General features: G+C 44.1%; 1 protein-coding gene across 1 annotated transcript; it reads left to right on the forward strand.

Annotated features, from left to right (window-relative positions):
• Positions 1-10006: 10006 nt before the first annotated feature.
• On the forward strand, positions 10007-456754 carry SORCS3 (sortilin related VPS10 domain containing receptor 3). The gene is made up of 27 exons (XM_016212097.2): positions 10007-10633; positions 151945-152012; positions 204390-204489; positions 248248-248406; positions 288904-288977; positions 326613-326677; positions 333719-333837; positions 362475-362564; positions 370549-370728; positions 379254-379400; positions 380921-381023; positions 384442-384518; positions 387307-387398; positions 397546-397653; positions 415637-415754; positions 416749-416882; positions 426430-426543; positions 429159-429330; positions 431632-431818; positions 436574-436707; positions 443072-443195; positions 444585-444697; positions 446836-446967; positions 448871-448970; positions 449954-450059; positions 455324-455484; positions 456261-456754. Exons 1-27 carry the CDS (start codon positions 10007-10009, stop codon positions 456323-456325), a joined length of 3669 nt encoding a protein of 1222 aa, XP_016067583.2. The 3' UTR covers positions 456326-456754.
• Positions 456755-576716: the final 119962 nt, after the last annotated feature.

Consider the following 576716-nt stretch of genomic DNA (forward strand, 5'->3'; position numbering starts at 1 on the left):
ATGTGGGAGAGTCTTAGAATCTGAAGACTCTGGAGTTAGTTGTATTCATACGGTCACTGAGCAACTACTTATATAAGACCTACTCTGTGCCAGGAACCGAGTTTGGTTCTGAAGGCATAATGATGCATAAACGTCGGCATGATCCGCTTTGGGAAGGTGAAATAGGTGTCCTTTACTTTATTCTTCCTACTATGTATGTGCAACAAAAAACCCTGGACACTGTACGGGAAACAAACCTAAGCAGACTGTGAAATGCAGACAAATGACAGCAGATTAGCAGGGAAGCTTGGGACCCAAGGAACGACACGGTTGTGAGTTCCCTGGGTTTACTCTTTCTCTTGTATCCCAGGCTTGGCAGGTGAAGAGGCCAACAATCTGGAAATGCCAGTGCGTGCAGACAATAAAAATCCTGCTCTTTTTAGCCAAAGGATCAGGAAAGGGGTGTGTTGGCGAGCAGAGAACTTTTAGACAGTAAGAGCTCTACTCTAGCCAAACACCAGAAAAAACTGGTCTTACCGCCACTCATACCTGCAAAGGCTGAATGTTGAGCCTAGACTTCCACCCTCGTGAGGCTGTGATAAGGTGCTCTAATCCCCTGCCAGAGTAGTGTCAGAAAAGGCCGTGTAAGAAGCCAAGACTTTCATCTGTTCTAGGTGGAAATGAGGCTCCCTCCATCCTTACTTGTGGCATCAGTAGGAGCCATTTTCACCCCCACCCAACAGTAATGAGGCATCCCTGCCCCTTCCTGCTGAAGTGGTTTCAGAGGAGGCTTAGTGGAGTCAAGACTTTCACTTCCACCCAGCGCTAATGAAATCACCCTACCTCCACCCTTTTTATCAGTGGAAGCCATATGAAAAGCAGTAGCAAGACACACTCCTACCCCTCCCAGCCAGAATGGTATCAGTGGAGATTTGTTAGGGACAGGGAACTTCGACCTTTGCCCAGCACGACCCTCAGGTGTCAATGAAGGCCAAGGAAAAAATGTGGACTTATATACCCACCTGGCAGTAACAAGGTGGCACCTTCTCCCCTTCCCCTGCCACGGCTGTATCATAAGCCAGCTAAAACAGAGGTTTAATTAAGATCCAGAGTCTTATACCATAAATCAATATCCAGGTTGCAATAAAAAAACCACGTCATGCCAAGAAATCTAAAATTGAGTGTAAAAAGAGAATTAATAGATGCCAGCATTGAGATGAAAGAGTTGTTAGAATTATCTGACAAAGATTTTAAAACAGACATTGTAAAGATACTTTAATGAGCAATTACAAACTTGCTAGAAATAAAGGAAAATATAGACAGTTTCAGCAAAGAAATAGGAGATATTAAAAAACCAAATAGACATTTTATAACTGAAAAACAATAACTGAAAATAAAAACCTCAGAGGATAGATTCAGCAGCAGAACTAAGGGGACAGAGGAAAGAATCATTGAACTTGAAGATAGAAAAGTAGAAAATATCCAATCTGAGCAGCAGAGAGAAAACAGAGTAAAAAAAAATAGAACAAAGTATCAGGGTCTTGTGGGAATATAACATAAAGTCTATTATATGTCCTGGGACTCACAGAAGGAGTGGAGAGAAATGATGGAAAGTACTCAAAGACACAATGGTTAAAACTTCTCAAATTTGTCAAAACACACACATATTCATGAAGCTGAACAAACCACAAACAGAATAATCTAAAAAAAAAATCTACAGCAAGACACATCAGAATCAAACTTCTGAAAATTGAAAACAAAGAAAAATCTTGAAAGCAGCAAGATAGAAATGACACATTACCTATAGGGAAAAAACAGTTCAAATGACAACAGATTTCTCATCAGAAACCACGGAAATCAGAAAGACGTGACATAGTATTTTTCAAGTGCTGAAAGTAAAGAAGCGTCAGTTGAGAACCCCATTGCCAGTGAAAATATCCTTCAAAAATGAAGGGAAAATACAGACATTCTTAGATGGAGAAAAATGAACAGGATTTGTTGCAAGCAGGCCCACCTTAAGACTATAGGAAGTAACTCTAACGTGAAAGGAAACGATAAAAGAAGAAATTTTGGAATGTCAGGAAGGAAGAACACAGTAAGCAAAAATATGGGTAAATAAAATAGACTTTTCTTCTCCTATTGAGTTTTCTAAATTTTGTCTGGTGGTTGAATCAAAAATTATTACACTGTTGAATATAGTTCCAAATGTTTGTATAGAAAATATTTAAGACAATTATAAGTAGGGAAGGGTAAAAGGACATAAAGACAAATAAGATTTCTATACTTCTATCAAACTGATAAAAAACAAGTGGGCTTTGATGAGTTATGTATATTTAATGCAATACCTAAAAGGACCATTAAGAACTATACAGAGATACACTAAAAATGCTATAGATAAATAATAATGGAATTTTAAAAATGTTCAAGTAACCCACAGGAAGGCAAGTAAAAATCAAACAGAGAAATGAAATATATAGAGAACATACAGAAAACAAAAAATAAAATGATAGACTTAACATCCAACATATCACTAATTACATTAGCTGTAAATGGCCTAAATATATAAAGTAAAAGACAGAGGTTGGCAGAATAGATTAATAAACATGACCCAACTATTTGCTATCTACAAGAAACTCACTTCACATATAACTATAAAAGGATGTAAACGATATATCATGAAAACATTAATCAAAAGAAAGCAGGACTAGCTATATTAATAGCACATAAAGTAGACTTCAGAACAAAGAAAATTACCAGAGACAGAGACATTATATAATGACAAAGAGGTTAATCTATCAAGAAGACGTGGAGATCTTAAATGTGCAAGCATCAGACAATAGTGCTATAAAATATGTGAGGCAAAAACCAATAGAACTAAAAGGAGAAATAGGCAAATCCACAATTATAGTTAGAGACTTTAGCACCCCTTTCTGTACAATTGATGGAACAACTAGATAGAAAATCATCAAAGACATAGAATAATTTAACAGCACCGTCAACCAACAGAATATTTACAAAACACTCCACAGTAGAATATACTTTGTTTTCAAGTGCCCACAGAACATAGATAAGGAGATCCTGGGCTATAAAACAAATCTCAACATTTTTGAAAAAGTGAAATCATAGAGAATTTCTCTTACCACAATGGCATCGAGTTGGAAATCAACAGCAGAAAGATAATCGGAAAATCTCCAAACACTTGAAAAGAACAAACTCCTAAATAATCCATGGGTCAAAGAGGAAGTCTCAAGAAAAATAAACACTGAAGTGTCTGAAAATAAAAACACAACCTATAACAATTGGTGGGATACAGCTAAAGTAATGCTGAGAGGAAATTTTTAGCACTAAATGCATATATTAGAGAAGAGGAAAAGCGTGAAGACAATAACTTAAGCTTCCAATTCAAGAACCTAAAAAAAGGGTACAAGAAAGAAATCAGTACTATAAATCAGTGAAACTGAAAACAGAAATAGAAGTCACTGAAATAAAGAGCTGTTTCTTGAAAAAGAACAATAACAAAGCCAGCAAAATAAAATGGAAGAAGTTAACAATATCAGGAACGAGGGTATCACTACCAATTCTGCAGACATCAAAAGATCATAAAGGAATACTACTAACCATTCTACGTGCACAAATTTGACACCTTAGACAAAATAGGTTGATGTTTTGAAAAACACCAGCTACCAAGACTTACCCAAAATGAAGTAGATAATTTGAATAGCTGTATACATGTTAAGCAAATCAAATTCATAATTTTAAAAAATTCCCCCTGAAGAAATTTCCTGGCTCAGCTGGCTCCACTGAAGAATTCTATCAAGTTTAAAGAAGAATTAAGACCAGTTCTGCATAATCTCTTCCAGAAAATAAGAGAGGAGGGAATACTTCCCAATTCATTTTATGAAGTTAATATTACCCTGATACCCAAAGCAGATAGTACAAAAAAAACCAAAACACACAAATCGATAACATTCATTAACATGGATACAAAAATATTTAACAAAATACTAGCAAATAGAATTCAGCATGGTATAAATGAATTATATACCATGACTAAGTGGCACTTATTGCAGGGATGCAAGACTAGTTTAATATAAGAAAATCAATCCAAATTAACAGGCTAAAGAGGAAAACTCAATGGATCATACCAATCGATGCAGAAAACAGCACTTGACAAAATTTAACATTTATGATAAAAAATCAAAATAATAGGAATAGAAGGGAAAAGGGCATCTACCAAAGCCTATAGGTAACGTTATGCTTGATGGTGAAACACTGAATGCTTTTTCTCTAAGGCCCGAAACAAGGCAAGGGTTCCAGTCTTACCAGTTTTATCCAACATAGTCCTGAAGTTCTAGCCAGTGCAAAAAGCAAGAAGAGAAAATAAAAGGCATACAGACTGGAAAGGAAGAAATAAAACTGTCCCTGTTTGGATATGACATGATTATTTACATAGAAAATCACAAGGTATCTATAAAAGTAGTCCTGCCCGGCTGGCTTGGCTCAGCAGTTGAGCATCAAGGTTCGATTCCCAGTCAGGGCACATGCCCAGGTTGCAGGCTCGATCCCTGGCAGGGGGCGTGCAGGAGGCAGCTGATCGATGACTCTCTCTCATCATTGATGTTTCTATCTCTCTCTCCCTCTCCCTTCCTCTCTCTGAAATCAATAAAAATATTAAAAAAAAAAGTAATCCTGGAATAAGTGAGTTTAGCAAGGTCACAGGATACAAGATAAAGAAACAAAAATTAATTCTATTTCTATATGCTAGCAGTAAACTCCTGGGTACCAAAGTTTAAAAATATAATACTGTTTATAATCACCATCCCCCAAAGAAATACTTAGGTATAAGTCTAACAAAACATGTATGGAAATTATATGCTAAAAACTACAAAATTCTGATGAGAGAATCAAAGGAGAGAGAAATAATTGAAGAGACAAACTGTATTCATGGATTGAAAGACTCATCATAGTAAAGAAGTCAGTTCTCCCCAAATTCATGTACAGGTTCAAAATCTCAGCAAGATTTTTTTAGAAAAATAGACAAGATTATCCTAAAACTTATAGCAAAAGGCAAAAATTTAGATCAAAGTATTAAAATAGCTAAAACAATTTTGAAAAGAGGAACAAAGTGGAAGAAATCAGTCTATCCAATTTCAAGACTTAATATGTAGCTACAGTAAAGAATTCTATGTAGTATTGGCAGAAAGATAGGCATATTGATCAATGAAACAGACCCACACAAATATGCCCAACTTATTTTTGATGAAGTTATGAAGGCAATTCAATGGAGGAAAGATAGCTTTTCAACAAATGGACATCTATAGCCATAAAAGTGAACCTCGACATGTCTTATACCTTATACAAAAATTAAATCAAAGTGGATCATGTGCTTAAATGTAAATTTTAAATTACAAAACTTAAAGAAACAATCATAGGAGAAAATCCTCCTAATCCAGAGCTAAACAAAATGTGCGAATGACATCAAAAGCATGATCCATGCTCATGGGTCCTTGCTACACATCTGGTCCAGAGTTAGTGCTCAGTATGTGTTAATAACACTTGTCATTATCATCAACATGAGCACACCTATCACCACTGCTTCACCTGTACACGTTTCTGTGTCTCATTCTATTGACCAGAACCAAGAAAATGTATTTTGTCATAATTAAATAAAGCCATGAGCTTAGAAGACATAGAGGCTGACTTCAAGAAATCCCTTATTAAATGTCAATTTGTGCGTTTTTTTTTTCCTGCTCATCCCTTCTTTCTCTGCCCATTCCCTCTTTACTCTGCCTTTTCTCTTTCTCTTCTACTTTTCCTCTGAAGTCTTTGGTGCCTTTGTGGACAAGATTCTTAATGTTACTCCCTACACCTGTGACCACGGGGCAGCTGGTTACCTGTGGTGGAGCACAGCATCCATCGAATCTTAGACTTTTGCCTCTTTAGGAAGTGCACATCCGCTAAAAAGATCAGATGACTAGTGGTCGCCGCAGAATATCATTTATGTTCATTTGTTTCATCTTTTATTGCCCATTGATCGCTGGTCAGTGCCGTGCCAGGGATTGGGCCCAGGTGCTGAAGATACAGTGTTGAGCAAAACAGACCCTTCTTGCCTTCGTGGGCACACAGTGGTAGGAAGACCTGATTTCAGTGGCCTTGTGACTGCTTTTATCTGCATTTCAGGTTTTATTTTCTAATCGTTTGCCTCTGTAGAAATTCAGAGAGTTACAATGTGGACTGTTGTTTTGATGTTAATCAATTAATTAATTTCCTATTCAGTTCTAAAAAGCATGTGAAGTGGCTTATCAACAATGCACAGATATAGTGAGACCAAAGAGTATCAAACAATAAAACACAGCGTTTGGTAAAAGGGGAGCAGAGGATATAGATCTTGTTCTGGGCCCTTTAGAGCAAGTGAGCCCGGTACTCAGCTTGACCTTCAGGACAAGAGGAGACAAAATGAGGGGGCAAAAGCACTTTAAGAAAGGGCGTCGGTTTCACAGGAGACACCCGCTTTTTCCCCGGATCTAAATTTTATGTGGAATTTGTCTTTAAATCCTAATATAAGGAGTGCTGAACGTGTTCTAAATATGAGAAATAGGCATAAATGAAGTGTTGATCTGTGCCGGCTCTGGGTGCTGACGGCAAGGTATCTCTTAGATTATTCGGGGGTTGTCAGAGTGAGGGTGTGTGTGCGAATTTGTGATGTCACAGAGAACAGTTTCCCAAAGTGTTATTTCACTGTGATAGTTAAAAAACACCACCACCCTGAAAGCGGTCATATTAGGGTGACATTTAGTGTAATCTCAGGAGTAACTTGTAGTATACAGTCTGCTTTCTCTGTTTTTCTGTAACAGAGAGGAAACCCGGAGGGAAAGTGCATTCTCAGTGAGGCCGTTTTTGCTCTCCCCGTTGGGACTGGTGAGGGCTAAGCCCAGCTATCAGCCTGCCTTTACCAGCTGAAGCAGGCATTATGCCAGCAGAGGAAAGGGGAGCCCAATACAGCCCTCACCCTCGCTTTTAAATTCCGAACAGGTGCTGTACAGCTCCCATCTTATAGCAGGAAGGAAGACAAAGAAATTGGTGGCGATGGCGGTGGTGATAATGCACATGGTGTCAGGTACTGTGGGATGCTGGGGACAGGCTTCACGGAAGAGCTGGCATTTAAAACATACCCTGTTGGAAATTGTGGCAGAGGGCAGAGGAACTCGGTAAGAAAGTCCATGGAGGTGAGGCAGTGCATGGAGGCTTGGACACAGTTCCAAGAAATTTGGACGTGTTGGTCATGAATTTTGAGAAGGGCAATCCATGACATAATCCTTTCTACATTTTAAGAGGCCGTTTCTGCCAACAGTATGGAGCTGTGCTGTCTAAAACAATAGCCACGAGTCACCGCACCACGTAGACCAAGGGAGACGGTTCCAGATTGGACATGTTTACAAATGCAGGAAGTGAAGTGGAGGCTGTTGGGGGCTGTTTCTGGAAGCCCTTGGGTGGTATTGGTTGGGGGGAGGGCTTTGATGAGTCACCTACAGGCAAGTGTCAGATTGTAAAAAGTCCAGGAGAGAGAGGCTGGTGAGGAAGGGCAGACTGCAGGTGTAGGGGAGAGCGCTTGCAGGGGAGAAGGGGTTTGGGCAGTAGAGAAGGCTGGTGGGGACTGGGGGGCTGGGGAGGGGCAGGCAGTTTTGGGCAAAGGAGAGAGAGACTGAAGATACAAAGAGGAGGTGATAACTGATGGAGCAAGGCCCAGAGGACGAGTCGGTGCAGGAGACCTGAAAATGTACCCATGAGATTCTTTTATCCATTTTTTTTTCCCAACCAAATACTTAATAGCCACATCTCTGCAAGTCCAGGATGCAAGCTTTCTACAGGCTCTGTCCGGGCTGGGGCTCCTTCAGATGGGAGAGAGCTAGGGGAGACCTCAGCCTTGCTCTTGAGAACACTGCCCTCCTTGGGGGGGACTTCAGAGAGCTTCGGGGTGCTCTGAGGGCCTGGGGTTTGGAAGGCCGCACCCTCCTGGGTGTATGAGCCTGGGGCCCTGGAGGTCTGCTGGGCAGCCCAGTTCCCCTAAACCGTGCCACCGACGAGCTCCGCGCAGGGCCCAGGCAGAGAAGCCGCGCATCCCTCGGGAGCCCACAGGCGGCTGCCGGGCTGCAGCGCGGAGCTTTCCCCGGCAGGGGCGCTGGGCACCCGCGGGTGGCGCGCCCCGACCCTGCGCGCCCGGGCCTTCCCCGCAGAACTTTTCCCGGGGCGGCCCCTCGCCGGGCTCTTTGGAAACCCAAAGCCGCCAGGAACCGCCTCCACTTCAACTCTCCCCCCCAGTCCCTCACCCCTCCCCTTTCTCTACAGGCCCCCGCGTTCCCTTCCGCCCGGGGGCCGTCCAGCTCTCCAAGCCCCCTCCCCAAACCCTGCTCCTGCCTCACAATAACCCCTCCTCCAGCCCCACGCGCCCCGGAGACCTTTCCAACCCCTAGAAATCAGGAGCTTCTGGGAGGCGCCGGCTGAACTGCCAGTCCTGGGGTCTACACGCCACGTCTCGAGGTCGCCCTGGAATTTAGCTTCCGTCTCTCCAGCGCACCCCCCTCCTTCCTACAGGGGGCCCAGCGACGCTTCTGCAGGGGTCGCGGGAGGGCCGCATCCTCTAAGGGGCGGCGGGCACTCTGAAAGAACAACCTCGGCGCGATCTCGCCGGGGCGTGCGTGTGTGTGTGTGTGTGTGTGTGTGTGTGTGTGTGTGTATTTGAGGGGGGGGGGGTCCTGGATCCTCTCTACCGCTGGGGGTCCCAGGCAGGGGGGCCTATGAATCGGCTGGCAGCCCCCTGACGCCACCGCCGGACCCTCCCAGCTCTGTCCCCTCGCCTCCTCCAGGCTTAAGGAACAGCCAGGCTGCACCCTACAACCGCGGGCGGTGGGAGACCATGGGCGCTCCGGGCGCCAGGAGGAGGGGGCTGTCCTGAGCGCCTGCCTTGCTCAGTCTAGCCTTTCTGACGACTCACAGGCTCATAAAAATGCAAAAGCAGCCGGTGCCTGATCCGCGCCTGCCCACAGCCCCAGCACCCTCCACCCCCCATCGCTCGCACTAACACGCACACGTGAGCGTGCAAATGCACACGCACAGAGACGAGGACCTCCTCACTCCCAGGCAGCTCCAGCTCAGCGAGGCACCCCCACCCAGGGGCGCCCGCCCGCCAGCCTCCGGCGCACTGCAAGCCTCACCCTCGCCCGCCTGCGCGCACGCAAGCTCGCCGGAGCCGCGTCCTGCGCCCCCGCCCGGGCGGGGGTGCGGGCTGCGAGGGGCGGGGGGCAGCGGGCGGGGCGGGCCGGGGAGCGGGGAGCGGAGTCCCGGGTCCATCCCGCGCTCAGCTTCCTAGTGCTGTCTCCCCACGCGCAGGTTCTGGCTGGGCCCCCCCTTGGCTCCCGAACCCGAACAGTTGGCGCTGAAAACACTTTCCTCCTGCCCCTCCCCTGAGACCCATTCTGCCCGCCCTGCGTGCCATCTCCCCCCACCCAGCAGGCCCGAAGAGTAACCCCGAAAAGCGGCGAGAAGCGTCTCCCAACTCCTCCCGGGGAGCAGGTCGGAGGCTGGATTTCCCAAAGACTCTGGATTGGGGTCTGTCACCAGCCCCTCCTCCTGGATCTGGCTTGATTTTCGTATTTTAAAAGAGGCTTTTCTCATTACCTCTGAACACTCCTTTTTACCAAAATTTCTCTTGGAGCTCCGTGGGGAAGATTTGGGGGATCTTCTTTATAGGGAGGGGGAAAAAAGCACCGAAGGGCATTTATTAATTTTTCCCGGGTTTGGAATCACCCTCTGGACAAGAGAGCAAGCGACCAAGAGCGAGGAGGGAAGAGTGGAGAGGACCCAGGAGGCGCGCCAGCCCGAGCCACCTCCTTCCCGGCCGCCCCCTCCCCACTCCCCCGACACACACTCTCGCCGGCTTGCTCGCTGGCACACGCACACCCCGCGCCCGGACCCGCACCTCGGCAGGCGCCACACACTCGGCGGCCGGAGCCTCGGCAGCCGCAGCGGGATGGAGGCGGCGCGCACGGAGCGCCCCGCAGGCTGGCCCGGGGCGCCCCTTGCCCGGACTGGGCTCCTGCTCCTGTCGACGTGGGTCCTGGCGGGCGCCGAGATCACCTGGGGCTCCACAGGCGGCCCCGGGCGCCCCGCGGCCCCGGCTGCGCGGCCCCCGGCGCTGCCGCCTCTCCTGCCGCGGGCAGGGGCCAGCCGGTGGCCGGAGGACCCGGCGACAGCGCGGAGAGGCGCCGCACCGGGGCGCCGGCCCGGGCCAGAGCCGCTGCTCCAGCCAGGGGGTGGCAGCGGCGGAGATGAGCAGGGAGCAGCCGGGGGACTGTCGCTGGCAGGTGCACGGTGGGGACAGGGCATCCCTGCTTCTGGCAAACCCGGCGGCTTGAGGAGGCGTCGCCGAGCGCAGCTCCCCAGCGCCCTGGAGCGCGGGGACGCCCGGGCCCCTGCCTTGTCCGAAGGTTCCAGAGGAAGCCGTCCTCTGGCCAAGGGTCTCCGGGAGGAGGCGAAGGCTTCGCGGGCCGGGGGGGTGGCGGCCGAAGAGCTCCGGCTGCCCAGCACCTCGTTCGCACTGACCGGGGACTCGGCCCACAACCAAGCCATGGTGCACTGGTCCGGACACAACAGCAGCGTGAGTACCCCCGCGGGCAGAGGCTCTCCCCGTCGCCCCACAGTGAGAATGGGGGGCAGGAACGAGGGGCAGATAGTTACTCGGGGGGGGGGGGGGTGCACCATGACTTTTAGAGAGAACAGGTTCGCCCAGCTTCCCCCACGCCCCCAACAGGTTAGTGGAGTTTGTTGGAAGATGGTGTGTGTGTGTTTGTTGGTGACCCGAGGATTGGGGTCGGCGGGGAGCGGAGGAAGGGGCTTCAGGATGAGCAGAGGAGGGAGCTGTGGCCACTTTCCGTGCTGCTCGCCTTGGAGAGTCGGTTTTCCTGTCGGGCGATTGAGTTCGTGCGTGAGGACGCTGACTGATTTGGGGAAGGAGCCTCTGGACAGACGGACAGATTCCCGCGGCTGCCAGGGCTTGCTCCCCCGCTCTGCCCTCCAGTCGCTCCAGGGGGCCCGGGAGGGAGATGGTACCATCAGGCTCCCCGCGCCTGCCCGCCTGAGGGCCTGGCTCCCCGCGCCCGGCCCACTGCCGCCCAGCGCCGGCGGGAAACGGGGCCAAGCCGACCCAAGCCCGGCCTCCAGGGGACACCGCTTCCCCCCTCAACGCCGGGGCAGTGCCCTGGAATGCTCCCGGAGAGGCGGCAGAAAGTTCAAAGCGGGAAGTGGAATTCAGCGCCCGCCCCGCGCCCTGGCCCTCACCCACGCGCAGGCACACCCACGTCGCTGAGCAGAACGCGCCTCGACGGCTCGTCCTGCGCTGCCACCGGCTCCCCGCGCGGAGTTTGGCCCCGTGCTTTCAGCCCGCCTCTCCGCCTCCGCTCCGCCGCCGGTTCCCCGGGAACGGCTGCGTCGGGAGGTGGCGCCCTCGAGCCCGCCGCTGCGGCTCCGAGCCCGTGATCCGCGCCGGGCTCCGGGCGCCCCCTGCCCCGCGGCCGCCGCAGCCCGCGGCAGAGCGCGCCCGGAGGGCCCCTCCCCACCCACCTCGCCGCGCTCAGGAACGGCCTCCCGAGGCCCACCCCACTCCCCTCACTCCCGCCGCCCCCGCTTGAGCCGGTCCCACAAAAACCCTCTCTTCCCTGGCTCTCGGGATCAGACGGGGCCCGGCGCCGGGCAGGAGGATGATGGATGTCCGCGCGGGCAGCTCCGGGGCTCGTTCCCTGGGAAAGCACCGCCCTCCCCTCTTTGTGGATCTCTTCATGACGGGCGGGAAAGATTTCCCTGGGAAAATTTCGCTTTATTTAAACGGGGCCTGGCTGAGGGGTGTCACGGGGGTGAGAAGCGAAGAACTGGAAAGCTGGGAGTCTGCAGAGCGCGGCGCATCTGCCCGCCTGAGTGCAGATTTCCTGCTGCTTAGTGACGCGCAGCGCGGGGCGGCCCGGCCTGGGACGCGGGCGCTGCGTGGGAAGGACCTGGGCAGTCCAGCTGCCCCGCAGCCGGCGCGGTGGCTGCTCCGTCTGCCTCCCGCGAAGACCCCCGTAGCTTTGGGGTGTGCCACTCTGGGCGCTGGGGGTGCGCAGCCTGCGCTTTTGCAGGGATGGGTGATTTACAAGTTCCCAGAGGGTGTGTGTGTGTGTGTGTGTGTGTGTGTGTGTTCCTGTGTTCTCACTGGGTGAAAAGGGTGGTCAGGATGCCCTGAAGTAAATGTGTCCTAGGAGGAGCAGGTGATGTCCTCAGGTATCTGTGACTTTATTAGGGATTAGGGACACAGTCAGCTCAGTCAGCCTGAAGAGCTTTTCTTGCACCTCTGCTTTTATTTTAAGGACCCTTTTTTGGGGGGGTGTATGGGTGTGTGTGTGTGCATGTTGACAAAGCCCCTGAAGATGGGACTTGAGAGAACACGTTTTGTAAATAGTGGTTAACTGAGCACAGCCTTCTCCGCCCACCTCCCACGCAGTTGTGCAGCAGAGGAAGGGAGGGGGCCAGTCTTGCCCAGTGCTCCCTGGGGAAATGGCTCTTCCGTTAAAAGAGGGCCAGAAGGGCCTGGGCAATGGACCAGTTGGCTTTGGAGTCCAAGTAACAGTGATGAGATTTGGACAATCCACAGACAGTCCCCCAGGGGTTTATTGGTTGTGCTGGTGGCGTGTCTTACTGTTCAAGCAAAGGACAAGGTAGCACAGATGGGTGCAGGGACCCCATGGTGTCCTCTTTCTCTGGCCCAAGAAGGGCTGTCTCTTTAGCTCCTGGGCCGGACCTGCGTCTTTTGACCACACTCTGTGTGCAATACCAGGGAGAAGGGCTTTGTTGAGGGTCTGTGATGCTCTGAGGGAAGACCAGGACACAGGTTAACTTGGCCCTGTCTTTGAGAGACTTTAAAAAAACAACTCTGGGGGAGTTGGGAAACCAATTTCTGCTGCTTTACCCAGTTGGGTTCTTTCTCCCTTCTCCCTATGCTGAGGGCAATAAAAGAAGATCCTCTAAATAAAATCCAGGTGATGACTGATGGGGTGATGGACCTCCTGAAAGGTCCCTTCATCATTGGTTTCAAAGTGGAGAGAGATGGCTCCAAGGTAGACAACTTGGGTCCTAGCATAACGCTCTTTTGACATCAAAGAGAATTCCATCTTCCCTTCTGACTTCAGAATGTTAAACATGTCCCGCTCTGGGAAGGCCACCAGGTAAATTAACACGCTCTCCTTAAAAAGTGCCTTTAATGGACCTCATTACTTGAAACAAGTTCCTTTTTGGGGAGTTTTCAGTCACCCCATATAACTGGAAATTGAACCAGCCTGACAGTTTGCAGTCAGGCATGTAGACGTGGACATGCAAGGCAAGGACCTCCACCCCACCCCATGTGTCCAGCTTGTGCCCAGGGACTCAGGGGACAGAAGGATGTTCTTGTCTCAGGCTTGGAACATGTATTCACTTTGGTCCCAGGAGTGGGAAGGGATGGCTTTTGGGGGGGCGGGGGAGCAAGGAGGAGGTGCCCAGCAGGCTTGAGCCAGAAGGCATCAGGAGGGAAGGGAGTCTCAGTCCTCCGGCTGCCTGTTCTTGCCCTGAGAGTGTTCTGGGGGAGAGGTGAGTGGACTTGAACTTGGAGCCTGAGTAATTTGCCATTCATTCTTTCTGGTTGTCTCCAGCTGGGATCCTGGTGATTAATGGGTTAGAGAGTGTTTCACAAACACCCAGAGAGAGCCCGGTCTCTGTAGTTTACAGGGGAACAGAGAAGCATCATTCTGCCCTTTTCCTAAAAATGAAGGAAGACACCTCCCTGCTTGGTCAGTGAGTTGGCAAACGTGGAGAGTTGTGAAGGCAGCTGCCCACTTTCCATGCCCCCTCGTTCCGGAGTAACCCCTGACCCTTATTGAGGTGGCAGCGCCGCCCCTCTTTAGATGGATCCCCATTCCTTTCCAGCAGCTCACTCCCAGAGGCCTTGGTTTGCAGGCTGCTGCTCCTGCAGTGTGTCTGGTCGGAATGACTTGCCAGATAGTTTTCAGTCAATCTGCCCAACACTGCGGCTTGGTGAAGAGAGATGGGAGATGCTGATAATTCCAGGTCCCTAAGAGAAATCTTCCCTGAGCACGCTAGGAGGTGGGGACACACAGATTCTCCCAGGCGAGATTTCATACCCTTAACTAATTCAGCTGAACTGTGTTCTAAAATATTTACTCCTAATGTGCAAAATAGTGACAGATTTGATCCGAGTAATTGTATTTCACTCACTGGAGCATCTAATTGTGGCTCCCAAACAGATTTTTCAAATAGCTTTTGGCTGGATTGTCTAGCCTTCATTGTCCCTGCTCACAGTCCCCGTGTCATAATTTCTTAATGCATTTTGCCTTCTCGGAGGCTTAATAAAGAAACCTGCCACAGAAGCCGTTCTTCGAGGGTTTGCCAAAAAGAATCTGTTTTTAATTAATATTACAGGGGAGCCATCTCGGTGGAGATGTAGCTGGGAAAGGCAGAAAGCACTAATTGCTCCTGGTCACTGTTGGCCTGGGGGAGGGAGGGAAGAGGAGGGGCCGACCCAGGCTATTTGTCTGCTCTGGGCTTCCTCTGATGTCTGGGTTACAGAGTGTTATTTGCTTTTCAGATCCTGCAGTGATTTCCAAGGTGAGCAGAAGTTGTAAACTCCCTAATTGGGAGGCCTGATTGAGTAATTGCAGAAATGCAGTGGCTGGAGCTTGCTTTGGAGTTGTCAAGGAAGGAACGCCAGGAAGTGGCTTCTCCAATATTGTGTTGGATTTAAAGGAGGGGGAGGGGTTGTAGCTCCAGTGGTTGGAAGGCTCAGAGGGCAGAACTGCTTTTCCCTCGGGCTGTGTCCATCTATTATTATAACAGAGAATTTAGGAACTGGATGATCTGTGGGCCCTCAGTCATCTCAGAGGAGCAGAGACGGGCAGTGTAGCCAGACGGGCTGAGACAGGACTGCATGTCTGAAGGCCAGTCCAAGGCTAGGACTACCCGAGGCCTGGCGCTTTGACTCACCTGTTGATCTCCTGCTTCCTTTGGCTGCCTTGAGACACTCACAGGGAAAAAAGTCAAAGGATGGTTTTTCAGCAAGTTTAGGAGAAAAGAGACCTGGAGCAGGAGGAAGCAAAAAATAGAATGCTAGTGCCCGGTGGGCCACTTGGAGTCATCGGAACTGGCGCTATGGGGTGAATGGATTTGGCTGACCATACTTGTGCCCCTTTGAACTGGTGGGTGATAGATTTTGCTGGCAGTGAGTAGAGATAAGAGAGCTCTGCCTTACGTGGCATAGGTGCTCGGGCATGATTGACCATGTAGGTAAAAGAGTGATAGTCCCACGTCTCATCTAGCAGAGGCTAGGAAGGGATTGGAAATCTTCACCCTTTGGGACATCGGTGATTTCTCAGCTGCTCATAACTTGATAGCAGTATGTCCACATTCTAGCTAGAGTACCTTTAGCCTTTTATTTTTTATTATTTTATTTTATTTTAATTTATTTTAATCTTCATCCGAGGTTATTTTTTCCATTGCTTTTCAGAGAGAGGGAAAGGAAGAGCGAAAAAGAGAGAGGGGTGGAAGAGAGAGAGACAGGGAAACATCTATGTGAGAGAAACACATCGATTGGTTGCCTCTTGACCAGGCCAGGGATTGAGCCTACAACTGAGATATATGCCCTTGACTAGAATTGAACCTGAGACCCTTCAGTCCTTGGGCCGATGTTCTAGCCACTAAGCCAAACTGGCTCGGGCTACCTTGGCCTTTTTGATTCAAAGCTAAAGTCCCTTAGCTTGGTATTCAAGGCCCCTCACTGTGAATGTTCTGGGTCTGTTTCTCTAACTTCGTATTTACTATTCCCTGGTTGATTCCTTCACCCTAGCCAAGGCAGCCCCTTCATTGTGCCAAGACCCCTCTTGACTCCAAGCCTTAGATCTTGAGGTCTTGCTCTATTGAAATGTACCCATTTTTCATAGCACAGTTCAAGATCCAAACACAACACCTCTATGGAACTTTCCTTAGAGTCATTTATTTTCCCTTCTCCTAAGTGCTAATAGAATTTACAGACTGCCTTAGCTTTGGGGGAGGACAGTCTAACACTGTCTCTTAATAGCATTGAATTTATACACCTGGTTTATCATTTCATATATGAATTTTTACATAAGATTTAGAGGCATCTCTACCCCACTTAGTAAGAGAGAAATAGGGACTAGTCAGCAATCCTGGCTTCTTCCTCATGTACAGATGGACTCACCTAAAATATTCAACCCTTTGCTAAGTGTTTCCTTTGTATGTGGCAGTGTTCTGGGCACAGGGGCTGGTAGGGGCGTGATGGAGGGAGAAGACAAATGAAAATAAGACAGTGTTCACCTCAAGGTCCAATATGCTTTGGATATGAGACTGTTCTTCTATAAAATTATATAACACATGACAACAAGACAGATGCCACAGGGTGATATGTGGTTAATTGTCAAGTGATCGTTTCAGGCTATGAGCTCAGAGGAGAAAGGATCACTGTGAGAGATACTACAGGCATCTTAGACTCACAGAATGTCAAGGCTGGACATGCACTTGGAAATTGTCTCCATCAAATCACTCAGCACGGAGATGAGGGATATGAAGCTCAGACAGAAACATGGCACCCTACAGCTTGGACTCCCTACTGGTCTTCCTCTTAGTGTAGCTGTCCTCTACTCACTCCTGGTTTTCTCCTTTCTCCTTGTGTTTACTGACTATCTTCCTGACAAGAGTCTTTATGCATTTCACTCAGGTGAGATAGAGTGTTGCCCATTTTATAGGTAGGATAGACTGAGGCCTAGGATGAGTGTATATGAGGCTAGCCAGAGAGGCTTAGAAATAGATTCTCCCTCTTGTTCCTGGGCTGTGTGCTATGGCCCTGCTGCCCACCCACCCTAGCCCACCCACCACTGTAGCTGCAGACAATAAACACTAAGCTTGTTAACGCTGGACAGTCTGTATCTTCCTAATGGTTGTTAATGAGGGCTTCTTGTGAGTCACCACATTATTAGCATTAGCGAGTGAATCAAGCCTGGTTGCATCATCAGGAACATTTTGCTCATTTATTTTGATCAGTATAGTTTGGGTTTAATTATTTATGGAAATGCTGTTCTTCATAGTATATTAATAAATGTGCTATAGTAAATTTTAAAAAAGTAATGGCATCTAAGAACTTCAGGATTGCACAAGTAGCTCTCTACTATTAATTCCTTGATAGGGAGCAGAAGAAACCATCCCTGCTGGATTGAGATGAGAGGGACCTGGAGCATGGTGAGGCCAGTCATTCAGTGCTGTGGGTCAGTAAAATTGTGCCCAGTTACTTGGTACACACTGGAAGAGAACCTAGCTTAGGAGAAAAGCTAGAAATAGAGCTATATAGGATAATCAAGGATCCTATTAGATTGTGGATTTGGGATTCTTTAGCCTGGGTATGATGATATGACTTCTTGTGAATTCATACTTGTGGAGGGTTCTCATCACGCATACAGTCCTCTTTAGGATTGATTAGGAATCCATTTACCAGGGGTAAGAAACAAGACCATATAGTAAACAGCAGCATGGGTTCTGGAGCCAGCTGCCTGGGTTTGAATGCTGCCTCTATCTCTTAATAGTTGTGTGACATCAGGCAAATTGTCACCCTTGTTGGCTATTTTTTCATCTATAAAAATGGGGTGATGATAATAGTACCTCTCACATTGGGCTGTTGTAAGGATTTAATAAGATGCACATAGCAAAGTGCTTAAAAGAAGTGCTTGACCTGAAGTAAGCCCTTCAGATACTTTTGGTTGGTTTAGTTTTTATTTTTATATTGGAAGGGGCTTTCCCTTCATTTTCAGATAGAAACGTTGAAGTACAGAAAGGAGGGACTTGCCTGAAGTTTTGCAGGGAGCTGATGGCACAGCCTTGGCTAGAAGCCAGTTCTCAGTGAGATGCTCATTTCAACCACCTCCCGTACTCCGTGGCCTCAGTCAGATGAGTGGTTTTGATATCTGCCTTCTGTGTGGTCCTGAGATACACAGTGAATGAGATAGAGTAATGAATGGCTGGGGACCTGGCTCCTTGAAACTCATACTCAGAATTTGTAATAGAAATGATCAGAATCAGATAGTTAGAACCAGATTAAAGATTACACTAATTCACAACTAATAAATTGAACATTTTGCCAGGATTTCATTGAGTGAAGGGTTGAAAAAGGTATCCAGAGAGATGAAGAGTGGCTTGGGCATCCATGATGACATCTCACAGCGAATCATGGAAGGCTTCTTGAAGAAAGTGAGTGAAATGTGTAGCTTTAGGAGAACAGGAGAACTGGGCTGATGGGCTGGTTGGTAAGCAGAGCTATAGTGCCCAAGACTCACCTACACCAAGGTCATGGGATGGGCCTGATGGTCCAAGTTTTCTTCTCCTCTTGATCTCCTAGCCTTGCTTTGTACCTGATGCAAAATGGGGATACCCATGGCTGGAACTATCTGTAGAATACTTGCATCCTTTTGTCCAGAATTACTAGACTGGCCAAACTATTAATATTGTGTAGTGATTGATACCCATCGAGTTATAGGCTTGAATTCCCTTTTTGCCTGCACCCTATGCACCAAAAATGGAGACTAAGGTTCCTACACAGACACCTGAGGGAGTGTTGTCCTGGGAAAGACGTGAAAAGAAATAGGGTGAAATAATAGATGAATGCTGCGTGAGGAATTGTCCCAAAGCGGAGAAGAGCAGCAGCAGCGCGCAGGTACATCGTGTGAGGGGTCCTTTGGAGACCCATAGGTGAATAATTGATAGGCAGCAAAGCAGTTGAGTCCTGGGGGTTGGTCATTCAGCCTCTTCTTGCAGAAAAAAGGAAATGGATGCTTTGCACTAATATTCTGCAGTCCATTCAACCCATAAATGACTCAACTGAGACTAGAAATAAATTCAGCCAGAAGTGATGCTCAGGCTTGGCTCTCCCATCTCTCCTGCATTTCCTGCCTTTGTGCCTCTCCCTTCCTTGTGCATGGTGGTCAGTCAATAGAAGCGTATTGAGTTGAATGACATAAGTACTTCCTTAAATATTCAGACTGCCTGAGTGAAGAGTGAGTGTTTTGGGGATGGGGACGGGTCTGGCCTCTGGCTGCTTCCAGGCCTGGGGTCTGCACCCCTGGGACACCACAGTTGTCTGCTCTGGTTCTCAGGTCCTGCATGCCTGACTCAGTACTCTCATAGTCTTTTGGCATCTATGGTGAGGTAGGCAGTTTCTTTTCCAGATGGCTAGAATCAGGTTAAAGATTACGCTGATGCATAAGAAATAAACTTTTTCTTTTTAAAATCTGTTCTCAGTGGGAGATAGAGAATAATTACTGAGGTGAACATTTTTTCAGGGCTAGAAAAGTAGCTCAAGTTGCCATATCCAAATGTGGTTACACGTGGTGGGGAAGCTTGTCTACAATAGGAGCTTTGAGACCATTAAGCAAGATGCAGAGAAACTTGTCTTCCAGGGTCGTGATGTAGAGGAAGGGTATCTTTAGAGGTGAAAGACTTGTTCATATCACTGGGTTTCTTTCAGTGTCAGTCGTGCTTGCAAGCAAACTTTTGATTGGAAGATTTCTCACAACTTTGCAATGTCTTTCTGTTATGAGGTTCCCAAGCAACCGAGACTTCGAACAGGTCTCTGAGCCTTATTTTCATTGTCTGTAAAATGGGGATAATACTGGCTTGTAGGGTTGTTGTGAATCTTAGAGATAACTTATACACATAAAGGATCTAGCATAGTAGGCTATTCTATTGGTTAAGAATGGTAGTTCTTGCCCGGCCTGGCGTGGCTCAGCGGTTGAGCATTGACCTAGGATCCAGGGGATTGAGGCTCGATCCCTGGTCAGGGCACATGTCTGGGTTGCGGGCTTGATCCCCAGTCGGGGGCGTGCAGGAGGCAGCCGATCAATGAGGACTCTCTTATCATTGATGTTTCTATCTCTCTCTCTCTCTCCCCCTCTCCGTTCCTCTCTCTGAAATCAATAAAGATATATTAAAAAAAAAAAAAAGTTAGTTCTCATTATCTGCCTAGGCAGGAAATGGGGCAGGTTGAATGTGTAGCCATTTGTAGCAGATAAAAATGGTACCCCGCCCATGTCCCCTTGACCCTTACCTTTTCTCTACATGTTTGCCTGACTTCTAACCACCAGCACCAAGGCCTGTTTGCCCACTGATCACGCAAGGCATAGGCTGAAAGTGTCAGAAGTTAATTCCCATCCAGCAGTAGGGAACAGCCACCTAGCAATGACTAGTGGAAATTGTATAAATACCTCAGCTCTCTTGTCCTTTGGGATGGGATAACTCTGAGGCTGGTTTTCTACACTGTCTTCCAGAGTCTCCAGTGGGATTAAGCCCAAATTGCCTACCATGATAACCTGCTTACTTTATGGGCAGCCCTCCGGTTCCTCTCCCACTTCTCTACTCCCCTATCAGTATTTCTTGGGATCACCTCCCAAAAAAACTACTTGAATTCAAGTCTTTCTTTCAGGGTGTGTATACATATACAAACATATCCTTCATAGTAAATGTCTTTATGTGTGTGTGTGCATATTTACATATGTATCTGTATATGTAAACAGACTCCTTACTTTAAGGAGTTGGCTGACACTGCTATGGAGGCTGAGAAGTCCACAATTTGTAGTTGGCAAGCTGGAAACTCAATATTGCTGATGGTGTAGCTCTAGTTTGAGTCTGAGTCTGACGCAGGAGAAGACCAATGCCCCAGCTTGAAGACAGTCATATAGAAAGGAAGAATTATTTCTTACTCAGCCTTTTGTTCTAGTCACGCCTTCAATGGGTTGGATGAGGTCCCTCCACATTGGGTAACCTTTACTCAGCCTACTGATGCAAATATTAATCTCATCCAGAAATAGCCTTATGGACACACCTAGAATGATGCTGGACCAAATGTCTGGGCACCCTATGGCCCAACCAAGTGGACACATAAAATTAACCATCACACCAAGTCAGGAATTTGCCTTCTATATTTTAAAAATTTTTATTTATTGAAGAGAGATATATATAGAGAGAAACATCAATTTGTTGTTCCACTAATTTATGCATTCATTGGTTGATTCTTGTATGTACCCTGACTGGAGATCGATCCCACAACCTTGTCATATCTGGATGATGCTCAACCAACTGAGCTACCCAGCCAGGGCCAGAGTTTCCCTCATATTTAAAAATAAAAAATCCTGCTTAGGGCCATATCATGGTACGTACTGGGGATGGAGAAAGAGATGAAGTCACTGACCCTGGCTCTGAGAGGGTCCTCCTTTAGAGTGGCACCTTCCAGAAGAGAGGAGCCCAGTCCAGGGTTATATTGAGTGACAGAAACATGGTGTTGAGGCTTTGAGAAGGGGACACACACCTTCAAATCAGTCTTCACTGTCATTTCTCAGGGCTAAGGAGCCCCACCTCACCCCAGGGCATGTGCTTGGTTTTCACAGTACACAGAGGGTCCCTAAAATTTGGAACCTCTACCTGCTGGCAGGTGATCTCCTGACTAGGGATAGGGTGCAATTCCTGTTTTTCTTAGGCTGTCAGGATTTTGGCAGGGAGCAGCTGAGCTTAGGGTTGGTGTCTTTCTAGGACGTCATTAGTGAGGGTGATCATGACAGGTTGGAAGGACTATGAGCCTGAGAGTTGGGATCTCTAGACTCGGGTTCCTGACTTACATGAACTGTCTTCAGCAAGTCACCCTTTCTTAGGTGTAGTGAATAAAGACCCTTCCAGGGATGGTAGCTTATATGTCTATGAATTAGATTTTTAAAAAATTGACTCATTAGTAAGGAGAGTGTCTTGAATGATGACAAAAAATGTGAACTGATTCTTTCAAGCATTCATACATCTGGTCTTATTCCAAGCATATGTGCATTCATTCATTCATTCATTCATTTATTTTTCTTTTCTTTTTTTTTTTTTGCTTAATATGATGCTTATTTGAATTTTTAAAATTTTCTGGAATTCAATTTCTTTATCTATGAAATGAATGAGTTGTGTAAATTGGTGCAGGCCCATTTCACCATAAACTAGATGTGATATATGAGGTCAATCAGTTCTTTCTGTGTGAAACAGGGACAATCCTATTTGCTCCCGTTATATCACAGTTAAATAAGGAGATACTGCACTTGGAAGCAATTTGAAAAGTGGTGTAAACGGGGCATTATGAACTCATGGTGTTGGTTCACCTTACCTCTCCTTTACTCCTTCCGCTGGGGGTCCTCCCACAACAGATTTGAGACCACGTACATCTACCTTCTTTTGCCTTCTCCCAGCACAAATGAGACACTTTCATTAGCACATATCCCCGGTGTTAAAAACCTTGAGATTCTTATTCCAGGAATGCTGTACAATGTATTTCAAGCCTCATGATTAAGCCTGTGTTGCTTGCTGAGGATTGTGCTGAGCTTTGAGGTCAAATAGATTATCTCATGTTCTGACAGTTGCTCAGAATTCTGCCAAATTAGTTTGGGCTAAGATTCTTGTACAGCTTTTTGTTTTTTCTTTGAGTTTCTAATTGTTTTATCTTCCTCATAGACAGAAGAAACATCTGTTTTTCACCATAGAACTAAGATATTCCAATTTCAGAATTGTATTGTTATTGAATATTCTAATTTGTACTGATTCCTTTGTAGGCCAGTGTCTCTGTTGTCATCTCAATATATCTATTTATCCCACTCCTAGGGTAGTGCCTCTGTTTCTTGGATTCCTTTTCTCTTACTGGGAGCTGATTTTCATTTTTCTGTGGCATATCCTCAAGTATTCTTTTCCAGAGAGTACATGGGAATGCTTATGTCTGTGTCCTGATAAAAATATTGGATTCCTTTTAACTCTCAAAAGATCCTGGCTTGGATGATAGATAAAATAGTCACCTAGGGGTTTAGCAATATCTTTTTTTTTTTCATTCTTGGCATGTCTAAAATTTATTTTGCTCTCACATTGGCTTGATGGTTCATGTGGACATAGTATCCTAGGGTCAAAAACATTTTCCCTTGGATTTAGATTCCATGCTGGATTGTGTCATCTGCTGTTTTTCAGCAGCCTAATCGGATTCTAGCAGAGCATTTGAGCTGAGTTGTCCTCAGTTCCCTCAATGGGGGTCTTCAAGCCCTAACACTCAGTGTGTTCTTGTTAAAGTCAACTTCCGTCCTAGCTGTGAAGATGGAATTTCACTTATTGGGCATGGGGGGTGAAATGTGGGGCCAGGGCTTTTCTTGGTCTTGACTGATTATTTAAAATACATTAGAGCTGATAAAATATTTAGCTTTTAAATAACAAGCTTAATATAGGGAACCGTGTTTTATTTATTAATGGCGATGGCAGGGAGATTGGTGGGAGTTGCGCTAAAGTGCACTGTTGTGATTTTGCAAACTATAGTAATTACTGTAATATTTTGTTGAATTATTAATATCTACTATGTCTGCAGGAACATAAGCTTCTGTAGCCGAATTCATTTCAAGATTGCCTTTCCCCCCTCCTGGTTTTGTTTTGTGTTTTCTTTCTTTCTTGTGCACATATGAATTTTTAAAGAAATGGAGCAGGGGGCGGAGCTGATTATATTGTGTGAAACACCGCTGTTGCACCCTGTAACCGAATATAGGCAGGCGGCGGTGGAGCACTGTTGTTCCTTGACGACCCCCTGCCTCAGCCAAGCCTGTCTGTGGTACCAGACTGACGGATGCTGAAAGAATCATGTCGAGGAAAGGGCTCATCGGCGTGCTTTTCACTAGGAGCTGAGATGAGGAGGGAAAATAGTAGGGAGGTGATGTGTGTACACATGTGGGTGCTATATGTGCATGCCTCTAAGCAGAGCTGACCTTACCTGCAGGTGGAGTTGGCAGGTGTTCAGGTATATGTACTGAAATGGTACCAGCTCCTTTATTAATAATTTTAACAACTATGACTTAGTGTCTATTATGTGCTCAAATGAGTTCAATGTGGATGCTGCTGCTGCTGTTGATGATGATGACAGCTTAGTCGTTGTATGAATGAGCTTGTTCAGCAATAGGGCTCTAGCGCCAAGCACAAGTATATATAAGAACATTCCTTTTGGTTGTGGTTAGGCTGGAATGGAACGATAAGCCTTCATATCACCATCTACCAGCTTTATGAAATGGCCCAAGTCAGTCAACACCTGAGACTCAAGTCTCCTCACCTGTGTAATAGTTGCAATGATCGAAATGAAGTTACATATTTGAAAGGGCATCATAAATTCTAAAGTTACAGACATGCTTTAAATGATAGGAGAACTTGCTCAGACTTGTGGTGTGATTTCGAGGGGCGGCGGAGAGGATTCTCTGCTCAGTTTCTTTTTCACCAGAAACTTCACAATTGGGGAGTCGTTCCTTTAGGTTAAACGTTGTCCTCTCCAAGATTGTCTTAAAATAGAAATAATTTTAGAGCTGGAAAGAGCATGTAATGATCTAACCGCATCCTTCTCGAGATGTGGTACGTGTGGCCTAGAGAGGTTGTGGGGTGCCCCACTTCACCGAGACGGTGGAAGCTCCCACCCCACTGTCCATCTCCCTGACTCCTACTCCAGTGCTCCTTCCGCAACACCCTGATTCTCTTCAGTTTTCCATTAAGTTCTATGCAGCCTAGGGCATTTTCTCCAAGCAAGGAGCCTTGGACAAAACGAATGATTAGATGACTTATGGGGTGACATGGGAGATGGGATGCTTTAGGTGGCAGAGTAGTGCTTGGGTCAGACGTACTTCAGTTTGGATCTCAGCCCTACCACTGACTAGCTATGCGACCTTGGGCAAGTTACTTTCTGAAACCCAGTTCTCTCTTTTATAAAATAGGGATTATGCTCCCTGTTTTGCACAGCTGTTGTGAGGATTAAGGGAGCTTGAGATGCTTGGCAAGGTGCCTGTTCTGAGGTAGAAGATACTTGACAATGGGGAGGAAATGATTAAGTGATAAGAGGTCCTGAAGATTAGTTGGGTCTTCCTCCTAGTAGGTCTACCTCCTGCGAGCCATTTTCCCCTCACTGTGAGGGGGCATGTTTTTAGGGGAGGGGGAAGCTGTACCCTCCAACACTGTTATTTTCCTTCCCCAGGGTTGGGTGCTTTTCCTACAGAGGACCCTGCCACCAATTACCAATGGCCTTCCCTTTCTCTTTAATCTCAGACAGGGACAGCTCTAGCCCCATCTCAATTTCTCCTAAAGGGGGTGGGATGGCAGGAGGCTGGGGATGATGCTCTTCAAACAATAGGAGGTGACTCTGAAGATGAGACAAACGAAATGTCTTGTATCCATATGCCACATGCCTCTGTGCCGTATGGGCCTTCTCTTCTTGATTTAAGTTACTAAGGTGATTTCCTACAAATGGGTTCCAGTTTATTGTTATTTTTATTGGAGAGTTTATCCTGCTTCTAGTAAGTTCATCCTGAATCTCTTGTGAGCTGGAGAGGACCCTCTGTGAATTTACAGCAAGTAAAGCAGGACTACCCATGGGTTAACACTTGGGTAGAAGGTGGACTTCCAGGGACAGAAGGAAATCTGAAACACCCCAGTGCTGGTGTCTCCTCTCAGGCATGGACCCTGGGCAAAATGTTTGTTGAAAGAAAAAAGAGAGATGCAGGGAAGTGTGTTCAGTTCCCCTTCCTGGCTCTTATCCTACCCTGGGCCCAGTAACCTCCATTTCTGTTGCTTTCCCTGCTCTGGAAAAAATGTTCTAATATTATTCCTTTGCTCCTTCAATTCCTTTTCCTGAGGCCTTTGGATTTTATTTGATTTTCCAGCCTTACTGAGTTATAATCAACAAAAATTGTATATATTTGAGTTCAATGTTATTTTTGGATATATATATACACTGTGAAATGATTACCACCATCAAGCCAATAAATGTATTCATCACCATGCATAGTAACCATTTTATTGGTGGTGAGGACATTTAAGATATACTCTATTAGCCAATACAACATAGTATTATTAACTATAGTCACTTCACTGGTACCTTAGCTCTCTAGAACTTATTCATCCTGCAAAGCAAACTTTGTACCCTTTGACCAGCATCTCCCCACCTCCCAGCCTCTGACAATCCACTCTCTGCTTCTATGAGTTTAACTTCTATGAGGTTCCACTTATATGTGAGACCATGCAGGATTTTTCTGTGCCTGCCTAATTTTACTTAGTATAATGTCCTTCAGGTTCATCCATGTTGTCACAAATGACAGGATTTCCTTCTTTATTTTAGGGCTGAATAATATTCCATTGTGTGACACACCACATTTTCTTGATCCATTTATCTGTTGATGAACACTGAGGCAGATTCCCTGTCTTAGCGATTGTGAATAATGCTACAATGAACCATAGGCGTGCAGAAGTCTCTTGGAGATACTGATTTTATCTCCTTTAGATGTAAACCCCAAAGTGAGGTTGCTGGATCATTTGGTAGTTCTATTTTTAAATTCTTTAGAAATCTCCATACTTCTTTTCATAATGGCTATATTATTTTACATGTCCAGCAACAATACACAAAGATTCCCTTTTCTCCACTTCTTCACCAGTATTTATGATCTTTTGTCTTTTTGATAATAGCCGTTCTAACAGGTGTGAGGTGGTATCTCGTTGTGGGTATGGAGGCTTTGTAGGTCCTGCTGACAGACTTGGCTTTATTTTTGTCTGCAATGGGCAACCCTTAGTAATTCTGAGCAAGGGAGAGATGTAATTAGCAATGGCATCGATTGTTGTCGAGACGCCACAAAACCCATTCTCCCTACTTGGAATGAGGGAAAGCAGAGGCTCTGAGAGGTGCAGAGCCTTGCCTGGAGGCTCCCGGCCAGTTGTTGCGGGTAGCAAACCCCGATGCCCACATTGCTGTCTCCCCTTCCCAGGCAGCAGGCCCTGGCCCCCGCCGGTGGCCTTCGTGCCTGCTCCCTCTTCTCCACTGTGAGCTCTGTGCAGCGGCGCCCTCTCCACCATTAGAGCAACCAGTGGGGTTCTGCTGTAATTACAGGAAGCCGAGGGGAGGAAGCAAAGCAGAGAAAGGGGAAAAAAGCAACCACCAACCAAACATCTGATTCCCCACACAAACGCCCTAACAACTGCCATCCATCAGCTTTCATGGGAACCAGCTTGTTTTAAATACAGCAAAGGGAAACCCCATGGGATGGTGTGGGAAAGCAGGTTATTAAGTTCCCTTCAGGCTGCCAGAGTGGGGACTTACCCATTTTCTTGCCCTTTTTACCCTGCAGGGGAAAACGGATCAAATATGAAAGCTGAAATAGACTTTGAATGTCTTTAGTTCAACCTGTCTCCCAAGGCAAGGCTCCCTCCCTCACCTGCCCTTCCCAAGATAGCATCTCTGATACATTGTTACCTGGCTCCCACCCTCTCCAGCTCCCTAAATTTGCTGGACCAAAGCTCTAGTAGGGGAGGAAGACATGTTAGCCAGCAAGAAACTGGCCACTCAAGCCTGTTGTCATTTATGGCACTGACTCCAGAAATGTCTAATTAATTCATTTATCCAATTAGCCCCTTGCTCTCCAAAATGCTTTTTCTTGGTTGCTGAGCAACTTGGATAGACTTTGGCCATGTGCATGCTGCTGCTGAATGAGCCCGTAGTTTTTCCATTCACCCTGGCACCCCCCCCCCATTCTTCTTACTCCTTTCATTTTTCTGATGCACAGTAATGAAGATCATCTCTACCAATCTCCAGCCTTCTCACCTTCCCTAGGCCTCTGGACATGCTTGCTGCTGCCTTAACACATTTCTGAAGGTAATTTTTATGCTGGGCATTTGTCATGGATGAGGAGAGTGACAGAATGTACAGGTGCACCGAGATGTGTTTGCAAAATAATGGAGTTAGCCCTGCTCAGGCAAGACATGGGAAGAGCTCTGGAGCTTTGCTAGTGCCGGGGGCCTGGCCAAGGAAGGTTAGGCTCCCAGGTGTTTGGGAAGGGGGACATACTCTCTCTGGGTGACATGGCGTTAACAAGGGCAGCTCAACCAGGCAGCAGTTCCATTTGTCTTTACAGTCTGCCCGTCGAGTGGAGTTGTCATCCATCCCCAGCCCAGAGTGCACTGTAATAAACAGGAAGGGGGATTTAACAGGAGACTGACAGGGACAATATCAACCCAGGAGGGCAGCAAGGTGCCTGAAGCCTCATCCTTGGAGTATAACATGTTCCTGTTTCAGGATGTGAAAATGCCAAGTGCTGCTTCGATGAGTTAAATGTTAGAACTGGACTCGGAGCTCAGACTTCCACCCTTCTCTGGTTTCATAGGTGAGAGAATTGGAGCTCCAGGAGGGTACTCAGCTTGCTCAGAGTCTCACAGCCAGAGCTTGGGTCTCTGGAGTCTCCTCAGGCCACCTTATTTGACTCCACTGCTCGTCCTCGATCTTATTAAAGGACACTGGTCCAGGAAATTAGTCACTCAAGTCACCAAAACTTACTTTTAAAAATCAGCTTTTGTTTTGGAAGAGTTGAGGCTGCCAGTGGGATTTGCAGGGCACAAGGATCTTGGCTTTTCTCCTACCATTCACCTTGGCACACATGCACTGCAGATGCTCGGGACATGTGCTCCAGCCCAGCATTCAGTGAATAAGGAACGGTCCCTCTCCTAAAGGGGCTGCACTGTAGTGGAGGAGCTGGACAATAAAGGAGGGAGGGACTTCTCCCTGGAAGGACATGCTCAGAGAGGAGGATCTGGGCCATTTGACCTGGGCCCAGGTCTTATAGTTGAAGGGGTTGTATGGATAGGATGTGGGGGGGGGGCATTCTTGGCCAAGAGGAAAGCATGAGCCAAGACCAGGAGCCATGAGAGGCTGTGACATGTTTGGGGACTGGAGAGTGACCTAGATAGTGGTGGAACCTGCAGGCCATTTGGCTTTTCTCTGATACATGGTGGATGGCTCTGTGCTGCCCAAACCAACACCCAGAAAACATTGCCTTCTGCTCTCTGGAATAATAAGAAGGTGCTCTTTTATCTTATCTCTATGCCTGTGTGGGTATGAAAAAACATATGTCAGGTTTCCTGGGTGGAAATGACTTTCCTTTGAAGTTAATTCATAAATAGTGATGAAGGCCATAAAAATATACGCACACTGCACACACACTTAGCTACTACTGTGGACCAAATTTGCCGGGAACAGAGCATGCAAGAAAACTGGCTGCCCAGACAAAGAAAGAGGAAAGCACTGGCTCCCAGAGTCTCCTGTGGGATGAAGGGAAATGTTTTATTGAGAAGGACCCATTCCTTGGCACTCACAATCATGGCAACCCCTCGATCTGCAACTTCAAGGGATAGTCAGACAATGGTCACCCAGGCCAGGCCCTCTTCAAGGCAACACGTGCTTCTCTGCTTCCGAGCATTGCCTGTCCATCAGGTTCTCCCTCCTCCAGTTGTGCAGTCAAACTTCCCTGGTGGCAGGCACTCCTCCAAGGCCCTGCTGTTTCTAGAGAACCCAGAGGTGGCGGACAGCATTATGGGATCTCCTCAGTATAAAATCTCCCCAGGGAATGTTCTTAACAAGGTGGTTTGAGTTCCCCTAGGATTTTGGCTGGGGGTGGCTGCTATTTGTCTGGTGAGACTTGTTACTATAAATTGCATGCTGGGCTGAAAATCACAAGGTCTGTCTTTGGAGCAATCAGATGCACATGACAATCTAAGGCTCCGGTAAGAGAGAGCCCATGGCTTTTTATTCTATAAATATTTGATATATTGGGCTGTGGTGGATGAAGCTACTGTCGGGTTGGGTCTTTCTAGACCAGAAGGTGAAGTCTCCGGTGGTCACTGCCTCTTCTTGGTCTCTTTGATTTCTTTTGGCGAAAAACGATCTTTGCCTTGGTGAGGTCTGTTAAATTCCGCCTTTTCCAAGTGGGGCTGCTAGTGCCTGGAAGGGATTCTAACTTTCTTTCCCTCTGGTCATCCCTTGCCATCCCTTGGGTGATTCGGTTTCCCATTTTCTGGGATGTGCCCACAGGATTTGCCTCCCATCCCCCCTCTTATATAAGGAGGCAGGGTGCATCTGGTGCCAGATATCATTCAATCCTGTAACAATACCCCCTTTATGACATCACTGCTCATCACCATGGAAACATTTCCCGAGTCACAGAGACTGGATTGTGGCATCATAGCATCAGGCCGGAGGAGGGGGAGAGAAGAGGAATGAAGCTGCCTAGAGAGATGAAATTCCAATAACCCAGCATGGGATGGTAGGGATGTAGGGTTTTTCTGTTTGGATCCTTGAATGGAGAGTCTAACCGTGGGTATCCAGAACAAACCTCATCTGGGAAAAGGTGGAAGAGCTGTTGATGGGATGTGGACCCTGGACCTTTGTTCTTGCTCAGTATTAGGGGAAACTGAATTATTCTAATGAGAGCTATTCTGTATTTTATATGCATTTCTCATTTGTTTTTTACAAAATCTCCATGAACTATTGAATCAGAGAGGTTAAATAACCTTCTTAAGGTTATGCAGCTGGTAAGGCAGAGCTGAGAACTGGGAGCAGAAGATGTAGTCTGTGCTCTCATGTGGCTTACAGTTGTGTGTGTGTGAGTGTGTGTGAGTGTGTTTGCGTGTGTGTGTGTTGGAGACAGTTATTTAGTAAATAAAATATAAATAGTTAAAATTGTGTTAGATTTGAAGAGAATAAACATGGTGCTTCAGTGAGGAGGTATTGGAGAATGAAAACTGACTTATATTCATATATTACTAAATTTGGACATGCTCTGCATCTAGTAGGTGTGCACTTGAATATGAAAGGCGCTGCGCTGATAAATGCTCCTGCCCGCTGGAGCTGGCCTGCTGGGCCCCACCACTGTTACCCTCTTCCCCAGCTGCTTTTCTCTGCCCATGTCCCCACCTTCCTGCACCCCACTTTTCCATTTGTCTGCTCCCTTCTTCTGAAATTCAACTGGAGTGTTATGTGGATTGACATGCACACACTGACCAGGTGACAGGCTTGCCAGGACTGCCATTCAAAACCAACTGTTTGATTTTAAGGAAGTCTGTGTATCTTTCTGGGCCTCAGTATCATCAGGTATAGGAGAGAAGGTAAGGGCTACTAGATTTTTTTTTTTTTTCAAAATTGTTAATCGATGTATAATATACATGCACTAGAGTGCACAGATTTTAACTATACATTTCAATTTTTTATATATGATTACACTGATGTTACCCCACCACCCAAACAAGGTCAAGATATGGAGCATTTACAGCACCCAGGAAGCTCCTTCATTCCCCCTTCACTTCAATAGCCCCTCCCCTGAGAGTAATCAATACTCTGATTTCTTTCAAGTTTCACCTGTTCTTGAAATTCATACATATGGAATAATACAGTGTGGTAGGCGGCCTCTAAGATAGCTAGGTCCCGATTATGTCTGTCTCCTGTTATTTAATGCCCTTGTATAATTTCCCCTTGGACATGGATTGGCCCCCATACCTGCTTCTAATGGGTAGGGTCTAAGTGTTGGGATATCACCTCTAAGGTTAGGTTATAACAGACTGTGACTTTCATTTTGCTTGCACTCTCTCTGGCTCTTCTCTCTTGCTCTAATGAAGTCAGTTGCCATGCTGTGAGCTGTCCTCTGGGCAACAGTTAGTGAAAAACTGAAGCCCTCTGCCCAACAGCCTTATGTATGAACTTGGAAGCAAATCTTCCCCTGGCTGAGTCTTAAGATCACTGTAGTCTGGCTGACACCTTGGTTGAGACCTTGTGAGCAACCCAGAGATGGAGGACTCAGCTAAGTTGTACCTAGATTTTTGACCCATAAAAATCACTGAGACAAGAAATACCAGTTGTTTTAACCACTTAGTTGTGGCATAATTAGTGTATTACACAGCAATAGATAACTAATATATCTGTTTATGTATACACACACACACACACATGCACATATAATCATTGTGTTTTGTGTCTGGCTTTTTTCACTTAACTTTATGTCTGTGAGATACATCTGTATTGGTGTATATAGCTTTATTTCTTTTTATTTCTGTATAGTGTTACAGTGCAAGAATACACCCAGATTATTTATTCATGCTATTATTGATGGACATCTGGGTTGTTTCCATTTTTTGGCCATATGACCACTTATACATTTTTTTGTGTGGATATATGCACTCATTTTTCTTTAGTATGTACCAAAGTGGTTAACCAACTACTTTCCTTCTAGCAACTTATGAGATTTCCAATTGTGCCACTTCCTTGCTAAGGCCTGTTTTTTTAAAAATTAATTAATTTTTATTCACCTGAGGATATTTTTTCCATTGCTTTTCAGAGAGAGGGAGAGAGGGAGAGAGAGAGGGAGGGAAACATTGATGTGAGAGAGACACATTGATTGGTTGCATGTGCCCTGCCTGGGGATCGAGCCTGCAACAGAGGTACATGCCCTTGGCCAGAATCGAACTCGAAACCCTTCAGTCCATGGACCTGTGCTCCAACTACTGGGCCCAACTGGCTAGGGCCAAGGCCTGGTATTTTTAATGTTTCTTTTTTTTTTCTCTCCCAAAAGGCATTCTTCTGGGTGTGTAGTGATGTATTCCATGTGTTTTTTTAACTTGATGGCTGATGTATGTTGACCATTTTTCATATTAAGCTTATGGCTATTTGGATATCCTCTTTAGTGAAACACTTGTTCAAGTGATTTGCCCATTTTATATTAAATTGTCTATTTTTAAATCTGGATTTATAGGAGTTCTTTATATTCTGGATATAAGTTCTTTGTCACATACATTTATTGTAGATACCTTCCTCCACTCTGTGGTTTTCTTTGCTATTCTATTAATGGTGTATTTTTACAAAGGGATGCTCTTAATTTTAATGAACTGCAATCTGTCAACTTTTTCTTTTAAGATTATAAAAGATCTTTGCCTGTTCCTGTGTTGGAAACATATTCTCTGATGTTTTTTCCCTAGAAGTTTTATTGTTTTAGTGTTTATATTTAGGTCTATGATCCATTGGAATTTCTTTTTTGATGTGCTAAGTGTCTGATGTGAAGAAGTTGATCAAATTCATTTCTTTTTTTTTTTTCCTGTAAAACTCCAAATGACCCAGCATCATTCTTTGAAAGGGTATCATTATTGCAAATTAGGCATCTTTACTTGTGTATGTCAGTTTGTGAATTCTCTGTTTGCTTCCACTGGCCTTTTTTTTCTCTATCCTAACACCAATGACGTCCTGTCTTAATGCTATATAGTTTTATAATCCGTCTTATTATTTCATAATCTGTCAAGTTCTTGTGTTTTCTTCATGATTGTCTTGGCTGAGGGCCGTTTGCATTCCCATGTACATGTTAGAATCAACTTGCCAATTTCCATGAAAAAAAAGCCTGCTAGAATTTTTGGCTAAGATCAATTGGTCAATTTGAGGAAAATTAACATTATTTAGTTTTCCTTAATTTCTTTCAGCAACATTCCACAGTTTTGAGTAGAAAGGTCTTAGAAATATTTCAGTAGGTTTTCCCTAGGAATTTGATGTTTGTTGATACTATTTGAAGTGGGGGTTTAAAAAGTTTATTTTCTAATTGTTTGTTGCTATTATTATGTTTAGATTCTTTTTTTAAAAAAAATGTATCTTTATTGATTTCAGAGAGAGGAAGAGAGAGAGAGAGATAGAAACATCAATGATGAGAGAGTCGTCTTTGGTCAGCTGCCTCCTGCACACCCCCCACTGGGGATCGAGCCTGCAACCCGGGCCTGTGCCCTGGCCCGGAATCGAACCTTGATCTCCTGTAAGCCTTGATCCTAAGTCAAGGCTTAGCTGCTGAGCCACGCCGGGCAGGGCTAGATTCTTTTGGATTTTCTTTGCATACCACCATATCATCTGTGAATAATGAAAGGGTGTTTTGTTTCTTTCTTTTCTTTTTACCTTTTATTTTATTTTCTTGCCTTATTGCACAGGTTATGACCTCCTCACAGTGTTGAATAGAAGCAGTGATGGTAGACATCTTTCTCTTGTTCCTGACTTCAGGGGGAATGCATTCAATATTTCACAACACAAATTGTCATGTTTGCTGTAGGTGGCTATAGATTCCTTTTATCAGGTTAGGGATAAAAGTCTCTTTTTCAAGTCTAACATTTGATGGTTATCTCTGTATGGAAAAGTAAAAGCTAATATATAAAAGGGAGTAATAATGATGATAACACGAGTAAGACTAGAAGAGGCAAGAGAGAGAATAAAAAGATGAAGAAGTCTGCTTTATAAAAAGGAGAGTAAAATAAAAAGTTTTCGGATGCCCCTTATTTTCCCGGCACCAGGAGAACCCAGTGAGGGCTGGAGGCTGGGGAGAACCCAGGTCTTCTTTCTTTCTATTGCACACAGAGGAAGACCTAAAAGGAAGAGGTCAGTATTGCGAAGTCCTCCCTAGGGCCTAGGGCATTGCGTCTTAGGTGTGTCTCTCCCTATCTTTCTCTCATTCTCAATCTCTATCTCAGCTTTGATCTTAATCTTGGACTCCATCCAGCTCAACCTCAGGCTCTCTCTAGTGGAGAATAGTGGTGTGTGCCTTCTTTCCCCTTCCATCTCCATCTTATGAGAATGCTCTGTTCTGGGTTACCTATTATTTTATTCAGCTTTTGAGATGCCCACTACACAATGCCACTTGTCCTGGGTCATGCAGATCATGGTGGCTGGGGCATGAGACTCAAAGACATGGCATCATCTCCTTGGTGTCTTGGTGTCAGTTCTCTGCAAATAAAGGCCATCCAGCAGTCACTGTACACATGCAGTAGGAAGGCTGAGCAAGTGAAGCCTTCAACCACCCCTCCTGATCCCAGACAACACAACCTTTTGTGGTGACAAGCCGAGCTTATTGCCTGTGGCTGAGGCCTCTGTCTCAGACCCAACCTCAGAGTGTGTGCAAGCTGCATTGCTGATGTGCAGCCGGAGCTCCCTGCAGCTGGCCCAGCTCTCCTGTAGGTTTTGCTTTCTCTCTTGCAAAGTCTATCCTCGGGCTATTGTTTGTTTTTCTAGTCCTGACTGAATGAGGATGGTTCCATTTAAGGTGAAAACAATGTAAAACCGCTACTAAAAAGCACCAAAGAAGAAACAAAATAGTTTTTATACTCTTTGAAAGATGAATGCAAACGGGCTTTCCCTTAGCACTAGCCAATCTGTCTGAACCTGGTGCATTTTGTTATGTGGCAGAAAAGTTTGCTGAGGAAGAGGCTGAGGTTTGGGCTGAGATGCTGCCAGCTGGAGGGCTCCTGAGCCATCGTCTTCATTACTGAGACACTAAACACTCTCTGGTCTCCATCTCCGGGTGACCATCTAAGGGGCTGGTGTTGGGGTGAAGTGTGCTGGGAATGAGGCTATTACCTGCCATTGTCTTTTTGCTCTGTCCCACCCCAGAACTGTAGCCAGTGTCCTAACAGTGGCCAACTGCCTCTGAAGAAAATGTGGATGATTCACACCCATCCAGCCCCCATTCCTAGAAAAAAAGTATGTGCATGTATGTGCTTAGTGAAGAGGATCACTGGAATTGCTTCAGTATCTGAGATTTTCTCATTTTTTTCCACAGAGGGAGGGAACACCACTGGACATTTGTTTAAAGCGTAGGCGCTCTAATTTTCTAGGAACATTCTGGTAGGGATAGAATCGATGTCATGGTAGATACACATATGCATGGTCTTAAGATAAACATGAGGATGCTGAAATTAAATTTCTTAACTGGCCATAGACCCCTTGAGTGCACTTTAATAACAAACAAATGAGGACCTCAACATTTCACGCCTTCCTATACTCTGCGCTCAGGTAGTTGAGTTCAGGATGGTGACGTGTGACATGGCATGAGACTTTAGTAAGAGCAAACTCTGACAGGGAGGCGACGCTGATTGTTTGCGGTTGGCTGTTTGGGTGGACCAGACCTAGTGATTTCAGAGGCGCAGAGTTCAGAGCTGCAAAGGCAGCTATTAAATAATTCATGTCGAGCACTTGGATGTATCTGATGCATAGGAAATACCCCATCAATATAAGCAAATACGAGCATCATTGCTGCAAAAGAGATGACGGTAAAAACCATCTGGGCCTGGTAACCCAGTCCCTAGAGTCGGGTTGGGGGCAAGAGCACCATTTAGGATGAAAGGCAGTGTTCAGAGCTGGAGAGTGAGGGGAGCTCCATGCGACCCCTTCTTTTGAAGTGTTTTACCTGCCTCTTTGATACCTCTGCTGGGGTTAACCTAGTGGGGATGTGCTTAGGAGCTGCTGCTCTCATGGTTAGCCTCCTGAGGGCAGGGGCCACATCCATCCTGGGCCGGTAGCATGTGCTCAAATATATTACTGAAAGGTGCTAAAAGGTGATCAACAGTGAGCTGTGCTGCCCCCAAAGTCAACACAGCATCCTGTCCACCTGTAAGGTCCTGCTCTGCTCTCCCTACCTGGGCCACATCTGCAGTGTTGCTTTCAGGTCTGAAGGCCCAAGACAAATGAGAGCATCATTTACTAAGAGCAGCTGGGGCAGGGAAGGATCCTGGAACCCCCTTGTAAGATAAACTGTTAAAAATACTAGGTTCCTTCAGCTTGGAGAAGACCTTGAGGATGGAAGCTCTAAATATTTGAAGGGCATCTATGCAGAAGAAGGATAAGAATTGTTCTCATCGCCTCGGGGGGTAAAAGTTAGATTGGAGATGAAATTACCAGGAGGCAGGTTTTCTGGCTCCGTAAGGAGGAATTCTGCCCCGGGGAGAAGTGGTTAGCAGAGTCTTGGGGCTCTTTTCAGCGGCTGTCACGTTGTGTGTGGAGGCAATCTATTTTCAAATTTCCTTTGAAAGTAAAAATTAAATGAGATGAGAACTGAGTTTTCTTGCTTGTGGAGAGGGAAGTAAATGCTGTTGGGTTGGTCCATTTGGACCAATTTGGGTTGGTGAGAACCTTGTCAGTCCTGAGGGAGAAATGGAGGGACTCACCATTTATTGAACACTTACTACGTATCAGGAGCATTGCCAGGCGCTTTCTTTACATGACTTATTTATATTGGAACACCTCCAGATGAGTAGTAGACAAGGAGACATAGGCAGGCAGGGACAGTGATTTGGCTCAGGCTCACAGTTTCCTTTCAGAATCATCTTCTGGAATCCTGTGCTGTCACTTGGATCCTTTTTACACCCAAACCCACTATTTCTTCATCTAAATAAGTGATTTGCCGATAGAATAAACCTGCTTCAAACACTTCTAGAACTTTCTTCAGGTTTTTGCTTTGTCAGCCAAACCTTCCCTTTCCTGCAAAGTCTTCGCCCAGGGCTCTTGATTGCAGCGTCCCATTTCTCTTCCTCCCCCTTGGTGGAGAGTTCCAGAAAGTCTTCTGCTGACCTTCTTTTAACTGCTAATAATTATTCAATTTTATATAGCCCAGAGTGATAAATATTCATGAAGAGCACAGTGCATCAGGATCCAACACTTTAAGCTATTGTGTGTTTTTAATTACACTGAAACATGGAATTAAATGCAATAAAAGGAAAAAGGGAGCATATGCATGTATCTATTTCAGTCTGGCTGTTGGACTGTGCGGGAGGCAGATAGGAAATGTTGACCTGAGGGCTGTGATATTCTAACTTAATGTTTCTAAAGGAGACACCAGAAACATCTGGGCCTGGCTGGGCTCATTCATTCATTCACGCATCCATTCATTCATTCATTCATTCACTCAGAACACGTTTACTGATTGCTACCATGAGCCCTCGCAGTGCCTCTCAGTGGGATACAAATAGACTAGAACAGGGGCCCCCAGGAGCCCACAGTCTAGCTCTGGAAAAGACAGGTGCACAAATCAGCCACATCAAGAGTTGCATGGTATGTGTAGGTGACACATAAAACGCTGCATTCCCCAAGAAGCAGAGAGTAATTGCCCGGGTGGTAGGTGGCGTGCATAGAGGTGGTGTTCCCCATCAGAGCTTCAGGGTTTCCTGGTCCTGCCCTCAGTACTTGTTTACTCAGCCCAGAGAGTCTCGTCTCTGGGCACATCCCAGAAGGGGATGGGCCACCAAACTTCCCCCAGAGGGGCTGTCTAGAGTGTGGACTCTGGAGTCAGGCTGCTGGGGTTCAAATCCCAGCTCTGGCACTTATCATGGGTGACTGTGACCTTGGTGAGTCATTTAACCTTCTGCCTGAGTTTCCTTACCTGTCAAGTGGGCTCATCCTAGAGCCCTACACTAGTTAATCTGATGCCTGCGAAGCTCCCAGAGCGGTGCCCGGCACACAGTGTGCTGAACTGGGGCCGTGCCAGCTGCTGTCGCTGTTTGCTCTGAGGCACTGGCCAGCGATTCCGGGGGCTGCTTTGCTGCTGCCCACTTCTGGGCTCTCTAAAGGGCTCTTGTGACTTTTCTTTCCGCAAGGAAGCAGGCAAACGGCAGGTGAGCGTTGTTGGGAGTTCTGAACAAGAGACACAAAGGCAGAGCCTTAAAAACACCCTCCAGAACACCTGGAGGCTCGGACAGAGCGGGGGCCGGGGGCACCTTGGGGAGCAGAGAGTGGGAGGACAGCTCAAGGGGAAAACTGCAAGCTGTGCTGTCAGATCGCCACCTCAGACCCCTCTCTCTAGGGAGGAACATGTGCTCGAGCTTGGGTGAAGCACATGCTGCCCGCTGCGGGCCCTGTTTCCCTGCTTTCACATGGGAACGGGAGTTATTTATTTCTAGCGCACACATGGGGAGATGCTCGTGAGCCAGCGTGGGGACTTTCTCCAAGTAAACAAACCCACTTTCTGGAGAGGCGGTTTCTTTTTACAGGCCAAGAGATGCAGGAGCCGCAGGAGCCCCAGGAAGCTCACCATCACCAGGGGGGTTCCCAGCACCTTGGCCTCCCTGGTCCCGGAGGCCCACCTCTGTCCCCCTCCCCGCCCCTGGCTGCAGTGTGGGGGCTGGCGAGAGAGCCCTGGATCCAGCCCTTCCACTGCAGACCGCCCAGCAGGCGGCCTTTTGTGTCATCCCTTTGTTCCATTCTGTAGCTGTTTTAAGTCAGAGATGGATGGCGTGTCAGATTGAAGAGACCGTGGGCAGGAAGAAAAGGCTGGGTCTCCACTTAGGGGGATGAGGCATCAGGGTTGGTTTTGTTTCCTGGGCCTTGGATTAAACTTGAGTTCAGTATGGTTTTTAATTAATCACCAGCTCTCTCTGAGTCTAGTTTCTTCATTCATCACAAGGGAATTGATCAGAATCAAAGCCAGAGTCCTTACGATGACCCCCAAGGCCCCTGGATTGGCCCTTGTCACTCCTGCTTGCTCCCCTGGCTCACTTGGTCCTGCGACACTGGCCTCTCTATTCCCCAACATACTGGCAGAGCTCCTGCCTCAGGACCTTTGCACTGACTCTGCCCGCCCCCTGAAATGCTCTGACCCCAGCTCGTTGCGTGGTTCATCCTCTCACCTTCTTCCAGTTTTTACTTAAAATTACTTTCTCACTGAGGCCTGCCCTTGCCACCCGGTCTAAAATTGTGTACCTCTCCTCACACCCACCTTCTTTCCCTGCTCTGGTTTTCCTCTTTGCAGCTATGTCACATGTTATATATTTTACTACTTTATCCTATTTATGGTCTGTCCCCCCACGAGAAGGCAAGCTCCATGCAGACAGAGATTTGTCGTTTCATTTCCAGCCCCCACATAGTACAGCCCCGGGGGTATGACGGAGGGGGAAAGACTGAACTGAGCCAGGTGGTGGAAACACTTAGCGATTGCAAGCGCCCCAGCTCTCCTTTATCTCCTGAGCCGTGAGAAGAAATGGCCTCTTTAGAAAGCAGTTTGTTTACTTGGAAAAACAATCCTGGTGCAGTTTCTGTTTGCTGCCTAACAGATATTTGCTGAATGAAGGAAACATCTGGGGCCGTGGGGCCTGGACTCCTCCACTTACCAGCCCTGGGAGCTCAGGTCAGTTCCCCAGCCTCACTGGCTTTGTTTCCTTTCCTATGAAAAGGGGAGACCGCTGTATCTAACTACCTTGTAGGGTTGCTGTGGCTGGTCCATGAAAGTCTGAAGGATGCCTGCAATTTATAAGTGCTCATCAGGTTAGCTATTATTTAAAAAAGTACTTTCAGCTCTAACATTCTAGTTCCAGGCAGGGGCTGCTCCCTCTGTGGAACTTGGGTCAAACTCTGAAGAAATGACTGTAGGCACTGATTTGGTTAATGTGTCCTGCCTCCCTCGGTGCCTAGAGGAGGGTGGGGCTGCCAGACAGATTGCACAGGTGAAACTTCACTCAATATTTCTTAAGTTGCTAAAGTCTCAGGAGAATGGACATCCAGCAGGAGAGAAGTATTCAAAAATGATGCCTGGGTTAGGAAACTTGGATGCCCTGGGTTAGGTGCCTGGAGGTGGCTGGGGTGCAAGGACCTGGCCCTGGGCCCTGAAGCAAAGCCCGGAGCTGCTCTTGGGACAGGTGCACACAACCCCCAAGTTTTCTGCTTCGTGCTCCCAAGTCTAGCTCAGTCCTGGCCCAGGATCTTATGTGGTAATTCACACTCTCCCAGACATCAGCCAAAGTAGGGGTCGCCGGCTAAAGATTCTTGGGGCTGTGCCTACCCAGGGCATCTAAGCATGTTTTCCCAGTTCCTTACGGAGCTCCAAGGCAGGCCCTGAATGTCCCAGTGGTAGCCACAGTACCCCTCACCCTGCTGCCTGCCCTGACAGTCCATTCCCATCAAGGTGGCATTGGCCCTACGTTGTGACTGGTCCAGAAAGCCAGAGAAGACTTGGAAAGGGAAGGCCTTTTCCGTTGGGTGCAGTGCTGCGGTGTGAGCTTGCATTTGCCCCTTGGTCAGAGAGACAGGATGTGCTTCTCAGGGCCAGAATGTCCGGGACTCTCAGTGCCTTTGATTCAAAGAAGCAGATGCTTGGAAATGAGTCCCAGCTGCCCGAGCACTGCTGGGCTGCACACGTGCTCGTTTATGGAGAGATGGGAAAGACGAGGCCAGCCAAGACTGATGTGGTGAGTCAGTGAAGCTTCCAGCATGATTTTTCTTTTTGCCTTCAGCATGAAACCCCGAGTGAGGGAGGAATGAAAATGGGAGAGAAAGGTATTTTTATCTTTTTGCCTTGATGCTGTTGTGATAGCTCGTTGTATATATGCTAAGGGTAATTTTTAGTGCTGGCTGGTGTTTATCACCTGAACCTTGTCTCTGCCAGAGTTCAAGTTGGAGAGGAAAGGGAACGGCAGTTATGTAGGACTGGTGGTTCTGGGGCAGAGTGGTGTTAGGATTTAGAGTGAGAGCTGACAACACCAATGGCTAGCAAGACCTGAATGGGCCTGTATTAATCTGCTCAGGCTGCCATGACAAATACCATAGACCGGCGGCTTAAACAACAGGAAATTATTTCTCACAGTTGTGGAGACTGGAAGTCCAAGATCAAGGTGCCAGCAGGGTCGGGCTCTGGTGAGAGCTCTCTCCTGGGGTTGCTTCCGTCTTGCTGTGTCCTCTCGTGGCCTTTCTTCTGTGCATGAGGGGGTGAGACAGAGAGGAAGCAAGCTCTCTGGTGGCTCTTCTTATAAGGGCACTAATCTCATCCTGAGGCGCCCCATCTCCATCTAAATCTAATCACCTTCCAAAGGCTCCGTGTCTACATATCACACCAGGAGGTTAGGACTTCAACATATGAATTTGGGGAGAATTGAAGTCTAAAGGAAGATCTTAGAAAGCCTGCAGAGTTCTCCAAGAGGGCTGATAGAAGCTTCTGTAGGGACAGAGAACAGGTGCTGCTACTCCACCAAGGGAATTCACAGAAGGGGTGACACTGGCACCAGGTCTAGAAGCCCTGGCACTTCCAGATCCATGTGACATCCAGCCATGCTTCCCATTTATTGAATTTCCTCAGCCTTCTGGGCTCAGCTCTGGCTCATTTCCCCCACCTTTGAGTTCTAACAAACATTTGTATATGCCTGGAAGTAAGGTGTGGCTCTATGTGGTATTTTTCAGCAGGGGCATATTGGCTTTGGGGCAGGGAAAACACTCTTTCTGGTGCCAACTGTCATGTGCATTGCAGAACTTGGCATCCCTGCTCCCACCCAATCAATGTCCCTGGTATTCTCCCTTCCCCCTTCCAAATGTTACCTAGGGATCGGCACTGCCCCCAGGGAGACCCACTGGAGTGGAGGTGGGCCAGGTTTCTGCTCCCCCTCTGGTGGGTTTCTTTGCTGACTTTCCTTCTTCTTTGGGACTGGCTGACCCCCTCCTGCCTGACGCTCTTGTCTGCCCTTCATTGCTGGGTGGCAGTGAGGTCCTGCAGCCCTGGAGTGGGAGGGAGAAAGTGAATGCACAGGACGCCTTGAGAGGGGAGGGGCATGGGCTCTGATTCATCTTGCAGACCCCGCTTGTTAGCTTCTCTCTGGTGTGAGGAGGTCGGGGAGGAGGGCACTACCTTCTCTCCAGGAGTGAGGCTCTGAGCAGGGGTCTGGCTTTCCCAGAGGCAAACAGGAGCTCCTTAGGAGTGCTTTCCAGGTCTCAGTTTCTTTTTGGTGGTGTTGAGGGGGTGTGACAGGAGCAGTGGTGACTAGCTTGGGGCTGTGGGTGGGAGCGCAGCAAATGGCGAAAGGAACTGCCAGCTGCTGTAGACTCAGAGACGTCAGTCTTACTCACCCCGTGCACCAGCCTCCTGGATAAATAAAGTGACAAATAACTGATCGTCGTGAGCTCTAGAACACCCACACGTGGTAAACTACAGGGATGAATAGCTAGCTGGGTCGTTATAGGCCATCTCTATTCTGGTATAACAAGCCCAGAAAGTTCAGGGACCTCGGAAGGAGCCAGATGAGTTCAAAATGCCACACAGCTCTTCCTTTCTGTTTTCCTGCCTTGCTTCTTCCCTCCTTACCCTTTCATAGCTATCCTGTTCCCATCTCTTCCTCCCCTCTCCTTGTCTTTAAAATCTGTCACTGGAAATGATGGAAAAGACCCAGGCTCCTGGGAGGAGCCCCATGTAGTCAGTTATCTCTCTCAGAACCACAAACCCAACCCTCTCAGGCTCTCCACCCACCCACCTACCCACCCACCTGTTCATTCAGTCATCCATCCATCCTCCCACCCAATCCATTCATCCATCAGTCCACCCACCTACCCACCCACCCATCCTTCACCCATCCATTCAACTCTCAATTCGTCCACCCACCCCCTCACCCACCACACCTTCTTCCCTCTATCCTTCTCTCCCTCCCCCACTCCCTCTACTAAGATGGCCTGCCCTTCCCAGCTGACTCAGTTTTACAAAATCATCTAAACAGTCTGGCCTGGGGAATGAGGTACAACCTGAGACACTTCGGAGCTCTGTGGGTCCCTTGGCTCTCTCTGCTGCCTCCAGGTCAGTAGTGGCTGGGTGAATGGAAAACCCCTTTCCTGATACCAAGTGCCCACCAGTGTCTGAGCTTTCTTTAATGGTGAACATCTTTGTTCTCGAAGATGAGACCACCCCCAGTTCAGATGTCTGGGAGAGCTCACTCCAAACATAAGTACACCCTAAGGTGTAAATGGCCGATGTGAACTTCTCCCTGAAGGTGGCTAGTCGGTGGGAGGAGGCCAGGAGAGAGCCTGGTGGGCGGGCACCACCAGGCCAGGAGGAGTAAGGCTGGGCTGGGAGAAGCCCTTCAGAATTCTTCCGGGCCAGTGGTTTCCAATTGAAAGGCAATAATTTGAACATAAGGGCTGTGGCTCATACTGGTATCTCTGGATCTACGGTGTGTCTTGAGAGGGTGGTGGGAGCTTAGGGCTGGAGGGCACAGGTCTGATTCTGGTGGTTCCCATCTCAGCTCCCACTTCCTAGCTGTGTGCTCTAAACATGGTCTGTCTCAGCTTCTTCACCTGTGCATGGGGGTGATCACAATGCCGGTCTCATAGAGCTGTTGCGAGATCTGATGAAATAAGGCATGTGCTGCACTTTGCACAGGGCCTGCACTTTGCACAGGGCCTGCACTTTGCACAGGCCCTGGCAAGTAGCAGTTCAAACCAAAACGTTAGCAATCATACATCGTCGTCATTGTCATCGCCTCACCTGTAGCTTCAGGAGGGGAATTTGGAACAAGGAGAAGAGGGGATTTGCATACTTGAACCATCAATCATGGCATTGCCGGAGTTAGCAAATAAAAATACAGTACAGATACATTTGCTATTTATCTGAAATTCAGATTGAACTGGTAATTTACCTGGGAACACTAATCAATGAGCTTCTCAGAAGCTGGGTCAGGATCTCCTGCCCCATCTTGGTCCCATCTAGGAGAGTCATTGAAGAGATCAGAGAGAAAGTGGGGGCCAGCGCTGAACCCTGACTACCAGCCCAGCAGCCTTGGAGGCTGGGGAGGGAGGGGTGGGGGGAGCTGTTGGGGAAGGCTCTGGGTGTGGGGACTGGGGGCGGGAGCGGGGGTGGGTGAATGAAGACTCAGCCCCTGCACACAGGAGCTGCGCGCCCGGTGGATGCCGAGGGCGTTGTGAATCAGAGCGCGTAGACGCCAGCGCCTGCCAGCAGGCAGTGGGCAGAGGGAGTCGCAGTGTGTGCGGGGACACACGCTCCACAGCTCTCAGAGGCAGGGACACCGCAGTGGGAACCGCTTCTTGAAAGAAACAACCATCGGAGCTCTCTCCCTCTCCATCCCAGCCTTTGCGAGAGAGTCGGTGTGGGTGGGATTCTGACGCATCCTTGGTCTCCTGGTGCTGCACACCTCAGGCTCTGCCCCCCACCTGCTGAGTCCCGGGGCCTCCCCGGGGCAGGTTCAATGCCTGGGTCAGCTCTGGGCTTGGGCACACCCACCGAGGGCGCGGAGTGCCTGCAGGTGGGGGATTCCCTTATAAGTGTATGTGGCCCTGGGTGGCAGCATCCACGAAGGCCTGTTCTTGGTGGTGAAGCCCTTCTCTGGACCCTGGCTCTCCTCAGAGGAGGGGAGTGGGGTGTGGATTTGAGGATTCAGCCCTCAGTAGCCTGGCATCTGCTGCTTTGGCCCCCTGAGAGAGTTAGACTCAGAAGTCCCATCTCTGCAGCCCCCACTAAGAGTGACTTAGTCACACCCCATCCCAGGGAGGGGCCCAGAGGGATGATCTGCTCAGAGCCCCAGGATTTTTGAGGAGGAAATCTGGGTTCATAGAGAGGAAATGATTTGCTCAGATCACAGGGTTGGGGCAGGGCTAGAGCCCAGGTCTCATGTCACCTCATCTGGGGTGCTTCACCCTCATCGCAGCTGAACCCTCATGTAACCCAGGGTGTTAATTCACAGATGTGGCCTACTGTGTAGCAGGAACTTTTGTATTTCTTTTCACTGTACAAAGATAAACCTTTTCTTCTTTCATGTTCTTTCCTCTCCCTGCCGTTCATCATCCTGAGCACACTGAGCTGATGGCGGCAAGGGCTTGGGTTCCAGGGTCGATGGTGATCCCCGATCCAAACAGGTCCTGCTGACCCCTGGCTGCACCTCTGGGGACCAGGCAAGACTGTGCCGAGGGCTCCCTCTGTTAGCAATGACCCAATCGATGGTTTCTTCATGAAATAGAGCACCCACGTGTGTTCGGAGCAATTTGTTTTTCAGATACAGATTTTAAAAGGCTGTTTCTATGTATTTAACCTTTGGAGGAGTTCTCCAGAAAACTATCCCTCAAACTGCTTTGGTTCACGCGTGTGACTGCAGCTGGCCCTGACCACTGTGTCCCGTAGGACAGTGTCCAGGGGGCCAGGCTTGGCCAGCAGCCCGTGGGCAGCCTGCTGCTGCCCTCCTGACATGCTGTAAGGGGTACAGGGGGAAGGGAAGGAAGGCTTCCATGGTAACGAGGCTGAAGAGAACAGGATCCATGGTGTCATAGAAACCAAATGGAGGACTTCCATCCACATAGTGACAGGGGACTCGGGACCTATCAGACTCCGGTTGGCCCACTGCATTAGCAACTAAACTGTGACCTCCTAGGATGCAGGTGGGGTGGGGGTGGGGGCGGGAGGGGACTGGAAACGACTAGGGTGTGAAGGTTAGAAGAAGTTGTTTTGTGTGGGTTTGGAAAACTAAAAAAAAGAAAAAAATTATTAAAAGATGGAGAAATAGAGAAGGCTGTGCCAGAGAAATAGCAATAAAAGAGATCAAAACCAGAGCTGGCTTTCCATCGCATCTTCTAGGAAGGGCGTCCTGCTCTGCCCCCTTCCCCCTGTGCCATGTAGTTTCCCCATTCCTTGTCTGGTCTGGAGCATTTGACCCTAGCTTAGGGGACAAGGCTCTTCATGGTTTTCCTCCTCTGTCTCATAATATTGTTCTTCTCTTGTCCTTTTGCTCACCCCGGGGCTTGGAGTGGATGCTACAATAACAATCATGGGTTTCTCCATCCCCAACCGTGAATGACTTCACTGCGTGGCTTGTGGTGTTGCCTTGTGTCCATTTGGCCGATTAAATGGACTGTGTTGTGTGTTGAATTTCTCTTTTATACTGAACCCTCCACCCCCACCCCAGACCAGGACCTTCTTTCTTACCCTGGGGTGCGGACACATGCAGGTATTTGTGAGTTGATCGGGACTTGATTTGGGGTCAGGTGGCTGGGACAGGCTTTGTAGCTGGTATCTTTAGCAACCTGGCAGTCTTTCTGAGATGGGTCCATCTCAGCATGGGTCTGAGAAAGGATCTGAGCCTATGTTCTCCTTCCTCAGCAGCTGGGGAAAGGTGGGGCCCATGGAGGATATGGAGGCCTTGGGGAGAAAGAGCAGAGGGAAGGACAGATGGCAGCAGGGAGTTCTGTGCCCACAGCAGCAGAGAAAAGAAAGCTCGACATTGCCCTTCCAGCAGTAGGTCTGGATTATCGGAGCCTCAGTGGTCAAGGGCAGCTTTAGATGCAAAGGGTCTTTGAAGTCTTTGGGCACAAGATGAGTTGAGCTTTCTGTGTGTACACAGTGAACTCCTGTAAAGCTGGACCATGGCTTCTCTGTGCCCCATGTCACCTGCACAAGGATGGGCACCTTTATTTGTTGGAGTCATCAGCCTTTCCCTTTGTCAAGCTTACAATCTACCTGAGAAAATGCAACAACCCCCAGGGACGTTAATAGGCTACACATTTCAAGTGTACAATGGGGATTTGCTGCCCAGCGAGTGAATATTTGGGACATATGGAGGCAGGAGTTGACGACTGGGGAAGTTCAAAAAAAGGTCATGATAACTAAGGCCTATGATCTAGGCTGTGAAGGAAAGCATGTCTGTGTCCCATGGGGCCTCGAACTTCATCTGAATCACAATCATCTGGAAATTTGTTTAAATATGTAGCTTCCAGGGCCCCACCCCAAAGATTCTGATTCTGCAGTCCTAGAAATCTGCTGCTTTTTCTGTTTTTTAACAAGCTGTGCAGGTGATTCTGACAGAGGCCAGCTGGGGACCACACACTTAGAAACACCGCTCTGTCCCACGGGCATCCCTCATACCGTGAAACCTCTCCGAGCCACATACGCTCCAAGGCTTGCCGCTCTTCGGGTTCTCACGAATGGTCTTAGCAGCAGTAAGACAGCCTCCGAGGGGCAGACCCAGGAACCTGGCCTTCCCAGCAGAGGAGGAAGGAGCCCTTCAGCCAGGCGGCAGAGGCTGGCCGAGCTCCAGCCCACGGAGGGAGGTGGTGACGCCGCACTGGGTGCGCGAGGCCTGCACACGGGCGGTGCGGGTGAGCTGCTGTCGCTGTCGTTTCAGCCCGCCCCGCCACGGGAGCTGTGAAACGCGAGAGAGGGGAGAGAATTTCGGGGGAGGACTTGCCATTTGGGGGGTTGTCTCTAAAGATAGGAAAGCAAAGCCATTTATAAGCCAGCGCACTTTGCAGGAAGTTCAGAAAAACTCAACCCATCTGTCGCACTTTCTTTCATTCTGACTTTTCCCGCTACAGTTGGTCACTGGGCGGGTGCTGGTGATAACAGCCAGGAATAACCAGGCGCTCGCGTGTCTTAATTGCCCACTCTGTACATGCGCGGTGCTCAGCGCTTAATGTTTATTATCTCATTAAATCTTCCCAAAGGCCCCGGGAGGCCTAATGCATCATCACTCTGCATTTAACCATGGAGGAAACTGAGGCTTCGAGAATACCTTGCCCAGTGATTTACAGCTGATGATGGAGGGATACGGATTTGATGCCAGTCCCCAGGCTGGAAGCATTTTGCAAGGAGGAGATTCTTTTAGGCACCTTCCTGCTTTCCTTTCTCTTATTGCCTTCTTCCATATACCAAAATGCACTCTCCTCTCTCACCCAGTTTATCCTAGGTAGCCTCTATATTGATAGTTTAGTACAGGACATGGCAAGTGGGAATGGAATTGAATAGATGGATTTTTTAAATCACCCATTTGAAACCAAATCTCCTCCAGGATAAATTGGATGAGCACAGGTTAGTGTGCAAGGGACTAGGTAGCCAAAGTGATTACAGGGCAATAGGGCCGTGAGCATCCACGTGGTTGTTAGCCAAGCCCCTCTCCTGTGTTCATGAGAGATGTCTCCTGCTTGATAGAGTCCTTTAAACATCTGAGTCAGGAGTTCATTTCTCCCCTTCCTCTTGGTGGACAAATGGATGTTCTTATCAGTACAGAAGCCCAACTTTTAAGGGGCAGATGCAGAACCAGATACAGTCCTTTTCTGAAACAGAAGTCTCAGGTGGGTACTTGGTTTGGGGAGGGAGCGTGGCATTAGGGAAGGGGTTTGGAAGTCGATGGTTCAAATCCTGCCTCTTTGCTTACCTTGGGCTCATTACTTAATTTCTCGCAGTTGCTGGCCCTTGTTTCTAGAACATAGTGAATGCAGTGGACACTAGCAGCATAGCGAGTGCGGTGGATGCCGTCCTACATCACCAGAACCCCCCACCCCATCTTCAGATGAGTCTTCATTCCCTCAGCTGCTGGCAGCCAAGCCCTTCCCTAGAAATTGCTCTCAGCAGAAGAGAGCTGCCTAGCCCAAGGTCATGCCCACTCCCTGGGGACAGCCTGTGTTAATGTCAAAAGTGTAATGGCCCAGCATGTTGAATTAAGGCAGGGCAACTCCAGAGCTCCCCTGGGTGAGCTGAGGCCTTCTGCCTTCATGACTTCATCTCTCTCTGCCTAGTTCTGTAGCCTTTACTTCCCCACAGGTGTTTATATTGAACCTCTCCCTCCCCTCCCTCCTCCCCCAAAAATCCATGCCTGTAGATCTCTGTTTCAGAGGCTTGAGGACCTCACCCAAGACACCCCATTTACAGGGTTTTCTGATAATTAGATGAGGTCATTGATGCGAGTGGGAGTGTAGTGCTGAAAAAACAAGTTCTTCATAAGTGCAGCTTTTATTTTATTAGCTTAAAATTTCATAAAATTCGCAGCTATAACATTTTAAGCCACTTTCCTACATCTTGGGAAAATATTGAGTGTGCAGTCATGATCAGGGCTCAATAAATTTCAGTGAGAGTAGGAATTCTTCGGAGCTGTGAAGGAAGCCCTCCTATTGATTCCTGTCAAACTTCGTTATAAGAAATGGTTTTGGGACACTCAGATCAGCTTAGTGTGATGGAATTTTGTCATGGTGATTTAAAAATATTTTTTACCAGAAATCATATGCTCTCTGAAGCATATTCCCAAAGATGTTTTCACTTTTAGGAAGTGCTTGAACAAACTCAATCTTTTAGTGGGGAATTAATGAGAAAAAGAAGTGTAAATCCAGTCGGGGGAAGAGGGAATGTGTTATCATTCATACCTTCTCTTTTAATCTTCCAAATCTGTGTGTATGTGTGTGTGTGTGTCCCTAAGAGTGTATTTGTGGTTTCTTATTACTGGAGCGTTAGGTAGTTTAGTTGATGGTTACCAGTTTGCTTAGGATACTAGAGGCTCCAACGAGGGAAGAGGGCCCAGTACACCATTTAAAAAAAAAAAAAAAAAATCTTTATTGATTTCAGAGAGAGGAAGGGAGAGAGAGAAAAACATCAATGATGAGAGAGAGTCATTGATCAGCCGCCTCCTGCAAGCCCCCCACTGGGGATCGAGCCCACAACCCGGGCATGCGCCCTGACTGGGAATCAAACCACGATCTCCTGGTTCCTAGGTGGACGCTCAACCGCTGAGCCACACTGGCTGGGCCCAGTACATCATTTTTAAAAATTGAGATATAATTGACTTACAACATCACATCAGTTTCAGGTGTACCACATAATGATTCAGTATTTGTATATATGGTGAAAGGATCACCGCACTAAGTCTAGTTAATATCCATCACTGTGCATAGTTACAAGGTTTTGTATACCATTTATAAATAACATCATTTATAATGGTTATAACAGAAGTAGAAAAGGAATGGGAAGAAATCCCCACATTACTGAGATGTATAACATGAAAAGTAGAAGGCCCTTCTCCGTCCCTGCCTCTCAACACCAACACAAATTCCATTCATCAGAGGTCATCAGTATCCCAGCTCCAGTACATGCCTCCCTCAGCTGTCCTCTATACATGTATGATCACATGCATACAGCTGAACAATGATGTGCATGTGCATATATGCATGTATATGTGTGCATGTATGTGTATATATATATTTAAAACAAATGAGATCCTGTCATACATGCTATGTGTTGTTTTTCCCTGCCACTTACTCTAATTGGACATCTTTCCAGATCTGTATATATAAACGTCCCTCATTCTTTTTTTAAAAATTTATTGATTTTTTTAGAGAGGAAGGAAGAGAGAGAGAGAGAGAGAGAGAGAGAGAGAGAGAGAGAGAGAGAGAGAGAGAGAGAGAGAGAAACATAGATCGGTTGCCTCTTGCACACGCCCTGACCAGGGATCAAACCCCCCATGTTTTGGTGCATGGGACGACTTGGCCAGGGCCTTACTTCATTCTTTTTAATGTTTGCACATAAACTCCATTGAATGGCTCATGAAAATTTATTTGAGATGACTATCATTAGTGGCTATCCAGGTGGTTTCCAGATTCTCAATGTGGTAAACAAGCTCCAGTGAATAAACTTGCTCATAGGCTCATTATACCATTTAAACATATGACCTTGACTCACACAGCATTGGATGCACAATAGGCGCTGAATCCATAGTGGCTGCACTGAATTGAAGGCTAGGTGCTGCTTGAGGAGAAGTTAAAGGGCACAGCTCTCCTTAGCACACAGCCAGGCACTGATTGTTTCTGGAGAGATTTACTAATATATATATGTGTGTATATATATGGACAAGAAAAGTGTCTGGTGCACTGAAGTCCTTGGTGAAAGTTTATTTTGGCCTGATTGTTTAGGTCCTGGTCCTGCTGGCCACTATTTTTTTTATGCCATGAGAACGTTTCCTGAGAGTGAGCTTTGCCTGTGTGCTGATGTTAGGATAAATCCCGTCTTCTTCCTTTGTGGTTTTAGGGAATGGGCTTTGATCCGAGAGGGCAATCACCCAAGCCAGTGAGAATGTTCCCAGGTGTCTCAGGTCTTACACGACAGGGGGAACTATTCAAAGAGAACAGGTGTCACCTGGGTGCTGAGCCTCTAATGTGTAAATAGGCATCAAAAATGATCCCCTATGAATAGTTAATTTTAAAATGCATCCAGAATGCACTCTGTGACATGGTAGTTGATCTCCAGCCCCATTAATGCATCTAAGTGGAGGGTCTAGTGTGGTGATGCCATTCAGCACACTCGTGGTCCTGCCTGTGGTTTAATTCCCTCACCCAGGAAGGAGTCCAAGCAAGCCCAGCCCACCCAATGCTGCCGGTTCCCATCGTGTGTTATTTTAAGGTTTTTTGGACTGTATTACCTCAAGTTCAGAGTGGACCAGTTTTTCTAGAGGGCAGGTACCTGTGAAATATTAGGTGTGAGGAAGAGAAAGAGACTGATATGGGAGTCTTTAATATCAGTTTCAAAGCTTTAAGAGTTTGGGTACAAAGTACTAAAAGTTTACAATGAGGAAAAATAGATTAAAAAGATCAGGAAATTCTTGATTGTCAGAAAATAATAGGAGATAATAGATTTTTAAAATATACATGATTTTAAAAGGTGGGTGATTTACTGTTACTCATTAGGGTAATTGCATCTGGATACAATGTAAGCTTTATTCTAGATGAAATATATTTTGAGATACTTACAAATTATTTCCTCACCCAGTTCTAAATAAAAATGCAATAAATACCTATCCAAGAGGCTGTGGATAAATGGCAAACATAACATGCCTTGGCCTTGAATGAAGTCAGAGCACTGCCTAAGGCTGTACTTCAGATGCATGAGTGTTTGGGCAGGTGCTGAGCTGTGACTTTAGGGGTGGGATGGGTTGCTCTGAGCCGTCCACATTCTGTCCCTTGATCACTTTGTGAAGGTAAACGAGATGGCTTAAGGTGTATATGTACTGTATTGGTCAGGAAGCTTTGGGTGGCAAGTGACAGAAACTGAACTCAAGTGGGTTTAAGATGAAACATTTAACCAAAGTAAAAAATCAACCAGAACTTCACTAAGAAGTCTGAAATGGATGTAGCTTCAGTGGCGGCTGGATCTAGAGGCTCAGTGAGGTTGAGTCTTTCCTTTTCTCTCCGTGTCCAGCTCATTGTCAGCTTCTCTTTCCAGCAGGCACTCTCCATGCAGTGGGATTGAGGGTAATTTAGAATTTGCATGAACCAAAAAAGAGGCGGTTTCTCTCCTCATCTTCCTTTCTTCTTTTTTGTCCCTGAAAAAGTTTTCCCCCCTTGGCTCATGTGTCCACCCCACCTCTGGTCAGCTCGAGGAGGCAGAACTCTCTGATTGGCACCGTCCTTAGAATAAAATGCAGTGGGGAGGAGCAGTTTTTAAAATGCAAGGATGTGGGCCAAGACAGAGAGGGGTGAGAGAGGTGTGAGAAAGAGAGGAGAAAGGAGAGAAGGGCGGGGCTCAAATCAAGGTGATACCAACCGATACGGTCTGTCTGCTAGAGTCCTGTGGTTCTATGGCCTTAGGTGCTCTCTGCTCCACACAGCCAGCCCCATGCCTAGAATAAAAAGCAGGGACTTCACCTTAGCCCAGACTGCAACAAAAAGATGTGGGCATCACAGATGCGGACCTGCTGGATCTTGAAGCCAACCAGCTAAAGCTCTCTAAGGCTGGAGAAGGTGACTCAACCTAGAAAAGTTATTCATACTGAGAGAAAGCACTAATCGCTTAGCCTTCAGAGGGTGAAAATGTTGAAGTTCTTCTTTTCTTTTCTTTTTTAAATGTATTTTTATTGATTTTTAGAGAGAGAGGGAGGAAGAGGGAGACAGAGATAGAAACATCAATGAGAAACATTGATCAGCCGCCTCCTGCATGCCGCCTACTGGGGATTGAGTCCACAACCTTGGCATGTGCCCTGACCAGTAATCCAACCAGTGACCTCTTGGTGTATGGGATGACACTGAATCCACCAAGCCACACCGGTTGGGCTTTTAAAATTTATTTTTAAAAATATGTTTTTATTGGAAGTTCTTTTAGAATTTACCAGAATTAAATTCACTGTTTTCCATCTTGCATTGCCATACTTGAAAGAAAGCTCTTGTAAGGAGATGAGTTAATAAGGCATTTACCTTTGGAACCCTGGCTATTGTTCTACTGTGCCATGTTCACATGTATGCACTGTGTTCCACCTCCATGGAAAGTAGTCTGGGCTTGGAGCACTTATACATAACAATAATTAGCATTTACCTGTAAGGGTTTCTTAAAAAGCTCACAGCAAACGCTGTTTTATGCTTCCTTCTCACGTCACTAATTTGGAGGAAAGGGATAGGAGGTAGGAAGTGGATATGATTTTCTCCATTTGGTAGATGTAGGAAAGTAAGACATGGGGGAAGGGTGGTTAAAAGATTTACACGGCATATCAATGGCAAAGCTTAAAGACAGAAAATGGCACTCTTAATTTGAAATCAGCTTTCCTAACAATTGGCCTTCATCTTTTCCGATTCTAATGTTCTATTTCCTTTCAAAAGAGCAGCATCTTAAACATCCGCCTTCACTGGAGTGTCCATTCAAATCCACTGGTGCACCCAAAGGGTAACAGGCAAGAAATCATTTAATGAGATCGCGACCATTTCACAAGGCGGCTGAGGTTCTATTTATTGTTGCACTGCATTCAGCGTGCACTTCTCTGATTCTTCCTTTAAAACAGAGTTTAAAAAAAAGTTTGTTTTCTGTAGCTCTTCCACAGATTGCTAATCCTAAGTGCACTGATAGTGGAGGGAGTAGATAGCTGGTTCAAGGGTTCAGGTAAGAGTAGATAGTATTGACAAAAGGCTTCTAAGCAGGTATCAAGAACTAAGGTAATTGGTTTTGTGATTTTTGGTATTGGATAGAAAATTATCCTTTCCAGCTCTTTGAACATCAGTAGTGCTTTGTTTCATTTCTGCTGCTGCTGTTGATGATGCTCACGTTGTTACTTAGAGAGTTTACATCAAGACTTGGGCAAAATTTTTCTGTAAAGGGGCAGATCGCAAATATTTTTGACTTTCTGAAAAATAGGGTGGACTACTTGACTCTTCTGTTGTAGTGAAAAAGCTGCCATACACCATAGGTACACAAATGGGTGAGCCTGTGTTCCAGGAAATCTTTATTTACAAAAACAGATGGAGGGCCAGGTTTGGCCCACAGACAGTAGTTTTTGCAGACCCTCAGTGTGCACAATGTCCTGGAGTTTCCATGGACTCCTCTGCCTGTGTACAGCTAAAACACACTGTGTTATCACTCTGTTTCTATAGCCTCCATTCTGCTCCTTTCCATTTTCCCTGCAGAGCTCTGTCACAGGACTCAGTGGTGTTTTCAAAAACCCCATTTCCAACATCTTCAATCCCATCTTAAGATCTGTGAACCTTGGACAGGACTTGGGGGCCTGATTTTACCCCTGTAGAAGCAAGGGCCAGGAAGATTTTCCTGTTCCAGTGCTGGAGTTCAGGTATATGGACTAGTAAAATGGTTCTAGACAAATGTTGGTAGAGTCCTGGACTGAGGAACCCTGAGCAAACTCCTTAACCTTCCAGAGTCTATCCTCTACTGTAAGAATATCCACCTTGCTTACCCTACAGGGCTGTTGAAAGGATTACCCATTCACTCACTTTCTCTTTGTTGAGCATCTACCCCCTGCCATAGCTTTTGCTAGGCATTGGGGATATACTGGTGAACAAAATGATTACCAAGCTAACCTTCAAATTAATTAATGTTGAGGAAGAGGGAACGTCAAGTTGATTGATTATATAAGGGTTTACATTTTCCTGACCCTTTAAAACAAAGATTATCCCAAAGACCAAGGGATGTTTTGGTTTCCTTATTTAGAAGCTTCACTCTCAAGAAAGCCAATGGGTTGGAGGTTTAGATAAAATGATAAGGGTTGGGGATTGGGGCAGGGAAAGAATGAAAACAAAATGTTTAAGAGCAGCCGGATAGAGCTGCTTTCTATCAAAGCTCACTTCTGAAAGAAATCAGAGATTTTCAACTCCATCTGGGCTCCAAACCTTAGGAGATTACCATTAACTACTCAAGGGTAAAAATAAGAGTGTAGGAGGATTCATTTTGAAATGTTGTCAGCAACCAGCTGGAAAAAAATAGCAGCTACTGTGATTACTAGGAAATTTCTTGGACGGTGTAGAGGTGCATCACGTAATCTAATCTCTCATCTATTTCAGTGGCATTTGGGTGGTTGGATAATCACTTCGGTTTAGAAGGAAAGAGCAAGAAGAAGGTGGGAAAATAATGGTTATTTTTTGAACTCAGGGTCCTTTTGGCTAGGGTGAAATTGCTGACCCTCAGATCTGATAGGCCGTCCCTGTTCACTTCTGTGCTATTTACTGAGAAATAGCTCTGTGCTCTGCCTTGGGTTGGACACAGCAGGTGGGGAGGAGAAGGGGGTGTATACTAAACAGAGGCAGACCTGGTGCTAGCCTTTGGAGGATCAGCTTTCTGGAAAGTGTATGGAAAAAGGTTTCGTGATGTGTGATGGGTCAACTTCTCTCTAGAGCAACAGGAATGTGTGCCCCAAGAGTGCAGGAAACACAAGTGCACAAGTCATTGTGGAAAGAATCCCATTTGCTACAGCTCAGTGTTCCAGCCATGCCCAGTCATTTGGAGATCCACAAATGCACCGCGTGCCTCTCTAGATGCTGCTCTGCATGCTTGGAATATAACCCTCTACTTTGCCTTGCTAGCTCTTTCTTCTTCAAGACTCTACACACATGTTTCTTCTCCCCGAGGGTCTTCCTCTTCCCCTCCTTGCCCCTCATGATCCTGGTCCAGATGCTCCACCTTCCCCCTTCTCCCTCCATCCCATACTCCGTTGTATATCTCTACGATAGCCCATGACTGTGGTTGCTTGTATCTTATAATGGAGACCAGATGCTGGCAATTTAAAAATTTTATTTGGAACTTGGGGAAATCATAAAAAAAAATGCTACATGTATACCCTGAACATATTATTTTAACTTAAAAGACGTTTACCCATTTTTGGAAATAGGCATCTTTGTGCCTTTTGATCTGCTGTTTAGAGTTCCAGGTCATCTTTCTTGTTTAAAATACATGATCTATAATTTCCAGTTCCTGATTTTAATCCTCACTTGAAGATACGTTTTTCATTGATTCTAGAGAAAGAGGAAAGAAGAGGGAGAGAGAAACAATGATGTAAGAGAGAAACATCGATTGGTTGCCTCCTGCACACACCCTGACCAGGGATTGAACCTACAACCCTTTGGTGCAACCAACTGAGCCACACTGGCCAGGTCCAGTTCCTGGTTTTTTTATGGAGTGAGAAAACATTGGGAAGGCAATTTCAAGGTTCCAGACTCTTCCCCACACCCAGTATTTTATACTGTTCCTGTTCACACCTAACCCAACTGCATTTTTTTAGTGACTCACCTTTATCACATCTTTGTAAAAGAGTCAGATAAGCTTTTATAGAAACATGGATTTTTAAACTCATTTTCTGTAGATTTTACATACGATTTAATTAAATAATACAGTTATCACAACAAGTATGACAACTTACATAAAATTTGAAAACAAACACAATTAGCCCTAGTGGACATATAACTCAGCTGGTGGGAGTAGCAGTGCTTGGGCGTATGGGAGTGGAATAACTGTGACTCAGTGGCTAGGAGTAACATGAGGGGCGACATCAGGAGCCAGGAAGATCAGTTAATCCAGCAGGTCAGTAAGCAAAGTCCAGTTTAGGGACGAGAGACTTGATTGAGCCACTCCAGCATCTAGTAGGTGTTCAGTACTTTGTTAAATGGATGTGCGAACAATCCAGAAAGTGACGGGGAGAAGTTTTGGGGATCTGACTTTTTCAGGGCCACCTGTACTTCAACTCACAATTGGCCATCTCCTCTGTCTGTAGGGGTGCTGGGCCCAAATCAAAAGTCTGGAACTTTCTCTACTGTCTGTGAAATGAGACTGTGAAGAGAAATCTCTCTCCAATGAACAGGGCACAGATTTCTGGCTGAGGCTGCCAGCTGGCTTCCCAAACCCCTGCCCCACCTCCCAACACAGCTGCTGTCTTGCTGATGAGCAAAGGATAAAATGTCTCCTTTGCTCCCTGGAGACCCTCCCTGCCATTCCTTCTTATTTCAGCCCCTATGTAGGCTCTGAAGCTTGTGAAATGTTCAGGGACCAGAGCTTCTAGAGAGATATAACACCAAAGGAAGCCATGTGTATTAGAATTCTGTAGGTGTAACCCTCATTAATGAATCTGGCACACGAATGTCAGCTGGGGAGGGTATTGCATGTGCATCAGGGCCCCCCTTCTGGTGTGGCCCCACTTCCCTAGATCATTTTACCTTTCCTCTAAGGAGACACCCACGAGAAGCTTACATATATATGTATTTACATATATATGTATTTACATATATGTATGTAAATGCATTTTATTTATACATATGCACACACATACATATATACCTATATGTATACATATATATTTATGTGTATATGCTATAGATCTCTTATATAAAATGATTTCCCCCCTAAGCATGGGACAGATCTCTATGGATATAGGGTCAGTCATTGCAAACTAGGGATTATGGAGAGAGAGACTAAAGCTTTTAATGTGTGTGTGAGGAGGAGTGGTTACAGTGAATGAGTTGTAATGAGTTGACAGAAGCAAGATCTGTGTGAGCTCTGGCTTAGAGACAAGGCACTCGGGCTTATCCACAAAATGAAGCTGTGTGAGGCTGGATCCAGGAAGCAAAAAAAAGAGAAAAATTGGTAATGCATTGGCTAAGAGCATATAACCTAGTTTCAGATTGTTCTAGGTTCAAGTTCAACCTCTGCTACCTTATCACCTTGAGTTTTAGTCTATAAAAAAGAGATCAATAGGACCACCTTCACCGAGCTTATGCGGTGGTTAGATTTTTATATGGACAGTCATTCATATAATGCTTCCTACACAGTAAAACACTTAAAATGTGACATTCTGATCAACGGTGTCTGGGACAGCACAGTGATGTCCTGCTATAGGGACACTATTGAGCTGCTTGGGATCAGGCGACCTTCATTGAATCAGACTCAGATTAACACTGTGTGGTACCGAGTGCCCTGCTAGGTATTTGGCGGTGGAGGAATCAAAGAAGTAGATTTCAAGATGGGCAGGATATACATTTGCAGTATAATAGGAGAGGGGCCTGATATCCACAAAGGAGAACAGAGTCACATTCAGAGAAAATGTATGAATGAGGATCACTGAGGAGCTCTTATCCTGTGCAGGTGTCAAGATATGTTGGGCAGTTTGTCTCCTTGACTGTTAAGCACTGAGAATCTTAACACCCAGGGGCTGAGACCTGGCAAAGATGTATCTGCTTCAGTTATTTCTGAAACCAGAATAAAATGCCTGTTGCTCCCCCCACCCTCCCCCTCCCCAGCCCACCCCAAGCCTATTCCGCTTTATCCCTTGTATTGGGAAGGATTCGCCTGTGACAGTCTTGAGGCCTAATGTCAAGTACACTGGGATGCAGTTCTTTTATTATTGAAAAGGTTGGGACTTTACACGTGAGAGTGGGGAGATGAATGAGTTTCCACTGCATTTCTAGAAACTCAGTGCAATATCTCCCAAGGTATAAATAGGACAATGGAGTGTTGACAAAGGGGCTGGCTTTCTGGAACTGCAAAAACCCTGCAATTATTCCTGGAACTATGCTCATTGTTTATCTGCATCTGAATTTTAATAAGCAGGACTCTCGCTGCTTATTCATGAATTTTCAAATGGAAATCTATCTCCCATTATTATCCCCTTCTTGTGAGTCAGGCCCCATCTTGCAAATTTGCAGCTGAGCGACTATGTGGAACATTAGCAGCAATTAGATAATTGGTGCCCTGGATAAACCCACCCACAGCTGTGAATGAATATGGACTGGGCCACTATCACCTGGTGCAGCCTTCCTAATGACACTGCATGCCTCCACAGCCTTGTAATGAAGCATAGATGCTTACCAGCCCATGTCCTGGCTCTCCTTCCTCCCGAGAGACTCAAGGTAGGAAAGTAAGAGAGGTCCCCTATTGTGCCACGAGCCATGGTGCAATAAAAGATGTTAGGCTAGAGAATTTGGTGAGAAAGGGAGAGTAAGTCCATTCATCAGTGCTTAACTGATTGCTAAATGGCTTAGGATAACTTTTTAAGTGCTACAGCCAACAAAATTCCACCCGTGGATTCTGGGCTGGGGAGAAAGGGAGTTGGTTATAAATCCTGTTTTTCTGTGAATCCCACAAAACTTGCTGGCTTTGGGCTGGCCACTTTTTCTTTTTTTTTTTTTTTAACCTTTATCATCAATGTTTTTGGCCTCTGACACTGACTTGGGTTTCCTTTCAGCAGCCATATTTTACTGTCTCTGTCCTTGAATGATATTTCTCCCAGGCTGAGTAGGATGTCTTTTCTAGCTCATTCTTTACTCCTCCTGTCCCTTTGGCAATCACATAACCCTTTTGAGGCTTCTAAGTTTCCTTTTTTTAAAAATTGCTAGTGACTCCAGGGCAACAGTAACCTTCCAAAAGGGAAAGCTGCCTGGCCCATCCCATCATCTCGTCACCGTGGAGGCTCCGTAGAGCCGTGGAGCCCGGCCCCCCTCCCTCTCCGGCGGCCTAGTCTTGCCTGTCTCCTGGCTTGGGGCTTGAGAGCGGTTCTGTCTATTCCCCCAGTTTCTCACTTGCCTTCCCCAGGCGAGCGCTCCTGGATGCTTCCCTCAGTCACTTTTTTATAATTGCATTTTCTGTGTGTTTGGAAGGAGATGGATGGAGTGGGAGTTGGAACCAGCAGGGTAGTGGGGAGATTTGGGTTGGGTGTTTGGATCTGTGAATGAGTCACATGGGACTCATTCATCTCCTGGGAATCATTCCAGGCCATCTCACTGTGTCCCTGCTTAGAACAGAAACGTCGCAGGGATGCTGAGCAGAAGGGCGGTGAGGAAAGCTCCAGAAGTAGCGGTCCTGGAGAGATTTCTTGCCAGTCCTACTCTATTTGTTGACATGTCTCATCCCCCTTTACAAACTTGGGATCCATTATCTTTTATATTTATTATTGGCATTGTTATTTTTTACATTCTTGATATTCGACATCATTAATATTAAACGTATATTTCACGTATTGCTCACCTACTCTTTTTCATGTACAATTATACATTATTTCAAGATTAAGTTTATTACCCTCATTTTACAGATGAGGAGCTCAAGGTTCAGAGAAGTTAGTAAATATCCTAAGGTCACAAAGCTAGTAAGTGGCAGAGATAGAATCAAACCCTGGGTTTATCTAATTGCAAAGCCCATGCTCTCAAACACTGTGCTAAATGGGGGTACTCGAGTCATTGAGGATACAATTAACATCTAAATTCTCTGCTTGAGAGAGAAACATTAGCTGTATAGCCTGCATTTTTGGTCCTCAAATCATTTATCTTCTTTGGAAAAGGCATTAAAAACACTGACATGGGCAGGGTTTCTTTCTCTCTTTCTTTCCTATTTATTTATTTTTCACCTTTGCTGAATTTTTCCTTCCAGCTAGAAGCTGCTTTTCCCAATACTCCTCTCTTGCTTCTCACCGCTGCCAACACATCAGATGCACCAGCCACCTGAAACTGGGCTGCAGGGGTAGAATTTATTTGCAGACATTTTAATTTCCCTGGTGATAAGCAAATTAATTTTGGTGCAACTCTAACATTCTAATTGAATGATGGAATGTCACTGAGTGTGTTTTCCAAATAAAAGGCAAAGTCTTACCATCCCTCAGAAAGAGTGGAGCTGAGACCTGGGTTTGCAGTTTCTGTTGCCCTACAGCCCAGCCCATCCTCCTGGGCTTGAGAAAAGTCATTTGGCGGAAGGGTGTCCACTCTGTAGTCCAGCCAGAGGGCTGGCAGTCACCTCTGCTCGGGAAGAACTTTGCTTCATCCATTCATTTATCCAATATTTCTTGAGGGCCTACTATGTATGTGCCAGACACTGTTCGAGGCTCAGCAGTGAACAAAACAGGCCAGTCTCTCTGCTGTTCCTTCAGGGAGTAGGCAGATGATAGACCAATGAATCAGTGCCTCATAGAAACCCTATGAAAAAGAGCAAAGATGACGGATACAGAATGTGGGGGGAGTTCTGGAGGGCCTCTGGGGGGAGGTGATATTTGAGTAAAGCCTGAATGAAGTGAGGAAGAGCACTGTAGCCAGAGGGAACAGTAGATCCTGAGCTTTGTGCTTGTCTTCAGGCCAAATCACCCCACCCCCACTCCATTCAGAGCAATGAATTGACCCTAACTGAGTCTTCTGTGCCTGCGCCTTCCTGCGGCTCATAGCAGCTTCCTCCAGACCAGCTCTGGGGAGAATGTGACGACACCTCTGTCTCCCTTACATTAGGAAGCCGACTGAAGAAGTGAACAGCATCGCCGTCACCACAGAAAGGCAATACTGTATGTGAAACACAAGGACCAGGTGACAGGCACATAGGTTTGCACTTTCTGCCTCTTGTGGCCACAAAACAGAGTTTCTGAGTCTATAATGTTGGGAGGTTAGAAGGAAGTTTCCAGGATCATTCACTGGGCGATGGGATGGGACTGCTTTGGTTTTCAAGCCCCATCAGCAATAACTCACTGTTATTATTTATTTTCAGTAAATGAATATTAGCTTTCATTATTGAGCACTTACAATATGCTAGGCACTATTCTGAACACTTTATGTGGATTAGCTAATTTAACTCTTTTGACAAACCTAAGAAATAGTTTTTTTTTAGTGTCCACATTTTATGATTGAGAAAACACAAGCACAGAGAAGTTAATTCACTGCCCAGGGTTGCATATCAACTAAGTATCCTGTCCAGGTTTTGAACTTGGGCAGTCTGGGAGTAAACATCCATAGCTTACTCTGAGCCAGGCAGGAGCTGTAAGCCAAGCGGTTCTATCACCCTCACCTGGAAAACCTGCAGCTCAGAGAGGTCGAGCATCTTCCTCAAGTTACATAGCTGGGTAGCGGTGCAGAGGCCAGAATCTAACGCAGGTCTTTCTGACCCAAAGGCTGTATTTTTAATGGCTCTGCTAAGCTGCCCTCCCATGGCAGCCAGGCTCAGGCCAGAATCACTTTCTGGGGTGCAGAGAGAACCAAGGTGAGCTCTGCCTTGGGAGTCCCCCCCCCCCCCCCACTGGGCCCCTCCTCATCCCTGCATTTCTTCAGGAATTGGGATCCAACATGACTACCAGCCTCTGGGGATGGTGGTAGATATGGGGAAGCATCGTGGGCTACTGAGTTCAGGGGAATCTCTTTTTAGGTCAGGCCTCAGCAGAGATGGGGATATTTGAGCTGAGGTGTGCCCTGAGTCCTGAAGCTGGAGATGGACATTAAGGGGAAGCAGGAGGGAGCAAATCGTCACTGCCTCTCTCCCTCTTTCCAGTGCTTCCTGTGAAGGGCTATGGTGCAGATTGCTACTTATTGTTAGATTTTTGTTCTCCCTGAACTGCATCTCCAACACCGAAGTTTCCCCTCTTTTCTACTCTTGTGATTCTTCCAATAATAATAAAATAATAGTAACAAACAGATTCCATATTACTTCCCATTTTACGAAGCACTTTTCACATGCATTGTCTTCTTGACACTAGTTAACACCCTGTGAACTAGGATTACTTTGTTCCTATATCAAAGATGAGGACCTGGAGGTTCAGAGAGGTTCCTTGTCCTGCTAGATGTCACACAGCTAGTAAGTAACTGAGCCTGAACTCAATCCTAGTTGCTTGACCCTTCCCCACTCTGCCCCAGCGCCTCTCTAAATCATTTCCTAATTGGTCTGTTTAAGGGCCCTCTGTCGAGATGGCTTCAGTTGCCCTTGTAAAGAAAAGCTTGAGTGAAATCAACCGATTTTGCTGCTGAATGAAAACATTTGCACAATGCTGTTTTCTAGGCCATTTTCACACCTAGTTTTCTTGGCTCAGGAAGCCACTCCAGGTTTGGGGTGGGCTGTGGAGGCTGAGGAGGGATGGATGCCCTCCTTGCCGCAGGTGAGCTGGTTAGCAGCCCTCGGCCTGCAGGATGCTCCCTGCAGGGTGGGTGGTTCTAGGGGAGCAGTGGATAGAGGAAGCTTCCATGGGGTAGTGTCCTTTTCTGAGAAGCTGCCCACAGCTGAAGGATGGCTGTTGTCTTACTGTTCCCAACCCCAGGACAGTCTCTCCCTGTGTTCTTGGCCCCCGAGTAACTGAAAACACCCAAAGGCCCAAACCGGTTCATTCATTCAATGAAAATAAACAAGTGCCCTCTACGTGGTTGGGGTATGACAGTTAATAAAACAGCAAAAAATCCTGGGCTCATGGTGTTTACTTTCTAGCGGGTGATAGTTAATCAACAAAATAAATCACACGGCACGTTAGAAGTGATAAGTGCTACGGAGGAAAAACAGAAAGGCTATGGATGGGCTATGGGTGGGTGTCCAGGGAAGTGTTTCGTTACCTTTCCCATCTCAGCACAACGCGTCATCAGCTCAGCCGCATGCAGGGTGGTGCAACAGGGAGGGAGCCCAAGCCCCAGCCTCCCCAGCCTTCTCCAAGCCTGAGAAAAAAACGCGCTTTCACTTCTCCTTTTCTGTGGGATGTTTCTCTGTCTTCTCCTTAGCTCACGGTATAACGGGAGCTGTCGCCTTTTTGGGTAGATATTCATCACACTGAGGACATTCTCCTCTACTTCTCGTTTGCTGAGTTTTTGTCGTGAGCAGGTATTGGAGTTTGTCAAATGCTTTTCCCGCATTGACTGGCGGATCATGTGATTTTTCTTCTCCAGTCTGTTAATGTGGTGGCTTACCTTGGTTGACTGGTGAGTGTTGAACAGTCTTGCATGCCTGGACTAAGTCCCAGGATTTCTCTATGAAAGCCGGCCTCCCCTTGGCTTACACGTGGCCGATGGCTGCTGTATCGGATAGTGTGCGTCTAGAGGGTCCTCTCTCCATCTCTAAAACCCCTTTTCTCATTTCTTCATAGGTATCAGCATTCCCTGGTTTTTCTTGCCCTTTGTACCGAGGGTCTAGTGCACAGGTGCTCACGCATGGATTGGGCTAGTGGAGGGTTCGTCGGTAACTGAGCGCAGGGAACCTGAGGATCGGGCTGCAGCCCTTTGCTTCTGTTCTCCTTGGCTCGGCCCGGGAGAGCCTGCCTCGGGGAGGCTGTGGGCAACGGAAGGCGGACGCAGCACAAAGGACGACTTTATTAGGCACCACTGTCTGGCCTTAGGCTCGGTCACTTCACCTCTCTGTTTCCCCGTTTCCTCCTCCACTAAATGGGGACAGTTGGGTCATTTCACTTATACCTGCCTCCAGGATTGCTGTGAGGATAGAGGAACACCGGATGCAAAGGAGAGTTGAAAAGATCAGAATATTACGCACATAGAAGGCATGGTGTTCTTATTATTTTAAAATGATTGAAGTCAGCTGGGTCCCCTCGTCTTTGCATGAAGGTAACCTTGTTGGCAGCAAGAAGCCATGGGGTTTATACTCATATTTTGCCTGTAGGGGTGTGTTTGCGTATATGCTGGGTGAGGGAATGAGTGGAATTGGATCTTTAAGTTCTTAGGGCTGGGAAAACGTGTCTGAAAAAAGATCTCTCTTTCCCCTCCATGAGCATAAGACCATGTTGGAGCTAATCAGACAGCTGAGTCTTCTGCTCAGAGGTCTTAAAAGTAAACAAGCCCGGCATTTAAAGCCATCAGAGGCGAATGCACCTTCCTCGGTGCTTGGTGGCTCTGACTCCCAGGAGCTCCCTACATCCTGTTCCGTCCTGTGCTCAGGCGAGCTCCTCGCCTTGGAGAGACCGCCCTCGCCTTGGAGAGACCGCCCTCTCCTGAGCGTTTGTCCCTGGTGTTTCTTCATCACTGTAAAGGCACTTGCTTGCAAGGGGAGTTTCACTTGGTCAGGCCATCTGTTTTTACTTAGAATTAAAACTGTGCCTCTTCATCTGGGCTCTTGCTTTAGACAAACATGGTGAGGTGGTGAGGAGGTGGGTGGAGAAAGGAGGCTGTGTGTGACAAATCTGAATCCCATGTAAACCTTAGGTGCTCCTTTTTGCATGCTTTCGTGAACGTGGCACTAGTGCCCTCCCCGCACCCCACTTCCCCTGGGAGGAACCCCCTCTGGGACCTCTCTGGAAGCTCACCTTTGCTCCTTCCCTCTTCCTCTGGTTTGCCAGGTACAGTGCTGCCAGATTATTCCAAAACTGCTCCTCTTCTAAAACCATCAGTAGCTCTCTGTCGTCACTGGGTTAAATCTATTCCCTCTGACTAGACTTCAGAGCCATCTACAGTGTGGTTTCTACGTACATTTCCTCCAGGAGGGCTGCCTTCCTTCCAGGACACAGGCTTTGCCTGATCCCATCTTAATGGTTTTGTCCTTTCTCAGTCAGAGAGTACCTCCCAGAGAGGGTGACTGGTAATCTCAGTTCACTGGGCATTCTTGGGAAGCAGGATTTTCAGTGATCAGACTGGTAAAATCCTGGGTAAACCAGGATGAGTTGGCCACCTGCCTCCAGCACCATCTCCACCTGTTAAAATTTCATCCATTTTTAGGCTCCTGCTCAATTTCCGGTTGGGCCTCTGAGCTCCAGCACTCACTGTCCATGCATAAGGCACTGGCTGTTCCCACTGGCTTTGTGCTGGGTGTTTGTGGGCACTTATCGCCTCCCCATCTGAAATGTAAATCATTCAAGGACAAGGATCATACCTTATTCTTGGATCCTTTGCAGCACCTGGCATGAGTGAATGAAGAATGAAGTGAGAGGATGTGGCGTAACTACACTGATTGATTTTTATTAAGTTTTATCTATTATAATAAGTATTCATTGTGTTTTTGTAGAAAATGTGGGAAAAATAGAAAAGCTCACATACAGCGGTTAATGATAATAAATAATACAATAATAAATAAATAATAATACAAGAATAAACTTTGTTTCACGTACTTACAACTGTACACCTACTTTTGCCAACCCCTGTATATTGCTTGTAAACTCGCTATCCAGGTATAACTATATTAATATCCTTCTGTTCTCCCTCTAATATCTTCCCTCCTTTATTTCCATCTTTCTATCTAATTATCTTCTGCCAATCTCTCTATCTTTTAAAAAAATACTTGGATCTTATGGTACATATTTGCAACCTGTTATTTCCCATAATAATAGATCATGAACATTTTAGCATGCAATTAAGTATAATATTCTGATATCATAATTCTTATCCTATTTATCATCTATCTACCCATCTATAGATATATATCAATAATCTATATCTGTCTCTCTGTTATTCCATTTGTGGCTGTACCACTAGTTTTGTTTTTTTTTAAATCAATCCCTGATTCTTGGACAGTTAGGTTTGTTTCAGAAATTTTGCTCTAGTGGCTGTATCTTTTTACCACCCCTCATTATTCCCTCAAGATACATTCTTAGAGGTGGAATTTCTCAGCCAAAGGCTTGTGAGTGATTTTAAAAGTCAAGGAGCAGCTCGTAGTTTGCAGGTTACCCCTGATAGAGGAAGCGCGCTCCAGAGGTTAAAGCTGATTAGATCTCAGCTTTGGTCATGACCTTGCACATCTAGTGCTGTTCTAAGACGTGAGCAGTGCGGGTGTGAGGGACATGAGTGCGCTTGCAAGGCTGAGAAAACTCAGGCGAGGCTGAGAATTCACTCTGTTTACAGTGCATCTGGATTCCAGGAGTCTGTGTGTGCCTGAAACAGCGATAGGAGGATGGGTGAAGCCAGGAAAGGGTTGGGGTATCAAGTTAGGGCAGTGTGAGGGGTCAGACTGGGTCAAATCAGGTCAAAGACTCTTGAATTGGGGATATATTACACTAAAACTAGGATCTCTAAACTGCAATAAATTCTGCCTCAGCTAGGAAGTCTTTTACACCTGTCCTACCAGAAATCAATGATTAATTTCTGTAACGGGGCTTCCTCAGGGCCTGTAGGCTCAAAGAGCATCTCGGTCTAAGCCCTAAAAAATCCTAGTATGTGGCTGATCTCTCTAGCTCCAGCTGTCTGAGCTTAGCAAGTGATGGTGAAAGTCCAGGATCACTGGGAGGCTAGTCTGGCAGGTCACAAGCCTGGGGTAAACCAGGACTAATAAGTGTGGATGACAAGCCCTGGGGACCAGATTAGACGAGAACTCCAATCCATCTGCCTTAAATGAGCTCAAGTCTCTTGATCTCAACAGTTACATCCCAGGTTAGATGTCAAACTTTGGTATAATATAATATTGCTGGTAATCTTTGAGGAAATCATTGCAGGGTAGGAATGTTCTAGAAGGTTGGAGACAGGCAGTTATTCCTATTTTCAAACTAGTCTGTAGGAGCTAGGTTATAGGTTCATGAGCTGGTTTAAATCCTGGACCAGCTTCTAAAATAGAGTGTTTAAAAGACAGTTTGTGTAACCTTGAAAAAGCAAACAGTGATCAGTAGGAGTCATCATGGGCCAAACAAGACTTGACCAGCTGACCTCATTCCCTTCTTTGTGGTCGGCATGGTGCACCCTTATTTCAGCAAAGTGTTGGAAAAGCCTTGCAGGATAACCTTGGGATCAAGGCAAAGGGCTTTGGGCTGGATATGTTATTCATGGAATATGCCCAGAGTACTTTCGAATGAAGCATTCTTAAGCCGGAGGTAGGTTTCTAGAACTACAAGGTTCTATTCTCAACCCTTGCAATTCTTAATATTTCCTTCAGTCAATGACAAACAAAGAAGTATGAAGGTGACGTGAAGATGGGAGTGATAATGGATATGTGGGATGAAAGAATTCAGACCCAAAATGATTCATTCAGGCTTGGAAAAACAAACTTAATTTGTCAAAATGATGGTTAATAGAGTTGTATGCTAGGTTTGATCCTTGCATTAAAAAAGTAAAATAAATGCTTAAGTGCAGGATGGGGAGGATTGGCATACTCATATTTTAGGAGATATTAAGTGCTAAGGTCTGTTCGTGTCAGGTTGCGAGCATGGAACTCTAGAACCTGTGATGATGTCGGAGGAAGCCCTTTGCCCTTAGCACTGGGTCTGCCACACCTGGAATGCCGTGGCCCTGGAATAGCGTTTTACGAGAGAGAAAACCAAAGGCAGGCCATGTGCCGGAGGAGAAAGGACTCGGTGACTTACAAATCTGCCGGTGACAGGCTCGGTGTTCCTTGGGTAATGCGCTCATCCCTCTGAGCTTCAGTTTCCTCATCAGGAATGTGGGGCAAGAAATAGTGACCTTATCAACTTTTATGAGGACTGTATAGGCCTTGTTCAGACTTGGTATTTAGCAAACCTTGGCTCTGTCTTTGTCCCTGCTAACAGGGACGTGAAGAAGGTGCTAAGCAGGGTTGGGATTCATGTCAGTAAAGATCTGCAGTCTGAAGAAGAGGAGACTGGGTAGCATATGAGACGGATGTGTTCTGTCTGCCAGACACTGTTCTGAGTGATTTACTTGGATTATCTCATTTGCCCTTCTGGATAGCCCTGCGAAGTAGGTATACTATTTTTGTTGGCATTTTATTTATCAGGAAATAGACTCAGGGGAGATGTGTTTAATTCCAGGCTCTGCAGCTGTTTCCTTGTCTGCACGGCCATGCTTCATGTCTTGTATTCTAGAATATTAAAGATTGTCAGGCTGTTATGGGGAAGCATTAGTGGTAAATGGAGGGATCCATCTGCATTGGGCACCAGAAGAGTCTGAGTCCATTACCAGCCACTGACCAGTTGGGTCGCATCTCTACCCTCTCTCCATCTGCCTTCCACTTTTCTCCACCATGTTTTCGTCAGCTGGGCCTTTAGAACATTTGGCTGGATAATCGCTAATATACCTCAGACTGAAAAAGAATGGTGAAAAAAATAATGGTGAGTGCAGGCTTTCCGTGGCACCCTGTGGATGACCTGAGGCCATGTGGCCAAAGTTGAATTGGAAGCGAAGTATGTTTATCCGCGCTGGGAGGGCAGGGACTGGGTGGGGTTTGACTGTGAATGCCTTCCAAAGACAACCAGAAGCTGGCTGGCTGGCTGGTCTCACCCCTTCCCTGACTCCTGCTGAGCGATTGCCTGGCCAGGAGGCCTGGAGGGCCTTTGAGAAACACCATCACCCTCATACATTCACATCTGTGACAGCTACTTCTCTGGAATGGAACTTGACAGAAGACCCATGGGAATGTCTTGGTGACTTTTACAAAGGGTTTTCTTGGGCCCCACCCAGAAGCAGAGATGCAAATTGATGTGTCTCCTTAGTCTGCATTTTCATTTACTGAGTCATGCTGCTTCTGGGAGAAAGAGCAGGACTTAGGGTCTAACCCTAAATCATCTCCCTCCCGGGAGTCGTTGCTTGGGATTCTTCCAGAAAAGCCTGCCTAATCCCCGACTCTTCCTCCACTCTGATACTGGGAGCCTCCATCTCCCTGTCACCTTTCATCCACGTTGCAGGCTCTGGGACTTGGTTCCCAGAGTTTCTCCCACTGTGATGTGTTCCTTATGCTCTCCTGCTCTGTGGTCTCCCACCCTGCAGGGATCTGCCCACATTATTAAGGTCATCCAGATGTACTGAGCTCTGAGTAGCAATGGGCAGGGACATCGATCCCTGTTTCTAGAATATGCCTGGTACTCTGAAGATGCTCAGTAGGTACTGTTAAGTGAATGAATGAGAACAAACGAAGGGATGAATGCCAGTTGGCACCATTGAGCCCTTCAGTATTCTCTGGTTATCTCACGTGGGTGATTTAATGATGCTGCCTTCAAGCCATGAGCGCAGAACTAAGAGGCCTGGATTCTAGTCTCAGCCCTTCCACTATCTAGGGCACCTTAGATACACTTGTTTCTTCAACAGGGGGTATCTCCTAGGGTTGTTGGGAGGAGGTTTCAATGTGGTTATGGACATAATACTCTTACTAGTTACAGGTGTTCAAGAAATCCTAGCTGGCTCTAGTGTCCCTAGTGTCTGTGTCAGGAGGGCAGGACACCGCCTTCTATCACCACTGCTGATTTGGTGTTTAACTGGCCCTCAGTAAATCCATTTGAGTGCTTGTTGGGTAAGAACCCAATATATACAGAGAGAGCAAGGGAGGACTCAGCAAAGGGTCTGAACACATTTTTACTAAAACACGATATTGTTTTGCTTTAATGGAACTGTGCTAGCTTGGAGGCTTAATAGAGGACCTTGTGGGTACAGAGAGAGAAACAGAGAAACATGAGGTCAGGACCATTGTTAAATCAGTGTTCTCGGATGTCTCTGGACATGATGTTCCTAAACTGTGGCGCCTGTGTTTGGAAGGCAAGTCACTTCAGGATGACACTGCATTTAACAGTCGTGCTAGATGCCAGCGAGAGGGGAACTCTCAGAGCCAGGCTCTGCTGCGGGAAGTTAAAAATGCCAAATGCCAAGTGCCTTTGCTGTCCCCCAGGGGGGCTGGGAGGTTATCAAATTACTAGAAAGATGAACTCCAGTCTTAACTTGGATCAGCCTCTGCTGCTGCATGCATGCTGCCGCCGCTGCTGTTTAGAGGCCTTTATCTTGGGCTAAAATGTGCAAACTGTGGAGCAGAGACATCTCACCACCTCCCTGAAAAGAAATAGCCATGCTAACAAGCAGAACTGGCCAGAGGCAGGGCCTCAGTGACTTGGTATCTAGAGGGCCTGTAGAGCTGGGGAGATTTGTGAGGCATTCTGGGTACAGCCTGGTGTGCTGCAGGAGAGGAGGGCCTCCTTCAGGCCCCAGGCCTGGTCTCGTATCTGACGGCTGCTGGACTGAGCAGCAAACGGTGGAGGAGGGAGCCCCAGAGCCAGAGTGGGGCCAAGTCAGGCTACAACTAGCCTGCAGTAAACAGGCCGATTAATCAGAAATGGATTCAAATTCCCTACCGCTGTGGATTGTCATGGGCTGCTGCAAAGGAATAAAACCCTTGAACTTGCAGAATGTTTTATGCTTCTGAAAATGCTCTGGAGTCCAGGAGCTCCTCTGAAGCTCCCAGGAACCCTGAGAGGTCGGAAGGGCAAGCATTGCTGTCCCCTCAGCTGAGACACAGAGGGCTGAGGGACCTGCTCACAGCCACCAAGCCAGACCCAAAAGAACTGGACCTGATGCCTACCCTACTTCCTATCATTTGTTCATTTTTTTGTAATTCATCTGAGAGAGGACCTTTCTCCTGTCTTCCTCAGTAGATTGAAAAGACTTCAGGGCAGGCTGTGTGCCCTGCAGAACCACACCTTAATCATTAAGCCCTCAGGGCAATGAGGTTCTCACCAGCATCAAATAGCTTCAGCAACAAAGCCTCCTCGGATCTGTGGACCCCAGAGACAGAGCTTTGGTTAAACTAGAGATGACATCTAGGCCTCCAGGAGCCTCTGTGTACAGGACCTCAGGAAGGGCTGTTGCCCAGTCTGTGGGTCTCAGCCTCACGTAGGCACGATGCCTTAGCAACTATCACCGTGAGGAAGAATCGTGAGGGGCCCACATGTGGGCAGAGAGGATCCCCTCTGATATCCCTCTCCATAGCCTGTGCTGGTATTGCTCAGGATCCCTTGATAGGACAGGCCCTGTTCTGCAGTGAAAAGTACATCTGCAGCCTTTGGATGGAGCTAGTGTTGCCAGACTAAAGGGGTCCATTTGCCTCTGTGCTTAAGACACAAACAGGAGCTTGCACCAAAGAAATAAGGGTTTATTTCAGAAAGTGGCCCATGACGGGAAACAGGTGAGCTAATGCTCAAAGACCTGGCCCCTTGATGGCCTCCAGGGGATGGGCATATGGGGGAAAATCACTAATCCTGGTGACTAAGGGGGTTAGGGTCTTGGTCAGAGTTGTGGTCTCTACTGATTGGTTGGCACTAGGGTGGGGGGTCCCTGCATCTGGTCCTGATGTCAGCCATGGCTTTGCTTTCCTGGACCTGGAACTGAAACACAATGGAGGCCTAGATGTCATCTCTAGTTTGACCAAAACTCTGTCTCTGGGGTCAACAGATTGGAGGAGTCTTTGTTCCTGAAGCTATTTGATGCTGATAAGAACCTCATTGCCCTGAGGGCTTAATGATTAAGGGAGTGGTTCTGCATGGGAGTCAGGTGAGTCAGGGTACTGAGTGAGGCCAGATGGAATCAAAACGAAAGAAAGGAGACAGGGTCATATTAAAGAAACACAGTTTCTAGGTGATTATACTAGTCACACATGGGTTTGATCGCAGCTTGGGCACTTTATAGCTTCAGGACCTTGACTGAATGATTTAACCTCTCTGATCACCAGAGATTAAACCCCTCCCCCCCAAAACAAAAACACTGACCTATATGTGACAGGAGTATTAGGTGAGATGACACATGCGCAGGCCTGTTACTAACTTATTATTAATACATCTGGCAAATCAGATTTGTCTTCCTTTAAAATAATTCTTTTTGTAGTTAATAAAAGAATCTACCCTTCAAGGTACTGGGTGTAGAAATTTTTTCCCTAGGACTGGAGGAGTTAAAATTCAAGAGTTGGCCAAGAGCACCAAGAAAGAGAAGGGCTCCCAGAGGGGGCTGCTCCCAGGCAGCTTGCCTTTCGCTTGGTTCTCCTGCCCGGTGACCGTCAGTGGGCAGGGGGCTGAGCTGCTCCGGGGAAGCTGTGCCACTGCATTGTTCCTGGCATTTACGCAAGCCACTCAGGGCTCTGAAAAAAATTGGCTTAGGAAATAGTTTTAAAGTTATTACTTGGGATTCAGGAACCTCCAGGTGGCTTTTGAGAGCTGCCCCCAAGTGCAGCCAGAGATGTGTCCTCAGCTGCTCACTTTCTGGACTTTCATTATTTTTCATGCTCATTTCTGGCCGCAGCCAGGGCTGGGGTATTCATGAGCTCTCACGTCGGGTTTCTTACCAGTCCCTTTGTTTCTTTTGGAGAGAGAGAAGCTTGCTCCCCCTCAGCCTCCTTTGCCCTACGCAGAGGGTTCAAGGAAGCTGGCCCTTGTAATTGTGAATTACCTGGGAAAAATACAAAGCCCTTGGCTCCCTTCCTGGCTAAAGCTTCAAGATCAGCAGCGATAGCAGAAATTAATGAAAGCTGCTGCTGAGTGGCTGGCTGGCCTGTTGGTGGTTGCTGAGATGAAAAGGCGGCTTTGGGAACAAGCATTCCGATAAGGATTTCTGTTTAAGCTACAGTTATTGCATATGCCATGGGCTCCAGCCAGGCCTCGGGTTTCTTGGAACTTGTTCTGATTTGCTCACTAATAACCTCTTTCCCTCTAATCTGACCACTCCTCCCCCAAGAAAAAAATACAGCCCTCCAGACACAATACGGTGGTAGCTCAAAGTGAAGTCAAGTGCACCTCTCTCTCTTTTCTTCTTTCTAATAGCGGATTGAGGCTCGGTTGAATTCATTTTCCCTTTCATCTCCGCTCATCCCCTTGGGCCGGTGTTCAACAGCTGTCATACTTGGGCTGCCCAGGAATCCACTTATGGAACAAACCAGCCAGCCTTCTTAATTGTCCTCCTGCGCCCAAACTAAATTTGCCGTCACAGCTCTCAGTGCTTGAGCTCCTGGGCCTCAGGCCTGGGAGTGTCTCTGCTGAGCATGGCCAGTCACTTGGCCGAAGCCAGACCCTCTTGTCGATTGATTGGATGGAGCTCACAAGGTGTGGCGGTTGGGGTCTCCCTCAAACATGGAAGGAGGAAAAGTAATAAGGCCAACAGGTGAGTTTGTTAAAAAACAAAGTGATTTCTTGTTGCTGTGCAGGGGACATTCTCTTCTTAATCTTCCAATGTCTCCCCGAGAGAGGTCAGCACTAAGTGGAAAGGACACACTCTGGGGGGACATATGTGCACCACACATGTGTTTTGCTGCATGTGAGGTCTGTTTTCATAGACCTGAGGATGTTAGAGAGCAGTGATACTTTGCGATTCTGTCAAGATTTGGGAATATATTTTAAACTGACACTGACAAATTTAACATTTATGGTTTTGGAGATTATTGTCAGCATTCCCAGGGAGCTATGACATTTTGGTAATTTTCTGTGACCCTGATAATTTTGCAGTTTGTTCAATTAAATCTCTGCTCTCTGTTTGGCAAATGAGCCCTGAAGATGGCTTCTCTGTACTCTTTGCAAATGAACTGTTTCTTTTCCTTTCCAAGTGTTTCCACCTCTGACTTTTTCCATTGGAAACTTAATTCAGTTATTTGTCACCTTTCTTTCTTGGTGTTGAGATGTTTAATGTGATGACTTCTTTTGGTCTCAGCTCATCTGCACATCGCGACATTGCACACTGGTTTGACCCAGGCACCCTTCAGAAACAGGTTCTTGACTCATCTCAAAGCAGCAGTTCATGGGTGCAGCCTCTTAACAACATCCGCTAATCTCAGAAGGACTTGGGAATATGTGAGCCAGTAGTTTTCTCCCACTTGCTCTCGCTTCCTGGGCAGACTTTACATGTCTTCTTGAGGGGACTGTGGCCAAACTGCAACATCTGTAGCTTCCTCATGGCAGCTCTTCATGGGCTCCATGTTCTTACTGTCTGTTGGCATCCAGGGTAGAAGAGTGGATGCAAAGGCTCGGAGGCTGGATGGAAACCCATCAGAGGCATTGAAAAATGAAGCAGCTTTTAGGTCACAGTCCAGGCAAGTCTTCACTTTCTGCAAATTTGCATTCACGGGGACAATGGTCCACATACTTCAGAACTGACAGCAACTTCATGTCTTCCTTGGAGACTCAAAACCTAGAACCTAAGGTCTGAAGACAAAGAGGGAAGTCCTTGATCATATACAGAGTCTCTGCAAACACTCCCAGCTTCTTCAGCAGACTCTTCTATATCTCCCTTCTAATAGTGGCAGCCAGAAGTGAAGTGAGGGGAACCCAAGACACACCTGTAGAGATGTATGTCTCAGGGCTCTCTGGTGGACCCTGCTGACCACTCACACATCTGACACTTTACAAGTTACTAGACAATATGAGGAAGCCACTGGCCATAGCCTGATGCAGACCCTCATACACTTAGAACTTCAGCATCCAGCATCGTGTGCTCATTCCAAGCATAATGTCAGCTTTAATCTCAGCCACCAGTCTCTGCAGGGTCATATTGACCTAGATCCTCTGTGTCTCAGAGATGTGAAGACACTGGGGACAAGTGAAAAGACCATCTTGGTTGGTTCTCTCTCTCCAAAGTCCTAAGACAGGTGAAGCAGAAGGTGTGTTTGCAGAATAGTCAACAGGGGTCTTCAAAATAGTTCAGGCAATTGGATTTAATCTTTTCTGAGCATTTCTGCCATGATCATGTAGAAGTTCACTATCCCAGGGTGAGTCCTCTGGTCTCTGTTTATTACAGGCTTCAATTCTCTGATAGGTTGACCAGATTGCCTAGTGCCAGATTTTCCTGAGTTTGCTTCTTCTAGGAGAACTGAAAGCACCCCGGGCAGATGAAAAGCCTTTTATCAGTTTCCATCACCAAAGAGCTGAGGCACCTCAAAGTCAACCCCACAACAGGGCAGGGCAGTGCTTTATGGAATTCAGCCAAAGATACTCTTTTAATTGAGGTCTTCTCCTCAGGCATCTGACTCTGAAGGCTCCTAGTGCATCTGGAGGGATATTGAGTCACTGCTGCCCTTTTACTGGGACAGGTGAGATCACACCTTCTTCCTACATCCTGCCACACTTATTTCTCTCTTATGATTGTATTTCCATTAAAATGCCTGTCATAAGAAAACAAGGCATTGACCCACCTATGTAAGGTGAGGCTCCACAGGCCTGCAGGATTTCTGGATGATAATTTGCAGGTTCTCTGTTTATTCAACTATCAAACAACATTTTACTTGGCACCCCCTTTTTGTAGGGAGTATATAAGGAGATACAGAGTGTTTAATGGTGAAGTAGAAAGATTTGGATGACAAAATAGTACTTAGTATTACTTTTGACAAGATGGAAAGTATTTCCTTTAATTTGTATAGAATTTCTTTCTTAGCATAATAAAAAAATACAAAAAAGGTATGCATTAAAAAATTTTGCAACACATGGCAACAAAGACAAATTAGGCAATATTTTCGTTACATAAAACTGAAACAGTCAGCATTAATTGTAACAAATTCTTTAAAACAATCTTCCTATACTATACAGCCCTAGAAATTTGTGGGAAGCCTCAAGCCAGGGGAGATGGAGTTGTCTGTCAGCAACTAGGAGTTTCCAGTGTTGGCCACCTTTCCTTCTGCTCTCTGTCCCTGATGGGAGACAAGTGGATCCCTACTCATATTACAGGAAGCCTCTTTATACAGGCAAGGTCAGCCACTGGGATTCCAAAAAGAAATAATTGTCAGCTGAGAAGGCAGAGTGAGGGCTTTGTAGAAGGGAAAGGAATGCCCCTTGACCACATAACGTATTATTTTTATTTTCTTACAAAATCTGGGACTTCATGAAGAACACAGTTATTGGTGAAGAAAGTGTCCTCTTCATAGTCTGCATGAAGAAACAGTGGGAGGCCACGATGAATGCAGCCTATGACTCTGGGGCTGACCTTGTGTTTGGGTGCTCAACACACAGGGCCAAGAGTTTCTTGGATATAAAGATAGAAAGCAGAGGTGGCTGGACATGTTCATCATTTAACATCATTCCTGAAGTTCAAGTGGGTGGGGCAAGAGCATTGTTGGAGGACTTCTTTAAAAGGTGAGGGTCTTTTGCATATGTGGAAAAACAGCACATTTTGTAAGAATAGAGGAAACATAAGGGACACTTGCATTGATAGTCATCCTAGTATCCACTGATCTCATCATGCATTTCTATTTTGCAGGCTATGTAGCATTAATACAATCTCTTTTCTCCTGTGCCTCATTCTGGTGGTAAATTTCCCAAGGTTCCTTCTTTGGTCATTTCCTTTCTATTTCAAGAGATTCCTTTGGCCATTATATTAGAATAGGCCTGCTTGCTACAAACTTTCTTAGTTTTCTGTTATTTGAGAATGTTTTCATTTACCTTGTCATACTTGAAGGATATTTTTTCTGGGTATAAAATTCTGAGTTGACAGTTCTTTTATTTCAGCACTTGAAAAATGTTGTGCCACTTCCTTCTGGTATCCCTCATTTCTGATGAGAAATTTGCTGTTATTTAAATTGTGTTTCCCCTACAGGTAATGTGTTGTTTCTCTCTTGAAGCTTTCTAGACTTTATCTTTAGTTTTCAGAAGTTTGATTGTGATGTGTCTTGGCATGGGTTTTTTTTGGTCTTATCCTTTTTTGGGTTTGCTAAGCTTCCTGAATCTCTAAGTTTGTGTCTCTTGGAAAATTTGTTATTTTTTGTGATTAAAAATGTTTTTAATTAAAAACAAATCAAAGATTATAAAGGATATGTTAATACCACCCCCCCCACCCCCCACACACATGCATACACACTGCTATCCAATCCCATCTTCTTTTGCCATCCAGTAGTGAGCAGTATTCACCATGTGCTAGGGTTTATGACCAGATGAATCACCATGCAGGTGAGGGAGTTTAGGAGCTGGTTGCCTTATAACAGTGCCCAAGAATTTCTCTTCTATAAGTCAGTATTACTGAGAGTGAGTTCTCAGGACAGCCTGTGGACTGAGTTCCTTTTTCTGGGGAGGGGATGAGTTTGTTTTGAGCTATCCATATACTCTCCTGAGCTCCTTTGTGCACATGAGCTTGCTTCCTCAAGATAGTGGGCTTGGGCTGGGAAACACAGGAAATATTCCAAGTCTGTACAGAATGGACATGGAGGCTTGGGGGAGAGGTTAGGAACAGGAAAACGAAAAGCTGCCTTTTATTCAGGCATCATTTCAAAGGCTAGGATTCAATAAAAAGATTTAGAATGGGCTTCTCTAAACTTTCATTCATTAAGAATGATCATGATTGTGATAATTATGCTAATGATAACAATATAATTAACTGTAATAATGATGCCAACTCCTAAAAGCTTGATGGGCCTGCACATGGTGGCCGGCAGGGGGGTGATGAAGCCGCCATCTCACTCCAGGGCTCTCCCCTTGCCTCATCATCACTTTATCTTATAAACTTAATCCTCTAAAGCAATCTCTTAAAAAACTAAAACCCACACCAAAAAACTAAACACAAATAGATTGTCAGAGAACCTTTGCTCTGCCTCCACCTTCCCCCTCTTGGGACACTTAACACGCTGGGCCTGCTCGGGTGAAATTTACACCAGGAGTTGACTGAAATTCCTAGCTTTTAATAGTACTTTTTCTATTAATAATGGTAATAATGGTGATTCTTAATGATACTAATGCTATTTTTTATTAAAATACAAACCATATGCTGAGAATAATGAAGTGTTTGATTTTTCTTATATAATCCTCACAACAGTCTTACAAGAAACATATTATTATCTCCACTGTTTCAAATGAAGGACCTGATGTTAGAGATATTGAGCGACTTGCCTAATAAAGGGCAAAGCCAGGATTGGAAGCCAGGTCTGTCTGATTCTGAAGCCCACGATTTAACCCCCAAATGAATGGGTTTGCAGAAGAATCTGGACTTTGCCCACACACCCAGGATGCATCACGAACTGAAAGAAGTGAAAGACAAGCAGAATTTGCCTGCAATTTCCCTCTTGCCTTTTGCCTCTCTGCAGGTTGTTGGTTGGGTGTTGCGTACCTGGGACCCACTTTAAGGCTGTGCTGCCCAAGACATGAGTGTTGTATTAGAAACAAAGACTCTTTGTTCACTTCAGAGGAGTTAATCAATGGCAAATTACAACAGAATTGATATATGCCTATGACATGCACATTAATTCCAAATGTGTTTATTGTAATTAGTGCTATTACGATGAATACCCAAGGAATCAAGGAATGATTAGCTACACTTAGTATTTGTTATGGTTTGTTTAAAAAAGTTGAACATAAAATTAGTTGAGGTTTGAGGAGTGATGTTTCATTTACATGGTGAACATGGCTGCAAGCCTTGGGTTTTTGCGAGTTGGGAGGTTTCAAGGGGATTTCCCATGCAAGATGTGACAGAGAACGGAGATAATAAGACTATCATCCTCAATTAACAATGTGGTTTTCCTTTTTAATCATTTGTATCTCTCAACTGTTCCCTATTGTCATACCTGCCAACTCAGAAAGAGGAAAATGGAGGAGATAGAAAAACAGATTCTGAAATAACTAAAAGGATTAGTGTATACTTTTAAAAGATACCTGCTGCATTAACCAAAAGGTGGGCTAATCCTAATTATTGTCTACAATATTCTGGCACTTTCATTTGTGTGATCCTCAAGGAATCCTCAGAATGACTGTGAGACAAGTATTAAAACGTAAAGACTGAAGCTCAGAGAAGTTTACTTGCTCAAAGTTACACATGTGCTGGGTGGAGATGTAGGGATTTGACTTTGGGTATGTGTGAGTTCAAATCCATGCTTGCTGCACTGAGTAGTATGCTTCCTCCTAAATGGCAGACTTCCTTGGTCTGCCCTTATCTGACTGGCCACATCCCAGTTGGGTAGAGTTGGTCATAAAAAAAGACAGGAGGAAAGAGAATGGTTGGGTTAGGACAAACCCAGCTCTGCCACTGGAACAGCTGTTCAAAGAGTTTGTCCTACCATGAATTTTTCCCCCAAAGCATGGGATTCTGAAGAAGGAATAGGTCATATTGAGGAGCCCATTCAACAAAAATTTATTGAGCACCTACATGTGCTGGGAAATCTTCCCAGCCCTAGTGAGACAGATGAACAGCCCAGTCACGTGCACAACTAGCTTATATTCTGGGGGAGTAAACAGATACACAGCTATTTCCTAAGTGCTGTGAGAAGTCTATGATAGATATTTGAAGTTTCTGGAGAATCAAGGAGGGTTGCTAACCTAACCTGTAGTTTGTAGGGAGGCAAGAAATGCTTCACTTATGTGGTGTGTAGGCTCCCTCTTGAAGATTATCGATTGCCTGTTCATTACAAGATACTGTGGTATACTCTGTGCACACATCCTGTAACCCTAGGAATTCATGTTCTACAAGAGGGCACCGCTGGGACTGTTTTCAGCGCCTAGCACAGTGACTGGTGTGTTGAAGGCTTCTGTAAACGTCTGTTGAATGAATAAGTACGCATGGAAAATGCAAAACAACTCTCCTAAGATAATTGCCTCTCTCTGCCTTTCCACTTTTGCACTGAATATGCCAGCATCTGCAGGAATGAAGTCAGCCATAGGACGCCCAACTGCACATTTTTTGAAACCTGGACCAGCTGCTTGCTAAGCCATGAGACCTTGGGGAAATACTTCACCTCTCAGTCCCTGAGTTTCCTCATCTTTAACTGGGACTGATAGTAGCTGTGTGTCACGTGTTTGTCCTGAGGACTGAGTTAATGCTTGAAAAAGTACTTGGAGCAATAGCTAGCACACAGTAAGCACTCAGCGAGTGCTGGCTCTTAAGTTTGCCATGAAGCCTTGATTAATCTCAGAAAAATCTTTTCTTTTGGCAAATTCTGGCGTATCTCTGAATTCCTGTGGTCTGATTCAAATTATAACCTATTATTGATCTTGATGACACTTTTGATGACATAATTTCATACTCTTTCCTAAATAATTTTACTGAGTTCCATTCAGTCATTTCTAACAAAAAATAAACGGTTAGATTGTGTTTTGGTTGTTTGTATTGGCGAAAGCATGTGAAGACATGGGTGGGATTAGGGTGATGAAACCAGTATTCTTTCTGCTCATTTTTCTCAATGTTCAGTTGTTTGTTTTTTAATTAGAGGGAACCAGTTGGAATTCATTTAAGCAAGAAAAGATTATTGGAAAAATACTTCAGTGCTGTAGGCATTTCAGGTAATATATATGCCTCAAACAAGGGTGGGGACCAGGGAAAACCCAAGGCCTCAGGGGCCGAGGTTTCTACACCATTCTTCCAGAGCTTCACAGATAGTGCAATTAGATTCTTAACAGATCCCCTGAAGAGCAAATCCAGGGGCTCACCATTAAACCAGTTTGCTGTGGCCAAGGGGGCAGGGTCATAAAGCAAAAACATGACTGTGAAGAGGTCACCACTTTATGTGAGCCAAGCAATGGCAGGGACAGGAGAGCTGGGTATACAATATATCTGCTATAGTTAATTTCTGTGTAGCTTGGAGAATTGAGCATGTACTTCTTGTTTTTCAGCTCTGAGGAGATCGCTGTTCAGTCAAGCATGGTTATTGAGAACTTTCCAGGTAGCTCACTTTGTACAGGTGTGTGTGTGTGTGTGTGTGTGTGTGTGAGACAAAGAAGCATACTTCAGGGACTTTGTCTTCTAGGTGGCTATAATGCAAGGCCAGAGCCAGAACGAGAGATGGCTTTATCAATTTGAAAATGACTGTGACTTCTGTATCAGCTGTTTTTCTAGTTCCTTTTCTCCTAAGCTATTTATAGCTACCTCATATTTCATGCGACTTAAGAATTAGGGCATCTTTGGCCCAAGTGTTCAATATTAAAGGTGGATTTTAAATTGGAACATAGAAAATACTGTAGAGGTTAGTGAGTGCTTATTGTATGTCAATAACTGTACAAATTCATTATTTCCTCTTTCTCGCTGAATCCTCTCAGCCCTTAGCAGTAGGCACTAAGACTATCCATCTCTTACAAATGAGGGAGGTGAGGCCTTAGAGAGAGCAGGTCACTACCTCCGGGTTATACATCTAGTGTGAGTGAACAAAAGCATTTGAATTCAACTTTGTTAACCTAAAGCCAACACTCCTCACTGCTATAATATCCTAGCTTTCACTTTTTATAGGGTTTAGTAAATTATTTTGCTTATTTTTCACATTTTGATATTTTCTATTCTTTCTTCGATTTGCATATTGAAAGGTTTTCATTTTTAAAACCATAATCTCATTGGTAATCCCTGAACCCCCACTGCTTAATTATAGATCCTTGGCAAAACAGTCGAATTGAATGTGGTTCTTTGAAAATCAACAAGTGATAGAGTTAAATTATTAAATGACTCTATAACTATTTTGTCTTGATCAGCATCAGACACAATTTTTAAGCAATATGTTTAAAAAATATATTCAATAGCAAAGATGTGTGTAAAATAAATTAGTGGGTGATATTGACCTAAAAATAGTTTGGAAAAATAATTTGGAATGTTTTATAGTTTTGAAAAAAAAGTCCCAAGGACGAGAATGAGGTTTTTTTAATAGCTGGACCAAAGATATCAAGGAAGGTCCTTTAGAGTGATAGATGACAGAGAGAAAGCAGAGCACCTCAGTTCCCACTTTAATTTTAGTTTTGTCTCCTGTGTCAAGAAAAATGATCTTTGCACTCACCAGTATAGAGTGAACATGTGTAAATGGACATGGGTAAATGAGAAAAACCACAAGGTATGTGAAGAGACATATAGAATATTATATCGATTTAAATAATTTCAATATAATAATTTCAATTATTTAATAATTTAAAATTTAATAATTTAAAATTTCAATTTAAATAATTTCTATCATGGAGGACTTTATGTCATGGCTCTGAAAGACATTACCTAGGAGATCACTGATCAAGACTCTGAGGAACCTCAGGAATGAGATAGATAGATGGTGGTTGTCAATACCCTGGAGCAGTAAGCTGAACAGTGGCCCTGAACAAGATTTTAGAAGGAGATATTAAATTAATGAGAAAGAGGTAATGATCATTGGATGTTGAGGGTCTGGTACAAGCAATTCATGCTAGCATAAACGTTGCTTCTTTTGTAAGAGTCACTAATCTATTAGGTGAGAAAAAATAACACAAGCAGAAAAGATCTCAGCAACATATCTGAACAACTTTCTTGTGATATCTTTGTGATCAGTATGGATATATATTTGTATGTAAGGGAAACTGGATAGATGCATAACTGGTCAAACGAACATTCTCAAAGGATACAGACCCATGGTTGAAAATTAACATGAAGATAAGTTTCCCCATAGCCGCTCTAAGGTACTGTCCTTGGTCCTGCCTTTCAGTCCACCTAAGAGATGCAGAGTCATTGGCCTCAGGTTGGGGAAGAAATTGATGGCAAATTTATCCAATATGCACATAACACAAAGGCAGGAGGGAAAGTGAATACTAAGACAGAAACAGGATAGAAAATGATATTTATAGACCAGAGATCTGGGCCAAGTCTAACAGAACAAAATGTAGTAGGGATAAATATAAAGTTCTACAAATCTCAAAATTAAACGGCACAAAATTGGATGAGGGAAATGCTTCAGGGAATTAATTGAATGAGTGAAATATTGTTAAATGGCTTGTGAAACAGTAAGCTCAAGGTTCAAGGTAAGTCAAGCCAAAAAAGCTCACAGAATCTTAATCTATGTTAATAGATGTATAATCTGGCTTAAGAATGGAAATGATTTCTTTGTATTCTGTATTTTTAGCTTGGAATACTGTGTTACAAGCACAGTCTGTTATGAGAAGTTAATTGTAGGCTGGAAGAACACATAAGGTGACCCTCAAGGGATATTCCTGTAGATCACTGGCGTAATATTTTAGGTTAGAATATTTTTTCTGTTTTGGTAGATATATAGTGGGGTATGGACAAATTGGAGGACATGTAGGAGAGGGAGAACCTAATGACAAGAAGACTCCAAAGATGACTTGAAACTCACTAAAACTCTTTTAAAACTCTTATAATACTATATGATAATTAGAAATTTTAATCCACAAACTCTGGAAATGTATTTCTCACTAAAGTCTGCATTTTTCTACCAAGAAAAGTGGAAGGACTTCCAGGACACATTTAAATTGCTTCGGTTTTGCTGTGGGCTAGGCCCATTCTCTGGCTAGATCACAGATTCATTTAGCTTCCCTCCTCCATTTCTTTGAGAACTAGATCTCAAAGAAATTAGGTGTGTTCCATTGTGATTGTTGTCTTATCTGCTCAGTGATTGAAATTTAACTTTCCTTCATCAGCACTTGACTCTAGTAAATGGAATTAATTACTCTCATCTGAGTATTTCATGTTAAAAATAAAAGATCATAGAGTGGTCTGAGGCAGTATATAATAAGGACGTTCCTGTTGGGTTTCAGATAGTTACTATACGCTTAAAAGAGAGTTTATATATTTCCCATATATCTTGAATGCCTATAGACAACTCTTTGTCTTTGGCTACCTAACTGCCTTAGAGAGAGATGGCTGGTGGAATTCAGTGACAGCTTTAAGAAATAAAAAAAGCTTCATGAAAACAGGAACTTTGGTTCCAAAAATAATTTATTTAATTCTTCCTAGCAATTAACCACTTAAGTAGGAGTATGTCTACTCTGTTGACTGACATTATTTTAATTAAATGTTCTACCGGGCTAGGTATCTTTTAAGAATCTGGCATTGACTTTAGATAACCATGAGGAATCTATCCAAATAAGATTTGCTTGGGCCTCCCCCACAGAAAAAGGTTTAGCGCATCTTCTAATATTTTAAATTAAGAGTGAGGAATCCATTTGATGGATGGAACCAGGGCTACCTTCTCTGCTTGAGAAAGGTCAAATGATATTTCCCAGCAAATTCTATTGCCAAGAAATAGAATAGGAAAAGTGATCTACAGTGCATTCATTTAAAGAGATTGGACCAGATTGTATCAAGAGAACTTATGTACTGAAATCCCACACACGTTTCCATTACAGCTGGCTTCGAAAAGAAGCATTGAATAGAAAATGTGTGTAAAGAGCAAGAACAGAAAGAATACAAGTATTTGTTGATAGCAACACTTAGCTTTAATCAAGAGTCTGTTTCCTAATACTACACGAATGATTAACTTTGATAATGGAAATGTAAGAAGGATCCTAATGTGTGAGTTTGTTGATGGCTTTTTCTTCTGTTCTCTCTAAATGTGGTTTTAAAAGATACTTTTATTACTCTATAGGAGACTTTTTAAAGGACTTCCTCATCCATGATTTTATCTTCTAGGATGACGTTGTCTTTGGGGTCTGTGTTGGGGCACCATGTCAGGAATGAGGCAGCATGATCGTGACATTCTTCAGAGATCAATGACCTAAAAGCCAAGGCTGACCTGTAGCTATGGAACTCTGTACTATCATTTTACAGACTATATTTTCAGAAACTCCCAAATACCCTTTTCCTAATTGAGAATTTATGCATACAAAATGATTAAATCATATTTACATCCTGAAAGAGAGCCTTAATTTGATAGACCTAATATGATTTAGTGAAATTTGGATTGCACCAGAGAGTCTGGGAGGTAAGAGCTCAGGGGCTCTATTAGTGGGCAGTTTCTATTTCTTAAAATTCTATCATGTGGCTGGCTGTGTACTACTAGTTTTTTGAGTGTTATGTGCTTAAATTAAATCCCTATAACGGCTTTCTGAAGACGCTGTTCTTATCAGAGGTTAACTGACTTGCCCCAGTTTGCAGTAAATAGAGCTGAGATTTCTACCTACACCTGTCTTATCAAAAGCACATGTTGTTTATATCACAGTGTTTCCATTTGTTTACTAGTCTGCCGCGTGGGCTGGCTACATAAGAATCATCTGGGGCCTTGGTTAAAAATCAGATCCTCAGACTCCATTCAAGGCCATTTGAGTTAGAATCTCTCCAGGTGTTGTTAGCCAGCTCTCCAGATGATTTGATGTGTGGCCAGGTTTGGTGGATGGGCATTATTGCCTGTACATTATTGCCTGCCTTAGACTGTAGCTCTGCAGTGGGAAGGGCTTTTACTGTGCACTTGTACCTACAAGCAAATGTTAGAGATAAAGTCCAACATAGTGGGGATAAAAGCTCCTTCATCTCCTGATGCTTCTGGCCTTTAGGTGCTGCCAAGGAAGAAGTCAAGAGAGACATTGAAAAATAGGTAGGCTTCCCTGGGCTTGGTGGATGAGAGCGATGCTTGTGTCTATGGCTTTGCTAGGACATGGAAATATATCCAGAAAATGATTTCCATCCAGCCTGCTTCTGGTTTGGGATATTCATAGAGGAATGAAATGTGGTTACAGAGATCAGTCCCTGCTGGGGCCCTGCCAGGGTGAGCCCTGACCTCCGTGCCTACGTATCAGCTTCTTATTTATTAGCATCAATAAAGATTTATTCCACTCATTAGAGGGTGGCAATTTGAACCACAGAATTATACCTCCTTCCTGCCAGCTTATTTATTCATTTTCTTCTTTCCCCCAAGCACTAAAAAAAAAAAAAAAAAAAAAAATCCAGATGGAGGCAGAGTGTTTTGGGGGGATGCTGAAGAAAAAATTAAATTACGAAAGGTGCTTTGAAATAACCTAGCTAATCTTAGCAGAGATCTGTGGCTAATGCATTTTAGGTAAACACATTCTGGTTGACCAAAAATAGCATCACATGTCTGTGAGTATTAGTGTGTAATAGGGAGGAGAGAAAACAGCTAGAGGATAGATTTATCTGGAATTATTGACCAACAATTAAAACTTGACTAATTATATGGCCCACTCATTCATTCGCTCATTCATCCCTTTATTCTGCAAGGAGATATATTGACCACTTGCTATGTATCTGAGACTTGTCCATATGTAAATTTTCTAGAGAAGAGACCTTGAGACCCACCATTAAGGAATTTAAAATTTAGATCAATAATATGATTGCAGGAGAGTTAAGTAAAGACCTAAGAACTGAACAAGAAATATCGTAAGAGACAAAGTGAGTGTTGCAGGAAGGAGGTGGTGAAATAGTTATGGAGAGCCTGGAGGAAAAGAATCACCCTCATGACTATGAGATTCAACCTGTGACTTGGGTTTCAAAGATGAGTTAGGTTGACATGGAAGGGAGGACATTTTGGGTGGAGAGAATGGTGTGAGCAAAAATCTAGAAGCAGAGGTAGGCTGGGGGCTTTGGGCAATAGTCAAGCCAGCCACGTTGTGTTCATGTTGGTGAAGAGAGAGAGATATGTGGAATTATATTTAATGATACTCCTTTGCCTTTTCTCTGTCATCACACTTGTCACGTGGTGTCATAATGATCTGTGTTCTTGTCTGTCTTCCTATTAGGTTTGTTTTGACTTTTAAGTACTGCTGTTTACACAAAGCTGGGAAATAATATGCACCCAGTTAGTGTGTGGGGACTGAATGGTGATCTGTCTGAGTAAGGGTGAGGGACCAATCCCTCCTTGTTTCACTGTTGCCTGCTACGTGCAGGACACCATCCAAAGTGGTTAGCTCTGCTATAAGATCGTTGGGTTGTTATGTGGTTTCTCATTAGTGTGGTTAGAGGAAGTCAAGGTCATCCTGAGACTCACAATACTATTATTGGAGTTAGGTCATCAATGGACAGCAGAGGAAAAGGTCCAATGCTGGACAAATATTTATTAAGGGTCAACTTCTGTCTGCTCCCATGTTAAGTACTATGGGGGGTATATGAAAGACTAACATATTGAATGGTATAGGAGCTCTGTCTTTCAGAAACATACAGCATATTGGACAGATGAGATTACCATACATGAAACAGAAATTAACAAAACAATGTCTGGATAAGCCCTGTAAGCTGCCTGGGACTCGGTTTATTATTATCTGTAAAGTTGGACTGGATTATCTGTAAGTACCCTTTGAGCTTAAAATTGACGGAGAGCTCAAAGACTTCAGCAGGGGTAAGTAACTGTGGAGGGCAGGTAATGCTTAGGCAGCCCCTTTGCTATAAACAGACGTTCTTGGTAGGCTAAGGGAAGGTACCAGGCAGGGTGTGAGTGGAGAAGAGAAAGCACCCAGCGCATGCAAAATGGAGACTGCCTACGGAGATGGGCTGGACCTCCCATGGCCCCGACCCTCTGAGAGGGACCAGGCTGATACTTTCAGGACAAATCCCTTATGAGCTTAAGCATCTCCCCGCACAAGCTTCTGGCAGTGCATTGGCTGGGAGCTGGGATGGTCGTGCTCCGGGCTGGTGCACGGGGAAATCGTCCCGACTTTCCGATTAGTGATGTCTGGGACTGAATGCTAAGGACTTGACCTCCTAACAGTTCCACCTGCTTTCAGGAGCCCCCTGAGATAGTCCCTTGGCTTCTCCTGAAGCTGGAAGGTCTGTATCCATATTTAAGCTCAACTATTACTCTCAGACCCCTAACCCACTCTGGCTCTGAAGAGCTGCTGTTGTCCAAGTTAAGGTATTTTAGCCCAATTACAGCTCACAAAAGTTTGTGCCTGTTCTGTCCAGGAGGGTCTGCCAAAGGCCCCCCTGACCCAAATGGTCTGTCCCCACATTATGCAGCACCACAGCCCAATTACAAGTGACCAGGGCAGCAGCCCACTTAATTTTATGCAGTTAACACCTAACCTCTTGGTTTTCTTGGCAAAGCAAAGACATTGGCCTTTTGGCCTCTGCTGGTCTGGTCGGCAATTACCCAGTTATTAAAACTAAATAATTGCCATTGGCTCCCTCCTCAGTGCATCCTGATTCTCACTGCAGGGTGATCTCCATCTCGTTTGCGAAGCTCTCCTGTGCAGGCCCGAGAACGCTTGTCGTTCAGACACCAGGCAGGTGCGACAGGAGAGCTGGCCTGTGGGCCACTTCCTCAGGCCGCGGCGCTCAGAGATGGCGACACGCCTTTGGCCCTCTGGCCTGCACATCGGCGCCAGATCCTCTGCCTGCATGTCTGCGTGGAGGCTGCGGTTTTATTGTCAGGGGAATAGGTTTTCCTCTTGCTTGTTTCTGAGCTGGCTATTGCTTTGTGGCGGTGGTTTGAGATGCAGTTTGGGGGATGTACACTTTCTCCCCCCATTTCTTTTTCTTTCCCTTTCTTTCCTTTGAGTTCTCATTTCTGAAGCGATTCCTCTCTTAAACTCTGGCATTAAAGGGAGGCGTTTTCATTTTCTCTGGAAGCCTTGTTGCACAGACGTGTGCTAGGTTCCTAGGCTCCCCCCCCCCCCCCCCCCCCCCCCCGCCTTGATGCTGATAGCGGCTGTCTGAAGTACAAAGGGGAAGTTAAGATCGCAGGTTGGCTTTCTCTTTTGATTGTATTCTTGACCGCAGCTTCTCGGCCCTTTGCGGAAATGAACTCACATGGAAACAGGAGAATTTTCAGCCCCAGAAATAATTGCTTCTCAGAGTAGATTGTTTGGCCCCTCAATGCCCAGGAATGGATTTAGACTAAACCCCGACAACTGATACAGATCCTGGGTGGGGAGAGAAGGTCTGAGATCTGTGTTTTGAGGCAAAGAAAATTCTGGCAGGAACTGTGCACATATGTATTCAGAAGTCTAATTAGGCCCTTGGTGTGTTTGCACTGCTCTGCTGCAGTGGATATAGTATCATTCAATTTTAACTATTTCCAGAGGGCAATGATCTTTAACCCAATTCATTCCGGGTCTTTTTTGTTTGTTTGTTTTTAACGGGGTTTAACTACAATGAGAGTTACTGCGTCTTATCCTTATGGTTATGGATCCATTCATTTATTCTTTCCTTTCTTCAGCTACTTGATGAATGTTATCACGTGGCTACCACATGTAAGTTATGCTCCTTTGTAAAGAACCAGAGACCATGGTAGCAAGAAGGGTCCATAGCTGCCATTGTCCAAGCTCTAATTTTGCAGATGAGGAAACTCTGTTTTTATCACCTCATCTGTCCCAATCTCTCTCCAGGGTCCAGGCTCTGGGATATCTCATTGCCTGAGTGCCCTGGGCCACGTCCCTTTTAAGTGGCAGCTAAGAGACTTGTGGGTCTTGTCGCCCACAAGTGATAAGCATGTGCGTGCACATGATTTAGCGGGGACTCTGGGGTAGTGCGACTCCTCTAAAAGTGGGAGTGGAGCTCCCATCCCTCTTCTAGCCCATCTCTCAGGCTGCTTCTCAAACCCAGGGGGCCTGCATTTATGTTCTGTCCACTTAGTGACCTGAAGAGGCTAATCTGCCTCCACAGTGCTCCAAATTGACTCCAGACACGGCTTTGCCCTGCAGAAGCAGAGCCTGCTGGGAAAACTGGTTTCCATTCTGTTGCTCTGTTATGGGTTGAAACCCACATGTTGAAGTCCTAACCCCCAGGACCTCAGAATGTGACCTTATTTGCAAATAGGGTCACTGCAGATGTGGTGCAGCTGTGAGTAGTTAACATGAGGTCCTACTGGAATATGGACTAGCGTGGGCCCCTAATCAAATATGACTGGTGTCCTTATTAAAAGAAAATTTGGACCCACACTGATACAGAGAGAGGATGCCAATGGAAGATCAGAGGGATGCATCTGCAAGCCAAGAAGCACCAACGATTGCCAGCAAAGCCCCGGAAACTAGGGGAGGGGCATGGCATGGATTCTCTCTCACAGACTGCAGAAGGAACCAACCTTGTCCACACTTTGATCTTGGACTTCTAGCCTCCAGAACCATGATACAAAAAACTTCTTTTGTTTTATCCACCTACTTAGTGGTATTTGGTTACGGCAGCCCCAGCAAACTAATAGAGGCTCCAAACACACAGTGTTTGAGGGTGCTCTCTGGGATTTGCAGAGGGGAAAAGAGTCACCCAGGGAGGGAGATGACAGTGGATGGGCTCTGTCTTTCTCACGGACATTCCAACACTGCAGGGGATATTTGGACAATATTTAAGTCATTAGGCTGAGGTTTCCTGTAGGGATTATTTGAACACATTTTTGGTATATTTATTATATGTGGTCTTTTATCTGGAATACCTCTGATTTTTTTCTTGCTGACATGTTAACATCATTGTTTGAGAGCCAGCTGAGATCTTACCTCCTTAGGAGTTCTTTCTCTTTTCTCGGGCTTGGATAGGTCTTTTTTGCTCTTCTTTCCCATAACTTTGTGCTGCTTTGTCAATTCAGCAGGTGCTCCCTGGAGGGTCTGCCACTGCCTGGCACTCTCCTGGGGGGTGCAGGGCTACCGGCCGACACAGAGGAGACCCTTGTACTCTGGGAACTTATACAGAAGTGGGGCAAGTGGGTGATAAGCATGCGAGTGGACAGAATAGTGTCAGATCTTGGAGGGTTCAATGAAGAAAACAAAACTAAGTAATGTGCTAGAAGAGGAAGGGGCAGCAACTGGTGATAGGCCGGTCAGCAAGGCCTCTTGGAGAGGGAGGTAGTTGAGCTGAGACCTGAATGAATGGAAACACTTACGCAAAGATCTGCAGGAAGAGAGTCCCTGAGGAGGGAAGAGCAAAATGCAAAGGCCGGAGTGGTTGGAGAATGTCCACTGAGCAGGAGAGTGGGGGTGGGGTTGCCGAGATGAGCGGGAGTGGGGTTATGTGAGCTTCGTCTCCCTGCCAGATGGAGCTTACCTTGGAAGGGATTCCATAGCCTTCATCAGCACAGCACCTAGCACACGGTCAGTGCTTCATGTACATAAATATGCTGAACACATAACCATAGACACTGCAGGTACACATGCTAATTAAAAATCACTAAGCAATAACACATTTATCTGAGGACTGCTTCTTGGGCAAACTCTGCTAACTGGGATGCATCATGAAGCAATAAATAAGCATGAATTCAGAGACGCCAAGGAAAGGTGGCTCAAGGTTATACAGTTTATTTAGCAAAAACTGCTTTTGGCCCTTGTTGAGAGCCTAGTAACTCTCTTTTTACATACTATTGTCATGATGTTGGCTGCTAAGTTGTTAAGTTTCCTAATTTCTATCAAATTTCGAGTAGCACATTATAATTGTGGGGTGGGGGTGGGGGTGAAGAATCTAGAGTCCAACACTTGCTGTGAGTATGTCAATAGGTAGACAAACAGGCAAGAAGTAGAGAGGCAAGGAGGAAAAGCAGAACTGAGAGCCCAGCGAGCTGATCAGGGTCAGGGTGTTAATTCAAGGACAAGCACCATGATACGCCGAGACGTGGTGTATCAGAGCATGGCGAACACCCAGGCTCTTTATAATGAGGATTTGAAGGTGAGACAAAAAAGGTTACATTTTGCTCCATGTATTTTGTCTAAGAAAACAGAAAAGTGTGTACCAATCTAAAATAATTTCCATTTGAAATTGTTAACGTTCGAAAACAAATCCTGTACTTAAGGATATCTTCATTTATCTGGAGAAGGTATGTCCATGGAACTCGACTTCCTCAAGTGATGCCAAATAAATGAGAATGTGATTGTTTAGCCCTTTGATCTTCAAAAGCTTCAGTACAAGTGGTAGATGATTTCCTGTGACCTCCCAATCAGAGCAAGGAATTATTATTTCTGTGTTTTTTTTCTTTCCCCTCCCTAGGAGCCAGGTACAAAGTGACGAGCAAACAATGACATTATTACAGTGGCACTTTAATGGGTGTTCAGGGAACTAAAAAGTCAGCAGAGGCTCTGCATGAAATATTCATGGGTAATTTTCTTTTTCTCTCCTCTTTTCTCTCCAGACATAGGAGTGAAAAGGCATCCAAGCCAAACCCCCTGAGGACAGGAAGCCTGTAGAAATGGCTGCTGCGGGCCTATCCTGACCTCCAGGGGAGGGAGGGATGGAGATAGCGCTTCCCTTCCAGTCCCAACTTCTGCTTTTTTCTCCCCCTGACATCCTGTTTTCCTTAGAAACTGAGATACATCTGCTTCTTACACAGTCTCCAGGACCCAGAATGGGTAGTGACAGTCCCATCTCCCCTTGGGAAGGAGAGAAAGATTTTGAAGATGCAGGTTTCCCCCAAAGGCTTCTGGGAGGAGCGGATGGGATCAAGCTGATTGGTGACATTGAAGGGAGAGAATGGGGCTGACGGGTTGGCCCAGAGTGCGGCTCAGCCACTGCCTGCAAGCTATCGACTTGGTGCAAAGTGGGAGGTGCCTGGGAAGCACTGGTAGGGGTGGGGTGGCTATGCCATGGTCTGCTTTTGTCTTAATGATACATACAGAAAGGTTGGCTGGTATATAGGCCTGCACTGCATGTGTGCACTTGTCCCTGGAAACCCACTGTATGAAATTCTAAGCTTCTGAAACCAAATTTTCATAGAAATGCTTTTCTACACCAAGAAGCCTTCCCTTGAGCATGCTCAGTCCTCTCACTGTGCCCAGCGGCACCTTACCCTGTCCCACCTCCAAACATGTATGCCCATTTCCTCCCAGGCAGATGGCCTTCTTTCTATACAGATCTTATGCATACTTTATGGCCCATCGCTGGCCCTACCACCTCCATGAAGTCCTCCCTGTCCACTCTAGCCCTGTGGGATTTCTGCTGCTAATTATCTTCCCTGGCACTTGTTGCCTGACTTTTCAAGAGGGCTTGTCACACCTGCCCTCTATTCAGTGGTGTGCTGGTAAATGTTTAATAACTGGTTCTCTAGGGGAGTGGGAGAGCTCTGACTTTTAGCACTTGACAATTTCTGCAGCTGAAATACTCCTACGATGGCGTATTTCAAGCTAATGATGTGATGTCACTGAATGCAGAGTTGAGGTGAGATGTACACGTTGACTTTCTCCAGCTGGTACCAGCAGGCACCCACATACTACTATGTGTGCTGCCCCAGGACTCTTGCATATCTATCTTACCTCCCCAACTAAACTGGAAGGCTCAGAAGTGCTCAACTCTGACCTTACGTTAGAAACATCTGGGAAACCTATGGCGCATGCCAGGGCCTATGCTCTGTCCCCAGAGATTCTGATTCAGTTGGTCATGGGAAGGAACCAGGAATCAGTATTTTTAAAAGCTTCCCAGGTGATTCAAATGTATGAATGTACAGCCCGAGTGAAAACAACTGCCCTAGATGCAGGGAGGATATTTTATGTCAGTTCTCCTCAAAGTATGATCCTTCGACCAGCAATATCACCCTGATACTTGTTAGAAATGCCAATTGTTGGTCCACACCCCAGAACTACTGGATGTGAAACTCAGTTGCAGGCGTTAGGCCAGCAGCCTGTGGTTTAATAAGCCTTCCAGGTGATTCTGATGCATGCTAAATTTGAGAACCACTATCTTAAGTCTTCTGAATCCTTATTAGAACTAAAGTCAGTTATAGGCACACAGCTGTGCCCAATCAACACTTGTTGATTAAAATCTATTTTCATGAAGAAAGCTATTTTTTCCTCTTTGTGAAAGGATTTGGTGCAGAGTACCTTAAAATAGAGATTTCTTCTTGTACCCAGAATCACGTGTTTCACAAATATTCAAAGATCTGACATTCAGTGTTCATTCAGCTATGCAGAAACACACACATAAAACCAAGTACAGCGAAATGCATTCATTTGTTCGTTCAACAAGTTATGTATTGATGTCTGGGAACCTCATGCAAAGTATAATGAAATTCACTTTTATTCATTCACTTATTCATTCATTTATCTAATAGGTATTGATTGGCGAGGAACCTCAGACTAGGCATGAATTATTTGTTATTATTATGAATTAAAAATTGTCATAATTTGTTATTATTATGTTTTAGGTTTATTATTGTTGTGATGATGGCCGATCAGCATCAGGGCAGCACAAGCATGAACTTTTGTGTTTGTTATATTACTTAGAAGCTGGGTGGTCTTGTGGCAGACACTTAACTTCTATAGACTTTACTTTTTTTATACTTATGAATATTTAGAGTTTTCAGCTTTAACTGACACAAGATATCTATCCCAAACTTGTAAGTATCATTAATGAAGAAAATAGAGATATATTCTCATTACAGTCAGAGCAAAAATAGAATACCTTTTACTATTTCTATTTTCAGCAGGTAGTAGAGCAGTTTCTCAAACTTTCATGTGCATGTAAATCACTTGGGGATCCTGTTAAAATGCAGATTCTGAGAGGTCTGAGGTGAGGCCTGAGACTCTGCATTTGTGCCAGTTTCCAGGTGGTGCTGCTTGTTTATAGACCACACGCTGAGTAGCATGGCTCTGAGGTTCTGACTGATGAAATAAACTAGGAAAAAGAAAGGAAGGGCATGAGCACTGCAAAGGAAATTACTTGCAAAGACGATTGCCTGCTTAAAAAGTTTACAGGCTAGTAAGCCTAATAAGAATCTTATGTATGATAGTTTTATAAGATGCCTAGCTGCCTAGTTGTGAGGGTCAAGTGATGGTAATTTGTGAATCATAAAGTATTCTAGAATTCAAGCTGAAAAGCATAGTTACTAGTTTCTCAAAGCACAGTTAATTGCATTACATTTCCCAGCCTATTGTAATGCAGTGATTTTTCCCCCCAGAAACTTTAATCAACATTCACCCAGAAGACCCTAGGAATGTATTTTTCACTCATTTCAGGTGTCCTAATCAGTTCCCTAAGTAAATTACCCACTACTTTAAGAAGTAGGGAGCTTCTTAACCTATACTTGCCAACACAATGAAGAGAAGGGTTGGTAAACAGATTTTATCTAGTAGTCAGTTCTGATTAATTGGCAGGGCTTCCTGGAGCCTAAATGCTGAGTGTGCTTCCAGGCCTGGAGGCAGGAGTGCTGTGATCGATTATTGATGTCTGCCTTGGACAGAGGCCAGGAAAAGTGGTGGGTTGATTTCTAGAGCCAGATTGACTTAGGTTTGAATTTTCACCAAGAATCAGACTCATCCAGAAATTCCTCTCATGAAGCCCTGGGACCTCTATGCAGGACTGTGGCAGCTACTGAGCTTCACCTTTCTTTCCTTCTGGCCCCATGGTGCCTAGTCTTTTCTCTCTATCTCAGCCACACTTCCTCTGTCCCCTGTGATTTCTCTCTCCATAAACCTGAACAGAGAGGAAGGCAGTCTCCCCAGCTCTACTCTTCCTCATCAACCCCATTGCCTTAGGGGCCCAACTCCCAATCTTTCTGTGGAAACAGATAAATACCAAAACGAAGAAGTTAAGAGGTCTAAGCACGCTAACGAAGCTATATGGCCGTGGAATTGCTCTCTGGTTCCTAGAGGTCAGAGGAAGTTTGGACCTCCATCCCCTCTTCTGTAAAATTGAGGATAATGATTTTGATGTCTTAGGTTGCTGAGAGATTAAATGACATATCATGTAGCTGAGAATACCAACCCCAGTGGCTGGGGCATAGCAGACATTCAGTAAATGTTGTTTTATTTTGTTTTTTTCTCTCAGCTGACCCCTGCACACCATGCACACTTTCCCAATGACATTGGCATAGGGTGGGGTTGTGACCTGACGTGGTATAGAATCTAGCTGACCTTCATGCACACTGTTGGATGCGAAGAAAGACAATTATTTTATTTAACTAAAAATTCCAAGGCGCTTCTCTGTGCCAGGAATAATTTGAAGTGCATTAGAGATATTAACTCATTTAATTTTCATAATAACATTGGGAATTAGGTACTGTTTCACAGATGAGGAAACAGCGACTGAGAAATTAAATACATTGCCCAAGATCACCCAGTTAGTCTGTGTCAGAGCTGGGGTTCCCACCCAGGGAGTCTGGGTACAGCCTCTGCTTTCAGCCATTGCACAGAACTACCTCAGCTAGGCCTGGGGTGGGGAACATCTTGCTATCCACAGCCACTAACTTGCCTTTTGGGGCCAGAGATGTTAGAGATTGGCTTTATTTTCTGGAGAATTTCTGGTCTTCTGGGATTTCAGAAGCAGCATTTCTCCTCGACTCTGGTGTTATTATGCTGCTTTCAGGAGAAAGTCAGGATGGGAGTGAGACTAAGTCTGGGACAGACCCATTGACCCTGTAAGATCAGATCAGAGAGAACCAAGAGGGTAAGGCCGTGGTCTAACACTGTGGTGTCCACGGGAGGAGAGAGTGGGCCAGGAGAGTCCTGGTGGACTGGATGCATTTACCAGATCTGGTAAAATATTTGCCTTCTAGACCTAGTCCTGGAGCCCCACCCTGACACCCATGTGTCAAGTGGTGACAGGAGCACTGTGGGAGGTGAAACACCTGGCATCTTGCATACCTCTGTCCTAGCACATGACACTCACAGTGCTTGTTTACTTGTCTGTGTCCCTTGTGAGCTCGTGGGAGGAGTAGGGGCTGTGTCTTCTTGTCCACTATTGCATTTCAAGCACTGGCATAGTGCTTGGCGTGCAGTTGGTAAGTGACCCGTGAATGAATGACTTTTTATAGGAAGGGCCCTTTGTGCAGCTGTCTGTTGGGGGAGGCTCTCTTCCTTCATAGTGGCATGTTGGGCATTCACCTTGGCTTTCTCTTGCTACTGCTGTAGGGACCATGATGGAGACAGGATTTGGCAACGTGGTAGGTGGAAGGAAGAGCAGATGCCATTCACTGGGCTCAAGAACATGTGGAGTGTCGTACATAAATAGTATAACTCTCCATTGTAACTTCAGTTGTTTGTCTGAAAATGCTGTTTCCTTTCTGTAGCCTCCCCAAAGGTGCATATTGGCTCTCTGTGACATGTTCTCCCATTATTTTCTCCACCATAACTGCCTACTGGGATTGATTTAGAATAAAAAATATTACTTGTCCTCCAGTATTTTGGGTAAGACCCTACATTCCCTAGGTAATGACTGTTAGGCTTCTACTTTTCTGGATGTAGAGGAGGGATGCAAAAAGCGTCCATCTCTTAGGGTCACATTTGTTTTTGGTGAATAATGTCCCCAAGTCATTCTTGCCCCTGATTAAATGTGGTTGTGACTCTCAACATCTTGTTTTTCCAGCTAAGTTGTAAGCTTTTTGAGAGTTGGTTCTGTGACTTGTTCAGCTGGTGATTTACATAAATGAAAATGCATGGTAAATACTTGCTGAGCCGGTGGGCAGTGTTTGTATACTTAATCTGTGCTGGAGCAGCTGAGAAAATGACCTTTCCAAGAGGGTGGGAAGGTCTGCTTTCTGAACTGCAGAGTTAATGAAAAGCTCTAGGGAACGCTGGGATCTCTACCTGCATGCTTGATGAAATCCCACCTTGAGGTACAGGTGAAACCCTACCTTCTAGGCCTGCAGAAGTAACCCCTTTTTGCAATGCCAGCTCCAGAGGACTTGACTTGGATAAGCATTTAGGTTTTACTTTGAAAGTTGTGTCTCTGCTTCTCTTTAGAAATGTGTCGCCTCTTTCCTTTTATTTTGTGTTAATTACAAGTCTCCTAGAGCTTGGCTGTAGCTTAAAAGATGGCCAGTAGGTGGTGGCAATCTCCGAACCATTGCACTATAGGTGAAGCAGCATCAGAGCTCAACATTGCGGGACAGGACAGATTCCGGGAACCGGGAACCAGGACCCAGGGGGTTAACTGAACAAAGCAGGATTAACGCTCTACCCAAATGTTTTCCTAGAAGAAACTTCTAAATACATTCTCCTTGACCTGGGTTAGAACCGTTAGAGCAGAGCTTCTCAAGGCGTGATTCACAGAACTGCCTCGGCATTACCTGCCTTACTTGTTAAAGTTCTGGTTTCCTGAGCTCCCAGATAGGTGCACAGAATCGGTGTCCAGGATCTGCTGTTCTGCGCGTGGCCCGCAGCGGATTGGGGTTCAGTATCGACGGGGTGGAGAACAGGCGGTTCTGGGGGAAACCTGAGAGTTTGTTATATCAAAAAATAAAACCAGTGCTCTACTTTTTCTATCTGTATATTGTCTTTTATAATGCAACAAATATTTATTTTCTTTTTAAAAAATTTATTAACAAGAGCGAGCGCGAGAGAGAAACATCGATTTGTTGTCGATGCACTTATCCATGCATTCGTTGGTATGTGCCCTGATCGGGGATTGAACCCGCAACCTTGGCGCATGGGGACGATGCTCTTACCAACTGAACTACCCGGCCAGGGTAGCTGCAACAAATATTTAAAGAGAAGTTCTGCTTGAGATGGGGCCAGGAAAAGCAAGAGAAGAGAAGACTCTCGATACACAGTAAAGAAAAACAGTAAAGAAAAACACCACCGTTTTGCTATTCTCATTTTTTGTTTTCCTCCACAGTGTGGTATCCATGACCACCAAGCAGAGCCCCTGTAATAAGCCACCGAGGTGCTTGAAGGCGATGGTGAAGTTTAGTTCCCTCGTGGCGCTTATTAGTCATTCAGGGCTTGCCTGGCTTCTGCTGATGGAGAATTTGCTATTCAGAAGCTGCACGAGTCAGGGGTCACCCCTTGCTCCCTCCAACCCAATTTTCTATGCAGGAAGCATCTGTTTCTCTGCCTAATTAGAGGTGCTCCTCCTCCCGAATGACACTGGGGTGACCTGACGTGGAGGCACAATGCAAGCAAGTGCACAGAGCGTGTGGACAAGTGTGTAAAGACCTGGGCAGGGAAGGAGGTCGGGGGCGAGGGCAGCCCGTGGAGTCCTACCTACTATGCAGCCAGAATCCAAATGGCTGGAGAGGCCAGCTCATCCCGGAGCCCCTCTGCAGAGTCCTGACACTGGGCTTCACCTTGTTATTTCCTTGCTGCTGTGTCTCCTCTTTCCCACCTTCCAAACTCCCACCTCTCCTGTCTTTATGAGTGACACAAGAGAGGGTCAAAGAGCTGCCGGTTTCCTTGCATTTAAGGAAGTAGATCCATCCTGTGGTATTAGAAACTGTGGCTTCACCAGGAATGAGGGAATCACTGGCTGTGGGCTCTTTACAACTCCACCAGGAAGAACACAAGAGACTGGGAGAAGTCACCCCTCCCCAGGGGGCTGTAGCAGGCAGCAGGTTGGGGGGCCCTTGTCAGCTGATCGCCAGAGGGAAAGCCAGGGTGAGGCCAGTTCACAGATGCTGGCTCTGGAGGCTGCCCCGGGGAATGTGCCCACAGGGGTGCTGCCAGCTGTTTCTATTTCTGGAAGCAGTTTTAGAACATAAGTATCTGGTGAGATATCTGGAGTGCCACGGTGGACATTCCTACCCCGTGCAGTGAGGCCAGCCCTCCTCCTTGCTCGGGGGAGTGTGCCCAGGTGTGCTGAGATGCCTGCTAAGGAGCTGGGGGCCCCCAGTGCACAATTCAGCATCAGATGGGAGAGGTTGGCAGGCATTGGCAGGATCCTTTTCTGGTAGACGGAAGGGGGTCTTCAAGACACTTGTTACAGCTAAGGAAGGTCTGCCAGGCATTGGCACCCAGCCTCCAGGAGGTCAGAGTCAGAGGGGCATTTAGCTGCCCAGGTCTCAGGCAGGACTGTTGGGTGAGCACTGACTGGGAGCTTGCCGTCTACCTCTCTCCTTGTGCGTGACCTAGGGTAGGACTTTCCCTTCTGTGTGTTTTGGCTCCTGATCTGTAAAACTAGGGTTTGAGTCCTGGCCTGATCTTATAAGTTACAAGCTTTAGTCAGGTGCCTCTTCTTTTGGGGGCCATTTGGGATAATGATGATGACCGTAATAATGTCACCCATCAGGATAAGAATGGTACATTAGTATCAGCTGCACAACAGTGAAATAGGTTGCCTTATGAGGTGACGAGCTCCTTGTCACTAGAGATATTCATGCAGCGAAGAATACTTTCCAGTGGTCCCAAGATAATTTCATCAGAATCATCTGATTATTAAAAAATTATCCCCAGAAACTCTAATTTGGCAGACTTAGGATGGGACCTGGAGCTTTGCCTGAGAAATGGGTGTGGACACGTGCTGCTGTAGAGAGGTCAAATACTTTTGGGGAACCCTGTACACTGTACCTTTGGTTAGAAGCTCACAAAGCACAGGAGCCAGATAGAGGTTCTGAGAAATCTGATAGAGAAGGAATCTGTTTGATTTTGATTAGCTCAGTGTTTTCAGATTTGAGTGTGTCACTTTACTGGATAAGAGAAGAGCTGGGGGGCCCTGACTGAGAGGCTACCAAAACAGTTCCATGGAACCCTGTGGGATGCTGTTTTGTGGATTTACTGTATTTCACAGGAGAATCTGTGATAGCACTGTCCACTAGAATGGGAGCCTCATATGACATTTACAATTTTCTAGTAGTCACATTAAAAAATAAGAGAAAATAGGTGGAGTTATTTATGCTTTTTAAATATAATCTTTATTGATTTCAGAAAGAGGAAGCGAGAGGGAGAGAGAGAAATAGAAACATCAACGATGAGAGAGCCAATGATCGCCTGCCTCCTGCATCTGCAACCAGGCATGTGCCCTGACCGGGAATCGAACTTCAGTCTCCTAGATCATAGGTTGATGCTCAACTGCTGAGCCATGCCCACTGGGCAGGTGGAATTATTTTTAATAATAATTTATTTTAGTTAACTGTAATATCCAAAATATTGTTATTTCAACATGTAACCAATATCAAATTAGGAATGTGATATTTTGCTTTTTTTTCCTTCTATCTGCACCTTGGAAACCTGGTGCAGATTTTCTTCTTGTATCCCATCTCAGTAGGGACTGGCCACAATCAAGTGCTCAGTAGCCGCAGATCAGCAGCATCAGCAGCACCTGGGAGCTCTAGAGAAATGCAGAACCTCAGGCCCCACACCTGATCTACTGTAATTTGCATTTAGCACTATCTTGGGATTCTGCTTACCTCAAACTTTGAGAAGCTGTGTTAGATGACCTCTCTTCCAATGTCAAGATTTCCTATTCCTCATATTTGCTGTGGGTACACTTAGCTAATAAGTACTGATGACGTGAGAAACAGGGGCCCCATGTGCAAAAGTGGGTGTGATTGGCTTATGCAATGGTCACTTCGCCCCTGACCCTATAAAGGGGCCCTGGGGTCCCTGACTGGAGGAAGACTCATCACATTTTAATGAATTATTGTAATTGGATTCTTGGTGCCGTGGGAGTGTCTTACAGGGAGACCTAACCTCAGTCAAAGCTTCCCTAAAGAAATAAGGTTTAGGATGAGAATTGAAGGGGTAGGTGTCTAAACACTGGAACAGCATAGGTGTGAGCCCTGAGCCCTCCTGAGGAGGCCTTGAGGCTGGAGAGGTGGCAGGGGTCAAATCTTGCAGAGCAGAGAGGCATGGCCCCACCCCATGTCTTCCTCTTGCGTGGCATCATGAGCCTTCATCTGTCCTGCTCCTCCTAATTAGACTGGGAGCTCCTTGAAGACTGAGGCTGCATCCAGAGACCTCGGATTCCTCCCCAGCTGCAGCTGGTGCCTAGTGACACTGAGAGCTGACTGATGCATTTTCAGGAATTTTGTGAGCTGGTTAATGCACTTGGATTGCTTAAAATTGGCCTTGATGACAATATTTACGCTATGGAAATTGGTGAATGCTATAAATCTGGGTCCTTGTATTTTTCCTTTCAGTGAGCAGGTATTTAATCACTTACCAGCTCACCCCTGCCAGCTGACACAGTGCGGGGCATGCAGAGCAGCAGGCAGTGGCGGGAGAAGGGACTGAGGATGGGGAGCCAAGCGCTAGCTGTGTGTTGCTGGTCAGGTCATTTAGCCTCTCTGAACTCCAGCTTTCCCGTTTATCGAATGGGCATATTGAGACACACCGAGACGATGGATATGAGAAATAAGCGAGAAGAGCTGCTGAAGCCAGAGCCCCAACTGCAGGTCAGGCAAAGCAGACCAGTCTGCTTCCCCCTCTCAATGAGGCGAGCAAACTCAAGCACTGGAAATGTCTATTATCTGTTCCTTTTGAATTGTCTGTGGTTATAGTTTTCATTTTACCTTATGCAATGTAACATTCTATGTTGTGTTTAATTTCACAAGCCACCTCCTGTCCTCTTGGAAGAAGGTGGGACATATGCCTTTGTGTAATAGGAACTCCACAAATAATGGTGGTTCATTTACAGTCGCCCCGCCCCGCCCCCCACTGCCCCCTCTCCACCCCTTGTCTCAAAGCTCTCAGTGGGAGATCAGCCTTCGTTTTTATTGTCACTGTCGACACTATTACAGATGTCCCCCTTTCCCCCCAGCCCTTTGCACCCCCCCCCCGGCCTTCACCACTCTGTTGCCTGTGTCCACGGGCTATGCATGTCTGGTCTTTGGCTAATCTCTTCACTTTCCTTCATCCAGCCCCCCCAACCCCCTTCCCTCTGACATCTGTCGGGCTGTTCCATGTAACAGGCTGTCCCAGCCCTTCTCCGCCACAGCAGGGGGGGGGCTCTCATCCTTGGGGCTCCCTGAAACGTGTGGCTGGATTTTGTGAGGCTGCGCTGTGAGCCCCCCGCCTCAGCAGCGCCCTTCCTGAAGCCTGTGCTGATATCGCCACGTCCCCGCGAAGAGGGGAGACAGTGTTGCCCCCCCCAGGGCGTCTGCCGTGTGTGGATTATTTAAGGATAATCTTCCCGGCAGTGGAGCAGGTGAGGCGGGAAATGGCTTTGGCGGGTGATTAAATGCTGAAATGATGTGGCGGCTTCTGTCTGTGGCCATGAGTCCCAATTGCTGACAAGGAAGAGAGGTTTGCCCAGGGGTCCGCCTGCGAGCCTTGGCCGTGAGGGCAGTGGGCAGCGAGGAGTGACACCCAGGACGTTTAGGACGGGGAGCCAAGAACACCAAGGGAACAAGGAGGGTCCGTCATGGATTCTGGTGCTGTCATTGCGGGAACTTGATGTGCGACCTCGAGCAAGTCATCTTCCATCTGTGCCTTTGTTTACCTCTCTGTGAAAGGATGGGCTTGAGCGAAATGGTCTCCAGGGTCCCTCTCAGCACCGAGATTCTGTGATTTTATGAACTTCACCAGCAAGCAGAGATATTCCTACTTAGGCTTGTTTTATGTTCTAATTCCCAAGGACATATTCCTAATGGATTGTACTCCAGAGACTCTAATTATTTCTAAGAATAATTTTAACAAGCAACAGAAGCTGTGAGGAGTCTGGTGTGTGTGTGTGTTCAGTTTAAGGTGTTCTGGGGACCCAGCTTGACTCAACAAGGGTTTCCTGAGTGTCTACTCTTGAGACGACTATGGTGCATTGGAAACATAGCATTTTGAGTTGAAAACATGGGTTTCAGTTTGTGATTCTCTATTTGTTAGCTGTGGCTTTGGGCTCTTAAGTAACTCAGAGTTACTTAAACTCTCTGAGTCTAGGTTTTTCCACCTCTAAAATAGAGTTCCTCCCTCACTGAGGGATACATGAGAGGATGTGTCTAGAGCACACAGCACAAGGCTTGAGGCAAGGACACGCTCGATACGTGTCATTCCTTTCCCTGTGAGGTTGCAAGCCTTGATTAGGTGTCAGGAGTACAAAGACCCATGTAAGTCAGGGGGTTCCTGCCTGCAAGACATCCCCAGGGCTTCAGGCAGACGGGCACCCCCCAGTCTGTGATGCGGTAGCCATCAGCGCTTGAGGTAATGATGCCATGATTGGGGGCACAGAGAAGAGATGTTCAGCTCATAGAGTCACGAACTAGCCAGTGCGCTCCCAGTGACCATTAGAAAATGAAAGCAGTGCAGCTGGGGCCGGCTCTGTAAAGACAGTGATGGGCTTCGCTGCTGCCCTGGGCTTGGGCGTGGCGTGGCACTTAGCTGATCTCCCTCTTGGACTTGAAGTCTTCCAGAGAGAACCGCATTGGCACTTATCCCTCCATGCGGAGGGGGTGGTGGGATTCTCCAGATTAGAAGTAACAGCCCCCTGAAGCCACGAACTCTGACTTAGCTGGGAGACAAGGTCTGCTCACTCGAACAGCAAGAAGCTGGAGGCAGGGCATGTAGTGGCTTCTGACCGGGACAAGTGCACAGTAATGTCCCTCCTGCCCTTCTGTCCTTCCTTTCCGTTGGTTAAATAAGCAGATAGTGAACACCTGTGAGTGTCCAAGTGCTAAGGAGCTTAGAGTGAAAGAACCTGGCCCTTGCCTCTGGGAGATTTCATTTGACTGGGGAGACAGCCACATCACCAAGTATGTTTAGCAAAGTACGACAGGTGCTAAGGACATGGTACAAGGTAAGAGTCTACCTGGATGTGAGGGGGGTATGATTGTACCAAGGCGTAGAAAGAAGGGGCTCGTGGAGTCCATAGTGGACAGGGAGGTTTTCTGCAGGAAGGGATTTTAGCCCTGTCTACTCAGACCTTCCTACAGGCCATGGCACTCTGACATGCCATGGGGTTTTCTAACATTCTCCAGGGTTGGGGAATTCTTATGTCTGTTTTGAGTTCTTTCTGCCAGGCCAGCTCGATGTTGCTAGACGTTGCAAGGGTAACTGGAGTTGGCATGAAGCCCTCGTCTGAAAGTCAATTACATTTGCTTTTGAAAATGGGACAAGATATTTATGCTTAATAGTTAGGTATTTTTGTTGTTGGCTTTTTGGAAACATTTTTTTTCCAGGTCACACTCTGCTAGCGAAATAAGATTAATTTGAAATGGAATTAACTGTCTGTTCTGTGTAGGACAAGCTTGCCAAATAATTACACCAAATATAGTTTGCACAGAAGGTTGTCTTTTTATCAGTTTTAAAGGGCAGTCCAGAATACAAACATGCCCCATGCCTGCCTCTGAGAACCAGCCTGCTCTCGAGTCTTTACCCGGCATCGCTGTGTCAGCTCATCCTTCTCTGAGAACTGGGGTGAGGCAAAATTATAATAATCTTATATCGCAGGACTCAGAGAACCTTTCTGTACTGTCTTTGCTGAAGGTATCAGCTTTAATAAAAATAAAAGTACCCAGGCTTATTCAGCAGCAGGGAATAAAAAATAGAAAAGCCCCACAAAGCCCTCAGCAGAGAGAGAGGCAGAAAGAAAAACCTACAAGGGGGAGAAAGAGATGCTCGTAGAGTGAGGGGGAGAAACGGGGTGTTGGGGAGTAGAGACTTTTTTGGTTTGTGGCACATGCCCAGGTCGCAGTGGAGCTGTGGCATTGAAGATGTCCATGGCTTGCCCTCCTTCTAGAAGCCCAGGGACAAGCTTGCCCTCTGGCCCTGCCTTCTTATGGTTGGGAAAGTTGGCTCACTTTTGGGGAACTTAGAACTCAAGATGACCCTAGGGATATTCTTGCTCAACATGTTCATTTTGTGAATGAGGAAACTGAGACCCAGACAAGGGAAATTCAACAGCTGCTCGCCGTCTCCTGACAAGCGTGTGGGATGCGTGAGTCTGCGGCTGAGCTCAAGGACTGGCTCCCCAGCAACGCAGAGCTGACAGGCAAGCAAGCGGCCGAGTCACTGCTGACTCCCAGGCCGCGTGGTTCCCACCGCCCCATTCCCTCTCGCTTTAGTTAAGTGAGAGGTGTGAACTGAGCAAAGACGGGATGTTTCTGCAGGCAATGCCTTTGCTTTTATAGCCTGTTCTTTCTGATCCCCCATCTCAATGGTTTTCAATGGGGTGCAAGTTGCAATGTTCAGGAGACGTTCAGAAAAGTCTGGAGACATTTGTCACAACCAGGGGGAGAGCGCTGCTGGAATCTAGTGGGTAGAGGCCAAGGATGCTGTTGCACATCCTATAATGCACAACAAAAAATTATCCAGCCCCAGCCATCAACAGTGCTGCTGTTGAGAAACTGTATGTGATTGTGTGTGTGTGTGTGTGTGTGTGTGTGTATGGGGGGTGTATTTGAAAGAGAGGATAGTTTCGTGTGACTGTAGGAAGGAAACCGATATCATTTTGGGATGAATTAGGCTCCTGTTTTATGAACTTGCTCAATCATCCAAATTACACATCTAGCTTGGTAGAGAGGAGATATCCCCAGATCCCGTTTTATGTATGCTGAATCAGAATCCCTGGGGCGTGGGCCCAGGAACATGCATTGCTACTCTGCTCCAAAGGTGATTCTGACACGGAGCCTGTTTTGGTAAATAATGGATTAGGTAACTGCTGGTAGAACACTTGTTCATTTAGGTAAACCTGGATATTCACTTCAGCTCTGCCATTTGTCAACTAGGTGACCTTGGACAAGTCACATATTCTCTGAGCCTCTACTGTTCCATTCTGAAAAGAAGGACAGCCACATCCATCTCATGGTTTACAGTGAGCATACAATGCGATAACCAGTATCTAAGCTCCTTCCAGATGAGTCTGCTGTGTTTGATAATAAGGAGACCTGACAGTCATCAACCACTTGTATTCCAGGCACCATGTGAAATGCTCTTATGGTATTTTTTCTACTTAGCTTCACAGCAGCCTCGTTTTATAGTCAGGGCACATTGTGGTTGCCCTGACGGTGGAAGGCCCAATAATGCTCCCCTCCCCATTGCCCATACCCTGGAACCTGTGAATGTCACCCTACAGGGCAAAAGCAACTTTGCAGATGTGATTAAGTTAAGGGTCTTACGATGGGGAGATGGTTCTGGGTTATCTGGGTGTGCTCTGCTTGGCATTATCCTAGGAGTCCTTATAACAGGGAGGCAAGGGGTCAGAGGAAGTAGGAGATGGGATAGTGGAAGCCAGAGGTTGGAGTGACTCGAGGAAGGGGCCCTGAGCCGAGGAATGCTGTCAGCTTCCAGAAGCTACAATAATTCTCCTCGAGAGCCTCCAATAGGAACCAGCCCTGATGACACCATGACTTTAGCCCTGTAAGACCTATTTTGGACTCCTGACTTTCAGAGCTGTAAGATAATAAACTTGTGTTGTTTTTAAGTCACTAAGTTGTGGTCACATGTGAGAGCAGCCACAGGAAATGAATAGTTACCATAGTTTCGCATCCTGAAAGTCTGAGTGGTAAAAGGGAGGTCAGACGTCCGTTGTCTGAGTAGTTAGAGGAGACACATACACAACTGAAAAGGCCGGGAGAATTCATATCAAGGAGCAAGTGGAAACTACGAGAGGAAACGCTGAGAGTGAGGATCCTTCCCAACTGCTACTGTTAATCCCGGGGAACTTGTGGGAGTGGGAAGGCTGCTGTCTCCTGAGTTCTCCAGCCGATGTGTTGTGACATTTTGGTATCTTGGGAGTGACGGCTCTCTTGCCCAGTGACCCACTGGCCTCTAGATGCTGAGCCTTCAGTCGGGTCTCCTGCCCTCTGTCTCCTCTCCTGGCCGGCACAGTGGCTCCTGCTGCTGGCTTATGTGTTCCAGAAACTGCTTCTGCCTCCGACCCGACCCCGTGACTGATTAGAGAGGGTGGCAGGTCACGAGGCCCCTCTTCCTTCCCTGTCTCCGCCGCTCTGCACGTCTCGGTTCTCCCCAGCCTCACCCTGCACTCCCCCACCAGTTGATGGGGGGTGTAAGTGCTGACGATCATGTTATTAGGAGTGTGAATCATTTAAGGAGACGTGCGCATCTTTCACCTGTCATGCATCAGACGGGGGCCGCCGGGCGTGTCAACCTTAAGCACGTCGCTGTATTGTTGGTGGGAGGGAGGAAGAGGCAGGGGTGGGGCAGGGGGTGGAGGCGGGGGTGGGGGGTGGTACAAAGAATTGAATTGTCTGCCAGGTGATGGCGGATTGGGAAGAGTTGCCCTGAGGAGAGAGACATTAAAAAAAAAGCTGAGTGTAATTTGATAGAGTATTTTTGGCTCCGAGACACTGAATTGGAAACGCAGGAGAACTCGCATATCACACATTCAGAGGCATCTGTGAGCATGCGGCCCAATGTGATCACTATAATTATAATACTAATACATGTTCTCTCGTGGGGTCACCCTGAGATGCGAACATGCAGGGGAAGGAAGGAGGAAAGGGGAGTTATTAATAACCCCTAGGCAGCACCCTCAGAGTTTGTGCACCCCCTTCCCACACTGCACCCTTCCCAGCTCAGCTCCCTTGCCCAGACTTTGATGACGGAGCCGCCCGCTTGGTCTAGTGTCATGAGCCCTGGGTACCTCTCTTATTTCCAGAGGGACTGTTTTCTTGAAGGAGAGGGGCAGTTCTGGTTCTGGCCCCTGTTGGACCTGGAGGGCTTCTAGTCCAAAAGCAAATTTTCCTTCTGTGGAGTAAGAGGTTTGAAATTGGATCTCTGGGTGAGGTAGGTGGGAGATAAGGTGTGTCTTTCCTAGAATATGCTGAACTCAGGCTCTGAAACCAATTACCTTCAGAGGGAGGCCAGGCCAGTGGCCAGCTGAGAGGGGCACCAACCAGCAGCCACCTGTATCCTTTGTCAATCATCAAACATTTGCTGAGTGTCTGCTGACTGCTCCTCGTCTTATGGGGACACAGAGAGAATCTCTCCTCAGGAGCTCACTCCTTTCTTAGGAGAATAAAGCACATAAGTACTAGCTATAGAATATTATTATTATTGTTAGGGGTAATGCTAGAAAAAATATTCCCTAATATCAGAGAGTGATATAATTATGAGATACACTATATAGCTCTGTTACTAGTACATACTATTACCAGTAGTACTAAATGAAGAGCAGTGATGTACCAATATAGATGTGTTGGATAGAAAATGAGTAACACTGGAGATTACAGATGGTAGAAAACTCTGCAGGCAGGTGTACAGTAATGCTGATATCTAACACCTACAGAATGTTTTATAGCTCATACCCACCTCTGTATCTCATTGGATCTTCACGATAGTCAACTACAGCCCAGAGAAGTCAAGTGGCTGCAGCCAAAAAGAGCCCTTAGCTGTGTCACCATTCCTCACTAATCGCCAATATCAGGCATGCTTTCCTACATGCCCGAGAGACCGCAACAGATGCTGGGCGGGGCTCATCTGGTGCCCCCATTTCCTCCTGCTGACCATCAGGCCCAGTTGGGCATATACAGTCGTGCTGGATTTTGGTATCAGGGCGGATCTTCCTGTCCCTCTCCCCTGGATCCTTGGGGTCCGCCCCATTCCTCTTCTTTCATTCGCATTGTGGCGCCCCCTTCAGATTAAGGAATTGAGGCAGAATTAAGATGGGGTTATGGAACTTCACAGATAGTGCTGGTTTTGTTTCTCTCCATAGAGTGGGGTGCATGTGTCCCCACAGACACGCTCACAAGCATGCCTGGGCTGAACTTTTCCTCTATACTCAATAATCTGGTGCGGGGACCTACCATCCTGCCCGTGGATCACTTGGATCTCCAGTTCCGAGGCAGCTTTATTATTTTAAACTCCCCTAAGGATATTTCGGGTGACTGACAGTCACCGTCATATTTCTGCCTGATGCACACTGAGCCTGGAGTTGTTGACTTGGCTTAGGGATGCGTCACCCTGTCGTCTACTGTCCGTCACCCGCGCGGAGCCCGCGGCTCATTTCAGCCGGCCTGCTTTCTCCAGGAGCGGGCAGGGGCCGGGAGCCAGGCCGAAAGGGCCGGGTCGCCCTTCGCCTGGGGCTGCGCTCCTCTAGGGTCGGCCGCCCTGAGCACCCTGTCGCTAAGGACAGGGAGAGCACCGTCGTGCTAGTGAGACTCTCAGAAGAGAATGGAAAGGTGTCTAATCCACCTTTCTCACTGGTGCAGAAACCACACCTTACAAATTATCAGCAGCCTGTTCTGCGGAAATGAGGCGATCACTCCGTTCCAAGGCAACTCATTCTACGTAAGGTTAGCACACCCTTCCAGATGTTCAGTCAACATGTGGAGAGATGGGAAGAGCACTGGGCTGAGTCAGGCCCCAGGCTGGTTCTTCTCTTGAGTCTCTTACCTCAGGCAAGTCACACAATCTGCCTGGGTTTCAGTTTCCTGTGCCTGTAAAATGGGGGAGACTGAGTTTCAAATGGTGCTCTGAGAAAGCTTGGGCTTTCTGGAAGGTTCCTCCCAGGGGCTGCAAAAGACGTTGAGTGGGGGTTAAGGGTGGGGTGGGACCTCAGCCATACTAAATAATAATAGTTAGGATTTTGTGTTTTTTGTGTTGGGCTTTGAATAAATGACTTTTGTAGATAAACAAGTTTAAAAAACAATGGGACTAGATAACTCAAGGTCCTTTCCAGTTCTAATTTTTTATGATCTTTGAAATCTGTGCAAATGCCATTGGGGTAAATAGAGTTGAATAATACTATCTTAAGTCCATTTTACACAGGATAACAATAACCCCTCTTATAAGACAGCCTTTCTGCTGTCTCCTGCTTGTCTCAAGTTCGTACACGCAGATCGTGAATGGGAATACTGTCTCTAGGGCAGGCCTGGCCAGAATGGTGAATGCAGAGGGGCTGGTCTTGGGGTCTCCTTTCCTCTCTTTCTTTCCTGGGTCACTCTCTTCTGCTCCAAGTGCCCTGTGGTTTCCTGCTCCCCACAGACCGTCCCGCGTGGCCAGCTGCCACCCTGAGGAAGTTATCTAATAACTTTACCCTGGATGAAGGGCTAGCTGTCGCTGATCTAGAATTTTAATATCTTCCAAAATACTTGGGACTTTTGAAGCCTGAAAGTCTAAACCTGGTTTCTAAACAGTGATGAAGTCAGAGGTTCTCAGATCACTTGCGTTGCAGGAAGTTGTGTGTCCATGGGCTGCATCCTCGGCTCCTCTGCCTCTTCCTCCCAGTGTTTGCCTGAGAGATACATTTCCAATTTGCCTTACAGAAGTGTTTCCAAAAGTAAATCCCCTGGAATACTGTTCTAAATGCTCCGAGATAAAAGGATTCTGCGGCCAAATTCCTGTGGGAGAATGCTGGGTATTATGTTTCCCTCTTAGAGATTCACCATGAACCCCGATCTGTTTCAGATGCTGAGAAATCCATCAGGGGAGAGTCCTGTTTATCTTTGCTTAATTCAGTGTTTCCCAAACTGTTTGACTACAGCATTCTATTTTCCTTTAAGTAGCAACTGTTCACATCCCTCATGACGTGTTTCCCAGGACACGGATCTGAGATTCTAGAGCAGTGGTCCTCATCAGAGGCAATTTTGCTCTCCAGGGGACATTTGACAAAGCCTGGAGACATTTTTGGTTGTCACCACTTGTGGAGGGAATGCTCCTGGCATCTGGGGATGCTGCTACACATAATAAGTGCATAGGATAGCCATGCACAATAGAATTATCTGGCCCCAAATGTCAACAGTGCTGAGGTTGAGAAACCCTGTTCAAGAGATAGTCCGGGATGGGGTCTCTTTAAATGCACTGCAAGGCTCTGCAAAATTGGGTATGCTTTCCAGACAGTGCAGCCAGAGATGCACCCAGGCGATGTTTCCCTGAACACCACCATAGCTGATCCGGAGCTGAGCACTCCTTGGTGCTCAGAGGCAGCACCCAGCTCCCCTGAACCCCATGTGGGCAGAGGTGACAGGCCCCTCCTTACTGCACAGCGTCTGGGCTCGGGGCTGACATGACGCCTCACTTCCTCCTGCCCTCCCTTCACAGAATCAAGCCGTTAGCACCATCATAGGAAGGGACTGTTTTCCCAGCCTGCACGCTGTGCTTTATTTATTTCTTTAATCTTGCTTCAGGCCTCTTTTCTTTTTCTTGGACTGGCAGGGCTTTGCTGCTCCTTCTGGAGCTGTTGACTTGGTGGGGGGGAAATGTGCTTGCTGTCACGCACAGGAGCGTTCCTGGGACCAGGATTCTTGAAGTCCTGGTGATTTACCTGTGTCCATAAGGCTGAGCAATGATGCTTGCTGGCCAGCAGAACTCACACCTGCAGCTCCCTGCTCAACCCCGCTTCATATCAGGGAGAGCAGAGGAGGCGGTTCCGGGCCTCAGGTTGTTTGATTCTCCCAGTGAACATGGACCTGTTTGGGGCCGAGGCTCTTTGTGAGACTACGGTGGAAGTAATGGAACTTTTTGCAGAAAACTGCATACAGATTCATGCACATAGCTTTACATCTGATTTAGGGTGGTGCATGGTTTTCTGTGTTTGCGAACTCAGAATTCATCAGACCTAAATGATGGGACACTCCCTGGAGACTGTGGATGCTTTTGTGGCTGTGTATTGAGCAGCATCATTGGGGCACACAAGGGAAGGAGCCACCTTGGTCCCTGGCCTCAGAGAACTGCTGTTCTTGGGGAATGATAATTTAACACAGTGAGTTAATAAGGTCTTGTGTTGTAGCTCGTTCATTCATTCATTCATTCATTCATTCATTCATTCATTCATTCAGCACATGTTTATTTAGTTTCTGTATGTCAAGGGCAGTATTTACCACTAGGGAGACAGTCTTCCTTCTCAACAATAAAGGATATAGGAATGAAAAGAAAGATGATAAATAAATAAAATTGAATCCTGAAGATAGAAGCTGAGAGGAGTGGCTTCAGGTTTAGGTGCAGAGCGTGAGCTGAGTGAGAGTAGGCCATTTGGGGCCAGGGCTTCTTTTCTATGGGCACTGGCTTCTCTGGTCTAAAATCTGCCCGCTGGGATTGAAGAACTGTGCAGCATCAGACAGGGTCTGCCTTGGGGTCCGGCATCTTCTCCTGGACTCAAGCTTGGCTTGAAAAGCACTTTAAGAAAAGTTCCAGAACCTCCCAGTGTCCCAAGGCAGCACTGCCCACTTCCCCTTTTAGCTTCTCTGCAGAGCTGGGGCCAGTTGGATGATGCCCCGTAGTTGTTACAGGAAAGGAACAGAGGACACAGAGGGTTCCCCCTTGGAGTTTTAGGACTTGGCTCTCCAGCTGCGATCCACAGCCCCCACATGTTTTTCTGGAAGAGAAGGACATGAGGCCGGGTGGGGAAGGGGGAGCATGGTGGAGTCATGTTCTTGGTTCATTGCTGAGCCTGGCAGGCGAGAAGTCTGACTCTTCTGCTCCTGTGTCCTTCTTGAGGGGCTCACTGATGAAGTCTCTTTAGAGGGGGGCTTTGGAGAACGATGACGAACCCCTTTGCAGTGAATCCAGTTGCTGCCACATTACCTCTGTTCAGTCTGCCCCATTTGGGCTCCATATGAATCTCCCTGAATCCAGTAAAACAACTGGACTCCTTTGGGCCGGGACACATGCTTTGGGCAGCCTGGGAAGTGGCCGAGCTGGTATGTTTGAGCTGCGAGTGCTTTGAACTCAGCCACGATCCGGCCTCACCAGCTGATGCCCTCAGCAGGATGGGCAGGTGGGATTTGTGTCTGCACCAGGTCGCGATGTTCTCCCCTGAAGAGGGACAGTGCAGCTCACAGTAGCTGGATTCAAAAGAGAGAATCACTTTTCCATAATTGGTCCTTTATATATATATATATTTAAAGCCCAGTACTGAATCCCCAGTGAACTGCCGCATAGGAAAAAGACCACATAGAAATTACAGTTGTAAGCAGGTAATGAGAACCAGGTCCGAGCAGGCAGTGCTCTGCCTGCGAGAGCGGGGGTTACAATTACGGGTTTATATGGCTCCATTTTCTGCTTTCAATGTAGCCTGTCGACATCTCGAGCTGACAAGCCCATCGCTGTGGTCCGGGCAGCCTCCTCCCAGCTCCTGTGTCAGGAGAGATTTATTATTCTTATAGACTCTGCTCATATCAGCTCCCTAAAGATGGGCCTACGGAGGGCAGATTTTATTTTATTTCATTTTGCTGAGAACCGCGGCTCTGCAGAGACGTTTATTCTGTCTCTCAGGGTAGGCTCCCAAATCTAGGTGAAGAGGGTGGGGAAATTGAATCAGGCAGAGACTGCGTTGAAAGAAAACGGAAATGGAGCCAAAAGGCCATTTATTGCTGCGCGGTGGGAACAGAAGATTGGAACAATAACCGTGATGTCCGTCAGATGGGAACTGGTTGAATCAATTATGGCCCATCCATAAAACAGAATATTATGCAGCTGTTAAAAGGACTGAGGGAGATTTATTTCCACTGATAAAAACTGATCTCCAGCCTAAAGTGAAACGAGAAAAAGTGAGGGCAGTGCAGTGGATATAGCTTGCTTCCATTTGTATAAAAGCAACACCGATCTATAACCGTGTACCTTGCATCTACAAGGGTCGTCTCTGGGAAGATTCGCAAGCTATTTGTAACAGTATTTGCCACTAGGGACAGACTTGATTGAGGGATGGAGAGGTGGGAGAGCTTTATGTAGGAAACCCTTTTTGTGCTTCTGGGTTATTTTTTTTTTACTATGCTTGTATTACTTCCCCAAAAATCACTTAAGGCTAAAAAATGAATTTCAAATCTCATAATGCCTAGCAAGGTTTGCTTTTGGAAGGGTGAGCAGATTGTGGTTTGAATGTGAGTAACTGAAGCTACCCAGAAATGAAAAGTTGTCTCCAGGAACTCCCATTATAGTGTGGGATTTATCACTGCTAATGATAAGTAAGAACTGGAACCTGTCAGGTGAGGTACGATTTTACCTTCATTTATGGGGATGAATTGAGTACATTATGGTCCACATAAATTGCATTTATACCACACTGATTTATCATGTGCCATCTATTAAAGCTTGGACATCCCCACTAATGACATCATTGTTTCCACCGCCGGGGCTCCCTGCCTCTTCTAGGATGTCTTGTTATTTCTCAGCATGGTGGGGGTGGTCAGTCTTTTTCTCCAGGGGTTTTCAGAATTTTTTCCTGTAATTCAGGCATCAAGAGGCAATGTAAGTGTTTGGAATGGCCATGTGGGAGGCAGTAAAAGTCGTGAGGGCTTTGGCAACCAGAGTGGCCTGCCCCTCTTGAAAACAACCAAATTCAGCTTGAAAATAACCTCCAGGTTATATCTCATTCAAGGTCCAGAATTCCACAGCCCCATTCCTAAACCTTTCTCTGATGTCTTAGCTTCCCCCTTCAGTAATACTCGGCCCTGCACATGTGATAGAAGCTTCGCTAGTTGGAAAGCATCCTCCTGGGCGTTGATGTTGAGAGTCTATGGGGGAAAGTTGACCAGAGAGCCAGGAGGCAGCCTGACTCTTTGTGTCTCTGTACATTCTGCCCCAGGTTATTGAAAAGGCATCTCATCTTTTCTATTGGACATCAGATTCCTGGAGGGCGAGGACTGGTTCATCTCCTTGCTCAGTGCAGAGATTAGTACACCTTGCCCTGGGATGTTCTTCAAAAACCCAGGTCATGCAGGGCGTTGCTGGGTTAGAGCACTGCAGTTGGAAAGTTCTCTTCCCAGAGTGTATTTCTGTGACAGGAAACTTAAAAGCTGAAACAGAGCTGCTGAGAAAGTTAAATAAACAAATCGAATCATTCTGAGCACAATCTGTATTCAGAACAAGGGCTTGAGAAACATAAGAGGAAATTGGTTGCCCTTTGCAAGTGGAGCTGTAAGTGGAGGTGAGTACTTTGGTCTTACTCTGAGCCCTCTGCTGCCATCCACATAAACAATATCCTGTATGTGTGACTTCAGGGCCCATGTTTCCTCTGTCTGGCTTTCCCCAGCTAGTAGGGATCTTGGCTTTCCCAATGCCCAACTTTGTCAGATAATTCAGGACTTTCTCCCTCATCCTGTCCCTTCTTAATGGTTTGGCATGATTCAGGAGATTCTGTGCCAGGGCTGCCGTAACTCTCCTCGGTAACTCACCAGTACAGGAGCTTCTTCCTCGGAGCAGGAGAGCGCGGGGCCGTCCAGGGCCCATATAACACCGCTCCTCTCCCCTGCAGAAGCACCAGTGTGCGGACTGTGTCCGAATGCTCTCCACAGTGCTAAATAACACAATGCAGCAGACAGCGGTTCCTATAAATTACTGAACACTGTGCTGAAAAGACAATGTAGGGTGCATAAATCCAGCTATTTAGCCAGGAGCCCATTAACTCAAGGCAGACAAGAAGAAAGGAAGGACATTTAACAAACCACTTCCCGGTAGGAGCTTGCAGTGGCTGGGGAAGTGGGAGGAGGGGGAACAAAAGTAGCTATAAGGGAAAGAAGGCCAGAGAAAGGGAAAAGGAACGAGAGATCTTTTTCAAGATGGTAGGAGAGAAAAAGTCTTACTGTCCTGGGTTGGAATCCCCACGTAGACTGATCACCATTGGAAGGTCCCCTTGTTCCCACCGTTGGAATAGCCCTTCCCTATCTGCAGTTCAAAAATGTACCCATCTAGTGGCTCATATGCCACCTCCTCCCGGAAGCCTTCCCTGATGTTTCAGATGAAAACAACTTTCACTCTTGGGATCTAATAGCTTTGTTGCTCAAGCTTTCTTCATGCTGTGCTGATGTTCTACCTTTTACAATGGTTATTTGTATCCTTGGTTCCCCCATCCCCCACAAATGTATAAAGTGTCTGAAGACAGAGATTATGACTTGGTAACTGACAATTTAGCAACTATTTTAGCGAATGCTTATTCTAAGACACTCCCAGGGCCAGTGGGGGATCCTTACACGAGCAAAATACGGCCTTAGCACTAATGGCATTTACCTTTAGCAAAATCAAGTATAGTTCTTTGCATACTATATGTGCAAGCTCTGTTGAATGAACCAAGTTCAACCCTCTCTTTTCTGCCCAAGGCTGAGGAACTTGAGGTTCATGGCTACTTGACCTTCATAAGGTGACGCTCCTAGTTTGCATAAAGGCGGAAACTCAGGCAACACTTTTCTTGTTCTATTTCATAGTCCACAAACAGTACCATTCATTTTCTTGGCCATTTGTCTCGTGGATGCATAAGTAGGACTGGAAGAGCCTGGAAGTAGCTCTGACCCACAGTTGGGAATACAACTACCAGGGTGCCCTGAGAGCTAAAGAAAGAATGTGCAGGAGCTCGTCAAAGCAAGGCCAGTGGAATGGCGGGTATGTCTGAGAAAGGCTGAAAAAGGATTCCATGAACTCAAGGGAAGGCCCGTGGTGGAGTGAGAGGGCTGGGCCTGGGGCAGGCAGATCCAGGGCCCCGAGGACTGGTGAAGCCAATGACACCTATAACTTCCTCTTTAACCGGTCAACTTGCAGGTGTTTGTAGGCTCGTGGGTGCAGTATGTACTCAGAGTCCTGCAGTGAGCATATATCTGCCCAAACTTAGCTTAAATCAGTCCCTTGTCAAACTTGAAAAATAGCCTTTCCTTTCCCTGCTTGCTATGCAGGTAAGTCAGAGCAGGAAGATAACTCAGGAAGCCATCTGATCAAGCCCTCTGCCTTTACGCCAGTAAAATACTGCCTCTATTTAACAGGTGACTTTAAAAAGACCCAGGGCAGTGAAAGGGTCTAAAACCACACAGGAGAGGTCTCTAGCTGATGGTAGCCCAGTGGTGATCAGTGGTGTGTAGGGTGGTTGTTTTGTGAATTTTTCTTTTCTAATTAGGATCTTGGTAGAAGAAAGCGCTTAGTTCAGCTGCAACCCAGGCTCCTCAGGGACTGACTCTAAGGCCACCCTTCCCACCCTCAGCTTGGAACACTGGAGTGATGGTGTCTAAACACTTTGCACCCTGGTTGCTGCACTTGTGTGACACAGCAAGACTTAGCGGAGGTGCCCAGGCTGCTCCTAGATGGTCTGGAGCTGGAGCAACCGCAGGTGCCCAAGGCCAGAGTGCCTCCTTAGCCCGTCCCTCTTTACTCATAGCAGACACCCCTTTCTGTGGATACCTAATGGACCACCCAGAGTTCTCTGCTGCTCTGGGAAAATTGGAGTCCTTTCCAAATTGGGATTCTGTAGGTGGTTATGGCCAGAGCAGATATTTATATTTTCTACACCTCTTTCCATAACCAAATCAGTGATTAAAATATTTTTCTAAGACCAGCATTGTTATATTTCTGTTTTGGAATCAAACCAGAAAGAAGGGAGGGGAATAGATTAGAGGCATCGCCTTAAAGGGAAGCTTGGACCAGTGTCTACGTTCCCTGAAAAGAGAGGCTCTTGTTTTGGGGTGATTATGATCTGAATTAAAAACTCAGGGCCCAAGAAAAGTCGGAGTTCTCCTAAGGCAACAGGGCTTGATGGGAAGAAGGTGGGGAAAGTGAGGCTGAACTTCCACAGGGACACAGCTTTGCCGCTATGAGTTGCATCCTCCGGTGGCACTTGCTTGGTCCCTCTTTCTGACTGTATCCCACTCTACTCCGCTTCACTAGGTAAGCATGTTAATGGTTTCAGGAGACCATTTGGTCCTCGAAGGCAATGAGTATTGTATTCCCCTTGGGTTACTCACAGCATTTGTGCTGTTCTGGTTGTTAGAAGAAATGCAATGGACATTTATCCTTATGGCCCTTGTGACATTTCCCACTTGGAAAGTGAACGCCTCAGTGTTCTTGGTATCAAGGTGGCTATAGTTTTTATGTGGCTCCATAATTATTATTTCCTCCCCAAGAAGATTATTGTATTATGCTAAGCGAAATAAGCCAGTCAGAGAAAGACAAGTATCACATGATCTCACTCATATGTGGAATGTAATAAACAAAATAAACTGATGAACAAAATAGATCCAGAGACAGAGAAGCATGGAACAGACTGAGGGGTCTCAGAGGGAAGGCGGGGAGGGGGGAGTGGGTGGGGAGAGATTAGCCAATGAACTTATATGTTTATATGCATCACCTATGGACACAGGCATTGGTATGGGGAAGGCCTGGGAGTGGGGTAGATGTGGGGTGGAGGAGATCAATGGGGAAAAAAGGGGACATCTGGAATACTTTCAACAATAAAGATAAATTTTTAAAAATGCAGCCTTCTTCATGAAACTTGTAATGATTCTGATTTATATGGCCCTACCATCTAAATCACTACCATTCTGTAGATTGTGCAATATCCTTTCTCATCATTTCCTCCAGCCTCAGGTGGACTGTGGGCTCCTCGGGTCTTCCACAATGGCTATGTCTCCACTTTGGGACTAAGTGGTTTTTTGGGTCATTGATTTTCCAAGTTTATCCCTTTATAAGGGATAGGTTTCAGTGCATCCACATCATGGTTGTTGGAACTTGAGTTTATCAATCAGATAAACTCTTTTGTTTAATATATGTAAATATATAGTCCAGCACATTGGTTATATATGTTTTATATAATTGCTTATGCAAAGTTACATGTGTTATATTATATACATACTTTATCTCATTTTAATCCTCACAATAAACCTGGAATAAGCATTGTTTTTCTTTCTATTTTTGAGAAAAAAACCAACATAGAGGTTCTTATCACTTTAGAAGTGAGTTATTTTGAATGTCAGATAACATAACCTCATCTCATATGGATGATTTTTTTTAACCTAAAGTGGCTGAGTAGGAAGTTGAACTATGTACAGTAAACACAGACTCTACAATTAGAGTAATTACAGTAATGAGTGTGTACTCTTGCTCTTGCTGAAGGTCACACAGCCAGTAATCTGTGAACCTATAATTCAATCTCAAGTCTGATTCAAATGCTTCTAGTCCTTCCTGATGGAAAGGACACAGTCATGGAAGGCTGTGGAATTTGGATTCTGCACCATCGGTGACCACTGAAAGCTTGCTGGGAGCTAAATGTGAGATTTGACATTATGTGTTCAGAGGGCAACGTCGTGAGGAGGGGCCATGGGTGGGAAGCTGTGAGCGGGAAGAGGGATCAGTTAAAGTACGTGGTGGTGTAGTATTCCAGGTAAAATGTGATAAAATCTGGACCGGAATTGTGGGAATACAGAGGATGTGACAGCCAGTTGTCATTGCAAAGGTAGAGTTGTTAGGACTTAGTAATGATTGAGTGAGTCTGGAGAACCGCCAGGTCAGTAATATGACTTTCAGGTTTCTTTTGTGGCTGCTGGGAAGGGCAGGGACACCATTAACCAAGACAGGGATACACACAGAGGAATGGGGGTTTTATTTAGCAGAGGAGAGGGAAGGAAAATGTGTGTGGTGTTGACATATCATGATTGAAGTACCAGTCATTCAAAAGGTTGGAGTTTTTTTAGGGACAGATGGGTTTATAGGATTAAAAATCAGGGAGGAGTTCTGGACGAGAGAGGGAACTATTTGATCCATTGGCACTTAAGTGGTAAGGAAACTGTCAGAGTGGATTAAATCTCCCAGGAATTTAATGTGGAGAGAGACGGAGGGCTGAAGGTGGAACCTGGCCATGACCGCAATTGACGGGGCAAAGGGAGGCAGGTCAGCAATGGCAAAGCCAAAGGAGATGCCAGCAGACGGTTAGGAATGCGAAGTCTGCCTCTCTTCTTGCCTCAGTTTTCAGGCCAGAGGAAAGTCACATGCAGCTGCTGTTGTCCTCTGAAGAGTTCTAAGATCTCCTTATCTGGATCATTCATCCCCGAATTTCTGCAACAGTCATGCGTCCAAACGCTTTGTTCTGTTGTGAGACTTCAGGCCCATATTTTTTGTCGGATTTTGTGTCCAGGTTTTTGGTTTGGAAAATGTCATACGCTTAGTGCTCATCAGCTCTCCGGAGTGAAGCATGCGGAATTTCCCAGTACGCCTGTTTTCCTTCAAGGGTCGATGGTTGAGACATTTTTTATCATGAAGCCAAAGTGATAAAGAGCCAAGTGGCTGCTGTAGATGGGAAAGACAAATAGTGATAAAGGGAGTTCTGGGCCTCGGAACAGATGCCTGTGGTATGGGGTGGAGAGCCCTTCAGGAGCCCAGAGGAGAAATAGCGACAGGAACCCAAGGACAATGAACCAGAGGAGCTTCCATCAGAAGGATTTAAACAAAAGATCAAGGTAACAAGGTAGAGAGAGAGTGTGTGTGTGTGTGTGTGTGTGTGTGTGCAGTTGATATGTAATTATCCAGCACAGTTGAAGGGGAGGAAAGTGACTTCAGCAGACAACACATACCTACATACCTTCTTACAGGGTCTGCAGCGGGGCAAGGAGACTGGGAGGGTAACACGTAGATTCAGGAGGGACAACACTGGAGTTGAACTCCTTGGCTAAACACATTGCCCCTCTGAATGTCATAGTCCAGCACCCACAGAGGGCGTGGTGAGCATGAGGAGCCGCCTTTCCTCTACCCTAAACAAGGCCCTGGATGGGCTCAGTGGGGGATGTGGAGGTGATTAAGACAAACCACAGTGGGGACAATCTCGGAGAACAGTATTCTCAGGCATGTCAGCCCAGTCCCCCCTTTGGTAACACGCGCTGTGAAACACTCGCTTTATAGTACTGAAATGAAATTCAGAGTAATGTAACCTGTAACCCGCCTACACAGATAGTTCAAACCAACAGAATGCCCTAACTCTGATAGAAAGAGGATATGAATAGGAAGTAATTTATAATAAAATGTTTGTATTTAATAAATGCTCAGATAGACTATACTGGAGGATATAATGAAGCCGTCAGGTGCTCGCTGCTATGGGCAGAGTCGCCGTGGGTGAGAGCTGCAGAAGCAGCCTGGCTCGGGTGTGTGGGACTGGCAATTCCAACCCTATATGCCGTTTAGTATGTGATTTAAAAAATGGCAAATACTTTTTTTTGTTAAGTTCTTTAAAAAACAAATGGCAGTCTGTCCTCATCCTACATGGTACTTGTTTGCCTAGAAAATTCAGTCTTTTAATACTAGGCAAAAGTATTTCCTGCTTATATGTAAAAATAAATTTAGGTTCTAGGCTTGGTTAATGACAAGCAGGTCCTTCCCTATAAGAATTTCTGGTGGCGATTTCAGGCTGTATGAGATGGGGGGTGATTTTCCTCTGTCCACTAAATACAGTATTGCTTCATCCCACTATATTTTCAAAATGCCCCCTAAGGGCCAATACCTCTCCTAGCCCATATAAAGTGTTTAATAAAACATGCATATTTTTAAAATAAGACTTTGTGGAGGCCAGAAAAGACCAGTTATACTGGGAACCGAACTCCAGTTATCCTCTAGCAATTCTTGGTGCCCACAAGGAGCTGTCCCTGGTGCTGCTTAGGCTTTGGTTCCCACAGATTAGACACATTTCTAGTCCTACCTGCCACCGTGACTTCTCTTTGATCCAAGGCTCTAGTTACCAGCTTTAGCTTTCTCTGTAATGTGAGTTATGTGCCCAATAGCCAGGCCGCCAGCCAGGCCCCCTTGCCCTGCTTTGGATTGAGAACCACCCTGAGCAGTGGCGCAGCTTTGGCTGAACCTTCTCGGTTGGATCAAAAGGAGGAAAGGATCACAACTACTAAGATGTTTTATAGAAAAGTCCTTGGGGAGGGATTCCATGACTTGTCTACCTTTTAACTGGGGGAAGGAGAGTTGTCTTCCCACATTTGGATTTTGTGGGATCTGAGGTTTCCACAGTTTTGTATTTGTGAAAAGCCTGTCAGTATTATATCCTTTTGTAGCCAAAGCTCTTAACAGTATTTTCCAAAGTGTGAGACTTGCAGGCATTCTGCTAGTACATGGATGTGGCAGGAAGTAACATTGTTTCATTTAGTGAGAACATTGATCCCTTTTTAGTTTGCTTTCAGTCCCTCTAGGGCATCAGGGGAAAATCTAAGTTTGGGGCTAGTGTGTGTTTAACACCTTGCTAACACGTGTTAATCTTCTATTTTAATAAAGAAAAGACCAGCTTCAGGCTCAGAGCCCACAGCAGGGGACAGTACTGACTAGACTTTAATGGCCTTATTTCTCCTGATTTGCAATTATTGTCACAATTAATTTGCATTCATGGCAGGTGATACTAAATTTTCATTTTGCTAGTAATACCAAGTTTTCTTTCAAAATCAATTAATTTTAGTAAAAAGAAGAACCCATTTAAAGAAATACATTAAATTTAGTACAGGTGTTACCCAGGTGTAGTTGCCAGGGGGGTGGTGCATGAGGGGTTCAAGTTTAGGAAACATTGTATCATTCAAGGGCAGGTGCCTGGGTATAAAACAAGTTCCGGGGCAGAGGCAGGCCACACGTACAGGGTGTTGGCTGGTTGTCAGTTCATTCAATTATTGGTTTCTTGCACAGACACGCTCCAGATTATTTACTATTCTCGTTGCTGTCTTTGTCCCTGGGTAGGAACGCAGCATGTTAATGCCTCATATAATCGGTGATGGATGGCCAGCCTGTCAGTCTCTGACACCCTGAGTGTTTAGTAATTTCATTATCTGCCCATTTCTCTGCTCTTTGCAGCCTAGCACTTATGACAAGGTGGCACTCATCCCTAATGACATGGGATGGGCTGGGATTCCCAGGAATCGTTCTGCATTTACGAGGAGTGAAATTCTTTGAAAGAAGGCATTTTTATTCCTCCCCCCTCCCCAGTTTAGAACAAAGCAAGAAGCTGGGCCGAGAATATTCGCTGCTGTAAAAATAGAGAAAACTAAATAGCCTAAGTAAGATGCCTGTAAAATGAAACCTTTAGTAACAAATGACAGTTGCTTCAGGTAGATGTTTTCTAACTCAGAATGGAGTTAAAAGTTTTTTGTCCAAATATAATTCTTACAGAAACATTGCTCTGGATTGGGTGCCCACCAAATAAGTGAGATCTAAGGTGTGACATTCATATAGGTCTGCTAAGCCGCCCTGGGCCAGTTTTGCTGCTCTGAAACAGGCAGCAAAGTCTTGAATCAGAATCCAGGTTATCTTTCAAAAGTTGAGAGACAGTCCATAAGTGTGCTGAGTGCTTACAACATTGGCTGTAAGTGTCTGACTAACTTGTATGCATCACATACATTTGTTTCTCCTACTCTTTACAGCCAACTGTAGCTTCAGAGAGGTTAAGTCAATTGCCCAAAGTCACACAGCAGGCAAGGTGGGACTGGAATTTGAATTTTGTATCTCTAGCTAATGCCTCTCTCTATAAAATCCGTGCTTTTGGGACTTAGCTACCTTTTTCTTAGAACACCCTTTCTAGCCTGGGTGGAAATATTTCCTCACGCTCTCTTTCTAATTGCAAAACTCTTCCAAAGATAAGAATCACCTTGTGAGATTGAAAAAAATATTCACCTTGGATGTTTGAGAAAAAAACACACAACAAAACAAAACACAGGTATCCAGGTTCCTGGGCCCCAACCAAGATGTACTGACTCAGCCCTTCTGAGGGCGAGGCCTGATTATCTGACATGCCCAGCAGGTGTGTTCAGTCACCAGGAAAGATGGGACACTGCATAAATCTCGTAGGGTAACCTCAGGGGTGCTACTCAAAGTATTTAATAACCAGGAAGGGCCTGGGCACTGCCCAATCAGAAAGGACTCGGATGTACCTGGAGCGGGGTTCTAGATATTCTCTCTGTGCTTAGCTCCTTGATACAGCATTTGAGAAAAGCAAGTCTAAGCAGCGGGTCTCGGGCTACTTGAGGGGTGTTGGGGCACATGGGGAGCTCGGAGTGATAGTATTTTACTAATGGGCCTAGGGGTACGCCAATATTTTAGCTGCTGTGGCTATATCAGTGGATACCAGGTGAGGATCAGCGGTCGTAACCCTCAGGTGAGAAATTGCAAGCTGGTGGTAAAGGCCTCTTTGTCTATAAGTTCCATATTTTTCCAAACCTTGAATTATCTGCATGAGAATCACAGGGAAGCTCTTTTGAAAAATGCAACTTTGATGCCACTACCCACCCGTTAGAATGGCGGAAATCCCAAGCACTGACAATAGCAAATGCTGGCGAGGGTGTGGGCAACAGGAACTCCCATTGTTGGTGGGAGCGCAAAATGGTTCATTTGGAAGTGAATTTGGCAGTTTCTTACAAAATTAAAATAAACATCCTCTCACCATCCATCCATCAATCATGCTCCTTGGTATTTAACCAAATGAGTTGAAAACATATGCCACACAAAATCCCTGCACATGGATGTTTATAGCAGCTTTACTCATAATTGGCAAAGCTTGGATGCAACCAAGATGCCCTTCAGGAGGTGAATCGATAAACAGACGGTGGTCCATCCAGACAATGGGATAGCATTTGACTTTGACTTTAAAAAGAAGTGAGCTAGCAAGCTGTGAAAAGACATGGAGGAACCTTACGTACACTTTTCCCAGTGAAAGGAACCGGTCTGAAAAGGTCGCATCATGTACGATTCCAACTCTGTGACCTTCTGGAAAAGGCGACGTATGGAGACAGTAAAAAGACCAGTGGTTGCCGTGGGCCAGTGAGGAGGCAGGAGGTGAGTGCAGAGGATGCTCAGGGCAGTGAGAGGATTCTGTAAGACACTGTCGTGGTGGGTACGTGTCGCTATACACGAGTCAAAGCCACTGAATGTGCAGCACCCAGGGCGAATGTGGACTATGGGCCTTGGGGTCAGACCACGTCAGCCCCTGGAAGCACCTGAGCTTTTAGATTTCCTCCCTCACTCCTGGGGCCTCTGATGTCTGGGCAGGTCCTCCCCTTTTGCCACTGGCTTTAAAAAGCACTTCTGTGAAGTGTTCCCTGATTCCCGTAGCCACGACTGACTCTTCCCCCAGATTTGTAGAAGTTAGTGATTGTTCCTTTCCCGTTTGAGTATTTCTATTTCTTTTAGGCTAGAGAGGCAGCTTTAATGTACTGGTGATGGACACAGTCACACGGCCTGCGTTCAAATTCTGTTTTGGCCCCTTGTTGCTGGCGTCACCTTGGGAAGTCACTGAAATCTGCACATACCTAGGATTCCTCATCTGTAAACATGGGACAATTAAGAGGGCCCATGTCATTGGGAGTTTAGGGTTAATAGGTTAGGGCACAGCAGCTTTCATTATTTGTTTTCTACGTTTCCTTTGGAGGGAGACCGTGCGGAGGAGTGGACAAGCTCTGTAGCCTGGCAGATCTTTGATTCCAACCTTGGAAAAATTCTTCAACCTTTTCAAACCATAATTTCCTCCTTTGTAAGATAGAATGAAAGCTGCCTCCCTTTCAGTGTAATTTGGAGGGCAAAGAATATCGCGCCTGTGAAAGGCCCAGCTCTGCGACTGGCTCCGTCAGGGCTACTATCACTTTTGTGCCTGTCACTCGTGCTGCGGTCCACCCAGTGAGTGTGGGAATGAATGAATTATGCATCGCGGTGCAGTGCAAGTGGAATCTTTAAGGGTAAGATGCGAATCTGTTGCGAACATAATTTTTACATCTTAGGGCTTTCATCTGGGCATGTATGTTTTGAAGCAGAGCATGAAAGGAGGAATGAAAACATCGAGGGATGCATTTATTTCTAACACCAAAATTGTACGTGAATTTACAGATATGTAAAGGCTTACAGTGTCATTGTAGTGTACAGCAAGGGTAAGCTTCAGATCCCGTTAAAAAATTCAAAAGTTTTACCACTTCTGAAGGTCTTAAGTTTAAACACTGGTAAGAATAGAACTTACAATGATTCTGAAAGATCCTGGCTCCTTTGATGCTAAAATGGGAATTGAATTCTCTGAGATCTATTTCCCGTTGCCAGCTCACTAAGCAATTGCTCACATTACCTCTTTTCTTTTTATTATAGTTTAAGACATTTAAAATATTTTGGTGAGTCATTCTTCATGGTAATTAGATGTAGTGATTAGAAAAGCTTTTATATTCTGAGGCAGTAAGTTTCTTTTAAACACCTCAACATCATCATTCTCGGTAATGACCTGGTATTTAACAAGGGTTTTGCAGAGATTCTGGGACCCTGAAGCCAAGAGACAGTGAACCTGTCAGGTGATGGGAATGGAGGAGCTGAAATCTCCTTACTCTGGCTATACTGAACAATTGAATTATCCAAGATGAGAAAATAGAAGAGACGAAACACTGAATATCAGCCACAACAGAGATTGACTTTGTGAAGTTTATACAAAGTTGTTTTTAAACATCTCGTAATAGTTCATGGAATTGAGGTAACACTTTTCAGGCTGAGCTGATTAATCTCTCTGGGATTTAAAGAAAAAGATATAGGCTGTGGTTTCCCCCAGAAAACAATGGGCTTATTCTGGGAATAGCCCGGAATAGCAATGTTGGGAAAGGGGAGAATACGTAGGACCATGAAGTCCTTGTTCCAGCTCTGAGGCCCAAGTGGAGCAAAAGCAAAGAGAGGAAAGAATTCCATGTGGCCATAGTCTGGTCCATGGATCCAATCTGGACCCATTGAGCATCTATAGAATCCTTTCCCTGAAAAATGAAGCATAAACAGATTCTGTTACCATCCGGAGCTAAGAACGAATTTTGACTGTCGAAGAGGTCACTGTTCTGGTGTTGTGGCCAAAAGTCATGTGCTCAGAAAAGGTCTTGAGTGTGTGTGTGTTTGGGGAGACACCAAGTTGAGTTTCCCCCACTGTTTCTCTTTCCCTCCTGCCCCCCTGATTAGTTAGGTCACAGGGCATCTCTTACGATGATACACAGAGTGCTGAGGCTTGAACGAGAGGAGAGTTCTTCCTCCCCCACGTCTAGTTGTAAGTGTGTGGTCCAGGGAGGGGAGGCAGCTCTGCTCCACAAGGTCATCCAGGGACCCAGGCTTCTTCCCTCTTGTCGCTCTACTAACCATTGCCACCTCTGTGCTTCTTTTTAAGGAAGTGACTCTGAACTTGAATACTTCACTTCCACTTATGCTCCACCTGCAAAATCTTGGTCTTATGATCACTTCTACTTGCAAGGAGGATGGGAAATGAAATCTTTAGCTGGATAGATTTAGCTAAAATGTGGTGAGGGGGTTTCCAGTTCTAAAGGGCAGAAGGTATGTGTGTGTGTATAATAGGACTGGTAGCCTCTGTCACAGAATCCATCCTTTATTAAGTCAATGGCCTCCTAATTCTGCTGTCAGACCCCTTAGGGTTCCTCAGATCCCTCTAAGAAGCTGCCTGTAGGGGATGGAGAGGCTGTGGGGCTGAGCCTTTAGGCTCCAAACCTCGACTCGTCCAGCTCACTGAGATTTCACTTGTCATTTTACTTGTCTTATGTGTTGGATTTCCACATCAGTTTCCTTTTTTAAAGAAGGATTTCCTGGGCTAAAACCTTTTTGAAAACCACTGCTGTAAGCACTTCTATAATCCTCCGTATTTCCCATCACCGGCACCTTTTCTCCTCCTGCCTTATCCCCTCGCTCCATTTCTGGGTGTCTCTGGGTTGCTGTTTAGGAGGAATGCACTCAGTGTTCCTGTGAGTCCCCGGGCTCTTTGCCTCACTCAAGCTCTTACTGCAGATGCTATTTTCCTGCACTTCCTGGGAGGGCCCTCTGTCTCCTTCGGGGTTCAAGATCTCTCCCCTTGACTAAATTTACTGCTGTCTCAGAGATCTTCTGTTCCCCACGGAAGCCTGTCTCCTCACCCAGGGAAAGAGCAGTTGGATCATTGGGACCCAAATCAACCCTGAGGGATTAGTTTGAGATGTCAGTCCCCATTTACCTCCATTCATTTCATTACCTAATTGGGATGAAGGGTTATGTTAGTTTAGGAAAGATCGCTAAGTGCTTAGTGTTTTACAATCCCCACAGCTTTGCACCCGGAGCCCCCACTTTGGTTCTAACAAGCGCACCGATTGCGCTCACTCTCCAGCCTCCTCGTGGCTTTCCTCTTTAGTTTGCAGTCCAAGGCTCCTGTCTTCACACCCCCACTCTCTACCCTCCCACTAAACTTTCTCTTCCTCCTGTTCCTTCTGCCATTTATCCTCCACCCTCTTTTTCGTGAGTAAATCTCAGTTCTTTATTTTTAAACCTCAATCTCAGATACCCTGCTATCTTTGTACAGATTACCTCAGTCTGCAATGTAAGGCCCACAGAAAGAAGTGGAAAAGAAGCTATGAACATTGGCAGATTAATATTTTTTGCCACTTTTTAAATTTCTGTAAATTAAGCTAAGTTATCCTTAGCTTCCAGATGAGGAAACTGAGGCACAGAGAGGTCAAGTATCTTTCCTAAGACCACACAGCTAGTAATCAGTAGAGCCAGGATTCTAAACAGGATACTTATGGCTAAATTTTCATACAAGGTCATTCTGTCAGCTGAGCTTTTTGTCTCCTCTGAGTTAATTTCCTGTGGCCCAGAGGGTAAGTCTAGGCATAGAGAGGTTGGGAGCCTAGTTACAGGTGATGTAGTAGGATTATGGATAGTGGCCTCAAATAACAGCAGCAAAACATCTGAATGTGACTAATGACGCTGTAAGCTCTAGAACCGTCTTTACTTGAGGGTGAAACTGGAACCACCATGCTGGTATCACAGTAAATCAGAGCAACTGTTTTGGACAGCACTATGCAGGGTGTACCCAAAGCTGTTTACAACGTTGATCATGGCCTTTGACTAAGCAATACCACTCCTTGGAATTTATCCTAAGAACTTGTACAAAAATGAAAAGATAGTACCTACATGAAAAAAAATCACATTTTAAAATAGGAAACATATGTATGTTCCCTGAATACAATAATAATCATTATGAAGACTTTATGGGAAAATGGGAACACATTCATGACAAATTGGGTGTAAATATTAAGGTGTCTCAAAATGGCGTATGTACTTGATCATGACTATGCAAAGCTCTACATTTTATCCAGCCAGAAAGGAATTCTAAAGATAGGAATAGTTGTAAGAGATGAGAGTGGTTATGGAGGACGTTTTTTTTCCTTCCCCAAATTGGTGCTCCGTGGTTTTCATAATGAAAGCATATGGAAGAGAACCGAGGGGCGTTCACTAGAGCAGGGTTTGCTCCAAGCTACTGGGATGAGTTTAGGTTTCCGGTGCCAAGCTCCCAGGATCCCAGGAGCTTTGGGGGCAGAGCCATATTCCATGGAGCCTACAGCCCCAACTTTTTCTCTTCGCACTCTGAAGGCCCCTGGAAAAATATCCTAGGATGAGCAGCCCAGGAGGCACTTTCAGACCCTCCTGGACTGGTGCTATTAAGAAACCATCTCTTCCTAATCATCTGTTCACTAAGTTCCCTGCACAAAGTGTGTGTGTGTGGGGGGGGGGGGGGCTATGTTTTGCTTTAGGAAGCTTCACCCTACCAGTTTATTCTCTCAGTCTCAGCTGAGAGATAACATAGGACAAGTTCCTTTCTTGGGTTCCTTGGCTCAAGAAGGGGATTTAGGGAATTCACGAACACCCTGGTGTTGAGCAGACAAATTTATGTTAAGTGTATGTTTGTGTGGAGAGAGCATCCGTCATCCAATCACTTTCTCTGAGAGCTCTCTGAGCCTCTAAATTTAAGAGAACTGAGCCGAAGCAACCAGGGCACGGAAAAAAGAGACAGCGAGACTAAAGGAGAGGGGATGAGTGGCCTCCTAAAAGTTTCGCAGTCGCATGTTTGGAGCATCTCGGGGAGGTGGTGGCGGGGAAGTAGCATCTCTTCTCCAAGTGCTTTCTCCATCTTTTCCCTTCACTTTCCCCCTTGAATGTGAGGTTGATTTTTATAGCTGAGCTTTCTGACTATGAGGGTGACAGCTCAGAAGTGAAAATCACTCTGTGGCGTCCAGCACTTGCTGCTCTCCTGGCTTGTAACAGATGGATTTATAGCTGTTTTTCAATAGAATATGATGCGTGAGGAGGCCGTCCTCACACAAGAAAAAAAAAGGGTTCATAATTTACCTTCAGATCTGGGTTTGGGTGGGTGCTGGGAGGCCTGACTGCCACGGTGTGAAATGGATGCCCAGGATGGGGCAGGGCTCAGTCGTCTGACCTTTAGAGCATATTTAAATACATATTATGGCACTCACTGTAGTAAATAATATAGCCAAGGTCATGCACCGAGGAGAGCCGAGGGAAACATCTGCAGTAAAGCTGTGGGTTGCCCTGGCGGGGAGACAGACACTTGGCTTTGAACTGGAATTAGGAATCTGGGTAGGGGAGTGACAGCAAATATTTTCCACATGAGTGCCAGTCCTTTGGCCCTGAAAGAGCCAGGGCTCCCGAGGAAGTTGGTTCTGTTGACTCAGGGTGCATTCTGCTTCTGTGAGGCGGGGGAGGACACCGCAGTGCATCTTCACTTGTTTATTGCTCCATTCACTAAGCGTTTATTTAGCACGTACTGTGTGCCGGGTTCTATTTTACGTGCTGGGGATGTAGAGACATGGCCTGTGCCTTCAACTGGCCAACAGTAAAATAAATGAATTGTTATAATAATGTGCCACTCAGTAGGACATGTATAGAGTACAGAGATAGCATAAAGGAGGGACCGATTAGAGAGAGTGGTTAACTCTGTATGGGGGGCTCAGGGAGAGGTGAGCATATGGAGGTAAAAACATGACTTGGGTTTTGAAGTATGGATACGAGTTTATCTGTAATGGGGAGATGGGAAGGGCATTCCAGATGGAATTATAAGCATGTGCAAGGGCCTGGAGGCAAGCGAGAGAACAAGGCTTTGGGCAAAGGCAGAGAGATGCTGGAACTGTTAGTAGTTGGGAATGCTGGGGCCCATCATAAATGGGTGCTGTGTGTCATTTTATTACAGAAATAAACTAACATTGACTGAGCACTTACTTTATACCAGATCTTCTACTGAGCACTTTAGGTGTGTTATCTTATTTAATGTACACAATGACTCTGTAAAGTAGATAATCACATGATCTCCATTTTATAGTCAAATAAACAGAGGCTCAGAGACTCGTCAAAGGTCACACAGCAGAAGTGGATTGATGGTAACTTGGAGAAGCGTTAGTGATAAAGACAGAGAAATACATGGATTTGAAAAATATTTAGGTGGCACTTCAATAAAACTTAATGATGCCCTGGATATAGAAAAATGTAGGGGGGGCAAGGGAAGATTTGAGGAATATTTCTAGATTTTTGTCATATGCAGTGAGAAGGATAATCATGACAGTCACAAAATACTAGAGGTCCTGAGAGGACAACGTGAGTTTACTTTACGTGTGTTGAGTTTTAGACACCTTTGAGACATACAAATAGAGATTTAAAAGCTGAAATAAAACGTCATTTGCCATTTACCTCCTAAGACTTGGTGGCTTAAAAAACATGCATTTGCTTTAGGATACTGAGAGTCAGAAGTCTGGGCGAAGCTCGACTGGTCGGCCGCTCTGTTCTTAGCTGGGCTTCCTCCTGCATCTCCTGTCACACACACGTCAGCTGGGTGGCTCTGCTCCTGCAGGGTGGCTGGCCCCGTGTCCCATCCCATGGCAGCCTGACCCAGGATGGTTAGGATGGTGGCCAGGTGGGGTTCCGAAACAACAGGCAGGAACAGGCAATGGGTTTGGAGGCCTAGATCCAGAGCTGGAACCCCGCCTGGCTTCTGCCATATCCCGCGGGGCAAAACAAGTCAAAGGCCAACAGGTTCCAAGGCGGGGGGGGTAACAGGCTCTGACTCTTGTGGGGAGAAGCTTCAGGTCACAGCTGGAGATGGATGTGGGTACAGGGGGGTGTGGCGGTTGGGGCCGTTGCTGTGGGCAGCGGGCCCCATATGTTCTCCAAGAAAGCAGGGTGACTTTACGGTTTCAGGGCGCATCTTCGCTCTTCCGTCGCCCAGCTCCTGCTCAGGTGTCGCCCGTCCTCGAACAAGCAAGCGCTCCTTGGCTGTCGTGTGGGTTCGCCACTCTGCTAGCTGCCGGGGCCCAGAAAGGAGTGGAGCGTGGTCCCAGCCCTGAGGTTAAGGAAGGTCGTGCACCTGTTGGGGGGAAGGTGAACCTCCTCTGCGTGTCCCCCTCTCCCCCGTGTCCTTTACCTGACATTCTCCTGACGGAACTGTTGCTGGGCCTCAGCCTCGGGGACACGGGCTGCTTCCTGGAGGTGGGCAGGAAATGTGTCACCCACCAGTGGGACGGGCTATTTCTGAACATGCTTCAGACAGAAAGCACGTTCTCTTATGGCATAAGCAGAGCCATATGCCACAGCTCGAACGTTAGGATTTAACCATCACTGAATCATCCAGAGATGAAATAAAGGTTATGAGATTTTTAAAAGCAGAAATAAAGGCCTTTCGACTCTATTTTTATAATCTTTTTCTGATTATAAATGACATAGGACTGAGTATCTATTGTAAGAAATTAGAAAATCCAAAAATATATAATGAAGGAAATAAAAATCACCGATCATTCACTGACAATGATATCAACACACAGGTACATTTATTTTGTTAAAACGTTAATATTTTGTATTAAAATGTTTTGTTTAACACTCTCATTATACAGAATATACATATATTTTTTTCAACACTTGTTAGTATTATATATACTGTTTTATAGATTGTATTTTACACTTAACATTACACAGTTTTACATCATATACAATATTACAAAGTGGGAATGTGAACATATAGTTTTATCTCATCATAAGGAATTGCCATGGTTTCATTAACCATTTCCCTATTGTTGGGCATTTGTGTTGTGTCTGGTAGTTTGCTGTTACAAATCATGCTGTTCTGCCCTTCCTGGTACCCAAGCCACTGTGGCCATCTGATCATTTCCTTTGGATACAGTCTGAGAAGTGAAAATTCTGGGCGAGAGGGAATAAATATATTTTTAAAGATTTCCGATAGATATTGAGAAATTGCTTTGCAGAAAGATCGGGCAGCAGTGATAAGCTTGTCCTCCAAATATTCTGTGACTCAAGAGCTCTCTGGGTGGCTACTGTGGAAACTTCTCCAGCAAGTATTTGTGGGCTCATTCCTTTCATTCAGTTGGTCATCTATTTATTCAGTAAACATTTATAGAGAGATAAATGCCTAGGGAGAAGTAAAAATGTCTGCGATAGTTGGTTACACAACTTTATGCGTTTGTCAAAACTCATGGAACCGTACACCAAATAGACTAAATTTTACTCCATGTAAATTTTAAAAATAAAATTTTAAAAATGTCTGACATGCCCATAGTCCCAAGGAACTTAAAACCCAGTGAAAGAGATACGACATACATAATTACAACACAAGAAAACACGTTAAAATACCACATAGGAAGGGAAAGTATCTATCAGCACATTTGTGCCCTGGGACGTGGCCAGGCGCTTCACGCGTCCGTTCCCTTGTTCGTTCCCTGGGAATCCTCGAGGAGGCCCCAGGGGGTGGGAGTCAGGCCTGCCAACCATGAGACACGCGTGGTAATTATTGTAACATGCACGCGGGACAGGAAGGAGCCTGCGGGGGGAGCCAGGCTGGCTTCTGAGACAGGAGGGAGTGAGAGATGAGACAGGAAGGAAACACTGTGCGTCGCCGCATGCACTCCTCACGAGGGCTGGGGAGGGACAGGCCTCGCGCTGAGTTTACAGGGGAAGGGACTGGGGCTCACAGAGGTTAAGCGACTTGCAGGAGATCCCCTGGATGTATGTTCTGTGTCCTAGTCACTGGGCCCCTTGAGAGGGACTGGAGTTCGGGCTGAGCCTGCGGGAAGGGCAGAGTTAGAGACGGGTGATTGAAAAGCCGCGTCTCCTGGGAAGAGGCTTGGAAGCGGGAGTCGGGCAGGCGACTGGAGGTTCATTCAGGGACGCAGTGCGGGGAGGCGATGGGACACAGATGCCAGGAGGCCTTACATTCTAAACTCAGGGCCATGAGCCTTGGCTGGGAGGTCGAGCGGTGATGGATATTTTGAGAAGAAGGAAGTTGCCTGGGAGGGGTGTGCACCAGAAGAGATTAATCTGGCGGCGCCCCCAAGGATTAGGCGAGGGGGGATGGAGCCTCCATCGCTCGCAGAACTGACCTGCTTCCAAAGGCAGCGCACGCGTGTTAGCGCGAGGCAGCTGGTACATCTCAGCCCGACCACCGGTCCCTGGCTTGTTAGGCTCCTCAGTTATTCCAGGATTTTGTTCGCTATAGCAGTTCATTTATTAATTCAGTCAAAACTGTAGAAAAACTGTGACTTAGATTTTGTTGTATTATTTTCGTGAAAAGAGCAAATAAAACCTCTTCAACTCGAATATTATTTCCTTTCTATTTTCCACTCCCAGCTTGCAATTCCAAAAATAAAAAGCTTTGTTTTCTTTAATAACAGCACACAATGTTGAACCACTCCAGCGAGTGATGGGAAAGTCTGGGACCTGAGATCCCCAGCCCCCAGCAGGGGTCCCTCAGGTGGGAACCAGATTTCTTTCTTAAGGTGGCCCAGCTGAAGCTCAGGCCGGTGGGCGGCCTGTGGTTGGGGCCGGGTGAGCAGATGGCAGGGCAACCCTCCCTCGGTGCTCCCCAGAATTTCAGCCGGGAAAGGTGAATATGCTGAGCCTCCAGAAGGATAGTCAGCATAGTACTGGGGGGAAGTGTGGGCCACTCACACCTCCATTTCCTGTTGATGGGTAGTGGGTGTCTGCATTTTGTCTTTATTTAATTTATTTTTTATTCTTATTTACTTATTATTTTAGCAGCAGAAGGAAGGGCCCTTTCTTTCCTATAGTACCATGGTTTGCCCCCACCTCTGACTCCAAGACGCTGACCCTTGGTCTTTAGCTCCAGCAGCATCCTTAGGATTGTTTTCTTTTTCCATGTCTTGCAAGGCCCCTGCCTGCTTCACCACCTCCCAACTTCATCTCACCTTTATCTGCCTCCCTGCCCTCCAGCCTCACTGACTTTCTTTTGGTTTCTTAAATGTGTCAAGGTCTTTATAGGCTTAGGGCCTTCACCACTACTCTCTTTACATTATCATTGTGTCCACCATAGAACTCACTAAATGTGAAACATCCTGGGGCAGGGGCAGGTATAATTTATCTTTGTATCACTAAGATGTACTAGATGCTACTTATTAATGGATATGGAGGGCATTTTATTTACTTTAAGACCTTTGCCAAAATAAAACAGAAATTAATTATTTGTTGTAGCTCCTATTTTTAAGCCTCCTGGCATTATTACATCTTGGAAATATAGTAAATAATTATGATTCTTTCTTTTCTATTTCTCTTCATCATCAAATCCTAAGTGAGCCCCAGTCTGTGAATGAGCCTTCAAAGATGCTCTCTGCTGATGGACTTGGAAGGAGAGGAGAGATACAATTCTTACTCTCAAAAAGCTTGCATTCTGCAGGGGGTAGCAGGAAGACAAGCAGAATTAACAGAAGGGTGGTGTTTATGGCTGATTGTCAGCTGAACCACAGGGTTAGTGGCGGCTGCCACAGTAGTGACGAGCAGCTTGGAAGTCGGTCACTGGGGATGTGGGAACACAGCATTCTTAGGCACATTGAACTATAAATAAATAAAGATTTGAAGTTGAGATACAAAGTAGATCCATCAGGGCCCTAAATGTTTGAAAATATTTTTCCTGTCTTGATTGTCACTTATGGCCCCAGATAAAGGGGAATATGTATATATATTTTCACAATTACATATTAAATTGATACAGACTTTTTTCGGTGGGTCTCAGTCAATACATAAAACAAAAAGAAGTTTTCATTATGCATATAACTTTATAGGATATGATCTCGTTAATATAAAACACTGGTTTATCAGTGCGCATACATATTTACATGTAGCTATAAGCATGAGCACGCTTTTTGCTCTCATTTGTAACCTCTGTATGTGTGTACATTTCCCTCCCGTATTAATACAGACTCTACAGTTTCAGTTTTCAATTTGTAGTAACAATATGGAGTCCATCACAGAATATGCTATTAATTGCTTGGATATGTTCATGCTGCTGGATATTTAGGTGGTTTGTTTGCTTTTTTCCCCTGTGAGGGATGGCAGCGTTATGAACATTTCCATACAAATAGCCTTTCTCTTTTTTTACTTTTGAATGATTTCCCTGGAATATAAGAATATATTACTGCAAGTGGAATTAGCAGGTTAATGGGCATAAGTAGCTTTGCCATTCTGCCAGCATGCTGCCTGGCAGGCCTAAGCCAGCAAACGGTATTCCCAGAAGGGCGAGAGGATACCCAGGTCTTTAGAATATCTGTACACTTCATAACTTCCAAATTAATTTTCACTAATTCAAATGATATCCTGGCATTTCAGAAATGGGCTAATTTGTTTTTCTTCATGTCTAAATGACCTGTTCTTTGCTTTCAGGCATCTCTGCCTATAAACACAGTTTTGGGTCTTAGTCTAACAAATGGTTATCTGTTTTAATATAGAGAAAAACAGATTGAGCTTCAGCACTTTGCTAATTGTTTTTCCTGAATTTGTCCTTTGCCTCCCAGTCTATTTCTACATTACACAAATACACCTGTCCCAGGCCCACCCGTGTGCAGGGAGTTTGCGCGCTTAGTAGGTTCTTAGCTGTGCCAATGGGACTGACTTCTGCTCAGGTCACCTTCCAGACCCACTAGAAGCTTTTAAAACCACCTTGTGTTGAAGGAAGAGCAAGGGCTTTGAGGTTCGGCCTGGACTCACCACCAGGCTCTGCGCTGTGTGACCTGTGGAGGTTTCTTAGCCTCTCTGAGCCTAAGCTTCCTCAGTTGGATACCAGGCAGAACAGAACCCAGCTTGGAGGGTCATTCGCAACATTAAATTGGTGCTGCTTAGAGTTGTCACTCTCTACTTTCCACCCCCTGTCACCTACCTCTCACCCCTCTTTTCTACTCTACTAAATGGGACCTTCTGGAGTTAATTCCAATGCCAGCTAACATGGCCCAACTTCTTTCTATGTGCCGACACGGAGTTTTCTTCTTTATTTCTCATTGCAGCCCTAGGAGGTCAGGGTGCCTGTGACAGAGGCAGAAAGGGAGGCTCTGGGGGTTAAAGAACTTGCCCAAGGGCGCAGGGGAAGGGGTGGCGCTGGAATTTGAGCCCAGGGCTGTTTGCTTTTGCACGAGCTTTAACTGCTACATATTTTGCCCCTATGGGGTGTCTTTTTTGTTGAACAGTATATGCAGCAGGAGCTCATTTTCTTTGGTCTTGCCTTTGTTCACCCACCCAGCGTCTGCTCGAGCCCCGATCCAGGCGCTGGGATGCAGCGGTGTATATGGTGCTGATGGGCTTACCTCCGGCTCCGTCCACACTGACTGTGGGAGAGCCCAGGAGGTTGGGGCCCTGGCCAGTTCCAGGAGATCCATCTTCCTCAGCATCCGCTGGGGTCTGTACTGTGCAGGCCTTGGCAATCTGGTGGAGGCGAGCTCTATGACATGGGCCCCCCTTGCAGCAAAAGAATGTGTTGACAGTGGTGGCTTGTAGGCCCCTGTGCCTGCATCATGCCATACCAGGCAGCTAGTGGGACAGGTCCCACCCTTGGCTGGGGCCTCAATCGTGTTCCATCTCACGCGGCTTGGGGCTGGGTTCATTAGAGACAACTGGAGACCCTGAGGAGGCTCGTATGTGTAAAGGAAGCTGGACTCCTGCTGAACCATGGACCTCAAGTGCGTGGGCCCTCGCCGTGGGCGATTCCTCCCCCTTGTTCAGGTTGGCTGGGGATAAGCATTTGGCTGTGGTTAGCTGTGGCATGGCTCCCATCAGCTTAGCCCTGCTCCCACGTTCCCTGCCCCCACCTGTCCTCCAGACAGTAACTTCTGGAGGGACTGCTCATGTAGTTCATGACTGTCTTGAGTTTTTGGTGTTCTGGAAACAAATCCAACTTTCCAAGAGGTTGTCATGCCATCTGACCTACCCTGGAGGCTCCCACAGATGGGTCAGGTCTGTGGAGGAACAGAGCCCTGGAAACACAGTTATTGTGTGGGAGCAGCCCCCTCCGGGTACAGGTCAATCCAACCAGGAGTCCAGATGCCAGAGTTTGGAGGGAGGCTGAGCCTTCAGCCCAGGAACCCAAGATTTCACTCTGTCCAGATTCTGGGCAGCATTTCTGCACCCACCTGAGTGGACCCAGCTCCCTGTCTTCTGGGGCAGTGTGTGTCCATTCCCCCTAAGTTCAGAGAAGTTTGTTATTTCTGAAACATTGAACTAGGTGCCACCTTGGCCCAAGCACTTTCTGCTGGACTCTGCCCCCTCAGCACTTTTACCTGCCCTGTATGGAAACATGGTTCATACGTGTTCATGCAGCCACCTCAAAGGGGGTGACACTGCTGAGCATGCTGCCCATAAGACCTATCCAAGCAGGAGCTGTGCGTCAGAGGGAGAACATGGCCAATTTCCTTTCCAGGACATGAGGGGAAACTACTCTTTATTGGACGCCTAAGATGGGCTGCTCAAGCATGTTATTTCAGTTTTTAGTTAGCAATTGCAATAGTCCTGTTGTTTCATGAGCCTGCCATCTGAGCCCTGCCGTGTTGGTTGGTCTAGAGAAAGAAACGGTGGAATGTGACTCAAAATGTGCGGGTAGAACCTGAGTTTGGGGAGAATGGAGAGGCAGGAGGAGCTATATACAGAAGAAGTGCCCTGGCCCTCAGTCCCGAAGAGCTGAGGTTGTTCACACGGCACCGAGACTAGGCTCGCAGCTTCGTGCGTTTCCTTGACCACTGACCTTCACATGGAGAGTTGGCTTGCGGCTGAGTCTGCGGTTCTGTCTTGAGGATTTTGTTGCGTTTACTTTGAAGTTAGCCCGAGGAGATTCCGGAGGAGGTTCTAGTGTACACCAGGCTGTCATGGTAGCTTCAGTGATGCTGAAATTGCTCAGTTAATTGACACCTTAATCAGGAAGGAGGTAGGACATAAAACATTGGGAGGGAACGGACAGATTTTTTAGTGGAAGAATCTATTAGGTGCTGCCCTTTATGTGTTGTGAGACTTTGCTTAGCCACTTAATCTCTCTAAGACCCTGGTTCATCCCTGAAAGGAATGGGGTTAAGGGTAGTCACACTTCATGGGGTTACTGTGGAGTTTAAATGAGGTAACGGGTTTAAATGTAGACTTCTGTTCCTGCTACCATTGTTAGTGAATGAAATTTATCAATCGGCTACTCCTAATCCTATAAATATTTATTTATTAACAGATGCTTATAAGCGCCTGTTATGTATCAGGTAGGGTTATGTTTGTTTATTTGTAACAAAGATGAAGAGCCTCAAAATGGGGGCTCATATCTCATAGTGTAGTAAGAAGGTAAAAATATTAAATTACAGTGCAGTGAGAATTGCTATTCTGCTAGGATGCATTGAGGGTCATCTAAAAGGAGTGGTAAAATTTGTCTGGAGGAGTCAGGATAGGCTTCGTGGAGGAGGTAACTTTGATCTGAGCCTTAAAGGACAGGAGGAGTGTTTCATGTGTGATAGTTAAGACCATAAATAGGCTGAAACAAAAAGGAGGATTTGTTGGCTAATTTTACATGAAAGACTAGAGGTTAATAGCTTCACGTCAGGCTGATCCAGCAGCTCAAATGATTTCATCAAGGACTTAGATTCCTTTAGTTTTTCTGCTCTGGCTTGTGGGGTGTTGGCTGCATCCTCAAGTTCTACGTTGTGATCCCTCAGCAACTTCAGGCTTCCCTTCATTAGAGCCATTCTAGAACTCACGTGCTTATTCCATTTTATTTAGAAGAAGTGGGCTGAGAAGGCCTTCATAACTTGCCATTCACTTTAGATTTTACACTGCGGGCAACAGGGCGTCACTGAGGATTTTGAGGAATGACGTGAGCATATTTGGGTGTTAGGAAGGCAACCTGGCACCTTGTAGAACAGAGCTTGTGTGACTAGATGCAGGGAGACCAGTTAGGGGGCAGCTATAACAAGGCTCATGAGAGAGACTGAGAATTTGAACCTGGGGAGGAGAGGTGGGAATGCTCAGCAGGGGGAGGTGTGACTATCAGGGGCAGGTATGGGGAGGACTCCTGGGTATTTGGCTTGAGGACCTGAATGGATGGTGGTGTCCTCTTTGAGATGCAGCATGCCAACTGGGGGGTGTCTGAGTGGGGATGAACACTCTGGGGCATGTGAGATATAGTTTACCTGTGGGAAGATGTCTGATAGGTTCTTAATCTGTTCTCTCCAGGAGTTTACATTCTATCTATGGAGATTAGGTTGACATAAATTATTAGAGAAAAAATTTCACGTGCATAATGATTATAAACCTTAAATGCCGCATGGGTTTTTACCTTTTCAGCATAACAAACCACCCCAAACTTAGTGGTGCAAAAGGAAAATGCTCTATTATGTTTGTGGATTCTCTAGGTCAAGGATTTTGACTGGACACTATGCATACAGTGTGTGGGTGGGCACAGGGAACTTTAGATCTGATGATGAATGTGTTGAGTGGACACCAGAAGGAAGCCATTTGCCTTGACATTGCCTGTCCCATGGTGTTCCCCAGAGATGTGCCAGTAGCAGGAGTTACCAGGCTTGTCAAAATGCGAAGCCACTTCTCTTGATTTTCCCCATTGTTTTCTGTTCCATTCTGGAGTGAAAGGAGCCTCCACACCATGGAATCCTGAGTCACACAGGCCTTCAGTTAGTGCGGTAAGTGCCCTTGTTAGCACAGAAATCACATTAAATAAAACATTTGCTTACTTACCTGTTTTCTCCCGATTAGACTGAGAGTCTCTGGAGAGCAGAAACTAAGTCTAACTAATTCTAGCTTCCGAGGCCGAGCCAAGTGTGTAGTAGATGCTCAGTACAAGACTATTTTACTAAAATAACCTTGAATGACGGTTGTATGGAAGCAGTGCTATTCACCTGGACACTTTTACACCATCTCAGTCTAGCATGAGGTACGGACTTGTCTCTGCGCCTTTTTGATTCCTTCTTTTTGTCTCAGAACCCGACCTGCTCCTCTGTGCCCCTTGTTCCTCTAGAACAGGGACTCTGCTCTGCCCCTGATTTCTGTTTTTTGTCTCTGACAGTCCCTGTCCCAGAATGCAGGCTCTAATCCGAAAGCTCACCTTGTATATTGTATATCATGGGGGGAGATTTAGACCAGGGTCAACACACAGAAGGACGGCCAGCTCCCTGTCCCCTTTTCCTTGGCAAGTCTCCTTGGGCTGGACTCTTGCTGTAGCCAAGATATCTGAGGAACTGATTTTTTTTTTACAGAGACATTTTGCAAAAGATATATTTTTCAGGACTGTGGCCATGGATTCTTAGCAAAAGGAAGGACAAGGAGATATGATCAGACGTGTGCTGGTGAATCAATACAAATAAATTATGTGTTCTTTGTTATTATGTCTTAGGTTACACGAGAGAGGGCTCGTAAATCATGCACCATCAGCCCCTGGAGGTTCTGCTCCTTTCTAAAGAGTTATATGGAGACAAAATCCAGGCTTGTGTTATTTTAGGCAATCCCAATAACTTTCCACTGGAAATATTGGTGTGGCTGCTGGAGGAATGCTGGCCACTGTAAAAGACTGAGGGGAGCAATTCTTCCCTGTGTCTGGCATGGCCCTGATTACACCCTAAATATTTCCCACCTCTAATGTCTGGGATTTATGGGCGTCTTTTGCTTGAATGGATGGTCCTTTTACTATGATATATGGTACAGACCTCTGGAGTTTTGATCAAGAGCTTGAACAGATTAAAATCTATATCCCCTCCCCACTTCCCACCCCACGAATGGGGCAGCCCTTCATCTGTTATGTCTTGGGATGTGGCTGTCACGGCTCAGTTCTCTGTTGTCCTCGATCAAGACCTAGAACAAAGCCAATTCAGGAAGAACACGGGAATCTGGGTGACCCACAAGTGAGCTCTAGGCAAGCGGTTTGTGAAAGGAGCCCAAGAGGTGACCAGACAGGAAATGTTCATCCAGGGAAGGAGATTCTCAGAAGCTCAGGCAGCTGTGCCGGTAGTGATCGATACGTCCGTCAGTCCTTTAGGCCGACGGGCAAGAACAAGAGGGGGCAGAGAGACAACTCTGGCCATGAGCACGTTTCTCAGACAGGGAGGGCGTACAGATCCAGGGAAATAAGTTGGAAACTCATCCAGCCTACCTGGGGCATGAAATGAAGGTTAGGACATGGGAGCACATAAGGTGGTCCTCCTGTAAGTGCTGGAGCTGGTTTCAAGCCCAGGCTTTGGAATGACAATGAAGCCAACTTCCTGACAGCCTCGGAGACACTTTTGACTCCATTCTTTTCTATTATGAATTTTAGTAACAACTTTCAAAGTTTTCTTTATTTTTCCCTTCTTTGGGTCATGCAGGAATAGACAAGCCTATGGTTGGGTGCCAATTCCTACCTTTCCCTGGCTCCGGGACCTGGACAGTTTCCTCCTCTTGATGATGTGGATAATCTACCCTTCACCATGGCCACACCCATATCTATGTAAAGAGCATAGAGCACCAAGCACGGCTCTAGGCACTTAGTAGGTGCTCTATATAAGTGAGAATCCCAACCTCTGCCCTTTCTGTATTTGCTCTGTTGTTGTCTAAACTTCTCTGCTCTATCAAGTTTTGCTTTTGTATGTGGGTCTAGTGTTTTCTTTAACCTACATTTTGTCAGGTATAAGTATATACCTTGGTCCTCTCTGGAAGTCCCTAGAGAATGTAAAAAACTCTTTACAACTTAATACAGTCATATTTTAGAAGGTCGCTTTCACCAACTTCCCTCCCCTCCCTTGTGGGCCTTTTTTTTTACTCTCTTGTAAATGTTCTTGAAGTTCTTTCATAAGCCGCTTTGACTCCTCCCTTCTGGAGAGAATTGGCAGTCTAGCTTATCTAAGGAAAAGATGACCTTGAAGGTGTTTACCAAATACTCCAGAAAGAAGAAGGCTGGGAATTTTCACCCATGCCCAGCCCCCATCTCTTACACTTCTCATCCCCTAGGGGGACGTCTTGATCACCCCAGCTCAGATTCATCTCTTCCTTTGAGTGCCTGTGGTGACACTTTTAATTCAATGAAGGTGTTACCCCTCTGTTGGTTAATAGGCGCCGTGTCAAGGAGAGCCTAATAACACCCTCGGCACACCAGCGAGAAGGGCAAGGCCGCTGTGCTGAGGGAGCACATGGCCTCCCGGTGGAGGTACGGGACCAACAGGACATTATGGTATAACCTGGGGGCAGCCTGACTGGAAGTATGTGCAACAGGCTAGGGGGTTGGATTAAAGGGGAATCGATTCTGCCTTGGACGACAGGTGGGACACCCCGGTGTTGATGGTCGTTAGGCAGGTCTTGAATGAGAAGGTGGTGCTCAGGTGAGAGGGGGGAAGGGTCTCAGAGACGGGGGACATGGATCGGGGAGGGGGGAAATGGGTATTTCCCTGTGGCTAGAATTTAGATGCCCTTTGGGGGGAAGTGGCTGTAGAGGGGGTTAAAATGTCACTTGGGGCCAGGTTGGGAAAGCCCCGTTATGCTGTGATGAGGAATTTGAAGTTGATCTTAAAGGCAGCAAGAAGCCGCTGGAGATTATTTGTCAGTAGGTAACAGGATTCAGCCTCTGCCTTGGAAAGGTCATCGTGGTGTAAGGACGGGGGCGAAGAGCAGGAATTCAGCGGACTGCTCATTCTGCAGGCCTTGCAGTCGCCAGGAGCTCAGTGCAATGGTCCGTTCTTAATCTTTCCTGTCCGTGAGCTGACAGCATTTCGCACAGCTGAGCTCCCCATCCTCCTTGAAACACTTTCTTTGCGTGGCTTCCAGATCGCGCACTCCCCTGGGCCTCCCCTAGTCGCATGGGCCATTCTGTGTCAGTGAGGGTCTTTGACTCCAGGCGTCTCTAAGAGAGGACACCGAATGAAGGAATTGATGACAGGGGACCTGGCAAGGCTGGGGGAGCGAGGAAGACAAAGGCAGAGTTGCTCAGAGATTGGTAACTGAAAACTATTGTACCCTGCGCTGGAGGGAAGGAGTCCGAGTGGCCAAGGGTCTCTGCCACCCCGATTCCTGCTGGGTGTGCTGAGCGCAGTAAGCGGGCGCCCAGGAGCCTGCCCTTCCTGTCACTGAGACCCCCGCACCACTGCTGCTGCCTTGTTGCTGTCATCGAGTTGTCACCAGAAAACAGAAGTGTGGAGACCGTAGCCTGTCCCTTTTCCACCAGTCCCCACAAGGAGCCCGCCATCCCACTGGCAGAATCACATTAAAAGCCATAAGACAGGAGAGTCTTAGAAATAAAATTCTCAGGGTCCTGGTTACCTTCAAAACATAGGCGGAAAGCGGGCCAGGAGTAAACAGACATAACAATCACCTCTTCAGCTGCTCTGAGCACCCATTTCCGTCCCCTATAAGTACCCCCTTCTTTTGCTGTTGGTTCAGTGGCAGCGTGAAAAGCTCAGAATATCTGGGTATTAGTTTCAGCTGCCAGTTCAATGGAACGGGTGTTTTGTCTCCTGGTGACAATTTTCTCCTTAGGAACCAAGATTTCTCTATCAACAGAGCCAAAAGATGTGGGCGCGCGAAGAAAATATTCTGTGATGGCTTCTTGGGTGTAACAACGAGAGGACCACTGCCACCTTTGCCCTTGCCTCCCAGACCTTTTTATTTTGACCAGATACAGGGTGGGCAAAAGTAGGTTTATAGTCATGAGTACCCGAAACACAGAATTTGTTACTTGTTAATTTATGTATTATTTTCTGTGTGAACAACTGTAAACCTGCTTTTGCCCCACCCGGTATTGGCCTCATCCACACCCTGGAGGACAGCACCACACCTCACAGAGTGTTGGCTCTCAGCTAGTCCTGCCATTGAGTCTTTGAAGGCCCATTCAACCATTGCATCAGGCCAGACGCTTCTGGGCGATGAAGTTTGTGGCAAGACCAGTGAATTCCATGGGCATGCCCATTACTGCACTTCCTTTGCTGTGAAACGAGTTCCTTTGTTAGAAGGAATGTTGTGTGAGATGCCATGACAGTGAGTAAGGCATTCCGAAATGGAAAGATTTTGATTCTACACAGGCAGGAAAGCAATTCCAATCAGAAGCAATTGCTCCCTCTATGTGATGGGAGGGGTGCAATGGAATCAACCTGCCACCAGGTGCCATGATCGGGTCTCGGCGTTGGTTTCTGATGTGGGCAGGTTGGGATCTCAGCAGCGACAGTATCCATATCAGCCTTGGCGAGGGGAAGTCCATGTCAAGTCGAGGCAGAGCCTGTCTCTGCCACAATGGCCCCTTGTGTACAGGAGCTCACAGATCACACACAGGGGAATTTGGGGAAAGGGGCTTACTGGCCTCTAGAGAGGGCCATCTTGTCTGATAATTGAAAATCTCTTCTGTAGTAAATAGCATTTGGTGAACATTCACGCAGGACACAAATGTTCCTTGTGCCAGTTTTGAGAGGTCCAAACACATACTGGTTTTCCTTCCCGAGTTCTCTGGTCCCCAAATTCTGACATGCCCCAGCCTTCAATCTTCATATCTCTACTCTATCCAACTTCATCTCTTGGTGATCTACTCTAGTGTCATGTCTTTAAATACCATCTAATCATGGACAGCGCTCACCTTGGTATTTCTAGCCTAGACTTTCTTCCCTGAACTCTGGACTTATTCATCCAGTGGACCATCTGACTTCTGCCTTTGAATTCCCTTAGGGTTCCCAAACTTAATGTCCAAAGCTAGACATCTCATCTTTACTCCAAACCTTCTCCTACAGTCTCATAAAATGGCAGCTCTATGCTTCCAGTTGCTTAGTCCTGAACTCCCAGGGTAATTCTTGACTATTTTCTTTCATTCACACCCCATGTCCACTGTGTCAGCAAATCTTCCTGGCTCTCCCTTCAAAATATATTCACACCGTGCCCCTTTTCCTGCCCACTGCTATTTGCCCTGATCTAACCCACACCATGTTTCACCTGGATGATTAAAAGAGGGTCCCAATTCTCTTTTGTTCCCTTACTGCCTTTCTCAACACAGCAACCAGCGTGATCCAGTGAAAACGTGATCCAGTAAAATCCTCCAGCAACTTCCCATCTCAAGAGCCAGAGTCTTTCCATGGTTCACAAGTTTGAGCAAGATCTAAGCCTCCTGGTGCTTCCCTGACCTCCTCTCCCCTCTCGGCTCCAGCCTCCTTGGCCTCCTTGCTGTTTCTTGAACATCCCAGCACACTCCTGCCTCAGGGTCTTTGCATCCGCGGCTTCCTCTGCCTGTAATGTTCATTACCCAGATGACTTAATCCCTCACCTCACTCAGGATTCTTCACGGACTTTCCTGGGCTCCTTATTTATTGCAGTAGCCTGCACACCCCTGACCACCCCTGTACATTAGCACTTAGTTTTCTCCTTCTGTTTACTGCCCCCCATAGCACTTACCATCATCTGACTACTCTGCCATTTACCTACTTATCTCCCCTCCAGAATATACATTTTATGAGGGGCAAAGAAGCTGATTTGTTTTTGTTTTTGTCACTGTTGACTCCGCAGCACTTGGCAAAAAGGAAGCCTTCCATACATATTTGGTTAGTGAGTAAACAAAACAAAAAAAATTGAGGACTCGAAATTGGATGACACAGTGGACAGCAATACCTTTCAGAAGACTTAGGGTTCATCTTGTTATGTGTGTGATAAGGAAGGATCCAAGGGTCGTGCTGAGGTTGATCTTGAGCCAGACTTGATGATATGCCCTTTGAAAACCTGGGAAGGGAGACAACGGATTTGTGCAATTCTGTGCATGATATATAACAAAGCTGGTATCTCCTATACTGTTTCCTTCACCTCTCAACTAGACTGTAAGCTCCCAGTGGGCAGGGAGGACCGTTTATGTTACTCTGAATTTGACACACGCCCAGCACGGTCCCAGATACCCAGCTGGTGGCCGATGGCCGTGGACTGGGGATCGGTTGGGCTGTGTGCTACAAACGTTGAATTTCTGCTCCCTGCGGGAACTGTCTGGAGGGGGGAGGAGGACCCCGGAGTTCAGACTCCGCTGAGACTGAAAAATACACTCTCGTGGGCCATCCCTGAGGAGTGTGTCTTAGCGTCCTTGTTAAGCCACCATTGTCCACTGCTTCAGGTAAAGAGCCACTGTCCCTATTCCAATTGGCTGGACACAGAGAGCTCTCAGGTAGGGGCAGGAATGAGGTGGCAAGAAGTGAGGGGGAAGTGGAGGGGGGATAGGCAGAGAACCCTATGGATTGAAAGGCACCAAGATTTCGGGAGGTTTGAGGAACTAAAGTCGTTTTTCTTCAGAGTAAAATTTTACAGACATTGCAGGTCCTCGCTTCACCCAGTGTGCTCATGGTGAGAGCATCCTGGTGATTTCTGAATGCGCAGATTATGCATTATCCTCCCAAGGACAGCATCCCTGGGCCTCCCGCCCTCCTTCTGGAGCTGAGAGCAGGACCCGCGAACACCCCGCCTGATCGGCAGCCCCCTGTTGCCATGGGGTCTAGAATGACGGGTGTGCTTTACAAGGAGCTTCCAGACTCTGAATTCCCCTTTCCCTCCCACCAAAGGAGGATTGCAGGGAACCCTGTCTCCAGAAGAATCATTATGCTAATAACTCCTATTTGCATAGAACAGCTTACAAAGCAGGTCAGGGTCCTTTATTTGACTTGAATCAACAACCGTGTGGCTGGCAGGGGGAGGTGTGTCATTGTCCCAATTTTAGGAAATCGGAGCAGATTCTGACCGTGTCAGTTGCTCAGGCTCGCTCAGCAGCAGGTGGTGGGATTGGGTTCAGAGCGCAGCCCTCTGGTGGCAGGGCTCTGTGTCCCCCATGCTGCCACCCGAGTCCCACCCGGAAGGCACAGCTGGACCCCATGGGCTGAGTGAATTCAGAAGGATTCTCGGGGGAACAGACACTGCACGGTCTTTGCAGCTCTGAGTGTGGGTGCCTCCTCTCACTTGGGAAGTGGGTGGGAAGGGTGTAGAAAGCTCCCTCAGCCCCGGCATCACTCACCCCGGCCCTGCCAGTGACTGGCACCCCTTAGTTCAAATGCAGAGAATGCTGGAAGGCAGCGGGTTTGGGAAGGCTGCACGTTTCACAAGGACAGGAACCATTTCTCTGTGGCCCTTTATCACCAAGACTCTTCCGCTGTGCTGAGAATAAGGCAGGAGGAGGTAAATGAAAGGGGGGATGACAAGAGAAGACCTTAGTTCCGGCGACGTGCGTGTCTAAGGGTCAGGCGGTTAGCAGGAGGCGGGCCTGAGCATCTGGGGGCAGCGCAAGACACTAGATGTCGGGGACAAGAAAATTGGAGGCAGATGACCATCAAAGACCCAACCAATTGAGTTTGTGAGAGGCCAGCCATGTCCCTTTTTGTCACCTTATTATATTAGTCCTTTATTATAATATGGTCCCTTAATATATATCATTTATTATATATAATGTGTATGCTATAATATACACAGCAAGTCTCTTATTAGAAATATAATATAATCCCTCTTTGTCACCACCCTCTTTATTCTTATAAAACTTTTCATTAGTGGACCACAGGTTGGGCTTTCTCCGTCCTTCCTGCACGATTCCAGTGCTCTTTTTACCTTCTTTCCCGTGGAAGGAAGAAGGAAGGAAAGCTGGCTCTGTTTCTTGCTAGTTGATACCTTTGGGGAAATTTGCTTTGCTCTCAGGACTCAGTTTCCTTATCTGTAAAATAGGGATATTGTATAACACTTACTCAGTCTCAAAAATTTGTTGTGAGGATTGAGAAGCATCCAGTGTAGTGTTGAGCACATAGTAGGGGCTCAATTAATGTCTTCTCCCCAGTTCTTTGAATCTGAGTGTTCACTCTCCTCTGGGGACCTCTCCTGGAGGGGAGGGGAGTCAGGCTTTCTTATGGGCCCTCCAACTTTCCTGCGTGTCACATCCAGTCACCAGCGATTCCTGAGGCAACTCGCATTTTCTCTTTCTATCCCGAGTACTTTCCCAGCAGCCTCCTAATCAAGAAAGTGCATGAATTCAGAGGCAGAATTGAATCTATGTCCCATGAAGGCAGAAATAATGTTCATGAAGGTTTGGAAGGGTGTGTTTGTCTGGATCCTTCAAGAAGCAGATACCCAGAGGAGATGAGATACACAGAAAGATATTAGGGACAGACAAGGTGGAGGGAGGGAGGGGAAAGGAGAGTCTCTTGTTCCCAACATTCCCTGGATTTACTTTTTTCACTGGACTTACTACGTGGTGTCATAAACATCTGTTTATGCATTGGGTCCAAGCCACTGGGGAAGGAGACTGATAGAATGAGAACAGCTCTAGATTCATAGAAGGGTTTTCCAGACCCAGTCACTTGTGAGAAGCCCTAGTAATTAAGTGGAATTCTTAACCCCCAACATCTCTTTCTTCTCTCTATGTGGACTTTGCACTTTTTGGAGATTGTTTAATGTCCCTACAGTCCTGATGTTGGGAGAAAATGAAGTGTTCTGACTTTCTCCAGTAGTGCTCTAGATGGGTGTCCTGACCTATTTCCAGAAGAGCATAGTTTTGAATCTGTTTGTCCAGAAGTTGAGATGGCTTCCACATAGCCACTTGTGCTTTCACACATTGACTGTGGGAGTGACTTTGTAGGAAAAATAAGGTAAAATAAAGGGAAGAAGTCTGTTGCATGTATGTGTGTGTGTGTGTATTAATTCAACAAAACAGGAATTATCTGGCACATTGCTAGGCATTTGGTTGGGAAGGTTGTGGACAAGTCCCTTGCCTTTATTAGCCCCTGGATTTAATGAGTGAGGAAACTCATCATGAATGGGAGAGGTGAGGACCACTGAGGGACTGTGGAGAGCAGTTCTTTGCATGGGAGTCACACCTTGCTGTTGTGCTCTGCTCATAGGATAGGTGGTGGCTTGGTAGATTCTACTGTTCTACAAAGAGCCATGCCATTGATGTTCTCGGCTTGGCTGTTTCTTGCCAACCCTCCACTCCCCAGCATAGGACTCAATCAGAGAGGACACCCATGAGCCCTCCAGTAATGGCCCTGCAGAAAAGTTGAATGTCCCAAACCAACTTTGCCATGGACTCTCTTTGACCTATAATAGGTCACATCCTTGCCTCTAATTATTTTCTTAGTTTATATAAAAGAAATGGAAATGGAGCTGACCCACCCCATGGGGCGCTGGAAGAGAACAGATATCAAAGTGAATGTTTTGTTGTCAAATGCCATAAAAATGTTCAATATAATGGCTGATTATTTTTTCTTTCATCTTAAATGGATACCTAGAATGGGAAAGCCCCATCTTGGTAGCAGAAATTCATTATCTCAGAAAGAGTTTAATGGCTGCTGTGCAAATGAACTGGAGGAATTTAAATTGTGGAATGGGAAGGAGCTGAGAAAAGTGAAATGAGTTGTGCATTAAATTTAGATAAACACAATTACGTGTAACTGGATTATCACACGTGTAGGCAGACCCTCTATATTAGGCACCTGCGTTGTGATTAAAATCGATTCAGGTGCATGCACTCAGCATTCTTGTAGGTAGGTATGGAGCTGTGCCTAAGCCACTGTCCAGGCTCGTGAGTGGCAGGCAGGGAGATGTTTTATATCCAAGTCCCCAGGTGGAGAAGTTAAAGGGCATAGGGCCAGACTGACCAGCCCAAGACCATCTCAGCAAACTGTTAACAGGCAGCTCTAGCTCTCTGACAGGTACAGCTTCCTTCTGGGCCTTGTAATTTCAGTTGGAGTCAGGAGATTGGTCCCTGAGTCCAATGCAGTCCATGGACCTGCTTACTCCATGGTGGGGACAGATGCTTCATGGTAGGCAACATGTGGCATCAGAGAATGTTGGGGACTGGACCTGCTTGTCATTCAAGTATTTATGTCCTAGTGATGGTAACACAAAATCTTTTGAACCCCTCAGTAGACAGAATGAGGCCCAGTTCCTTCTACTCTTTTAGCCCAAGTCTGCAAGTCAGAGTCATGTGCAGATCAAAAGCAGCCCGTCCTCTGATCTCTGGGTGGCCTTACTGGTGAACAGAGCCAGCCAGCCAGCCATGCCTGACCTTGAAGGACAGATGTGGAGAAACAACTGTCAATTCCCAGTTAATTCCCGTTGGCATGTTTTTATTTCAAATGCAAATAATCTTCAGGATTAAAATAAATGCCACCAGTTATGGAGATGCATTAAATTAACACGTTTTCCCCCTTGCTTGATCCTATAATGGCTGTCAGCTCAGCGGATAGCTACTAAGCCCTCCTCTGGGTGATTTGCGATGCCCTGTATATTGCTACAAAAACTAAAGTAAGCTTCCTTTCTCTCCCCCTTCTGTTCCCCTCCTCTGCCCTCCTCCGCACCCCCTCGCAGGTTATACTCATCCTGACGAAGCTGTATGACTTCAACCTGGGGAGCGTGACTGAGAGTTCACTTTGGAGGTGAGTGGCTTCGAGATTCTTAAGGGGCTACTTGGCTCAGCTTACGTGAGAAATGCCAGCTAAGGAGCTGGGACGCCTGTTTTGGAAGGAGCAGGAGGTGGTCTCCCTCCTGGAGCCCTCTTTAATGTCCTGGGTGGAACTGATGGCCCACCCCTGTGAACTGCCTTAGGCCTCTGCTTATCTCTTTTGGGGCTGGTCACACATTCTCTTGGGCAGTGTTGTCACTTCTGTGTTCTGGTAGCGTCTCATGCTCTCTGACAAACCTGGGTGTGGTTGAGGAGATGGGGAGGGTTCCTGACACAAGGAGAGCCCGTGGGTAAGGGATCTGCTATAGGAAGGATGCTTGCCCTGGGTGTGACTGCTTTTGTCCTGTGCACCTGTGAGATGCTGTGGTTTTTGAGAAGCCTGCATTTATGGGAAAAGACTGACGTGGGAATCAGGACTGTTTAATGACTTCCACGAGCCCTAGCTTTTGTGGGCTCCTTCCTCTATAAAATAATATTAAAAGCTATATTTTATGAGTCCGTTGGTATAAAGACAAATGTGTTAAAACATTTTTTTCTACCTAAAATTTTACTTTTTGTTTTGACTTTAAAAGAATGAAAGCATGTGTGCCCTAGGCTCTGTGCCCATTGTGTGCACGGGATAAACCAGCCCTGATGGGGTGCGGGGCACCTGGGGCAGGGGGAAGATGCATGTGGCTGGGTCAGGGCTTGCATGCAGCCACGAGCCTGGGACTTTCTCTGGATAGGGGACGGCTGCACACTCAGCCTTCCAGAGGCCTCCTCCCTCCCCACATACACACACTCCACTCACAGCCACATGGCCTGTGGTCACACGGGATGATGCAGGTTTTATCAGCCACTGCGAGTCAGCATTTCCCACTCCGTGCTTGTGCGTATTCTGTCCATGGGACTCAAGAGGCTGTGTGTGTATCCCATTTACTTCGTCCTTTGTAAATACTGGAGGGGATGCAGTCATCATCCCAGAGCCCTGTCCTGAGGGCTTCCTGGGGCACTGGAGCAGGGGGCTCCGGGGCATGAGTATCTGCACACCTTCCTGCTTTGTTTGCAGAGGACCAGCCAGGGCCTCTCCCCCAGGGAGTTGGAGCAGTCACAGCATCTATTAAATATTTAGGGGTTAATTGCTCAGATCGACAGAGGCCTGCCTCCATTTGCACGGGACGTCCAAAACCTAATTTTGCTGCTCATTGAAAATTGGCAGAGGTATAAGTAACCAGGGTGCTTGTAATATATGCAAGCATGCCTCTCTCCACTCACTCGGGACTCCCGGGGAATCAGAGCCTCGGACACCTTCCCCTCAGGCCCAGTCACGGTGATACTGTGCTGACCCTTTAAGCCGTCTCCCCTGCTGTTTGCTTGGTGCAGATAACGGAACAACACACATGTGCTGTGACCTTTCAGGGATTTGAAAAGCTGGTGGATACTGTGGGCTTTCCTTTTGGATAAATGTTATATAGGAATGTTTGCTAATTTTTAAAAAGATATTTATTGATTTTAGAGAGAGAGAGACATTGATTTGTTGTTCCACTTATTTATGCATTCATTGGTTGATTCTTTTATGTGCCCTGACCAGGAATTGAACCTGTAACCTTGGCGTATAGGGTGGACGCTCTAACCATCTGAGCTACTGGGCCAGGGCTAGGAATGTATTTTTGTGTTGTGTTTCAGAAGGTTCATGAGTCTGATAAAGCCCAGCTTAGGAACCTGGATAGTATGACCGAGGAAAGAAACTGCTCCTAAACGTTGTGGGAATTTTCCAAGTTGCTGGGGCCTCTTGTAACTTTTTATGTCTCCCCCCTCAGCCCCTAAAGATCTGTGTCTCCCACCCTCTTTTCTATACTGACGATGATGCGTTTTACAGTTAGAGCCTAGAGCACTATGATCTTCCTTAGTAATACAGTATGCAGAGAAAAGAAATAAATTAAACATGCACCCTTCCGGTTTCATGATTTGGCCCAACATGCTTAACCAAGTTGCAATTGAATTTGGTGATTCTTCAATCTTCTGTGTAACAGAGAAGCCTGGAGCAGTGGCTGTCATGACAAGATGACACTCCCTGGCAGGTTACAGTGTGATAGAATTATTTGCCTCAATGGATTAATAATTCAGAGGCTGTCTACTTCTAAATAGACAAGACTGTTCGAAAGCATTCAGCAATGTAGCAGTATCATGTGCCCTGGTGACATTCTTTCTGGCACTCCTTGGTGCTGTTTATGAGAGGTGGTTAAAGTATTTTCTCCGCCAACAGAAGGATGGCTGCGTAAATTGGCCATTAGCACAACTGTCTGTTGGCTTCTCTTAGGCAAATAACATTTTACATATAGGATTTCAAGCTTAGAGAATTAGTGAGGTTAGGGGCTGAGTTTGTAAAAAGAACCAGGGTTTCACTTTCAGGGTATTTTCAGCCCATAGTGTGTCAAGCTGAGAGGCTGCCCATCAGTCCAGGGTGATACTGGGCCGCAACTCTATTAGATTTGGTGGAAGCCTGACTCATGGAGGAGTGGCGAGTCAAGGTGAGGAGACTCAGCATCAGTCAGTTAATTCTCAGCAAAATATTCAAGTGAAGGCTCTGGGTTCAAGTTCATACTTTTCCACTTAGCCACAGAGTGACCTTGAGCAAGCGTCTTTGCCTCTCTGTGCCTCCATTTCCTTGTCTGTGCAATGAGGAGTCTACTAGCATCTACCGCATAGAGTGGTTATGATATTCCAGAGACATAACATAAGTTAATTTCCTAGAAAAGGGCCTGGCATGCGGTGGGGCATACTCAGGAGAACTACTCATCGCCATGTAACCCGCCTGTGATCGAGCAGCTTCTCCGTGCTAGTTCCTTTACCTAATCTACCTTGTTCTGTCCTTTACAAACTTGAGAGTTGGTTTATCACTGGGCCCATTTTACAGATGAAAACAGTGAGCGTTTCAGAGGTTAAATGACTTGTCCCATGTTATACAGCTAACAAAGTGGTGGGAAGGGGATGGGGGATCCAGGCCGAAGGTCATAAGCCTGAGAGTAGGGACCCTCCCTGGCTCCCCATCTTGGACTCTTTCCAGTGTTCCTTGTCCTCCTAAATGGAAACTCTGAAGCTGGATAGACATAACCCTTTACTTCAAGTCTCCTCCATCTCCACTGAAAATATGCCATTATTACTTGGTGTGCAGGCATCATAGACTCAAAGGCAGGGCCATGCTCTCCCTCATTTCGGTGACACCAGCATGTGGCATGTGCTGACGTCACCATCTTCATGCTCGTCTGCAAACACAGGTGTGCGTATCTCTGCCTCATTTGTTGACATGCCTGGGCCTCAATCTGGGAGCAAGAGTGTCTCTTTTCTCTGGAAGTGGAAGCTATGATGAGGCCAATTATTCTGCCACCTGAGGTTTTTGGGTCCTTAGTTTTGAACATAAGTCACTGTTGGGATTTATGCTTCTGATTGGCTAATCGCTTCTGGGACTCAGTCTATGTGTCTTAAACACTGACACTTGGACTGATAAACACATTACTCTTCCTTCAAAAAAAGAAATAGTTTAAGGAACTAATTTCTGGAGAGAGGAGCTAGCAAGCAACTGTCCAGCTTCCATCTGTCTATCCCCAGCACTACTCTAGCAAAGGTCCCTGAGAAGTCAGTTTATGATCGGGACTTTCCCTGTGGATTTCCTATTGGATTAGGGATCGTCACAGACTAAACGCACTTGCAGTTGTGGAGGCAGAAGAGGAACCAGGGCTCCTCTGCGATGGGTAGTCTCCCTCCATCGCCACCTTGCCTGGGTCTTCTCTCCCCTCCTGTCTTGCTCCGTTTCACCCCCAGCCTAGCAGCAGGGAAGACCTTCTGCCCTTTGATGAGCCCCCGCGCTTAGCCATTCATTCCCCTGTATGCCTGGCCTCGGGCCTGCAGAGCAAGGGGACTTCAGAGCGAGGGGTTCCTGGCCAGGGTATTTATGGAGTGTGGCATTTCCCAGGCACATCCTCCTGGACACCTTCCCTGACCCTCCTCTGCTCTCTGCTAATGTCAATCCCTACAGTGTGTTGTGATTTGTTCCCAGCCTGGGACCCTCTCAAGAGCAGGGGACATGTGCCTTTCTGATTTCTGTGTCTACAAAGCCTATCCCTTGGGCGACACTAAATAAGGGCTTGAGAACTGAGCTGTCCTTCCAGTAGCCCCAAACTGATCCCAGCCAAGCCCCGCCTTGCCCTGTCGCTTTCCCTGTATTGAGTTGTCTCATCCTCCTGCCACTGGGGAATCCCGTGACTTTTCATCTGCTTTGCAAGCTGTTGTCTGGATCATTTATTTCCTCCCCTAATTGTTCTGTCAGTGACCTTTCTGGGGAATGCTGTATTTTTTTCTAAACAGGAATTGGAGACCTTTTGGATTTATTAATTTTTTGTTTGCCAAGAAAACCCTGATAATAATTGCTGAGACTTCCCAGAAGTTATTAGTTTACAAATTTTAATGACACTCATGATTTATTTATGTGCTTCCCTCCCTCTCCAGCTGCTCACCCCAATTCCTTGGTGGAATTCCTGCTGAATCTGAGTGAATTAATGGAAACAAAACAGCAGATTGGAATGACATTTTTTTTCCTAGGCTGTTAATTAAAAGCTGCCCATCCTATTCGTTAGTCTTGTCGTATGTGAGGTCCCGGAGGCTGGGCTGATGCAGGCTGGGAAATCCTCCCTCTACAACGAGGGCCTTTTCCTATTTGCGTTCAGTGGTCATAAATCTGGCGTGAATTCCTGCATGGGTCCGCGAGCATTCAATTGAACAGATATTAATCGAGCATCCGTATGTGAGCAGCCCTGTGCTCACTGCTGGGGACTCAGAATAAGCACGTCCTGATTACTATCCTCAAGGTGTGTTTAGTTTGGCCGACAGATAAGATTACTGTATGTAGGAAGCAGCATCCGACATAGGCGAGAGTGTCTATTTATAAACAAAGTACAGGGCATTCTTCGATGAGTGGCCCTACTGTGGAAATACTCATATTTATTATTACCATCCCACCTCATTCTATAAAGGAGGCAAAGCAATTGCAGGAATAGACAGAGAACTGATCCATGTGCACACATATTTTGTTTTGCTATTTAATAAAAAACATCTTGTTTTTCCAGTAGGATGTGAAACGCCTAAGAGAAAGCACTGTTTCATATGCTAGTAGTTTCCATAGGTTTCAGGAACATGCGGTAACAGATGGGACTGAGTAAGTGGAGTGATTAAAGGCGTGGTTCTGGATTCAAACTGTCTGGATGGGAATCCCGGGTCTACTGGCTGCATTACCTCAAGCAATGTTTTAATCTGCCTAAGCTCCATGCACTTATCCATATAATGGGATGACAATGAGACCTCTCACGAGGCTTCTCAAGGATTCAGTGAGATGATGCATGGAATGCAAAATGCCAGAAATCCAGTTATTGCTTAAGATAATAATTAGTATTTGTTCATAAGCCCATTTCCTCCTAGCCCAGCAGCTTCCTCCAGGCTCCAGATGACAGCTGTGCTGATACCTTTAGGAGGGTGGGGTGCAGGACACATCTAGAATCTGAAGCACAGACTGCCTGGAAACGATGCATTTCTATTGAGAGAACATTCTGGAACCTTCTCCTTTAGACACTTATCCGTGGTTGGCAAAAGGGGAATGTTAATATATTTTTTGATTTTCCTACACCAGATGAAGATAATGATGATTCTGGGTACAGGAAGCAAAGCACAATCTGATTTAAGTTCCCCTAATATAGTGCCCAGTTAACTCATTCATTACTGGTGATTTTACTTTCAATGCAACTATTAGGGCATCTAAGCCCATCGAAGAGTTTTGTTACCTCTCAAGTAATTAACCTGGAAGGCAGAGTGGGGTCATGCGTGGTTCTGAAACTTGGCGTATCCTAAGAATTACTTGTGGAATGTGTTAAAAAATCTAGATTCCTGGGCCCTACCCAAGAGATTCCAGTTTAGTAAGGCTGGGTGTTAGGAGGTATCACCTCAAAAGCTCCCCTGTGGGTTCTTAACTTCAGGTAGGATTGGGAACCACAGAGCTCAGAGAAAGTTGGCTTCTAAGCCCATCTCCGTTGCTAATGAGTTGGATTACTCATGCCATCCTTCTGTTTCCTCATAAAAAAAAAAAAAAATTAGATAAAATATTCTCTCAAGTCTCTTTCAGCTCCAGGTCCGCAGACTCTACCGGCTTGGCAAGTCAAACAGGCAGTATGCGCGTTAGGATTTGTGATGCCCAATAGATAACAGCCCCACTCGTGAGCACAGCCACCCTCCCTAAAAAATCAGTGTCAACAGCATGGACACGCTGTGCTGCTCCCTGATGGATAGTGGCGGTGGGCAGTGTTAGCCAGAACACCTGCCCTAACTACTTAATTTAAATTCATTAAGGATAGGGAGCGTCATTCCCTCGACGAAAGTCTTTGTTCTGAAAAATTGAATGAGAAAGGAGTTTGCCCCAACTATTGAGCCCTCAGCCATCTCACTTGAAGGACGCAGAGAAGCAGATCTGGATTACAGATTTAATGCCTTCATATTTATTATGGGGGAAGGGGGTTCATGACCTAGTGTTTTCTCTGCCACTTAGGGAGGCCCCAGACGTGTGTACATCTTGGTTTTTGTCCAGTCGCTGAGAGAATGTAACACTCTTGTGTGGATCATGCCTCTTGATTATTTTATATGGTTTTTTCTTTCCTCCAAATGCAGCACCCTTTTATCACAATCATAAATTACCCCATCATGTGGAGAAGGGGTGTGAAATCCTGCCTACCCCTTTCCAAAGCCTGAGCTCCCTCTCATTTGCACAGCAGTAGATTCATCAGCCTTCTAATGAGGTTAATAAGTCAACAGGATCAGACAGTCCTTCTAAAATAACATTTATAAATGGATGCATTCCCCTACCCTCTAAGGTAAGCCTTAATTTATTTCCCTGCCAGATGTCCATGTGTGTAAAACCGTGCTAGGTGAGCCTTTGGAATGTGGTTTGAAGCAAAACCCCTCCCCCCCCCCCCCCCCCAAATAACAGGGAAATTTTCATTTCACACAGAGCCTATCTATTTCCAAGTTTATAGGAGAGTAGAGTTTTACACACCCCATTCCTGCTTATATATAGAACAACTATAAAGATTAGGTAGTCAAGCTTTCATAGTTACTTTCTCATCATTTGGTGGCCAATTACCTTATTGGACATAGACTGTAAATGTCTTTAGGAGGCTTCTGGCAGCTTCCCCACAAAGACCGCTGCCCTAGACAGTATCAGAGGAGCAATAAACTGGTAAAAGGCCTCTTCTCTCTGTCGCATGTCTGTGAGGCTCTTTTTAGGAGTCACTGAGCTAACAAAGGAAGCATTTTACACCTTGTTGTTTCTAAATGCTTTGTGCTTAAGATAAAGCTAAAGTCAAGTCTTAAAATGCAATACATAGAGTTTATCTTATAAAATATCTCCCTTTCATTGGTACTCATGTCTGAAATTGGTATCATATTTGTAGCCATTGTCCACATGAACACATGTCCATCTCATATTTCTGGGAGGAGTGTCTTTTATAATTGAATATTACATTCTGTAGATGGATAAACAAAGGTTTTGAATGGGTTGGTGGTCAATGATTTCAGATCTGGGGCCCAGATCTAGGTCTCCTGATTCTCAGCAGCCCTATGCTCTTGCTGTTACATTGGTAATCCCTCTTTCCTGGACTTCCTAGCTTGGCAACCATTCATATTTCATAAGACGCTTATGTCTAAGGGGCTACTTTGGGGGCTAGGAATGAGTTTCCTTGGATATTTGTCTAAGTGATTTTTAATTCTGGTAGGTTATGAGAATCAACTTGGAAATATAAGAAAAGCCAGTTTCCTGAGCCTTATCCCAAATCTACTGAATCAATTTCTGGGATCAGGATCTAGGAACTTAGATCTTTAAAGAACTCCTCACTTGATTCTGATGTAAGCACTGATCTAAGAGACTTCATGGCCATCTCTGCTTCTGAAAAGTCCATGAAAACTTGTTTTGGAGAATCTTTCCCCCAGCATAGCACATTTTCCTTTTACCCAATTTCCATCTGTGGCTGGCTCAGAATGATAGGCACAAATTCATTCATGCAAAAATCCATAGTCGCACCCTTATCTTTATAAATGACAACCATAAAGGTTAATAATTGGAATGAGCTCTGGAACTTACTAATTAGTTCACATTCTGTCAGCATCAAGCTTGTTTAATTGGGCAATTAACATTGATTTTAGAGACTGGTGACACAAGAGAGTGGTTATAGGTGCTGCTTTCCATGGAGTTGTGCCTGAGACAAACCCCATGAGGGATGAGTTGGCCACTGGGAATCTAGGCTTCCTGGGGTATCAGAGAGCATAACCAATGCAGAATGGTTTCCAGATGACTTTTTGAGGGCTTTATATTCATAATTTTTGTTACAGCAAACAGAAACCATACTAACTTAGGCAAGATATAGGATTTGTTGGAAGAATACTATGATGGCTCATCATTTGGAGGAAAAGAGAATGATGAAACCCTAGGTGGGAATGCAGACTTGATGCAGCCACTATGGAAAGCAGTATGGAGTTTCTTCAAAAAATCAAAAATTAAAGTGCCATTTGATCCAGTGATCCCATTTCTAGGAATATATCCTAAGAAACCAGAAACATTGATGAAAAAGAACTCATGCACCCCTATGTTCATAGCAGTGTAATTTACAATAGCTGAGATCTGGAAACAGCCCAAGTGCCCATCAGTAGATGAGTGGATAAAAAAGCTGTGGGACATTTACACCATGGAGCACTATGCAGCTATAAAAAAAGAAGGATCTTTTATCCTTTGGGACAGCATGGAGGGAACTGAAGGGTATTATGCTAAGTGAAATAAGCCAGTCAGAGAAAGACAAGTACCACATGATCTCACTTATATGTGGAATATAATAAACAAAGTAAACTGATGAATAAAATAGATCCAGAGACATAGAAGCATGGAACAGACTTAGCGATCTCAGAGGGAGGGTGGGGAGGGGGTAGTGTGTGGGGAGATTAATCAAAGAACTTATATGTCTGTAAGCATAACCCATGGACACAGACATTGGTATGGGGAAGGGGATACATCCTGTGGTGTCTTGTCAGTCATTTTAAACAGTTTTGGTTTTACTTCGGGGACAACAGGAGACAAAAACTCGTGGACATGGACAACAGTGTGGTGATTGCTGGGGATGGGTGGGAAGGAGGGCGGGTGGAGGTGGAAGGGGCGTAGAGGGGGCAAATGGTGATGGGGAAAAATAAAAAAATAAAGCAGGCATCTATGGTAAAAAGTACCATGCCATCATTTAATGAAGGGGCATGCCGTCATTTGATGAAATTTTGAAAGATTTATTATTATTGAACGTTAATTTTTTATTACTTATTTTGTATTATTGTGAATGGGACACCCTCTGACACCCCATTTAATGGTCTACTTGAAATTCCTCATATGCGGTTTTAAAAAAAAAAAGCATTTTGTATGTTTATCTGTTGGTGACTTGCTTTCCTTATCATTTTGTACACGTTTTTAAAATACAATATACAAAGAGAAAATGTTGTTGAATCTGTTGCCAATATTTCCCTCATCCCGTTTTTTCCTGTTATCATAGCTTGTTTTCATAAAGGAGTTTTACATTTTGTAAATAATCAAATCTGCTCATCTTTATTTAGAAAAATCACGTTCCTTCCTAGTTTTATTTGTTAGGATTGTAGTGCTCTCACCTTTTTAATCTGCTCTAACGCAGCAGCAAATCCATCTCTTAGATGGGAAATGTGTGATAAAAATTGTTGAATGAGCCATGGCATTCACTTGGGGAAACATCTGCTTGCTTTGCGATCAATTATTGAATTCTTTCCCACACCATACAAAGTAGGTACTATGATCCTTTCCTTTGTTCAGATGCGGAAACTGAGATTTTAATAAAATGAATAATGTGCTGAAGTTTGCGCAGGTAGATTTGGCCTCTTAACCCCCATGGGCAGACTCATGACTTATTCATAACCCTGGAATTTCTCAGCTGGAAGCCTTGCATGGTGTCTTGGGTGGCCTCCATCTGTCACTCCAGAGCTGGAAACTTTGCAGATGGGGACAGAGAAAATGCCTCTGGAGAGTGGCTCTAGCCAGGCTTCTGCCTCCCTTTCCAACACCCCTGCCTTTATTAATGTCACTTCTCTTTCTGGACTTCCCTCTTCTCTCCTCCTACTCACTTTTAGGACATATGTTCTACCTTCTTCCAGAGTCCTCCTTGAGCACCCTAGCCCAGCACCCTCTCTCTTTTCTCTTTGAGTCCCATAGAATCTGCTTTTCTACCCACCCATCCGCTACATGGTCTTACCATACGTGGCTTCTCAAGATCACCCACAGCATCAGGCTGCATGCTTTGGGCATCACATGTGCTCATTAAATGTCTTTTGGGTAGACAGAGGAGCAGGATCCACCTGAGTTCCCTTTACCCTGACATTGGGAGGCAGTGGGAAGCCTGGCCGGGCCTAGCAGCCTCAGGTCCTGCGAGCACTCCTGGTGCCAGGCAGCCACCTATGGACGCTTGGTTCTTGGTGCCCCTTGTGCTCCTGTGACCAGCTCTGCAGTGGGGCTGTGTTTTCTGCTCCGTAGCATGTCCTCTGTCACAGTTAGATGGTCTAGGGTGGGGTAAATGTTTATTTTGGAAGTACGGCATGTTTGGGAAGCCCGCCAGCCAATAACTGAGAACCGCACACAGAAAATGCCACAGTTCTCGAAATTCTCTGGCTGTTTTGAGACAGTTGCTAGATTGTTTATCAGGGTTGACAAAAGGAACATTTCCAAGAGATTGAGGGGTAAGTAGTGGAAATATATACTTGGGGGCAGTTATCATAACTGTTAGCATATATTGAATGGCTGCTGTGTGCCAGCAGTAGGTACTTTTCGATATTATCTGTAACCTATATATCCCAATGGCAAGACGTTTAGAGAGGTCCAGGGTATAGTATGATCTGAGCGGGATGCTTCATGGGCATGGGGATGGTGCATGGCTTCTGGCTTTGCTCTCTTGCCCAGAGATGTCAGGAATTATTAAATGTTTATAAAAACCTTAACATAATAATAAAAAACACTTTAAAAATATTTTCCTTTGCAAGGAATCCATAGGAGTGTGTGTGTGTGAGCTTAGTGTTACTGCAGCTACAGCCCCGGGGCCACCCCAGGATCACTAGATGAATGTAATCACAGGGGGGCCTGTCTAGGCTTGGACATCTCAGGAAACCTCTGGCACCACATTTTCAAGCACATTGACACCAAAGCCACAATCGGTCCTTTCAGGGTCCAGCTCACTCACGCCGCCAGTGCACCCCTCAAGTGGTGCCTTGTAGTAAGCTTCGAAAAGTTTGTCCATAAGGATCTCACTGGGTGTTACTCTCTTTCTTTTGTGGCCCTTTGGTGTGCGATGATGGGGGTGTCAGCCAATGCGTGCTGGCCTAGGGGCGCCCACACCTTTGCATCAGGGAGATCTCTGGATTTGTCCTCACGCCCCTTGTTGTCCACTATTAAAGCATCAGTGATAAGGTGAACGCACCAAGCTTATATGGACCTATAAGAGCGAATAACGGGGCAATAATGCATGTGCCCCAAATTGCCAAAGGCACACTGGTGTTCTTTCAGGCTCTTTAGAACACACCAGGCTTTTTCCTGTCTGGGGATTTCACACCCACCTGGAATATTCTCATTCTTCCTACCTCCCCCTTTCACCTGCTCCAACCACATTTTTTTTTCACAAGCTTAGTTCCTTTTTTGACCTTTATTTCTTCAGTCTAAGCATCTCTTCTCCAGAGAGGTGTTACCTGGTCATCCTGCCTAAGACAGGTTTCCAGGCTGGCCTGCAACAGCGCTAAGTATTGTCCAACTCACAGTCATTTCATTTTATGTCTCCTGTAGGGCTTGTTCCTCTCTTTTCACTTCTGTCCCATCTTCCCCACTAAACGTAGACTTACTGAGAGCAAGGATCATGTTTGTGTCATAGAACATGCTTTCTCACCACCAGGCACTGTGCTTGGCATGTAATAGGAGCCAGAGACGTGATGGAAGCAGCAGGCAGGTAGGCAGGCAGGGACCCACAGACAGAAGCCAGGGCAGGCAGGTGGGCATGAGAGTTCCACTTCCCTGGATGGCAGTTCTTGACCTAACCCCTGTAGGTCTCTTCTTTTAATAAGTTCTCCTGGATTGCTGCTCTTTCATGCTAGGAGAAACGCATATCAACAAGCCTTCCCTACAGGCTGTAGAGAGAAGGGAAGTGAGGCTCAGAGAAGGGAAATGACTTGCTCCGTTTCACCTGGTGATGACTAGAGTTTGGACTAAAACTAAAGCAGCAGGCTTTCAGAAAGAGGGGCGGGCATCCCTGGAAGGTCCTGGGAGTCCAGTCTTCAGGGATTTGTGACTAAACCCTTAGCTTTTTGGAGGAACAATAGAAGAAGTGGCACACTTAAGACATGAAGGTGAGCAAATGCTGGGCTTTCACCCAGCAGAAAGCTGTGGGCCTGTAAAAGCCTTTCTCCCAGAGGGACCTTGAAAGAACATTGCTTTTTTCGTTCCCCTGAAGCAGAGCTACAAGCTGAGAACAATGCCCCTGACAATGCAAGTGAGGCTCTGCCTCGGAACAGGCTCGGTGGAAGCCGGGCTCATCTTTGCCTTCTTTGCAGGGCCGCGCGTCAGGGATGCAGACAGACTGGCTGTTGTGCTTTAGTTCTTGGTCACAAGTCCTAATGGGAGGGAGATGCCTGGGGATCGGACAATGGTTCTCTGTTCACTTTCCACATGCATGAGCTTGTGGTTGGTGCCTCATATTATCCCTGGAATTTGAAAAGCAAGGGAGTAAGGACATACACTGAAAATACAGCTAAACAGTGAATGATGAGTTAGAAAAAAAGGTCTGGTAGGGAAAAGGGACACAATTGTATTGCTCCTTTTTGAGGAAATGAGCTGAAGTTTGATTTAATTCTCAGAGTCGGGTGCTTGAGGCGTAGAGGCCTGCGCAGGAAGAAGTGGGCATGGATTCAGGCCAGGGAGAGAGGGGTTTATGTAGCAGAAGCTAATGACCAGCATGGTAGAAAATAAGAAGGATGCATACGTAAAATATGGACAAATATATGTATTTCTGGAAAACAAATTGTCTAATTATGTTGACTTTTTTTAAGGGTAGACTTATTGGATTTATTGATCTAGGAATTCTTTAGACTAACCAGAGTTGGGAGCGTTTAGTCAGGGCCATCGGTAATTGTTATGTTTATACCTTGAGTCCTTGAAGTTAAATCAATCTGGGTGCTTTGTTGGGCTGTGGGAAAGAATAATTTTGGTGCTTAGAGAAACCTGAGCTTGCACGCTGGATGCCTCAGTTACTCACTGTAAAACCATGGAGAGATTGCATAACCTCTTTCTCCGCACGTTAGTGTCCTCATCTGGAAAATGGGAACACAGTTTACTTCCGAAGGTCAATGTGGGCATTAATTGACATAATCTAGAAATACCTGCTATATGTGGGGGTTCACTCCAAATTTTCCTCTCAATGATTTGGGAAAGGGGCCCCAAATGCTTGTGGAGCTCAGATTTTCTGAATCACCATTTCCCAACTTTTTTGTCTCAAATTTCTTTTGGAGTATCTCAACATGTGGCCATGCCACTATTTTTTTTTTTCTGTATGCTTTAATAAGAACAGGAAGAGTTCGGGTTTAGGAGGGATTTGTTGGGTTGCCTAGAGCCACTGGACTCCATTCTTAGAAGAGCTTTTGCAGCCTTGTTTAATGCCATTCAGCACCTGATTTCCTGGAAGCCTACTGTGTGGGAGACTCATGCGAGGCAATGGCGGCTTCAGGCTGGGGATGGGGGCTGGGGAAGGTAGATCACGTCCCTCCTCCCATGGAGCAGGCAGAATAGGGAAGATAACAAGTAGCAGGAAGGGAAACAATGGACTAAGTGACAACTGAATATAGTGAGTGCCACAGGGTGGTGTCATGCGCACTAGGTTGGCATGGGAGAGAAGGGGTGAGGGGTACTTTTATTGGAGGGCCAGAGGTGACCTCACCTAGGAGCAGGGCTGAGATTAGTGTGAGGCAGGTGAGATGTCCAGGGTGCAGTACTTAAGGAGGCACTCGCTCTTAGGGTCCTACACGGGACTCCTTAAATGAGTTCTTAACACCCTGCCTAGGACCTGTGCAAGTCCCAGCCTTGCCTTGGAGGTGACATTTGAGCCAGGCCTTGAAAGAGCTGCCTGGTCATCAGCTAAACAAGTGGGTGAAGACTGCGTTTGCTGTGGCTCATTTCAGTGTGGTTCGAAGATAGCCATGTAAATCCTGTAATTGCCAAAATTGACCCATCAATGTTAAAGACCCCTTTTAAGTGGATCATTTTCTCCCGTTTACATAGCCATCAAATGCAGCCCTAATGAGGGGTGGCATTCATCTTGTTTTACAGCCCTGGGCTTCTCTGTTCTCATTAGCACTAGGGAATCTGGCTCTGCGTGGTTCTTAGCAACATGTGACCCCCTCCTTGCTTTGTATGTTCATATACAGTTGTTGTTTTAATTGCTAAGGAGCCTCGTGGCTCAGCCCTAGTGCTTCCATCGTTTTCTTCTTTACTCTGACTTCCAAATGCTTTGGGGGTTTGTTTTCTGACTGAGGGAGAATATCTTGGCTGCCTTCTTGGGCAAATGTCTCTTTATAAATAACATGTGTAACTGCAGACCATTAAATAAAAGCATATCAATGATGTTAATACATTATTGAGAAATGCAACATTGCAAAGTTCCAAAATTATTAGCAAAGTGCTCACTCCTGAGCGATGTATGAAGTATCACTCTTTCTAATGTGGTCCAAAGGAGTGCTGTCCGGAAAGAATCACAGTTGCAAAGCTGCATTCTCATGGGACTGACCGCCTCTCACACTTCATGTGGTTTGCAAGGGATGCTCACTCGAGTCTTTTGCTTTAGAGAGAGGCCGCCATCGTCTAGCAGGTCCACAGCCATGACATCCCGGCCAGGCTCTGCCCAACCAGTTCAGAGATATTGCCCCCGGCTCTGCTTTCCTGTTGGCATCTCTCAGATGGACACCTCTAGGGACTGCTCACCCACCTCTTCTCAAACCAAAAGCAGAACACACCATGCACCACGTTTGAATTTCCTGGATTAAATCTTGGAACTCAGTTGGAATATCAGGAGGGGTGATCGCCGCACATATTTTATAATGCTGACTGTGTGGGTTCTCTTGTTGGCTCCGTCATTATTGGCTGTGGATCATTTGCCATTATTGTGCCTTAGTGTCCTCATCTGCAGAATGGACATATGAGGCTGGCATCCAACACATAGAGCTGTTGTGTGGAACAAACAAATTGATACACGGAAAGTTCACAGAACATTGCCTGACATATAAGAGCTCTCGTAATACCCTTGATTGTTGTTGTTATTATTATCATTATTTCTATCATTATATCACAAAGCTGATGCATATTCTAAATGTCAACAATTCTTAAAGAATGGTGGAATTTTACCTTATTTCTATTTTTCTGATGAAACATGTAAACAAAAGCACACAATTGAAATAATATATATTTTTCATCATTGGCCCTAGAAACTGTTCTTCTTGGCCAATCTAAATCCTCAAGAGAGAGAAATTATGAGCCTCCTTTAGTCAGTGGCCATGAATGGGCATCATTCATTTATTCATCCACACAGGCTTTTATTCAACAAGCACCTCCTGAGCCCCGCCCTATGCCAGGCTCTATGCCAGCCCTTTGACGAAACTGCTCATTGCTGTATTTCATCAATAGTTTTGTTCTTGTTAAAAACTACCATATTACTTCAAAGAAAGATAACACCTAAAACTGCCACCGGCTCCTGCCCCCTCCATGTGCGAGGAGGTTTTGAGAGAGACTTTTGACAGGGCTCCTGGGGAGAGTGCGAGGGTCCAGGCTGCCTTGGGCCTGAGGAGAGCACAGGGGTGAGGAGAAATCACAGTGGGCGAAGCAGCCCTGCAAGCTCATGGGCGGCCTGTGTGCTTGAGGATATGAATAGACAGAGAGGAAACGAGCCGGTGGTGGCCAGAGGGGCCAGAGGAGAAAGTGATGGTCACCTCTATGGAGCGATTACTCGGTGCCGTGCTCTGTTTGAAAACTCACGCGGGTTAACTTTTCAAATTTTCTCTACAATCCAAGCAGGCGAATGCTCTGATGATAGCTATTTTGCAGATGAAAAAGTTGAGGCACAGAGAAGGCTGCACAGTGAGCTACATTGTGAATTAGACTTCGAAGGATGGCTGGGATTTCCTTATGCAAAGGGGAGGAGGGAACTTTCCAGGAAGGGCTGAGGAAAGGCATGAGGCCTACCTCTGGGGTTCTCTTAGGTAAACTAGGGGTGCAGACCCATTTTGAGTCCTGCTCCTCGGTGGTGCACTATCCTCATTAGAGTTCTGCTACGTTAGAAACGGGGATGCCCTGCTCTCAGCTCCACGATGCTCACCAGCTCTGGGCCTTTGGCGATCCAGGTGGACCCTCAAATGCAAATCGCCAGGAAGATAAATGAGAATTGGCAGCTGTATTTAATTATGCAGCCTTCTGCAATGTGTCTACAACAGACACTTTTCTTACAGAGAGTAATTATTCTTGGCTCGCCCATCTGAGTGAGATTATGCTTCGGTAATTGGTTTTGAATCCTCGATTCATTTTTATTTGAGCCTGCTTGCTGGAATCCTTTCTATCAATGTTTGTGAGCCGAGGCTGAGGTGCGTTTGCCCAAGACACAGCTTAAAGGCCGACTTGTTTCTGCTCTTCCTGTGGGGAGAGGGCAGGGAGATCCCGGGGCCATGGGCAGCTGCCAGATTGCGGGATATGCCTGCTTAGCACTCTCAGCCCTGCTGAGAGGTCTTCATCTTACCCTTCTCCCCCATATCCCGGTTAGAGGCTCACCCGATTGGACCACAGCTGTACTTCAAGCAAGCATGGACTTCTGCTCTGTCCCCTGCTCTCAGACTGCTCTGCTCACTCTGTCCGCTTGATTAAAAAACTGTAGCCAAGCACTTGCTCACTTGGCTGAAAAAAGCACACAACATTTACACTACACCCTAGTCAACCAAATTCTCTTGCAAGTGATATAAAGGTAATACCAGTGATATAAAGGTAATAGTAACTGCTGCCTGAAACTCGCAAGATTCCGGGAGGAAAGTGTGTGATAATTGGCAGAGTGCTCTTAAATTATACCTTAAATTATAAGTGACAGGCATTGTCACCAGCCTGGACCGAACTTCAGCAGTGACTCCCACTGACCTTTGGCAAGTTGCTTTTCCTTCCTGAACTTTAGCTTTATTGTCAGGAAAATGAGGGGCTGTATCTGATGACATTCCCCATTAAGTAGTTTTGAGACTCTATTTGCTTGCTGGGGCCTTTGACCTGGGGACGAAAAGAGAGAATTCGTTTTCAAATGGAACGCGCATCAGCATTACCTGGCCTCGACAGGTCACAGCCCTGCTAAAATGCCAGTTTCTGGTCTTACCCTCCAGGGACCATGGTCCAGTAAGTGAGGGAGTCGGCCTAGGGATCCTCATATTTTGGCAAATATCTCAAGGAATTCTGATGCAGTTAGACCACAAGCCCTGCACTGGGGGAATAAATAAATAGCAAAGGGGAGTGAAGGAGACAGCTACTTCCATTGACACCGCTTTTTGGGGTGTCTGGGTTTCTGACGAGCTTCCTTTCTTCAGATCCATTTCCTCCCATGTGTCTCGTGCCCTTGCCTGAATGTGCACGCGCACACACACTCCCCTGCACCGTTGCAAGCAATATGGGTTGAAAAGTTTGTTTTCTGAAAAGTGCAATATGCTGGAGTCTTGGCAGAAGGAAAATTGTGTTATGTGCTGAGAGCTTCGTCATTTGTCATGCATACAAGCTTATGGTTAGAAGGACTGATATTCCATTTGCGGAATGTGATTTATAATCGCGTGTGCACACAGACACACAGACACCCGTGCACTTGCCTCTTGCCTATGCTCCCACTCAACAGATGTGTTTAAAAAAAAAAGAGCAAAGAAAGATCCAAAGAATCCTTGCCCTCTCCTGGCAGAGAGCAGGGGAGGCCAGCGTGCCAGTCATTCTCATAGGAAGAGCTATTGCCTCCTGTGTTCGAAACTAGCAGAAAATAGCAACATAGCAAGGACCTCTGATGCAGATTCCATAAGGGGTGCGGAATCCTGGATTTCCTTGTCCTGGATCCACTTTCCCTCGGTGGGATATGATCTCTGGTTTTTATTTTTTTGCTCTTCCTTAGTTGATGGTCAGATTTTTCTTTGCAGGGAACCCCTTCATTCCTAAATGGGACTGACAACCGCCATTCACCCCAAAGTGCACCCTGCAATGTGTAGGTTCCTGAGCACTGGGGCCCAGTTCTGAGCACAGAGCAGAGGCGGTCACCAGCCCCTGGCTTTTAACTGTCTTCAGAAGAAGTGCTGTTCTAGCTGTCTCTTCCAGAGGAAAGGGTGCATGAAAGGTAATTCCCTACCCCTCTTTTACAGTGGGAACAATTGCCTTTCGGGGGGTGGAGCCCCAGAATTCTTGTTTGGATGCAGCAGTCATGCAATCACCGTTTGCAGATGTGCAGTCTCTCATTTTTATTATAATTGCGGCATATCTTTAATTTGCGTGGCATAATGCACTTAATCCATAATTATAAAATATGTAACTAGCCTTTGGCCCCTTTCTGCTCTGCCACTACAGAGGCAGCTTGGTGTTTTTATTAATTTAACTTTATACAAGCTAACAGATTGCCATAAAGGAAAACAGAATTTCTCAACCAGTTCGGCTAATAGCTGTGCTTCAGCCCTGTGGTAAGCATTGAACAATAACTACCTCTCTCCAGCTCTACTTGCAATTTTTAATTGAATTGCTGTCCCATGGATATCATGTTGGAACTATTCATCTGCTCCACTAAGTCTTCCAATATTAAACAAGTTCTTCCAGGTTATTATTGTAATACAAATACCATTAGACAGTTGATTTGCATTAAAAATTTACTGCCATGGAGAGGCTTACACAGTGAAGGGGGCTTACCCTGCACCAGGCCAAGCAAGGAGATCACATTAATAGGGGTGAAGATGTAGTGTGCGTATCTTATCTGCTCCCTTCACAGCCCCCTTTTTGTTTGAGTGACAGGATTTGGTGGTGCTGACAAATTTTGATAAATGACATAATACTGGGCATTTTCAGATAGTCCTTAGTTTGGGTTTCGATATCAGCCGTTCAGATCTGCCACCAAGAGGCACATACATGCAGTTGGGTTTCTCTTTTACCTCCATGTCTCCTTCGCTATCTCGTCTCCAGCACAGGCTGCTATTCTGGTTGGCAGTAGGAATATGTGTCACTGGGAGCTCTTCTAATGGTTATAAGAAACAATACAGGGGGCAATAGAGCCTATAAAATGTTTCTTATAACATGTCTTATCTTCCTTTAAAAAACTTCAGGCTTTCTGTATACACAGTGCTTTGCTTGAAATAGATGCTCAACAAATGTTTGCCAATTGGTAGGTATTTTTCAAGTCAAGAGCGTTTCACCATCTATGCCTTGACTTCTATTTTGGGACAAGCATTGGGTCAAGGATGTCACCTTGGTACATATACCATTATTGTTACTTTGGTTTCACAATAGTGATTTACATGAACAGTCGGTCTTGAGCTCAAGTCCTGACTCTGCCGCTAAGTGGCCGTGTGACCTTGGGAAAGTTGCTTCTCTTCACTTCAGTGTTCTCATCTGCCAACTGGGGCATAATGACAGGGTCGACCTTATAAAGCAACTGCTAATTGCATTAATTAATGTTTATAAAGTGGTTAGCATAGGTCCTGGAACTTAGTCAACTCTTAAAAATGGTAATTGGTGTTAATACAATTCATCGACCTGCTATACTTTCAAACCAGTGTTTGCTTAAGGTGAATCTCTGAAATTTCAGGTTCAGCTCTGAAGCACTGAAGACATTCAAGTCTATAAATTGTGGCTGAGGCCCACCCATGCTAATAAAATTCCTAGCTAGTGATTGTCTCTGGCCTGCCCACATCCATGAAAATATTTGATGGGCTCATGGGCTCAATGGTGCCTATTAGAAATGTTTCTAAATCTTAAAACCTGCATGCCTGTCTGAATGAATAAGTGTTAGGTTGATGGTCAATGCAGAGCTTTACAATAGACATAATTATTAGTGTTTTTGAATCTCTAGACACCATGGCACTGACAGAAAAGCTTTAGAATGGCTAAATAAACTCACATGGCATAAGGAAAGTGGCTGTTTTCTGTGCAACACTGCCAAACATAAGCTCACGGGCTCCTAACATTTACTTGGGAGTTTTTGAACCGTGTCTTTTCTCTCTAGTTACTCTAAACTCTATATACATCAAGGGCAAGTGCCGATAAGGAGCTAATCCTGTTTCTCACCTTGGAATGGTTGTTGGACCTGACATTTACATCTACATTTACTCCAACTCTTGTAAGTCACTGAGGGCAGTAAACATTCCTGAAAGGGTTTCTATTCTAAGGATGGTAATCATTTCCTATTGCAGCCAGTTTGTCTGGGATGACAGTGTCATCAGATGTTAATGACTTGCTTTGGTTTTTCTTGTTCTTGGAGGGCGGTGCTTACTTTCATGCTGTTATCCTTCATCTTTGGGTTTCTGCCTTTTCTTTTAGCTATTAACAAAGCAAGTCAGAGTCCAAAATATTTTATAGTTATTCACCCTTCGAATTGATCTATAGGTGCATAGAAATTATATGTCAATTAAAGATCTGTTTCTTTAAGTACCATACCAGAGACCCCAAAAGACCTTCTGGTCCTTTTAGAAAATAGTGATCCCTCAGTTTGATATAAAAGAAAGCCGGAGCTGGAGGCTGGGAACCTTGAGTAGAGCTTCTGTGGCTCTGATGCTCGCCGACTGTAGAACGGAAGGTTTACTTCATCCACACGCCACACGACTCTGTTCAGTGGCCCAATGCTAGCACGTTACGCGCACGCCAGGCCCTGGTCCAGGTCTCCTGTTTTCATCATAACACCTACTAGATCCCAGTGACTACAACCCCTACTTCAGCTGGCCCACCCCCCACTATCCAGCATGTCCCGTAGTTTCCCATGTTGTTTTTCCTTATATGTCCCTCTCCTGTTTCTTTTTTTGCCTGTTTTACTTTCTTCATGTTTCAGCGCCCTAGTTCTTTCTAACCCACAATGATCCGTGTGACCTTGGACAATTTTATTTACCCCTTAGTACCTGTTTCCTTATCTGTAAAATGGATACAGTTTTATCCTACTCTTAATGAGGATTCAATAAGTCAGCAGTCAGTGTAAAGTTATTTGACCCATAAAGACGTTCAATATAATGTTCCACTACCATCAATTTAGGTTATCGTCACTTATTTCTTCAAGCTTCGTGTGTAGCGACCTGAACTGGGCACCGGAGATAAACAAGTTAGTCGCTGGCTGCGCTCGCAAGGGTCTCAGAGTTAAAGAAAGGAAGATGTATACTAGTAATTTCAAGGTCAGGACTTATAAAGAAATGCCATATGATGGACAGAAAACAGGCTAAGAGAAGAGAGGAAGGCTAATTGTACAGCGTGATAAGAAAAATATTGCTTGAGAAAGCATCAGATACCACATAGGGTGTCCTTGCTGTATTGTTGTCTACAGTTTCCCCAAGTTTCAAAGAATATGCAGATTGTGTCTTTAGCATTGTGACTGACAGTCTCTCTCATCTCTATGTTATAAAATTAGTTTTCTTAAGAGATCACTTTGGTAATAACACTTATATTTTGAAATTTTTTTTACTTATTTGCACACACATACCTTACCATTTTCCGGAAAGGATTTCAGGTGGCCTGATAGTGTACGGACTGTCATTTCAGGAAATATACACAGGTTCTTCAATGGCATGTTCATGAAATTCTTTCTTCTTTTTATTGAGCAACCAGCTCGGGGTCAAGGGTACAGCCATGGTGGTTGCGGTAAATCTGGGTGATGCCCGGGGGCAGGTGAGTTTGCACAGGTCAAATCCTCCCCGGGGTGCAGGCCATGCTGGATTCACTTCCTCGCTGCTGGGCTATGCTTTAAATAATGAAATATTGCCTCCCAGCCAGGCCGTAGGATCCTGAAAGTGCAGTAAGCCTCCGTTTCCTTCTCTTTACATTCCTTATAGCCCAGGATCATTAGTGGGCACTTAATGACATGTGCGGCCTAAATGAACTTAGGACTGAAAGAAAATGTCATGGGGTTGCAGGAGACCTTTGAGACTGGCCAGCACATGCGGGCGACTTATTCCTGGTGCAACAGAGAGACAGCGTGAGACAGCAGAGGCCCCGTCCCTGCCCCCCCCCCCCCCCCCCCCCCCCCCCCCCCCCCCCGCCTGCTCGGCCTTTCCTGTCCTCCCTCAAAAGCTTCCCGCCCTTAGGGGCTCTCAAGTGTGATTGAATTTATCACTGTGGTTCGCTTCTGATACACATCTTTGATGCCTAATTACAGGATAAATGATTTTACTTTCAGTGAAAATAATTGTCAGAACCGATGGGAGAGGCATTTTTGAGTCAGGGGCTTCTTTGGCACCTGAAGGCTGCCGCGCCCCCCCCAGTGCCTCTGGCACTCCCCCCTCCCCCCACCCCTGGGTAGGGGCGTTCTCGCAGAACATTGCAGTGCTTCTCCTACCTCATGTTAGAAACGCTGCTTTCCCCCAGCCTGGCCTCCCTGCTTGGCTCTCTGATATTATAATGCAGATAAGCTGGGAGGTGACACGTATTGATGGGGTCATTTCTGAGCAGATCCCCCATCGTGAGCTATCTATTTTGCAGTGGGAATGTCATGATGTGAGCCACAATTGGATTTCACAACCACATATTTGTCACTCTACAGACAGGGGAGAAAGAGATTAATATTTCAACATTCCTGAGATCGTTCTACGAATCTGACTTGTTAAAATATATAATCTCTGTTGTCTGAGAGATAATGCCTTGAAGTTGAAACCATGATTATTTATTTGCTCCAACGTCAGCATCATTTATGCAGCAAAGTGTGAAAAAAGAGTTACGCTCCTCGATAACATCACTAAGCCCATATTTAATACAGATTTAAAAGGACAGATGCTAGTTTATTGGTCCCCCTGATCATTACAAACACACAGAGTTTTAGCAGCTGTGTGATAGCTATGTGCAGACTACAAAAGAGATATGAATATGGGTGAGTGCATTCAGACTGTAGTTTCATCTCCTGAAATATTTCTACGAATCGGTTGCTGTAGCATTGCAGTGTGCAGTTGTCCCCTTTAAACCAAAATGACCAGCCTATTTGTGAACTCCAGCTCCATGCTTCACTTGAGGAAAGAAGTGGGAAAGAAACATGTTAGTAATGCACAGAGCAATACTTTGTAATCAGAATATTAACATTTTGATTGAATTGATGGAGCATTTAAATGGAAATATTCAATTGCAAAGGCTAAACTTGGGAGGGAACCAACAACATGCAGACAGAATCTGAGCCTTTTTTTTTCTCTTCATGATTAAAGAGAATTCTGTTAATAGTAAGAAAAAAGTAACAGACTAAACTTCATATTAAGAATGGAATGGCAGGCAGTGTTTACTTTGCAATAGCTTCTATTCAAATATAGATAAGTACACACATGGTAGCTATAAAGGCAGAGGCTCTGATCTCCTGATGGTTGAAGAAATGTATAATAGTTTTATCAAAAACCAAGCCGAGAAGCAGAGCAGAAAGACCATGGAATGCACTGTGTCATCAGACTTGTGTTAGTGCCACCTCCATTCCTAACTAGCCATGTGACCTTGGTCAAGCCACCTCCTTGTCTGGGCTCAGTTCCTCTTGCTAGTAAAATGGGAGCAACAATACTTACCTTAAGGAATTCCCATGGTTTTCATTGGACCGAATGGGATAAAAGCTCTATGCACCTTCAGCAGTCTGCAGGCATCTCTATTCCCCGTCCCCATCTCCACCCCCAGAAAGTAAGTAAATCCCCAAATGGGATCTAAAGCCAGAGGTGATGAGCTGCTGAGTGGATGCATGGAGCAATTCAGCAGGTAGATTCTCCTTTGAAAACTGCAGATTCTGCTTTGAAGGGTTTTAACAGATCACTGTCATTGATCAGCACTCCAGTGTTTGAGACTAGAAGACATTTCTTTTGTAACAAATTGGGGGTGAGATCCCCCTGATTTACTTTGTTCCTCTGCTTTGCTCTCAATCTTACTGCTTATGAAATGCCCATGGGGGACAGAAGTGGGTTTACAGTTGCCATTACGGGAAACAGAGTTTATTCTCGTGTTATTATTTATTAATTGCTGTATTATTTTCTATACAAAAACCGTAAGCCTACTTTTGCCACACCCTGTATTTATTATAAAGGTGGTTCCCAAGTCACTTTTTTTTGTTTTGTTTGGCTTTGATGTATGATCAAAAGTATGACTATCTCTTGGGTCAAAAGGAAACTCTGGCTTCAGACACTCTTATAGCAGAGCCTAGTATTTGGAATGAGAAAGGAAAAATGACAATCAGTGTCAGCGTGTGACACAAGGGTCCTCAGAATGCCTAAGGCATTGAAGGGAAATCCTGATAAATGTGGTCTCATTGTTTGCGATGGGCAAGGAGCACAACCCCCTAGAACTGCAGAATTCTACAGAATCATTTTACAAATGAAGAAACTGAGGCCCGGAGAGGAAGAGCATGGTGGGAGGTGTGTTCACAGACTTGGCCCAACCTTCCTACTTAAGGAAGAAGCATTCAGGTGGCCACTCCCTTTCCTACAAAATACACTCTGATTTTTCTGTTTCCTTGGACAGCCTTCCAATGTGGAGCTGCCCAGCCCCATCTGATAGCTGCCTGCAGTCGCTGCCTATTTCAGTCTTCCCGTCCAGGCCCCTTCCAGCCACAGCTCGGATGAGACAACCTCTGTAGGTACCACAAAGGCTGGCGACCGTTTGGTCTAGAAAAAAGAATGCTAATTCACCATTTCATCGTCACACGTTTCCCCTCTTGACCCCTCTCTTCCACTTCCAAGAGACTGCTGCCGATTTCTGGTGACGGAGAGAAGGGGACTGACATCACAGAGTCCCAGGGAGGAAGGGCGCACGTTTTCCGGTTACAGGTGGCTGTGCCATCTGCTTGGTTAGTTCTCAGCAGACAGGGCAGGAGCTTCATTTTCTTCTGTGGCAGAGCAAAGCAGTGGGGTGGGGTGGGGTGCGGGAGTGTCCTGGACCCCATTCAAGCCAGTTGCCACAGGGTCTGGGGAGCCCAGGAGTCCCTGCCTTGGGGTGACTTGGTTTGATAGCAGAGGCAGGGAGGGAGTCTACGGGAAAGAGCTACCTAATTAATCACAAGCTATCAGAGCCCGTTGGCAGAAAGAGTCTCCGAGGTCTTAACAACACCCTCAGTAATGTTAAAAACCAGCTTGCTATGACTTCATTTTCTTAGAGACACATGATTGATCTGGCTATTGGTGAATGGAGACACCGTGGCTTCTTTCCATAGACAGTGTCATTAGATGAGAAGATTAAGTGCCTTCTGCAAAGGCTCTGAGAAGACTGTGAGTGATTCACCAGCAATGAAGGGAAACTAAGAAAATTCTGAAATATGTATTTTTAAAGGCAAAATCTTAGACTTACCTCATTTATTAGCATCATAAAAAGCTTGTTGGAGAGTTCTGAGCTAAGAAAAATGGCTCCTTTGGGTCAAATCTTTCAGGGGGGCTGCACAGAGCAGCCAGTGGGGCTGGTATCTACGGGAGCATCTTATTTCTTATTGGTGATCGTACTCTGTGCTTCTAAGCATTTCTAGGTTCTGCAAGGAGTTGGGGAAGGTTTCCTTGGAGCTTGTTAAGTATTAGGAAGCCAGATTGGGGCAACTCAACTTCTTTTCCTCTGAGCAGGCTGGGAGGTGGGTTCCCTAGAGTGGCCCCTGAAACTGACACTCTACCTCCCAAGCTTCCTGGACCTCTTAAAGAAGGCATTGCGCCTCTCCTTTATGGGACCAGTAACACCTCCAGTTACTTCTGTGTGAGAAGCACAGGGGACCAGCCTCCCTACCTTTGTAGCTCCTACTGCCCAGTCGTGGGTGGCTAACACCTTGAACAATTAAATGCGTAGCACTAGGGCCTCACTGTTGAGCATAGGATTGTATAAAATGCAGTAGTGCCCATAAAATACCTAGAACAAGGTTTGGCTCAAGGTAACACTCAATAAAAGTTAGTCAGTATTATGACTCAGATATGTATGAACTTAAGGGTTACAGAATTAGGTACACAGAGAAGAATCATGAGTGAAGCTAGGTGATAATAAGGGGGGAACTGTGGTTAACAGGAGCATTTATATCCCCTCTAAAGTCATTCAAGTTCAAATTTTTAAACAATTCTTGGCAGGACGAATCAAACATATCCAGGAGGAATTACCCAATAATTTCCAGTTTTCAACTGTACAACTGATATAGATCTTCAGAGAAGAGAAGTATGCTTTCATTCATTCATTTATTCCTCAAACATGGAGGGACTACCACTTGCTGGGTTACCATAGAGGAGTTAAAAAGACAAATAAGCCTGGAGACTTGGCTCAGTGGTTGAGCACTGCCTATGATCCAGGAGACTGAGGTTTGATTCGCGGTCAGGGCATGTGCCCTGGTTGCGGGCTCGATCCCCAGTCGGGGGTGTGCAGGAGGCAGGCGATCAATGACTCTCTAATCATTGAAGTTTCTTATCTCTCTCTCCCTCTCTGGAGCTTCCTCTCTCTGAAATCAATAAAAAAATATTTTTTAAAAAGAAATAAGATCTAACCAGTTGTATTAAAAAAATACAACATCTAGGATCTGTGATGTAAAAATCAGTATGCTCTATAGAGACCATTAAATATAATACTGTGAAGTTGAAAGAGAAGATGGTCTGCTTTGGATGCCAGGTTTAGGAAGCAGTCAGCAGACTTTGGGGAGCTGTTGAAAGTTCTGAGTGGGTGTTTGAGGATTAGAAATAGAAGTCCTGGGGAATAATCAGGTTGTACTATATGAGATGTATGTAAAAGTTTGGTCTTAGACAAAGGGGTCCAGGTTCCATCGGATATAGACAGAAGGCAATGTTTTGGAGGGTGGTAATATGGATACATTGGGTGTAAGGAAAAGAAGACTTTTCACAATGAAGTATTGATCCCATAGGTAGCAATTTGGGTGAAAAAGTAGGTGCCCATCAGCAATCGCTCTATAGTCTGGTCTCATGTACCTTTCTAGCTTTTCTTCCACTTATCTCCCGGGATGCTTGCTCCCAATCACAGTCGATCTAAACTAGTTACTTTACTCAGAGCATCCTTTACATTTATTGCCTCTAGATTGTTTTCTCATACCATTTCTTTTGCTCCATTGAAGTAGGAGGTCAGGAAATTGTGGGTGGACTAGTAGTCAATTGCCAAGTCAGTATTTTAACAGAGTTCCTGAGAATCCACCACGTGGCAGGCCCCATGCAGGGGCTGGGTGTATAGTGAAGAGACTGGTCCTGGTTCTAAAGCCAGGCTGATGAAGGGAGACTGAACTGCTGCTCACCCATGCAGGAGGCGTCACCTCCCTGTCCTCTTAGGGATGCTCGTAGGCACAGCCAAGTGGACCACTGCCTCCTTGTCAACAGTGTCTCTTTACTGAACATTCCAGAATCACAAGTCTTACCTTGATCAGGGTCAGGCCAACAAAGCTCTCAAGGGGACAGCAGATTTCAGCTCACACTGCCAGGGAGACTTCAGTTTCTGAAGGCACATACACACTTGTGTTTCAAGTGCACTGGAAGCACTCTAAGGATGTTTAAAACATCCCCTTTTAGTCCAGAAACCTTGCTGTGTAGGTGGTCCTTGTGGTAATATGGTTTTAAGTACTCAGCAGGACTTTTAAGGACTATCTCTAAGTATTTTAATTTTGTTAGGATTAGAAAACTGCTTATGGTTATCATCTTTTAAAATGCCTGTAGGGGATTAAGGCTTAGGAGAAAACGTTCTCCCTCAAATATAAAATGCATAGCCTAACATTATAGAGTTTTTTTGTTTCATTCTACTTTTGTCCCATCCCCAGTTCCATCTTATGTACACCAGGTGTGTGATGTAGAGCCGAAGGCTGCGTCGAACTAACCAGATACTAGCCTGTTATCTTGGGAGAGTTTGGGACGAACCTTGGTACTATCAAACTTTTTAGGATTTCTACTTTTTTTCCTTAATAGTTCCACAAGCTTGTCTTTGCTCACATGATCTGAAGCTGAACAGAAAGGCAGCGATGTCAAGCCGAACAGTTAGAATGGAAAAAGAAATGAGAGGACAGAGTTATACCTATTCTCTGTGACAGGTGATTCGGTGATGCTCCAAGTAAAGCAAAAGCCTCAGAGCCAGAAGAGACCGCCTGGCCATTGCTCCCATTTAACAGATCGGGAAACTGAACTGTCAGGAGATGGCTCACAGGTACTTGGGTAGATAGTGGCTATTCTAGGACTACCATTTGTATCTCTTGGCTCCAGGTTGCAAAGTCTTTAAACATGTCTTTAATAATTCTTTTCTAGGAAGAGTAGCTTAATTCATAGTTTTTACAATGGAGTGGGAATGGAGGCTTTTATTTGGGGGATTATGATGCATAATGATTGGTCGTCCCTTAATGGATCCTGTTATTTTCATCAGTGGTTCTAAAGTTCTTATTTCACTGCTGCTCCTCTCTTCTCCGTGTTCCTGGAAATAGAATTTGAATAGCATCGTCCCAAGGATAATTGGTGAATTCATTCCATTTGCTTTATGGACTTAATGTATATTTATAATTGTTCAGAATAGACATATATACAGAATATGTCCTAACACCGTATAGGTAATAGATTGTATATATTTAGATACAATAGACATACAATAATGCATACGATACACAAAATATTACATACAGGGTGGGGCAAAGGTAGGTTTACAGTTGTGAGTACATGAAACACAGAGTTTAGCCTTGTATTATTTATTAATTACTGTATTATTTTCCATACGAACAACTGTAAACCTACTTTTACCCCCACCCTGTATGTGTAGGTGTGTATATATATATTTTTTTTCCATAAACACGGATTTGGAGTTAGAATCTTCCTTTAGGTGAGAGCCCAAGGCAGTCACTAGGTGTCGACAGGAAATGGCATATAAGATAGACCCTATTTGTCATTATGCTATTTGTTTAAATTAACATGTCACATTTATGGGATAGTGGAGAAAATATTTATCCTAGACTTTCTGAATAAAATGTTTTTGCTTTCATCTATGGCGAGAGCTTTCGGGCTGGCTTAGGGTTTTTTCTCTTTTAGTTGACTCACCACCTTCTTGGTCCAACCTTTTAAGTAACATGATTGGAAAATAAGCAGGTTACTCGCTTTCCTGCCTGGGAGCTTGGGTGCAGGGCGGGCTGACAAGAACATTTTCCAAAAGGAATATTTCTGTGGGAGTCTCTGGGTAATCCCAGCGATTCGTTTTTTTCATTCAACAAGTCATTGAGTGAATACTTCAGAGAGCACATAGCTAATTAACATGTACACTTTTTTCTAGCTTCTTGAACATATGGAATAAAGTTATAATGGCAGGTTAATGTTCCTCTTTACTAATTCTATTCCTTGTGTCATTTCTCAGATGATTTTGAGTAGGATTTCTCAACCGTGGTGATGTTGACATCTCAGATTGGCCAATTCATTGTAGCGGGATCTCCTGTGCATGGCGAGATGTTGAGCAGGTCCCCTGTCTCCCACCCACTAGATGCCACAGCATCTTCAGTCAGGACAAGTAGAAATTTCTCCACATACTGACTAATGTTCCCAGGTAGAAGGAGGAGGAAAATCACCCCTAGTTGAAAACTGTAGATTGATTTATTGTCTTCCCATCATGGGTTTGTTTTTTTATTGCTCTGTCATGCCAAATAATTTTTCATTTGACGCCAGATATTATGTTTTTCATCTTAGTGGGTATTTTTTAGTGCCTATAAATATCGTTGAGTTTTGTTATGGGACACACTTAAGTAACTCAGAAATGGTTGAATTCTTTCAGGTTTTGACATTAAACTTCATAAATTGGGATCAGAACGTTATTTCGTTTAGGGCTAATTTTGCCCCACTACTGAAGCAGTATTTTTCTGAAGTATTCTACCTGATATTTCACGATTTATGAGGTTGACACTCTGGACGATGGGAACTGTAACTATTATTGACCCTGTGGGAGCTTCTGGGGCTATTTCCTCTGATCCTTTCATGTGTTTTTTGGGTAGCTTCTTTACATGCATCAACTGATAAATACTTAGCTGAAGATTTGAGGGGATCATCTGCATATCTCTAGAGCTCTCTTTATTTATGTAGCTTTCTTTGCTCCAGTACTGTTTCCTGCAATCTTTAGCCACCTTTGGCTGCCCAGACTCCCTGCCCCAAGTGCCCAACTCAGGGAGATCACTGGGCTTCACTAAATTTCTTTTCTCTGCATGTGTCCTAGAAACTTTCCATGCCAGGCCTGGGGCAATTGTAAGGCTACCTCACTTGTTTTCTGTCACTCAGGGATCACTGTTCTTCATTGTCTGATGTCCCATTACTTGAAAATCATTGTTTTATATATTTTATTCATTTATTTTTATTTGTTTCATGTGAAGGCAGGTAGATTCAGTCCCTGTTACTCTTTCATGTCTAAATCAGAAGTAGTTATATCTTATCTTATACATGATAAAACTAAAGAGGCGAAAGAGGTGAGTGCTTCCCTAAGATTTACTTACCTAATTTAGTGTCAGAGCTGGTCCTGGACCCCAGATATTTATCTTTCGTATTTATGCTCTTTCAGTCATATCATACAGTGCCACTGCCACCTCCAAAGGTAGTGATTTGGATCTTCAAAAACAATATTTAAATCACAAACAGAGTGAAGCTCATGGAATCCCTGCCTCTTCTGTGATCCTTACTTGTTAATCATGCTTTTCTGTAGGCAGGGTTGTGACTCCCAGGGAGAAGATATAGACTGCGTGTCAGCACGAATATTTTGTGAGAATTCTTGTTTTAAGTTTTACAACTTTATATTGTTTCATGTTGTGAAAACATGTACTTAGTTGATGAATGTCCCTTCCCCAAATTCCAGTTGGATAGTTAACATGTCCATTCAGGGTTTTCTTCATCTTTGTTGTTAGGAAGTCCATGTTTTAAATGTATAAAAAACTTGCACGTACAGGGTGGGGCAAAAGTAGGTTTACAGTTGTTCATATGGAAAATAATACAATAATTAATAAGTAATACAAGAATAAACTCTGTTTCACATACTCACAACGGTAAACCTCCTTTTGCCCCGACTTTTAATTGATTAGCCCAGTGCTGTGTGTATGGAGATGCCTAAGGCTAGTTGGCATTAGGCGTTATTTTGGCTGAGGGTGTAAAATGAAATTCTTACCAAACCAAGACCAATAAAAATGTCTCCAGCATGACTGACTATTCTGTTTCACGCATATTAGTTCTGTCTGTAAGTTTCTACAGGTGAAGGCAATGGCCATGGTTGAAAAATCTTCTCTCTCAGTGCTTGAGACATAGAAAGGAATCGATGCAGTTAGTTCCTTCCTCCTAATATGTGTCCTCTCAATGTGAACCATGACCCTGGGCCACGTAGTGCTTCTGATCGCATGCCTCTGCCCCCTGCTTGCTCTATTCCAGGCTTAGAGTCTTTCTGGTCAACCTCCCCCTGCCTCAGGACCCTTACACATGGCATTCCCACTGCAGTGCCCTTTATTTTGATCTCTGTATGCCTCTAATCTCTAGTCCAGTGAAAATGACATTTCCTCTTTGGAGACATTGCCCCCTACCAGTCTCTGTCATAGTCCCTCTTATTCCACTCAGTGTGCTTCATAATTTCGGTTTTCAAATGTACTTATTAGCATATAAGTTCATTGCTTTTCTTCTACTCTACATTGTGAGCTTCACAGAGCTGGGATTCAGTTTGCTCCATCGCTCATGGAGTGGTTAATTCAGACCCCAAGGACAGTAGGAAGGTATACAATATACACTTGTTAGAATTTGTTTATAAAGCAGTATTATAATGCAAGACTGATAGGGATACTCAGTGGGCACTTGCAGGGCCGAATCTCCAAGGACAGTGGGTCAGTCTCCTGGGTATCGCCATGTACAAAACATAAGCTCATTTTGGGCTTATGAAGAATGGCTAATGACAATGGCCTCTTCCCCCAGTCCCCACACTGTCTGCCTTGTCTGCTCTGGTGATCAGAACAAGGTCCCAGTGCACTCAAGTTTGATGCCACTTGAAGTGTGATTTCCTGGTTTTGGATCTCTATCAGTGGTAGGTACCAGTTATTTTGAATGCCTCTGGCATGTGACAAACCTTTTGTCTTTCTGGTCCCCTTTCGTTCTTTGTCTGACTTTGGGTCCGCCTGTCCTCTGGTGTGAGACCTTCCACCAGGGCTTCTGTAGCGTCTGTTCTACGAATTAGGGCTCATTTCCTCCCAGGTGCCTAAGACTCCTTGCCCTACCTGCTGTGCACATTGAGAGGAAGCCAGCGGTGTCAGGGGCAGGACGAGCAGCTCCTTGCTTTTCCAGTTATTTCCTTCTCAGGCAAGCCCTGTCACACGTAGCAGCCTGGCCAGGCTTCTGCTCTTCTGAGACGCTCCTTTACTCATTGTGATAAGGACCCTGGGTCTTCTCCTGTGGCAAATGTAGGCCTCTCTCCAGCACCTGTTCCCTCCTTCCTTTCTGTAACACTCCTAACTGACAAATTCATTTCATTATTTAGCTATGTCTACCTCTTGCGGATAAATTACTTCTCAATGGCTTGCTCAGGTTCTTCTGATTTATTCAAAGACCTTTTTTGGGGTGTTGTTTTTAATTATTCTGGCTGCTCAAAGACCGGGCTTCTTCCCCGTCATTTGTCACACACTTTGGTGTAATCGCCTCTCTTCTTTCCACCCTTTGCTTTCTTATCATTGCTTTACACACTTGTAACTGTCAAATCAGTTCAGTTTTAAAGCCTACAGGTCCTCTCAACTTCAGCATTTCTCCTAAACAGCCATGGTGGGAAAGAAAAAAATCCTCGCTTTTCTCAGTATTCTTCAGCCGCTAACCATTGCATCTTCAAGCAGCTACTGAGAGCCGTGCGCAGCGCCCTGGGCGGGCGGGCAGTGCTGATGGAGAGCGCGGGCAGGGTACTGAACAGCGGCCTTGTATTTCATAGTAAGTATGGAACCATGAAGGTTCCTGAGCTGGAAGATGACTTTATGCCCATAGCTCTCCTTTAGGGAGGTAGATTTGACACCAGTGTGAGCCCTGGAATGAGGAGGAGGGTGGCCGGAGGCAGGGCAACAAGCAAGGGGCGGTTACAGCAGCCCAGCAGCCAGGAGGCAGGCATTGCCCTGAACTTGGCAGTTCAGCGGGAGAGAGAGGCAAGGACCAGAGCAGGAGATTCGCTGAAGTGCAGCTAACAGGACTTGGCAGCGGTCTGAGGTGAGGGAGAGAAGAGTCATGAGGACCCCAGGGTCCCAGGGTCCCAGGTCTCAGGCCTGCGAGAGTTGGAGGGTGTGGGGGATGGAAGCGGAGAGGGGGCATGGAAGGAGGGCAGGAGAAATAGGGGCAGGAGTGCAGTGGGGGGCGAAGTGATGAGCTCAGTTTTAGCATCTCGGGGCTGCAGCGGCAACGGTTCATCGCACAGCATTGGGAGACGTGGGGCTGCAACTCAGGGGAGAGGCCGGGCTGGGATAAGTGTGGGGAGTCATCAAAGTAGAAGTGGGAGGTGAACGAGAGGAGCAGTCATATGCATATTAAAAGACAGCTAACACTGCAGGCAGCTGGTGTGGGACCCCGGCGTGGTATGGACAGGCCCCGTGGGCTCTGGACGCTCAGGTGGATGGGGCGCCATGGACCGGAGCTGTCGGGAGGACTTTCTCCAAGAGGTCCTCCGCCCCCGCCCATCGTGTCATTTGCATTTACTTGTTTTTCACCCTTTGTTGTCTCTTTCCATATCTGGGCCCTGTTTTCATTTGTATTAATAGTCTTCAGCCTCAGTGTTTTCCTTTCTTTTCATTTGTCTTTAGCCTGAAAGGAGAGGGTACAGTGCAGAGGAAATAAAAACATAAGGTGCAAACTGAGTCTTGCTCCTGCAAGGAACGAGTGACAGCCTCTCTTTGTGGAGCACGCTGGGCAGCAGAGATAAGATCGGAAATTTCTACTCATTTCCCAGGTACACCAAGAAGGATAAAAATTAAATCCAAGTGTTGTGGAGACCTGTGTGCACGATGCCTCCCTGAGAACCCTCATGTACGGCGGGTCCTCTTTGCTTGTCCAGAGCACTGGTTGTTCCAGCTTCTCTCAGGCCTTGCTCTCCTTTCCTGCCTCTTTCTCTGGATCTGTGTCTCACTTGTGTGCTCGGCTGGGGAAAGGAGTTGAGCTTGTTCAGCTGGTCTCACCGGCTATTCTCATTCCTGTGATGCTGAGCTGTGTCTTCGCTGGCAAGGTGAGGGCTTCCTCTGCTCTCGGCGTGTGTGCTCCACGCCTGTACACGCCGACACCCGTGTTGGAGGAAGAGTCTGGGACGCTCTCTCCGCCCGCTAGCTTTGCCAAGGCCATTGAATTAAGCAGGCAATTTCCTCTCACTTTGTCTCTCTGTAAATTTACCAAGCATATGGTATGAGGAGAGTTCTTGGATTATAAATAAACAACAGTGCTCATAAATCTCAGTGTTTTTGTTTTTCCCTCCAACGGGAATAAATAGAAACCATAGATTTGTAACTTCAGAAAAATGTGTTGGAGATGAAGATCATCTCTCCCTCTATGTATATAAATATTTTTTCCCCTTTCTCGTTATGCAGAGTCTTCTTGTACTGAGAGCCATCTATTTGGCTGCGTGCCATTCGTTTTTTATTGCTGCCATTTTCCAACCTGGAAGTAAACTGTTGCTTTAGGCAACAAGAGGATAGCTGCATGGGCCTGGCCATATTGTGCTGACCAGATGGGTTTGGCGCATCTTTTCCCCTGCTGGAGGCGTCAGCTCCTCTCTTTGCAGCGCGCATGCTTCCTCACTGGTCCTGTGGCAGAGGAGGTGAAGTGGTGGATGCTTCCCACTCTTTTCTGGAAGAAGCCCAGCTTGGGCACGGTGCATGTCGGTCCATTGGGTACACTGCAGCTTGGCCGCTCTTAAACCACAGGTCTTTTTTAAGGCGAGGAGATTCACGACATTTGGCTGTCCTTTTGTTTGCTTTCCTACTACTAAAGTTGCAGTGAACCAGATGGGCATGCCAGCCGCCAAGGACAAATGCCAGGATAGTGGCCTGGGACTGGGGTGGTTCAGGCACAGGTCAGCTCAAAGAAGGCAGAACTCAAAGCATGAGTATAGGTTTTGGCCTAGGAGGAAAGTTGAATGTTGGTGCTGCTAGATGGGTAAGAGGAAATGGGCACTCATAGTGGGGAGGGGTCAAGTAGGCAGTGCCAGAGGGCAAGAGTCAGCAGACTGTGACCCACAGGCCAAATCCAGACTCCCTGATGTTTTTGTATAGCCTGTGAGCTAAGAACAGCTTTCACATTTTTAAATGATTGAAAACAAATCGAAAGAATACTACATTGTGACACCTTAAAAATAAGAGGAATTTGCCCTGGCCGGGTTGCTCAGTTGGTTGAAGCATCGGCCCATACACCAAAGGGTTGCAGGTTCAATTCCTAGTCAGGGCACATACCTAGGTTGCGGGTTCAGTCCCCAGGAGGGCTGTGTATGGAAGGCAACTAATCGATGTTTTTCTCTTACCTCTCTTTCTTTCACTCTCTCTCTAAAACAAACAAACAAACAAAAAAAATCAATCAAAAACAAAGCCATATCCTTGGGTAAGAATTTATATATATGGAATTCAAATTTAGTATCCATAAATAAAGTATTATTGGGACTTGTCCAGGCTCATTTGTTTATGTATTGTCTATGACTGCTTTTGTGCTACATGACAGAACCCCCTTCAAGACCCTGTTTCCATTTCCTTTGGATATATACCCATAAGTGGGACTGCTGGATCATATGCTAGTTCTATTTTCAATTTTTTAAGGAAACTTCATGATGTTTTTCATAGTGCAATACCAGTTTACTTCTCCCCCTAGCAGTGTACAAGGGTTCCCTTTTTCTCCACATTCTCACCAGCATTTATGTCTTTTTGATAATAGACATCCTAAGAAGTATGAGGTAATAACTGTGGTTTTGCTTTTCATTTCTCTGGTGATTAGTGATATTGAGCATCTTTTCATGTACCTGTCGGTCATTTGTATGTCTTCCTGGGGAAAATATCTGTTCAGGTCCTTTGCCAGTTTTTTAGTTGGGTTGTTTTTGCTATTGATTTGTATGAGTTTCTTATATATTTTGGACATAAACCCAGTATCAGATGTGTGGTTTACAAATGTTTTCTCCCGTTTCATAGGTTGCCTTTTCATTTTATTGATAGTTTTCTTTGCTGTACAGAAGTTTTTTAGTTTGATGTAGTCCTATTCATCTATTTATTTTTCTTTCTGCCGTTGGTGTAAAATCCAAAACATTGCAAGACCATTGTTAAGGAACTTATCCCTATATTTTCTTTTAGGAATTTATTGTTTCATGCTTTAATCCATTTGAGTTGATTTTTTTGTATGGTGTAAGATAAGGATCCAGTTTTATTCTTTTGCATGTGGATGTCCAAATTTCCCAGTACCATTAAGTAAGGAGACTATTTTTTCCTCCATTATATATTCTTGGTTCCTTTGTCAAGAATTAATTGACCATCTATGCATGGGTTTATTTCTGGACTCTCTGTTTTGTTCCATTAATACATGTGTCTGTTTTCATGACAATACCAGACTGTTTTGATTATTATAATTTTGTGAAATAATTTAAGATAAGAAAGTGTGATGATTCCAGCTTTATTTTTCTTTCTCAAGATTGTTTTGGCTATTTGGGGCCTTTTGTGGTTCTGAATGAATTTTAGGGTTGTTTTTTATATTTTTGTGTAAAATGCTTTTGGTATTTGGGTAGGGATTGTATTGAATCTATAGATCACTCTGGGTAGTATGGAAATTTTAATAATATTAATTCTTCGAATCCATGAAAATATAATATTTATTTGTGTCTTCTTCAATATCTTTTATTAATGTCTTATATTTTTTAGTGTACAGGTCTTTCACCTCCTTGGTTATATTTATTCTTAAGTATTTTATTCTTTTTGATGCAGGGTTAAATGGGATTATTTCTTAATTAATTTTCTGACAGTTCATTGTTGATGTATAGGAGCACAACTTATTTTTTTATATAAATTTCATATCCTACATTTTACTTAATTTATTAGTTCTAACAGATTTTTGGTGGAATCTTTAGGGTTTTCTATATATAAGATCACATCATCTGCAAACGTATAATTTTACTCATGGGCATCCTTGTCTTGTTCCTGATCTTAGAAGAAAATTTTTCAGCTTTTCATCATTGAGTAATCATGAGCAACATCATTAGCTGTGGGCTTGTCATCTATGAACTTCATTAAGTTGAATTATATCCCTTCTACACCCAATTTGTTGAGAGTTTTTTTAAATTAAATTTATTGGAGTGACATTTGGTTAATAAAATTTTATAGGTTTCAAGTGTACAATTCTATGATACATCATCTGTATATTGTATTGTGTGCCCACCACTCGAAGTCAAATCTCCTTCTGGAGAGTATATTGAAAGAAACTAATTATTTTCTTTGAAATCTTGGGGGGAAAAAGGAAAATATACCTATCTTGATATAAAGTTCTCAACACATGGTTTGCTTGTTTTCCTTTTATTGCAGTGTTTTGACCATTTACAAAAGTGTCAGGCAAGTCATAGGCACTGCATAACTATTTAGCAAATGAATAGGTAATCGACAAATTATATTCCTGTCCTTTTGGTGGGTAGGATGTGTTTCTGGGTATCTCAAGTGAGCTCAGAATCTCCTTGGGAGCAAGAAGTCATTAGCTGGTCAGTCTTTTATGTATAAGACAAAAATACTTATTTCAAAATTCTGAAACCTCAGCATTATGTTGCTGCGGCAGAGACTGATTTAATAGTTGCTAAACCTGTTTCATCTTGATCTAGGACAAACAACTGGACTGCATTCTTTCATTGAGATAGAGCCATCTGACTGAATTCTGTTCCTCGGAACATGCTGGAAGTGATGGATGCCACGTCTCATTCTCTATGCTCACTTGCTTACCCATCCATCAGTTCTACCAAGAATTCCTAAGATCTAGAGGATAGCAGAGCTTCTGTGAAATGGCCCTGAGTCTCCAAATCACTGCATAGTGCAGAGCCCCTTTCCACCCCTCACCTCCCTCCTGGTTCACATTGGACTATGATGGGAGTGACATAGTGTTAAGTCACTGAAATGTTGGTGGCATTTGCTATTTCTCTTAGCTACCTCAATGCATATACAGCTCTCCTACCCCTACGTTTACTTTGTTCTCTGGACAGAATGTCTATTTAATATTCCCAAGATATGCTGTGTTTTTCTAGCATCTAGCAGAGTGCCCTTCACATCATAGGCACTCAATAAACATCTGTTGATTGATTTCTGGGTCAAAGAAGGAAACATCAGCTTCCTATAAAATGTAAGCATGTTTTATGTTAGAGCTGATATTCTGAGGAAATGTGCATTTGGGTGTGACTCTCTACTATAGGATCCAGTATAAAGCTTTTAAACAGAGAGTTCAGCTTACTTGGAACATTAAAACTGACATTAAATTTACATACACCCTTTCAGGGAGATTCCTGCGATATAAAAGGAAAATACAGTCATATAGAGCTTTAGAAGTGTGAGAATAGCTCTGCAGATAGGCTCCATCCAGGAGAGAGGGTTCCAGGCCAGAATATACGAACTGGCAGTGAATGTCACAGGCCTAAAGAAATAAATGGAACCTCCATGCCAGGTTTTCCAATCCATATTTAACTGCTTAAAATAGAAAGAGCTTATCTTTCTGTCATTTTTAGAAAGCCTCACCTAACTTTTCTTTCATGCTCTTGCACCTCTGATGAATTGCATGCCCAATATTGAAAACCCAGTAAATGACAACTATTTAACTTTCTGCTGCTTACACAAAGGAGGTCAGGAGATGGAGGAGAGCTGAATTACACTCCTGGACAGAGGTTGTGCAGGGACAGAGAACTGTGCTTGCCCAAGTTGTTTTCTTTCATCCATCACATATGTGGGACATCCTGCCACCTTCTTAATGCTAATGTTCATAATAGTAACAGAAGGCATTTGTTGAGTGTTATGTGCCAAGCCTTAGATTAACATTCCCTTATCCATTGCTGCTACAAGGGAAGTGGTGACCTTCTGTAGAGGTCATCACTGTCTCACATCTGGGATGGCCAATAACTGGCTGGTATGGGGCACAGAAGCCTGGCCTCCTGCCTTAGAATGTGTCAAGTCAATGGTGAGAGTTATGCACGACAGCTGCCCTGTGGATCAGGCTTTTCCTGGAACCGCATCCTTGCTTGTCTGCTGCTCCTTTCCTATCTTGCTTCCCTCTCTCCTGTTAGGTTTTGCCTAAGAGCATTCCTCCAATAATTCTTGAGCTTCCAAATCACAGACTCAGGCTCTAACTTTAGGAAACTCAGCCTAGGATGTTCTTCTTTAATCTGAAACCCAACTTATCATCTATTCCAGAGATGTTGGGTCTACTCTTATTTCTATTAGTGGAACACTGTTCTCTTAGGCACTCAGGCTTGGAATCTTCACGTTATCTTTACCTGACCCTTCTTCTTCATCTTGGCCCCATGTCCAATACATAGATTATGCTTCTTCTCTGTGTCCCTCTTTCATTTCTTACAACCCACTGTCTCATCCGGTTAGTGAGATGGATTCCTAAGAAGTCTTTCTACCTTCAGGAGGATGTGCTTCACCAATCCATTGTACAACATCAACAGCAGATGAGTCCAAACAGGCTTCCATCATGCCCCTAACCTGTTCAAGAAGCTTTGGGCCCCCCGTAGCTTATAAGATGAAGTCCAAGCTCTTTAGCAGATATTCAACATATCTAAACTTATCCACTCTTATGACTGTGTAAGAACATTTCTTTCAGGCCTGGCCCATCTCCTGCTAATCTTCTGAAAATATTTTCATGTTTCAGGTTCTAAGACTTTGGACAGGCTCTCTGTCTTCCTTTTGCCTCCCAATACTCTACCTTTTCCTTAAAGCTCCCCTCCCCTGTGGAGTCTTATTTCCTTTCCTCTGAGCTCCTCTAGCACTAATGTCATTGCCCTCACCATTGTCATATTCTTCCCCCTCCTCACTGTCATCATATTAATGATGGCTATCATTTATTAAGATATCTAATATGCCCAATGTTGTGATAAATGCTATATGTGCACCTCCTCATTGGGTTCTCATTGAGTTTTCAAACATGTGAGATACTTAATTTAGATAGTTTTACCTGTTTTATAGATGAGAAAACTAATGTTCCATGTGGTTAATTGACCTGCCCGCGGTCACATAGTTAGTAAGGGGTGTGGAGCCAGGCTCTGTCTTTGACCCCAAAACTTAGGCACTCAGCCGCCCTGCTATCCTACTGCATTTGGTCCAGTTGCTTCCTACTCATTTATCCTTTATTCATTTATTTATTAAAACTAGTGATTGAGTGCCAGGAGATGGACGCTAGGGGTTCAGTAGGGCTCTTGTCTTCGCAGATTTTTACCTAATTGTGTTTCTGAGCCCCTTTCCTAATCACCACTTCCCTCCCCAAGCTTCTCCCTCCCCTCCCATCTCTCCAGGAGAGAACCATCTCACCCATGTGCTGTGTTGTTTTGCCTATCATTTCCTGGTGGTCCAGGTGTTGTGTTTCAAATGACCTGTTCCATCTTTTGGCCTTCAGGACTCACTCATGCCCTCCTTTCTAGTTATTCAATAAAAGATGGTCTTGTCCCCCAATGATTCTTTTTGACAGTATACCCATAGGTGCCTAGATTAAGCGATCCATAGACTGATTGATGGACCTTTGAGAAGCTGAACACTTATTCCTGGGACATGCCCTGGCTTAGGCAGGTTGGCAGAACCTCAGTGGCCCTTGGTGGTGGCAGATTTGCATCCTTAGAGTATAGATCTGCATTTTGGAAATAACCGGAAGCCATTTGGAGCTCGAGCAGATGCACAGAAGGTTGGCAATGGCAGGGACTTTGGAGATCATTAATTTCAATCCTCTTATTTTACAAAGGAAGAGAGTAATCAAACTGTGAAACATTATTCTTGGTTGTAAACAAGCAGTGTCTGTAACAACAAGGTTCTGGAAACCCAATAAACCAGAACTTACAGGCTTGCTGAATGCTTAAATTTGAGCCACTGGAGACAGCCAATAGCGTCACATTGCTGCCAGGGCTCGTGTTTGGAAATGGGCTGAGACGCTCTATTCCCAACCAGGGATCTGGCTCTCCTTAGCACCTTAACTTGCCTAATTGAGCCCTACCTTTCCTCCAGGGGAGCAACCCACTCAGGAAAGGTGCTGAGTTTCATTAACTCCGAAAGGACATGGGTCTGAGGAATGTCTGTGTATGTGGTGGGGGGACTTGTTTCTAGAGCCAGGGCCCCTATAGGCTCTCACACGGATGGGCAATGAATGTGTTTTGGTAGAAACTACTTTTTAAAGACCCTAGAGTGTGGCATTCACTTTAGCTAAGGCTATGGGAACCAATATACTGAGCCAGCCCATGTCAGCTGGGGTTCAGGTGGGTGCTGCCTCAGATCTCAGAGGGGCATTTCTCTAAGGGCCACAGTGATGGTTTAAGGAATACTCGGTGACTTGAGAGTAAACCCAACTAATAGCTAATTTCTTTTTCCTACTTAGCCTTTGAAAAGAAAGCTTTAGAGAAATGGGCTTGGTTTTCATGCCTACAGCTCTAGTCCCTTGTCAAGAGCGTTTGGAGTGGATAATGTGAGGTCCAACAGGACCGTTGTTTAAATAGTATGCAAATGGCACTGTGCAGGGAGCATAGTAATCAGGATATTTCTCTTTTTAAAAATCCTCACCCGAGGATATTTTTTCCATTGCTTTTCAGAGAGAGTGGAAGGGAGAGAGAGAGAAACATCGACATGAGAGAGACACATCGATTGGTTGCCCCCCGCCTGCCCCGACCAGCATTGAGGATCAAGCCTGCAACTGAGGTCTGTGCCCTTGGCTGGAATTGAACCCAGGGCCCTTCAGTTTGTGAGCCAGTGCTTTAACCACTGAGCCAAACTGGCTAGGGCAGGATATGTCTTTTAAAGAAAGATAGATGAGAATTCAGGCTTCTGGGCCCATAAGGAGATGGCGTGACGATGGTGTAAGAGCCACCAGAGGAGAGCTGCGATTCACTCCTTGGTATCTGGGGATTCCCTCTTTCCCCGTGTTGAGAGATGTCAGGTGTTAGAGGAGTTTAGCTCCTTTCTCCCCCAAATGACCAGTGGGATAACTGATAGAACCAGTGCTGCATGAAGGAACATCAAAACATTTTCACAGGTCGAAGGGAATCTGTCTCAATGTCCCTATTTCAGTCCCTGGGACATATTTGCTCAGTTTGAGGGTGCACCCTCCCTGGCATTATTCAGCATGTCTTAGGGGTTAAAAGAGATGTCTAAGGGAGTCTCATGACCTCAGAGAACTTATTCTGTCTGGACAAAGATGTCTCATCACACAAGGCTAAATAATGACATAAAACAACAGCAGAAGGGAAGAGATGTATCTCCCCAGAGAGCAGGCGCCGTGTTCCCCGAGAATGACAGAGATGCCGAGTGCTAGGAAAGCAGTGGCAGGAGGGATGAGAGGCCTCCTGGAGGAGGAGAGCTGATAAAGAAGATCCTCTCTTCTCTCCAGGGCTGACTGCTCCCAGGAGGCGTACACTCGTATTAATTGGCAAAATAATTAACTAATGCATTGAGTGGCTACCTGGTGCAAGGCATCCTGCTTATCCCTGAGAAGAAAGATTGACAAATGAATGGGGCCTCAGATTGAGCTTCTCCAGGTTAGAGAGGTGGTCCGAAGGCTCTCCGTCAGTTTGCATTTCTCCATTAGGCAGCTACCCACTTTATCCTGGGGTTTCTGGAGGTGCACAAACAGATATAATTGCATGCATGTCAGAGGAACCAGGCTGGAGGCAGGTAATTTTAAAGGGAAATGGTAAACATCCACTCTCCAGGCAGAGATGCCTTGCTAAAACTGTCCAGAACCTTCTAATGCGTGCCTCATTATTTTTTTCCCTGGGAAAACTTAGTGAAAAAAAAGTTGAGTCCGTTTTCCCTAGACTTTAATTTGCAAGTGTTGGCCACCTGCTGGAGGCTATCTCTGATTATGTGGAGCAACCACTGCATCTTCCCGGGTGCCTGTTGGTGGTTTACTGCTGATCTGGTGGGGATGAGATGGCCTTCGCTGCTCACCGGCACTTACAGAACTGTAGCTCAGTTGCTGTTTGCCCAGAAACGTATGGGACAGCTTCTCCTCCAGTGATTACTTTATTGTTCCGCTATGGGGTCTCCCAACATCTGACAGTGAACTCTACGATATTCGAGCTATTTAAGCTTCACAGTAATCCTAGGAAGGCAATATTTATATTCCCATTGAGCAGATATGAAACATGAGACTTAAGTAATTAGCCTGAGGTTCTGCAGGCTGGATTTGAAACAAAATCTGCTTGACTGTGAAATGAATCCTTTTATGATTATGCTGGGCTGCTGTTTTGAAAGCGAGCGCTTATCTATAATAGAGTTCCTCTACAGATGTGTTCATTTACTGATCTGCATTGTAACTGCTCGGTAACGATTCACTTTATTGCGATTATTTTTAACTACAGGAATGATGCATGGAAACGTTTTTGCTTTAAAACATTGCAACGTTACAAATAAGCACAGGTCCCTATAGCCGCCCTACCCCTCCCCACCCCGCCCCAGTCTCTACCCAGAGCTGACTTCTATTCCAGTTATTTGTGTACTCCTCTAGAATTTTTAAATGCATCTGTGTACATGCGTATAAACCTAATGGAAAGATATTGTTTTGCTTGTCTGGGTTTGTATAGTTAATGTATTATTCCTCAGTAGCCCTTTTCATTTAGTAATATGTTTTAGAGATGTTTCCAGATCAATAACCTTGATATTGGTATTTTTTAATGCTGTTATATAGTGTGTAAAATGCACTATGTTTTACTCAGCCTTTCCCCTAGTGATTGCCACTCCATTATGTTCATATGAACAAAGGTGAATGAATTATGGGCTGTCACGTGTTCCTGGGGGTCTGCTGTCCCTTCCTTTTTCTCTGGAGGGCTTCTTTCCTCCCCTCACCTGTATGACACAAACAGGCCTGTTGCCTGATAGGATTGAGATCTTCTGGCATTTTAAAGCCTCAGAGAATAGCTCAGCAACCCTATTTTCTGAATTGGGATTCCTCAGTTAGAACAGAAGTGCTGTAACAGTGAGAAAGACCAAGATGCTGAATGTTTGGCCAGCCCTGCACCCCTCAGCCTTCCCTCCCAGATCAGTGTTGGGAATTCTCCTGCTGGTGGGTCTACATCATCTGCTATAAACCATGAATTTTGCGCGATCTGGTTTTCCGAGTCAGCTACCCTCTAATCTTCTGTATTTGGAGCCCCGTGATGGCTCTCATTCAAAGGGCTGGGACAGGAAGGCACAGAAAAATTCATTATGCCGTGTCACTGTGCCTCTCAGCCTGAGGCTGGACGATGCGGGGGAGGGGTGCAATAATGAGAAGCGGTCACTGGGTGCTTTGTGAGCATCTCCCTTGGCATCAGCCCGCCTATGGTTTTTTTGGAAGCAGAAGGTGGGACCACAACCCACTTGGAGAGGGAAGCTATTTAAATCACTTGCTTTTGGCTTGCGGTCTGAAATTAGTTCCCTGGCTGGTTATTTGTGGTCAGGCTGGGCTTCTGCCATTGCAAAGATACACATTAATGTGGCTTAAGGCATTGGCCCGAAGATGAGGCATGGAACAGGCCAGAGGGGAGCATGCATGGTTTTCCCAGTTCAATCATAAAGACTCTCTGGGCAGCCAGTGGTCTGGCGCTGTGCTGTGGAAACTCTTGACCCTGACCTTGGAATGGGCTGTGGTTCACCACACACTGGAGTCCATAATTGCCTATGGGCTTTGGTGGTTGACTGTCAGTGGGACACACTCAGGGGGAATGGCTGGTGGGTGCTCCCCAAGCCTGGCACTCGGGACCATGGTTCTGTCTGGCACTAGGAAGCATGGTTCTGTCTGGCACTCAGAAGCATGGTTCTGCCTTTTGATTCCCAGGCAGCTGGGCCATGTTGCACTTTCATGGGGCCAATTGGAAATAGTGCCCAAAGATTCTTTAATGATTTATTGGGCATCAATGTGCATCACCCCCTGTTAAGGTTAAGGAGTCTAAATCAAGGAGAAGAAAGTAAGGTGATTGCCCTACAGTCTGTGCTATTCATAAAAATGACAGCCATAAGCGTTTACGGAACAAGGTCTTTATCAGATGCTAGGCCGGGCCTCTCACTACTCTTCTCCCAGCCCCTGTTCTCTGGGCTGAGGGTCAGCGGAGCAGCGTGCACCGCTAGTTCCCCTTGTCTTTGCATGGCTCCAATCTTCCCCGTGTTCTCTACTGAGAGCTGTGCTCCGCAACTTCGGAGATGTGAAACACGTTTCATTTGTTATTTTACTTTTAAGGAGCTTTTAGTTATTGCTAAGGAGAGGAGGAAGCACATATGCATATTCAGAGAGTAAATGGGGAACTCCAAGGTGTTGTTGCTATAAATGGGGAGGAGGGTGTGGGCTGCAGTTGTAGAAGTCTCCACAGCGGGATTAGTACTGAAACTGGGAGTCAAACAGGAGGAAATCCAGACAGTTGCCAGCCAGAAACTCAATGGGAGAGAGACAAATGGGAGGTAACGTGGGCAGACCTTGCAGGCTTTAAATGCCAGGCCTCTTGCGAGCGATTTGACCTGATACTGCAGCCAGGCAGGGACATGTGAGTTGGGACACCAGCGACCCTGGCAGGAGTCTCAGGAAGTTGCCTGAGAGACAGAAGCAGAGTTGGGTGCCTGGGGTGTGTGTGGAGATGGTGGCGACTGATGTTGCAGTCACACAGGCAGTGGCCGTTAAGTTACGCACCGCTGCTTTTATAAATACTATTTGATTATAATACAGCCACCCCCCTTCATTTGCATATTGTGTTTGGCTTTTTTTTCTTTTTTCTTTTGAGCTACAGGGTCAGAGTTGAGTAGCTGTGACCGAGATTCACGCAATCTAAAATATTTACTCTCTCGCCTTTTTACTGAAAAAAGTTTGCTAACCTGAGCTAGAGCTACTCATAATTACCCAGAAAGGGGCAGCAAAGCCTGATGCCTGGCACATGGGAGGTACCCTAGTAGGTAAGAGATAGATGGTAAGAAATGAGCAAAAAATAAAATTGCTAACAGGAAAAAGAACTGTCACGACTGTGGTTGTTGCTGGTTTTCGATTGTATCACCCAGAAGGGTGTCCATTGAGAAGATGTGAGACTGATGAGAGAATTAAAGAGTAAAAGGCTTGAAATTTCCCAGTTCTTCCTCAGGGTGAGGGTTGGGGAGGGAAGGAGGAGGGGCTGAGAGGCCAGGTGGTGAAGGGGGAGAATGCGCTGGCTGGATGAGGGGAGCGGTGTGCCCGCCCCAACCCTGAACATCTGGCGGGCCCCTGAGAGCTGGCAGAGGGCCTTTCGGAGTCCTCTCACCTCTGGCAGGAACGTGGCATTGGGAACGGGTGTGGAGCTTCAGCTCAGCTCTACTGGGAAGCCGACTTGGCTGTGTTGGCTGGAAGATTTTCTTTTCTGTTCTTTTACTTTAAAAATAGCAGCCCATATGCTTGTTGCCACCAGCCTCTCCCCCAGAAGCTCACTAGAGGAGTGGGATCTTGCTGGGTGGGTAAAAATATGACGCATTCACAACTCAACTCTGGAAATTCTCACTGAGGGACTGGCCCTGGGGAAAGAGCAGGGTTATGGAAGATTAGGCTGGGGTGGTCCTCCCAGCATGTGCCGCCTACACTCTGAAGCTCTTCTGAAGCCTATCGGGGTGGGACAAGAGCTCCTGAATAATTGAAGGGCTCAGACCAGGAGTCAGGGTCCTGGGAAAAAAAGACCCGTCCACCTCTGGGAGTCCGCATCAGGTACCTGGGGAGGAGTGTGAGCAGCTGGCAGCTGGGAGGTCCAACTAGCAGGTAGCTGGGTAGGTGGAGGAGCCACAGAGCAGGTGACCTGCAGAGACACAAATGGGAAAACCAGGGACAGTGCCCATGAAGCCAAGATTCAGGGCCCCAGCTACTGGCTGGGCTCAGACACTTTGGATGGAATTCAGGACTCTGGAAAGAGAGATAGCTGGGATGAGACCAGTCAGGAGCTAGGGAAAAAAAGTCCCCAGTTGCTGGAGCTGGAGACTAAGGGATCTCTCTTAGACAATATCTCTTTGAAGTCAAGCCTCCTTGGAGACGGTTTGTCAATACCAGCAAAGTAGAAGTTACTCATAGAGTACGAAGCAGTAATACCCCTCAGAAAAACTTTTCTTCACAAATGCACGAGTAGCCATGCACAAGACAAATAGACAGCGGTTTATTCATAGGCTGCAGTGTTCTACGGTGGTTTAAATCGAAGAATTGTGGCTGTGTCAACATGGATACGCCCCCAAACTGAAATCTGGGCAAAATAAGCAAGCCTAGGAACATATATTGTGTAAGATAAGATTTACGTAAATGTAGAAATTCACAAAGGTTGTTTATGAAGACAAGTGTTTGTTAAATCTAATAGTGGGCATCTGAGGGACATCTTATTGTGCCTTTTTGTGTGCTAGAAATAATTCATAAAAAAGACAGAAAGAGAGGGGAGAGGGACACACACGCACACATACAGAACAATGGAATGACCTGCTGGAATTGGAGTGACCTGAGCCAAGGCACAGAGGCTGGAAGCCCAGTGGCGCTGCACATCTTACCTGCCGTCTCCCAGGTCGGCTGTGTGTCCTGAGCAATTCAGAATGTTAACTGGCACAGTGCCAGGCCCTTGGTGGGTGCTCAATGCATGTGTGTGATGGTTCCAGTGCCAGGCCCATGGTGGGTGCTCAATGCATGTGTGTGATGGTTCCATCTTTCTGAACATTTCTGAACATTTTAGCCTAGTGTTAAAATTTGGGAGGCTAGCTTTAAAATTGGGAAGATGAGCCTGTTTCCTCGAAGTGAGCCCCCTGGCAAATGTCTGGAGCCCCAAGGTGGAGGATGGTCTGCTTTCAGGTAAAAGGGAGTCCTGCAGGCACAGCTGGCCCTGGCAACAGCGCTGAGGCCTCTCTGCCTGCGGCCCCTCCCCCGAGGCAGAGGGGGCCTACAGAACTCTGTGGTCAACACGGTGGAGTTCACGCTGGAAGGGGCAGGGTCCAGGCCACCTTTGCTGCCATGGGCTCACTGGCTCCTTGAGGTGTCTCCAGTGAGTGGGACTGGTTTCTGTCAGCCTGAGTGAGCAGAAACTGCCTGGGGCGGGGGGGCGGTGTGTGGAAGAAGCTGAAATGGGGAGCATCCTTTGATGGGAAGTCTCTATTCTCAGCAGCCACTTTTGGAAAACAGCGAAGTCAGTGTGAATCTGTTGGGCAGCTTGTAGAAAGAGAAACTGTGTGTGGAGCTGGACATACTACCTTTGATGAGGGTTATTTGGATTCTGGAAGGAAAAGTGTGGTGACATAGTCATACAGGGAGCCCTGAGAATGTAGCTTTTATAAATAAGATGTTATATATATAGTATAAGGAAAAGTCACATGTTGGAAAACAGCTTAGTACCCTGTGGGTGGGATAACAAGATTTAAGGTCCAGAAGGAGCTTTATGATAATCTGAGTTAAACCTCTTGTGTTGATGTTGGAACTGGGGCTTGACAAAGACCCTCCTCTTGACCGAACTCTAGTCAGGATCCTCTGAGCCCCATTTTAGCAAGATTACTGCTAAGTCAATTTAGCCAGAATCACCTGAGATATGGGGACCCTCCATATCTTATCATGCTCAATATCTGACCAAGTTCCTCAGCCTCCACCATGTCCCAGGTGATGTCTGATCACCCTGGCCTGTCTTCACCAAGAATCCTGTCAGATTAGTTTAGCAAAGAATGACCCTACCCTCTTAGTCATGTTCATTTGCCGACTGCGCCCTTCTCTTTGGCTGTAAGTTCCTGCTTTTCCTTGTTATATTTGGAGTTGGACCCAATCTCTCTCTCCTGCTGCAAACCCCATTGCAGCAGTCCCTATACCTACTGTGATAGTCCTGAATGAAGTCTGCCTTACCATTCTAACAAGTGTCAGGATAATTTTCTCGTTCATAGGCTAGGAGAATTGGCTTGACCCAGGTAGTACCTTGAATACATTTTAAAATCACTTCTAGAGTCTAGATTTTCAGACTCAGGTTCAATGTTCTTTCCCCATACCATGATGTCTTTATGCCTTCAAAAGTATAAAATCAAGAAGCAATTCATGATTTATTTGGGTTAATAAACTATGCAACTGACAGCCTCTAGAGATTGTAGTCTGTCTTCTGCCCAGCCCTGGGTAGGATAGGAGCTCAGGATGATTGATCCTTTAACCTTAATGCTGGTCTGAGTGAGCTATATAAATCCTTCCATGAGTGAACTAGATAGATCCTTCCCTGACACAGGACTCTGCTAGACCCCACACTCTATGCCAGTTGTACAGCATCCAAAGGGTCAGGTATGTTTTCTAGAAATGGTTATATGTTTGTTGAGTTGCCCTTAGACATTAGAAGTTGATTAAGAACTTGTGAGTAGGTTTGGGCAAGATCATTCATATTCATTCATTCATTCATTTATACTTGCAAATAAAGACAGAGTAAAACAATACAAAATCAATACATCTGGGCTGTTAGAAGAAATTGCTATTGCCCTTAGGGAGTTATAGTCAAGAAAGAGGCTCCAGAATAAAACTGGTATGACCAAAATAGTGGAATAAATACTAAAATAGAAATATGTACAAGATGGTCTGAAAACAATGGAAATTATGAATAATTTGTTGGAAGGAGGGTAATATTGGAGTTGGATGTTGAAGGTTGGAGAGAAATTTACCAAGTAGAAGAAAAAAAGCTTGGGTAGTTCAGGCAAAGGGAATGATGTGGGCAGAAAAGGAGAGGCATGAAAATGTAAGACATTCAGAAAAGTGTAGTGAGGCTGGAGAGAAAGGGGCAGAGAAGCAAGTGGCTGGAAATAAGTCTAAGTAAGTGAGGTGGGAGCCAGATTTTACAAGACTAAGCTTGGAAGGTACAACTTCACAGTAGGCAGGCAGCAAGTAATTCCTAGAAGGGGGTGAGGTAGACAGATCTGGGTGGTTGAAATTAACCGCATGACACCATGGAGAATGGTGGGAGGGAGGGAAGACTGTAAGAGCATCCAGCTGGGAGGCTGTGGCAAAAATGATGATGCTTGAGCCACAACACTGAGGTAAGGATGGAAAGACCAGGGGTCCAAGTTATTTAGGAAATAGAATCATTAAGACTTGGAGATGGAGCTGGGTTCAAGAGATAAAGGCAAAGGAAAAAACTGAGAGTGATTCCCAGTGCCTACAGGAGCCAGGAGACAGAAGATAAGACATAAATTTCAGGGGGTACTGGTTATGAAAGTCAGAAGAAACAATGACCATGTGGAGCCAGTAGCCTAGGGAAAGACTTCAGATATTGATATTTGCTTGTTCAGTAAATGTGCTGAGTGTGCATGATATGTAAGGCCTGACTCGGTATGTTTTCAGGAAGGGAGAAATGAATGTCCTTTTTAAAAAATTAAATCTATTTTAAAAATATTTTTATTATGCTCACACCCTTTAGGAGGTTTCCCACGTGTTATATTTTTGCATCCTTACAAACACCTTGTGAGGTTAAATTATCCCTGTTTTTCAGATAAGAAATTTGAGGCTCCAGCAGGTTAAGTAACCTGCACACAATAGTGCAACTAGAGAGCTGCAGATCTGGGAATGAAACAGATTTTGCTGTGCCCAAAGTTCACGTTCTTTCCCCTCGCCATAGTGTTCTGTGAAGTTCCTTGTCCTGGAGGAGCTTACACTGTGCTTGGGAAGCAGACACAAAAAAGCTCATCATGACAATATCAATGTGTCAAAAGAGGCACCCAGTGTGCCTTGGCACGTGCTGGGTGGGGCATTAGTTCTGGAGCAGAGGAGAGACCAGTGGCCACTGGGAAGAGGGCTAGTGAAGCCTTAACAGAGGTGAGGGTGGGTCTGGGGACCTGGAATTTGGCAGGTTGGATGAGGGTGGGGATAATTCTTCAAGGTCATCACAGTTTGGCTCCTGGCTTTATGAAGCTAGTCTGTGGTCCAGGGCCAGAGCCGATGAGAATTAGAAGGTGGGTGAGGGCTCAAGGAAAAGACCGGGCCAGGTAGTTCCTGGGGCAGTCAGCACACAGCCAGAGTTGGAAACTGAGTTCGGAGGCAGAATGAAGGCTCCCATGAGGTCTGTTGACCAGAGAGAAAATAAACTGGCCTCGTGACTCAAGTTGGGGAAGTTTTATGAGCCCAGCCCAGGAAGGTGACTGCAGAGGGGGAGTGAGAACCTGATGAGCCCGTGGTTGGAAGAGGAGGGCGGCGTGTGGAGCGGAGGGTGGGGAAGGGAGGGAAAGGTGGCAGGGAGGTTGGCTGCCTGAATCTGCTTGCCCCCTCCAGCATGGAAAGGTGAGATGGCAGGAGGGAGTCTAGGGCTTGGCCTGCCCTTATTCTCTGTTTTGGTGTGAGGTCAGAGCCCTGCGAATTAGGGTCAGATGAGGAACAGGTAGGCAGCAGGATCACTGGAATGACAGCTACCGGCAAGCCGCTCAGCATTGCTGGCGCTTCACCCTGCTGAGCCGTTGCTCCTACGTGAAGCATCAAACTCTCGCCTGGTGGGGCCTGGCCTGGCTGTTGGCCCCCAAGGTCTCCGGCGGGGCACACCTGCCTCTCTGAGGGTCCCCTGGCTTCAGGCTCAGTGGAGGGGGCGTGAAGTTGGTTGCAGCCCAGTGATCTCAGGAGACACTCTGGCCTCCCTCCCTGTGGCCCCCCCGGCCCAGCCCCTCAGGAGCAACTACAGCTCCGTGCAGAGAAGCGGAGGCCCCTGAGGGCTGAGCGCAGGGGGCAGGCGCTCTCCTCCAGCAACTGTCAAAGCACATCCGCACAGAGGGCGAAAAGTAGGTCTCAGGCCTCCGAGAAGGGCCCGGAGCAAAGGCGAGCCAGCTCAGGTAGGACGCAGATGCATTAGTCTAATTGCTCTTCTAAAATTAATGGGGCCTTTTATCTCTGAAAAACACTTTTTTAAAGCACTCATGAGCCTGGCTCCCTTTTAAACAACACCCCTCTGGTAAACCAATCTTTGCCTTTCTTTCTCTCTTACCTGCAGATCCACGAACTATGGCACCACCTATGAAAAGCTGAATGACAAAGTGGGCTTGAAGACTGTCCTCAGTTACCTCTACGTCAATCCCACCAACAAAAGGAAGGTAAGAGGAAGGGTCAGTGGGTCCTGGGCACTCCCTGCAGGGATCAGGAATTGGGGGATAGCAAGGCTGCCTAGGGCCAGGAGTGATGAAAAATACAATAGGCATGGAATCGGTTAGAGACGGCCTGTTTTATATGCTAAGGACATCACAGACACTGTAATTGTAACAATAGCCTTGATAGTAGTAGCAATAATAATAATAACAACAACAGTAGAACTGTAGGACCAGGTAAGTGGTCCCTCTGTGCCAAGGATGGTGCTCAGTGCCTTACACACCTTATCACGTGTTTCGTCATAATGAATCCATGGGGTAGAAGTTATCACTGTTCCCATTGTACAGATGAAGAAACTGACACTCAGAGAGATCAAGAATGGGTCTGCTTGACTCCGGAGCTGAGTCCTTCCTTAGCCCCCCTCTTGCTGGGCTATTTTAAGAAAGCGTTTCTGCTGAGGGAAAGATAGGCAGCTCCTGGATTCATCATCTTGATGGGGAGCTGCTTCTGAGGCATTGGAGAGCAGACCTGGCCCTGCCAGTCCCTACGCCTTATGTCTGTCCTCTTGACGTAACGTTAACAGCCGGAACATGGGTGAACTCACAGAAGCTCGGAATTTAGTCATGGAGACCTGCTGAGAGGAGGGGGCCTGGATTCCCTGGAATGATGGACAGTCTTAGAAATAGATGCTGTACCGTATATTGGCTTTGGGGAGAGGTGATCTAGCCCCAGCTAGGAAGGCCCTGCCGTTTAGATGCTTAGGAAGGCCCAGTCCCGATAAACACCCCAGGGATGTAAAAGGCTATTTCTGTTTCTAAAAGCCCGAAAATGGCAGTCCCCAGGCCTCCTGCAAACTGGTTTGCACTCCCCAGTGGCTTTGCGCACCCCTTCTTCAGCGAGGTAAACTCAGTGGGGAGCTGCAGCCTGTCGTGCGAATGTCCCTAATCTCTGACTCCAACTCGGTGGAATCCAGGTGGTGACTTGGAATGATGCCTGTTCATGCTGCTTAGAGCACAGCAGCTTTGGCTGAAATTCTCAGCCCTCCCTTCTCCTCACCACCACCTCCATGGCCCTCAACATCCCCAGAGAAGGGAGGAAGCAGATTTGGTGATTCCTGGGTCGGTGTTGGTGATGGGTGCCCAAAGACCCAGCTTGCTCCAGGGGTCCCCAGACCTGAGACTGTGCCCACCAGTCACGTGCCAAAATCCTGATGATCAGGATGGCTGGTTAGGTACCTGTCACTGGTTTTAGCTGAGTGATTTCTCTTTTCTTTTTTCCAAAGCATTGTCATTTTTATTTTTTTCAGTATTGCTATTTGAATCAGTACATGTTAGAGCTGGAAGGGACCAGAGAGATTTCACCTGTACAAGCAGTTATGAGTCATTTTTGAATTTCAACTCTTTTGCAAAATTGTTTAAAGCTCTAGACCTCCTTTCTAGAAACATGCCTGTGCACACAAAATTTGCAAACAATTTTTCGGGGTTTGTGAACAGCTCAGATCCCACCACGGACCAAAGATGTTGATGGAGTCTTGGTTAAGAATCTTTCACCTGCACCGATAGCCCATAGAGACAGGTAAGGAAAAGAGCCAGGTCTCTGTCCAGGTTTCAGATGGCACTTTGCGCCTTTCATTCCTATACAATCACAGCCTGGGGTTTCAAAATTGATGATCTACTTCTGACGTGGGAGCTTGAGGCAACTGCTTCATGACCTTGATTTAAAACTTGGTGCCATGTCCATGGTGGACACATGATGAAACTTGACTGAATGGAGTCAGCAATGACCTATTTAAATTCTTTCTCTTCCCTTCTCCCTCCACTGAGAAGGAAGCTGAACCCACAGAGGACAAATGTCCCACCCAGGTCACTCAGCTGGGTAGGGGCCGAGCCGGCCGTTGGTCTCATGACTCCCAGTGACGGGGGGTGGGATGGAGTCGCAGAGGGTGTGTGTGTTGGACACGCGGCAGGTGCCCTTCCATGCTGCTCTCTGACCTGTGTCGGACCACAGCAGAGTGAATGATATTTCCATGTAGATGACAGCTCAGCTGCCTTCATGAGGATTTTCTCAAGTGGTATAAGAAAGGATCACACCTGTTTTCATCCATTTTGGTAGTCATCTGTCAGGCATGTTTCCTGTTAGACTCCTACAATGTCTCTTTTGGTCTTTGCTGTTATTTTCTACTCCTGACTGATTTAACTCCTCTTCGCACAGCCTTGGACGTACTTAGAAGTGCGAGACACGAGGGGCAGGTTAAGGCAGATACTGAGGGTAGGAAGGAACATGGCTGAGGTGTGGAGACCGTGGGCACAGAAATGCCACCTCCATTTCTCCTTCACAGAGCTGACGCCAGGCCAGGGACTCTCTGGACAGTTTCTCTCAGGAACTGTTGCCCAGTTAAAAGTTGGGCCTATTTTGGCTCCTCTTAGCAACCCCACCAAAGCACAGCTAACTCCCACCTAAGAGGCACTACCACCTAGAAAGTTAGAAGCAGAAACATTGTCTTCGCTCAACCTGGAGAAAGACAAATGATGGGCTAATGCCATGGATTTATTGTTTTAAAATTACAATAAAAATTAATTTCATAAGGAGACTGTGATCCTGAAATGCTTTCTGAACCACCCAAGAAAAGATGAGATTAGATGCTGTTTCATTTTGTTGTTTAGTGTTTTTTATTGCATCCTGAGTCTGTAGATACTGGCAATGCACAGATATTCTACATGGTGACTTTCCAATTAACCAGAATATTCAGTTTACTGGAACTGCCCTTCTCCAGCCACTTGGGCAGAATGGTAGTTAGATGTAGATGAAAATACTCTTATTTGTTTCTTAAATGGTCTAGAGCTCTGGGTCATTATGACCTTGAATGCAACTTTTTAAAAAAGTGTCTTCTTAGATATATCCTCTTGTTTAAACCTCTGCTTATTTGGGTTCTCATCTCAGTTTGAATTACACAAGAGTCTTTGGATTCTCTCAGCTCCCAGATTATCTGTGGCTCCCCACGTTCATCAGCCAGCTAATAGTGCCACTCTCCAGCAGATTTTTTAGTAAATTGTGTGGAAACACTTGCTTTTCACCTAATGAGTTATTTATTTAACAGCTGGCGATTCCTTTCCTTGGAGTCTGTGAGTATAGCAGAGATCTGTTGCCCCTGGCAAAATAGTAAATTGTGCTTGTATTTATATATTTGTTTCTGAAGCTAATTGTTGATTTTCTAACAACACAAAATCTCCATACACAGATAGCTGATAAGCCCTTAGGTTAAAAGTAGAAGTGCTAACATGTGTATAGTCTCCTTCTATCAGGAACAATCTTAACATTAATTGAGCACCTACTATACTAAACTGCCTTCCAGGAGCTTAATCTGTACAATCTCCAATCCTCCCAGCCACTTTAGAAAGCAGACAAAATAAAGAAATAGACTCTAATTGCCCCACAGCTATACTACTTATAAATGGTGGGTCTGCAACATCTTTCCCATGGGTTTAATTTGGGGGACAGATTAGTCAAGATACACCCAATAGTGCTGGATTACCTTAAGGAAGTTGAGATTTGGACTAGTATCCCTAGGCTTTCTCTAAGTGAGGGTATATTACTATGAAGTGCGGAGAGCTGCTCTTGTTGAAGTTGTTCTAGACCATCCAGTGATGTGGTGGCATCAGCATAGTGTTAGTGATGTTCACCTGCCCTGGCTGTGTTTGGTGTGAATTTCTCTGTCCCTCACTGTTCACTTTTCTCTAACCACTGGCCTGTTAGCCGATTGCCTGGGTGATGTCTGAGCCTGGCACTTTGAACACAAGGAGCAGGTGTGTTAGTTCTAGAAGCGGGTGTGTGTGAGGCGTGCCTCTGGAAGAAGGGGCTCTGCTGTGGTGGGGTCTGAGCTCCAGCTCACAGCTTTCCCATCCCCTGCAGGAGAGAAACGTCCCTGGGTCTCTAGAATCCATGACTGTTAACGGACCCTGGCCCTCAGGCCCATGCAGAATGGCATGTGCCAAGGTCAAGCCTGCATTTAACAGGGCTGTGCTTTGTGCAAACAGGCTGAAGGCTTCGTGCCTCAGCAGAAAGGGGCGTGGCTCCTATGGGTGACTATCTGAGGATGCATCTGCCTGGATAGGAAAATGCTGGCATGTTACAGCCTAATCGCTCTGGCTCTGAAGTGGCTGCCACCTGCAGATTTGGAAACAGTGTTTGGGAAATGGCAGAGCACAGGAAGGTCTGACTTCCAGGGAATGTGACCAGATTACTGCAGGGTAAAGGGGTGTGTGCTTGTGCATGTGGGGTGGGAGGAGGACTGTGAGGTCTGTCCTCAGAGTAGGATAATGACTTCTTTTTCTTGAGCTCCTAATAAGTTCTGGATGTGGGGCTGAGTTCATGTCTACCCTCCATTCTAAGTTTCACTGCTAATCACCTGAGCCTGGTAGTTGTATCCCCATTTGATGGGTGAGAAAATGGAGGCTCACACAGTGAGCCTCTTGCTGTTTGTCAAATAGCTGGTGAGAGAGGGTCCAGGATGCCCATCACCTTTGTCAGACCACAAGGGTCCTGCTCTCTACTCTGATCTCATGGATGTGGACTGTCCCTGCCATAGGTTAAAGACCAGGTTGGGTGCAGTCATCATGCTATTAGTCATAACTCGGTTGCCTGGGGTTTTCTGCCCATTAGTGTGGAAGGATTAGCAGTTTCTGGGAGACGGAGGGGAGTGTCAGAGCCTCCTTTCCTAATTGATTTACCAGTGAGAAGGATAATTCCTTCCAGGCTGCCCTGCAGAAATACAGCGGGGATTATTAGTCGGATTTCTCTGATGTGCAAGCTGCCTCTGCAAGCTGTTAAAGGGGCATCGTGTGTGTGTTTGGATGTTGGTTACCCCGATGTCATTCTCTTAGTACAACTGCGTAACCCCAAGCTCTCTGACATCCTGGCAAACCTCTAGACAAAACAAAACCGAGAATTTTAAAATATTGGACTCTTGTTTTCTCTGGCCATGTCTACGGAGACTGTTGGCAGGTCAGGGGAAGTGAGCTGTAGGGTAGAACACTTCAGTTCACAGACATTAAAATCTTTTACACTAAAGCAAAGCAAAAAAGTAACATGGAAAGAAAGATAATGTTAGGCTGTTAAACAATCTGTTAAATGTCTAATGTCTAATTTTGAGCAAAGCATTTTGGAGGAAAGTGCCTACTTTGAGCAATGTGAAATCTACCTGGGTAGACAAGATGCCCATAGGAAACTACTGCATGCACGGACCTGGGATCTCACGTTCAGTGCATAGGAGGGCCAGGCAGGGAATGCCAGTGAGCGATGTGGCCAGATGGGGAATGGAACTCTGTAAAGGGGCTTCCACTAATCTGCTTCAGATGACTGTCGTCACATGAGAATGAGGGCACAGTGCCGCTGTGACATTATTGTCAGCATTTTCTGGTTTTCTTAAGAGATTTTCTCTGCAAATTTTTGTATGAAATGTCTATATTTTGCAATGTTTTGGATAGGCTAGAATGTGGCATGCAGGGTGTGGGGGCTGGCGGGCTGTCCCAAATCTACTTCAATCCCTCAGATCCGATTGGCATCATGCTCCATAGTCTGAGTAGTAAGTTATCTCCAGGTGAAAAGGTGGCATTTACAAAGCGGTGTTTGGGGCCAGATGATAACACTTAACAGCCTCTCCTGCTGGGGCCTGCAGAGATGCTTTTGTGATCTGTGCGAGACAGAAGCTACGTCAAGCATGGCTCCCAAAGTCTTCTCTTTGACTCAAAGGGACCACATAGTAGGTCCTGCAATGTAAGACCTTTCGTGTCATTTAAGGGTAAGGCCACTAGAGTAGGAGTAGGAGGCAGACATCTGCTTTCTGGCCCTGGTTCTGATTCTGCCCCTGTGTGACTGAGTGTAATTGAATAAGCCAGTCTCTGCTCAGAGCCTCCATTTCCCTATCTGTATAATGGCAAGATTAGGTCCTATATATTTTGACCCTGCTTGGGTTGTCTGAATTGCCACATTTGGACAGCGCCTCTCAGAGGACTACATGATATGTGACAACCCATGGATTTTGGCCTCAGTGGATAGCCTGTTGGAAGATATGATCCCCATAATTCTTGGTTCTATGGCCACATGTTGGCCAGCTAAGCCCTGCCCTCCAGGCCAGCTTTTCTGAAGTTACAGCTTCTTGATCAGAAGGTGGGGTTCTCTTTAACCCACGGGCTCTGCTGGTGAAACTCAGAGCAGCCACTTCTTCGATGACACAATTGAGGGGTTCCATCAAGATGAGCTGATGCAACGTCACATGAGCATCCCTGTCCTTATCCAGGCATGCACAGCCTTCCTCCTGCAGGAAGCAGAGCTGGAGATGCTGTCTGGGTCTGTTCTGGCAACCCAGGGGTAAGGACACCAAGTGTCACCGTAGCAGGCAGGGGGCCAGCTCTGCAGCACCGCACTTGCTCCTTCTTGGCCACCTACTTGCTGCAGCCTCAGCCAGGCATCTCATCTCCTTGGGTACTTTCTCCCTTCAGAAAATGTGCATAAGAAGCTATGTGTGAAAGAGCAAGTAAGAGAAATGTCCGTTAGAGAAAATATTTGTTTCTGCTTTCAAACGTAATAAGTGTTTATAATATTAATGATGATGATAAGGTAGAATTTTTTGAGCATTTATAATGTGCCAAAATTATGTTAAATGTTTTATGTGAATTAACTCATTTAATACCTCATCAACAATCATTGGTACTATCATTATTTTGTTTACAAATGATGAGTTTGGCACTTAGACATCAGTGACCTGCTTACATTTGGTTGCTGGTGATCACTTACCTTGGCCTAAGGTGCTCATCAAACTCACTTTTGCTCATATTTAATTCTTAGATTTATTTCATGTTGGAGCTAAAAGGGCCCTCAGACACTGTACAGGCTCTCATTTAACAGAAGAAGCCACTTGGACACGGGTCCCAGGTCATGAAGTCATTTGCAGCTGGGGCTAGAACTAGGTCTATGGGACTCTGAATCTATATTCTTTGCCAAGCCCATGGGCTGTTGACAGCTGGAACACTCAGGTCTGATGGGGAACCCCAACCGGGTAGAGTGGTGAATGGAAGTAGGGAGCAGATGGGGATAGGTACTCCCCACCCATGTCACTAAATGTGTGTTGTAGCTGTAGAGTTTATGCAGACATCCATAACTTCTCTGTTCTCTGGTCTCAAAGCCCCAAACATACTGCAGTTGGAATCCCAATTCAAATGAACCTGGATGAGAAACTGAGCACCTGGAATCCTAACTGCCTGACACATGTTGGAAGCACAGAGTGGTAGAGTAGCATGGCTGTGGCCAAATGGCTATTGGAGAAGCCAGAGGCTGGCTTCCCTGGGGAAGACATGTCCAGGAAGGAGCTGGGCTTTTTAATTTAGGACTTTCTCTTAATTAGCTGTGGGCATTGGGAAAGTCATTTAAATTCCCTGAGTCTCTGTTTCTCAATCTGTAAAATGGGAGATAAAAGATCATTTACCTATCTGCACCCTTTGGAAGCAGCATTAGGATAGAATGAAAAATATAATATTGCTTTGAAGGAAATTATCTCCGGAAAGGTAGGGAAGGTTGTAACTACCCAGATGGAGCTGGCATTGAGATGACAGACCGGAAGCCAGGCTCCTGGCTGTGCCCCAGTGCTGCCCCCAGGGGTTGCCTGCTTTCCCTGTGGGGCTGCCTGCTTCTTGGCTTCCCGGGGGAGGGTGCAGCTCCCAGGATCCTGGGATTTTAAGACCCTCATCTCCTGCCCTGTCCAGGAGGCACACTGCCTACCTTCTTTTTTCCAGCCTCTTCCCTGTCTCTTAAATGCAAACCTGCTGACTGCCTGGGAGAGACTGATTGTCCTGCTGACGGAGGAAATGGTCCCATACTTGCTAATTCACAACCACCTTGTTTTTGTGCCTCATAAATGAATGGTTAGCAGGAGGCCGGAGCAGTGTCTCAGGTGACGCATTGAGGGGGAACTGTGTCAGAGGAAGGGGTGGAGAAAGGAAAATAACAGAATTTGGGTCGAAACCCCTCCTTTACTGATTCCGAGTCCAAGTCTTTTTCTTCTTGGTGTGTCCCGAAAGAGAACCAGAAATCAGAATAAAGGCATTAAGGAGGCAGAGGAGAGCTGGATCAACGAGGGGAAAGACTGGCTTACAAATCTCCCTCTGCCTTGGCAAGCGTGACCCTGCGATGGCGTGGGGTGAAGGGGGGCGCAGTCCAAACTAATCACTTAAAGGAAAAGGCATCTAGAGCGATTCTTGGAAATTCAGTCTTTAGTCACAAAGTCCCTTTCTCAGCAAATATATGTATGTGGTTCCCTGTATAAATGACTGCGGTGTGCTCTGGCCAAGCATTTATTTAAAGGCTCATTAAAATGATTACTAGTTTTTTTTTTTTCCTCTTGCATTTTACTTGGAATGGGAAGAATATAAACCTATAGCCTGGCTTCTCTCCAAAGTGTCCTTTGGGGTTTGCAGTGAGTAGATCATATATTTAAAAAAAAAATAAAGGTATGATTTGCAGTAAAGATTATCCAGGCTTTTAAAAGGAATAATAAAAATTAGCCACTTACTGCACTTCTTGGTGGCTTATGGTCTGACTTATTTTTTTAATTTTATTTTTATTGGATTCCAGTTTTATGTGTATGTGTGCGTGTACATGTGCATCTGTGTGTATATAGCAGATGTTCAGCAGAGAGCCTTATGAAAACTTCAGAGTTAAGAAATGATAACAATGGTCACCAAAACCCCGTTCCTCTTCTGCGCACACTCTGGTTTGCAGCGCCCAAGGGTTTAAAGGAAGCCTGCATTTCGGGGAGGCCACATGTGATGCTGGCTCTGCTCTGCTGCCTGGCTCACCCCAGGGGCCCTGACTGCCTGCCATAGTTGCTCAGTAAAACTCTGAGGAGGAGTCCCATTCAGGGGTGGCTGGCAGCTGAAGATACAGGCTAAGGCAGAGCCAGGAACAGGAGCAAGACCAAGGACGCAGCCCGAAGGAGAGGGCTTTCAGCTGCAGCACGGGAGCGTCAGGCTGGGCAAGAGAAAACAACGTGGTGAACGTTGGTGGGGCTTCTAAACCGGGCCTGGATGACCAGTGGCGATCATGGGCGTTTTATACTTCGATGGCCTCTAGAAAGAGCTAATACAGCACCAAGCCTGAAGAAAGATGTCATCCTGTGGCATAGTCAGAGCCGGTGAAGGAGAAGCAGTGGTCGGGCCAACTTTGGAAGAAAGCTTGGGATTTGGAGGAAGGAAATTGGACAATCCAACATGGGAGGTTTGGGTGTGGAGGTTTAATAGGCACATTAGGTTTAGCAGTTGTAAATCAGGAGAGAGATGGGGGGACTAGGTACTGAAGACTCCCCAAAGCTCAGGGGTGGCATTAGGACTCAGCGTAGAAAGCCTGTGAGCAGGGGGCGAAAGCGTGAGAGTTGAGATTAAGAAAGGCTAATGCGAGCCTCTTGGGACAGTGAGGTCCCGCTCCTCTCCTCCCCTGCCCTGCCCTCAGCAGCCCTTCTGGGTGTCTTCTGAGCATCACAGGCAGAGCGATTTCAGCAGAGAGCTTGGGAAGGCAGGGCGATGTGTTCTTGGTAATGTCCCGAGGCACTGTCATATACAAATGCACCTCGCTGCCGCCGAGGTGGAGATAGCTGCAACAGAAGCCACCACCACGGCCAGCGAAAGAAATGACTCTATTGTTTTTCTTCCTGGGTGAGCTCAGCCAAGCAGAGATGGCTGTTGGCATGCACGCCTTGCCCCTGCCCGTCCCCCCATTTCCTGCCCATGTCAGAATGAGGGGCGTCAGTGCTCCGCACACACTCTGCTGGTGAGCGTGTCCGGGTAACGAGGGGTGAGCACCCTGGGATCCCCGGGGCCTGCCCAATGGCTCGGGGCAGGTCCGGGGCAAGCGAGTCCCAGTGTCCGCACGCTGGGGTCCGAGCCAGCGGTGCCGATTGAGACACTGGCCTCAGTAACCGATGGAGCCCCGGCTTGGCGCTGGCAGCCCGGAGGGAGGGCCCTGCGAGGCGATGCAGGCCGCCGGCCCTGTTGTTCCGCAGCAGGAGGCTAACTCTGAGAACTGACCCTGGCTGTCTCGTGATGACGGAACAGAGGGAAGAAATGAGCCAGAGAGGATGATGGAGGTGCGAGAAAAACACATGATCTCTCGGCCGCCAGGGACAGGAAAGCTCTTCCCGGTGCCCAGCACGGTGACATGGTGTGGAGGGAAGAGAGTCACAGCGCAGACTGTGCCTCACTAGCTGTGCGGCCTTGACTGTATTATTGAACTTCTCTAAGTCTTAGTTTCCTCGTCGGTAAATGGGCTCCAATAGCATTTGAAAAACTAAATTTAAGATTTAAACAATGACATATATAGAGTGCACAGAGTAGATGTTCAACTATGTGGTTTTCCCCCCTCCCCAATGAATGAACCTCTCCTTGGCTTTCCCCCTGCTCAGTGATACCTCCTAGATCCCAGGGATGCCACACAGCTGACTTTTCTATCCGGGGAAAGGGGACTTGTCTCCCTCAAACTAGCATTAGGCAAAGAACTTCTAAATTCCAAAACAATAAATCGCCCCCTCTGCCTGGCTTCTATTTCTCTTTGTCTAGTCACCTGCCTATGTTCCTTCTCTTCTTGCTGATCCATTGATTACTTCTATCTCACTTAATGAAGTATAAATTAAAAATGAGAGGTGCCAGCCCTGGGCAGTGTGTGCAAAGCGAGTTTCTACCCATTATCCCCCAAGCCAAATTAGGCAGATAGAGCTGGTGACACAGGGATTACTATCCAGGCCCCCTTCCCCCAGGCCCCAGGCAGCATCTTCAGCATGGCACCCCCACCAGACACCACTCCATCTGTGCAGACGCACAGCCAGATTCCTCTCAGCAACATGCATTTGTGGTATCCTTGCTGTGTGGGGGGCACTGTGCCAGGCCCGGGGGACACACAAGCGCTTCAGGCCTGGACACCACACTGAAAAACGTGGTTAAATGGGTCATTTGGGAATCAGTGCTAGGAGAGGACCCAGTGGCCCAAGATCTCAGTGGCTGCAGTTATGGCATCAGCTGCTAATTAGACATCAAGGCCAGGTTCCAGTTCTGGCTTGGACATCATAAAGAAAAATAATGATAACATTTATTGTGCACTTGCTGTGTATGGTGATAAGGGTTTTGCAGGAACATTTTTCTCACACACACAAATATAAACTAAATGCTGTTATGATCCCCATGTTAAGGGAAAAGAGGTTGGGGAGAAAGAGAGTGACTAAGGGCCTCAAGGCAGTGGGGGACAGGAGCACACACTGAGGCAAGAAGATGAAACTGTCCCAGCTGGGGAGTAGCCAAGCCAGAGTTTGAACCCAGATTGTCCAAGTTCAAAATGTAAGCTCTTAAAACGGTGTCTTATTGGCCTCCTTTTGCTTAGATGGGCCCTGAGACCTTCCAGAACCTTGCTTTCCATATCTAAAGAAGGCTTGTGGATATGCTGAGGGACTTGTTTCCTTCCAGCCCAGCAAGGCCATGGGTCCATGCTGGGAGGTTATGATAAACGTTTTCTGCCGGGGGAAGTCAGAGTGGCACAGGGTTGCTGAGTTTTCTTAAACACAGGACAGACACTAGACTGGGGTATGTGGGGGCAGGAACTAGCCGTGGAAAATGTCTTAGCGTTCAATACTTCATAAGAGCCAGCAGCAGGACCAAGCTCTGGCATTCCCACTCGGGAGCCCCCACGGGGCCGGAGCTGGCAATCTTCCAGTTGGGCACGAAGCCACTCAATGCAGATCTTGGCAGTCCATCTTAGCAGCTGGTGGCTGGGGCACATTCTTACATATTTTTAAGTTTCTATTTTCTAGTCTGTGTCATCAGGACGATCCTAATACCCACTCCACAGGGTGATGGGAGAACTAAATGAGAGAGATTTGCAAATGCCTAGCCAGTGACCAACACATGGTGCTCAGTAAATGCTACTTATTGTTCCTCTTATCATGGTCCTAATCTCAGGACTACTGGCTCCTATAAAGAAGGGGTGGGCCCATATTAGATCTGCCCATTTATGAATGGCACTCAGGCTGGGCACTCACGGCCCTCTCTCAGGCATCCAGTGATCTGTTTGGAGATGTGTGCAGCTGGTAGGTGACTGGAGAGTCGTCTGGTTCAAGTCTCTCCTTAAACTGATGAAGAATCTGAGTCCCAGTGCAGGGGAGTATCACTTATTGAAGGTCACATAGCCACCTAATGACAGAATTATGGTTTTAGAAATGAGATTTCTGGCTCCAAGCCAGTGTTCTTCCTATGAAATTACACAGAGAGACAATGCATGATACAGGCAAACCTGGGCAGACAGGTAGCCAAGGTGGACACTGACAGCTTTCAGGCGCTAATCTCTGTCCAGTGAGCCTAGAGTTTCCAGGGCACTGGGATCAGGAGGGGCCAGGTCCATCTTTCAGACCAGGGTGCCTAGTGGGAAGCCTGTCAAGGGCATGAGGTCGTGGGTAATGTCCCCAAGGCCAAGTTGCACCCAGAGCAGCCAAGGGCAGAAAAATTAGAGGAGAGTTTGAGTTAAGGCTGAACAAGGAAAGGCCTAAACCGAGCAGTCATCCAAAGAGTGAGAAAAGGCCCAAAACAGAAAGACCAGCCAGCAGGGAAGAGAGCAGAAAGATAGGCCGTGGACTGAAAGGCAGACCTGGGCACGGGTTTCCAGACTGAGACTCTGAGGTTATTGGCAGCACATTTTTATTGGGTGCCTTTCGCTCGCTGGGGGTTGGTAGCAGGAGAGGCACTTGAGTAATTAAAGCAGTCAGCGGCCAGATGAGAAGGACAGTCACATAAGAAGAGCCGCAGAGATAGGATGCAATTATCCAAAGTGGTCTTTGGCCTGTACCTCCAATCTTCAATCATTTGGGGGACGGCAGTGACAGCATATAACGCACTGGAGATTTCCTGACTCCGCTCTGGACCTTGCCGGGGAGTGAGCTGATGTCAGGGCAGAGCCTTAGCACACGGGCCCGCTCCAGAGAGGCGGGCTGGGGCACTGAGCTGCTGGCTTCCCGGGCTCAACCGGCCCACCTTGGTCCCAAGTCACAGAGCATATGTCATACATTTTTGTGTCCCTGGGTGGTGCTTAACGCATAAACCTGGGCACATGCTCTATCACGTCTTAAAGTGATTGTGTTTTTGTTGAGTCTTTTGAGTGTAAGGATTTAAAAACTTTTTGGCAGGCTTTTGCTAGATGAGTGGATAAGTGTGCTCATTTCATCGATGCCCCTACTATTCTAAGGCTTACAATCAAAAGAGGTTTGCTGGTTTATTCCTCTGCTGGCTCCTGCCAAAGAGATAGACGATCTGCCTCCTTGTGCTCTCTCCAGGCTTGCTGCCCAGCATTTCTACCCTCCTTGCAAAATTATAACCAATTTAGCAGGTCTGACCATGGTTTCCTTTAAGATTGCAGAGGCAGAAGAAGTAAAATTTGACTTAACATCATCTCTGAAAAGAGCCAAGGGGTGCTTTTTGCACGGTTTCCTTTTACCAGTAGCGACTGGAGTGGCAAGTTACTGTAGTTCTTGTTGGAGTCGCTGTGAGCTGATGAGGACACTGAGTAGAAGAATAGTCTTCTGGTCTGTGAACATTTCCTGAATGACTGTGGTACCTCTTGGCTTGTCTGAGGCTCTGAGTGGGACTGTGGAGGAATAGTAAGCAATAACCCATAACATGCTTAGTGCGTGCTGGGGTCACAGCTAAGTCTTTAATCCTCAAAATAGCCCTGGGACCCTGTGAGTTAGACAGTTACCACCTCCATTTTGCAGCTGTAAGGCCAAGAGAGGTTGAGAAATTTGCATCATTAAGAAGTTGACAACTTAAGTTTTAAACTCACATTTGATTGACTCCAGATTCCATACTCTAACCCACTGACTCTACTAGAGTTCTAGAAAATATGCATCTGTGCTTTCAAAGCCAGTTTCATTGATTCTCAATCTGTCTGCCCTTCAGGATTCCCGAAAGGCCTGTAAAACCTACCCATGCCCAGGCCTTACCTAAGGGAGTGTTTTAATGATCTAGGGTGAGGTTCTAGATTAGTAATTTGTAAAGCTTTCTAGATGATCCTCCTATGCTTCCAGCACCAAGAACCATTGGTCAAGTTGGAGTACAGAAAAAGTCATTTATCTCTTGAATATTCTAGAGCGTGCCTTTGCGTCCTGGCCCTTTGCTTTTATGGAGGCATGCCGGGAGGGTGGCATGTGCGGAGGGTCACAGAGGAAGGAGGTGCTGATTCTACCTGGCAGGGCCAGCAGGCTCAGAGTGAAGTTAATATTTAAGCTGAGTCAGCACATTGGTAGGGGTTTACTGAGGACTAATGGTGTTTGTGGGTTGGGGGGTGTTTTCTGGGCAGAGGAAATAACTTGTGTGATGGCATAGACATGCGAGAGAGCAAGGTATGTTTAGGAAGCCCCAGAACTTAGGTGTGTGTGTGGGGGGTGAAAGCACACGTGCAGAGGTGGCAGAGAAGGAAAGAAATAGTAAAGGGCCATGTGAGTGAAGGTCTCCTGTACTGGGCTAGGAAGGTGGGTTTGTTTGTTTGTTTTTTCTTAAGAGAATAGGAAATCATTGGATCAGATCTGTGTCTTAGAAAGATCACTCAGGGAAAAGGGTAGAGGATGGTGAGGCTGACAACAGAGAGTCCAGTGTGACATTGCCTCATAAAAGCAGAAAAGATCCGAAGTCATCTGAATGCCCAACCATGAGAAATACATTAGTAAATTAGAATACATTAGTTCGATGGAATACTATGTAGTGATTAAATGTTATATTTGTTGATATGAAAAGCAATTCATTATATATAAGTAAAATAAAGCTTATAGAACTATATATTTGAAATAAAGCAAGGAAACAAAAAAAATGTGGCTGACATGATGCTCTCGGCAAGGGATGGCGAGGGCATGGACTCCTGCAGTGGTTGAGGGATGGCAAGGAGGGCTGACTATGAGAAGTGCTAGAGAGGTGGCATCAACCCAACTGAGTGCTGGCTTAGATGTTGGAATACCATAGAAGATCTGAGGGTAGTTCTCAGGATTTCAATTAAGTGGTGGGTAAATGAGTGGGCACTAGGGATATTAATAAGACAGAGAGAGAGATAAAGTTTAGGGCAAACGATGATTCATTTGGTTGGGGCATGTTGAGTTTGAAACTGTGGGACATCCAGGTAAGAAGGCTTTTAGGCAGTTGGATTTATGAGTCTTATCCTAGGAGACAGGCTTATGCTCAAGAGCACACCTAAGTCTTGGCAAACAGATAAATTCAACAATAAAGTCTGTTTTCAATTCTTGTTATTGAACATAAGATCAAGCACAGATAAACCCATCCCACCATCAGTTCAGCAAGTGTTTATTGGAAACTTACTCTGTGGTCAGCACAATGCCAGGCACTGGGATCACCAAGACCAATGAGACTTGATGTCTGTCCAAGGAAACACATTATAATAGAGATATATATGGAGAGCTTTGGAAACAGAGAAGAGGGGAGTGGTTAGAGGAAGATGCAGAGCACAGGTTGCATTTCACCAGGTCTTAAAAGATGAGTTAGAGTTTGCCAAGAGGATCGATGTTTTTTATGCATTGTGGTTACAGCTGAATTTCCCTTTAGAAATTAAGCATATTCCAGGAAAAGTGGGTATTAATTTGAATGTAACGGAACTGAATATTAAATCCATTGGAAATGCCTACTCTAAAATTCAAGAAGTTCCTCTCTAAGACAATAACTGACACTGACTATGTTTCGTAAGCCAGCTTGAATTCTCTCTCAGGTTGGCTGAAAGCTCATATCACCTTCACTTGCCATGAGGCAAAGCAACATGGACTATCAGAGTGAAGGCGGGCGGTGCCTGGGACAGGTTTTCCTTCAGTCCACACTAGCCAAGTCAAGCTAGGGTCTTGGATGGTTAACCCTTTCTCAGGGTCCAGGCAGATCCCCGTTCCCACAGATGCTTAGACAGGAAGGAGGGAATCAGTGCTAGCTCACCTCCAGGTGGCTACTGGAGGTCACTCAGCAAAGTGGCAGGATCCCATTGCTGTCTGCACCTTGCCACACCACCGGGCCCTTCCAAATGCTGTGTCTCCGTGTGTTTGGCTGCTCTCCTTTGGCAGTGGGTGTGTGTACTTTTACCTTTAATTACAGGGCACAGTGGCAAGTAGCGGTTCGCTTTCAGGCGCGAGTGGGGCTGGAAGCCGGCCAAGTGGTAGACGCTTGACCTGAGGAAGGATGACTGATGGGCAGAGCTTGGACTCCAGCCTTCCCCTTTGATTTTGCTGCAGTTTAATGTGCTTTCTGTATTTCCAGGGCTCTCTGTGCATGGGAACCCCTTCAACCTCAGCTTACCTCTTTCTCTACTGTGTTAGTACCTTATGTTGTTGACTGGGAAATAAATATAGTGCAGAGACCCAAACCTTCTTAAGCTGATAGGGCTCTCAGCAGTTGGAAGGTACATTTATAACCTGAGACTGGGCTGTGCTTTGACATCGCCCAATTGAATGGGCTTTATTGGTCAGGGAGGAGTGTTTTGGGGGTGAGAAGTGCTATGTGAGATCATTTGCTTCTAGGCAGTTCCCTACCCTGCTTGAAAGCAGCCTGTGACTGCCTGTTGCCTTCAGGATTCAGGCCAAACTCCAAAGCATGGGTTTAAATCTGCTCCATAACCTACAGCAGACATTTTCTCCTGCCTCGGCTCACTTATATTCTTCTACTCTTATAGGACTCAGACACTCTGTGCTTCCTTTTGGCTCTCATAGCAGCTCCTGTGCTTATAAGCTCATCAGTGTCTCCTTTCCATTCTCTCTCCACTTATTTAAATTCTAACCATCTTCAGGGCCCTGTGCAGAAGTCATCTCCTCCAAAGTGCCTTCATGGATCAGCTCTTGTAGTGCTTCCTCCCACCTTTACATGGCATTTCCACTTTGCATAACCTCTTTAAATGTTTCTGTCTCTAGAAATATGACCAGCTCTTTTGGTGCAGGCACTGAGTTTTCCCCATTCTTGTACCCATCGAGTGCCTGGCACAAGGTCTTGCATGTTCTCAGAGCACAGCACTCTTGCGGCTGCCTTTGGGGGAAGCCATGGTGCAGGTGTTCAAGGCGGTTCCATGGAAGCTGGATCCCAGCCACCTGTTGATGGTTCTCAGTGTTTCCCTGGGCAAAGCCCGTGGAGGGCTAACTAAGGAAGCGGGCTCTTGCTTCGGCTTCTACCCCAGCTCCCCAGATCTGCCTTCCTGGTCCAGATGGCACCTGAGCCTGGCTGTTCCTCCTGGACTCACCTTCTGTATTCAGCATCCTGCTGGCCTCTGCTGGCCTTGCACCAGGACTGATGGCTTCCAGCTGTAATAGCTTATCATCTTCCTCCAGGATCTTCTGCCAGAATTCAGAGCCTCCTACCTTCTGCTGGAAGGAGAGAGTAAGGGAGGTATTTATGGTGGAGTTGATTGCTTCCTCCTTGGTACGTTTACAGCATTCTGTTTATCTCCTGTGCTGGCATGCATCTCCCTGCAGCTCAGTCATTTATGTCTGCCTGCCCTGCAAAAAGTGCATGCCCTAGGGCCAGAACCATGCCTTATCTGTCTGGGCTTACTGGGACCTAACACAGTGCTTGGCACTGGGTTGACATGCATGTCAACTAAGCTGAAATCAATAAGCAATCACTACGTGAGAATGTCCCAGAAAGTGTCCAATCAAAGCAGGTGAACCATCTGAACTCCATATTATGTTTCTGTAGCTACTCTGCCCCAGATCCTTAAGAGTGTCCCCATTGGTCTTGATAGTTCTGCACATTGGAGCTTTAGGTGACATTTTCTGTCCACTGGCGAAGAAGGAAGCCGAGGCAGCCCAAACTGTGGAAGGTCTGAGGCTCCATGAAGTGACTGCTCTCACCAGAAGCCTACTCAAAACACTTATTTCCCAGTGGATATTCTCACTGACTCTGTTCCAAAAACTTGAGATTTGGGCATAGGTTTCTCTGGCTCCACAACACTCAGGGCGTAAAGGATAACCCACATTTTAAAAAATGTTGTTTTTCTCTTGTTGAAAAATGAAAAAAAGGAATTGAGAGATTGAGCCCTTGATCACTAGACTTCTATTTCATGTCAGTTACTCTTTCTGGCTCTCTCCACCTTGAGTCGTGTAAAAATGTTGGATTCTACACAAGCCAGGGGAGAATGGGAACGTCTTTGACCTCACTTGGGGACTGTCTTCACTACCCTTGGCCCTTGACAGGTATCTGTGTGGCTCATTTGGAGATGGCTCACTCTGAAGCTACCTCTACTATCTCTACTTCCTCTGTGACGAACTGGGCTGTGCACCCCTTCTGTAGGGATCTCAAGGTCACCAACTCTATTCACAGTCACCCCCATTTAAATTTCTGCCACTCCACTGCTGCTTATCAGACTCAGAGAGCTACAACCCTTCTTACTGCTATGAAATAAGATTTTTAAGGGTTTGGACTCTGTTCTTTTCAACCAGAGCAACCAAACTTAGATAATCTGGCAAACTTCCCTGGGCTGTTCTAGACCTTGGAGAAGAAAGCAAAGATGATTTTAACATTGGCTTCCAAATACAAGCCTCTTTCTCCTCTTGTGCTGGCTCTGAAACGAAGTAACAAAAAAAGCTGTGAAGTCCCCAGTGGGCCAAAAGAGAGCCCAGTCCTTGGAAACATAGACCTGGCTGCCTGTTTGGAAGGTTTTATGTGGCGAATTGGGACTTAACTTTTGTTTCAGCCTGATGAGCCTGGAGCATTGAGAAAAAAGACACAATTTTATGTCTTAATAGGTTATCCTGTTGTGTTAAATTCTCAATAAATCACCCTGATACAAGGGCAGGGATTGTCTTTTCTTTTCTAATGATAACAACATCTTGTTTTCATCAGAGAGGCAATGCAGAGATAGGATGGGGGTCAAGGAGATCTGACTAAAAGATCAGGACTGTGGAAGGAAAATCACAGAGGGAATTTGACCAATGAAACATGTTGCTGCATTTTCCAAGGACTTCTAGGAGTCATACGCCATAGTTAACTAGAGCCACTGTGGAAGTATTTTGGAATACTGGGAATTTTACAATTAAAAAAAAAAGATATTTTTATTGATTTTTAGAGAGAGAGGAAGGGAGAGGGATAGAAAGATAGAAACATCGATGAGAGAGAAACATCATCGAATGGCTGCCTCCAGCACACCCCCTACTTGGGATTGAGCCCTGACCGGGAATGGAACTGGTGACCTCTTGGTTCATGGGCTGGTGCTCAACCAGTGAGCCACACCAGCCGGGCTAACCTCTTTTATTCAGTGTTATATTGAAAGTTGTAGCCAGTGTAAAAGGCAGAAAGAAAGAAAGAAAGAAAAGAAAAGAAAAGAAAGAAAGAAAGAAAGAAAGAAAGAAAGAAAGAAAGAAAGAAAGAAAGAAAGAAAGAAAGAAAGAAGGAAAGGAGGGAGGGAGGGAGGGAATATATAAAGATTGGAGACTAAGAAATGATAATTATGTGGAAAATTTAAGAGTCTGTAAACAAACCACTGGAATTTTTGAGTGAGTATGGCAAAGTTACTTTATATATACAAAAACATTTCTATATGATAGTAACAAGCAAATAAAACATAAAACACATAACACAGCTCTATTTATAATAGCATCAAGTAATATGTGTTAAATATGTAAGTAATATAACAATATAATCAACGAGTAATAAATGATGAGCGAGGCCGCAGTACAAAAGGATCCAAAACATGGCTGAGAGAAATTAAAGGCCTAAATAAATTGGAGAGAAAACTGTATTCATGGCTAGAATGACTCGATGATATAAACATGTTAATTTTCTCTCAGACTCATCTATTAATTCTAAACAATCTCACTAAAAATCCCAGTGGATGTTTCCTGTGAAATTTGACAAGCTAATTCTAAATTTTATAGAAAAAAATTGTGAAGTACCAAAAATATGTAAGACACTCTTGACAAAGTAAGTTGGAGAAATTATATGCTCACATTAAGACTTATTTAAAGGTATAGTAATTAACACAGTATAGTATTAGCACAAAGATGAAAAAAATCGACCCGTGGAATGGAATAGAGCCCAGAATAGAACACAAAAGTGGCACTGAAATGCAGCGATAAAAAGGATATGTTTTAATAAACATAACCTGGTTTATTGATTATCTAATTTAAAAAAAGATTCTTGACTCCTGTCTCACTCTTTACATAAAGCCCATGCCTGATGGATTACAGATATAAATGTAGAAGTTAAAACCATAGATCTTCCCCAAAAAAACATAAGCGATTACCTTTATGGCTTCTGGATAGGCAAAGATTTCTTACACAGGCCACAAACACTTTTGACCAGAAAGGAAATACTTATAAATTGAACTTGAATGAAATGAATAATTTTTATATGCTTACATATTAAATAATGCTTCTGCCCAACCAAAGCAGGATAAGAGGGTGAACATACAATCCACTTAATATGAGAGGTGTTTGTAATACATATATCTGACAAAGGACTCATATTCAGATATATAAAGAAGTCCTACAAATCATTAAGAGCAAGAGCGATGACTCAATGGAAAAATGGGCAAAAGACTGAACTGACATTTCACCAAAGAAGACATCTAAAGGTCCCATAGACACGTGGGACATCAGTCATCAGGAAATGCAAAATAAAATCTTTCTGAGAACCATTTATATAACCAACATATTAGCTAAAATACAAAGCTAGACAATACTAGTATCAGCAAGGATGCGAAGCAACTGGAACTTTCATACTCTGCTGAGAAAGATGTGAACTGTTATAATCACTTTGATAAATGTAGCGTCTACTAAAGCTGAACATACACATAGCCCATGACCCATCAGTTCTACTCTTAGGTATGTGTTAGACAGGAATGCACGCATACGTGCACCACACAACATGTAGAAGAATGTTCATAGCAATAAAGGCCACGATCTGGAACCAACTCAAATGCCGTTAACAGTAAAATGGACAAGTAAATTTGGATTATTTATACCATGGCATACCATACAATAAAGAAGAGAAAGAACGAGTGACTGCTACAAGCGGGCAAGGAGATGGGTTAGTCTTCTAGAATGTGGGGCCATACAAGCAAGATGAAAAGAATGCACAGTGTATGGTTCTGTTGATAAAAATTTACAAATAGTCAAAACTAATCAATGTTAATAAAAGGAAGGATAGGGGTTACTTTGGGGAGGGAGGGGACACAGGGAGGGTTTCTGAGGTTCTTTGCGTTGGAAGTAAATACACGGGCGCACTCGCCTGTGAGAGTTCATCAAGCTGTTGTAGCCTCACAATTTGTGAGCTACGCATGTTGACTCCAGTACATTGTTTACATTAAATTATTTTGTACCATTAAGGAGACGCCTTGATTTAAAAGGGAAGCCGTGGCTGCTCTGTTTAGCTGCACACACATTTTTTACAAAGTTAATCTCTCACATACACACACACACCCTCAAAAAAAGTAGGACTGCTTCATGTTGTGCTTCATCTTTAGGCCGGTAAGTCCATCCTCAGTCACATCGGGGACGCTGGGGTGGCATATCAAGCCTTCGGGGCGCGGTGGGAACGGGCTCTGGCTCAAGCGGTTGCGGCTTTGTAGCCATTTGCTGCGGCTTTTCAGAGCCTCCACGCTGGCTTCAGGCAGGCTTGAATGCTAGGCTCTACTGCTTGTTAACAGTGTTGTTCTGAGTGAGTGGTTGAGCTCTGGAAACTCCAGTGTCCTATCTGTAAGATGGAAAGAAGATTAGTACTTACCCTCTAGGGTGCTGCTGAGTATCACATGAGACCACCCACAGTGATGGCACACAGTGTGCTCGGTAAAGGACAGGTGTGGTGGCGGTGACAAAGGACAGCTCAGGGGGGAGTGTGGGGTTAAGTTGCCTGTGGGTTGGTAGCCTTGCAGACGCCGTGGTTCCAAAGAAACCAGTAGCCCTGCTTCCACTGGGTGTGAATGTTCCCACGTCCCAGGATCACTCAGCTCTTCCCTCCTCTCCCCCCTTCTCCCCGTGGGTACAGAGTTAACGGAGACATTGTCCTCTCTCCTCTCCTTCTGCATGAGGACCGATTGCATGTGGCTCGAGGGAGCGAGGGCATCAGAGCATGCTTGTCTTATTTGGAGCTAATGGTTTTATGTTTCCTTGGTAGGATTTCTGAGTCCCAGGGAAATAAGAGCTCTCACTCCCTCTGAGCCCCCAGACTGTTCCTTTGGTGTGAGGCTCTGGGAAGGCACATGTGGCAGGAGTGGGGACAGCAGAGAATAGGAAGCCAAACTTACCTCTAGGAGTGGCAGATTGAGTTGTTTGCCTGGAGAGGAGATGGCAGCTCACGTCCCAGGAAAAGCAGCCATGTGGCCTCTAAAATTAGCCCTGGTTCCTGGGCTGGTCTGCTGCCTCCATCCTCACTGCTCCATCACTTTATCTTTTGCTCGCATGTGAAGAGCCACTGTTTCCCCTTCCAGGAGGGAAAATGTGGGTGAGCCAGGAGGGACTCTGTCGGAGAGAGGTGCACTTTGACAAAAGAAGGTTCTATGGCCGGGCCGGCAGTAAGAGCCATGCCTGCTGTATTTCATGCAGATTGGAGACACGTTTCCCCTTCTCTGTGGGTGCTCAAAGAAGAGCTGATGCCGTTAAGCATCACCCCAGCTGGGGCAGAGGCAGGCTCAGGAAATTCCAGGATTTACAGAGAAGAGGCTCATTCTCCTTCCTCTCGAGGGAGGGTCAGTGGGTCCAGGAGCGCTAAGTTCTCCCGACACAGGGGTGCTGTCTTCACGGACAGAGAGCTTCACGGGTGCTGCAGACATAGCTCATCCCCATCGGCTCGCAGACAGGCAGTGCTTCCTGGGGCCCACTTTCTGCACCAACACTGGGTGTGATGGTTTTTAAAGACCTTGGGCATAAGGATTCAAAAAACAAAACTGCTTTTGTCTGGACACTAGAGCTGTTTTGTTTTGTTTTTGTTTTTCTGTCATTGTAAAAATGAGTGAGTGCTTAAATGACTTCTTATAGAAGGGGAACCCAGCGGGAGTAAGGATGGGCTTGGCATGAGGAAGAAATCACACATGTACAACCTTATGCTCTTCCCAACTGTATGCTGTGTACCGCCTCTCTGCCTCTCTGAGCGATGCATTTTACTGATTCCTCTCTGGCCCTGTCTTGAGTGCCCCTGGGCCCTGCTTACCTCCAAGGGGGTGGTAGTTGTGTCCCATCTCAGCTATTGAAGTCCATCTACAGGGTTCTGCTATGTCTGGGAGAAGTTGGAAAAATAGTGTGCAAAGCACAGAAATGAGGGCTTTACCAAGTTAGTAGGTCATTACCAATAAATCCTGATGGGGGTGTATCATGCAAGACGGAGAAGTCAATATCCAGGAGCTGGGATGCCAGCTTCAGCCGTAGGCATCCAACTGGGCATGAAAACCATAAAGGCTGGGTGGGTATAGAGCTGATCATAGAGAAATGGGCAAGGGCCAGCAAAGTGGAAGTCAGTGGAATGAAATAAAGGACTTATGATCATGAGCGAAGCGGTCCAGCTGGGAAATAAGTTGGCATATGGATGAATTTATCTGGCTTCTTTATGGGGCCAGCCCTGGAGACACAGTAGCTGGAGCCCAAATATAGCCCCACTGTCATGTAGTTGACTTTCCAGTTTGATGTCTATGAGCCCCTTCCTTTTTTTGACCTTGCTATGGTCCAAAATAAGACTCCTAAATGAAAAGAACCTCTCCAAGAGGAAGAACACACAGAATGTCAGTGAATAATCAGATCTGCCTCCTTTAGGGGTTATCAGATGGGGCCCATAACTCCAAATCCAGCATGCCCGCCATTACCTCAGACCTGGTTGTTCACAGTGGAGGCTCTATGGGAAATATTTAATTATAGGCCAGGATTCTCCACTAAATATTACTTACTTTGTCAAGGAATGTGAATTCATGCTAACAATAACACAAGCTAATTTAAGCTAATTTGTTGCCTGAAAGGCCACCACCCAGGATACAAAAGGAAAAAGTGCTTTGATTAGTGACCACTTGGGATTACATGCCCCTCTAGGTCTTCATGGTGTGAATATCCAGGTTTTGACAGGAGGAGCCAAGTTTATTACATTCCATGTTTCAAAAACAAAAATCAATAGGTCCTTTTAGCACATAATGCCTGCCCCACTCCAGAGGCAGAACACTGAGAGTTGGCTGTATTTAAAATTGCTATGTTCGCTTCGTCTTTAAATTGCTGTGTTTTCCACAGATTCTATGTTTGCATTTGGGCATCAGTGGGGGAGAGACATGGGTGGTGGAAAGAGCTTTTTCCGTGTATTTGCCAGAGGGAAAGCAAAATAGTGTTGGAAGTAGCTCAAGCCTGGGAAGTCAGGTTTTAGTGTGCATTGGCAGTTCGAGAGGATGATAGATGAACTGAATTATTTTTCCCAGAGAGTGAAACACTAACAGAGAAGACATTCTCCTAGGGGTTCGAAGTCTGCAGCATTAAGAGAAGAAGTTAAATATGACTTCTATTTTTTAGGAAATGTGCCGCTGTCTCTTGGAACCCCTTGCGGCGTTTCATAAATATATTCTGTTTTCCTTACACGGAGATATATAACAAAGAGAATCTGGGAGCAAAAATCCCGCTTAGTCTAGGCTTGGGACGCGTTTTCATTGTGGCTTTTTGAATAGGACCAAGTGCATGCTCCAATTCTCACTCCCTTTAAGAAAACCCACTGTATGCACATTTTGAATCGTAAAATATGTAGGCTTTGAGTTTCTGGTGCGCGGAAGAGGGAGGGGTGGGGAAGAGTGAATTTATTGGCCGGCCCCTTGGCATATTTCACTGTTCATTTGCAGGTCATTAGCTACTTGGAGGAGATCTGAGGGGAGAGAAAGTAAATTGCACATTGAATATCAATTTGAAGTGGAACGGTAATGAGCCAGTGGAGGAAAAAGGTTCGATTTACACAGGTTCAGTTTGTGCGCGGCATTTGTTTAAGCTGCACGAGCCCACCTGCCCAGGTGTCAGTGAGTGACAGAGGCGTCAATCTAAGATGCGGAGGCGGGAGCGCGACGGCCAGAGAGGTTGAGCAGAGATAAAGGGTAGCAGCCAGCAGAGAGGAGAAAGCAGGGCTCCTCTGAGTTTTTCTACCTTTACACCTCTGTTCCCCTCTTTGCAGCACCCTTCTGCCTTATTTCCTATTAACCTCCTACCTCATTCAAAGTCCTTTTCAAAATCTTACTCTCTGGAATGAAGCAATGTGTTATTAGTGCCCGGATCAAGGAGATAGTGCATCTGACCGTTTTTGACCAAAATAAATAAATAAGTAAGTAAGTAAGTAAGTAAGTAAGTAAGTAAATAAATAAATAAATAAATAAATAAATAAATAAATAAACAAGCTAATTTTAGAGCACTATACAATAGTAAGTTTTGGGATTAGAAATATTGGACTTTAGTTCCTGCAACATTACCTACTAACGATCTGATCTTGGGTTATGTTTGAAAACTGCTTCGTAAAAAGTCTTAACTCCTACTGTCCTTGCTGAGAGTTAAATGAAGAACTGCATGTAAAAAAAAAATCTTAGCATACAGCTTGTTACATAACGAAAGCAAGAAATATTAGCTATTCTGATGGAAATTATGATTTAAGACTATTTTTATAGATCTGGTTTGGTTATAAAAATGTTTATGAATTGGTTTTGGAGAAAACTGGCTATAAATTTGCATTTGAATAGCAGGACTGGTCCAAGCAGCTTGGGGGAAGCCACTTTCCTCTGGCTTCAATGGAGAAAGCGCTGCTGTGGATTATAAAAGGGCGGTTGGAGGTTCATGTTTTCATCCCAGAAATCAGAATCATCATCTTCAAGCATGTAGCATGGATTTTGAATGTTCTACCAAGCTTTCTAGGGATTCTTAATTTCACAAACTTATATGTGGATGCTGTTCTCTCAGTGGCCTCATAACTAAAAGGCTCAGTCCTCAAGAGCAATGATTTCCACAAAGCATTGTTATAATAGGAGCATCTTACGCTGAATGTATAATTGAAAAAAAGAAAATCAACTTTTTTGACCATACCACACCTACTGAACCAGAATCTGTATTTTATTAAGATCTTTGATGATTCATGAGCATCTTCAACTTTAAAATGTGCTAAACTAGATCTTTTCTCCCCTTAGTCTTAAATTGGGCCTGCTTAGTCTGGATGTCCAGGGCCCTTGGGGTCGGGGCGCTTTCCCCAGGTGCAGGAGCAAATGCTGAGAGTCCTTTGGTTGTCCACCTTGTGACTAAGTTGAGAGCTGTGTGGACTCTTCTAACCAGATTCAGGTTTCCCTCCCACATGCTCGCCTCTCTAGCCTAATTGCATGCACGCACTGACACCAAATGCATGCATTTGCTTCCCCTTGATGTCATGGTGAGCTGGGCACCACAGCTGGAGAGTAGTTAGAGTTGTGTTAACATGTTGTGAATTAGCAGGGGTGGCAACTCTTGCCTATTAATGTGGAAAGAGAATGGCTAATTCCAGCTCATTTCTATTCTAGAAACTAAATGTAGACTCTGAGAGCAGCAGCTCATTGCTGCACAGTTGATGCTAATTACTTCCCAACTATGTTATGCGTTAGTAGGTGGTGTTTAGAAAGCCTGAAATGCAGGTTTTTTAGGAGGAAAGCCACACACCTTCTGGGGGCTTGGTGTGTAGTTAGTGAAGTTACATGAGGGGTATTTGGGGACCCCACTTCTGATGGAGTAGTGGGGAATCGAGGTTATTCAGAGGAGAGTTAGTAGCACATGGTGTCCCGATTTTCTTCTTGTAATTAGCACTGTCCCCAGTGCCCCATCTTCTCTCCTGCAGTCCCTCATTTCCCATTGAGTCCAGGGAAGCTGACCCCGTGATGGAGACTGTGTCTGCATTTCACACCCCATTTTCCTCAGCACCAGTCCTCGGAGCCTTCCGTGCACGTCCTTGATGGGGGGCTGTCAGGCAATAGCTGTTCACTTCTGTTTTGCAAGGAACTGGAAAAGAATGGTTTTCTTGTTGCAAACCCTCTAATGAGGTGCATGTCACACTTGTGTGTACATTAGAATAATCTTGGTGATTGTCAAAAGGCACATTCAGGGATCTGTTCCCTGAGTCAGGAATTCCAACCCAGTATGTCTGAGGTGGGACTCAGGAAGAAAGAGTGTTTAAGAAGCATTTTGGATGATTCTGATTTTTTTTCCCAAGGTGCTACTATTGGCTAAGAATTATATCATTGATAATTGTGGAATTTTGAGAAGATAGCTGAGTCTCTGACATGCCCTCCACTGTATATGAAGAGAGTTGTGATGGATGGTCTCGTTCTATAATCATTTTCTCAGATGTCTATCAACATCTGCAGCGTACCAGATATTGTGCTGAATGGCGTGGATAAACCAGATACTGTCTCTGTTCTCAGAGATGCCACAGTCTGCTGAGGACCCAAACATACAGAGCAATGAATGGTGCTAAGCATACTAGTTGGGACCCACAAGGATTCATAGTTGGGAAGACAGGCCTGGAGTACGTTCCCATTGCATTCAGATAGCTCTCTCTATTGGGCTCTATAGGGATGGCTACAGCAAGGAAGACTGAGAATCTTGGGCAAGTCTTGGTCATATGGGAAGGACAAGGTTGTCCTAAAAAGTCCAGTCTGATGGAGAAGGCAGATCCAAATATTTCACTAACTGATTTTCCTCTGACTAATATGGGATTTGGTCTCTAAGAAGAAAAAAAATAACTGCTAAGAAAACTCATACTACCAGGAGGGAATCTCAAAAGGGACACTGGGTATTTGTGTAATTTCCAGGGAACGTGGTGGCCCTGTTCTTAAAAGCTTAGAGGAGGTGTAGTTCACACCATTGCTTGGAGTTTTGAAGGCTACCTGTCCATTGTTCAATATCCAATAATAAATATCATAGTGCAAGTCACCTTTAACACTTAAATATTGCTGGGATTTTATGTGATTGAATTGAATGGACTGCCATAGTATTAAAAAGTCTTATGGGTGAGGTGCTTTTATAACCCATGCTTCATAAAGCTGTATAAAGCAAGCACCGGTACACTATCCTTTAAAATGAGAGCATTCAAGCATAACACCTTGGCATGAGGGGCCTTTGCTTGTTAATGAAACCTGTGGGCAATGTTAATTTTTAAGAAATAGAAGAGGAGGTTTGAGGCAATTAGGAGAGGGTCTGCTCTGGGAAAGGTGGTCCACCTGGAGCTGTCACTTACATCAGCAGGACATGTGGATTATTTAGTGGCCATAGCCCAAGCTGGAGCTGGGCATCACAGGAAGAAAGCAGACCCGAAACAAGATTCACTAGCCAGTAGTTGGCTGTGAGGTTAAGGCAGCTGTCCAGACTAGCCTTACGGTGGGGCCTGCGGCAAGGGTTTAGATCAACTGTATTATTATTTTCCATTAAGCAGAGGGTTTCTTAGAAGACTAGTCACTTTTCAAGCTAGATGGGAACTAGTATTGTGCTTACTAGTATTTTTAGTTTAATATCGTCATTTTAATTTTGCTTGGTGAGAAAGAGAGAGGCTGGAGACAATGAGTGCTGGTGACAGCTCTCTTATTTTTTGTTTTTTATTGAGATATGATTCATATTACATAAAATTAACCATCTTAAACTGAACAACTCAGTGGCATTTAATATATTCACAATGTTGTACAGCCCCCCCTCTACCTAGTTCCAAAGCATTTTCACCACCCCCCAAAGAAACCTAAAGAGTTGGTCTCTGAATCAGACGTTGTATATCCCAAGCAGGGCACAGCAGCAGGGGACTGTCCCACTGCTCTTTCTTGTGCGTTGAGGATTGGACCCATCGTTTTAAAACAGTGGTTGTCAATCTTTCCATTTTTATAGTTAGTTCATAGAGCTCAGCCTGAGCGACCCCTCTCCTTCCACAAACTGATTCCTGCATTTGCCCCACCTCAGTTGAGAGTAACTGTTCGCAGGCGCCACGGGGAGCAGAAGGGCAGAAAGGCCCTGGGATCTGCTGGCCTCCGAGACGGGTCAGGAGGCTTCCAAACACTCGCTTCTCGTTCTCTCCTAAACCCACCTGGAGGTGGGGCAGTGTGCGATCCCCTTTTGGATTTTACAGTTGAGGAAAACTAAGGCTTCGAAGGCGAGTAGCCAACCGATGAGCTAATAAATGGAGATGGGGTTTGAATCTTGTCGAACTCAGCCTTGTACCCCCTCGGCCACCGCAGAATCTGGCGCACGGGGCCTCAGTGGGTGAAGATGAGCCGCTGAGCGCAGGACTGAGGGACTAAGGGGAAAACAAGGCCTGTGTGAGGCCCGATCTAAAGGTGCTGAGGTTTTGGAAGATGGTGGTTTACTCCAGGGCTCTCTTTGCCACCACAAACCCTGAGCTAAATGCCCTGGAGCTGTGGTCAGTGTGTTCAGGGGGTGAGACGCCACCGCTCTGGCTGAAGTAAGGGGTGAGGGCTCTGCGAGGTTCCTGGCTGGGGATGGCTCAGCTAAGAGAACGTTCCCATCTGTCGCTTGTCCCGCTTCTCCGTACAGACTGCTGGGTGCAGGGAAGTCCGAAGGCTGGTCCTTCTCAAGTCCATTGTCAAGGACGTGTTTTGTCTCTTTGCTGTGGGATTAGAGTTTTTTGAAAATCCTAACTAGAAAAGGGGGGAAAAGTGAAGAAAACAAGATGAAATGTAATTTCCTTTTTAATATAGACGGTCATTTACTCTGATATTGTAGGAAATGATTAGATCTTAAAAACCTATAAATTACATGTGACAACTCTGGTGCGCTGCGCTTTCCCTGTCCCCAGTTTCGCAGGGCAACCCGGGCCCAGGGAGAGGAGCTCTGGGAATGCGCTTAGTTTATTGGCTCTTAATGAAAAGCCATTAATCTACATCACCGTAGGGGCGGAGCCTTTTGCTGAGCGTGGGGATCAGAAGTGGCGGTTGTACCTTTTGACAAACGTGCGGCTCCATCCTTAACAACAGCACAAAGTTTGTGAGGGTGTGTGTGGTGTTGTCTTCTTCCTTTGAGCAATGAGGGGGGAAAACACACACACACTCAGAGCAGTCACTGGGGCAAAATAGAAAACTGTCGCCCTCGGGTGCCGCCACCTCTCAGCCCTTTCGTCTTTCCTGTCCTGCCTCTCCCACCCTCCCGGCCTGAGGCAGCCGGGCTCCTGGTTATGCTGTTACTGCGAGGCCCTCTTCTCCGTTTGTCACCGTTACTGTGGCTTTCTCCTGCCACCCGAATGGGGACCGCCTGGCCCTGGGTGACGGGCCATTATAGAGAGTACCTGCCTGGGAAAATTACCCCCCCTTCCCCTCCTCTCTGGTTCACGTTGAGAAAGTGACGCCGCACAACCAGAACACCCTGAACACGCAACAGGAGAAAATACACTTACGGCCTTTTCGTTGAGGGTAATGGGGTCAGGTTTACAGCTGAGGGGGTGGAAGCCAAAGGGGGAGGGTGGTGGCCAGGGCAGGACAAAGGGACACGGCGGACGAAGACCTGTGGGGTGGAAGCCTCTGAGGTTCCCTCCCTGCTTCTATTTGATTTTTTCCTGCCTTCGTTTGCACTCACCTGTCATTCTCTGGCGTGTCCCCCTCCTTCGCTATGTCACCAATGCGGAGCACAGCAGGAAGAATAAAGCACTCAATTTTAGAGGTAAAATTCTGAGTCCGAGTTCCAGTTTTAGGACTTGGTAACCGGCCGTGGCCTCCTGCAGGTTCTTCGCCTGTGGAAGGGGGCACAGCAGGCAGAATAACTGCTCCCAGAGATGTCCTAACCCCCAGAGCCCGTGAATGCGTGAAGCTGCATGGCAAGGGGAGATCGAGGTTCTAGGTGGAGTTAAGGTTGCTTGTCAGCTAACATTAAAATAATCCATTATAATGACAAGAGTCCTTAGAATTACGGAGAGGAAAGAAGAAGAGTAAGAGGGATGCGATATGAGAAAGACTGGGCAGGCCATTGCTGTTTTGTTTTTTAAATATATTTTTATTGATTTCAGAGAGAGGAAGGGAGAGGGAGAGAGAGAGAGAAACACCGGTGAGAGAGAGTCATTGATCGGCCGCCTCCTGCACGCCCCGTTGGGGATGGAGCCCGCGACCCGGGCATGTGCCCCGACCGGAATCGAACCTTCATCTCCTGGATCCTAGGTTGATCCTCAACAGCTGAGCCACACCGGCTGGCGCCATTGCTGATTTTGAAGATGTAAAGGGGCCAGGAGCCAACGAATGAGGGCAGCCTCTAGAAGTAGCAAAAACCAGAAATGAGATTCTCCCTTAGAGCCTTCAGAAAAATAATGCAGCCCCGAGGACACCTCGGTTTCCCGTTTTGGGCCCAGTGAGACCCATTTTGGGCTTCTGACATCCAAAACTATAAGATAACAAGATTATGTTTTATGTTGTTTCAAGCTTTTGAACTTGTGTTAATTTGTTTTCAGCAACAGGAAACGAAGACAGCGGGGAACCACACCTGCCCTGCCTTCCCCGGGGCGCAGAGTGGGGACCAAGGGCTTGGCAAACTATACAATGCGATGCGACTCTAGGCCTTGGATGTTGCTTAATGCTACCAACGGGCAGGCGTCTTTTGCTGGGGGTAGAAAGCACAGACCAAGGGTCTGCACAAAATGCAAGGGGCTGCCCAACTCCTCGCACGGTCCCATCTTTTTCATTTTTACTCTTCCTCTGAGCTAAATGTCTCTCTGCTGGGGGAATGGGATCAGGGCTCCCTTTTCCTTTCCTTGGGACAGTTCCTGAACTATTAGTGAAATGACTAAGGTGCTGTCAGTTATTACAGCTTGGCTTTCTGTGGACCATTGGCCCAAAAGGCGGTTGCCTCAGGAAGTTGCCCGGCTCCGTGTTGATCAAATCTAGCATTTGCCTGTATGTGAGCCCATCCCTGCCTCTCAGAAGTGTGGCCAGTGACTGGGGGAGAGGAGTTGGGCTGAACTCGTGTTCATGTGATCATCATTCTTACTGGACAAGGTGGTGTTCCCAGAATGTAGTGACCTTGCCACCAATGCCTGTGGAGCTCTTGGCTGCATGGTCTCCTCCAACTAGACCAGGACAAGGGTACTCCCAAGCTTATTTACGCCCTTGATTGTTTGCCTCATGATGATCTAAAGCTTGTTTTGCCTCTCCGAACTAAAATAATCCTTCCCAAATATGGAAGGTTATGTCCCCGAAAATTATCTAGGTTGCCACACAGTGCAATATACAGGTGATGTAACATAGAATCGTACACTTGAAATGTATATGACCTTATTAACCATTGTCACCACAATACATTTAATTAAAGAAAATTGCCTGGATTGAAGGCTTCTCGCATGAGGAATTCAAGGTTCCTCGTATGAGGAAAACAGGATTAGCAGACGAACTTATGAAAGCCCTGTCCCTTTTCTTAAGGTTCACTAAATTAAATACTAAAAATAGCACACTAAATAAATACTCTATCAGTGACAATCTGCAACTCTTAAATTAGTCATAATGGGCCCTGGGCAACTAATTTCCGTTTACCATCTCTTGAGCACCAGGATGTTTTCAGGATCTTCCTTCCACGCAGCTTCAACAAGATGCTTATAAATTAGGTTTGTTGTGTGGTAGATAATATGGATGCTGGTAAACATTTTTTTCTTGACCACTTGATGTAGTCACTGCCTTTCTGATTTTAGGATCTGAAGCAGTGACCCTTAACTCTGGGGTTCCACTGTGGTCCCCGAAGTGCACAGTAGCAACTTGGGTGCTTGAAAGAGCAAACACCTTGGATGATCTTGAGTCAGCTGATTTGATATTTCTCAAAACCTTTCCCAGTACTCCTGGTTATTATCTGTACCCATGACAACATTGCTCCAAAGCCCATGCCTTTGACCTGTTTAACCTGTGTCCACCTGATCTCCTGAGTACATGTCTGGGCTCACATCTTGCTTTAGTGCTCCTATGAGAAAGACAAAACAAACAAACCCAAATCCTGAAACAAACCACAATAATACATTAAACACAATTGAACAAAAGTAATGAAAATTACTTCCAACCCAATTCTGTAGACTTCATTTATTATTATTTTTTAATAAGACTCTTTTTCCCCTTCTCTCCTAGGGTTAGACTTGCTTTGTAAAAATATTGGAGATAAACATCTTGCTGAAAAATAATATGGCCATCAATTTATTAAATTTGTTCTGTATTAGAGTTTCATAAAAGAGAACTGGAGGAGGCAGAGGGGCTACTGCTCTGAGTGACAGTTACCACCCATGGGGCAGGTGATGTCTGAGTTACCAATGGGCAGTGCTTCAAATAAAGGTTCTGCTAATTGCTCTTACAGAGATGGAACTAGCTTCTTTGGCCAGGCCACTGGTAAGCCACAAATATAATGCACTGGACATTTGGACAAGCAAACCTAGATGCACTTGAGTGACCTGCACTCATCCACGTGCTTCACTGAGCCCAGCAGAGAAGACCAGAGGCTGTGATATCATTGAAGTTCTCTGCCTTTAAGGAACTTAATAACCAGGTGACAAAGTGAGATGAAGACTAGTGAAATAAAACATAACTAATATTTATAAATTTTCAAATACTTTAAATATTCCAGAATCATATCATATCAAATCTTATTAAATTTGTGATAACAAATATGCTGATAAAAGGCAGAGATTGTTCTGTTGGAGCACTTAGGAGACTCCATGGAAGGGAGAGAATTTCAATGAACCTTGAAGGAAGGGATGGGTGGGGAGGATGCTGGACCTTCTAGGTAGGTCAGGAGCATTGTCAAAGATAAGAATGTTGGGCATAGCGATTTAAAAAAACTTTTAGGGAATGCTTGTCAAGAGCATATGGTTGTGTTTTAGAAGTCAAACCTGAGAACAACATGGGACTCCCAGGTGAAGTACCAGGCTTGGTGTCTGTGCTACGTAGAGGGTCCTAGAGTTTCTTGTGGCGGGGAAATGCCATAATCAGAGCTGGGCTGGGGGAGGGAGATCTGTCATACAGTGTTAGGGGGGCCACATGGTTTGGAGCATGGGGGCTGGGGTGCAGAGATTTCTACTCCAGGGGGAGGTCAGTAATACCACTATCTGAGTTGGGAGGTGCCCTTGCTGCTGTCTACATTAAGGTCCCATCACCAGCCTCCCTTACTCTACACTGTCCCGCTTTCAAAACAGTGCTCACAACACAGATATTTATCCAACTTTTCAGTGTTTCCAGGGGCACGCAGCAGGTTAGCATAATCTTTTTGAGATTCTCGAAAGGGTTAATGGGAAAGCGTGTCCATGTGTAGAGAGAGAGAAAGGAAAAAATATTATAAAGGTAATATCGGCTTATTGCAGAGTTGTAGAATATTTGGGGAATAATGGAAAACATGTAAAGGTAAAAGGAGAATTTCTCATGATCTTGCCACACTGTAATGACTTCTGTTAGCGTGGAGTGAGTTTATTTATGCATAAATACAGACATTAGATATAAACAATGTTTACCAAAATTGAGATTATGCTTCCTGTGTTTCTAGCCTGCTTTTTATGCTCAGTTTAAACATATGATTATTTTTCATGTGTCATAAAACTGTTTGAATTTGTACTTAATGGATGCATAATATTCCATTGAATGGAGGTAGCCTCCTTTATTTAGCCATTCTATCAGATATTTGGGTTGTCTCCAACTTCTCCTTATTATAAATAACACTGAGATGAACATACAGGTGGATAAACCCTCTATCGGGTCCCTGATGGTTTCTTTGGACAGTTTCCTAGAAGAGAAATTACAGGGTCAGAAGTATAAATATTTATGAGGTTCTTGTTCCATATTGCCACCTTGCTTTCCAGAACAGTCATGCCAATTCATACTTGCAGCAGGACTGTCTGCGCCCTTCGCTCACTGCCTCTGCGTTGATCACCACCGCCCTCCACACTGCTAAATGCAGCGGCCAGTTCTCAGCACTCATCTCACTTAGCTGCCAGTTGCGAGGGACACATTGGACACTCTCTGCCCTGACACACTTTCTCTCCTTGATTTTAAGGCTTCGAGGACACTGCGGTTTCTGGGTTGTCCTCCTCATGCTTTTTCTGGTCCCTCATCGCTTGGAAACTTGGACAGTGCTCCTGGGCTCAGTCCTCCAGGCTCTTTCCTGTCTATATTGGCTGTCCTGGTGATCTACAGATTCCCATCTTCGGATGCTGTTCCGCACTGATGTGTTCTGGGTTCTTGTCTGCAGGTGAGCCCAGTCTCCCGAAAACAAGCTCAATACATTGATCACCTGTCTACTTAACATTCCCTTTTGGATGTCTATTAGGCATCTGGCCTTTTAAAAATCAAATTCCTTATTTTAAAGCCCCAGCCTGCTCCTACCATGGGCTTTCCTATCTTCTGAATGCTAATTCTGTTTTCCCAGTTGTTCAGGCAAAAAAACCTTGTTAGACAATTTGAGATATTTCCAACGTTTAATTATGATAAGCAACACCGAGATGAGCATAGGGGTATAAAACTTTTTAATGGGTCTCCTCACTTTCTTCGACACCCCACATCTAATCTGTAAGTGGACACTTTTGACTGTTGCTTTAAAATACACCCAGAAAGAGACCCATTTTGGTATGGCAGCACTTCATCTTAGCACGGGCCGTCATCCTCTCCCATCTGGATCCTAACAGTGGCCTCCAACTGGCCTCTCTGATTCTGTCCCTCTATTCCCCGCCTCCGACAGGCTCTGTTCAACCGGAGTGGCAGCCAGAGTGGCAGCCAGAGTGGCAGCCAAAATGCAAGCCACAGCCTGTCAGTGCCTTGCTCAGGGCCCAAGGCTCTCCGCATGGCCTGGATAAATCCTGGGCGCTTACACCACCCACTCCTCCCATTTACATCACTTCACCTCCTTCGCCCTGTTCTAGCTCCCCGGGGCTCTTCCACCCTTTTCCACATGGTGCCTTCTCGGTGAGGCCTTTCCTGAGCTCCAGAACTCTTTTCTTCTTGCAAAACTAAAGGTTGATACCCGTTAAACCGCAACTCCTCCCGCCCCCTTCCCCCAGCTCATGGCAATCATCACTCTACTCTCGGGCCCTATGAATCTGGCTCTTCTAGTGACCGCATAGAAGTGGAAATTACATAGTATTTTGTTTTGTGATGGGCTTATTTAATTGAACATAGTGTCCTTACGCTTCACCCATGTTGTAGCATGCAACAGAATCGCCTCACTTTTGAAGACTGAATAATTTTCCATTGTATGTAAATACCGCCTCTGTTTATCTGTTCCTCCATCAGTGGGCACGTGGGTTGCTTCCACCTTTTGGCTATTGTGATAGCACTATTATGAACATGGGTGTACAGATATCTCTTTGAGGCCCTGCTTTCAATTCTTTGGAGTATATATCTAAAAAAAAAATTCTGGATCATATGCAATTCCATTTTTAATTTTTTGAGGAACCACATACTGTTTCCATAGTAGCTGCACCATTTTACATTCCCACCAACAATGCACAAGGATTCTAATGTCTCAAAATCCTTGCTGGCATTTATTATATCCCCTGTTTTTACATCTCGGTTCCTATGAGGTGGCATCTCATATGTGGTTTTGATTTGTATTTCCCTAATGATTAGTGACATCAAGTGTATTTTATATGCTTTTTATAAAATATACATTCAAGTCATTTGCCCATTTTGAACATATTTTTTGATTTTTTTATTGTTTAGTTGTTGTTTTTGTGTTATTTAATTTTTTTCCGATTGGCTTCAATGATTGTTGCTTTGTTGGTGGTGTTTCTGTTAAATTCTGAAGGAAGAGTAGATACAATGTGTTAGGGTGGAAAGGTGGGGAATCTAAATCTCGGCAAAGAGAATGGCATGTACAAATGGTAATAGGTGAAAGACATGCATATAAGCATAAATATGTATCAGTGTCCTATCTGTGAAATGTATATATCATTTTCATATTTCCCCCGAAATAGTATGTATATGCATATGTGTATATGTGTTGTGATTGCTTGTTTCTACAAAAACAAAGACATGTACAGCCCTTGCCTTTCCAGTTTTAATGACAGGTGTGTAGATAGAAAGCCTGTGGTGATGCCTGCGAGTTCTGATTTACGTATTTTGACGACATGAACAGGAAGGAGCTCCCATTGGAGAGTTTTGTTCTGTTCTGTTTCTCTGGCGCTTCCTCCTGCGTTGATTCTTTACCCAGCTCTTCCCACCGTAAGACCTGCCGCAGGCGTGCGCATGCGCTGGAGGAGGCGTGGTTCAAGTCTGGTTTAGCAGAATTATTAGTGGTATAGACTCCGGGCACTGGTGCCTTGAGTTCAGATCTTCAGTTTGCTATTTTATGTATAAATGTGAGCATATTATTCAACTTTCCCAATATGTGATCTCATCTATTAAAAAAGCAGATAATAATTGTATCCAACTCACAATGCTGTTGAGATAATTAAAAGAGATAATTTAGCTCATAAATGCTAAATAAACATTAACCTTTATTCTTAAATCTCCCAGGATAAGAGCACAACTACAGTCAGAAGCAATGCCCAGCAGGTTAGAGACAAATAGAAGTGATTTGGGGATCATTTGCCCCCCTCTTGGTGCCCATACTTCCTGAGGTTTGGGGATAAAAAGGAAAGGGGTGGGTGGTGAGGGAAAAGGGGAGTTGCTGTTCAATGGATATTATTTAAAAAAGGACCACAGGCCCAAAATGGAGTCACTTGTGTTAAGGCCCTATGTCAGCAAACCAAGATTTAATACCTACCCTAGTTATAGCTTCAGCCTTCCCCAGGAATGTGACCTTTAACCAGCCAGCCAGGAATTTCCTGGCCAGCCTTAGGAGGCAATCTCCTGGCAGACCCCTTCTGACCCCTTCTGATCCCCTTCTGGCAGACCTTGCCGGAAAAAATACGTTCATTACCCATAATCTCCTTTGTCTGCCCCCTCTCTGCCTTTAAAAGCCTCTCTACTTGCTAAATAGGATGCTGCCCAATTCATGAATCATTTAATATAGCCAATTGTATTTTTAAAATTTATTTGGGTGAGTTTTTGTTATTGAACGTATGAAGCTGCAGTCATGCAGATGGTACAGTTCTAGAGATGTGCTCTACAATTCTGTTATTGTTAACAATACTGTACCGGGTAACTGGAGAGCTTGACAAGAGGGCAGACTGCACAATATATGATTTTTTTTTTTAACCACAATTAAAAATAAATGGAAGAAGGACAAGGGAGTAAAAAACTACATTTTACATTTATTTTGTATACATTTTACATCCCTGCTAACAATTTAAGGAAAATACACTCTATTAGCAAACGTCAACACCACCAAAATGAACACCAGGCAGGAGGTGATTGTGTCAGTTTGCTAAATACAGCTGCCGCTTTGAATGAGCACTCTCACCTCTTCATGGGAGGCTCCAACCCACGAAGCAACTACACACACCACTGCCTTAGACAGAGAACCTCATGCAAGCGGCCTCTGCATTTGGCCATTCACTAGGCGTGAATTGTCGTATCTCAGATTAGAGATGGGCAAGTTTTAGAGTTGACCAGCATATGGACGGTACAATGCCATTTTTTTTTTTTACTTGCAGTGCTTTTTGCGGGAAATTCCTGGGAAAATCGAATAACAGTGGCCCCAATTTTAATGGCGTGTTGCAAATTTCAAAGGACATGTGTGGAGGTCAGGAACCAGACGGGGATGTGCTTAGTTGACTTACAATTTCAAAAGCCTATAAGCTTATTTGTGTCTTAACCAGTCAAAATTAGTGTTGGAGTTGCCAAAATCCTCCCCAGAAATCTTTCCAGAATACACTCTCTCCTGCTGCTGGCGAGTCAAACAGCATCATTGATGAATATGTTACTTTATTCAGTTCTCACCCTCTTTTTCTCTCCTGTGTGCAATTTATAAAGCAGGGGTGACTAGAGGTTTCTCAGTCCCTCACTCTGCCAGAGATCCAGAAATGCAAAGGACACAAATTCTAGTCCAACGCTTTGAAAACAGTCTTAGAATAGCAGTTAGTAGACTTCCTCTGAACAGAAAGAGAGAAATGCTATAACTTACTGTATAATTGAGTCTTAATGGGAGACCCTTAGTGCAGTTGTAGTCAATAAGAAATAACAATAATATCAATACAAGCTCACAAAAATATGAGAGATATTCTTTAGGCTGACCCCTAAACCTATTGTCATAATTGATATGTTTGTTCAATATTGACTTACACACAAATATAGCCTGTTAAAGCTTTTAATCACAATATAACAATATACCAGAATCCACATCTCTCCCCATCTATCCATCCATCTGTCTATCTAACATCTCCTCTTACAGCAGTGATTCTCAACTGGGGTGAGGGGAGGAGTTGCCCCTGGGGAGCATTTAGCAATGTGTGAGAACATTTTAATTGTCACACTGGGGGAAAGGGGGGAGTTATTGGCATCTAGTGGGTAGAGGCCAAGGATGCTGCTAAACACATTGCAGTGCACAGGACTGCCCCACAACAAAGAATTAGCCAACACAAAAGGTCAGTAGTGCTGCTGTTGAGAAACCTTGTCATCATATGTAATGCAGGTCACATGGCCACGTCATGAATTCAGTGCACAGACATTTAATTTGGGCACAAATTAATTTCTTTTAAATTTCAATTTTAAATATTCTAAGAAAAGGTGGGCATTTTCCATTCTGGCACAGTCTTCGCCTCTCATTGTCTGGCTTTATCTGCTTTGCTCACCATTAACATGCTTTTCCTTTTTAGGCATTTGTGTTTCAAATCCCTTCTTCACAACAGATATGTGGGTGGACATGGGGTGGTTTTCTTTACATCTGCAGTGTATTAATATACAGCATGCATATTTTACCTTTTAAAATTGATTTTTAGAGATAGAGGAAGGGAGAGGAGAGGAGAGAGAATGAAACATCTACCGGCTGCCTCCTGCGTGCCCCTTGCCGGGCTGGAGCCCGCAACCGGGACACGTGCCCCCGCTGGGAACCGAGCCGGCACCCAACCGACTGAGCCACACGGGCCAGGGCCACATATTTTATTTTGAGACAATTCTGATGAGGCATTTGCTCCCTTAGTGTACTTATGTTAATATCATGGTTTCCTCCTTCCCCTTCTTTCTTTTTGAGCACTGACATTTTCTCTTTTGGATTCCTATTTATTTAAATTTTTATTTCCTCTTGGCTGGGGGCAGATATGTGTCAAAGAAGGAAAGGGGCTTTATCACAGCTGCTTTTATTTATTTATTTTTTTGGATATATTTCTTAGAGATGCTTAAAACAAGAATCAAGACCTGTTTCTCTAACTTGCCCTTTGGTTCCCTTGGTAACTGTCCGGCTTTGAGGTCCAGGGAAGTGTTGGTGTGCGTGGGGGGAGGTGGTAGTGCTGGAGTTGATCAGAGGAGGGCCAGGTCAAGTTGCTTTTCTCCCCTGAGCCTCGGTCTCCTCATCTGCAAATGCAGATAACGATCGCTCACATAATTCACACACAGTTTTGATAAACTATCCAGGAAAGTGCCCAGCACTTTGGAAACCCAGCTCATGTCAATCTCTGTTCCCCTTCCTTTCGGTCTTCTCAAAAATGGGGCTTGAATACAGACGCTGCCAGTGATATCCAAGCATCTGAAAGGATTTCTGATGAGAATGTCAGGGAAAGGTCGCAATAAAAATGTACTCTTGCCAACAAAAGCTCCCTAAAACCTCCGCACAGTGTCAATATGCCTGATGCATACACTCATTTCTGTGTGCACGCTTGCAGGCCTGTGCGGCATCTGTGTCCGTGTAAGCCTGTGCGTGCACACGTGGCCGGGGCATTTGTGTGCAGGTTGCTGTGCTTGTGTGTGCAAGTGTGGGTGCGCACGTGCAGAAAGAAACAGGGCTGGAGGAAGAGGGCACATGCAGCAGCTGCTTGGTGGTAACTCTTCTTCGGTGTGTTGTAACTCATGGCATAGAAAATATAGTGTGTTTATGATGTTGGTCTTATCTCCTAATTAAAACATAGGCATGCAGCTTCTTTATACCTGCATAAAATAAGCAGTTTAATTTCTCTGCACCAGGGGAGAAATCATTCCATTGCCTGTTGGGTCGCCCGTCGGTGCACCGTGAGAAGCAAGCGAGGGCGATGGTGAAGCCTCGCTGTCACCCAGGCTCTGTCCTGTCAGCTCTGCAAGGAGCACGAATGCACCCTCTGAAGCTTCCTCAAGGGCAGCAGGGGTGCTTTGCCCAGTTGCTCCTACCCTGCCACGGTGCCACAGGAGAAAGTTGTTCAGTCGCTGAATAACCCATCTGAGAGCTCTTCCCTTAGAGAGCGGTTTTCAGACTGTGTGTCAGGGCCCACTGGTGAGCCGCAAGAATTTTTAAAACATGCAATACCTGACTATTTAGTCAGGGGCACTGAACTCTTTTCCATTAGATTGTCATACACACACACACACACAAAAGTGTCAACAGCCAACACAGCAATAGCCATCCAGTGCGAATTAATCAAAATTATACGTATTTTTTTTTCAGATCAGCGAAAACTATATTTTAGTCATTAGTTTATGTGTGCCTACGAGATGAAAAAAGTTGGAAATCGCTGCCCTAGATTATTCACATATGAATGAAAAAAGAATATATAATGCATCCACTTCTTAAAAATTTGCTGATAACTAGTAATAACTTACTTCAATAAAGCCAAAGCAAATATTTGAGAAAAAGAAAGTAAGCTGGTCTTGGAAGCTGTAAAGAAATAAAAGAAACTAGACTACGAATCTGGCAGTTAAAGGGATTGAGTTTGTTTTAAAGCTTACTTTGTAATACTAATATATGCTATGCTAACATTTGAACAATCCTGCTGTTTAATGGTTTTATTTTATAAAGTATGGAAGTGATTTGTGGCTTTATTTTGTACTTTGGGCCCCGCGATTCAGACCATGTGTAGAAGTAGTCCCAACAACTGGTGGCGGTTTAGCCGAAGATGGGAAGAACTGTAAGAGGAAATAAGCTCACTTGTTTCTTCAGTCACTCGGCAAACGTTAGGGACTCCAAGGAGTCAGGCTGAGCTGGATAAAAATGGTCCAAGGTGCTGTGCTGCTAACAAAGCCAGACGCATAAGCGGGGGGCAGGTCATGCCGGTGTTTTAAGGATTTCAGAATGCAGGATAAAGCACTGAATGGTTTTACATAAGGGAATGCCAGAACCAGATTTGTGTTATGGGGAGACGGTTCTGGCCACCGCATGCAGAGGGAACCGGAGGGGACAAGGCAGGCTCGGTGAGATTGGCTGGTGCTGGTTCACAGCAATCCAGTACAGAGGTGATCACATCTGGGGCTGAGGCAATCACCGTGGGCAGGGAGAGACTGGGTCTGATTTCAGAGTATTTAGTAGGTGAAATACACAGGGCTTAGGGGTGAATTTGGGATGTGGGTGGACAAGCAGAGTGAAGGATGAATCTCCGGCTTTCAGCTTCACATGAATGGTTAGTAGAAGCACTTACTGAGCCAGGAAACACTGGGGGGAGTAACCAGGCTGGGATGAGGTACACTGGGGGACCTGTTGAGCTTGAGGTGCTTGGGGAACATCCAAATAGAGGACTCTACCAGGAAGCTAAGTTTCCAAGTCCGAAACTGAGAGGAGACCTCAGTTTGAGATTGCATTTATGAGTAGACCCCAGAAAGACGGTAATTGAGGAAAAGAAAAGTGAGGGGAAGAAGTCACTGCGAAACAGTGTATTGAGGGAAAAGAGAAGAGGGTCAGAGCTGAGCGCTGAGGAATGGTCATCTTATAAGGTAGCAGGAAGTTGAATATTCAGAAGAGATGACAAGAAAGACCAGAGGAACATATGCTATGGAAGTACCTCAAAGAGAAAGCCTCCGGGGGGATGGGATGGCTGGTGGTGTTGAAGATTCGCAGCTTAACTAAAGGAAAGGCCTCCGTGCCTGAGTGTCTATTGGATTTAAATACTAGGAAAGGCAGTGACACCTTTAGTGGGACCAATGTCATTGAGTTACTATAAGTAGAAGCCAGATTGCACCTAGTGGAGGGGGCTTTTTGGTAAGTACCAAAAGGTAAATTGTAATCATAGCATTCGCTTGTCAAGAGTCTTCATCATCCCAGGCGCTGAAAGACAGTTTGAGTGTCATCAGGCTCAATCATCCTCGTGGAAATCAAGGCCTCTAGAGGTCAAGCCACTTTCCAAGGAGACACGATATGAACCGAGAAGGGCTGAGATTTGAGCATGTTTTTTTCCCTCTGACATCAAAGCCTTTACACTCCACCATTCTGTCCATTTGCCTCGGGGATGACAAACTTTCTCCAGCAGCAGGATTCCCCTCAAGGCCCTTTGGGGAATATGTGCTTTGGGAAATCCCGAGAACAAAGGGATCGTGAAGATACTTAAATATATTGAAACAATAAAACAATTCAGGAAGAACAAAACAAACCGTGAGATTATAGGGGGGGGCCCTTTTCATGAGTGAGAAGCAATAAAAGTGATAGTTTGATGAGGAGTGATGTGGAGAATTGAGCAGGGGAGAGGTGGGAGAGAACTGGGATGGCCCCAACGGCGGGGGAGAGGACCACGAGAATATGCTCCCAGTACTTAAAAGAGACACATAAAAAAATGAAGCCTCATTTGTATGCACACCTAACCTTGCACAGTATTTCAGCTCAATTCAGCAATGAAGAACTAAGTCAGGGGGAAAAATACGAATATTTTATATAGATCCCAGATGCCCCTTTCTGTGTGGTGATATACAAGTATAGACGGCTTTATATTTATGCTTTAATTTCTTGTATTTATTCTCTCCTCCTAACTCTATCCATATTTTCTCCTCTCTTCTTTGTTTAGATTATGCTTCTTAGTGATCCTGAAATGGAGAGCAGCATATTGATCAGCTCCGATGAAGGGGCAACCTATCAGAAATACCGGCTCACCTTCTATATCCAGAGTCTGCTCTTTCACCCCAAGCAAGAGGACTGGGTGCTGGCCTACAGCCTGGACCAAAAGGTGAACAAATACTGTTTTCATTCGCATCTCGTCACCCAGGTACCGCTCGGTGGAAAACACGTGCTTATTCCGCCCACATTTTGGGAGGGGTTCAGCGGCATTTCATTATTCCAAGCAAGTTGATTTTGTCGTCAGCAACTAAATTTCCTATCTGCTTTTTAGTATCAAAGTATGTAGAAGGCACCTTTCATTTCTTGGTAATGCTCTTTATTACTTCACAGGTTCAAGATGGTTTTCTATAGAACTTTATTCATTTGACCTTTAAAACAACCCCGTGAAAGAAATAGGAAATATGTGTTTGCATTAATTTTATAGCGACTGCAGTAAACACAGGTTTTCAAGTGCACCCAGCCAGTAGCTGGGGGAGCCAGGGTTTGAAATCACGTTGTCAGGTTGCAAGTCTAGGGCGTATTCAATTACGCCAAGTTGATTTGGTAAAATTTGAATATATCGTCGTTCTGAGTTTAGCAAAGAAAGCGATGCTTCAAACATGTCCATTTTGTTATTTTCTGAAAGTACATTCAAGATAGAGTGGGCCGATAAGCCCTCCTCTTTGAGTCCCACATCCATATATTCTGGTTTCCCCTCAACATAGCTGATTCTTCTCCAGCATTTCCTAATTGTATCTATTTAGTTTCAAAAGTCAGAAATTTACGAGGCATCCTTAAATCTTCCTTGTAGGCCTAACCCAGCACCTCTAACCCATCGTCAAGTCTTATATCTAAGTATCTCGTGATTCCACGCACCTTTCTTGCCTTTGTTAAGAGTCTTCAGCATTATCTCATTGCTCACAGAGAAAAGACCACAGTCTTCAGTAGGCTCCGCCAGCACCTACTTGGTCTGGCTCCCCCTTCTCTCTGTCGACTCCCTGTCATCACTTCCCCTTAAATGGTTCCCTCCGGCCCCTCGCACCTGCTATCTTTCTTGTTCCATTTCCTGGGCCTAGGATCCCCTTCCCTAAAATACACCTCGTCACTGTCAGATCTCAGATCTAGTATCCCTGCCTCAGGGTATCTTCCCTGAGCCCCCTGATGAAGTTATACCCCCCTCGATATAGCACTGTGAGAAAGAACATCCGTACCCCTTCAGAGCACCTGTCCTGCTTGAGGTTTTACGTTGACTTATGTGATTTTTTGGGTCACCTGCATTCCTCGCTAGATCAAAAGCTCCAGGAAGGCAGGGCCATCTCTGCTTTTATTCGCTGGTGTAGTACCAGCACAGTGCCTGGTACTTAGTAAGTGCTCAGTAAATATTTGATAAATGGCTGAATTAGTGGGGTGAATGCATACATGCTATGGTAAAATTATTTGGATGTTATTGTTGATCAGCCTATACTTAAGAAAATAGACTATAGATGATTCTTCTTCCTATTTCCTGCAATCTCCAGAACCTTAGTACAGTGCTTATGCCCAACTCTTATGTAATAATGTTGTGGAATCAATCAATGAAAGGAAATAGAGCATTTCAAGCACTGTTTTGTATAGAGAGAGACATAGAATAACCTTGGTTGAAATAGCTCTTCTCTTTGTTCTCTCTTAAATCCTGAAACCGTTGCTCCTCAGAACAGATTTGAATCTGTGATTGTAAATGTGAGTGAGTGTATGTGTGTGTGTGTGTGTGTGTGTGTGTGTGTGTGTGTGTGTGTGTATGCATGTGTGATGTCAGCACCTTTAAACAATAATTTCAACATAACCTTTATATCTCTCATTAATGGAGCCTTGAGGTGGGCGTCAGGTGCTTAATGCAATCCCCTAAGGACTCCCGCATGACATTTGCAGAGCAAAAGCCATTGCAAATACATTTCTTTCATGGCATAAAGTGGATATTGTATGAAAGACTTAGCCAAATGTCAGGTACTCTGTGAGTTTAGATGCTTAATATATTCAGGAATTTTGAAGCGATGTTGGAAAAAAAATTACTTGGATGTTATTAAATGGCTGGATGGTAATTTAGAAGAAGCTCAGAACTCTTAAACTGTGTTTTTATTTATACAAAGACAAGTTGGTTTAGAAGCAACAGGCATCTCATGCGAAGAGGCTGACAAACCAAATGCAATGTGCCTGTGTGTATCTCGGAGTATCCTTTCTCTCCCTCATTGCAGCGCTGAGAACATTTGGGGCATTGCTCAAAAGGTACCTACCCTTGCAGATAAAATGCATTCCAAATACTTTCAGGCTTGGTGGCTGCTTTTACACTTAGTAAAAATATTTGGAAATGTGGCAGTGGTGTTGATGGATTTTCCTAACCACACTGCACACTTCTGGATGGATTATCCCTCAGGTAGTCTTTCTTGTTGACATCTTTTGTGTAAAGTGGCTGACTCTGCTTCAGGCCCATAAAGTTGCTAACCTGTGCCCTGCCATTCTTTTAAATAAATGGTATGGGGAGGCAGATGATGCCTCTGGCAACATTTGCAGAGATGATATAAAACACCCAGATCTAGTCATCCGGGTTGCAGAGGAGTTTTTCTTTATTTTGGGGTAATTTATCGCTTTAGAGTCAAGGAGAGTGATGCGCTACAGCAGCAGATGAAGATGTAAGGACAGCTGAGATTGATACGCAGCGGTCCTCGTTCAGGCTGGAGCCTTCTCCGATGTGCATGCACCAAGGCAGCTGGTTCCTTCCAGAGGAAAGGCACAGTGCTAGTGTTACGGTAACTGCAGCGTCAAAGGGAGATGTTTGTGGTGAGGAGGGAATCAATGTTTCCATTATTGTGCCTTTGATGAAATGCACTGGCAATTTCTTTGGAATCCATAAGGCTGTCTCCTTCTGTTGTATGTATTACAAAAGACCTAATTGAATTATATTTTAAAGGGACCATATGCAATTGCTTTACCTTCCAAATTGCTACCCCAGAGCTGCAGAAGACTTGCCAGGAGATCTCACTTGGTAAAAGCGCTGCTGGAGAAAGAAGGAAATACTTTCCGAATAGAACAAAATTGTATCTAGAAGTTGAGAGATGCGCATAGCCTTGTGTTAGCTGAGGTGCCTCAGGGCAACTTTTGAATCGACTTGGAAACATGGCTACTCCGCACTGGTCAAGGCCAGGTTGTGGGTTAGGGTCATCAAGCCTTCCAACTTTCAAAGCTGCGAAGGGCTGGAGAGGTGGGGAGTGAATGCACCTTGCGCTTGACCCTGCTGGAGGGCCAGGCCTCTTCAGTTCTGACGTGTGTGTCCCAATATAGCAAAGTCCTTTCTGTTTCTTGCTCAGCTTGAGTTGGGCTTTTGACCAAGTCATTCCGTTCTGGCCATCCAATGAGAGTCCCAATTCCTGCCAATTTCTGTGCCAGCTCTTGCATTTTAATATAAAAGGACTCAGTAAAGACAAGAGATTCTTTCTTGGGTACAAGATGCTTTATAAGAATTTCTGTGATTAAAAAACAACCAGCAAAAGTAATAGGTTACAGCTGACAAAATTGGAAATAAAAAATAAGAAAGCTCCTCCCTGCCCCGCCAGCGTGGCTGAGCCAGTCGTTGAGCATCAACCTACGATCCAGGAGATCGTGATTCCATTTCAAGTCAGGGCACATGCCAGGGTTGCCGGCTCGATCCCCAGTAGGGGGCGTGCAGGAGGCAGCCCATCAATGACTCTCTCATCATTGATGTTTCTATCTCTCTCTCCCTTCCTCTCTCTGAAATCAATAAAAATATATTAAAAAAAAAAAAAAAAAAAGCTCCTCCTTACCACAGTTCTAGAACATCTTTTGAAGGCTGAATGTTTACCAGTTATTTAAGAGGCAGGATTCTTTTTTGTTTTCATCAGGCTATTTCTTCAGTGATGACTGAAACAGTCCACCTTATGATGTTTTGTATTAGCTGGAGGGCTCCATAATCTTACTAAAACCGAGAATTTTTGAAAGATTTTGAGACAGGTTTTGAGAACGTTGAAATCCTCTAAATAGATCGGTGCCATTCTCATCATAGAAAGCCGGATGTTTAAACATCCCTCATTTTGACAAGAGACTCAATGTATTTTTTTTTTTAATGGGCATGTGCTTATGTATTCACAGTTGCATACATCCTGGCACAGGGGGCTTTCCACCAGAGATAGAGGACTGAAAAATACCAATTTTTCTGCGCAAGAGGTGGGATTGCAAAGCTCTTTATTATCCTTTGTCTTCCTGGCAAAATGAAACTTTAACAAATATAGTTGGCTTTGGGCATCAGAGATGGGATTTCAGATTCTATTGTTTTTCAGATACTTCTGGGCTAGACTGATTTGGAATTGCCAATAATTTCAATGTAAAAACTACTTTCTAGAACATTAGCACGTTAATGAGAGGTTGCTGTTTCAGTAGTTGGAGAGGTGGGTGTGCAGCTATGGTGTTTGTTTTGCTTTGTCTTTTTGATCACCTGCTACCAGCCAAGTTCAATAGCAGCTGACAGGCTGAGGAGCTGGTTGAGAAGCTAATGCAATTTTAGGCATGGTCTCTGGCAAGACATGGTCTACTGTGGAGTCGGGCTTTGCTGCTTGGATCCTGTCTGGGCTGCCACATCACGCACGTGCAGGGCACGGACGAATTAGAGTGTATCCCGAGTGGGGAGGGCTTGAAAATACAAATGGAAGCTTAAACCTGTACTTCTAGGATGCTAGATAAAAACAAAGCTGTTCCTTTCACTTCAATTCTCATATAAACCGTCCGATTAGAAATGTAATTGTGTTCAGAGCCTCCAGGATGAGTAGGTGATGATAACTTCCCTCAGTCGCCATTGGCAGACACAGGCCTCCTGTCTCCCCACCTGGGGGGGATAAAAGCTGTTGGGGATTAACTAGGGATGACAGTGGGTTTTAAGCCTATCCCGCATGGAATGAGAGTAGGACCGAAGGGCACTTCTTATTTAAAGAAGAACATTGCATTTTCATTAGGTCCTCTCCCATGCCTGTAAAACCATTTGCATATCATTTAAGAGAAGAAAAAACATCCGTAGCCCCACTCACTGTGACAAGCTGACAACTGCTCTTACAGATGTCTCATCAGAACAGAGGGATGTGCCATCTCCATCACCATACAAGCACCAGTTTAGAGGAGGCCACTTTCCTGTAGGTGAAAACAAAATCAGTGGACCCAGAATGGCCCTATTTTTTATTAAGAAGGTGGAGCAACCACTGTGTTCTTCAAATATTACCATTAGTTTATTTGAGCTGAGTTCTGAATAAAATAACTGGTTTAATGTACACTATTAACTTGCATTCAGTGAGGGTGGTGCCTTGGGCAAAATGCGGATCTGCTGGCCTTTGTCTTTCCAAGTCTGCTTTTTCTCTGTCATATCTCAGACTTTCTGTTCTCTGCCTCTACCTTCTAGGTGTCCCTTTTGGTAACCTGGCACATTTCTTTTAGGAAAAAGAACATTTGCTAAAGTAGTGGAAGGTGCAGGGTATCTGTATACATGCACGTATGTTTGTATGCATTAAGAAGGGAACTCAGGCCCGGCCGGGCGTGGCTCAGCCATTGAGCGTCGACCTAGGATCCAGGCGACTGGGGTTCGATTCCCGGTCAGGGCACATGCCCGGGTTGCGGGCTGGGCAGCTGGTCAATGACTCATCATTGATGTTTCTATCTCTCTCTCTCATTCCCTCTCCTTTCCTCTCTCTGAAATCAATAAAAATATATTAAAAAAAAAAAAAAAGAAGGGAGCTCAGGTACCTTTTTTCAACGTCTTTCCCAAAGCAGTTATGCCCTAATGGTGCATATCCAGCCGGGCGGAATTTGGCTGACAAAGGTGACCACAGCTACCCGTGGGCAAGGAGGCGACGCTTCCCGCTTCGCAGCTGCCCACTGCGCTCTCCCCCGCCCCCTGCCCGCCGTGGCCTTGGCTCCGCCAGCGCACCTGTCCTCGTGCTCACAGCGCTGCCACGTGCCCCCAGCTCCGACCCCCTGCCTGAATCGGACCTTAGGGTTCCAGCTTTCCAGGTGGACTCAGCATGTTTTCTGCTTGTTTCTTCCCTTTTCAAGCCTTTCTGGTTCTCGATGTCTCTGCCTTCATCTTGACCACTCACCCTGGTGTGATAGCACGTAGCCTTTTGAAGTCGGGGTCAGTATTTAAATCTTTTATTTATTTATTTATTTTTATTTTTTATATCTTTATTGATTTCAGAGAGAGGAAAGGAGAGGGAGAGAGAGAGAAACATCCGTGATGAGAGAGTCACTGATCGGCTGCCTCCTGCACGCCCCCGACTGGGGATCGAGCCTGCAACCCGGGCATGGGCCCTGACCGGGAATTGAACCCCGATCGTCTGGATCCTAGGTCGATGCCCAACTGCTGAGCCACACCCGGCCGGGCTTAAATCTTTTAAATTAGAGTATAATATACATATAGGGACATGCACATTTTATGAGCTCAATGAATTTTTATAGGGTGCTGAATACAGCCATGAAACCAGCACCCTAATCAAGAAGCGCAGCGTGACCGGCATCCCAGAACCCTTTGCGCACTTTTCTAGTAATTATTCTCCATACCCAGTGGGGCCGCAATAGGTCAGGGTCATTGCTAAATTTATGCCAATGATCGATGGCTAGCTAAACTGGTGAAGGGATAGAGACAAGGTGAATTCCTTAGAAGAAAGGTTGGAAGAGAGCAAGTGGGGTAAATGGCAGAGAAGGAGAATTTAAAAAAATCTTAACATTAGAAGATTAAGCTAAAGCAAAGGTAAAAATTCACTAGTGTTGACTAGGAACAACTAATCCAGAGAATTCATACAGAACTTTCAAAAAATGCTGATTTCAAACTAATTAATTTAACATTTCAGTTTTTAAAATGGTGCTTCTTCCTGTGAAATAAGGAAAATACCCAGTGCTGGCAAAGTTGTGGTGAAACCCATATTCTGAAATAGCATCGTGGTTGCCCAGATAAGTTCTCCTGCCTGGGGAACATCTTGGCGGTGTCGTCAGAACACATACGTGGACTCGGAACTGGGATCCAACGGTTCAGTTGTTCCACCTCTGAGACTATCCCAATGGAAGTGTGTTATCAAGTTCATTCACAATAGGAAAAACTGGATAGAAACTTAGTGAATTCCCAGCACATGGGCCTTTACATCATGGTACACACATTCGCCAGAATATTAGGCAGCCATTGAAATGATACATTTTGATACCTATTTAATACATAATATATATCTCATATTACATGCATAAACTATATAAATTCATACATAACACATATTAAGTAAAGTAGTACTCTTCGAGATAGGTATACAAAAATAAAATAAAATAAAGGAAGAAAGGAAGCAGAGAGGGAAGGAAGGAGAAAAAATTTAAAAAGAATCAAAGGAAATATTCCCAGATATTATCTGGGTTCTCTGATAAGATGATGGAATTATGTTTATGAATTTTTTCATACCATTTGTTTTACAAATTTTCTATTCTTTCATTAGATTACTTTTATAATTAAAAAATTCTGAAAAGTAATCTCCCTTGAATAGCTTATGTTCTGTCCTAATTATACGGCAGTGCTCTTAAAAAAGGTTTTAGGTGTTAATAGCATCAATTTAGGTAAAATCATTTCAAATTATTATTTAAACACCTTTTCAAGAGGCGGTGTGGCATAGAGGAAAATTTCCCTGAACTGAGATGCATTGAGCCTGAGGCTTCTCTTGTCTTCCACTTCGCTTTCCACTGTGTCCCTGCTGAACTGTGAAACTGTAGGAATTCTTTCTTTTCCTCCCAATAAACAGCGTACTCTCGTTGGATAAAACTTCAGTCTATATTATTTACAACTTAGCTATCGATATAGATTTTATTTCGAAGCACCCACTATAGATATATGTTAAGAAAGTTATTTATTCTGTTTGTGGTTTTTTTTTCCAGATGCATTTTGCAGCTATATCCCAAAATTGGCCTAGTTTTTAGTTATTTGATTTGACAGCTGTAATGGAAACAAATACTCTGGAGCCGGGGGTGTAGACATAAGCAGGGAAGTAAGGTTTGCCCCAAGTAACTCTTCTTCCCCCCGTGTCGTTACACGCTGTTGGACATATAGGGGCTTCTTGGAAATGGAGATATATGTCCTTAAGTTTCTCCTGGGTATAGATATTAACAGGTGCTTTAATATACATTATTACGTTGAATTCTCATAGGAATCTGCAAGGTAGATATTCTTTTTCCAAGTTACAGGTGAGCATATGACTGTTGAGGGTGATACTAAGTTGCTCAAGGTCACACAGCCAGTATCTATACTAGACCCCGTGTCTATACTAGGCCTGGCTGAGGTGCCCTGCTCCCTAAGGACCACCATACCTCACTCTCCCTAGGAGATCAACAGGCTTTCCACCACCTCGGGGAAGAATTCATTATGGGGCCCTTTCTACTGAACCCCAGCCCCAGAGAGCACTCCAGGAGAGAGGCAATACAGCCAGCCACGAAGAGACCAGGCCTTCAAGTGAATGCTGAGGTTCTTCTGTCACGTCCCTCAGCTGATGGCACTTTCCAGGGTGGGAATTTGAGGAGGGAAGTCATCAAATTGCTTACTGATGGCCATAGGACTAATTAATTCTGCTTCAGGCAGAAAATAAACAAGGCAGTTGTATTTTTTACAGGTTTTGTCTTGTTTTGCTCACTTGTCCCGCTGCTTTGTTCCAGCATTTGGTTAATATATAGATTAAACCAAAGTGTTGGCCATTTAAATAGGTAATACTATGATCTGAAGTTCTTTAAGGAAGCTTATGGAGACAACATCTTTAATATGGTAATGAAGATAGAAGTTGAAATCATTTAACTTCATTTACAAATCATGAATATGCATCCTGCTTTAAAGGAAACCGGCTAAAACTATAGTGTTTGATCAATTTGCTGAAGAGAAGACAATTTGTCAAGATTCCCCCCCACCCCAAACTCCAGCAATATGCAAATGCAGGAAAATCAGACCCCCATGTTAATTCCATGGCATGATGAATATTTTTATAATCCTAATTAGTACCAGTCATTTAGTCTAGCAATTTCCCCCAATCTAGCCAATTTGAAATTAAAATAGATGCCTTGATTACAAAACTCATTAGCAAAGAAGCACCCTTCTCACTAACCAGTTCACTTAAAATGCACAGACTGAATGAAGTGTGGAACACTTGTGTCGTCAATTGGCATAAGTGAAGTGAGTCTTAATTGGAAGCACTGTGGGGTATAAAACAAATACTGCATGTTTCATTGCGGTATAATATATGATTCATTAAATGTAACAAAAGCAACTTTTAAATGGTTTAATTAAGCAGAGTTGGTGCACTTGGTAATTTTTATGAAGTCGGATGTCACAATTGTTTGCATTTGAAGTACTGATGGGTATTAATGTCAGAAAGACGAAGTCTGACTCCGCATTTATCACTCTGGTTATGAGGAGAGTGGCAGGTTTAATGTGAGAGGAGAAAATTAAATGATAGAACATTGGCTTCTGTACCATATACACCGCAATGTCTGCATTGACCTCTTACAAGTACCCGCATGGATGTTGTCCCGGTGCGTTTGGACGTGGAGATTCCAGAACTGCCTGACTTATGGCTGGGAAGGCAGGGGGAAGCCTGGGGATTAGGAGTGAAGCGGAAGGAGAAGAGTTGGGGATTTTTATCTTTGTAATTTTTAAAAACTTCCTGTTTTAATCAAGGGAGGAGGTGGTGGGCGGAGAGAAACACTATCCGATATATTTTCATCTACTCAAAGGAGCAGTCGAGATGGTGGCAGTGCAGGGCGATGTTCTAAGCCAAATGTGGCAGTGGGAGAAGAGGGGGAGATTGGCTCCAGACCAGGGAAATGCTGGAAATAGGCCTCCACAGAAGTCCTGAATCAGGGCCAGATAGCAAGGAGCTCAAGGCTGCTTTTCCTGTAGAAGAGTCTGCAGAAATGAGTTGCCGTAGTGGCAGCTCTACAGGCAGAAGGTACAGTTTCATTGATGTTTATTTTTGGTATAATCCAGATGTCAGCTCTTACCTTGTATTACGGACAATTTCAACACTATATCAATGACTGTAAAACTCAGCCATGTTGCTGATTTCCATGAGGAATCTAATTCGAACAGACACTGTTGATGTCCTGCCCATGCCCATTCGTTGCTTCCACTGTAGGATGCTCCCACTGATTTCTCATTGCTGGGATTTGCATTTCTTTGCTGGAGGACTTTCTCCAAACCCTCTAGAGGCTACTTCACTCCTCTGCGTGGCACACTGTAGAAGTACCAGGGAATTAACATTTGGGAGCAGCCCTCAGCCAGTGGCCACAGAATTTGGTGTATAGATACCCTGGTTCCCTTGCTTCTCATGTGGGGCAAGTCTCAGGTATGGTTTACTCTTTTTTTTTTCTTCAGAATTTCTCAATGGAATTAAACTGTAGTTGTCCACAGAGTTAGCTGGCTTTGTTACATACCATATACGAACTGCCTTCCATTGCCTGGGCCATTTCTCTTCCTCTATACCATTTCCCAAACAAACTACTTAATTCTTGTCTCAGTACCCGTTCCTGGAGGAACTCTAACATACTATGCTGAGCATTTGATTTAGGTGGTGATAGCTGAAGATTTACGGGGTCAAGGACAGGGATCAGAGCACAAAGGTTTCCACCCAGAAAGTCCCTTTTGACATTTCTGTGTTCCTAGTCTGTCCTGGGCCACGCCTCCCTCTGATGTTCCTCACTGCTTAAGCTGAATCATGCCCTCTCCCTGAAAGTTGTCCACCTCCCAATCCCCCAGCCTGTGAAGATGTTTCCCTGCAGGGCAACAGGGACTTGGCAGATGTGATTCAGTTAAGGCTCTTGGGGTAGGAAGAGTATCCTTGAGGAGGAATACCCAGGTGTGCCCAAGGTAATCACAGGGCTACGGAGAGAAGGAGGCAGAGCAGGAAGAGTCAAAACAAGGAGATGTGACAGTGGAAACAGGTTGGAGTGATGCCCTTTGGAGGTGGGGCCAGGAGGTAAGGACTGCAGGTGGCCTCTGAGGGCTGACAAGGTCAAGGAAATGGATTCTCTCAGTGTTTAGGACGTCCAAAGATCTTAAATTTCTTAAATTGTCTTTGGACAGGAGAGAAGGAGGACCCGAGTTAAGGTAATAATTGTTGCGGTACAAAGAAAGGGGACACATAGAGTTCACAAGTGGAGCTGGAGGTTACTTAGTAGAGATTACTTTTCCCATTAGCTCCGTGCCTCTCGCTTGGTCTCTGCTCCTCCATTATTGCCTCTGAATTTTTTAATCTGTTTTTTTTCCCCCATTGGTGAATGAATCAGTATGGTGGTTAAATGAAGTACAATCTTCGTAAAGCTTAGCTCTGGTTAAGCATTCCCCGGAATGAATGAATGAATGAATGAATGAATGAATGAATGAATGAATGAAATATAACAAAACCAAAAATAAATGTCCCAAACCAACAAAAAGACAAAGGACAGACTCTTGGAACTAATACTTAGGGTAGAAAAGACAAGAGATTGGGAAAGAGGGACTACCAAATACATAATATATACGAAGCATTGTGCTAAGTGCTTTACTTATGCTATTTTTATTATTCTAGCTTCTTTCTGATTTTTTCATTAATTTCATCAGTTTCAAACCTCATAGTGGTATGTGTGTTTGTATGTAGTTAAGTGTGTGTTTTGTGTTAGCTCATCTTTACATGGCCTTGCCTAGTTTGCTTTACTAGAGCGTGCCCTGGATTGGGATTTTTGCTGAGTTGGGGAGTAAGGACCACAAAAGAAGTAAGGTCGTGAAGAAATGGGTGGTTTGACACAGCAACCATGAATCACACATGACTATAAATGAAATTAAATGAATGATAAAGAAATAATAACATAATTCCATTCCTCAGCTGCACTAGCCACATTTCAGGTGCTCGGTGGCCATGTGGTTAGCGCCGCTGTAGACCATTTCCATCGCGACAGAAAGTTCTATTGGATGGTGTCTGTGAGAGCAGAGGCAGTGAGCCTTGGCTGTGCAGACAGAAGGCCTGGGCTGGAACCTGGCTCTGCACCTTAGCAGCTCTGTGTTTGCACATGTTCTTGAGCAGGTTTTTAAAATATTTCTCTGCCTTTCTTCCTCACCTACAAAAGAGGAGTGTGGTCAAACAACAAAATAGGGGACACCCAGTAGGGCGCTCACTGTGTTCTAGGCAGCAGTGGCACTGCTTTATTTGCACTGATTGGTGTGATTTTGCAACCGCTCTATGAGGTGGGTGCTGCCAATGTGAAGCCAGGCAGTCAGGATCTAGAATCAGTGCTCTCAGTCTTCATCGTAATTCCTCACATTGGCATCAATCTCCTAGCAATGCTGGCAGAATTAATCACTCCATTAAGATCTCAGTATTTGCCCTGGCTGGTTTGGCTCAGTGGGTGGAGAGTCAGCCCATGAACTGAAGGGTCCCGGGTTTGATTCTGGCCAAGGGCACGTACCTCGGTTGCAGGCTCCATCCCCGGCCCTGGTCGGGGTGTGTGCGGGAGGCACCCAATCGATATGTCTCTCTCACATCGATGTTTCTCTCTCACTCCCTTCCACTCTCTCTGAAAAGCAATGGAAAAAATGTCCTTGGGTGATTAAAAAAAAAAAAAAATCCTAGTATCTGCCTGGCATAGAGTGAGAGCTCAGGAAATGCTAGGTAATATTATTCTGACCTTCAAAAAAGTTAGACACACTTTAATTTTAATTCTCTTCAAGCATCTAGAAGAGATAGACACCTTGCTCCCCTTGTGAGTGGAAAATAGCAAAACGTGGCAGAAAAAGGAGAACAGTGGCCCTTCGCTCTTGTTCTCCCTGCCTCGGACACTCGCGCCCCTTCTCTGCTTTAGTTTCCTCATCTGTGACATGTGGGACTGAAAGAATGTCCCCGGACTCGCTTTTCTTTTCCAGATTCTCTGATTCCATGACAGATGGGGGCTGATTTGCACTGCGCACTTTCAAGTCGTGTATAAATATCAGCTTATGCAACTGGCTAATCACTGGACGTCAGACGGATGTGCAGAGCAAATGTTTGCATAGACCATACAAAGCACGCTGTCATGAATTGTGCTTGTAGTTGTCGCAGCATGAGCACGTCCAGGCAGGGCGTGGGCGTGGGCGCGGTCCCCTTACCTTTGTATTCCAGCCGGCCCTGCTTTCCGCCGCGGGCTCCCTCCTGCACGCGTGGGAACTGGGGTCTGGAAAACGGTTATGGAAACAGCGCGGCCTCAGGAGTGGAGGCGCACGGGCCTTGTCATCACCTTCGGAAGGCTGAGCTCCTCGCGGGCACCTCATTTTACATCCCGTCCGAGAAAAGACGGGAGTTACCACTGGTTTACATCTGGATGCCAAACCACTTTTTTACTTTATTATCCTTTCTTTAAAGTCTTGCCCCAGGAGATCCAGGACAATTTCAGGGCAGTTATGGGAAATTTCTCAGGTGTGATAGATTCTCTGGGTTTTTGTTCCATTGATTTTTGTGGGGTTGGATGGCTGTAAAATTGGAGTGGGCATCGTGCAGCCTGCCTGAGAGCCGGAACCGAGCAAGAAGGCGGGAGGGATTGGGGCCAGAGCGGAACAGTGCCCCGAGGGATGCTCTGTGACCTTGTGGATGTCAGAGTCCAGGCCAGGAGGACAGGGTTGGCCCTAGCTAGAATTCCAGTGAGAACTGAGTGATGGGATTCAATCTTCTTTTCAGAGGGATGTACACTGCATGGCCAGGCACCCAGAGATTAGCAGCAGCAGGAAGCTGTTAGAACTTGGGGCCCAAAGGAGCAAGCCCAGGAAACCACAGCATGAATTCCTGGAGGGGCCTGAAGCAATGGAGTGGGGGCAGGGTCAACAGCTGAGCCATAGGAGACAGACCCCCTGCTGGAAATGTGGGCCCCAGGCCAGAGGAAGGGAGTGGGGGGGGGGGAGTGGAAAGAGGAAGCCTAACCTCTCTCTCTTCTCACCTGCCAGACTCTTGCAGGTGACTTTTTTGGGCTAAATGCCCCTGGAAGGCAAAAGGCAGGGAAGCCAGGTGGGCCAATGCGGTCCGTATGGGTAAGTCCTACAGGGACACAAAACAGGCCAGAGAGGAGCAGAAAGTGGCTGCACTGTGAGGACAAACGGAGACTGTTCAGCAGAGACAGATGGGACGGCTGTGTGGTGTGAATGTGACGTACCGGGGTAAGGGTGGAGAAAGCGGGGTGCCCTGGGAATGTGAGGTTTGAGCTTATCAAGCCTCCCCTCTTCTTCCAGAGTTTGTAGTCGGCCGCTCTCTAAGCAGACAGGTATCAGTTGCTCCCTGGACTATTGCTATGTAGGGGCGACAGTGGATATGGAAAGGGCACCTGCTTGGAATTAGACTTGAATTTTCTTTTCAATCCTGGTATAGTTGCTTGTTAGTGAGGTGGCCTTTGAGCAGTTATTTAACTTTCTCATCCTCAATTTTTGCATCTATAAGGTGGGACTAATTCTACAAACATCACAGTGTTGCTATTAAGTTGAAATTCGATAACAAATAGGGTCAACCCAGCCCAGGGCCTAGTGTTTATTTTTGCATTAATTCAACAAATGCACCCAGGGGTGAATGGAATTAGACAGAATCCTTGGGTGCAGGTAAACAATGGTATAGTTAAAGGTGGATATTCATTGTATATTCTTATACACAAACGTGGAATGACCCAAATTGCCATGCATAATTATATTCATACAGAGATAGACCCTAGATCCATACCTGAAATGCCGAGGAGGTAAAGATCAATGTAGTATTACAAGAGGGAGACAGTTTATATTGGGGACCAGGGAAGTCCTCTCTGAGAAGTTAGTACAAAGTCTGGTGGATAGAAACTATCCAGCAAAGCCAGTGAACAGTGTTCAGCAGGAGGAGGAGGGGGAGGGTCCTAGTTGGAGCAGAACTGTGTGGAAGATGGGACACTGTGCTCCTTTGTGTCTTCTCCCTTGGTGGGTGCTCCTTCCCAGAAGCCTTGCACGGTTCTGCCTCATCTTTGTGATCTCTCCAAACACTGAAGAGCCATGGGGCCTCTTCCCATCGCTGCCCTCTCTCCTTCCCTAGATGATCTCATCAGGCCCCTGGTTTAAATATCACTTATGTGTCCTAATTATTAGCCCCGATGTCTCCTCTATACCCCAGACTTATTCATTTACATCTGCCTACTTGCTGTCTCAACATGGGTGTCTCATAAATATGCCAGCCATTTCATTCTAAAATTAAGCACCTGGTTTCTACTCATTCCTCTTTGCACATTGGCTCCTCTCACAGTTTCGTTCTTCGGTTTTTCAGGACATATACTTTGGAGTCTTGGCTCTTCTCTGTTACACACTCTACCATCATTTCCTACGCATATTGTCTTGGCTCTAGTTTTAAAATACATCTAGAATCCCAGAACTCCCCATTCCCTCCCCCGCTGCTCCTGTCTGGCCCATGTCACCGTCCTCCCTCCCTCACCTGGGTTATTGTAAGAACCTCTCTCTCCCTTGTCCACCCACCACTGAGTCTCCATAAAGTGGCCAGAACTATCTACTCAACAGATCCAACAGATCCCATCTTGCTCGGAGTAAAACTTTGTCTCTTTCATGGCTCACAAGACCACGTCTAAGCTTCCCCTGTCTGCCTGCCCTCACCCCTGCTCTGACCTCACTTCCCACCACTCCCCACACTCCCTGTGCCCAGCCCCTCAGGCTTGCTTGCTGCACCCCCCCCCTCCCGGTTGCTGAGCACAGGCCCGTCTCAGGCCTCTTCTCTTGCACTGTGTTTGGGACGGAGATTGTTCACTTGGCTCAAGGTCTCACTTGTTGGTCTCTGCTCAAATCCCATCTTTTTAGAGATGCCTTCCCAGCCAACCAATGTGAAATGCAGCTTCTTTCAGACCCACTACAGGCACCATTTATCTTGTTTGACTTTTCTTCTTAACAAATTGCCACAAGCCACTTCTTGTGCACCTGTTGGTCACCCCACCAGAATTCCAGCCCTAGGAAGGCAGGGACTTGATCTTTTTTGTCCCAAGATGCATCTTCAGCACCTCGGTCAAGGCCTGGTGTAGGACAGGTGCCACAGACTTACCTGTTGACTGAGTGGATGTGTGAGGGTGAGAAAATCCTAGCACAAGATCCTCACTTTAGTGAGCATTTATCCTTGAAAGGTCATTCCCCAAGGAAGGAAGGGAAGTTACCCCAGCCTAGCATCAGTGGCTTCCGTTCATTCTGAAGTCCTAGCTAGTGGCTGGGCTTTTTAACCAGTTGGCCAATTAATATTTATTAGAAATCTTACTTTCTGTACAGCCCTGCGTTGGGTGTTCTGAGGAATACAGAGAAATATGTAATGTAATTTCAGTTCTCAAGGGTCTTTGTAGCTTGGCTGAGGTGAAACGCGCGCGCACGCACACACACACACACACACGCACACACAGAGCAGTAATTAACATTAATCCCAGTAATATGAATAGCTATGCTTTCGGCACTGTAGTAAAATCTTACATTCAAATCTCACTTTATTTTTATGACACTTTGAGAAAAGTAACATCATTACCCCTACCCCTGCCACCCCCATTTCAAAGAAAGAAACAAACAGAATGGAGGCCTAGACGACATGAGTAATTTTTCCAAGGTGAGTGAGTACGTTTGTGAGGATGGGCTCAAGGAGTAAAGCCTCAGATGCTGGACTAAAAGCCACCTGCCTACCTTTCAGGGCCATAATTGCCAATCATGTTTTCTGACCCCCCCAAAAAAGGTCAGAGCACAAGATCAGTTCATGAAATGCCAGTCGTTGGGATGCTTAATCATTGGCTGTGCTGTAGGAGGGCTTACTGGGCACCAGGCGGGGCGCTCTGTGCTGGACATAAAGTGATGAGCAACCCCAGGCATGGGCCTTGTCCTCCAAGAGCTTAGAAGGTAGAAGGACATAGATTTGAAATCAGGATGGCAGCTGGACATTCAGAAGCACGGACATCTCCATTCAGGGAGGAGGCCCCTCTGGGCCGGAATGATTGGCTGTGTCACAGAGAAGGAGGGGTTTAAGGCTGGCCTCAGAGGTGAGAGAAGAAATGGTGCCGCTGGAGAGGAGAGGGGAAGAAAGAACAGACACCGCTGGCAAAGTATGATTCTGCTTGCACAGTTTGCTTTCTGTTTAGCAAGTTTTCACCCAGCGTCGGTATCTCCGGGAAGCTTTTCTGATCTCTTCCAGGCTGTCTCAGATCCCTTCCAATGTTGCAGACACATCATCTTAGCATCTGCCACTTTATATTATACTCACTCCTTTCTGCTCAGACTGTGAGGAACATTGGAGAAGACGCCTTCCTTTCTTCTGTGAATCCCTTGAGCCCAGGGCATAGCAAATGCCCGGTAACCAGCTCATAGACCAAGGTCTGCATTTTGCTGATGCCCTGGAGGAATTCCCCGTGAGGGGATCACCTTCTTGTCAACCATCCCTGATCAAGGAAATGTACTCCAGCCTGGCTGAACTTGAAGGCTGTCAGACCATTTTGGATGCATCTGCCCCTCTGATATGGCTTTAAGCTATTGTTTGGTGTCTGAGCTATGATTTTTGTTGCATCTGAGTGATCAGCAGAGGCTGGGGGTGAGATACTTCAGGGCCAGGGTGCATGGAGCACACTGTCCATCCTACTGAATGTTACTGATGGAGCAATGGCGAGTAGCTTTGAGAAGGCAGGATTGAGCCAATTTTGACTACACAGTTTTTTCTCCTCTGTTGACACATGTTGTTTTATACTCTCAGATCTTACACGTATCTATTGAATACCTACTACGTACCAGATACTGTGCTAAGTGCTTCCATGTCTTTTTTGTCGTACAATAACCTGATGAGTTTTGTGTGTTTTTTAAAATTTCGAAATTGAAGAGTTAAAAACATGGCATAGAGAAGTATGTGACTAACCCTATACTGAGAGCTAGTAAATGCCAGAGCCAAAATTAATTTTATTAGGAAAATAGGGAAAAGGAAGCAGAGCTTTAATTGTGAAAGAAGAAATTCAAGCAGAGGAACATACAGTAAATGTGTACTGGGGCTTTTTATGCTCTTAGCAGTAAACAGCCAATGTCGAGGCACAGCCCAAAGATGTATTAGTTAGGGTGCCTGCCCTCAAGAAGCTCACAGTCCCAGTGACGAGAAAACATTTCCAGGAGGCATCAACTTAGCCCAAGAGAAGAACAAAAGGATGGATCTTCCCGGTGAAAATGGCAGTGAGGTGAACAATCAGCGCGGAGATGTGTAGATGTATGTTGTTGGCAAGGCCCGGCAGAGATCATGGGGAAACGAAAACAGTTGATGTATTAGCTTTATTGATTATTAAGTAATTTTTTAAGTCTGGTGTTTTTATGATAACATATATTTTTCTCAGTATGTTTGGGGGGGGCAGGAGATATATCAAAGGAAAGGCCAGCCGTTCTTCATGATATAACGGGGCCCTGGCCAAGAAGGAAACTAACCAGCCTTTCAGGCGATCATGAAATGAAGCCCCTTTGTCTCTGGGTTCCTCTTTCTCAGTTTCTGAAAGCAAAGAGAGACTCTGGGATGTAAGAACTGAAGGGATGTTGAAATAGCCCCTCTGTTTACAGAGGAGGAGACTAAAACCCAAAGAGGTTTTAAGATTGGTCCCAAAGTCAATCATTACTTGTGGCAGAATCAGAACCGAGTCCCGAATGCCAGCTCTGCTGCGGTGGTGGGAGCACAGGACTTGGAGTCCGAGGTGTGGGGCTCGTACATCCCTCCGTTTTCTGTGCAACTTGGGTACCTCATGTATCCTCTGAGTCTTAGTTTCTAAGTCAGTATGGGAGGTAATAATACTACACAAGCCTCTTAAGGGGAGCCTATGAGGACGCAAAGATGTGCTTTGTAAATCATAAGACGCATACGAATGGCAGAGACTTAATAATTCTTTCCTACAGCACCTTTGGAGGAAAGGCGCTGGCACCTGCCAGTCCCCTGCCTGGTTCTGTGTTTCTCTAGAGCTGAAGGACTCAGCCTGGGTTAGACAACAAGACAGAGCCAGACATGGTTTTAGAAATAAGAACGGTGTTGTTTTTTTCAGATCAGTGCTATTCAAATTGGTAGAGGACATCTCATAACACTCAGCCACTGATCAGTCACCCTAAAGATTATCTACCTTTTAGGAGCTCCGGAGATCAGGGAACTATAGCTCTAAGTTGCGCTCTAGCTGATATGTGAGTTTCCACTGCATTGCCCCAGCTACTCTTGCATTCAATAAACATGAGGAATTGCACTGTAATAGCAACCAATGCACCCAGACACACACTTTAATTAAAGGAATACATCACGCAATAAAATGCATTTAAATGAAAAATCTTTCTATTGGAAACATACTTTCTATTTTTTTTCTTTCTGTGGTACTTTTCTGATGTTTAAACACTTCTAAGAGAACAGGAGGGACAGGCTGGGGTCAAAGTGGGATTCTCCAGGGAGACACTGGGGGATATGGCTGACTTGGCCCAGACAGAGTATTAAGTAAACCTTGTATAGTAACAACTGGTGCAAACAACCTGTAGCGTGACCACACAGTCAGTGGGGATGGGGGAATGGAACTGGTGCTTGCATGAGATGCTCTTAGAGGACTTCTTCGTCTGAAGGGAAAGAGTGATGGCAGAGAAAAGGGAAGGGCAAGCTAGAGGAAAGGAACGCACTTCAGAGTTGACACTGCACTTTGTGGATGTCTGGCCTGACTGCTGTACACTGTCTGACTGCTGTTGTCCTTTGAATAGAAAACTGAGCTAAAGAGCCATTTGCCTCTCCCTGTCCCTGTTATGGTATTTTTCTTATCAGCTTTATTGAAAAATAATGTATGTATAATAAACTGCATTCATTTGCAGTACACAGTTCAATGCGTTTTGACAGTTGTAGGCTTCTGTAAACACTCCAGCAGGATACGGAACATTTCTGTTCTGCCATAGATTCGTCATCCCCTTTGCAGTCCATCCCTCCCTCCGCCTTTGGCCCCAGGCCAACGCTACTCTGCTTTTTGTCACTATCGGTTAGTTTGCATAAATGTCTAAGCCCTGGCCGGTGTGGCTCGGTTGGTTGAGCACCATCCTATGCACGAAAGGGTCACCTGTTTAATTCCTGGTCAGGGCACATGCCAAGCTTGTGGGTTCAATGCCCGGTTGGGGTGCATGCAGGAGGCAACTGATTGATGTTTCTCTCTCACATCCAAGTTTCTCTCTCTTTCTCCCTCTTCCTCCCTCTCTCTCTCTCTCTCTAAAAAGCCAAACCACAGTAAAAACATGTTTTAAAAATATATATACACAATTAAAAAAAATAAACTGAAGCAACTCCCCTTTAAAAACACATAGAGACAAATAACAAAAGCTAGATTCGGATCGCAAGGTGAGGCTCCTGCACACACACGCACACACGGCACTGGCTTACCTGACCTTCACCATGGCCCTCGTGCTCCTAGGCTGTCCTGTCACTATCGTCATTTATAAATGACTCCCTACCCTTCCTGAAGGGTTGCCAGCTCACAGATCCCCCAGTTAGAAAGGATCTGTCTTCCTTGTCTGAGCTTCCATGACACTAATCATCTGTAGGTCTCCTGCCCCCGCACACTGGCTAACGATGGAGTAATTACTGGGCCCTCACCCCCCACCCCTGGGAGATCATACGCCACTAATGCCTGAAGTACATTGAACAAAGCCTTGTCATTGTTAGATTCTCAGATAATTTTTTGCCTGGCGCTTGATCCATGAGCAGATATGTACACTAAAACAGGACTAACCAATCAATTGGATAGATGTCTCTTCCACGCTGTTTTATAGAGTTCAAGCACTGTTTCTCCCTCCTGAACTCGACACGTTCCCATTTTAACAACAAGTAATTCTAATAACTAGTAATTATAATAATGTCCTCTGACATGGGATAATTTTGGTTGACTCACTTGACATATCTATCTATAAACATGCACTGGATAATATAAAATGCATCTTTGTGGTTTTGCCCTTGCAAGTATTAGGAAGCACCAAGCTTTTGTTTGACTGTTTTTCCCTGGTGTCCCTGATCTGCTTCAGAGGTTACAATTAAGAGGAGAAAGTTAGGACAGACATTTACAATTTTATAAGATACTAGTTCCAGCCCTGTGTTTCCAAGTTAGTAGATTCAGCAAACAAGCAAATGGACACACACACACACACACACACACACACACACACAGGCAAGCAATTTGTTCACAAGAAGACCTAGAAGAAACTTAAAATGTATATTGCAAAGTGAAAGAAATCAATCTGAAAAAGGCTACATATAATGTATGATTCCAACTATTCTGGAAAAGGCAAAACTGTGGAGACAGTAAAGACATCAGTGGTTGCTGGAGGGTAAGAGGAGCAGAGGAATTTTAGGACGATGAAAATGTCCTGTATGACACTGCAATGGTGGATACAGGTCATTAGATATTTGTCAAAACCCATAGAATGTACACGAAGCCTAAACCCTACTGGAAACTATGGACTTTAGGTAAGAATGTGTCGGTATTGACTCATCAAGGGGAACAAGTGCAGGACACTAATGCAAGATGCTAATAATGGTGGGGAGGCGCGAGGATATGTGGGAGCACTCCGCTTGTACATTCTACTTACTTTTCTGTAAATCTAAAACTGCTCCAAAAAATTAAACTCTATTAATTTTTTAAAAATCTTCATTTAAATAGTTAGATAATAAAATATAGCCCAATTGTCGAGAGATGACCTCTTAGAAATTTTACCCGAAAACCATTTTGGACATGCTGGGGGTTTGGAGAAAGGACATTGCAAATATCACTCTGGTGCAGTGAATTGAAAGTAGGCCGGGTAACCCAGAAATGACAGTGACTTCCTCTGAGCATCTTTTCCAAACATTGAGCTCTTAAAACAGTAATTTCCAAGGTGCCACGATGATCATTAAGTCTGTTATAAAAAGACTTTAAAGAGACAGGATGAAAAAAGCATCGGAACATCTTCTGGGAGGTAATCCAAGAGGTACCTGGTTTTTCATACGCTCCCTCTTCTACCAACCGATGACACAGGTTAAGGTACCCTCTCTCCTCACCCCCAGGCTACTCCCACAAACTCTCCTGTTTGGTGAAACACTATTTTGGATTTCTCACCAAGCTCAACTCAACAGAATTAAAAGGGAAATCAAAGCTGGTAGATTAATGGGTCTATTTGTTTTTATTTCTGTTACTGGTTTCATGTTTTTTTTATTACTGTGGGTGAGCCAGGGCTGGAAATAGAAATGCATATGCACACTTATTGTTTAATCTCTCAATTCCTGTCTGCTGGCTGCTGTCTCTGAAACTGCTTGGCCCATGACAGTGGCTGCCTCGGAGCTCCCAGCCAGAGGGAAGGAAGCAGAGAGATCCCAATGTTGGTTGGAGAGAGGGGAGCTGTGGTGGTGGAGCCATCTTTCTGGGTTAGGACAAATCGGTCTTCCGATTTTTGGCACTGATGGACTGAGTCATTGTTTTTGGCACTGCAGCCTTTTTTTGTGCCTGGGGCTTTGGGCAGAAAGCTGTTTGAGTCAGAGGCTGTGTACTGTGCCATCTTGGCAATTCTGTATTTTCAGCATTTTGTCAATGCAAGGGGTAAGAGAAACTGTAATTGAGGCTGCCTTCCTATAAATCATGCCACAGAGAGTGAGCACATCCAAATGATGGGTCCAATAGGAACTTCTGTCCCTTGCCTGGGGACATGGGAGGAGGGGTGTTGGAAAATCAGTCTGAGGCATCTCTGTAGTTGCTGAGCAATGCAGTGAAGAAGAAATGGAAAATGAATCCTAAGTTTCTGCAAAATTATGAACTCTGGACAGAAATAAGATCAGGGGAGACAAATAGCAAGAAATTATTAAACTAAACTGTCCAGTTGGAATTGGGAGGGCAAGCTCACAGGCAGGGTAGTTTCAACATACTTACCCAGCAGTCAAGGAGCTGGAAGCCTCCATTGCAAGGAAAAGCCAGCCTCCCCTTTTCCAGGCTAGTTATTTTCATCTCTGTAACTGGACTCTGTCGTGGAAACACTGTTGGAATACAGTGTTCTTAGTGCAAGCACTGTAAAGTCAAAATGCAAAACAAAATGGCAGAAGGGGGCATCTCCATCTCCCTGAGGGTCACACTCCATAGGTGATGTGCAGTGACACAAGACTAAACTCTGGCGAGAGGACTTTGGGTAGCCCTTGCGAGATTTTGTGGAGGAACTTTCTGGGTTTCCTCCAAGGGTTGCACATATGTTTCTCTTCTTGTGTCCAGCTAAGAATGTAGCTAAGAATGCGTTTGACTGTTGTCTTTTACTGTGCTTTGCATTTGAAATGTCAACACGAAGGGTTATGGGCCCATTTTACAGTCAGCCAAAGATGTAAGCCTATCTCAGCATTGCTGACTCCAGCATCGATGTCATGGGACTCTCCCAGCCCTGAAATGAAAAGTTTGCATGAAATAGAGGTGGAATAGGGGCAGGAGCAATGGAAAAGAGGAGATCAGGTCTTTGCCTGAACCACACCTTTGCTGTTCTGTGCTTAAAGGAATGTGACTTCTGCATTGTTTGCCCAGGGGAGCTTCAGTGCCCCCAGTTCCCACTCATTTTCCTTCAAAACAGCCACTGGACTGGAGTTTCCACTCCAGGCATTTAATCTAGAAAAGAGGCCGCCAAGGTGTGTGTATAAATGAGTGTGTGTGTGTGTGTGTGTGTGTGTGCACAAGCTGCCTACTTAAGAATTAAACAGAGGCTTTTTCCTAATGGGAGCTTTCAGACAGAATGTGTAACAAGACAGGGCACATGCCCCTGGTAAGTGACATTCTTAGCTTTTGTAGGGTCAGGGACCTCTGTTTTGGGAGTGCAACAGTTTTATAGTTTTATATTTTCTCTGTTTATTTCCCTCTTGGATTTTTGTAGTAAATTCTTTCTGAAAATACTGACCTGTAACAGCTGTACTGAGGGGACTAAGGAAAGGGATTGTGTCCTATTTTTCTGTTTTGTCTCTGTCAGCGCTGGGAGCGGAGAGAAAGGTGGAAATAAACTCAGAGGGAAAAGAATCCTGCCCTCAACAGGGATTTCGCTCAAGAGAGCTCCTTTTCCCCTTGCTCAAACCTTGGAGGAGTTTGTTTTGTTTGTTTGTGGCGGCGATTCCCTTGGCTGAGGGCTCTTGGTTTTGTTGGCGTTGGTCCCCAAGAGGTGCTCTTGGTTACACTTGAAAAGCAGAGAGCACATGTGCAGACAGGTTCGGCAGGGGAATGAATGGATATGGGATGCCGTCCGATCGCTGCGCTGTCCTCTGAGCCGGGGGACATTTATGTGGCACTTAATGTTATGATGGCTATTGGCCTGCCCAGGTAGATTTCTCATGAGCCTTTTCCCAAGGAGATTCTAGTAGCAATTGAATCATCAGCTGAGCTACCTGAGCTGAAAGCTCTTCAGTGCGTGTTTCTGAGACCAGTAAAATCATCCTTCCTCAGGTCTCTCTGGAGAAATGGGAGTTTCTACAGACTAGGATGTTTGGATCTCACGCCAGGGTTCTTTCTGTGCAGCCTGGGGCATTGCCTGACACTCTTTGACTTCAGAACTTGTTTTAAGATTTTTAAAAATAAACTCCCGTTTTCTTGTCAGTTTCCCCCATTAGATTTTGAGCTCCTCCAGAAAGTTTTGTTTCTGCCTCAGCCTTACACCTTGCAGAGTACACACAATAGGTGACAAATAAATATTTTATGAGTTTCTATTACTTCATTATAATTTTCTCTCTTCTCTGTCTCTCTCTCTCTTACACACACGCACACACACATAAACACACACATGAAGAAGAGCATGTTAATTCATGCAACCAACTCATGAAATCTTCACAAACTCATTTCTTTCCAGATTTGAATTGCAGTGAATGACACCCCAATTTTGTGTTTTTTTCTTGGTGGATTCACTGTTACAGATGACCCCCGAGTAAAGTGCAGAGGGGCTGTCTAGTGTCCTAAGGGCCAGAAGGTCCTGATGTGCCTGAGGTAGTAAATGCATGTGTTAGCTAAGCTGCCATCAGACATGAGCTACTGTGCTATTAGCCATGAGGTCAATGTTAATAAATTAGCAATATATATATTAAATAATGTGTCTTTAAACAGAAACACACCTAAAACAAGGTTGTGTATTGATTCTTTGATGAAAATACAGGGGTTGGCAAAAATAGGTTTGCAGTTGTGAGTACGTGAAACAGAATTTATTCTTGTATTGCTCATTTATTAATTAATGTATTATTTTCCATACAAACAACTGTAAACCTACATTTTCCCACCCAGTATTGTGACCTGAGTCTCAAAGGAACCTAACCTTGTGTTTCCACTAGGAACAATGGTTTAGTGTTTGATAAATCAGTGTTTGCTCTGACTCTAAAGGCCATTGACTATGACTTAACAAGAATCGACTGTAAATGAATACACACACATGTATTTGTTTTCTTATTTATGAATATATAAATATCTTTTTGCTCACTGTCCATTTTCCCCAGTACCATGTAAACTCCATGAAAATCTGCAAACGGTGTTTTCCAGCATCTTGTTCTCTGCTGTATCCTTAGCACCTAGAACCAGGCCTGAGTCATGGCAGGTGCTCACTAAATTACTGATTGAGCACATGGATGAAGTACCTTAGTGAAGTATAGTCAGGATGTCTCAAGAAAAAAACCTGAAAAAATCATTCAGTCTGCCAGACATTTTAATTTTATTAGATATCATGCTACTCCTAATCTCACCAGAGCTCTTAAGGTGGGATACTTAGACCCCCCTGCCCCCCACCATCCCCACCTCTTGGCGTGGCCCACCCAAGCTCGCTCTACAGCCTGCTCAGCAGTTCCATTTTTCCACGTTGTGGACCTTGGCTGTGTGGTTATTGAGCACAGGGGCCACGGAATCAGGCAGGCCTCGTTGCCATCTGACCTTCACACTTACTTGGTGTTTTCTGTCTGTTCTTTCCAAATCTTGTTTTCTGTTCCATAAAATGAAGATAACCAGAATTTCTCTATAGGGTCGTTGTAGTGACTAAAGGAGAAGATGTAAACCACTTAACCTAGTTCCCGACACTTAGTAAGTACTTGTTAGACCTGTTCTTCTTCTTCTTATGTACTCTGAGCTTCTGTTGGAAAAAGGGATGTGAACCCAAGCCAGGAGGCACTCAGGATAAAACTCCTGTGAGGCCCCCTTAACTTGTACGAAGGACTGAGTAGTAAGTATGTTAGGTTTTGCCAGCCATATATTATCTGTTGCAGCAACTTAACTCTGAATGAGTATTGGCTATGCTCCAATCAAACTTTCTTTACAAAAATAGAGGGATCATAATTTTTCAACCTCTGCCTTAGACCAATAGTATTCAACTCTGCACATTAGAGTCACCTGGGAGCTTAAAAAATACCTGTGCCCAGGTAGTCTATTCTGAGAGATTCTGATTTAATTCTTTTGAGATGGGGCCCAGGCATCAGTATCGTTGAAAACTCCTGGATAATTTAAATGCGGAGATTAGAGCCACTGATTTGGATTATTAAAGCTACGAGCAGAAGAACCTCAAAGCAGTTGCTGCCTTCCTACCTCCACCCCAGCTCCCACCTCACCCCATTTTAGAACCCAAAGATCAGCACTGTTTGAGAGCTTTAGGCAGAGTTGTCCAAGCAGTGGTAAGTCCCTTTTGCTTAATGCACAGACCACAACACTTTGTATCTAAAGGGAAATCTAATTATCTGTGTAATAAATGCATTGTACTTTCAGGGAACACAGTCCAGCTGTTACTTGCATTTTAGCTGAAGCTGTGCTTTGTGCTATTTAATTGTACTCCAGCGCTGGCAGTTGGATAGAATGATTTTGAGTGGAAATAGTCTGCTCATTTCTTTTGTCAAGGCCATGGCTAGATGAAGCTAGTAGTGGGTTCCCATGAGTTAAAAGGTATCTGACTTAGGTCAAATCACTTTTTTCTAATGGGCCCTGGAGCAAACTTGAGGTACTCCCATCTCTAATGAACTCCAAATGCTCAGCTGGGCATTGTCTACGTGTGATGGAGGGAAGGTTGACAAGAGGCAGGGGAATGAGCTTAGCCATAAATGTCTAGCTTCCCTAAAAATTGTCTAGAATACAGTTTCTCAATATGTGGTCCCTTAGCATTTGCATTTACATGAGAATAATCTGCTAGCTTGTTAAAAATGCAGATTTCTGGGCTCTACTCTTGACCTCCTGGATCAGAATTTTGGAGGAGTCCTTGGAATATAAGTTTTAAACAGGAATTTGAATACCTTTGAAATTTGCAAGCCATTATTCTGGAGGAAGCCATGCATCATATTTCTACAAGAAGATTGAGACTGAGGAATTCAAAGTCTTCCTCAAAACAGCCTAGCTAGGTCATTGATAGAGCTAAGTCTGTGTATCAGCTGGCTAATGCTGTGTAACCAACACTTCCTAAACTTAGAGGCTTAAAACAGTAAACATTCATTATTGATTATAACTCTGTGGGCTAGTTGGGTGATACTCCTGGTCTCAGAGAGATTTATTTATGTGTCTTTCATCAGCCCTGGTTGAGGCGGTAGCCGTGTTTCTCTTGGCTGGGCTCTCTTACTTTTAGAGCTTAGCTGGTTGTGTCCTGATCTGAGATGGCCTCTACTAGGATACCTGGGTTCTTTTCTATGTGATCTTTCATCTTCCATCAGGTTAGCGCAGGTTTGTTTACCTGGGGGTGACAGCATTTCAAAGGATTGGAAGTGCCTAAGGTTTCTCAGGAACTACACTCCGAGCTGAAACGCTCATTTACACCGCCTTCTGATGCCAAAACAGTGAAAAAGCACAACCTCAATTCAAGATGTGAGGAAATAAATTCTAGCTTTTGAAGGGAGGAGCTGGAAATCCCTTTACAAAGGCTGTAGATACAGGGAGGCTACATGAATCCACCAAAACCTGCCACACAGTGTCCTGGGCCTTTCTCACAACATTTGGGAACCTTTTAAAAAAGTTACAAATAGTGTGGTGAATGCCTTGGCCGAGGGGGTGGAAGGTGGGGTCAATGGGGAAAAAAAGATGACATCTGTAATACCTTCAACAATAAAGATTAAAAAAAAATATCTGCCAGCTTTTCTAAGCATTAGGGAGCATCAATAGTGACTATTTCCTTGGGTTCTATGCCTAGGATTATTGCTTTTGGATGAAGAATCCAAAATCTTAAGGGGCATAAGAACTCATTGGTTTAAATCCCGACTGACACTTCAATTTCCTGACAGTATCACCTTGATCAAAGTGTTCATCCATCTTATACTCTTAACACATCCCCTAACTCACTCCCTGGAGAGCTTGGTGCCAGGCAAGGCAGCTTCCTGCCTGAGGGAGTTCTTTCCATTAGAATATTATTTCTTATACCAAGCTGACATTTACTCCTGTCTATATTTGACAGACTTACCTCTGCCTTCTTTTGGACTTACCTCTGCCTTCTGATGTAGCCCAGAAGAAATTCTCATTGTCCATCCACAGAATGTTTTCCAAAACTTGAAAACGATTGTAAACCTCTTTGTGCACTGGTCAGTTATTTTTGTGCCAACAATTCCAAGTTTTTACAATTTTTCTTCTTGGGCATAGTTTCAGCTCCATCACAACTCAGGGCACTTTCTTGAAAATGCTTATTTTCAATGGCGGATAGCTGTTTTAGAGTGAGCACTGAATTTGGGATCAGATGCTCTAGAATTGGCTTTGCGATCTTGAGCAAGCTCGTAAAACCCATGGGGCCTCCGTGTCTCCCTCCAGGAAATGTGGACAGAAGTAACCATCGAACAGTGTTTATTCTGTGTCAATTAAACTAGACAACATATACACACATTCCTGTCCTGGAAATCCTCCATAATTATAGTGTGTGTGTTTTTTTTCATTGTTTTTCTTACTCCTCTGAAAGAATAGCCTTTACAGAACACACTATTTTTTTCTTCAATATCTTGAGTTTGAATGAACTCTTAGATTTTCTGGTCATATTGTAATACTACAAAGATGAGCATATTTCAATGTCCACCTGGAGATATGTTTCAAATGGTCTTTCATAAGCTGGGCATAAGAAAGCCTTCTTTTCTTCGAAATTGAAAGCAGGCTAAGGTTTTGACACTAAGAGGTAATAGCTTAAATAAATGACTTAAAACTGAGAGGCTTAAATTCTTCTCTCCTCTTTTAGATTCAGGCCTTTAGACAGGAAGAACAAATCTGCACTCAGGTAAGAGTTAAGGACAAGTTGGCCAGGATAGTAGTGAGCAATGAAGTGAGTGTTAATAGTGGGATGGGAGGTGAAACCAAACCGTTAGGGAGACAGGAAACCCCGGCCAAGTGGGGGTGGGGGTGGGTAAGGGGACTGAGGGTCAGACAAACAAAGCCGGCTCGCGGAGGAGCGCCAGCGTTCATGACCAAAGGTGCTGCTTCAGAGGAGACGTTTCTGAATCGTAAGGTACAAAAATGAATAGAATCTGATTGCAGCTGAAAATGGTCAAGAGACCGGGACTGTGGAGGCAAAAGAATGGATTTTGGTAAATGCTATGTAAATTGTAAGATTATTTTATGCAACTGTTAGCTCAGAAAATGCTCTTCAGTACAAAAGAGGGTCAAATGAATTGTGAACGTGATTGGTAAATAAAAGTGCTAGACAAATTCCAGGCACAGTGTCACTCATGCTTAGTGTACCCAAATGAGCCATGTTCCTGGGAGGGTGTATTAACTTGTTTTTATTTTAAAATCAAGTGGTTAACAGGAAAAACACACACACACAAAAACCCCAGAGCAGTTTACAGTAAAAAAAGAGCACTGAGGTGGAAATGTGGACCCTGGGCTTAAATTCCTCCTCCACAACTAACTAGCTATGTGACATTAGGGAAGTCGCTTGAGTTCTCTGAGCCTTAGATTCCTTAAGTGAAAAGAATTGTTCAGATGATCTCTAAGGCCACTGTCAGCTACAAAACGTGTATTGTTTTCTGATTATATTTTGTTGGGCAACCCAGTGGCAGTTTCTGTGATGGGGGAATCAAGATTTCAGATGGGATTTCAGGAGCGTCTAATCTATTTGAAGAGATTACCTGAAGTTTTGAAGCAGAAGCGTATGCATGGATAGAACAATATTTGGATGAGTTAAATAAAAACAATTTGAGAGTTTATAAGAGAAACCTGTTGTTAGAATCTGGTTGGTCACTGAGTGTTAAATATGAGGTGAGAGGTACTATTTATGGGATGCTCTTTCCTTCTCACCAACTTCTTATGGTAGTGAGTTTCATGAATTTGCTTTTCAAAGTAGTTTTTTAGTGTTTCTGTTGTAATTTTCCCTCTTTTGGCCAAGGGTGGCTTCAGAAAGGAGAGGATTTGAACTAATATTGAAAGTAAGGTAGAATTAGACAATTTGGGAAGGAAGGTGGAGTTCAGGTGGAAGGAATAGAATTTTGAAGACTCGAAGAGCAATATTCATGTATTCATTCAGCAAGTATTTATTGAGCATCTGTCGATTCTCCTGTCCCTGGCACTGTGTTAAGCACCTGGGACTATCCATGTAGTGGTCCCCACTACCTAGAATGAAAGACAGACATAGCTCATAGCATTACACAAGCGTATAATTTCATACTTTGATGAATGTTCTGCAATAAGAGAATGGGGAGCCATGAGAGCAGGTAATAGGCGGACCTGGTGCTACCAGGGGCAGGAAGGGACCAAGGAGGGCTTCCCTGAAGCAGTGTTACTCCTTCTGATACCTGACATATGAGTAGGAGTTCAGTACATGCATGGGAGGAGGGAGAAATGCAGAGACAAGGAGGGGATTTTAGGTGGAGGGGACAGAATGTGCATGTACCCTGAGACTGGAGGAAGTTTGTGGCATGTTTGAGAAGCCAAAAATAAGGCCACTGTGGTTGGAACTTGAAACATGAGCGAGAAGGGGAGACTCCTGCAGGAAGAGGCCAGTGGGAGATGAGCATGGTGTCGCCCTGTTGGCAGAGTGTAGACATCAGTGTCCTTACGAGCCTTTTTCTACATGCCCGATTGGAGGAAAGCTCCCCGCCCTGTGGGGTGGGCACTGGGGAGCATGGGGCAAGCATCGTCTGTGCTTTGTGTTCTCCAATGTGCCTTTAGAGCCACCAGCACCTGTGGCAGGGAGGAGGACACTGACTTGGGCGGCGGGGCTTTGGTTATCGAGATACATATGTAGCCTCTGAAACTGGGGGCTTGGTCGGGCAGAACCAAGCTCACTGTGAGGGCTGACAGGGTTAAGGCAACCACTTTCTTGCAAGTGTGGCGTCACCAAAACCACGTTTCCCTTCCCCACGTTCCTTAAAACTCAATATATTTAAGGAGACTTAAATGAAAACCCTGCTCTTAGGGTGTCTCCCAATATCAAGTCCAGGCACCTAGTTGTCACAGGCACCCAGAAATGAACACAACTCTCCTAGTAGTCACGCTGCACAGAGCACACTGAGACAGTTAAATGAGTCACCTCCCTCAATAATACCTGGGTCTTAATTATGCATCGGACATTCTCCATGTCACTTCCCCCTCTTCTTCAAACTGCACCCCTGGAGTCAGTGGTGGAAAGAAAGTATAGCAGATATGGAGCGTCTTTCTGGGGGGCCCACTTCATGTGAAGATTCATCTTTTATTCTAAGCACAGACATCTTATAGTGAAGTCTACAAAATATCCATGGCATTTTACAGGGAGACTTAGTGACTTAAAAACATTTGCCCGTATGTCAGACTGCGTAAGATCAAACCCCATAATCCTGCTGAGATGCTGTGTTCCCTTTGGCTGTTGGATATGTTTTGATGAAAAATTCTGAGATGCACTGAGTCTCAAGCCACGTGTGATGCAATTTATAGGATATCCTGTGCCTTTGTGGCATGTTTGTGGCTATTTCTTATAGTTGTAAATTTTATAAATTTACCTTTAAAAGTGGTTGCTGTTTGCTTGGTGTTGTAACCTTGCCTCTTAGGTTGACAGGGAGGGAGTTTTGAAATTTGGTAAACAAGTATGTGTCTCCTTACACCTGTCTACTTTTATAGCCTTTATCCTCCCACCCTCCTCCAAGTCTCCCCTTTACCTCACACCCACACCCCTGTGGCGTTGTCGCCTTCCCTTCCTCTGGGGACCTTAGATGGCCTGGTTTGGACCCTCCTCCATCTGCTCAGTCTCCTTTCAGATGTGGCGATCAGACGGGTGCTTACTGGTCCAGGGCCAAGTAAGTCGTACTTTTGTAGGAGAATGAGATGTTTCTGTTTTATTTCCAGCACCTCCCCTAATGTCCAGAATTCTTTACTTTTGTTAGCTTCCAGTGTGTTGGGGGAACGCGGCCTTCAGGCCAACTTCTCTCATTTATTACGACTCAGCTCATGGCCCAGCGCCCAACCCAGCAGGACTGGCCGCTCCTTCCTCGGAGTGCTCCGCACCCCTCCACCTCTCTGGGCACTGGTCTTGTGTTGTGTTTCTCTCGCCTGTCCACGTGCCTGTCTTCCCATCTAGGTTTTGAGTTTCTGGATGTCAGGGAACCCTGTGTTATTCAACTTTGGATCATCACACCTGGCACTAAGCCCAGCATATGCTCAATGCTCAATTAATGTTAAAAAAATTGAGTGAACTAATTTGAGTTAATTGACTACAGGGCATATTGACAATAAGTTTAAATTTTTCTTAAATTCACTCGATGTCATCCAATATCAAACTATAAAGAAGCATAATACAAAAGAGTGTGTCTAATCATCCAAACTCTTAGCAATGAAGTAAGGATCCAGGTAAGGATTGCCAGATAAAATATAGGATACCCAGTTAAGTTTGAATTTCAGATAAATTACATTTAAAAAAATAAAGGCCTATTCCTAATGTTACATGACACACACACACACAAATTCACTTTTTATCTGAAATTCAAATTACATGGGCATTCTGTATTTTTATTTGCTGTAGCTGGCAATCCTACTTCCAGGTCAAAGAGCCCTACCTACATTTTTCTTCAGACAGCTGTAAGTCTACACTGTGATTCGGGTCACAGGTTGGTAGCCCTCAGGCAGCATATGACAACCTGGATCAAGACACTTACACTGCAGTATGTTTTAAATTTTTAACCCAAATTTTAAAATATGGAGATTTTCCATAAAAAATCTGAAATTTCAGGCTTCTTTGGAAAAGTATAAAGCCTGACCACCCTGGATCAGCTCTCCTGTTCAGATAAGGAACAGCTAAGCCCAGTTTTAGATGGCGCATGAGCTCTCTGGATTCCCTGTTTCCCCCCAGCATTGTGGTGAAACGCCGTCTGCCAAGAATTATCGTGCTTACACATGCTTTTCTTAGATCTAAAAGAAAAGGAAACATCTTTTGAACTCTCTCAAAGGCAGGAAAACAAAAGGTACATCATGGAGCACTATGCAGCTATAAAGAAGAAGGATCTCTTAGCCTTTGGCACAGCGTGGATGGAACTGGAGAGCATTATGCTAAATGAAACAAGTCAGTCAGAGAAAGACAAGTATCCCGTGATCTCACTCATACGTAGACTACAATGAACAAAATAAACTGATGAACAATCCAGAGACACAGAAGCATGGAAAAGACTGAGGGATCTCAGAGGGAAGGCAGATGTAGGGGAGAGGGTGGGGAGAGATCAATCAACGAAATTATATGTTTATATGCATCACCTATGACACAGACAATGGTAGGGGAAAGCCTGGGGGTGGGGTGGAGAGATCAATGGGGGGAAAAAGGGACATCTGTAATACTTTCAACGATAAAGATAAATTTTTTAAAAATGGGGGAAGTCTTCTTGGGTAAGCAAATACATTTCCTTCATGTTTTAAGTGCCAGCAAAATGAACCTGTGTCTAATAAATCCAAATAATGGTCCTATTTATCTTATCCATCTTTCACATATTCAACTATCAACTTGAGGTCATTTAACTTCTTGATCTTCATTGGAATATAGGGTTCCCGAAGGCAGAGACTTTTTGTCTGTGTGGTTCACTGATGTATCCTTAAACCATAGAACAGTTCTTACTTCTTAATAGACTTGATCAATATTTCAATGAAGGAATGAATGATGTCAGCCACCTGAGAGAAAGAAAACCTCTATGGCTAGAAATCTTCAAAAAGGGTAGAAAAACAGTGGCTTCTACGAAAGAATGGCATGACCGGGTGAATGTCTGTGTTTTTTTATTTTTTATTTATTTTATTAAAAAAAAAAATCTTTATTAATTGCAGAGAGAGGAAAGGAGAGGGAGAGAGAGAGGTAGAAACTTCAAGGATGAGAGAGTCATTGATCAAGCCCGCAACCCAGGCATGTGCCCTGACCAGGAATCGAACCCCGATCACCTGGATCCTAGGTCGACGCTCAACCACTGAGCCACCCCCGGCCGGGCTGTGTTTTTTAAAATAAATATTTTTATGGTTTAGATGCCTTATATCTTCCAAGGGCAAAGGCAAATGACTGCTGAGGACAGAAGCTCTTACGTACCCAGAGCTTAGAGGGATGTCGGGCGGGATTGTCCCCACCAGTTATCAAGAGAGGAGTTCCTGGGAGAATGTCTGAGGAAGGAGCCAGGGGCCCATGTTGGAGAGCATCCTTTGCTGCTGCGTGACCCTGGCTTCTCTCTCAGCGCCACAAACACTGCCGCGGCCCAGGGGATTCTCCCTGCAGCCCTCTGCGCCCAGCCAAGCCCCCCACCCCTCTGCGGCTGCCAAAGTAATAGGCGCAGAACCTGTATTATTTTGAGCAGAATTTAGCCTCATTTTATTTGAAAGACAAAATTCTTATAACCACGGTTCAGCAGAATGCTACCTACACTATTTTTTGAGGAAAATAATAGGACAGTTACGCAGTAAGTTTGCATTTGCCTACAGGGGGGAGCTTTTATATAAATTAGCTCTCAATCTCCTTCTTTCCTCTATAGGGGAGATCTTCCGGCTCTAGGGTGTCTGGCTAGGACGCTAAAACCTGCCATAAAAGTGTATATTTTGTTTCCTTTCCTGATTATGTCTAGTTGCCGCCATAGGGCTATTATGAACTCACATTTATTTTTAAAAATATCCTTAAGGGTGCAGTAAAAATGCATAGGACAGGGAAATACTGGCCAATGAGAGTTTGGTTTTTAACCACAGTTTAACAACTTGGCCTCTACACCAGATTTCTGGACTCATAACTGGATGACGAGATGTGGAGATGACAAAACTACAGAGAAGTGCAGCCAGATCTGTCCTGATTACTCCTGGTGGAAGGTGTGAGATGTCTGTGCCACTTCCCTAGGGCTCCTGTAACAACAGGCCACCAGCCGGGCATAGTAGACCTCCAACAGTAGAAATGTGTTGTCCCACAGTTTGGGGGGCTGGAAGTCCAAAATCAATGTGTTTGCAAGATCAAGCTCCCTCTAAAACCCAGGGTTCTTCTTATTCGTAGCTCGTGGTGATTCGTCAGCAGTCTTCAGCACCCCTTCAGCCCTCCGTCTTCTCATGGCCTTCTCTCCGGGCCTTCACACCCTCTTCCCTCTGTGCCTGTCTATGTGGCCAATTTTTTTTTCTCCTTATGAAGATACCAGTTATTTTGGATTAGGGCTCACCCTGACCTCATGTTCACCTGATTACCTCTGCCAAGGCCTCATTTTCAAATAAGGTCACACTCTGAGACCCTGGGGGTTAAGAATTCAACCTGTCTTTTTCAAGAGGATACATGATATAACCTCCCCAACGCAATCATATTATTTTTTGCACTTAAGCTTTTCAGATACAATTTGTTCTTCCTGTGGAATATTATTACATTGATTAAATTGCCTCTTTAGTTCTTCAGCTATCAGATGCTCTTCCCTGGCAGGCTGATGTAATTAGGTAACTAATAACTGAATCAATAAGGAAAAGAGCGTGTTATTTCATATTTTCCAGCTGTTCCGATGACTCATTTAGGGCTGTGTGTGTGTTGCTACTGAATACGTGCTTGTTAAGAGAGTGGAAGGAGGGGAAAGGGGGGCTCTGGGTTGCTCTGGTGAAAGGTCAGGGATGACGTCCGCACATGAGGGGCGTCAGGAGGCAGGATACGAGGGGCAACCTGGCCTTGTATGTGTAAGTAACTTTGTATAAGCAAGAACGGTTTTAAAAGATATTTATTGTTCGGGAAGTATACTTTGTTTCATTGTTGCATGAAACATGTTGGGTTGAAGCCACACGGGACTATATAGGCACCACGAGAGCCAATACCCTGCCTGTTCCTGGAAGGATTCACCACTATGCACCGTAATCTCTGTGAAATAACTCTTTATGGAAAAATCCCATATTGCCTTGTCTAATTCCAGTTCCCTCACGAGAAAATTGGAACTTTAATCCGTGGATCTTTAAAAAGTGGTTTTAGAGATAAATATAATGTGTTTATTATAGTTAGAAAGTTATTATTATAAAAAATATAAGTTAAAAAAAAGCACAGGCTTGTATTACTATTGAAATATCTATCCGTTGTAAAGAAATCTGAAAATGACAGAAGGATTTCAAAACTATAAAAATTATCCATAATCCCACAATTCATAGATAACCACTGCTAATATTTTGACATACTTCCTTCTAATACGTTTCAAGTTTTGTGTGTGTGTCTGTGATACTACTTTAAATAGTATTAATGTCAATGTATGCATGTTTTGTAATATATTATACATTATATAAATTTTTTAAATAAATTATATATTATGAACATTTCATATCATCAAATACTCTTCTAACACTATTAAATGGTTGCTTATGTGTTTTATTTCTATTTGAATGGTAGAGCTTTAATTTTTTAATTATTAAACTATTACATATTTATAATAATTTAAAAATCTAGATAAACAAAAGAAGATAGCCCCAGTTGCCCACAAGCTTGCCATTGCGGAGATAGCTGGTGTGACTATCATGGCATACACTGCAGGGCAGCGTAGTTGTCTGAATTTATGTCTTCACTACTCTTGGCATTTCTCAACTTTGCAAGCCCAGCACTTAGTTCAGTGCTTAAAGCACAGCAGTTGCTTGATATACTTTTAGTGAACGAATGAATGAATGAATGAATGAATGAAGAAATGGACACACATAAGTACAAATGGAGGGGCTGCAAAGATCCAGCTCCTGGCAGAATAAAATTTGTTTCAGACTCAGCAACTTTGTCTCTAGATTGAGAGACAAAGTAGCTAACCAAGGCCCTTAATGAATAGGAGCCTGCTCTTTCTGCTCATCTGAATCAGCCTCTAGGCAGAGAATTCAATTTAATTTTTCTCCCATCAGTCAAACTGAAGAGCTGAAAAGGCAAAACCAGAGACAGGGGGAGGCAGGAGTGGAACAGGCTTGGATGAGACCAGCAGCTGATCTCTCATTCTTTCTCTGTTAGGAAGAGCAGAGACGAGAGGAGCCGTGTTTCTCCCACGGGGGAGCGCTGGCGGGAGCAGCGGCGGAGGGCATCCCGCCACCACCGGCGTCCTTCAGAATGGAAGGGCTGATCACTTCCCCAGGAAACTGAGACTCCCGCAGGGTCAGTGTGACCCTCAGGGCTTATCCCTGGCCTGTGTACATACTCCTCAGTGGGATGGGCTGGTCCTCACAAACCCGGTTCTTCCTCCTAAACCACCCCAATATCAACATACATACAGATAGATACAGAAACATCCACAAACCGAGGGATGGACGGAAGTATGACTGGAAAGAGAGACAGATTAATGGACAGGCAGACAGACAACCTCTACCTCCTTTTGGCCAGTAACTCCCATCATTTACCTCCTTCCTCTGAAAAGCTTCCTGCCAACCAAGCTCAAGACCTTGGCCATAGTGACACCTCTGTTCTTATTGTCTCTCCCACCCCGTAAAATCTCTACCCACCCCTCCTGTCCACACCTATCTCCAGAGGCCTAGCTCAGGATACAGTTCTCCAGGAAGCCTCATTGTTCCATTTCTACCCGTTAGCCTTGCCCATTTCCCAGCCTCTAGATCTTTAGCCTCTGCCCCGCTTCGCCCTTTGATGTGGTGAACCTGTGTCTATGTTTTGATGGTCAGCAGTTACCCTTTTTCTGCGTAAAGAACTGGATGTTGTTCTGTGTGCTCTGTAATTTAATGTGTAGAGCCGGTGTTGTTTTTTCACTGAGCTGGTAAAGAAAGGGACTGAGCGGTGGGGAACAGTGCTGCCTGTTGTCCCCATGTGCGGAGTCGGACACATAGCAGTTGGTACTTACTCAAGGAGTGAGAGCCCCGTCCGGGCAACTACGCAGAGAGCTGCGCGTTGGTGTGGTCTAGCACGAACTCCCCGTCAGCTCCATCAGGATCGACATCCTGGTTTTCCATATAGATGCTTTAGTCGCTTTGTAGACCAAGTGTCACTTTAGACTTTCTTAGTCTATAAAATGGGAATGCAGATATGTCTCCTTACTGCCTTATTGGCTAATTTGAGTATTAAGAGGCAGTATGTGTAACAATATCCCACATACACACGTCTGTTATTCGCTGGACAAAAAGAGAATTATTATGTAGTTAATAGTGTCAATGTTCAATAAATATTTGCTGAATTAAATTGATACAGTCCAAAATGTTTCCAAGCCCTCAAAACTTTTTTGAAATTACCAGAAATTCATTCAAAAACGATTTCTGTATGGGCTGTCCGATTATGGTCTCAGAGCTGAACAGATGACAGAGTTACCTGGGTGTGTTGCACTGGACAGCACAGCCCTATAGGTGAGCAGCCGCTGGGGACGTGATTACAGGGACATACACCACCTGACCCCGTTTCTGTAAACTTGAGGGCCACCTACTTTTGGGGTGGCCCTCAATTTCTCTACATATACAAGTTTGTGGGGGGAAACATAAACATGGTGAAATCTTCATTATAATCTAGATGCCATGATTCCATGGAAGGCGATGTGGTCTGGGCATCAGAAAACTTAGATCCTAGTTCCTTTGACCAAAACTTAACTTCTCCAGGATTGAATTTCCTTAACTGTGAAGGAGGCTCGTGTGGGTGCCAGGCGTTGTATATGCACTGATACTGAAAGCGGATGGGGCACGACCCCTGCCCCTCTGATTCGCAGTCCAGTGGGAGGGGAGGCAGGCCGACCATCAGTGGCTTAGTGTGAACCGCCTCCTACGGGCAGATGGTAAAATTAGCGGCGACCCGTGGAGCGAGCGGTGAACTCAGCCTGGGTGGATCAAAAAAGGCTTGAGAGCAGGAGTTTAAGTTAGTAATAACTGCCCTTCCTTTCTCCCAGGGTCTTTTTAAGGCTCAAATGTATGTGAGAGAGCAATGCGGTTGAACGATTATTATTGTTATTATCATTAATATCATGATCAGATTCAGATATTGTACTGTCAGGCTTTCCCCTGAAAACAGACCCCGCTCTCCTGTCTAGTCTCTTATAGGGATGCAGGCCTTTCCCTTGTGCATTACAAAGGAGTCAGACTCTACATCCATAAAATAAGTGACTGTGGCATCGGACTGTATTAGCCATGCAGAGGGCCCTTTATTATTTTTCCAAAGTTCTGGGGCTGTTCTGGAATATTTTCTCATTCTCTGAGTTGACCGCTTAAATTATTGATTTATGCAACAAATATTTGGTGAACACTCTGTGTGTATTCAAGGGCTATAAACGCAACTAAATACAGACAAACCTGAAAGACATAACCGCATATCAGCTTGTGATAAGTGCCCCGTGGAAACGCAAGATGCTTACGGTGAAGCGAGAAGAAAGAAAGATGCGTGGGCTGACTTGGTCAGAGCAAGCTGTGCAGAGGCAGGCACACTCGGGCTGGCCCTGCGCCGATGGGTAATTTTTCCTTCGGCACAGGAGTGGCCCTGTCTTTGACATCTTGCAAAAAACACTGGAGTATAAATAAATGAGCCTGGTGTCGTTAGGGGCAGTGAGGAGTCCATTTCCTTTAGAGTATATATAGGAGCCGTAAGAGATGAAGCTGAGAGCCCAGTGTTTTGCATGTGACGTCAGCTCAGATCCCAGCTGGTGAGCATTTTTTCACAGGTGTCCCACTTTCCCTCTGAGCACAGAACCCCCCTCTTTATCGTGATGTTGACCAGAGTGCCTTACGTGGAGGAGTTGTCCAATAAATACTTTGAAATAAGTGTTGCTGACTTGTTTTAGACATAGCTGAAAACTTTCATGGGTTTTGAGGAAAAGAGAAGATATAATTTTCCCAAAGTTTTTGACCCCCCAAAGGAGAGAATGGTTGATGGAATCAGAAATGGATTTGTACTCAGCTCACAAACATCAGTCGATCGGATAGATATTAAGCACCTACTTGTGCTGGGAGGTGTGAAGATACGCGGAGGACAGACATGTCATATAAATAGAGAGAGAGTAACATCGATGATGAGAGTCGTGGATCGGCTGCCTCCTGCACAACCCCTGCTGGGCATCGAGCCCACAACTCAGGCGTGTGCCCTGACCGGGGATCGAACCCGGGACCTCTCAGCACGTGGCTCGACGCTCAGCCAACTGAGCCACGCCGGCTGGGCTTTTCGTGCGTTTTTATCAGGATAAAACAGACGCCTGCTTGGGTGCGTTCGCACCCTGGTGTGTTGGGACGGCCTTCCCCAGGACGAAGGCTCTTGTATTCGTGCTGACAGTGTGCGTGATGCTCATGCTCTCCTCGCTTCATTCTTTTGCAGCTCTACAGCTCCATGGACTTTGGGCGGCGCTGGCAGCTCATGCACGAACGCATCACCCCCAACAGGTTTTACTGGTAAGCCCCACCCCAGACCCACCTTCCTGGGTAAAGGATTACCAATGGCATAGGGCCCTGGACAGTCCTTGGGCACCTGTATCACTTGAAGGCACGCGTGTTCTAGCCCTTTGTTACTCAAAGTGTGTTTTCTAGACCAGCAGCCTCAGCCTCACCTGGAAACTTGTTACAAATGCAGAATCGCAGGCAGGACTTGCAGATCAGGAGCCACCCTGTGACATCTTCCCTGGTGATTTAATGTGCGCATTAAAGTTCGAGAAGCACTGGGCTAGAGAGCCCAACACGAAGGCCATGCCAGGTGCTCTTAGCTGTGCACTAATCTCCCTTTATTTTGACAAAACAAATATTTTATGCACCTATTCGAAAAGGCAGCATTTCCTAAAACGTACTCTCGTTCCACAAGATGCTTCTCTCTTTATAAGTGTTTTTATGGTCAAATAATTTTAAATATTCATGGTCTAACTCTGCTGAAGACTCAGGATTCAGGTTAGGGTATTCCCTGAGTGGCGGCCCTGAGTGGAGAAAACTGCCGGACTTAAGGTGCTGATTTCTACACTCGTTTTACTACAGAACCTTCTTCTCGTGCCACACCAGATAAATCCTTCTGAACAACTTCTGGGGAGCACATTTTGAAAAAAGCTTTTATAGGAGTGAATGCGTGTTGCGCATGGAGAATTAGCCCTGCCCCCCGATCGGATAGTGTTCTTGTGAATCGGCGTTCCTTTACACACTCATACCGTTTTCCTCTTGGTTCCACAAGGTGGACTTGGTTTGGTATAATTTCGCCTCTTACTCGTCCTTGCTCTAAAGTGAAATGCTTTTTACCTGTGCCTTCACTTTATTTACGTAGAGGCGAAAGCCAAAGAAACAGAGGTTGGGAAGCGTGCACTGAAGTGTATGGCATGCTTAATGAAAACAAAACAACCTTCCCAATGGTTGGAAGCGGCGCCTACTGGATGCCTGTTTTGCATGCCCTGTTTAATCCCCTTAGACAGTCATCATGCGGCCACGTCTGGCCCGCGCAGGAGAGGGCGGGCGGGCCGTGTGTGCCGCAGGAAGGTGGCCGTGATGTGTCTCGCTCACACCCTGTGCGCCCATGTCTTTGGAAGGAGTGGCTTCACCTGGTGCCATCTGTACCTGCAGAACTAGGTCCAGAATTAAAAATGATTCCCAAAGCATCCTGCGAAAACCAGCTGTGTGTTATGCACACAGCCCAGAGCACTGGGGGAGGAAGGGAGTTGGATCGTAGCTCTAGATTCAATGCCCGGCCTATCCCCAGGTCTTTTGCCCTGTTCAGACCAACGGTTACTTGGGCTGTAACTATTGTTACAGTTATTACTTGGCCTGTACTTAGAACTGTTAAAGAGTTTGCAACAGACGCAGGCAGGAACAGGGAACACTCGTTTCTCTCATGTCCCAGCTGTGGAACGACAGCCTCTTGCTCGGCTAACCGGCCGGCGTCTCAGCGTCAGTGTTTGTCACTCAGAAGCCCTCGAACAAGCTCCTGAGCCGCGAAGGCCGTCCGCTAGCTGGGAAGTCGCGTTGATGGGAAAGGACGAGACGACAGACTGGATAAGCCTTGTCACCACTTCTGAAGGAAATCAAAATCAGTAGGAGGGGTCTATGCTTTCCTGTCTTTGCTGCGACCCCCCCTTGCTTTGTGCAGTGGAAGGAATAAGTCCCCGGGGCCTGACAGTTGTGTTTCATCTCTCCGCCACTCTGCGCTCCTCTCGTATATGCCCCATGGGGAAATATGAAACTTAGTGCCCGTGCTGGCGAGCCGAGTGGTAGCTGAAGATTCCATTTTTGTAATTATCGCTTCTTTGTTTCTGATGTATAATTACCATGATTAAGCTTTTAGGTATCAGAGGAGTCCCAGAGGAAGAGCGACTTTTTACATAGATCTTTCTTCCCCCCAGTGACAGAATCCAAGGCTGCTGGAAGCTCTGAACCACTTATGTTGAAAAGACATGGCCCGTATGGGTTAAGAGTGGAACTATCCACGTGGCACCTCCTAGAGACAAGACCAAGTGTGCATTTCTCTGGGTGTGGAGTCTGGCTTTGGCTGAGGCAGGGCCCTCTGTAAGCTGCGGTTTCCTCATCTGTGTAATGGGAGCACTGTTCTTCTTGTCAATTCCATAAGGTCATCGAACGGGTCAGATAGGATCAATTGTACCCTTGGCAATTTCGTTTCTCTGTTTTCGATTTATAATTTGTAAGTTATAATTCTTTAAGTGCCATACTTATTAGCAGTGCTGAAGACCATGGCACATAAGTGATTTGTCATTTTTCTGGGACACAACTGTAAGTCAGATGCGTGGTGAGATTAGACTGTATGCCCATGGACCTCTGGTAACAACTGAATGGGCCTAATTTACCTCCAGGGGTCCACACCTCAACCCAACTATGTGTTCCTCTACTCTTTGAGGCATAATTCTTATGAAGTAGTAAAAATTTAAACAACAATAACAACAAAAAGCCTTAAAATTACTTCTTCGGGAGGGATGGTGTAGAGTGAAGTGAATGGGGTTGGAGATGGTGGAGAAACACAGCGGGGAGGGCAGTCAGGCCCACAACAAGACAGTGAGATGAAAGAGCATGTTAAAAGACTTCTATCACGTGGTATGCAGACAAAGAGAGTGAACATGCGATTCAGAACTGATATTGCCCAAATATTGTTATTCGCAATTTGGGGACTTGCAAATGTCAGGTTTCTTCTCCCATGCAACCTTCAGAGGGTGGAAAGCAGTGTCCCGGAGAGGACTCGTGAGAAGATCACTCACGGAGAAGTGATTTCTGTCCAGGGTGCAGGAGGAAGAACCGACCCCACACAGGCCTCACACTTGCTCTCTGTCTCTGGTGACGATTCCCGTAATGGCTGTGGAAGTGTGTTGGAAATTGTCAGGGGCTATCGTTTTGATCCATTTCTTCCTGAGTGCCCCGCAGGGCCTGTGGGTGGGGCAGGGTATGGGGCATAATATTCATTAATATCAATAATAAAAGCTTCATTGAGAGATCACATTTCTTTATGAATTCCAGGTGTTCTAACTCCGTCAGTCAAGGTCACCTAGGAGCCTTACACACTGGAGGGGCTCAGCCATCAAACACATGCCCCAAGAATAGGATTGATGGGTCGGAAAACCCCTTTATGCGTGTGACCCTGTCACTCATTAGATACCTGGTTAACAGGCAGATCATCAGGCCTGTCTTATGCTCCCCATTCACCCCCCAACTGCTTCAGTGATTACAATTTGTAGGGAGAGGACAATAGTAGAATAAAGTCCTAACATAATCCCTCTCTACTCTCGGCTTGGGCAGCGAGCGACATCACTGGAAAAAGCATTGAGGGTTTTTATTGTTGTTGTTGTTTTTATATCCTACTGAGCTGCAAATGAATGGTATTTCCACTCTTCCTCTGGGAGATATTTAACAGGCAGACACATTCTGCTACAGGGAGATTGTTTTCTCTGCATATCCAGTGTGGATGCTTGTTGTGGTTCACAGCTTTGCCTCTGTGGCCCCTCTGTGGCCCCTCCCTAGGTGTCCACCCTCTTCCAGCATCTTTTCCAAGGAGTTCACAGGCATCCTTGGCCTTGCTGAGTTCTCTGTGTAACTGGACAGGCCTCCCAGTGCCTCTGGTCCCTGATGGCATTTGTTTGGACAGTATCCTGAAAGAGAAAGAATGCCCCCGTGGTCTCTTCCTCACTTATTCTGCCTCTTGAAAGATCAGGGTCTTTTGGTTTTGCTTCCCTGCCATCCCTGCAGGGAAGTGTTCTGATAAAGTAATACACCCTAAAGTGCCAGGGACTTAGGCTCTTACCCCTTTTCTGAGGTATTTGGATGGCAGTGTGGACTGGCCTTAGGAGTAAGAAACCCTTGGAGAAGTCAACAGGTGCAGTAGAAGTTCTAGATCAGCCCACTTTAGGGGGGTCAGGGCCAGGGTCAGCGAGGCCCTGCTCTTGAGCTGCGATGAGCCCGGTTGCAGGCTGAGGAGTGGCTGGTGCACAGGGACCGTCGGGATGGGCTCCAGGTCTCTGCTGTACTCGCTTAAGGTCAGCTAATGCTGACTGTCGATTTCTAGGATGGTTGTGCCAGCAGCTTCTTTTCTGCTTTTTCGGAAAGGCTGTGAGGGAGGTTGGGGAGTGAGGGGCAAACTGGGTCCCTCCTGGTGTGTGTAGATGAGTGGTCCTAGGGAAATGTCCTTTAAAGAAGAAAGGGATGGTGTGGAAATAGAGAGCAGGCTCCAAGTCCTTTGTTGCAGTCTTTCCTTTCCCGCCTTACATGGTTCTCATTCTAACTGGCCTCTTTTTGCATGATATGGTCTTTATATGTCGCCTAAACAATCACATAGGAATTTATAAAATCTTCCTTTTCTCTTATTGTTCTATTGCAACAATTTTTGTTACTATAATATCTGGGTAACAACTGTTTTTAAAATGTTATCTTTATTGTTGAAAGTATTACAGATGTCCCCTTTTTTCCCCATTGACCCCCTTCTACCCCACACCCGCCACTGCCCCCGGCCTTCGCAAACCCATCATTTTTAATTATCTATGCAGCACTTCATTACATAAAGATACATGCTTTATTACTACTGTATTTTATTTTTATTGGAAATAGAAATTTTTCATAGTTTTTATTATCATAAATGTCAGTTGCATTAATATTTTATGCATATTTCTTTAATGCCTAGGTTTGTTTTCTTGGGCCAGTGTCCTGGGTAACCCCAATAAAAACTCGATTGTGTTTCCCCAATCTCAGCAGAGTGTCACATTTTAACGGTATGGCCCAAATTCAACACTGAAAGCCTTTCAGAGCAATGTAGTTTTCAATTGAACATTTTCTTGAAGGGGGTTGCAAAGAAGCATTGCATCACGCAACACACAGCAGGTCTTCCTAAAACTTCTTCCTCCATGTCTGTCTCTCCAAAGTCCCGGTCATCATGGTAGTCATTTCTCACCTTTTCCTTCTCTTTCCATGGGCTCTGGGTCACAGAGGTTTATTACCCACTGGGCATCCCTTCCAGAGCCCCCCATGCCATAGCATGCTCCCCAAGTATCATAGCTTTTCTTATATAGAATAATCTACCCTCTCTCTTTACTTACCCATCTACCACTGTCACCCAACCCTCAGCAAATCAATGCATTATTCCTTAGGTGAACATCCCTTAAAACATTGCAGAGGGGGAGTTGGTAATTGTTAGGGTTCAATACTTTTAGTATAATCACCACTAGAAGGGGAATCATTCCATTAAATTATACGTATTTTGAGTATATTTTTAATGCCTATCATTAAAAATATTAACAAAATCGTGTGCTAGTATATATTCCCACATACAACATATGACAGTAGCAGTCTATTTATAATGAATATTTACTTCCTTCTTGTGGTAGGTAGCCTCCAACATGGTCCCTAATGATCTCTGTCTTCTGGAGGCCATGCCATTGTGTAGTCCCCTCCCATTAAATTTGGGCTGAATTTAGTGATTTGTTTCTAGTAAATAGCATGGGCTACAGATGAAGAGATGTCGCTTCAGACAATGGTTTTCGTCTTAGCTGTGCTCTCTCGCTTGCTTGGTAAAAGCAAACTGTCATGTTTTAAGCTGCCTTATGGAGAGACCCATGTGTCAAGGAACTGAGGGAAGTCTCCAGCCAATAGTAAGTGAGGAACTGAGGATCTCAGTCCAAAGCTCTGTTCCATTGAGGAACAACTGAATCCTGCTGACAATCAGGCGAGTGAGTTTGGAAGTAGATCCTTCTGCAGTCAGGCCTTCTGATGAGATTGCAGCCCTGGCAAGCACACTGATTTAACTCTTGTGAGAGACCTGGAGGCAGAGGTACCCAACCCAGTCATACCCAGATTCCTGACTCATAAAAACAGTGAGATAATAAATATTTGTTTTTAGCTGCCACATTTGATGGTAATTTGTCACACAGAAATAGATAACCAATACACTTCTCCCTGATTTTTTTTTTTTGCTTGTTTATTTTTGAATATCAGATAACTGCTTCTTTCTTGGACCATTTCTCCCATTTTCCTTTTACTGGTATCACCCCCCAGATATTGAGCTTTGCTAATTATTTGGGTCTACTGTGATAGTAAGGAAATATCATGATGTCCTGATAATCTTGACATTTTGATGGGCAGATTCTATGGGGTTTAATGGTTGAGTAACAGACCTCAGAGCCTTATCCTCTGATTGAGGCTCATTTAATATAATGAGGTTGTCTGGTCCTATTGTATTCTATTCTATTCTGTTCTGTTCTTTTCTATTTCTAACCTACATTTTGATGGCAGGATCGCATTTTCTGAGAATATTGCTGATTCTGAATATGTGTGTGTGTCCGTGTATAGATGTGTGTGTAAACATACATGAGCCAAGTGTGCACATGCCCATTTAGAGAAGTGCTGATTTCCCTTAAGGCATAAAATCCCTTGAGCCTGGGTCCTAGAGTTACCCACCTCAGCCTGGTAGCAGCTGTGGGTGTAGAAGACATAGGGAAGAGATGCAGAAGCTGCAAATGGGGAATGATTACCTTGAGATAAAGTGTCTGGAGTGCACCTTTACCTCAGTTTCAACTCTATAGATCTCACCTGTTCTTGAATACATTGTACGTTTTGCTGAACAAATGGGCTCCATCTATTCAGACAGGAACTCATTTAAACCTCAGACTAAGGCTCCTGAAGAACCACATGCCAAGCCATCCTTAGGCTATTAATGCATTATCCACGACAGAGACAGAGTTAAGGAATAGGCAGAATGTCTTGAGATTGCTTCCTGGAAAATCAAGGCCTTTTCAAACAAAGTTAACATTATGGGCTGAAATTTTGAAGCTGCCTGTAAATGTGCATCTACAATTTTGCAAACACAGTCATTTGCAATCTCAAGTAATAGGATTTAGGCATCAACCTGATATAAGGGATCAGATTTAGAGACCCTTTGCAAACCAGGGTATGCCACAAATAATATTTAATTCCGCTCTCCCTTGCATTTTTAAAATGGCGAAGCAATTTAAAAATGCATTACATTCAAAATAATACATGCAAGGTCAAGAGGTGAAATGTGAAAGCTCAGCTTGCAAGCAGAAAACGGTTTCTACTTTGCTGGTGGGGGCTGTCCATGCTGTACGTCTGGTTGCATGTTGGCCTTGGAAGGGCTATCTTAACGCTGAGGAAAATGCAATGCTCAGGATTTACACGTGGTAATCTGCCAGTGCACTGAGGAAGGCTGAACGCTCACCTTTTCCTTGGATATCATCAAGATGTACTGGACTCATGTGATACCAATGCTTAGCATATGTCAATTTTATGAGAGAGGGGGAGAAAGGAGACATATGTAGCTAATTACCTAATGAGTTATGTACTATGAGACCAAGGGGTCATATTTGACCCTGCCTTGGGAAATCTGAAAAGATTGGTGTTGTGTTAAACATGAATTCAAAGATCCACTCACCTAATTCATGCAACAAAAATTCCAAGGTGGAAATGGAAACACCATTCTATTCTCTTTCCCTAGCGCTTTGGCCAGTGTCTCCACAATTACAGACACATGCCTTTCAAATGCTTTTTCCACCCCGATGGTTATGTGGAGAACATCAAAAATATCCATTCAGCTCAGAGACAGTGGAATCTCATTGATAATAAACTCTCCAAGGGGAGAAAATGTGACTGTTCTCACAGCAGGTGAGACTTCAGCTGGCTATTGAACCTTCGGGGCAGGCTCAGGAGAGATCCCAGGCGGAGTAGAGAGGCCTGACTGCTGTTGTCTTCCTGAAGCTCAGGATGCTCGCCCCTGGCTTGCTCCTTACAGGAAGAAGCGGGAGGGTGAATGCACCGATAGTAATGAGCTGCTCAGCAGCCCTGTGAGCAGGGACTGTGAGAACTGGAGGGTCAGGGAGAGGCCTAGAGGGAGAGGAAAGTGAAGAATTTGAGCTGAGCAGCCCAAGGAGAGACACCGCCCTGAGGGCTTGGAGGCTGGTTAAACGCAGTTTGGATGCACAGTTGCAGGAGGAAGGCCTCACCCTTGTTTTCCCTGAGGGAATCTACAAGCGTCCGCCTCCAGCCTGGGTTGTGTGCGTACTAGTCTGTTCAGGCTCCATGCAAAATGCCAGAAATTTTTTTTCTCACTGTTTTGGAAGCTGGAAGTCTGAGACAAGGGTGCAAGCGTAGTCGGTTTCTGGCCAAAGTCTTCCTCCTGCCTTGTGGATGGCCACCTTCTTGCTGGGTCCTTCTGTGGTAGAGTAGAAGAGAGAGCAGGCAAGCTCTCTGGGGTCCCTTCTTACGAAGGACATGCGTCCCGTCACGAGGGTCCCACCCTCATGACCTTCTCTAAGCCTCATTGCCTTCCATAGGTCCCATCTCCAGATACCCAGATACCGTCATGTTGGGGATATGGGCTTCAATATGTGAGTTGGGGGGGAGGGCACAACTCAGTCTATAGCAGGGTAGAAAGCAGGGAAGAGCCTGAGAAGGAATGAAAATTTTCTAGAGAACATCTCACCCAGAAAGGCTCTGAGGCAGAAATGGAGAACGCTGGCGGGAAAAGGAGGGACGATGCCAAGGTGACAAAACTGATGTTAAGAGAGAAGGGATGCCATTTAACTACTTTTTCCTGATTGTAGATACAATACGAACTTGTTTTAGACATTTAAGAAAATGCATAAAAAGAAAAAGAAAAAATTATCTATAATTTCACTACCCAGAAAACGCCACTTAAAAAAAAAAAATCAAGTACTTCTTTCTATATGTTACCCCCTATCATAATATATTTGTAAACATCCTTAAGTTTTTATCACAGTCTAGATCATGCTGTTAATAAAATTTTGTATTTTTTAAAAAATAAACGAACATTTTTTTATATACTTTTATTGATTTCAGAGAGAGGAAGGGAGAGGGAGAGAGAGATGGAAACATCAAGGATGAGAGTCATTGGTTGGCCGCAACCCGGGCATGTGCCCTGACTGGAAATCGAACCCTGACCTCCTGGTTCTTAGGCCGACGCTCAACCACTGAGCCACGCCAGCCAGACAACATCTTTATAACATCCTCTATACTTTCTCAACATGATTTAAAACTTGCATTGCTTGCTTTGTATTCTAATTGGTGGATATATAATAATTGAATCACTGTTTTATCATTCAACATTGATCTTGCTTCTAAAATTTTACTATCGAAGAAGGCATGGGAATGTTGTTTTGAAAACCTTTAAGTAATTATTTGTTCAAGGTCTGAGTGTTATAACTCTTAAGGATAGACTACCAAAACAATGTGTATGTAAATAATGTCATGCCAAATCGTCCTCCAGAAAGTCTGTACCAGTTTCCACCTCAACCAGTAAAATACCATTTCACTACACCTCATAAAAATTTAATTTAAAAAGTAATCTAATTTCATATGCAAAAATGGATCTCCCTTGTTTTAATTTGCATTTCTTATCAGATCAGTGAGTTTAGACATGTTTTCAAATATTTATTAGCCATTGTGTTTCTTTTATGCGACCATCTGTTTTTGCTTTTTTTTATTATGAGTTCTTCATATGGTCTCTAATTTTGTTTCAATATTGTTCCCAGTTTGTTCTTTGGGTTTTACTTGCCTTATAATTTTTAACATACTTTTTAGTTTTAAAAAAAAATTGATAAAAATCTTTTTACTTTTCTTATTATAATTTTTTTATTATTTGATGTTCAGATAGTACCCTCAGCCTGTGATCATGTAAATATTATCTGAAGTTTTCTGATTTATAATGCTGCTTTATTAAATATATAACTGTACTATGTATGCTATTTATAAATTATATACTAGATAATACATCAGACATAAAAATACTGAGCTTTCTTTTACATTATGATGCAGAAATCTCACCCTATTATTTTTTTTTAATGTTTTTTATTGATTTCAGAGAGAGAGGAAGGGAGAGGCATAGAGAGTTAGAAATATCGATGAGTCAGTCCTGGCATGTGCCCTGACCAGGAATCGAACCTGTGCCCTCTCGGTTCATGGGTTGACACTCAACCACTGAACCACACCAGCCGGGCTCACATTACTATTTCATCATGTGACTATGATCATCATTTAATCAGTTTAATAATTTTATCCATATGGATGGATATTTCTAGAATTTATGGGATTTCTATATACTGTTTCTGGTAAAATAAAATCCAATGGACATGCCCCAGTTAATTCTGTACTCATATTTCTGACTGTTTCGTGTGATGGTTTCCCGTCAGGGAAACTGGTCATAAGTTGGGTACTCTTGAGGCTGGTAGCATTTGTCAACTTTTATTCTAATGGATTGGTTTGTCCCCTGTGCTGAGCTGGACCCACTGTGTTTAATTATTGTTTATAACACAACATAATACCCAGCTGGGCAAATCTCCTCTCCTGAAAACCATAGCAAAATAAAACAAAAATAAATAACCATCTTCTTTTTCAAAATATCCTTGGCTTATGGTACTCATTTATCCATCCAAATGAATCAGGAATCACTTTGTCATGTTCCCAAATCTCCCAATTCCCCCACCCCATAAAGCAACTATTGATCAGAATTGCAGCAAAGCTATTATTAATTCATTTGGAGAGAACAGAATGTTTTTCAATATCCAGTTTCATTTTTGACCGTATGGTTTGTCTTTCCTTTCATTCCATTTCTGTGTGTTCCTCGGTAAGTTGTATAGTTTATTTCATATCAGCCCTACACAGTTTCAGCTAATATTATTTCTAGGAATTTTCAACTTTGGTGCTAATTTAAGTAAAGATATTTTGCACACAGCATCTCCCTTCAGACTGGCATGACTGACGGGTAACCACGAGGTGTATCTGTAATTTGCCTGCACTCATACATAGTTGGTACCCTAAGGTTCTTTACCTTACAAAGAAAATATGTTTTTATAAACTTTAAGTGATTGGAGAATGTGATGTGACTAGTAGGGGTTTTGGGATCTAAATAGGAGGGGAGCTCTCCCCTTGATAGCTCTGTGCCCTTGGACAATTGTTTTCATCCCTGTGCCTGATGCCCCGCAGTCTGAAAGGACCCTGGATGGTATCTCCTGCCATTGTCTCGTGGCTGAATGCCAGTCTTCTCAGCCTGGCACATAGTAAGTACTCAATAAATATTAGCTATAAAATTAATAATAAAACAGCTTATAATATGAGAGGATAATTGGACAAGATGACCTTCCTCCTTAATTTGGTGGCAAATAGCTCTTTGCATCTCTTTGAAACTACGCGAGGTTCGGTAGGTCCGAATATTATTTTTCTTCCCACAATCAAATCCCACTGCCTAATAGTCTGTTTGTATTTCTGATCTGTTTTTCCAGCTATCAGCATATGTCTTAATATTTATACTTATTAAAACTATTTTTAGAGAAAATTATTTCTGGCTTGGTGTTAATAAAATTAAATAAAATTCATCAGACCATAAACTAAATTTGGTGCTGTATCAGATCATGTGTGTTTCAACAGACGTGATGCGAATGTTGAGACAGGTCCATGCAGATTGCCCAGGGACCATGGACAGAGATGGGAAACAGCAGAAGAATATTAGGGGAGGTGCTGTGGTTGCCCAGAGGAAGGAGGGCTCAGGCGAGCCTGGCAAGCCCGTCATGCCTTCCTGGAGGAGACCTGGAGAATCTTTAATAGTGGATTCAACTGGCGAGGAAGAAAGGGAGACAGTTTACTCTGGAAGGGAGAATTGGAGCCAGCCTAGGTCGTGGTATGTTTGGAGAGCAGTTTATAGATCTGCTAGAATAGGAGTCTCAACTTCAGCATTTTTGACATTTTTTTTTTTAATTTTACTGGATAATTATCCTGTGCATGGTATGATGTTTAGCTGGGTGCCTGGTCTTTGCTCCATAAATGTCCACAGCATCTCTTTAGTTGTGAAAATATCTCCAGATATTGCCAAATGTTCTCTGAGGGGCAAAATACCCCTCCCCCCTGCCACTGAGAAGCACAATGCTAGAAAAATAGGATTTGCATTGAGAGACAGTGGGAAATAAAAGTAGGAACATAAACTACATTCAGATTATAAAAGGGCGGCCTCTAATATTAGGTAAGTAGTTTAGACTTGTCTTTCTGGTAATGGAAGGCATTCGTCTTTTGTGCAAGGAAATGACATGATAGTCATGTTCAATGAAGATTTATTGGCAGTTAGCACTTTCCTTGAGATGTCCAAGTGCATTCCTGTGCAACTTTCCATCAATAAATAAGGTACTAATATTCTTCACCACAGATGCAAAATATTTTAAAGCATTCTGGTCCTGAGATCCATTCTCCAGTGAAAAATTATGTAATTATATACTTTTTAAAAGTATATACCTAATATGTTTTAAAAAATGACACATTTTTGTTTATATTTTAATCAGTACAGTATTAATGAACCTTGTTAAAGTAAGGACTTAATCATTTTAACACAACACCTTTTATTTTTTCTTGCCCTTTTCTAACTTTTGTACACATGAAAGTCATTTCTCACAAAACTGTAGTTATGTTATAGCCCCATTTTATGTCTTTCTGGTTTCACTTACACCCAGCTAAATGACATTCTGTACGTGTGCATGAAGATCATTTTGATAGTGGCAGAATATTCCACTCAGTTATACTAAAGAACTATGAAAAAGTGAGAGTGGGAAGGAGCCTGAAAGGAGATCCAGCCTGGGGATTCTTTGGCAGTGCCCTGGGAAGCTCTTGGGGGGGGCTGGTACATTGCCCCAGCGACCCCCTGATACACAGAGAAGCCTGCGGGTGCTGAGTGGCCAGGTCCTCCCGTTTTGGCTTCAGCCAGAAAGACGAAGCTTCTTAATTCATTTTACATATGTGTCTTCTGCAGAATAGTACTTTTGAAGATAGAAGACTATTTATGAAAGAAACAAAAGTGTTTACAAAATAATTGATCTAGACTTTCTTTTCTTTTTTTCTGTTCCTCTTTTTCACTTTTCTTGCCGAGAGAGAGAGAGAGAGAGAGAGAGACAGAGACAGAGACAGAGACAGAGACAGAGACAGAGACAGAGACAGAGACAGAGACAGAGAGAGGAGCCTGGGGAGGGTGTGTGTTATGCAGAGAAGGCTTTGTGGAGATGATCCCTGAACTGAGTTTGAGGGTGGTGGTTTTTTTCAGCTTACAGGAGCCGCACATGGGAGTGGTGACAGCTTTCAGTGTCTCCCCTCAGAGGTCACACCACCCTGAAACGTCTGAATCCACAGTGCAGACAGCGCTTGGGTGGGCCAAGCCTTTGCCAAACTCACCAAGCCTGCTGTGTTAGTGAGGATACTGCCTGGTGACCCTCTTCTCCACCCATGGGCTTACCTTGATTTGCCAAAATCATGTCACAGTCACACGGACATGATCTTGGCAATTTAAGTGCTAATTCATGGAGCCAGCTGTAAGAGAGGAAGCAAGGCGATGGTGATCGGGTTGCAAGAAAGGGACCCTTTTATTTGCTTGGTGGCAAACGGTCCTGAGGATCAGTTAGCCACACTCTGCCTATCTTATTTTATTTTTCTCGAAGGGATGCCTAGGACAGGAAATTCTTTTAGGAAGCTATGTTTTTTTCAGTCGTTAGCATATTGCTTTTCAGACCAGCAGTTTTCCTCCTGTGCCCATGTTTTGTGCGCATCTGAACCTAGCCACTGGCGTTTGCTCCCACCGATCGAGGGCCAGAATTCTGATCGAGGATCCATGGCGATTCTCTTCAAATGCCCCCAAATCAGGACGCACGCTCCCCCTTTAGCCACCCCAGTCTTACCTGCTCTTTGGAAAGGCAGCCTGGTGATGGACGGGGAGGCCCCAGCCCTCCGCGCCTCCCGGCGGCAGCCCTGTCACCTTCAGACAGCCCTCAGCCTGTCCCTAACCGTGTGCGGCAGAAGCTGCCAGGTCGTTTGGGCAGAGCCTGCGCGCAGCCCCCGGGGATCTCTGCTGCGCCCACTCAGCACTTTGCATGAACCTGAGGGGACGGAAGCTTCGAAAAGGTCAAGCCCCGGAACCAGCCTGACCGCCACAGGGCACTAACGTGCAAGGACGGCCCGGCCCAGGCCCGGCACAGTGTGCCATTGAAATGGGACAGCTGTGCGCTTGGCCAGGTGCAGCTGGGACTAGGAGATCCAAGGTCTCGCTTCACACATTTTTTAGCATTATTGTTCCCCTTTTAGCAAGTGTCATTAAAAAGAAGGGACAGTGACATGGAACAAAGGGAGCTGGGTTTATGACCCTTTATTTTGGGGAGGAGGTTTGGAACGTGAGCTACCTAATTGGGGAGCCATGCCTCCTTTCTCCTTTCCTGTCTTTTCTTCCTTCCTTCCTTCCCTCCTTCCTTCCTTCCTTCCTTCCTTCCTTCCTTCCTTCCTTCCTTCCTTCCTTCCTTCCTTCCTTCCTTCCTTCCTTCCTTCCCTCCCTTCCTCCCTCCCTCCCTCCCTCCTTCCTTCTTCTTTCTTTCTTCGCCTTTAAAAATGCGAGATTTCTTAGGATTTTTCCAGAGCTGAGAGAAATTCAATAAATTAAGTAGAGAAAATCTGTGACTCACCTGAAACTAATATATTGAATGTCAAATGTAATTAAAAAACACACGTAGTGTGGCCAGGCATCGGGATGTCTCTGGCTTTCTGTGTATCTACCTGCAGAATTCAAGGGCTTACGAGAAGGCCTTGGAGGCCTGAGCCGATGCCTTCAGCCCGAGTCCTCGACCCTCTTGCCGCCTGGATGCTGCTCCCCATCGCGGGGTGGTGGCAGAAGAGGAATTCCTGGTCACTCCTCTCAGGGGAGAATTCTGTTTCTCTGATGATGGTCAAGGGAGAGCCTGTAGAGGATTGACCTGAGCTTGTTAAAAACGCAGATTCTTGATCTGAACCTCTAGCCCTAGGCGTCAGGGCTTTGCATTTTAACACTCTCTCCCTGCAAGTTTTGGAAACCAGAGGAGGTGGTTAGGCAGGTTTGAAAACCAGAAGGCAAATCAGTGGGGTGCCAGGTGTGGTGCTTTGAGTGGTCTAGACTGGGACCCTTACCAAAAGCCCTCTCCTTTCTCTGCAGTATTTGACACCCATAGTTAAAATCAATGAAGACACTGCAATCAAAGAAAACATTGCCACCTCCAGGCATCTTTTTAAAATGCAAACCATCCAGGCTAAATGAGATAATACGTTTAAGTGTGCTTTGAAAGCTGTGAGGCATTATTGAAATGTTTTGTAAATGTAAAATGTTGTATAGATGTTAGCGATTATGAAAACAATGCCTCTAGTTTTTATTAACACATTGGCATGAATGAGGTTATTGATTTTATCAGTGTTTACTTAGATGGACTAACTGAGGAATTCCAAGAGGAGGCTTTGCCTCCCTACCCTGTGAAAGTGTATACATACAAAGGGGTGTAAGAGGCATTAGGGGTGGGCTATTGTTCCAATTCTCGGTTCTTTCTTAAGTAACAGAACTATAGTTTAAACTTGTTGCCAAGTAACTCTGTGTTGCATTTGACTATATATGTAGCAGTTACTTTCTCAACCCCTTGACTGTGGGATCATGTGTGTGACCTTTCTTTAAGTTGAGCGGATGTGAGCCAAGCAGAAGATATTAAAATGTCTGTCTGGGTAGGTGTGTCTCTGTCACCTTTGCCATCCCATGGGAGCTGTTCCTCTTCATCTCAGACCCCACAATGAACATATGGAGCATGCCTAAGCCCACATCTCAGTGAGGAGCCAAGCTCTGCCCAGTCCTAGCTTGGAGCAGGCCTCCCATGGGGTACAGCCTCCACAAGCCAATACCCCGCTGACCCCTAGAGGTACAAACAAATTAAATAACTGTGGTTATAAGCCACTGAATTTTGGGATGGCCCTTTGTGCAGCAAAAGCTAACATAGTAGGACAAAGAAAAGTTGAGACAAATGGACACATGTCTGATACAAAGGATGGTGAAGTGCCACGAGAGGGATACAGCCTGAGATAGAGGGATCATCTATCTCAGGTGATGGCATCGATGACGCCTTCATGGAGGAGGTGGCATCTGAGAGGAAACTTAAAAGATGGGTTCGATTACAACAGGCAGAGCTTCTGTGTGTACTTGTGGGCCTTCTGGTGTGACGTAGTGATGGGCGTTTCAGGCAGAGGAAGGAACAGCAGGAGAGCCTCAAAAGGGGGAGAACATGGGTTGTGTTTAGAAAATTGTTACTAGTTCAAGCTGTCATGAAGTTCAAGTTCTATGCTTGTGGGAGAAGAGATGCGGATAAGGCTGGAAAGAAGATTAAAGCGATAACTTAGAGCTTTTAAATGCCAGCTTGAAGATTTTGCAGTGAATACAGCACACCCTTGAAGGGTTCTGCACAGGGCCCGGCATGCTCAGGACTGGCTTTTAGGAAGGTCATTCTTGCAATGGGAGGAAGGGCAAATCATAGAAGGAAGAGCTGGAGACCAGGTGGCTCATTAAAAGGCTATTGCTGGAGGCAATGAGTACTGAAGAGAGGAGATGGGACTCCAGGAAATTCTAGAAACTGTGCTTTGCAATTAAAAATGAAAATGAACATCTTGAAGAATAGAAAATAAATCCAAATCCTTCTTCCATCCTAGAGTGCGGTTTCCTGTCTTTTTAATACCTCAAAATTCAAATTCTACTTGGAAAAAAATCAACAGGTTATCGTGCCCGTGGATTTATAGACTTTACAAATATATTTTTAGTGAGTGTTCAGATTCAGCATATTATCTACCCACTTCCTGGTAATCCAGGCTCTGGACTTAAGTGTAATTTCCTCCAGGGTAAAAAGAAACTGAAGCAACATTCCTTGAGTGGCTTTACATTTACTTGTTTGTTTTACGGGGTGGGCGTTGTTGACCGTGTTCCCTGGGTAAGTGAACTGAGGTGGAAGCTTGTGTGCAGGAGGTTTGCTGGGAGCTCTCAGGAATGACACCCCCCCTCCTTTAAAAAATATTTTTATTGATTTCAGAGGGAGAAAGGGGGGGGAGAGAAATAGAAACATCAATGATGAGAGTCATTGATGAGCTGCCTCCTGCACGCCCCCTGCTGGGGATGGAGCCCGATACCTGGGCATGTGCCCTGACCCGAACTGAACCTCAACCTCCTGGCTTATAGATCGATTGCTTAACTGCTGAGCCACGCTGGCGAGACATGACACCCCCTTTGAGAGGACAGGGGTGCAGCAAGGGCTGGGCAAAGGATGGAGTGCAATGCGGTTGTGGCAGCTGACCCTGTGGGAGCTGTGTGGCCGGGATGGCCCTTCAGAGATGTCCCACCTTGCGCTAGAGGATTGGGCCTTTATCCTGCACATGACCTGCCATAAGATGTGGCTATCCCCGGGGAAGGGGCGTGACTTGGAGAGGCGGCTGCCACCGGGTGCGTTCGAGATTGCTCAGCGGGAGACTCAGCCGAGATTCAGGTGGTGCCCACACTTCCAGCCCCGGGAGTGCGGGGCTGGGCAGCACAGCGCTGTGTCCACTGCAGTGGAGACAGGAGGTCTGCTCCCAGCTCCTGTCCTGGTGCCCAAGAGGGAGATGGATTTTTGTAACAATGGCAATGAAGCACAGTGCCATAACAAGTAAATAACACTGATAATGGTAAGTCATCACTTACTGAGGACTTATGGTATGTGGAGCAACGTGCTAGGTCCCTGGCACCCATCACTGCGGTTGCCTTTTTGACGAGCGTGCAGTGAGATGGATCTAGTGGCCCAGTGCCTGGGGTCCGCTCCAGGTGGCCGAGGCTCGAGTCACGGCTGTGCTGCTTATTAAGCTGTGTGAGCGGGGCCCCCAGGCCTCAGTTTCTTTGTGGGACTAACACCAGTAGTCGGTTCCACGGGGTTGGGGCAAGTGTTGTGCGAACTGGGAAATAGTGGGGCTGCTTTTCTGAGTTTAAAGCCAGCCCATGCTGTCAGGTTTAATTTTTGGTGTTAGTGGGAAGGTGGGCCAGAGAAGGGGGCCACAATAAGGACCCTGATCAGCCAGAGGATGTTAGATGTTTCGGGGAGAGTCGGGGCTGAAAGCACAGTGAAAGGGAGACTCGTGCTAAGCAGGGGGGTGCGGAAGACTGTAAAGCTCACGGTGTTTATGTGCCTTGTGCCTTTCCTGGCAAAGGCTGACCTGGCCATAAAAAGAATGAAACCCAGGGAGTCTATGCTCATTTTAGTGTGCTGACCACCACCACCCTTGGAGGTTCGTCTGAGAAAGTTCCATGTGTTTTAAGTTTCCTCCATGCCATAGGTTATAGATTCTCCCATTCAACCCCACCCCAGTGCCAGGCTCAGGCAGACACTTTTTGATGGAGGGGATGTTCCTTTAGGCTCAGAAGTCTGCCCTGGTTATCAAAAGAGGCTGGTGACTCCAGGTGCTGATCGCAGGCCTGGGAAGTGGGTGAGGCCAGGGAGGAACAGCCGCGGGGGGAGGTGGCCATGGAGAAACTTACTGTTGTATGTCATTAATCACTAATTGCTGAATGATTTTATTATATAGCAGCTATAAAATATCACTTGAGGTTTTACAGCCAGTTCTGACTTTAAGAAAACAATTCCTTATGTCAAAATGACTATTAAATTAAGTGCTTCCATATTAAACATCCTTTGGGCTCCGGATGATTTATGAGGCTGTGTAATGCATAAGAACCTTTCCTTCCGGCTGCTCGGAGAGCAGTGGCTGTTTCTGGGACAGCCGTGGACTTTGGGAACTCATGAGAGACACGCTGGTTCCTGAGAGACCCCTGGATGCTTAGAGCTGGAAGGGAGTCTTGCGAAAACAGACCAAGCACCCCCTTTCCTTATATTACAGACAAGGAAACCGGCTCAGGGAGGGAAACGACCCACCCCAATCACATTGTATCTGTGCTGCAGTTACTAGTGACAATGTGTTTCTCCCATTATTCCCAGCTGCTCCAACTGTCCCCATTTTGTGAATGACAAACCGAGTCTTAGCAAACTCTCTTTTAGGTTACCTCACATATAACTGCTTCTACCATAAGGCTCAGTGCCTTTCAATGACACTTATTTGCATGTGTTGCCCTGAATTTGCTTTTATGTGTTCTAGCTGGTGGCAAACCGAGAAAATGATCTGAAGCTAAATTGTTTGGGCCTTGCCGTGTGTTTCCACTGAAGGATTCATTCACAGTTTCACGCTTGGAGCACTGTGGGGCCCCTGAGTATGTACCAACCCCAGTCCCTTCCTTCAGAGAGCTTATACAGCAGCTTGGTGACCTGATCCTAATGGTGTCAGATGCCTGAGTGTTCATCTGTGTGATCCAGATAATTTGTGCCGTAGGAAACAGGAGGTTAGTGTGGGTCCCAGCGGTGGTGACACTCAGCAAAGCCAGATGAGGGAGGGTGGGGATATTTCAGCCAGAGAAGCAGCGGGAGCTAGAGATTCAGAGGCAGGAACAAGCATGATGCTTGGAGATGCTGAGGAGAGGGGCTTTCTGAAGCTCTGGATAAGCCTTGGCCAGGCAGGATGTGAGCTGATTATAACGGGTTTAAAACCCAGGCAGAGGAGTTGAAAATCCTGAGCTCATGTTGTCTTAATGTTTATTTTTGCTGATTTTTCTCATTAACTGATCATGTGCATTTATCTCTCCCTAACTAGATTATAAACTCTTTCTAGGCAAAAATTCTGACAGGTCGTCTCTGAATATATCGCCTCACATAGTATTAGATATATGAGTAATTACAGGGAGGGGAGGAAGAAGAAAGGAAGGAAGGAAGTAGGAGGGGGAGGAAGGGAGTTAGGAGAGGGAGGGAGGAACTGTCCCGCCTGCGTGTTGACGTGAAATAATCCTGGAGAAGATGCTCGGCTTGAGGAGCTGAGCTTCCCTGGAGAAAATGTGGCTCAGCTCTGCAGCAGCCCTGGTGTCCTCAGGGGCCTGCCCTCGCCGTGGCAGCTCTGGGCGTGCCGCCAGCTCCCACAGTCCCTGCAGGTGGCCCCAGGGTGCGTTGCCTCTTCACTCAGACGTCTTCTGAACGTCTACGAGGAGCCAGGCAGGGTAGCAGGCACCAGGATATAATGGTGGCAAAGCAGACATGGTCTCTCTCTCCTTAGCACTTAGAGTCTAGCAGGGAAGACAGGCAATGATCAAACAATGAAAGACGAAATTGCTAACTGTGATAAAAAACAAGAAAGGACCACTGAAGTCTGTCATGGGAGTGTCAAGCTGAGGGACTCAGCATCATCCGGGAGCTTTAAAGGCCTGTCTTAATCGTGCATGTATAACAAGGAACCTAACGCGGTCAGACATATACATATACTTAGCAAAACCAAAATATGTAGGGTGCAGGTAATGAGATGCCTTCGGGCCGGGGTCCGTCTGTCTGAATCTATACGTGAGCGAGTCTGAGGGGTTTCCGTAAGTTGCAGGTGGCATTACTAGTTCTGGCTCTAACCTGACTCTCCTGGAAGAGCCCGTGTGCGTGGGGTTAATTGCCTGCCCCCTGTGCGTTTCAGCTCCCTTACCTGAAGAATGACCGTTTGTATGAGCATCATTGTTTCTCCCAGTATAGTCCAGGGACCACTGCTGGCCCGCAAACTGCTACTGGTCTGTGCAGGAAAAAGTGCAGATGTGTATATCCACCAAGAGTCTTCAGAAACATGTGTAGTAATTTGACACTCGGTGACATGGTTGCTGCACTGATGAAAACATCAGCCTGCAGCAGTTCGAGAAAATATATTCACCCTGAGTGGTTTGAAAGCCAACGCTACAAGGTGATGTCTGAGAACCCTTCCAGTGCTAAGAGCCTTTGACTCTTTTTAGATGGGGTAGAAACTTCTAGATCAGTGTTAATAAAACACCCAAGGTGAGAGCTAGAGCCTGGAGTTGACTGATTATGGACAGGAAACTGTTATTCTAGAAAAAGCCCTTCTTCAGCCGGCGTCTCTGAGACATTAGCCGGGCCAACCCCAGTGCACTGACCAACCACAGACGCCGCGGTATCATTGGAGCCAGAAGATAGTGAGATTGTAAGGAGACAATCTCAGCATGTGCCTGATCTCCAGACCGAAGCCGAGCACAGCAGACCTAGCTCGGAGCATCTCCATGAAAGAGGTTAGAAGGAAAAAAGAAAGAAAAAAATCCAATAAACTCAAGTGACCAAGTGTATATATTTGATGTGTGTTCTTTCTTAATCCATTCCACTCCTATCTCATTGCTCAAATGCTACTTTGATTTACAAATGGAATTTAGGAAGTGAGCAGTGAGAAATATAAGCAATTTAAACTTTGAAAAGTAGCTCCCATGAAGCAGAGTAAAGGCACTTAAAGGATTTCTATTTCCCAAGACCCTAGAAACAATGAATTAGAGTGTCTCTGTTTTAACTGCCTTTATGGATGGTCCCCTGGGTATACACTGTGCTTTGTAAAAAGCTAATACTCAGAAAGGGCTTTTAAAAATTAATATTCATTCATGGGCTCATCTGGTGCGACGGTCCACGCTGACGTTTTGTGACCACGTCGCACAAAAGGCCTGCATTGATACTAAGAAGCGGCCCCTCCGCCAGTCCCTCCTCCGCTAAAACCTTTCCCTGTGAGCGTCAGTTCCTTGGCGATCCCTCCTTCAGTGCTCAAGGGGGGGGTCTCTGTTCTGGACACGCGGTCCTGCTGGGAAGCAGTGTACTTGGGGAGGCCGAGATGCGCAGGAGAAGGGCCCAGGGTCGGAGGCTGAGAGAGCTGGAGACAGAGTGTCCACAGGCTGGGCTGCCACCTCACTGGCCCCAGCAGGCTGCTCTTTCCTTCCCCGAGCAGAGCTGGTGTGGGCTGTGGACGTGCCACATTGAATTGTTACATCCAGAGAACTAACTGATTTGTTATCGTCTCCAGTATTTTGGTAAGCACCCACTGCCTGTCATTCCATTCTTTTTTTTTTTTTTTTTAATATATTTTTATTGATTTCAGAAAGAAGAAGAGAGAGGGAGAGGGAGAGAGAGAGAGAAACATCAATGATGAAAGAGTTGTTGTCATTGATCGGCTGCCTCCTGCACACTCCCGACCGGAGATCGAGCCCGCAACCCGGGCATGTGCCCTGACCGGGAATCGAACCTCGATCTCCCGGATCCTAGGTCGATGCTCAACCCCTAAGCCCCGCCTGGCTGGACTGTCACTCCTGATTCTTGAAGAGAGAGAATCATAATCGTCCAGCACCAGCCATGACCTGCTCCCTCCCACTCCTCTTATTTGATTAAACAGCCCTTGTTCTTGCTACAGTGTTTTTCCCGAATTAGCTCCCTCCCAGTGCCTTACATGGGCTCATTCAAATCTCTCCCGCTCCCCTTAGCTCCCTCCCCTTCCAACAATCACCGAGCCTTACATCTCACCGAAAACCTGAGGCTGCAACATGGAAGTGCACCCTACTCTCCCCTGACCCTCTCTACCTAAACTTTTGTCTCTTTCCCCTTATTTCTCTGCTGGGTTGGAAGTCCAGCTGAACCTTTTCAGGGAACTTAGGCTTCTATTTGCATTTTAAAATCTTGTCTCTTTCAGGAGCTTTGCATCATCACTTACTCTCTAGGTCTAGTATCTTCAAACTCTATTCCCTTCCATTAAAAAAAAAAAAAAAATCACAAAATTATCTTCCATCATGAAAAAGAAATGAAAAAGAGAAACAAATCTGTCCTTCTTTCCACTCAAGCGCTTTGCCCCCTTGTCTTTATTGCTAAGTTTTATGAAATTATTTACAGTGAATGCGCCTCCTCACCTTGAAGTCACCTTCACGCCCACTCAGCCTGGTCCCCCCACCACTACCCCCTGGCTGGCGGTCACCAGGGGCCTCCTAGGATCAAGCCCTCTTTCCGTTCTTCATGGGCCTGGCTTCCGCAGGTGTCCTCACTGTCGTCTGCTTCCTTCTAGAGTCTTTGCCCTTCCTTGGCCGCTGTGATTTTCCTCTGTTTTCCTTCCTGTCTTCCTGACCACCCCTGTGCTGCATTCCTCACTGACCAACTTTTGATTTGGAGACCCCATAAATGTCAGTGCTTCCAGGATGCTCTCATTGCCTTGTTTGCTTTTTGAAAGATCAGTTTTTTTCCTAGAAAAGCATACCCGCTCTCAACGCTACTGTTGGCTCCTATAAAGCCCACCAGATCTTTTTCCCACTCTGCCCTCTGTGGAATTACAGACGCGCCCTCCCCGTGCCCCAGGAGGCGTCTCTTCCTCAGTGTTGCTGAGATGCTGGGGCACAGCTCTACTGTGACAGTTCTCCTACACCTCAAAGCCCAAACTAGCTCTTCTCTCAATGCACAAAAACTACATCTCCTATTTCCCCCAAATCCTTAAATTATTCCTCCTGCTCTCTTAGGTTATTTCAGTTAAGAATATCACCATCCCTCTACTAGTCCGGCCTAGAAATCTCAAACCACTCCGGACTCCCTTCCTTTATTCTCTCAGGCATCCGCACACACTTGGTCTCCACACCAAGCTTATGACGCCTGCGAGACCTCTTTCCTAACTGCAGTGTTTGGTTCTCACCGACGCTTCCTTAAACCAGGGCCTTGTCATCTTCTGCCTGGACCGGCTTCCTCTCTGCCCTCTGTGCCTTCAGTTTTGCCACCACTTGAGTCGATCCTTTATATTATCTTGGAATTTTCCTAAAATGCAGACAGTGATGTTATCCTTTGGATGAAAGCTGATATTGAAGTCAAGAGAGAGCTATAGAAGGAGTTTAAGTAAAATTGTAATGACACAGCGGTGAATCATGATTACTTGTGAAGTGTGTCACAAAAATTGTGCGGCCTGTAATAAAGAACTGATGTTGATGAGTTATCTCTCCTTTTTTTTTTGGAAAATTTGAGGCAATTCAAGGTTGTCAGTAAAATTATGTCATTCTTACATACTTGCATTCCTAAATGAGCAGAAATCAATTGAATGACAGCTAATGTGTCCCAGTCTCCTCTGTCTCCCTTACTGACCATAGTAAGCTGCCTTTTTGGATGAGCCATAAGAGATGCAGTGAATGCAAATCATTGCTTTGCAGGATTTTACTAAAGATTATTTGAGATTTTCCCCCCAAATCCCGGCATACTTACCTGATTATGTCTTATGCAAATAGCATCTACCATAGTTTTTTCGGGGAATCAAGACCGAGAAAAACTAGACTAGAGATCAAGTTCCAAACCCTTCAGCGTGGCTTAGACTGCTTTCTCACACCGGATATTTGAAACATTTCTCCGAACTCTCCATCATCTCCTGACCCCCCTTGCCCCACCCACACCCTAGACCCATCACACTTCTGCGTACAGGCCATGAGATTGTTACCTGCAGGTCTTCATCCCCTTTGCCAGGACGGTGGAGGTGAGGCACGTAGTTTCAGGCAACCAACTTAATACTCACTACCCTCTGACGTTCTGGTGAAAAGTTACCTTACTACTGCAACCGCCCAAACCCTCTCTCCTACATTTTCAGAGTTGTCAGAGGATGTTTCCTAAAACAGGCATATTGGCTCCTCCGTGAGAAGCTCTAATATTTTTTCATTGTCTAAGCCTCAGTTTCTCCTTCAGCCCAGTGATGAGAGCCGACGCCCACCCACAGGGTGACTGTGGAGTTTCTGTCAGGCAACTAACCATGCCTGGGGCTCTTCAGACCTCCAAGCGTTTAGACTGGGTATTATCAGCAACTCCATCAGACAGGACATGGCAGGGCCGCGCTCAGCTGGGGTCAGCCTCACTCCACATCCCTCCGGAGCATCTATACTGCGGAGTAAATTAATTTTCAGCGAGTTAGATGTTGTCTCAAGGTAATTCTCGGTGATGCTTTCCAGCGGGGAGGCTTTGAAATGCCACCGCTCTCATAATTAATACGCTGTACTGTGCTGAACCCATCGGCAGATGGATTCATCCCCGCACGTGTGGGCTTGACAGAGGTCGGCCATCTCAGGGTGTCCTTGTGCCTCCCGGCAAGCTGGCCTCTTTTCTTTCCTTCTTCTGCAGCGGTCCCCACCCCACCCGGCCTCCTGGTGCTGCCAGATCCTTAGCTCACTGGCTGAAAGTAATTATGATATCAGGCTGGAGTTTTGAGGCTTGGAAGGACTCCACTCTGTCTAAATTTCATTTCTGGCCAGTCATTAAGCCTTCACATCATCAAACATGCCACATTTATTTCTTCCAAACAATGGAGAACATAAGAAGACTTGGACTCTTCCCAACCTCCCTGGCCCTTAGACTCACTCCTGCATTCAGTTCCACTTAACAGTGTCTTGAAACGTTATTAGGATGAACTGGATGACCATTTATCACTATTGTCAGCTTCTTTGCCTTTCCTGTCATTGCTAGACCTGTTTCACAGGTGAGGGGACTGAGGTTGAGAGTGGCATGTGAGCAGTCCAAGGTCACACAGCTTAAATCAGAGTTGGGGTGCAACTGAGGCTTACGCCAAAGCTATTTTAACCGTAGTTTTATACTACCTCTGTGTCAGGTGGCCGTCTCCTTCAAGGCTATTTTCAGAGTCAGCACCAAGGAGATTTCTGGATCAAACAGACCTGAATCACAAGCACCTGATGTCTTTCAGAGACAGGAGAAATCCACAGTCCTTTGTCTAAGAGCCACGTCCCAGGCAGTGATGAAGGAGCTCCACATCACCTCTTTCCACGGAACCACCACCCCCAGCCCTTTCGAGAACCCTTACTGAAGGGAGACAGCTCATATTTTCTTCACAAATCACAAGACCCTCCCTTGACAGTTAAATAGGATTATATCAGTAAAGCTGACAAGATGTTTCCATGTTTGTTAAACAAGAACCATTTGTTTTGCTCAGGAGCATCTGTTGAATAAACAAGATATCTGATGTGCCATTTGCTCATTGGAAATTAACAAACCCTTTAAAAATGGCAATTTGTCAGGAGTTATATGAGGCAGAATTCATTCCCAGCAAGCGAGCAAATTGAAACCTCCTTCCCAGACTTTCTAGAATCCCCCAGAGCCAATTGTGCAGAAAAAGTTGTTGGATTCTGCCATCAGTAAGGAAAATATGCAGAAAATGGTAAGGGAAGAGAGGCAGTGTCCTGTTAGGGGAATTGAAGGGTCCTGGAGGGTGCGTCCTCTCTAGGACAGTTGGTACCAGCGGTTACCCTTCTGGGTGCTGTTTCCATTTGGAGAATGTAGGTCTCCTGGATGGGAGGCAACTTTTCCTTCTTCCCTGCTGTTGCCAGACATCATTTGGTAAAACTGTCATCAGACATCATTGTTCCTGCATGTGGCTTCCCATGGGATTTAACTTACTATAGGAATGAAGGAGAGGGAACGTAATAAACACAATGAAAAGGCTGTCACTTCTATGAGGGGATGCAGCAGCTCCCAGGGCCCTGGCTAAGATGAAGTCTGGGTATGGTCTTTCCCACGAAGCACAAGAGCTTCATGGTGTTGGTCCACTTGGGCTTAACCCTTGAATGAGTACAGTGCGCTGACACTGGGTGGCCTGAACATCATGGCCGTTGGGGGCTGACGAGCATTTTCTAAGCGCGGGTGCCTTGCTAAGCGTATTGCTGGTGGTGGTTAGTTATATGCCTGCGAATCTCTATTGTTACTCCCATCTACAGGTGAGGAAACCAAGGCTTAGCAAAAGGTAGAAATGGGATTTAAACCCATACAGTTGGATAGCACGTTGGCTTGCATTGCATTAGATAATCTTTGAAGAGGCAAGGTCCCTGGGACCCTGGGTGTGAAGACAGAGGAGCAGGCTCTGAGCCCATGAGCCGCACCCTGGGGAGAAGCATAAGTGTTTCAAGCAAGGTGTTGCTGCGATTCCTGGGAAGCACCAGCTGGCTTGAGGTTGCTATGCTCTTCTTGCTGGGTTGTAATTCAAATTTTTTCTTTAGAGGGAGTTTGCAGATGGGAGGGGTGACTGAGCGAGGTGAATCCTCAGGCTTTATATAAGTGGGTCCCTGTGGGCTCTAGTTATAAGCTAAGGAATTAGCTGACTCGAGGCCCAGAGCAACTTGCTGCCTCATCTCCTCACATTAGTCCTCTTAGCAATTGATCTTGTAAACTTTCTGAATCAGAGAAATTAAAGATGAAAAAGGGCCTATTAAGTGATGTTGCGCCAGCCCTGGACCAGGCGGAATGATTCCTGGGAGAGGATTCCAGAGTGTCTGGTTCAGTTTAAGTTTAATTGTTCCCGAGGGCCTGACTTCTTGCTTTTCCCCTGGGCAGTCCGTCTCGGGGCTGACGGATGCAGGCGTGAGGGACAACTCAGAGGATGCTGCCCTGTATCGGGGATGTGTACACTCATCTCGGGCTCGGTTTTCTAGGGCCTGAGATTTTTCACGTGTGGCCTCTGGAATTTGCTGGGGCTAGGAGGAATCCTTTTTCTGGGGGTGGGAGGGCGGGTGGATTAGCATCTCCACCTGTAGATAGGATCTGGTAAATATTTTATCTGTTTCTTCTTTTAGCCAGGGGATGCACCTGCAGCTGTATCTATGCAGGTAAAATGTGGGAATGGGGGCTAATGGCAGTGGTGGGGGGTCAAGGACTGACGCACTGGCAAGGCCAGAAACACAATGGCTTACATGTGTTGAGTATTTCTAAGCCTGTACTAGGAGTGTTGTGCTATTGTTTGGTTTAATTCTCACAATAACCCTTGAGTTAAGTTTAATTCTTACAACAACCCTCTGGGGTAAGTACGTCCTTACTTCCTTCTCAGAGATGGGGATTCTGAGTCTCAGAGAGGTCAGGTGCATGTCAAGGTCGCTTAGCTGGTGGGTGGAGGGGCTTGGATTTGAACTCACATCTCTCTGAGCTGCAAAGCGCATGCTTTACTCCACTGCACCCTGTCACTGCCTCAGAGTAAAATGTACTGAACGAGAATGAAGTGAGAAGGAGGGAGAGGTGGGAAAGGACCAGTGCTGACTTTGAATTGAAGATGTCTGATCTCAGGTCAGACAGGCTTCTTTTTCTGAATTGGGAAGTTTGTGCTTGTGCCAGGAGCTCTCTGTGCTGGTCCCAGGCACAGAGATCTTGCAGGTGTTTGCATATGTGTGACTTAGACTGTAATCCCTTCCAGGCCTAGGCAAAGAGGATATTTCATTCACGTATCTTCTGTTTAGAGAGTAACACTGGCCAGAAGATAGTCGGTGCTGGTATGTGCACAGTAAGTCTTCACTTAACATTATCGATCGGTTCTGTGATTTTTAGCCAAGTGACAGATAATGAAATAAATTTTACCACAGGCTAATTGATATTCAGAAGAGTGAAGTTGCTGTGGCATCTCATCAACATTATAACAAAATGACATCGAACAAAACAATGTTATTTGAGGACTTGCTGTACAACTGGTTAACTTCGGTTTGCCCTGCTGCCCCCAAGATGTCCTTGCTTGTTACCAAAGGAGATCTCTTTATTGATTCAATGACCTCCCTTTGGCTGCTGTTGGCTGAGGGCCTGGGCATACCCGCTGGCTGCTGGTGGTTGACCTGCGAGCCCAGGATATTACCCGGGGAGGGCGGGCTTAAGGTCAGGGCTCCCTTGGGTCCTGGGGCAGGAGGGCAAGAGGCCTGAGGCCACTGGGTGCAGAAATCAGAGAGAATAATATTGAAAGGGGCCCTGGGGTCACGGATGGGGTTGGTCATCAGAGAGGAGTTATCTGTATCACAGTTTGTCCCCAAGTTGTCCCTGAAGGAATTGCTCAAAGGAACAGGAAATCATACACTTTCAGTTTCTTCCCCTCAGCGCCCTGTGTCTTCGGGGCGTAAATTGATCGGGGTGGTATCACTCTCTGGGAACCATGAAGTAAAGGGAAGCTATGTCCTCCAGGTTTTGGAGTCATTGGAACCCCCTGTCCTTCTTTGCGACCTGAGGGATCTTGAGCCTGTCACTTAAATCCTCGGGCCCTCCAGTGCTGCATTTTCAGTTCCTGGGCAATACAGGAATTACAGGTTTCTTCTTAGGGTTAAATGGCGTAAGAAATAAGGTGCCTGGCACAGAGCAGCTGATTAGCACACGGTGGCCGCCTCCTCGCCTTCCTCACTCTTTCTGCAGTTAGAAAGGCAGCCTCCATGCTGCCTCCCAGGATGCGCTCCAGGCGGGCCATCAGGCCTGGGTTTGAATCCCAAAGCTGTCATTCCTTAGCTGCGGTGACTTCCGCAAGCACTTAGCTCCCTTGAGCCTGTAGTCCCTTGTTTGGAAAACACAGACAAAAGCAGTTCCTCCCTCGTAGGAGCTTTGGTCATTTGTACAACATCATAATTGAGCACCAGCTTTGCGTGTGGTGTGTGTGGAGGGGTGAAGCCCCGCCCTTCAAGAAATTTACAGCCCAGAGGGGAGGCAGGTATGATCCTGATAATCACGTGGATTATTACGAGTATCAGATGAGGTCACACACACAGCCTTATATCACAGGGAGCTACCCACCGTAAGAAAGGGCACATTCTCCTCAGGGACCATCTTCTAAATGAGGGTCTCCACGTGGTTATCACCCAGTCCCTCCCGCACTTGCCGATGGTCTTCCACCCCCCACCCCCGTACACGTGAACTCAGAGCAGATGCCCGTTTTCTACCGACTCCCTAAAACCCCAGATAGACCAGGAACAGTGTGAGGGAGCCTCTCCCGTGCCGTGGGCTGCGGTTCAGATTCTGGTGGCTATGTCCACACCCGTGTGATATACCAGAGCACCTGCCCCTAACAGTTCTGGGGCAAAGATGAGGAAATTCTGTTTTAATTCTCTTTGGAGCTAAGATGCAATTAAAAATGTTACCGCGGTAATTGGCAACATCGATTAACTTGATGAGAATTGCGGGAGGTGGCACGTTTCCCCCCCTTCTGCACGTCACTGGTCTATAAATACCCCTGGTCCCTTCCTCTCCTTTCTCTAGAACTTCCCCAAAACATCCTCCCAAGCTGTCTCCTTCATGCCCTTTGCCTTTTTTTAATTAACTCTCTGAATTCCTCCAGCACTTCCAGTCGGTACCACATAATCTTGCATCTAATTACATGTGAGAGGCAGGCGTGGAAAGCACAGCGCTGAGAGCTCGGAGCTCAGGGGCGGTGGGGCCTGGCCGGAGCCCCAGCTCTGTTTGATCACCTTAAGTGATCCCTGCTACCTGAGTTTGGTCATCTGTGGAATGGCGACAATGCTGTCTACCTCCCAAGATCCACGCAATAAAATTAGACCATGGTATGAAAGTGCTACACTGTAAACTGTCAAGTGCGGGGACCGCATAGCCCGCCATTTGAAAGACACCGATTTAGTAGCCAACGGTCCTTTTAATTTGCCTGGAGAAGCAGAATGCTGAAGGGACAGGAGCTGATCCAGGAGTCATGAGAAGGCCCTGCAGAGGCTGAGCAACTTTGGGGGGAGGGTCTTGGTAATGACCCTCTGGTTGCAAGAAACAGTAAATAACCTGAGGAAGCTTAACTAAAGGGAGAGAAAGAGAATAATTAGGATTCAAGAGAAGAAATGCATTTGGACCCCAGAAAGGACCCCACCCCAGAGTCTCACGGAGTATTCTCTTTCTGTCTCTTACCTTTGCTGCTCTCTTCTTTCTGGCAGAACAGTTAAAGGTGTCCAAGACAAGATGCTCCATGTCTCATGCTACCGTTTCTCAAACCTATCCTAAAGTCTGGGAAACAAATCTCTTTGACCCGGCTTGGGTTGAGATTCTAGCCCTGATCTAATCAACTGTAGGCAAGGGACAGGGCCAAACAGCACTGACACGAACATGGGGTTCTGCACCTAGAGGCCGATGGATCTAGGGGAGCCAGCAGTTGACAGGCAGGGGGATTGCCAGTGGTTTGGGCAGAAAGCTCCCAAAGCGCCCGCGAGGGGAGCCACGCTCCTTTGACCTGGATGCGATCCCTGAGTTTTCGCTGCCTCAGCGTTTCCACAGGATGACCACATTTGTCAAAGGAATCACAGCTGACTGTGTGTTTGACAGATCCAATATTGCTTTGAGGATAAATGGTGAAAACAGCCGCATAATAACGTAAAATGAAGACTTTATTCACTTAATTGCCTAGGGATTAATTAAGTGAATGAAATCTGTTTCACCATAATATGGAGCCGTTTTCAACATTTATCTTAAACATACTGCTGAGGTTATTATTACTCCCACTTGTGTATTTATCCATCTTCTCAACAGATATTTAATAAATGCCAAGCAAGGCACAGTGCTAGGCACGATGGCTTAATCAAATTAAACCGTAATTTAATCAGATCTAGAGCCTGCCTTTAGGAAGAGTCCCATCAAGAAGGGGAAACATTTCACGTACACAGATAACTAAAGGTGGGGTAAGAAAAACGATATCTGAATCCAGGCTTGATCTCTTTCTTACTCTGGTTGGGCGATTTAGCATCTCAAAATTTCCATTTCCTCATCTGAAAAAAAAAAAGATATTGCCTCGCTCAAAAGCTGGTTTAAAGATTAAGTGAGACAACGTATTAAATTGATAGCAAAAATTTTGGTACATTAGGTGCTCAATAAATATAGCTGCACTTTAGATAATGTGAGCACTTAATATAGTAAGCATGATATAGTGTCAAGTGTTAATACATGCCTCCCTGTCTTCAAAATGTTTTACATGCATTTATATAGTTCATTTAGTTTTCATAAAAACAGTAAGAAGGGTGCTTTTATAATCTCCCTGTTGTGCTGATGAGAAAATTGAGGCTTAGAGAGGTTAAGTAAATTGCCTGTGATCCTACCGTTAGTAAGTGAGGGACCCAAGACTCTAACTCAGAGAGTCTGATTCCAGGATTCATACCCTTAACTACCCTGCAAGTCAATAAAAAGGAAAGGCTATTTTAGTTCCAGCTTATTGAGCTTGTGTTTCAGCTCTAATGAGTGATTCTCAACTCTGGATGCACACTCTTATCACCCAGGAGCATCTAAAACTATTGATCCCTGGACTAGGCTCCAAGCGAGAGGTCCTCAGAATGTGACCCCTGACTGTCATTATCATATCATCTGACGCACTGGCTAAGATTGCAAATTCCTGGGCCCTACCCCAACCCCACCCCCCAATTATAAACTTTGAGGGTGGAGCTCAGCATCCGTGTTTTAACAAGGAGATTCTGAAGCTTCTCAGATGTGAGAGGAGTGTTGCTCCTGATTAATTCAACCAGGATTTCTGGGAGTAGGGCCTGTGCATTGGTATTCTATGTTTTTACAGAGTTTTCCAGGGGAGTTTAATAGCTGGGGTCTGGAGCTTTCATGGAAAGCAGGTATTGAGCTGAGCCATAGCCAGGGGATATGCAGAGTAGAAGAGAAGTATTGCAGGTGGAGAGACAGCCTGGGCAAAGACATAAAGGGGGTGAGTATTTGTGTGTAAATTGGAGAAACATATTGAGAGAAGGTTATTTTGTAATTTAAGTGTATAGCTGATCAGTTCATAAAGTGTTTCCTTTGACTTTATCAGTATTTTTACCCTCAGTACTGCCTCATGCTTACTGTTGGGGAAGGTTTCACTCTGGGGATTCATATCCACATGGAGAAAAAACACACAGGAGTTTAGCCAGCCTCTTCCTCATGGCAGCAAGTATGTCCTGAAGGGTCTGGGCTGAGGTTCCAAGTTGGATTCTAGGGCCACCTAACAAAGAACAGCTGTGTGTCTTTGGATAATTATGTGAGGCTGAGTTTTCTGCTCTACGATATGGAGAGGCTGGCGAGATGCGGGTGTTTCAAAGGTTGCTGCATCCAGCTCCTCGGGCACTGCTGTGTGTGGGTGAGCTGTTAGCCTACGTTCCCTGTGACTTAATTTATATTAGGACTTGGAGACTGTATTTGAACAGAGCATTCAGTTGCTAAAAATAAGCTTGAAAGCCACTTGCCCTTTTTCAGGTACTTCCATCAGTAACATCTGCACTTCCCGCAGCAACATCTGTGATTGCAGGGTCCTAGGAGCTGGTCTAAGGGTCTTCCCTGGAGGGCTGGCTTTGGCTTCTCATTTCTTTTTGTTCCCTGTGTCCTTGGTCCTTGCTCAGAAGGCAGAAGGGCTCTCATTTTGGAGAAAAATCACCCCCCTTCCTCTTAGGCTTTCACATGGTCCTTATGCTCTGATGTTGGGATTGTTGGTTGTGATTTTCCCCCCTTTTCAGCACCAGTTGAGCAGCCCACATGATAAACACTGTCTGGTGCACAGGAAGGAAAATGAGATCCCTTCTGAGCATAAGGAACGTTTGTCTTTGAGACCCAGGCGTGAGCTCAAGGCTTACACAGGGCCTTATGAAGTTTGTCTGAGTGGATGAAAGTGTTATAATTGTTCATTCAACAAATATTTGTTGATAATCCAAGCACTGCAATGGAAATGTTGATATAAAGATCCAGCAAAAGCCTGTGAGGTCAAAGATTATATCCCACCAGTGAAAAAAAAGGGCAATGCAATCCAGTGTAATGATTTCTATACTGGAGAGGAGAACAGGGCATTATACGAGCCCTTACCAAGAGTTGGTTCCAGATTTGTGATGTATAATCAACTGTAGAGGGAGAGTGGTGCCTAAACTGAACTTCTCCAATAGCTAGAACTTTCTGTACCCAGTGCCTAGAATAATACTATAATTACTAGGACTCAACAAATGTAGAACTCAGGTATGTGGGAACGAAGAAGGCAGACAGGAAGGCAGATGAGTTTTCTGTACTTCAAATCAAAAATAAAAATAGCTTAAATATTAAGAGGGCTTCCTGGGTCAGGCACTGTCCTAAGTGTTTACTACTTAGCTCATTTAATCCCCATAACATGAGGAAGTAGGTATGATGATATTCCCACTTTACAGCTTTACAGATGTGGAAACTGACAAATTAGTATTGAGATATATATATATATATATATATATATATATATATATATATGATATGTATATACATGTATATTCAAAATGTGGTGAGAAATTTGCACAAAGGGGGCTGAACCTCCTTCCCTTCTTGAGGAAGGATGGAAAGATCCACTGGAAAAGACTAGATTTCCCCAGTCATATTGGGTTTTAGAAAAACTTTATGACAAGAGAATTCACCATTGAGGAATTTGTAAATGTTCATAAGGGTTTTCATAGATTCATATTTATTCCTTTTTTTTTTTTTAGTTGTTTTAAGTTTATTTCATTGTTGAGAGTATTACAGATGTCCCCTATCCTTGATACACTCTAACTCTATTTTGTTCTATTATTCTGTTTTATAGTTACCACTTTCTTACACCATATGAAAAATAACCTCAAGTGGATTAAAGACTTGAATATAAGACCTGAAACAATAAAACTCTTAGATTAAAATATAGGGCAGTGAACTCTTTGACATCAGTCTTAAGCGATATTATTTTGGATATGACTCCTTGGGCAACGGCGACAAAGGCAAAAATTAACAAATGGGACTCTATCAAACTATAAAAGCTTTTGCTCAGAGAAGGAAACCATCAGCAAAATGAATAGGCGACCTGCTTAATGGAAGAATATATTTGCAAATGATATATTTAATAAGGGATTGATATCCAAAACATATAAAGAGCTCCTACAGCTCAACATCAGAAACACAATCTAATTAACAAAGAGCAGAGGACCTGAATAGACATTTAAAGAAGACATACAGATGGCCAATAGACAAATAAAAGGTGCTCAATATCGCTGATCATCAGGGAAATGCAAATAAAACCACAATGAGATATCACCTGACAGACATCAGAATGACTGTTGTCAAAAAGACAAACAACTAATGCTTGGTGGGACTGTGAACTAGTGCAGCCACTATGGGAAACAATATCGGAGGCCCTCAAAAAATTAAACATACAACTGCCATAGGATTCCATTTCTGGGTATCCAAATATCAAAAACAATAATTTGAAAAGATGTATGCGTCTCTGTGTGTGTTGCAGCACTGTTTACAATAGCCAAGATATTGAAGCAACATAGGTGTCCATCGAGAGAGAGATTTTAGGTAGGTGGAAGGGAGTGAGCAATCCTGGAGGAGGGAACAGTTTTAGTACTTGTTTTGTGGGTGTTGTCTGGCTTGTTTTAAGCTCCTAAGAGGCAAGGACTTTTCTCCTTTTGTTATAGAGCATAGTACTTGATGATCACAGCTAGGTTTTGTCATTATGGTTCCAATTCTGTACATGCTACCCTGCCATTGACCTTGGGAGAAGATAGAAAAATAATACCCGAAAAGCCTCTAATCCTGACAATACCAACTTGCTTATAAAGAAACAGGGAGGCTGTGGAACAGAAAAGATGTCCATATAGTCTCCTCTGGTGCCGCCCTCAGCCCTCTGCGCGTCTGGTCTCAATTGAGTTTGACATTGAAATTTTGGCATTAGCATGGGCAGATTGGGCTGCTTATTAATTCAGTCATTCAGTAGCACCTAACATATAGTAGGTACACAGGTGCCAAGGATTTAAAGATAAGCAGACAGGATCCTGCTTCTTTAAAGTTTGCATCCAAGTAGAGAGGACACAGAAGTGTAATTATGAGTGATGACATTGAGCCACGCACGACATTGGTTCTCACCTGGCTGTGCCTGAAATCACCTGGGAGATTTAAAAAATATTGATGCCTTCATTCTACCTGCAAAAGTTTTTTTTTCACTGGTCTGGGGAGAGGCCCAGGCATCCAGTAATTTCAAAGCTCCCTCAGTGACTTTCAGGAGCATCCAGGTTTGAGGACCACCAAGGAGAGGAAGCTATGGGAGCAGATAAAAGGTTCTTCAGTGAGATGGGTGATGGAAGGGCTGCTGGAGGGGTGAGGCCGTGTGATCTTCAAGGAAGGGTGAGAGGTGGCTTGAGAAGAAAGGGGGCAGGGAAATGGTTAGATAGGAAGGACACTGCAAGCAAAAGAGATAAGGGCTGAGAAGGAGAGGAGCAGCTCTTGGCTGAGAAGTCAGTAATTCTTTCTTGTTCTGGCCTAGTCCCTGTGTCACCTTAGAGAAACATCGATTTCTCTGTGTCTCAGTTTCTCATTCCATCATATATAACTAATGATACCTGCTGTCCTTACCTCAGGTGTTTGCCCTTAAGACCCAATGAGGTGAGGCAAAATTAAAAGTTTAGTAAAGGTCATTGGGGAAAAAGGAAGCATTAGAGTAAGGACTCATTCATTCAGCTTCTTTGGAAAAAGGACTATGTTATAGGAATGAATTTTGTAAGTAACTGACGTTTAACCATTTAGAACCTAATTATTTTATTTTAACAATTATTTTATTTTTCCTAATGTATATCACTTGTGACCCAGGTCTCTCAGACAGGCTCACTGGTCCCATTAGGCCCCGGCTCCCAGTTTTCCAAACCTTCAGCCCCTCAGTATAGATGTCAGGCACTGATGCTGCAACACAGTAATGACCTCAGGGCCGTTGAGAAACGTGGAGATGTAAGGGGTGGAAGATTGCGTTTTGAAATCTTAGCTCTGTTTTTCATAGGTTTTCTATCTGCCTTGCTCTCCAGGTACCAGCTGTCGATTATCACTATCCCAAATTCCACATTTTCTTTCTAACTTGCTGCTTCTTACCTACTGAGGGCTGGAAACCCAGGAAACCAATCTTAGGATGATATTTAAGATGAGAGTGCACAGGCTCTGAGTAAGAGCCAGCCAGAGAGCGTGGACCGTGTGACTTCCTTAGCGCAGGAATGTCGTAATGTCTCTGTTGCCTTTTGTAGCTGGCTTTCTGAGTCTCGCGCTCTGGCCAGGATATCTCTTGCAGGAGACGCTGCTGAGCTTTACATGTGGAAGCTCTGAGGGCAGGAGGATTCCTTTGTAAACGTTCTCAGCCTCCCTTCTGGCTCTTGGCAATAGAGCTCGAAAGTTTCCCACTCTGATCGCAGGGAGAAGTTTGTCTTTGTCGGGCCAGATTTTGCATGTTTGTCACTAAACATTTATTGTTTGCAAGGCAGGAGGAAGGGAGGGCAGTTGGGATCTCTCAGGAGGACAAACAGCCAGGACTGAGGCTAATCCAGCCTCCACAGCCACAGAACGGGTAGGGAATAGCGAGCGCATTCCTGCTGGGAGGGCAGGGGAGGGTGTGGTGGGTACAGTCAGGGGAGGTAGGAGGCGAGACGGGGAGATGGGAGGTGAGAGTGAGACGGGGAGATGGGAGGTGAGAGTGAGATGGGGAGACGGAAGGTGAGAGTGAGACGGGGAGACGGGAGGTGAGGGTGAGACAGGGAGATGGAAGGTGAGGGTGAGACGGGGAGACGGGAGGTGAGAGTGAGACGGGGAGACGGGAGGTGAGAGTGAGACGGGGAGATGGGAGGTGAGAGGCAAGATGGGGAGACGGGAGGTGAGAGTGAGACGGGGAGACGGGAGGTGAGAGGCAAGATGGGGAGACGGGAGGTGAGAGGTGAGACGGGGAGACGGGAGGTGAGAGGCAAGATGGGGAGACAGGAGGTGAGAGGTGAGACGGGGAGACGGGAGGTGAGAGTGAGACGGGGAGACGGGAGGTGAGAGTGAGACGGGGAGACGGGAGGTGAGAGTGAGACGGGGAGACGGGAGGTGAGAGTGAGACGGGGAGAGGCAGCCGCCTAGAAGGTGCAGGCGGAGGAGGGGCAATGGCAGGTTGAGACCCGCATGGCTCTGGGCTCTGGGCTCTTCTATGTGTGTCTGAGTCACAGTCTTCCCGGGACTCATGTGCTGACAGCTGCTGGGGCCGCCAGTGGCCTCATTCTGTGGGTCCCCAGGGCGCAGGACGGGCCCTCTGGAGGAAATGGCTTTCCCGGGAACCACCCCGCGCGCTCCCGCGTGTCGCCTGCCGTCAGTGGTCACTGAGCCTCTGTCTCCCTTCCTCCCGCAGGTCGGTGGCCGGGCTGGATAAGGAGGCGGACCTGGTGCACATGGAGGTGCGGACCGCGGACGGACGTGAGTGCCGCCTCTGCCGGGCTGGGCCCAGATTGATCGCCTCAGCTTGCTCTCCCCCCGTTTGCATCTTAATGGCTTGGGAGGGTGACAAGCCCTGAGCTCCAGGCTGCCTCATCCATCCTTATTTCCCAGAGTCCCTGAGAGCCTCTGGTCCCAAGGGAGGCATTTCATTGAAATAAACCCTCAGGAATGAATGCAGGGGATGTGAGTCCATGACTTGAATTTTGAGGCTCCTGCTAGTCATTTTCCGGCATCCCCAGTGTCACTCAAACAGGATGTCCGCTGCTCATCACGATATTTTGCATTCACTAGGTGAATTGCAGAAGTCGCCAGCTTTAAAAAAACAAACCCTTCATATACTCAAGCTTACCCCCAAAAGTAACTGGGCGATTATTTGCAAAGCTTTTTATTTATTCATTCCACAAATACTTAGGGATGGCCTACTAAGTGCCAGGCATTGTTCCAGGCCCTGGAGATGTAGTGGAGCCCGAGACCTGTATTTTCCCTGCAAACAGCAGAGAAACCCCCCCGGTTTCAAACACGTGACCGCTTCACACATTGTGCATGTCTGTATGTCTTACACAGGCTGGACTGGTAAAGTAGCATTTTGCACCACTTTAAGCATTTTACTCTTCCCAGAGTTGATCATATTTATAAGGCTCTTTCCTAGTCAAGAAAAATAAAATCAACTTAAACAAAAATATGTGAAAATACAGAGTGTCTCCAAAAAATGTACATACACTTTAACAGCTGATAGCTCAATTGCTGTTTTTTTCAGGTTTAACCCACTGGAATTAATAATGGGTTAAAAGTGTGGGTACATTTTTTTGGGACACTCTGCATATTATGTATATGAAATATTTAAAATACATGAGTATTCTAGGTCAAAAATAGAGCCACATAATCCATGAAAATGGTGGTGATCTAAGAATGCGGCCGAATAGGTACCTGCTGGTGAATTGAGATCCCGGGTTCAGCTGCCCATTAGCACTGAGACTGGGGAAGTCCCCTCCCCCCTCTAAACTCTCTGTGCTCTGCTCTGACTTTCTCTGTTACCTGAGATTTTTCCATCCTTGCCCTGCCCACTGCACAGGGCTATGGGTTCACCAAATGGAGACGGATGTTATAGAAATTATAAAATGTACGAATGTCAGGAGAGTCTGTTTTAACGTGGCTGTGAGTGCTGGAATATCATTCTGAATGCATGAAGTAAAAATGCATGTGTTTTGTCCAAATATGTTTTTTTTTGAGGCCAAACACAGATGCATGCCAGGAACATGCATTTCGGGTGATATATTTTATCTGCTTCATTTTTATTTTTGAAGAGTTAGAGAGCAGTCATCATTACCACATGTCTGGCACTGTGCCTAGTGCTTTATTTTTTCTTTCTTTCTCTGAAGCAGACAGGCCTGAGGAATGACCCACGCTCTTGAATGTTTTTTAAATAAAAGAACTGTTTAAGATTTAGGGAGATAATGTCACGTACTCAAATTCACTGATCATAAGGATGGCGAAACCTGGAGTCAAAATTATATTATCTGACTGTTACTGCTGAGGGGAAAAAAAAAAAAAACTGAGGAAAGAGGTGTAGGGATTTGAAGAAACTTAGCAGGACAGTAGAAGGAAAGCTGACAATAATGCTCAGAAGATGACCCACAGGCCAGTTTTCCAGACAACTGCCGCCTTGGTTCTAATTCCCATGTCAGTCTCTTAAAGCCATCTATGTGATCTATGATGGTACAATAAAGACAGTGGGAGGAAATATATTTAAGTGATATATGCAACAAAGAACTTATAGCCAGAACATATAAACAACTTTCAAAACATAGCAATACATAACAACCCAATTACTTTTTATAAATGGGCAAAAGTTTGAAAAGACTATTTATACCAAGGAAGATATAAGACAAGCACATGAAATTATGCTCAACATCACTTGACATTAGGTAAATGCAAATTAAAGCCATAATAAGATGTCATTACATATCTACCAGCATCGTTAAAATAAGAAAACCAACAATATTAAGTGCCGACAGGGATGCGAAGCCACTGGAACTCTCATACATTGCTGGTGGGAATGCAAAATGATACCGTAACTCTGGAAGAATATTTGGCAGTCTCTTATAAAGTTACACACCCCTTAGGATGCAACATATTTACCCTAAAGAAATGAAAGTTATATTCACAGCTCTGTCACTTTCCTAGATGGTAGGATTCAGGCAAATTTCTTCATTGTTCTGTGTTTCAGTTTCCTCCTCTATGGGATGGACATAATGATAATTGTAAATCTGTATTGCGTTGTTGCAGTGATTTTTACATTCTTGCAATAATCAGTTAATGCAGGTACTTCCTGCAACACCAGACAACACAAGAGCAAACATTAAACAGTGTTACTTATTGTCATCACCACCATCACCACCATCATCACCATCGCCTAGTTGTCATATTCAGGATTAGTTTATTTGGCAAGTAGAATGGAAAGAGCCCCAGATGGAGTGTCAGGAGGCCGAAGATATTCAAGGTTGCTATGATTTCTAAATGTCTATATCTATGCCAGCCATACCCCCCCCCCCCCCAAACTCCCACACCATTAGAAAGCACAGACATTAGACTTCTCCTATGGGCAGTTAGAAGTTTTACAAAAACTCTAAATCCATAAGCCTAAAAGGAAGAACTGGAAGCAACCTTTTATTTGGTTTGTTGATTTTTTTGGGTTTGTTTTTAGTATCTACTACCTCTCAAGTGCTGTATTAGGCATTTGCAGCAACGTCAATGTCCTTTATTTGCATTATGCTTGCAAACGTATTAGCCCCAACTCCCTGGTCAAGGAGCAGTAGGCTTATGGAAGCTAAATAACTTTTCAGAGTTGCTTGGAATCTGTTTTTACTTATTTGCATTTGAGAGTTTATGTTCTTATTTAAAATAAATAGCTCCTGGGTATTTCTCTGAGAGAAGGCCTGAAGAACTGAATTTACTTTTGTTCACAGTTTTAATTCCCTTTTTCAATTTTTGATAATATGTATATTACCCAAAGAGATGGAAGTTGAGGGAATCATGGGAAGTTTTTTCTATGAGGTGACAAGAATATAGAAACTTACAATAGTTGAATATTTAATAATCTCAAAGGCAAAACATAATCACTAGTCACAATATAACTCAAAGTAAAAAAATTCTAGGCTTTTAATGCAATTCAATTCAGTTTTAACCAGCATTTACAGAGGCTTAGAATTAGCCTGAGGATAGAAACAAAGATTTCTAAGACTTTATTCCTGTTTCTAAGGAGATGACCCTTTGGGGAAGGCTTGCCAGAGTGGGAAATGCTGGGCTTTGTGGTGAAACTTGTTGATGTAGATAGATGAGAAACTTGCCCTGCTGAATGGAGAAAGTTAGAAGCTGTCTCCCTGGGCTCTACCACACTAGCAGAAATGCAACCTCTTAGGAGGAACAGAAGGCTAAGGATCCCAGATTATCTCCTTCCCTCTCTCTTTCTCCACATTTCCAGTTCTCTGGTCGTCCTCTATCCAGCATAGGCCCCAAAGCACGCTCACCTGTGAATATCCCATTTCCGTTATTGGTCTGGGGTTCTCCTGAAGACAAGAACCTGTCTTAAGTTCTCTGCTTTCTGGAACCTCAGGGAGTATCCAACGCATGCAGCTTCTCCATATACCTTGAGCCAGTACAAAGTGAATGAATCCATCAGTCTGAGGCCACCCCTTTTCTCCATATGAGACCCTTGGCCCATCCGCAAGGTGAGAGGGTGTGGAGGCTGGGTACACTAGGGAGATAGTGGCACCTTCCCTAAAGGTCCTCTAGCAGTAGAGCTAGCTGAAACAGGGCCGGGCATTTCTTTTCTTTCTTTCTTTTTTTTTAAATATATCTTTATTGATTTCAGAGAGAGGAAAGGTGAGGGAGAGAGAGAGATAGAAACATCAATGATGAGAGAGTCATTGATCAAGCCTGAAACCGGGCATGTGCCCTGACCGGGAATTGAACCCTGATCGCCTGGATCCCAGGTCGATGCTCAACCGCTGAGCCACGCCCGGCCCGGCAGGGCCAGGCATTTCTAAAGTTGTCAAACAGATCTCTATTCACAGTGCAGGGAGCAAAGCCTCTGGCTTTTAGCTTTTGGAAGTGGAGCAGTGGTCTCACCAGATCCTACAAATACATCAGAAAGACATTTGACATTTAGAAATACATCATTCAAGAGGGTGATGTGACTTCCAGACATTTGGGAAGTCGCTCTCTGGTTTTCCCACAAGGACATGCAAATGAGATCTTCATCCAGTCTGTTCTTTCTGGTTTTTCATTTGAGGATTATTATTATTATTATTATTATTATTTTTTAAGGGGAGGAGAGAAAATGGAAGTTCAGGAATAAGCATTGATGAAAGTCCACATGCGATTGTATATATAGTGCCTTCCAGGAGCTCCGCCTACCTAACTCTCCCTGTGCGGCTTCCACTCCCTTTTCAGGAGCTCGCTTCTCACACAGCACACTTGTCCATCCAGGCTAAACACAAGGGTGCCTTCTCCTTCAGGTCCTGCTCGGTTATTCTAGCTCGATGCCCTTTTCTTCCTGTCTGAACACCCATCACACTTAAAGAAAGTAAGGGCTATAAGTTTGGAATATGATTTTACTAGCAGGACCTGTGCTATCACGGTCTTTTGATTTTCCACAATAAAATAAAACATCACTTATTATTAATTGAATGTATGAGAGATGCTGAGCATTAAGCCCTCTTCTTTTTTTCTTCATAGTAAGAAAGAGCTAACATTGATTGATCTTTTAAAATGTACCCAACAATGTACTGAGCATTTTTCATACATAATCATATAATCCTGATGACAGTCCTCAGAGGCCAATACTAATTTGTCTGCACCCCACAGATGAAAAGCAGTGAGCAAGTAGCAGGTCCAGGATTCAAACTCAGCGCGTTTCACTGCACTGGTCTTGCTCTCACATACCGCAATGCCCTCCTGAGACCTGGGCCTCTTCCGTTTCATCAGGCATCTGTTACTGAAAAAATCAACAGAGGCCTCAGTTGTTAGAAGCCTATTTTGGGATTTCAAGTTATATGATGAATGTCTTCTTTCGGTTTTATCATGGAATCTTTTATGACTATATCCAGCCTCATTTGGAGATACTATCCAAAGCCTAAATTTGAGACCTTTTGCAAATTCAAGCCTTGAACAAATGGTGTCCTCTGCTCACCTGTGACACCCAAAGTCCCCTGCGACCCTCAGTCACTTCCGTCTGGTGGCCAGGTCTGCCTGATCATTTATTCTTCTCAAGTCCCCTCTTTGGCTTCTCACCAGGAACTGGGGACCACTGCATTTATTTTCATGGCTCTGTATTTTAAAAAATAAAAGCATTGAGACTTCTAATACATGAGCCCAGTTCAAGACTGCAAGGCCCCTGAAACTTATGTGGATTTCAGAGACTCATTTTAGGGCTGCTTTCCTGTTAAATTGGACTTTCTGTGCCATGCTGGGCAGTGGCAATCAGGGGGAGAGCCAAGGAGTGGGATGAGTTTGCCACAATAGCCCACTTGCCACGAGCCGAGGTTCAGGTGGGCGTTGATTTGGTTTGAGGTGGTGTCGAATACACTTGATTCTTTTCAAAGTGTCCAAATTGAGAGCCAGTCATAAGTGGGGGAAATGAGCCTGTAGAGTAGGGACCAGCAGATGGTCTCCTGTGTGCACCTTTGATGACCAGCCTAAGGAGCTTTCTGACACACTGGCTGGTGAGAAAGAAGCCGGTTGTCATGTCAACACTCGTGGTTTCTTTCCATGTGTTTATTGTAGCTCTTCACTGAGTGTTTAGTGCTTTATTCTAAGAGCAAATTACTAAGGCTATGTTGGTCCAAGAGAATTCCTGGTGGGCAGGCGGGCCATGTTCCCCAAGGCACAGCCGGGCTGCCTGCCTGCCCCTGTGCTCTCAGCCAGGAGTGGAAAGCCAGGCCGCCCTGGCTCCCTCTGTGACAAAGAGGAAGAGGCGTGCAGGTGGTACTTACAGAATGTGAACAAGCTGGTCTTGCTCGCAGGTCAGGAGATGTGGGAGGGGGGGTGTCTCTTTTCTGGAGAGGTAGGTAGGGACTAAATTACAGTGTTGAGATGGGTAAGTAGCAGCTTCCGGGGCTTGTTTGGACTGTAGGCTTATTTGTTTGGTCCTTAGGATGTTTGGCCTGTGCCCTATCTTTAATTTAAATTCTCTGTCAATTGTTTTTTTAAAAAATCAGGAAATTCCACATTAAAAAATAGGGACAGTTAATTTCATTGAGAAACTCAGACTTTTTTCTGCAAGTTGATAATGAACCGATTCTGAGAAGCAGCTCAGCCTTCAAGAGGCAAGTGTTGGGCTTGACTGCAGTCCCCACTGCTCCTAGGGGATCCCTGTAGTTTTTCATCAAGGAACAAATAACCAAAAGGATTGTCTTCCTTGGGTTTTTTGACATAAATCAGTTCATACAATACATATTGCTAAATAATTTTGTAAAAGGTCTCAGTAGAGTGCATCTTGGAGAAATCAGCGTGGCAAGGCATATGTACCTCCCTGACACTTTTGCACCAGGGTCCTGTTACATGTGCATCTTGGTTAATTTAAAATCCCTTTGTCCCTGGACATTTAACCTGTTGCCGACTTTTGACTGCTATGGACAATGCCACAATGAACAACTGTGCCCTTGCCTCTTTGTAAAAGTATATGAGTATTTCTCTAGAAAATATCCTTTGAATTAGAATTGTTGATATAAGATACGCATTTAAAATTCTGATAGATATTTCACATTGGTTCTTCCAAAAATCTCTAGCACCTTACTCTTTTGCCAGAAGAATATAAGACTCTTTCCCTACTCCCTTGCCTGAACTAGATTTTATCATTTTAAAAAAATTTATTACAAATTTTGTGGACAAGAAAATGAAATCTCATTGCTGGTTTTAATGGCATGACTGATTTCCCATGAGGTAGAGCTTCGTGGGCTGATGAGAGCTCTGCTCACCATTTCCCCTGAGTCTAAGTGTCGCTCTGCCCTCCCATTTCAGATGCTCACTACCTCACCTGCAGGATCCAGGAATGTGCCGAGACCACTCGGAGCGGGCCTTTTGCTCGCGCCATTGACATCAGTTCCCTGGTCGTCCAGGATGAATACATCTTCATTCAGGTGAGTCCAGAAAGTGTTGTCAATGGTAGAGGGGGGATGTGTAGGCAAAGTTAGCTGCTTACCAAGAAAATGAGGATGGCTTTCCTGAGGGGTGCTGTCCCTCCTTTGCTTGGTCACCTGCCCCCCTGGGGAGATCCCAGACTTCTGGTAAAAGATGAAGGCATTGCGGGTCAGTATGGTCTACAGGGGACCTTAATGGCCCATTGAATCCCTCAGTTGGGTGTGGTTTGACTATACCAAAGAGTATAATCAAATCTTGAAATGAAATGGGACTTGAGCTGGGGTTTGAGGTTATTTACAGTCAAATCTCTAATGAGAATTGACTTTAATATATCTAAGCCACATGCTGTTTCTGTCCAAATTGATTTGTCTAACTTGTGAATGAGAATCTCTCAGAAATCAAGCATCTCTAGGATTTTTATTCTGGAAAAATCTTGAATGCACTAAATATCCCCTTCCCTTTTTAGTGCTGACTACCTCTTCAAATCTCTGAGTCCAAAATCTGTTACTCCAAGAACTCTGACTTAGAGATAGATAGCCTAGGTGGGATGCACATTTTTAGGTGGGCAAGGGAAGCCTTGCTTTAGGTTTTGAGTTTCAGGAAGAAGGGGCAATATACATAGAAAATGAGGAAAAACAAAAGATGATGCTCCACTGAGTGAGTGAGTGACTCTGTGTGTGTGTGTGTGTGTGTGTGTGTGTGTGACAAATACTTGGCACAGATCGTCTTTTATGAACTTTGAACTTTGGAATCTCCCTGAGTTAGGAGTTGTTACTTAAATCTTAATGGATTCATTTATCTCCTTCTTTCCAAATTGCATTTTACACCCTCTGAGGATAGGGGTAATATTTTATACACACAGCTTACCCCTCACCCTTGGCCCAAACAATATGTCTTTGCAAATCAGGGGTGCTCAATGACTACCTGTTAGATAGATGGATTATGGATGTAGCAGTTATTTCTTTTTGCAAATTAGTTGCATAGATTTTTGAGGTCTAGTAAGATACAGGGCAAGTAGCCATCTACTCAAAAACTAGCTTGAAAGGGGTAGTGGAAGAGAGGTCTTTGCGGCTTACAAAATCAGTTTCTTAGCTTGATTAAAAGGCAGAATCTCAGCCAATTTTCCCTAAATTTTGGCAGGTCATTCGCTCTATCATTCCTTTATTTACAAGTATTTACTAAACATATACAGTGCAAATTAGACAGTTCTAGGTACCACTCTTGGTGTTCTCAAGCTTTCTGCCCATGACCAGCTTCTCTTTGCACCCAACCCATGACCTGGGAGTTGTCATGGTTTTAAGTACCATCTCCATGTTCTGATCACTCTCAAGTTACTGAAACTCTACCATGTATTGCAGACCTATATATCTAATATCTCAATATCTCAACTTGGACATTCCCCAGGTAAAATAAAATCAACATGGTCCCCTTGAACCTGACACATTTGTGGCACTACCTTCCATCAGATTACTCAAGCTAGGAACCTGAAATTCAGTGTACGTCACCAAATTAAATGAATCCACAGCCTATGCTAACTAATATCACCCTTAGTTATTTCTTAAGCACTTCCTTTTATTCCATTCCCATTGTTATGGTCTCCATTTAAGGCTTTATTATCACTTTCTAATTTTTTAAGTTAGAAACACAGAAATGATTTATGAAGTTACCAAACTGGTTGTACTTTTCTTAATGCTCATACTGCACATAATGATGAACATGGCAGAACTGTTTCTGGGAAACATCACTTAGAATTTTAAATGTTCAGATTCTTTAGTTTCATTTTTCCTTGTATTGCATAAAGTTTTCTATAACTCTGCAGGCAGATATCCAGATTTTTTGCTAACTCTTTTGAAACATTTTTTTCATTATACTGGAAACCAATAGAAGTTTTTTCTTTAATCAGCATCAAATTTTATTTTGTTTGAAAGAGAGATGAGTTCCCATTATTCAATTAAGTTTCATTGATTGCCTACTATTTTGCAGATCCCTTGTTCAAGGTGCTGGGATTAAAATAATAAACATAATAAAATGTCTGTTTTAGTGGCATATACATTGTAGTGGGAGACAGGAAAAATACATATATGATATATCCATCTGTATTATACATATATATGAGAGATAGTGGTTAAGGGCCTGTAATTGGAGACCGACAGCCAGCATTTATTCTGACCTTGGCTTGCCACACTCAGCTGCATGACCTTGAGCTGTGCCTCATTTGACTCACCCACGGAAAGAGGATAATTGCAGCTCTCACTTCACGGGTCGCTGGGAGGATTGCATTTGTTAATTACACCTGTAAAGCACCAAAACAATGTTATATAAGTGTTGCTCTCTGTCTTTCTGTCTGTCCCTGTACGATCAGCTGCTTATCTGTCTATAAAATATATCAGGTGACGACAATGCTATGGATAAAAATAAGAGGGACTGTGACTGTTGAGTGTGTGTGGGTCTTGGGATTTATTTGGGATGACCTGGGAAGGCCTCACTGGGTGGTGAACCAGGGAGAGGGTGGCAGCAGTCGGCAGTCGGCAGTCAGAGGGGGACATGGGGCCAGGTGTGTTGGGCACCCAGCTCCTCCGAGCCTCTCATGGAGCTGTGGGGTGAGCAGGTCAATACTAGAGACCGGATTTAGAAGCAGGGCTCGTGGGAGGTCGGGCTGGGGATATAAATTGAAAGGGTGTCAGCATTTAGATGATATTTTTGAATCACACAATTAAAGTCACTAGGGAGCAAGTATCTAGAGAGAAGAGAGACAATCCAAAGGCTGGGCCACAGAGCACTCAAATATTTAGAGTTTAGGGAGATTGGAAGGAAGAGACGGAGAAGGAGAGTTTAGAGATAGCATCGGAAAGTCACAGGGTGGTAAGTCGCGCAGGGCCTCGAAGACTGTTTTAAGGATTTTTTTGTTATGAAAGAGATGAGAAACAATCAAATAGCAATGCCTCAAATAATGCAAAAGGCCAATAATCCTGAGAAAACATTGAATTTTATTAATCATCAAATAAGCACAGATTGAATGCTATTATCTGCAACTATCAATTGGCTAAGATTGAAACAAAATGATGTCAGTAGATAGCAGATAGAAACTGCACATGCATACAGTATAAATGTAAGTTAATTACATCATTATTTAATTATAAAGCCCTTCCCTTCTCTCGGGTGAGTTTGGCCATTTGCATTGACTGATATGAGAGATATGTCTTAGTTCTGTGTGTGTATGACTAGTTTTTAGTTATAATTGCTTTTCTAAGAAAACAACAACGCACTCATTATGTGGTCTGTTATCCTTTCCCGCCTATAGGATTCTTTGATAATTTGAATATTTGTTCTGTCTACTTAGCTTTATGAATATAGCTTTGTATAACATGGTAAATCTTCTCTTATTGGATAATATCTATTGATTTCTTCCAGTGAGCTATTATAAAATTAGTGTATTTATATGAATTTCCATTTCCTCCCCTCTTGCTTTAATTCTTCCATCACTAAATTTTGCTTGATTTTATTATCTTCTAGTATTTACTTTTCTACCTTACAATATAATCCCATTAGCCTTAAATGTTTTATGGGGCACTGAACAAAGAGGGGAAATAGCATATGTTTATGACCTCCTGCTCTCTCCTCTCTATCCAAACCCAGTTTTAAAATTAAATTATTTAGAGCATTTAAATTCTGCTCTGAACAGTCATTCCTATATTTACTTTGATTTTAGTTTTATAGGCAAATGTGTTCGATGGTGACCACCAGTCTTCTTTCATACACTTTATCAGTGTATGTTTTGTGTTGGTCATATTGCATCAATTCTTTCCCTTGGAGTATATCACATTCAGTTGGTTCAATTTCTCCTATTACAGTTTGCATTCAATATTCTTTTGTGTTAGTTTCAGGTGTACAGCACAGTGGTTAGACAATCATATACTTTACGAAATGATCCCCTCCACCCCCATATTTCCAGTAACCCACCTGGCACCATATATAGTTATTATAGTATGATTGCCTACATGCCCTATGCTTTGCTTTGCATCCCCATGACTGTTTGTAACTACCATTAGTACGTCTTAATCCCTTCACCTTTTTCATCCAGTCCCCGACCTCCCTCCCTTCTAGCAGCCATCCGTCTGTTCCTTGCAACTATGAGTCTGTTTCTATTGTATTTTTTCATTTGTTTCCCTCTTTAGATTCCACATATAAGAGATCATATGGTATTTGTCTTTCTCTGTCTGCTTTATCTCACTTAGCATAATTCTCTCTAGGTGCATCCATGCTGCTGCAAATGGTGAGCTTTCCTTCTTTTTTATGGCCGAGTAATATGCCACTGTATGTATGTACCACAGCTTTTTATTCCACTCGTCTATTGATGGGCACTTGGCTGCTTCCAAATCTCCCTTACTTTTTAATTTCTCAGAAGTATCTGTGATTTACATCTTGAAATATGTACTTTATTTCAGTTTCATTGTTTTGACTCTCTTTCTTCGGGACACTCAGGATGTGTACAATAGACAGGAAAGACAAGGGGGGGGGACATCATTTTCTTTCTTCTAATCTGTGTTAATTTCTTGAGCAAAATGAGATTTAAAAAACCGAGTCTTACCCACATTAACCTTGAATGAGCTGCAGTGTCCAGGCTCTTCTTTGCCTTTTTGGCTGCTATTGTTGAACTTCCTTCCTGAGTTTTGCCAGTTGTATTTCATCACTGTTTGTCGTCCCAGCATCTCTCCCCCCAAGCTCCTGTATTTCGGCTTTGAACTCCTCTTGCAGAAGGAGAACTCATCACACAGGTTATTTTCGGTCATAGCCATATGGCCACAATTTTCCTTTGCTCCATGGAAGCATTTTTTGTCCTATATCTGCTGTTTGTTTCTCCTTTCCTGTTTCCTCCCTTATTTTTCTGTGATACTTTATAATGCTCATGCTATTTTCCTTTATCTCTATTTTCTCGGCCATTTTCTTGCTTAATGTCATGAACCCTTTCTGGATGAACGATTTGAGGAGGTTCTTCTTGGTGACAGATCAGGCCTCTGTTTCAGCTGAACAAGGGCCCTTCTTGGTTCTCAGTGAGGTTCTGTATGACTCCACATTGTTCGTCTGAGGGTAGGTTCTTCTCATCGGGTAGGACCTGCGTGGTTCTTTATTCAGCCGTGTCTCTCCAGCTTCTCCTTGTCACCAATCTGTCCCAGGAATACTCCCATTGCCAATTCCTGGCCACATCCCCTTGGTTCCAAATAATAGATGGTTAGTTTTGCTCCTTGGGAAATGTCCTCTTTGGAGAACTGTACTTCCCTCTCTTTACCTAAGATTTGTAGCCGTGGGCATTTCTGCCCTGGTGCCCGTTCATACCGTTCGTCCTTCGCTGCATTGGGCTTCCTTTCCTCATATATTGTGCTTCAGAGTTATATTTTCATTAAGTAGAGACTTTGCATTTTTCTTTCTTGTTTTTCTAGTTGCTCCAGGGTGATTTATTTGTAAAAAGGGGGAAAGCATCATTATTACTTGGCTATTTAAAACCATTCATAAAGCCTTATCATGCATTTTCTGAAATGTTGCAATAGCTTGCTAACTGATTTCCCTGCTCCCAGATAGTGCTCCCCCCACCAATCCATTAACAACACTAGTTCCAAAGTAATTTATTTAAAATGAAAATCAATGTTCCTGACTTCGGCGGCTGCTCATCTCCTATAGGTTAAAATCTAATTTCCTTAACGTTGCCTACAGGCTCCTCTTTCATCTGAAACCTACCTAATCCATCAGCCTCTGGTGAATTCCTTGCCTGCCATTGTCCCCCACTTACCTTCCATGTTATATTTTATCCTTCAATAAAAATAAGCTTTTTAAATTTCCATGTACACACTATGTTCTTTTTGCCTAATATTCCATTCTTACTTTTTATTTCTATTTGGAATGTCCCTTTAGCAGGCAGACTCTTCCTTCATTGGGCAAGGCCTCCTCTGGGAAACCTTGCTTGGGGTTGGACCAGGCTCCTTTGCTGACTACTTACCCGTCAGCATCTGTCTCCCCAGCCAGGTCTGTAAACTTTAAGAGGCTCAGGACTGGGCCTAATTCATCATTGTTTCTCTGGCACTTAGCGTAATGACTGGTACTCAATAAATGCGTGTTGAACTGAACTGAGCTGAACTGAGAAGATAAGATACCATCTTTACTCTCAGGGAGTGTAGTTAGTTATCTTTTTAAAGCAAAGAAACCTTGTTTTTCCAACTAACAATATAAGACGGCTTAGGGTAATCGCCGATTGCTCACTGCCTAAGAGATGGCCATGTGTAGCCTGCACTTTTATAAAACTGCCGTGCAGGAATTATCCATTATGTTATTTAGCGTCTTTTTTATATTCATTCATTTAAATATATTAAAATGCATTCAGCCCCATGGAGAACACAGACAACTGAACGATTATAATGCAGTGTGATGAGAGCTGAATGAGTGGGAAGCACGTGTCGCTCTTGGAGGGACGGGGGAGAGTCCCGGCCCCTGTCCTGGGAGGAGGGTCAGCACGGGCGTCCTGGAAGGGGCACTGTGGGTGCCAGTTTTGCAGGTAAAGGAGAAAGCCCATTTCGGGGGGAGGGAAAGGCATGAGTGGTGCTGAGGAAGCAAGAGAATGCAATGTACCCCCAAGACCTACCTGTCCAAGGACAACTGTGGTCGTGGGAGGGAGTGAAGTGGCGGAAAAAGAAATTAGAAAATTGTCATGGAGATGTGAACCTTTTCTACGCCTTTTAATTAAATCTAGGTAATTTTGTGTTTCTATAGTTGCTAGAAAGCTCAGAACCAATTTTTTTTTGGTGTCAATTTGAACAGCTTTCCTGCTTTAGCCTTTAGGGTACTAGTCTTCCTTTCTCCTCTAGCACTGGCCATTTTTTAAATTATTTGGCTGCTTTTTTAGAATATATTTTGTTTGTTTTTTGCTTTTTATACACGATTGGAGTCGTCTCAAATACATTCTGAAATCAGTATGCGTGTTTAATCTTTTTTGGTGGGTATGGGTTTTGAAAACTGATATGGGGATCAGGAAAGGCTTTCTGGAGAAGTGAAGATTCGCCCTGCGGGGATTACTATCTGCCCCCGAGGCAGGGAAAAGACTTGGAGTCCTCATTCTGGTCACTGACATAAAGCTGTCTCCAAAGGTTTTTGTCAGAGCAGAAAACCCTCAGACCAACAGTAGTTTCTTCTCCAGGGTTTAAGCCACAGATTTGTATCTGAACATGGTATCAGGGCATCGGGGTAGGTCATATTCTACCGACTGTGCAAGAAATGTGCTAAACAGTGATCTTGGGAAAAGACACTGTAGCGCTGCGAGGCTTGGGTCCAGCCCGGCCTGCTGGGGCGAGGTCCCCAGGGAGCACCCTTCAGGCAGGGCTGACACTGAGGAGCGTGCATGCCCGAGAGATGCTCGCCCACCCTCCATAGATTCGCTTTTCAAGGGGAGCCTGGGAGAGGCAGATGCTTTCTTCTACAGCCACAATTTGAGCAGCTAAAGAGCAGTGGGATGGGGCATAAGCGGCTTTGGTGGGCTTGGCTTTTCATAATGTCGAGGGACTTACGCACTTACATTTTTTTAACTTTTTAAAGTATGGATATATTTTGTTTTAGTGCCACCAGAGACATACAATTCTGAGGGGGGAGAAAAACTCACAGAAAATGAGACCCGCAAGTCTGTCCCCTCACTCCTTCCTACCCTGTGTGCTAAATGTGGTTTTTGGCCATTTTTTAAAAATCGAGTTTATTGGGGTGACATTGGTTAATAAAATTATATAGGTTTCAAGTGCACAGGTCTGTGGTTCATCATCTGTATATTATGTTGTGTGATTACCACCCAAAATCAAATCTTCTGTCACCATGTATTTGACCCCCTTACCCGGTACCACTCCCTCCAGCCCCCTTCCCTCTGGTAATCAGCACAATGTTGCCTGTGTCTATGAGTTTTGTTGGTTTTTTCTGTTCATTTGTTGCTTTCCGTTTTATATCCCACATATGAGTGAAATCATATGGTTCTTGACTTTTTTGTCTGACCTTCTTCGCTTAGCAGGATATTCTTGAGGTCCATCGGTGTTGTTGGAAATGGCAGTATTTCATCCTTTCTGATGGCTGAGCAGCACCCATTGTATATATGCACCACATCTTCTTTATCCAGTCCTCTACTGCAGGACACTTTGGTTGTTTCCATGTCTTGGCCATTGTGAATAATGCTGCAATGAACATAGGGGTGCACATGTCTTCGCAAATAAATGTTTTCAAAGCCTACAGATAGATACCCAGAAGAGTGGTTGCTGGATCGTATAGTAACTCTATTCTTAATTTTTTGAGGAGCCACACTGACCCTTAGGGAACTTGCCTCAGGGGCAACCAAAATATGGGGGAGGGTGTCTCAGGGTGGGACTCTAGGACCCTTAGCCTCTCCTTAAACAGAGCAAAAGGAGCTCTGCTTTTGTTTGCTCTGTATATCAAGGTGTTTTTTTTGTTTTGACCCTCACCTGAGAACATATCCACTGATTCTAAAGAGAGGGGAAGGAAGAGAGAGAGGGAGGGAGGGAGAGAAAGAGACAGTGATGAGTCCCCTCCCGCACACACCCCTCCTGGGAATCGAACCTGCACCTCTTTGGTGTATAGGGCACCCCTGCAACCTGCGAAGCCACGCCGGCCAGGCCTGTCCGGGTTCCTAATCCTTTCCATTTGACGAAGGGAAGTGGCATTAAGTAAAGTTTGTGCACCACTGGCATCCTGTAGCACTGCTGGCCCCACGGGGCAAGGGCCAGTCATGTCTGTGTGTGGAGAACTGAGCCACTAGGATTCAGGTGACATCCCATAGCCTTTCCCTGCATATTAATTAATGCGATGTATATAGTTAAGGCATAGTTATTTACCCATGAGTGAATCATTATCTACAAATTATATGCATTTGAGAGTGCAGTTTGAATAACCAAAAACCTAGCTAACCTCTTCACAATGAACTTCCCATGATATTCATTGTGTGCGCGCGCGCACACACACACACAAACACCAAAAACCAACCAACCAAACAAACAAGTCACCCCCTCTCATTTGCCCTGGAAAGGAAAGCTCCCATGCCAGTCACAATTTCTGTTTTCTCCACGTGATGTTATTATTTCTGAGCCTGTATCTTCTGTGTGGTGGGAAGGTCCATATGCTACTCACACGGCTCCTGTAACTTGGAGAGACCCCCCAGGTTCTGCCTCGCCTTTCATTTTGCTATTGACAAACGGGTAAAGGTAGTCATCCCAATGGTTGTGCTTGAGGCCACCTGGTAGTGTTGGATCCCCTGCTGTGGGCAAAGCCGAGCTGGAGGTAGACAGAAAGCTGTGACTTTTGTTCACCCTTCGATGCCTTTTCTGTGGGGGGGGGGCAGGGCCTGGGATTTCCTGGTGGAATCAGAAGGAGCTAATCCTCCCCAGAAGAGCCCTTGTTTCAATGGGAAAGAGTCTGCCTGAAATGTCTCCGTTTCACATGGATAAAAGAGAAACCGGCTTTTGTCTGTGGGCAGGGGGAGAGAGACAAATTTGTTTCTGTGTTCCAAGTCAAACTGGTTAGAAATCCTGTCTTTTCTCCCATGGAGTAGCTTTGCTAGTGATTTTCTGAAGAATGTAGTTCAGCAGTGTGAGCCTTAAGTCCCCTCAGTGACAGCATTCATGCCCTGCCCGTTAGGGAGCGTGATGACGTACGGGAGGCGGCCTTCAATGTGATAAGGCTCCATTCACTCATCACGAGTTCCATTGTACGTGCAATTTTATCTTTTCTCAAAGTATGATACTGATTTTTCTTCAGATATCTAAAATGCAAGAGGAAAAAACAGATTGATAATAAAGAACAAATAAAGTACTCCAGAGTTGGGGAAAGCAAAACATTTGAAGGGGGAAGGCCATCTCAGCTCCGTCAAATTCTTCTCCATACCCAGTTAGACCAGTAACACTGTGTAGACCAATCTACTACCTAATGGCACTTTCAGCTGCCAGTCTTGTGTGGCCATGGTCAAAACAGAAGCCCCTTCTCCAACAGGGCATTCGAGTGTGGAGCAATGGCATGCATCAGGGTGGTTCTAGATAATTCCAGTAAGGCAGGAAAGCCAGTCGGCACTTGAATATACATTGCTCTTACTTTTTAAGAGCTCTGGTATAAACATAAAAAAATGACACTGCTATAAAGGGTTGGGAGATGTTCTAGGAATATTAGCAATTAATAAGTACCAGCCACCAATTAACAGATATTTGGTGAGCTCCTAAATATGCCGGGTGCCCTGGAGCAGAGCAGAGTTAGAAGACATTGTCCCTGATGTCAAGCAGTTTAGGATTCATGAAGCTAGTGGTCTGTTGTGGGCAAAACAACCCTGAATTTGGGGACCCGGGTTGTAATCAGAGTCTGCCACATGCCCACCGAGGAACACTGGGGCGGTCCCGTGGACTCTCCGAGCACTAATTTCCCCTTCTCTGCACAATGGACTCATGCTACTTGCTCTGCCTAAATTGGAAGGTTGTTGTGAGGATCAGGGGAGATAATAACAGCTTCGAAATGCTTTGAAAACTCTACAGCCCTATAAAATTCAAGAATCAAGACTAATCCACATGCGAAAATCAGCCTCACCATTTTGTGTATGTACACTCTCTTTTAAGGGTTTTTATAAGCCCATCACATAAAAGGTTACTGAATCTGTTTCCCAAATTCATTTTTAATAATTCATAGATCCAACTGTGTATTCACATGTGTGCATGATAAAATCTTCTCACATACCTTTCCTGGTTATCAAATAACCCAACTGCTAATGATACATATGTAACTGTAGCTTCTCTGGGGTTTAATTATCTTGAGAACCTTTTTGTCGCATCCTGGTCCCCAGCGCCCTTGGGTTTCGATACTTCATTTAAGATCCTGCTTTATGCATCAATGTGGGAGGTGGGAAAGCCTCTATGGCATGGCCATTGTATCTCTAATAAATTGTTATCTTTCTGAAAGAAAAAAAAAAGCCCCGAGGCAGAAATTAATAGAGTGTAATTATTCAAAGAAAACCTATTTGGCAGTATTTTAAATGATGTTAATTTGGTCTTAATGGGAGAGATTTTGAATGTTAAATAAATAGCAATTTCATCATTAGGGACACATTTACAACACCGGAGCTTAAAGGGAAATGAAAGAGTTTCAGAGACAGTCTTCAAAAGCAATCCAAAAAGACGTCTTCAGGTTAATATTCTTGAGCACTTTCAGAATCTTAAAAGTGTTTACAAAAGCCAGCACTAATGGAAGTCCTTTAAATAGCATGTAGCTGGGATAGGTCCCCTCTACACGTAATGATTTTATTAGCTTGATGTAAAAGTTGCTGTTAGTATTTGAAATCCTTGTGTGAATAAATGCAAGTTAGCGATTGTGAAGTAGTGATGTTTAGTTGACCTTTGTGTTGAACATCACGTGTGTCCCGTCTCACATCCTTCTGGCTCACCTTTGCTCAGAAACCAGCTGTGCGCAGAGGTGACCTGATGTCACCTTGCCTCTGTTGCACTGTGAGCCTCTTGTTTTTTATTCTGGGGCTGATTTCTCCCCAAGTAGGATGCTCATGAGAGACCCCTTAGCCATTCTGGTGCAGATGCAAACCTTGAAGTAGAAAGTGTCGAGAGCTTTTTGGACAATTTGACCAGCAGGAGCCAGGAGCCAGTGGCAGGCACTCCTCTCTCTGTCTGAGCTTCAATCTCTGTGAGTCTTCGTAGGGTCCCCAGTGGGATGGAGCACCAGTTTCTCATAGTCCCAACTAGTTCATTAGCATGCCCTGGAGTGGCTTTCTCTCCCTCTTTGGTTCCTGCTTCCTAATTCTGCCACTCTGTGGTCACTTCTCAAAGACAAAGGACCGAAGATTGCCCCCCCCCCCCCCCGCCATAAAAAATCTACCTGCATAAAGCCCTTGTCTCAGGCTCTACATTTGGGGGGAACTCAACTCAAGGCTGCCTTGAGAGATTCTCAAATTTATTGAGTCCCTGCTATATATCCGTTTATAGATAGAGTGAAAATTGCAGTCAGCTTCATCCCATATACATTTCTCACTCCTAACACCCAATCCCATCTGATTTCTCAGCGACCTGGCTTTATTGGTTATACTGCTTCTCCCTATATCTTTATCATATTTATCCTTATTTCAGGCTTTATATCAGTTTTTAAGGATTTTTAAATACCTACCATCCTTAAAATAAAACTTTCTCAGATCCCCCCCGACTCTTCTCTAAAAATGCCCCATCTCCCACTCACAGCCAATTCCTTGAGAACTGTCTCTATTCGTTCCTTCCCTCGAACCCACTCGAGCCTGACCTCGGCCTCTGACACTCCACTGAAATCACCTTTGCCAAGTTCATCAAAGATGCCTTAGAACTGTACCCTGACTACGTCTCTCAATCATTCACTTCCTTGGCTTCTCTGCAGCATTTTAATCTCTTGACTGCCGCTTCTTTCTTGAAGTCCCCTCTCCCCTCGGCCTCTCTGATGACGCGCAATCCAGTTTCTCTCCAGCCTCTCAATATTGTCCTCTCCTATGCAGGTGCCTCTTCCTCCGCCCACCTTTTAAACAAGGGCTGGTCTCAGAGCCCTTCCTAGATTTCTTTTCTCTGTGCAAATCCTGCCCTCTCTCTCTCTGAGTAATCCCATCCCATCCATCCTCACAGCACAGTATCGATTGCTACCCAGGTGCCAAGGAGTCCCCAGTGCGTCCTGCTGAGACAGAGGCTCCAGGGAGGGGCTTCTTATTTACAGGATGACCACCCATCCTTTAGGCACAGCGATCTCTTCATTCCATTCAGAGCTTTGCTGTGCATGTCCCCAATAAATTATTAAGATTTATTTCTTCCCAAGAGATCTGCTGAGGCTCCATGGAAGTTACAATACTTGTTTCTTACTAGGCCAAAATAGCAAGGACTGTTTTTCCCTAATCTCAGAGACCGGTTGTGTAACTTGCTCGGTGTTATCATGTAAGCATTTGCCTTGCTGGTAGTCGATGGATGGCAGATGTCTGGTTCAGGGGTGTCAGATTGTTTTCGTTTTGTGTATCACCTCTAAGCAATTGGTACTCGCTGTGTTACCGAAGGCTGTGCTATTGTGGTTAGGTAGGAGGCATGGCTGTTGTTAATTAGCGGTGTCTCCACGGGCACGGGAAGGGAGAGCGGTGGCATGGGGGCTGCGCTGCGCAGTGCATCGTGTGGGATGGGCGGCGCTCATTGCGTTTAATCGCGCACAGGCCTCATAGGGTTAGATGAAGCCTGCGAGTTCTGGTCTGGAAGGTGGGCTTGTTGTCCCGGGGACCACAAGCATTTCTATATTCAGCTCAAAGGAGTGAGATGAGCTACAAGACTCTTAATCTTTTCCACTGTTTGGAAAACTGCAATTTCTTGTCTCCAAAGCAGTGGTTCTTCAGAGCGGTCTCCCCACCTAGCCACACCATCTCTCCTTACCCACCAGCCAGCAAACTGGAAGAGTGGGTGGAAATGGACCTCGTGTTTATTTACTGTCAAGTTTATGTCTGGCAGGTGTGCACTTTATTTAATTTAATCTGCTTTAATTGTCACAGGATCTTGGTGTGGTAGATGTTATTATTTTTCAATGGAGGAAACCGAATTTCAGAGAAGTTTAGAGAATCACACTTTGTCATCTAGCTCGGTAAATGAATGGTAGGGTCAAGCTATGACCTCAGGGCTGCCTGGATTCATAAAAGATGACAAAAGAGGACAATGATAAATTTCTCACTTTGTTTGCCCAATCGGAAGATCTTCGCATTAGCCCTGAATAGTTGCTGTTCCCAGAAACTTTTCCAGATGACTGTAAAAGAGAAATAGGCAGAGACTGGCCCTGTCTTGGTAGATCCGAGGGCAGGAAAGCCTCACCTCACTCCTTGTTCAGCCGACTGTTTGTCTGGGTCTGTTTCAATTTTGTTCCAGATCAGAAACTTTCTGCATCATGAACCAAAGAAAGGCTTCATGGGATTCGGTACAGTGTAATCACACCCGCGCCTCTGAGACTTGTCCCTCCGATACACTTGGAGGATTATTCAGACACTCCACTGGGGAGCCATGGGGACCGAGTGGCAGTGTGGTTAATCATTACCATCCCTAGCTCCATTCTCCTCCTGCCTTCCCCAGTTTCTATCATGCTTTTTGGGGCCCAGCTTCTCCCGAGTCCCACTTCAGGGGGCACAGGAGCTGTTGAATCGTGACCCAGCAGGGTCTCCCCATTGTCCTTCCCTTCCAAGTCCCAGCAAGTCCCAAGCACTCACTGCGCTAAGCCCAGCTCCCAGGAGGATCCATTTTCTGGGGCCTTCTCCTGTTAAGGATAATTATATTGTTATAAAACAACAGTGCTGATAATGAAGGCGGTTGGGTTGCCAACTGAGAAGTTGACCATTAAGTCCAGTTCTCTCCCCATTACTGTTCTAAGTAGGATGTATATCTATTTACTTCAGAAGTCGAGCTTTTAAAAATTTTAATCAGTCTTCCTCTAACTCCACAGCGAGCTACTGGGGTAAACAAGCATTTTGGATTTCTGCAAGCAGCTTTTAAGAATCTGACTCTGAGCGCTGGCTGGTTTGGCTCAGTGGTTAGAGCATCAGGCCGTGGACTAAAGGGGTCTCGGTTTGATTCCCAGTCAAGGGCAAGAACCTCAGTTGTGGTCCCATCCCCGGCCCTGGTCGGGGAGCATACAGGAGGCAAACAATCAATGTGTCTCTCACGTCAATGTTTCTCTCTCTCCCTCCTCCCTCCCTTCTGCCCTCTCTAAAAATCAATGGGAAAAATATCCTTGGGCAAGGAGTGAAAAACAAAGAATAAAGAAAGAATCTGACTCTGAGAGCCTTTGTGGTCAGGCAGAATAAGTTCTTTTTTGGAATTTAATAGTGGCAGAGCCAGTGGCTAATCTATTGACTTGATTTGATTGAGCACCTACTAGATACCCAGAGCTGTGATAGATTCTGCCTGAGACAGAAATATTGATGGATTGATTGATTCATTCATTCAGCAACCATTAATTGAACACTTAATATACTCCTGTCACTGTTCTCCATGAAGGAGATATAATGGCAAACAAGACTGACCAAGTGGTTGTTGTCACTGTGTTTTTAGTCGAGATGTGGATGTTGGACTTTATGGCCAGACATACTCCATGAGCAATGCTCAAAAGCACTTAGAAAAGCACTGCTAGGCTCCTTCCCCGGGTGAGGGAGGTCCGTAGGCATGACATGATCAAGGTCACCTTCCTGGAGAAGGCAGGGCTCAACCTAGTTCTCAAAGCAGAGAAATGAGTTGAGGAGTCAACTTTAGCACCAGCCAGTGCTCCAAGGAAAAGAGACCCTTCGGTGGCAGGAAACAGTGTGACGAGATGGGGAGGGCAGGCTTCCTGGACTTCAGTCTGGTGTCACCATTAACTCATTCTGTGACCTTGGGCCGTGACCTTGCCTCCCTGGAGCTCAGACTCCTTATCACAAAGTGAAAGGATTGCATCCAAGAAGAGCTTTCAATCCTTTTGTTGTTGCTGTTTCTAGCAGTGAGAACTGCTTTTCAGACAATACTATTCAAGGAATTCCAGTATATAAAGCAGATACCCGTGAAATGGGTCTAGTTTTAAAAGGCTTAAGGACTGTATCAACACCTCCCCTCTTCACCCTTTTGTGGACACCCCAAGGCATCGCTGTAGAGGTCTAGAACTCCAGAGAACCCTTTGGGAAGGCAGTGGGCCATCCGACTCCAGAGGTTCCCTTCTAACGCTGAATTCCAGAAGTCCGCTCACTCTGCACAGTACTCTGTGTAGTTAGACTATTATTCAGAAGTAGCTCCCAACGTATTTCTCCAGTCTCAGAATTAAAAAAAGACATTTGGAATATAGTTAATTCGTCAAGAGGGTCGCTGAACTATTCTTTCCTTCATTCCATACACGTCCACTGAGGGCACAGGATGGAGACAATGCAGAAAATAAATAAGAAAGTTTTGATCCCTGGAGGTCGCGCAGCCTGTAAGAGGTGAAGATGGGAATGAGAAAGGCAGGTCCTGCCATAGGAGGGTCTGTCGTCTAGCGACAGAGAAGGATAACACGTAAGCAAAGAATAGTCAAAAGAGTAATCGCGTACTGTGGTAAATCTGAGAAGAAATCAATGCAATTCTGAGAGACAATAGAAGCAGCGATGGCATTTCGTTCATTAACTTCCTCCGTCTGTCCCTCAGTCAGTCCTTCTGGAGACACTACTATCCACAGAGCTTAGGCCTTATTTGGAGATTTTGGGGTAAACAAAACAACCCCCAACAACCCTCTTCTCAGGGGAGCTTATGATTTCAAAGATTCACCTCTTTGATCATGGGTAGGAGGCAAAAGTTTTTAAAAATAAATAAAAGCACAAATTAAGAGGAAAAGCGTGAGTGTGTATGAGTGTGTGTGTATAAAATAGCCACACATTTTGCTTTTGAGACTGGGACACACCAAGGGATTCCACCACCGGCAAATACGCACTCGCTCTCTCCGCCCCCCTTCCTAAACCGGGAGCCACGGGGTCTGAACAGAAATCGATGGCGGCAATTTATTTTTAACTTCTTCCTCCTTAGCCAGGATTGATTTTTGTCCTGGTGATCAATGGCACAGAGAATAGCTCCACGGCCCAAGCAGCTGTTCCGGCGCTTGGCCCGGTGGGCCCCACAGCTATCGAACAGAGCATTAGGAGCTGATTATGAAAGTAATGGAATGGAGATGTTTAAGGATGGGCCTGATTAGCCCGGCCTTCCTGGCGCCCGAGGGCTTGGTGGCAGGACACGGGCCCTCCCGGTGGCAGAACCTAGCGGGCGACGGGGAGGGAGGGAGGCGTGGGGATCGGCTCCTGCTTTGCCACCCGCCCCCCGCCCCTCTTCCTTTTCAGCTCCCTTTTCCTCCCTCCTTTATTTCATCTTTCCTACAGCAGCTACTGCTCGGTTTGGAACTGCAAGGGAAACATCTGTTGCGTAAAAATAAAACAAAGAAAGAAATTGGCTTTTCCCTCTCTGCTTCTTGGGCTTTAAAATTGCCCGATTCTTTCATCTCCGGCGTCTCCCCTCCTTCCTTGTTTCCTTGTAATTCAGCTCGTGTGCGATGGCAACAGGGGCTGAGCCCCTCCCGCCCCTCTCTCGAGCCGGTAGCCCCCACCAGCTTCTCCGAGAGGCATTTGGGGCCGGGCCGGGCGGGCGGCACACCTTCAATAACTATCACGCGCAGCGGGAGTTCCCCAAAGGCGGCGAGGTCGCGGGCCTGCCTTCCCGGGCCTGCCGTCCGCAGCCCCAGCCTGAGCGCCGGCCGCAGGCCTGCCTGCCTCGGGAGCGACGGCCCCCAGACCGCGGTCTGCAGGAGTAATCAGTGCTCTTAATAGGACTGTGTCTGATCTCCCCCTGCTCTGTAATTGCTTCTGAGGGCTCTGCGTGTGCAGTGTGGGAGGGAAGGCGTGGAAGTGTTGGCTTCCCTGCTCCCTGTGAAGCATCTCAGATGAGTCCCTAGGAAGTGGGTTGAACAGAACTTTTCTGTATATGGTTCTCAGCATTTTCTTGCACAAGCCCTGTCCTCAGCCTTCTATGATTTTTACCTCCTGGTGAATTTTCTTATTGAATAATCAGTAGTTCTTGGAGAATCAATTACATATAATAGTCGTGGCTAAGACTTACTGAGTGTTTAGTGTGAGCTAGGCTTGTTATTAATGCGTTTAATCTTTATGGCATCTCTGAGGTAAGTCCTACTCTTCACCTTCATTTTATATAAAAGGCACAGAGAGGGTAAGTCATTTTCCCAAGGTCACACAGCCAGTCTAGAGTGGACCTAGGCCGGCTAACCCCAAAGCCCCCTTTCTCAGCCACTACACTTGTTCTGCTCTTTAAATGAAAAGGAGTTACAATGAACACTTTCTCATTTGCCCGAAGCAAATTGGGTCAAGGAGTGTGTAGGGGCAGTGAGTAGAAATGGAAAACTTTATAACACACAGAGGCTGCTTAAGCCATGTTCGTGGAGTCAGTGACTCACCTGGCAGCACAGACTCTTCAGATATGGGAGTTTCAGAAGGCCTTCCCGCTGGGGAAGCTGGACACTGGAAGTGAAGGGATGAGGGACATAGCAGATCTGACATTTTTGAGTCCCTGCTTTGTCTCAGGCACGTGTTGGGCCTTGTTGTGAGCATGCCTGTGGAATTCTTTTAAGATGAAACTGAGGCTTGGAAGCAATTATATGCTTTCCCCAAAGACCCACAATAGCCAACAGGGGACAGGAGTTTTGGATTCTATGTCTAGGCTTACATTCCAGAGCTCTTTGTGAATTTTCACAACAAACGACTAAATCAGTAACCCTGAAGTTACCAAAAGTCAACATTTTTAGTAACCCAGCTGTAACTTTTGGGCATTTCTTTGAAGCAGAACTTTATTCCTGATATGAACCACCTCTGCAAAGATAAACAAACAAATAAAAAAATTTATGTAAGGTTATTAAGCAGTGTAGTGTAGACTTTTTATCAAAGATGTCAAGCAAAAATGGAGCATGAAAATAAGTGGAATAAACCATTATGGTTCTTAGGAGGGGATTTCTGTTTTATAGCACCCAGGCTTTACCCTGCTCAGGGTATCATAGTATTACCACCGATTGTATGTGGTCATAGGTACATCTTATGTGTTAGGCTTGTTTTTACAAAGAAGTGAACTCCATGAGGTCTTGGCCTCCTGACACAGCCTGGGCACAAAGCTCTGAACGGGGACTCGCTGATGGATTGGAAAATGGAACACATAGTAGAATTGGGGCCAGTATCCATAATGAGATGTCTAAACACAATTAATGTTCCAGGAATGATGTGAATTTGACCAGACCTTTAATTAATATGTGAGTTCGGCAGTGGGTGGGAAAGAACATCTTGTCATCTGCTTCCCCGTTTCCCACCGGAAAGCGCACTCTCTAATCACCCTTGCTTTTCCACATGGTGTTGTTGCCAACCACTCAAAGGCATAATTGATGAAAATCATGACCCATTTGTAAAAATCCATGCAATTATCTCCACTTTGTGTTTTTCTGATCTTGACTTAGCAAACACAGGCTGAAGCAGCCTGGCAACGTGAATGGAGGCTGGGGTTTTGAGTCAGAAGTTCTGCAGTTGGCTTTGAACCTCACTGTTTAGTAAAAGGGTGAACTATCGTGGCCTGTCTGGGCTTCTGCCCCTTCATTCTAAAATCAGGATGTGATTAGACCTCACGCACGGGGTTATGCTCTGACCAAATGACATTAAGTCCAGTAATGAAAACTAATGGCGTAGAGTACTCTATAAATGCTAGTTGTTATGACATGGTGCTGGGCACTAAGAGAAGGTTAAATAGGAATAAGGCACATTATCTACCCTCAACAACATTACAGTAGAAGAGACCTGAGCTGTACCCACTTTCCAGTAGTTCAGGACAACAGTTGATAAGTGCAGGAAGAGGGCCATAGACAAAGAGCCCTGGGAATTGGATGAACACAAGATGAAAGCCAACTGGGCAACTGAGGTGTGGGGAGGCTTTATTAAGAAGATAGCTTTTGACATAAGCAATTGTGAAAGTCATTGGTGCCAGAGCCTTCTAGTGATCTAGGTCAGAATGAATCCCTCCAGGTACCTTGTCCTTAACTAGTCATCCTTTGGAAAGGCTCTGCAGTAGGCCCTTTAGGCTTGTTCAGGGTTGCACAGTATAGTGAAAAATGCCAGGATTTAAAGACCCAAGTTCAAAACCAGGCTCTGCCACTTTGGAGCTGAGTGACCTTATGCATGTCAATTAACTTATCAGTAAGCAGGGCTGCTTTAATGCCAGCATCTTCCCTACATCTTCACTGTGCGCAAGGGCGGACAGTGCATACAGAGTGGTGAGCACAGAGCTTGGCTCTCCCACAGTGACACTTCTGCTGGTGGAAGACAGGAGAAGCGTGACCCAAGGCATGCAATGGGGAGACTCTGAGAAGTGGCAGTTGGCATTTCACAAATATTCATGGCTCTCTTGGGGAGGTGGCATGTTTTCTGAGAAACAGCTTGACAGATGGTTTAATACGTCCACTGCTGTCCCCAAATTCACTCACGAGGCATGCAAATCCCATGCTTGCGAAGCTGTGCTGTAATATCTAGCAACCTGCCCGTATCTCCAAGGCCGTCTGGAAATCCCATGTCCCAAAGAAGCATTGCTGCCTCTCTAGAAAATTAATGATTCTGTTTGCCTTGCCCTTTTAAGATATTTAAAATATCATGAACATATCAATAGAATTAAGCATTGTCCAAGCAGCTACATGCATGTGCCATTCATCCCATGTGACTGAAGACATTTCTGTTCTATAGCTCTGCCCATCCCTTTCCTGCTGGGCTTGTTATGGTCCTTGGTGCCTCCAATCTTCCAGTCTGTGGGTAGCTGTAGCCTCACTGGCAAATGTCAGTGCCCCGCACAATCAATAGAGTGGACATATCTGGATCACCAGCCTGATTTCTGTTTTATGGTTGCTATAAAAGAGTACTGTAAATTGGGTGGCTTATAAACAACAGACATTTATTTCTCACAGTTCTGGAGGCTGGCAAGTTTAAGACTAAGGCACTGGCAGATTTGGGGTCTGGTGAGGGCCCACTTCTTGGTCCATAGTTAGCTGTGTCCTCATGAGGCATGAGCAAGCAAACTCTCTGGGGTTTCAAGGGCTCTAATATCATGTGGGAAGTCTTCACCTTCATGACCTCTCAAAGACCTCGCCTCCAAATACCATACATCTGGGGTTAAGTTTTAACATATGAATTGGGGTGGGGGGAGCAAAATTTAATCTATTGCCATTTGTCTATAAAAATGCTTCTAAATTAGTTAGGTTCCTAGATACAGACCACAGATCAGTTTTAACACTACTCCTTATATTTGTGGAACACTATAGTTAAATGAAAGCATTTTATTACCTCATCTCATTTGCTTCTCTGTAAGAGAAGGGTAATTATTACTCATTCCATTTTTATAGAAAAATAACCCCAAAACTCCAAGAGGTTCATTATCATGCCCAAAATCACATGTCTGATAATTGATTGAGCTGAAATAAAATCACAGATGTTGCAGATACCAGAACCTTACAGCTTCTTTCTTCTTCTCCTTTCCCACCACTCTGTTTTGAGTTTATGAAATTCTGGGGCACTATAGAGACGATAGAGGGTAGTGTCTGGCTTGGGAAGATTTCAGCCAATTAATTGACCTCATAATGTCCATCCGTATAAAGGAAATAGGCTGTGGGATATCTTGAGTCAAAGAGAACAGCTTCTAATAGCAGGAAGACTTTATAAGCTAGCCTCCTAATAATATCTAGAGAGCTTCTCCTCAGTTCCATTCTTTACTAAACTATATTAAACTCAGTCTACAAGGAAAAGGGTCAATTTTGAAAGAAGAAAAGGAAAGGAAGGTGTTTTGATAGTAAGTTCTAAAATTTCTGTTTAAGATTTCCATGGGTAGTGTTTTTTTTTGGGACACTGGCATCCTGAATCTGGAACACTCAGAGTAGACTGTCTAGGTTTTAACTTTTTATCTATTATTATATTCACTAGGAGTATCCAGATGCCCCCAATTTTGTACTTCAGGATGGCAATTTAAATCTGGATTTGTTCTTTTTTATTTCTGTACTTTGCCTTTTTACCATCGCCCCTCCTTCCCCCTCAAAAAAAATAAGTTAAAAAAAATGGAGAGAAAACACAAAGAACTTTCATTTTGAAGGGTTAGGTGGGCATCTCAAGAACTTCTCCCCTTCCTGAGTCATAAAAGCCAGAACACTAAGATAAGGCTTGCAGCCATTAGTGGCTAAATCTCTGGCAGAAACACTTTAGCTTTGTGGTCTCCATAGGTAATCTTCTTTGTGAAGTCACCCTTGTCGAGGGCAACAAGAATTTCAGTCCTCTTCCCCTGCTCAGTTCTGACCAGGTGGCCATGTAGCCACCCAAGCACTGTCCTAAGCCTCCAGGTTGCATACATAAGCTGTCACCATAGTCAGTTGCCATAAGGCCTCCAAGGTGTTGGGCTGACGTAGGCATCTGTGCCTGTAGTTCAGCAGGGCCAGGTAGGATGCAGTGAGTACTTAGTATATGCCAGGTTCAGGGCTAAAGCTCCTTACATGCTATATTGTGTTTAATCATCATGATAGCATATCCATAGTATGAATATTTCTGTTTTTCAGAAGAAATTAGGAAGATTCAATTACCTGTCCAAAGTCACCAAACCGACAAGTGACAAAAGCAGGATTCAAACATAGGTGTGGGATCCCAACCAAAGGTACTCTAATACTTAAAAATCAGAGGAAAAAAATCAGCCTCTCTGAAAATATATAACTGGAGACATATCGAGTCCAATTACTTTATTGTATTTGAAGAGACAGACTCAGTGAATGAGGCATATGCTGATTCTTCTCTCCTAGTGTTGCTGTGGTCTAGACACACAGTCTTCATGCCATGCTTTTCTAACTCGCCACCTGTTCTCTGCCTTACTAACATTCCCAACAGGCAGGGAAGGCTTCAAGAAGTTTCTTGGCAGGGCTGGTGAAGGTGGCAATAGATTTGCGTTTTTTTGGCCAATGAGTGTGCCAGCAACTTCAGTACATGTCTTCACTATAACACATCCCCTACACACACACACACACACACACACACACACACACACACACACACACACACACAGAGTGAGATAGAGAGAGATATTCAGTGTCTTCAGTATCAACTATCTTATCTCAAATCTATTCTCAATGAAGCTGTTTGGGGGTTATTATGTTAGGGCCCCGATAACAAACTTTTCTGTGCAACTCTGTTTCACAAGAGGTTCAGCCTCAGTGCAAGCGGTGTGTTAGGTACCAGATCCACCCTTTCTAGAAACAAACAGAGAAAACTACATGTTACATTAATATCATAGAGTCTCCAGGACATAAAATGAGCAAATACCAGCTGGACAAATACTAAAACTCAAGACCAGATAGTCTAGCATGGGAGATGGCTCATAGGGCACCTTGTTTCCAGTGCTGTCCCACAGTTTTGATTCAGACACATAATGTGGCACCTTAGCTAAACACTTTCAGAAAATGAGCTCAGGATGGCAGAGATGACATAGCCCATCCTGCGGAAGCTTCCAGGGTCATCCTGACACAGTCACACCTTGATGAGACTGGTGGCTATTACTGACTTTCGTGGCCCAGCAGTCAGAAGCCTGTTCCTTTGTTCTTGGAAAGGAAATGTGATCTTTGAAGGAATTATGTAGGTGGAAAGGAAGAGAAAGGCCTAACAACGTCAAGATTTATTTTAAATAATCTGAATAGAATTAATGAGCAAAGAAATTGGAAAAGTTAATTGTGCATTGTAACAACTTGGCTGTTCCCTTTTGTTTCTTTGCTGAAGAGGAAACAGCGCAGAGGCCGTGAGCAGTAACTGACTTGAGCCCGCGTAGGTAGCCGTTTCTCTGCGCTTGGACTCGGCATTCACATGAGAGTGGGCCCAGCAAGATGCTGTAACTGGAAAAGTTTCTAAATGTCATTTTCTGTGAAGGCAGCAGCCAGATTTATTTCCATTATGGTCCCTCTTATTCTCAGATTCCAAAGCAGCACCCTTCACTCCTGTACAACAATGGAGCATTGATTTCTCACGGCTGAGAAATTGATATGAACTCTCACATAGAAATATCTGCCCTGATGGTAGGCATCTTATCTGGGAAATTGGAAGTTGAATGACATGGAATCCATTCCCCTCCACGGACAGGGGCCAGCATAAGAAGCCAGATGAGCTTGGCTTCAAATTCCAGCTTCAGAATTTATTAATTTATTAAACATTTTTACTTTGTAAGGTACTAGCAATGGGATTACCAATAATATTAATAGTAATAATTATTATTGTGGATGTAAATAGTTGTCATGAACGTAATGTACTCATCACATAATTGATACTTGAAAATATTAATTTCTGCTTTTCTTGTCAAATTACTTATGCACAATCATGAATTCTAGACACACTACACATTTTCATCTATCTATGGCAGAAACAAGCCCAATATGACTCAAAGCCTTCTGGTTTCAATTTGGGGGGGCAAATTTCTCTCTCTCCTCCAGGGAATGCCATCATCTAGAAGCAAGATAGGAATGAAAAAAATAAGGATATGTCAGGTAGACTTGGTGGCAGCAAGGGTGGGAACAAGTCAGAAGAGACAGATGCGTTTAATGGCCAATGCACTTGTCCAAAGGAATCATTTTCACTGGCCAGGAGCCCAATTAAACCTGTAAAATGGAAATGCAGAAAATCAGATTAACGAGCCAGTCATTAGCGAGGAAAAGACCCAGCTAATTCTGTGTTTAGCATGACGGATGGGCCCAGAGCAAATAATTGGATGACATTCATCAAATGTAAAATAAAAGGTGTCACTGAAAGGGAGAGTGGTAATAATCTCTGGGATTTACAATGCCAGCAGATTTGCTTGTAAGGGAGAGAAAAGTTCATCAAAATAGATTAATAGTCACTAAACTTTATTCCTTCCTTGTGTGGTTGCCAGAGAGCCATGCGAAGAGCAGAAAGGCAGCAGATGCCTTAGCCTAGTGTCACCCTGACCTCATGAGGATTCTGCTTGGAAGCGGGAGTGCTAGGACTTCCATCTGGAGATAAGTTCCTATGACCAGCCAGAGACTGGGCAGGGATGGAAAGTCCTTCTCAACATCCATGGTTCAGCTACTAAACACTAGAGGAAATCAAAGTCTTTCTAGTTAAGCAGTTTAATCCCAATTCATTATTCAGATAGTCAATATGTATTGACCCCTGCCCTGTCCCTGACATTTTGGGAATATACTCATTTACAGTTAAGGGTCTAGGTTAGGCTAGGGTCATATACTGGCCATGACAATGAAAGACTATGATGTCGGGTAAGTTAGTTGACTTCTCTCAGCCCCAATTTCCTGAACTGTAAAGTAGAAGTACAATCTATATCTATATCTCTATGTATTTTACATATATGCATGCACATAATACTTAATACATAACATATGTTTATGAGGTATGGTTTATAAACTGCTTATCATAGCATCTTTCAAGTAATAAGCTTTTATTGCATGGTAGTTATTGTTATTATTACTCTTTTATTACCTTGACTCTTCTCTTTTAAGAAGACTTCATTTTGAAGATGCAGCATAAATGCCATGACAGACTTTCCTGGGAATATGAGGAAATGCAAACATATAAGCATATGCCAGTTACAGATATTTTAAAAAGTTAAGATTTGGAATCAAGGAAATATATTGTTGTTACTCATCAAGGAGATGCATGGTTGAATGGAGGACTCATCTTAGTCACAGGAGGAGAAATATAGGGTTAGAGCCAAACTTGACTGGGTTCAAGTGTGTCTTATCTTGGGCAAGTAACTCAGTGTCTTATAGCCTCTGTAGGGTTGTCATGAGGATTAAAGTAGATAATTTGTATAAGGGCTATGTGCAGTTCTGGAGATGGGAGATGAACTCAATCAATCACAGTTTTATCATTGTCTTTATCATCATGGATTCATTAACAACCTGCCATGAGACCAGCTCTGCGTAGGACTCAGCAGATTACAACCTTATAAGAAGACATGGAAGACCATTATATGAATATATGTACCACAGAGTAAACCTTGAAAGTGCTGTAGAAATGGAAATCACAAAGCTCAGGAGTTGAGAGAAGGGAGGAATTATAATGAATTGGTGGCATCCCAACAAACTCATGGGTCTGACACTGAGGTTTAAAGCATCAATTGGCTTTTGATGCTGCAGAGAAGGGCATGGCCAGGACAAGGGCAGAGCTGCAGGAGCCAGCTTGATATCACTGGGAGATACTGTGATATCAGAGGCACTGGAAGAACCTCTGGCCTCTCGGGCTTCATGAAACAACTCAATAGTTTGAATTAGTCCATGGTGTATCCAAGGTGTAATTTCCATCTTTATGATTTACTCAACCATAAACTGCCCTGAGTTCTGTGTGTGTGTGTGTGTGTGTGTGTGTGAGAGAGAGAGAGAGAGAGAGAGAGACAGAGAGAGAGAGAGAGAGAGAGAGAGAGAGAGGGAGAGTCTGTGCTTGTACAGGGCTACAGTAGGCATGGCTGGGCCCATCGCTGGGCCCCTAGTCATCAGGGCCAATCACACTATCACAGGAACCACTCTGTTCTTTTTAAAAATGTTTTTGTTGAATTTATTGGGGTGACAATGGTTAATAAAATTATATAGGTTTCAATGTACAGTTCTATAATACATCATCTGAACACTCTATTGTGTGTTCACCACCCCAAGCCAAGCCTCCTTCCATCACCGTCTATCTCCCTATATACCTTCTACCTCCTCCCATTCCCTTCCCTCTGTTCTTCAGCCCTCAGTGATTTGAACCCCCCAAGGGGCCCAACCTTGAGCTTGGTGCTCATAAGAGGCCCAGGGGTGCCAGCATCTTGTTCCCTAAGGAGGTGACGGGATCTTCTGTGGAAATGTTTCTTTTAATTGCTGGGCTCTGGCTAGGACTCAGAGAGGAGACTTACCTCCTTTGATGCTAGTCTAATTCTCTAAGGGTGAGGCTGGTGAGGTTCGGGCTATCCTATCAAGAACTGATTTTCAAGCATATAAGTGACCAGAGGATATATTTTTGAATTTACAAATTTTATTATGAGGTTCAGGGTCTCCTTTGAGGGGGATGAAAACATTTTAGAATTACTTAAGAGGTGATGGCTGCACAACATTGAGAATGTGCTAAAGGCCACTGAAGTATACACTTTAAAATTGTTAATTTTATGTCATATGAATTCCACCTCAATTTAAAACAACTTTATCATCATTGTAAATGTGAAATTTGGGAAAATCACTGCATCGGGGAGGGAGGGGGTGCTCAGGACAGGTGAGGAGCACAGGGGTGCATGTCAGTTGTCATTAAAGTTCTAGTTCTGTGCTGCTCCGGATGTGGTCCCCAGACCAGCAGAATCAGCATCGTCTGGAAACTAATTAGAAAAGACAGTTCTTAGGCCCTACCTCAGATTGATTGAATCAGAGACTCTGTGGGTGGAGCCCAGCAGTCTGAGTTACAACAATATCCAGGTGATGCTGACACATGGGAAAGTTTAAAAACTGACCTAGGTTTGGGGTTGGTGGATTTACGTTTACATGTGTTGGTTTTATAATAAAAAATAAAACCCAATTAAACAAACCAGTAAGTCAATAAGATCTTACAAGCACTAATGGTGACTGTTCAGGGATTATATTTTAATCTGAGTCTATATAGTTGAGATTTATTTTAAAAAGAAGGACTTCCCAGCAACCCATTGATCTTAATATGTCAACACCCCTCCTCTAAGCCAACGCAGAACAATATAGATTAAGAACAGATGTCTCATATATAAAAAAAAAAGTCCCGGAATACAAGACATAAATGATTCTAATTAGAAAATAGAGATGTAAGGAGGGCGGTGAACATCGGGGAGAAAACCACTCTCTGCTCTTGGTTCACAGCCGAAGTGTTTGCACCAAGTTTTCACAAGGTTCTGCCTTCACGCTGACTCTAACATCTGCTCTACCTGGCAGCTTGTGGTGCCTGATTTGCGGGCTTCCAATCTGTGCAGAGCCAGGGGGAGCCATGGGAGATGCCATCTCTCAGAGTGAGCAGTGATGGGTGGATTTCAATAGAGATGTTAGACCCCTCCTGCTCTCAGCAGCCGCTGTGGCTGGGAGCCAGGATTGGACCAGAGTAGAGGACTGGCCTGTCTCCAGCAAGTGCTTGGGTCTTAATGAGAACAGAGCATGTGCCTCCGGCAATTGCCGGCCCAGCACAGCAGCCTGGTTACTATAGCCACCCTACTCTTTTCTCCGCACAGGCTATGTTATCTTCTCCTGTGAATATTAATTTCCCCTGAGTTAGGGTGACTGGACCGAGAGCAGCCATCTGCAGAGCTGTGCCATGTTGAACCTCCAGCCCAGGCCAGAGGTTCGTTTCTTGGAATGGTTTCCAGGTTCCTCTAAGAATCCATAGTTTCCCAAGTGAGATCACAGAGCTCAACTCCCCATGACAGCAGCACTGAGACTCAAACCCAGGTCTCTGACTTGTAAACCCAGAGTTTTTTCTCTGACTTCTGATACCTTTTAGTAACTTGCTCATGGAAAGTCAATAAATATCTGCTTAATGCATCAATTTATAAATATAAAGGAAATACATGGTACTCAGATCAGAAGTGAAATTAATTTCTAAGTAATAAGAGTGCTGAGCAATAGTAATTACTCACATCAAGGAAAAAATCCTTTGGCTATCACATCATGGTTGCAGTGGATTAAAAATTGTTTCAAAAATAGAATAAATAGATCATGGGTACAGCCCACATCAATAGCAACTCTTTTTTCAGTGGAAAATATTTATTAGGTGTGTGCATATGCAGAGCACAGTGACCAAATACACAGTCCCTGTTCTCATGGAACATGCCACCCACAGGGAAAGACTGTTCTCTAGGTACCATAATATGGGGGCAACTGAGGGTGCCGTGGGATTGGTGGCTCAAAGCCAGCAAGGGACATCCTCCAAAAGGTTGTCACAAACCTACTGTGGCTATTGATGGAGAGGCGAATACCTTCCAGCTTGAACTATGATGCATGGCCCCACCTGACCTCTTTGTGTTTCCCCATGACCCAGGTGACAACTGGTGGAAGAGCCAGCTACTACGTGTCCTATCGAAGAGAGGCCTTCGCTCAGATAAAGCTGCCCAAGTACTCCCTGCCAAAGGTACGCACCACCTGCTGTCCAGGGGCCTGCCAGACAACGGGCAGGGAGAGGCTGCCTTGCTGGGTGGCAGGAGGTTTGATCCCTGCCAGGGAGCCAGCTGGGATTCAGCCTGACCTACCAAGGCGAGGTCGCTGAACCTGGGGTCTGCGTTCTCCTCTCGGCAGTTTTGATTTGCTATGACTCAAACATCCCGAATAACTTTGGGTCATTCCCTGGGAGGGGGGTGGTGAAAGGAGCACTAGCCTTGGAATCTCCTGTGAGGACCCCTCCCTTTGTAAGGGCCTCCCTGCCAAATAGAAGGATGTGCTCAGAAGGCCCAGGCAGGGGCATGGATGCTGTGTGTGCCCATGAAGGCTGCAGGGCAGCCTCCTGGCTCTCCTGATTCTCCCTACACGTTAATGCTAATAAATCCACTACCTACGTTCCCACTCCCTTCTGCCACTGTGAGTAAAAAGAGAGGTACTTTAAGTTACTACAATTTTAATATCAAATGATGGCATGTTAACTCCTCTGTTGAAAAAGCATGAAACTTAACTCTGTGAACCCCATTTCCTGTGAACACTGGCTCTTGGGAGAAGATGGGTTTTAGAGCCTCAGTGTGAATGCGGACAGGACATAATTGCATCACCTAACAAAGCTGCAAAGAAGCGAAGTTTCAGGTTGGCCACATATCAAATGTAATGTTACAGAGAACTGGGTCTCTAAGCTGGTGCTGGAAAAAATTATGGAAGGCTAGCTGAGCACAGAGGAAGGAGGGATTAGCCGATAAGAAGGCGGGTGGTTGCCTACTCTCCGATTGTGTCTGCGCATTCATTTATTCATCTATTCATGTGTCACTCTGTCCATCCATCTGTTCTTTCTCTAATTCACCCATTGAACTATTCTTTCTAACACTGAAGTTTCTACTCTGTGCCAGGCACTGAACTAAGGTCTATGGACAGAGAAGTGAGTCGGACACAACGGACTCTGCCTTCATGGAGCTTATATTCTGGTAGAGAGGAGACACTGAACACACGATCGTAGGTGGGAAGGGCGTTATAAGTCTAGAAGCTCAAGGCTCATCGTGGCATAAGAGTTGGAGCTGAGCAAATACGAGTAGTGAGGGCAAGTTTCCTAAAGAAAGTGATGTTTAAGCTGATAAAAAAAAAAAAAAAAAGGAGTTAACTGTACAAACAAGTGTTGGGGAAGCTGATAGAAAATCCATGCATAGGCCCTATTTTAAGAGAGAGTATGGTTTATTCAACAAACTCAAACCACGCTGAGAGACCGGATTACGGAGACACGGGTGAAGCGGCTGGTGAGGGAGGCAGGGGCCGTATTATCCTCAGGGACCATGGGAATCAGTCTCATCTCCTCTGCCCTCTGTGGTTGGCATTTATAGGACCACTGTGGAGCATTGTGGTTGCAAGATGTACCCATCAGGTATTTTAGCCCAAGCAGGAAAGAGGAGCCCCTGCTGGAAAAGATGAAGAAAGGGGTGTTCATAGCCATCCTCTCTCTACAGGACAATGGCCCCTTGCAGGACCTTGGTGACTTCCATGTACTGGCCCAGGAAAGAGTTTCAGGCATTTTCCAAACCAACTTTCCAACGCAGGGCCTATTTTGTCTGTGTATTCGTGCCTATTTTATGTATTTTTAACCTTCTTAGGAAAACAAACAGTTCTCCGCCCTGGGCAGCGTGGCTGCAGGTGGGGACCAACGAAGCCTGGAATTGATCCCAACCCCAGAACACTCCATTAACGGTTAGCTAACCCATGGCCATTTATTGTGGTGGAGACCCCTCCGTGCGGCCCCTTTTATAGACCTTCATCCAGAGCAGCTTCTCATTAATGCGAGGGTGGCTGTGAAAACAGCTGGATGGCTATCGATCCCCTTTGTTAGCTGACATTGTCCCAGATTTTCATCAGGGGTGAAGACAGAGGGGGCGGGGGGAGATTGCTTCTTCCCTTTGTTGAAAAATGGACATGGCTTTTAAGCAAGTTGCTGCTGTTCCTGGAGTTCTGCGACCGCCGCTGGGCATCGTGCTTAAAAACAAAAACAGAAGTTCCCTTCGCCACTGCCCTCACACCTCTACTCCCAGCCTGTCTGTTCAGGATTTGCTTGCCTGGGGCACTCGCGGCTTTGGAGTGTTTTGCAGAGAACAAAATGAATGCTGTTGATAATAAGCAGCACTATTAAGAGCAGCAACCTCTTGCCAGTCCTGCAAACCCAGTCCCTAGGCATCTGGTTGGCATCTCAGTCCAACGGGCATGAGAAACACAGTAGAGGGCAGGGAAGAAGAGGAAGGGGAGCCATGGTGACTTTGGGAAAAGGTGATGGAACTTATGAGCAGAAACCCTGAGCTCTCATTCCAGTTCTGCCTCATACCTATCCATGAGTCGAGGTCTTCTCATCTGTGAAATGGGTATCATTTTACTATCTGACAAAGTTGTGAGGATTCAACAAATGGCTCATTGTTGGTAAAGTGGAAAGTGCTGGGTGAGTCTAAGCAACGATTGTGATCCAAGGGGAAACAGTAGATGCTCTTAACCTGCCAGCATGGAGATCCATGCTCCTTGTGGGGTCAGGCCCCAGCCTGCCCTTGACTCAGTGCCACCTGAGGCCTTCGCTTTACCACCCTGACTCTCATGGCTACCAGTGACTGCCTACATGCCATATCCAAAAAATAAATAGAAATAAATAAAAATTTAAAAAAATCTCTAGCTCTTTATCTTTTTAGACCTCTTTGTCGCTTAGACTCTGGATTTACTCTCAACTTGCTTCTCTAATAGTCATTTCTACAAGAGTACATTTCCATTAAATGCTTGTATGTATGTGGGGACTCAGTTTGTTAGTGACGATGTTGAACTTCACCTGGGTCCTGTGCTTCTGGGAAACAGCAATATTTAAGAAATCTCTCCCCCGCCCGTTTGCATCCCTGGACATGACTTACTGCAAAGAACGCCCCTCCCCATTGCCTGGATAACACACCGATGTCCCCATGTTTACTCTTGACCACCCCAGATGCCCACTTTTTGTCTTGTCGAGGATGAGCCGAACTGTTGCTCCCTACTGACCAGCCTGTACCAAAGGCTTGCTAATTTGACTTTACCAAGTTAAGTTCAGCTTTTCTTCCTCTCTCAAGCCCCCTGACTTTGACTGGCTCTTGAGCATATGTGAGCACTGGGAGCTTATGCAAGCGCCGGGACTCAGAACAGCGCCTCCTGACAGTGCCTCTGAGAGCCACCGATTCTGAGGGGAGCAATTTCCTGTCTAATTGCTGGATCGCACCACCTGCTCCCCACACCCCCTTCTCTGTGGCCCTGTACTTCTCCCTGGGAAAGCCATTCCTTTCTGCCTTCACTCGGAGGCGCTTGCAGATATTATGGTCAGAGTGTCGCAATAGTCTTTCCACATCAAGGCTCTTTCTACCTAAGTCTGGGTTTGTTTTCATTTGGCAGTAGAATATAGTTAATCTTATTTTGAATAATAAGAAGAGAGGGAAATATGGTTTAGAACATTTATTATAATGATAATGGCAATGATATTAACCTTTTCCTTAATTTCCTCAGGAAAATTTTTCTTAATTTTTACATATCCCCAAATGCTGATTTATCTTTCTTTGCCGTGTCGCAGCCGCACTTATTAAAGAGTTATCTGTAATTCTAACCTCTTTTTCTCACTTGGCATTCACTCTTCAGCTCACCGCAGGTTGCCCCTGCTCCCCCACATCCATCCCACTACTGCACTAAAAAGACTTCTAGCCATTGCTACCAGGGACTGCCTACATGCCACATCCAAAAAATAAATAGAAATAAATAAAAATTTAAAAAAATCTCTAGCTCTTTATCTTTTTAGGCTCTCTGTATCATTTGGCACCGTTGGGGTAAAATCCACCCTTGGTACCCTTCCCTTTGGCAGCGTTTACTCCTAATTTCCTTTCCTGGATCCCCTTCCCCTTGCCCCCTTCTGATGTTGATGTTTCCAAATCCTTTTTGTGTTCTTCATGGCTCTTGCATGACCTCATCGCTTTTCTTCATATGGGTCACTCCTGTGTCCACAGCCCCAGCCCACATCTCTCCACTGATCCCGGACTGTATCTCCACCCCCCCGTTCAAAGTACATCCCCTTCATGGTTTCATTCGGCAGCTCAGAACTGAGCTCAGAGTCTCTACCTTACTTCCCTTGTATCTCCTTCTCCATGTTTACTTACCCATTTATTCATTCAGTAAGCTTTTGTTAGATATCTACCATGTGCTGGAATAATTCTATACTCAGCTGCTCTGATAAGTGCTAGAAATAAAGTGAGAAATAAGAGGGGCATCGTTCCTGACCTCAGGGAGTTTACAATCTAATGAGAGAGACAGGCATCAAATCGACAATTTACGTGAATGAATATTGAATTATCATTTTAATGACTACTCTAAAAATGCAGAGGATTTTGTACGTCAGATATCTGAGATATTAAAGCTATGGCCTTCCCCCTTCCCCCCTGTGGATCTACCTCCTTGATATCCCACCGATCCACTGTTTCGGGTTATAGAATACCTACTACACCTACTCCTTAGTTCAGGCCATTGTGTGTTGCTACCTAGATTGTCGCAGTGGCCTTTTAAGCCTTCCTCCCTGCCCTGCTTAACTCCACTCTTTATACTGCTTGCACAGTGAATATTATCATGCGACGAGGGTAATCGTCTCCAGCTCAGGCTCTGCATTGATCAACTCTAGTCTCTTCTTTCTCCTGCTTAAAGTCTTGCGACAGCTTTGTATTTTCTTCTGGGTAAATTTAGGTGTGTCATATAGAACCCCTTGTGATGTGGCCACTCTACCTCACTGTCCCCAGAAGAAAACTGCTTTCAAACTGTTCCAAGTTCCCCACATTTCCTTGAAAGCCCCACCCTTCCTCTCACCTACCTGAACCTTTCTCCTTCTATCACCATTTTCAGTGCCTCTGTTGTAGCACTTACGAGTTCACGGAGGTCACAGGAGCATGGGATGTCTCTGCCCGGTGGGCATCTTCCTGAGGTTAGGTTCTATATTTCATCCCTCTCTGCATTTATATTATGGTATTTGGCATGTGGCATATGCTTGATAACACAGGTCTTTCTATATTAAAGTTACATTAGGCCCAGGTTACTAGAAAATGTTTCAGTAACAGGGAAGTATTTTTACTGTTTTCTCCTACGAAGTCACAGGTTTAGGTTTTCAAAAAGCAACTCTGATCTCCCCAGTTACTCCTTAGGGAGGATATAGAGGACTGTTGTTTATTATTGCTTTAGTATGACGGTGACACATGCTTTGGAGTTAGATTAGGGTAGCAGAATTCATTATCCTTCAGATCCCGATTGGGCCACATTTAATTACCAGGGCTTTTCTTTGGTTTTGAAGACACTCTCCAGGTTGTTATGGTTGATCCTATGCAACCACAAGGCCTATTAGAAGAGGGGACACATAGCTCAGGTTCAGAGCTGTTCAGAGAGTGGTTCCCCAGATTGTATGCACCAGAATCATCTGGGGGGCTTATTAGGTAGCAGAATCTAAGGTCCCTCACCAGACACACTGAATCAGAACCTCGGGCAGTGGAACTCATGAGTCTGCATGCTATTAAGATCGCCAGGTCATTTCGATGCCCATGGAAGTTATACTCCCACTGATACGGAGCTTAGCTTCTTGATTAGGATACTCTTAAGTTTAAATTTTAGTAATGTCATTTATTAGCTAAGTGACTTTGGCCAATTAATGATTTCTGAAGCAGACATCCCAGAATCCTAGATACAAAGAAGCAGTCTTTCACCCCAGAGCCCACAGCACCTGTTCACCAGGTAACACAGTCTCAACGCAGGCCTAAAGTAAGATGCATTCACAGCAAAGCTGGCTGCCTCTAATCCCGACCAGTGTTTTAAGTTGTTTTTTTCCACTTCTCTTTTTTATTAGTTCAGTCTAAAATAACTTAGCTCATTCATTTTTATAACCAAAACATCTGGGAAAAGCCAGGCATTTCTATTGCATTTTTAACAGGATAAGTGAATTTAATCTGTTTTTCCTGCAGCTGTTGTTTCCCCTCCTACTGGGTTCTTGGGCTTTCATTCCACACCAACACAACACGATGTAATCACATGGTTTTTAAGAGTAAGCCTCGTTTCCACGTTCAAGCAGCTCAGCAGGAACCTGTAAGGTGTATAAGCACAAATGAGTAAGGAGGTCTTAGTCAAGGTGACCTAGGGCCTTCAGAGACTGGGATGTGACAGAGAATCTCCAATGCAAAGATGTAGAGCTTGCTTCTCTGCTTTCCCCACCTCCCACTTGTCCAAATCAGATAAGCTTGCTCCTTTTGAAATCATCCAAATCAAATGAGCTTGTGCCTTTTGAAGTCATCTTGATGGAGCTCTCCATGGTTCTGACATTATAGACATTGCTGCCTCCCTTTATTGTTGAAACCATTTCTGGGAAAGGTTGGCCAAATAAGGTAGGGGCTAGATTCAGCCTGATTATCTACTTACTGTCAACTCCAATTGCCTGTGCTCCTATTACCAGTGCTTTCCATCACAGTGAGGAGGGGGCCTCTCTTACTTTCTCAGTATGCTATTACTCTTTGGCATATACATCTGTATAGTTATGCATTTTTTAACTACTCTCATTTTTTTCAGATGTTTATCCTTGTCAACATTGCCTCCTGGCATTGTAAGCTCCTTAAGTAAGGACTTGGGATTATGATAACCTTTGCACAGTGTCTAGCCATATATGGGAAATGGCTTTTATAAACTGCTTTGAATTCTGGACTAGTGGATTTGATTTTAGAACTGATCTACTCCAGGAATGCAAACTAAAGTGACTTCACAAACCAGAAGTGGCAGATCATAAGAAAATTGAGATATATAGAACTGAGACTCCAATGACTCCACCAAAAAGACTACATTTTCAAGTATTGCAGAGACTTTGGTCAAACCAAACTCTTGTGATTTATGTTTATTTCATGGGCCCTTGGTTTGCAAATTCTAATCTAGAAGCTATATACATAAATGGTTAGAAGCCAACAATTATGTTAGAGTCATACCACTGCAGTTCAAAACAGGGTTCTGCCACTTACTAGCTATGTAATTTGAAGCAAGTTTGTAAGCCTGTTTCCTTACTTTAGTCCTCAATAAAATAGGAATAATTACACTACCTCCATTGTAGAATTATTTGGATTTTAATGGAAATACAGTAATGCATTAAAGTAACTTAGAACACTGCCCAATTGTTAGCTATTTTTTACTGGTAGCCCAGCCTCTTCACTATTTTAGTAAGAAAATTGAAGCTGATGGAGACTGCCACATTCAACAGTCCTACAGAGCTTATATTATGGCCCAGATCACTAAATTCCAGGTTGAGTATCTGTTCCTCCATATCAGTGATTTTCAAATATTACTTTATTAACAGAAGAACCCCACCACACACCTTTTACTTCTAAAATATTACACAGAACTCTAGTATAAAGCAGATTTGAGTGGCTCCGCTCTGGTTGAAACACGGTTAGAAGCCCAGAGCCCCACCCATTGGCCATGCCTCCCAGCCACCCTTCCGGCAATCCCCCTGACTGTGAAGATTCCAAAGAAAGGCGTGAAAACCATTACACTGAAAAGTTTGAAAACATAAATGAAGACCTAAAGAAGGGATAGACCCTGTCTTCCGGCATGTGTGAGCTTTTTCTTGCAAGACTTTTTATCTCTTTTAGCACTAACACTACCTTTCAGATATAAAAATAAAAAATGAAAGTGGATAAATCCCTCAAAGCCATGGAAAATGATACCCACCAGAGCCCCTCAGACCCATCTTGCTGTCACTTAGCAAGGAACAGAAATCATGAGCCTCATAATTTATAGCCTTGGCCCGACACAGAATTGTTTAACATTACCTATAAATCAAGCTTTTTCTCAACCATTTCATAAGTCATGGTAATCATTCTGGGTCCCAGTGCACAGGGAGCTAAGAGATCTGCTGCCTTAAGCCTTCCATCTTCTTACAGGACATGCACATCATCAGTACTGATGAGAACCAGGTGTTTGCAGCCGTCCAAGAATGGAACCAGAATGATACATACAACCTCTACATCTCAGACACCCGTGGGATCTACTTCACCCTGGCCATGGAGAACATAAAGAGCAGCCGAGGTCTAATGGGAAACATCATTATTGAATTGTATGAGGTATGTAGCCGAGATTATCCCCCACCTGAATGTGCCTTTCTTTTTCATGAGTTTTAATGGTATAAACACAAGTGTGTGTATCAGATGGTCCTGGGACATATCTCAGCTATACTACTTAGCAATTGTATGGCTTGAGCAAGGGCCTTAATTTCTCTGTGCCTCAGGTTTCTCGCCTGTAAAATGGAGGTAAAGTATTTATCTAATGAGATTATTGGGAGAACGAGAGATAATGTTTGTGAAGCGTCTAGTGTGGTGATTGGCTCAATAAACCTTCAACAAATGGTACCTAAAGTTGATGTTCTTGTAGGTATGAGCATAACTACAAGTCAGAAATGAAGGTATGTGGCCTACATGATCTCTTAAGTACATTTTCAATTCTGTGCTTCTGATGGATTCTGGGTGGAGGAAGCAGTGTTATTTGTATACCTTAAGTTATTTATAAAATTAAAATAATTTAATTTCCTGGAGATCAAGCATCAGCTGTGTTGCATTTTAAAGTTTTATGGACAAATTTTATAGAAAAATAAAAGTAAACACTAATGATGGGTATGAGGGTTTCCCTAAAATGCCCCCAAATGCCAGCCTCTGTTCATGAAGAATTAGTCTTGACTTTCATTGAGTTTTTCTTTTCTTTTTAAATATGATTACCTTTACTGAGTTTGCACTTTTTTTTTTTTTTTTTTAATGTGACCACTAGTTAAAGAATAATTTATCTAGGAAACCAAGTGACTCCATTATAGGAACTAGATTAAAGGAACTAATTGTTTCAGTGACCCTAATGATGTAGTGCTTTTTTATACCTCTAGTGACAAGTGTGTCCTTTGACAGTCCTGGCCACAGTAAAGGTACTTGATTGACCACCTCAGTATGATGGATTGATTTGAGCAAAGAAAGTGTGTCTCATTACCCAACATTCACTAGTGACTGGTGGACAAACCTACATAGGCTGTGCTGGTTGAGGTCATTTATTCCTGCAAGGACAAGTTGTGTGCTCTGGGTGGTAGTCTCAGATGGTCTGGGTGAGCTGCTCCCTTGTGAGATTTTCTCTTTGAGGAGTGGGAGTGGCTTTCAGAACAGAGGGGTCAGTGCATGGACTTCTCCTGCTTTATAGTGGTCTCTTCTTAGCAGCACCTAAGATCCAGCATCTCTACACTGGTATGTAAGTTGGCTGCTGAGTTACTGGTAGTGATAGAAACATATAAAATTCCAGTTCTTTTATTAGGGTAGAAGGAGCATTACACAAAGATATAGGGTGAATGGAAGTACATTTATAAAAGGAAAGAAGTGAATGTCATTGGTTATAAAACAAAATCAGGAGAAATATCCTGATTTCCTAAAGAGGTAGTTGACAAGTGCTAAAATAACTCCCTAACAACAAGGTTTACTTGGAAAATGGCCCAGATATCTTCCTAGAGTTATAAAAACTGGAAAAGATGACTAAAGTGTATAAATGGTTTTGGGAAGCTCCCATTTCCATGCCCCTAATCATACCAGGAAGAAGAAACACACCTTTGTTATTCGGCAATAAGTCACAACTCATGGGAAGGTGTGGATGAATGTTGGCAGGACTGAGGCCACTCCAAACAAGTTCCTGTTTGCACAAGTGAGGCTATAAAGATAAGAGAATTATTCATGGTCCTGTGGCCAGAACCAAGAGGAGGGTAGACCTTGCTGAGGGTGACATTTCAGAGATCCAGGTGAGAAATCCCTGGGTCTCTGACCCCATTGATAATGGTGAGTGAGTTTGCGACTCTGCTGTTTCTTTCCTAAGGGAGTCTGAAAACTCTTGGTCATTTAGAACAGCAAGACACTGATCTGATGTGGAACATAAATCAAAATAAAGAACGCACCTAGATCCATGTAATTTTGCTTTCTTCTTGTTGAAGTCAGCCTTGCCTCTTTGGTCTTGTTGGGGTGGAAATGCATGATGTCATTGCATCTACAGAGAAACAAGATGTACCAAGCAAGGTAACTTCTCTAAAACCAGAGCTGTTGAGATGGTTTTCCATTCAATTTTATCAGGTTTATTGTGTCCCTACCTTGTGTTCATGTCCATGAATAAGACAGGAGAGATGATGAGTCTTAGCTTCATGGAGGTTGAAATTTAGTTTGTTGGGCTTTCAGGGAGGTCAACAAACAAGTTCCCTTTTTACCTGCCCAAGACTGGAACCAACTGAGACAAAGACAGGGTGAGACAAATAGAGATCAAACATCAGCTGTATTGTTTTTTAAAAAGTCATGTAGGAGGACGTGGGCTTGCTAATACTGCACTCCAGAACTGCACCCATCCACCAGTAATAGGCAGAAATAGTAAATCGAAAGATCTCCTGTGGAAGCCTGTTTCTACAACACCATCACACTGAGGTACAAAAGATGTGATCTTTGCAGGTAGATCCCCCAAATAGTGGATGTGTGGATGAGCTGTACATGCCCAGTTCTTTTTCTCAACATTACCGGTTATTATCAGATGTTTTCCCTGGGCAGGAAGAAATGAAGAAGTGGAGGGCATGAGCCAAGAATTGGCTGGAGGGTGTAGACTTGTAAGATTATGAGCTAGCCAGTCTCACTGAATAGAAGAGATGCTTGTCAGGTACAAGAATGACTACTGGATAGACACTGGAGTTCAGATTCTAGAAGGCCTTTAATACCAAGGGAATAAAATGGATCCTGGCCCTATCGAGACAACAAACAACATATTGAAGGTTTTTAGAGGGCAGTGCTGTTTTGCACCTGGAGATACATTCTGTGATTTGGAGACAAAGCTCAATTTAATTGGTCTCTAGGGGTCATTAGACTTTAACCTTCTTCACTGGAGATTCTCATAAAAAATGAGATTGTGTACCATATGGCCAGTTAACAAAGAGACTATCCTTTGTCTGGACTCTGAGTGCCCTTGAGTAATGTATCTGAGAAAACCAGTAAACTTTCACATTCAATTCAGCTAAATTAACACACTTTCATAGAGTGTATTCTGTTTGATGAGATGAGATTGGTACATGAAACTGACAATCCACTGGAAAGATATAAGTGACTCTAACTTGAGGGACTTGGGGAGACTTGTAGATGTGTTGGCTTGAAGGATAAACGCTGGAGCTTGAGAGAAAGGCATTCCTGGTGGAGTTTCAGCATGAGAAGAGAGTCAGGGTCTGAGAAGTAGAGGTTTATTTTTATAGAATGTTGAGTGGCCTTGGAGAACAGCAGGGATAATGATTGCAAAGATACCCACTAAAGAACTTGATTGAAGACTTGGACTAGTATTCTATGGGCTAGTATTTCTCTGTTTTTCCCCTATAACTACATACTTAGTGAGTGATATTTGCATGCATGATATAGTCCCCTATTTCAAGTTAATGTGTAACTTTATATGATAATGTAACAAAATACTATATCTGTATTCTCTTGTCTGAAATGTCAGAGATGCTTTTGGGTACCACAGATGTGAGGTGGGTTGGGCCGACCATAGCCACTTAAAGCTACTGGGGTATCGCTCCGTCTTCCAACAGCCTCTCAAGCCTCTTCCTGATCATGGAAACGGGAAAAAGAAAGCAAGAACTTGCTCAAGAATTCACCTTGTAGGTCTTGGCTTTGAGAGACCTTGGAGGCCAATGGGGATCAATCCCACTAAGTCACTAAAACTTAATAAGGCAAATACAGTGTTGTTTCCTGATCTGTTGGGAGCAGTCTACAGCTGTACAGAGCCTCTTGCTTCTTGTATCTTTAATCTCTGCCTCAAAATACAATATTGTCATAGATGTAATTACATAATCAGGGGAGAAAATAATTCTCAAAGGCCAAATAATAATCAAAATCATTTTTAATGTTTCAGAACCCATTGTACCAAAGCAAGGCTGGTGTTGCTCTGAGTGTGGTCCATTGTGTGTGTTCACCATTATTCTTGACACTCTTCCCACATAGAGCTCTGTTGTGGTTTCTACACATCCCTAACTACAAACTATATTTCTTTTTGGTTTCTCTCCACTGATAAATCAAGAAACAAATATTCTTTTCAACACCCTCAGTGATATTATGAAAACATGCTCTGAGCTGCCTGTCTGATGGATTTTCTTCAATACTTTCCTGATTATTAAGCATCCAACTTGTAACTCCTTATGATAACAACAGCAGCATACCAGGCAATGTCTTAGACTGGCGTTGTTGAATAAATATATAATGTGAGCTACACATGCACTTCTAAATTTTCTACTACCCACGTTAAAAAAATGTAAAGTGAAATTAATTATAATGACATTTTATTTAACAAAAGTATCCAAAATATTATCATCTTAGTATATGTTTGACATGAAAAAATTGCTGAGATACTTTATGTATTTTTCGATACTAAGTCTACCAAATCCTGGGTGTATTTTACACTTCCCACACACCTCAATTTATATGCTCAATTTTTACCAGAAATCCTTGATCAGTATTGACATTTCATAAAATTTATAGTAGAAAAAAGTAGGTTCACACATGCAAAGTTATTCCAAAGATATTTAAAAGTTTGCCAACGACTAAATCTGGCATCAGTGTTTAAACCGGTTAAAATTAAATAAAATTATAAGTCAGTTTCTTGGTCCCACTGGCCGCATTTCAAGTGCTCAATGGCCACACATGGCTAGTGGCTATGGTATTGGGCTGTACAACTCTAAACAGCTTATATACTTTTTCTTATTTATCTACCACAGTATCCCTCTGTGGTAGGTGTCATTCCCCATTGTGCCTTATACGAGTACAGAGATGCAGAAAATTTAGTAAGGTGGCACAGATCACACAGCTAGTAAATGGTGGTACTATGTTTAAGCAAACCCATGTTTATTTGACTAGAAAGCCCAGGCTTTTCCCACTATGTATTTTTTTCACATTAGTTTTTTATTGAGGTATGATTTATATACAGTAAAATGTATCCTTTTGGGTACACAGTTCTGTGAGTTGTGACGGGGTACCCATTTGTATAACTACAACTGCAATTAAAATATAAAATAGTTCTGTTACCTCCAAATATTTTCTTTTGGCCTTTTTGTAGTCAACTCTCCTCCTACCCAAAGTCACTGGGAAACACTGGTCTGATTTCTCTCTTTCTCATTCCAGTTTTGCCTTTTTTATAGTGTCATATGGAGGTAATTAGACAGTAGGTATTTTTTTGAGTCTGGCTTTTTTCACTTAGAATGAGATTCACCCATATTGTTGAGTATGTCAATGTTCCTTTTCATTGTTGAGTAGTATTCTGTTGTTTGGATGTGTCATAGTTTGCTATCCATTCACCAGTTTGAGGGCATTGAGTTGTTTCCAGTTGTGCATGATTATGAATAAAACTCCTACAAATAGTCACATGAACATAAGTATTTCTCATGGGTAAATACCTAGGAGTAAGATTGATAGATTGGGTGTGGGTATATGTTTATAAAAGGACACCAAACTGTTTCCAAAGTGGGAGTATCATTTCACATCACTGCCGGAGCTGTATGAGAGTTCCTGTTGCTTCACATCCCCACCAACACTTGGTATTGTCAGTTGCGTGTGTGTGTTTAGCCTTTCCTGTAGGAGCATAGCGCTACCTCGTTGTGGGTCTAATTTGAAATTCCTCATGACTAATTATGTTGGGTGGATAAAATGCAACTCTCCGAGACATCCTTAGCGTTCTGGTCTCTTTGCCCATCTTCTTGATGTTTTCTTGTTTTCCTTGTCTGTAGTGGTTGCCTTCCACCTTCTGCTTTATTATTATTTTAGGTGACCCTTTTTTAGCCAGATGGACAGCTGCTTGTAGCCTCCACAGGGACATTTTTTTCCAAACTGACCTTCATCGGATTCTCACCACAGGTTTGACTCAAGGGACAGCCCAAAGCAGACCATGGTAATTGCTTTTCTCAGCAGAGCCCTAGCTTTCTTGTCCGGAGGGCCTGGGGAGGGGAGCGACATACAACCTTGCCACCTGGACCCAATGCTCTGCCAAGGGGCCATTGTCAGTTTCCCTTTGCAATTCAAATTGAATCCCGGAGTGAAAGTGGGCCATGCAGTCCTGACACCTTGCACTACCCTCTTCCATGGGGGCCACCACCAGCTGGTGCCCTTCTCCTTGAGCTGCTGGGCCAACAGCAACAGCCAGGCTTCTGATTTCAGACAACAGTGGGAGGAAGCATGTTTAAGGCAGATTCCAAGTACGTCCTAGGATGGAGAAGAGTTAAAATGTGTCTCATTATCTAATTCCTTTACATTGTGTATAGTGAAGGTAAATTGTGTTTCCTGATATATATGTACTTACATATGTACACATATATGCGTATAGGACTCTGCTAGGCTGTAACATAAATGTATTTTATTCTTGGTTTGCATTCAAACTGTTTGAAATCTGTTGGCCTAAGGTGCAGAAAAGCAAAGTGACCTCCAAACCTATAGTGCATTTATATACAATATGGAGCCAAGAAGTAACTCAGTAATAATGTAAGGGCTTTAACCAATCCAAACACAAAGGGGAAGTATTCCAGCTCTCTCAGACAAGAGGGAGATCGCTGTGGCCCTATGTGGTCTGCAGGAGAAAGGCCTTCAGAGCTATCGATGGGTTCCCTGTAGTTCTGCAGGCCCCCTCCTATTGCTTTTCAGCCTCCATTCTCCTGAGCTTGCTCTCAGGATATGTGGGGCACACAGAAAGCGCCCATCCGAGTGGGAGAGCTCTCGGTGGGAAAGTATGGTAGTGACCATTCCATTTACCAAACATGTTCATCCAGAAACACAAGAGGCAGCTGGATGACCAGTAATTCAGGCTGTCATGCATCTCACCGGAGGCAGGGGAGGGGGTGACAGGAACCCCACAGGAGCACACTCGGAAGCCTGAGTCTGACTGTATTTTCTTTGGGGAAGTAGAGAGCAAGGCCCTGGGTACAGGTGAAACAGGCAGCTGGCTAAGTGAAGAGAGTTCTTGGAATCATTATCCGGTGGTCTAAAGAAAATGCCAAAAGGCAGAAGGTTGTAAAGAAACACAGATCGCATTCTGTGTGAGGAATATCAGGTTTAAGAAAAATACCTTTGCATTTGGTTTTAAAGACTGAGATGATCTGAGAGCCTCATGGCCTCTAGATGAGCACGTAAGATGCCAGCCTTCCTGACGTGGCACTGGCTCTAAGCAGCTAGGGCAGCAAGGGTACCTCCGGGCAAGGGCATAATATGGACACCCCTGCCTCTCCCCCAGCTTGGCTTCTCTCCTTACCCACCCTCTGTTCACGCTGGGAATCTAATCAATTCCACTCTTGGCCCCTTGTCAAATCCCCCTGGTGGTGTCCTTCCCAGATAATTCTGTTCTTCGGACATCCTTTGTCCATTTGTTTGTTTGTTTTTATTTGGGTTAACATTCTCTTGAAGGCCAGTCAGGTTACTAACAAAATTAAAAACAAATTTAAAAAAGACTTCTTATTTCAGCAACGAAATTATGCCATTAAAAAAATAAAGGGGCTCACTTCTGTGGAGTTGTGTCCCACTAGTGTTCTCTCAGAACTGCAAAAAATCTCAGTGAACCGTGATCCTTAAAGAATGGAGGAAAAATACAACTATAATTTTGAGATCTCTATTTCCCGGAAAACCTGGCAGTAAACCTTTAGCTTATATATGCTTAAACTATTTGAATTACCTTTTAGCTTTGGAACATACTGAAATTGTACAGGAATTTAAGATACTCTTTTTACTGTTGTTTTGAGATAGGATGTTGTCAATATAAATAGCTATTCTTATTGCCCAGAATGTAGACATAGTAGGAATAAAAGTTTGAGTGAACCTGTACTTACTCCAGGACCCTTCTAGATCGCCAATCTCCTTTAATCCTCTAGCTTCTTGTTTTGTGGTGATGCTCTTTTCCCTTCAAAATATTACGGGAATGCAAATCCCAACAATCGGGAACTCTGGCAAGAGAGCTCTGCATTATCTCATGGGTCCATCGCCAGCCAGTGAGGGGAAAAGAGAAAGCAGGGCTGATTTTTCGTGTTTCAAAGTGACCACTGGCTGAGACCCAAAGATGACATGAGAGTTACCTAGTCACACAATGAGCTAGTGACACAGCCAGAGATGGATTCCAGGTGGTCAAGCTGGGTCATCTCCCCACAGTATACCTACCTCATTACTTTGGGGCACCTCAACTTCCATCACTAAGGAGCATACCTTGGTGCCTTGAAAACCTGTTGACGAGCCCCTCCTGAGCAGGAGGCGGTTACTCCTGAGGTTATCCACCCTCCCACCTCAGAGGGAATTCTCAAAGTTAGGGATCGGATGGGCCCTAGGCAACAAAATGCAGAGACACGTAAAGAGGGACAAGCAGGTGGGTAGGAGCGGAGCAGGACATCTGGGTTGGGGGGTGGAGGGAGCAGAGATGAACTCCGTCTCTCAGAGACCGTATGGCATATGGCATGTCTCTCCATGTTCCTCCACTTCTCTTCTGTACTCCCAACACCCTGTGGAAAATGCCGGGGCTTCTCTCTGGGCTCCTCCAAGATTATAGGCATTTTGGCCCAACATGGTTCTCCATCTCTCACCCTTTTTCCTAGGTAGCAGGTATCAGAGGGATATTCCTGGCAAACAAGAAGGTGGATGGCCAGGTGAAGACATACATCACTTACAACAAGGGCAGGGATTGGCGCCTACTGCAAGCTCCAGACGTGGACCTGAGAGGAAGCCCGGTACACTGCCTGCTGGTCAGTCACCCAGTCTCGTGTGAAGTCCACCGGGAAGGCTGGTTACCTGGGGAGGCTGCATCAGGGGCTCTCTTCTATCAGGGTGTCTTAGGAAATTGGCTGGTGCTGGGCAGGGATTTCCTACAACTCCCAGGGTGCTGATCTGTGGACTCCACTTGGATGGAAAGTTTAGTTGAATACCAGGTGTTTTTACTGAGAAAATACTATGTGACGTAACTCTTAGTATGATGAAGAAACGTAGAGGAGAAAGTGCCTGTGTTCCAGGGTCCCCGACAGCTCAGTAGTGGCAACACGCCTGTTAACTGGTGCTGATGTACTACAGTTTGATAAGTGTTTGATGGATGTCAAGGTGAGCAAAGCCCAGGAAAGGTCAGGCTGCTATGTCCACATGAAGTAATTAATCTACCAGCATCTCCAGGGTTGCAGCTGTGTGGAATATTGGGGACAGGAAGTATAAGATGCTATTTCTGCCCTCGGGTGCTACAACTCTAGGTGGGGAGGAAAGACAGATAATTAACAGTGACAGTCACAGAGCTCAGTGACATCTTAAAAGGACCAGTGTGAGAAATTCTTCTAAGGTCCCAGGAATGGTTATGTTTCTCTTTAGCAAAAAAGTGGCCTTTTGCCACTAATTTAAAAGGTTTATTAACCACTGAATCATATTGCAGACATTATTTTTAAAACTGGGAGATATAGTGGTAAATAGGGCAAACATGACCTTTCCCCTTCTGTAGTATCAGTCCAACTCCAGATACTAGGAAGGTCAAAAACAAAAGCCTACCCATCTCTAAAAACTGGCCACAGCCTGACTTCCGCCCACTCCCCACCCCCACACAAACCTCACTCATGGCTTCATTGTATTTCCTTAACCTAATTTTCTACTTTCCCCAATTTCATCATTTTCATATTTTTAGTTATTATATTATATAAATATAATACATCCCTATAAATCATTTTAAAGAGTACCCAAATAGAGATAAATAGGGAATGCAAACTTATATGAGTTTTAGATAATAGCTTCAAATATTTTAAGTAAAATTCAGTGAAATTATAAACAAGAACCAAATACATAAAACAGAAACAGAGAATCTGGTTGAAGCAGAGGGCAGAGGGCTTGCAGACTGTCTCCCTTAGCTTCCTCTGTTCACCCCTCCCAGTGGGGTCCCTCAGAGCTCCACGAAGCAGAGTGTGATGGTCAGGGTTAGAACTGGGGAAAGGTCAGTGTCATCCTGGGGAAGGAATGGTCAGGGAAGCTTCAGAAGGCCAGCCATGAACTGGATCTTGATGGACGGGGTGGGGGTAGGAAGAGAGGGGACAGCAGACAGTGTGATGGGAGCAGGGCCAGGAGCTCAGAGCAGCTTCTGATGGGACCATATTGGCGATCTCAGGTGGAGATGGCTTCTGCCCAAACCTGAGTGCGTGGCTCCGTCCAGTCCTTGCTGTTTCCAGAAACCTAACACCTAGGAGGCAGGGTGTCTGTCAAGGTTTCCAGGAATAAAGCTCTTCCCTTCTTCTTGTAGCCCTTCTGCTCCTTACACCTGCACTTGAAGACCTCGGAAAACCCATACTCCTCAGGAAGACTCTCTAGCAAGGCCACGGCCCCAGGACTTGTGGTGGCTACAGGTAAGGAAGACACTCCCTGGGTCCTTTCCTCTCTGAGGCTGCCAGGATATCTTTATAACCTCTTTGGGTTCCTTTGAGCATCAGATGAACGCTATGGTCACTGTCCCCAGGAAATAGGCAGGATACCTGCATCCCCAAGGCCATGCTAATGACCCAGGGTAAGGGCTCCGGATGACACCTGTACCTTCTCGGTTAGTGTGCCATCCCCACAGCCACAGAGCGGTCCCCTGTGCCTGGCAAGCGGTCAGAGTTCCTCTCAAAGTAAACAACGGATCAGAAAGATGATTTGTAACGGGGAATTCTCACTTTAAGAAAATGTGATCTATGAACTTCCTAGCTCACCAAATAAAAGTTGGGGTCGTTCTCTGTTTACAGAGAGGATGCTTCACCAAGGGTTTCACCCCTGAGCTCTTTTTAATCGTAAGGGCTCTGGTGCCTGTGAGGTTTGTTTGCACATGGTTAACCACTTGGCTGAGAGCCTGGGGGAGAGGGCCGGAAACCTTAAGGTCGGCCGCACTGTTGGAACCACTGTCCACTGAACAGCAATTGGAAATGAAGGTAAAGAAACTGGAATGAAAAAGAAGTCTCTGGGGCAAGGCGCTCTGATTAGCATGCGTTTGATTTACATACACCTTTTCAGGAATACATTAACGGCATAAAGCAAGCAGGCGTCTAACCTTAGAAGTGAGAGCTCTGGAGGTAGGCTGCTTTTCACTAATGAAAGCAGATAAATTCGCAGTGACTTTCTGAGATGGTGCATCCTGCTCTTTGTCATCACCCTGAAGCTCTGCCTGGGCACTTACTTGCTCTCTTAGACGTGGCTTCATTGTCCAGGCCTCCAACTGTGTGAACTTTAAATACCACCAGTGCCCAACCCCTCTAATCAGACTGACAGCTAGTGTTGCCTTCTGGCGTTTCAGGCAACTTCTCCAACCCCATAGGATTGGGATCCACCGTGTTTAACACGGCTGGCTTCAGAGACACTCCCTGGGCCCCTTCCTCGCTGAGGCTGCCAGGATATGAGCGGGGAGGGCAGGCTCTGTTGCTGTTCTCCTGGCTCGGGGAGTGGTGCCTACACTCTGTAATGCGTGTGGGTAGACCTCCCAGCTCTGGGGCCGCTATACATGAGGAAGGCAAGAGAGAGGGTGGCCATTCCGTCGGAAGAAATTCATCTCTCCCTGGCCTGATTTTCTTCCCAGGAACTGGGACCCCTGCACATCTCCCCTCTTCTCCCCTGCAAGCCCTCACCCACTCACACTGACCAAGAACAACTCTCACTTTTTTCTCACAAGTCTTTAAGGAGCAGGAAAGGGCAACCCTGGAGGAATTGGTGGGTGAAAGCAAGTTGTTTTGAGCTGCCAAAAAGTACAGAGGCAAGCCTCCATGGTTTACCAGCTAAGCTATTGGTGAGAGAGGCTCCCGGGTCTCCATCTCACACCTCCTTCCTCCCTCCTGTCACACCACCGAAGTGGGGTGACCCGTTCCAGCCTGCCAGTGATAAGCCTCCAGCTCCACTTTAGCCAGCGAGGCGCATTAGTCACATCTCCCTTCTCTGGCACCGTAACCCAGGCTCTTCCTGCCAGAGATTTCCCACGGGGCCACTTAGGGACTGAACATGCTCAAAGATCAAATCATCCCGGAAACATTTTCCGTGTCTCTTCATCAGGGAATCGACTTTTTGGCCCCTGTGATCAGCAACATTTCTTTCAGGGCTCCTTTCAATTGACAGAAGGTATTTCCAAAAACAGACTTCAGTGTCAGCCTTGGGCTCTCATCACCACAAAGCCTCCACAGTTGATCTACTGGAGCTTTGAAACAGAGGCTTAGCATGTTGGCAGAACCCATAACAGGGATGGCAGAACCCGTGACAGGCTCGCCTCTTCTAGCCCAGGGGTGTGTCTGTCTGTCTGTCTGCTTCTCTCTCCCTCCCCTCTCCAACCCACCCTTGGCAGACATTGCTAATCAACCACCAGGCTCTATTCTGTTGAAATCAAATATGGCTTCAGAATCCTTATTAGTACTATGTTCCAGGCCACTGCCAAACACCAAACAACTCGAGCTGACATTCTCTGCCCCGTCCTTCTTACCTTTATCTGTATCTTCCAAAACCTGTATCTGGAGACTGGAATTCCAAATTCCGGGTAGGTGTCCCCAGCCCTGCCCGCCGGGCCTCTCCCCCCTCACCTGAACCTACTGCCTGAGCCTCAGGGCTGTTTTTGGAAACCTGAGTGTCAAAACAAGTAGTCTAGCTGTGTGCTCCTGACGTTGCCGGGAACTTGACAAGCTGCAGCCTGGCTTTAATTTCTCATTTTGAAACATTAAATGTCAGGAGCTCAATTAACATTCTCATTATTGCATTTTTATTGTGTTCTTATTTAGGCTACAGATGTGTGGGAGCCAACATTCCCTTCCTGCTTTTATTAAAAGAAAAAATATCAGTCAAAATGATAAATCCATGCGTGTGTAGGGTACTTTCCTGGCTCTCAATACCTCCCCAAGTGCACATCAGCCCTGGAATGTGACTCGATCCTTTGTCTACTCATTCACTCATTCATTCCGCAGTTAATCATTGAGCAACCAGCTACTACGTTTGGAACACTGTTCTAGGCTCTGTGTGTCGGGGGTGTCCATTGGGGACACTCGGGAAATACAAATATACTAGAAAATCTTGATCACTTTTTCTTATAATAAATATAAACATAGGGAATGAAGTGCAAGATAAAGAAAAGGAAGGGGAGAGAATTAAAAGACTGGAAAGAGGCAGTAAGTGTGGCCAGTCTAGGCACAAACCAGGTGACTTCTTTACCTGGCATGCTTGGTGGCCACAGTCTGCTAAGCATAGTTGTCTTATTCTGGGCACTTTATAATTTAGGTCACATAGTCTATACAATTGGGTTACTCAACTGCCTGGCACTCCAAAAGATATGTGGATGAGTTAAAGTTAGAATGACATTTACAGGCACATGCATGGATATACACACATATACACGCAGACACACATACATGCACACCAGATTTTCTTAGGCTAAAATATATGTAAGGAGGAAGGTGTCCCTAGGCCCAGCTTCTCCGTGCCTACTCTTCTACTCTTTGCCACCTTCAGGGAACACCTGTCGAGATGAATTTTTAAGAGATTATTGGTATACAGAATGAATAGTTTAAGAGAGCCTAACTAATCAGTATTCAGTCTTTGAGTTTTTACTATTTAAAGATTAATTCCTGACACATTATTTGCTTTTTTCTCATATTGGGTTTATCTTTCTGCTGGGTTTTTGATATGACACCAAGAAAGAAACTGTACATATCAACTCTAAACATCACTTGGGAAACCTTTACTCACTGTTCCCCTCTCCCCTAACCCCAAGCCCCCTAATCTGTGAACTGCCTGACAATTTCAAATACTCTGCTTATGTTTCAGGCAACATTGGCCCAGAGCTTTCATATACTGATATCAATGTGTTCATCTCTTCCGATGGGGGCAACACGTGGAGACAGGTAACTGGGAGATTTGGGGACAGGGAAGAGGGATTTAGGGCAATTTCTGTCAACATCTCGCCTTCCTATAGATTCTCAGGCTCATTAGGACTTTGTGGTTGCAAAGAAATGGGAGCAGCTGTTCAGTTTGGTCAATGGGCTGGAAGATTAGCTGGGCAGTGGGGTCAAATGTGAAGACCACTAAGCAGGGAATAGGAGGAACTGGAATCTTCTCAATTCTTTCATTCTTTTATTCAGCAATATGTATGTAACAGTCACCGGATGTGAAGTACTGGGCTGGTTGGTAGGGACACAAGCAATAAAATGTTTTTACCGTTAATGAGCTATGGGATCTTGGCAAAGGAGGTCTTCTCACCTTTCTGGATCTGTTTCTTTATCTACAAGATGAAGGGGGTAGAATACTAAACCAGCAAAGCTGTGGAAGTCTGTGGTTAAGCATTGCGTAGGCAGCTATAAGTGAGTATAAAACAGACTCATAAATACATGACTACAGGGCTGTCCAATATAAGTTTCAGCAGTGATAGAAATGTTCTATATCTGTGCTGTCCCATGTGGTTGCTGAGCACTTGAAATGTGGCTAGTGTGATAGGGAAACTGAATTTTAAATTTTATGTGTTTTAATCAATCTAAATTTGAATAGTGTCGTGGCTACTGTATTGGACAACACAGATTTATGCACTGTCAGCTAGCTATCAAGTACGAGGCCGAGAAGGAAGTTGAATACTTCAGATCCCTTTCCTCGTGGAGCTTAAATTAAGGAGAGAAAATAGGCTCCTAAATAACTAACTAGAGCTTAGGGTGGTTGTGTTATTTTAGTGGCATTATCACATAGAGGAAGGGAAGGAGCTGTTTTACTTGGGGACACTGGAAAAGACTTTACAAGAAGAGCTGACACTTCACTAAGTCTTAAAGGTAAGAAGGCTTCTACCTGGAAAAGAGACAGGAAGAGCCCAGAATGTCTTGATGATGAAGGTAAAGTCACCATCTGAAATCTGGTTGGATAAGTTCCTGTCTGGAACCCTTCGTGAAGATTATCATCACTATCACCAACATCATCACCACCACCCCCATTGCCACCACTGTCACCGCTACCACTGTCAGAAGATTTACCAGGGACCTCCTAGGCACAACCAAGCACTTGGAGGCATGCAACAAAGGACGAGTTCAGGTTCCTCCTCACAAGGCCATTATCATGTGGATGAGAAACAGACTCGTACATGAAAACATGCCTTCAAAACATCAGATAATCTATTATAAGTGCCCAACGAGCATAGAGGCTGGGATACAAACTCTTCTAGCATAGAAGCTCTAAAAAGACAAGCCCATGTCCCTCCTACTCCAGGAATAGCTCACGCAGCCAAGTGGTGACTCAATGTTCCGTCCTTGCGCTGTCACGACTTTGGTTTTCTTTTTTCTTTTCCCAAACAGCTAAGGATTCCAGTTTCTGTTCCAGTGCTGGACAGGGCAAGAGTTGGTAGTGGCCAGAATGATAGTATCAAGAGGAAAGTGTGAGCGTAACAACTTCTCTCTCCTCTCCAATGCCAAGAATCTTCTTTTAGCTCTCATTCTTAGACTTTAATCCAGTGTCTCCTTTATGTGGCTTCACAGAGCCCACCTTTAAGCTCTGGAGAGAAAATGCTAGCATTGCAGGTTCAAAGTTTTTGATTCTATCTGAAATATAAAAGAATCCCCCTTATGTTCTTTGTGCATTAAGATTCGCTGTTAGTACTGGCATTTTTCTTTCCTTAAAAGTCAAATATGGGAAAGAAAAGCAATTGAGGTTTGGCCTGAGAATCCACTTTTTTTTTTTTTTCTGTTGTGTTTCCTAGGGCATATGTGTAGAGGCCCCATTCCTCCTACTACCTCCCTTTCACATCTGCCTATCCTTCCTTACACCTTCCAGTACTTGTCACTTAACCCACCATCCCAACCTCTCCACCCAGGCTACAAGAAGCATCATTAGTGCTTAAAAGCTAGAGGAATTCTCAACAATCCCACTTTTCTCTAATATATTTAAAGTAAGAAGTTGGTTTTCTGCTGGATTAGTTCTGAAGCTCTCTTAGCTAAGAGCCTTGAATTGTAGCAGGTACTTAATAAATGCCTATGTAGATGGATGGATGGATCACTGAATGAGTGAATGAGTAAGTGGGTGGATGAATAGATGATAGACAAATGGATAAATCAAAGAATGAATTACTTTAGGTCCCCAGGAGTACAATGTTTCAATGAGCATTTATTTACTGTAAAGATCCCCAAGCATCAAACTTCGGTCTCCATCCATCTTGCAAGGAAATCTAGGAGGTGGCGGCTAAGTCTAAGAACTCAGCCATCATGTGTGCTATAATTTCTACTGAAATGTCTTTTATCTTCCTAGACAAAACGGCACTATAAGACACAGACCATCTGTAAATTAGCTAACATCTGCATAGTTGAGGAAGAGGAGAGCTGAGTAGTAACCTACTCAAATAAAGATGGAGAAGCTCCTTGAGTCGTATTTTCCTTTGGATTATCCAGTTGAGCACGCACCTTGTTGCCTCCCCTTCTTGTAGCACGCTGATTCACAGTACTAGGGGGAAGAGCCATGGGAAAACTGTTGCCTTAGTCTAGGGAGAGGTTTTGTTTTTTGCAAGCCCGTTTCCTCATCTATTAAGTGGGGGTGCTAGCACTGCCAAATTGCCTGGTAGAGTTGTTGGAAGAAGAAACAATATACATGAAAGACTTTGTAAACTGTGAAGCACTATGCAAATGTAAGGTGCTGCTATGATTGTTGTTGTTGTTGTTGTTCCAGATCTTTGATGAAGAGTACAATGTCTGGTTCCTAGACTGGGGTGGCGCCCTCGTGGCCATGAAACACACACCTCTGCCAGTCAGGCATTTGTGGTAAGGACAGCTCCCTGCCCTATTCCTGAGCAACTGTATAGTGGGAGGGTTGGGACAAGTTATTCTGCATGGTTTTGTGCCCGTTCACCCATTTCCTCATCCATTAATTCATTCATACATCCATTTAATATGCATTACATCACCTAACTCTTAGGTAGTAGTAGGAGGCCAGATAATTTAGGTGGGAAAGTATGATATATAGGGTGGGGTAGTAGGAATGGGTGCTCAGATCAGGCAAAAAAAAGAGCAGGAATGACCTCTGAGTTCAAATGGACAAGATTAAGAATCCAAAATCCGGGAGATGGAAATTGCTTCAAAAGGAAGGTTAGTGCATGTAGCAAATGCTAAGTTCAGGCCTAGAGAATCTGGGTTTGAGATGTCTATAAATATTCAAACAGGGATGATCATCAGTTGCCAGGTATACTCATCTGAAAATCAGGCAAGGGGGCTGGGCTGAAGCTCTAGATTTAGAGTCGATTAGCCATCAGGTGGTAGCTAAAGCCATGGCAGTGGGCTCCATGCCTCAGGAGAGTGGGTACAACATGGAGAAACCAGGGACTCCTGTGGAGCACTGGTGAACACTAGCATGGGGAGGGGAAGAAGAAACTGTGGAACAGACTAGGAAGAAATAGCCAAAAGGATAAAAACTCAGGAGAAATATTTTCATGGATGCTGAAAAAAGAAGTGATTAATAGCACCAAGTTCTATAATCAGATAAGTCAGTTATAGAGTAAAAAACAATCTAACATTAATCAACATAAGATGTCATTGGTGATCTTTGTCAGAGTAGATTCAAAAGAGAGGTAGGCCTGGCCGGGATCGTTCAGTGGTTGAGCATCGACCTAGGATCCAAGAGCTCAAGGTTCAATTCTGGGTCAGGGCACATGCCTGGGTTGCAGTCTCGATCCCCGATAAGGGGTGTGCAGGAGGCAGCCAATCAATGACTCTCTCATCATTGATGTTTCTATCTCTCTCTCTCCCTCTGCCTTCCTCTCTCTGAAATCAATAAAGATATAGTTTAAAAAAAGAGAGAGAGGTAGGGTTAAAAGATAGATTGCAATAGATTTATGAATGAATGAATGAATGAATGAATGCATGAATGAATAAATGATAAGCAATGGGGAAATATAGAAAGAGTGCAGATAATTCTTATCAAGAAGGCAGATTACAGAATGAAGGTCATGTATGACCTTCCAGTGAGGACAAATAACTGAGTGAGGATATATTATGATGATGATGATTTTATTTAATGATGATGCTGCTGTTGTTTGTTTTTGTTTGGGGCAGGGGTTGGATAAGTATCATGTGTGTTTATATCCTGAAGGGAAATAATTTCAAGTTCAGCTAAGGGAGTATTTGGTGGTAGAGAATATGCTATCTAGATCACGGTTACAATCAGATCATCCATGGTCTGGAAGATGGACCCTGGCTTAAGTACCAAGCTATGATTTGTGGAATAAGAGTTTTTAGAGACTTTTACTGGGAAGCATCAGATTGTAATCAGGAAAAGGCATAGGATCCGCAGGTGCCAAATCCAAGCCTTTGCTACCTTGGCAAGGGCTTATGATTTCTCTCAGTCTGACCATTTATTAAGTTAAACCATTTGAAATTGCCATTTTTGTAAATCAAAAATGGTGAAATATTGTCAGTTTCTTAGAGCTCAACCCAGCATAAAGTAAAATGGTTACACCTCCTGTTATGTCTTCTTAGAGAGAGATTATGACAATAAATTTAAACAGATACACAGAGCCATTTGTAAGAAAAGTACTCTACCAACTCATGAATGAGCTTTAAAAGTTCCCAGCATACTTGTTTATCACCCTTTCATTGCTGATTGTATAGTTTTTTCCTAGTGTCACAGGAGTGAAATTAGGTGGTTTTAATGGTAGTCAGCAGTTACTGAGAGATTATCACAGTCCCACCTCTGTTCTAAACCTTTACATGAATTATCTGAGTTAATTCTGGGGAAAAACCTATGTATGTGGGTATTCTTTTTATCACATACTTATAGTGGCATTGAGATGCAGACATATTAAATACCTTGCTCAAGGCTACACAGTTAGTACCAGCAGCACCAAGTTGGGTCTCTGTAATGGTTGCTCTTCTGTTTTAATTACTAATTTCCCAGATACTTTAATGAGCACACAGAGGCTTATCAACTGGCCCTGCCTTCTGGGAGATCACAGTCAAGGCATTCTGAGTCCACAGATCACCACAAATCAAAGCAATGCTTGCTAAAGGGTGTTGGATGTATGTGTTGCTGGAATCCTGAAGGAGTATGGAGTCCTGCCTGATATGAGAGGAGATTTCATGAAGCAGGTGGCTTGAGGGCTGGTCCTTGAATAAAGGATGCCAGGAGTAGGAGGAATGATGGCAGGCAAGCCAAGGGAAGAGAAAACTTGACCAGTCAGTAATTCAGAAAATGTAGGGCGTGTGCAGAAGACTCTGTATTTGGTAGGAACCAAGAATGTGGGTAGGGTAGGTAAGACTCTGAAGAACTTAAATGCCAGTTTAAGGGGGTTCATGCCAAACCTGTAGGTAATTCCTTCTACCATGAAGTCCTGTCTCTCTCTATGGAGGGACAAGCTCTCTCTACTGAGGGCTGAGTGGGACTTGCACTCTTAGAACAGCTTGACTATCAAAACAAGTTTTTTGCTTTTTAACCAAGAAAGGCAATATGTCTCAGTCCCTAGCATGATGTTTTAAGAACCTCTGTCTAAGTCTCAACAGGAGAATTGATAAGTGCCCTGCAGACAGATACAGCTGGGCACATTTCTTCCACTGAAGTCCTCGGAGAAGGGAGTGGCACCCCCATCTTACATTTGTCCACCCCCCCTCCTGCTTTTCTCCTTTATTATGTTAGGAACCTAGTGTCTATTTCATGGTTGATTTTTAGAGCCTTTTGCACAAGTTTCCTTGTTGTAAGGAAATAAGGAGTTTGCTGTGTTGCTGTTGATGCTGTTTCATCTTGGTGCTAGAAGGGGAGCGTATATTTGTCCTGGAAGGAGTGGGTGGAGCAGAAGCTCCAGAGAAAGTTTGGCTTTGTGGAGTCATAGCACCCTCACCTCTGACCACACAGTCTGTTCTGCGACTGTTTCTCTGCAGGGACCTGATCACTTCCAGACGGAGCACTTGTCTGGAAATTTCTGGAGGGGAACTATCTAAGTTGGGAAAATTATTTAATGTTTACTCAGGGATATGTAAGTCGGATCAAATCATGCCTTTCAAAGTTATCAATACTAAGTTTGAGTTTTCTTTGGTTCTACGACGAATCTCTTTTGTTGTTGAAAACTATTTATAAAGCGCAGTAAAAATGAACCGCATTCCCATTGAATTACCTCTTACAATAATAATGATAATCCTGACCTCCACTTGTTCACCTACTCCAGCTGACAGAGGATTAAAAATGATGTTTCAAACTAAGCTTTTGAGATAGGATTTTCTCCATATAAAAGATGTTGACACCGTCATTTGTCATAAATGCTACAAATGTCCCCCTGAACTTGGACGCAGTGCATGATTTCTGCTACCTTGCTTGTCTCTGATTGCCTTCCTGAAATCAGGCCTTCGGTGGATAAATGCCAGCTATTGTGCTAGAAAACAACCGCACATAACTCACTCGGGAATTAATTCTCCTTTGAACTTGTGTTGCAAAGGCTAAGGGGATGTTCTGTAAGGGCTTGACCATGTCATTATCATCTGTGTTTCCTTAAGACATTCTTGACTGATTTTGCCTCCTGCTTATGAATTGCAAGCTTGTGAAACTCAAACTCATTTTCTCCATTACCAGCAGTTTCTAATTAAGTCGCAGCCTTCAAGATAAACACATAGCTCATTTTAAGTGGAAGAAAGGTTAAGTAATCAGTTCATTGTTGTTTTCTATTGTATGTCCCAGGCTGATGTTGTTTTGTATACAGATGTATATATATTTGCAGAGGAAAAAGACACCAGCCTACCCACTCTCACACGAGGAAGGGTATTGTGCGTCTCAATTTTTAAATAATAACTACATTGCATTTCAGAGAAAATAGGAGTCATAATTGAAAAGTGGGAGAGACTTTAGCTAAGCTACCAAGGCATGCTGTTTTCCAGAAATTGAAATGATAGGGAGCTAGATAAGCATGAAGACAAAACAGCATCCAAATGAGCCCGTCTATTTGTGACCATGTAAATTTGGATGCATAGCGTTTAGAACCTAAGTGCTATTTCAGCTTAGCCTTCCATCCGCTTTTACCTTTGTACCTTAGAAGCATTAGGGTGAAGTGAACAGTGGAGCCCCACAGAACCAGTGCTCTAATGAAAACTCACAATACACAGAACTGCTAATCAGCAGGTAGGCTGGGATCCTAGCGTTTGCTTAACCCTGAGAAGTATCTCCTTTAACGGGATGTTCTTGGAACCTGAAAGCAAAACATCACCTGGCCTTTTTTTCTCTCCTTTGTTCTATAAATGGTTGTGAGCCTCAGTGTTTTGTTCAGAGAAACACACACAAAAACAAGTTCCAACGAATATGTGTCTCTAAGAAGTAAAAGGCATGTGCTATTCTGAAGACCTTCCAGGTGGCTAAAATGCCACACCTCGGGCGTTGCGATAAAATAAAACAGAACAATGCACCTCACTGAAGGGAGGAACACTGATTCTCAATGACCATTATAACTCTATTTCTGTGCTGGAGACTTCTGGGGAGGGCTCTGGTTGTTCCTGGAAGATTCTGTTTCGTTTTAGTGGATATTATTTCAATATCATAAAGTCATAGACACACGGAGCAAGGAAGGGTCTTAGAGGACATGCAGTCTGCTTGCACAGATGTAGCGTGGCAAATACCTCTGTGACACCTAAGAGGGTCATTCTACTTCACCAGGATACCCCAGTGCTGACCAACTTGCAAATACCCAAGACAAAAAGTTCTCATCTTGTATAATGTCTTTAGTTTGTTAAATAGATTCTTTGTGCTGAGCAATGCTGAAAATACTTGTGACCTCTGTCCATGGGTCCCTGTTCTGCTGGGCAGATCTATGCAGAATGTTCACTCCAGAATTGAAGGTGATTTTTAGAGCTGCGGAAAGAACCACAGTTGGAAAGGACCTCAAGATATTTCCTTCCCTAGCCTTTATAAGTTCTGGAAAATGATCAGATATGCAACTCAAGACATATTTTATGCATCTTCCATTTATTCCTCACATTTTCATCGAGCATGTACTATCTATGAACCATTAGCGTAGGGGTGGGAATATACCAATGATCAAAACAAAATACTTGGGAGCTTATATTCTGATATACAGATATTTGACTCCGATCTTTAGAATTATGAGAATGGAAATCTCTTCTCCCTTATTCTAGCTGTATTTTTAATTGATATTTTCATGCATTTAACTATATTTTCTCAAATTTTATTCAAAGACATTATATCTTTTCAGTAGTCAACAAATATGGTTTTTTGTTTGTTTGTTTAACTGTTTTGAAGCTTTCTTACTAAAAAATTTTAGAAGGCAATGGAAATTAATTCAGCTCTATGATTTTCTTCCCTAACCTCTCTTCAACTCATCCAATCTGTTTCTAGAACAACCTGTTTTTTACCTTTAATTGCATTGATTGTTAGTTTTCTATAATAATTGAAACTGAACATAGTATTTAGGATCTGGTAGAAGGATAATTTCCTTTATTATACATGTTACCTGTCTGTGAGCCCAAGCTCTAGGTGCAGTAGCTTGATTACCTATCACAATAGTAACATTTCTGGGAAATATTTAACATTGAGACAGACAATGACCCCAGTTTTGTTTAGTTTGAGCTTATCATTAGTTACTATTTTCCTTTTTGACTATGAGCCTTTCCTTTTAAAATGATCAGGCTTTAATTTGGTCTTATAAGTGACTTCTACATCTGCATTCCCAGCTTTGATCACTCCGCAGAACCCCGGATTCATCCATCCAAAGGTCTCCTTGACAGTGTCACAGTTTGGAAGCCCAAAAAGCATCTAAACCTCGAGTGGGACCAAACAGAAACAAACAAACAAAAAACTTTGCTTCTCCTTTCCTTTCCATTTCCCTATCTCAGTTGATTCACCCTCCAAATCCATGTTGTCCATTTTTTCTTTATTTTGCTCCAGCTATCTGTACACATTCTGTCACCAAATCTGATCTACTTCACCTCTGAAAATATTCTAAGTCTTTTCATCTCTTTCTATCTCTACTCTTATAACCTTTGTCCAAACCTCTTCTCTTACTTGGACTCTTGACAAATTGCCAAACCTCCCTCTAAATTATCTTCTTGCATCCACTTTGGGCCCCGACAATCCACTCACCACAAAGAAATAAAAGTTATATTTTAAAGTGTAAATCTAGTCGTATCTTTCCCATTTCAACTGGAAAAAGGACCTTTCTAGTGCGGTGCAGCCCTGTTGTTTTGACTCCATTTCCTTCTGCTAATTTCCTTTCCCACTAATCTACAGCCACTGGTCACTTTTCTGTCCTTCCCACAGGGCAACTTCATTTCACATTAGATCTTCCCCCTGGAATGGCTCTCACCTTGATCTTTGCACAGCTTGTTCCTCATTATCATTCAGATCTCAGTTTAAATGTCAACTCCTCAGAGAGGACTCTCTTAAATTTCCAATACAACGTAGCAAAGCAGTCGCTCTCCATCACATCACTCTGTTTTAATTGCCTTCATGACACGTTTCTCTAACTCATATTTTTGTATCCATTTATCTGAATATTGTCTTTCTCCTCAGTCTAGCATGTAAGTTCTAGTAAAGCTAGTCTTGTTCACTGCTGTTCCCCCAGAATGGAGGGCACTGCCAGAGCTGCCACCTTAGGCTTCAATAAGTAACTGATAAATGAATTTTATGTTATTTGGATTTTGTAGTCCTGTCTTGCCATTATTTGGAGGCCAATTATAACTTTCCTCCTGCCTCCCGGAGTATTGGCAATCCTACCAATTTCAATTTCTCCTGGGGACCTAATAAGGAATTCCTATTATTCCTTTGTCTTGGCCATTAATGAGCTATTGAACTGAGAAAGGGAAGGTGGATCTCCTGGGGATACCATTCAATATAATTACCTCAGACCATTTAAAAACTCCTAGTCATCAAAAAGAATGGCTCTCACAAGTGGCAAGTCAATCAGACCCAAATTTCTGATACTCAAGAGATTAAATTTTTTATGTATTTTTTGGAGTTTTCCATAGGAATTTTGCTTTGTTTTTAGTAATTAGTCAATAATCAGCAATTGCTGATCTCAGAAAGTCACCTGAATGGCACAATCCTGAATTTTCACATGGTACACTGACCATAAATGAGAGTCACAGGATTCGTTCCTCACCCTGGCTCTGGAGACCTGTCCCCTTGCTTATGTCATCTTTGGACTTTGGTTATTGTGTATGCTAGCTTTCCCACCTGGATTTTGGCATTTCTCATTTCCTTGTTCATCCCAGTCTCCCCTCTAACCCATGCTTCTGCTCCTTCCGTAAAATTCAGTTTATACAGCTGGGCTTTTGAGTTCCACAATTTTTCTCTTTGTCTTTGCCTTAGATTATTTTGGGAGCTTACATCTTGGAGCTTGGAGGCTGTGGTGGTCCCTCTAGGTCTACTCTGTGGTGACTTATCTTCATGTCTAGTGTAAAGATAACTATTCTCTGCCCTGCCATTAATGTCAGGGGTATGAAGACTTCTTTCCTGGGATACTGGTGACACTCACAGCAATTTTCTCTGATGGTGTTAATAACTGACCTTCATGGGTAAGGAAATTCTGAGAACAAGACAAGGACAGAGGCCTTCAATCCCTTTGGCTTTTTTTTTTTTATCAAAACAATAACCAATTTATTCAAAGTCACCAAAACAAACAAATCAGAAATTAAACAAATATTTTCTTACTTCCTGGACTTACCACACAGAGTTAAACAGTTAGTGGCCATGGCACACTCTTCAACAACTATGATTAATTTAGGAACCAAGATGATACATGACAAAAACAATGAAGTCCATTCCCAATCATGCTTTTGTTTTCACCTTTGCAATGAGAACCTCATTTCTAAGAAAAGCAACTTAGGTCTGCCCAACTTTCTCTGAGTCAGCTTCTATGGTTATTTAGCCTTTAGATTATTAAAAAAAAAAACAAACCCTTAAATAACAAAGTCCTTAAAAAACAAAACAGTATTGTTAACTATCATCATAATGCTTTACATTAGATGTCCAACACTCATTCATCTTACATAACTGAAACTTTGTACTCTTTGACCTACTGCCCCGCCACACTGCCTGAAACAAGCCCGATTGTGCCGATCCTCTCACAATGTAGACATCGAAACATCAAATTATATACTTTAAATATAAATAATTTTTATATGTCAAAGATATTTTAATAAAGTTGTTTGTTTGTTTTTAAATGTCAAGGCATACACTGGTAACTTAGGAACCCATAAAACTTTTGACCAGCTGTCTGCTTTTTGTTCTCGGATATAGACTTAGGAACACCATAATTACAAAAATTGTCTGAGAGGTTAATTATTCTCATTTTTTTTCATCAATATATTGGGGAAGAGAGGATAAGCCAATGAGAAAGAGAGAGAGAGGCTGAGGGAGTTAAAGAAGTGAAGGAATAGAGAGCAGACTGAGTGGGCTGACTAGTGGTGAGGAAGACTCCACATCCAGTTCATGGGTGCCAGTATAAGTCATGCTTGAAAAACTTCTTGGGTGGATCAGAAGAGTGCTCTTAATCACTCCTTATTTTTTTTACATTCGTTTACTCAGTTAATATTTATATAGTACCACGTGCCAATTTTTCTGGCATGGCCTCTCACCCCAAAGAGCTCCCGGTTCAGCGTGAAAGTCAGACATACTTTCTGATAATATATATGTAATATCAGGAAAGAAGCCCTTTAATAAAGATATGTAGTTGGAGTTAACGGGTCATTCAGTGAACATGACATCCATGACCCCTCTGAACTCCCAAGATTATAATGTTGAGTTGAGGGATTCCAAGATAAGTTAAGAAGCCATCATTCAGCCCTACAATAGAAGGCCTGGGTCTCCTGGGTCTTTATAGGAAAATGGAGTCTCTACAATTGAGCTCAGAGAATTCTGTGTTGTGGAGTCAGAGAACAATTAAAAATTAATCTGGCCAGGCCCTGGCCAGTGTGGCTCAGTTGGTTGGGTGTAATCCTGTGCACCAGGAGATTGCCTGTTCGATTCCTAGTCAAGGGCACATGCCCAGATTGTGGACTAGACTCCAGGTAGGAGGTGTGCAGGAGGCAGCTGGTCATGTTAGGTTGTCACATCAATGTTTCTCTCTCTTTCACCTCTCTCTCTGATAATCAATAGACTATTCTTAAAAAATTTTTTTAACCTGGCCAAGAAGGATCTCAGATAATGAAGCAAATAATGCTGCCTGTGGAAGGGGTATCAGGAAAAGCTTTTCAGAGGAGGTGGTCTTTGGGCTGTGTCTTCTGGTTAAATCAAGGGCAGGCGGGTACTTGATAATATCAAGAAAGGGAAGGAAGAGTCGCTCAGAATCACGCAAGTCCTTAGCAGCATTCCTTAAAGATTATCTGATGTCCTATCCACAAAGGGCCAGACCTTCCTCTTACCACTGGATGAAAGATGGCACAGTGTTGCCCAGACTACCTCCAACACTCAATACTCGTCCCTAAAAACCCTTAAAATGGCATCAGGGAGGGAAAATGATCCTAACATCCATTCTGAACAAATAGGAAATTGCTTTTTTTAAGGTATGATCTGAAAGACACACACCTCCCCCTCCAATAGTGTACACTCAGCACTACTCAATTTATCTGTATCAAAAACTCCAAGGGTTGAATTGATTGCGCAGTAAATTGAACCTCGGGTTCCATTCTGAGTACTTGAAACATGACACTCCATCCACTAAGCTCCTTTGCTTGTTTTTTTTTCTTCTATTCTAATATGTTGAAATATTTCTGCAGCCCTGGTGTTGTCTCTGACTGGGCCAGGAAATGTAGTTTTGATCAAATCTCATAATAATATAGGGGGATGTTGAAGATTAATGCCTATTGATAATCCAAAGTGTGAGAGAGTGAGACACGGAGGAGAATTTAATAACCTGAAAAACTGTTGCAAAAGAGTGTGGTTTTATTTTCAGCTGTCTGTTTCATGTACTTGTTTCTAACCCAGGGTGAGTTTTGACGAGGGCCACTCCTGGGACAAGTATGGTTTCACTCCGGTTCCTCTCTTTGTGGACGGGGCTCTGGTGGAGGCTGGAGTGGAGACCCAGATCATGACGTGAGTACTTCTTTTGCTTTTGGTCAAAAGGAACCCAGAGACCTGGATTCTACTTTCACCGCCCCCCCCCCAACCAAGGCCATGGATATTTCACAGGGACCCCTACACCAAAGCATATCAATTTCTGGGCCAATGTTTTCTCATCTGGAAAATGGAAATATTTATGCTTGCACCATTGACCCAAAAGACTACTAACCAGAGTAGAGAAGCCAGGATACTCACTGAAATGTTAAGATTTCTAACAGAATTTAAACTAGTATTATAACAAATTTCCATACATCCAAAACCCCACGCAAAGAGAAAGCTTATGTCTTTACATGTGTTTCTCTCCTTCCAAAACATTCCAGTAGAGACTAGGGACAGGGACAGAGGAAGCAAAGCAGCCGACATACTGAACACAGGGAATATTTTAAGAGAAATTCCTACAGTCTGTCACACTCACACACTTACTCACACTCATACTCACACACTCACACTGACAGTGGTTCTTGTTCAGATTAATTTGCTGTGAAAACTGTTCTATACTCCTTTACAATGTGAGTAGATGGTGAGATATAGATCTTACAGCTGTAAAACGCCATGAATTAGTTTTTGAATATTAAAGAAAATAATAATTTGATACTGTTTTCTAAACATATATCAAATTTTAATCCCTAAAAAGTTGATCACCTGTGTGTGTTTGTGTGCACTTATGTATGTAGGGGGTAGGGGAGAAGAGTTTCTGCCGCCACTTCTACTTTGCTTATTGCGATAGTTTAAATGCTAGCAAGCAGAAAAGGAGCTAGAAGAGTTCATACTCTTCTTATATGAGATTTGGGACAGAGAGGTATTTGTCCTTTCATGAAATTAAGATGAGTTTGGAAGCAGTCATCTACCCAAGTATAAATAATTCAGGCTACCTGTTTTTAACATTTTATTAAATTCAAAAGTTTTCTAGTACGAAAATGACAGAAGCTTTTCTGGAGCTCTTCACACAGCCAGAGGGTGAGCTCTTAAAGGATTGTTAAGAGGCAATTTCTGCTTCTGTCCTAGATTTGAAAAGGATTTTAAGATCAAGTGGCCTACCTGGCAGGGCTGACCAGTACTGTTTCCTCATGTAATGTCAATGGCAAGAATGGAAACAGGAGTTCATAAAACGTTCCTATATTTCTTAGGAACTGTGAGGACAGGGAGTCCATCTGGGGACAAAATGTTTAACTTTGCAATTTAACCAAAAACATTAATGATGTAGGCTATCCTTCTGTACCCTTCCCCTCACGGCTAACCCTGACCCTAGCTCAGCTGTGGCCAAGGAGGAAAAATGCCTAGCACACTCACACTAAGGTTTTACTGCCTTATTGTTAACTTCATTGGGAGGATTTAAATGTTTAACAGTTTGTGATGTTTCATTTTATGTGTCAACTTGACTGGGCCATGGGGTGCCTAAATATTTGGTCACACATCATCCTGGGTGTTTCTGTGAAGATGTTTTTGGATAAGTTAACATTAAAATGAACAGACTGTGTAAAGCAGATTGCCCTTCATCGTGTGGGTGGGCCTCACCCAATCAGCTGAAGGCCTGAATAGAACCAAAAGCCTGTCCCTTTCTTGAGCAAAAGACACTTCCTTCTGCCTGGCTTGAACTGGAGTATGGTTTTTCTTTACCTTCAGACTCCAACTGAAACACTCACTCATCCTGGGTCTCAAGCCCTCCTGTCTGCAGACTGGAGCTCCACCATTGGATCTCCTGGGTGTTTAGCTTGCCACTCACCCTAAAGATCTTGGAACTTGTACACATGCAAACACACACACACTTTATTCATTCAAATACATTTAATAAGCTTCTAATATGTTTTAGAAGCTCTTGAGGGATATAAAGGAGGGAAATACAATGATGTCTACCCTTACGGAGCTCTCAGGCCAATGTGTGTGAGGAGTGGGGATACTTTAATCATCAAGGAATCCTAGTTATGTAGCCAGGGCATGAGTAGAAGCAAGTGACTTCCCACATACAAAAGGTGATAGTTGAATTGATATGGAAGTTTCAATAGCAGCTCACCTGTGGAAAACTGATTAAAGGTAAATAGAATGTAAGCTTGAAGAAAGTACTCATTTTTAATAGTTTTGTTGAGTACTATAGCCTCGGTGCCTAATGTGGGGTTGGCACATAATAGGGTGTCAGTAATTATTTTTTGAGAGAATCAATTATTTCAAGACAAAGGACAGGACACAAACAAAGGAAAGAACCATGAAAGAGCATGACCGGGTGCTAAGGGTTGGGACAGTAAAGGGCCTTAGTTTATGTTTAAGAATTTGACCTGTTCCCAGACTGATGTTCTCAAAATTGAAAATATGGTAACACCACTCCTCTTCTAAAAACCCATGGAGGTGTTCCCATTGGTTGCCTTTAGGATAAAATCCAAACTCATTGAATGGCCTACAAATATCCGACTGACCACATGTCTAGGATCTCATTTCCAGCTTCTATTCTCTGTACTATGGTGCCTTCATGCCCAAACATCTTTGCCTCTGGATCTCCCTGACATGTGCTTGTCCTCCCCACATGAACAACAAACTTCTAAATATCTTCCAAGTCTTATTTGAAGTATCATTTTTTCTAGTACATCTTCCTTCAAGCCACCAGATGAGTTTGAGTCTCTGTGTATGCTATCCTAGCCCTACAAATTTATCCCTTGATTACATTTTAGACAATAAATATTAGTAAAAGTGGCATTGTTTGTTCAGTGTCACCCCTCTCCACCTTCACCTACTGGGTCCAGGGGTGGGGAACGACCCTTGAAATCATTTGGTCTGGCCCTGCCAAGGCAATTGCAGGAGGGACTCGAAATTCAATAATCTAGGAGCTTTTCTTGTAGTTAATTTTTAAGTTGATAATTTTGTATGGCCCGTGAATAATATTATAAATATCTAAATGGCCCTTGGTGGAATAAAGGTTCCCCACTCCTGAAGCCTTACTACAGACCAATAGGCACACATGTGCATGCATGGACACACACACATGCACATGACTTCAAGTTCCCATGAGAAAGGATCTTTGTCTCTCTTGTTCTTTGAGTGACATATATTTATAAGTTTTGTGTTAGTACTGAGGATTTAAGAGCATATATGTATTGAATGAATAAATGAATGAATGAGCGAATGAATTAACCAGTACAGCCTATGGTCCCTAATAATCTTACCAGTGTTTTGATTGTCATGACTTCTCTGGCCCATTTTAGGATGTTGATTATAGATTCCTGGAGATTCTGAAGTGCTACAATCAGAATCCAGTAGTTGCAAGTCATGGGGGCTGGAGGCTAGGTAGCCATCAGGGCAGTCTGCGTCTGTGTGCAGAGGTGTGTGTAGGGGGTGATAGAGCAGGGGGGTGGAATGGCATGTGGGCACGAAGGGAAGTTAGAGAATGGGGGCCCTCTGGGAATGCTTTCTGATTTCCTCCAGCTTCTACTTCTCCCGAAGCCCACTGCTCAGGGGTGTGAAATGTTCTAACACTGGAACTCTGCAGGGGAATCTGTGTGGGAGAAACAGTCACCAGCCGCAGGCATGGAGTTGGCTTATTTTCATTGCTCCTTTTTTTTGCTGTCTTTTCAAATGTTATTATTTCAACATTTCCCTGGTAACCTTGACAGGAACCATCTAGTCTAGCCTAATGCACAGTGAAATGTGACCGTTCTTGTTACTTACGGCAGAGGACAGGACTGGGTGATTGACAAGCCGGAGCGCCTATTGCCGTCTCCGGCAGCGACTCTCCAACTGATGAGATGCCTGTGGCTGTTAGAGCCCTGGGCTTCTTTGGTCCACTATTTCTTGAAAGGTTTGCGCCCAGACTAGCACTTTAAGAAAAGCTCTGCTTTGCTTGGCTCAGATGTCGAATCAGACGGGAAAATGCGGTTTTCCTGCATGCTCAAAGCTACATTTGAAATTCTTTCTTGATGTGAAATGTTTGAACCAGTTGGCTGTGATTTAGCTGATGTTTTACAGAGGCCAGGGAGAATGTAGCAGCCTCTCAGGAAAAAAAATCCCCAAAGAGAGAGAGACGCAAAGCTCTCCTGGAAGAGAGAGCAGATGCTCCTTCCCAGGAGTGAGTGGCACCAACTTGTATGTGCTCGGCACCTGCCTTTGTGCGGGGTATCTTGTTGAGCACTTTCTCAAAGTTGGTTTCGCTGAAATCTCCCAACAACCTGCCAGGGAGGTCAGATTATCACCATTGGGCAAATGAGAACAGGGAAGTTAGGTGCTCAGCTCGCATGCTCTGTAAGAGGCAAAAGGAGAGCAAGGAGTGTGAATTTCAAACTTCAAGCTCAGAGCTGAAATTTGAGGAAAGGTACTAGAATTTTCCAAGGTTTCTCCAGTCCCTTAAGGATCATGGTGTGTGGGGAGAGTGGTGGGCTGTTAGTTACTCACTGAGAATTGATGGAGTGTCCATGGTGCTGCTAGAATTACAGCAAGCCCATACAAACCATCTTTAGAAAGATGTGACAAATGTGAAAGTCCTAGAGGACAATAAAATTGTAGTTGTTGTTGGATATCTAAGAAGTGGTTGAAGACAAAGGCTTTGTGGCTATGTGGAGAGGAAGGAGAGGGGGGCATTCCAGGTGGGGCAACAATGTAAGCAAACGTGGACAGTAGGACCCGGACCCTGCCTGGTCTGCACAGGGCAGAGTGAGATGTGGGAAGGGCTAGGGATTCTTTCAGCAGATTGTCTAGGGCCAATTGCCTTGCTAAGTCCCTGCATAAGTCCAGTCTACTGGCTTATATCCCTGATCCATTGTTCCACCAGCAGAACTAGTAGCCAAAGTGAAGGGGGAGAGAAAACATTTTGCCTAGGAAATTATGCAAACCCCAAAGCTGCAGATGTTTAAAGGAAAACAAACAAACAAAAAACACAGCAAAGGCCTTCTTTCCATTTAAGAAACTGTGATCACATGCTTAGCGGGGAACATACTCTCAAATACAGCCTTAGCACAACGTGGAGCCCAGGCCCTGAGCTTAAATGCATTGTTTAGCCTCCAGTAACTGCATTCAATAAAGTCATTGGAAATGAACCAGTGTTGCTTCCATTGATCTGTTTTGCAACCCTCTGTTGTTTGCTGGAAGAGCCTGATTTGACTTTGCCTGAAATAAGTGATTCGAGAAATCGGCAAATCCAGTGGAACTCGCAGGTCATCGCCTCTCAGGCTGGCTGCTGGACTCACATCCTTCAGGTTGTTTTCAGACTTGCCATCCACTCAGAGGCCACTATTGTTTGTGCCAAGGAATGCAGATGACACCGGGATGTACTGGAGGCTGGCCGTAACCTGGGGAAAAAAGTCTTGTTTTGATCAATGGATTGCTGTGTGAGGATGGAGTAGTGACTTAGGGTATGGGTTTTAGAGGTCGATGTTCCAGGAACAGCACTCAGGTTGCCACTCAGCCATGCATGTGACTTTAGATGCTTTACTTACCCTCCATCTGAGCTCAGGTTTCCTCACCTGGATGTGAGGATTAAGTTCAATGACCTCCATCAAGGGACATTAGAGATGTTTGCAGTTTGCCTAGTCTAATGATTAAGAAATGGCCTTCTGCAGGGAAGAACTTCAGTCAAAGTGAGCAGTGATCAGCAAACTTTTCTGGCCCCAGGGTCTTTGTTGCACCCACTTGGCTGATGTGATGTAGTGTGAGAGCTACTATAGACAATCCATAGTGAGTGGGCATCAACTTATAGGCAGTGAAATTTAAATTTCTCACAATTTTCACATGTCACAAAATACTGTTCTTCATTTGCTCCCCACCTTCCATCCCCCATACACTCAGCATTTAAAATGTAAGAACAATTGTTAGCTTTTAGACTCTCCAAAGCAGGTGGTGGCCAGATTTGTCCCATGAGCTGTAATTTGCTGACCCCGAACAACAGTGCACATGGAACTCAATCCATTGTGAATATATCACAAATATCATTGAAATTTTTGACACAGTTTCTACACAATTCCCCTTCCCATAAACTGCTTCTCCAATTGCACCCTCTTATGAAGTATTGAAAAGACAAATCATTTGAAATGGCCTAAAAGTGTTCTCATTTCTGATCCAGAATCCATAGACCAGTCTCATTTCTTTCAGGAAGCCCTCCACAATTTGTGCAGCTCTTCCTCATTTCCTTTTATTGAATTCCTATCCTAAGCCTCAGGGCTTGGCTCACAGGCATTTTCAGTTTGGTTTGCACTTGCTTTTTTAAATGGAGCCAAACTTTGCAAAGTCAGAAACATCTGGTAACATTGAGCCCAAATGCCCATAGTCCACCAGCCCGCTAGAGCTTCACGGTAGCTGCCCACTTGCGATGGGATGTGATGTTCATGTCCCGGCTCTTACCCGATGTCCGTGCATCTGCTCCCATTGCTTCGGCCCACTCATCCTTCATTTAAGTTGCCCTCCTGACTCCTGTAAGATTTTGAATATGTGATTCTTAAGATAAATTCTACATCTACACTTTCATAGCTATATTGTGTTTCTTACAGTATTTTTGAAAGTTTTAAAAATGCAGTTAAGTATAGAAAGAATAGTATCACAAGGACCTGTGTACCAACTACCTGGAATGAATAACTATTAGCATGTTGGCACTTTGGCTTCAGATTTTGAAAAGAAAAGTGCAGGGCAACCCAGGCAGAGGTGGTCTTCTCGGTATTGCCGATTTTCAGACCTTTTCTCCTTACACTCTACATAGATCGATGGCTGCCATGAACCTGCTGTATATTCTTCTACTACATGTGTTGATGCATTTAGCACATATCTAATTATTCAAAGAAATCTAAGCGATATTGCTTTAAGTGTTTGATAAATGTATAACTTCTCTGAATGCTATAATTCTCCCACACGCATCTGTCACTCAATATTATCCATCTCGGGGTACATCCTTCTGGTCCAGACACTGTCAGTGCCGCGTGGAATCTTGCCATGCTATGAGCGTGCACAGCTTATTTCCCCATCCGCCTATCAGTGGGCACTTAGGGTATTTCTGGGTTCGCATTACTGCAAGCAGCACTGTCCTGTCTTTGTGCAAGAATCTCCAGAAATAAAAGCTCTCTGAGCTGCACGCCTACGAGAGGAATTGCTGGGTCACGGTGAGCTGGCATCGCCGCCTTTGTTTGGAGTTTCCTGGTGGAGTCACGCGTGGCCGTCGCCGCAGGTAGCATGAGGGCTCCTTCAGTCTGTGAGGGTTCGTGACGTGCGGCTGCCTTAGGCGTCAGCCCCACGGAACGTGAGGCTTGCGCGTGAAGGGTACTCGGCAGACATATGGTGAGTAACGCTGTTGGGCCGGACCGCGCGCTATTTAAGGCAAAGGGATGCATCTTAAACCTTTTCTGTTTTTAGCCCTTGGTTCAGGATTTGACACAAAGCAAGAGACTGAGAAATGTAATGACGTAGGAAAATGAGGTGTCCCTCCTTAGGCCCCTCTCTTATAGCTCTTTTAATTAATTTCCTCCTCTCTTAAATGCCATCTTGAATATCCATTTTTGCCCTCTTGTTTCTATCTCTTAGGGTCTCCATCACCCAACTCATCTTTCACAGGTTCACAGACCACAGTTTCTAACCCACTGTTACAGACTTTAGGCTTTCAAACCAGCCCCTGGACCTTATTACGTTTTGAGAAAAGAGTCAAAGTTGTCTGGACATAGAATGATTTCTTTCTTTAATTTGTACAGCTTGCTCGCTTCTGCCCCTCCAGTTGCAATGCCTTTAGGTCCCCCATCCCCTCCTCCCCCAGGACTTATTTCCAAGCCTCTCATCCCTCCTCCTTCCACCATCTAGCCAGTCGCTGTGTCATGTCACTAACACAGGCCGGCATGTGGGATCCCTTGCTATTGATCCCCTGCCTATTTCCATTAAGGTCCAGTCGGTGTCTCACTTTGGCTCAGTGCAATTCCCCTGGAGCTGCTGACCTCCCTTTCCACAAGCCCCACCTACACACTCATGGAAACAGTCGGGTGGCCTGGACGCACACCAGTAGCCAGGAGTGTGGCCTGAATTTCTGGAGACCTGCTATCGCTGGCCGCTGATGGCCAACCTGCCCAGAACATTACTCTCTGCTTTGGTTGAAATCTTTCCTCAGCAGCGTCTTCCGTGGAAGCAGAAAGGAAGGCTTGTGGAGGCAGGAGGCAGGAGGCAAGGGGGGGCGTGGGAAGCCTAAACCTTTCAGAGAGAACTAGACTTTTACAGGAACATTTGAAAAGGGGCTCAGGGGTCCACGTGGATCAAGTTCCTCTCATCAGGAACAGTTATTATATCTTCATTCAACAATATGCGTTGAGTGTGCCCTGTAAGGTGGGCACTGTCCTGAGTGCCCAGGAGCTGGGCTAGGACATGAGCAAGATCCCTGCTGAGGGGAAGCTTCGATTACAAAGCCCCTTCCACACCCCACGGAAGGAGGATCTCTTTGTATGAGACTTATTTCAGTTCTAGTGTCCTGGGGTCTGCTCTACAATCCGGTTCTGAGTTTTGAACGGTGGTGGTAGAGAGAGAGGGGGTTGGGAGAAGGCAGAGGAGGGGGAGAGAAGGGAGGAGAGAAGAGAAAGAAAAGAGAACAAAAGAAAATAAAACAAAAGAGAAAAGAAGAGAAAAGAAACTAAAGGAGGTACTACCACAAATGTCAGAGTTTCTCTAAGGTCCAAAGATTCTAACCCCAGCTGCGGCTTCAGATTATTGCTTATCTCGTCTAAGAAAGAACAGTACATGTAACGAATGGAAGGGAACATCGCAGAATATTAAAAGTGGTTACCTCTGCGGGGGTTTTCAATTTCCTCATGTATAGATTTTTGTAGTTTTCAAAATTTTTATAATGAGAATGCATTCTTCTTATAATGAGAAAAAGGAAACCATTTATCAAAATGTACGCATGAAAAAAAGCATCTCCCAGTTAATGAAGCAGAGGGGCTGCATTTAAGTGGGTGATTGTGTGGGTCACGCTTACATACCTTTGAGGTTGTCACCTACAGGAAAGGAGAGTCTTAACCACCTAATGCGCTGAGTAAATTAATACTAAATCATTGCAAATAAACAGGCTACCGGAACCCCATCAAAGACAAGAATGGAAAATGGACACAAGTCTCACTCATGGAGTAAAAATTCAGAAAATTGCTAGATAGTGGCTTCTGATGAAGCAGTGCTCTAAGTAATTTTGTCAAGGTCACCTGGTTAATTTATGCTGCATTTATAAGTTATTGTGTATTTTAAAAATTAATGAAAGATTTAATTATAGCAAGGTTGCCTGTGACCTTTTGCAGAATGACTTCATCATAAATCTGCAGGCATTTCAGAACTGTTTTCCAGGTTTCTCATAATTTGCTCTCAAATTAATGACATGCAGCCCATGGAAGGAGTTGAGGCCAAGGAAAAAGATGGAGGTGGGATTTGCCGTTTCCTAGCAATGGCTAATTCTGAGTCCTGGACGGAGGTGGCAGAGAAGATGGTGTGTGACTCACTGAAACCCACAGCAGATTTAACTGTTTACTTAGAGAAATGAGAAATAAATCCAGTGTGTCAATGGAGGAGATGGCAGGTAGCCAGACTGAATGATTGCAGAGCATTCGATTCGGGGCACAGTTACCTACATGCCAATGTGGAGGCAACACCTGGACCAGTAGGAGAACCCTTCTTCTGCCCTGACGCTCGCAGGGGTTCTCCCTCATTCATATATTGAAGGTCTGTGCTTGCCCTCCAGCTTGCTGGCCACCAGTAAAGCCCAACTTAGACTCCATCACCCTAGTATATCTGGGCTCATTTAGAACAGCTAAGCTCTCCTTGGAGGGAAACAGGATCATTTCTCCAGGGACCAGGAATCCATCATCTATTCATTCTGATAACTCATTTGATCCAACAGAGTGAGGGAGACTCTTCAGAGGAATGCCACATCTTAGCACTTCAAAGAAAATCCTCTCTCTCAGTAAAAACTGGTAGCACACATCTGTGGTTCCAAAAAGGCAGGCTAGAGTTTGGAAAATGCAGAGCACCCTTTAGATATAGAAGCCTGGGAGAAAAGCCAGCACAATGTGGAGAGTGGGTTTTGGTTGAAGCTTCCCTTGCTTAACTGCAGCTCTGGATGCAATCGCTTCTCTACTCTGCATTCCTCCAGCAGTTGTTCATGACACTACTGTCATTAGTGGCGGACCATGATTCAACCCGCAGGCTGCAGAGGTTTCCCATGTGGGAGGAACAGCTGAGTTTCAGGAGAGCTGGGTTCTTATCCTTTGTGTTCTTGATGAGACCGCTACCTTATCTGAGCCGTGGTCTCCAGGTCACAGGTTCATCCCTAAGGACTCTTCCAGCACCAAGTCTTTATAATTCTCTTTGGGTTTCTTACTGCCCCAGGGACTCACAACTGAGACCAAGTAAATAAGATTGTCATAGTTGAGATTCAAGTATGTAATTGCCCATAGATTAGATCCTGTAGACTTTGAGACAAATAGAGCCATAAATGGAACTCTCTAGATACAAATCTATGGATTTCTCTTTTCTTCCTTCCTCCAACTGTGCTTTCAGTTTTATATATTTCATGGTATTTCTGCCTTTTGTTCTACAGCCTATTATGAAATAGAGCTAAGAGTACAGCCCCTACCAGAGTACCAAAGTACCAAAATGCACAGTCAAATGACTGCTAATGAGCTTAGGTAAGCTGTCAACTTCTAAGAGCTTGAAATCTAGTGAGGAGGCTAAGACACTTATGTACATCTTCGATGAATTTTGATACCTTGTGGAAGTGCTAAGGTGATATACTCAAAATACAGAAAAACATGATGTAAAAAATCAGAGGAAAGAGATATTTTTTTCTTTAAAGGAAGAAAAAGAATTGAGGAGGAAGAAAGATCATGGACGGCATAAGAAAGAAGTTAGCGTTTAAACTGAAACTAAAAAGAATAAATCAGAAAGTCAGGATAATCTCAAAACCTGCAGAGTGTTGTGGTTGCATACTACAAAAACCTAGTAACAAAACAAGGAGAAATGGAAGATTTGCAGTAGCTTAGGGAAACATTCTGATAACCTTCACGTGAGAACCAATAGGCCAGGCGGCCGAAAAGCAGTATGATCTCGGATATGAGTAGTACTATTAGCAAGCGGATTTCCAAGATCTTTAGATAACCCGCATCTCCGTGGAGGACAATCAAGGAAAGGGGTAGGTCCTGAGAAAGGTCCATGACGATATGACATTATCTGAATTGAGTTCATTCAGATGTTCCCACAAAAGTCAGTCTGCAGTGAAGCCCTCATTGTCCCACTGCCTAGGTACTGCTTGACATTGCTTTTCACATTTCTAGTGGCTCCCTAGTAATGAAGGCTCTCCTTTTCTTCTCTGAAGGACTGTGGTCAACCACCCTCTCCTTGAAACTTCTCTCAGCTTTGACACCTATGTATAAAAGTTGATATAATTGGGGATGGAACAAAGAACCAGATTACCATGCAGGAGAGAATCAGCTGACCCAGAATTGCTCTCTGGTAAAGAGGAAAACATCTTTACAGAGCCTACTCTTCTAATTACACTTAGTGTGGCATTGTTTCCACCTAAATTATAGCAATTATATACCAAGATCTCCTTTGAAATCATTTAATTAATGAGTAGGTAACCCTCTGTGTGTATGGAATTCTAATGAAATCTTTTATTTTTGTGAACCAACGTCCTCCCTCAAATTAATCACTCCCCTCCACACAAGGCTAATGCAGGTCCGGATGGTGGATTAGAGAAGCTGTGTCATTTGGGGTCCCAGCAAATCACAGTTGTTTGTGGAAATCCTAGCATAGTCCAGAATAACCAGGGACAGTGAAGCTGCTGCTATTTTCTCCCCGAGATTGTTTCTGTCCTTCTGAACCCCAGAGGACACACAACTCAGCCATGTTCTTTGGCCCAGAAATAAGGGCAGATAAAGCTATTACCCCAATTTTGGATGAAGTGAATGATTTGATAGATTCATTCTATCCATTAATCAACCCAGAACTATTTATTGAGCATCTGTTGTGTGAAAGAAGTTCCAGTGGAGACAAAGATGAATGACTTTAGATAAATCCTTTCTGTATGGGGTCACCAGGAGATAGATAGTTTGTACACCTGGAGGTAGATATAGGAATTGAAAGAAAATAAACTCTTGAAAATTGCCTTGAAAGGGCTGCATTTTGTCTAGGCTATTTCTGCCTCCCATCTGTTGAGTATATATGTCACTGATTAAACATCGTCTTCCGTAAGGAGTCTTGAAAGATGAAGTGATTTGCTCAAGGTCAGCTAGCTAATTTAGTGGCAGATAGGGGCTAGGAAAAGACAAAGTCTTCAATTTTCTGGCCTAGTACTCTTGCTATCATGCTCAGACCACCTGTATGTTAAAAGTTAAACAATAGCACGAGAGTATAGGATGATACTCTGTGACCAGAGTCACACTAGTACCAGAGGAGTTAGAGAGAGAGAGAGAATATTAGGTTTATAGAGCCCAAGAAGATAAATCTTCAGTAGAGCCAAAAAAATCTCATGAAAAAAATCTAGATGGCAAGGTAAAAAGAAAAAGAAAACCAGAAATAATAAATTTTAATTGATTTTTTCTAAAAATCCATATAGTGAGAAATGGCTTAGAGAATTCATTTATTTTGTCCGGTGGCTGGGCACGCCTTCTTCAGGGACACTAAAGGGTAGGCTGCCTGTTTACAGACAGCCATCTGCACTTATGTATGAGGTGCCTGCTTCTCCAAAGTTCTGTAGATGTGTCACACACACACACACACACACACACACACACACACACACACGACAAAGAAAATGCTTGAGTTTGAGATTAGGATGTTGAAAAAAGGATTTTGAACCAAACTTATTGAAAGCCCTAGCTGAGCAGGGCCTTGGGTTGAGTCCATGGGGGTTCCAGTAATAAGAATAATGATGATGATAATGAACATTTTTGTCCATTGAGGTTCTCAAGATTTTCACATACATTATCTCACATGATACAGTTTTGATGATGTTGGTAAAAATACCGGGCTGGGCCCTGGCCAGGTGGCTCAGTTGGTTGAAATATTGTCTTGTACACCAAAAGGTTGTGAGTTGGGGCGCATGTGGGAGGCAACCAAACCAATGGATGTTTTGATGTTTCTCTCTCTCTCTATCCCCATCACTTCCTCTCTGTCTAAAATCAATAATAAACATATCCTTGGGTGAAGATTAAAAAAAAAAAAAATACAGCGGTGGGCAAAAGTATGTTTATGTAATACAAATAAGTAATACAATAATTAATAAATAATTAATAATACAAGAATAAACTGTTTTGTGTACTCACAACTGTAAACCTCCTTTTGCCTGTACTTGGAGTTAGGAAGAGGGACTGGGAATGCATTTCTGAAGGAGAAGTTCAAAATAGTTTTTCTTGGTAGTTTCAACTGTGGTAGACATCATTCATTCACTCAGGATTCCAGTCCCCATAGAGTTTGCCTTCTAGGGGAGGAGGTAGAAAATAAACTAAATAAGTTATAGAGCATATTAGCATGTGAGTGTCATTATGAAGAAATATAAAGCTAGAGGGAGGAAAGAGACATCCAAAAGAGACTTCCAGACATCAGAAAAGAGTGGTCACATATGAATGAAGACTCAATGGAAATGGGCCTGCTGATGGCAGTCGGAAATTTGCTAAAGATTTTACCCCACTGGGCTTTGTTGAGGTTCAATGAGAAAATGAACAAAACTGATAATCCTTACATGAAATGTTTAAAATTTTGCATCTGGCATATGGAAGAGACCACATGGCAAAGAGATTAGCACACTCCTAAGTGAAAATATTAGTGTATCAATTTCACAATGTAAGAAAATCTGGGATAGAAGCCAAAGAAATGTAGATGAAAGTAATGCACCTGCCAAGATTGCAGAAGAGAAGAACCTGAATTAGTCCACGAGTCCTGACTGGGGACCTATTTTTGTGTTCAGTCCTGAAATGAGCACTCTGAGATCATAAACAGATCATGAACATCCTTAGAGGCTCAGAGTCAATTAGACCACGTACCTGAATCATGCTTGTATCCTCTGCAACAAGAGCCCTGGGAAATGGTTAAGCCTTTTGAAGTTCTGTGCTTACTAACACTTGAGCATTCCTTTCCTCTATGGGCAACTTCATCTATTAGAAAGATCTCTCACATTTTTTAAACTTTTACACTTTTATGTTTTGTTATTTTTTAATACTCAAGAGATCTCCCCAGGATGCCTGCTAATTGGTCTTCTCTCTCCTGCCCTTCCTAAGTCATCTACAGGTAAACCAACCATAGTTTTTACATCACTTCTTGGATAAGTAGATGAAAAATGGTCTCAAATTATATAGCCATCTGTATTAATTTCCTGAGGTTGCTGTAACCAATTACCACAAATTGTGTGGATAAAAGAACAGAAATGTCGTCTCTCACAATTCTGGAAGCCAGAGTCCAAGGTTAAATTGGCAGCAGGGCTTCACTCACTCTAGTGTACTAGGGAGGATTTGTTCTGTGCTCCTCCATCTTCTGTTGGCTGCAGCTGTTCCTCGATGTGTGGCCCCAGAAGTCTAATCTTTCTTCTGTCTGAACACGGCCTTCTCTCTGCATGTATCCCTTCTTTGTATTTTTATTACTTTTAATTAAATTTATTGGGGTGACATTGGTTAACAGAATTATATAGGTTTTAAGTGTACAGTTCTATAATACATCACCTGTATATGGCATTGTGCTCAGCACTCAAAGTCAAATCTCCTTCTGTCACCGTATACTTGACCCCCTTTATCCGTTACTATCTCTTCCCCGCCCCCCTTTTCCTCTAGTAACTACCATAATGTTGTCTGTGTCTATGAGTTTTGTTTGTTTGTTCATTTATTGCTTTCAGTTTTATATTCCACATGTGAGTGAAACCATATAGTTCTTTATTTTTTTTGGTCTGACTTATTTTGCATAGCATTATATTCTCAAGGCCCATCTATATTGTTGCTAATGACAGTATTTCATCTTTTCTTGCATATATGCACCACATCTCTGTCCAATTATCTATTTAGGGACACTTCATTTGTTTTCATGTCTTGGCCACAGTGCATAATGCTGCAATGAACATAGGGGTACTTGCATATATCTTTACAAATAAATGTTTTCAGATTTTTCAGGTAGACACCCAGAAGAGGGGTTGCTGGGTCAAATTGGACTTTGGGCTCACCCTGATAATCCAGGATAAATTCATCTGGAGATCCTTAACTTGCAGATCAAAGACCTTTTTCCAAATAAGGTCTGATTCTCAGGTTGCAGGTCACATCTCTATGGGGGGCCACTATTCATTTCAGTATACAATCTTCACCACTCTCCTTTACAAGGATTCCTAAACTTTGGAAATTGTGAACCCCTTTGAAAATCTGATAAAATATATGTAATTTCTCCATATATAAATACACATGCCAATAAATGCATATTTTTATTTAAAATTTCAAACTCCACTATCACCACTAAAGCCTATATGTGTGCGGTACATTGAGATACTTCGTTTATATCGTTCTTGAATGATGGCATCCAAACCTAACTACAAGTTTTCTTTGTGATCTACTGTAATGTAGACTAGACGAGGATATTGCCTCTTTTGTTATACATAACATACATAGTTCTGTCTTAATTAATGCATTCTAAGATCACCTTAAATATTTTTGGTCTCTCTGAAGTGTATACTTATATTAATCACATTGTATATGAAAACTCTTAAACTGCCTTCTTCTTCTTCTTCTTCTTTTTATTATTATTATTATTATTATTATTATTATTACTATTTAATCTGAGTTTCACTGAGCCTCATTTCTTCTATATAATACTTAGGTAGTTGATAATGGGAGGATCTGACATTTCTTCCTGTTGTGTCACCTGTCATTAAATTCAACCTGTCTCTCATTCTGTCAAGACCTTTTTGGGTCCTGATTTTGCCGTCAAGTATACTGACTGTTTCTTCCAGCTTCATGTCATCAGAAAATGTGATTTCCAGTGATGACCATTATTTTCATGTCTTCAAGTCATTAATAAAAATATTGAGCAAGAAAGAGTAGCCAGCAGAGAACCTCCCAGCTGACTCCTCACACCCTCCCTCGTGGTTGGTTTTAATGCCTTAATTAGGTACTGTTCGGCCACATAATTTTACTAGTGCCTGGCTCATATTTTTTCATCTTTTTTTCAAGACTGCTGTGGCAGACCATGTCAGATGCCTTGCTGAGAGGTAAATCATGTGCCTCATATTTCCCTCTTCTGTCTGCCTAGTAATCCTTTCATAGAAAGGGATGGGATTAATCTCATATGATGTAGTTTATGATCCATGAAATAACTAAACTATTTGGAGTAGGCAGAATGTTTGGTTTAGCATCACTAATATCCTGCTACTCAGAGTACAACAATCAGGGATGATTTACTAGGGGAGGTGGCATTTGAATGTGGCAGGATTTTGATAGGCCGGATAGAGAGGGAAGATACATTCATCAAACTCTCCTCTCACTCTTTTTTTTGGTTTTTGTTTTTCCTGATGAGCTTTCAATTTAACTATCCTCTCTTCAAACAAGTAGACATTTTGAGCTATTTTGTTAAGATTTTAAATGGACTGACTCATGACATCTCCATGAAATGAAGCAGAACTATAAGGTGGAAATACCTTAGTTGAGACCTGGCGTGGATGTATTGGATTAGGAGACCACTATATATAGCAAGAATATAAGAGAACAGAGATAACCAGGGAAGATACTTACATTAAGTCCACTCTCCTCCAACAATGTGGGCCACACAATCCAGGATATTCAGCCCCATGGCTTCCACTGCCCAGTGCCGAGCTAAGACTCATAGAGACTATATAGTTTTACTAAAGGAGAGACCCTCAGTCCCCCCTCAAAGTCTGTTTAATCTTCTTTTAGACAAAGCTCTATGTTGAACCATTAAAACAGTAAAACATTTCTTGAGGTATATTTTAAGTTGTATGATCTACACAGCAACCCTATTTCTTTCCCTATTTTACAATCTTAATCAGCTCCCACTACTCCCAAAGCATCCTCATGTTTCAGGTAGCAGAAGGAAATATCCCTTGAGAAGAGTTAGTCTCTCGGTGTCACTATAAGAGTACCTGAACTTGGGGAGAGAAAAACCCAGGGCTGGGAGCATAAATAAGTCTTGATGAAATGGAAGCTATCCAATTCCTTGAAAGACTTCAGTTGATTTAAGTTCCCGGCATATTGGTCTCCCCTTTACATCACTGTGATATATGCCTTGCATTATAATCACAAGACATACCACCTGAGTGGAGTATGGATGATCAATCTATTTTTCTAGAAATGATTGATTATTCATATTTATAGGGCTATCAACTGCTGGGCTTTGTAAAGGTCAGTATGGATTATCTAAGTCATGCATATGGTATACTGTTTTACTATACATAAATATGAATTTCTTTTATGAGACTCCTGTGATTTTTCAGGGAAAGAGCGAGGAGGGTGGCATTCATAGGAATGAAGAAATGAGAATTTCAGTCAAAATTTTGGAATTGGAAGGGCCATACTCTTGATAAGCCAACCCACCTCCCTCCCCAACATACACAGATACGATCTTCTTTACAGATGAGCAAACTGAGTCCTTGTCAGTGCACATCAGTAAAGAAAATACCATTGCTTGGAATTAAGGACATACAGGGCTGTATGTCAAATGAACAACAGTTCTATTTGGGTGGAGGATTTTGGACTATTAGGTGAATTTTTCCTTCTCCATGCTTTTCTATATTTTAAATCTTTACTGTAAAGCACATATGCTACTTTTGCAATTAAAACCAAAAGGTGGTTTTTAAACCCACTGTGAATGCCATGCATTTGGCTGGTGTTTTGCATACAGTGGACTTCCTACTCAATGGCCTTCAAAGAACATACTCTGAAAAAACCGGTAAAGTCCAGGCTGCGATTCCTCTATCCCCCCAGTCTTTGTGCATTAGTGACTGACTATGAGGCTTTCTCTGCTTGTCTTTCCCACCTTCCCCCAAACACAGAGTTTTTGGCCACTTCAGCCTCCGCTCTGAATGGCAGTTGGTGAAAGTGGACTACAAATCTATCTTCAGCCGGCGCTGCACCAAGGATGACTATCAGACCTGGCACCTGCTCAATCAGGTACACCATACGAGGGGGCACTCGCTTCTAGGGAGAAGAGCTACTGCAAACCCTGTTATTCATATATAACATGCATGGAAGAGGAAGGTAGTGGGTCCTCTGAGAATAACGGTGGATTTGGGGGAAGGAGGGAAGCCACATATCCCAGTTCAGTAGGGTTAGATGGTATTTTGGAACATTCGGCATCCTAGGATCCTGATCTACTCATAAAAGTCATAGAGAAGTGCAAGGGTTGGGGGGGCAGTGATACCCTGGGTTTTTAGATCTTCTCTTGGAGAAATAAGCCCAGATAGCTAGAATACTGACCCTCTAAAGACTCAATCATTCTACCTCCCCCTGGGGATGGTGAGAGCATTTTTCTCAGGTGAGCTTGGAGTAAATGCCCAAGAGCATTGAGAAAAGGACCACTAAGAAAGAGCGAAGGGTGGGATGAGGGCCTCTACCAATAGCAGGTATTTACTGATCCACAACATAGTCAGGCTCCTGTGTTCTTCAGAACCATTGGGTCCTTGTAATTCTCACCAACTTCTGTTCTTTTTGCCCTTGATTAAGAATAAAGGCTTGGGCATGGTGGTTTATCATAGAGGGGGAGCTTCAGGTCAACTTCAGTTTTATTCTGAGGATGCTGTGAAACATAAGCCAGAAGTGGAATCCTTTCCACCAGAATTTCTGCTAAAGCCATTTGGGCAATTGCCTGGTGGTCAGTGAGGATGACGGGAGTCTTTGCATTCCCTGTGGAGGTGAAGGAACAGGTTGAAGTAGACATCACTGGCCAAGGTGAGCGGAGAGGTAGTGATGGGCAGCCTTGCTTAGCATTCCTTTTGTATGGGAGTAGAAGAGCAGCCCTTTTATCCTCAAGGCCCCCAAGTGGTTCCTGGGAATGAGGTTGCTGCAGAGCGACCAAGAGAATGAGGTGTCTAATGCTTCTTGTTGAGTAGCTGGTTTATTTCGCATGCATGTTCCTACCTTTCTCACTATGGCCTTTCTTTCTAAGGGGGAGCCTTGTGTCATGGGAGAAAGGAAAATATTCAAGAAACGCAAGCCAGGAGCTCAGTGTGCCCTGGGCCGAGACTCCGCAGGGACAGTGGTCTCAGAACCCTGTGTGTGTGCCGACTGGGACTTTGAGTGGTGAGTCCCTTGGCCTCTTGATGCCAATCTCAATCAGACATTTACTTGTTTGGGGAGTGAGAATGAAGCCGAGTTAGGGGAGGAAATACTGGCCTGTGGGCCCAGCTACCCAGCTCCTGGGCGAGATGGAAAGTCTGCATCCCTGGGTGAGGGACAGAAGGAGGCATTTTCACAGGAAAGACCACTATGCTATCAGAGGAGCATGTCCAAGGGGATTTCTTCGCATCTTCAGGTAGCAGCTATATTGGAAAGTACCAGAGAGGATGGGCTGGGCACCCACAGAGCTCTGAGAGCTACTGCCTTGGAGAGTAACCTTCAGACAAGTTTGCTCAAATTACGCTCCTCCATTTGGACAGGCATCGGCATTTCTTTTTTCCTTCCTCCACTGACAACCACAAAGAACAACGTTAAACTTCTCCTACTCACTAATGACTCACAGATTTCCAAATACTTTCTTCTGCCCTGTCCTCCCCTCCTCTAGCAAGGAGACTTTGTGCTGATCCATATGTTCAACAACCATCTCCCCTTGCCCTGAACTTCATGTGACCAAAGCAGAACTCTTCCTGAACCATCACTGTTGGAAGCAGTTTTTCAATTCATCTTGAATCCCTACCCCAGCCCAATTTTTCCAGCCTCAATAAAACACACAGACATCCATTCAGTTACTTAAGTCAAAATCCCAGGGGAGCTTGATCTTTCCCTTTCTCTCACCCAAGCCATCTGGAAGTCTTTGCAAGCCTCTACCTCCAAAATCTATTCTAACTCAAAGCATCTTTACCCATGTCTGCTGCTGTCTGAATTCTTCCGACAGTCTACTAATTCCTTCTCTATTTCCATCCTTGCACCCCAAAGTCTGTCTTCCTCACAGCTACCATAATTCTATTTAAAAAACCCAAATCAGCTATTTTAACTCCTGTGCTGAGAACACTCCTAAGGCTTCCTCTCACCCTTAAAATATAATCCAGTCTTTTTTCCTTGGCTTGCTCACTGTAGGTGACTTGGCTTGTTATTACCATTGTGCCTCTATTTCTTACTATTCTTCAATTGTTTACAGTTTTGCGGCCACACTACCATCTCCTGTATCTTAATTAATCCAGACTTATTCCTAGCAGAGGAAGTAGCATGTGGGAGGATCTCTTTCACATTTTGACATGGCTGGCATCTTTGACTCAGTCAAGTCTCAGAAAAATGTCATCTCCTCAGCAATGCATTTTGAGACCACCTAATCTTACCTACGCCCGGGACTCTCTAGAACATCAGCCTGTTTATTGTCTTCTTTGTATCAATTACCATGTGGAGTGATCATGGTTTTTGATGGTTTTATTATTGCCTGTCTTCCCCAGTAGAATGTAAGTGCTATGAGCGCAGGACTTTTAGGTTTTCTTCATTGTTGCCCCCTCAGTGCCTAGGTGATAATAAGCAGTAAACAGCTGTACCATGTTTCTTTTTCTTTTTTTAAAAAATATATCTTTATTGATTTCAGAGAGAGGAAGGGAGAGGGAGAGAGGGAGGGATAGAAACATCAATGATGAGAGAGTCATTGATTGGCTGCCTCCTGCACGCCCCCGACTGGGGATCGAGTCTGCAACCCGGGCATGTGCCCTGACTGGGAATCGAACCCCAATCGCCTGGATCCTAAGTCAACGCTCAACCGCTAAGCCATGCCTGGCCGGGCTGTACCATGTTTTTGAATGCTGTTCCTTTTAGGAGAGTCAAAAACCTTCCCAGTTCTGGGAATGGGAGCATATCACTCTGATCCCAGCTGGATGAATTCTTCCTTTACTCATGGTCAAAAGCTAAAGTTTACTTTAGGAATGTTTTAATAAGACATTCCAGATTAAAAGACAAAGCTAAGGGCCCCAGTGTGAGCCTGTAAACATAGAAGAGGCAAGACAATGACAATTGCTTTGTAACTTTTCTGGTGTTAAATAACAGAAATAAGTCCAAATGGGCACAGAACAGCTGCCCCTGACCAGCCATCAGCCTCACCCCTATTTCATCCTATTTCATCCTACCTGTTCCTTAAAATTGATTTGTTCTAGAAGCCATATTTGTTTTAAACTTTCTACTAGGACTGTAACTGGTAACTGTAAGCTTGTCAGATGACTTTGTCTGCTTCCTACCTGCTCTTCACCCCTGAACTCATAACTTAGAAAGCTTAGGGGGATAAATGGTGATGGAAGGAGACTTGACTTGGGATGGTGAACACACAATACAATGTACAGATGATGTATTATAGATTTGTATACCCAAAACCTATATAATATTATTAACCAATGTCATCCCAATGAATTCAATAAAAAGGAAACAAACAAGAGAAAGCATGACTTCAGTGAGTAGCATTCACATGGGTTGTGCTAAATGGAATTTAAATTTGAATGGCAGGATTCTATCAGTGGCAATTTTGACCCTTTGGAAATAAAAGATATTTTCACACTTGGGAAGAATAATTTTCAATTATTAATCACAATTCAGCAAAATGGTCTTAGCAATGTATACAATAGGTCAATCAGAATTATTGCACATGACATATTGATGTCAACCTAAATATTCAGAATATGAGTATCAGGCTTCTTTGTGTCCTTCTGCAGACTGACTCCATGCAGCCTTACTGCCTTTACATATGTCCTGCTACATTTTCTCCTGTGTCTCTGTGAGCTGTAATAGTCCCTCACCCATCGTTGGGAAAAATCACAATTGAGAAAGAGTAAGAATTGTAACATAAATGTGTTTTGTTTTGTTTTTCCTTCAGCAATTCCATTAACATTTACTATTCTGGAAAAAAATCACAACTCTAATATTTATAGTTTTTGACCTTGGGAAAAAATTTCTTAATCTCTTTGATTTCCCCTCCTCAGCTGTAAAATACAAATACATTATATGGATCTCATTGGGTCCTAGGGAGGAATAAATGAATTAATATACATCATTAATGTGGGTAAAGCATTTATCCTAGTGGTGTAGGAATCCATATGGTGGCTGCTGCTGCTGCTGTTGTTAATATTGTACCCCAGGGTTAAGTGGTCCCCATGGTATTTTTAACAAGCAAACCAGAGCTTATGCATTCAAATAAGCACTATCTTCAAAGTTGTAGCTTTGAGTGTTATCCATTTATTCCAATATTGGTGGCATGAACTGCTCTCAGAATGCATCTATAAGTAAACTGGCTGGGGGTGGGGAGTATCCTTTCAAGGTGTTCTGTGGTTCTCACATTCGCATTGGTAGACTTGGACCCAATGCCCTGCAACGTCAGCATCATTACTACAGCATTTTAGTGAGAAGAAAATGAGCATCTGGAATGTAAGTTACTTGGCCAAGGTCACATAACTGGGAGAGAAAGAGCTGGGTTCAAGTGCAAGTCTAGCTAAATCCCATGTTCTCTCCTCTCATCGTAACATTTCTCAGGAAATCAAGCAAGTCTTTATTATTTTACATTTACTTCATGTATCAGAATAAACAGGATCCCCAAGTTTAGTTATTCCAAAATTAAAACTAATCTTCACATGAACTAGGTTAATGCAGTTGATGAGGTTTAACATAAAATGTTCCATTAACTCTAAAACAGTTATGAATAAAGTAGATTTGACCATTGGTACTGGAATTGTAATAGGTATATGGTATTCAAGAAGACTTTATACAACTTGGGGATGGAGGGATATATAAGGTATTGTATGTTTGTCTTTCTATAGCCAATCATACCTCATATTAAAAAGAAGATAGAAAGACCACTTGAGTCTGAGGTAGGAGAAAGAGACACACAAGGCTGGATGCCAGGTCACTGGTCATAATCTGAGAAAAACAGCAAACCCCCCCCCCAAAAAAAAAACCCCCACATGGCCTACACAGTATTTTTGTACTACTTTTGAGTATGGTTTGATATCTGGAATTGCTGTTTTGTGTTTTTTTATAGTAATTTTGTGGACAATGGGACTGGGTGTTTGAAATTGTCTTTGTTTTTCCATCAACTTCAATAAGCATAGCTATCTGTTAAAAATAGTTTTTCCGTCAAATAGTTTGTCTGTTTGTCTTTAATGTTCATGCTGGAAAGCAGTATATAGAAACAGTTTCATAGCCTTGTCTCCTTCTCAGTGGTCCTTCCTACCAGGAAGTGTTATTAGCTAAGGAATCCGAAACTCCCAGCTCGGTTAGTATAAGCAATAATCCTGCATATTCACCTAGTTGTTGCCCTAAGCCAAATCAACTCATAGCCATTCCATTGATCCAAGCAACTTTTAGGTCTCAGAAACAGCAGGGAGAGGAGGGTGTCACCTATTCAGATGGGGCTGGGGGTGGAGACTGGGCAGATTGATCAAATATCTTGGTTTTGGTGGAAAAGTTAAGGAGTGCAAGTGTAAATGCACAAAAGCGGGCATTATCCACCTGTATCCCTCCTCTGCTCAGAGAGAGTAGGTTCCATAGATTCTCAGATGTGTTTATTTGTGGACTCCCATTGACTTTCAACCTCCATCCAAGCAGGTTTTATTCAAGTATGAATTTTGCATGAATAATAATGTTTCTACTTAACAGCCTTGTAAATCCCTAGCCTTGTGTCTACCCTAGAGAGCCACTTTGCAGCAACCTCCACCATGGCACTGGTGTGGGGCCAGGAACAAATCCTAAAAATTAAATTTCTCAGAGACCAGCATGTAGTCAGGAAAATAGCATAAAGGGCCTGCTCTGAAGTCATATCAAGGCTCCTAGGAATGAGTTGCCCTCTGAGAGGCCCAAATACTCTTGTTTAGTGAGAACCAGATTGAACCAGAGGTCCCACCTAGAAGGTCACTTTTCCTACTCACTCCACCAACCATTTACTCAGCAATAACTCTTGCTGAGCACCTACTACGTATCAAGCCCTTTAGATGAATTATGTTAATCTCAGCCAACTATTGGAACAAGAACCTGTTATTATAGACGTTTTATAGATGAAGAAATAGAGACCCAGAGAGATTAAGTAACTCACTCAAAATAATGATGTTATGATTCCAGAGTCCTAAGCCTTCGTATGTCTTAGTGTCTACCATGTTCAGTAGGTGCCAGGTCCACAGAGCTAGTTTATTTATCAAGTGATAATATAGAAGATAGAGCAGAAGAGATTAGAAATGCCACAGCATATAAATTCAGACATGTCTGAAATCCATTCAACCTTTAGTATTCTGCATGTAGAACACAACCAAGCTTTTTTTCCCCATAGACTAGGCATTATGGAAAAGTCAGAGATGTATAAACCAGAGATATTGAACTCAAAGAAGGCGTAACAGCAAATAATGAAGAATATAGTTAGGTGCTGAATTTTATGACCCAGATCTGTGTTGTCCATTAGAGTAGCCATTAGTCACATGTGGTTATTTGAGTTAAAATTAAACATTCAGCTCTCCACTTGCACTTGCCGTATTTCAAGTGCTCAGTTGTGACATGTGGCTAGTGGCTACCATAGAAATAAAGCATTTTCATTATCACAGAAAGTTCTATGGGACATTACTGGTCCAACCTGGAAGTGCTAGAAAAGGTCAGAGTGGAGAGATCACTGAGGACTGGAATAATGACGGAAAGCTTCCTGCAGGAGGTGGCAACAGAGCTGTGTAGACTTGCTGCTGAGTAAGTACCAGGATCATGGGCAGCACTTCAGGGAAGGCAGATAATGAGAGTGTATTTGGTGCCTAGAGGATAAGGGCATGGGTTCGGATTAGGAGAAATATGTGAGGCATGATGGGTGGTTTTTTGAACAGTTTCTGAAATGACCTGCATGTAATTATCTTGATGGCTGTGTTTAGGCTTATGCTTAGCTAGATGGTGATGATGTTATTATTCCAGTTTTTCTTGTGGTTGCTTCTGCTCGTTGCCTGGTCACCCTGTGCCTACCAGAAAATCTCTCTCTGCTTGATCCAAACCCAGCAGACTATGCTGTCTCCTAAAGTAGGACAGAAGCCCATGTGGATCACTGATCTTAGAATCCCAAGTGCCAAATGGGAGAATGGAGAACGTGGGGTGAGCGAGGCTATGATGGGACTGTGCTTGGGGAGAGCAGCACAGCCCCTGCAGCTGGGCCAGCAGATGGCTTCTCGGCTGGCCCCAAGAGTCTCAAAACGTCATTCCTGGGGACCAGGGGGCCCCTTACGGATGATTAAATGGGTGCCCCTTGGGATTGTGCTAATGCTGAACCAGAGGTCAGGAGTTTTGATTATCATCGCCACCTGCCATTGTCAGTTAAGTACAATCTTTGACAAGTCACTTCCCCTCTTTTTGCCCCTCCTTTCTAATCTACCAACTGAGGGGATTGGACCCAAGGAATACAAGTGTCCCTTCCTGTTCTGACATACAGAGGCCTTTTGGTTTCCAAAGCGGTGATTCCTTCTTTAGATTGTCTAAGGCTTCTCCCTGGACCCCTGGATGAGATCTGGACATACAGGTTCCTAGAAATGGACACGTGTTCCCCTAAACTTTCAGAAGTTCTAAATCTGAGAAAGTCACAGAAGTGACATTTCTTGAAGGAAGTGGCTTGTGCATCTGCAGAAGCTTCCCTGAGGCAAATCAAACTTTCTGGTATATTCGCTCCAAACTTCAAAATTCAACAGAAAAACACCTTTCTGCAGGAAGCTGGAGCAGCAGCTGAAACTGCTTGTTCGTCTAAATTATGCGAACTCCGGAGCTGGGAGGGAGGTTGGGCCGTATGAGAGATTTTAATATACACTTAGCAGAAGTTAATGAAGAAGTCTACAGCTTGGGGGCAGCCAGTGATGTTTCCATTAATGTTATTAAATATTAATGAGGTGCTTTTTCTCTTTGGGGCAAAGCAGCATGCCTGATGCCCTCTTTTTAATTACTATATGGCTAACAGGTCGCAGAGCTCAACAGAACTGCTAAAGATGGTTGCATTCAGCGAAGAGCATTAAGGATTGCCTCTCCCTCTCAACGCTGCTTAGCAGAGCACCCTTCCTTCTAAAATTACTAAATTTCTTAAGGTTAGCAGGACATTCAACAGATTTATCTCATAAAGCAATCGGGGGATTTTCTAGAAATGATGCAGGCACACCACAATCTAAATGTTTCTACAGGTAAACAATGCTTAGAAATCAGACATTCAGTGGTTTGCAGGTAAATGTTTAGCCACCAGCTCTCTGGGAACAAAAAATAAATAAATAAGCCCTGATCAGTAGCATTTGCTGGTTGTTGTAAATATCCGCACCATGGCTGATTTCAAGCTACCACCATGACGTCAATGACTGCAGACTTGGGAAGGGATGTGCAGTAATACAGCATTACGTAGTGTTTCTAGTATACAGATACTTAGATATAAATAACCTTCAGAGCATAAATAATATAATAATATATAATAACATTTTATATGCTACATACTCTATAATAATAATAAAGTGCAGTAAAATAATGAGGAATTTCTGTGTTTTGAATATTTATTACCTTGAAATTATATTTTATTTAAATGAAATTTTATATGATTTGATTTTTAATAATGACTTTACTAGCCAATAAACTGCTTGCAAAATTCCTGATATGTTAAGCTGGCTCTCGAGGACAGTTACAGGCTGGTACAACACTGAGTCCTTATAAACTCTCATGCTGGGAACTCTCCAATCCTTATCAGGAGGCATGGCAAAGGATTTTCTTGTCAGATGTGTCCCTTTCTCCTTGTCTTTCAGTTTCATTTAAACATGGTCTTATCAAAGCTGGTTTGAGTCCCATCTTTACACATGTGATCTGGCAGGACTCCAGGTCATGCTCACTCCACAGGCACCTATTGAGCACTTGGGATGCTCTCTGTGGTCCTCACTGGGAAGTCAACTGTGGGCTCAGTCTCCTGGCAGAGACACACCAAATGCAATGGCATAATTTAGTGCAATCGTTTTCAATGTAATTGAAGTATCCATTCACCCAGTAAATATTTATTCAATACCTTCAATGTCTAGGTTCCATGCTGGACTCCTATAGGAAGCCAAAACCAACAGAGGTCTCTGCTCTTTTATAGCCTCAATGTTTCCAACATGCTATGGCCACAAAAGTTTTGTCTGGGTGTCATGGATGGTCTCATCTGACCTTGATATTGAAGAAGGATCTGTAGGAAACTGCCAAACACAGAAAAGGGTAGAGTGCTGCAAGCCCAGGGCATAACACATACAAAGACAAAAAGGGCTGAAAAGTTGGCCTGAGTGTCCAGATGGAGTTTGTTGTGGAGGAAGGTGGTAAGAAGGTAGGGTGGGGTCAAACTAGGGAGATAATTTATATAATCTCATTATTCAGTTGGTACTTCTTAACTATACTGCTTCAAACCGCATTATACTGTGTTCTGCTTCTTACTATATTATTCTGTTCTTTCATTCAACTTGAGGCATGTTGTATCCCTGCCTTCAAAAAACTGAAAACCCCTTAAGGATAGGCATTGTTATACTTCTTCACAGGACAGGGCGCGCATTGAGTGATAAAGAAATGGGGAATTAAACTTTTGTTCCTATCTCCCTTTTGTTCCTGTCCTACTTACACATAACAGAAAATTGACCTCTAATTTCATTGGACTTTAATTAAATCTTGGCTCAAAGAGCAGGGAAAGAAAGGAGGGGTGGGTCCAGAGAGAATGACTTCCCTCCCTGTTTTACGTTTTATTAACACTCAGTGGATCAATAGTCAAATGTCCAGGTTGTTCTGATCAATCTGTGGGTTTCAGGAAATCCTCAGATGCTTAACTTAGAAGCATGAATTTTCCTGCCAACTGAAGCCACCCTCAGTGACCTCTGGGTGGTTACAAGAGCAATAGCGCTACGTGGCTCTTGTTCTCGAAACTCTAAGCAGTGAGGAAATATCACTTAGGGTTCCGACGGGTCCCTCCTTTCCGTTATTTTCTCACCTTCCAATGGGGAGGAAAGATGAAGGGCATCACACCTGGCTTGCTTTCTTAGTTTTGTTATAGCTATGCTTTTATGAGAACATGTAAAAGAGCTCCAGTTTAGGCGTTTTGTTTTCTGGTTTTGTTTTTGTTGTTGTTGTTTAAGACAAGAGGGGGCCTGTGTTGTATGTAGTTGGGAAAATTTTGAATGGCTGTATGTGAATGCAAATGCATATATGTGTCCGAGAGAGAATTGGCAGGAAAAAGGAAAATAAAATCTATGAAATCAATTTTGGAAGAGCACATGTGGGATCGTAACATAGAAATGAACCTTGATCTGTGAAGTCATTTTCTTGGTTGTCATCGGATTATTTCAGTAATTCCACTTTGATCCCAAAATATGCTTTTAACATCCTTCACACCCACTCCACGCCAGTGTCCCTGCCACATTATGTATACCTTACTTTTTGATCCTAGAATCCCCGTTTGATAATCTACTACTTTCCTCTACACTGGACTCCATATGACTTGGGATTATTTATACATCTAAAAACTTATTTTCCAAGTATGAATATTTGCCCTCACTGGGAATACTTGAAAGAATGTGTTGTAGCTCTTTGGATGGCTAGAGGGATGTGTTTCTGTTTGTGTGTGTGTGGATATTTTAACATTTTCTCATCAATACCACTATGTAATATTCAATTTTGTGGACAGTGACTATGGCTACGAGAGACACGGAGAGAGCCAGTGTGTCCCAGCTTTCTGGTACAATCCAGCATCGCCATCAAAGGACTGCAGCCTTGGTCAAAGCTACCTTAATAGCACTGGGTAAGTGAAACAATTGAAGGAACTCCACTCACTGTTTTTGTGTTTCTCTAAGTTGGGATTAACAGGAGCATTGCTATTGAAGCACAAAGGAATGTAGATAGTTTGTTTATGTGGTTTCTGAGGAAAGATGAGGAGTTCTTTAGCTGAGAGTAGCTTTTTGGGAACATCAGAAAAGATTTCTGATTATCCAATCGCAATGCCTTTTGCCATTTGACAGACCATAGCTATTATTTTGGTTAGGCCTTCTCTCCTGGAAAGAGGTGCCTCATCTTATTTCTTGGGCCCAAGGGAAATAACGTTAACACAAGTGGTGTGCAGCCATTACAGTGCTCTCTAGTGATGGAAGCTCTCAGAGACCAATGCTGAAAACTTACAGTGAAGATGTAAAATTTTTATCCCAGGAACTCTTAGACTAAGAAAGTCAAAGCACACTTTCTGTAATTGTTAAATTATGTGCGTGATTCTCTCATTGTTCACTTATTAGTTACTCACTCAGATGCTTGAAAAACATTTCCTTGGAGATCTTTTGTCTTTCCCTTTCCTTGGCCACTTCCAAGGCCCAGAATAGGTTTGGAAAGTGACTGGTCTAAGATTACACTTTACAAATTTTAATGGGCTATGAATCACCTGGGGATCTTGTTAAAGTGCAGCTTCTGATATGGGAGATCTAGGTGGGATTGAGGTTCTTGGTTTCTAAGAAAACTCTCACATGATTTCGACATTTCCGGTCCCAGGGACATTGAGTATTCAGGAACAAAGGTGTTCTGGACTCCAGTCTCACCTCTTTCAATGGATCTTCTGCCATCTCATACAAGTTATCACCATCTCCATACTTTTTTTACCTTACCTGGTTGTAAAACAGTGGTAGGTATTATCTACCCAACGGATGTCCATAGAGGAAAAAAGAATACATGGTAGAAGAGAAGTGTTGAGTGGACTGAGCTACTCTGAGAAACATGAATATTTTAGCCCAATATTTAGTTCTTAGGGGGCTAATCCTGGGGTCTGAGCTGGGGTTTAAGCACTTTTGAAGTTATTTTATTATAGGTATATCCAGTTTGCATTAGGGTATGGTAGCCACTAAAATATCTATCATAAGTAAAAACTGAATATCTTGTGAATGACTAAAGGTTATCAAGAAAGTGTAAATTGATTATAAAAGTTTGATTATGTAAACCAGAACTCACCAAAAGAGCTATAAGGTAGGCCACATGTAACTTAACATTTTCTAGTAGCCACATTAAAACAGTAAAGAAACGTGAAATTAATTTTAATAATATATTTTATTTAACTCAGTATGCCATTGCATATCATTTAAAAATGTAGCACTAACCACATTTTATGCTCAATATGCATAGTTGGACAGTGGTTAGCATATTCAACAGCACAGTTCTTTACCGATTGTGAGCACAGTTGGCAATTTAAAATAATGTATATTTACAAGAGGATATAGTGTAATTCCATCTGAGACAATAACTACATACAACAAGATGTTTGCCTAACATCTTCATGAGTATGGCTAGTAGTTTGGCAATTGTAGGGGCAGGGGGACAGGAGAAATATCAGGTATAGTGGACGACCAATATCACAAATAAAGAGTTTGGTTTCATCAGTTTCAAGGCCACCAGAAGAAGGCAACATGGATGGATTGGTTAATTACTCCTGATATACAGGGTGAGAGAAGACACGATGTGATAATGATGATGGTGATGATGATGATCGTGGTGATGATGGTAGTGGTGGTGCATTTATTTTATGTGGTTTTACCAGAATGTTGATATTAGGCAAACTTACAGACAGTGATGAGCTTGGAAAGAGCCTGTCATGCAGGTCAGGGCTGTGGGCAAGCTCTTGGCTTGACTTCAGGTGCTGGGTCTGTAGTCAAGTGAGCTGACGGCATCACTGTGCACAAATACGTCTTTGTCCTAGAAGGTCGCAGTGCTTTGTGGGAGGTTTTCCCATGCGCACTTCTTCTCTGAAATGGTTTTACTTCAGCTGGGTTGAAGAGGAGTTTCAAACTCGTGCTTCTGATCTGGTGTTTGCAATGAATAAGAAATGAAATATTAACAAAGAGAGAAAATATGCCATAAACTATCCCAGTGGCTCCAGAGTAAGGACTGTGAAGAATTAAGCTATGGAATGATGTGCGGGGGGTGGAGGGAAGACAGGAAGAGGCTTCCTAATGAATGAGAGTTAGAAGTCTCACGCTCTGGCTGCTTTCTGGTACCAAGGAAACTGGGCTTGGCCTCGGGGAACTGGAAACAAGCCTCTCCCTCAAAGAGAGAAGCACCCGTTCCTGCTCCCAGAGTCCAGTGGGTCTGCCTCCTCCTGTCTTGTGTGTGAGTCAGGCATTGATTTTCCTTGGCTGCTTTAGACACTGATCCGATCTGTGGCTCACCAGGTAGGATCGATAATAATGTTTAAAGAGCTACTCTTCCTGAGATGGAGGGATAGCGGCTCCTCAGCATTTGTTTAGCTTCCTAAATGACTGTCTTCTTTGAGACTCTGTTTTTAGGAACAGCTGTGCAAAATGTCTGTCTTGCTTCCTTGTACTCTTTCTAGCACACACACGTACAACACAAACCACACCACTGACAATTGTCAATACCCCTTAGGTACCGGCGGATCGTGTCCAACAACTGCACAGACGGGCTAAGGGAAAAATACACTGCCAAGGCCCAGTTATGCCCTGGAAAAGCCCCTCGGGGCCTCCACGTGGTGACCACTGACGGACGCCTGGTGGCAGAGCAGGGGCACAATGCAACCTTCATCATCCTCATGGAAGAGGTAGGTATCGGCCTGGGTCTCTGAGGTCTGGACTCACAAGCAGACCGTCCCTGTTCTCTGAGAGGGAAGAGGGAAAATAAATCCTGTAGTCAGGTCCCTGTAGGAAAGTCAATGCTGAAAAGCTGAGAGCTCGGGGAGAAGATACAAAGATTGAAAGAGGGCTTGGGGTGTTTAGAGACCGCCTTGCCTTCATCCAACAGCACAGCCTCAGGCTGCGGTGGGGTGGCTTGTCTCCCGCAGAGAAGACCTGGACATATTCTTTGAGGTTCCCCTTTAGGCTCCGATTTGCTGAAGGCATGTTTATCACCATAAGACCATATACTGTAAACTTTGCCAGGAGAAGGGAATTCAAATTTTATCTGTTGCTTTCAGGAGCCTCTTTTGCTTTAGTCTAACCCTTTGCCCCCCCCCCCCCGAACTAAAAATCCCACGAGGTTTTCAAAGGGACTCCACAGTATGAGTGTAAGGGTGGGGGCGGATATTGAAATCCTCTCAATTTATCCTTATGAAAAACATCATATTAGTTGCTTTTCCATCAGCTTGCTGCTCCATTAGTTCATTTTCTAGTGTCTTCTGAAGCCTGGGCAGCAAAATCAGGCTGCGTTCATTGATTCCAGGATGGAAATAGCTCTGCTGGATGCTTCTTGCTCCCTATTTGAGCTGTTTCATCTCTTCTCAAGCCAGGTTGGATTTCAGGCACTCCTCACTGAGATGGTGGAGCAAGGAGTCTTGCCTGATTTACAAAGCCCTCTAAATTTATATGCAAATTGCTCTGTGCTCTTGAGATCTTGGAAAGAGACCAAAGCGGGTCAAGAGTTTTATTTCCCCAAGTGTGAATACTTTAGAAACCTTTAAAGTCAAGCCCGCACTGGACAGGATAGTGAAGGTTCCTTATCCTCGGCTGACAGACTCTTCCACAGTCACCCACACTGGGTGCTTGAATTAAAAAATGTTAAGATTCAGAAGAGGTCATTATCACATCCTCACTAGGGAGTTTCTAGGACTAGAGCTATAAAAACCTTCCCTTGAATGGATGTGAAGAGCCACGATCTTATCCATTTGAATTTCCTCCAGTTCATTTCCACTTTAATTTATATTCATAAACTCAAAGGTAGTTGACATTGTATGTGGGGCAAGGGAGCACCTATCAATATTTCACTCACACCTGAGTTACTATGGGGGAGGAGACAGAAAGCGAAAGTATGATGGATGCACATTGGCTGGGCAGAAGGATGGGCTCATAATTCCAAAATGATGCATTTCTCTTTTCACTCCATCAGCCATCTTTGTATATGAACAGAAATCGGATTCTTTTTTCACCTGTTCTTGTTTTGCGGTCAGGTTCAATTGCATTTATCCAGAGTGTTGGCCCAACATGGGGTGGGAGGGGCAAGGAAGGATGAAGTTTAGCATTGGCCCCTAGGAAGCTGAGCATCTTGGGGTGGTAAGAATCAGCTCACCTGAGCCATTGGTGTCACATTACCAAACAGCGCCAAGAAGGCTCTTGGCCTCTTAAGAGGCAGAGATTTCTGTGACCTGGGAGAGTCAGAAAATGATTCAGGGAAGAGGGGTCTTAGATAGGTCAACAGAGCACAGATATAACCATGGCTGGTATGCAGTGTTTATCTGCAGAATGGGAATAAATCATCCTACCTCATAGAGTTATTTGGAAGGTGGTATTATATAATATGTGTTAAATGATTAGCATAATGTTTGGAACATACTAATAAATACAAAAAAATAAGAACAATTATCATTATATCATGGTGGTTGAGGACATTAATTTTGACGCCAGATTGCCTGGGTTCAAAACCCGTCTCTCCCACTATTAGCTGCAAGATATTTGTAAAATGGTGACAGTAATACTTCCTACATTATAGAGTTGTGAGGAAATTACATGTTTGGAACTGAAAAGAAACTGTGTTAGCTGTTACTATTATTGCCATTATTATTATTATGCCACAAGAGAGAGATAATTAAACCATGTGTGAGGGAGCCAGGGTTGCCCTTGGCTCTCCCACTTCAGAGTTGCGTAGAGTCTCTACCTTACCTTATTGCCAGTGTCACACTAACCCAGGCTGCCCAAGCTCAGGTGTATGCAGACAGCAGGTCCATGGTGCCTGCCCACAGTGCCCAGAGGACATCAGATAGGAGTCTGTTGATTGTGTCTAGGGTGTTTCAGCCCCCTGGGAGAGACTAGGTTTTCAGAGGGTGATGTTGAAGGCACAGGGCGAAGCATCCGCCAAGAGTCGGGCTAGACCATGTGATAGGGCCGAGGCCAACCACTGTTCCCTCTTGCAGGGTGATCTCCAAAGGACAAACATCCAACTTGACTTTGGGGATGGGATTGCGGTGTCCTATGCTAACTTCAGCCCCATCGAGGATGGCATCAAGCATGTGTATAAGAGTGCAGGGATCTTCCAGGTGACGGCCTATGCAGAGAACAACTTGGGCTCGGACACAGCTGTCCTCTTCCTGCACGTGGTTTGTAAGTAGCATGAGCCACCCCCTTTCTTACTTTCCTCCCAGTTGACAGCTCCCTCTGTCTAAACTTCTGGGATTTAGAGCTGAGATGGGATTTGGTGTGACTACTACCCTAAGTGATGGCCGAAGTCAAAAGATTGAGACTTGTGCTCATCTGTGTTTCAGAGTTTCCTAATACTGAAGTGGCTTGGTTATTTCCAAAGTTTGGATAACACATTACCAACTGGTCTCTCCTTTTCAGCTCTACTTTGTGCTGATGTTAAGTGTGCACATGCAGGCACACTTTGAGGTGAAAGTACCTTCCTTTTGTTCTCTCTGTTGGAAGAACTAAAGAATGATAAAAAACAAACACATGTTTAGATTTTTTAAATGTAGGACTGAACACACAAAAGACCTTAAGTCCTACATCTAGGGGTCCTGCAAGTTCATTCCTGTTGCAAACAATTCTAAGAACCTTCCAAAATGTTTTCCTGTCCAAGAATGTATTTCACTGCTGTTGTCTGTTGCTCGGCACAGACCAGTGCAGCAGGTGAAGTCCTGAATATTTTGTTTGTACTGGATGCATTTTGTGTATTTGCTATCCTGGGATTTGACTCCTATAAACTGAAACTTAAATATTATGATTTTAGAGTGTCGGGTTGAGGAAATGTTATGGGGCTGGTATTGGTTTCATAAATCTCTATCAGCGCTACTTATGGGTCTATGGACTTCCATGGTTCTTACTTATACTCCCCATGGTGTTTTTGGAGTAATATGCTACATGCGGTGTAAATGACATGCTTTGAAAGAGTCTAAGTGATTACAAGGAGCACCTTTCCTATTAACAACTTAGTGATGATATAAACTCCACTATATAAACAACTCACACTTAAGAGGTCCCTGGCAAACAGCAAGCTAGCTGGTCTCCGAGCATTCTAGTAATAATAGCAGAACAGGAACCGACAGTAATAGGGGAAGTGCTTGGGAGGAGACCTGGATTATAGCTTAGTGGTTCCATATACATTTTTTGGAATATTTGTTCTAGTTCTGTGAAATGCGCCATTGGTATCTTTAAAAAATATATGTTTTTACTGATTTTAGAGAGAGAGGAAGGGAGAGGGAGAGAGGGAAAGAGAGGGAAAGAGAGAGAGAAGGGGGTAGACAACAATCAGTTGCCTCCTGCACGCCTCCTACTGGGGATGGAGCCCACAACACAGGCATGTGCCCTGAACGGGAATCGAACTGGCAACCTTTTGGTGCATGGGACGGGACGGGACAATGCTCAACCAACTGAGCCACACTGGCCAGGGCCTGCCATTGGTATCTCAGTAGGAATTGCATTCAACCTATAGATTGCTTTGGGTAGCATAGACAATTTAAAAGTGTTCATTCTTCCTCTCCATGAACACAGTCTATGCTTCCACTTATTTGTAGATTCTTCAATATCTTTCTTCCAGCCGCATAGATTACAGAGAACAGACTAACTGCTGTCAGAGGGGAGGAGAGTTGGGAGGCTGGGGGAAAAAGGTGAAGGGATTAGCAAAGAAAACCTCCTTATAGACACAGACAAGAACATAGTAACTACCAGAGGGAAAGGGGGTGAGGGGAAGTAGAAGAGGGTAAGGGGGGATAAATGGTGAGGGAAGGAAGCTTGACCTGGGGTGGTGAACACACCATACAGATGATGTGTTATAGAATTGTACACCTGAAACCTGTATAATTTTATTAACCATTTTCACCCCAGTAAGTTCAATAAAAATTTTTTTTAATGGACCCATACAGTTCAAACCCATGTTGTTCAAGGGCCAACTGTACTAAGTGCTTCTTATTAACTCTCTGCTTGACACTCTGCTGCATTTAAAAGTAAAGAGACGGACAAATAATTCTTTTTCTCTATTCCAAGGATCTGCCCCACCCATGTTCCTAATTGTCGCAAGAGTGGGCCTTGACTGCAGGGTGCAAAGACTGATGTGTCTTAGTGGCAAAAAACACAACATTAAGGAGCAGGTTTCTACTGCAGGTTATGTGCATGAGGGAGGAAATGTTCCTTGAAACCTTTATTGTGCTCATAATTCCCTCCAAATCAATCATGGCTGCATTTACCAGACAGTTATTATCCTGCAAACTGCTCTTGGCCTCACCTTGGGCCATTAGCTAACAAAAGTAGTTGTTAGCTGCCCATAATAACCAATCTCTCACAGATTATTAGATTTTTATCAAAAAGTACACTATTTGACAGTGACGATTTTAGGTGTTTGCCGTGCTTTCTCCTGAATCCCTTCAGCTCTCTTCTCCCTGATCCGTGGTCTGTCTCCAGCTTGGAGCCTGAAGCTCCTGGTTCAGGCTCTTTGCACTACACAGCTGCTACCTGTTGTTACTTGAGGTTATATTTAGCTATATGTGCTTGTCCTGGAGCTGGAATAAATGTGACCATGTGTGATGGCGTTTCAATTCATGGAAGCCCCATTCCTTTTGTGTTTGTGTGAGTTTAGGGAGGAGTCTCTTTTAATCTTCTTGGGCCTCAAAGGACCTGGCAGTGTAAGCCTTGGCCGCTGGGTGCTAGCAGGCTCACAATTTGTGGGGCCACAAGTCATAGTGATCTCGTCCCGTAAATGTGGAAAAGCCCAGGATTCCCATGAGCTGGCCAGAGGAATGGGCTTCAGGCCATTCTCCCATGAAGAGAGGAGGTTTACTTTGAGGGTAAAAAGAAAAGAAAGAGGGATCTGCGTGTGGGTGTGGAGGACTGAGGTGTTAATGTAAGAAACAGATCTCTTACCTCCCTCCTCACACGTGAGCTGGCCAGGGGCTCCTGTCCCCTGCCTCATTCCCTTCCCCACTGGTCAGTACAGTGCAGACAACAGAGAGAGAGAGAAATCAGGTAAACTCCTAAAAATGAGTCTATAAAGCAGTGCAAGTAGCCAGGGTTTTCTCACACCTTCCTTGTGTTTTGCATTCTCACCAACAATGAAATAAAAAGTAATTGAACAGACTTCTTCATTGAAAATAACTAAGCCTTTAGCCAGATGTGTATCTGACATGACAAGGTTCAAATTATTTGCTGGAAGAAATCTTGACATGACGTACGTGTGGGGTCAGGTCAGAGAGCTGTAGGCAGAGAGTATGTTCAGGGTGTAGATACAGAGATTCTTGAAGACCCGTTGACTGTCCAGGAGGGTACAGTCTGGACAGTGGCAGGCAGACCTGGTTGGTCGTATCATCCAAACATCAGTCCATCTCCAAACACCTTCTGCCCCGTGTAAACTTACCTGCAACACAGAATAGGCCCAGTGAGACCCAGGAGACGGCCAGTGTCCTTAGAGGGAAGTCTACCCGATGACACACAGAAACAGTGATGCTGTGGTGGTCATGGCGGTGGGTGTAGGGTTAGTGCCAAACCAAAATTAACTACATGGTACTTTTAATAACCATTCATCACTTTCATATATTCTTATTTCTATAAGGAAGGCAGGGCAAGTGTCATCCCTTATTTTTAGGACAGAATAATGGTCTATTGTAGGGTCAAGGCTCTGTAAGACAGAGGAAACAATCATATAGCTAAATTTGAACCAGAGCAGAAACGAGAAACATCCATCCGTTTTCGTGTCATTTCTCCAATTTAAACGTGACTATCTCCAAAAGCGAAGGCTAGGTGGCCTGAGAAATGTCCTACCTACGAGAAACGCCAAAGGTCCCCAGGCTCAAGGGATATCCTTGCTGCAGCTGTGACCTCTAGTCACGTTCACTCATCAAACTGTGGCATTGGGAACCAGGAAAGGTGCCCTTAATGTGAACAGGTAACTAGAAGATTTTAATTGGGTTTGATTAAGTAGGAAGGACATAAGGCAAGGCAAGGAGGAGGGAGGAAGAAAGGAAAGAGGGAAAGTAAAGGAAGGAAGGCAAGGGGGGGAGGGTAAAGGGAAGGAAAGAGGAAGGGGTGGAGGTGGAGGTGGAGGCGGGAGAAAATCCCACAGAGAGTTAACTAATAGCATCTACCCCACAGATGCAACATGGACATGTTAACCTTGTACATTAGTGTCTTCCCCTTCTCATTTTTTTTGGGGAAATGAATTTAATTAAAATCCTTATTTATTATGCAGGGAGTGTGTTCCTGTATGTTCTCTTACTTTAAAACTTGATGCTGCTGATCTCAGTTTTCTGAGAAAAAAAGAAAAAAAAAGAAATGTTGGTTAACTTTTTGCAAACAGCTCTTTTTTATTATTATTTGGAAACTTGGCATTTATTCCTCCTTCCATTTAGGGAGATGGGCTTTTTCCTTTTTGTAAAACAGCCTTGCCCTGTCCTGAATGACACCCACTGAGTACTGCCGATGACAGGCACATTGGCCCACGGTCGAAGGGGATCGCGCCAATTAACAATTAAGGATAAAGGAAGAGCCCTCCACACAGTGCATGGACCCTGGATCACTCTACAGGCTGATGGTCCGAAATGAAACCTGTCTGCTGTTTTCCCTCCTATCTCTTGGCTCAGTGTCTAGTAAAACTAGCTCTGTCCTTGGACTGGAGTTTTATATGCATTGCAGTTTGGCTCATCAGATGTAATCAAATGTCACTCAAAAAATCTGAAGCCTGACTTGATTTCCCTGTTACAGGCAGTGCTTCATTTCAAGTTCAAACACACACACCCCCTCAACATCTGTGAGCCTGTGCTCCTTGTTTGCTCATAGGTGATGGAAATTACGGTTAAGATTACAAATCTGGGAGTGAGATCAAGTGTGACTATTTGTTCCAGGAATTTAAACACATTTTCTTCGTTCCTTTAGGTCCCGTGGAGCATGTACATCTCCGAGTTCCATTCGTTGCCATAAGGAACAAAGAGGTCAACATCAGTGCAGTCGTGTGGCCCAGTCAGCTGGGGACTCTCACCTATTTCTGGTGGTTCGGCAACAGCACAAAGGTTCGGCCCCTTCTGCTCGGTGTCTGATTAGATCTATGCCGAGTGCTCCTGGGCTCCGGCTTCTGCGTCGATCTCGGGGACACTGGGGATGTGAGCAGGAGGATGTACTTACTGAAGCTGTGAATCCACATAATTGAATGTGACATAACTCCCTAGTTCATTATAACAAGGAAAGTTCAAATAACCCTAAGGAAGAAAGAGTACTTTGAGAAACTGTATAAATCGGGTTGCTCTTGCTTGCGTGATCAGTATTTTTAAAACTTCCTTTGCACCATGTGTTTTAATCCTGGCCTTTCCACGAGCTATATAATATCAAGGAAGCCACTTAGCTTCTCCAAGATTAAGTAATTCCATTTGCAAAATGTGAATTGGATATTTAAATGTAAGGCTGTAAAGAGCAAATATAGGTCAGTGCATGCAAAGAATCTTTATCAAGACCTACTAGGTGTTCTCTGAAGGCCAGGGTCAGACCTGAAACCCTGGTCTCCTATCTCCTCCCTACTACATACCATCCCTTCCTCTAGCCCCAGGATGCTTTAACTGCATTGCTCTGTCCCATTGAGGGTACAGACCCTAAAATCCTGCTTCAAAAGCTAACAGTCATGCAGGGGGAAGGAAAAAGAAAAACATCATTTGGGCAGAGAAAGTGAGAATGAGAAGAAATTTAAGTTCATTTCTCCTCTGATGATGTGAGGTTTTGTCTGTCAAGCCAGGGGATTCTTTTCTGTTGCTGTTCATTTACTGATGATTTTTACTGAGAAACTACTGTGTGCAAGAGGAGCAGATTTTGGTCATTGTCAACATGATGATTTACTCAGCAGCCTGCAAGGAACCAAACGCACGGTGTTTCTCTCCAGCACCGTTTATTTCCTTTGAGGGTTGATTCTAAGACCTGAAATACCAGACAGTGTCTAATATACATTTGATAAATAAACAGAAAAGCATACAAAGGGATTGGAGAGTCTAGTTCCAGTTTCTGTAACAATTATCTGTGTTAGCTTGAACAGATCGCCTGAGTCTCTGTTCTTTTCTCTAAAGCGAGGATACTAATATGTAACCCATGCACAGTGAGTTGCTGTTGGATGTATCATTTGTATCTAATCTATATGATGCCACATTATGACAGGGGCAATTTTAAATTGCAGAAGGACATTGTAGTTTTTAAGTTTATGATGACGTGAGGTGTTCCTTTGGATAGGAATTATTCATCTATAAACTGGCTGGAGGCCTTCAGTTAAACCTTATCATTTCTCTGGGCCCCAGTACTGTTAACGGCAGTGTCAGAGTTCATTGTAGCAGTAACTATACCCTGGTATTACTTTGAGGATCAAGTACAGAAAGGCACGTAAAGCTCTTAGAGCACATCTAAGCACATGAAAATGTCACTCACTGCTGTGCATGCTCTCATTTGCATCAATAACACCTACATCTCAGGGGCAAATCTGACTTGGCTCCACGGATTTCCCTCTCACCTCCAAGAAGGGTTATTCGGTCCATTTGAAAGAGATACATTTTCAGCACTTTTTCCCATGCTGTGAACACATCAAGGTGGCCATGGTATCCAATACTTAGTCCAATGAGCACCACCTTTGGCTGACAAACGATGAGTGTCTTTGGTGTCATGGTAAGTGCTCTGATTTTAGAGCTATTTCGTTCCCTTTGCCTGGCAAACGGACCTGTAAAAGGAGCAAAGTATTTATTCCTAGCGCTGCTTTGTATGGGTTCCTTCATACATATCATTTTATTCAATCCTTAGAACATTACTGATAAAGGAGAAATCATATTCTATGGAGAAAACAGGCTAATATTCTTGGAAGGTAGTGTTGTGTGTGTGTGTGTGTGTGTGTTGTGACTTGGTGAATTAAATAGGTTCATCCAGGTGGTTGAATTAAATCATCTCTCAATAATAATCAATACCAGCCCTTTTGATCTAGCCCCCTGCTTGGTGCCCTTAGGAATTAAAGAACATACACAATATCGCCTCTGCCTTCCAGGAAATACATCCGCACAGAAGGCCAGATGGACATACATGCAATGATTGGTGAGCAAGTGTGGCATATAAGCACACAGAAGAGAGCAAGCATCCCTGAAATCTAAATGCAGGCTCATATACCTGCGGTCCTATCAGCAAGGGATGGGAAGTTCAATCCGGAGCTCTATGGCTCTTTTTCAGGAGCCTGTATTTTGTGTTACATGTTTTGAGGAACATAAGGCAGTGTAGATTCCAAATGTTTCCTTCAAGAAATATAATCTATTTGAGGATACGAGGTTCACATCGAGAATAGATACTGTAAGGTAATAGGTACTATAGGTAAGGTACATACTAAGGACTGTAATATTGCCGGCCCAGTCCAGCAGCCTAGGGCCTGGTGGACACAGAGTTTGTTGCTTGTGAAATGAGTCCTGTGCAAAGCTTGTCCTAAGCTGGCATTGAAGGAGCAGTAGAGCTGAGGCAGAGAGGAGGGGATTTGCGTGTAAAGTTAAGGCTTTGGGCGTGGTGGTTGTGTCATGTGCAGACTGATTCAAACAACGCACAGGGTACACATATGCAGGAACCGGAGAAGAAGATGAGAGGAGAGGAGGCTAGATAATAGGTGGTTTAAAATGACATAAACGGGTGCTTTTAACTTTGTCATAGGAACTCAGATTTAGGATACACTAATGGAAGGTAGAACCAGGTTCATGGACTGTGATAGTTTAGACGCTGAGATACTTTTGGAGTTTTTGGCTGTGTGTGTGTGTGTGTATGTTTGAGGCCTTTTTTTTCCAAACTGAATTTTCACATTAACCCCATAGTCACAGTAAAAATATACTATTTTACTTTATTTCTTTCTGTTTTTATATGTATTTTATAGATTTTACATAGTTCTAACCATAGCATACACAAAGGACCTATTCTGCCTTTTCCACTTTACATGGTAAGCACTTTTTGTACATTACTATGTAATTGGCTGAAGGCTTTGGGCAAGGCAGGCATGTTGATGGCATATTCTGTCCAATTTGGGAATGACGGCATACATTTAAATTGTACAGATTGCATAATATTCAGTATTAACTTGCCTTACTGTGTCCGGGAAACTGGTGTAGGCTGCATCCAGCCTGAAGTTCCCTATTTCATTGGTCAAGTGGAAGTCTCATAACTGTGTAGTCACTCAGAGCTTTGTCGATTTCTTGCTGGGCTCAGTGGATAATATGTGACCTGCCGAGCACGGGGGATTCTCTGTGGGAAGGTGTGTAGCCCACAGCCTAGGTAGGACGTGGGCTATTATGCTAAGCCACCTCACTGTGGGCTGGCCCTGCAGCTTGGACAAAGCACAGAGACAGAGAAGTCAGTTGGCCAGCCGCCTGTTGGATTTGTGGGACTCTGAAAGGCCAATTTGCTGGGATTAACAGAGGTCTGGCTTAATAAATGCATCTGCTTGCCTAATAGATTCCGTAAATGAGCCTTAAATACTTGATTTAATTTAGCATTGGGCACTAGATACCGGTGGCCAACACAGAGCTCAAGGATCCTGTTGAGCGTTCCAGCTTTGCAAGGAAGGTGATAGCAGCTGTGATGCCATAAGCACTGACGAAAAACAAAAGCAATTTGGGAAACAAAATTAGCTCCTGCCGTTTTCCCAGCCCATGAGCCTGTGGCTACCACACCGAGTGTTACCTTTCAGCACAGTTTGTTTGCTGTGGCTCAGGGCCCTGTGTGGCTGGTGGGAGGACATTCTCCTTCCCACTTCAGATGACATTCCCTTGTCCTGCTGCCCTGTGTCTCTACTTGGCCCCTGGACCTCTTACGGAAGTAGCTAGATGGGGGGAAGATCAAATCTGCTGGGATAAGAGGAATTCCAGTCCCTTCAGAAAGGGATGTCGTTGCTTGGCCCAGCATCAACCATTAGAGTCTAGGACAAGAAGAGTGTGCAGACAAAGGAGAGGGGCCCATGCAGACCATTGAGAGCTGAAGAAGATGGGGTGGAAGAAGTGATGGTTCCCCAAGACCCAGCTATTAAATGAGAAAAACATCCTGGGGGTGAGAGGTGGGAAGAGATGAGACATAGCTGAGGGCAGTCACCAAAGCGGAAGGGCAATGAATGCAATATAGTCACGGTCAGAGAGAGTAATTGATGGAATCAAGAAAAACAAAAACACATTGATTATCCCATTTTTGTTTTGTTTATTTCCCAACATTTTATTATTACAAACTTCAAATATACACTAAAGTTGAAATAATGTTATAACGAACGTCCATATACTCACCACCTGTTGTCTACCATTAGCATTTCCTGTGCTTGTTTTATCACATGTCTGTATCGGTCCATCCCTCTATCTATCCATCAATTGATATGAATGTTTTGATCCATTTCAAAGTTAATTGCAGACACTTATATGCTTTGTCCTAAAAGCTTTAGCTTGCAAATCATTACTAAGAATTCCATGTTCATTTACATTCTGCCCCCATAGAGGTATAAAATGTGTCAACAACGAAATGCATATATCTAAAGTCTTGACAAAGCATACACCTATAATCCAAACTTCTATCGAGATAAATACTTTCACTGTCACCCCAGAAGTTCTCTCATGTGTCTTCTCAGTCAACTCCCATACCCAGTGCCCAGAACCACCACTACTTTTTTTTATCATAGATTAGATTTGCCTTTCTAGAACTTCATAGAAATGTAACCGTACCATATGAGTTCTTTTATAACATGGGTAGGCAAAAGTAGATTTACATTTGAGAGTAGGGAAAACACAGTTCTCGTTTTATTACTCATTTTTGTATTATATATTTTTCTATACAAACAAGTGTAAACCTACTTTTGCCAAGCCCTGTGTATGGTTTCTTTCATTCGTATGGTTTTGAGATTCATGTCTATTGCTGTGTACATCAATATTTGCGCTTTTATGTCCGTTGTACGTATATACTTTGGCTTCTTTGTTCATTTTTCTGTTGATACATTCTCCTAGGTTCCTTTTACTCGTTGGCCATTGCTATGAACATTTCATTTGTTTGTTTGAACTCTGGGGTTTACCCTTAGTTAAAGGAAAAAGTATATTTTTTCCCATATTCAACTTCTCTCTTTTATTTAGCAAACAAAAAGAAAGAGTGTCAAAGGTTAGAGCTGTATCTTTCATCCAGCCAAACTCCAGCCATCGTCCTGGTCATACAATGGATCTATGGAATTTTAAAGCAGAAGAAACCAAATTATTATTTCAGAGGCCCAGTTCAAAATCCTGAGTTAGGAAAGGAATTCCAGTCTTGGGGCAGGGACGCTGTCTGAAAGCTGCATCTCGACCCTATGCACTGTTCTGGCCCATGCATCCAGGCCATGTTGAGTTAAAGTGCATGGGTCTGCTGTGTGACCGCCGGTGGACACTCACCCCCTTGAAGGCCAGCTCTCTGCCTCCCCAACCGGCAGCATTATTACTCTGTATCCCAATGCTGTCCTGGCGCAGAGAGGAGAGGGAGCCTGCTCTCCTGGGCTTGTGATGCCTCTTTATGAGCTGCCTTAGAGAAGCCTCCCACCGTCATGCCTCACCTTGCAGACACCGAGAGCTTGACGGGGTGCGGGCCTCAACATGGCCACTGAAGTGTGACTCTTTAATCTCAACATCCTCATACTCTTCTCTCCAATCAGCATCTGATTTTATCAAGACGCTAAATTCACAGGGGAAAAATGTTATTCTGTTTCTCTTTATCCTAGGCAAATCTCCATCTGTTGTGATAAGGGAGATAAAACAGAAAAAGAAAACAATATTTAAAAAATGATTACAGCTATGTATGTGCATATGTTTTCCAACCTACTAAAATGTTGAAATGGCTTACAAAGGAAAACACAGATATGATAAAATAAAGTCAGTAGTATGACCAGGCATCCAACTTACATATAAATTCTTCTCTATGTAAGACAGTGCACCAAGGGTGGGACACAGAAGTCAATAAAATGTGGTCACTTCTCTGAATAGTCTTAGAGTCCAGTGGAATACAAGGTGAAGATACAAGTGGCCTGGAATATTGGGGAAGAGACATGATCTATTTCCAGAGCCATTAGGAATAGATTACAAAAGCTGCTTCTCCTTTGCCCCAGGAGAAGGGACAGAATGACAACCAAAACCCAGGGTGTCCAGTTGTGCCTTCATCTCTCAGGCTTAACATTTTACAGTGTATTTCGACTTTATTATCATTCTTCTTGGATACTGTCTATAAGACATAATCACAGTTTGGGAAGCTGTGTAGTTTTATTTTTCTTTTCCCAACTTAGGATCCCCTGGGATATGTGAATCCTACACGGATTTGTGACGGCCTGATACTTACGGGAAAGGAGGAAATCTCATATGCCCCAGAGGAGTAAATTGGTCTTTCTGTTCTGTTTAGCCACTCATCACCTTGGACAGCAGCATTTCCTTCACCTTCCTCGCTGAGGGGACCAACACCATCACTGTTCAGGTGGCCGCTGGGAACGCCCTCATCCAGGACACAAAAGACATTGCAGTTCATGGTAAGCCCTGGAAATTGTCCTTGTGATGCCTCCTCCTACCCAGCCAATTCCCTCTCTCCACCCTAGTGACAATTGCTGACTGCTTTGGCAATGCCCCAGGCCATGGGGAAATTATGTCTGTCCATAGGAGGTATCCAAACCTGTTTCCTACCTTGTTCCTGAATAAAGATAGGGCTTAGGAGAGAAGCAGGGCACAGGCCGGCATTTGTTGTCTTCTGGGATGTGTGTACATCACATCCTAATGGTCCCATTAGATAGAGACTTATTGTAAGTTGAAATGATACTAAGCTGGAAAAACTGTTATAGAAGCATCTAAGTGTGAGGTCCTGTTGGGGTGTCTACAGGACACATGCAGCACCCACTCTTTGTAAGGATTGGAACCAGTGATTTCAAAGTAGGAGGAGTCATGATCCCTGCCCTTGAAGAGACCATGATTCAGGAACTGAGAGAAACTACACACAACCTATGTTTTTTTGTTTGTTGTTCTTTTTTTTATTTATTTGTGGAGATTCTAACACCATTGGCTGCAAACACTGAACTTAAGGCTAAGAATTTAAAGATGGAGGAAGGCAGGAGAGTGGTAAATAGGACCACTATCCTGTTCTCAATCCTGGAGAACCATTCTTAATTTTTAATTTATTTTAAATAAAATTGTGCTTTTACCACCATCCCACTCAACCTCCCTCACTCTCCTAAAACAATCACTAGCAGGGGTATTCTAGAAAGTTGTACTAGCTCCTCTGGCCTTTTCCTATATCCCTTCCAAACCTGATGCTCACTCTCTCTCCTTGGACACCTAGAATATTTTTTAAAATGAAACATTTTTGTTAAAGTATAAATATAATACAGCAAAGTACACACCATAAATGTTTTAGCTTCATGAATTACCATGAATAAGTGAACAAAGCTGTGTACCCACCAACCAGGTCAAGAAATGGAACGTTACCCACACCCTAGATCCAGGGTTTCAACCTACGTCCTAGCCCCCTGAGGCAGTGCTCACAGTTATGGACAAAGGAAATGAGAGAAAACAAAAGCTTCTATTCTCATTAAGCCCAATTTGTTAGTGCTTTGTCATTGGCTCTGCATGGTACCACCTACCATAGCAGAAGTCTTCTGGGATTTTATACTTATGTTTTGCTTAAGGTAATATTTTTTTACAAGAAGGGCTTAAGATTTTAGGAACTAAGAAAAATGGTAGAAGCACAAATCTACTTCCAGTCATCAAATCCCACACTCGTTCAGAGGCCAAGAAATAGGCTGGAATGAAGGAACTGTAGTTGAGACTATGTGAAAGAGCAGGCCCACCCGTTCTGTACAGCACGGTGCTTGGCAGTCTTCTGGCCCAGCGCATCCCCTCACAGCCTCACTCACACTCTGTCCTTGCAGAATACTTCCAGTCCCAGCTATTGTCATTCTCTCCTAACCTGGATCACCACAACCCCGATATTCCCGAGTGGAGGCAAGATGTTGGCAATGTCATCAAGAGAGCTCTGGTCAAAGTAAGTTGGTTTTATATTTGCTGAAATCTTTATGAGTGAAGAGCCACATGGTGTCCTCTAGAATACATTTTCATGAATTAAAACCACCATTCTGTAGTTCAATAAAGATTTACTGCAAAAAGAAAGAAAGAAAGAAAATAAGTTGAAGGAGTGAAGGAATGATGGAGAGATGGTAGGGGTGGGGAGAGGAGGAGAGAGAGAGACTTCTAGCTACTCAGCATCTCACCTCCCAGCAGGACACTGAGGCCTCCGGCAAAGCCACCTCAGGTCCCAAGGAGACACTTCTCTGCTTGCTGGATAGTTTAGGCTTCTGACTGCTGCTTATTACTTCTCAAGTTGACCCTCTCACTCATTGTTGTCACATTTCTGAGAGTTAACTCCAATCTCTAGGCCTAGTTCCAGAGCTGAGCAAGTGGGAAACAACTAGCCCCTCCAATTCTGTTCAATCCACCAACTATTTATTGAGTCTCTACTCTGTAGGGTGTATTTCAAAGGAGTGAGGTGGCCACAAAGACCCCTGGGAATATCTGGGCAAACATACAATAAGAAGCGATCAGAGAAAGGACCATACCAGGTGGATGTACTCATCTGTCACTGTGGGCATGACCTAAGTCCCTGGGGTATAGTAGGAGTGGTCTTCTGGAAGGCCTGGGGCCAGAGGCTGATGGGCCGGCGGTCACTTCCCGCAGAGATCATATTGCTGCCAAATCAAAAGCTATATAACCATAGTTGGACTGGGCCAAGAGGAAGTATTGTTCTGGATAAAAGACCTTCCGAAGACATATAGGAAAGAAAAGTCATCCTCTTTAAAGGGGAAAACTCAGAGTTTTGTTTTCTTCAGGAAATGGCTTTCCAACAGAACCTTACTTTTACATTTTTATCATAAAGCAATATAATCCTTTTACTAAACACTCAAGAATAGAAAAAATTAACTCAGCATCTCAGCATCTTAACATAATGTTTAGTGCCTTGTTTTCCTTTTTTACTCCTATACGTTTTTTATGTTTATAGAGTTGTAACCAAAGAAATGGAAGGAAATAGATCAGAATGCAGCCATAATAAGCGTTTTCCGGGTTGGCTCCCGGTACTAATTATCATCTTAATGGTAGAGTAACATCCTATCAGGTTGATGATATCATTTATTTACTTAATTTTTTTGAATGTTTGTGTTTTTCCCACTTATTTGCTATTATAAGTAAAGTTGTGAGTACTTCTTCCTGCATATGCCTTTCCCCCCCCCCCATCATTCCTTTAGGACAAATACTCCAAGTTACAGTTATTGAATGAAGGGTATGAAAATTTTTATGTCCTCAACTTTAGCCTCTTGCAAAAAAAAAAAATTGGCAATATATATCAATTTTTAGCGCTGCCAGCAACAAATGAGGGCACCTCTTAATTGAAGCCTCACCAGTATTAGCTATTTTAAATTAATAAAAGATCCTGCTTTAGTAAGTGAAAACCAGTGCTGCTTTGCTTTTTTCTTTCATTTGCATTTTCCCATGTTTATAAGTTCCTATTCCTCACTTGCAGCCAGTCTGTTTGTGTTTTAGCCAGAACTCTCTACATGCAGAAAAACAGAAAATATGAGGGGAGCTTTTGCAAGTGTTCCCAGCAAACAAGAATTTGTAAATCACTTCTAATAGTAGTTTAGCTTCAGTAAAAATGTACGTAAGAGCAGAGGAGGCAGTGAAACTGATCATTCCTTCCCTAGCACTTCTCGGGGGCAATAGGAAGAAAGCTTGCATGTCTATTGGAACCTGTGCCTGAAACGCTGCATTTAAAAAACATATAGAAGCCTTATAGCCCTGGCTGGGTGGCTCAGTTGGTTGGAGCATCATCCTATACACCATGAGGTGGTGGGTTCAATTCCCGGTCAGGGGACATACCTAGGTTGCAGGTTCTATCCCCAGTCGGGGGACATACTGGTGGGAGACAACCAATAGATGTTTATCTCTCACATCGATGTCTCTCTCTCTCTCTCTCTTTCTCCCTTCCTCTCTCTCTAAATATCAATAAAAACATACCCTCGGGTGAGGATTCAAAAATATCTGCCTTGTCCCTGTGATATTCTGCTCCCGTTGTTGCCTTGAGAACACTGGCTCCTCTCGGACCTCACTGCCTGGCCCACATCTTTGCAGGTCGCCAGTGTCCCGGAAGAGCAGATCCTGGTGGCCGTGTTCCCCGGCCTCCCGACGTCAGCAGAGCTCTTTGTGCTTCCCCCGAGGAACCTGACGGAGAGGCGGAAAGGCAATGAAGGCGACCTGGAACAGGTAGGTGAAAGCCAACTGGCCGGAGCACTTGCCTGTGCGTCACACTCTAAGGGGACCCAAAGTTAATTCCAGCCAAAAAGGGAGGCCAGGTCTCTCCCACTGGCCTGCTGTCTGTCCAGTACTATTTGGCTCTGAAGAGTGCTCAGCCAAAGCCCAAATCAATACAGATGCGCACAGGCTGGAGCCACCGGCATCATTCATCCCAACAGCTGGCATTCCTGCAACTTGCTCATGCCTCCCCCCCGATGACAGGGCCCTGGGGATAGAGACGGGGTGGGACAGAGAGGAATTTGAGTTTCTCTACTCCTGGGGAAATGTGCTTTGTCTTTAAAGATCCTGGTCCATCTCCATTCTGCTTCTGGGGAGAACATGAACTGCTTTAATCATGTTTCCTTTTTTTTTAATATATCTTTATTGATTTCAGGGAGAGGGAAGGTGAGGGAGAGGGGGAGAGAGAAACATCAATGATGAGAGAGTCATTGATCGGCTGCCTCCTGCATGCCCCCATCTGGGGATCGAGCCTGCAACCCGGGCATGTGCCCTGACCGGGAATCGAACCCTGATCGCCTGGATCCTAGGTCGACGCTCGACCGCTGAGCCACGCTCGGCTGGGCAATCATGTTTCTTTGGAGACAGATGGATTGCCCCATCTGGCTTTGACTAAGGGAGCCCGTTTCCAAACGAGATTGTGATTTACTGCCCTTACCAAAGGGGCAGCGTTCCCGTGATCTGCACACTGACCAGGAAGCAAAGGCGATGGCCAGTGCCGTGCGCCTCCGTCTCTCACCCCTGCTCCCACGGGCTGGGGGTCTGTGCTCTGCTTCGCCCTCCCCTGCCGTCCCAGGATGCTAAGTGAGACGTAAAAATAAGTGAGAAAGAGGCCACTAAAACCCGGCGTGAATCAAACACGTTTGCTCCCAGGTGAGGCAATCGGCGTACAGACATCCTCCAAGTCCCTCTGCGGCTCACCTGGCCATCACCGCATCCCCACATCTCCCTCGGTCCTCCCCAAGCAGCACCCATGTCATCGCAGCCATTTCTCTGGGAAATGCGGATCCTTGCATTTCCAGGCTGCGTGGTGAACTTGGCCAGGAAGAAATTCAGCTAATGCATACATCACTTTTACAAGACCTCTTTATTCCGAAATATTTTGCAAGTGGCATGTGTGAATTATATTTGGAAGCTACGCGATCCATTCATTTAGATAAATAGGTAATTACCGTGACAAATGGCAGCTGTGACAGTGAGGCGCGACCGGCGAGATAAGCGTTAGGGACAACAGCCTCAGCCTGCCTCTCTCCCGTGGGAGTTACCCAGTGACTAGATCGACGTCATGCGATCTGGGACTTGCTGGGGAAGAGGAAAGAGGGAAATTATCCCGGAAAAGGAGGCAGCTTCTGCTTCGGTGTTTGCCCCCCATTGTCTCTGAGGGAGGAACAGGGCGGGGGAGCGGGCCGGGTACTTGTGCCGGCTCTAATCCCGGCAGGGGCCCCTCCGCCCCGTGTGTATTACTTGATCAGGTTAAAGAACTAATGATGGGTTGACTTTCTTTCATTGAACCCCACCGCCGGTTTTTCTACTGTAAGTTGAAACGTGTGGATAAAAGAGCACTGAACAAGGAGTTAAATGAGACATCAATGCCTGTTACCAACTCGAATCCACTGGGGGGACTTTGGACACAGCTTCCCGTCTCACTATCTGCTCCAGCCTAAGCGAATCATACCGACTACGTTTTTGGCTTCGCAGGGCTCCAAGAGAACCAAATTAATAAAGACATCCCTCTAGCCTGTCCTCTGATTGAACGTGGCCTTTTTCTTGCCTATGGACCCTGGTTTCTTACCCCATGAGGGAGCACTGTCACATGTCATGCCTTCCCATGCGGCCTCTCTCTCTTTTTTCCTAGATTGTGGAGATGCTGTTCAATGCTCTAAACCAAAACTTGGTCCAGTTTGAACTGAAGCCAGGGGTTCAAGTCATCGTGTACGTCACGCAGCTGACGTTGGGTGAGTGCCCTTTGGGATCAGGGGGAAATGGGTATGGTGATCTGTTATCCTGGAGAGAAAAGGGAGGAGACAATCAGCAAATTCTTCTCCATAACGACTGCAAGTGGCTTTTGGCAGAGCTCTTTTGCATAGTGATGGTTAAGAAAGACTAATTACATCTTTCTTGAGGATTCCTGTCGAGGTGGCAAGAAGACTTTCCTAGAAGTGACCTTGATATTGAATCCCTAGGTGATCTCACAAAAAACCTACAATTTCTTTGAGCCTTGACTTTTTTTTAATCTGCAACAGTTGGGATTATATTAGGCAGTCCTCAGACTCTTAATTTCTGCAATTTTTTGATTCTATGAATCTGGATTGGAAGCCAGATCAGATAACTGTAGAAGTCCCTTCTATTTACATCATATATGAGTTTAAATTGAAACAGGGATTGTCTCTAGTTGGTTGGTTTGTGAAAGTAATAAAAGAAGGCATGTTTCTTTGGGCATCCACTGCTGGCTCTCTGGGAGAGCCTGTTTCCTAAATGTCCCTAATTGCTGCAAGAGTTTTCAGATGTGGAGATTCCAGATGTGCTCATCCAGCAGGGTTTCACCAGAACAGTGTAAAGGAAAAGACTGAAACATTGCATCGGTGTTTAATCCAAAGTTCCCAATGAGTTACCTGGAATCGTGTCGACAGACACTCAGGCTGTCTGAGAGAAAGGACATTCAAGTCCTTTTGTACTCCCCTTAGCTGGGCACACAATTGCTCAGCTCACACCAAGAACGCGAGTCTCTCCAGGAAGAGCAGAGGGATTTATTTTCCCTAAGGAGCTCTGACTGGGAATACAGTTTCATCATTGAAACCAGGCGTCCTGTGCCCAGATGGCATGCAGGGCAATTGGAGAGTGAATAGATATACAGATGGAACCCACCTGGCCTGCTTTCTCCAGTGGGTACTTGCTTTTTAGCTAATAGCTTCCAAGTGAGCATGTTGTTTCCTCCTAGCTCCGTTGGTGGACTCCAGCGCTGGGCGCAGTAGCTCGGCCATGCTTATGCTCTTGTCCGTGGTGTTCGTCGGCCTGGCTGTGTTTTTGATCTACAAGTTTAAAAGGTATGTGCTACCATCACTCAATTTTAATATTGGGGCTGGATTCATGGGAGCCGATTCTTCCTATAACTAACATTTCTAAATTCATCCCAAATATGTGATACTAATTCTCCTTGAAGCTCGGTTTGGCAATGAGGAAAAGTAGGACTAACTGGTGGTCAGGGAATAAATAAGTTTATGAATCTGAACTCTATCTAATGTATAACTCTATTGAGTTAAGGGAAAGAAGGATAGTCTATTAAATCAATTCTCTTCATGAGAAGTGTAAGGAGTTTTCAAACCTCACCTAAATTTCTAAAATAAGGTCTCAAATAATCACGATATCTTTTTCTACAAATTAACAACCATTCAGGGTGGTTACACAGAGAAAATGCACCTGAAATCTTATACACACATGTATAAACACACACACACATTTTCTTTCCTTGTGCTATAGCTATACAGTATCTCTATTGAAATGTGTATGCTTTACCTCCTCCCTCCCTTCCCGCTTCTAAAGGGAAATTGATCGGGAAAACCAAACTCTACATGTACTCAGAAATTATATTTGAAGGCCACAGGAGGGATGACACATCAGGATACTTATTAAAAACATGAACTTGAAATCAATAATTCTTTACCATTCTTTAAATATGTACTGCTTTTGCCAAAGGTGGACTAGCTAACAGTATGAACTCTGAAATAAGGCAGACCCAATTTTAACTTTTAGCTTTCGTAATCTTGGGCAATTGGATTTTCTCTCTAAGCTACTTTAGTTTCTTCATCTGTGAAAAAAAAAAAAGGGAAAACGCTAACACTTTATAGGTTTGCCATATGGTTTAAATGTAATAATATCTATACCAGGTACATACTAAATAATCAACAAATCTAAGTTAATATTATAAATAACAAAGGACATGTCTTCCAAAAGTGCCTCTGTGTCACAAACTGGCACTTAAAAGACTTACAAAATCGTATCGGTGGCATAGGATGTACTTCATAGGAAGCCTGGGTAAAGTAGGAATATCATTAACTATCATCAGATGAGTTTTGAAAGGATACTTGGTCCTGAGAGTGTTTCCAGGTATTGAATGTAATGCTTTTAGATTTTGGAAGAGATCAGCGGCAAAGGTGCTTCAGTCTACCCCTTCCCCAGCCCCCTTTAGCTCTAGTGGATATCTCAGGCTTTAAAACACCAGTTGTACTCAATATCCACTTCAGCATTAGCCCAAACAGCAGGAATCCTTCACACCCTCCACCTGACGGATAGAGTGAGGTTCACCTCCTCCTCAATTTGCAGAGCAGTATGTGAGTTCATGTCCTCTTGGGTGAAGACGTGGCAGCCCACGTGCCATGTTCCTTTTGAAAATGGAGGAAAAATTTTTCATATTGCAAGCAGAGACCAAAGATTCAATAAAGAAACAGTCTGATCAAGGCAACACCCATTTATGGATGTTCTTCAGTTACATGTAAAGCACACTTTCGTTCACCCAAGAATTTGATTGTGGGGAAGCCTGATGGTTGCTGGGGACTGAAGATCAACTATCCTAAATTTATTCTTCTAGCCCCTAGAAATTCATGGTTGCTGAGGGCAAGGGCCAATAGAAGCCCTGCAAAAAAGTACTTGTGTCAGGTGTCTCCAGATTAAGGATTAAGGCAAGACATATTCTGTTTCTGAGAAAGTTTTCTGTTCTCTTATAAATGCTGCTAAACTCCCTAGACAGTCAACTCATTAATGTAGGTGTCTCTAAATGTGTACGCTTCGTACTTGGATCTCTGCCAGGTAGTGCCATCTCTGAATTACTCCCTGTCTAGTCATCAAATAGCAGCCCTTTCTATGACCCTGACATGGTATCATGCAGCCCAGGCTTCAGGAAACAAACACCAGGCAAACTGCATAAACAGCAGAGTCAGCTAAGAGTTACCAGTCAGCAGTTACCTTTTTTTCTACACCTTTTCTGGATGTTTTCCTCCCAATGTTCAAGTCCTTTGGGAGAGGTCTAATCAGGTCTTCTATTTCTTTGGTCTCCTTTCCTCCTTATGACCCAGAACTCCAGTGATGGCTCTACGGAAGGTCAGGCTCTTACCCCTGAGTTCCATAGTCTCTTTTGCTTTATATTATTGTCCCAAAGGACTTTCTGCAATGATGCAAGTGCTCTATAATCTGTACTGCCCAATACAGGAGTCATGAATATGATGGAGAAACTGAGTTTTACATTTTATTTAACCTTAGTTCATGTAAATTCAAATAGCTACACCTGGCTAGTCAACACTTGGTTAATAGTGTAGGGGAAGGACAATTTGATTGTGTTTTTTTCCAAATCATTGGCCATGCTGACTTTTCAGAACCAAAAGTTTCTCTAATCATCAGCATTAATTCATTAAGCCATTAATTCATTCAACAAACATCCATTGAGTGTGTACTGTGTGCCAGGCACTGAAAGCCATCTCAAGATCCCAAGTCCTCACTTAGCAGGGGAAGGAGAATAGAGTTACGATGAGCCCCAAGCTTCCTTTGAGTGAATGTAACCCTGTCTCTCACATTTGATCTTATGCTTTACTAGTGACTGCTATTATCTAATGTTTTAAGCAATATCATTAAAAATAATTATGAGATTGCTTTTATCTCCTGAAAACGCTGCCTCATAAGACCTTCTTTCTATAGTATAGATTTGTTTCCTGATTATCCAAGAAAGCTTTTGCACTTTTATATTTATTTCAGTACTTTTTTTTCAGTAAAGCTTTCTTTCATCATTGTGAAGCCTACCGCACTTTCTCTAAATTTCCTCTCATGGGCTTCTAACACTTATCATAGTTGGAACAAACAATAAAAACTGATGTGTTTATGGGTAGCTCAGATTGATCCATCTTACTGCTCTTATTAAAACCTATATGATTGTGTAGCCCAAGACATGCCTCTAAATCTACTTCCCATGTTTCTTAGCTGCAAACTTTAAGTTTAGTCTTGACTTAGATGCTCAACAGCCCTACAAGTGGGTGTGTTAAGAAATGAAAAGCAATTTGATAATTTTTTAAATGCTAAAAATTGTAACATGTAAAATTCATTCTCTCCTGACTATCTATTAAAAATGTTGAAAAGAATCTAGCTGTTTTCAGAGATTGAAATAAAGTGAACAATCTTTATAAGGGCAAATTTGTCCAAATTCTCACAGATATCATTAGGAAAGCAGGAAGGTGCATGGAGGGTGGGGACACAGTGAACTCTGGCTACAGCCCTGAAGCTATATAGGCTTGTAATGATCAGCAGTGGTTTGAGTGCCCCCGGCACCTAATTAATATTACAGTTGACCCCAATGTTCATGAGTAATATGTACTTTTATGATTAGATGAAATCTAAGGCACTAGGCTGCATTTCTATTTATATAAGAAAGTAAGAGCTAGCATGAATTTTCAATTAGACACATTTAGAGAGCCTGAGGTTTGCTATCTCACACAGTCTATTCATTCAAGGTTCTTGTAAATTATATTAAACTGGTTCAGACCAGTAGGAATCACGAGGACACCTCCCTTGATGTATGGAGAGCAACTGTGAAAGACCTGAAAACTGAACATAAAGGAAACGTAGAAACCACCAATGTTTTAAACCTTTTTTTTTTTTTAATCTTTCCTTCTAAATTACCTATGGGAAAGCCTTATTAAATGCCCCCACTCTATGTCTATTGTGGATTGGAGTGGAGAGGGGAGTGTAGAAGCTTGAAAATATCACTGGTTGGTGCTGGGACAACAGAGTTACTTTCCATTAAAAATACACAGGATGTTCTGGGTTGGGGTGGATGTCAGATGTCTCAAGTTTTGATAACATCTATGGCAGTAATCAGCTTCATGAAATGTCTAGACAAAAATTTCCCTATATTTAACGAGGTAGATCTCTTCTAGATGTAATATTCCAAGATTTTAAAAAAAGGGGATAATTTTGCCTGAGAACATAATATGAAAGTAGAAAGTTGAAAGAGCCTGGGCTTTGATGTCATTTATCCATTCATTCAGCAAATTCTTACTGAATGTAACCCATGTGCCAAACACTGTGCTAGTTAAGTGTATAGCAGTAAAGATAAAAGCATAGACTTTACATACATTGGGTTTTTAGTCTAATTAGAAAGAAAGAAAACAAGTCAAAAAACTTTGCCTGTTAAATCACCCTAAACCAACACCCTATTCATTTCTTTCATGGACACAATCCCATTAGATATTGATAAGAGGAGAGGTTGGGTGGTCAGGAGCGACCTCTTGGAAATGACATGTAAGCCAAGTTATGAAAGACACTATCATGAAAAGGCGAGAAGGAGATGTATTGCAGACAGAGGGAAAAGTTCCTTCAGAGTTCCCAAGATGGAAACGAGTTTGATGTATTAGAGTCTTGCAACTAGAAGTTTGGGTCTCAGACCAATGGCATTAGCATCACCTGGGAGCATGGCAGAGATGCAGAATTTCAACCCATCCTGTCCAGACCTATAGAGTCACAAAAGCATTTAGGGAGAACCTGGGTTTGAGAAGCACTGGCTTATAGGGATTCAAAGGAGGCTATGGAAGCTATAACACAGTGGGTCAGGAGATAGTAGAGATGGGTCAGGAGATGAACCCTTTGTGACTTTTATATGAATCAGCCTGCTCCTCTGACCTCAAGTCTGCGTGCCTCATTTCTAAACCCACACTTTTGTGTCTTTAAAGGAAGTTATTTAGCTTCTCTTCATCTTTGCCTTAATTGGCTCTAATCCTAAAAGGAAGCTATTGTTATTCCTATTGACGGATGAGGAAACTGACTCTGGAAGCATTTCAGATACTTAGCCTGAGAATAGTGTTCTGAATGCACTAGCGATGGCTATAGGCCTTTTATTTCTTGGCTTTTCCTAAAGTAAACCGATGCAAATTGATTAAATTGATGCAACCTTAGGAAAAAAGCTGCCTTTTCACCTTATGAGTCTCAAAGCCCAGCTCCTTGAAAGACTTAATAAAGGATAAATGTTTTAAGGGTTTTAGTGCATACCTTATGGACAGCATTGCCCTTCTGTTTCCACCTGCTTGCTTTTTACTCCAGAAGAAGGTGCATTCCTCAGGGAGCTCTGTGGTTTACATACCCCTGGGCATCTGGGTCTCTGGCCTTGTGTTTCTTGGCCTCATGACCACAGTGTCTGGGTGACCAGCCCTTTCCCTGACATTGGCCTGTCTTGTTCGATAGCTTCTCCCTCCTGCTTATCACCCAGGGTTCCCAAATGCCCCAGTCTGACATGCCCTGTGATCATAATCTGGTTTTGCTCCTGCCCCTGTAGGAAAATCCCCTGGATTAACATCTATGCTCAAGTTCAACATGACAAGGAGCAGGAGATGATTGGGTCAGTGAGCCAAAGTGAGAACGCCCCCAAAATCACACTCAGTGACTTCACCGAGCCTGAGGAGCTGCTGGACAAAGAGCTGGACAGCCGGGTGATAGGTATGTGTGCTGGTACCTCCAAGGTTCTGTGTCCTCTGTCCTGTAAACACTAGGTCAGCCAACCCCCTTGGCCTGTCCTTCAGGTAGTGCTAGAACTGGCCACAGTGACAATCATGTTTGAAAATTTACCCGCCACCTCTGGCCACATGAAATTAGCAGAATTTTTTCCCCTTAAAAGTAGATCACAATCGAAAGTGTTGGAGTCAGAGTGAGGGGGAGATAAGGCCAGTTATCTATCAATGTTGGACTTTTTCTTCTATAAAGCAAAAGCATTATTTGTCCTAATTAATAATTGCACGAATGTAGGCTCTGGCGTCCGATAGCCCTGGGTCCATTTTCTTGCCCAACCAGTCCTCTTGGTCTGCCAGTCCACTAGCTCTACGACTTCCCTGTGCCTCATTTTCCTCATCTGTGACATGGGAACAATAGTACCTACCTTCTGAGATTGTTGTGATGACGGAATGGTATTACATCTTTAGCACAGTGCCTGCCTCATGGTAAGTGTTCACTATATGTTGGCTGTCACTATAGTTATTAGTCCAGTATAAGGTGGCAAGGTATTGCTCCTATCTTGTGTGCAGGCGTGGGAGATGGCACACGTTAAATGTAGGTGAGATAAGCCAGCCAACTGATAGGATAGACTATCTGGGTGCCCTAATAAGTAATACATGCTAAGCACCTGTTCAAGGTGGCTCTGTATTAGCAGGAAATACCTACAGACTCCTGCCCTTATGAGATTCACATCTTTCTCTCCCTCTGTCTTCTCTCCCCTGCAGGAGGCATTGCCACCATTGCAAACAGCGAAAGCACAAAGGAGATTCCCAACTGCACTAGTGTTTAATTCCAGCAGGCCACCTGGTCAACCATCTTTCTGACTTTTATTTTTGATGATGATTACTATTATTATGGGGGAAAAATGAAAATCTCTTGTTTACCCTTTACTTACCAAGGGCCCCTTCATAAATATTAGGCAGATGCTTAGCATTGGGAGGTAAAGGCATTCTTCGCCGATTAAAATGAGATGGAAAGGAAAAATGGCTGTATTTGTGCTATGGGCGAAGTCCCTATCTTCCCATGGCCTTGCTTTATTCTGCCATTAATGGTGCAAGGACTCTCTTTTTCCTTGTGGGTCTCTCTATCTTTTTGTTTTCAAAGTTGGGTTGGTTTTTCATTAACTTCCCATCTTCCCCAAATCACCACCAAACCCCTCCCCCCACCAGCACACACACCTAAAACACAGACCATTTCTTAGTTAGATGTGCAGGAGGTAGGTTGGTGGGGCGTGGATGTAACCGCAGAAAGGGTGCACACCCGTGTGATGAAGGAGGCCCTGCCTCGTGCATGTCAATAGCGAGGCTACTGATGGCTCATTGTATATAATTACAATGTAAATAGCTTTTTATTTCCTAAGAAATAATTTAATGTTTAGTAAAAAAGAAAACAGAAAAAAGAAAGACCCGTGTGTTGGCTTATGCACTCACCCTCAGAGCTGATCAACCCCCAGGCCTGGTTGATGCGTTGGGTTCTGGATGCTCTCCAGTTGTCTGTCACAATTAACTCTTGCATCTCTGTGTCCATGCCATAGCTGATTTCTACTTATGTATATAAGGGGGGTGGGGGGCTTCTTTGGGACAATTGGTAAAGGAAGGATTATAGTGACGCTGTAGAACTTGGAGTCTTATTGTGCCATCAGTGACATGGAAGAAGTAGCAAGATGAAGCCCACGAAAGACTTCGAACTGAGATCTAGATGGACCTACCAGGGTTCCCCTCCAGACGGACAACATTGAGGGTGTCAGCCTGAGAAAATGGTCTCCTCTGACAAAGCCAGGCAATGGATGTAAAAGGGACAATGATTCTACCTTCTGGTTGGATTCCAAAGAAATGTATAATGTTTGTGGGGGACTCTTGGATTGTTCATAGCTGAGAAAATTCCTCTGGGTAGTAGGGTAAGCCCAGTGAGTGCCTCTTGGTGTGGAAGGAGTAAGAGAGGTTGGGAGGGAGGTGGCATTTGTGGAATCAAGAGTCCATGCAAACCCTGCGGGTCTAGTCTTTAATGATATTAGTCAAAGACGATTTTAGCAAAGCTGTGCTATTTGCTTGTCAGATGTACACAACTTCCTTAAAGTCAAATGTCTGCCTTCAGTTCCCTTAAGATAGTTCTTGCCTCTGGAGTGAGTGGCTTCCAATGCCAGTGTTCTCTTTTCCAGCACCCCAGCCCTTCACACTTATACATGCCAGTTGTTTTCAGCAAGGTCACTTTAAGCCATGCTGTAAGCATTTTTTAATTTAATTTAATTTTTTATTTTCAGGCTCAGCCTGTGCACACTGTTTTAGAAAATGATATACTGTATATATATGGGAGGAAAGGCTGAATTTTTACCTGTTAATATATGTGGGATGTTGTTCACATTTCTCTCTATGAGACACTGAGAATGTGATTTCAGAGTCACAGAAATCTGACTGGCTACAGCATAGGTCAGGATTAGGAGCATTTTCAAGATTGTGGTTTTTCGTTTCAAGGGTTAAATGGGGCAGACAATTGCAATACTTGTACTAAACACTGGAATACAAATGCATGAGTCATATCTATATATACAGTATATGTACATATACTGTTCTTGGTTTTATTGTTCCATTTGAATATTTCTACTGTATAAAAAAAGACAGTGGTTTTGAAATTGTTGAAAATAAATGTATTTTTGTACATCAAAGCAACATATCTGTCTGAGATTTCTTTGGACAGTTTTTTTTAATCTATTGTATTAGTCAGCTATTGCTGCAATAATGCTACGTGGCAAAAAAAAAAAATTCAAATAGCTTATAACAACAGATATTTATGCTTTGCTCTTGAGTCTCCAGATTGGCTGTGGTTTGGCTGAGCTCTGTAGGGACCAACCAGGCTACCCTGAGCTAGTTTGGATGCAGGCTTCAGTTGCTTCAGTTCTGCTCCATGAGTTGTCATCATTCAGAGACCAACAGCTACCCAGGGTATGTTTTATTTCATGGTGAATTGCAGAATTCCAGCAGAAGACTCTATGTCTCTAACATCTTGGCTCAAAATGGTCACTCTATTCACCCATCACCTACTTTCCACTGACTAAAGAAAACTACACGGCCTTGTCCAACATCAGTGCTCTAGGGAAACAGACTCTGCCTATTCTGGCGCAAGGCACTACTAAGTTACTTCAGACAAGGTGTGGATTTATAATTCCAATTGACAGAGGGCATGAAGAATTGAGAACAGTAGTTTAACCTACCTGTTTTCTGTGACCCCATTTGAATCTATATCCAAATTTCCCATCCCTTTGTTTGTGGCCAGGAATTCTGAGCAGATGTCTTCGTGACTGTATGGACTTTGAGTGGTAAAAGCATAACTCCAAGTCAGGTCTTGAAGATTTCAGCAGAAGAAATAAAAACAGCAAAGGAAACGAAAAAGACATATCTTTTTTTCCTTTCTTGCCCCCCTCCTTTTGCATGCTGGTTTTGTTGTTATTTGTTAATTTTTTGTTTTGTTTTGTTTTGTTTTTAGGAGCATGCTGTTTGATGCATCACACCAGTAATGAATCTTTTCTTGCCCAGAGCTGAGTAAAGAATTTGGAAGGAGGGAGCTGCTCTTCTCTGCATTAGGTAATAAGGGAATGTGGACTCAGTTTCTAGAATAAGAGCTATAAGTTGGATGTTTTAGTATTTATAGTGTTGAAAGAGTGGGCTATATTTCCCTGGCTCTCAGAAACCCAAGAAACCGGAGTGCTTTGGTGTAATTTGCTTCCATATTTTAGATACTAACTAGCTATTCTGGAATCATATATCCTGAACTTAAATTGAAGGTGTAGGATTGAACAGAGGTGGGCTTTTTTATTTGCAAATGTGTGTAAAATTATGTATTATTCTTAGTATAACTTTTCTTGAGTTATATTAACCTTTTAAACAAATTTACATTCTATAAGCACCTTCAGCAAATATTGAGAAGTTACTTAGTTACTTTATGGTACCTCCAAAAGAAGTAATGGTAGAATTTTTCAGCCTCACTAGCTGTTCATAGATAAAGTGCCTGCAAATCTTTAAGGGATTTTTTTAATGGTCTTGAGCTTCCCAAATAAATGTAAAATGTCTAATATTTTTATTCCCAGTCAAAGGTGAATTCTCTAAATGTGTCAGTTTTGGCTCTTTTTGCTTTCCAATGCGATCTGAGTTCTTTCCACATTAATTTTATGCCAGGTTGATAAAATTGCTCCACCAGGTTAAAAGGGACAAAAAAGACATAAAGTGGAAAAACAGTAGGAGATAGTTGGTTCATTCGGGCTGAGCTGTGCTAAGAATATAGCCTCTGTATCCACCACCAGCATAGTTCTCTCGGTTTTCTCAGTCCTAGACCAGCAAAGGCAGGTGGCAGAGGGTGTGACTGACTTCGCAGCTACTTCTAGTGGCGAGGACACGCTCTACCTCAGAATTGTCCTGTTTAAGGCAACCCTAGGCCTTGGAAGGAAGCCTGCAGAAGCACTCTGGGGCTGGAGCCCAGCTATCAGCACCATCAGCAGATTCTCCGAGGGTTCTCACGTGCACTGATGTTTGAGAAGAGCCTCTCTATCTGCCACAAAACAGTCCAGGGAGTGTTACTGGGCAAAAGGCCCCTGCCCTGCCTCCTGTTACCATGATACAAGGCACCTTAATTTACAGAAGTGAAAACAGCTTCCAAATTTACTCATTTCCTTCTGGGCAACAGCTGCGACTCCGAGAGTTACTTAATTGAGTTATCTGGAACAAAAGCACACTGTGAATCAAGGTGGTGATGGATTGTGCCTTGGAGAGAATATTAAGCCAGGAATTAGGAGATCTCTGACTTTCAGCTGGTCATCTGGACCACAATTTCCTTGTTTGCAAAAGGAATACACTTTATGGCCTCCCTCACTGGCGAGCTTTGCTTTCCAGAGATTATTGAGAGGTGGCTAGTGTGGGCTGTACTTGGGAGAACACTCTCCTTCTATAGAAGGCTATAGCGACACTCAGAGAGGAAAGTGACTTCCCTAAGGTTGCACAGCAAATTAGTGCAGAGCTGAAGCTGGAATCCAAGCCTTCTTTGCACCACACAGCTCCCTAGCAAATGCGAAGCCGATTGAACTGCAGGTCATTGCGCATCGGCAGGAGCCCGATTGTTATGCCAGCATGGCCCCGTGTTTATAACGTCCAGAGCTCTTTAGACTCGAACCTCCCAAATGTGGGTATCATTCAGTGGCTTGCAACCCTCCGCGTGCTGTTCCCCTGCTGACCCCCTTGTTTGGCCGCCCAGGGCCCGAGGCCCTTGCTCCCCTCGCTGAGCTGCAGTGAGGCTGCTCAACAGGCGGTCGCCAAGGCCCAGCCTCGCAGGCTGCCCTGCTCGCCTTTTGAAGAGGTTGGCTTGCTCCGAGGCAAGAAAGCCAGAGAGCACAGGCAGGCAGTGGGGTGCCTCACCCTCACACACACCAGGTCCCCCCAAATTCTCCTGTCTGCTCCAACGGCACGGCCAGAGGAGACCAGATGTAGCCCAACAATAACCTTTCAAAGCACCATAGCAACACGATGTCCCTTAAACCTACATTAGTTACCATTAACTTCACAGCGGCAGAGTGCCCTTTAAAATGGGAGAGCCTGGCCAGAGTTCAATTCAGTCGGAGACTGGAAGTCTCAGTAAAACTTGGATCCATTTCTTTTTAATTATCTGAGGCCCAGAGGGGTAAAATGCCTTAATCAGGGCCCAATTTTCCCACCTATAAATTGACAATAAGGACATCTATCTCTCAGGGTTGGATCTCAGATCAAATAAGATAATTTGGATAAACACACACACACACAGTGACTAGGGCTTGATAAAAATGAATTGAATCTGAGAGGTTCTAGCTCTGTCATGCTGGATCCTTTACCCTGTCCTCCCTGGACTCAGGTTATAAAAATGATCTGACCAGCCTCTCACCTAGGGCTATATTCCCAGGGAAAGAATTCAGAATTACCTGGGGAGACATACCATCTCCCTAGTTCTCCCTCAGAAGGAAGATAATTTGCCTTAAATCACACTCTTAATTCCTTGATTCCCAAATTCACTGCTGTTTTTATTGTGTTTTTTTAAATAAAACTGACAGTTTTCCTTGAACCATTTGGAAGGGATAAGAAATGGCTGTTTCTAATCAGGGCTGCCAGAAATGCCTCATAAAATGAGACTGGTGGCTCTCGGGCTCTGCAGCATGTTCACTCTTGCCAAAAGTGGTGCAGCCCTGGAGGTAGCTGTGCTATGGGGACAGAAACACCTTGGCCTTGCTTATTTCTGGTCCGGGGCTCTGGTATTTAGAATTCGCTTCTTGGTTACTCTTCCTTCTTGTGCAATGCTTTTGTGATGACGTGAGCAGTTTCAGGTCCTGCAGCCCCCCAAAGCCTCTCTGAGGGTCAGTGACTTGTGTTCCTTCCTCTGTACACATTGGAAAATAATCAGATAAAACAATTACTTGTAAATATATACCTTTTTACAGATCGGGAGGCACCAAGGACATGGGTTCTTGCCTTCAATTCTGGTCACAGCTTCAGGGGAGCCCTTTCAGAGAGTGAGCACAGGATGTAGATTCTTTTCAAAATGTCAGGAAAGACAGAGGAAAATAGATCACGACAGGCACACATGCCATCTGTCATTGCCACTTAGTCTCTGGGGAACGGTGCTGTTTGCAGCTATTAGAAATGAACCAGATAAAGTGGGGCCTTCAGTAATTTGCTCTTGAGAAAGTGTGTGGTCTGGTCCCTGGGGAGCAGAGACTTCCTCTGCTGAAATGTCTGTGTCCAAAGTGTCCCATGTGCTGGAGGCTGTGGGGCTCCAGGGATTTCTCCCCGCTGAGAAAGCCCTACGTCTCCTCCCTGGAGCCTCTCTGGGAAGCTCTTCTTCTGATGCGGGTCCTTTGTTGCTTACTCTCTGTCGCAAAGGGTTATTGCTGTCGGGTCCTCCAAGGACTGGCTGCCATTAACATTGTGTCCAAGCATGGTGGACAGGAAGACAAAGGAGGCTGTGCAGACGCAACAGAGACAGAGCAGAATTGTTCTTATCACTTAATCTGCCTTGCTTGGTTTTTAGACAGAACCACGTGGGAGGCACATAACTGTCTCTATAAACAACACACCTGGTCCTTGGAGCACCAGAATGGTTTTCTTGCACTGACCTTCCAAAATCTTATGGGTCAATTAGAGAATTGCTGGGCTTCATCCATTGGCAGCCGGGACATTTTGAGGGAGGAGAGCCAAGGGAAGAAGAGGAGAGAGGAGCCTAGAGAAATGAAGCTAATCTTCGTTCATTACAAAGCTCTACTTGGTTCATTCTCATTACAACCTGTCAATTTCAGATTCTCCTCTGTGAGGGGAAAACGCAGATGCGCCCAGATTTCCAGTCTATTTATACTGGTAACATGACTACTCCAGGCAGCATGTGCTCATCATGAGCTAATCATCCTGCGCTAGGCCTTTTGCCTCCTAATTAGTTGCAGGGTGGTTTCCTACTTATCAACTTGGAGCCTCAACCAGGCATTGGAGAGGAGAGCAGTAGCGGGAGAAAGAGCTCTGAACTCTGAGCCCAGTGGAGCTCAGATTTTGGCAGACTTTCCAACAATAGGTGGCCTTCACACCTTGCCTTGGTATGAAACCCATTTAAAGAGGCACCCACCACTTCCTTGGGTGCCAGCAGGAACGTGGAAAGTCTAGGAGCTCTTCATAGCAAGGTGCTGTCTTTCTAAGACCTCTTGGCTTAATGATTTATAACCAGCAAGTGACAACAAGTAGAATAAAAATAAATATTTAAAGGTGCATCTGTATCTGATAAAGGGGAAATATCCCTTTCATTCATTCATTCAAAAATGTTTATTAAAAACCTACTGTCTGCTAGGCTCTGTTCTGGGGAATACATCAATGATCAAAACACAATATAGGGCAACCATATCATTTTTTAATCCAAACTGGGGCACAGTTGGAGGTGAATCAATACTCTAGGAAAGTAAATAAGCAGACACTGGACTGTCTCAAGTGAACCAGAATATGTTATTACCCTAAGTTAAAACTTAGAGGGAGAGTAAAGTCAGAGATGTGTCCATGTTCCATTTACCCTTGAATTGTTTTTTCCCCCTTTCAGACCCTGACCTATGGATGGAAATCCAATTCTCTGAGCACAAAAGCTGTTTATGGAGACCCCCATCAGCCACGGAGTCCCCGGAGTGCCTCTCACTGGAGTGGTGAGCTTCTAGTCAAGGTCAGTGCACATAGCTTTAGATGGTTTTTAAAAATATATTTAAAATATTATATCAGTTAATAAGAAAGTAGACACCAATCCTGGGTAATTCAAGCACAAAGGCATTTATGGGAAGGCTATCGGGAGCCCAGGGACTCAACTAAAATTTGGAGAACACAGCTTGGAAAGAGGCAGGAAGTAAGACATCTTTGGAGGCATGAGAATTAGGAAGCTCAGGAATGTGTTCCTGGCAGAGAGCATTTTACACAGTGCCTCCTCTGGAATGAATGAACTCCAGTCATCTCTTTTATCCCCATTTTACTAAAGATTCAAAATTCCAGATAAATGTCCCAACTGGGGAAGTTTAGGTCTCATACTCACTGCATGAGAAGCCCTAACCTCTAGTACCTGAGAATGTGACTGTATTTGGAAATAAGGTCTTTAAAAAGGTGATTCCATTAAAATGAGCCTGTTAGGGTGGATACTAATCCAACCTGACTGATGCCCTTATACGAAGAAGAAATTAGGACACAGACAGGTACAGCGGGAAGACCATGTGGAGACACGTGGGAGAAGATGGCCATCTGTAAGTCAAGGAGAGAGGCCTCAGAAGAAACCAACCCTGCTGACACCTGGATCTCTGACTTCTAGTCTCCACAATTGTGACATAATACATTTCTGTTGTTTAAGCCTCCCAATCTGTGGAACTTGTCATAACAGCCTTAGAAAACTAAACAGTGAAGTCAGCTATGTAGGGGAATAAGCCTATGACTATTGCTCAGGCTTTTAAAGTGGGAGTGGGGGCATTTGAATTTGCTATTCCACGTAGACTAAATACACTAGGAGAAAACATATCCCTCCACAACTGCCCAAGGCAGCAAGCGGGTGGTTATGAAGGCCCAGTGGATGCTGCACAGAGAATGAATGTCCACTATAATAACCCTTCAAATAATTAGTAAAATCACTATTCTTTCAAAATTTATCGAGCATCAACTAAGACACTAAGTGCCTAGTACTATGTGAGGTGTTGGGATTTCAGATACGAATATACAACCTGTTTTCTGGTCTGGCAGAACTTAAGATTTAAGGAACATTCTTGTAAGTATTTATTCAATTTTCTATTGCACTTTTTAGGGAACAAAGTGCTTTGATAATTTATAGAGGTTGACAGGGGTTACCCCCCCCCCCCCAGAAGAAAGGGTGGTGGTAAAAGTTAAGGAAGAGTTAAAGGAAATTACATTTACAGTAGGCACAAAAAGTATGTTGGAATGTGCTCACACTTTTTTCCCCCATCTAGAATCTTCTTTTCCCTTCTCTCTTTGGCAAAGTGAGAGAACTCTGAACTTTGAGGAAATGGCAGAAGTGGAGGGCGAGTGGGGATGAGGGACTCTCAGGAAATAGGCTAGAAAGACAAGTGTGAAATAACAATAAAATATCAGGGTTTTGGATTTAGAACAATATTGACCATCTGATCTGCACATGACAAAGCTTCTTTTTCTGTAATATGCCAGCATTTTATCATAAGCATATATTCACTTCATAATTTAAAACAACAAAGAAGGAAGTAAAAGTCACAGCAAATACCCATAATGGTGTTCCGGATCTAGTGGGTTTCCAGGTATTTCATTAGAGTCCTTTTAAATAAACTTTCACAAACCATAATGAGATTGTTCTGCAGTCCTGATTATTAAGCATAGTTAAAACAAGAACATTCATAGGTCAAAGATGGGCTATAATTTCAAAAGAGACTTGTGGTAGCATAATATCTGCTAGAGGATGGTTTATTGGTCTTTATAAATGGAAAAAGAAGCTGTAATTACTTAGGTCCTTCACAATGAGTATTAAAGATACAGGAAATCATTACTCAAGAGTCTTGGCAATGACAATGGCTTTTATGTTGCTCTCTGCTACTCTTTTGTCTTGTTCCTTTCACAGAAGTAGACAAACTTTTTTGTTTAGCAAATTTGCTGGCAACGTCCCATCCATCCCATCCATTAAGTAATCTGCCATTGTTAACAAATGTTGGAACAGAACAACACCAATTAAGGTTTTAAGTGGTTATCAAACATGGCAGGCGATTCTGCATGAAGTGTGAGGTGCGGAACTTAGCTGGCCGCAGGCGTTGCCTGGTGTTGGAAGATATTTTAAGCAGAAGGAGAACTTGGACCAAATCTCTTCCCTGAGCTTTTGCACCCGCCTGACTGATGCAGTGTGATGGATAGAGGCTCAGAATTGGAACTCTGGAAGCCATGGGCCTGAATGAGAGACGCCGCGTGGTAAGGTTCAAACTATCCCCACCAATTTTGGAAAGTATTCTGCTCTCTAAACAATTTTCCATTTAGAGTACATGCTTTTTATGGGTGTTCATCTTGGTATCATGCAACCTTTCTTTTTTCAAATGAAGTCCCACCCACTCTTAGCTCTCAGAATTGGGGGTTGCTTTTCCCCCAGACCCATCTAGGGCATTGCCTCAACCTTTAGGGCCAGGAGCATGATGTTGCCATGAAGTTTTAGCCTTTGATGAGCTATAGATCTGGGTCCACCACCTCCTTCTGCATTCATTAGCTTGGTGGTCTTGGGTAAGCCTCTAACCTCCCCATGCCTCAATTTTCTCTTTTGTTCTTATGAAGAAGAATAAAAAATTAAAATGACATAATGGATTTGGCATAATGAGCAGTCCCTTTGCCCCCAACCTTCCTCTGCACTGTCCTAAGACACCTGTGTGGCAAAGCCCAAGAGATTCCTTGCCGGACAGAAGCTTAGGAAGGCTCAGACCCCCAAGGGTGCTCCTTGACCCCCTCTCAGTTTCATGGGCCTCCTGGGCCCTACTCCAACCAATCTATCAACCCAGTGCTGCCTCCCCTCCCTTGTGCAGGAAACAGTGAAACGCATTTAGAACAGAGAGCCCCTCTCCCAACCCCACCACCCCATGAATGTTTACACCTATTTTTTCCTCTTGTCTCAGGGAAGAGCCAAGATACCAATAATTTTGTAGAGGCAAAATGAAAACTGGGACAGTGCAGGAGACAAGTGGCCGGGCCTGTGATGTGGCTGGTGGGCTGTAGTTGGATAAATGGCACATTGCTAAATGCAGCCATTCCTGCCAACCGAATGGCTCCGTTTCATTATAACAGATCCGAGACTAAGGAAGGTCCTTCCCAGAGCCTATCATTAACTTTGTTATTATGGTTATTATCAGCAATGTGCCAATTTCCCTGCATCTTATAGGATCTTTCAATGGTTACATGCTGAGATTTTTCCCCTCTCTTTCTTTCTCCTGTCCTCTCCACTCCCCTCCCTGTCTCTCTCCCTACCCCTCCTGCCTCCTGCCCCAAACGCCAAGGTTTCGTTTCTTTCCGCCTCCCAAATTGTTTTCTTATAAATGAAGGCAGTGACAGGGATGGAAACGCAGCAGGATTTGGAATCTCTTTGACGGAGGGGAAAGCAATATTTGTATATTACTCAACGTCCTCCGAGTTTTTCATCAGAAGTTTCATTTATCACTAAAGTCTTTTCCTTATCTTAAAGCCACTGACATGAATATATATCATGAAGTTAAAAAGACTGAATTACACTTCACTGGCTACTGCTAAGATTCATGAAGGCTCAAAGCCCCAGCTTGTCCCTGGGTGTCCCAAGCCATGGCATTTTACGTTTTTTGTTTGTTTTTTTCTTTCTCAGCGAACACATGCTAACAGGGTGTGTTTCTTCATTGTGATGTGGGAATGATTGAAAATATGCTCTGTGTTACTTGATAAAGACCTTTGCCAAAAAGAGAACAGCTCAGTCATTTGAGTGTATTTCCCGGGGGCCTGGAGATATGGTTGAGCCAGGTTTAATAGGATGTTTTTTAACAGCGATGCTGCCTGATGGGCTGAGGGCAGGTTTCTGTGTGGGTCCCGAGGCCCCAGGGAGACTATGGAACTCCCCATTTTCAATGCAAATTATAACGCTGGATAGCCGAGGTACCGGGGAGATTATGGAACTCCCCATTTTCAATGCAAATTATAACGCTGGATAGCCGAGGTACCTGGGCCGAGGCAGCCTGGTGCTCCATCCATCCTCACAGTTGCTATGGAGAGGGTTTACAAGGAGCACCACCTAACAGGCTGTGTTAGTGTCCTAGATGCTATGACAAATGATCACACACCCATCAGGTAGCTTAAAACAAGAGAAATTTGTCCTCTTGCAGTCCTAGGGCCAGAAGTCCAGAGTCAAGGAGTGGGCAGAGCTGCTTCTTGCAGGGGAGACCCTGAAGAGGAATCTGTGCCCTGATTCTCCTAGATTCTGGAGGCTGCTGGCAACTCTTCGTGTCCCTTGCCTGGTAGATGCAAGACTCCTATCTTCACATGGTTTCTCTGGGTGCTTTTACCTTCTTTCTTTATAAGGAGCTGCATCATTGGATTTAGAGTCCATTCAGTTAATCAACGATGATGCCATCCAAAGATCCTTAATTATACCTGCAAACATCCCTCTTCCAAGTAAGAGACCTGTCGCATTGCCAGGTTGTGGGTGGACGCATCTTTTGGAGAATCATCATTTCAGCCCATTGCACAGGCTTATTCCTGAAAGTAAGATAAACACAGATGCAGGTAAAAGGATGAAATTTGGGATAAGCAGAATATTTGCATGGGAACCAAAACCATACAACGACCCTTCACCTTAGCCACCAGCATCTAATGCCAAGCCTCAGGATGCATTTCTTTTCCTTAACTCTGTCTTCCCCATCAAAATGTAACAGGCCAGTGTCCCTGTCCTTTGACTCTCTAAAGTGAATCTGAGCTGTCTGCTCTGGGTTTGCTCTTCTGGTCTGCATTTTTAAACTATTATTTTATTTTTATTATTAGATGCCTTTAAGTTGGACAAGTCTTTTAATCCCACAAGCCTGGTGGCCTATTTTTAATAAGAAATTTGCCACTGATACTCCCACCTTCACATCTCTTTGAAGGAGGAGAGAAAGTTGTCCCATTGTTCAGACTTTAGGTCACAAACTGGGTTTCCTTTGCTTATTGTTGGGGCCACTGTGCCACTATAATGTGACCAGTCTTCAGCAAAAATGGGAGTTTTATTTCGTATGCGTTTTTGCAGTTTTCTATATTTTCATGAAATAGACAGAGGCTTTGTAGGCTTGATTTCATATAAACTGCATATTGGATTTAAAGGGCTTTGTTACTCTTCACCGCATGGTGGAAAGCAACTTCATGCAACTATCCACCATCTAGGACCAGTTATTTAGGAGGTAGCACAACCAGACATTGCAACTGAATTTAGAGGCTAGGAAAGGGTGTGGTGCGGAAACATGGAGGAAGATCTCGTGGGAGATGAGAGCAAAGACAAGCTGTAGTGATTGCAGACCCACTTCCCAACACATGCAGGCAGCTTAGCATTGCTGGTACATTCACAGCTAGCCCCTCTCCAGAATGACCCACATGCTATACTCCGGATGTCCCTGGGATCATTCTAGTCTTGCACTACCCGAGCCTGGAAAGCTCTCATCCCTCTATCCCTCTAATTCCTAATTACCATGGAATAAACCAGCATAGACATGGCTCCCTCATCCATGCTGATGAGTCCAGTTCAATACCTCTCACCCTTTTCCGCTTCCCACAGCATCTGTTTGCTCTGCTATATTTTACTACGGTCATTTTACTTTTCTCATCTGTTACCATGAGAGTGGCAAGAGACAGAGCGATGCAGAAGAAAGAACACAGAACTTAAAGTCAGATGTCTTAGATTCTAGTTCCAACTCTTCTCATGTCACCTGGCTTACTTAGGCTAGCAATTCAGTCTGTCTGGGCACATTTCCTGCTCTATAAAATGTGCACAGTGTAATAATGAAGATCACAGAAAATGAATGGGTCTTACCTGTGATCTCTGGCTGGTGACTTTGGCAAGTGACTTAACACCACTTAGATTTAGTTTCATTTCATCTCAAAATGCAAATAATAATAGAAGGTACTTCATGGTACTGATTGAGGATTATATGAGATAATCTCTCCTGTTTATCAAATGTTCATCTGGGTGCCTTTGATTTGTGTTATCCTTGTGACTTGATTTGGGGCTCTCGGTGAAGAAAAATGTTTGACTTTTATAAAATAGAAGCTGGTACTGACGGGAAATTATGTCTGCCCAGTATATTTTATCAGGCCATTGTAGAGATAACCCATTCTGTAATGAATTTAATATACTGGCTCAGAGCTGCCACCACAATGAGCTGAGTGTGAAGGCAATTTCCGGGCTTCTCCCTACACCTGTATTTGCATTTCTTTGATTGCAACAGTGCACCCAACACCAGCATCTGTGAGTGTTGGCTGCTAATGTCTCCCAGCTGCTCCTGCCCCAGAGGGATCCCCTAATCTCCTCAAAGTAACACCCCAAGCCCACTCCTAGATGAGACAAGTCTGTGGTTTAACGTATGCTCCAGAGGCCCCTGCGGGTCAAGTGGAAACTAAACTTAACCTGAGACTGCTTCCTTGCCCCACCCTTTCTCTCATTTCATACTTTTTCCTTCTTTCTTTTTGAATACTCTCTTTGTAAATTGCATACCCCAAATCTCTGTCTCCGAGTCTGCTTCTAGGAAACCCAACCTAAGGCACCATCCCATGGTTGTCAGATCACAAAACAAGACATTCCCATCCCTGGAGTCAAAGTGTCCTTACAGATATAAGATATGTAGGACAGCTTTGCCATCCTCAGTATAATATCTCAAGGAGCAGGAGAATCAGCTCCCCTGACCACCGCAAATACAAATAGCTGAGTGCCACAGTCCCAGTCTCCATCAGTGAGCCAGAGCAGAGGGCTTCTGGGAGATGAAAAGCAATTTGTGTGTGTGTGTGTGTGTGTGTGTGTGTGTGTGTGTGTGTGTGCGTGTATGAGTATGTGACCAATGAGATACACAACAGGCTGAACCCCCCGATCCCCAAGGCTAGAGGACCATGGCCTGTCACCGCAACAGGCCTTAGATGGCAGTTCTCCCTCCACTAGGATCTTTCTTCTGTGACTGCTAAGACCCTCAGACTCAGTCACTATTATCATCCATGCACAAGCTGAGCTTTCTTGAAGGTGACTGTTTAGTGGAGCAACTGGTGTATGAATGGACGGCCCATGTATTTCCTCTCTCTCCCTCCGGTCAGCTCTAAGTGAATATTTTAAAAGGCTGTCCTGCTTCCCTCCCCAGGACTGGATACCTGTGTCATGACTCCTCTCTGTGTTTTTATTGCTCCACAAACTGTTTTTACAGAGCCCCTGCCTGGCGAGAGGGAAGATGAGCCACAACTTGTGAGATTTTCTTGCTAATTAAAAATTTGCAGCCTCTCTGTTTGCTAAAGAAAGCACGGCCATATTACCTCGTTCAGTTATTGCTCACTAAGGCGGACCAGTTCATCATTCCCAACATTGCTGTAAGTACTGTGGACTGCTTTTTTTTCTTGCTTCAATATGTCACACCCACACCCACGCACACTTTTCTGTGTGTGTGTGTGGAAGACACCTGATGAGTCCTCTCACCCTTTCCTGCTTCCTACAGCGTCTGTTTGCTCTGCTACCTATATGCCTGCCACGCTCATTTTACTCAGTGTTATTAATTTTATTTAATTAAGTCCAGCCTACTCTAGGTGGTTCGTTGCAACTGTCCCTCCTAAAGACAAAGGCCCCTCTGGGAGTGAGAGGTGAATGTGTAACTTAGACTGTCGATCGCCTCGCGGTTGCCATTCACACGTGTTTGTCTGGGTACGAAGCCTTCTGCGCTGCCTGCTGCATGCGGTACAATGAAGACCACGGAAACAGAACTGCGTCTTACCTGTGGCCTCTGGCTGGTAACTTTGGCAAGTGACTTGACATCACTAAGCCTTCGTTTCTTTTCATCTCAAAATGCAGATAATGATAGTAGGCACTTCGTGGTACTGATCGAGGATTATAGGAGATAATCACTCCTGTTTATCAAACGCTCATCCGGGTGCCTTTCATTTCTGTTCTTCTTGTGACTTGACTCGGGGCTCTCAATGAAGAAAAATATGTTTGACCTTTATAGGAATTAGCCAAGCCAAATCGACCTATTCCTCTTGGTAAAACCAAGAGGTGGTGTTCAGACTATGGCTCTGTAGCAGAGAGAAACGAACCAGTCTGTTGAGTGGACTAGATGTGGTCTGAAGTAATGACAAAGCTCCTTGAGTAGAAGCTCTCCTTGGTTTGCTGTTAGAAAACCAGCCTGCCCTTTAAAAACTGCAGAAATTCTCTACTCCAGAACTGTAATGGTAGCTGCTATTTTCAGTTTAGCTCCTCTGCTTTTCCAATGAACTCTGAGCACAGAGGCTTTTCTTTTCTGTCTCCCACTCTGAGAACTGTTTGAGGACAGTGCCTTATTATCTGTGTGTCTGGTTTAGAGTATGTGCTTAATAAATGTTTGCTGAGGGCGTCGCTTTGTAATCACGAAAAGATGGTGTCTCGGATAAAAGCCATGTCTGTGTTAATTGTGACTCTTTTATTACCATGAATTGAGATCTTGAGTAAATTGTCTTTGGATTTGGCTTTGTTCTTCGTTTCTGACTTTCCGGTTGTAAGTCCCAGTTCTTAGGAGGCTTAGTGGTAACCGTGCTCTCTCTGTCTCGCAGGGAGCACATGGTCTCTCTTCTCTGATGTCCTCTGCCTACCTACCTGCCTGCCCATATTAATCTCTATTTTTACTGCTCTTGCAGCCCATGCTCCTGCAACAGGAAGAATTCAAGCAAAGTTCTAGAGGAAAGTTTTAGACATAAAGAATCTCATTACTGTAGCTTGTCTTTTTGAGCCAGCAAGTCACTGTTTCTGTTTAGATTTTGAAATGACCGTCTGTCGAGTAGCTGTCCATCCCCAGCCCCATTATCTGAAACCTGGAGAGTGGGCTGTCATGGCACAGAGCCTGACCATCTCTCAGTTGCATGTAGAGGAGACAGCTTCTCTGGGGTGGGGATGGGCTGGTTGCTGACAGGCAATGCAATTCTCATACCCTTCTCTTCTTTTCCCTCTCCCCCAAGCCTGTTGCATCTTTTATGAGCTAAAAATGAACAGAGAAAAGATTCTCTCTTGGAGCATATGCTCACGGTAAGAGTGAGGTACTCCCTAAGCATGACATTTAGATTACCTTCTGAGCAGAGTGCTAGGAAAAAATTCAACATGAGGGAAATAAAATTAGCCATCTGTAGAAAAACCTACCCTAAATGATAAGCAGTTGAACTACCAGGTTCAATGACTTGGGTGTCATGAATCTCAGGAGAGTATGGTTGCTTAGCAGAGCTAAAGCTGTTACCTTTTTCATCCCCCATGTGAAGAAGGAATATTAACAGAAGGGTATTTCCTGCATGAAGGAAGAAAAGAAATTCGGGATCCCAGAGGTGAAGGTTAAAATAAGAATGTCCAACTCTCCTCTATCCAGGAGGGAGGGGCTCCCAGTCTTCAGACACGAGCTCTCCCGTCCTATATCCCTGTTACCCTCCTTCAGTCCCCATCTACTCTTTACTTTTGTGCATCTGACTTCATTTCCCCTTACTCTTTGGAAATGCTTTGTCCAGGTTTATCAACAATTCACCTTATTCCAGCCATCACAATTCTTGGACACTTTCTAATCTTCAAACAATAGTTTAAAAGAATGAACACAGCAAAGTGGAGCACTTCCTTCTGGGAATATCTTATGCTGGATACTTCAGACTTGATGCACTTTTTTTCTTTGCTCTTTGCCTAATCATTGGTTCTTAATTTTTTAAGCTCTTTTCTCAGTCTTCTCCTTTTATCACTCTCTCCTAGGTTAGGATATGTATTCTAAGGCTTTTACTACTACCTGTATTCTAATAACCTGTATTCTAATAACTTAACTACAGGTTCTAGAATCTGAGGAAGTCCAAGTCTTTCTCCTGGTCTTCACATCCAGGCCTCTGCTCCTCTATCCAAAGATGGGCCCATAAACAATGGGCTCCCGTGGGGACAGGGGAGAAGGGCTCTGATTCAAAGTTTGCCACTTTCCATGACATAAATATACTGACTATGGTTGATTTTAACTATCAACTTGACATCAACCAGCTCACAAAATAACTGAAAATTTAACAATTGGCTCTCCAGAGCTGGTGTGAGGCAGCCCCAGCACAACATTGCTTCTGTTGGAAATGTCCTCTTGATTAACTCATAAACTCTTCAAACTCTACAAAGTCAAAGCTGAGCGTCTTATGACTTGTGTGAGTGTCTTCCTCCCAACTAGCAAATCTAAATCATCAGACCTGACAGTGTCATCACCATGAGAGCAGGGACCTGACTAATCATATTTCCTGTCTTATCTGTAGCACCCAGAGCCCTGCTAGCTCTTCTACACAATAAATATTCATGGAATGGATGAGATGTTACACCCAATATTCCAGTCAATTTTCTGGTCCTATTTAGCCTTATAAATAATAAGTTAGAATTCTTATTTATATATCAGATTCCTGTGAATTTAGCAAATTAGTTTCTGATGATGGGCAAACTGAGTTCTGAGCCTAAAAGCTAAAAACACAAAACCGGTCTGTGGGAATCCACCAACGGTCCGTGCAGCCAGATGTCACCTACTGTTATAATGCTCTATAAATGTGCCAGAGATAATAGTATGAACATATTTGCTGAAGCCCTATGAATGAGGAAACATCAGCATATTAAAATCACTTCAAACATGCTGGGTAATCTACTGAGAGTGGAAAGTGCATGGGTTTGAAGTAATCCTAAATCTGTGCTCAGATTCCAGATGGGACAATTGTTAAGCTGATGGCCTTGGGTGAATTGTTTAGCCTTTTGTTAACTGTTAAATGCTTATAATATTTAACTTGCATTGTGAGGAAAGGAAGTAGTGTGTGCAATACAGCTGGTGCTTCATCGTGGGCTCACAAAAGATAGTTTATAATATTATTGATATAAAGAAGTGAGCATTGTTCTGGTTTCTAGTAGACCTAGGTTTGGGTATTGATTCCTACCAAAAATGCATGAATGACCTGTACACAGTAGGTATCCATGAACCATTTATTGAATGGATGGATGGATGGATGGATGGATGGATGGATGGATGGATGGATGAATAGAAAATGAGGTACCGAGAGGTTAAATGAAATACTTGCTTTTCCTATTCAAGTTGCAATGAAATGTTTTTTCTGGAGAATGAGGATTGTCAGGAAGATGCCTTGAGGCTAATAGGAATGATGTCCTTTGAGGACCCTTGTTTGAGGTACCTGCTCACTCTGCTGCTAGTGACAGAGACTAAAACATCTTTGTTTCCCAAACTGGCACTGGTACTGGTAGTGGAGGAAGGGTCAAAGCCTCGGTGGCTGGTGGCTCTCTGTGCCAGGGCGGGAGCACACTGCAGGAGGGACAGGCCGGTTGGCATTGCTATGCCGCAGGCTCTTCTATCCGGAGGAGGCAGACTCTCCCCTGCACTGGCAATTGCTGGACTTCTGCTCAGCATTCAGCTATGTCTTCACGAGAGCCCTGAGCTAGGAAACTAGCCCTGGAAAAGCCTTCAAGTGGGCCGAGCAATAAACAAAACAAATCCAAAAGATGTGATTAGAACAATTTCCTTTTTTTCATAGATGTGATAAAGTCATCTTGCTACTCTGGGGCTGGCTAGAAAATTTGTCAGGGGATGTTCTTTATCTTAAACCAAGGAATTCCCTGAGATTTGTTTCTAGTTCGTCCCATTGGTCACCACTAACAAACTCAAAGCAGTGCTTGATAACAGCAGGGCCCAGATATCAAGTCTTCAGAATTCTAAGGACTGAGTTCTGTACATGAGAAATTGCCAGGGATTTGTAGGGCCTGGTGCTTGAAAACTCAATGACTCAGTGACTCAATGGCTTATGACAGGTGGGTTAAGGCAAAACACTTCCTTGGAAGGTGAATTTCCTCAAATAAGCAATAGAGATAAGACAAAGAAGGAAGATGCCCTTCATTTCTTGGTTGAATTGCCTTAGTCCCTTTGTTAAAAACCATTTGACTATACACCTGTGGTTCTGTTTCTGGACTCTTGTTCTTTTAATCTATGTCTTGATTGCTGTAGCTTTATAATAATCTTGAAACTAGGTACTGTGACACTTCCAACTTTGTCCTTTCTTATAAAAATTGATTGGGCTATTTTAGTTCCTTTGCTTTTTTATATCAATTTTAGCAGGGTCACATTTGCATGACTGAAATTACATAGAACCTATTTACCAATGGTGGAAGAATTGTCATCTTACCAATATTAACCTTGTAATCCATTAATGTGCTTTATCTCTGTTTTTAAAATATTTTTGTGTTTCGATGATGATTTATAGTTTTCAGAATCAAATATTGTACAAATGTGGCATTTTTATACCGAAAAAAGTAATTTTTTTTTTCTTTTGTAAATAGTATTATTTTAAAAATTTAATTCCTAATTGTTTTTTTTTTGCCAGGATAGATATATGTAGCTTTTGTGTCAATTCTTTGGGGCCCCCTCTGAATGTAGCTTCTTCATCTCTGATGGGCTACATGTAAATTCCCCCCATCTCAGCTTCCTCAGATTCCGATCTTTGCCTTCTAAACTCAAGAGGACTGCCAAGCCTGCTTTGATTCTAGCTCTCTGTGCCATGGTCAGGAAATTATCTCCAGATAGAAGGCTGGGCAATTGTGGATGGACCTCACATTTTTAGTTCTCTTTCTCTCAGGGATCACAAGCTTATGTCTGCTGTTCAAACCTGAAAGAATGTTGCCTCATTTGCTCTGTCCAGTCTTATAGGTATTTATGGCTGGAGAGCTATCTCATACCAGTTACTTCATCATGGCTGGAAGTAGATGGTCCTCTCATCATTTATTTATCAGGCAACTATTAACAAGTATTTATGTTGTGTTCTATCTTACTTTTACCCAAAGTATTGCAATAAAGGTCTTATAAGCATGTCATGGGAGTTGGGCTATAAGATAAATACATAAGAGTGGACTTGGGGAGGAGCTCCTTAAAATATTTACTAGATATTGACAAGCTGTTGTGGCTATTTATAATTCCCCAGTCCTCATGTGTGGGCACCCATTTCACAGCTCAGCACAGCAGTTTATGGATCTTCACTTCATGGAGTGATTAGTTCACGAAAAAGGAAATACACATGGCTTGCCAACATTTGAAAAAATGATGAATCTCACCCATCATCAGACATTCACATACTCTAAAGATACCATTTCTCACTTACATCTGATTAGTAATATCATGTGGAGCTTTCTTTTAAAAAGCAAGTCTATGTATATATAGATGTAGAAAGAATAAGCCCTCCCCCCAAAAAAGATGGAAGCTAAGCCTGGGCGGATCGGGGGAACAGCAGTTCCATTTTCCCCTGCCTCTTGTGGCTATGAGTTATTGGAGAGGAGCACTAACCACAGCCAAAGGACCCCTAAAGCCTCTATAGTTTGCTGCCAAACTTGGCTACCCACTTGGTATGGTTGTCCCTTACTGCATTCCAAGAACTGACTTGTGTGGCTGGCATTGCCAAGCACAAAGGACGGATTGCCCGAACTGCTTCCACCAACACGAAATCTGCAGAGCAAACACAGAACCAAGTCCCAGGCCAGATTCTCAGCACACTTCTTAATTACCCCATTAAATCTGTGCAGAGCTGTGGTGAACTCGCTCTGTTCCTGGTAGCCAACTGCTAGGAAGAAGAAATCTGTTGGGGAATTAGAAACGAAGTCTTATTTTGGATAAAGGAGGTTGGGTTTTTTCCCACCCACTGGTTTTCAAGTACCCTTTTTGCCATTAGACATGTTAAGCTCAGGAGAACACAGTTAAATTTAAACTCAGGATTTGCAATGTAGGCAGTCTTTAAATTATGTCCTAAGTATAGATAATGCATTGCCAACTATCTCTATTTAGAGTGTCCCAAAATACATGTATTTTTAAATATAGCTTTTCTTTCTAGGGCCTTTAGTAAAAGGTCTCTTGTCTCATAGAAACTCAGAAATGAAGACTAGACATTGTAGATTTGGGAGAGGGGTGATTAAGTATACACAAGCTCCAGAGTCATCATGTCTGCATTTGAATCCCAGACCTATTTGTAGTGGATATAGAAGACTGGGAAATTATTTAACCTTCTCTGCCAGGTAGTTTTAATGTTTAAAGTGATAATAATACTATATCTTATATAATTGTGCTTAAATTATTTGATTCATGCTGAATATTAGTAATAAGATTTATTAGGAAGTATTATCGTTATTTTTGTGGTTACTATTTATGCTCTGATAACTACAAGTGGAGGCACTTTGGAGAATTGTTCCAAGAACAGAAGGAGAATGGCTTCTTATAGATTAATTAGAAAATTAGCCAAACATTTTGCATTGTAACTGTATCCTCAGCACTTTGCTAGCCTATGACCCTCATCTTCGTGGAGTCGGCAGTCTATTTAAAATTCAGTGGGTAGTGTATGTGAAGGTCCAATGACAGGAAAGTATGAGAAAAAAAAATGTCAGTTACTGTTGCTATGATGAATAGTTAACAATTTAAGAATTTAAGAATTGCACTCTTAAAACCATCAACAAACAAGCCAAGATTCTATATGTAATGAATTCAGTTTTGTGTCACTTTGCTTTCCTTGGACTTTTGCAATAGACTCATAATTGCTTCTGTTAGGAATTAAAAGGGCAGGGCTTAACTTGTATCACTGACAGGGTCCTCCTCTAATCCATCCTGCTGCTCAGGCTGACAGGTTAATCCTCTTGAAGTTCATCTCTGATCTTGTCAACCCACATTAAACACCTTTGAAAACTTAGCAATGACCAAGTGACCAATTCAAACTTTTTAGTATATTTTTATGTCTGTCCTACGCTATTTTTAGTCATCAGGTCCATCCAACCCTTTCTCATATTAAACCAAACTACTCACTGTTCCCCTGATAAGGCTCCTGTCAAGTGCCATGAACCTTTGTTGCCATCTGAAGTTTCATAGCTGTTTGTCTGTGCCTTTCTTATTCTACATGTGACATTCGAAATATAAATGTCACCATATATTTCCCTGAATGACTATACCTACAGACACACACACTGTACACATATAATTATCCAAATACATTATAGCCTAATGGCCAAGTGCTTTGTTTCTGGAGTTAGACAGTTCTGGGCTTATGTCCTATCTCTGCCAGTTACTAGTAATGTGACCTTGGACTGCAGTGTCCCAGTTCCATGATCTATAAAGCCCTCTGGGATTGCTCTGAGCTGTCAGTGAGATGACACATGTGAAGCCCTCATATCACACATAGTACATGGTGCATAGTGATTCCTCAGTGACTCTCCTCTGCAATGCTGTTAACTCTTTGGAGCAAGATCAACATGCTCTGAGTTTTATATTAGCAGGGTACCTATTCTAGAAATATGCACAAGGAAGGTGCTCAAACATTTTTAAGGAGTGAAAGAATGAATATAATTGATTTCTGATAGCGCATGGTCCAGACAGGTGTGAGATATTTTTCTAGAGCAGTTGGGAGAACTGGGTTGAGTCTTCAAGACTGAGAAGGACATGAAGAATTAGAAAAAAGGCAAGAATGATTTAGGCAATGTGTTTTGCTTAAGGAAGAGGAAATGTAGAAGACTGGAATCATCTTGTAATTTTGACCGTGACTTGGCCAAATAGGGCCAACCATTATTCAACCAAGCAAGACTCTCCTACTCCATGCTCAGAGAAATAAATAAACTGGAGGCAACAGCAGCAGCTCCAGCTGAGACATTTCTCAATGAAAATGTGATTCTAGTTTGAAAACTGCTTTGTCCTTTTGCAAAAATATCTTCATTGTAGTGAAGTCAGGAACCTTGCACCTCACTCAGGATTCTTTGGTTGTGAGTCAAATCTTAATAGAGAAAGAATGTGGAATAAAGAAGCTGGAGTCCTGGACTAGGCAGCCATCACTCATTACCTGGAGACTTTTTAGCAAATCACCCACCTTTCTCTAATTTAAGTTCCTCGGGAGCAAAATAGAAAGAATAATTTGACCCACCTCCACTGCAAGTCTTGAATATTCTAGGTATAAATGCACTTGGAATAATCTAAACTATTTGCAATTTTATTTGAAATGGTAGTTTGGGGGTTACTGTGTCATTTAGAGGGAAGACAATAGAAATTGTTGTGGTTGGAACCTTTTACAGGTGCCGATGCTAAGGAAACACCTGTTTTTGCTATGTTTCCAAAGGTATTTTAGGCCAATGTTAAAGCTACAAGGTTGATACTAAGTCTGTCCCTGTGCCTAGATATTTAGCAGTAGAGGTATTTCTTGTGGAAAACTCAGATATGTTTGAAATTACCATGGACAAGAATTCTATTAAAATGGTCAGTGTGATGGAGTCAAGTTGCCTGTAATTCTTTGACATTCTTCTCGTTTAAAGGTGGACCTATTTTCCCTCCCCTTGAATCTGGGGTGGCCTGTTACTGCTCTGACCAAGGAAGTAGAATTAAAGTGACACTGAGCCTTTTCCAGGTCCAGCCTTTCAGGGAACTGGCAGCTTCTTTCTCAGACTTTTGAAGTACTGGGTTGACTACCATGCTGGGGAGACCAATAAAGGGGGCCCAGAGACAGTTGGAGAGGGAGTCAGCCGAGCCCTGTGTTCCATCTAATCTGACAAGGCACGGGGCCTGCAAATAAACTATCTTGAACCTCCAGAGCCATCCAACCAGCTGAATACTACAAAGTAACCCTAGTCAATGTCACACGGAGCAGAAAAATTCCCCAGTGGAACTACTCCCAAGTTCCTGACCAACAAAATCACGAGATGTAATAAAATGATGGTCGGTTTAAGCCATTCAGTTTAGTGATAGTATTTTTTTAATGTAATATATTCTCATGAGCAAGGTGCACGCATAGAAAGTCATATAGAAAAATTGGGGAAATGACAGAGAAAAAAAGCTTGATACCTTTGTAGCGTCTGCAAGCATTAATGGGGAGCCATCAATGAGGAGTTTATTGGTGCAGTTCTAAGTGAGGTGCTTGCTTCATTAGTACTGAAGGTCATTTAAGGTGCTCAAGGAAGCAGTGTGCTATATAATTCTAAGTTCGACCAACGCCCGTTCTGACAATAATACTCTTATTCAATTTAAACAGGATATGTTGTAGTGTAAGGAACATATGATGCCCAGATTTCACTTTGAGGTGAAGGCAGGCGCAGCGCCCCCTGAACACGCTCAGGAATAAACGCCTGCCGTCTTTACCGACCGTCACCTGCACCTTGGAAGCTGAGCGCATCTTAACTCATGAAGCCTCGGGATGCTTCTGTGATGGCAAAGGGGAATAATGGAATCGTTTCACCCGCCGCTGACATGTAGTCCCCTCTTGGGTTGAGCACAGCAGCTGCTTAGCAGCCATAAGGAAAGCCTCAGCCATCATCGCGGGCAGCCGCGCTGGAGAGGGTGACGCTTCTGATTGAAACTGCAGAGGCCGCTTGAGCAGACGGGATGCAGTCACCTGGGCGGGAGCTGCGTGGCGAGCGCCCGGGCCGGGGAGCACGCCTTCTGCATCTCACAGGCCAGCGGACGCGCGGCGCCCGGGCCCGCAACAGTCAGAGGCTGTGTAAGCCCGTGACCCCGACTCTGCTTGCCTATCCCTCAAGCACACCTCCTCCTGGGACGATGCGGCCACTGTTCCACCTGCTTGGGGACGGAGGCTCCTATGGCCCTGGAACCTGAGCGTGGGCAGCCGAGATGAAGCAATCTGATATTAACCCTTCAAACTCCTCCTCCTAACACAATCCAAGGCGCAAGCTTTTAGCACCTGAAAAACAGTAAAGAAAACGTGACAGGTCCATGCATAAAACTCATACTTACAAATATATTATGACCGATTCAGGAAGCCAGAGGTGCACGAGATCAGGACTATTTGAGTTTAAATTCAAGATGCATGGGGGCTCCCATACTCCTTTAAAATTTGAGGAAAGACTGAAGGTATAGGCACTAAATCTTTCTGTGAGATACTGGGCACAGGATGTAACCAGGGTCTCCACCTTCTCATCTGAAAAAGGAGAGTTTTAGATAACATATGCCCGAATAACCTGCTCAACCTAGCGTTCTGTAAGTCTCGGAATTCAAAAGCAATTGCTGGCTTTTAAGTGAAACGACACATTTTCCGAAAGCATGTTTAGTTGAAGTCACTAACTGAACATTAGTGAACAGAAATAAATTTACCTAAAGAGAGTACACTGTTTCTTAAATGTAAAACAAGGCCCCCTATGGCAACATCAGAATATTGGGGTTACAGAATTATGTACTTGATTTTCCTGTGTAATTTGCCTAATACCCTATAATGAAAGACCCCCTGCTAAGTGTTTAGTGGAAGTGTGGATGAGAAAATAGAAAAGATACTGAAATTAAAAGATCATCCTACTTAGTAAAGGTAAATCACATGTACAACAATTTGCAATAAAATAATCTTAAAATTGGACACTTCTCTCTCTTCCCACAAAAGATAAGTGATATCAAAAGTGCTGCACTATATCTATTCAACTTCCTCACATATAGCCTGCAGGTACTTTTGCACCTGTCTACTCAAAGTGTGGCACAGACCTGCAGCTCTGACATCACATGGAGAATTCAGATTCCCAGGTCCCGCCCCAGACCTGCAGAATCCTAATCTGCACTTTATTTTTATTTTTTTAAATATATCTTTATTGATTTCAGAGAGGGGAAGGGAGAGGGAGAGAGAGAGATAGAAACATCAGTGATGGGAGAGTCATTGATCAGCTGCAGCCCTCAACCCGGGCATGTGTCCTGGCCGGGAATCGAACCCAATTGCCTGGATCCTAGGCCGACGCTCAACTGCTGAGCCACGCCCGGCTGGGCCTAATCTGCACTTTAACTTCATCCTCAGGTGATTCATAATCACACTCAAGTTGGAGACATTCTGCTTTAGCATATTAAATTTTTGAGGAGTCCCGCACCTCTATAAGTCATCTGACCCTGTTTAATTCAGTATCTGTCTCTGAATATTATCACAGATCCAGACCTACACATACAGTGGAATATTATTTTCTCCAATGATATTCACTTGAGTTTTTCAATATTTTTTACGCTTTACTTTTGCCAGGTAAATATTGAGATAATTTATTTATATTTGATTCTTCAGGGTCTATTGTTTAAGAGAGAATTTAAACTATGAGTAGTTTTGGAAACCAAAGACTCAGTAAATCAAAGGCCTGCCTTCCATTTCTCAGCCGCGGCAATTACTTCCCTTATGCTAAAGGATTTACACGTGTGTGATGCATCGCCCAGTTCCGTCGGTCTATTGTGAGCTGTAATTTTACATCAACTTATTCCATTTAACTTAGTAATATCCATTTATAGCTCAGTTTATAATACATTCTCTACTTAAGAGTAATAAAATGGCATTTTGTTAACAAAACGTCTGCAATTGAGTTTGGTTACTGAGTCATATTAGCCTCATTATTCTAAATTAGTGAGGCTTTTCCGAGTGTGTCATGGGTGCCGACGGTAGCCAGAATGGTGTGAGAAACACCAGCGCTGAATCTGAGGTCTGGAAACTTGTTCAGGGGCGTGCAGAGCATCCCTCTGAAGCCCCAGGGGACCCTATCAGTTCCCCACCTCAGGGCTGAGAGTACGGGGTGAGTCCGATGTAGACCGCTCTTTGTCTTCGGCCTTTGCATTGACTTCCACTTGAAGCGAGGTTTCTGCTGCTAAGCGTGAAGCTCACTCGTGCTTGTCCAGTTTCTCATCCGCCGTGAACACGCCTTGGTGGGGAGAGACAGTGCCTAAAGCAGCCCAGAAGACTCCAGGGGTAAGACGGTCCTAGCCCAAGCCCCCACTGCCATCCCAGTACTGTCCCCATATCACAGTCACCAAAGAGAGCAGCCCCAAAGGATCTTTGGCTCCCTCTTTTCTTGCCATGCCCCGCTGAGCGTCAAGAAGAAACAGATCCCCAGCTTGCCTGGGTTACTCCATCCTAAGAGATAGCCTGGCTCAGTCCAATCATGTCTCACATCTCTGTCCTGTGTGGTCCTCACAGCACCTAGACTATTCATTGCCAGGTCCCCCTGTTCATACTAATCTCATACTATAGTTACTCATTAGTGCTGATTTCCCGCAGAACTTTCCATGGAGCCCTCTGGATCTGTGACCTATTAGTTGTAAACCACCTGATCCATGTCTCTGTCTCTCAACTTTCTCTTCACCGTCTTGCCCCAACAGAAATTTGGGTGTTTCTTTACAAAGAATAGTCTCCCCTAGAGAATAGTCTCCAGAAGGCATTGCACGTACACTAAGAGCCTCGGAGCATGCAGATAGCTACTTAGAAACCACTCCTTTACTTCTTCAAAACCACTGCTGCTGTGAATTTCTTGCCATCAGGTCTCGCTTCATACCCACTGCAGCTACCTGGCTCCTTCATTCATTGATAACTTAATGCTCGGCTCATCTCTTCTACCTCCCCTCCTGAGACCACTGGTAATGATTTCAATGTAGATTTCCTCTTGGTTCTTTGACCTTCAATAACTCCATCCTTCCACGATTGCCCTCTGGAGAACCTTCTAAAATAAGTTATATCATGTCACTTCCCTGCTTAAAATTCTCCAATGACATTTCATTGCATTTAAAACAAAAGGAAATTCTTGCAAGCTCATAATGAAAAGGTTCCTAGACTGGCAAATCCCTATACAATCTGGCTCCTGCCTAACTCTCTTTTTACTTTTCATTCTCCCCACGAATCTCAGCCACATTGGCCTTCTTTCTGTTTCTCTAATATGTCAAGCTTATTTCTGCCTTTATCCTGAAAAGTTATATCCTCGGGTCTTCACAGGCCTGATCCCTCTTGTCAATATCTGTTTAAATGTCATCTTCTCAGTGCCCCCTCCCTGCCTCTATGCCTGATTTAAAAGACACTCAATCACGTTATCACATCACCTTGTTTTAAATTTCTGTACAGCTCGTATTACTTTTTATTTTGGGGGTATTTGTTATTTGTCTTTTCTCATTAGAACATCAGCTTCATGTTGTGTCTCCTTTGTCTTACAATAATCCCCATTGGCCAAGACAGGGGTCAGCACATTGTAGTTGCTCAATAAACAGTTTTTGAGAAAAATTTAATAAATGGCATTCTTCTACGGCAATGTCATAACAAAGCCAAGGTATGCCAACCCTTGGCCCATTTCCTCTCCAATCTGCTCAATCTATTGAACATTTTTTCTTGGCTGTCATGCAGGCAATGTTGGCTATGGGTTATTAACTTCAGAAATGAACTTATTCCAGCCCCTGGGATAGAGCACCACCCGCATCCCTCATTTTTTCCTTGTAACCTAGGAATGGTAACGATTTTTGCCATGGCTAAAATATTTATTTTTCCGCCGCTCGCTTGCTTGCTCTTTCTTTTTTTTTGTTTTGTTTTTAAAGTTTTTCCATAACCTTTGTCACCAATTGCTTCTTTTAAATTAAAAGGAAGTTATACATACATATAGTGGCTTTCTTTTTTTCTTGATAGGATCCTATCAGATACACAGGATAATAAAATTTTACAAACTCGTTATGTTTCCAGACATGTTTTTCATTTTACATTATTGAATCACATTAGATTATTGAGTCACTATATGTAAAACTTTACTTTAGTGCACATATAAGTGTAATGAATTTTTGAGATTCTAAAGAGTGTTGTAGATACAGAGATGATTGATTCCAATTTATACTTTCAGTAAACCCTATTATAGCCAAATTGTGGAGGAAGGGAGAGATTTCCTCAGAGAACAACTTAGTACAGCAATTTTCAAAGTGTGGCTTGTAGACCTCTGGGGGCCCACAAGGTCAAAGCTATCTTTATAACATTATTAAGGAATTATTTGCTTTTTTCACTGTTGAGATGATTTGTAATCATGGTGCAAAATCAATGGTGGAAAAAATTGTTAGCACCTTAATAAAAATCAAGACAGTGACATTAACTTGTACTAGTAATCATATTTTTCACTGCTGTACACCATAGTTAAAAAAGGGAGGGGTTCAGTTAAAAATAAACTTGATAAAGCAGAAAAATATTAAATGTGTTAAATAAAAAACCTTCAGTACATTAGTTTTAAATAGTCACTAAGCATAAAGTATGTCTGATGCCGTCAGAAGTGCCGTGGTTGCTCCTAGCAAATACACACCTACAACCATTTGAGTTGCAAGCTGACCCTAGCCACTTTTTTTATAGAACAGTTTTTACTTGAAACAGGAACTAGCAGACAAAACTGAGGTTATGCAGCTTAAGTATTTGGCAGACATTTTATTTTATTTTATTTTATTTTATTTTAAATATATCTTTATTAATTTCAGAGAGAGGAAGGGAAAGGGAGAGAGATAGAAACATCAATAATGAGATAGAGTCATTGATCGGCTGCCTCCTGCACGCTCCCTGCTGGGGATTGAGCCTGCAGCCTTAGCATGCGCCCTGACCTGGAATCGAACCTCAATCTCCTGGATCCTAGGTTGATGCTCAACTACTGAGCTATGCCGGCCAGGCTGGCAGGCATCTTTTGAAAAATAAATATTGCATGTCACTTACAGGAAACAACCAACAATATTTATTACCAATCAGAAATTTAAGAAAATTTCAATTTGGAAAACTAGTTTACCCCACCCTGATCTTGACTGCTTAACAAAACTTAAAGACATTTCTGATGAGATCAGTGGTGACATTAATGATTGTCATTTGTTTGATATTTTACAATGACGTATGTCAATATTTGAAATATTAGCATAACCCAGTGAACCAATACCTTCTATTTGACTGTGTAAAAAGAGCTACCCAAATGAAAGAGTGACCGGAGCTTTTTTTTTTGTCGATTTTAATGTAATATAGCAGTAAACATTAATAGATATGGCTTCAGATTCCACATTGTAACTGATATTTAGGTGGTATGTTTCCTGTCACTGATGGTATTCAAGAATGGGAATGCGTTAGGCCAGAGCTTTGCAAATGTTAGTGACCATAAGAATCACCTACCATTAATCTTAAAATTCACGTTCTGATTCAATAGGTCTGAGGTCTCAGTCCCCCCTGTGATGTTGATTCTGCCAGTGCTTGGAACACACTCGAGGGCTTTCCAGCAATCAGGAAAGACTGAACTAAGCAGGGCTTCCCAATTTTGTTCAGTTACAAGAATAACCTAGTACCCTTATTCGTCTAGCTCTCTAGGTGTCTCCACTGCAGTTCGTGACTTCGTTGATCTTGGGTCGAAGTCTAGAAACTCTGTGTTTAAGAAGGAAATTCTTATGATTAGGAAATTTGGGGAACACTAATAGATGATCTTCATGATGTTTCCACAGTGCTATTTCTCTGTGTTTCCCGTAGGGCTAGACATTGATTTTTATTGTTGTTGCTACTAGTTTTTTCTTTTTTCTTTTGCCTTTTTGTGTCTCAGACATAGCAAGATTGCAGCTAGATGGAATCACCCCCTCTTGTTTTTAATAACGAAGAATAAGAAGTCTATTCGTGAACCTGCCATCAGCATTTGGTGGTAAAATTATCTTAGTAAGTGATATGATTTTATTTGTATGACAACTCTGTCAGGTTTATATAATACAAATAATTTCCTTTATTCTGTGGATTAGAAAACAGAAGTGGATAGGGGCCAAGTGACTTGCTCAAGGTCACACAGATGGAGGAAGTTGTGGGGTTCACATGTGACTCTCCTCTCAGTCCAAAGCTCAGGTTACTCAGACAGTAGACATCTGGCCCCCTGTGGTTGTGCCTCCTCCTGTATGCTTGTGAGGCTCACGCTGTTCACATCTTCTGCTCCTGCCTCCTGAACTCAATGTCTCCATCGACCTGGGCTTTCTGCCTCCTGCTCAGGACTCTATGATCTCACTTTTGCATCTGCTCACCCAGGCCTTCCAGCGCTGACCATCTGTCCTGATTCTGACCAGCGTCGGGTTCAGACTTGCTCTTTCCAGTCCCTCTCTGGTCTTTGTGAACAACCTCATGCATCTTGGTCTGGAGAAAAAGCCAGTGTGATGCAATAAGGTTCCTCAGACAGGCTCTTCAGAACAGCAGTAAAACATATTCCCTTAACTATTCTTCAGTGAGAACCAGCTGTTGGGCACCGAGCCACATTTTAGGGTTGGTGGGGTGGGGAAATTTGCCCTCTTAGGTGGTTAGTGATGACTGCTGACTGTCTTTCTGCCTCAGTGATCACTGATAGAAATTCCATGGAGGTCATTATTTATTTAACAAATTTGCATTGCGCACCCACAGCATTCCAGGATTGTGCTGGTAGTTAAAGATGTAGTACTGTCCAGAGCAGATGTGATGCTGTGCTCCCAAGGTGATGGTCCAATGAGGCCGATTTTAAGCAAATAATGACAATAATGAAGGTATAATATGAGCCCTCATCAGAGTCATAAAGGAAAAGAATCTAGTTCTGTAAGTTACATAACTGCAGAAACTGACTTAATTCAGAGGGTCAGAAAATAATGATGGGTACCTTGTGCTTTCCTATGTGCCCCACACTATGCATGAGTGATCTCATGGTGTCCTCAGAACAGCCATACGAGGGAGTTATCTCATATTATAGGTGAGAAAACCAAGGCTCAAGAAGTTAATACCTAATCGCAGAATGTGCTTCCAAGGACCACCCAAGTTTCCTGCTGGTTACTCACTCCATCTCCTCATGGCAGGGACCAACCCTGCAGTCAGGGTTTTCGTGCAGAAGGACTGCTCTGTCCCGCTGACAGTGGGATTCTCTGCTGGGCTCCCAAGACCTGCTTCACATGGAGGCTAAAGTGAAAAATCAGGAGCTTAAGGCAGGCCTGGCTCAAGATTGCACGAGGTGGCTGCTACAGCAAATGTGTTCAGAGGCCAGTAGGATTGGGCCGGTGTGTGCCGAGGAGCTGGGCAAGGCAATGGGAAGTGGTCTCTAACTCAGTATAGGGCAAACCTCAAGGAAATTTGAATTCAAACAATAAATGTTTAACACCTTGATGATCAAATCTAAAATAGAAGCAATACCCCTGAAACAAATTGCCCCATTCCAATGTGTGGGCCCTGCTTTGCCTTTGTTCTTTCTGAATTATCACAGGAAAATTAAAAGTGCAGTCCATTTAATAATAGGTAAACTTTGTATCTTCCCAAACTCTTTAGCAGGTTTCCCTTCATGCAATGCATATAATAGTAGCTTTTCATTTGTATAGAACTTTGAGATTTTTCTCAGTGGGCTTACTTGGGTCAAGTTGCTCCCCCAAATCTTGTAAGTATGAGGCTACATATTGTAGTAAGTAAGTAACTCTTGAGTCTTAAAGGGGTGGGATCAAAGTTCCCAAACTCACATAGCAAATTAGTGGTCCAGCTGGGATTGCCACACAGGCTTTCTGATTTTTGATCCCATGTACTTTCTACTAAACAACATTGCCATAATTTACTTTAAATTTGTGAAACTATTTTATTATCCAGTCTACCTTATACCATAGACTTGTCTGAAAATGCAATAATTGTGTATAAAATTTTAGGTGATAGAATGTCAACATAATCTATAACACAACTGTATGCTGTTTTATAGATTTGAGTATCTGTCAGGGCGAGTCATGTTCATCGATATAAAGTAACATCTATGCATTGATTTTAAAATACCAGGATAGCCAATTTCCCCTGCCATATTCTATCAGTGGTGTAAAATAGTGTCATACAGAATACTATTTTAAACTAACAGATTCATGACCCCTGTGTTTCTGTTCAATAATGGTGCCATGTTTAAAAGAACACAGTTTATACAACAAAATTAATCGTAAGTTAATTCATTTTTCTAACTTGCATTTTTATAATATTATGAAGGTGAATCATAGTCTTATTAATGACTCTGAAAACTCCCCATTTCACTCTTCTTCTACTGAATCACTCTCCAAAAAAATAAACTCTCCTACCTTTTTACCTAATTTCTAGCACAAATATCCCAAGGATTTATCTGGCCCATCAGAGCTCTCTTTCATGTGGTGAAATTAAAAATAAAATAAAATAAATAAAAAAGACTAAGTGGGCCAAATTACCTAATTTAGGAATGGAAAGGGGCTTGGAGCATCATAAATTATATTTTATTTTTTCTCATCACAGGTGTAATTGGTTTCACTGAGCTTATGTTGGGCATTCAAGGCTTGTAGGGCATGACTCTGCCTGATCCCCCCCACCCCAGTAATTCAGCATGTTGGACAAGGTTCTGGTGAGAGCAGGCTGCCTAAGGAAACCAACTTAAATTCAAATTCACAAACATCTAGAAATAATGACACTGAAGACTCTTCTATAAAAAATATGTAGCATTTGAGGCATCTGTGCCTTTCATTTTTTCTTAACTCATTAATTCGCCAGGAATGCATCGCACAGTAGAGTTGTCTGAGTTCTTTACAATGGATATCTTGAGTAACTATGTCTACTTCCCAATGTCACTGGCCCAGGTCAGTGGTGGATCTGAGACCCTCCGTGTTTCCAACCCAGCTTTCTGGCGACCACTGTGCCAGTCTTTATGCACTAGATAGATTGATTTTGTGAGCAGTCTCTGGCAGGAATTCAGTGCTTTATAAAATACAAGTCGTTTCATTATCTGCTTGCTCCCTGTTTTGCTTTTTAAGAGGCCTCTTAATTTTGTTTCTATTCTTGTGACCTCTTTTTGATTTATTAGCATATGCTTATCAGAATTACCAGAGGCAAATGCAAATGATTGCTTAGAAATGTAACTGTTTAAATACCAAAAGGATGCAAATTCAACGACAGTCAAGAACCTAAGCACAGGGCTCTTGTCTGCTGGGGACTCTAAATTATCTAAAGTGACCAACCATCCTGGTTAATCCCGAGCTGTGCATGGCAGGGTGGGATGGGGAGGTGTTGCAGGTGAGGGACTTTCTGGGATAAGACTGAGACAAACTCAGGAAAACTGGAATGATGAGTCACCATATAATTGCCTGCAGTGATCACGAAGGACCTAGGCTAAAGCTGGCTCTATACAGCATTCATGTCCCTGAAAAGGGGAGGCTGCTTTTTAAATATGTTTTTATTGATTTTTTTAGAGAGAAAGGTAGAAGGAGAGAAAGAGAGCAAGAGACAGCACCATCGTTGTGAGAGAGAAACATCTATTAGCTGCCTCCTGCATGCCCCCTACTGGAGACAGCCGAAACCCAGGCATGTGCCCTGACTGGGATCCAACTGGTGATCTTTTGGTGCACAGGACTACATTCATCAGACTGAGCCACGTGGGCCAGGGCAGGGGGGCTGCTTTTTAAAATGTCCTGGCTATGCTGGCTACTCTGGCAGGGTCCCTGTGGACCAGAAAGGGTCTAATATTTAAACTGTTGGGCCTGAAATAGAGGGTTCCTGCTCTTTGCTTATTGGTCCTTTAAGATTTACCATCTAGATTCTTATTTACACAGCAAAACCCCTGAGAGAGAAAAAAATGCAAGTTAACTAGTGTACAAACTACAGTAAGTCCTCAGTTAATGTTGTCTCTAGGTTCTGTGACTTTAAGCAAAACAATTTATAGCAAAACCAGTTTCATCAAAGGCTAATTGATATCAAGAAGAATTAAGTTGCTATGGCATCTCAGCATCGTTATATAACAAAACGGCGTTGAGCGAAACAATGTTATTAGAGGACCTGCTGTAGTCCAGGGAATCGCAGTCCCCTCTGTGGCATGCAGGCTGTTCTAGGGAACATGCTGGAAGTCTCAGGGACAGGCGAGCTCAGCAGATCAAAGAGCCCGTTTTGTTCACCTTTGGGGGTTTGAGATGGATCTGTGCCTGCTTTAGATAGACAAGGTGCAGACATAGGTCCCTAACAACTAGTCAGAGAACTGAGTTTTATTCTTGACTGTCCCTAACTTCATACCTTGGGATGAGTCCCTTCTCTCCGGGCCTCTGTGTCCTCATTGTCCAATGAAGATGTTGGAGTTGATAATTCTCAGTTCACGTCAATTCTGGATTTATACGTGAGTGTACCACGTGACCTGGGGCAATGCCAGCTCTTTAGATGCTTTAACTCGTGCCATCCTTGCAACAGCCCTCAGAGGTGGGCGCTACGATCGTCTCATTCCATGGGCCCTTGCCTGCTTGTAGGCCCACTTTCCATTGTTCCTCAAGCTGCCGGATACCTTTGCGACTGGCATCCCTTCTCTCTGGCTTCTGTTCCAGTTCTATCCACAGGAAGCGGGCACTTGTAGGAAAGACTGAGAGTGAGGTTGGGATACTTACTCTCCAGCGCCCCTATTTTGAGGTCCCCTCTTGATGAATGCGTATCTGGACTGAAGCCTGCTTGGGCCAGCCAGCCCTCTCCACACGGCTCTCCCTCTTCTGTGGGTTCCAACAGTCTCCCCCCTTTAGCCTCTTCGGACTTGGGGAGTAATGGTTCCTGTCACTGTTACTTGCTGGGGATACCAGATCTTTTCTTGTGGTTTCCAGAAACCTGCTTACACCTTTGTAAAAAAGTCCTTTATTAAACTCTCCTTAAATTTCCCAGGCTTTTTCCTAACAGGGCTCTTTGACAAATATAACGGGAAAAAATGAGGTTCAGAGTGATGAGATAACATGCTTACAACATACAACTGGCAAGCGGTTAAACTAGGATTTGAAATTACAAGGATGAATGTCAAGCCCAGGCTGGTAACTACTATGTTGTGTTGCCCTATAAAATCAATAATTACTTGATTTGGAACTAGGTTTAACTCATCTCTTATAGACTTAACTCTGCTCTGACAGACTTCATAAAAATGAATTTTAACACTTCTGGGGATTTTGTTAGACCCCACCTATATGTAAATGTTGCAGTCAGATGTAGAGGTTTGGGGGTTATGTCATCTGGGGTGGCCCCCTTGTTTCTGTCCATCCTCTTGCCTGAGAAAGGCCTATGGAAGGTTCTGACTTCACGGTGTCACTTTCTCATCTGAGGTTTGTCGGTGATGCTGCTGGTAAACCTTTCCAACACCTTGGCCTTTCCCCAACTATTGCCATAAGTAGAGATTGTTCGGCTTGTTCCTCTTAAATAGTTTCAATTAATTCTAGAACCAGAGGTTGCTCGCTCCTGATTCATTTTGTTCATAAGTCCCCCTCCCCCAACTCTGGGTTGTTATGAAGCCAAACTGAATTAGAGAATATATCAGATTGAAAAAATTAAAAAGGAGCCTGTGGTGAGTGAGCGCATCACTCTTTTCTATATGAATATGGGATTTATGGGCAATAAAAATCTAAGAAAAACATCTCCCAGTTTACTTACAGTTTGTTGTTAGCATGTGAGCTGAATATACCCTGGGTATCAGTTTTCCTCTTTACAAAATATAGGAGTTGCTTTCGATGGTCTAAAGCATTGTCCTCAACTCCCATTTGGAGAGTGCATGATTCTTGGAGATTCTGCCCTGAACCAATTGTTAGAGGTCCATAAAAGCAGCACAATAGTGGCCCCCTACCAACTGGCTCTGAAGATTAAAAGAACCTCAGCAGTCGTCTTCTTTGAAAACGTTAACCATTTAAAATAACCACTCTTGGCAGGAGAGTTATGCGGCTATGTGATTAGAGGCTGGAGGAAAGAAGTGAGACCCCCTGGGAACACGAAACTGCTCTCTGAAAAGAAAGCCGAGGGTGGCTACCATGCTGCGATCCTCTCTCTGAAGGGGCTCCCTGAGTGTTGAGACCAGGCCAGGGTATTTAAAGAACCCTCTCCTTGTTCTTTCGGGCTCCTTCTCTCCCTCCTCCAGCCCCCCTCCCCCTCAGCATCTCACACTGGGGATTGTAATGAGGGACATAATGCCGTTGCAAGCTGGTGGCATCTGACATCCAAGGGTTCTGCTGAAGATGTATTTTCTAACCCTTTACAACCTCAGGGAGTGGTGTGGGATTGTTGCTGTAAAGTAAGGCATGGCAGTAACCTTGGGAATTTGAAATCACTGCAGGAAATTGAAGAGTAAATTCCTCTTAATAGATCCGGGCACAACAAGATGTCCAAGAGCGGGAAATGAACTCAGGCGGCAGTGGGGCTTAGGACAGAAGAGAGACTGTCTGTCGCTGCCACAACTCATCCCGGTAGGCGTGGGATACTTTTTCCACCCCCAGGCCCCTGCTCTGTTCCATGTGGAATACCTATTTCCATAAAGGGTCAGCTCAGATAAAGCAACACTGTCGCTTATCTCCTTTGCTTTTATTTTCCCCCCAAATTGGACACATCTCAGAGTGAAGCATAGATCTCATTAAGAATTTTACAAGTCATCTTACACCCTTGCCTCATATCAAGTATCCTATCCACAAAATCCCTGTATGGAAATGTTAAGTGTCATCTGTATTTATGTAGTTGATACCCTGAACTCAACAGGTAATTCTGCACTTTTATTTGCATTAAATGTCATGTTGTTAGAGGCAGACTCTCATTTCAGTTGACAGCGATTTTTGTGAATGCCGATTTTATCAATCAGCGTATTAGCTCCTCCCTTTAGCATTTTTCGCCCACAGTTGTGAAGACTGATCCCTTCTGGTGCATTTATCTAGGTCCACTGACAAAATATTTCAGACAAGGCCAAGGAAAGAGCCCTGGCCCATGCTGTTAAAGACCTTCATCTGGTCAGTCATCCAGCAAAAAATCCCTTTTGCGTCTATTTGTTCAACCAGTTGTCAGTCTACCTGATTGTCCTTACATCTTGCCGCTCCCCCTCCAGCCTGGGTCCAAATATGACCAGAGACAACTTGTCCCAACCCCTGCTGGCTCTCCACACACCATTGGCACCAGGTTTCCCTGAGGCAGTAAGTGATCCACAGTTGTGGACTTGAGCACTGCAGTCAGCTAGCCTTGTGTTCAATTCGGCACCCACTGCTCACTGGCTGTATCACTGTGGGCAGGCTACATAAGTACTCTGTCCACAATTCATAAATGAAGAAACTGAAGTGGAATGAGAGTAGCTATTTTATGAGGCTAATATGGTGTCTGTGTGGCTAAAATATGATGAAGCATGTCAAGTGCTTATAAGAAACCACTTGTACATAATAAGAACTCAATAAATGTTCGCTCTTTTCCATCTATAAACGTTAGAACTCCACTAAAGAGGAAACAAGGAGAAATGAGGTTAACCTGACCTCATGTGTTTGCTGATTACTGCCACTCGTTTTTGACTTTATTCTAACTCTGTGTTCCTTTCCATTGTAGCCCTGATCTCTATTTGTAATCACACGTGAATTACTATCATTATTTAATTTAAATTGTCTCCCTTATTGAACCAGAAGCTTCATGAGGACGCCACGCATGTCAACTTGTGCCCTGCACCGCATCTCCAAGTACTCTGTACAGTGCCAGGCAGGTGCCCAATGCATATCTGTTGGTCAGATGACCTCCATGCAACATGCACCAATGGTCACCGAGGCACAGAAAAGAATCAGCACGAGGGAGGGTTAATCACCCACCACACCAGCCCCACCGTGTGGCTCGGTGCCCAACAGCTGGTTCTCCCTGAAGAACAGTTAATATGTTTTACTGCTGTTCTGAAGAGCCTGCCTGAGGAACCTCATTGCCTCACACTTTGGCTTTTTCTCCAGATTGAGAGGAATGAGTTTGTTCACAAAGACCAGAGAGGGACTGGAAAGAGCAAGTCTGAACCCTACGCTAGTCCAGAATCAGGGCAGATGGTCAGCGCCGGAAGAGCTGGGCGAGCAGAGGCACAAGTGAGATCATAAGCCCAGGCAGATGGAGACACTGAGTTCAGGAGGCAGGAGCAGAAGATGTGAATAGTGTGCAGGCGCCGAGCCTCACAAGCTCGCAGGGGGAGGCGGCACCGCAGGGGACCAGTGTCCAGTGTCTGAGTGACCAGAGCTTTGGACTGAGAGGAGAGTCACATCCGGACCCCACAACTTCCTCCATCTGTGTGACCTTGAGTAAGTCACTTGGCCTCTATTTTTCTAATCTACACAATGAAGAAAAAATACAAACCTTCAGAGTTTGTATTTTTAAAATTATTCTCACTGAATGAAATCACTTAAGGGCTAATAATGCTGGCCTGTTCAATGTAAAGTGCTTATTTTTGTTTATTAAAAATAAAAGGGGTTAATCCTTCTAGTAGGAACTTTAATGTCCCTGGGATGAAACAACTCACCAAGGCAAAACTGGAAATAGGTATCTATTGAAAACTAGTCTATAGCTAGTTTACAGAGAAGCAGAATCATAGAAAGTCAAGATTGAAGTTCATGTTAAAGACTACTTAGTTAATTTTTCCCCAAATTGGCTGATCACAGCAATCATGAAGTTAAACACAAATTCCAGACTTCACTGAAGGGCAACTGAGGCACAACGGCCAGGCTGGGGGACTCGATGTTGGCATTAACAAGAGGACGAGGTGATTCTTATGATCAGATGAAATTGGTAAGTACTGCATAGTAGGTTCAACCTTTGCTAATTATTCAGCCTCTTTAAGCTCTCACTGCTCCAAGTGCGGTCCCTCAGCCAGCAGCATCAGCGTCACCTGGGAGGGTTAGACTTCCAGAACCCTGGGCCCTGCCCAGACCTACTGCATGGAAAGCTACAGTTTACCAGACTCCAGGTGATTCTTGTGCACGTTAAATTCTGAGAGGCGCCGGCTTCAGTCATCTTCACCTGTTCTTGGACGCAGTCAGTGGCGGGGAAATCTCTCTACCGGGAAAGCTTTTTCTGCCTCTTGGCACTTCTATTTAAAATATAAGAGCCGCTACCTTCCCTACTGAGTTAACATCATGGCAAGAGTTTCGGGTCTGAGCCACAGCTTGCGACACAGACTGGTAAGTGCTAACAGCTCCAGGACGCCTAATGAACGTCAGTATTCATTCATCCTGTAACATTAGTCCTCACACTGGAAAAAAATGTGTTTTGTGCTTCCTGGTTTTTGTATGTTTTAAAAATTGTGGTAAAAACATAATGTAAATGCACCATCTTAATCACTTCAAGTGTAGAGTTGAATAGTGTTAACTGTATTCACATTGCTGTGTAACAGATTTCTAGAACTTTCCCATCTGGCAAAACTGAAACATTATGCCCAGTGAAAAGCAACCCCCTATTTCCGTTCTTCCCCCCACACCCCAGCCCTGTCTTTGAAAAACTAAGCTGTCGTGTTGTGAGAGGGTCTCTGAGGAGGTCACCTGGCAATGAACTGCAGGTGGCTTCCCAAAAAATGAAGCCCTGCTCGCACCTTGATTGCAGCATTTTGAGACCCTGTATTGTATGTTGTGTGTCATTTTAAACCGCTGAGTTTATGATAGTTTGTTGTACAGAGAAATCAAATATATCTTTGGAGGATTACTTTGAAACTGTACAAATATCCCAGTCACCATCCATTTCATCTGATGATTTCATTATTATCTTGTTACCTTTAAACGATTATTCAAAGAATTATCCTGCACTCTTAGTTGCCAATTTTCAGAGTGTGGAATTGGTGTAAGAGTAACCTCCAATGGTCGTAAATGGTTTATTCCCTTTTGCTATTATGGACTCATGGGGTTTTACTTACTAAACACAACGCATGTGACACAGTCGCCCTTTTCGTTCTGCATAGCCTTTGAAACATCGTATTGTTCACTTAGATAATCTAAGAAACCGGGTTTGTTCACCTTAGTTGCAAATGCAGTCATGGATCTTGGACTAATTGTCCGTTCCTGGAAAAGATCATATCTGTTTTCTGTTACTTAGAAACCCCAAGTTTCAGGGCTCCGTTTGACCTTGCAGACAGACTTTTAACAGACTCAGATATGAATCTGGCTACTTTGCATTTGTTAATGCAATTCTTAGTTTCTGAGAAACTTGTGAATACTTGAGGTCAGATCATCGAGAGCAATTCTATCGATCGGGATTTCTTTAAACAAGTGTTTCTCACAGCAAAAGCTCTCCCATCTAGTTCCATACAGCATCACTTCACTCGAAAGCACACACTAAGAAGCTGAGGGTTGGTTTCTGCAGCACTGAACTTTCCAGTGTTCTCTCGAGGCAGCTCATTGTGGGCCTTGGTCCTTCCCCGTGTGAGTGCGGCTGCATGTTTTCTGAGCATTGTGCCTAAACTTCTTGAAATACTATCCTCCTGAAATGCTCTCCTCTCTGCTCTTTTATGAAACTGATGAACCCCTAGTCCTTGTGGGTTCTGCCTGAGTAACTTCTCCAGGCTGGAAAAGGGAGGGACTCTGGATTTCCCTGGGAAGTGTAAAACTTGGCATTTGCAAGCAGAGTAGAAAACATCATGAAACATTAATGGTCAAAATGCAATAGGCAGTTTTGCGCCAAACACAATTACTATGTGTCTTGGGAAGCAAGCCTATCATTAAACTAAGAAAATGCTCACTTCTAGTTTCAGTGACAGGAGAACATAATGCTGAGAAGAGAGAAGGCTCTTCCAAAGGGATCTGAGAAATGCTTCTAGAGGAGGGAAAAAATCTACACTATGATTGAAAATGTAAAGCCATTGAGAAAATGAAAAAGAAGATGTCTGTGGAGTTCAAAAGATTTGTATTTTTTTCTGAAGTGAACGAAGGCTTGGGAACCCACATAGTTCAGTAATGCCTCCACTGATGATTAATGTATCTAAGAGAGGGTAAAAGTGTAGAGACTAGTAGAAATACACCTGGGCTGTGATCTAGGGGATCTGAGCTCTAGCCTTGGGTTCCTATCTCCAGTTTTGTGTTCTTATCTTTAAAAAACCATTATCTTTTCTTTCACTGTTCATTTTCATAAGCCCACGTGAAGATTATTTTGCTACATCTGTCAAAAAGGTAGAGCAAACACTTGGAATAGAATAATAGAATGTTAGGACTAAAAGAGGTCTAGTAAATCCATGAATCAAACACGTGGTCCTACTGGTGCTTAATAAAAAAATGTGTGAAGCCGGCTGGGTTTATTTCATAGTGGTGACTTCAGTTATATTACTTCATTGCCTACACATACACATGGAAGAGTATTCTTTATGTCCACAAAGACTTCTGCTCTCTCCAACTTTTCTTGAAACATGTGATCAGTCAGTCCTCCTTTGTTGTTTTATTTCTTTGAATATTCCTGATACAAGAGCCAAAACTCTTTCTTCTATGTTGAATGACACTGGCAGGCGATCTCAGGGTCTACGAGACCAGCGAGGCAGGAGACCATGATAAATATAGACAGAGGAACACTCAATGGAGCAGCCTCTTTTCAATTCAACAAATTTTGCATAGGATTAGACATCTCTTCAATTTTTAAGATAAAGCCAGAAACTTAAAGATTAGTGTAAAAATGCCAGCTTTTTCAATGTTGATTAATTCCAATGTTTAAAGACCAATTAGGATAATACTGAACAAGTGGATCCTATCCAAGGGCAACTAACCCACAAGTGATTTAGTTTGTTGGTTATTTTCCCATCTTGGAAATGTAAGTGGCCTAAAGCTAGTTAACTACAAAACTTAGAGCAGACATTTCTTCAACACTCTCTGTGTAAGGAAGCATACAAATACAAATGTAACTTGAAAAAAACAATGGGAGATGTGACCCCAGGGACTCTGAATCTTGCTCTATGATTTGTTCTTCCATTTCTTTGTTCTGAGAGATAATCTGGTCAATGGTGAAACAAAGCTTTTATTCCATTTTTAAACTTTAATGTTGGTTAAAAAATAATAATGCATCTTAAAGGCATGTATTATAGTGGTAAATATTTAAAGTTTCATAAATCCACGATGACAGAGATTCCCAAGTCAATGAAAACGGGGAGCAAACTGAAATGTTCCTTCTAGAAGGACCTAAGAAAGGACAGTCTTCTCTCCAAATCCTTCTATCCCTTTTACCTTAGTTTAGGATCCGTGATTTTTCCTAGGCAGAAGCAATCTTGGATGTTCCAAGATTAAGGAAGTTTCCAGGCATCTTAAATTCTCCTGAATCTGTGGATTTTTCTTGATGAAACACATTAGGTGAAGGGTCTCAAATATAGTCCAGAGGAAAGATTGATGGTCATCAATTGTTTCCCCTGGTCCTCATCGGGCCCCAAAGACAAAACAACCTTTCTGTTTCTTGCCAACATTCATGATTTACTTCCATTCAGATCTTGGCTTAAGTTAAAATTAAAAATGTATATATGTAATATAAAACATATAACATGTATTACTTATATATTTGTATATGCCATGTATAGATATATAAAAATATTTTATATATATTTATATAGAGAGTGCACATCAGAGGGCCTTTTTAGCATGCTGGGTTTTTATTAAAGATCGAATATTTATTCAAGTATCTACGTGCATTGTAATGCTGTGGGGTACACTAAAGGATATTTTTTTCTGGCTTACTGATTCCTCATACATGGTGCTGTACAAGCTTAGAATCTTCCTGGAAGGTAAAATAATTAGAAAACACAACCGAAGAGAATCCCGTTGTACAAGGTAACTTTAGAGTTATCTGTTGCAACTTAGGGAAACCATGTTCTTTGGAGACCAGTCCCACCATACACATCTATCTACCAACAGGAATGACAGGGACAGCCATATACATGGGCCATGTGTGAACATCTGACGCAAGCTCAAAGCAGAATTCCTGCCCTTGGAATTCTGAAGTGTGCTTGCCTCAAAGGCGTCATGTAAACTTGACGGCTGGGGTCATCCCCCCACCTGGGCATGGAGGACAAGGGAGGAAATCGGAGCAGGCCTGCAAGAAGCGCAGAGGAGGGATCCAAGACTGAGGCTCAGAAATTGGATTCTGAGTCCTGTCTCAGTCCTGGTCTTTTGCAAGATCCTGCATGTTTCTTGCCCTTGGGCTCTGTGAGACAGCCACCACAAATCTCTTTGTTAGCCTATACTCCTTTGAAATCAGTTCTTTGCTTGCAACCAAAAAGACATGAAGCAGGAATTACATGTTACATTTTATTTTTAGGCCATAAGTACTATAAAATGTGGTTGTGGAGATTCCTAACTGGGTACTAAAAGTCTTCAGGATCTTGGCCTTTAAAAATTAAAATAGACCTGAGTTTGTTAAAAAGAAGTGAATAGAAGCTGGAAAGCAAATGGCATCAATCCAACATTTCTACAGCGATTTGTGGCTTACAAGAAGCGCTCCCTAAATCTTCATTCTAAGCCTGAGTGTTCAGAATAATATATTCCCGTGGCATGGAGGAGAACACCAGGGCTCATGGGTGTTGAGTGAATCCCATTACATCCCAGCTGCCTCTGTACAGGGTCCAACACGCAGAGGGGTCAATGTGCACTAAGCCACTGTCGCTCTCTGTATAGTTAGGTATTTTATTGCTTTTTCTTGGGGGGTAAGATGATTCTCAAGGGTTATCTATTTTTAAGGCAACAACTAATCAAGTAGTCAATAGTAAATAAGATTGAAAATGTATAGATTTGTGTTTTCAATTATTTGGTGCAAGATCCTATGTGCCAAAAGCAGGTTTTATGGTCACGAAGAGACAGCAAGACACGCAAGAGAGCATAGGTTAAGTGCTAAATCAGCAGTGGAGTTGGAGACAGTGATCAGAAGTTACCCTACTTCAGACACAGATGTAGCCTTCAGTACACACAATTACAAGTGTAAATTCAGGTCTGCCCAGGGAAACTTTTCCAGTGGCATAGCCTGTCCGTGGCATGTGCTTAATCTCCCCTTACGTAGTGTTGGCCAGTGGATGTTTGCATTTGCTGGGAAACCAAATGTTTGCTCACTTATCTTGTTTTCATAAGGAACAAATGCACACATGTGCTCATGACAGAATGAAAGGGGGCCCTTTCTGGCAATGTGACTTTGACTCTGAGGGTCCCTGTAGAATTCTTCCTTTTGGAAGCATGGACTCCACATGTTTCAATCAGCCATTCATTCGGTTATCTGAAAGCGAGAGAAGGGTGGGGGAAGTGTCTGGTTTTGTGTGAACGGAGTAGAGCACACTGTAGGTGCTTAAGGATCAGCGATGGGGGGTTAACTTAAAAGTATGTCCATGGAGTATGTCCATATGTGTGTACACGCTCAGGCACATGCTTTGAAACACAGCTAACTCACACAGTTGCAGAGGCTGGGATTGTGGGAGATACGTGGTCAGTTTAGGGCTAGACATGGCTGGGAAAGTGAATGGGCCGAGCCAGCAGAAGATTCCCCACCATGCTGGAGAGTCTGAATGGGAAACTTTTTTCTTTGGGGACATTTTTCTGAAACCAAACTCTCTACATATTTGAAACTGAGAGATGAATGGACTCTGGAAAATAGAGTTAAGTGAGATTGTTTAAAAGCATAATGTACAAGGGTTCCATTCGGCATAGTCACACAGCCTGGCAGTAAACCATCGCTCAGTGAGAATTAATCTCCTCCCCGCAGGCTTGTGGTGCTTGTCCTTACGTTAGGAAACTCAGCACAATGTGTAGCGTGTTATAAACAGGAAGGGAATTGGTATTTTTCTGAGAGGTCATGATGTACCGCGTACTTTCTTATATTATTTCTTTTAAGTTCTTCATAAGAGGATATCTGGCATCTTAGGCTCATAATTCCTGTTTTATAGAGAAGGCAATTGAGGTGTGGGAGGTTAAATAATTCCTTAATTAGTAAGTTTCTGTGCCAAGATTTGAACTCAGATTTCTCCCTTCCCTTCCCTTCTGCATGATTCTGCCTGTGGAGGAGCATCTAGAGAGAGGCAAGTCATTCCTTCCTCAGCTTAATGACCTACTGTGCCAAGTAGGTGCCCAATAACATCTTATTAATTGACCAGCGAGCACGTGGCAACTAGGTGTGTCATTTTGCAAGCTGAAGACTCAGTAGTAACCTTTAGAAACTTTATTCAAATTGCAATGCAGCAATGTGCTTCCGATAAGGATCGGCTCATTTTTCAGACAGAAAAATTCCTGAAAGTGCACAAGAGAAATAGTGACTAAGAGCATCTCAATCTTTACATCAAGAATGGACTTGCCTTATAGATAGGGAGGACAGGCATTCTGTTTCCTAGTCATTTTGATGAGTTCTGAAATGTCTATTTCCTTTAATATGACCCTAACACCAGTGGAATGCCTACAGTTTCTACTATTGGAGCTAATGCCTTATGTAAAATCATCTAAAAACTTCAATTAAATTGTTTATCTGCACTAGACATAAAACATAAAGCTCCGCTTTGTGGTAATACATATATACACACAAATCAAATAATTAATTTACCCTAAAGAAGAGCCAGGGATCAAGGGAATTCTATATGCAGATTTGGAAGGAGAGGAAGGAGAGAAAGGGTTAGACATGACAGAGTCTTGCCACCCTCATAATGTTGCCCAAGACTGGTTCTGAATTAGAAGCACATTCACCATGTCTGAATGATGTAACTAAGTAGAATCTAAATCAATGTGACTTTTAAAAAAATGGTGCTCTTTGGCCCCTATGTAATGTCATAGGAGTGCTAGACCTGGCAACTCTCCAGGGCCAGGCTTGCTGGGTTCCTGAGTCATGTGTGAGCCACTGGGAAATAAAGCTTTGGTGGTTAATAAAGACAGGGGCCCTGATGTTTCAATGTCCAGCCAAGTCTGGTTATCACCTGATGTCCTAGCAAAGGTCTTAGCAGTGAAAGGTTTTGAAAAATTGTGTGAGAGTAAAAAGGAAGAGTTAAGAAGGCCCCTGACTTTGAGAACTATAAAATCTAATCTAATTATGGAGAGGCACTGTGTGTGTGTGTGTGTGTGTGTGTGTGTGTGTGTGTGTGTGAGAGTATATAAGTGTGTAAAAGAGAGAGAGAAAATGATGAGGATTAATGACGAAAATGGAAAATATTGGGACAGTGCCTTAAAGTTACAAAGATTTTTCATGTTTCTTCCTTGGACCTTCATAAGAACTTCAAGAGAAAAATATTGTTATGGTAGAAAACTAGATCCAGAGAAGTGAAGTTGCCCCAAGACAAATGGCTAGAAAGTGACAACCTGAAATAAACTCTCCCTCCTGAGTCCACATCTCATGTTTGCAGGTGTGTTATGCTTTCTGCTGCATAGAAATATAGAACATCCTATAACTTAGGTGCTGCATGTGGTCATATGGGAAAAAGAAAGGACAGGAGCAATGGATGACTTTCTGGGGAAAGTGAGATGTGAGGTGACCTGTGCAGGGACTGGGAAGGTCATGGCTGCAAGTGAGGTTTTGCAGTGAGACCGCCTGAATGTGAAGGCCACCCTGCCACTTTTCAGGCATGTGAACTTGTTAATCAACTCTTTGTCCCTCCCATTTCTCGTTTGAAAAATGTGGTGACTATTGTGAGTATATATGGGTTAAAGTTGTGAAGTGTCTAGAATAGCCCCTGACATTTGTACACACTCAACAAATGAGATCATCAGGGTGAATATCTAAGGGGAGAGGGGCTCAGAAGAAAAGTGTTTGTTTATCCACAAACCCAGTGATTCAGTATTTCTGGAGTGTGTCCACAAAGGCTAGACAGGCTCTGCTCGTGGTACTGAGAATAAAGGACCTAATCTAGGCTCTGCTGGCAAATCATGGGACAATGCAGGTATGGCTGTCACCACCTGAACCCACCCCTCCATCTCAGCATCACTAAAAGTGAGATGGGCGTGAGGTGCCTCCTGTGTGATGCAGCCAAAACCACACGGCGCCACCTGTGACACATTCAGCCAAACTCGCTTAACTGGAATCTAATGAAGCCTTCAGGACTGACTGACAGTCTACAGTCCAGGTAGGAACACAGGGGGTAGAGGGGCAAGTACAGGACACTATGAGGAAATAATTAGCTAAATTCAAAATGTGAAACTGTCTCCAAGACCATTAACCCTGTTTATTCAGAATATTAAAAATGTGAAGAAAAAAAAGGAAAGGAGAAGATTGTTCTGGATTAAAAGGGACTGAAAAGAGATGTAAGAGACAAAATAACTCAATGTAAAGATGGACATTGTTTTACATACCAATCGAACAAGCTACTTGTAAGAAGACATTTTGTGGACAATCATGGATGATCATAGATATTATATTGCTATTTTATAAACACAGCTAATACTGTTAGGTTTGAAAATGTCCTGTAGTTATGTAATAAAATCTTTCTTTTTGGAAAAAGGGAGCCTCGAATAAAACTTTTTATTTTAACATTTTACTCCAGAGAATATTGCTAAAAGTAAAACTGAGTAAGCCAAATTTGAGAAGCAGGTGGAACTATTTAAATTACACTTCCCCTCTCCTTCCTGCAAGACCCCAAAGGAGCCCCACCGAGTATTCTGGACCTGTACAGGAGCTGGCACCCTATCTGTGACCTCATCTTATCTGAGCATCTTAAATATTTTACCTGCAGAGAGGAGCTTATCTCAATGCAGGAGCCAGAAAAAAGACTAAAATAAGAGAAAGAACAGAAGGTGACAGGAGGGATAAGACACAAGGACACCAAGAGGGGATATATAAGGACAAGGGATGAGATAGGGGTTGGAATAAAGTGGAGCGCGAAGAACCTGGGCTCTCCAAGATACAGATTCCTAACACTGACTATTTGCCAGGCGAAGAGAAACGGAGCTTACAACAGGGAGAAGTAGCAGGAACAAGGTCAAGGTCAACCAGAAGACCATGGGCAAGGGGCAGTCAGGGCTCTATGTGCTTTATTTATTTAAAACAACAATACCTTGAAGTGTGTATAGTCCTTAGAACATGGAAACTGAGGCAAAGGAGAGTTAAACCACTTGCTTAAGGTCACACTAATCAGTGGAAGTCTACTATTCAAGCCCGGGAAGTCTGGCTCAGGAAGCTGCGCTGCAAATCACTGGATTTGCACCTCCGCGGAGGGCCTCGTGGACATGGTGCTAGCCCATAGCCAACCAACGGAATGGAGTGTGATTTAAATGCTGCACATTGGGGTTTGCTTTCTAACCAGACTGCCCACCCTCCCTGCCCTCATGGGTAGTCATTGCATGCCACCCCAGCCTCTCTAGGACAGGCAATCTCAGCCCTCCCCCTGCCTTAATTAACAGCTCTTATCTCAGAATATTTAAATTTATTGATATGCTTGCACCGATCATTACACTGGGATTAGGCACTGCCTTTCATCTCTCTCTCTCTAACATTTAGAATATTATATCTCATCGAATTAATCTTAGCAAATTGATTGAGTAAATAAACAAAAAACAAAAAAGAATTCTGCGACTGGGCATGGAATGTCTCCGGTGCCTAGCGCTCACGCCCCTTACAAGGCTCTTGTCCCCTGAATCAGCCCATCGGTGCCAGCTGAAGTTGTCAGCGCCATCTCATAAGCCCAGCATCCTGCCCCGTGCTCACACAGCGCCGCCTTCAAATATGTAAAAATGTCACGCAAGACAGCTTTCCCTTCTGGAAGAGGTTGATTAAGTGCATAATTAAAAAGTGATGCCGTTTTCTTGGATGCAACGGGATTTGGCTGTTTCTCTTCCAGCAGCATATAAATGGAGATGAACACAAAATGGACTGGTTCCCGGTTGTGGGCACCCTTCCCCTCCTTCCCTGCTCCGGAGGGAACAGAGCCCTTGGTTTCCTTTCCCCACGTTCAGAAAGAGTCATGTAGCTCTCGGTTTGCAGGACCTCTGCTCAAATGCAGCCTTTATTCTTACACATGTCGTGGGATATAAGGCTCCCAGACACACATTTTGCTATTTGCAGGCCACATAGACGCGGGCAAGTTGTATAATAAGATAGAAAAACACACAGGTTTTCTGTCCAATAAAGTCCTAATTTTTTTTGCAACATCTGTGTTTTTATAACTTAAACTTGAAAAATGAAACGTTGAGAATCCCAGTCATATAAAACTGTGGTAAAGGAGGAAGTATTTAGATGCAAACTTTATTGTTAAATCACACCCCTCCCACCACCTATGTTTTCTTCTTCCATTCTATGTTTTTACCCACCAGATTCTTTTAAAGAAGAGAATATTTATTTTTTACTCTTAGAAGGCTACAAGCTGGAAAATGGAGATGCAGGAGTGTGGAAAACTGGGGGGGGGGGGGGGGAGGAAGTATTATAAAGAGAGAGTAATACTGGACTCAGTTAGGGAGGCTCAGTGCTCATTCATGGGATTCTGCACCGGCAGCGTTTCATTTATTGTCATGGTGGGGTTTCCTTCCTTCCCTCCCTCCCCCCCCCCCCTTTTTTTTGTTTTGTTTGTATTTTAGATATAGCTAACGGATGGGCTGCTGCTGAATTATTCATCTTATGCTGTTTGTCTAAGAAACTACATGAAGCACATAAAATGGTAGAAAAATACAGCAGGAGTTAGATCTTCTGACTGCCTTCTAACTCCAAATCTTGTGACATTTTCTCTGACCCAGGGACATGCATGTGACCCCCTGGAGCCTCACCTTCCTCATCGCTCACCAGCTGTTGAACGCTGGCTGCTTTGCACGCATTACGAGTCTCGGTGTTAGTCTTGGTCTGAGAGAGCACAGGAGGCAAGGAAGCTGCGACAGGTAAAGGGGCCTCACTTGTAGGCTGTGGCTTCAGGAAAGGCTTCCTGGGAGGCCAGCAGGGAGACTGAGCTTCCCTGGATAGACCCAGTTTAACAGAAGGTGAGGAACAGACGAGAGATGGGGGAGCGCATTTCAGGGGCTGGGGGAATAACTTAGAATTACCATTGAAAACAGGCAACCTAGGAGTGTGTTTGGGAAAGAATTTAAAAAACTAAGAAAATGATACTATATCTATTTCATGTCAGCTTTCCTTCTTACCTATTAAAAAGAAAAAGAAATGTCACCAAAGCGGAAATGAAAGGATATCAGGCAGCCTGTTATTTTGTTCAACACCTAAGGGGCAAAGAATGAATGCAATTAAATTGTCAATAAAGCTCTCCTTACATTTGGCCTTTTAATCCCTCCCTCCCCGAGCTGCCTCTCTCTGCAGCATTGATTGGGTATTGTTAACCTTTATCTATCTCTTGTTTACATTTCCCTATTAGGGCCAAACATCAATAGGAAGCTTTTAGAAAGGACAGAGGCAACCGACAGATATTAGAGAAAGGTCAAAACTCTCTGAAGTGAGGTGCAGGGTTCTCAGCCAGGCCCAGGAAACAGGAGCAAGGTCAGGGCTCAGTGGCTGGCATCCCTGGAGCCTGTGTTTTGGGAAGTAATAATCCAGGAAATGATGCCCAGTGCCATCCCTGCCAGGGCAGCTGTCAGAAGCAGACACCAGCCTAGAGGAGGGGGGTAGATAGCAAGGAGGCTTCATTGCCCGTGTTAGTGAAGGCAGCGAGAGAGTGTTGGCTGGTGAATCAAGACGGGGAGGAGGGACAAGCTGTGAGCAGTGCCCACCCCTGCCTGGCACTTCACCCAGGACCCCCTTCAGCTCCACCCCTGCTCGCTCTGCAAGGCTGCAACATGAGTTTGCATTTCCAGCAGGAGGAAACTCAGGCCAGGAGAGGTTAAGCAGGCCCCTCAGTGGCACATCTGCACCTGAGAAGCATGGAAAACTCCTTCCCTTTTGTAAAATCTAACATATGCCCTCTATCCCCAGAAGCCATAAAAATTTGACAGAATAGTTCTTTTGCACACTACAAAAATAAAATATATTTACAGATACTAAATTAGAACCTAGTCTAGTACTAATTATAATATTTAATGTGCTCCCTCCCTCCCTCCCCCCATTACCTCTCCATTGGGGTGGAGCCTCCGTGTCCTAAGCCTTCCTGCAGAGCTGGCTGCAGAGACATGTCTACTTGGGGCTAATCTGCGGGTACAGAGGCAGCCTCTTCTCCCACCCACAGGCGCTGGAGAATCCCATGTCCAACTTTTCCCAGGAAACTCTAGATTTCAATTATCTTGCCCCTATGTCCCAAAGTCTGCTGCTACTTGTCAGACCCTGTGGTCTGATTCTGGGCCTGGCCCTAATATGGCTGTAGGGATGGTACCACTTGAGGGCTGACCCTGGGCAGGGTAGGGCCAGGTGTTTGGCTGCACAAAATAAACTACCAGGATGAGCCTTCCCTCTAACCCTCGCCTTATAGGGGCAAAGTCCTAACATATCTCATAGGTGCACATTTCAAGTCAGTAGGACTGTGCTACAGTTTGGTGATGGGTTCCTTGGTCAAGGAAGGAATAAAGGAGATGTCTTACGGGTGTTCTGGTCCATAACTAACTTTATACTTCAATATCTTGGGGATAAGTGGGTGGGTGGTGGTTGTAACTGCTGGATACTATAGAAAAATCTAGCTGTAAAGCTGAGTCCTGAAATGCTACCTTTATACACCCATCCTTCAGTTAAGGCACTAATGAAAATTCAAATATCTCTAAATGGGAAAAGTATATTAAACTGTGTTGGTCATTAGCAATTTAGTACTAAAGTGACTGAGATTTTTTTTTCTTACCCAGACAGCCAGTTGCCATTAGTTTTCTATTAGGAACAAGATACATACCAGTTGTGATGGCTTTGGGAAAGGGAAAGAGAGACCAGAAAGTGAGCCCTGTATGAGAAGCTCTGTCTTGAGCATATTGATAGAGTTGTCAGGGCAACATTAGAAGGAAGGACATTAATTTTTTTATTCAGATTATATTAAATGCTAAAACCTTCACTGTACCATCATTCATCCATCCATCCATCCATCCATCCATCCATCCATCCATCCACCCACCCAACCATCCAACACATAGTTTTGAGTATTTGTTAGTTACTGTATTAGTCCCTGAGAGTCCAATCTAGAAAGAGCCAATTTCCCTGCTGTTCAGTCTGCATGATTGTGCCCCTTCATCCACATGTTGAAGCCCTGACCTCCAATGTGATGATATTTGGAGATGGGCCTTTGGGAGGCTGAGTTAGATTAGGTCATGAGGGTAGAGCCTCCAGAATGGGATTAGTGCCCATACAAGAAGGTGAAGGGACCAGAGCCTTTTCTCTCTGCCCGGTGAAGTCACAACAAGAAGACCATCTACAAACCAGAAACTGGGCTCTCACTGGACACTGGTTCTGCTCTTGCCTTAATCTTGAACTTCCCAGCCTCTAGTATGGTGAGGAATAATTTTGTGTTCCTTAAGCCACCCAGTGAATGACATTTATTTTACAGCAGCCCAAACTGGCTAAGATACCTGCCCTCAAGGAGCTTAGTCTCATGGTTATGACCATAAGAATGCAGGCAACTATGATAAAAATAGGAAAGAGCTACCATTGGGATAGAGGGATCCATGCAGTTATAGGATGTCTTTCCATGCAGATGTGGGGAAGTCGGAGAGAGTGTTAATGCATTGTTTCATTGACTCCTCACACTCGTCCTGGGTGGTAAACTTTTAACCTAATATCTCTGGATGAGAAAACTGAGGCCCAGAGAACATAGCATCCACAACCGTGAAAGCGAAAACAGCCAGCCAGCATTCATTAATCACCAAACCCATTACATGTGTCAATGAAATGCCTAATGTTACAAAACCAATAGGGTAGAAAGTCTAGATCTGATTTAATGGTGTATCTGACTCTAAAGGAATCATTCACCCCCTCATTCTCTGGTTTGAAGGGGAGGGTTTAAGGGAACAGGGGTGAGTGTGTGTGTGTGTGGGTGAGTGTGCATGGGGTACTGAACCAGAGAGTGGAGGGGTCCATCATTATTCTTTGGCCTTGATGACAGCCATAGTGAAAAATATGTGTGCGGAGGATTTTCCATCAAGCAGCTTTTGTGTAGTGTCTCTTAAACAAAGAGCACAGGAAGACCACATTTCAAAAATGTCACCTATTCCCTAACCACCTCCCTCTGGCAAGAGCGTTGCTATTTTCCTTCATTCGAAAAGCCAATTGCCTGATTGGGGCTGGTTGCCCTGATCCTTCATCTTCTCAGCTGAAGAGGCCATGGGAACTGCCCTTTTAAATTCCTTGAGATAGATAGAGATTGGATGAAGATATAATTTATATGCTTGACTTAGAAGACACTAATTCAATAAAGGGTTAACTAATGTCCACCTGCCCCATGCACTGCCCTGGGCTGGGAACAGGAGGCTCTATATTACAGAGGTTTGCTGAGATTTTCCCAGACTTCTTAGGAATAGAATTTCTCACCTGGCTGTCAAGAATCAAGTCTCAGGAGGAAAAAGAACAGAGAATTGCTCTAAGAGGATTTGTAAGTCTTAAGAGAAGAAAACCTGACCTCCCTCCCCTTGGGGCTCAGAGGAGGCCCCATCATTGTAAATAGCCCTGCCCTGATTGCTGTGAAGGAAGTGGGGCCATTAAGTCCCTTCCCACTGACACAGGCTGTTGATTGCTGTACTGGTCTCTACATGGCTTACTGCTGGATTCCGCTTGTGCTTGCTCCCCAAAGCCAGCGGTTTGCCAAGGGTGCAGTTTTATAAATCGCAAATAAATAAACACAGGAGTTTCATCCAGGAGGCTGAACAAGCAAAGTCCAAGCTTTAGTGAAGGTCACAGGAGGTGATACAAGTGGCTGCAGGTTTGCAGAGCTCTGGCCCGCACTCCTCATTACAGCATCACTAATACTCAAGGCAGGGATATCTGCTCCGTTGTCCTGTACTGCTCAGTACTGAAAAGCCTCCAGTAAGGGGTCCGTGTGCAAGATTGTGAAACAAATGGCAGGAAAGATAAAACCCTCTTAGATTTTTTTTCTCCCTTTTTTATTTATTTTTAAGTGTAGTTACTATACAATATTATATTAGTTATAACAGTTTTAGGTGTATAATATGCAGTGATTTGACATTTTAACCTCACAATGTGGTCACCCCCCAACTTCTAGTGATCATCTGTCACCATGCAAACTTATCACAGCGTTATTGACTATCTTCCCCTTCACCTTTCCCACCCATTTTCCCACCTCTGTCCTTCTTGTAGCCATCTCGTTGGTCTCTGTTTCTGTGAACCTGTTTTTGTGTTGTTTTGTTGTTTGTTTTGTGTGTGTTTTAGGTTCCACGTGTAAATGAGACCATATGGTACCCTCTAGAGCCATCCATGTTGTCACAAGTGGCAAGATTTTTTGCTTTTATATTCCTACATAATAGTCCACTGTCTATATGCACCACATCTATCCATTCATCTGTCCATGGACACCCGGGTGGCTTCCATATCTTGGCTATTGTAAATAATGCTGTAGTGAACGTAGGAGTACATATGTCTTTTTGCATTAGTGTTTTTGTTTTCTGTAGCTAAAAACACAGAAGTGGATCTTTGATTTCAAAAATAAACGTATCATTAACAAAGAGACAAAGCTAGCTGTTGGGTGGAGATCATGGAAGGGTAAAAAGCCATGACTGATGGATGCAGAGTCACTTCGTGAAGTCATTTTGAGGTAGGGCTCTGTCTGCTTGGGAGAAGAGAAAGGATACAAAGATTGACAGTTTGGTAAAAGGGAAAGAAAACGGCTGTTTAGAAGATAAACCATGAATGAAGGCTGCCTGCCTCCTGTTTCTCCTGGTCTAACAAAATCACCTTGCTGGAGGTTTCTTACTGACTTCCTGTCCTGGTGCAGAATAAGAAAACAAGGGACTTCTGGGGCTAAGCCAGTGTTTGCAGAAATCATGACTGAAATGTGGTCAGGTTCATAGTGCAGTGAATATCGAAATCCTTTTATTTTGAGGAGCTACGTAAAGTCGCACTGGGCATCTCAATCCTCTCTTCTGTGAAGCGAGTTGATAGTAGAAATAGGGCAAAGGATTGAAGATCAAGACAGTGGAAGTGTCTGAGAAACCCTCCCTGTCCCCGCCTCATGGCAAAAACAACCAGGTACGGTTCCAGAGAAGCAACCATTCTCAGTTTCATACCTTTGCCCAACAGAAGAAACCCCTGTGTTGATGCCTCAGTGGAAATGCATTTGTGGGCCTCTTTCTCCTGTCCTATCAGATTTTCATCAAACTGTAGCAAATGGAATAAAAATATTGCTTTATAAACTCTAACGGTCTAGTATTTCATGAAGAGGCTATTAAAAATATGCAGTGTTTCTTCAATAACCAAGGAAAATATCCCACAAGTGCCACTTCCTAATAGGAAAATGACAAATAGGCACTCACCTTTTCAAGCTTTGGGGCTTTCCTCCCACCACCTCCTAAAATGAGTTTTTAAAACAAGCGCTTAAGAACTTGAAGTGATATACCATGAGAATTAAGATAAAAGGAAATCTGATGATTGGACACAAGGAAAAAAACCAGGAGAAGCTTTAAAACATAGATTAGACATGGAGAAAGATCTTACCGAATTCATGGTGATTAGCAATCTTTTATTCTTGCTGAATAGGGAAGAAAAGGAAAGATTTTGAGCAGCTGTGTAGGCACTTCCACTGGCTATCCGCTGTGCCCTGGGTTGTTGAGGTTAAGATTGCTCCTCTCTCTCCGGCACCACCGCCACCTCTCGAAGTCCAACCCATCACCGCCTCTCTCCTGGGTTTTATTAACCGGCTAATGCCCCTGGATTTCCACTTTTTCCACTCTCCGATTTATTCTCTCAACTGCAGTTGGAGCTGAAAATACAAATCTGATCCTTCCATTTCTTTCTTAAAAGCCTTTAAGCACTTGATTGTTCTCAATGTTTGGACTAAAATATTGAGTTATAAGCGGCCTGCGAGGTCTGGCTTATGCCAGCATCCTCTCCATCCAGAGCCTAACACTCTCTCCTCCTCTTCTCGGGGCTCTAACCAGGCTGAGATTCCTCTAGTACCTGACATGCAAACGTGCCACGTGCCTTCCTTCTTCAAGTGCTTTCCACATGTTGTTCCTTCTCCACAAGATCCTCTCCCACCCAGTGTGCGGCTTCTACTCATTTTCACGCCCTAGATTTGACACCCTGCCTTTACCTTGCCCGACACTTTTCAGACTTGTAATTACTCCTCCAGTTACATGGAGGCTCCCTGAAGAGGTATTCGCCTTAGTTGCCCCTGTGTTGCTTGAGAATCCGGTTGGTGCCATGCCTCATAATAAGATTCCAATAATTATTCATTGAATCAACAGGTGATTCTAATAGGTACTCAATAAATACCTGTGGAAGAGGTGAGTGGATGAGAGAGTGGGACTCACAGAGAATCCCCAACATACAGGCCAGTTGAATATCCTATAAATGTGTGAATCGAAGTTGTTTCCCTCTGATTCGCAGTCATTTTTTCTATCCCAAATCCTGTGGATGCGATTAAAGTTAGATTGGTTAGTGTGCATGACTGATAATCAGCAAATACGTGTATAGCAAAGCTGGGTTAATTTTGAATTTGCTAGTTCAGATTTTATGGTGATCATCCCAACCCTTTCACCATTTGTACGAGAAACATTTTCTAAAGGGCTTCATTGACCCGGCCCTTGGATGTGAGGCTGGTGGGAGTGTAGATTGGAGCACCTTCTTTGAAAGTAGTAGATGGGGAATATCACTAGCCTTGAAGAAGCAGGACCTGATAACCTATTCTGAGGAAGGTTTCCTAGGTAAATATTACAATCAGAAATGCAAATAAAGATTTCCATGTGACCATGCTCAGTGCAATCATTTTTACAGTGACCGAAAACTGGAATGTCTAAACATGTCAAACAGTAGCTGGCTGTTGGAGTAAATTATGGCACTTTCACATTGTGATTGTCAATAAAATGATGTGTTGAGGTAATTTTTGAAGATGAGGGAAGCTCCTGATATAAATATTAGGTGAACAAAGAAGAATGAGCATTATACATCAAAAAAATCTTGACATTGCAAATATCAGACAATTATAGAAGGTATTTGAAAGGAAAGTTATCAATATGCTTATAGCTGTGTGGGGAGAGTTTCTACGTGCCTTTGACTGCCTCCTTTTAGATTTTCCAGCCTCCTTTGCTAAGTCCCATGTCAGCCATGCCCTAACAACAAAACCCAGAAAAAGAAAGCAAATAAACATTAAAATGCAAACTCTTGAATAAATAAAAAATGGTAATACAAATGCTAGTTTGGGAAAGCAAATGAGGGAAAAGTGGGGCATTTAACTTTCAGCTTTTTAAACTTTCTGCACATTTATTGATTGAGCAACTCCCCTTGAAGAAAGTCGGTGATCACTCTAGTGTGAATGCTGCTTCTACCCCGCTGTTCCTCTATGATGTTAGACAAGTAAGTGGGGCGGAGCCTGCTCTTTCAGCAGCCCATGCCTGTTACCGGCTCATTCCAGCTGAGGGGTGCTCACATGTAAGACAAGTCGATTATTTACATTCTAACCTGAAATAACACCTTCACCCCAGATAATTGATTCTGCATGGTGAGGAGGCACAGAGTTACGACATAGGGGAGCCCTTTCTAGGGCTTCTCAAAGTCAGCACTTAACCACATGCAACATTTAGCCGCCATCAGGATCAAGGTGGACGCTTTCATGTCTGTCTGTTATACCTGCACACTAGTGCCTGGCCGGCGCTATTAACCCATTTCACAGCTGAGTTCAAAAGCATCATGTGACTTTATCACAGTCCCAGGAGAGAACGGAGCAGGTGAGATTTTTAACTCAGGTCTTTCAACTGTAAATCATACTCAGCTATCAAGGTGAGAAGCATCTACTCTACCCACATTTAAAACGTAGGCTGGCTTAAAGAATTAAAAATAAAAAGTCATTTGCTTTGAGCCCATAGGCTATGGTGATCTCTGATCCCCCAAAGACTATTTATGGATGATAACAAATAACTGTGTGCCTGGCACTGTCTGAGAACTGTGACGTGCTCATTCACCTTATCCTGAGCACACTCAGCCTGACACACAGTAAGTGTTCAAAGCAAGGGCACTGAGCGATGCCCCTAAAGTATTAATTATTGTTTTATCCGCTTTTAAAAATGAAACTGAGGCACAGTTTAGATTAAGTACCTGTGTCAGTGACGTACAGCAAGTGGGATTCACAACCAAGCAGTCCAGTTTGAGGGCCCACGTGTAGAAAGTGGTGGCCAAAGTCAGCTCTGGTCACACACAGGTTAACAGACTGGGCCGTATGGGAATATTGTTGGGACAGCTTGTTGCAACTATAGATTTTGGGATCTTCCACGGAAGTTCTGATTGAATGGATCTAGAATAGAAAGTAATAACTGTATATTAAGAAGCGCCTTCAAGTGGTTGGGAAGCAACCAGTCTGTAGGACTAATATTTAAAACCAAGAGTGCCAGCTTGGAACTCAGATGGTTCTTTGTTTGTACCCTGGCCACTTACCATGTGACGGGGCAGATTGCATCAGTTTTCTAGCTTCAGACTTCTCATCTGTAAAATGGTGATACTAACAAATTCTCCTAGGGGAAGTGTGAGGATTCAGTGAAAAAAATACATATATTGCTTAGCACGATGTCTTGCAAGTAGCAGTTACTCAATAAATGAACTACCATAGAAACACTTGTCATCTGTGTTTATTAAAATTATTTTATTATTAATCAATATTAATGATAAATTGCTAATCAATGCTAATTAACATTAGCCATAAAATATTGTTAATGAATAATAGTAACTTATTGTCCTCAGGATCATTGATTTTTTGCTATTATGAAAGACAGTGCGTGTCTCCGAGTCACCCACAGAACAGGACTCCTCCGACCTGCTCTAGCTTAGCCCCCAGGAAGCTCAGCTGCGGCTGAAATAACGGAGGAGGTTACCACTAGTTTACTGACAGCCCTGTAGCAGGGAGCCAGCTGCAGCCCAGCCCCAGCATTATCAGTATGGATTTTGAAATCACCCCTGGCTAATAGCCCAAATGAATAGCCTTGGGGTGACTCCAGAGCAACTGCGAAAGAAAATCCATAGCTTCACTAAAGGCGCTGGCCCCTGCTCAGGGAGAGAGGTCTGCATTAATTAACAGCTGAGAACGCTGGAAAAACCTGGTACATTGGGGAAAGTGAGAGAGACACTTAAAATTAAGCAAAGACAACGATCCTATTAGACTCTCCAGGTTAAGAAGCAGGGGGAACCTTCCCCAGAGAGGCTGGATGGGAGGCCACCCTGCCGCTCAAGGACACAGTCCCCAGGGAGGAGTCAGATCCATCCTCCTACCGGCCGGGCAGCCCATTGCTCATCGGAGCCTGTAGGGCAGGCCTGTCCTCCTAGCATCACCTATAAACTCAGGGAGCATTCTAGTCTGGGATGTGCATAAAACTCTGTGACCCTTTCTCTTTTTTTTCTGCAGCAAAATCACTCAATTCCAGTGGCCTCCTTTCTCAAGGTCCCTGCTGGATACTTTGCAAGGCGGGAGGCTCACTATGAAGAAGGTTCCGCCAGGAAAGAGGGCTGGAGATGTTAAAACAATAGTCATTACTCTTCAGCAGCCTCTCTCGGTGGTCTGGTTTGCACAGGGGAGAATCAGTGCCTAAGAGCACTTGTAATCTCAGGAGAAAAGTACCTGCACTTAGGAAAAACTGTAGTGTCCAGAGCACACAGCAATCAGGGCCATTACAGCAAAGGAGTGGGGCTGGAAACCAGGCGTCCTGGGTTTGAGACCCACCTTATCACTTTCTACTGAATTAATTTAGGCAGGTCACTTAACCTTCCTGCGTTTCCCATTGGGGAAATGAGAAATACCACCTACCTTGCAGAGACATTGTACGATTTCTTAAGCTAACGAGCATTGCATATATTGTATATTATTCACATCTTAATTATGTTTTCTTTCTTCTAAATATCTTATATTCTTCTAAGTACATTTTACCATATGCGATCTTACTCACTGGGGTAGCTTTAAATACCATCAATATGCTAAAGACTATATACATTTTTCGCTCTCCTGAAGCACAGACTACATATAGACTTATTCACTCAGCCTCTCCTTTTTGATATCTAATGGGCATCTCAAACTTAACACATCCAAAACTGAGCTCTGATAGTCCATTCCTCATCACCACAGTTGGTGACTCAAGGCAAAAGCCTCAGAATCATCTTTTCTCTCCGACTCCTCAAAGCCAGTCCATTAGCAAATCCCACTGGCTCTGTCTTGGACATTTATCCAGAACTGACTGCTTTTCACCCCCTTCGTCACCACCACTCTGGGCCAAGCCACCATCATCTCTCACATGGATCATCATTACCACTGCTTAACGGGACAGGCTGTTCCTGCCTTCACCCCCTCCCAGCCCCTTTCACTCTCTTCCCAGTGCAGCAGCCAGAGTGAGCCTGGTAAAGGTCAGGTCATCTGGCCTTTAAATTCTTCCAGTGGTTTGTCATCTCAGAGTTAAAGGCTAAGTCCTTGCTCTGACCTACAAAGCCCTGGGTGATTTCTCCCTCCCCCTTGCCTCATCCCTCCCCTCCCACCTTTCACTGGGCTGCAGTCCCACCGGCCTCCTTACTGTTCCCTGCACAAGGTGAGAAAGCTTCTGCCTCAGGGCTCTTGTGCTTGCTGACCGCTTCCTAGAACTGTCTTCCCTCGGGGAAGTCTATAGCTCAGCCTTCTACTGCTTTCAGGTTTCTGCTCAAATAAATCAGAGACATAATTGTACCCTGACCCCCCATTAAAATAGCACCTGACCTTGCTCTCTGCATTCCTTCCTGCACTTAGCTGCTTGCTTTTCTCCATAGTATTTATCACCATTAGACTTATTATATAGTATTTAATTATCATGTCACCTCCCACCTACAATATAAGATCCATGAGAGCCTTACATTTTCTATTTTGTTTCCTACTGTAACCCCAACACCCAGAATGGGGTGTGCTACTTAGTAGAAAGGCAGTAAGTATAGATTTTGAAAATCAATGAATGCATGAATGCATGATTGTTACCAGTTGAGTTGGCATGCCCATGAAGCCTTTTGGGAGGTTATGATAGGTCCAGAAGCACTAAAGAAGTTTATTCTTTGTATTTGTTTTGTATGTTTGCTTGCTATGTGTTTGCTTGCTTGTTTCCCTAGGATCATAGAGGGAGGGTCAATTTGAGGGCAGAAAAGTGCGAGGCTCCTCGTCAGTGTGCGAGGGAGCCTGGGCATGACCCTCAGAGTGAGAGGGAAACCAGCAATTCTGGGCCGGGGCAGTGCCTGGCTGAACCTCTCACTAGGTGACCGCTCTGGCCCCGAGGGCTGCCTGAGCAGTACCACAGTCTGGCTTGTTGACAGATGCCCCCATTCCTCCCAAGGTGAACTGGTAAAGAGTGGCTCCAGCTCACATATCTGGGAGCTGTGCACGCAGGCCAAGTGGGTCCTTGGCCCCTGGGAGCAGAAATGCTGTCAGGTAAAGCTGAGGTCAATGGCTAAGTACAGTTTGGAGAAGGTATCATTTATAAAGCAAAGTGTTTTGCATTAAGAAGCAGACAAGGTTCTAGTATTGATTGTGCAATTACTACCCTGTAAGATCTCTGGAAAATTTCTGGACTCTCTCCCTTTGGTCTTGCCAACTGTTTATAAGGATCAGCTGAAATGATTGGAATTGGTGCCCCGGGCTGGTTAACAGAAGTGGCCTGGAAGTCACCTAGACTTGTGTTAAATCTTGTTTCTGCGAATGAAGCTGTGTTATCTCAAGCAAGTTACTTAACTCTCTAGGACTTGATGTTTTATCCCTTAAATGGAGGTAATCCTGGATCTTAAGGTTGTATGATAAACTGAAATAATGCATGTGAGGGGCTTAGGTTTCGGTCATTCATATAATAAATGCTCAATATGTTTATTATTGATATTATCATCTCCATTAAAAAGATCATCAAGTTCTTTGGCATTGAATTGGCTCCCAGAAATTTCCTGGGAGATATAATTTAGATTTATAGCTTCATCTAATGGCACTTTTTGAATGTCTGATTGTATTTCACTGTTTGATAATCACAAAATGCGTGTGGAAAACAGCCCGCTTTACATAGCCACTGAGTTTTAGGAGCATTTTGAAATGGTCCCTAATATATTCATCATTGTCTGCAGCCTAATAAGATTGTGCTTTCTTTTCACCTTTCGTTTGATCACTGTCTTTAATAAAGGGATGCATTAATTTAATCCATAAATACAGATCTGATGGCTTTATCCTGTGGCGGTGAGTGGTGCTTTAAAATATAGAATCAAAATGACAAACCCGTGCAGTAATTTACCATAATTGCAGCAATGAAATGTTACTTTGAATTAGTCATGACATAATACACAGCCCAGGAACTTCTATTGAATTCTGCTAAGTGGAACAGAACAAAGAGAGCGAGGAAATGGGGTATAAGGACACGCAAGGTTTCCAGCCACTAATCCAGACAGTTGGGAGAAATATGCAAGCTGGAGGACTCGGGGAGAGATCTGCCCTGGGGGGAGATGCCCCTGTTTTCTCGGGAAAGCCCGCCAAGTTTAGGAGACTTGCCACAGTTTAATTAAAGTCTGCAGCTGGTGTGAAAGCAAAGGCGAAAACGAAATTAGGGCAGCGCGAAAACTAATGAAAGTCTAGGATCTCATTTTAAACTTTTCTCTCTATTATGAAAGAAATATTACTTGTCAGTTGTGCCCCCATTCGCTGTGTCAAAGCCTTCAGGGAAGGAACATTCTGGACTAGGAAGAGAAAGGACCTGTCGTCAGCTTGCTTTGGACTTGACTGCCACTGCCTTTTACAGTAAAATCTCATCTCTTTTGCTTGTTTGTTTGTTTCTTTTTAAGCCAATTGGTAAAGAGGACAGTGCAAATTAAACAACTTTGAGTAACTACAGGAAAGTCTCTTGAAACTTTGAGGCAAAGAACAAGCTCTGCAATCAGATTTGAATTCACATGGTCTTTATCACCTGCATTAGTCGGGGTCTTTAGAAAAACAAAACCAGTAGGATATAGCCCATCGTCAGGGCCGGCAATTCCAAAATCCATAAGGCAAGCCCGGGGACTGGAAATTCAGGAAAGGGCTGATGTTGAAGTCTTGAGTCCAAATTCCACAGAACAGGCCAGGCAGGCTGAGAACCCAGGCCAGGTTTCTATGTTGCCATCTTGAGGCTGAATTCCTTCTTCCTAGGAAATCTCAGTCTTTCCTCTCAGTGTCTGCAACTGATGAGATGAGACCCACCCACACTATGGAGAGTAATCTGTTTATCTCAAAGTCTATTGATTTAGAGTTAATCATATCTACAAAAACCTCCATGGCAACATCTAGTGTGATATATGATCAAACAAATGGACACCATGGCTTAGCCAAGTTGACACATAAAATTGTCTATCAAATCACCTAATATTAAGAATAATATAATAGCTAATATTTTGCTAGGCAAAATGAACTCATTTAATTCTCTCATCAACCTTAGGAGATAGGTAATATTACTATTCGCATTTTATGGATGATAAAGCTAAGATAGAGAAAGTTAGGTAACTTCCAAAGTTCACAGACAGTAAGAGACAGAACTGAGATTTGAACCCATGTAATCTAACTCCAGAATTTGGTTTTAAGCACCACAGTATAATGAGTTGGTCAAGTTAATTCTTTGAGCCTTTGTTGCTTTATGAGAAAACATATGTAACAACAAGTAACGTGTGGTTTGAGGGGGGATTAAAGTAGAAAATAAACGTAAAGATCCTAGCAGACTACCAAGTTGGTAGTAGTTGCTCAGTAAAGTTTAACTCAATTTCTCTAGCCTTAACATTTATTGCATTTATGTTGTGTCTTATGTTTAAAAATCCCTTCATTCTAGAAACCTTCACTAAAACATTGCGGTCTTAGTGATTTTAATATAATTATTTTTGTCATTATTTGCTTAATATTAATTTCTTCTCCTAATCTCTAGTGTGATCATCTCTAGGTTCTAGCTTCTTTTGGGCTAGAACCTGTGTTTTTCCAGGCTGTTCCTCAGGACTAACCTTAACCCTTAGCATATAGTAAGGCCTCCATTTTATGAAATTAATCAGTAAATAGATTTAGAAATGAATGGCTTTTATTTTGAGTTGACAGGTAAGAAACTGAAGCACAATGATTAAATGACTTGCCCAGGTGTATGCAATTTATGGGCAAGTGTAGACTTGTGTATCTAGGTCTCCAAAATTTTATATTTTTTTGTTTATTTCCTTCTAGAAAGCAGTGTTGAATGTAAGCAGAGGCATATGCAATCTTAAGATTCATCACCTGCCTGCCCAGCTGGAGTCTGAGAAACTTTAAATAAAATTCAAGTGTTGAGTGATACTGACCCCCATGTCTGGGTTCCATAGATGGGTCCTTATCAATATCTGAGAGTTGTTGACCCCAAGAGCCTTTATTTGGAAGGAGCTTCTTCTGATCAGGCAGATGAATACCTTTGGAGCTCAGTAATGAACAGGTCAGTGATTTATGCAAAGTAATTTCACACTTAGACACACATAACTTGCACTTCAAAAAGAAAAAAGATTACACCTTCGTTTCTCCAGCTCTCTCACTTTCCTGGAAACTGATAAGAAGCATCTCTGTAATTTAAGCCTAATGACAACTAAAGTGCAAAGTCATTACCTACTTTTATAGAATTGCCTTCTGTTTTATGGACTAATTGAAGGAATGACACATTGCTACAGTAATCCATGTGCTCATCCCCAACCAGCCCTGACTCTTCCTGCCTAGGATTTGCTGTCCTTACTATAAGAATCCTGATCTTGGACTTGGAGTCACACATATGGAACCAGTTCTGGGTTGGCCACCTACACACTGAGTGACCTCAAGAAGATGCCTTGAACCTCTCTCTGCCTCAGTTTCCTCACGTATAAAATGTGGGTAACAATTTATGCCCTGGCTCCTTCAAGAATAAGTGAGATTTCAGTAAGATGATTTACATGAGTCATTTAAATAAGACAATAAAACAAATTAAAAACAAACAAGAAGATGTAAAAATATAAGCCATTATTACTATGGATTTTTTGGAAGGAAAATACATCCTACTTGGTACTGAGTTTTCTTTACACTATAAATTCAACATCTAGATTTTAAGTACAAGTTGACAAATGATCAACTCACCATCTTCGGGTCATTCTGGCTTCTCTCTGAATGCCAAAGTGCTACTTGGTCACCCTTTACCTCCTGGTCTCCTATAGATTCCTGGTTCCTATTATTTATAACTTCTTTTCCATTTCCATGGCTATCACCTCAAACTTTCCTCTTTGCTAAGAGGCCTCACTGCTTCCCCTCTCTCCAAGACTCATCTTCATAATGGCTTTCCTCTGCCTAGAGGAAATTCCAAGTCCCCTTAGCTCTCCACAATTTGGAACTCTCAAGACATGGCTGCTTTGTATTTTCAGCTTTCATAAAGAAAAATTCTGTCTCCCAAATGTGATAGTCCTACTATTCCCTCAAATCTTTAATGTGGTTTATTAGAGTACTTCACACATTCCTTTACTTCTCACCCTACAAACCATCCGTCACATTTTATATTCATTTTATAAAAACTCCATGGTCATCAATCCTCTCCCTCTCCCAAAAACTTCTGCAAGCCCACACTGTCCTTAGCCCAACATCCCTGGGACTGATTTTTAAGTTTCTTCACAATGATCTTATGTCACAGTCTTCTCCAAACAAGCCACTCTTATCAAACTTGAACACCACCTTGAGTACTAATACTGCTCCCTGATCTTTCTTTTTTCATGGTTCAATTTCTCTGCCTGTCCCTTCTCTACTTATCTAAATCCCAGCAGCTTTTTATGAAGACAGCTCATGTAAAATCTCCCCAACAAGCTTTCTCTGTTGCGTTGTGTTTTCCTTCACTGACCTCCAAGAATGTGGAGGAGGCAGCGTAGTGTAGGAGAAGCAATAAGGCATTCTAGATACAAAATTGCATCTGGAGTCACACTGAGCTAGGGTTGGCATCCCAGCTTGGCGTATAATACCAGTGAGTCCTTGGGGGGAAATCACATAACTCCTTGAGCTCTCTTATCTGTGAAGTAGGAATATTAATTATAACCTTACATAGATTGTAGTGATTGAATGAGGCAATTTATATAAAACATCTGCCACATAATAGTCATTCAATAAGTGGTAGCTACTATCATTATGAGCACTGGCTCTATTGCTCATTTGGCATCTACCGTATGCCACCTTGTGTTATTACCGAACTGCTTTATAGGTGTATATCTGTCTCCTCTAAGAGTGGCTTTCGTGGATGTGCTGTGTGTTACTATTTTGAATGTCACTGTGCGATGTAAGCACAGGGATGGTGTCTTCCCATTTATTAGAAACCAAAGAAGCTCATCCCTAGGAAGATTCATTAGCATGCCTGTTTCTATAAGCACATACAGCTAACTGTGTATTACCAACACTTATAAAGTGTTGCTAAGTAGAAGTCCTTCTGGATTAGTTTGGCATATTCATTGAGAATCACTTTACAGTCCTACTCTGCTGCTTGATGACCTCATTGAAGACTTAGGAAGAGATTCAGACCATTTCTTGGGGTGATAATAGATTATCAAGTCCCTTCATTTCAACCACACCAAAACGGAATATTTCACAAGTTATATATGCAGTGGGCACATGGGGGGATTCACAATCATTCTGAAGTCTGAGAGCTCTTGATAGAGGGATAGCTGAGCAGCTTTGAGCCACACTCTTTACCTGACTGAACCTCAATTTATTTTTTAAGTATAAATCACCATAGTTCTTCCTCTAGAGCTTGTTAAAAAAGCTCTGAGCCCATTAGCTGGCACATAGTAGTTGCCTCAAGGCCGTAGCCAATATTACCCTTGTTATATCAAAGGATGTGATAATTATGTTCCAAAGATGACATCCTACACCAGCTGGGTCCTTCTTAAAGAGTAGTTTGCAGGCCAGCAGCTTGGACATCCTCTGAGAGCTTATTAGAAATGCAGAGTTTCAGGCTCTGTGGCTAAACAACTAAATGTGTATCTGCGTTTTGACAAGAATCCCTAGGTTGTTGGAAGGAACTTTACAGTTTGGGAAGCACTGGCCTAAATTATATTCCGCATCAGTGGGTATAAGAAGGGACCCAAGACTCTGCATGTCTCCCAGGTCATACCTGTCTGCTAAACCCACAGACCACACTGTGAGCAGCTGGTTTGGATTACTGGACCCAAACTTGGCTTTACATGGAAATCAACTTGGGAAGGGGTATTAGAAAATATGGGTAACAGGCTTCCATTTGCAGAGATTTCATTGGAATAGGCTGCAGTCTCAGCATAGAATTTCTAAAATTAGCTAGTTTGTTGTAATATACATCAAAGTTTTGAGAACCACTGCTACGGATTAGTTCGGTTGGAAATTTTTCTTTTTCATGCATGAATCAAGAGTAGCATTTCAACCACGACATTGTATGAATCATAAAATTTTTAAAAACCCATCATTGAGATATTACTAGAGACATTTTGACAGAAAAAAATGTAAACATAAATATGCACAAACACAGAGACATATAGATGAGTTTAAACCCTTTTAACTCCTGACTTGGTTGTGCACAACAATAAAAGTTGAAAGCCTGTGAAAGATACTGTTTCATAGGAGAGTTAGGGCACAGACAGAAGTTGAAATAGTTTGAAAGGAAGCTTCCCTGAGCCCTTCAAACATTAGAAAATCTGCACATGACTCATCTGCATTACCAGATTTTCACCCATGAGTACATAAGATTTAAGGTTGAGCCAGATAAATTGTTAATGATGTCAAATCTGATTGTTGCAATATGTTCTAAATCACGGCTGCCAGGGATGGATCTTACTGACTTTTGCATCTTCCTCAATTCTCAGAAGAGTGATAGATGGACATATTCTTTTTCAAAGTGCAAAACAAAAATTTATTTAGAAACAAGTGATAGTTTAGTGGGCAGGCTTGTGTGAAAATATCCCACCTACTGTATATGATTACACAGATAGCATTCAATAATAGGGGACTATTGATTACATTTTCTTACTGGTGTCACTTTTTATATTGGAGTTAATAATCGCCTTTATATAAAAATGTGCCCCACCCCCTTTCCCTCTGGCTGTCACCATATATAACAGGATATATATTAAACCAGTAGAGATGACATTCTGGCCATTGCCACTAAAAGCCATCTGATTACCATGCCTACAATTTCACTCCTGATAGGCTGATATTTTTTCACCTCGTAAGCTTTTCTAATAAGAGTCTAGTAAGTGCCTCAGATTCTTCATGGAATATGGTATAAGGTATATATAAACAACTGAATAAATGAACAATAGATGAATGACTGTTGTTTATTAACACAGTGGAGCAACACACACAAAAAGATGTTTTCCAATCCAATGCAGCGTGGTCTTTGGACATCTGTTTGAGCAATAAAATATTTTGACGCCAAGGGCTTTGTGCAGCCTTATCACCAGAATGTCAAGTGAGCTTCAAAGGCCGACCAGAGTGAATGGTCCACTGGTGTTCTCTGCATTGGCACAATGCAATTATCATGCAGTTATTACAAGCGTGAGATTGGATTTGAGACGTCTGGGAATTGCCAGGTTCTGACAGTGGCGTGCAGGGAAATGAGGAGCAGCATGAAGAATGGTCGTGCCCTCGGCAAACATCCATCCTGCTCTGACCCCCCACGGAGCCTCTGGACTTCTCCAGTATTGATAGCCCTGTTGATCCCAGCGGATTCTGAAAGCTGTCTCATTAATGCACCGAATGGATAGTGATGTTTAACCGATGCCATTTTCCAGGTCTCCCTTATCAATGTGTAATAATCCATCATGGAAGTCAATTTCACTCCTAAGCATTCCTCACTGCACAATGTTTCTTCTAGAAACCAAAGCTGCCCTTTTGCTTTCCTTTGTCATCACTTTTCCCCCCTTTCACAGGGAAGATGTGCCTGTTCCTTCCCTCCCTCTGTCTCTCCCTCTGTCTCTCCCTCTGTCTCTCCCTCTGTCTCTCCCTCTGTCTCTCCTCTCCCTCTGTCTCTCCCTCTGTCTCTCCCTCTGTCTCTCCCTCTCCCTCTCCCTCATTACCATCCTCAGGGCTCATCTTTTCACGGCCTATGATGTGTTTGACAGTCATCGATGCCTCACTAGACTTCGGCTCGTGGGGCAAGCCATGTAAGGCATGAGCTTTCCTGACAGATTAGAAGGTGCTTTGTAACAGGGGGGAAATCAAATCAAATGCCTGCCATGAGTAATTCCAAGCTGCTTTGGATGGCAGGAACAGAATGAGAGGAAAGCAACCTCTGGGAGAAGATAAAAATGCAGTGGAAAAAATACAATGCAAACACCTGGAAAACAGCATCAGCTGGTGAAATAATAGAGACTCAGTTGTAAGGCTCCGGAAGGATGTTCCCTGCTCCTTGGTAACCCACTGAATTTTAACAAGAATGCTACACAAATTGAGAAAATATAAAATAGGGAATTGGTTAACAAAACCACAGTGTGTCCAATCATAGGAAGTTTAGGTGGCCATTTAAAATGTTGGCTGTGAAAAGACTGCAGTGGTATGGAAAATGCAAAATGAAGTCATGATAAGTGGGAGAGTGAAATAAAACTAGAAATGCTGTGATCACAGCCAGGTAAAAGATACGCATAGGGAAAGGAAGCATCTACACCAACAAATTAAAATCTAGTGTAGGTAAGTTGTAGAAATTCACAGAGAATTTTGCCATATTTTCCACCTTCTCTTTAAAGTACAATTCACCCTAATTTTATTGGGGGGGGGCATGTCTGTTTTTCATAAGGAAAAGGTCTGAGCAAGCTTCAGGCCCCCAAGGAAGATTCAAACTCTAAAAGCATGAGAAATATAACTGAGTTTATTAGGTATCCTGGGCCTTTGGTCTAATGAAAATGGAACCAAAGAAAGAGCCAAGATTAATGAGAAAGGCAAAGTCATAGCAGAAGTTTATAGGAGTAAGATTAGAACAGCTAATGGGGTAAGGTAGAAACAGTAAAAAACCTTAAGAATCTAGGAGACAATCCTCTTTGAATGTCAGGAATATATGATCATTTTAAAAGATCATTTTCCCTTAATTTTCATTTTCATTTTAAAAGGTCATAGGTATTCCTGAAACATGATAAAAACATGAAATATATTGAGAAGGGTCTCGGAACCAATTTGGAAAATGTATGGATAATATATTTCTTAAGTAAGAATTAATTAAACTATGATAAATGAACCTGTTAGTACTTTACAACCATAAAAGTGATAAATATCAAAATTATAGGAGCGTGAAAAATGCCTACAAAATATGTAAATAAAATATGCCACACGACGATATGTAAACACTGATTAAAACAATGTGAAATGTAATGTGTACATGGAGAGATGTAAATAGTTATGCTAAGGGGGATGACTCTATAAATATTTTTCTTTACAACTGTTTAATATTTAATATAGTTTTATTTTATAAGGAAGATTACTGATATTGGCCAGATGCATGCAAACACTGTGGCTCAAATTAATCGCAAACCGGAATAGCAAAGGAATCCCAGGATGGCATTCTGGGGTATCAGGGTCATTTTGAGGGCTGTTAGGTTGAAGGACATTAGAGGGCTGTGGTGGGGAACAAAGGCCTCAGAAGGGAGCATCCAGTAACCAACTTGGAGATACTGGGTTATCCTGAAGACAAGATAAGCCAATCTGGAATGAACTTGAATGTTTCTATCTCTGTAAACAAGAAATCCCACAAATATCATAATACGGTATCAGGCAAGCAGTTCCTGACTTCTGCCCATCCCATTCCCAGACAGAGAAAGTCTAATTTTCTTTTATTATGGAGTAGGGGAGGGGAAATGTGGAAGGTAGACTGAAGCCCGTTCATTTCAACAATCCTTGGAGGACACAAATGCCGCCTTGCATATGGTTAAATTTTTTTGGATACCACTTACTAAGGTATGACAAGATGTTACTGTACTAATGAGAAGAAAACCCCCTTCACCTCTCCCAGATGGACATCACAGACGAAGAAAATACCAAGATTTTCCTGTAAACCCGTGCTCTTCCAAGACACCTGTCCAAAGAGTCACTGAGCATCATTTTTAGCGATGTTGTTTGCGGCTCTTTGGTCTGATCTTCTTAAGAAGTGATAACTTTTATAGTTTTGTCTTGGGTGGGTACTTGAAGGTGATCGCCTCTGGTTTCTGTTGGGTAGTGTGACGGTCAGGACGGGCTAGGTTATGGTGTGATAACAAACAGTCCCCAAACCTCAGTGGTTTTAAACAGCAAAGGTTTGTTTCTCACTCACCCGACATGCCCACGGAGGGTCAGCTGGGCCCTCTGCTACAACACTGTCACTGTCATCTCTTTAAAGTGTAGGCTGACAGGGCCCTTTTCATGGAAAAGCGAACAAAGAGGCCGTGGTGAGTCATACATTGGTTCTTAACCTTTCCACACAGGAGCTTCTCATGACAATGTCCTTTAGTTCCTTGGCTTGCAAGTCAGGCCTGAGTTCAAGGTGGCAGGAAAGGAAAACTCTCCCTGTAGGAAGAGGAACTAGATAAAGTAAATAGTAACTCAGCCTGCCTGGTAATTAAGTGGGAGTTTGGAATCCTGACTCCTCTGCTTGATTTGTGAAACTACAAACATGCATATGCATAAACATACATATATACATGTGTGGAGTGTGTGTGTGTGAATTCAAGTCTGGAAATAATTCCACTCACATTCTCATATTTGGGGGCTAATATTTCCTTCTTTTCATATACTTCTATTTTTAATTTTCTTTTTTACAATGAAACTTTATTTTCAACCCAAACTATATTATGTTGCTGTTCTAAAGCAACTGATTAGATGTTTGAACTCGAAGTCTGGTCTTTGGTTCAGTGTCCTGGTGACTGAAAGAGACGGGCCATCCGGTCACCTGGGATACTGCTACGCAGGTGGGTCAAACCCGCGCCTCCCAGGACCAGCCACCTTTGAAACAGGCCTTTCCCTGCTCAGGGCGAGCGATGCTTGTATGAGCGTGGTTTGAACCCGATCTCCTAACACGGTTTAAGGACTGTGCTCTGGGGAGCGGCTCCTGACGGTTGCCCGGGTGCTGTGCTCTCGTAACACACCATTACAACCACACGAGTGTAACGAGGAACAGCAAATAGGACAGCTGCAGAAGGCTCTCTGGAGAAAGGCGCTCCGCAGACGGAACGGGGCCGCCACGCCACTCCCTCCCCTTGCAGCCTTCAGGTGGGAGCCTCCAGGTCCCTCCTGAGCCCTGCTAGGTGGAATGCATTTTGGAAACGCAATTTACGTGAACTACCTTTTACTTATCTGAGGATGACAAACTGAGCTCTTGACAGATTTTCTCCCCTGCGTTGCACTGTATGCTAATTGGCCGGCTGGGGTTAGAGCTCCATAGTGAAGAAAGCATGTTTATTACTGGAACTCCGTTCCGGCTCATCTTCATAATGATATTTTATGACGATGCAGCTGGAGAGAAGGGGCCTGTGGCAGCCAGGGGTGCAGAGGAAGGGCTGGAGGTGCCATACGTTTCTACCTGGCCTCCTCATGTTTGTATAGCATACGCACAGTGTAACAATAAACAGGGAAAATCAGAGGCACGATGTCAGATGGCGCCCACCCACCTGAGGTGGCCCCACCACACTCCTGCCTCGAAGGATGGTGCATCTGCCAGGCCACACTTAGGGCTGTAGGGATTTGGGCACCGATGGGAAGAGGGAAGCGCACTCATTTTGTAACACACAGTGACCAAAGTATTAAAAGGACAGCTGAAAGCGTTTAGGACTCGAATTACTTCTGCAGGAGAAAACACTCAACTCTCCTGGGTTGTGTGAGACATGGAGTTCACAAGGGAGAGCCCAGCAGTCAAGCGGCTTGGGTTTGAGTCCCAGCTCTGAAATGTGCCGGCTGTGTTGTTTTGGGCAAGGCTGCTCAAACCCCTTCAGGCTCTTTTTCTCACCGCTATAGTCATGCGCAGCTTAAAGACAGGAATATGTTCCGAGAAATGCTTCATTACGGCGATTTCCTCGTTGCAGGGACACCACAGAGTGCACTTACACAGCCTGTATGGCGTAACCTACGGCTGTAATCGTATGTGCTGAGCTTTTATAGGACCGGCGGCTCAGTAGGTTTCTTTGCACCAGCATCATCACAAACACGTGAGTCATTTTAGTGAAGTCCTGACAGATGGCTTTTCTTACTGTAATGCGAGTGCCTGCGTTAAGCTTTGATTGCCCAGGATTCCACTTTAAAGAGGCATCCACCGATTCCAAGAAGGCTGGCCGCTGCCCTCAATGAAATAAAGAGCCAGACCACCTCCCTCTGAGGCTCCCTGGGTTTAGAGATCTTGGTGGATTTAATAACTGACCTTTTGGGCTACTTGGTTTTTTCTCTTCCTGAGCTTTAAGTTCCCTGCTCTTATGTTTTAAATTCATCAATAACGAGTGAGCTTGAGAAACCCTCAGCCCCAATAAAAGCAGAACCCCAGGCCTCACTGCTCCTGCGGCTCTCCCTGTCTCTAATCTTGACCTCCCTCTGTGCCTCCAGCATGCCTTGTGTGCTCCAGGGCCGGTAAGTAATAAACTCTTCTTTTCTTCAAAGTTTCCCAAAGGTTGTTGCTGAAGGGCATCTAGCAATCCTAATAAGAACCACAAGGGTTGGTCCAGTTGTAACCTTGGTTTACAGGGGGGCATATTTCTGTGGGAAGCTCACCTGGGCCCAGGCGCGTGCCCCAGGCCCTTCTAGCCTATTGCATTTCTATCGGTAGCCGTAGACCAGCACAAAACAGTGATGCTTTGGGTCAGGACTTAACAGTTACAGAGTTACTAGCCTTAGGAATATGCTGTCCTTGTTGGCTGAAATGCTGTTATGCAGGGAGTGACTAGTTGAGAACAGCGTTCATCTCATAGCATGGTTCTGAGGATTATCTGGGACAGGATAAAGGGAAATCAGCGTTGTCCCCATTCATAACAGTAACTAAAGTTTACTGATCCTTCACTTTTAATTGTTTCACAACAATGGCCTCATGAATAAAGATAACACATTTCGGAGTGCACCGGATAGATATAAAGTGATAGAAGCATAAAGATGGATTTGGGTGAGTAACCAATTCTATTGAGGACCAGAAGGCTGGGCAACATGACCTGGGTTGGGGGAGAAGGTTTTGGGGAGTACATTTGAAGTAGCTGGGGCAGTGTTGTTTCTCTGAGTTTGTTACAAAGGAATTTGCATAAAAATGGTTCTTTACCAAATAGGTCTGGAAGATTCGAGGTTAATTCATTGAAGGGTTTTTGCTTACTGCGTGGATTCTCAGGGGGTTTTGTACCCGGTTGTGTGCTCTGAATCTCCAGCAGACGATGTGATATGCAGCATTTTCCAAACGCGGTTGCCCAAAGAATTCGCTGGACATCTTGTGGAATTTATGTCCCAAAGGACACACTTAAGAAATGCTGATTGAGGGAGGTAACAGAATTGCACTTTCTCCAGGCAGCGGGTCATAAATATCGGTTCTATCTGACTCCAGTTAAACGTGTTGTTTATTTCTCAGCCTAGTTGGAAGAAGGGATGGACGTTCTACCATAAATATTGAAGAGAGTGAGAAAGATGTGTCATTGAGTAATCGGTATCTTTTAAAACCAACAAACTGGTTTTGGCTAAACTTTTTTTAAAATTTTTTATCCTGAGTGTTGGTTCTCTGGGATTGGGGGGAGTGTTACAGAATTCTAAGGTATCATTTCTGCTGAGTTCTCCATGTCACCGATATGCATCTATATAGTTTGACACCATCCATCAATACATGCATATACATGCTAATTGTAAAACAGCCCAAGATCCCAAATCCCAAAGTATACAAAAGAAAGAGGTAAAGAAAAAAGGAAACTTCTCTTTTCATTGGGCCTTACAATTTCTCTGTCCATTCCCTTCACTCATATTATATAAATACATAGTTTAAAAAAATAGGATCAGAGAGTATACATCTATTTTTACACCAGGTTTTTGTACCTTAAAATATCTCTTGTGGTTCTTTCTTTGTCTTTGTCTCTTTGTTTGGACTGCAGATAAAAGGAGGACCTGTGTAAATACACACAGTTATCAATTATAAAACAATACCCATCAAAGTCTCCAGGTTTTGCTTGTTTGCGAGAATCCCGTCCATTTTGTAAAACACCAGAAGGTTACAACCTTCTATGTTCTCTGGAAACCGGTGAACACGTTGGTCTTCTCAACACAAGAGAGCGGTCAGCCTCGGGGGGGTGAGCATCTTCTCTCCCTGAACTAGTGAGTCCCCTGAGCTGTGCAGGATGTTGACAGACAGCTTCTGAGCTCATGCTCTGGGCAATAACACGCTTAGGTTTTGCCGGCTTCTTTCACCTGGTCCAAACATCAGGAGGGCATGTCCTTCCTGATGCTGTTTGTGACCAACCACATTTTCTGCTTCTCCAGCATCCCTCCGTGACTCACTGTCTGTCAGCCCTGATGAGTATGTACGCAGGCAATGACTTGAGCGCCGTTTGTCATCTTTGAAGAGGGGCGTGATGCCCTACTGTCACCACTCGCCGGGGGAAAGGCACGACTTTTGTGCATGCCAGCTAACTGGTGTCGGGTCACATTCCCTCGCGTTATGGAGATGGCACGAATCGGAGTGCCACAGGGTTGCCCGAGTCTCTGTTCCACCGGGGCCCAGCTGCTATTTTAAATCTCCACAATTTAGCATTTAGGAGCCGCCCCCTCACTCCAGAACCGAAACCAATTTTGCTTTAAATTGCCTTAATCTTCAGGCCTTACACAGTTCAGGCGCTCGGGCGACTGAGCCCATGTCACTGCTGCCGAGGCTGAGGCTGCCTTTCTCTCTCCTGGAGTCAACGGCAAAGGGAATTGTGCTGAACGCAGAGCTTGGAAGGAAGGCTAATTGTGGCGAGGGAACAGCTTTGGTCCCACCCGGCCTTTTTGTTGTCGTTAGCTGCCTTGATCCTCAGGCACTTAAACTTATAAGAAAAGAGGGTGAACAATTCACTTTGAAAGCAACCTCTCCGTTTCAGAGGGTTCCTTCCAGAGCCCCGGGAAACGTCCCCTCAGCACTCCCAGAAATGGCTTCTTATTAGCAGGTCTGAAAAAGAACAGAGAACATGGTCCCTAAGAGAGGAGCAAGTTCCGCTCAGGCTGGGCCCAGGCCCTTTCCTCCTGCTCATTTCTGCTCCTTCCTCCAGCTGTGTCGGCTCCTTCTCGGGCTGCAAGGCTCCCTTCCAAAGCAGCCCTCGCCATCTCTGCCTTATCTAAGGTCCCCTCTCAGCCTCCGCCGCAGCACTCTGCTTTGTCACTCTATGGCATGTGTCCCCATCTCTAATGATTTTGGTTCATTACTTGTTCTAATTGCACGTGATCCGTGCCCTCCACTAGAATACAAACTCCCTAAAAAGACAGGGATTTTCCTATGCTGTTCATCGCCAATTTATCAGCGCAAGCTCCTGGCGGGTGCTCGATCAATACGTAGGTGACAGGGGAAGGAAGGAAGGAAGGACAAGAGGAGAGGAGACAGGAAGGGGGGAGAGAGGCGGTGCAGGAGGGAGCGGGGTAAGGAAGGGAGAGGAAGAAAGGGGACCTAACTTTAGCACGCTTGTTTTTGCTTTAGTGCCTGGTGTATTTATCAAGGTTCTCTAGAGGCACAGAACCAGTAGAATAAAAATGAAAATATAGAAAAGATTTCTTATAGGAATTGGCTTATGTGATTACAGGGGCCGAGAAGTCCCTGCTTCTGATGAGTGCAAACTGGAGGCTGTAGGGTAGTTCAGTCCATGTCCAAAGGCCTGAGAACCAGGAGGCCGCAGGGGGAAGTCCCAGAGTCCAAAGGTCCAGGAACCAGGAGCACCATTGTCCGAGGGCGGGGGGACATGGATGTCCCAACTCAAGCAGACACAGCAGATTCACCCTTCCTCTGCTAGTTTTTCTATTCTGGCTCTCCACGGAGTGGATGGAGCCCACCCACATTGGCGATGGTGATCTTCTCCACCCAGTCCACTGATGCAGATGCTAGTCTCTTCCCGAAACGCCCACACACGGGGTTGTACCACCTGCCTGGTCATCCCTGAGCCCAGGCCAGAAGACACATCAAACCGGGCATCACACCACCTCTGCCTCCCCTATGGGCAGGGCCCTCTCCTGTCCTTGGCCCGAGCGTGCGGCCTTCATCTGGGTTTGGATTATGGGATCCGCTGAGCCTATTATGCTTCCGTTTCATTGCTCATGGGTGTGTCATATTTTGTAGGTGACAGGGAAAATAAGAGTCAGATGAGGGACTCAGGGATGACACGTCCGAGGGTGGTCTTGGCGGCCAGTCCTGTGGTTGCTGAGGTGGGGAGAGGGTGTCAGGGAAAAAAGCAGCCCCGCTCTTCCTAAGCAGCTGAGTGTAGCTTTCGTTCCAGTTTTCCCGTCGCTACCCAGCGTGGCGCACGGCCTCCTGTGTCAGGTCGGCTGCTGGTTTTAGACACAGCTTAATTAATTTAGTCAGAGCTATACCAGAAGAGAAGCGAAAGAAAACTAAGCCAAGTGTTTAACTTTAATTTAAAACGAATTACCTGATTTCTTTCAAGGAAAAGCTCCTTAAGCTTCACAGAGCATTGGCAGCTTTTTTTTTTTTTTTTCTCTCCAAGAGACAGCTTAATACACAGTGATTTCCATGTGGCTTTTAGAAGCTGCTGTGCCTTCAATATGAGCCTAAAAGTTTGCATGATGACTTTTTCTTTTGTTTTGTCTTTTACTGCTGTGGAAATAGGAATTCAGTGCTTCTTGGGGTTTCTAAAACCCCCTTCTCCGATGACATGTCACTTTAGGGGTGATGTAACATAATAGGGATTCTCTGTTGAATATGCTAGAAAGCATTCAGGTCAGAACCCATCAAACCACCTAAAGGGTGTCCAAGGGTGGGTAAATCTGCTGTTTCTGCTTGAGTTGGGACACCCATTTCCTCCCACCCTTGGACACCCTTTGATGGGTTGGTCTGGAAGGTATCAGAGCAGGTTACTCTACGATGCTCTGGAGATACTTGGCTATTTGTGGCCCATGAGGTTCGTGTGAACTTGCTAAAATGTAGACCACCTGCTCCCACCCCGGGGACTCTGACCTAGTATGTAAGGAATGAAGGTCAGGAATTTTTGTTTTTCACTATCCCAGATCACTGTGTAGTTTAGAAACACTGCTCTGAGAGGTGAACATAACAACAGCAATATGAGCCAATCTCTATCAGGTATCAGTATAATAAGTGGATCACTGAAATAGCCTTTTAAATGGACCCCAATGAGTCAACCTCTTCACAACTACATCTTGTCATTTTCCTACATAAGACCTTTTAATGGCTCCCCGAATCTTTCAAGATCTGTTTCAAATGTCTTTGCTCAATGTCTCAGCATTGAAGACTCTTTATGAGCCAGAACAGTGCTTTGCAAAGAGCTTATTTAAAAGGTAGACTACTGAGCCCCACTGATCAGATTTTCTAGACTCAGGCAGGAATCTATCCCTGGGTGATTCTGATGTCCATCAAAATGTGACACCTTCCAGTTGAGATGTTTTCTGGCCTATTTCCCACCACTGATTGCATGCATTGTCTGTGGCAACCACTCCAGGATCCTCAAAATTCCCTCAAACTCTCAGGCTGCTTCAAGTGTCCTGCAGTGCCCCACCATGTCTCCCAACCAGGTCCCTCACAGACTTACCTGAGGCCTCATATCTTCCATGAACCCTCTCTTGTCCCCCGAGTCTGAAATCCATACATCCGTTCTGTGCTCTCATAGCATCCTGTACATATCTTCAGCTAGAACTTACTTTGGATAGACATTGTCAATATACTCAGAATTCCTTGAGATCTGGGAGCATATCTCGTTTCCTAGACTCTGTATCACCAGTGGTCAGCACAGGGCTTCTATGCGTGTTCATGTACTTGATCTAATGACTATTGAATAGATGAGCCAGGATAATGCAAAAACAATAGTCGGCAAATAGCTCTACTTAGAAAGGTGTGGGTTTATACATAAAAACTCAAAGTAGCTCGGCTGGCGTGGCTCAGGGGTTGAGTGTCAACCTCTGAACCAGGAGGCCACAGTTCAATTCCCTGTCAGGGCACATGCCCGGATTTCGGGCTCAATTCCCAGTAGGGGGTGTGCAGGAGGCAACCGATCAATGACTCTCATCATTGATGTTTCCATCTCTCTCTCTCCCTCTCCCTTCCTCTCTCTGAAATTGATAAAAAGCATATTAAAATTTAAAAAACCACAACAAAAAAGCCCTCAAAGTATTCTTGATTGGAAATGTTTTTATAGGGTGTTAACCTGGGATGATTCCCCGAGGGGATGCATATGAAGCCTGGCCTTGACCAAAGACTATGCTGCGAAGAAGGGAGTATAATCAATGGGAGGAAGGTTGAGGAGCCCTGCATGTGGGTACCCCAAGAAGAGCTGAGTTTGAATGAAGTAGAGAGGACAGACTGTGGATCAGAGAGCCAAAGGTCTAGAGAGATTTTATATAGACTACAGAGGCTGAGGATGCTGGTTTGCCTTACTGTTCTTAGTTTAAGCTCTGAAGATGACATCTGAAGATTAGCCTTATCGCCCGGCAGGGTGTGGCTCAGGGGTTGAGCATCAACCTAGGATCCAGGAGACTGAGGTTCGATTCCTGGCCAGGGCACATGCCCGGGTTGCGGGCTTGGTCCTAACCATGGCCTTGGTTTTAGACTAGGCCTAATGAAACTGACATTTTTGTGGATCAAAAATATCAAATTTCATAATTTCAGAAAATGAAGAAAAAAGAGACCAACAACTTTAAGCAAACGATCCTTGAAATTCTTTAATGTTTGAAGACCAGCTGGCATGTAGAGTAGACTTGCAGGAGATAATTTGGTTAATATGATTCTTCCTCCATCGTTTTCGTACCTCGGCTGCATTCTGTCATTCCTCTATTAATGTCAGTCAGAAACCTAGAAATCAATTTAGGCATTGTCCCAACCTCTCTAATTTGTTACTCAGCTTTGTCCCTTTCAGCATCACAGAATACATTTTGCTAATTTATCTTGTAATTCCATTTGTAACCTATAACTAATTCAGAGTTAAGTTTTTAGCACCTCTGTAGAAGTGTATCCTGACACATGTACATTCAGAGTTGCACTTTTGGTCAAAGAATGAAACGATGGAACCTACCAGAATTGAGTTCAGAACACAACGTGCCTGCCCAGGTCCCGTTTGTCACAGTCAGTGAAATGCTGTAAACAGGGCACAGACATTACACTCAAAAGCTAACTTCAGCTTCTGCCCCTCTGTGACTGCGAACAGCCAAAAGAAGGCCATGGCCACAATGAAGGGGACAGCAGGAGATGTAGCACCTGTGGACCCCATGTGCCCTTCACACGGCGATTCTGGGAACTCATACCCATCTCCTAACTCTATCAGTTTATGCTTGGCACACAGAGCGTAATTATAGATAATGAAAGTGAGTTGATTCTAGGCAGATACCCACTCTTTGCGCGGACGTGATGTGAGACGTGCTCACAGATCAATGGGGGTGCTGATTCTAACTAGGATACATTTGGTTAAAGAGCTAGCTACAAGAGTAGCAGAAATAAGTATGTGTTCTACGAAGAACCAACCATGCAAGGAGTGAGCGTCTGTGGGGACCGTGCAAATGGGTAGTTCCAGAGGTAAATAGCCAATTAATTCACTTTTTGGGATCATAAAATATTGACCACTTCATCATCAATTTTAAAAACATAGTAAGGAATATAAACATTCATTTATTAAAAAGTAAAATAAATATATATTTTTTTCCTTGCAAGAAGTCTACCCCTATCCAAGCAACATTAACCCAGATCTTTTTAAGTTATTTCTGTAATGAGATACAAACCACATTGGTTTGCAGCTCATTCTTCCAAAAAAAAAAGTCTCTTTATATTGCAGCAGTTTGGAAATTTCTAGGCAATCCTCTGTAAGGAAAATGAGCTTTGGAAACTCACTCCTAAGCTCAAGGGGAAACTCTTGTAGATTTTACTTTAGGAGGTTCCAGAGCTTGGGAAGCCTGCTGGCAATGGCTGGCTGGCCTTTAGTAAAGCATCAGTTCTAGGCAGTGGCTGTGCGTCCGAATAACACATTAGACAAAGTATTTTTAAAACATCACAGTGTGCATATCATTTATCACACATTGTCCCCTTCTATCTGTCACCAACGTAACCCAAAGTCTGAACTCTACCCATCTGACCTTATTACCTGTTACTCCCCAATATGAACACGTATTTCTATTCACTGTCATTAGCGTGTTGAAGTCACCACCCACCCTATTCCATCTCTCTGCTGACCCAATTTCTCTACCTATAATTCTCCATTGACAACTTTCCAAACACCCAATCAATGGTGACTGTCATCTCACATCATGGAAATGTTTGACATATAATAATTATTTCCTTGTAATAGTGAGTTTAAATGTCTCTAAATGTATCCTTGGAAACTGTGGAGCAGGGACCAAGTCAAGGAGATATCTCACATTTCCCAAAGAGCCAGGCATGTGTTAGGCAGATACTAAAACAGCCAGGAAATATTTAAAGGCTTTGTATTAGAGTATATGGGGGAGGGGACATAAATTCTCTCTGCCATGTAATTCACTGGCACCTTTGATTAAAAGAAGTATCCCAGAGAACACTTGCCAGGAGTAAGAACTGAATTACATTACTTTGTTGGGTATACTTATGAGGCATAGAATGATTATTAGGAAGCACTGTGATGTGTAATTTTTTATGTGCACATGTAAGTATACATTGTTTAGCGCTGCAGGTAGTTTGCGTTCTGTCTTTGTTCCCTTGTGTGCTTTGCTCTCTAGGAACCCTGGGGGACAAAGTGTTACCACTAATTTGTTAACATTATTGTGATTTATGTTACCATACAGAGAGTGAGAACAACTTTCAGAGTTTTGAAAACTTCATCACTTACACAACAGGTGTTGTAATAACAACAGGTGCTCAGGTTTAAATGGCCAGGACCATAACCTGAAGGCAATGCCTTGCTAATGGCATCTCTTCTCCCTCACCACATAAATGCCCATGTACCCTGTCCAAGGCTTCTCAATTCACTATTACTTCAACCCATTAAGGAGCTAAGTGGCTGGGTTACCCTTCAGAAGTCCCTATGTGTCATTTTAATATGTTGTTGTCTGTATGAATAATCACAATAAATATACTTAATAATTAATTTGTATCCATTTAACATAAAATTATGCCACTAAAACTAAATTAAATGTCTAGCCCGAGATCTTAACAGAGCTTATTACCCCCCAAATGCAAAATCCCCTTTCAATTAGAACTCTTTGCAGCAATAATTGTAACAATAATTGCACCAGCCCACTTACATTTCTCTCTCACCATCCTGAACATGTCTCTCATCTTGGCACGGTAGGATATCTCTGTGTTGGCAGGATATTAGTGAAGCGTATTGGAGTTAACACTAATTAATTCATGTCGGTCTCTTCACAATCTAATGTAACAAAATTAAACCTGTGCTGTGTTCATTTGGTTCATATTCTCCGAGACAACTAATGGAGACTTCGTAAAGGGCACGTCGGCTCTACATAGTCTCCTTGCGATTTCTTCAAGCTTTCCAAAGGGAAAACCTGAATATCATGCTAATAGTATTGATAATGATCATATAACAAAAAAGCAAATGCACATCACAGGGTGGCTGAAGGTTTTTCAAAAACAATTTCTAGCTATGAATTTATACCCAGGCATCAGTTTCACCCTAGAACTAATATTTAAGGGAAAAAATAAAAAAGCTAAACTTTTCCATGGCTCCCTTGTTTATATAAAATGGGAAGCCTTAGATCTGCACTGCCAAAATAGCTTTGAACAGGCAATAATTACCCAAGTGATTTTAAAAATTGGCTTTTATAATGAGGATCTAAAATATTAATTACCCATCTGGAAATAATGAAGGTGAAAATTTCTTTTTTTATTTGCTTAATTTTTATTTCCATTTGCTTATTTACTTGGTAGAGAAGCACTTCCTTGAAAATAGTGATAATTAAGTTGCTTATAATTTCAGAGACTTGCACATTAGGTCCTGCAAGATACAGTCAAAAGAAAACTTTATAAAAAACTTTTTCTGGTTTATTTTCACCAAGAATAATTGCATATATATTTTGGAAATTACCCTGTGATATTGGTCTAGTCACTTTTTGCTCTGCTTTTGTTGTTCCTCTTTAAAATGATTGTGTTGATCCATATGACCTCTCAAGGCTACACATTTTAAATCATATGATTTAAAATGCAACCAAATAATAAGCAGCCAAACACAAAGCAGCCAAAAGCTTATTTAGAGGAAAATTCATAGTCCTGCAATTTTAGCACTTATTTCTAAAAAGAATAATAGCTAACACATGTATCATTTGCTAAGCGCAAGAAAGAGTATGGGGCTCTCTGTAATTCAAAACAAAAGTAAAACTAAACTTGTAAAAAATAAACTGAAAGAAGACCACTGTAGACCTAAGCTTCCCCAGGATAATTTTGATGGTTAAAATTATTAAATATTTTGTTTTAGTTTTTATTCATTTATTTGGCATTCCTGCTTTTTTAGTGCTCTAATATAGGCTTAAACTTCCTATCAATTAATCTATTAATCACATTGCTACATTTATGTGCTCTCCCTTTGGAGTTGGGAGTGATCTTATATACGTATACAATACATATGACGGGTACCATATAATAATATATAATTGTATGTAAGAATAACTTCGACACGTGTGCACTCCTCTGTTTCTGTCTCTGCCTCTTTGAATCTCTCTCTCTCTCTCACACACACACACAAAAAGGTGTATGCAATTGATGTTTTGTTCAAAATCTCAGGTGGCGTTTTTGTTTTATTTTTATTTATTTATTTATTTTTATTTTTATTTTTATTTTTTTAAAAATATATCTTTATTGATTTCAGAGAGAGGAAAGGAGAGGGATAGAGAGAAAAACATCAATGATGAGAGAGTCATTGATTGAGCCCGCAACCCGGGCATGTGCCCCGACCGGGAATCGAACCCCAATCGCCTGGATCCTAGGTCGAGGCTCAACCACTGAGCCACGCCCAGCCAGGCTCAGATGGCGTTTTTAAAACCACAGAGTTATTTTATCGTCACTCGTCATAAATGTGAAGAAAAAGTCCTAAATACCTAGAAGCCTTAAGCAGCTGGACTTTCCCAAACAAAAGAAACCCCATTCTGGGTTGGTCTAATTCAATATTTATACCGAACAATATAGGAGGCCTTTCTTTACATTTAAAGATAGAAAAGATTTGGAGATTTCAGTTTCAGTTGCTGCATCAACAAGTTGCTTTTTATTTTCAGAGGAAGATAATAACTAGCTTCTAAAATTGAGCAGCGTTTCACTGATTGCTGTGGGAGTCCAGCACTGTACTGAGCACTTTTATAGATGGGTGAGACAGTCAAGGGCACTCAAAGGAATGACAGGCCAGTCATCAAAACCAGATTTCAACAAAATGAAAACCACAGTAGGAAGCAATGAGAAATAAAACATAGTTATCAAATATCAAGTTTTAATTATTTAGACTACTTTAGTAGTATGAGTTCAGAGAAAGAATGACACTAAAGATTATAGCAATCATGAAGCCTTCCAGAGGACTTTTGTCTCTACAGAGTACATTGCCATTGCAACCAACCAGACATTTTTAAGTATCTATTTGTGCAAGATACTGTGCACACTAGATTTGAGCACCATCATTGCAGAATCAGTATTACTTAGTCCCATAAAGCAAACACCAATAGTTGGAAAACTATACAGTTACCTCAGGCCATCAAATAGGAACCTGTAAAAACATGGACTCCTGGCTAGGTGATACTCCTTGAGACCTCAGACCAGATGGCCTTCATGACCTGTAAAGGACCTCATATAAGGCCAGCAGGCATGCCTGCTTCCCTGATAGAGAACCAGCATCTCAGCCACTGCTCACATCTCCATATATTTGGTGGGTCAGAGGAAGTGAGGAAAACTAGGCTGGTAAACCTCGTAGGATGGAGTCACTCACCCCCAAGGTCTCTGGCAGCCTGATGGAGTAACTAGGTGCTGGAGAAGGAGTCAGGGACCCCCCTACACGGAGAAACAAAATCAAGATTCTATTCTGCCAGTGGCACTATCTATGGAACCCATTTCAGGTGTGGAAATAGGAAGTGACATGGACAATCCTACCATCTTTCAATAGGCGTGAAGTTAGTCCATGGAACTGAAGCAGACAGGAGTAGAGGTGCTGGCCAAGTCCTCCAGGCCCTGGGTTCCTAGATGGACCCTCATCAACTGAGAGCTTATTAGAAACGAGCACAGATCATCACAGATAATTCATAAACAAATAACAAACCCAAACCTGCCTACAATGGCTGATGATTATGTGTAAATATATCCAGCCTGAAATGTAATCAGACAGATGCAAATTTTAAAATAACATTTTCACCCATAAGTTTGAAAAAATCCTATTTAGGATATGAGAACACTTGTAGTTTTATAACATGTAGGAAAGACTAGGGTCTATTCTATATTCAAATGCTTAAGATGTTTATCTAAGCATTATTCCCAACTCTAAAAATGTTGAGGCAATCTAAATATTCCACAGTAAGAAAACCAGTCAATAAGTCATCTTATATATAACTTACATTGAGTTAGTAATTTATATCTATGCTATAGAAATAATTTTGTAAATAATTCCACCTACATATCAAATATCATTTGAACTGGGCTTCTAGGATATAGGTTAAGAACTCATATTGTCTCTATTTTTGGCAGTGATATGAAAGGCAAAAGTCTCCTTTATTTGTTTATTTTAAATTTACTATAGTAAATATTGTATTTTCAGGGGTTTATAATCATAACCATAATTTCAAATTATGAACTCAAAACTGACATTGAGATTAAAAAATCTGCATTGTAACCCTTGCCTGTTTGGCTCAGTGGTTAGAGCGTCCGCCTGAGGACTGATGTGTCCCGGGTTCGATTCTAGTCAAGGGCACATACCTGGGTTGCTGGCTTGATCCCCAGCTCCAGTCGGGGCATGTATGGGAAGCAACCAATCAATGTGTCTCTCCCTCATCTATGTTTCTCTCTCTCTCTCCCTCTTCCCCCCTTCTCTCCCCCCCCTTCCATTCTCTCTGAAAAGCAATGGAAAAAATATCCTCAGGTGAGGTTTAAAAAAATAATTTAAAAAATAAAATAATAAAATGATGCTTGAGAAAAATGTTTAAATTATACAGGGTTAAGTTGGAGCTATATTCTGGGTAAATTATATAAAATGTAACACATTAGAGTACCTCAAATATGTTTTAATATTACAGGACAGACTAATTGCCTCTGAATAAGAAAGATTGTATAACATTTTTCTACATTGTTGTACTTGTCTATAATTTCCCATTATCTATAATCAGGCATAATTGTGATAATCAGAAATTGTTTTCAAAGAGAATAAGAGAGAAGCAGGAGGTAGAATAGTGGTTGCCAGGGGCTGGGGGAGGGGATAGGATCCGCTCTTCTCTGGGTGTAAAGTTTCAGTCATGTGCTTATATTTAAGGACACTGTGCACTTAAACATTGGTTCAGAGGGTAGGTCTCATGTTGTGTGCTTTCTTACCACACTAATAAAAACAACAGCAACAAAAAGCCACTATAAAGACACCTGTATTTTTTAAAAAACAAACAGAAAACAAATAAAACAGAGCTCCTCCAAATATGTCTTCCTTTTTAATGTTATTGTAAAAAATGCTTTTTCATAATCCTTGGAGACATTTTCTTCTCTAAATGTTTAGCCATAAGCTGGTTTTTAATGTGAATTAAAAGGAGGGAAGAGAATGAGGCCCTCATTATAGTGTTACATTACCATCTATTTAAAGCCTCTTTAATTTGCATCAGCCTCATTAATAATTAAAATACCCTCTCTGTATCCATCCGCACACCTTACAGCTGTCCCCATCCCTGTTTCTGCTCACTGATCCCTGAGAAATATGCATGGCCATTTGCATTAAGTAGATGCAGGTATCTACTTAGAGAGTCAAGGCAAGTCCGTTGTAAAGGTGATATTTGCTGGCAAAAGTAGAGAGCCCATAATTCAGTGGGGTGAGGGTGTGGAACCGTGTGGCCATTCCGGAGAACATCATGGCAATACTTAGTCAAATTAAGTGGCAGGACTATCCAGGTTGCACGATTTCATAAGAAGCCATGAATCAGTATATTTACAGTTGGAGGCAAACAATTACTTAAAGAAAGAACAGTCATAACGTGGTGAATGCAAACTGTAAAATATCATTTTGCAAATAGAATAAAAAATTATACACAGTGATGCATATGCAATAAAATTGAATTATCTTAAAATGAATTATCTTAAAAACAGAGATAAAAAAACTGATAAATAGAAAAGATGCCATAATAACATGCATAAAAATTTGAAAACACATATAAAATAAAAATGTAGAAATTAAGTATGTAAATATAAAAATGAAATATTTTAAAATAATTAAAATTAACAGTTTAAAAATATCCCCCCAAGTGCATGCATTTTGCATGGATATTATATACATATTCACAGATATGTTTGAAATCCATTAAAACAGTGGCCTGCAACTGTAAAAAGAATGCTATTTGGAAAGAAATAAGTCAGAACAAGTAACTAATAGAGGAACCGATGCTGCTGCTGTTCTGCGGATGGATGATGATTAACTTTTAATTTGCACTGTTTAAAAAGAAAAACAAGAACAAAACCAAAAACTAACCCCCCTTCTTCAGTGTTTATTAAGCAGTAGCCACAGCCAGCCCTGCTCTCCCTGATTTTCGCTGCAGCCTCGGGACCACAGCCCACAGCGGTCCTGTGTGGGTTTTTTATTGCTCGCCTGTGCTGGGCCACGAGGGCAAGGAGGGCTGAAGGCCGGGCCCCTCCTGCTCGCTGTGTGGGTGCACGTGGGCTGCATCCTGCCTTTCTCCGGTTCATTTAAGGGGACCACCTGGGCTAGCAGCGTCTCTACTGGTGCCTCAGTCACCCCATCCATCTGTAGCCCCAGCTCCTTTCTATCTCTTTTTAGTCCAAACCCGTGCCCAGGCTGCCGGGTGGGGGTGGGGGTGGGAATATACAGTGCTTTTCTTCCCCATGGAGGGTGGGGTATTTTTTTATCCAAAGCCAAGTGAGGGGGGGGTGCTCCAGACCCTACGAATGATTACAGGTAGGAGTGTCTACAATGAAAACACACTAGCATCGCTTTCCCACCCTAGGAGATTGTTCAGTTGTGAAATCCTCCGTCACTAGAGAGGAGTGGGGATGAGTTTTTAAGTTCTTGGTACAGCTTGAAACTTGTTCCCTGAAGTTGGGGAGCGTTGCCAAGGAGATAAGGGATGGCTCTCACTCGGGGGTGTGTGAAGACAGACTTGCCCAGGTAAACAGAGCAAGTTAGAATCATTGGATGGTGTACTTAGGACAAAGGGGTGGGAACTTATGTCTAAGAAAGCCACACATCCCGCTTGCACCCCAGGTCCTCTCCAGTGAGGCCCACTGAAGGGAGAGAGGAGTCAATACTTGAGTTGTGTTGGAGACTGAAATCTTCCATCAGTTGGGCTGAGTGACTTTTCTAATACCTTAAAGTGATTGTAAAGCCAAGGCATCTACTTGATATATTGTTAAGAAATCAGAAAAAGTGGCGAGATAAAACACAGTTACACACAGGGACTGAAGGTAAGAATTATTTAACTATTTTGTGTTTCTACTTAAAAGTTCAATAAAATAAGAAATGTCCAGTTATTGGGTAAACCTATAAATTCTCCTGGAGCCTTAAGATAACACAGAAAAACTAAGGTGCTGTCAATTTAATGGCAGTGTATCACATTGGAGGCTTTTCCTGGCCTTTAAAAGCTTTCCCATCAGCTATATCCCTTGGGAAGACCCTTTATAGAACTGGTGTGAGAGAAGCATGGGCCACTTTTCAATCCTTCTGCCTTATGTTTATCCAACAAGGATTTTTTTTGTCACTCTTTGTGTGGGCCCTGAAGTGAGGAGGCAGAGATTCATTACAACAGATAAAGTTTTCACATAGAGAAATCAAACTACAAAGATTCAAAATGGAACCAAAAGCCAGCATTTAATCAATGACAGAGAAATAAGAACCAAAGAGCATGAATGGATCCTGCCACTCTTGTAATAAAGCCTGTTTATAACATCCCAAAACTTTTAGTATAAAGGCGTTACCCCCACTCCACCTGTGGGGTAAGGATCTTGCATGACCTGGCCCTTCTCTCTGATCATCTATTTGGGCTCCTGTCCTCCCTCTCGGCTGCGCTCCTTCTACACTGGTCTTATGGCACCCTTCTCAGAAAACATTTGGCCCTTTTGTGCTTTAGAGTCTTGTCCTTGATATTCACTGTACCCCAAACACTCTTTCCTATCCCCCCAGATGACTGATCCATCTCAACTTTCAGACAGAATGACCAGCTCATCCTGATTTGCCTCGGACTATCTCAGTTTTAACACTCACAGTCCAACTCCCAAGATACCCCTTAGTTCTTGATCAACCTGGGCAGCTGGTGACCCTACCTTCAGGTCCTGTTTCAAATCTTGAGTTTATATAAGAACTAATGTATATTTATAACCCTTTAAATCCCCAGCTGTAGACTCTGTCTCCTATGTTCCAGATCGATGTGTAGTAGCCTGTAGACTCTGCTCATTTTGTTCAAGGAGTAGGTCATTGGGAGGTGGAGTAGATATTCATTAATGACTTTTCGAGCTCACATTTCCACCCACCTCCATTCTCTAATAGCTCCCAGATGTTCCTTTGGGGAATGATCTTCCCAATCATTGTGTAGCATCTATGTGATTTGAATTTGGGTAAAATTTACACTGACTCCAGAACTGGGCTCTGATTGTCCTAATGCAACCAACATTAACTTACACTCTGCCAGGGTGATTGGTAAAGACCTGGACATGACTGTCTATTGAAGCCAATCAGTACATGGTATTGCCTTAGTCATAGCACTTGGGGATGGAAAGCGCGTTGGCGCTCCGTTGACCCATCAGAACTAAGTAAGAGTGTGAGCTGTTCTTAAGAGCAAAAAGAAATGGCGCTGCAGAAAGAGGGAAGAGATAGAAAAAAAATCAGGTGCTATTTCGGAACTGCTAGATCAAGCCAACTGTCATACCTACCTACCCACATGTGAACTTACTATTTACATAAATCAATACATTCTGTTACTGTTCAAGTCAATTCAAGTTATGTGAAACAGAAAACATCAAAACAGATGGTGGAGGCAATGTGATTTAGAGGAAAGATTTCCCCATTTTTGGAAAGAAGCAAACCCAGATTCTACTCGGGTAACTGACTATATGACCTTGGGATAGTCATTATGCCTTTCGATGCTACATTTTCCTCACCTATAAATTTGCAGTGGGGCCTTTTTCTTACCTGATACACATGGTGTTGTGAACATCATATGGAATAATAACTTTGAGTGAGAAAACCTGCAAACTGTGTGCAATTGAATTGTAGGTGATAGTACCATGAGAAGATCCTGCAGCCATCAACATAATTAATACAGTACATTGCTTTTATTTTGTCCTGCGTGTCAAAAGACAGGAATAATTTATCAAGATTTGTTCTTCTGCAGAGCACTTGATGAAAACAGGAGTGGAGGTTCCTAAAGCAAAGCAGATTTCATTAGGCTGCTTAATATGAGTATTTATAGCCAAATTGTTTCCCAATTGACTTTGCAGTCTTCATTTGTGATTCATAATTCTTGGTGAGTAATTGCAATTATCATCTGCTTAATGAGACAATGATTCCCTCTCTCCCCAATCCTTGTTTTTCTTTTGGTAAAACCTTGCATTCAGTGCTGTGTGTGCCACCTAAAGTCGGTGTATCAGAAAGCCGATTCCCCATCAAACACCCAGAATGCCAGGCCCAGAGGCAGGAGAGACATTCTGAGTGTGACGCTGGACAGTGCAAATAAACGCATCTATAGGTGGTGCCCCTCCTTTCAGACAGAGGCCCAAAGAAGAGGTTTATGATGGAGACAGGTATGAGTAGTCAGGGGACGATGCCTTAAATGAGGGGATTATATTTTGTTTTCATTTCTTGTTTCTTGTTCAGTGACCCATTTCAATCATAAAAGTTTTGTTGGCAAATAAAACACCCACATTTCTTTTGTAAGCAAGCAGAAAAGGAATGATTGTGGATTTCGAGTATGAGAAATCATTTAAAAATAGCTAGTATTTTTAAAGAGCTCACTATGTGGGAAGTAACGTTAAACGATTATTTTAAGTATTGTTATCTCGCGTCCTCTCTGCCATTGCTGGGTCATGGAGGGGTTAAAGACGTTGTCCCAAGCCACAGGGCTGATGACTAGCGGTGGAGGGTTTAACCTGAGCTGCTCAGCTCCTGATGCCTCATTCTTTATATGCCATAACACTGCCCCATTTTAAAACACTGTTTGATGACGTTAAAACAATTCTTTTTCTGAAAAAAGTCATACATAATCATTGGTTTTTATTTTATTGTCATTTCCCTCCATTATTTTCTCTCACCTCATCACCCAGAAGGAGAGAGCAGCAGTTTTCCATGTTCACTTATGAACTGAGAAGTCATGGACTTTAACTGATCAGCACGCATCTGTGTTTCTACTCACGGTCATGATCGGGCAGCTCTGGAACATGAGGTCACTGAGAACATGCGTGGGACACAGACGGACTCTGTGCCTGGTAAAGAGAGAGTGAGGCCAAGCAGTCCGAGAGAATTCAAAGTCTGAGCCACTCTGCCTACGGGGTTGCTCGGGGCTCCCAGCTCAGTTACGGCCCAGACTGAACATGATTTTGTGGGAGTGAGTCTCCTGCCACTGGCCACTCCCAAGGGCAGTGTAGCGCGAAGGTTTCTCTATGTTATTTATTATCCCGCTCTTTAAAGATAAACATTTTAGTTATACAAACTGACTGAAATCCAATGCATTTGTTCTCAAACAGCTTCAATTCCAGTGTCCGAGGAAAAATCTAGCACTGTGTGAATTTTAACACTTTGGTGTCTGAAATGTAGATTTACGGGAAGCTGAGAGACTAGTGCAGAGAGACACATGTACCCTTCGCCGTTCTCCCCACGGTTGCATCTCACATAATTATAGTGCAATATCAAAACCCCGAATCCAGCATTGGGGTGATGCCGCTACTTTCTCACATGCGCGTGGTAACCAAGATCCAGGGCAGCCTATGAACACAACAGCCTCTCTCATGCCCCTTCGTACTCAGGTTTTATAACTTGCTTGGACTAACCTCTGCGGCCCCTAGTCTCTTTTCTACATTTATCATTTTATCATTTTGAGACTGTTAAGTAAATGGAATCATACAGCAGGCGGCCTTTGAGGGTGGCTCTTTTCATTCAACAGGGCCTTTGAAGTGGTCGCATGTGCGAAGCGCTCGCTTCTCTGCATCGCTGAGGAGTGTGACCTGCCGGCTTAATCCTGCAGTGTTGCACGCTCGGCGGACCACAGTTTATTTAGTTATTCACCTAAGGAAACGATAATAACAATTCACACTTCCTGGGAAGCGGACATAGCATCCAATAAACGAGCCAGAGGGTATTTCCAAGTTTGAAATGTTCTGCCTTCACAGCCTGAACGGACTGGTTTTCTTATAATATCTTTGTGGTATCAGGGCAATGCTGGCCTCATTCAGTGAGCTGGGAAGTGTTGAAACTGTTTAATTTGGAGAATTTATTCAAATTGATCTATTTCTCTTTAAATGTGTGGTAGAATTTACCAGTGACATCATCTGTGCCCAGTGTTTTTATTGTCGAAAGGATCTTAACTACTAATTTGACTTATTTAATAGAAATAGAGCTATTTATTTTTTTCTTGAGTGAGTTTTGGTAGTTTGCTTGCTAATGAATTTTTCCATTTTATCTAAGTTGGTTAATTTATTGACATTAAGTTGTTTGTAAATTATCTTTGTAATATCTTAAGGATCTTTTGTAATATCCCCAACTCTCAGCCTGATTTGAATGCTGGTAATTTGCATTTTCTCTCTTTTTCTTCCTCACTAGTCTGGCTAGAAGTTTATCAATTGGATTGATTTTCTCAGAGACCTAGCTTCTAGTTGCTTTCATTTGCCTCTGTTGTTTTTCTGTTTTATATTTCATTTGCTTTCACCCTTATCAATTTATCCTTGTGTTCCTTACTGTGGGATTAATTTTCTCCCATTTTTGTCTAATTTCTTAAGATGAAAGATTAGCTCATTGCTCTGCAGTCTTTTTTTATATTCTAGGCATTTAGTGTTATAAATTTTTCCCTAAGTACATCATTAGTTGCAATCCATAAATTTTTATATGCTGTGTTTTCAATTTCCTTAGTTCAAAATATTTATTTTTCTTTTAATTTCTTTTTTTGACTCAGTGGATATATGGATATATATTATTTGGTTTCCATATTTAAGGGATTTTTCAGATAGGTTTTTGTTATTGACTTCTAATTTATTTCCATTGCAGTTAGAAAATACACTTTTCTCATTTGTGTTATGGTTATAATGAGTGATTTTTTTAATTGAATTCTGGCTATTTTGAATTTTATGTTAGGTGCTTCTGGATCCTATTTAAATCAATTTTAGAAAGCAGTCACCCTGTTTAGGTTTAGTGGGTAGGTTCTGGCCCACACTTCTGGTTTATAGTTTCAGTGACAAGTGTTTTTGGACCCTTGCAATGCTATTGTGCTCTGCTTGGTTCACCTGGTACCACTGGGGCTTCTGCTACCTCCCTGCTGACACTGACCACAGGGAAAAAGTGCACTTGTGCCTCGCGCTGCCAGGTGAGGATTAGGAGTAGTTTCATCTGTGGGCCAGTGACTGCTTTCCATCTTTTAGGCAGGCTTGTGTTGGCAGAGCTTGCACTGGATACCTGCTACTGTGAATTTCTGGGACAGAGGGTGCTTCCTTGAGTCTTTGTTTCTGCTGGGGTTTGGGGTAGGGTCAGAATATGATCATCCTGAGTCATTCTCTGCTCCTGAGTGGAGAGCCAGGGGACATCGGACTGTGCCTCCTTCTGCCACCAGAGCAGGTAGAGCAGGCCTAGGCACTTCCCCTTGGTGGGAGTTTCCTTCCTGGCATGTTCTTGACATGCTGATTGATGCAGGCAGAGTGGGCCACTTGAAGTGGCTGGGTGGAGGACAGGATGCCACTCTGTGCCACCTGGACCTGAAGCATCCCTTTGCCCAGCATATCCACACTGTATATGTCACCCCCATTGGTTACTTAGCTGCTGTCTCAGTTATCAGATCAATTATCAGAGAGAGAAAAACCACATTCATATAACTTTTATTACAGTATATTGTCAATTATTCTATTTTATTATTAGTTATTGTTGTTAATTTATTACTGTGACAATTTATATATTAAACTTTATCATGGGTGTGTATGTATAGGAAAAACATAATATATATAGGGCCTAGTACTGTTCTTGGTTTCAGGAACCCACTGGGGGCCTTAGGGGGCCTTGGAACATATCCCTATATGCTTAGAGGAGACTACTGTATTCAAGCTTATTAACCTTTTTTCTTTCTTTTTTATTGTTAATACTCATCTGAGGATATTTTTTCCATTTCTTTTCAAAGAGAGTGGAAGGGAGAGAGAGAGAGAGAGAGAGAGAGAGAAACATCTATGTGAGAGAGACACATCGGTTGGGTGCCTCCCACACATGCCCCAACCAGGGCCAGGGATCCAGCCTGCAACCGAGGTGCATGCCCTTGGCCGGAATCAAACCAGGGACCCTTCAGTCCACTGGCTGATGCTTTACCCACTGAGCCAGACCAGCCAGGGCTAAACCCTTTATCTTCAGTGTCTAACCTGCATTTCAGTTATTCCAGTGCATTTGTCACTTCTGATGTATTTTCACCTCTAGAAGCTATTTTTTGTTATGTATTTCACTTGTCTCCTTAGCATGTCCATATATCCCTTTTCCTCCTTTTACACATAGAAGACAGTTATGTCACTTGAACGTGCTTGTCCACTTACGTTATGATCTGTGCTATTCCTGGGTCTGTTCTGATTAATAATTTTTTTCCTCTTCATGGCGTATATTCTCCCGCTTCTTCTCATGCCTTCTTTTTATAGATGACATTGTGAATTTTTCTTTGTTGGGTGCTGGATACTATGGTATTTATTCAAATACTTCTGTGGTTTCTTCTGAAATAGGTTGAGCTATTTGGAGAATGTTTGATCCCTTTGAGCACTGCTTGAAGCTTCTAAAGTGGCATCAGAGCACCCTACAGTCTTGGGCTAATTTTACCTTCATACAGAAACAGTACTCTTCTGAGTGTCCTACCTACTGCCCCATTGTCGTAAGGCTTTTCCCCCAGGGCTGGTTGGAACGCCAGTTATCCCTCCCTCACTGTGAGCTCTGTGGATTTCCTGGCCTGCTCTTTAGGGCGGTCCCTTCTCCAGCGCTGAGTAGCTTATTCACATGCGTGCTCTGATCAGCACTCACCCAAAGGCTTGAAAATGGGAGGTCAGGCCTTTGCATATCTCGAGTTCACTCATGTTCACTTGCTCTCTCCCCCTCTCGCTCTCCCTTCCCACCCCACACCTTGGTCCTCTCCCCCTCCCTTTCCCTTTCTCTTCCCCCTCACTCCCTCTCTCTCCTTCTGGTCCGCTTCCTTGGAAACCCAATTCCATACTGAAGAGGAGACCAACGGCCTCTCTCTGGGCTCTTGTCCCTGAACTTCAGCCTAGAGCCTCTCTCCAGGTGTAAGCTGAGGGCAGTTAACTGCAGGTCTTACCTTCTGCTCTTCCCCTTGAAGATCTATGTCCTGCACTGACTATCATCCAATACTTAGAAAACATTGTTTTATTTTTTTCCAGTTTTATTATTTGGCTAAAGCAACTGAGTAAATCCAATCCCAGTTACTTTATCTTGGCCAGAAACCAGAATTACATGTATTATTTTCTTTTAAATACCTTGACTGTTTCTTTGGCTGATGTCTAGTTATTTGGTAGCTCTTGTTTTATTGTGAATAAGAACTCCTTTTTTTTCTCATTATGCTAGTTGATTTGTTATTACTGCATATAGGAAGAATTTTTCAGGTGATCCTTTTAGATTTTCTAGAGTGATAATATCACTTGCGGAACACAGTATTATTTAATTTCCAAAAATCTTATCTCACATGTCCTTTTGTCTTTATTTCATTGATAAGATCATTATAGTTAAATAATAGTAGTTTGAGGTAATTAAAATATTGTCCTCGATTCAAATCCCATTTATTCTAATATTTCATCATCAAATATCATGTTTGCTCTAGATTTAAAGAAAAAACTGCTTGTTAAGTTAATGGAGTCTTTCTGTTTGTATTGTACTAAAAATGGGTGAATTTTATTAAAATGCTTTTAACATTATTTAGATTGTTTTATGTTTCTTCTTGACATATTAATTATTAATACTGTGAATAGTATTAATAGATTTTCTAATGGTAAGCTATATTTACCTTCCTGGTAAAAATCCTTATTAATCATAAAATGTCATTCATTCTTTTAAAATATAGTTGAATTTAATTTCACATTACTTACCTAAAATATTTGCATATATATTTATAAGTTATATTGTTTGCTAACTACACTTGTCCAGCTGAGACCCACGAAGCCAAGTATTTTAAGATCTTTTTTTACTGTAAAAGACTTCCATATTGTGTTGTAGTTTGATGATATTCTAAAATTATACACACTAAGCATAATCTTGAAAATGTGGGTCTGCATCCTACAACTGAGAGCTTGTCTCTGAGTCCAGTGAGTCCTACTTTGCCTTGGTGCTAGAAAGAGAGCTCTCCCCAAGGATAGGCCAAAAAATGACATGGTGCCCAGGCAACAAGGTTTAGAAAGAAAGTGAGGGAATTCAGTCATTCTTAAAGAACATGTTCATGCAGTCAGACCAAGCCCAGAAGAATTTAATCATGCACCTAATAATGCATTAAAGTTACATGTGCATGCATTGTATGGAAGCCCTCAGCAGTCCCTACACTTTCCTGGGCCTCACCTTAGATTTGATGAGTTAGAATCCATAACATTGGGGTTTGGATATCAGTATTATTTTAAAAACAATTCTAATGTGCAGCCAGAAATAGAAAGCACAGATGTAGATTCTGCCTCAAAATATAGTAATTTGTAAAAATAAATAAAGTTATAAATAAGCAATGAAGATCTTGTCTACTCATATTCCAGCAATAAAAGGTAAAATAGCCATTTGTGCATGCTTTAAACTACCACAATGCTGATTTATTTTTAAGCGAAATAGGTATAACCACAGATTCCTTATATGGCATCTGATTAAAATCGGTGTTTGAAGAGTGCAAGATTGCTCATTAGCACAGTTTTTGGAAAATTATGTGTTCTGATGATTTGTAACTAGTAAATCAAACCTTGAAATACGAATTCTTCTTGAAATACATTTATGCAAATAGGCATATTCATGATCAGTTTTATTAAACTTAAAAAAAGAAAAAAATAGACCTTTCTTCTGTAAAATACTATGCCACTTAATGTAATGGTTGAAATTGGGTGGCTAGGAATATATTACTTTATACTACCCCATATTTACAAGTATGCATTTAATTTGTGTGCCTTTGTTTTAGGGTTTAAGGTGAAATGGCTATAACTACTATAAAGTTTTAATTTACTTTTTGTTTATATATATGTAACTTTAAATATGTAAATCAAAATGGGGGTCTGCAAGATTTATTTTTCTTAAAAGAGATACATATGTTACTAAAATCTGAGACATTTTCTTCTATAAATATTTTCTTTTGATGTGTGCTATATTTGTTTAATTTTGTTTTCAGGCTTATTTTATTCTTGATTGAGATGGTTTCTGAATTTTACTCAGTTCTTATAATTTAAATAACATAAAAATCAGCTCATCTTTGTTGCAAGTCTCTAGTAAAACAAACTGGGCCTAATTCCCCTTGAGGGAGAGGGTTAAATCTATGACTATCTCTGTGTTATCCCTACATTAATCCACCCAGGTTTAATCTTCTACTGCAAACATATCCTCTAGATTTTCTAGCTTAGTATTATAAAATAACATTCAGTGTTTGCTTAAATTTTTTCAAAGAGCTTATATATCTGTAGTCATGTTTTTTTATTACTCTGGATGTTATTTTTCTGTTTTCTTTCCCTTCTTCTCTCAATCATTTTTTGGGGGGAGGGTGATGAGATTTTACTGGTTTCATTTTAAGATATACACACCATATCCCTAATTTTTGCTTTACTTTTTTAACTTCTATTGGCTTTCAACAAATATTTTTGTATGTACATTTTCTCCTGCTCCATGTGTCTGGTCAATTAACATGAGACAGTAACTCTTTTCTCCCATTCTAAGCTAAGCTCTTTTTAGCATAAGGTAGTGTCACTGACTTGAAGTTTATGGTGTTTACAATAATCACTTTAGTATCTGTATTTAAAGGAGAGAGATAGGGTGATGGCAATAAAAACAAATGGAGAGAGAACACGATGACTGATCAGGAATGCCCGGTTCAGAGATGTTTAAAGAGAGCCCGCAGGAACGTAAAGCAACGTGAAAATAAGGTCAAGCGTCAGAAAAAGAATGTGTTTATTTGCTCTTCATTCAAGAGAGTCTGAAATTCCTGCTCAGTCTAAACCCCTTGGAGGAGGTTTGTACCAAACCCCTTTTAGACCAATGTATGTGATGCCAATACATTTATACAATACGAATTGATATTTATTTGCTGGAATGAATCACCATCAGAAGAGTAGAACGATGGAGTTTTGGAAGACAGAAATAGAAAGTCAGTTTGAAAACAAACTTCACTGTAATTTTCATAATCATGAAAACATTTTGGCAACATATATATTTATACATTTTTAAAGGAACTATCAGGATGCCATATAATTTGAATATCAAAATATTCATCTGTGTGTTTCTTCAACAAATTAATTATTGTAAATTGATTTATAAATCCTATGTGCCTTATGAAGTCTAAATGACTAAACTCAAGTGGAAGTAAGAATATCAGTTACATAACTTATAGTATTTATATATGGCTGGAGAAGAAGGCATATAAAGTGCCAAATGGTAATCAGTGGGAAGTTTCTAAATACTCCTTTGATTTGAAAGAGTAGAAAGTTTTAATGTAGTTTTGTTTATTGGTTTCGCCTTCTTATAATTATTGCCGCAAATACTTAACACCTGCAAGTAATTCTCCTCTAGCTGCTACTCTGGCCTCTTCATTGACTGTTAATCACAGAGGGAGCAGAGCTGACTACCAGAGGGCCCTTTCCCTTTGCAATTGCTTCCCTACGGAGAACAGCCTGCAACAGTTCCTCCCAGTCACTCACTTTAGTTTCGACCAACTGATCCGATTGGGTCCCTCTGTGTTAGGAAAGTCGCCTCCTAAAGCTGTGCTTTGCATGAAATAGGCACTTGATGTGTATTTGCTATGGATTAATTTATTAGTACAGACAATAGGAGAGGCCTGAATTCTATTAGTAGGACAGTAGAGGGTAGAACGGCAAATGTTTCACTCTCCTCCCATGTGCTGTAGTTGAAGTGTGCTTAGAAAATTGCCCAGATTTGACTTTAGAATTGTTGTCCATAAGAGTAAACCAAAGAGTCTGAGATTCTGTCTCTAATTTCCATTAACCTCTGCGTGCTTAAACTTATATTATTAAAGATCATTGTAGTTTAGAGGTTCATGGACCCTTCATATGGTTGCTCTGCTCACAGAAGTGGAAACCTTGACCCAGAATTGGTGAATTGGCCAAGGTCACCCAGGTGCCAGACCTGGCTGTACTGCTCTTCAAAGCACGATGCCTCTATCCCAGACTAAAATGTTAATGGTTTTAACACAATGAAAGCGCAGACACTCAAAGTATAAAATGACCTTAAAATTATCCAGTCATCCCTTTGTCTCCTTATTTCACAAATGAGCAAATGGAGGCCCACAGAAGAGTAGCAATTTCCCCACGAACGTATAATAATTTATGTACATAATGATACTACCATCAATGAAAACCGAAATATGACCCATCTACACTCTTAACTAAGACAGAGATGTATTAATATATTTTAACTTAATTTTCCCATTGGTCAGCTACATATTTAAAGGTTTTTATTTTTCTATTGTGTAAAGATGTAATTGTTCAGATCATTCTACTCTAAGAGGCATTTTATAAATGATAGAATGCTGCCCTATTCATCCTAGAAATAGCTGAACACATACAATTATTTATCTCAAGGGGTCTGCAGCTCAGTATTGCCAGTCAGACAACCTTAAAAAGTTGAATTTTCCATTTTTATCAAAAGCATCAAACACTGTAAACTTCAGACACGTTTCTTCCTCTCTAGATATCGCATTTCAAATAACAATGGGGAAATGAGCTCATTGCGCAATTCTGTCCATTTCTCCAGCTTTCTGTCATTTTCTAGGGATCGTTATATGACTCCTAGTCACCAATATCCACATTTTTTTCTGTATAATATTTTTCTCTGTGCCATTAAATGTGTTAATCGACAGTACTCCACTCTTATCTTCCAGAGTATTCTTTTCTGCTAAAACCCAGTCAGTAAGTTCTGGTGCTGGTGGAGAACCATGACAATGGAAGGGTTTCGGATAATACCAGGCTGTCGGAAGGACAAGAACAATATATTTTTTCTCAAATGATCCCCAAATGTTGTTTTTTATTTTTGACCAAAATGTCAAGGGATCTAGTCATGCCTTCAGAAATTACAACCAAGTGTGTGTATGCCCAGACAATGACAGCCACCACTGTGTGACCTCCCTCAGCTCATAGAAATAGCCACACGTCGCCCTGATGTTCGAGACGTTCATATCTGACATGGGGACAGGTGACCATCTCTGAAAACACACCGCCTTAGCCCAGACAGCACGCCATCCACCTTCTCGTCTTTAATAAGAAGAAAAGCAAACAGGAGAAACAAAACACTCCCCTTCCTACCTGCCCGCACGCCTGGCCCTGGCCCTTGCTCAGCCTAACATGTTTCCTCTGGTGGTCTGATTTTTTTCCCGAATGCAGGGGTGAGTTGCTTCTTTGTGTTTGTTATATTCAAGCGGCCCCATATTAGGCTTTTATTTGAATCCAATTTTATGAACTACATCAAGGCATTTACTCCAAATTTTCAGACCTCTCAGTGTCATTGCAGCTTCTAAGAAAGCTCCCTATAATGTTAACGGTGCCATTTATTCTCAATTGCAGTTCCCCAGAGTTGAGGTTCTAAGCAATTTCAGTGAAATGCTGTGTTTTTGTTTTTGTTTTTTTTAAACTTGTATGTTCACTAGGCAATAGCCTCTCCTACCCCCCAAAGAAATTACTAAGAGCTTCTTGAAACCCAGGTTGACTCTGCTCTCAGCCAAATGCATTCTCCTTTTGCCCTTGAAATGGCAGCTCTAGGACCCCCGGCTCCATAGGGTAAGCTCCTGATTGGCCCCCGGCAGGTCCCCGAGCTGGGGCTGGAATGAGCTGAGCGGTGAGGGGCAGGCGATCGTGGCCAGCCGTGTGTACACTGTCTGGTGCACAGCCTCATCGGCAGACAGAGGATGAGCGTCCTGTCCACTTTTTTAGCAAAGTGTTTGATGACAATTAAGGTACAAAGCCAAACTGTCTGTCACTTAAGCACTTAAAAACGCAAATATATTATTATTCCTCTTGACATCCTTGTTGTTATGGCAAGATTACTACATGCTGGCAGGAGGTGGTCTCAAACGATCCGTGCCCCCGTATAATGTGGATGCTTGGAGGGCCAGTCCTCCAGCGGCCCCCAGGTCCTTTGAAGCCCCGGCAGTGATGCTGGGCACATGCTGCTCCTTTCTTCCGTATCTAGGGTGTGGGCCATGACATAGGGCGAGCCAGTCAGATTATTCAGTCACAGTGGTCACAGCGATGGCTCAGGGGTGATCACGGGACTCAGTTGGTCTATAAGGACCTATTCAAGACGTTGCCAAAACTATTGGGAGAAACATTCTGGCGCTTCACTTTAGTCCGGATAGAACGGGTTATGTTACAGTCGCAAAAGGCCCCAAATCACTAGATGGACACATAAGAGATTTATTTTAGTATTTATCTGTCACACTGACTTGACTGTAGTTCCAAGTAACTCTCCGCATGATGAGTAACATCCAGTCTGATTAGACATCCCATCCGAGCCGCAGAAACGCCTGGAACAAACGGCCTCCTTTGTCAGCGTTGCTGCGGAGGGAGGTCTGAGCACGAGCTCCTCGCGGTTCAGACTGATAGTGACACATGCCATTTCCTCTTGCGGCACGCTGCTCACAACGAGCGACAAGACCTGCCCAACTGTAGGAAAAAGGGAGATGAGGATTCCTGCTCCTGCCACGGCTTCTGCCTGGATGTGGAAACAGCGTGACAAGGAAGCCAGGCCTCAGCCAGCGAAGTCAGGGGTTGTAGATGAAAATCTCTGACGATACTAGTTAAAGCCAGGACCCAGCTAGGCTGGAGCCCGGCACACAGGCATCCGGAAGGCAGGACGCCACGCGTGTGTGTTTGTGTGTGCACGTGTGTCTTATGCACACCAAGCGTAAGAAATAGACAAACACCAGATGGCAGGTGAGGCATAAAAAATGTCAAAAGGAAAAGATGACTGAGAAATCCAGTTTTAAAAACTGTCACGGAATTCATGCCGTTGTTACAGAAACTTGCCTACGTGTAGCTTTCTGTTCTCTGTTAGTGGGTGAATAAGCGGGGTTGGTGGAAGGAAAAGGAGACCCCTACCGTTAATGAGAAACCAGGAGAGCAAAGCCACTCTTACTCTTTGTTTAAACTTACAAATCTTCTAGGGAAACATTCTGGCTTTAGTTAGTTGAGATACTGTACATGATAAGCTGTCAGAAGGAACTCTATCAACAAGCTGCTCTCTGGCTTTGAAACCGCCTTATAGAGTGTTGGAGTCTATTTAGGTTAAACTGTAAAAGGAGTTTCTAGCCTGTAAAGTCTGAAAATAACAAGAGCTAACCTTTATTGAATTACCACTATGTTCCAGGCACTGTGCTAACTGATCTCCTTAAAGTCTATCTAACATTTATCATGACCCAGTGAGTTGGATAGCAGTATTATTGTATTTCGTAACTCAGAATATGGAAGCATAAAGGGGTTATATAACTTGTAGAAGGCTGATGAGAAATTATGATTTCGTGGACACAAATTAAGAATTTGTATAGAACACTAATTTATACCGAAGTATTTCTATTTTAAAACACTTAGTATTTATCATACATTACGCATGACCTCTGAAAAAAATAACTTTTGAAAAAATTATGTTTAGATTTTTAAATGAAGAGTTCTAAGTTTTGAAATAAGAAAGGCAGTGAGTAGAAGCTGCTAATCTTTTTCTCCTAGAACTGACATTCTGTAATGTATCCTAGCAGTGAGCAAATTACCAAAATAGGACGAAAGTGGTGCCGCCTGCTAAACTGGGGAGCCGAAGCAGAAGGCTAGAAGGCCTCACGGGCCTTCATCTCCCTCGGCTGGAATTTCCTTGGCATTTGGTTAAGCACAAAGTCTCTGGGTTGACTTTGGTTTCTGGCCTCCCATTCAGTTAGCTGCAGGACCTTTGGCAAATTAGTTAGCATTTTAAACCTCTGTTTCCTCATCTGTAACATAGAAATGATAATACTAATAACATCTATTCTTCGGGCTTAATATAATCAGTAAATAAGACGACTCATGTAAAAAGGCTTATCAACCTCTCAGACGTACTACAGGAGCTTACAAAACACTGACTATCATCACCACCGTCATCCCCATCGTCATCTTCGTTGTCATCATTACCGTCACCAGGATTGTCATTTTCAGTCAGAACACTTTTCCAATTAAAGACACTGAGGCAGCTGACGTGGGGTCCACGATCACCTTTCTGATGATCTGTTTTCATTTCTGGAGGCGAGCTAAATTCTAATTCACTTCATTGTTCTGTTAGGTACATTTTTCCTTTCCAATTTTGTAAATAGGACCTGAAAAAAAAAACAAAACCACGAAACGATTCGAAGTTAAGACACTACTCTAATGGGATATGATTGCAACTTAACAGGCAGGAGTTAGTGCTTTTCGAGACACAGACACAGGATAATTAGAACATTGGGTCAGAGATTGGACAGTGCTGTGTATTGAGCGGAGCATCAGAGAAAACCAATAATGTGAGGGCTAAAGGCTCCTGCTCTTTTCTATAAATAAAAAGGCATTGCTGTTTACAGGTATGCTTGGGATTTCAGTTTTATTCAACTGCAAATCTCCTCATTTGTTTGGAATAAAGAAGCCAGAAGGCAATTAACTGTAAGAAGCAAAGGAGAGTGAAACATGGCAGTGATGAAGGAAACGAAGCAGCAGTGAATTTCCAGGCATAAAACTCACTTCGGTACCAATAGCATCTTTCTCTGGTGAGCAGTTGCACAGCACCCCCTCTTCGTCTTGTTTGTGGGCTAGATTAGGTTCCTTCTACCATTTCCCTTTCCCTCCTCTTCTGAGCAGGAAGCAGTCACAGTGCTGGAGACCCATCTGTAAACATGAACGATAATGTTTCTCTCTGCCCGTTGGTCATGAGTGATTATATGGTGAATAAATGGGCAGAAAGGAAGTTGGCAGTTACGCTGCAGGTGACCTCTCATGGGGCAAGTCTGTGAGCACAGAGGAATGTTACCTGATCAAAACTTGTGTGTATGGGGGAGGTTTTCTAGAAGACACAAATTCTCCACCCACAGTCGCAGGATGAGACACTAACTGTGTTGCATGTGAAGGGAAAGAAAGGAAGGCTTTCAAAGGAGAGCAAACGGCATGTATGGAAACAGACTCTCCTAGCCCGCTGGGACTTGGACACCATCCTTTATGGTTAGAACACAGAGTTTGGGTTTGGTGATAGATAAAAGTTAGAGAGGGAAGGAAAAATGGGTCTTAAATGTTGCTCTGCCATGAACACACTTACATTCCAGAAAAGTCATCTTAGCTAGACAATGGAGGATGGATTTGAGGGATGTGGGGCACATTTAGTAACAGGGAGACTAATTAAGAAGCTATTGAAGTTAATTAAGTAAGTGAGATATGTTGGTCTGAACTAGGGTAATGAAAGTAGGCATCCAAAGTGTATATGGACTGAAGAAATAATAATACAGTAAAGTCAACCGACGTTAATGATATCTTGGCAGAGGGCTTGTTATTTCATTTGTGATGCAGAAAAATAAGAATTCAGCAATGCTGCCCAGGTCCTGGCTTGAGACAATGGTTTGGCCTATGGATGGGCACAAGGAGCCCAGGGGGACACATGCATTTTTGAAGAAGAAAAGTAGAGGAACTCTCATAAGGATGGAAAAGATGTGCTTACGAGAGACTGAGAAGGAACCACCAAAGGGCAGGGGGTAAAGCAGAACATTGTCACAGCCTCCAGGGAAGAGGCTATTTGAGAAAAGGAGATTATATGGGGGGATGCACATTGGGAGGGAGGGTTATAACACATTTTTGTGTTCAAGAACCAAGAGGGTCTGAGGAAGAAGAGAGAGCACAGACGTCCCTTTCCTTGCTCATTCTGAGTGGTATGTTACAAAGGAGTCACCTACCGTGGGCTTGTAGTCAGAGCAGAGGGCTTGTCCTTCCCAACAAAACCCAATTAGGGAAAGAAACTAAAAGAAACTAAAAACTCTTGGGAGGAAAGATGAGTGGGGATTGCTCAATCGCAGGAGCAAAGCTCCTATTGATAATAATGCATACCCATGTAGCTGACGACTGAGAGAGAGAACCAAGAGAGGGGACAAGTCCCAGGACTGAGAAGCACAGTTGTAAGTTTCCATACAAATATTCTTCATAGGCAAATGCTGGCCACTCTCCTGGTACACTGGCATCTTTCCCAGTGGCAAAGTCATGCCCTCTGGCTTCCTGCTTTAAGAGCTCAGTATCTGGGTTGGCTGAAACCACTTGGATGTTTAAGAAAAGCCAGAGAAAGATGCTCCAGAGAATAATCTTCTTGTTCCAAAAAGCATACAATTGACCACTAATAACAGTAATAATAGCATTCATATTCCCAGTATAAGATTTTAATGGTATTTATTAATAGCATTATTACAGTCAGACTCTGTGCTAAAGATTTTACTTGCATTAGTACTTAATGCTTACAACTGCCCAATAAAGTAATTACTATTATTAGGCTAATTTTGCAGCTGAGAAGATAAGAAACTGAGGTTGTGGGATATTAATGAACTCGCCCAAGCCCACACATCTGATCTGTGATAAAACGAGGGATTGAATCTAGTCCATTCTGCCTTTTCACTTTGACATGGTGATGGGAAGAGCTTGATAATTATAATAAAAGCACTATGAGACCATTCAAATTCATATAACAAGTATTATGCTAAGTGCCTTAGAGTCATCATTTCATTCAATGCTCACAACAGCCACATAACACAGGGGCTATCATATACCCATTTTATCAAAGAAGAGCCAGTGAGGTCAGGGAACTTTTCTAATGGTATAGAGTAAATGTGCTGCAGATCTAGGATTTTATCCCAGCTGTCTGATCTCAGACCCTGTGCTCTAAACCAGCTGGTTGATGTTCATTAGCCTCTGATACATATGAGTCAAGGAAATGACTCATGTATCAGGGAAGTATGGGTCCTGATTGGACAGAGGCAAAGTGTCATAGTAACAATGAAAAGATGATTTGGGCCTTTTACTGTCTCTGGAAGGTGACAGACGTTTGGATTGTTTACCTGCTTAAGAGAAATAACGTGTGGCCACAACTCACCTGAGAACCTCCAATGTGTTACACTTTTTAAGAGCTAAGAGTCAGAGAGCCCCTGCGGAAAGTGAGGGATTATACTTCTAGAAACTGATTTAGACAACTTTCCCAGCTGCACGATGTTGTGGAATAACCTTAGCATCCAGTCGAGGGGATGCAAAATAGTGTCTGGCTCAGGGTCTGACCCTAGAAAGTGAGTGTCTGTCTGGGTTGGCAGTTGGGACCAGCGGAATACCTGAGACATCCTTTCAAGGTGATCTTGCTTCACTGAGTTTTGTAGAAGGGCACCACTCTCTTGATCTGAGACTAGGAAGTGTTTCAGTCATGAGGAAACTCTCTGCATAGTCCTTGCTCTGGAGAAAGAGAAAAGGAAACTAAAAATTCCTCTAAAATCCCTACCACTTGCTGAGAGCTATTAGAGCCTGGGATGAAATGAGTTTTATCTAAAAGCTGAAGCCAGGGCAGGGGGCGGGGGGGGGGGGGGGGGGAGAGGGGAGAGGAGCTTAAAAAAAATCATTACCTTACAATTTACACTAAATAATAAATGTTACAGATGCACATTAGAGATTTCATTGGCTTTGTTCTCTGGGAGTTCTATGGATACAGCCCATAGATATTTTGGGGAAATTTTTCCTCTGTAAATAATAACAGTGGCTTCCAGTACCCAATTCTGCTACATTTTCCACCTCTATACCATTCACGAGAGGCAGAACAATAGGCTTTCAACATCAACTTAGGCTGGTAAATTTTCCTTGAGCTTCAGATACACGCAAACACACAGAGACACGCATGTCAGGTAAAGTAGAAAAAATATAAAAAATAACTTAATAGCTTTAAGGACATTTTTGCCACACTTTCTGCTGATTTGTTTTCTATAATTCAACTGAAATTTATTAAGCACATTATTCTCATCGGGCACTCACTAGGTGCTATGGGTGATAAACCAATGAATTAAATATGGTCCTTAAACTCAAGGAGTTTCTAATTTATTGAGGGAGACTGTAAACATTTTACCATAGTGCGAAGCAGACTGTGCTGGTTGGTATTATAACAAAGACGCAAACAAAATGCTTAGGGGGGCCAGAGGAGCAAAGACTAAAATTTTAACGGGTGAGTGGGTTGCTGAGAGTTTTGACCCCTTGTCTCTAACCACTTACTAGTTCTGTAACTGAGCAGCTCTTGACTTCTCTAAGCCTTGGTTTCCCTCTTTGCAAACTGAAGATAGTAAGAAAAATGGTTTGATTGGAAATGGTCTGAAGAATAAAATTTGGCCGCCAATTAAATTTTGGTGTTTCCTCTTTAAAGGGCGGCTGGAGAAGGCTTTTCAGGGGCGGTGACATTTCAGCTGGCTTGTGAAAGGTAGGAGTGTTTCTGATAGGGAGGGAGGCCTGGGGAAGATTTCCAGGTCGGGGATCCAGCCTGAGCAGAGCACCAGTTGTCCAGATCCGGGTGGAGCTGGAAGACAGTGCCCGCCCTTACTTCTCCCTCCCCTTCCTGAAATTTTTCACTATTTTCACCCTTGGACTTGTGCAAAGGAATTATCTCTAATGACCGGAATCAAACCTGACATCTTGTGCCTAAGAAGTGCGGGAGGTCCAGCTCTCACTTGGAATTAATGACTAGCCATCAACTCGATTGCTCCGTCAATTTAGCCAGCGGGGCTCAGAGAGAGCAGAGTGAGAGGCTGAGAGAAAGCTTTAGGACAGGTGCTTTTAGTTGAAGTTCAACAGGTGGGCAAGTTGACTTTATTTTAACCTGATGCTGAAAATCATCCCCAAGGTGAATAATACCCACGTTTTCAGTGTCTACTATTTTCTAAAAAATACTCTTCAATCCAGCCACGGTTATCGAACTGTGCCTCCCGGCTCATGTTCCTCCTCACCTTGGAATGGAGGCTGCCTCTCTATCTGTTGACAGGTTGAATCACGCTGACTTTCCCTCCATGTCCTCTCTAGCTTTGCTCAGGCTCTTTCCCTTGTCACCCCGTAACTCTTACATCTGAACTCTATGTCCATGTCACTTCTCTCCATGTCACTTCTCAGGTTTGAGAATTCACTGCCTAGCGGAGGGAATGATTTGTTTACCTTGTCAGCTCGTTCCCACTTCTTAAAGCTAGAATCTGAGTCCCTTGAAGTGAGAAACGGACAGTGATCTGTTTTCCTCCTCACAACACTTAGCCCAGAGCCCTAGATATGTCCCTTGAAGATATGCCAATTAATTACAGATAGGATCAAAAACATCAACACAGTCAGCAAAATCCCAGTTCTCTATAAATCCTGTAAACCTCCCCTCGTTTTTCCCAACACTTAAAAGATTTTCATACCAAGTACACCTGTCTCCTTTTGTTTGTAACCCCTTCCCTCCTCCTCACTACAAATGAAGCTTCATTTGCCCAAAAATCAAAGGAAAACTTATTAGCAGGAAAATGCCCATGTAAATGCATGCCTAGGTCCTGCCAGTCTCCTGCAAGCAGAAGGTTGTCCATGTGGGAACATCCTTCTTTGTTGCTGCTGTTGCACATAGCTTTTTCAACTAGCATAGATCAGCCAGTATGCTCCAATACACATCTCCTCCACTGGGGAAGGCAGAAAGCAAAGCAAAGAGATGTTAATTAAGTTACCCAATCTCACACAGCTGAGCCTGAAACCCAGGTCTGTGTAATTCCCATTTCAGGGCTCAACCACTATATCTTTAGTAAGAAATGACAGAATTGGGGTTGGTGGCCATGTGACAACTCACATGTTCTGTGGCGGTGTAGGCCCCCTTTCAGCAGAGTGGACAGACCTCTAAAACAAGCTCTCACACCAGGCTCTCGGAGCAAGCCCTCTGTGATCCCTGTGTAGGAGCAGCCTGGGCCCAGGTGAACCCCATTCGTTCTCTCCTAAATGACCTTGCACATGTTGATTGCCAGTTAAAGATTTTATTGCCAACAGAGTACTCAAGACCTAAAATTAGGCCCTCACTTCTTACGACTTCAGGGCACCCAGCCAAAGTTATATTTCTGACTGTTACAAACCAGTGAACTAAAGACAGCCATGTCACAGAAATGAGTCGAAACTGCCCTTCGTCCCAGAGGCACCAGAAGAAAATGAATGCTCTTAAAATAGATGGCAAAGCGTTTCATCCACTTCTTACCTCTACACATTCAAAGGTGATCAGACAAGATAAAAATAAGGAATGAAAATAATAATTGTTGAGTAAATGCTAGACACCAGAACTTCCATATATAGTCCCGTAATTCTCAAATATGGTATCTGGCATATACACATTTATCATTTATCAAGTACTCTGCAGAATGAAATATGGAGAGGTGCATCGTGTTATTTCTATTTTTCTAATGAAAATAGCACAAAGTTCAGAGGTGGAGAAATTGGTGAAGGTCACAAACATTGTTAGAAGAAGGAGTGAGACCCAAACCCACTTCTGCTTCCAGATGTCACGCTTTCCCTGCCCCGATCTATTGTACAAACGGACAGATTGTCAATCTGTTCTACGAACTCCCACAAAACTTTGTCAAATCCTGTGTTAGAAACTGTATTGCATTCTATTTTAATATACTCTCAACATAACTGGTGATTCCCTCGTGAGCCTTGAGCTCTAAGTTCTGGCATATCATCTATGAGCTTTATTGAGGTGGCCAAACATTGGACAATTCTGTGCCTCACTCTTCTCATCCATAGAATGGACATTCAGTAGTTTCCACATCACACCATTTTTTATGAATAATTCAATGAAATGAACATAGGGCTTGCTACTCAGTAAGTGCTCCAATGGTTATTATTATCCAAGAGTCCAAGGGTCCTAGCAAATAATGACAAATCATGTATATTCACCCAGCAGAAACCATGTCTACCTTGTATAGCTCTAGCACAGTACCTAACAAAAAGTATATAAATATATGTTTGTTGGTTCAGTGAGGGAGGGAACAAACTGTTTGCAGGTTTGGGTGAAGTAGGTATAGCTTTGGTGGTTCCCAGTCCATGGACCATGAACCCTGAGGACTAGCAGACCTATTGTAAGGGATCTGTAAAATGTCTGCTAACAAAAGAAGTCCCGCACATTAATATACTATTATTTATATGCTGTATATAGATAGTGGTTGTGAATTCTGAAATATAAAATTGTTTTAAAGTTGTTGGTTAAGTTTTAATAGCTCTTTGTCCCTCAATTCTCTCACCAGTGGCTAATACAACTATGACTATACTATGGGATTTGTCTGTGAAGTGTTTGAGCATTAAAGGAGAGGGGGCAGACACATATAAAGGTTGAAAAACACTCTCCTAAGGCATTGCAAATTGGTTGTCAGTAGTAGCTATGGTTCCTTCAGACTATCACCCCCCAGGGTGTGACTACACAGAATTTGATTTTTTTTTTTTTTTCTCATAGCATAGAAGAGAGGATTCTGTTCATTTAAAAAAATGGCCATAGTAGAGAGAGCCATCTCTATTTTCTGTTAAACTTATACTGATTTGCTGCTATTTTTACATATCAATGAAATGGTATAATGTGAGTTTGGAAAATACTTTGAAATATAAAAAATACATCATCTCCCACACCCAGAGGGGTAAAAACCCCTTTTAGCCCTCTTTTGTTTTACATGGTCCCTTTCCTTTGACTACCATTGATTGTCCATGGGGTGGGGGGTGTTTTATGCCAGTGTTAACCCATCAAATTCTTCCTTCTGGAAAGAAAATGGGGTCTAGAGAATCTAGTGGAATTCTTGGCTGGAACTGAGAAAATAGAAACTCAGTGGTTGCATATGGAATCAATAAACATGAAGCTGTGGAGGTGTTGAGATAAATGACACAGAACCCGAAAGAGAAGATCATGTATGAGAATCTATGAATCCATAAAGAGACACTTTCAAAGTTCTTAACAGCTTCCTGGCCCTTTGCAAATCCCATGTTAACATCTTGCTTTTGGGCTCCACGGACATGATCGTGTCTTGATTTGTTTTCTTTCTGGAGCACCTACTATACCCTAAGCACCATTCTAGGCACTGTGCTTACAGCAGTGAAAAAAATTACAAATATATCTGCATTCTGTAAGCTTATACGCAAATGTGTTAAACACGAAATAAATGAGACAAATAATTCAAGTATACGGGATCAAGAACAGTGGTTAAGTACTAAGAGAAAAAGAAAGTGTGGAAGGAAGTGTCAGGGGGAGAGGTTTACTTTTGGTTAGGTGGCTAGTTAAGATCTCAGTGAGAAGTTGATATTTGAGTGAAATGATGGGAATGAGCTTTCAATGATGAGAAATGGCCTTCTAAGCAGAGGAAACAGTAGTACACGTGCAGATGCCTACCTGGGAGGTTGGAATGGAGTAAATGAGGAGGAGGTGAACAGGTAATGAGAACAGGAGAGATGCTGAGCCTGATTGTACACAGATTTTCAGCCACGATAAACTCTCCTATTCTGTTTTACTGTGAAGGTGTTAGGAAATCATGGGATCATTTTGAACACAGGAGTGATAGGAACTACTTAAGCTTTAACAGAGTCACTCTTAGAAGCCATAGTTTTCCATTTCTTTGATTAGGCTAACTTGAGTTGGTCTTTTCTACTTGCAGTACATGAAGAAATCTTAACTAAAATATCCTTTGCCTCTATCGTTTTTGAAGCAAAAGGCAGATCATTGGTAAAGAACGTGTGCCTCTATTTCTTTGACAATTTTTTTCTTCTATTTTTAATTGGTGGTTATAGGGTGGTTTGCTCGTGTCTCTGACTCTACTCAGCAGCACAGCCCTTTTGTTCCAGGGATTTGAAAGAGATTAAGGAGCCAATGAGTTAACCTTTAATAGCAGTGGAAATACCACATTTGCAATCAGCTCCCAAGTCTGTTGGACTCATGAAAAAAGATGATGTAGGAAGGGAATACATTTAAACATCTGCAAATCTTTTAGCAGAACACATCTCCAAACATGTAGCCATAAAGTTACATTATAGAAGGCTAACTAAATCACAAGAGAAAGAAATATCTTGAGAGAGAAAGATCACAATTTATTTATGGAAACTCACACCTTCAATTATCTATTAAAACAATTTCAGAGTCAAGTTGAAATTTGAATATCTCTGAGAGCAGGAACTCATTTTTTAGGTTGGCTAAATTTTAAAATTGAGTAAATCTTAACGATTATAAATTTGGGATATTGAAGAGGGCTTAGCTGCGAAAACAAAACATTCTGTCTTTTTAACAAATGTTTTGAAGCACCAATGCCTGAACACAAATAATTTATCCACATAACTGTAGTGCTAACTCATTGACTTTGAAATTAGAAGACTGAAATAATTTCCCTATAAAAAGATTTGATGGCTCCTTTGTAATTACCACCAATAATTACTAAATTGTGACACGCATGTTAAGCTGGAATAGTTTAGGGACCATCAGATGATTTTGCTTTATAGACAGAAAACTAAGTGACTCTTTCGGGAAGGCAGCTGGGGGAGAGAAGGGTCGTGACTCTAGTTCTTTATCATTTAATCCAATTTGATGCCCGCCTCTGGTCTCCTCACCTGGGGCCCTCCTTTGTAACATGTGCAATTTTAAAGAAAACTGAAGGGTAAAATGAACCAAATGAGGCTTTTGCTCCCAATACCCCAATCCCTGCCAACTGAGAGTCACAAAGGAAACTTAGTCTTATTAAAGGGCAGTGGGTCAGACCACAAAATCCACAAAGCTGCTCCCCAGGTTCAGTGCTCTTGCTGGGTATCACTGCCATTGACACCAACAGTCAAATGACTGCAGCGTGTCTGCTTCCAGAAAAAGGTGGTAAATTGGATTGCTGGGATGTAGGAACTGAAAGCATCCAAATGAAATGAGTGCTATTGTCAGAAGCAGGTCTCTTTGCCCTTCCCTACTATCCTCACCTTCCACTTTAATTTTTTCTCTCCATGAATTTTATTGCCCCAAACTGAGTCAGTAATAGAATGTTTAAAATGTATACCATTTCTTTAAACCCGAGCTCAGGTAATGACCTGGCTCTACCTTGGCACTGTTGGTATATTGGACCAAATAATTATTTGTTGTCAGGGTTATTCTGCAAATGTAGGATGCTCAGCAGCATCCTCGGCCTCTATCCACTAGAAGCTAGTTGTATCCTCTAGTTGTGATAACTGAATATGTCTCTCGATATTGCCACATGTCCCCAGGTGGAGACAAAACCACCCCAGGTAGAGAAGCGCTGCTTTAGAGGTGGAAGCTGGTGGGCTGATCAGTGCCCTCTGTAGGACAGCTCGTGATAGCCTCTGCTTCAAAGCTTTGTCCAACAGCAGCAGAAGAAAAAATACAATAGCTGGAACAATATCCCAGGCTGAGAGAAACTCCATTCATTCATGCAGAAAGCGGAAATTGACATCAAGGTTGTACCTGCCTGAGAAGCCTAGTTAGGATCTGCTGTGCAAAATCCTAAATCTTAAAAAAATTACAAAACAAACACACAAACCAAACAACAACCACAATTCTTAGTAGAGGAGTAGATTGCATTGACTTGAAAAGTCTGGTGTCTGGTTGGGCTGTTCCACTGATTCATTGGATGACTTGCAGCAACACCTGGAACCCCTCCATGTCAGGGCTAAAGATGCCTAATGCCATTCAGTGATGTGGGACAATATCCATAAAAGATTTAAGCTCTGGGAACAGGAGTCCTATATCAAAATAAGGTGTCACAGATGTATTCGTGACCAAGTACTTGTCCAAGCCCTTAACCTGTCAGTGGAAGAGCAACATGAATTCCAAGAAGAATGGTGCAGGGAAGATGTATCTTATCTACTCAATTTTACCACTAATAAAAATATTAGTAAATATTAGTAAATATTGAACACTTAAAATGCGCCAAACCCTCTCCAGTACACTTTACATGTACTAACTCATTTTATCTTTATATCAATACTAGTGGCATTTACTATTTTCAAATAATAGTTGAAACAGTATTCAAAAATAATCATTCCCTCTCATTTTATAGGTGAGGAAACTAAGGCACAGAAAGATTAAATCGCTTTACCAGTATCACGTAGATACCATGTTGTGGAATCAAGACAGAAACTAGTCAGTTTGGCTCTTCACCACTACAATATAAATGTTAAATCAGCAAACATGTACCGTGTATCAGTTGGCCTGCTAAGTACTGTACCGTCAAAGATGAATAAATCATGTTTTTGCTACCGAGTGATCAAAATCGAGTGTGAAGTCAGTTATATAAATAGATCATTCAGTTGCAAACTAAACAGTGGAACAAAGGAGAGATGAGGAGCTTAGCGAAGGAAAATGTATAAAGGAGCTGGAGCCAAAGCAAGGCTTTGAGGGATAAAGAAGAATTTACCAGAAAGACCTGATGTGTGAAAAACAAGGGCATGGGCCAAGGCCCGGCATGGTTACCAGGCCTGTCTGCCTTTGTTCCCTAAGTGCCCATTGTATATCAGTCAATTCTTGAGAGCCCAACTCATGGGCTCTCTCCTTTTCAGGAGCCTTTAGAACAGACTCATGCTTGTTCTGGTTCCGGGTCCTGATTTTGGCACCTGTTACCTTCTGCTGTGTGTTTGTGGAGTTTGCATCACTCCCTCTGCCTGAACTCTAAGCTCCCTGAGGGAGGCGAGTCAGACTGTGCTCACGGCCGCGTAGAGCTTATGCCAGATTGTGCTAGTTGCACATTGAATTAAATGATGTGATGCATAAACATAGCTGGACATAACACAATGTAAATGCCATATCAGACAATTCATTGACCGTATCCTATTGTTACCAGTCCAGGGTCCCTGTGCCTGACACTTCAAAAGGCCAAAAATCAAATAGTCAGAGTTTGGAATCAGGAAAAGGTTTATTAATGATAAGGTGCCAACCAAGAAAAAGGGGAACCCTAGGGGTTCCTCAAGTCCATCTTAAGAAAGTACAGAGTTCAGGCTTCTTTTTTGTCAAGGGAAGGGAAAATGGGAAGGGCTGTTTTTGGAAAACTCAATTGCCAATCAGAATTCCTCTAACCGTTAGCTGTTTACATACAAGACGTAACAAAAGCTATTATCCTGAAAGCCATGGGAACAAGGCAGACTTCAAGACGGAGTCAGAGAGACTGAGCATTTCACTCACTGTCACACTATTTTCAGAAAGGTATCTTCTAAGATAAGTTGAAGGTGCATTTAGAGGATATATTTTGATTTCTGGGACCAATGACTCACTGCAAGGTAACAAAAAAAGAAAGGAAAAAAAAAACCCTAACACAAATCAGCTTCCAATCCAGGTAGATCTGGGGTCTTTGCTTTAACCTCAGGCAGTGAGTGGTTCTCAGACTCCAACACGCTTTAGTCCACCTCGATAGTTAAATGTTAGGTTCCAGACTCCTACAGATTCTAATGCAGAGCTCCGGCATAGGGGACCGGGGAAAAGCCCTGTCGTCCTAAGTGAGTCTTTGAAGCAAGTTTTTAAAAATTCATTGAGCTGTAAAAGTAGACAAAATGTCGGGACTTAAGAGTAGAAAGAACTAGCATATGACAGCGATGAACTTAAGGGCACCCTCTTTTCCAGCCGAAACAAAAGCAACCAACTAAATCATTGTCTTGTTACCGAGTCCTGAAATTCCAACAAGAGCCATCTTAGGTACAAGCTCCACCCTACCTATTATGTGAGAAACTCTGACAAGGGACCCAGGGATTAATACATTTCAAAAAGCTTCTAAAATGACTATAATGAGAGTTACTGTGTGAGAGTTACTGTGTGAGAGCCCTCAAAGTGACAACATGTAAATTCCTCAGGATGATTAACACCTTAGCAGGCCACTTTTCAGGCCTTGCTAACACCTGAAGGTAAATTAATTAATGTATTCTTTAATAAGTGACAGCCAGGTAAGGCCACTTCCCTGTGGGAGTGAGATACACATAAAGGACAGTTAAGTGAGAAACTTCAAGGTGCCGAGTTTGGTAGTGCCCAGGTGGGGTGTTCCAAAGAGAAGAGAAGGAAGGCGGGCAGAGATTTAAGAGGCTAAGATTGACGCTGGACAGTCTGACCTGAGATCCTCAGGTCCCTCCCTAGAGGAAAGTAAATCCATGAGAAACGTGTTGAAGGCTGCAGATGTGTCCCAGGTAGCGGGGGAACCTGGGGAACAGATTTATCCGTGCCCTGAGCTTTTCCAGTTTGGGGCCATAAACTGAACTTCTTCCTGGGTGATTTTCTGGTCTTCAGGAATGGGGTGCATGTGAGCAGGGCCCTTCGTTTCGCTCCCGAGAGGAGAAAGAATGCTGCTGTCCAAGAGGGGTGGTGGGTAAGGAAGGGTGTGAGCTGTTTCCAAGTGAGGGAGGCGTAGGAAGGCGTGTTTGAAGGAGGAGGCACTGGGGAGGTAATTGCAGCTGTGGCTGAAATGACAGAACTAGCTTGTTTCTAACTGCTATTTGTGGCTAATCACTTCAAAATAACAAATGAATAGCACGGTAAATGTTAGCAGGATAATTTTCTATTAATCAAGAATAATGAGTGAGTAAACTAATTCCCTCTTCAAACATCCCGAATTTCAATGCTGCTGCGTGTGGCTGCTTCAGATTGATTACCCGGTGATTTAGAGGGAGTGAGATGCAGGGAGGCTCAAAGTAAAAGGCAGGATATTATGATTTCCTGCTATATTCATGTAGAATATCAACCCGCTCCACGTGGACTCTTCTAGAAGATGGGCATTGCCCTTTCAAAAATGATCTTAACCCAGAGAGAGAATGACTATATTTAAGCCCGTGTGTGTGTGTGTGTGTGTGTGTGTGTGTGTGTGTGTGTGTGTGTAAGGAAGGAAGGCCACAAAACCTAAATGAATAAAATCTGGGATAACTCTTCAGTGTTTTCTCACCTTCGTTGGCTGTGAGCCTTTAGGCACTTTGCTTAACTCTATTGGCATTTCATTTACACACTCACGTTAAAAAAATATAAGGGGTTTGGTTATTTCACATTGTATTCAGCTCACCCCAATAGTCTGGGTCTTGATCATTCATAACACCAGGCTTTCCAAGAAATTAGATGTAGGCTCAGCCCTTCCAGGAGTGTATAATCTAATGGGAAAATCAGCCACATGTGCGACAAAAAGCAATGGGTGAGATTGTACATAATTAATCTGCAATGGAGTGGAGAGAAATTTTTTTATTACTGCAGTAGTTCAAAGAAAGAGGGACTATTGTGGCAATAAGGGTTCCATGGTGTATGTGGGCTGCTGGATATCAGTTGAAGACATGGTGTGATAGACACCTTGCTTGCCCCTCCAGACCCACTGGCCACCCTTCTCTACCTGCCTCTCTATCCCAGGAGGCTGATCTGTTTGGATGACATTAATGGGCTATTTTGCCTTCCAGCCTCCTGTGGCTTTTGTCCATTAAGGAGCTCCATGCGGAGATCAAAAAGAAGGGGGGCGAAGTTGGGTCTTCATTCTCTGTCTCCCTTTGAGATTTACTCCTGGTAGATTTCCTTCCTCGGAGATCATAGCTTCTCCTATGGACTTCTTCTCCATTCCGTTTCTTGTTGGCCTTCGCTACCATTTTCCCTCTTCTCCCCTTTCACCCAGAAGAGGTGACATGGGTGGGGTAGGTTGTTGCTATTCTTTGTGATTTCTCTACCCACATATCTGTAAGTAGCCTCTATTAAGTTCTCTATGCATTATTTGAATTCTAGAGTGCCATCTGTTTCCTTCTGGGTTACTAGCTAAGACACATAGACTGATAAATGGGAAGGTGGGCATATCAGGCAGTAAGAATAACTGTGAAGATGCATTTAATTTGCAGTATGTTTGCTTAATGTCTGGTACCAATTCATTCCCATGCAGAAAGTTAATGGTTTACTTTAAGGCAAATAAGTAAGATGTAAGAACCATCTAATAAGAGGTCATAAAGATGTTATAGATGCACAATTTTGCTTGATTTGAAACAACCATTACCCTTTATTCCAAGACAAGAAGAGCAGAGATGATATATTTCTACCTAGAACTTTTGATTTGAGAAGAGATGAAGGAGGTAAGTTAGAAGAGATGATAAAAAAAACCTCCATAAAAAGGGCCATCTTCTTTTTTAAAATTTCTGTTCACCTTTAAGTAGTTGTACTTGAGCCTCAGATGTGGAGCATCAGCCCACCTCTCCCTGAAATTCTAGGGACTCTGAGAATCAAGCATTATTCATGCATTTATACATTAACTTATGTATCAAGGAACCAAATCTAGGTGAAGTTGCACGTGGCAGTGACACCTGTTCCCTCAGAGGCCGGGAGGGTGATAAGGGTACATATAGGGGTAGACAAATCCCTTGTTTTTTCTCCAAAGCTTCTCACCAATTTGTTTAGCTTGATGGACAGATCCGGGTGATAAGTCCCTGTCCCATTTCCCTATAGAAGAAGAAAAACCTTAACAAGCTGACAAGTGACAAAGGAGAGCCCCTGCGGATGGTTAAGCAATAGAAAGATGTATAAGACTAATTGTGTGCAGGAAAACCATCAAGGCCCGCTTCATCACCTCAGTCATCCTAGACGTTAACTTGTGCAAAATATTACTTTGAGTGAGGCAAATCCTTCACATGGAAAGCATTGATTTTTTTTTCTACTGTAATTTTTTTTATTCTGAAGAGTTTTGAGATCTTTGACATCCTGATCAAAGTGTGGACCTTTATTTGAGTCAGATAGACCCAGATTAGAATCCCAGCTCTAACAGGCTCTGCCTGTGTGTCCTCAGCAACTTTCTTTTCGCTATCTAAAATTGATTTTCCTTACCTGAAACATGGGACAGTAAAACAAACTTTCAGGTAAGCGCTAAGGGCTAAATGTGGTCCTGTT

The sequence above is a fragment of the Miniopterus natalensis genome, chromosome 14 (assembly GCF_054644295.1).
Source record: "Miniopterus natalensis isolate mMinNat1 chromosome 14, mMinNat1.hap1, whole genome shotgun sequence".
Taxonomy (NCBI): domain Eukaryota; kingdom Metazoa; phylum Chordata; class Mammalia; order Chiroptera; family Miniopteridae; genus Miniopterus; species Miniopterus natalensis.

Coding starts and splice junctions, on each gene's coding strand:
- SORCS3 (XM_016212097.2), top strand. CDS start 10,007: ATGGAGGCGGCGCGCACGGAGCGCCCCGCAGGCTGGCCCGGGGCGCCC. Junction 416,883..426,429: donor GCCGACTGGGACTTTGAGTG/GTGAGTCCCTTG, acceptor TTTTGTGGACAG/TGACTATGGCTACGAGAGAC. Junction 429,331..431,631: donor TCATCATCCTCATGGAAGAG/GTAGGTATCGGC, acceptor TCCCTCTTGCAG/GGTGATCTCCAAAGGACAAA.